This window comes from Jaculus jaculus, chromosome 13 (assembly GCF_020740685.1).
Source record: "Jaculus jaculus isolate mJacJac1 chromosome 13, mJacJac1.mat.Y.cur, whole genome shotgun sequence".
NCBI classification, from domain to species: Eukaryota; Metazoa; Chordata; class Mammalia; order Rodentia; family Dipodidae; genus Jaculus; species Jaculus jaculus.
In genome coordinates this window covers 47092573-47669288 of record NC_059114.1, presented here as the reverse complement: position 1 = coordinate 47669288, position 576716 = coordinate 47092573, and the positions used below count along the sequence as shown (strand labels likewise).

The 576716-nt window shown below is 42.7% G+C and overlaps 3 protein-coding genes, 1 non-coding gene and 3 pseudogenes across 6 annotated transcripts in view; 3 read left to right on the top strand and 4 right to left on the bottom strand.

Annotated features, from left to right (window-relative positions):
* Window positions 1–175574, top strand: part of Ctnna1 (catenin alpha 1) — a 191732-nt gene extending 16158 nt beyond the window's left edge. Inside the window, exons 2-18 of the mRNA XM_045132282.1 lie at window positions 14472–14578; window positions 18042–18237; window positions 31252–31418; window positions 31937–32056; window positions 40946–41212; window positions 45179–45382; window positions 124229–124309; window positions 126424–126576; window positions 151798–151890; window positions 160125–160281; window positions 164599–164799; window positions 165301–165452; window positions 170099–170209; window positions 171283–171464; window positions 171607–171712; window positions 173173–173307; window positions 174520–175574. Coding sequence (XP_044988217.1) covers window positions 14474–14578; window positions 18042–18237; window positions 31252–31418; window positions 31937–32056; window positions 40946–41212; window positions 45179–45382; window positions 124229–124309; window positions 126424–126576; window positions 151798–151890; window positions 160125–160281; window positions 164599–164799; window positions 165301–165452; window positions 170099–170209; window positions 171283–171464; window positions 171607–171712; window positions 173173–173307; window positions 174520–174807 — 2718 coding nt within the window. The 5' untranslated portion in view covers window positions 14472–14473 and the 3' untranslated portion in view covers window positions 174808–175574. The remainder of the gene's footprint in view (window positions 1–14471; window positions 14579–18041; window positions 18238–31251; window positions 31419–31936; window positions 32057–40945; window positions 41213–45178; window positions 45383–124228; window positions 124310–126423; window positions 126577–151797; window positions 151891–160124; window positions 160282–164598; window positions 164800–165300; window positions 165453–170098; window positions 170210–171282; window positions 171465–171606; window positions 171713–173172; window positions 173308–174519) is intronic.
* Lrrtm2 (leucine rich repeat transmembrane neuronal 2) lies at window positions 95199–101721 on the bottom strand. Its single transcript, XM_004652448.2, has 2 exons — window positions 100944–101721; window positions 95199–100598 (listed from the first exon to the last, which is right to left on the bottom strand). The coding sequence occupies exons 1-2, from the start codon at window positions 100945–100947 to the stop codon at window positions 99052–99054; spliced, it is 1551 nt and encodes a 516-aa protein (XP_004652505.1). The 5' UTR covers window positions 100948–101721; the 3' UTR covers window positions 95199–99051.
* A 14949-nt stretch (window positions 175575–190523) lies between the features above and the next one.
* Sil1 (SIL1 nucleotide exchange factor) lies at window positions 190524–550014 on the bottom strand. 3 transcript variants are annotated; one of them, XM_045132285.1, is made up of 11 exons: window positions 549885–550014; window positions 458793–458876; window positions 419762–419875; window positions 388160–388298; window positions 303091–303211; window positions 295542–295641; window positions 268076–268267; window positions 261134–261255; window positions 195444–195540; window positions 193321–193485; window positions 190524–191045 (listed from the first exon to the last, which is right to left on the bottom strand). In XM_045132285.1, the coding sequence occupies exons 3-11, from the start codon at window positions 419864–419866 to the stop codon at window positions 190689–190691; spliced, it is 1398 nt and encodes a 465-aa protein (XP_044988220.1). In that variant the 5' UTR covers window positions 419867–419875; window positions 458793–458876; window positions 549885–550014; the 3' UTR covers window positions 190524–190688. The 3 variants fall into 3 exon arrangements, with proteins under 3 accessions (XP_044988220.1, XP_044988219.1, XP_004652504.1); XM_045132284.1 differs by lacking the exon at window positions 549885–550014 and adding an exon at window positions 517091–517212; XM_004652447.2 differs by lacking the exons at window positions 458793–458876; window positions 549885–550014 and adding an exon at window positions 517091–517153.
* On the top strand, window positions 237027–237706 carry LOC101609539 (annotated as a pseudogene).
* Window positions 247381–247481, top strand: LOC123454416. The gene has a single exon (XR_006633376.1). It is a non-coding gene; the product is annotated as a small nucleolar RNA U13 (small nucleolar RNA).
* Window positions 335857–335969, bottom strand: LOC123454321 (annotated as a pseudogene).
* Window positions 524325–525690, bottom strand: LOC101600113 (annotated as a pseudogene).
* Window positions 550015–576716: the final 26702 nt, after the last annotated feature.

Sequence of the window (576716 nt, the reverse complement as noted above, 5' to 3'; positions counted from 1 at the left end):
CAGTATGTAGTCTCAGGGTGGTCTCAAACTCATGGCAATCCTACCTCTGCCTCCCGAGTGTGGGGATCAAAGGTGTACGCCACCATGCCTGGCAACAGCTCTCTTTTTTATGAGTGAGAGAGGGGAGAGACGAGAGAATTGACACATCAGGGCCTCTAGCCACTGCAGTTAATTCCAGACACGTGTGCCATCTTGTGTGCAACGTTGTGTGCATGTGTCACCTTGTGTGTCTGGCTTAAATGGGTTCCGGGGAGTTGAACCTGGGTCCTTAGGCTTCACAGGTAAACGCCATAGCTGCAATGCTCTCTCTCCAGCCCTCAGATTCTTTTTTTGAGAGAGAGACAGAATGGGCTTACCAGATACATGTGCTACCTGTGCATCTGGCTTTGTGTGGGTACTGGGGAATTAAACCTGGGGTCCTTTGGCTTTGTAGACTTTGTAGGCTTTGTAGGCAACTGTCTTAACCACTAAGCCCTAACCTTTTCTCTCTCCCTCTCTCTCTTTCTATAACAGCTTTTATGATTATAAACAATATCCCATGGTAATGCCCTCCCTCCCCCTACTTTCCCTTTTGAAACTCCATTCTCCATCATATCCCCTCATCCTCTCAGTCAGTCTCTTTTCTTTTGATGTCATGATCTTTTCCTCCTATTATGATGGTCTTGTGTAGGTAGTGTCTGGCACTGTGAGGTCTTGGATATCCAGGCTATTTTGTGTCTGGAGGAGCACGTTGTAAGGAGTCTTACCTTTCCTCTGGCTCTTACATTCTTTCTGCCACCTCTTCTGCAATAGACCCTGAGCCTTGGAAGGTGTGATAGAGATATTGCAGTGCTGAGCATTCCTGTCACTTCTTCCCAGCACCGTGTTGCCTTCTGAGTCATCCCAAGGTCACTGCCATCTGCAAAAAGAAGGTTCTCAACCAAAGTGAGAGTAGCATTAATATAAGGGTATGAACATTAATAGAAGTGCTTGCTGGGAAGTTTGATGAGCATAGCATATATATTTAGCCAGACACCACAGACATTACACCCCTAGGTGACTACCTCTGTTGTAGGTTTTCAGTATCAGGGATGTATTCCCTCCCATTTGTTTGAAACACCGTTTTCCAACCTTTCATCCTAAGATAGTGTCCATCCTTTGTACAAGGGTGAGTTTCTTGGAGGCAACAAATTGAAGGTGCCTGCTGTTTAACCCAATCTGCAAACCTATGTCTTTTTGTTGGGGCATTGAGTCCATTGAGTTATTATTGAAAGCTGTGTATTTATTTTTGCCCCCCCCCCCCTTTTTTGGTAGTTCCTATGTTGCTATCTTAATCGGAAGTCCTCTTTTTTTTTTTTTTTTTTTTTTGAGGTGCTATCTTTCTCTACACCAGGCTGACCTGAAATTTACTTTGTAGTCTTAGGCTGCCCTCGAACTCACAGCAGTCCTCCTACCTCTGTCCCCTGATTGCTGTGATTAACAGCGTGTAGCACTACGCCCTGCCCAGATTCTTTTTTTTTTAATTAAATATTTAATTTATTTATTTATTTGAGAGAGAGAAAGAGGCAGACAGATTTGAGAGAGAGAGAGAGAGAAAGAGAATGGGCACTCCAGGGTCTTCAGCCACTGTAAAAGAGCTCCAGAAGCATTAGCCACCTTGTGCATCTGGCTTTACGTGGGATCTGGGGAATCAAACCTGGATCCCTAGGCTTCACAGGCAAGCGCCTTCACCACTAAGCCATCTCTCCAGCCCACCCTACTCAGATTTTTAATCATAGTTTATGAAATACAGTGGAGTGAATAAACCAGAGGCTGAAAGGCAGGTTATGATCATAGTGGAGTCCGTACTTGTGGGGGTTTCTATTTCTAGGGATCTTTGACTTGACAAAAGTTTACTAAAATCATCTGCTATTATTTTCTTACTTCCATGAACCTGGCGATAGAGTCTCAGAAAAGCTTTGTACTGACTTCGATGTGTATCTTTAGAAACCTATCATTTTGCGGAGAAGTGACTAAGAACTATATGAGCTTGATTCCCTTGGGAGGGGGAAAAGTCCAAGGATGAAAGGTGGCTGCCCTTGAGAGAAATACAAGCTTACTAGTTAATACTAATGAAAGATGTTTTCTAGGTAGTGTTATTGAGTCAGAGTTTAAGGCATTGTTAGGTTTGCTGTATCTCAGTGACAGTGGGTTGAATTCACTTAAGTTAAATATATTTATTAAAAGTGTGCCAGTGAACAAAATGCTAGGTAGATGTTAAGTTTATGGGATTAGTCTTACTAATAGGTAAGGTTTAGCAATTTGTACCTAGTTTTGTTTATTTATATTTAATTTTCCCCTCTTCTTTCCTTCTTCCCTCCCTTCCCGGGCAGGTTTCCTTATTCCAGGCTGTCCTCATACTTCTTCCATAGCTAGACATTTCAGAACAGTTGAGGTTAGTGGGGCTAATTTAGCTAGTGTTTACTAGCTACAAAGCAGGCCGAGAAAAGGGAGGGAAAAGAACCTGGAATCTCCTTGTAAGGGACCTGGCAGGTGGAATTTGGTCCACGACGTGGGAAAGGTCTGAGGAGCTTTGCTCACAGACACAGAGGAGGCCATGGGAATAGACTATGGTGGGGGTTGGGAGGATGCTTGGGTGGTGGCTGTGGAGTTTGAGGAGCTCAGTTACTCAGTTATGCAGTTGAGTATGTGGAGAGGTCTTAAAGATTTGTGGGAATGTGTTTCTAGTGACAAAGGTACCTACTACTGGTCATTTTCCACTTTTACTTTGGTAACTAGAAAAGATGGGGTTTGATTGTGGTACATTTAGTATCTGGAATACCTCTCAAAGGTCCACATATTAAAAGAGGTTTGCTCCCAACTTGGCTAGAGAGAAAGAATGAATATGAATGGACATGCCAGGGCCTTTTGTCATTGTATATCCAGGCATGTGCCTTTTTTGTGTGCCATTTTGTGTATCTGGCTTTATGTGGCTACTGGGGGGTTGAACCTGGGCTAGCACTGGCTTTGCAAGGAAGCACCTTTGACTGCTAAGCCATTTCCCTTGCCCAGAATAAGTATTTTAATGAGAATTTCAAGAGTATATAGTCTATATTGATATTCACACGCTCCAATTTTCCCAGTTATGAGTTTTTAAAATATATTTATGTGTGACAGAGTGAGAGAGTACGTGTCAGTTTGTGCATCTAGCTTCACATGGGATCTGGAGAATTGAACCCTGGCCAGCAGCCTCTGTCAGCTAGCGCCTTTAACAACACTGATCTGTCTCTTTAGCCTGAGTTTATTTATTTATTTGAGAGCGACAGACAGAGAAAGAGATAGAGAAGTCAGAGAGAGAGAATGGGTGCAACAGGGCCCCCAGGCTCTGCAAACGAACTCCAGATGCATGCAACATTTTGTGCATCTGGCTTATGTGGGTACTGGGGAATCAAGCCTCAAACCGGGATCCTTAGGCTTCACAGGCAAGCACTTAACTGCTAAGCCATCTCTCCAGGCCCCTATTTATTTTTGAAAAGGTCTCGTGTATCCCCGTCTGGTCTTGAATTCCCTATGTAGCTTAGGATGACTCTGAACTTCTTGATCGTCCTGCTTCCACTTCAGGTTTGTGCCACCATGCCCAGTTTTAAGTGGTTTTGGTGATCAGACCTGGGGATTCATATATCTAGGATGCCCTCTACCAACTGAGGCATATTCTCACCCTTGTCACGTCTCCTTAGTCTTGATATCCATTGAGATTCCCCTCATAATGCTGGTGGGTTTTTTTTTTTTTTTTTTTTTTGTGGAGGAAGGAAATTTATTTGAAGCTTACAAATCTAGGGGAAGGTTTTTAAAATTTTTTTGGTTTTTTTGAGGTAGGGTCTCACTCTGGTTCAGGTTGACCTGGAATTCACTCTGTAGTTTCAGGGTGGCCTCAAACTCACAGAGATCCTCCTACTTCTGCTTCCTGAGTGCTGGGATTAAAGCTGTCAGCCACTACGCCCAGCTTTGTTTTTGTAAGGTAGGGTTTTACTCTAGGTCAGGCTGACCTGGAATTTACTGTGCCTCCTGGGTGCTGGGATTAAAGGTGTGTCCACCACCACAACCAGCTATCCTGGTGGGGGCGTGGTGGTGGTGGTCGGGTGTGTGTGTGTGTGTGTGTGTGTGTGTGTGTGTGTGTGTGTGTATTTTGCCTTGGGGCGTGGTGGTGGTGGTCGGGTGTGTGTGTGTGTGTGTGTGTGTGTGTGTGTGTGTGTGTATTTTGCCTGAACTCAGAATCTCCCATCTCAGTTTTCCATGATGGGATTATATAAGCGTGCCTCATCACAGCTGCCATGCCATTGACATTTTTGAAGGATTTTAGACAAGTTTTGTAGGTCTTCCATAGTTTGGGTTTGTCTGACATCTCTTAGGTGATTGCAGTGGGTTGTCATATTGTTCCCTGGTGGGGATGCTAAGTTTAAACACTTGATTAAATAGCATCTGGTAGAATGCTCTGTTGTAAATACACCTGTTTCCTTTTGTTCTTAATAATTAATTGCTACGCTATCTGCTTGGGATTTCTAATTAGTATTTTTGGTCTTACATCTGTCAGGATCTCAAAATATGGTAATTGGTCAGTCATTAAACATACATACTTTTTATATACATTAAAGATATATACAAAATTTAGAGTCAGTCCTACTTATTTTCTTGTACACTTTGGGTGTTTGATTCTCAATCCAGACATCTTTTTTTGCCTGGCTTTATTATATTACTCTTGTGAGTTTCTCAACTGTGGGATTTTTTTTTTTTTCCCCCCGAGGTAGAGTCTCACTCTGGTCCAGGCTGACCTAGAATTAATTCTGTCATTTCAGGGTGGCCTTGAACTCATGGCAATCCTCCTACCTCTGCCTCCTGAGTGCTGGGATTAAAGGCATGCGCCACCACGCCCGGTTTGTGGGATTATTTTTTTCTTCTTGCTTCTTTTTTCTTGTGTCTCTGGTCTAGATGCTCTTTATATTTGCATCTCTGACTGAATAGTCATCCAGTCTCTTATGGAAACAGGCCTTCCTGTTCATTGATAATCTGTTGCCTGTTATGAAGGTGTACTGGTAAATGGTTTCAGCCATACTGAGATGGATGCTAAGTAAGTGAACATATATCTGTTCATAAAGCACACTTGTCACTTCACCTCAGGAGCTTGATTTTACTTATTCCTTCACTTGATTTCTCACCTTTTTGTTTAGAGGGGATGTTGTAGGATTGAATTTAGAACTAAATGCATGCTAGGTAAGTACCTCTACCACTGAGCTAACTACCAGCCCTCACTTCTTTGCTTCAGTCACATTGACCTCAGAAAGTATTTTATCTATCTTCTATCTATTTATCTATCTGTCTGTCTGTCTACCTATTATCTGTCTATTACAGGCAGTCTTGATATGTATCTGTGGCTGGTCTGGAACTTGCTATGTAAGTTAGGGTGGCCTCAAACTCTTGGCAGTCCTCCTGCCTCAATTGCCAGAGTCCAGGGCTTACAGGTGTAACCCTAACTCTTCCATACTTGTAATCTGGTGTCTCCTTGAATTTGCCAGTACTCTGTCTCAGTGTCCTGAGATAATAGGCCTGTCTCACCACACCTGGCTTGCTTATTTAGCGTGAGCTACTATACCTTAGTGTTGTCCAGAATAGTGCTTTTGGGTGGAGACACTCAGTTTGGTGAATGCTTGTTGCTAAATGGCTAACGGAACACTGTTGTGGATTTGCATTTTGTCTTTAGTGATTTTTGTAATTAGTGTGCTTCCTGATGCTTATAGCATAGCAGTTTTATTCAGCTGTTATTGTTTCTCTTCAGTGTTCTCAGGAAAATAAGGAACAAAATAAGTGATGAGAATGTTTTGTTATGATCTAGCCAAGTATCTTTTCTCATAGGTCTATATATTTGGTAAATAGAGTGACATCTACTTTATGCCTTATGAATACTAGATATATGTGATGGGTTGATCACATAACAAATGATGGATAGTTAGTCTCCAGTAGATGAGAAGCTTTTAACTTTTTGTTGTTGTTTGCTTGTTTTGGTTTGGTTTTTGAAGTAAGATCTCGCTGTAGCCCAGGCTGACCTGGAATTCACTATGTAGTCTTAGGGTGACCTCGAATCCACAGTGATCCTCCTTTACTCTGGTTTTATTTTGTTCTTAGGGTTAAGCACAACTAATAATTTTTAGATGTAATTGGAATTGTGGTTAGGCATATTGACTATAATTATGGAAAATAGTTTTCTTTTTGCTTACAAGGACCATCTGCAGTTTTAAACTTTTGCTTTCTTATTTTTCCTCTTAGTCACAACTGGCTTATGGTTTAAGAAAAGGAAGATGACAGACTGGGATTTGGGGGTTTAGTCAAATAGAATTTGGTTTTGAGAGTGAGTCTTAATTATAAGGGTTACCTTGTATTTTTTTGACAGTTACCAGGAGATGTAGGAGCTGATGTTCTAACAGCTGTGTTGACTCTGCTTACTGCAGACGCAGCATGGCATACCTATGACTGCACCAAGTAATGCCCAATCCTATATCTTTTGCAGTGTGACAGTTAATGTTGCTTTGGGTACTTTTAATTTCTGAATCTCCTGATTTGCATTTAAATGAACCATCCTAACATTTCATTAACATAACCTTGCTGTTAAAAAATTGGCATTGAATAGCATGGTAAGGATGGATGAAAGCTTTGGAACAGACACATTTTAGGAATGATGTGGCCATTCTGTTGTAAATGAACTTGTAATGTTTTGTGAGAAAGTATATAGCTCTTTGCACAAAGGAGGCATTTGCCAACAATCTTGCTTCTGATGGAGCTGTGCTTTTTTCTCCTTTTCTGTTTCTCTTTCAGTTACACACATTGCTAGTCAAACAAGCACATCTCTGTTCTTCCTTAATTTATAGTAATATTTTACTTTATAGCCAGGATTGCCATATCTGAAATAATGAAGACTGAATAACTACATTTTAACTTTTTATTTAGTTCACTAAGCATAATCTCTCCTGGAAGAATTTAAGGTTGCTGTATTGCATTAAAGCTGGCTAGCTCTAGTAGGTTTTGTAATAGATCTTGTGAAGGAGTGCTCTCTAAGTTAATTGGAAAACTAGAAGCTGCCAAGAGTTTTAAAAGTTACTTGCTTTGCTACTCTAAACAATATCATTAATTGTAAAGAACCAGAAGATATGACTAAGATTAAGATTGGAGCTTTTTCTTGGTAGGCTTGTAAATATTTTGTATTCGGGGTTCACATAAATTCAGTTCAGCTAATACTGTGTGTGCTTTGCCAGCAACTCTAGAAATACAAAGAAGCATAAGCATAGTTATTATCATATTATCATCCTTAAGGTTAAACTTAAAGTATAGTTAGGAGGATCACATACTAAGCCTGTGAAAATTAAGTTTACTAAAACAATTCAAAGGCTGTTGAGAGAGAAGTAAAACAACAAAAAAACAAAAAACAACAACACTGCAGGTTCTGGACTTCAGTTTCCTACCTGTGTGTGCCTCCACAACTGGCTAGTTTCAGGACTTGAAGAACGTAGAATATAGAATTGACTCCGCCTCTCCCACTTTCCGAGACAGGCACTCATACATAGTCTCATATGTAGGTCCATTATATAGTCCGGGCTGGCCTTGCACATGAGTCTTCTGCTTTAGTCTCCTAAGTGCTTAGATTACAAGGTTATACCACCATGTGGCCCCTTTTCGTTTTATAGATGAGATGCACCAACATGCCCAAGGTCAAAAAACAAAGCTCTTACCAACTGTGTTCTTTCCAGAAAATAACCTGTTCTCTTTAGGATTTAAGCCCCGTCCATTAAATTTTTGAAACTTTTTAGGGTTGAGGGTCATCAAAAGCTTAACTTGCTCCGTAGTATAGTTTAATAATGTGTGCTTGGTGTCACTCTTGGCAAGGCTGCTTTTTTTTTTTTTAAGGTAGAGTTTCACTCTAGCCCAGGCTGACTTGGAATTCACTGTGTTGTCTGAGGGTGTGGCTTTGAACTCATGGCGATCCTCCTGCCTCTGCCTCCCCTGAATGCTGGGATTAAAGGCATGTGTCACCATGCCCGGCAGGCTTTTGATTAGAGATGCTACACAAGGCAGTCTGCTTCTGTTAGGGTTATTGAAAGTTAAAAACAGTGAGTTCTCAGGTGTCTGTATTTGATCCTTCTCATTGTGAATTATTTTCTTTTTTAAAATATACATTTTATGTCTGTGTGTGTGTGTATTTATCAGAGAAAAAAAGGACACACCAGGACATCTAGCCAGTGCAAATAAATTCCAGAAACATGTACCACCATGTGCACCTGGCTTTTGTGGGTTCTGGGGTGTTAAACCTAGGCTTTGTAGGTAAGTGCCTTAGCTGCTAAGCCATATCTCCAGCCCTAGCCCATTTTTTAAAATTTAATTTAATTTAATTTTTTATCTTTTCACAATTTTTATTAACATTTTCCATGATTATAAAAAATATCCCATGGTAATACCCTCTCCCCCCCCCCCGCACTTTCCCCTTTGAAATTCCATTCTCCATCATATTACCTCCCCATCCCAATCATTCTACTTACATATATACAATACCAACCTATTAAGTACCCTCCTCCCTTCCTTTCTCTTCCCTTTATATCTCCCTTTTAACTTACTGGCCTCTGCTACTAAGTATTTTCCTTCTCACGCAGAAGCCTAATCATTTGTAGCTAGGATCCACATATGAGGGAGAACATGTGGTGCTTTAGCCCATTTAAAAACAAAATTATCTGACTGGGGGAGGGAGAGAATATATATGAATGAATGAATCTGAGTCTGGTACATTTGTATAAAGGAAGGAGACCTTCTCAAAGACATTACTTTAGAGGTTGTAGAGTCTGGAACCAGAATAGGTTTTGGGGGAGAACCAAATTCAGAGGTTGCAGTGATAACCAACAAAGCAAATACAGTACCCAGACATGTTTGTCGTGAGCAGTGGTAGGATTTTGGGGGTGTTGTTGCAAGTATTAAATTGAGAGATTTAATATAGAAATCTGTGTTTCTGACTTCTCTTGAAAATTCATACAGCGACTGGGACATTGCTCAGAGGTTCAACTGCTTGCTTGTAAAGCCTGACGACCTGGGTTCAATTTCCCAGAACCCACATAAAGCCGGTTGCACAAAGTGGTGCATGCATCTGGAGTTCATTTGAAGTGGCAGGAGACCCTGACACACCCATCCTTTCCCTCCCAGCTCCCTTCTCTCTTCTCTTCTCCCTCTTTCTCTGCTCTCAAATAAATACTAACTATATAAATAAAAGAGCCAGAGAGATGGTGCAGCAGTTAAAGCACTTGCTGTAAAGCCTAAAAACCCAGTTTGATTCCCCAGTACCCACGTAAAGCCAGATGCTGTGGCACAAGCATCTGGAGATCGTTAGCAGCTGCTGGAAGTCCTGTGTGCCCATTTTCTCTCTCTCTCTCTCTCTGCTTACAAATAAATAAATAACACACACACACACACACACACACACACACACACACACACACACACACACGTTTTTTAAAGAAACTTCAGATCTGAAGTAACTGCAAGTCTGTGATTTTTGCCTGGAGTTGATGAGCCCTGCACCAGCTTCTGATTTGGCAGCGCTGCCTCTTCTATTCCCACTTAGAGAAGCCAGGTGTCATTTGTAACTTACTGTGTTTATTATACTCTGCCTTCTTGTTTCTATTTTTTTGTTTTTTTAATTTGAGAGAAAGACACAAAGAACGAGAGAGAGAGAAAGAGAGAAATGGGGGAGAATGGGCACTTCAGGGTCTTCCGCCACTGTAGACGAACTCCAGATGCATGTGCCACCTTGTGCATTTAGCTTATGTGGGTCCTGGGGAATCAAACCTGGATCCTTTGGCTTTGCAGGCAAGTACCTTAACTGCTAAGCCATCTCTCTACCAGCCCATTCTTTATTTGTGTGTATTTGTATGTAAATACATTTGAGTCAGGGTCTCTTGTCACTGCAAACAAACATCAAATGCTTATGCCGCTTTTTTTTTTTTTTTTTTTTTTGAGGTAGGGTCTCACAATAGACCAGACTGACCGGAATTCACTGTGTGTTCTGAGGCTGGCTTTGAACTCACAGCAATCCTCCTACCTCTGCCTCCTGAGTGCTGGGATTAAAAGTGTGTGCCACAACGTCAGGCTTTATGCCACTGTGCCACTTCTTGCATCTGGCTTTATGTGGTTAGCTGGAGAATTGAACCTGGGTTTGGGAGAATTGAACCCCATTGGCAGGCTTTGCAGGCAAGCCCCTTTAATGTTGAACTATATTTCTAACCCCTTCTCTTTTTGTTAACTTTTTATCCCCATCTTATTTTAGAGAGGCAGATAAAGAGGGGGAGACAGAGAAAATGGGCATGCCAGGGCCTCCAGTCACTACCAACGAACTCCAGATGCATGTGCCACCTTGTGCATCTGGCTTACATGGGTACTAGGGAATCGAACCTTGGTCCTTAGGCTTTTGCAGGCAAGTGCTTTAACTACTAGGCCATCTCTCCAGCCCTTCACCCCCTTTTTAAAAGAAGTCAGCAGAGGACTCAGCCAGCTCAGCATTAAGTTTAACTTAGCTTGTAGTGTGGGAGGCTCTGGGGCCTGGTAACACCCCCCCCTTAAAATTGCATTCTAAAGTATCAAAATTAAAAAAGCAAAGGATCCAGAAGACAAGTGTGCACGGGGTGTTTGAGACAGGGTTTCACTCTGTACTTCAGTCTGTCATGGGACTCACCATGTAGCCCAGGATGGCTTTGAACTTGCAGGAATCCTACTGCCTCAATTTTGAGGTACTGGGATTACAGGCATAGGCCACCATGCTTAGCTTTTTTTTTTTTTTTGCATATGTATGTATAGTGCATGTGCATATGTGTATTTGCATGTTTGTATATGTGAGTGTATGTGGATGGGTGGGTGGGTGGATAGGTGTAGGCCAGAGAATGATGTGGGGAGGACTTAAGATGTCCTCCACTATACTTACTGAGACTTAGTCTCTCACTGAACCTAGATCGCACCCCTTTTTGGTTAGTCTTAACTGGCCACTGAGCCCCAGGGATTCTCTCTTTCTGCCTCCTTCTCACTGCGATGACACATTTATGCCACAGTGCCAGGCATTTTACGTGGGTTCTAGGAATCTGAGCTCAGATTCTCAAGTTACCCACTGACCCATCTCCCCAGTCTACCATGCTGGGCTTTACAAAAAAATGTTAAAATTATTTAATATCCCTGTACCTAGTGGAAAGCTTTTTGTTTTGGAAAAAAATTGGAATTTTTATTTTTTTAATTTTTTTTTAGGAGAAATGAATTGTTAACTGGTAGAGCATGTGTGAGGCTGGGGGGCGGGGGAGGGAAAGAAAGTGAGTTGTATGCTGTTTTTTTTTTTTCCTCTGAGGTAGGGTCTCACTCTAGCTCAGGCTGACCTGGAATTCACTATGCAGTCTCAGGGTGGCCTTGAACTCTCAGCGTTCCTCCTACCTCTGCCTCCCGAGTGCTGGGATTAAAGGCATGCGCCACTGCGCCTGGCTTGTTGTGTTTAATAAATACCAATTAGCCTAAATGTACCTGAGTATGTACTTGCAACCAAGTTGACTTGTTAATATCTCTGTGTTGCATCTCTCTGCAATCCTGAAAGGTTCTCTTGTGTTGATGTAGCATCTGTGAAATCCTAGGAAACTGGGATCTGTGGGGCAAACAATTTCTTCCGAAATGTCTTATCTGTGGCATTTGATGACATTTGCTTGAGCTGCTGGTAGCCCTTAACAATCTAGAGCATCCTATCTAAGGTTTACTGACTTAAGGCAGATCAGTTTAGTGCACAAATAACCTTTAAAGACCACAGTATAGGCTTGGCATAATACAAGCATAGAGAGCAAATTCTCCTATTCTGTACTGAAACAAATTTTTTGGAAACTGGTGTATTATGTTAATAAGATTAGGCAAGTCAACATTGTTTTGACATCCCTTCCAATTTTATGATCCTAGAATTTTATTGATACATGGGTAATTACAATATGATGAAAAATTGACATTGATACTAAGTTATTACATGGTAGGGTTTTACTCTATTCTAGGTTGACCTGGAATTCACTCTGGAGTCTCAGGGTGGCCTTGGACTCATGGTGATCCTCCTACCTCTGCCTTCCCAGTGCTGGGATTAAAGGCATGCACCACCACGCCCGGCTTCCCTGGTTTAAAAAAATATTTTATTTCATTTTTTTTTGTATGTATGTGTTACTGTATGCGTATGTGAGTGTGGGTGCATGCATGTCATGGTTTTTGTGGAGGTCAGAGGACAATTTTAGGGTCTTGCTCCTTGCCTTTAACTCATCTCTTTCTCCTCACTGTTGTTTGCTGTGCCTGTCTCTGCCTTCCAACTCAAGATCAGTATGCTGGGATTACAGAAGCCTGCTGCAGTTTCTGGTTTTTAATGTTAGGGTAGAGGTTAGAGGTCAGCCTGGGCAACTTAGTGAGACTGTCTCAAAAAGAAAAAAGGCAACATATTATTGTAGCCTACATTTGTTTGTAAATGTTTTTATAACTTTTTCAGTATGTTTTTTATAACCCTTTGATTTGTTACAAATCCTTTTTCAGAATATATTTTAAATATGTATCTAAAATGTAGTCTCTAGTTGCATGTGATTTTGTAAAATATACCATATTTTGAAACTTAGTGTCTAAGTAAAATATCTCTTAAAAATCAGTCACATGGGCTGGAGAGATGGCTTAGCGGTTAAGCGCTTGCCTGTGAAGCCTAAGGACCCCGGTTCGAGGCTTGGTTCCCCAGGTCCCACATTAGCCAGATGCACAAGGGGGCGCACGCGTCTGGAGTTCGTTTGCAGAGGCTGGAAGCCCTGGCGCGCCCATTCTCTCTCTCTCCCTCTCTCTGTCTTTCTCTCTGTGTCTGTCGCTCTCAAATAAATTTAAAAAAAATTTTAAAAAAATCACACACAAAAAAATCAGTCACATGTTGGAATAGTATTTTAAATATGTTGGATTAAAGTTATTATTAAATATATATTTATATATATATTTATATATTTGTTTATTATATTATTATTAAAACTTTCCAGTTTCTTTTTATATTTTTATTGTGGCCACTAGAACATTTTAAATGATATTTATTATGTGGCTCATATTCTGTTTTGTGAATCAGTGCCAGCATATAGGCTCTGTGAGACTGCCAGAGGGATACATGCCATAAAAGAAGGCTTTATTCCTCACTGGGCATGGTGGTGCACACCTTTAATTCCAGCACTCAGGCCAGAGGGAAGAGGAGTGCTGTGAGCTCTGCCAACCTGGGACTACAGAGTGAGTTCCAGTTCAATCTGGGATAGAGTGAGACCCTACCTTGAAACCCCCTCCCACCAAAAAGAGAAGGCTTTATTTCCAATCTAGAGCTCTCTGGACTCAGGTTAAACTTTAAGCATTACTTTTCCACTAAGAATAATTTACATACACCAAGGAAAATTTCATCATAGTAGGGGATATAATACCAGGCAGCCTATTATTAGCAGTGTTTGTTTGTTTCATGATGTGGTCATTAGATCTTAATATTGTAAACTTAATCTTGTTTTTTTTTTTTTTATTTTTTTGAGGCAGGGTTTCATGGCTACCCTGGAATTCATTATGTAGTCTTAGGGTGGCCTCAAACTCATAGTGATACTTCTGCCTCTGCCTCCATACCTGGCTGTAAACTTATTCTTTGTTAGTAAATAACCTGTCAGAAACACTTCAACATCTGACAAGTAATCCTGACCCCCCCCCCCATAGCCTTCTTACTTGTTGATTTTAACATCCATTGATAATCATTGCCAGGTTCAGTTATGGCAAAATAGTCATTTTCTAATTCTACATTCAGAGTAAAGGATTCCTTCTGGGGCTGGAGAGATGACTCCATGGTTAAAGGTGCTTGCTTGCAAAGCCTGACTGCTTGGGTTCAATTCCCCAGTACCCACATGAAACCAGATACAGAGTGGCACATGCATCTGGAGTTCATTTGTAGTGGCTAGAGGCCCTGACGTGCCCTTTTAGTTTTTCATGTGGCTTCCAGAATTGGGATGGCAAAACTGGAAATAGAAACATCTTGGTTCCAGAGAAGTCCAAAATGAAAAGTTTCTGTGTGCTCTAGAATGTCTTCTTGCAGTATCCCAAATCACTATGTAGCTGAAGGTGATTTGAACTTCTGATCCTCTTCCTTTTACCTCTCCAGTGCTGGGACAACTAGCTGTGCTTACGAGGTGCTGGGGATCAAACCCAGATCTTTATAATGCTGGGCAAGCACTCTCCCAACTGAGCTGCACCTGACTTCCCTTAGTGTTTGTGAACATGAAATTGTTAGGCATAGGTTTTGTGCAGGCTAATTGGAATTATTTCATCTTGTAGTGAAGGTTGCTTTCTTGATAAGAAAGTCTTTATGTCAGAGAAGTTTTATTATATATTTCTTATTGTGCTTGATGTTTGCTCTCACTTTGGCACTTCTGTTTCTTTCTTAGAAATGACTGCTGTCCACACAGGCAACATAAACTTCAAATGGGATCCCAAAAGTCTAGAGATCAGGACTCTGGCAGTTGAAAGACTGTTGGAACCTCTTGTTACACAGGTAAGAATCTTAAAATCCAAATTATTAGTTGTTTTAGTTGGATAACAAACACAAGACCAAGGTTATTTAAACTTAGTGGTTTTGACCACTCAATATGAGCTTAGGTTCATAGTTCTTAGATGATTTGTCTCCACTAGTAATTGGTTATTACTACATAGATTTATTTCAATCTGTTCTCTCCCTTCTGTATGTGCATATGTATGTATGTGTTACACTCTAGCCTAGGCTGATCTAGAACTCATTCTGTAGCCCAGGCTAGCCTCAAACTCATGACTCCTTCAGCCTCCTGAGTGTTGGAATTAAAGGTGAGCCCCCCCCCCCCCCTTTTGGAGGTAGGGTCTCATTCTAGCTCAGGCTGACCTGGAATTCACTATGTAGTTTCAAGGTGGCCTTGAACTCATGGTGATCCTCCTACAGCTGCCTTCCAAGTACTGGGATTAAAAGCGTGAGCCACCATGCCTGGCTCTTTTTTTTTTTTTTTTTTTTGGAGACGCAGTTTCATTTGGTCCTGGTTGACCTAGCTCATTAGATAGCTAAGGCTGCTCTCGAGCTCTTGACTTCCTTCTCTACCTCTTGAGCACCAGGGTGGTGGGTGTGCGTGCCTGGCTTTGCTGCTTTGGCTGTAGCTGCTATCGTGGTCTTCATTCTGTTTTGGTTTTTCGAGGTAGGGTCTCACTCTGGCCCAGGCTAACCTGGAACTCACTGTGTAGTCTCAGGATGGACTTGAACTCAAGCTTATCCTCCTGCCTCTGCCTCCAGAGTGCTGTGATTAAAGGCGAGCACCACCATGCCCAGCTTGTTCTTCATTCTTGTTGCCAGTAGTAGACATTATTGGTATGTAGTGTAACTTTTCAAATGTTAATAGGTAGCTTTATTCCTCATTAGTGAGGAAACCCAAGGAACATAAACCTGTTTGTTTGTTTTTTTTCAGTTTATTTGTTTAAGAGCAAGGGAGTGAGAGAGAAGAGGCAGATAGATAGAGAATGAGCACACCAGGGCCTCCAGCCACTGCAAACAAACTCTAGCTGCATGTACCACCTTTTGTATCTGGCTTTTGTGGGTTCTGCAGAATCTAACATGGGTCCTTAGACTTTCCAGGCAAGCGCCGTAACCACTAAGCACTCTTTTCAGCCTGAAAATGAACCTTTTATTGTTAAGATCTTCTCTTAGCTTGATGTGTATGATTACTTGGCAGGTAATTGAGTTTGAAGCTATAGGTTTCGTATGTTCTGTTACAAATACATGTTAATAGTGTTATGGCATTTGTTTACTATTAGCAGCTAGCTATGTACTTTTACTATCTTGGCACAGTTTACTATGTGTACATTTATATATGAGAGAAGGAAATGAGAGTGGCATTTTCTACTTTTAAACTTCATTTCAGGGGCTGGAGAGCTGGCTTAGTGTTTAAGGCACTTACTTGCCTGCTAGCCTAAGGAATTAGGCTCCATTCCCCAGTACCCATGTAAAGCCAGATGTGGAAGGTGGCACATGTGTCTGGAGTTCGTTTGCAGTGGTACAGGCCCTGGCACACTCTTCTTTGTCTCTGTCCCTTTCTGCCCTCCTAAATAAACAAATAAAAAAGTAAATAATTTTGAAAAAGCTTGCGCTTTGGGACTAGCATGGTGGTGCATTTGAGGCTACTCAGAGACTACATAATGAATTTCAGGTTAGCCTTGGCTATAGTGAAACAAACAAACAAAAAAGCCTTGCATTTTGAGGTTTCACCCCCTCCTGGCAGGAGCTGTTCTTATTCTCTACTTCTCTTAGTCTAACAAAATCTCTCCAAACTTCATAAAAATTTATTACTTTTATTTATTTATTTGACAGAGTACGAAGGAGAGGAGTAGGAGAGAGAGAGAGAAGAGAGAATGGGCACACCAGGGCCTCCAACCACTGCAAATGAACTCCAGATGCTTGCACCCCCCCCCTTGTGCATCTGGCCAATGTGGGTCCTGGGGAATTGAACCTGAGTCCTTTGGCTTTGCAGGCAAATGCCTTAACCGCTAAGCCATCCCTCCAGCCCCAAAATTATTTTTGATAGAGGGAATTATTACAGTTTTATTGTCTATACTTATAAAAGGTATCAATAAAAAGTTAAAAACCCTTGCATACCAATTATAAATATAAATAACTGTTTTATATATCTATATGTAGGTGGGTGGGTGGGATAAGACTGCAGTGTTAACTTTCTTAAGGTTGATGTACTATACCTCTTAGGTCTTTTGTTTGGCAAGTGTATACTATAACAATTTTTAATCGTCTTCAACCTACAGAACATCTGGTATTATAATTATTAATGATGATGGGTAATGTTCTGGGACTGTAAGTATCACAGTAGGCTTCTATGGGCAATCATTCTTTTCTTTATTAAGGGCTTTTACAATTAATTGGTAAAATTTATGTGAATAACTCAATAGACTTCAGAAGCAAAATGCTCTTAAAACATTTGGAATGGGCTGAGGAGATGGCACAGTGGACAGAGCATTTGCTGCACAAGCACAAGGACTGGAGCTCGTATCCCCGGAACTCATGTAGATGCTGGGCACCTTACCTGTAATCCCAGTGCTGAGAGGTGGAGATAGGAGGCGCTTAGGGGTAGTTGATAAGCTACATTGACTGCACAGGTAAGCTGTGTTCACGTGAGAAGACACTGCCTCAGTATTTATTTACTTTGTTGTAGAGAGCCATTGAGGACACATGAGGTCATCCTCTGGCTTCCACACATACGCATCTGCATGACACCCACATGATCACACCACACACACAAAGACATTTTGCAAAAATTGGTAGCAGTGACAATATAACTTTCAGGTAAAGTTAAATTTGTTGTTAACCTTTCTGACACGGTGACATAATGAAAGAAATCTAAATTTCCACTAAACATTTACCATTTGTGAAATCAAATTGAAAACCTAATGATGACATTTGAAGAATTATGGATTATATTTCCTCCCCTCCTCTCCCCTCCCCCCTCCCCTCCCCTCCCCTCCCCTCCCTTTTTTTTTGAGTTAAGCCCAACAGACTGGCCTCTTTTTTTTTTTTTTTTTCCTTTCTTAAGTGAGAGAATTAGCACGCCAGGGCCTTCAGCCACTGCAATCAAACTCTAGACGTGTGCACCCCTTGTGCACATGTGCAACCTTGTGCATTTGTGTCACTGTGCTTATGTGCTTATGTGGGACCTGGAGAGTCAAACATGAGTCCTTAGGCTTTGTAGGCAAGTGCCTTAACCACTAAGCAATCCCTCCAGCCCAAGTATATTTCTTAGGCATCATAAAAGAAAAATTATTTTGGAAACCAAATATTTCTATATATCAGATATGGAGAGAATTGAGCTACTTAATGTTTAAAAAAATCTGTAATATTTTACTTCCTTATGAACTTTTACTGTCAAAGATACTAATCTTTCTGTTATTTTCATTTTAAGTAACTAAAGTTTTTTCTTTTTTAATAAAACTTTTAGGTTACAACCCTGGTAAACACCAATAGTAAGGGGCCCTCTAATAAAAAGAGAGGTCGTTCAAAGAAGGCCCATGTTTTGGCTGCATCTGTTGAACAGGCAACTGAGAATTTCTTGGAGAAGGGGGATAAAATTGCAAAAGAGAGCCAATTTCTCAAGGAAGAGCTTGTGGCTGCTGTGGAAGATGTTCGAAAACAAGGTAGGTCTATAATGCTTTTTATATAAAAAGGCAGATGTTTCTCAAAAATCTTTTTTTTTTTTAGGCAAGCTAAGCAGACTGGCTTTTTTTTTAAATGAGAGAAAGAGAATATTGGTGCATAGGCCTCCAGCCACTGTAACTGAACCCCCTATGTGTGCACCATCTTGTATGCATGTGTGGACTTGTGCACTTGCATCATCTTGTGCGTCTGGTTTATGTGGGACCTGGAGAGTAGAGCATGGGTCCTCAGGCTTTGCAGGCAAGTGCCTTAGCCACTAAGCCATATCTCCAGCCCATCTGTCTTTCCCTTTTTTTTGTTGAGGTAGGGTCTCAATCTAGCTCAGGCTGACCTGGAATTCACTATATAATCTCAGGGTGGCCTTGAACTCATGGCGATCCTCCTACCTCTGCCTCCCAAGTGCTGGGATTAAAGGTGTGTGCCATGACACCCGGCTCCATCAGTCTTTTGTTTTTTAAGGTGATGGGAATGTAAACTAGGGCCTCATGAATGTTAGGGAAGAGTCCTACTACTGAGTTCCATCTCTAGTCCCTATAAAATTTTAATTAAAAAAATTTTTTTGAGCCTGGGTATCATGCTGTAGCTTAGGGAGGATGCTTATTGTTTTGCTTCAGTCTCCTGAGAGCTTAATTACAGATATGTGACGTCATGCTTGTCCCCTGCTGTGTTCAGTTTCATGTTGTCTGGAGAAATACCCAAATCAGGCACAGTTTGTGGGAGGATCCAGGGAGAAGTTCCATCAGTGGTGGGAGAAACGGCTTCTGTATATCCAGAGAGAAAAACAGCAGCAAGCAAAACACCAGCACTAGAACATCAATATAGCACCAAGCATCAGGGACCCAGGCAGAGCTCTGACTTCTGCATACTTTTTGGCTGTAGTTCAGATCCGCCTCCAACACACCTTAGGTCTGTACTTCAGGCTCCATCCTCAGTGACATCTCCATCCAGGAGGCTGGAGACAAGCTTTAATAAAACACCTGAGTCTGTGGGGACATACATTTCAACTACCACATTCCCTTACATATATATTTTAACAGTTTATAAAGAGTAAGAGTTGCCTTTGGGTCTCTAAATGTATTTTTGAGGCCTTGAATAGAGTTGAGACGAGAAAAAGAGGGCCTTTATCTGAATTAGGGACATCCAGAAGACAGATGAGAAAATTTAATGAGGTTTATTTGGGAAAGGAGAGTTATCAAATACAAGACTAGTGATGTTAAAATGGAATAGCTTCTATTAGAATAGGATTTTATAAGCTGGGTGTGATAGTGCATGCCTATAATTGCAGCTTTTGGGAAGCTGAGGTGGGAAGATTGAGGGTTAGAATCCTACCTGGACTGCACCCCCCACCTTGACTTTCCTGCCACTATAATCAGAGGTGTGAAGTCTCTTTCAAAGGCCAGTAAAGGTACTTACTCGAGTATCAGTAGCTTTTTACTTACAGTGCATGTTCATTGTCTTTGGTAGATGCAGGGTGCAATACTCAAAGGTGGAAGCATGCCTTTCTGCAGTCTTGTTTTGCTTTTAATAGTATTTTGCTCACTAAAGGGCCCAAGTAGCCTGGGTACATAGTAGGTTCCAGTGGGATGCAGGATGAGACTCTTGTCTCCAAAAAAAAAAAAAAAGAACCAAATGCAAGTAGGTGATTGGTATATTGGGATGAATGCTGTTTCCTGGGAAAAATCTATGCCAGAGAAACCAGCGTGGAGAATGGGCTGGTTGATTATATGTGGTTCCCCTAATGGAGATTCTTTTCTAGTAAATTGGAGGCTGCTTTCCTGTTTTATTTTAGGTTGTAGACTCTAGAGCTCATAGTTAGAACACATGGACATGAGAAGTAATACTACAAATGGTAGAAAAATGAGAGATTAAACATAGGATTAGAACTATTCCTTAAGATGTTAGAGCTTATATTGGGTCTTGAAATATGGAAAAAGGGAGAGTGAAGATCAATAGGCATATAAGTCATTCCTGGGAAACAATAAGGGTTTTTACTGAAGGAATGTGCTATTAGAGTGCTACTGGTAGGAGAAGTCAGGAGAGAGTCTTGGGGCTGGTGATAACTCTCAAGTGGTAAAGTGGGTGCTAAGTCCTGGGTTTAATCCTATTCTGTCAAACCAAAACAAAACAGCAGTCTGGATTTAGATTTTATTTAAGTATTTATTTATTAAAATATCTTTTATTTATTTATTTATTTATTTATTTATTTATTTTTTTTGGTTTTTCGAGGTAGGGTCTCACTCTGGTCCAGGCTGACCTGGAATTAACTCTGTAGTCTCAGGGTGGCCTTGAACTCATGGTGATCCTCCTACTTCTGCCTCCCGAGTGCTGGGATTAAAGGCGTGCGCCACCACGCCCGGCTTCTTTTATTTATTTTTGAGGAGAGAGAGACATATATGTGCCTCTTGTGCATCGGGCTTTACATGGAGATGGGGAATTGAACCCAGGCCAGCAGACTTTGTAAGCAAGTGCTTTTAACTGGCTGAGCCATTTCCCTCAAGCCTGTTTATTTTATTTTTGGAGACAGACACAGGAACATTTGGAATCCTCTTTCCTCAAGTAGCTGGAATCAAAGGCATGTGCGAGGCTTAGAGCTGTATTTTAGAGAATAGCATGGAATGCCAGCTGCAGGAAGGAGGACTTCTAGGGGAATGATGTATACTGAGAGGATCCTGTTGTTGGGACAAATCTCAAAGTTTCCCCTGTACTCTCATATATCAAGTGATGCAGGACTTACTGCCTTGGGAAGCAACTGTTTCTAGTATTGGCTTGTGTTTAATTTTAAAGTTGTTTTATTTCTCCCCTGAAGTAGGGTTTTATCTGTTTGAGCTAAAAGGGCATTTAGGAGTTTTTGCAATTGAGAATTAAGAAGAGTTCCTCCTGGATTTAGGCATGGCTTAAAGATCTAAGGACTTAAGGACATAAGGTTTTCTTTCTTTTTAAAAATACTTAAATTATTTATTATTTATCTACAAGGGAGGGGAGAGAGAGGAGTGAGTGAGTGAGTGAATTAATGAATGAATGAATGAATACAGGTGCACCAGGGCCTCTTGACACCACAAACTAACTCCAGATACATGTGTTGCTTCATGTATCTGGCTTATGTGGGGTGCTGGGGAGTAGAACCTGTGCCATCAGGCTTTGCAAGCAAGCACCTTTAACTGCTGAGACATCTCCAGTTTCGGATTTTCTTAACTATTAGCTATGGGTAATTTAGTTTACTTCTGTTTCCATGTGCACTGTATGCATATTAGACTGCCCACTGCTAGTTAGAGTTAGGTCATCTTAGCAGAAAAAGTGCTTTTTCTCAGTGTCTAGAACCAGCTCTGCTTGGGTCATGCTTAGTCCAGAATAGGTTTTTGTTGGCAGAGATGACTGATAGGCAGGTCTGGGCACATATTTCCATGACATACAAGGAACTGTGGGAATTGTAAAGGATCATAGATAGCCCTTCCAGTGATATGTAGGAATTTTTTTTTCTTGACAAACACTGGGATAGTCCTGTTAATAATTCTTTCTCTTTATAAGTATAAAATGTTGACTTTTGGGGGCTAGAGAGATTGCTTAATGGTTAAAGCACTTGCCTACGAAGCCTAAGGATCCAGGTTTGATTCTCCAGGTTCCACATAAGCCAGATGCACAAGGTGGCACATGCATCTGGAGTTCATTTGCAGTGGCTAAAGGCCCTGGTGTGCCCATTCTCATTCTCTCTCTCTATCTGTGTGTTTGTATCTATTAAATAAATAAATAAAAGTAAATCTTTAAAATGTTGACTTTTTGAAAAAAAATGCTATACTTAGGTTAGGCATTTAGCTTAATGGTAGAGTGCTTACCCAGCTTGCATAAGGCCTGCAGTTGATCCTAGCACCAGGGGAAAATTGCACTGTTTGGAGGTAATACTTTATTTATTGTTGGTTTTTCAAGGTAGGGTCTCATTCTAGCTCAGGCTGACCTGGAATTCACTCTATATTCTCAGAATGGCCTTGAACTCATGGTGATCCTCCTACTTCAGCCTCCTAAGTGCTGGGATTAAAGACATATGCCACTATGCCTATCCTGAACTTTATTTTTAATATTTTATTTTATTTATTTGCATGGGGATGGGGTGGGGAGAAGAGAGAATGAGAATGGGTGCACCAGGGCCTTTAGCCTATGCAAACAAACTCCAGATGCGTGTGCCACTTTCTGCATCTGGCTTTACGTGGGTACTGGGAAATCGAACCTGGGTCATCAGGCTTTCTTAACCACTGAGTCATCGCTCCAGCCCATAGTTGAACTTCTTTTTTTAATTGATGTAGCTGAAACATTGAAGTGCATGTGAGAGTTCCTAAAGGCAGTGCTAGTTATCTATAAGCAATTTTCTTCTAATTTGTTGCTGTCCTGTTATTTTTCTTATTTATTAGAATTCTACCAGGTTTTCAAAAATTGATACATGGTTCATTGAGCCAGAGATGCTGATCTTTAAAATTTCCTTTATTAATCTATCAAGATGGCAGAGTTAGAATTACCTTGGAGTAGAAAATCAAGAAACGATTGTACATGTCTATGGGTTTTATTTTGATGATGGAATAAAATTTGTGATAGTCCTGAAGAAGGTGATTATGTTCTTTTGAATAGAGCAAGGCTTAGCTAAAGCTAGTGACCTTTTCTTTGTTTCTTTTTTTTAGTTTTTCAAGGCAAGGTCTCACTCTGGCCCAGGCTGACCTGGAATTTACTATGTAGTCTTAGGATGGCCTTGAACTTATGGCGATCCTTCTACCTCTGCCTCCTGAGTGCTGGGATTTAAAAGCATGTACCACCATTCCTGGATAAGCTAGTGACTTAACTGCACACCAGACCATTTGGTTTGATTTCACTTAGATTTTCTTTTAATTGCTGTGTTTCTTTTCTTTCTTTCTTTCTTTCTTTTCTTTTTCTTTTTTTCTTCTTTTTGAAATAGTGTCTTAATTCTGGCCCAGGCTGACTTGGAACTCACTCTGTAGCCCAGGCTGATCTTGAACTCATGGTGCCCCTCCTACCTTAGCCTCCTGAGTGCTAGGATTAAAGGCATGCATCGTCATGCCTGGCCTCTTTTATGTTTTTTTGAGACAGGTCTTTATGTAAGCCAAGGGTAGATTTGTAGTTGAGGAGGGTACCTGTTAACTTCCTGATTGTCCTGCCTCTGCCTTCTGAGCCCTGGGCTTATAGACATGTATGTAATTACTATGTTCGGCTGATTGTGACTTTGTGACTATTATATTGCTAACATTGCTCTCGTGTGTACAGTTGCTCTTCTGGTGAGTATCATCAAAACATCTATTTCATCTACTGCAGCCTTTTCCCAGTATTGAAACAAAGCATGTTGTAGTGCCATTTAAGTCTTTGCTTCCAGTAAATGGTTAGATGGTGAAGAGATAGCAAGTTCATTTACTAAATATTATTCAGTAAATGTAAAGCAAGTGCTTCACTATATGGCCTGCAGTTTCTCCCCTTTCATGTCTATTTATGTTTAGATACTACTTGAGATTTTGGGGGAACTTCAATTTAAGTTCTGGCTCTTGGGTCAGTGTTCAGTGTTTTGTTTTAGATAAACCTTATGCTGTGCATTGTCCATTTATAAATTTTTTTGTCCCCCTGAGGTAAGGTCTCTTTCTAGTATAGGCTGACCTGGAACTCACCCTGCGGTCAAAGGCTGCCCTTGAACTCACATTGATCCTTTTTACCTCTGTCTCCCAAGTACTGGGATCAAAGGTGTTTGCCACCATGCCTGGTGAGTAGAAGATCTTTAACTTGTTGAAAATAATAATTTTTTAAAGTCCTATAACTAAATCTCCAATCTTTACATGAACTTTTCTTTCCTCCCCTTGTATCCCAGGCTGGCCTTGAATTTCATTTGTAGCTAAGGATGACCCTGAGCTTTTGCTTTCACCTTCAGTGCTGGGATTACAGGCATGCAACACTACACCCAATTTTATGTGGTGCTGGGGATTGAACACAGAAACGTAGAGGTTCATATATTGATAGGCTAGTACTATATCTGTTCTTTTGGTGGGGGATAGGGTCTCATGTATCTAAGGCTGGCTTTAGACTCACCATGTAGCTGGAGCAGGCCTTGAGCTCCTGAGTTTCCTACTGTTGCCACCCAAGTTGTAGGGTTAAGCATGTGCCACCATGCCTGATTGGTAAACTCTATTTTTTTTTTTTAATTTTAATTTATTTACTTGGTGGTGGTGGTGGTGGAGATAATGGGCATGCCAGGGCCTTCAGCCACTGCAAATAAATCCCAGATGTATGTGTCACCTTGTGCATCTGGCTTACCTGGGTCCTTAGGCTTTGTAGGCACATGCCTTAACCAGTAAGTCATCTATCTCTCCAGCCTGGCAAACTCTCTTTATGTAAAATATGTCTTATTAATTTTAGAGCAAGAGCAATATTTATTGGCTACTAAAATAATAAAATTAGGGCTGGAGAGATGGCACAGTGGTTAATGTGCTTGCCTGCAAAGCCCAGGGACCCATATTTGATTCCCCAGATCCTATGTAAGTGCAAAGTGACGCTTCACAAGGTTGCATATGCACACAATGTGGCACACACATCTGGAATTGGATTATAATGGCTAGAGGCCCTAGTGTGCCAATTCTTTCTCCCTTACTTGCTCGTACTCTCATAAAAATAAAAGGGCAGTCAGTTGGGCTTGCCTCAAAAAAAAAAAAAAAAGGTAGAATTAAAACTCATGAGGTTTGTTAGCATTTGAATAATATGGGTCCCTGTAGTTGATTTGTGAACATTCTCAAATGGTATAGTTTTCTTCTTAGCTATTTTAAGTAAAAGTTATGAACCTACAGAATTTTCTAATTATGTAAAGCTGATGGTCTTCTAGGATATATTGCCATAAAGAAAGGAGGGAGGGAGGCATGGGAGATGGTATAGTGGATAAAATGCTTGCTATGTAACTCTTAGGTGCCTAAGTTTGGATTCCAAGTCTCCGTTATAAACTGGAAGCTCTAACAGGCTTCCTTAATCCCATTGCACTTACAGTGAGAGGGAAAGTGGAGATAGGAGGATTTCTGGAAACTTGTAAATGGAGTGGTAAATAAGTGACCTGGCCTCAAAATGATGTGGAAGATGAGGACTGATTGGAACGTTGTCCTCAGGCCTCCACACATGTGCCATGGCACACACATGCCTGCACACAATAACTAATAATTAAAAGAACAGTGAAGGTTTTTAGTTGCTTTTAATTGAAATGTTCTCAAATTTACCTTAGTAACTATGTATTGAGATTGAGAACATAGGGCTGGAGAGATGGCTTAGCAGTTAAGGCACTTGCCCATAAAGCCTAAGGACCCAGGTTTGATTCTCCAATACACACATAAGCCAAATGCACAAGATGGCATGTGTCTGGAGTTGGTTTGCAGTGGCTAGAGGTGCTGGTCTACTCATTCTCTCTCTCTCCCTCTCTCAAATACATATTTTAAAAAAAGAGATAGATTGTGATATCTGGGCGTGTTGGCACATGCCTGTAACCCTAGCACTCAGGAGGCAGAGTAAGAGTGTCACTGTGCAGTTGAGGCCACCTTGAGACTATGTAGTGAATTCCAGGTCAGCCTGGGTTAGACTGAGACCTTACCTCAAAACAAAACAAAACAAAACAAAACAAAACAAAACAAAACAAAAAAAAAAAAAAGGAGAGCGGGGGCGGGGTACAACATAGATGCCCTTTCCATTGTATGATTTGTATGTATGAAAAGTATGTGTGGCTAGTATGTGTTCCACTGTGTTCTTTTGATTGTGAATCTTGGTAAGGCAGTTTCAGGGAAAATAATGTATTTCATCCCTGGTGAAAGGGATAGTGGACATAAGTTGTCAGGTTCTTGAGGTATAATTTCCCCTCCTTCCCCTGCAATTGATTAGAGTCAGATTAAAGGAGGTGCAAATTGCTTTCTCCAGAGCACATGTTGACAGCTTCAGACTGACTTATCTGCTTGGAAGACATGTAAAAAGGTAGTATGATTAGGACAAAGTAACTGCCTGTGACTGTTTTGAGCAGCGCTTGAAAGAGGATGCAGAATGAAGTCTGAGTTTGCTGAATTCATGGGGTGAAGATTTAAAACAGCTATGAGGAGCTTTGTGTGGGTGTGTGGAGAGAGATTACATTTTTTATTTGTTTAGTCTGGTTACTGTGGTTTTTTAATCAGGTTGAGATCATGAGCTTGATCTTATGTATGGACCCTTTAATTTTTTACAGAAGAAAAATGACAAATGTTTCTGCTTTTTATTGTTTTCTTAAATTTCTAATTAACAGGCTTAATTAACTTTATTTTTTTGTATAAAATCCTATGTTGTAGTAGCCTGGGTCCTCTGCACTGAGACTGGTATAGGTTTTCACAAGATGGTCGATGGATGAATTCTTGATAAAGGAGGCTTGGTGAACACAATCTCTTTCCACAGGTCAGAGTTCAGGTAGCTGTAGTTCTTGGAGATGGCATCAAAGGTAGTCTTAGCTTAAACCTGGTCTGTTATCCAGTGTGATCTGCTTTTGCACTGGCATGATCTTCAAAACCTCATCCTTAATGGATAACCCCCAAAGTCAGTAATCTCAGACTTATTGATGGACAGGGAGAACAGGTAGCTCTTCTCAAGAGACTTGATCTTCATGTCCTTGACCAGGCAGCCCAGCTTGGTGAATAGGGATCTAGTCCTTGTCTTCAGCTTTGTCTCCAGATGCCCTGCATCCTACGGTCCTGCACCAACCACCCTGGCCTTGGCCTGGAGACCTCTGCTGAATCCTATGTGGAAGCCACCACCACCTTCCAGTTCTGGAGCTGAGTCTTCCTGCTGCATGGGTGTCATCCACCACTTGGTGTTTTCACAAGAAACTTTTTTTTGAATATTTTTATATTTGTTTGAGAAAAAGAGGGAGGGAGGGACCTGGGAGAGAGGGAGGGAAGGAGGGGGAGAGAGAGAGAGAGCGCCACTGCAAACAAACATTAGACACATGTACCACCTTGTGTATTTGGCTTACATGGGTCCAGGGGAATATAACCTGTGTTCTTAGGCGTCGCAGGGAAGTGCCTCAACCACCCAGCCATCTCTCCATCTCCTCTCTCTCTCTCTCTTTTTTAAAAGTAGGATCTCATCTATTTAAGGTAGGCTGACCTGGACCTTACTCTAGCTCAGGCTGGTCTCAAACTCATGGCAAACCTCCTACCTCATACTCTCATGTGCTGTTGCTACAGCCATGAGTCACTCTGCTTAGCTAAGTGTTTCTACTGTGGAATGCTGAGTGTTGCTTTATAGGTTTCAAAATGTGTTAATGATATTCTTGGAAAAGCAATAATAGGAAAACATTTAATGTTTTGAAAAAGTTTAATGTTGAGTCAATTAGGTGTTTATATTAGTATAATAACTTCACTATATACCTAATAAGAAATTAGCAGATTTTCTCATATTCTTGCTTTGATAAAGTTATGGCTTATTTGTTATCCTTTCTTTCCCCTTTGCTGTAGGGGTAGAATTTCATTTAGTTTTTTCCTCCTGTTTGGTGTTTGTCTTCATTTGATTCTTTGTCTGAATCTGTTAGAAGTATGCCCACTCCATCTGGGTGTGGTGGTGGATGCCGTTAATCCCAGCCCTGGGGAGGCTGAGGTAGGAGGGTTGCTGTGAGTTTGAGGTCAGCCTCCACTACAGAGTGAATTCCAGGTCATCCTGGGCTACAGTAAGACCCTGCCTTAAAAAACAAAAGTGGGTTGGAGAGATGGTTCAGTGGTTAAAGGTACTTGTTTGCAAAGTCTGGGCTCAATTCTCCAATATTTCAGAAAGCCAGATGAACAAAATGGATAATGCATCTGGAATTTGCTTGCAATAGGCCCTGGCATGTGTGCACTCAGTGTCTTTCTCTCTTCTTCTTGCTCTGTCTCCCCAAATAAATGAGTATTCAAAAACAAATAAACAAGAAAGTATTTCAACTCAGTTTCCTTCTCTTCATTTGTTCCTGGGCCCATGATTAAGTGAAAAATGTTCATTATTGACCCTATCTTCAGTCTCACCATTTAATTCATTTTCTCTTGCTCTTCATTTAAGTTCAGTAGGAAAAGCAGAATATAAATTCTGAAAAGTTATTAACTGATTGTCATTTGGGAGTCTTATATCTTAGGATTGTGAGACTCAAACTGTAAGTCTCTAGGTTGGAGGCTATATTTTGTCTGACTCTGGATGTGTCAAGGTGCCGTTTACTTGTAGATCGCTACCCTTATGTGAGCACATGCTCCTTGTAGAGATCCAAGTGCTAGTACGTCCAGAAGGAAGCGTGATGACAATCAGTTCTAATGTTCCTTAGTTTGAAAATGTCGTTTTTTAAGGTCTATTTTGTTAAATTCACAAAAATAACACCCATGGAGATAATCTCATTTAAATTCTAGTGGTAATATTAATGCCTTAATATGTTTGCATAGTGTAGCAGAGGCAGTTATCTGTGTTTTTACTTTTTATTTTTATGTATTTATTTGGGAGGGTAGAGAGAGAGATACAGAAATAGGCAGGTAGAGAGAGAGCAAGAGCAAGAGAGAATATGGGTGTGCCAGGACCTCTAGCCACTGCAAACAAACTCCAGGTGTGCGCGTCCCCCCCTTGTGCATCTGGTTTATTTGGGTTCTGGGGACTCGAACTTGGGTCCTTTGGCTTTGTAGGCAAGCGCCTTAACTGCTAAGCCATCTCTCCAGCCCAATGGTGTTTTTAAAGATTTGAAACCGGGCCCATTCTGGCCTTGAACTGGCTGCATAACACAGAATGATCTTGAACTCCTGGTCCTCATGCCTACACTGCCCTAGTGCTAGGAGTGTCAGTGTGCACAAACATGCCCAGCCTGTCTTGGATATCAAAATTTTGGCTTTGGCATGACTTTAGCTGTGATGTTGCAGTAACTTGTTTCTACTAGTTAATTTCTTAAGAAAGTGATTCCAAGTTGCAATGCATGTTATGCATTTATTTGAATGTGTAATCAGGAAGCAAGTGTCTCTCTTTGGAGTGTTTCTGAATAGCAGCAGGGAACACTTGAATTAGTAAGAAAAATGAGAACATGACTATGTGTGGTACTCTATTTTAAATTTTTTTTAAAAATTATTCTGTTGACTAGAAAAAGTGGAAAATTCAAAGCTCCTGTCCTTGCCCCCAGAGGGCAGGAAGTAAGGTTGAGAGATTTTCTAGACTCTGGATTCAGATTTAAATAGCTTGACATAAATAACTTGTTAATAACTTGATAGGGTTAATATTCAAAAGATAAAAGTTTATGGATTTAAAATAAAAGACTTAACTGTAAAGTTCCTCTTAAAGCATCTGCCAGATTCTTTGAATCATTGCCTGTTTTAAAAAAAGAAAGAGAGAGACAAAGAGGCAGATAGAGAGAATGGGTGTGCCAGGGCCTTTAGCTGCTGCTAATGCGCTCTAGGCGCATGTGCCATCTTGTGCACCTGGCTTATGTGGATCCTAGGGAATTGAGCCTGGGTCCTTTGGCTTTGCAGGCAAGTGCCTAACCACTAAGCTATCTTTCTAGCCCCATTGCCTATTTTTTTTATAACTATGTTTTTGGGGCATCAGTGTCTGTGCTGACCAACACCTTGATGAAAGATATCCCACCCCTGGCAGTGAAAGTTTCTTGTAATAATCTATGGTTTCTCGACACAGCATTATCTACCACCATAGGGTGTTTGCGCTCTCTCTCTCTCTCTGTCTCACTCACTCTCACTCTCATACTCACTCACTCAGGTAGGGTCTTGCTCTAGCCCAAGCTGACCTGGAATTCACTATGTACTCAGGCTAGCCTTGAACTCAGAGTGATCCTCCTACCTCTGTCTGGCATTAAAGGCATGTACCACCATACCCAGTTTTATAAAATTTTTTAGACCTTAGAAAAAAGAAAATCTGAAGGCTAAATTTTACATATTGCACATAGGAATTGATGATAGTTTTAACCTATATTTAGACTTTTCCCCTTTTTAAAAAATTTATTTTCAAGCAGAAAGAGAGAGAATGGGCATCCAGGGCCTCTAGTTTCTGCAAACAAACTCCAGATGCACGTGCCAGTGTGTGCATCTGGCTTTCTCTGGGTATTGGGGAATCACATTTGGGTTGTTAGGTTTTGCATGCAAGTCCCTTAACTGCTCAGCCATTCTCCAGCTCTAGACTTTTTTCATTAAAGTATATTCATTATAGAAAATATTTTAAAAGGCAGTAAAACAATTATTTGGTGGTTTCTTAAGCATCTAGAGTAGTCTTTGGCTTATACAAAGTTTTTAGTAAATATTTGTTGAAAGAAATCATGAATGTCCTTGAAGGCTACCTTTGGATAGATGAATTCTCACAAAGTAAAGACTTTCTCCTTTGATTTTACCTTGTAATTTTTGATTGTTTATTTAAAGGTAGGGTCTCACTGTAGCTCCAGGCTGAGCTGAGACTCACTCTGTAGCCCAAGCTGGCCGTGGATTCAATGATTTTCCTACCTTAGCCTTCAAGTGCTGGGATTAAAGGTGTGTATCACCAGACCTGGCTCTCTAATAATTTTTACCAATTCTTTGTTGTCTTATGACACACAGCCCTGAATTAGGGTGGAGGGAAGGGAAGAGGTAGACAGAGAGAATGGGTCCACCAGGGCCTCCAGCCACTGCAAATGAACTTCAGACACATGTACCACCTTATGCATCTGGCTTACATGGGTACTGGGGAATTGAACCTGGGCCCTTAGGCTTCAGAGGCAAGTGTCTTAATCAGTAAGCCATCTTTCTAGCCCCCCCCTCCTTTTTTTTTGAAGGTAGAGTCTCACTGTAGCCCAGGCAGACCCCAAACTCACTCTGTAGCTCCAGGTTGGCCTCAACTCATGGCGATTCTCTTACCGCTGCCTCCTGAATGTTGAGATTAAAGGTGGACACCATCATGCCTGGCTAACCTACTTTTTGTTTCTACTGATAAGCCTGTTGTGGACATCTCATATAATTGGAATAATAGTATTTTCATCTATAAAACAGGAGATTTGATGAAAAGTGCTGCCGGAGAGTTTGCAGATGACCCATGCTCTTCTGTGAAGCGAGGCAACATGGTTCGTGCAGCTCGAGCTTTGCTCTCTGCTGTTACCCGGCTGCTGATATTGGCTGACATGGCAGATGTATACAAATTACTTGTTCAGCTGAAAGTTGTAAGTCTGAGCCTATGTCTGTAATTTGTTCTTTGTGTCACAGTTAAGCTGATGCTGGCCATACTTAGTTCAGTATGTCTTAGGATTTAGTTTGGCTTTGAACTTAGTTTATCTAAATGGACTAAAGATGTTTTTGCTTAATTTCTGTATTTCAAGTGTACATGATACAGGCTGTCCTGTGAGCCACTGTTGTCTTGGTTCTAATGAAGAACTGGTAACAAATGTACTGTTTTTGACTCCTTCCTATTTTGTGTGCTGATTAGACATTTTCTTGTTAGTAGAGTTCCAGAATTGACAAACCAAAACATATTAGATTGTAAAGTTTTAGACAGAAGCCAGTATCCTAGTGTACAGTGCTTCCTGCCTCCTGTAAAGCACCCATGTAAGTGATATGAAAGTTATATTAACTAAAGAGATTTAAGTTTAGATTACTTTCTGAACAGCTATTGCTAGGGCAGCAACCTTTTCTACATGCTTGTATGACTCAGAACTTTTGTTTTGGGGGTCATGTTTTTTAGGTGGAAGATGGTCTCTTGAAACTAAGGAATGCTGGGAATGAACAAGACTTAGGAGTACAGTATAAAGCACTGAAACCTGAAGTGGATAAACTAAACATTATGGCAGCTAAAAGACAGCAGGTACAGTCATAAGTTGTGGATATTTATAGTATGTCTTATCACCTAAGGTGGAAAACCTACATTGTCTGTTTTTACCCATCCAAGTACTAACCAGGCCAGACTCTGCCTAGTTTCTAAGATCAGAAGTGATTGAGTGTTCTAGGGTGGTATGGCTATAGACTTTTTGTCTTTTCTGATGCTACCATTACCTTCCTTTGCTAATTGGGCTCCATTAAACACTTAAATGAGAGAGGTATCTTTTCATTATTGCACTGCTCACAAAGCTATCGACAAATTTATTTGAGAGAGATGGAGAATGGGCCTCTGGCTACTGCAAACGAACTCTAGATGCTTGTGCCACCTTGTGTATCTGGCTTATGTAGGTACTGGGGAATAGAACCTGGGTTGTTAGGCTTTGCAAGTGCCTTGACCACTAAGCCATCTCTCCATATGTGTAAGGAGAAAGAAAGGGGGGGGAGGGAAGAGAGAAAAAGAACACAAATATGAACAGGCAGTCCAGGGCCTTTTTGCCACTGCAAACAAAGTCCAGACACATGTGCCACTTTGTGCATCTGGGTCCTGGGGATTTGAACCTGGGCCATCAGACTTTGTAAGCAAGCACCTTCAACCATGGAGCTATTTCTCCAGCCCCTATAAGTAATTTTCATTCATATTTTTCTGTTTTAATTTTTGTGGCGATTTTACTTGTGATAGTAATGTATAACCCTCCTGCTTCATCTGTCTTCATGTTGGTATTACTGGAATGTGTCACCATGCCCAGTTAGATGGTAATCTTGATGTAAAATATAGTAGCAATCTAGAATTTGTATGTATGTAGTAAATAAATAAAATATTTTAAAAGAGAGAGAATGGGCATGCCAGGGCCTCTAGCCACTGCAAACGAACTCCTGATGCATGAGCCACCTTAAGCATCTGCCATACATGGGTACTGGGGAATTGAACCTGGGTCTTTAGGCCTCACAGGCAAGTGCCTTAACTGCTAAGCCATCTCTCTAGCCCCTGCTTGAGTTTTAATTTGTGTGCCATGAATCAGGGGAATATTGCATATATGCTGGATCAATTGCTTGTCCCTGTATATCTGTATTCTGCTTTTTCTGCTCCAAGAACTTAGCTGTTCAGGATGTTTACATGGATTCCCTTGTCCTGTGGCTCCTGTTTAGGTTTGGCCAGTGGGAACTTAATCAGGAAATCAGAAGAGGGAAGAGTTGATGCTATAGTCCTATCTACAGGCCCCTTCTCTGCTGGGTGACTGAAAGATACTGTACTCTCCACATACCTTGCTCCCTGGATTCTGGTGTCTTCAAGCCTATGTATCTTAGTAGCCTTGTGTTTGCCATGTATTTTGCCCTGAATTACTGATTCTTATTACGTTGCCCCTATTTTTCTTCTTTTGATATTTTGAGTGATACATGGTCCTATTTTCTTGACTTTGCAGCATGTTGTGATCATTTACAATATATCATTCCATCTCTGCTTGCTGTGGATCAAATCCAGAGCCTTGTGCTAGTATTCAATCATGGAGCTACATCCCCACCTTTAGTTGTTCAATTATTTTGCCCTTTCCCTTGGCCTCCTATAAGAAAAGCTGTTGAGTAGGCTCCTATGTGCTTTTTGTTAGTGAGATGGCCTTTATAAGCCCTGAATTCCTATAAACTAGTACTGTTCTTGGGAGGTAGAGCCTTGCTGGAGGAGCTGTGTCAATGGGGGGCGGGTGCTTGGGTGTTATAGTCCAACCCTGCTTGGTGCTTTTGTGCTTTCTCACTTCCTGCTGATGTGAAGATGTGATAATGGCTGTCTGTCTTACCATGTTTACCCCACCATGATGCAACTTGTACTTGAAACTGTAAGCTGGAATAAACTTTCCTTTTATAAGCTAGGGTATGTCATCCCAGCAGTGAGAAGGTAACAACACCAGGAGTCCTTAGCATACTGCTCTTCATTAGTAACTGGCTATGTTTCTCCACCCTGTATTTTCTGGCATAATTCTGTTTGCTTGTTTTTGTTTTTGGAGGTAGGGTCTTGCTGTAGCTCAGGCTGACTTGGAATTCACTATGTAGTCTCAGGGTGGCCTTGAACTCACTGCAGTCCTCCTACCTCTGCCTCCTGAGTGCTGGGATAAAAGGTGTGTACCACCACACCTGGCTTGTTTTTGTTTTTTAAATAAATACTTTCTTTATTTATGGGGGGGAGGGGAGAATGAGCGCATCAAGGCCTCCTAACCATTGCAAAAAACTCCAGATGCATGTGCCACCTTTTGCATCTGGCTTTATGTGGGTACTTGGTAATCAAACTTAGGTCCTTTGGCTTTTCCAGCAGGCACCTTAACCACTAAGACATCTCTCCAACCTGTTTTTGTTTTTAAGAAAGGGGCTTGTGTTATAGCTCTGGCTGGTTTGGGTGGCACTGAACTTATAGTAATCTTCCTGCCTCAGCCTTTCCAGTACTATGATTATAGATGTGCCACCACCACACCAGCTTTGCCAGATAACTTTTTTTAAAAAGTTACATTTATTTATTTATGAACGAGAGAGAGAATATTGGTGTGCCAGGCATCTAGCCACTAAATACTAACTCCAGATGCATGCACCACCTTGTACATTGGGCTTTATGTGGGTATTGGGGAATCAAGCCATGGTTGTTAGGCTTTGCAGGCAAGTGCCTGCTGAGCCAACTCTCCAGCCTCCCCTCCCCCTTATGTTTTCGGAGGTGGGGTCCCACTCTAGCCAGGGCTTACCTGGAATTCACTCTGGCTGGCTTTGAACTCAATTATCCTCCTACCTCTGCCTCCCAAGTGCTGCGATTAAAGGTGTGTGCCACCATGCCCGACCCAGAATTCTTTCTCACTGATGTGTTTGTTTTCATCTTTGATTTTTTTTCCCCTTTCCTCAGTGGATTATGTAATCATTTTCTTCCTCAGTGAGACTGTACCCTTTATAGACAACCTTATCCTGCAGAAAGAAATATTTCCTAAAGATCAGGTGAATATGTGTGCCAGCTGAAAATGATAATGCATAACAAAATATTTATCATGTGTCGAATGCTGGTAAGCCTTTTATGAACATAAACTCAGTTTAATAGCCACAAACCTGGGCTGGAGAGATGGCTTAGAGGTTAAGACCGTTGCCTGCAAAGCCAAAGGACCTTGGTTCAATTCCCCAGGACCCATGTGAGCCAGTTGCACATGTGTCTGTTCATTTGCAGTAGCTGAAAACCCTGGCTTGCCCATTCTCTCTCTATTGGCCTCTTTATCTCTTTCAAATAAATAAATACATAAAAATAAAGATATTCACAAACCTAGGGAAGACAGATATTATAATTGGGTACAAATTAATTTTTCTAGATGAGGTACTGTAGCACAGAAAGGTTAAGGGATCTAGCAAAGGCTATTCATTTTGTAATTGGTGGAGCTAATATTAGTTGGTGGTGTTGGAGACAGGATCTTACTGTGTGGTTTAAGCTCAGGTTTGAGGGTTTCCGGCCTGTCTGCCTCCTCTAAGTGTCAGGATTCAGGTGTGTGCCATTATGCCCATTTGGAGCAAGAATTTGAACATAAGCTATTAGCTCAAGATAGGGATTTTGTTTGCTTTAACTTGTTCTGTAATTTGCTGCACCTAGGACATTGCTTAGGCCCAGTAGTGCTCAGAAATTACTTGTTGGATGGATGGATATACAAATGACCTATTTATTACATTTCAGATCTATCCTGTAATGGGATTCTAAGTGTAGTTCTAATCTTACTAGTTTTCTGTTCTAAAGTATTACTTGCTATAGGGCTGGAGAGATGGCTTAATGGTTAAGATGCTTGCCTCAAAAGCGTATGGACCCAGGTTTGATTCCACAGTATCCATGTAAGCCAGATGCACATGGTGGTGCATACGTCTGGAGTTCATTTGCAGTGGCTGGAGGCCCTGGCACGCTCATTCTCTCTGTACTAAAATAAATTAAAAAATTAATAAACATATTTAAAAACCATAGGTCAATAAAATATTACTTGCTTACAAGATAGGCATTTTATTGACTAAGCCATCTCAACAGCCTAGGACTCCTAAAGAAGTCTGTTCCATTACTTAATAACTAACTTTTCTTAGTAATCTGGACTATTTTTCAACACTATATTTATATATATATTTAAAAAAATTTTTTTTTTTAATTTATTTATTTGAGAGCGACAGACACAGAGAGAAAGACAGATAGAGGAAGAGAGAGAGAATGGGCGCGCCAGGGCCTCCAGCCTCTGCAAACGAACTCCAGACGCGTGCGCCCCCTTGTGCATCTGGCTAATGTGGGACCTGGGGAACCGAGCCTCGAACCGGGGTCCTTAGGCTTCACAGGCAAGCGCTTAACCGCTAAGCCATCTCTCCAGCCCTATATTTATATTTTTAATAGATTCCTTAAAAAATATATTTTATTTATTTATCTGAGATAAAGAGGTAGAGAGAGAGAGAGAGAGAGAGAGAATGAATGAATGAATGTGTGTGCCAGGGCCTCCAACCACTGCAAAGGAACTCCAGATGCATGTGCTCCTTTGTGCATCTAGCTTATGTGGGTCCTGGAGAATTGAACTGGGATCCTTTGGCTTTGCAGGCCTTAACTGTTAAGCCATCTCTCCAGCCCAACACTATATTTAAAGTTCTTTGTATGTATACATGTTTACGTATGTGAGTAGAGGCATGATTATGCTATGGCATGCATGTAGAAGTTGGAGGACAACCTTAGGAATTGGTTGCATCTACTATCAGCTTCTTTGAAGCAGGATCCTTTTTTGTTGCTTGCTGTATTTGCCAGGCTAGCTGGCCTTTAAGCTTCTGGGCCATTCTCCTTTTTCTCTTACTCTTCTTGCTGGTAGGTGTGATGGGATTACAGATGATTGCACTTCAGCATCCAGTTTTTTGTTTTTTTTTTTAAATTTTTTTTTTAGTAATCTGGATTTTGTTTTTGTTCATTTTTTATTTTTATTTATTTGAGAGCAAGAGACACAGGGAGAAAGACAGATAGAGGGAGAGAGAGAGAGAATGGGCGCGCCAGGGCTTCCAGCCTCTGCAAACAAACTCCAGACGCGTGCGCCCCCTTGTGCATCTGGCTAATGTGGGACCTGGGGAACCGAGCCTCGAACCGGGGTCCTTAGGCTTCACAGGCAAACGCTTAACCGCTAAGCCATCTCTCCAGCCCTGCATCCAGTTTTTTATATGGGTTCTGGGAATCTGAATTCAAGTATTCATGTTTGCATGGCAAGCACTTTATCCATTTCCCCCAGCCTAGCCCCATATCTCGAGAAAGAATACTTTTGATGGGTTGATTTGGAAGGCACTGAATCCCCTTAGTATACATTCTCATACCTTTAACAAAAATCTAGTTTATTTGTGCAAGGCAAAAATAGTTCTAAAGAGGAAAAGTAGAACAACTAAATTGCCAGAATAAATAATATTTAGTTGTCATTTCCATAATAGATTAAATTTTTTAAATAATATTTTTATTATTTATTTGCAAGGAGAGATAGAAAGACGGAGAGAGTGAGAATGAAAATGGGTATGTGCCAGGACCTCTTGTCACTGCAAACAAACTCCACACCACTGTGCACATCTGGCTTTCCATGGGAACTTGGGAATCAAAGCTAAGCTGTTAGGCATTGCACACAAGCACCTTTAACTACTGAGCCATCTCTTCAACCCATAACAGATTAAAGTTTATACTTAGTACTTGGCAAACAGAGTATTTGAAATATGCCACACAGAACATGTGCACCAGTTATTTGAGCAGACTGGTTACCCACAATCATTTATTTGACTCTTGAAATGATTACCAAGTCTCTAAAATTTTTCAAGAATTTCTTTGGAAAAATACAAGGTTATTTTACCTGACTAGGTGTAGTGGCTTAGGAAGTTAGGTGTTAACATTAGGTGACCATGAATATTTGTGGTAGCCTTTATTAGAGGCTATGATAATCTTGATAATAAATTCTTAGGAATGTTAAAGCTGATTGCAAAGCATTTGTAAGATAGTATACATGCTTAAAGGCAAATGTGTCCTTAGCAGACTTAAGCGTCTCTAAGAATGTAGTTGAGGGCATGGCATTTAGAAAATGCCCACAGAACAATGCACCAGCTGCTTAAACATGATTATCAGCAACAAACCCTTGTCATAACTTAAGTCTTAAAATAAGTCATATTTTCTAAATTCACAGGGTCCTATTTCTGAATGTTTAGCCTAATGCACTGTGCTACAGGGCATTTAGAGTGCTGTGAGCTATTTCATTTATAAATTCAGGTTCCACATGACAAAAGAATTCTAGAAGGAAAGCTAAGCTGTTACACTATACATGTTTAAATAAAGACTCAAAATCTCAAATATACACTGAGATGAAATTTCAGAAAAGAAGCTAGTTTGATGGGGTAGAGATGGTTTAGCAGTTAAAGTGCTTGTCTGTGAAGCCTAGGGACCCAAGTTCAATTCTCCAGATCCCACATAAGCCAGATGCACATGTTGGTGCATGCATCTGGAGTTCATTTGCAATGGCTAGAGGCCCTGGTGTACCCTCCTGTGTGTGTATCTATAATAAATAAATTTGAAATTTATCTTAAAAATACTAATTTAAAAAAAAAAATACTAATTTTTTTTCAGCACACTTGGTATAACTTTATTTGCTATGAGAATGCTGTCACAGTGGTGGGATAAAAAATTTGATATTTTACTTTGGAAGCGGCACAATAGTTCTGTCACTTAAAAGTGATATTTCTGAAATGCCAAAAACAAAAGGTAACAGTAACAGTGCACTAACAAGTATACTCGTGAAGAGAGATTTCTAATGAAGGACAACTCTGTCAGCCCATAAAAGTTATTTTGCTCTTATTAGTGTCATGACAGTAAAATAGCCACTGATCATGATGACCTTTGTCCTAGGAGTCCATTGTTGACACACCATTTCCAAAGCAGCGTAAGAGATGTTAACATTAGCCAGGCATGGTGGCACACGCCTTTAATTCCCAACACTGGGAAGGCAGAGGTAGGAGAATTGCCGTGAGTTTGAGGCTACCATGAGACTACAGAGTGAATTCCAGGACAGCCTGAGCTAGAGTAGGAGACCCTACCTCGAAAAATAAAAATTAATTAATTAATTAATTGAGATGCTAACATTAAAGAATATCAAATTTTGTGAATAAAACAAGCAGTGGTCCATTAAACTGAGAAGAATCACAATGAAAATAAGCATGTTACAAATTGTGAAAATCCCTACTTTAAAAAAATATATCTCATCTGTGGAACTTCAATAAGAACAAAACTTTCAAGTCCAAGTGCGCACCAGCCCACTCCATGCACACATCTGGTTCCTGACAGCACCAGAAATAATGCTTGTCAAACAACAGCTGAGCATTTGCGGTACCATGCCCCACAATGAACTTCAGATTATTCAAAGTTCTTTAAGAATGAGCAGTTTCTAATGGTAGCAATTGCAACTCTTCAGAGAACTAAGTGTAAATACAGATCAAGATAAACGTATATAACATGAATTTTTCTGCAGACAGTGTTGCGTCCCTCGGTGTGTGCCATCATGCCAAGCTTTTTTTTTTTTTTTTTAAGTTTTTCAAGGGTCTCACTCTGGCCCAGGCTGACCTGGAATTCACTACATAGTCTCTGGATGGCCTTAAACTCATGGTTGTCCTACCTCTGTCTTCCAAGTGCTGGGATTAAAGGTGTTTGCCACTATGCCCAGCTTGGTGATGAATTTACTGTTACTTACATATGTAATAATTTGTACTTCAGTATTTTGGTAGTGACATTAATATACTGAAATTCCGTGACCACATGTGAAGTAGTACTGTTGGAGTAGATTGAGAGGTTATTCTCCCTTAGTGGAAGTGGTTCACATTTATCAAAGACTCCTCTCTGTGTAGTTTCAGTAACAACTGGACATTAGAAATGCCCACTTCCTGTCTCATATGTTGTTAGTATCCCTTACTTGTCACTTAACATTTTTCATGAAGCTTGTATATCCAGTGTACTACTACACAGATGTCATTAGTTGAAATGATACTTGGGATATGGGGTAGAGGAAATGGAAAAGGACAGTTCACTTAAGATGACATCCATAGGATATTATAATCATAAATTGAAATCATGAGCATATGAGTCTATGCTTTGTAGCCTAATGACCTGTGAATAGACGGATTACTGTGTAAGAAAAATACAGATTCATATTCCAAGATATTCTTTTGGATGGGAAAGGGGAGATGAGATATTGTACACTGGTGAGAATAGCTGATTGCATCCCCTTTTTATTTTTATTTTTATTTTTATTTTTATTTTTTTTTTGGTTTTTCGAGGTAGGGTCTCACTCTGGTCCAGGCTGACCTGGAATAAACTGTAGTCTCAGGGTGGCCTTGAACTCAAGGCAATCCTCCTACCTCTGCCTCCCAAGTGCTGGGATTAAAGGCATGCGCCACCACGCCCGGCTGCATCCCCTTTTTAAATGTGTGTCTCTTAATGGTCTTTCTATTTTGTTTGGGTAGGTATATGTATCTACATATAGTTATCTGTACCTAATCAAGGTGCTAAGCAGTTTATGCTTTGACTTTCATAAAGGGCCTTATTAAGTACTCATTTAGTGCTTGGTGCTTCGCATGTGTATTATCCTATTTTGTCCTCAACGTGCTGAAAGAGGTACCACTGCTGTTTCTGTTTTGCAGAAGGAGATATTGAGCACAGAGTTTAAGGACACAATAGTTGGGAAAACGAAGGCTAGGAGATTTGACATTATGCTTGTATGATTCCAGAGCTGAGTCTTACTAAACCAAAGGGTTTCATATGTGATTAGCTTTCAAGCGAGGTTGTTAATAAATGTATGTCTGAGTAGAACCCTTATAAAGAGCCCTCCAACTTCTTTTACTCTTGTAGGAATTGAAAGATGTGGGCCACCGTGATCAGATGGCTGCAGCTAGAGGAATCCTGCAGAAAAATGTCCCAATCCTCTATACTGCATCCCAGGCATGTCTTCAGCACCCTGATGTTGCTGCCTATAAAGCCAACCGTGACTTGATATACAAGCAGCTGCAACAGGCAGTCACAGGCATTTCCAATGCAGCCCAGGCTACCGCATCAGATGATGCCTCCCAGCACCAGGGTGGTGGAGGAGAACTGGCATATGCTCTCAACAACTTTGATGTAAGTTATATTTGGGGAGAAACTCAAGGCTCTTTACCAACTGCCACAAGAAAATAGGCTCCTAGAGAAATGTGATCAAGACTTTTGATGGAATAAATATGTAATCTTTAAGTGCAAAGAAATTGTTAGGAATCATCAGTTTACTTGATTGTAACTTGGCTTAAAGTATTTAGCTTCTTCTTTTCCTTGTGTGATTTGTTAAACTCCTGTGTGGGTTTTATTTATTTATTTATTGCTCATTCTCCCTCCCCCCATATATATGATCATGAGAATATGATGAGTCTGGTTCATTTCAACCAAGCATTTGATCTTCTGGCTCATGTGAAGCTATAGCAGATACCAAAGCAAAGTGTGTATAGACTTTATCCCCAAAGAGCTCACAGTCTAGTGAGAGAGACAAATCATACTGACTGATGCTATCTTAGTCTTACGTGTCTGCTTAGCTGTATTTCTGTTCTCTCTGACTTATTTTGAATCATGAACAGAAAAATTTAACCACATAAAAGTAGATTTGAAATTAAAATATTTTCTTTTTGAAAAAATATTTTTGTTTATTTGCAAGGAAAGAGAGGAAGAGAGAGAGGAAAAAAAATAAATAGAATGAGCATGTCAGGGCCAGATGCATGTACTACTTTGTGTATCTGGCTTCATGTGGGTACTGGGGAATTGAACCTGGATCAGCAGGCTTTGCAAGCAGCAGCTTTAACCACTGAGCACTCTCTCCATCCCCTAAAATATTTTCTTAACATAATACCTTTTATAGATGATGCCCTAGTATATGTAGTGTACTGTATGTGTACCCACTGTCCTATGTCCAAACTGCTGTGATAGGTTTTTTTTTAATTTTTAAAATTTTACCCACAGTGCCTCATGGCTTCCAGTAGATGGCAGCAACTTAAGTTTTTTATTTATTTATTTTTTAAATAGAGAATGGCTGGCTGTGTGGCCCAGGCAGGCCACAAATCCCCAGTTCTCTTCCATCCTCCCCGTGTTAATATTACAGACATGTGCTACACACTTAACTTTTTGTTCATTTTAAGCCAACTGTTGGAGCAAAATTTGTTTTACACTTAAAGTAAGGAAAAATTATGTTACAAGTGATCAGCATCCTTTCATAATTGGAACTATAGAATCAGTATAATGGAATGTATTTTTTTAATGACTTTTGTTAGCCTTTATCTTTTGGGGGGGCTTCTCCCTTTACTTTGGCTTGGGTAAATGGTCCTTGCTAACATGCATGGCTGATTTAGCTCATGGTATTGGAATTGAATTTTTACCCTGGAGCTTTGTTTTTCCTAGTACAAGAGATTGAACCCAAGGACTCATATGCTAGGCAGATGTTATGCCACTGAACTAGATCTTCATTTCCTACCCTGGAGAATTAAGCATGAAATAACTTTTGGTGGTGTTGCCTGTTTATCTATTATTATTATTATTATTTGGGGGGATTTTTAAAGGTAAGGTCTCACTATAGCTCAGGGCCTGTTTATTTTTTGAGGCAAAGTCTCATTCTAGTCCAGGCTAACCTGGAACTCACTCTGTAGCCCAAATTGGCTTCAAACTTCTCCCGCCTCAGCCTTGTGAGGGCTGAGATTGTATATGCTTGTATATGCGCAAGCCACTATTCCTGACTATGAAGTACCTTAGAGTGTACTTTGCAACTTAAATGGTAACATCATTTCCCCCATTAAATTTGACAGTGTCTGATATTTGTGTGATTCAAAGTAATAAGGAGCATGCTTTGCCTTGAGTACTGTTGAAAGCTGTCTTCCTTCTTAGCATTGTCCCTTCATTTCATTTCTCTCTCTCTCTCTCTCTCTCTTTTTTTCTTCCTTTCTCTCCCTCCCTCTCTCTCTCTCTCACTCTCCTTCCTTCCTTCCTTCCTCTTTCTTTCTTTTTCCAAGTTAGGGTCTCACCCTAGCTCAGGCTGACCTGGAATTTACTATGTATTCTCAGGGTGGCCAGGACCTCTGCCTTCCAAGTACTGGGATTAAAGGCGTGCACCACCACACCCGGCTGTCTCTTCATTTCTGTCTCAGGCCATTGTAGTTTTGTGATACTGTTGAAATTTTGTGACCATTCATTCCTCATTTCTGTTGATCAGAAAGCATTTTGTAGCACCTCCCCTCCCCCATCATGCCCATTTTGGAGGTTAAACGGAAGGCCTTAAATATACTAGGCCAGTGCTGTACCACTGAGCTGTATCCTCAGCCCTATATTCAACTTTGTTCATAGGAATCCTGCAATAACCAAATGTGGCAGTAAAAATGACCAGCTGACATTCTACTTATTAATATTCCCTTGTTAATTTCTACTTTAAGTTGAAATTAATAAGGGCATAATACCTATAAAGAAAAGTTAAAGTCCATATATTTGCACAGACCTGAATTGGTGTGAAAGTAAATTGTATTTAGTGAAGATGTTGATTGACCATGTAATATAACTTACTTACAATTAGAACTCATTAGGGCCAAATCAGGATGTACAAGTAATCTGGGGAAGGAAAGGGAGACAGAAAGGCTTAAGATGAAAGTCTTAACAGCAATACTTTATAGACTTTAGTGTTCACTAGATGTATAAGATGAGGACAAGTAATGAAATTCATTATAAATGTGTTTCTCTCTGAAACTTCACTGGTAAGAGTTAGTGTTTTTATTATTCAAAATTTTGTTTTTTGAGGTTGGGTCAGTTTCACTCTAGCCAAGGCTGACCTGGAATTTACTATGCAGTCTCAGGGTGGCCTTGAACTCATGGTAATCCTCCTACCTCTTCTTCCCCAGTGCTGGGATTAAACACCTGGTTTATTTAAAAAAACTTTTTTTTTCGAGGTAGGGTCTCATTCTAGCTTAGGCTGACCTGGCATTCACTATGTCATCTCATGGTGGTCTCAAACTCATGGCAATCCTCCTACTTTTGCCTCCAGAGTGTGTGCCACTATGCCCAGCTTTATTTAAATTTTCTGGTAAAGTGATACTGTCATTTTAGCAATTTTATACTCTACAGATGAGAATTATTTTTCTTCTAATGCTCATATGATAATTTTAATAGCTAATACTATATGGATCAACCTTTAGATGTTTTGTGTAGGTAGTGTGAGCATGGTACATTGATGTTTGCATTATTGGTATTTAAAAAAATATTTTATTTTTATTTATTTATTAAGTTATTTGAGAGAGAGACGGGGGGGGGGTGTGAATGAGAATGGGTGTGCCAGGTCATCCAACCACAGCAAACGAACTCCAGACCCATGCACTACCTTGTGCATTTGGCTTATGTGATTCCTAGGGAATTTAACCTGGGTCCTTTGGCTTTGCAGGCAGATGCCTTAATTGCTAAGCCATCTCTACAGCCATGGTATCATTCTTTATCTGGGCTAGTTGGTTCATTGTTTTCTGTTCCCTGTCACCCCACTTTTTTTTTTTTTTTTTTCCTTTAAGGTAGGGTCTCATTTTCAGCCTAGGCTGACCTGGAATTCTCTATGTAGTCTTGTGTCAGGGTGGCCACCAACTCATGGCCATCCGTCTACCTCTCCTCCTTAGTGCTGGGATTAAAGGCATGCACCACCGTGTTTTTTGTGTGAGAAGTGATCTGCCATATGCCAACTTACATGGAATAGCTTTGATCTCTGGAGAATTAATTTCCTTCTTTCTTAATTTTTTTAAAATTTAAATGAGAGAGCTAGTGAACAAGAGAGAGCAAGCAAGAGAATATGGGTCTCCAGGGCCTCCTGCTGCTACAAACGAACTCCAGATGTATGTACCACTTTATGGATATGGCTTTATGTTGGTACTGGGGAATCAAATGATACCATTAGGCTTTCGAACAAGCACCTTTACTGAGATGTCACCCCAGCCCAGAATTAACTTTTTTTCGATGTTGGTATTAATTAATATCTTGACATTTCTATCACTTTAAAAAAAATAATGGAACAAATATGAGTATTGACATTAATACCTTTCTCTGTAGAAACAAATCATTGTGGATCCTTTGAGCTTCAGCGAGGAGCGCTTTAGGCCTTCACTGGAAGAACGCCTAGAAAGCATCATTAGTGGGGCTGCCCTGATGGCTGACTCATCCTGCACTCGGGATGACCGGCGTGAGCGAATCGTGGCAGAGTGCAATGCTGTCCGCCAGGCTCTGCAGGACCTGCTCTCAGAATACATGGGCAATGTGAGTGTCAGACCTTTTCTTTGAACTAAGATATTTATGTCTAAGCAATATGTTTTATATTTCATATTGGATCTGATGTTTTAACTGTTTATATCAAATATGTCTTTGACTCCCTTTTTAGGTGGGTCATACTTTTCAAGGAATGGATAGGCAAATGACTTGATACATTTTACTTTGAACTTTGAAACTTACAAATATGTTATGAGCATCTATAGGCTCTTTATCTAGATTAACATAGATAAATGTATCTGTATAACTGTATACACACAGCCTGTCCCCTCTGAGATGAGAAGTAACTTGTAGACATTTTGATGCTTCCTGCTTGTGTATTTCCTCATAAATCTCCTGAAGATAATGACCTCTTACCCCACTAAAATTCCATTTTCCTGTAATTAAGTGGTGGAAAGGGAAGGCTCTCCTACTGGTCTTCCACCTGTTTTCCTGGAGACGGAGTGTCTCACTGAACCTAGAGCTTCTGTTTCTGTTTGCTCTTCTTAACTGCTGAGCCATCTTTCCAGCCCCTAATGTATCATTCTTTATTTGATGTGGTATCCTGTGAGTAACCCACAGAGGCTGGAGGAGAAGATCTGACATCCCCTTCCATTACTCACCCACCTGCTTTTACCTTGCTACAGAATTTCTTACTGATTCCAGAGCTTGCTGTTCATGAGTCCCAGTAATTCTCCAGTCTCTGCTCCCCATAGGACTGGGGTTACAGATGTACCAGGCCACACCCAGCTGTTTATGTGGTTTCTGGAAAGTCTAATTTGGGCATTCTTAGGCTCCTTCAGGCCCTTACGTGTGTGCAGCATGCACACTTAATGGCTGAGCCATCTCTCCAGCCCATAATGTAGTACTCTTAATTAGAAATTAGAGCAATGTTTGGTGCTTAGGCTGAAGTCTTAAGTATTGTCTTGAAGAATTTGTTTTTGGAATTCAGAAGTATATTTTAACTTTTAAAAAATATTATATATGCATATGAGAGAGAGAGAATGAATGAATGAGAATATGAGGATATGAATGGATGGGTGCACCAGGGCCTTCAACCACTGCAAATGAACTCCAAATACATGCACCATCTTGTGCATGTGGCTTACTTGGGCACTGGGGAATCTAACCAGGGTCCTTGGGCATTGTAGACAAGCACCTTAACTGCTGAGCCATCGCTCCAGCCCAGAAGCTTATTTTAGAAGATGATCTGCTAAACTTAAAAACTTTCAGATTCCTTAAAACTTAAAAAAAATCTAAAACTTAAACATTTTAGATTCCTATGGTATGAACAGGTTCAGTATTGTCCAGAAGTGATGGAGTGAAGATAAAGAGGAATCTGTTTGAAGAAAGTTTAGGTTGATAACAGAGTTTGAAGAATCAGAAGCAACTAGGGAAATAGAATTTTACTTGAAAACATTCAGAAACATTTAGAATCTCTAGTGATAATCAGAATCTAATAGGCCATCTTTGCATGTTATTGTTTATATTGCATATGGGTCAAATACAAAACAATGTTCCTGGGCATCTTATAAGAAAAGAAATAAGGGCTGGAGAGATGGCATAGCAGTTAAGGTGCTTGCTTGCAAAACCAAAGAATCCATGTTTGATTCCTTAGGACCCATGTTAGTCAGATGCACAAGGTGGCACATGCATCTGGAGTTTGTTTACAGCTGCTGGAGGCCCTGGTGCACCCATTCTCTCTATCTGCCCCCCCCCCACACACACTGAAGTAAAAATTTAAAAAAAGGAATGAGGTTCTCTGTACAGGGAATTGAGTGTCATCAATTAAAATTCCATAGGAATTGCAAGGAAAGTGAGGTTATTTCTACCTGGGAATTCCAAAAGGCTTCCTGAAAGATTTATATTCTTTTGGTTGAATTCTACCTTGATTTAAGAATAATGGTTCACCTTAAGTTTTTGAATATTTTTGTTAAAAATAACTGGATAAGTAATGACAGACTATGGAAAATTAAAGTGACCTACATTACTTAAAACTTGTTAGTTACTTGGAACCTTGTAGACCAGTTGGTAGTGTTTGGAAAGGCTTACCTATTTTAATTTTTTCCCCCATTCCCTACATTCCTTGATTAGTCAAAGTGGGAGGGGGATGGCATTGAGGCAGCGCCTCACTCTTACCTAGTACAGGCTGTTCTGGAACTAATTCTGTACCTCTAGCTGGCCTCAAACTCACAGTGATCTTCCTACCTTAGCCTCCCCAAGTGCTGAGACTAAAGGCAAACACCACCTTGTACCTGGTTTCAATGTCATAATTTTTTTTTTTTAAGGTAGGGTTTCACACTAGCCCAGGCTGGCCTGGAATTCACTATGGAGTCTCAGGGTGGCATCGAACTCACAGCAATCCTCCTACCTCTACGTCCCAAGTGCTGGGATTAAAGGCATATGCCACCATGCCCAACTAATGTCATAATTTTTTTTTTTTTTTGGTTTTTAAGTAATGTCTAATTTTTAAAAGCCATTTTTATTTATCTGTTAGTGAACAGAGAGAAGGAGTGTGTGTGTGTGTGTGTGTGTGTGTGTGTGTGTGTGTAGGGGTGCACAGAGAGTATAGAGGTGTGCCATGGCTTTTTGCCACTGCACATAAACTCCAGACATATGCGTTACTTTGTGTATCTAGCTTTACATGAGTTCTAGGAAATTGATCCTAGGCTAGCATACTTTGCAGGGAAGCATCTTCAACTACTGAGCCATTTTTCCAGCCCTGGTGTCATAATTAAGAAAAAATTATTTGAGAAGAGAGTATGGGTGCTCCAGGGCCTCCTACCACTGCAAACGGACTCCAGATGCATGTGCCACTTTGTGCATCTGGCTTTACACAGTGCTAGGGAATTGAACCCTGGCCATCAGGCTTTACAAACAGGTGTCTTTAACTGCTGAGCCATCTCTCTAGTCCCCTTGTGTCATAATTTTTATAAATATACATTAAAAATTTTTTTTAATGGCCATACCAGAGACTCTAGCCAACGTAGACAAACTCCAGATGCATGCACCACTTTGTGCATCTGGCTTATGTGAGTACTGGGAAATAAATCCAGGTCATTGGGCTTTGCCTTAACCTCTGAGCAATCTCTCCAGTCTGTAAACATAATATTCTTGTCATAATTAATGCTTACCTTAGTAATCTTTCACTGTTGCCATTTACCAACTTCCACTGGTTTTCCCTTAAAAGTAGTGATTCTTGTAGCTGAGGAGGCTAGCTTTGTTAGTAAGGTATAAGGGTCTGAGTTTAATTCCTTGTATCCATGTAAAAATGACAGACATGGTAGTGTTTGAATGTAATCTCGATGCTAGGGAGGTGGAGACGGATGGGTCGCTGGGCTTACTGGCCAGCTAGTCTAGACTACTTGGTGAGCCCTAGCCAATGAGAGACCTGCTGTCTTTAAAAAATGGTGGCTTACTTTCTTGAGTAATGGCACTCAATTTTGTCTTCTGGCCTCCATACACAAGTATCAGCATACATGAGACCCCAGACTTCTCAAACTACCTAGTGGCAGTTAGTGGTTGCTGGGAGAGGAGAAGTCAGGTTCATCAGTGGTAAGGTGCCCATTGTGTAGTAAGCCTTCTACTCATGATCATGCAAACAACCCTAGTATTTTTTTTTTAATAATTTTATTTATTTATTTGAGAGGGACAGACACAGAGAGAAAGACAGATAAGAGGGAGAGAGAGAATGGGCGCGCCAGGGCTTCCAGCCTCTGCAAACGAACTCCAGACGCGTGCGCCCCCTTGTGCATCTGGCTAACGTGGGATCTGGGGAACCGAGCCTCGAACCGGGGTCCTTAGGCTTCACAGGCAAGCGCTTAACCGCTAAGCCATCTCTCCAGCCCAACCCTAGTATTTTTTAAGAGATAATCTTATTTATTTATTTGCAAGGAGGGAGGGGGGAAAAGCAGGAAGGAGGGGTGGCAAACCAGGCTCTCTACCCGTTGCAAATGCCAACTGCATGTGCTACTTTGAGCCTCTGGCTTTGTGTGGATAATGGGGAATTGAACCAGGGTTGTTAGGCTTGTAAGCAAGTGCCTAACTGCTAAGCCACCTCTCCGACCCAACCCACATTTTAAAAAGGCACTGTAGCAGTCAGGTTTGCATTGCTGGCAAAAATCACCTCACCAAGAGCAGCTTTGGGGAATAAAAAAGGTTTATTTTGGCTTACAGACTCAAGGGGAAGCTCCATGATGGCAGGTGGAAATGATGGCATGAGCAGAGGTTGGACATCACCTCCTGGCAAACTTTAGGTGGACAACAGGAGAGAGTGTCAAACACTGGCAAGGGGACACTGGCTATAAAACCATAAGCCTGCCCCCAACAGAACACTCCCTCTCGGAGGTGTTAATTCCCAAATCTCCATCAGCTAGGAACCTAGCATTCAGAATACATAAGTTTATGGGGGACACTTGAATCAAATTAGATCAGACATGAAAGTAATATGGGGATTAAAGGGAGGAGGATTGGAGAGGGGAATGGGAGGGAATAAGATAAAAAGTTCTAGGAGCTGGGGAGATGGCTCAGCAGTTAAAGGTGCTTGCCTGCAAAACTTGTCAACTTGGGTTTGATTCCCCATTACCCATGTAGGGGCACTAAGTAAAAACGTGCTTAATTAATTCATGTTTAGGGTGAATGAAGAAGATGACCCATTTTAGATAGTCACACTGTTAAGGATACATTAGAGGACAAAACCTAAAAGCTGTTACCCGTATGGGCCTTGTATGTTTGTCCTCCCTCCTCTCTTCCCCCAGACATGTGTGTGTACATGTGTATATGTGTAGGCTATGGGTACAGGTGACATTTTTTGAAAAACAGTAAACCAAGTACTCTGAAATAGGTATTTAGTGAAATGGTATTTTACATCAGGATGAAGCCAAGTCTCATTCCTCAGGTGAATGCCAAATTCCCTTTTAAAGTTTCCAAGGGCAAGGAGGCCAGATGTCTTAATGTGCCTATTTGCATTGTGGTTTGAAGAGTTGGAGGGTAGTCAGGTAATCTTGGCTCTATAGCTAATTTACTGAAAAGGCTGTAAGCAATAGATCTTAATGTGAAAGTAATGTGGTTGACCCATATTTCACATTATAGAAATGCCATAGATGTATGATAGTAGATGGTTTGTCCTTTTAGTGGATCCTTATAATTCTATTGTCCGTTTTTGTTGCCATGAAACATGGTTATTTTGGTAAAATTCATTTGCTTCAAATGTATCAACCTAAAGTTGCACTGGTGTGAGGGTTCCAAACCACTTTAGATGAGTGTCATCATTTTCAGCAGTGTAAAAGTACTAATTGCCTTGCATGGTTGTGCATACCTATAATCCCAGTACTCAAGACATTGACAGGCAGGAGGGCTGAGATTTGAGACAGTCTAAGCTACATTGAGACCCTCAAAAGAGGTAAATTTGAAAATGTTATTAATGTTTTGTATGTAAGCATAAAATATTTATTAAAGTAGGGTTCACTCTTGTCAGGTTAACACAATGTCTGAAATGTAAAGGACCCTCAGTTTTTGAAGTGAATTCCATTTGGTGTTAGCTTGACCAGTCTTGTTCAGCAATCTATAGTCATATGTGACTGATTGTACTTGGCTTATACCTGATGACAATAACCATATACTATGGACTTGAGTAATACTAGTTATGTACTTTTAAGTATGCTAGCTATTCATTATACGTCCACAAGCTCTTGAAATGACAGGTGTTATTTGAGATATGCTATAAAGTATATAATTACATAATTGTATGTGTTCACATATTGTTTAAAATTCTGCCACTTATTTTAAAAAATATTTTATTTATTTGAGAGAGAAAGAGGGACGGAGGTGGAGAGAGAGGAATGAGAATGGGTGCACTAGGGCCTCTAGCTACTGCAAACAAACTCCAGATGCATGTGCCACCTTGTGCATCTGGCTTTATGTGAGTTCTGGGGAATTGAACTGAGGTCCTTTGGCTTTGCAGGCAAGCACCTTTACCACCAAGCCATCTCTCCAGCCATGTCACTTCTGTTTTGTACATAGTATTCTAGGCTTAATTCTGGATATGTTGGTGTGTACACTTACATATGTTCTTAAAAGAAATATGTGAGGATTTTTCATACTATTTTGCTATTTATTATGTATACAGAGACATGTAGACCAGGTCTCAGAACTCAGTTAATAGCCAACAGGATGTTCTTGAACTCCTTATCCTCTTGTCTCTACCTCTCAAGTGCAGAGAATAAAAGATTTTTAGATATCTTCCCATGCTATATTCCCTGGTACTGTCTGAGTGTCATAGATGTTTAAATTGGTTCTGTGATATTTATCTACAGGGTTTGAGTTCTCTTACACCTCTGTGCTTTGATTTCGTCTTTGTTTGAATGCCTTAGTTTTTTGCAGTAGACTTTTCCTTGTGTTGGCATTCTGAAGCTTTACCTAAAAATGGTTGAAATTTTCTTTTATTTTTTAAAAAGATTTATTTTATTTTATTTGTTAGAGACAGAGAGAGAGAGAGAGAGAGAGAGAGAGAGGGAGAGGGAGAGGGAGAGGGAGAGGGAGAGAATAGGCATGCCAGGGCTTCTAGCCATTGCAAACAAACTCCAGATGCATGTGCCACCTTGTGCATCTGGCTTATGTGGGACCTGGAGAATCGAACTTGGGTCCTTAGGTTTCACAGGTATGCGCCCTAACTGCTAAGCCATTTCTCTAGCACTTCATTTAATTTTTGGTTTTCAAAAATTTATTTATTTATTTGAGAGAAGGGGGAGGAGAGGGAGAGAGGGAGAATGGTGGGTGTGCCAGGGCTTTAAGCCTCTGCAAACGAACTCCAGACGCATGTGCCACCTTGTGCATCTGGCTTATGTGGGTCCTGGGGAATTGCACCTGGATCCTTTGGCTTTGCAGGCTAGTGCATTAATCGCTAAGCCATCTCTCCAGACCTCTACTTTAATTTTTTTTTGAGTCAGGTTTTTATGTAGCCCAGTAGACTTGAACTTTATAGTAATTGATTTCACAATGATGAAATTAAACAACAGCTTATGGAAGGAAAGAATTTCTTTCTTAGTTTCAAGGAGAAAGTTTTTATTATAGTGGGTAAAGCAGGGCAGGAGCAGACAGCATGAAGTCATATCTTCTTCAGCACAGAGAAGGAGAGTGAGCTAGGTGCAGTCAGCAGAGTGGGTTACACTTAGTGCAATAGCACCCTAAGGCCTGCCTCCCAGTGACACTTTCCTTCTGCCACGCTACATCTCCTAAAGGCCCCACAAACCTCACAGAGAGTGCTACCAGCTGGGGGTCAAGTATGGGGCTTACTCACAAATACATGGGACTGTGGAGGACACCTGACATTCAAACCACTACAAACTTGGTATCCAGCCATAGATGTCCTTGAACTTCTGAGCCTACTCGTATCTCCTGAATGCTGAGATTATAGGTGTGTACCTCCATACCACTATGCCCAGTTCATTGGATATTGGGGATCAAATCCAAAGCTTTATGCATGATAGACAGGTACTCTGTACCTACTGAGCTACATCCCTAGCCCATGAAGGTGATTTTATTGATTTGTAAGCGGTCCACTATATGATAACTATAGCCATGCTAATATTTAACATGCCTCATCATCTCACTAGTTATTGTGTATGTATGTGATAAGAGGGTCCAAAATCTCCTTTCATGACAAATTCCCATATGTTATATTATTAGCCCAGTCTTCATGCTGTAGAGTAGAACTCTATAGATTTATAATTCTTACATAACTGTAACTTTCTATCCTTTCACAAGCATTCTTTACACCCTTTACTAACCACGTTTGTATTGACTTAAGATTTCACATAAGTAATAGCACGTCATATTTTTCCTTCTGTGTTTATTTCTGTTAGCATAAAATTCTCCAGGTCCATTTATGTTCTCTAGTTTGCAAAACCCATTTTTCAAAAATTTATGTACTGTTTTCTTTTTCTTAATTTATTTATATGAGGGGCAACAGGGAGGGAATGAATATGGGTGCCCCAGGGCCTCCAGCCCCTGCAAATGAACTCCTGATGCATACACCACTTTGTACATCTAGTTGATATGGGTCCTGGGAAATTGAACCTGGGTCCTTTGGCTTTGCAGGCAAGCACCTCAACTGCTAAGCCATTTCTCCAGCCCTGATATACTATTTTCTTATAGTGCTTGATGAAGAGTTTGAAAGACTGAGGAGATCTCTCACCCATTACATTTTATGTTGCTTTGTAGAGGTTTGAGGTACTTCCTGTGTGTGCTTCCCTGGCATTTTGAATTTCATTGTTTAATAGGCAAGTTCTTAACCTTCTATACACAGAGAGATAGATACATGTTTATGTATTAGATGGAAAGGTACTACTTGTTGTCAAGCTGTAGCTAGGTAGAATTTTAACCTTCTAGAGATTGCTATGAGATTGTCATTTGTATGAATGTCCCATATATGATTCATTGCTCTTTAGATGTCAGTCAAGATTGAAAAGATTTCTTATCTAAAAATGTTTCATATTAAAAGGTAATAACTCCTAAATACATCAGAATATTAATATTTGTGTCTAGGTGATGAGATGATAGGTAGTATAAATTCTTTAAAAATATTTTTCTCACATTTTTAAAAATATTCGTGTTGATATTATTAAAATTTAAAGATAAAGGGTTGGGGAAGTGACTCTCTGGGTGAGTGAATGCTTGCTGCATAAGCATGAGGACCTGAGTTCCATCCTTAGCACACATAGAAAAGCCTACATGATTGTGCATGCCTGTAATCCCAGACTGAGGGAGGCAGAGATAGCAGCATCACTACTCACTGGTCAGCCTATGTAACCAAAAAATAGCAAGATCCAGGATCAGAGGGAGAGTAGCTCAGAGAAATAAGGTGGAAAAAGACAATAGGGACAGACAGTGACATCCTCCTCTGGCCACTGCACATGTGTACTTGGGAGCATGCATCTGCACACACATGCATGCACCACATGCACATATATACAACATGCTAAACATCACAACAATGTAGAAATAAACCTAGATTTTCAACTTAATGCACCTTGGATTTTTAGGGTTTTACTACATACTGGTCTAGAACTGAAGCATTCAGAGCTATTCTTAATAGACTTCACATGTCATGCCATAGATGCTTCATAAGACACATCTTATTAAAGCTTGGCTAAAAATGTAACTTCAACAATAATGGGGTCTTTAATTGCTGCCCGCTACCTGACTATGTTAAAATGCATAGAACCACTCAAGGAAGACCAAGTAAAACAATGAGGAGGGATAAATACCAAAATGCCTTGAAATAGACAAGCATCCCTCTTTCTTTCTCTACCTCTGTTGTCCCCCTTCACCCTCTCTGCCATTACAATAAAGTCTTAGATGGAAAAAGAACATAATTAAAGAAAAGCAGAAAATTAAGTATAGGTAAGAAATGGTTGAGTGGGAATCTAGATAGGCAGGGATTTAGAGATCTTTCTTCTGTGGGCTGGCTGTCTCTTCCATTGCTTCTTTCTGCTACATGGCAGTCTCCATTCCAATCTGCATGTTTGTTTAGTTCAGGAATCTTATAAAAGCTGTTCTGTAATGATCCAGTGCTGGTGTATGAAGACCAGCTGTACAGTACCATAATACTGAAGGAGGAGCAGTAGATAGATCTAGGATTGCACAGAGCACAGTTTATTGGGGACTTAATAGTGGAAATGTGGTTCTGGGAGACAGCAAAACCAGTGTATCCCTGCAGTTTGGGTCAGAAGGAGGGACAATGTTATAGTCAGTTCTACACTGCTGGAATGAACCTCCAAACCAGACACAGTTTATGGGGGGAATGGCATTTATTTCAGGCTTATAGGTCCAGGGAGTGTTCCATAATGGCAGAAGAAGGTTGTGAGGGAGATCTGGCTGCAATCTCTGTCACCCTGTTGATTGCCAGGATTGATTCTGCTGATATGTTTAGCTAGGTAGGTGTCCCCTTCCTCCCTCACTGCCTCATGTGTATCTTTCCTGAACCTGCATGCTCCTTTGAAGAGGACTATCTTCCTAGAATATAGGGACTGGTCTTCAGTCAAGGGTATACAAGTAGCTGTGGTCCCCTGGTAGAACCTCCAAACAAGCTCTCAAGGTCCTTAGTGGCAGAAGAAACTGGCCCCCTTTACCAAAGTCACACAAAGAGAAAAACCACCACCACATGCAAGCACATTCTGGGAATCCCAGGCAGAGCTCAAGCACTGCATACCTTAGATTGGAAATCAGATCTGTCCTCTGTAACATCATAGGGCTATACTCCAGGATCCACACATAGTGACACTCCTTTTAACTAGGCTGCTGAAAATCTGTTATAAGCTTTGATAAATTCCCAAGTCTATGGGGAGACATGAATTTATCACACACATACTTGTGGATTTATAGAGCTGACTTTTTTGCTAACTGAATATACTAACTTGGTTTTCTTAAGCTAGCATCAGAATCGGCCACATCCTTGGTATGCGGTTGTAAGTATCATACACTATTTTAATAGTTTGCCCTATTACAGTTTGTTGGGACACTATAGGAAAACTGACTAGAGTCATTCTGGCAGTGATGATGGTGTTGACTCATGATGGCCTCAGTCATGTCAAGCTGAATCCCATACAGTAGCCAACAACAGTGCTCTGTATCCCCACTCCCTGCTTGAATGCATGCACTTGTATTATAGGTCATGTGGGATGTGACCCTCAAGATACAAAACTGTAGAAAAACTACCGGGCGTGGTGGCGCACGCCTTTAATCCCAGCACTCGGGAGGCAGAGGTAGGAGGATCACCGTGAGTTCAAGGCCACCCTGAGACTACAGAGTTAATTCCAGGTCAGCCTGGACCAAAGTGAGACCCTACCTCAAAAAAAAAAAAAAAAAAAAAAAAAACAAACCTGTAGAAAAACTAAGAGTGATGACACACATCTTTGATCCATCTCTTGGAAAGTGGAAGTAGGATCAGAAGTTCACAGTAATCCTTGGCTACATAGCAAGTTCAAGGTGAGACTGAGATGCACGAGACCCTGATTCAACGGCAATAGCAAAAACTGAAATGGTGATATGTGTGCAAATTCATATTATTATAGGAAAATATACCACAATTTGTTCTTTCTCGTTCTTTTTTTTTTTTTCTCAAGATAGAAACCGATCTCCCTTCCTCATTCTTTTTGTGTGTGACATGTCTGCAGATAGGCCAAAGGAAGGAGAACCTCTGATGTTATTCCCCAGGCACAGTATACTTTTCTTGAGATAGGGTCTGTCACTGGCCTGGAGTTTGCCAAGTAGGCTAGACTATCTGGTCAGGGAACCCTATTGAGCTAACTCTCTGTCTCCCAGCCCTGGGATTACAAGTGCCTACCACTACACCTAGTTTTTGTGGGATTAGGGGATTGAACTCAGGTCCTCAGTCTTCAAGGCACACACTTTACCCACTTAGCTGTCTTTTTGGTTTTTTGAGGTAAGGCTTGACTCTCGCCCCAGGTTGACCTGGAATTCACTATAGTCTCAGGATGTCCTTGAACTCATAGTGATCCTTCTACCTCTGCCTCCTGAGTGCTGGGATTAAAGGTGTGAGCCACCATACCTGGCTTCCACTTCAGCCATTTTACCAGCCCTCATTTCCTTTTGGTCCAAGGTAGCCTTTTGGCAAAGCTGTCACATGTTTGCTAATAAATCATTTCAAATAATGTGATTGTTTAAATACAACAAAGTTATGTTTTGGTGAAGCTACCTATATATTTTATCCATAATGCCCCATATATGACAAACATCTAAAAGTAAAAGCTTGCTTGTTGTGGTATGGTTCATATCTGGTATCCCAGCACTCAGGAGGCAGGGCAGGAAAATCACGAGTAGTAAATATTTATAATGACTAAGAAGGTTTTTTATTTATTATTTTTTAAATTATTTATTTATTTATTTGAGAACAACAGACACAGAGAGAAAGACAGATAGAGGGAGAGAGAGAGAGAATGGGCGCGCCAGGTCTTCCAGCCTCTGCAAACGAACTCCAGACGCGTGCGCCCCCTTGTGCATCTGGCTAACATGGGACCTGGGGAACCGAGCCTCGAACCGGGGTCCTTAGGCTTCACAGGTAAGCGCTTAATCGCTAAGCCATCTCTCCAGCCCTTATTTTTTATTTTTACACACATGCCAAAAAGAAAAAAAAAAAGAAGAAAACACATGGTCTCAAGTAGCCCAGGCTGGCCTGGAACTGACTGCTTAGCTGAATATGACCTTGAACTCCTAATCCTCCTGCCTTCCCAAGTGCTGGGATTGCAGGGTGACCATGGGTGGTTTACATATGTTTTTGCTGTCCTCATGTCAGCCATAGTGTTGCTTGTTCTTTTTGCTTTAGGGTTATGCTACCCTTTCTCCTACAAGATAGTCATTTAGAGTTGACTTTTCAGATGCTTTTCATTACAAGCAGTTTAAGCATGTTTCCAAATTGTCCTTGCCTTGGACAGGTATAGAGCCTTGTCTCCCAGAAAGTTTTATGTCTCTGATGTAAGGCTTTTTTGTTGGAAATTGCCTCTTTGGTTGATATATTTCTTAGTCATAATACAAAATTAGAAGTGCAAAAGTCTGTCAAATATAATGTTTTTCTTCTGCGTGTATGTCCTTACTCTTTGTTGATTTTGGCTTGTCTGTGCTCACATCTGGTGGCTGCTAATTAAGTACTACTTGCCAACCACTGAATAGCTCATTTGTTTTAAACTGGAATATTGGCTATATGGAACCAAAGATGAAGAAGCATTTCTGTTTGGTCATTCTCTAAAAATGGCATTGGGGCCTTTTCATAATGGGATGATTTAGAAGCTTACAAGGAAGATACTTCCTTCGAGTTGCTTTAAATAACATCTGGTCAGTAAGTTGTCTTACAAGTGTTATTTTCAGATATGTTGAAATGATTGGCCGCATGCTGTGGTTTACAGTTGCATATATTCTAATTTTTGTTTTTTCGTGATTTTTTTAGTCTATATTAGCCTGTGAAGTAGAATGCAGTGTACATTTTATATCATGGTTTCCTTGCTAATTATCCTTTTAATTAAACTCTGAGCACACATGATTTGAATTTTCCCTGCTTTAAGTACGAATTGCTGGTTGACATAGAGAGAAAGGTGAAAGGAGGGAGAGTATGGGTATACCAGAATCTCTGTCACTGCAAGCGAACTCCAGAAGCATGTGGGCTGTGCATCTGGCTTTAAGTGGGTATTAGGGATTTGAATGCTGGGCTAGCAGGCTTTGCAAGCAAGTACCTTTAATTGCTAAGCCATCTCCCTAGTACCAAATTGTTGATTTTGTAGACTCAAATATGACCATCCCATGGGCATGAAAGGCTTTGTTTCAGTTCATCCTCTTTCTCTCCTCCCTTTTATTTCTTTCTTCCTTTGTGTGTGTGTGTGGGGGGGGGCAACACTGGGGATTCAATCCTGGGCCTTGTACTTGTTAGGTATACCAGTAAGCTACATATACAGTCCTGTTTTGGGTTATTCTTTTTTTTTTTTTTGGTTTTCCGAGGTAGGGTCTCACTCTAGCCCAGGCTGACCTGGAATTCATTATGGAGTCTCAGGGTGGCCTTGAACTCACGGCGATCCTCCTACCTCTGTCTCCCGAGTGCTAGGATTAAAGGCGTGCACCACCACGCCCGGCTTTGTTCTTTTGTTTATATAAATATTTCTTACTAATATTTCCTGTATAAATGATGTGAAGTATTTTAAGAGAAAAATTAGAAATATTTGGTGCATGATACCTGTATTTGTTAGAACTCATATTAATAAACTTTTCCTGGGAAGCAGGACATACTTGTTTGTTAGTTTTTTTGTTTTTCTTTTTCTAGTTAGGGTCTCACTCTAGCTCAAGCTGACCTGGAAATCACTCTGTAGTCTCAGGGTGGCCTCGAACTCATGGCGATCCTCCTACCTCTGCCTCCGGAGTGCTGGGATTAAAGGCGTTTGCCACCACGCCCGGTGTGAGTGGATTACTTTTAAAACCAAACTAATGTTCCCATGTTATCTACTTTTCACTAACAACACTGAATCTTAAAAGTAATATAAACAAGCCTTTAATCCCAGCACTAGGTAGGCAGAGGTAGGACGATTGCCATAGGTTCGAGGCCACCCTGAGACTACAGAGTGAATTCCAGGGCAGCCTGAGCTAGAGTGAAACCCTACCTCGAAAAAACAACCAAACAAACAACAAAAAAAGTAATCCATTCATATATTTTTTTCAATGATTTTTCTTGTAATAAAATACCCCTTATCTGTTCAGTTGGTTTATCTTAGACCATTAAAGCTTCTAGTTTGAGGAAATGAACTGAGGTACATATGCAGCCCTAATATTAAAATTTGTAATCAAGCCAGGCGTGGTGGCGCATACTTTTAATCCCAGCACTCAGAGGCAGAGGTAGGAGAATCGCCTTGAGTTTGAGGCCACCCTGAGACTACATAGTTAATTCCAGGACAGCCTGAGCTAGAGTGAAACCCTGCCTCAAAAATCCAAAAAAAAAAAAAAGTCAAAACAAAACTTGTAATCAGAGCCGGGTGTGGGGGACAGGGTAGGCACACACCTTTAATCCCAGCATTTGGGAGGCAGAAGTAGGAGTATCACTATGAGTTTGAGGCCACGCTGAGATGACATAGTGAACTCCAGGTCTGCCTGGACTAGAGTGAGACCTTTTCTCAAAAAAGAATCTAACAACAAAAAAAAATTGTAATCATACTTATTTTCACTTGATTAACTAGCTCTGATTTGCTGTCTGCAGCTTTCATTTCTGCAAATTGTAGTGGCTAAAACCAAATGTTTTGGGGTAGATTTATTTTTATTTATTTGAGAGAGAAAGAGGCAAGGAAGGGGGGAGAGGAAGAGTATTGGCATGCCAGGGTCTCCAGCCATTGCAAACAAATTCTAGACACATGTGCTACATGGGTCCTGAGGAATTGAACCTGGGTCCTTTGGGTTTGAAGGCTAGCACCTTGACTAAGTCATATCTCCAGACCTGGAGTGGATCTTTTTAGTCAATGTAAGATTAGCCATTTTCCTAAAACCACTCTGGATCAAGAATTACATTAGTTTGGAGTTAAGATAATAAAAACATTGGTAACTTTGTATTTTGGCTTTAAGGTTTTGGCCAAGTAAAAATTCTCCTTAGCCTTTAGTATTTGGCAATAATTTGAATACCCAGATATGGACATATGTATAGGTGGAATGTATAAACAAGGTAATTTTGAGATGTTATGTATTAAATTTATTTTTAAAATATTGTAGAAAAAACTACTAGAGAATAGTGATTAATAAAATAATAAAGCAAAGAGTTGATGGTTGTTAAAAATTGGTGATAGGGCTGGGGAAGTGGCTCAATGGATAAGATGCCTGCAAAGCCTAACAACCTGAGATGGATTTCCCAGTACCCACATAAAGCCAGATGCAAAAAGAGGCACAAGCATCTTGAGTTCATATGTAGAGGCTGGAGGCCCTGGCACGCTCATTCTCTCCCCGTCCCCTCCCTTCCCCCCACCCTCTCTGTGCTTGCAATAAGTGGAAAAAAAAGTGTTTGTTTCTTTTAATTGATGATGGCTGGGCTGGAGAGATGGCTTAGCGGTTAAGGCACTTAGCTGTGAAGCCTAAGGACCCAGGTTAGATTTGCCAGGAACCACGTAAGCCAGATGCACAGGGGGCACATGTATCTGGAGTTCATTTGCAGTGGCTGGAGGCCCTGGCGTGCCCAATCTCTCTCTCTCTCCCCCTCCCCCTTTTCTTTTTTCCTCTCTCAAATAAATAAAAGTTTGTTTTTTTTTTTCCCCCAATTGGTGATGGCTACACAGGGGAGCACAAAGGAATTCACTGACTATATTCTCAGGTCTTTTGGATATATTTTGAAAGTCCCATAACTAAAAAGTTAAGAAAACAATCTCTTTTATTGTAGTTAACTGAGTGTCACCATATTGGGTGTTGAAGGGCACAGTCTTGTCTGTGCTCTCACCTTTCAGTAGGCATTTTTCTTTTTGGAACTACTGGCAGATTTTATTATATCCCACTCAGTTTCCTATTCTTTAAATATTTTGTTTATTTTTATTTATTTGAGAGAGAGAATAGGTGTGTCAGGGCTTCCAGCCACTGCAAACAAACTCGAGATATATGTGCCACCTTGTGCTTCTGGCTTTATGTGGATACTGGGGAATCGAACGTGGGTTCTTTGTCTTTGCAGGCAAGTGCCTTAACTGCTAAGCCATCTCTCCAGCCTAGCTTCTATTCTTTAGTTCTTGGGCTGGCTGGTGCTTTTGATATCACAACTAGATTCTCTTGGGAATTTGTGTAGGTAAATAATAGGAAAGTGATGCAGTTAGCAATGGGAACTGGAAGAGAAAATGTCAGAAAGCAGAACCTGGTCCATGAGAAATCTTGATAAAGGGATTTTGCAGGTGAACAGAATCTCCAACCATGTGGGCCTCAGGGCATCTTGAGGTTACCCAAGTTTGATTTTTTGTACCTGTGTAAACAGTTGGATGTGACCACACCCCTCTTTAACCTGGTCCTGTGAGAAGCAGATACCAGAGAATTGCTGGAGCTCATTGAAAATGCTGAGCACCAGAATCAGTGAGACTCTGTCTCAAGGAAACATGTGGATGAGTGATAGAGGGGAATACCCAACGTTCTCTTCTCTTTTCTGCATGTGCAGGAGGTACTGAATCTGCACACACCATAAGCATAACTCTACACACATTGTCAGAGCTCTTTACCCACCCCTCACTCTCTCTTACCAGCCTGGCTGTTAACCCTGGGACTCTGGGAAAACTACGTGGTATGGTCATTGAGTACACTTCAGTACTAAAAGGAGGGACTGTCATTTCCTTGAGCCCCCATCTCTGCACAATACCCAATGTCCTGCTGTCACAGAGCAGTTTATTTCCATAAAATTCACTCCCTGGCCCACCCTCACCCTTTGGTTTTTCTGCTATAGGTGCGTGCATCCTGTTTTTCTCCTCCCCCCCTTTTTCTTTCTCTGGGTGCATATACCCTCTTTCTCTTCTCTCTCTCCTCCCTCCCCCTTCTCCCACATCTCTGTTATAAAAAAGTCTTAGAAAGAAGTCTCTCTTAGTCCTCCATTGTGAGCCCTGAAATCTAACCCACACAAGAAAAAACATAATTTTCAAGTTGGGAGGGGGACTATTGGCTATTAAAATACATGACCTATAGGTAGGGCCTTGTTTGAGTACATGCATTTTGTCTACTTTGTCTTCTTTTGATGTCATTTTTCTTTGTATCTTTTTTTAAAAATTTATTTATTTGAGAGCGACAGACACAGAGAGAAAGACAGATAGAAGGAGAGAGAGAGAATGGGCGTGCCAGGGCTTGCAGCCTCTGCAAATGAACTCCATACGCGTGCGCCCCCTTGTGCATCTGGCTAATGTGGGACCTGGGGAACTGAGCCTTGAACCGGGGTCCTTAGGCTTCACAGGCGAGCGCTTAACCGCTAAGCCATCTCTCCAGCCCCCATGATGTCATTTTTCCTCTTTGGTCATTTTGGGGGACAAACATAAGAATGCAAGATTTTCGGGTTAGAAATTATAATGCTAGTACAATGGAGATGAAAAGCACATTATTATTATAAAACTGGAGCAAGTATAGAACTATTTTAAATAAGATACACAAATAAAAGTGGTAGTCATTGCCATTGGAAAGTGGGCAAAGAGAGAAACAAAAGATAGAATCAGGAAGTAGTTAGCAGATAACAGCAAAAAACTTTTTGGCTTAGTGATAATGAAGAGCCATGCTACAAGTATAACTAGCCAGCAGTCCTCTTGTTCCCTGCTAGTGCATAGGTCAACAACAGTGTCAGAACTTAGGAAAACTGTGTGGTTTTTACCCTCTCCCACCTTTACTTTGCCTCTGTATAGAAGCCATTGCATAAAAAGACAGGTCTGAGTTAGACACTAATAAAAATGGGACTTTAGAGGAAGAGGTGTTTTAATCATTATATTGTTAATTTATAAAATCTTAGATTGTCAACATTCTTCTAGGGTAGTTTTAGACATTGATACATTTTCTGAGGCCCAAGAAAATGAGGTATAAAAGTAGAGATGAAGAAAACTATTCCATTTATCCTCTAGGCAGTGACACATTAAGGACTAATGACTGCCAAAAGGAAATGTCAAACACTAAAGCTAGTCTGCTTTTTATTTTTTTGGACAGCTGAGAATCTGGTGAATCAACAGTTTAAGGGGGTGTATGCCTAATGTGGGTAGAGGAAGAGAATGTCTAACATTCTTTATTTAAGGCCCTGTTAAGGTCAGTACAGTTGGACTTGGAACCTGTTCTTACTTTGCTTAAATCCATGAAAGGTGCATGCCCTAGAATAAAGGTGGTTATTTGTTGTCACATAGAGTCTCCTACCCAGTATTATCTATATATGGACTTTGTGTTTTTGTTTAATTGTTGATAGATGTGAAGCAGTTGAAGCAGTGTCTTTGTATATGTGAAAAGCATATGCAAAAGTTTTAATTGCCTTGGTTTCCCTTTTCATAGACAGTTGTATGAAGAGTGGTCTGGAAAGAATGGATAAATTTATAATCCTGGTGGTATAAGAAAAAAAAAACCTGACTGAATATCTACTGTCTCTACTCAGGATTATTCTAAAGGACAATAATAACATTTAGAGATTTTTAGTTTATAACCAAGTATGATCCCTGTGTCATGAATATTTAAACATTATCATTTACATATTGACAAAGAGATATAGGGGAGTGATAGCTATGAAGTGTACAAGAAGACTTTTTTTTTTTTTTTTTTTTTGGTTTTTCGAGGTAGGGTCTCACTCTGGTCCAGGCTGACCTGGAATTAACTCTGTAGTCTCAGGGTGGCCTTGAACTCACGACGATCCTCCTACCTCTGCCTCCCAAGTGCTGGGATTAAAGGCGTGTGCCACCACGCCCGGCTAAGAAGACTTTTTTGGAACATGACATCAAAATAAGAGAGACTAATTGAGAGGAGGAGGGGATAAGATGGAGAGTGGAGTTTCAAAGGGGAAAGTGGGGGGAGGGAGGGCAATACCTTGGGGCATTGTTTATAATCATGGAAATTATTAATAAAATATATTAATTCAAAAAAAAGACTTTGGGGTGATAAAATTGTTCTAACATTGACTGGTTCCACATAAGCGTGAATAAAAATCTTAAACTGTATACTCTTTAAAACATTATTTATTTGACAGAGAAAGGGGAGAGAGAATGGGTGCGACATGGCCTCTAGCCACTGCAAACGAACTCTTAACGTGTGTGCTCTGTTGTGCATCTGGCTAACGTGGGTCCTGGGGATTGAACCTGGGTTCAGTTTGGCTTTGCAGGCAAACGCCTTAACCGCTAAACTATCCCACCAACCCAATTGTATGCTTTTGTATAAGAGAGGGAGAGAATTAGTGCACCAGCACCTCCAGCCACTGCAGTCAAACTCTAGATATGTGCACCATCTTGTTTGCATGTGTGACCTTGCATATTTGTGTCATCTTGTATGTCTGGCTTACATGTCATCTGGAGAATCAAACATGGGTCCTTGGGCATCACAGGCAAGCACTATTAACTGCTAAGCCATCTCTTTAGGCCTTAAATTGTATACTTTTAATGGGTAAATTATTTATGGCTTATTAGTTTGTATATATATCAGAGAACAGCTTCAGGAACATTACCTTTTTTGGGATGCCATCTCTCATTGGCCTGGAGCTTACCATTGTGGCATAAATTGGCTAGCTAAGGATCCTCCTGTCTCTATTTCCCTAGGTGCTAGGATTATAGATATATTTGCTGCTGTGCCCAGCGCTTTTTATATGATATTGAGGACTCAAACTCAGCTCTCAAGCTTTCAAGGCAGACACTGCTGACTGAGCTATCTCCTCAGTCTGGCCAGAAAAGAATGTCAGGTGTCTTCTCTATCACTGTTCCTCAATCACCATTGTTTCCTAAGACAGTCTTTCCCTCCAACCCCAGAGATACTGTTTTTTTTTATCAGTCCCGGTGATTCTTGTGCCTTCATCCCTGTAACCCCAACAGGAATAGGTGGTGGTTACAGGTATGCATAGCCATGCCTGACTTTTTACTTTTTAAATGTGTGTGTATGTGTATTTGTGGGAGGGAGAAGAAGGGGGGAGAGAAAAGGAGAAAGAGGGAATATGAGTATATCAGGGATTTTTGCTGCTGCAAACACCAGACACATACACAACTTTCTGCATCTAGCTTTATGTGGGTATTTAGGAATTAACCTAGGCTAGCACACTTGGCGAACAAGTGCCTTTAACCACTGAGCCATCTCTCCCAACACCTGTGATAATATTTTGATAATATGTATTCTCAGTTTAAAAATGAATCACATGCTTTATCATGTGCTTGTATGCAGATGATGTGATAAATACTTCAAATTATACTTTTTATAGTTCAGGCAATTGGTTCACCTTGTATGTAGTAGAAAATATTTTTCCCATTTTGAACATTGATCCACATCTGCTATTGCAGACAGAATTACATAGGTTATGTTAAAAGCCTATTTTGTGTACAAAGTTGGCCTCTTTAATCTTTTGCCTTTATATTGAGTAGATTAATGGCCTTCAATTTTTATTTTTTTATTTTTTTATTTTTTTATTTTTTTTGAGGTAGGGCCTGATCCTAGCCCAGGCTGACCTGAAATTCACTGTGTAGTCTCCGGGTGGCTTTGAACTCACGGCAATCCTCCTACCTCTGCCTCCCAAGTGCTGGGATTAAAGGCATCCACCATTTCATCCAGTTTTTAGTGGCCCTCAATTTTGATGGCTATTTCACAAAAATTATAAACATGGTGAGTGAAAAATTGCTGAATGAAAAATAGTTTATAAACTCAAATTAGAAATCAAGCTGAGTAATTTTCATTGTTTTGTGAAAAATTGCACAATATACAGATTACTTGCCTTTTTATTATCACATTTCTTTTTTTAAGATTTTATTTTTATTTATTACGGGGAGGGTAGAGAGCGAAAATGTGTGTTCCAGGGCTTCTAGCCACTACAAACAAACTCAAGACGCTACTGTGTGCATCTGGCTTGCATGGGACCTGGAGAATCGAACTTGGGTTCTTAGGCTTTGCAGGCATGCCCCTTAACTGCTTAGCCATCTCTCCAGCCCCATCACATTTCTTTTACTTGCTTTATTTATTTATTTATTTATTTATTTATTTATTTATTTATTTATTTGAGGGAGGGAAGGAGAGACTGGGGAGGGAATGGTGCATCAGGGCCTCCATCCACTGTAAATGAATTTATGAGGCATCTTATGCATCTAGCTTAAAGTGGGTGCTGGGGAATTGAACCTGGGTCCTTTGGCTTTGCATACAAGCACCTTAACTGCTAAGCCATATCTCCAGCCCTTATTATACTATTTAAGTTTTTTTGTTTATTTTTATTTATTTATTTGAGAGCGATAGAGAGAGAAAGAGACAGAGAGAGGAGAATGGTCGCGCCGGGGCTTTTAGCCACTGCAAACAAACTCCTGACGTGTGTGCCCCCTTCTGCATCTGGCTAACATGGGTCCTGGGAAATCGAGCCTCTAACCAGGGTCCTTAGGCTTCACAGGCAATCGCTTAACCGCTAAGCCATCTCTCCAGCCCTATACTATTTTTTATACATATGTAGCATTGTACCTTGGTTATATAAGCTGTCATAATATTAGTCAAAATGTCAGTTGAAAAGTCAAGTATAATGTCTTTATTGTTGCTTTGAGGATATTCCCTCCCTCACTCCTTTCCTCCCGTCTTTCTTCCCTCCCTCCTTCCTTTTTAGTGCTTTTTCATGGTAGGGTTTTGCTGTAGCCCAGGCTGACCTGGAATTCATTATGTAGTCTTCAGGGTGGCCTCAAACTGACGGTAATCCTCCTACCTCTGCCTCCCAAATGCTAGGATTAAAAACTGGGATTAAATGTGTGCGCCACCGTGCCTGGCTGGCCTTACTTTTCCTTTCCTTTTTTTTTTAATTTCTTTTCTTGTCTTTCTTTATTTCACGTGCTCTCACTCTCTCTCTCTTTCTTGGAAAGAACATCAGGTTGATGGTATTTCAGGTCCTGGAGGAAGTAGATTTTGATAGAGGGATTTTGTTTTTATTTTTTATGTGTTTGAGAGTAACACACAGAGAGAAAGAATGAGCACGCCAGGGCCTCCAGCCACTGCAGACAAATTTCAGATGCATGTGCCTCCTTGTGCATCTGGCATATGTGGGTCCTGGGGAGTTGAGCCTCGAGCTGGCGTCCTTAGGCTTCACAGGCAAGTGCTTAACTACTAAGCCATCTCTCCAGCCCTCCAGTGATTTCTGTAAAGTGATTGTATTTATCATTCTGCTGAGTTTGTAATCCACTTTTTAAAAATTTTAATTTATTTATTTGAGAGAGAGAGAGTGAGAATGGGCATTCTAGGGCCTGTAGCCACTGCAAACAAACCCAGACACATGTACCACCTTGTGCATCTGGCTTATGTGGGTACTGGGGAATTGAACCTGGGTCCTTAGGCTTTGCAGGCAAGCACCTTAATACTAAACCATCTCTACATCTACTTTCTTGCTCCTTTCAGCAATGGTCAAATACATTTGGAGGAGTTTTTATGTACATTTTGATCATAATGGCTAAACACTATATTGATCTTAAGCAAGTGTGTCCCCACTGACTGCGCTGCTTTATTGTTACTTTATTGCTTAAGTTACTTTATTGCTGTTTTTCTTAACTGTCTTGTGTGAAGTTGGTGGCCTTATTCCTAGATTCATATTTTGTTCTCTTTACTACTAAAATGTACATTTTGCTTGGGTCTGGCATGCTTTGTAGTTCATTCTAACTTATTTGGCATGGTGGAAGTGAGGCTGTGATTATCAGTGTTCATTCTCTGAATGAAGTTTTGAATCTCTGTATAAAATCTTATTCATTCCCAATCCTTTTTTTACTTATTTGGTGATTGCATTTGAAATAGACTTTCTATTTGACTAGGTTTCTATCATTCATTTTCTATTATTAACAATATTTTTTAAAATATATTGTATTTATTTGAGAGAGAGAGAGAGAATATGGGTGCGCTGGGGCCTCTAGCCACTGCAAACAAACTCCATATATGCATGTACCCCATTGTGCATCTGGCTTATGTGGGTCCTGGAGAATTAAACCGGCATCCTTTGGCTTTGCAGGCAAATACCTTAACTGCTAAGCCATCTCTCTAGCCCTTAAAAATGTATGTATGTGTATGGGCACATCAGTGTCTCTAGCCATTGCTACTGCTAACAAATGCCAGATGCTTGCATCACTTTTTGCAACTGTGGGTACTGGGGAATTGAACCTAGGCTAACAGACTGCGTGCAAATGCCTGCCTATAACTACTAAGCCATTTCCCAAGCCCCCACATTCATTTTCTGTAAATTGTATTTATATTTGTTCTTTAGTGTATCTAAAAAGTTTTAATTCTAGAGAAAATACATAATGAAGTTAAAAAAATTAAATAAACCCATTAGCTCATTGTTTGAGAATTTATGTACTCTAAAGCTGACTGAATGAGTCAAAAACAATTTAGACATTGCCTATATATTTCTAAAAAGACAGCAGGCTAAGCAGGCAGTGTGAGAGTTTAGATCTCTTTCCCTTTCATGTTGTATTGGGCCTCACTTTACACCTCTTAAAGGCTGAAAGGAAGGCTCTTATATTTTTTAATTATTATTTTTTGTTTTTGGTTTTCTGAGGTGGGCTCTTGCTCTAGCCTAGGCTGACCTGGAATTCATTATGTAGTTTCAGGGTGTCCTCCAACTCATGGTGGTGATACTCCTACTTCTGCTTCCTGAGTGCTGGGATTCAAGGCATGCTCCACCATGCAGGCTAAGGCTATTATTTAAAAAAATCCTGACAGTTTAGGTGGCCTGACCTTGGAGGGAGGCATGTGGGCTGGCTGGTATTACTTGCCACTTTGGAAATGTGATCACTTGTCATTATTTATCTTGGGGTTTACTCCTTGGATTAGTAGTTACTTGCTTCAGAAACAATACTAAAACCTAAGAATAATAGAAAGGTGTTTCATTTGACAAACGACTTTGTTATTAAACTGTTTTTTTTTTAAGTTTTTTGTTTGTTTGTTTTGGTTTTTCAAGATAGGGTCTCACTCTAGCCCAGGCTGACCTGGAACTCACTGTGTAATCTCAGGGTGGCTTTGAATTCAAGGCAATCCTCCTACCTCTTTCTCCCGAGTGCTGGGATTAAAGGCTGCACCATTACACCTGGCCTTAAACAGGGACTTTTAAATTAAACTGGATTCTTAAATTAAACCATATACACCTATACAGAAGTCAGTATAAAGATTTTTTAAGGGCTGGAAAGATGGCTTTGCGTTTAAGGCACTTGCCTGAAAAGTTAAAGAATCCAGATTCGATTCCCCAGGAACCACATAAGCCAGATGTACAATGTGGCACATGCATTTGGAGTTTGTTTGCAGTGACTGGAAGCCCTGGTATGCTCATATTCTCCCCTCCCCTCAAATAAATAAATAAATAAAAGTTAGTTCTTTTTTTTTCTTTCTTTCTTTTGAAGTAGGGTCTCACACTAGCCCAGGCTGACCTGGAATTCACTATGTAATCCCAGAGTGGCCTTGAACTCACTATGATCCTCCTTCCTCTGCCTCCCGAGTGCTGGGATTAAGGACATGCGCCGCCACGTCCAGCAAATTAAATAGTTTTAATTTTTTATTTATTTATTCACTTGTAAGCAGAGAAAGACAGACAAGAGGGACAAAGAATGGGCCTGTCAGGGCCTCTAGCTACTGCAAATGAACTCCAGAGTAATGCACTACTTTGTTGATCTGGTACTGGGTAATCAGACTTGGGTCATTAGGTTTTGTAGGCAGGTGCCTTAACCACTAGGCCATCTCTCCAGTTGCTCCCCCCTACAAGAAAAGATTTTTTTTTAATTTATTTTTATTTATTTATTTATCTGACAGAGAAAGAAGGGGAGAGAGAGAGAGAGAGAGAGAGAGGGAGAGAGAGAGAGAGGGAGGGAGGGAGGGAGGGAGGGAGGGAGAATGGTCACGCCAGGGCCTCCAGCCACTGCAAACAGACTCCAGACCCATGTGCCCCCTTGTGCATCTGGCTAATGTGGGACCTGGAAAATCGACCCTAGGCCCTTTGGCTTTGCAGGCAAATGCCTTAACCATGAAGCCATCTCTCCAGCCCCAGGAGAAAAAAAAAAAAGATTTTTAAAAATGTATTCTGGCCTTATTTTGGGAGTTAAATCACTTAATTGTAAAATAGGCTTTAGTATAATTTGAAGAAATGTTTTACTAAGTCTTTACTCTTAGACAACTGAATCTTATTCCATATACTTCTCTTCTGTCCTAAACCTTCTTGTATTTTGTTAAAGAAGCTATTTCTTCTTTAAAAAAATATTTTTGTTGTTTATTTTTATTTATTTGAGAGCGCAAGACAGAGAACGAGGCAGAGAGAGAGAGAGAGAGAGAGAGGGAGGGAGGGAGGGAGGGAGAGAGAGAATGGGTGCGCCAGGGCCTCCAGCCACTGTAAGCGAACTCCAGACGCGTGCACCCCCTTGTGCATCTGGCTAACGTGGGTCCTGGGAATCGAGCCTCAAACCGGGGTCCTTAGGCTTCACAGGCAAGCGCTTAACCGCTAAGCCATCTCTCCAGCCCTGAAGAAGCCATTTCTTATCTGTCTTAGTTATCTGCTTCTGTGCCAGTTTGATTTCTATGCCTGTCTTCCTGTTCTATCTGTTGTGCCATTGGCTCATTGTCCCTCCATAGTGCAATGAGCTCTGTGAAGCTTACCTATGTGGAATGTTGTCAATTCATGTCTAATTGCTTTTGAACCTTGTCAGATTGAATGCCCTTTTAGTATAGGTTATTTGTTATAGACTATTCTGTACAATATTAAGGATAGCTCTAACAGCCGATATTAATAGTAGCATATCTTAGTGTGTTATCCCTCCCTCACCTTCCTTCCATCCTCTCCCCTCTCCCTTCCCCTCCCCCCTCCCCTCCCCTCTCCTCCTCTCTTACATTTTGGAGACACCAGAGTTCTCCCTGACCAACAACTTGATGGCACTGAAATTTTCTTAAACCAGTCTATGGCTTCCAGGCACAGCATTATCTACCCTCACGGGGCACTTCTACCCCAAACTCCCTCCTTTTTGACATATATTATTTAGCTAGCAAAGAACTAGGTTTCTATATGCTTATGCACAATATTTAAAATTTTTTTAAATCAATCCTTCCTTCCTTCCCTCCTTCTCTTTCCTCTCCTCTCCTCTCTTCCCTCCCTCCCTCTCCCACCCCCTCTCCCTCTCCTCCCACCCCCTCTCCCTCTCCTCCCCCTCCCTCTCCTCCCCCCTTCTCCTCCCTCCCTCTCCCTGTCCCTCTCCTTCTCCTCCCTCCCTCTCCTCCTCCTCCCTCCCTCTCCTCCCTCCCTCTCTCTCTTTCTTCCCTCTCTCTCCTTCTTCCCTCTCTTTCCTCCCTCCCTCTCCTCCCTCTCTCTCCTCCCTCCCTCCCTCCCTCCTTCCCTCTCCTCCCTCCCTCTCCCTGTCTCTCTCCTCCCTCCCTCTCCCGTCCCTCTCCCATCCCTCTCCCTCTCCGCCCTCCCTTTCCCTCTCTTCCCCTCTCCCTCTCTTCTCCCTCCCTCTCCCTCTCCCTCTCCCTCTCCCTCTCCCTCTTCCTCTCCCTCTCCCTCTCCTCCCTCCCTCTCCCTCTCCCTCTCCTCCTTCTCCTCCCTCCCTCTCCCTCTCCTCCCTCTCCCTCCCTCTCCCTCTCCATCTGTCTTACTTAGCAGAGAAAGAGAGAGAGAGAATAATGAATGAATGAATGTGGCCTTTAGCCACTGCAGATGAACTCCAAACACATGTGCCATTTCATGTGTTGAACTTGGACCTTTCGGTTTTGGATTTACATTTATGTTCTTTTTAGTCAAATCACAAGAAGCATAGCTACTTGAAAAGATATATAAGAGATTTATTGCAAAGACTTAACATTATGTAATCCTAGAAGTAGGTTAAACAGTTTATGTAAGGCCTTTGGTTATGTATCTCTTATAAAAGGGAAGGACTTTTTAACTTAGTGTTTCTAGGAAAGAATTTCCACATTTCAAATGAGAGTTTCATGTAAATTGACATATTCCAAATATAGATTCCTTTGAAAAATGTCATGGTTGAATACAAGGTAATAATTGCCTTACTTAGAGCTTCTAGGTATTTTAAATGCTTCTTTTCTTAAAAAAATATTTTTTGTTTTGTCTTTTTGAGATAAGGTTTCACTCTAGCCTAGGCTGATGTGGAATTCACTATATAGTCTTAGGGTAGCCTCAAATTTACAGTGATCCTCATACGTTTGCCTCCTGAGTGCTGGGATTAAAGGTGTGTGCCACCACGCCCAGCAAAAACTTTTCACATAGGCCATTTATTTTTATTGTTTAGGATCAAAATTCTCTTGACCTAGATGGCTAGAAGAAGCACCCTAATCATAGTGTTGGTTTAGTGAAGGTTTGTAAAACTTTTACTTTGGGCTAGAGAGATAGCCCAGTAGTCAAAGGTACTTGCTTGCAAAGCCTGCTGGCCTGGGTTTAGTTCCCCAGTACCCCACATAAAGCCATGTGCACAAAGTGGCTCATGCATTTGGAGTTTGTTTACAGAGGTACAGAGGCAGGAGGCCCTGTCATGCAATTCTTACTTTCTCTCTCACAAGTAAGTATTAAAAAACAAAAGCAAACCTTTTATAGAGTGATGCGATATACCTTCTCTCACAGTTCTTATTGATACCACATTTGTAGGATGTTATACTGTAGTTTAAAAACATACATATAGCCGGGCGTGGTGGCGCACGCCTTTAATCCCAGCACTCGGGAGGCAGAGGTAGGAGGATCTCTGTGAGTTCGAGGCCACCCTGAGACACCATAGTGAATTCCAGGTCAGCCTGGGCTAGAGTGAGACCCTATCTCGAAAAACCAAAAAAAAAAATAAAAAAAAATAAAAAAATAAAAACATACATATTTGCAAGCAGAAAAATGATACAGACAGAAAGAATGTGCACCCCAGGGCCTCTAGCCACTGCAGACACATGTGCAGCTTGGTGTGGGCACTAGGGAATGGAGCCCTGGTTGTTAGGCTTTCCCGGCTTTAATTGCTGAGCTCTCTCCCGCCCTACTGTCGTGTTGTGTGTCCCCCCCACCAAGGTATGGTCTCGCTCTAGCCCAGGCTGACCTGGAATTTACTATGTGGTCTCAGGGTGGCCTTTAGCTCACAGCAATCCTCCTACCTTTACCTCCCATGTGCTGGGATTAAAAGTGTGTACCACCATGCCTGGCTTCCTAGTATAGTTTTTTAACTTGAGAACTTTTTTGATTGATGGTCATTTTCTTTTCCTTTTTTTTTTCCTTCAAATTTTTATTAACAACTTCCATGATTATAAAAAACATCCCATGGTAATACCCTCCTTATCCCCACTTTCCCCTTTGAAACTCCATTCTCCATCATATCCCCTCCCCATCTTAATCAGTCTCTCTTTTATTTTGATGTCATGATCTTTTCTTCCTCTTACGATGGTCTTGTGTAGGTAGTGTCAGTCACTGTGAGGTCATGGATATCCAGGCCACTTTGTATGTGTGGGGATCACGTTGTAAGGAGTCTAACCCTTCCTTTGGCTCTTACATTCTTTCTACCACTTCTTCCACATTAGACCCTGAGCCTTGGAAGGTGTGATAGAGATACTGCAGTGCTGAGCACTCCTGTCACTTCTTTCCAGCACCAAGATGCCTTCTGAGTCATCCCAAGGTCACTGCCATCTGAAAAGAGAAGGTTTTCTACCAAAAGTGAGAGTAGCATGAATATAAGGCTATGAACATTAAAAGAAGTGCTTACTGGGCAGTTTGATAAGCATAGTACATACATTTAGCCAGACAGCAGCAGACATTACACCTCTAGGGCTTATGTCTATCCCTGTTTTAAGTTTTCAGTATCAGGGATGTCTTCCCTCCCTTGGAGCAGGCCTCCAGTCAAATTAGAGGGCAAACGGTTTCCCCCACAACAGACGTGCCACTATTGCATCCGTTGGCTCATTTGGCCTGGCTGGCCAAATATAAGGCTTGCAGTGTCCACTGTTGAGTATCTTCACTGGTGATTTCTCTTTCTCCCATTGAACTGCCTGCAGAATGGCTTCTTCCAGCTTTCTGTCAACTGGTCTACATGGAGAAGGTTATCAGCTCAGTTCCAGCAGGATTTCTCAATGGCCTTGCAGCCCAAGAATGTGGAGTCTTCAGTAATAGGGTCTTACCATCTATTCCTGGTGGGAAACGGAGGGCCTCAGCAATGGCCTCTAATGGTTTGGGGGCATCAGGGACCTCCCTGGCCATTAGCTCACTGGAAAGTATCCCATTCCTGGCACTGAAAATTTTCTAGCAACAATCTATGGCTCCTGAGTGTTCCATTGTCCAAAAAAGTAGGATTCCATATGATTTATTTATATCCTCTTAGGTTTTGATTAGCCCTCCCTCCACCTTTCCTTTACTCAATCTCTTCCCCTGATTGATGGTCATTTTCCTATAAGGTTATACTGCATGTTCTCACTCCCACCCAAGTTCCATTGAGGGCCTACTTCAGTAGAGATACTGGTGTTTACTGTGGGCTCATGAATGCGTTAGTTTCTTTGGGGGGGTGGGCAACAGGAATACTTCAGAATAGACCCCACTTTCAGAATGTTCCCTGAGCCCTGGAGGGTGTGTTATAAGTCTCCTTTAGTGTTAAACTCTCTACATCCTCTGGATTTCTGCTTTGATGAGTCTTTTCAATGTCTGCTAGCACCATCTCCCTGGAAGAGGTTTTCAGGCTAGCAGTGAGAGCAGCACTCGTTTAGTCGCTACTTCCTTTGTGATGTTTCCTGGTATCTGGCAGCTGTGATATAGTTGATATGGTGGCCTCCCATGCTATGACCTTCCTTTGTCTCCTCTCCCCAACCCTCTTCTACTGTGTCCCTTCTTTCCAGTTATATGCTGGTATGTATTTATTTTGAGGTAGGGTTTTGTTATATCCCAGGCTGACCTGGAATTCACTATGTAGTCTCAACTTCAGGGTGATCCTCCTACCTCTTGACTCCCAAGTGCTGGGATTAGAGGTGTGGGCCACATAGGGCTGGAGAGATGGCTTAGCGGTTAAGCGCTTGCCTGTGAAGCCTAAGGACCCCGGTTCGAGGCTCGGTTCCCCAGGTCCCACGTTAGCCAGATGCACAAGGGGGCGCACGCGTCTGGAGTTCGTTTGCAGAGGCTGGAAGCCCTGGCGCGCCCATTCTCTCTCTCTCCCTCCCTCTATCTTTCTCTTAGTCTGTTGCTCCCAAATTAATTAATTAATTAATTTAAAAAAAAAAGTGTGGGCCACCACACCTGGCTGTATGCTAGTAGTTTTAGTACTTGTTTTATTTTTTTATCCACATCTGAAGAATTTGTCTGCAAGTTATTTATGGTTATGCAGATGGTAGCTTCAAGTACTGTATGTGCCTTTACTCACACACACCTAAATTCAGGTGAGTGGTTCTTTTTCTAATCAAGTAGAAGCAATTGGTACAAGACTAAAAATTGGGGTAAGTGGGGGTCAAAGTTTACAAAGCAATCTTAGACAAGAAGTGAGCTAAGTAACAACTCTGACATATAACTAGGGATTGTTTTGTCTTCATCTGTTGCCCACACCCCTGCAGCTGAGCACATTTGCTTGTGCCTGCACACACACTTTCTTACATAGACTTAAATGGAATGTGTAAATGTTTGAGAGATCTCCAGTAAAGAAAGACAGAATGAAATGCCGAATGAGTGGGCTGCTAAACATCCCTTAGGATATACAAGTGGGAGAAGAAGAACAGTTGGAAAGTCTTCAGACTGCAGTAATCTAAGGGCATATGAAAATACAATAAAAGATTGTAAGGCCACTAAGACCCTACTTGTAAAAAAAATTCCATTAAGTCTCCAGGTAGACATTCATAGTTCTTTTTCCTCTGCCTTGTCCCCCCTACCCCACCCTTCTCGAGGTAGGGTCTCACTCTAGCCCATGACCTGGAATTCACTCTGCATTCTTAGGGTGGCCTCAAACTCACAACAGTCCTCTTACCTCTGCCTGCCAAGTGCTGGATTAAAGGCGTGCACCACCACACCAGGCTAGGTTTTTTGTTTGTTTGTTTTTAATGGTGTCATAGTCTTTCTTATCCTATGTTAATATTTTTCACTAAAAAATGTATGGTGGGTAAAGTCTGTAATAAACTATAACTATCTTAGCAGACACAGGTATTTTTTCTTTGTTGTAAAAATTGAAAAAAGCAATAAGAGTTGGTTTCTGTTAGGGGGCTTCCATTTGGCTTGATTAAATAAAAATTACTGTAGAACCTTACTTTACTATCTGGTCATCTGACAATTTTCATTGTGGCCAAGTATAAAAATTAGAGTTGTCAACTAGTCTTGATTAGTGAAAATGTGGAAAGAAATTTAAGTGTGTGTTTTTATTATTTGAGACATTGAAGAGTTCTTACAACTAAGATTACTTCTGAAGAAATCTTTGTAAAGAAGAGACGTTATTTGGTTATGGAGAAGGAACTGGAGATAAGAGAGTTAAAATTCAGGTAAACAAGTGATTCTAAAGTCTTGAAAGTTGTTGCTATAGTGAAGTGTAACCTTTAAGATGTCATTTCTCATCCTCAGTTTCTTTTATTTAGATGAGAGGTAGATAAAGGCTTAGCTTTTATTAAAATTGTATTGCAGCCTTGCCACATAGTTTTTAACAAAACCCTCAGTTCCATTGAGATCTCTAACAGTGAAGCCATTAATGAACCTCTTATACATGAAAGTAACAAATTAAACCTTATAATAAGATTCTTTTATAGTGTGTGGAGAAGTAAACTTAGCAGGTTGTCACTATACTTTCCACTGCATTTATATTTAATATTTGTACCACATTGGGGAACCAGAAGTTATTGTTTCAAAAAACTTTGAAACGTTATCTTGGTAACATTATGAAAGTACCTGATTAAGATTGGAAAACCAGTAATTTTTATTTTTTAAATCAGAGAGAGAATTGCCATGCTAGGGCCTCCAACCACTGCAGTTGAGCTCTGGATGTGTGTGCCACCTTGTGCGCATGTGTCACATTGTGCATCTGGCTTACGTGGGACTTGGAGAGTCAAACCTGAATCCTTAGGCTTTGCAGGCAAGTGCCTTAACCACTAAGCCATCTCTCTAGCCCAAGCCCAGAACTTTTACTAGTGTGAATGAGACCCAAGCTAGAGCTTTTCCCTCTGTCCCTAGTATATTTTACAAGTAGAAATTTGTTTTGCTTCTCCTCTGTCTAATCCACGAGAAGTCATCTTTACTGAAAATTGGAGGGGCGGGGGAGAGCTATAAATGTAGAATTATCTTAGAAACTATATGTCTTTTAGAAAATAGTTTTAGATTGGACATTAAAAATAAACTTGAAGCCTGGCGTGGTGGCACACGCCTTTAATCCCAGCACTCGGGAAGCAGAGGTAGGAGGATCACCATGAGTTCAAGGCTACCTTGAGACTACATAGTGAATTCTAAGTCAGCTTGGGCTAGAGAGAAACCCTACCTCGAAACCGAAATAATAACAACTATACTTGATAGTTAGCATGAGATCAGATATGGTGGCACACCCCTGTAATGCCAGCCCTCCGTGTGCTGAAGCAAGAAAGATCAGGAGTTTAAGTTTTATGTTAGGCTATTTAGTGAGTTTGAGAGCAACTCATGCTAGAAGGAGACCTTCTCTCAAACAAAAACAGACCGGTCGTGGTAGTGCACTCCTTTAATCCCAGCACATGGGAGGCAGAGGTAGGAGGATCACCGTGAGTTTGAGACCACCCTAAGACTACATAGTGAATTCCAGGTCAGCCTGGCCTGGGGCAAGACCCTACCTCAAGAAACCAAAATAATAATAATAATAAAATGGGGCTTAGTGGTTAAGGAGCTTGCCTGTGAAGTCTAAAGACCCAAGTTTGATTTTTCTCAGTACCCAATGTAAGCCAGATGCACAAGGCACATGGCACATGTGTCTGGAGTTTGTTTGCAGTGGCTGGAGGGCCTGGTTGGTACACCTGTTCTCTCTCTCAAATAAGTAAATTAAAAGAAAGAAAGGAAAAAAAATGAACAAAGGGCTGGAGAGATGGCTCAGCGGTTAAGGCACTTGTCCGCAATGCCAAAGGATCCAAGTTTGTTCGATTCCCCAGTACCCATGTAAAGCCAGATGCACAAAGTGGGTGCATGCATCTGGAGTTCATTTGCAGTGGTGCATGCCCATTTCCTCTGTCCTTCCATCCCTCCTTGCAAATAAATAAATAAATAAATAAATATATAAATTTTATATATATCTATCTATCTATATATATATAAAACACACACACACACAAGTTGCCCAGTATATTCGCTGTAATCCCAGCACTCAGGAGACTGAGGCAAGCAGATTGTCATTAGTTCTGCCACCACCCTGGGCTCCAGCATGTGACCCTGTCAATAGTTTGCATAGCACAAGGGGGCGCACGCATCTGGAGTTCATTTGTAGTGGCTGGAAGCCCTGGCGTGTCCATTCTGTTTCTCTCGCTGTCACTTTCAAATAAATAAATAAAAATGAACAAAAAAGTTTAAAAAAATAGTTTGCATAGAACTCTGATACTGTGTTCGGTATATCCTGATGAATGAATGTTTGTCTCATATTTTCACCTCATGCCTCAATTTGTCTGTTTACCTTGAGGGAAGTTCTTTGGTTGCTTTTTTTGTTTTGTTTTGTTTATTTTTTTATGAGAGAGAGAATTTGGTGCAGTAGGGCCTCCAGCCACTGCAAGCTCCAGATGTGAATGCCACCTTTGTGCACATGTGCTATGTTGCGCATGTGTCACCTCATGTGTCTGTCTTACATGTGATCTGGGGAGTTGAACATGGGACATTAGAATTCACAAATAAACACCTTAACCCCAGCCCCCCCCCCCCCTTTTGAGGTAGAGTCTTGCTGTAGACCAGGCTGACTTGGAATTCACTATGTAGTCTCAGAGTGCCTTGAACTCAGGCGATCCTCCTACCTCTGCCTACTGAGTGCTGGAATGAAAAGTGTGCACCACCATGCCTGGCCCATTTGTTCTTTTTAAACCATTGGAGGGAGATGAGTGTGGTGGTGCATGCTTTTAGTCCTAGCACTTGCTATGAGTTCAAGGCCAGCCTGTGTTACAAAATGAGTTCCAGGTTAGTCTGGACTAGAGCAAGACCCTGCTTCCAAAAAAATAAGTAAAAGTTAAACTAACCACTGGTTCTTATCTTTATTCTGCCCTTTAAATAAATATCTTTTCCTTACTCATCTTCCTTAGTAGCCCTTTTTTGGATAGATTTTGACAAAATGCATCTTTAAATTATTGCTCTAATCATATCCCAGCTATCTGCAAAAATGTGGACATTCTTTCAACTATTTATTCATTCATTCATTAAAATGGGTATGCCAGGCCCTCCAGATACATGTACCACCATGTGTATCTGTCTTTTGTGGATACTAGGGATTTGAACCTGGGTCCTTTGGCTCTGCAGGCAAGTCCCTTAACTAGTAAGCCATCTCCTCAGCCCTCCATCTTTCAACTATTTTAAATTTAAACCCTTTCCTGGCCCCAAAAGCCACCTGAAGCCTCTAGCTTGCCTAAGCCAAGAGTTGTTCCACTTGCCTGGTATGTCGTTCTTTTTTTTTTTTTTAAATATACTTTTTAATTTATTTATTTGAAAGTGGGGGAAAGAGAATGGGTGTGCCAGGGCCTCCAACCACTGCAAATGAACTTCAGATGCATTTGCCACCTTGTGTATCTGGCTTATGTGGGCGCTGGGGAATTGAACGTGGGTCCTTAGGTTTCATGGGCAAGTACCTGGACCACTAGCCATCTCCTCCAACCTTGTCATGCTATTATACCAAGCTCAAAGTTCATTTCTCTGCTGCTTCTCCCCCCTGCCCTCCCCCTTTAAGGTAGGGTCTCACTATAGCCCATGCTGACCTGGAACTCACTCTGTAGTCCTAGGCTGCTCTCACGCTCACAGTCCCGAATATCTTGAAATTCCCACTCATACTTTTCCATCTTGGATTAAGTTAATGCTTGGATTTTCTAGCTAGCTGTGTATTCTTAGATGTATCAATTGATTTGATGTAGTATATTTTCAGGGTAGGACCTTAAGGTGTTAGGTGTGGCTCTTAAGACTCTCAGTATCTACAAAGATGTTCTTAGGGGTTGAGTTTCCCTGCTATAGGAGTATTCAAGCAGGCTGAGTGGAATAAAATACAGGTAGATTCTAAAATTTAACTAAACACTGTACACATTCAATCAAAAACAGCCCCAAGTATGTATGCAAGAGTAGTTATTATAATGACCAGATCCTCTATCAACAAAGAGGTTAAGATTTCTGGTCTGTTGAGGGATCCAAGTCAGCTTGCGACCAAGTGAGACCCTTCCCTGGTGCAATCCCAGTTACCTTGGATGATTTTGGTCTCAGTCAAGTTGCTGCCTGGGCCGTCGGGCTGCTGTTCTGATTTCTGGAGCCGGGCACTTGGTTTTCCTGCGGGGCAAACCGAGCCTGGCAAGTGTGGCCCTGCAGATCAGCACCCCTGCTGCTGGAACTGCTGCTGCTCAAGCTGCCCCTGCTGGGACTGTAGCCACTGCTGCTGAAGGTGTTGCTGCTGGACCCACCGCTGCTGCTGCCTCTGCTGCTGCTGTAGCTGCCACTGCTGGAGCCACCACTGCTGCTGAAGCTGCTGCTGCTGTGTCCACTGCCGCTGCTCCCCCTGAAGCTGCTGCTGCCGAGTCTGCCGCTGCTGCCACTCCTGGGTCTGCTGCTGCTGGGGCCGCTGATGTTGCTGTGGAACTCTGCTCCTGCTTGGGTCCCGCTGTTGGCGTGGCTGGGTCCCGGGCTGCTGTTCTGTTCGCCGGAATTGGGCTCAGGCGGTGGGGGAAGGGAGGGAGCCGCAGCTGCTCTGGTTCTCTCGCTGCTCCACGTGTTCTTCTACCTCGCGGTCTGCTCCTCCGTTGCTCGCTGCTGCTCTCCCCTCACGTTTCCCGAGTTGCGGAGAGTGCCGGTGTGAGGGAAAGCTCTGGCACCTGGCTTTTCCTGCAGCTCGAGCCGAGTCTGGTGGCTTTCTGGTGCGCCGCAGCCGCGGCGGTTGGCCGAGCTGCTGGAGCCGCTTTTCCCGCCTGTGCGGACTCTGGATGCTCTGGAACTCTTCTACTTCTCTGCTGCCACTTCAATTTCCTATACACCTCACTTTTTAGTAAAAGTGTGTATTTTGCTGAGGTTTTTTGGTCTTTTTTCCCCCCTAGGCTGCTTTGGCGTGGTACCTACGCCGCCATCTTAACCGGAAGTCCCCCACTCATACTTTTCTATAAGTTTGTCTTTCTCTTTGTTGGCCTGTATTAGATCTGCCACCTGGTCTTCTAGCTTAGATATTCTATCCTCTCCTTCATCCATTCTACTGGTGAGAATTTCTACAGAGTTTTTATTTCATTAACTGTGTTCTTCATTGCTAGTAATTCTGAAAGTAAGGGGCCTAAATGTTTATGAAGTATCCTCATCAAAGTCTGCTTTATTTTCTTCCTAGGTTAACAAGTTGGCAGCCCATGTGATAGTATGGGAGTATAATTAATGTAGGAGAGGCTCATGGGATTTGCAGTGTGGTTTTGTGTTTTTTGGAAATGGCCGTGTTCAGTGTGAAGCAGGGTTGCTGGAAGTCCCTGTATGGAGATCCAGTGGATGGAGCCATGAGGTAAACCATGGGTTTCAGTGGAGACCCAGAGAAATGTCAAGACTGTGAGACTGCCACCAAGGAAAGTTGATAGCTTGTGTTGCATTATTCTCAAGGCTCTGATGAGCACAGCCAAAGGGGTGGAATTTGAACTCCAGAGACTCCTCACTGTTTAGAGTTGTCGAACTTGGAGTTACACAATTGGATGTTTGCCTTGGTTTTTTTGTTTGTTTGTTTGTTTTTTCAAGGTAGGATCTCACTCTAGCCCAGGCTGACCTGGAATTCACTATGTAGTCTTAGGGTGGCCTTGAACTCATGGCAATCCTCCTACCTCTGCCTCCCAAATGCTGGGATTAAAGGGGTGCGCTACCATGCCCGGCTTTTTCTTTTTTAAAAAAAGTTCATTTATTTCTTTGAGAGAGGGAAAGAGGCACAGAGAGAGAGAGAGTGGGCCCTCAGACACTGCAAACGAACTCCAGATGCATGTACCACCTTGTTCATCTGGTTTACATGGATCCTGGGGAATCAAACCAAGGTGTCCTTTGGCTTTGCAGGCAAAGACACATTTTGCGTATCTTTAAATTGAAACCTGAAACCCACCACCACACCTTAAGATTACCCAATGACATTGCCTCCAGCAGGTGGCTACAGATGCAAACTACAAACAACTGAATATATTGGGGGCCACCTATTCTATTCAAACCACCACAGACTTTAACTGCTAAGCCATCCTTCCAGCCCAGCCTTGTTTGTTTTGAATATTGTACTTTATTATTATCTTTTTTGTTTGAACTCTTTTATAACATTATTATTATTAACAACATATTTCGTATGGCTACATCATGTGTTGGTACCCTCTTTTCCCTCCTCCCTGCCCCCATTACTCTGGGGACCCTCCTCAGTGTGTTTGCAGGTATTCCCTATGGGGTTATGGGTTATGGATTGCGGGAGCAGCAGTCAGCTATTTTGTGGGGAAGGGAATGCCTCTGGGCGTGATATCTCAACCTGTGACTCTTACAATCTTTCCGCCTCCTCTGCCATAAAATTCCCTGAGCCATGGTGTTTGAATTTTAAGTCTACTTCAGTGGTGAGCTCTTAGGATCCTCTGGATCTCTGCTTTGATGAATGTAGAGTGTCCTTCAGGGTCTGTCTCCTTAACCCTGGTGCTGATTATCAAGTTCGGCACAGAAGCAGCTTGTCACCCCTCTTCCTCTGTGGTTTCAGTGGCTGAAATGCAAGCAGTAGTTTATCTCCTTGAGTCCCCTTACCTTTCTGCACTCACCCTTTGCAGCAGGGGATCCGTGAGTTGGGGACCCAGGGGTCCTTCTATCAGGAAGGTGGAGCTAGGGGTCTGCTTCCACAGCAACCTTGCAAGGTCCAGGCAACTCCAAGCCAGCAGCAGGGGAATTGGGACCAGGTAACTTAAGGGTGGGGAGAACAGGGAGATCTCTCTCCCCCTCCTCCTTCCCCCTCCCTCCCCTTTCCCCTCCCTCTCTTCCCTTCCTCTCTTCCCTTCCTCCTCCCTCCCCCTCCCTCCTCCCCTCTCGCTCCTCCCTCCCCTCCCCTCCCCCTCCCCTCTCGCTCCTCCCTCCCCTCCCCTCCCCCTCCCCTCTCGCTCCTCCCTTCCCCTTCCCCCCTCTTTTCTCGCCCTTCCCCATCCCCTTCCCTTCCCCCTCCTTCCCTCCCCCTCCTTCCCTCCCCCTCTCCCCTCCATCACTTCCCACCTTCCTCCCCTCTCCCCCTCCCCCTCTCTGCCCCTCCCCTTCTTCCCCCTTCCCCCTCCTCTCCCCCTTTTTCCTCCTTCCCTTCCCCTTTCCCCCCTCCCTCCTTCCCTTCCCCTTTCCCCCCTCCTACCTCTGCCTCCTGAGTGCTGGAATTAAAGTCATGTACCACCATGCTGGCTAGGTACATGTTTGTTTTTGATGGGGGTGTGCAGATAGAGAATGGGTGTGCCAGGGCCTCTAGCCACTGCAAATGAACTTCAGACACATGTGTCACCTTGTGCATCTGACTTATGTGGGTCCTGGGAAATTGAACCTGGGTCTGTAGGCTCCATAGCCAAGTGCCTTAACTGCTAAGCCCTCTCTCCAGCCCTAGATTTGTGTTTTAACTAGAAGTACATTCAATAACTACAGTTGACATTCCAATCTGTATTTTAATTGTTTCTAGACTTTAGACAAGCCCTTTGGTAGTTTATTATGTTCATTGTGATATGTGTCTATAATTCACCTCACAATTAATTCTAGGAGAGCATAATTTGGATGTCTAGATGACAGTACCATTTGTTCACTATAGTGTTTTGTTTAGTTTTTTGAAACAGGGTCTCACTATGTAGCCCCAGCTGCCATTGATGAGCTCTTTTCTTCTGCTTCAAACTCCAAAGTGCTGAATGTCTTTTGCCACTTCAAGAAAACTGCATCCAAAGGAAGACAGTTCCTGACCACTTACTATTAGACACTCATGTAGAATAATACATAAGTCTTATACTTGTAGTTTTTATGTAGAGATTAAGTAGTTTATACCTTTTGGAAGTTGAGGGCAACTGTAAGAGCAGTTTTGTTCCACATTGGCCTAAGAAGATTATCAGGAGAAAAAAGAAAGATACCCTGCTGTCCTGGTTGCTAATGCTCTGAGGGTTCAGAGATTGTTTTCCCTTTCTTTTTCACTGCCACATTCTCCCCTGGTCAATTTTAAGGGCAAATAGTGAGGTTGGCAAGAGAGAAACAGCACTGTCCCAGCACTTGTGAGCACTATTACGTGTGAGCCACTTGTGCACATAGCACATAATGTTTACTAGGGTCTGGACCTCATACCTGATTTCTAGTTGATTAAAAGGCATAGTAAAGCATACATACATAGGTAGGTCAGGGTTTTTGCAGCCATTTCTATAGAATCTGACACAACTGAAATGAAATTTAATAACATAGATGAATTAATTAGTTGAGACAGGGTCTCATGTAGAGCTCAGGCTGGTCTTGAACTTGTTATGTATGGTGTTGGGTGATATTGAACCTCCTGAGTGCTAGGATCATAGTATTGGGCCATGAAACCCTGTTAGGTGGGTTTGGAGATCAGATCCAGGGCTTTGTGAGTCCTACCCCTCCTAGCCTCAAGAATTGTACCCTTTTTTTTGGTGGCAAACCCAATGGATTGCATTTTTAAATGCAAGAGAGAAAGAATTGGTGTGCCAGGGTCTACAGCCATTGTAATTGAATTCCAGACGCATGCACCCCCTTGTGCACATGTGTGACCTTGCACACTTGCATAACTGTGTATCTGGCTTGGGTGGGACCTGGAGAGTTGGACATGAGTCCTTAGTCTTTGCACGCAAGTACCTTAATCAATAAACTATCTCTGCAGCCCAAGAATTGTACATTTAAAGAATTTTTGCAACCATATTCTCTGTGCCACAGTGTACATACATACTCCTCCCAAATAGCAAAACACATATTAGAATTGTGAAGAGTATTGGAGGTTTTATTTGGTCAAAGAGCTGAAGCAAATGGTAATTATTTTATTGTCTATTTGAGAGGGTGCTGGGCATGCTCAGGGCCTTTTATGCCTGCAAAGATACCAGATGAATGTGTTACTTTGTCACTGGAATACCATACCCAAGCCAGCAGGCTTTGTATGCAAGTGCCTTTAACTGCTGAGCCATCTTGTCTAACCCAAGCAAATGTTAACTGTTAAATGGTAAAGGTATTTATTAAATGTCTGGTATTTGTGGTCTATTAAATTAAAGCAACATGAATAAACATTTTATACTTATATATTACGTCAAAAGAAGAGTAAGCTGAAAACAAGTCAGTGTCTTTCCCCTCCCCTCCCCTCCCCTCCCCTCCCCTCCCCTCCCCTCCCCTCCCCTCCCCTCCCCTTTTCTTTCTTTCTTTCTTTCTTTCTTTCTTTCTTTCTTTCTTTCTTTCTTTCTTTCTTTCTCTTTCTCTTTCTCTTTCTCTTTCTCTTTCTCTTTCTCTTTCTCTCTGTCTCTGTCTCTTTCTCTTTCTCTTTCTCTTTCTCTTTCTCTTTCTCTCTTTCTCTTTCTCTTTCTCTTTCTCTTTCTCTTGCTCTTGCTCTTGCTCTTGCTCTTGCTCTTTTTCTTTCTTAAATGAGGCTTACTAGACCATTAAGTAGAAAGTTCAGATGGAAGGTAGAGGTGTTCTTAGTTTGGGAGGAGTCTGGAATGGATAGCCCAGGTCAGTGTGTTCCTAATTGTATTTACCAAACTATGTGGATCAGCTTGCTGTTGGTGAGCACATAGTTTTGTGAAACTGGTCAAACTGTGCAAATTATAGGTATTTCTTATTAGGTGGGGACTTAGCAGTTAATATACTATACTGTAATTCTTTGGAATTTGGGAAGATGTAAAGGAGAAACAGGTAGCAAGCTGAGTTTCAGGAGGTATTAAAGAGAAGTTGTAGATGACACAGGAGGTGAAATGATTATCCTTGCTGAGTAACCTGGATCTTCATTTTGGGAAGACAGTATAGAGAAAAATTCGAGACCATTAGACTGGGGTGTAGCTTAGCACGTTAGAATGCTTGCTTAGAATTTGTGAAGCTTTAGGTTTGATCTCTACAACCATATAAAACCAGGCATGGTAGTACTTGCCTATAATCGCAGCACTCAGGAAATAGAGGCAGGATGATCGAAACTTGAACTTTATCCTCAGTTATAGATATATAGTGAGTTTGAGGCCAGCTGGGGATACTGTCTCAAACAAGAAAGATAAGACTTATTGTATATCTTATTCAGACAAGCTCCTTTAACCACTGAGCAATCTCCTCAGCCTCAGGTCTGTATCTCATTCAGATGGGTAAATTCTTAGCCAGCTTTTATATTGAGTCAATTTTGGTAATATGGAGGGTCATTGCCTATCTATTGTGAGACATACCTGATGTGTGTAATGGACTGATAGGCTATTCTCTCCTCCCTCCTTTGATCTTATTCTTTTCTAATTCACATTCCTTAATAAATATGTCTTAGAACCAAATCAGTCATAACTAGAAGGACTGCTTCCTAAATTAGATGTGATAGACTTGATGCAAAAATGAACATGCTGTTTATCTTTAATTCTAAGTCATGTAGTTGGTCCTAAATTTTCAGAAGCTGAAACATCAATGAGATTATTTGTTTTGAATTGAATGATATCCATATATATTATATATAATGTATGTATATATGTTATATATTCCCCCTCCCCAAGGGAGGGTCTCTGTCTAGCCCAGACTGACCTGGAATTCACTATGTTGTCTCAGGCTGCTCTCAAACTCACAGTGATCCTTGTATCTCAGTCTCCCAAGTACTGGGATTAAAGGACTGTTCCACTATGACCAGCAGAAAGAATGGGTGTCCCGGAGCCTCTAGGTGCTGCAAATGATCTCTAGATGCATGTGCTACTTTGTGCATCTGGTTTTATATGGGTGCACCTTAAGACCACTGCACCATCTCTCCAACCTGCTATCCATACATAATTTTAACTAAGAGGCATCACTTGATTTTTGAGTGAGTACCTTACTAGAAGGATTTTGGAATTAAGGATTTTAAGCTTTGAAATTTAGCTTTGATTAATGAAGCTAAACTAGGGCTGGAGAGATGGCTTAGCAGTTAAACATTTGCCTGTGAAGCCTAAGGACCCCAGTTCAAGGCTCGATTCCCCAGGACCCACGTTAGCCAGATGCACTACAAGGGGGCGCACGCGTCTGGAGTTCGCTTGCAGTGGCTGGAAGCCCTAGCGTGCCCATTCTCTCCCCCCCCACCCCGCCTCTTGCTCTCTCTCTCTGTCACTCTCAAATAAATAAAAGTGAACAACAAATAAATAAACTAGAATAATGTTCTAATATAATGTATAAAGAATTTTTTTTTCAAGGCAGGGTTTAACTCTAGCCCAAACTGACCTGGAATTCATTATGTAGTCTCAAGGTAGCCTTGAACTCACATTGATCCTCTTACTCTGCCTTGAGTGCTGGGATTAAAGATGTGTGCCACCACGCCCAGCCTATTATTTTTTGACCATGAGATAATGTGGCCAGTATTATATCAATAGTAGATGTGAAAATACAAGAAACCAAACTTTGAGATTTATTTCATACTCTAATTACCATTCTTCAGTTTGGATGCATCACGTTTATGTAATGCAAGTCTAGAAAGTGAAAGTTTCCAGGGAGCAACATGTGTCTTTAATATGATTTAATGTGATTCTGTTTTCTAATGATGGGTCATAACATTTTGTTTTCCACATGTTATTAGAAGCAGTAAGAATTTTTGAACACCCATCGTATGGAAGGCTCAGGACTTTACATGAATAAATGTCCCATTATTATATATTGGTGTTAATAATTCTGTTTCAGAGGTGAAGAACCCCTAGGCACAAAGAGGGTGGAGTACTTACTTGTCCAAGTTCACAGGTGTAAATGTAGGGTGGTGCACACCTTTAATCCCTGCACTCAGGAGGCAGCGGTAGGAGGATCGCTATGAGGCCAGCTGGGACTACAGAGTGAGTTCTAGATCAATCATCTGGGCTAGAATGACACTCTACCTGGGCTGGAGGGAAAAGTGGGGCTGTGGGGGGTGGGTAATCAGATAAAGGGTAGTCCTCTTAACTGTTGTGCTTACTTGTTTCTGTTGAAATCTGGGTGGTTTTTCTAATGACATTATTATGATCTAGGTGTGAAGTATTACTTCAAAAGGTTCATATGTTGAAGGTTTGGTTTCAAGCTAGGGTGAAATTGTAGGGTGATTGGATCCTGAGAACTGACCTAATGGATGGGTTCATAATTTGATGGAATTATTGAGTGGTGGTAGAAATAAGGAGGTAGAACCTGATTGGAAGAAGTAGGTCAATAGGGGTGCTTAGGAAGTGTGTATCTGTTCTCTGTCCCTTTCCCCCTTTCTTTGATTTCTGTTTGCTCTGAGTTAGGGAGTCTCTTCTGTTGTATGTTCCCACCACCATGATGATCTGCCTCACCACCCAAAACAATAGAGCCAATTAACCACAGATTAAAACTTTTAATTTATTTTTATTTTTATTTATTTATTTGAGAGCGACGGGGGGGGGGGAGGAAGGGAGGGAGGGAGAGAATGGGCGCGCCAGGGCCTCCAGCCTTTGCAAACAAACTACAGATGTGTGCGCCCCCTTTTGCATCTGGCTAACGTGGGTCCTGGGGAATCGAGCCTCGAACCAGGGTCCTTAGGCTTCACAGGCCAAGCGCTTAACTGCTAAGCCATCTCTCAAGCCCAGATTAAAACTTTTAAAATCATGAGTCTGAATAAATCTTTTCTTCCTTACTTTTTTTCCATGTTATGTGTGTGTGTGCTGACGCATGTGTGTCACAGCACATGTGTGGAGGTTGGAAGAAAACCTCAGGGTGTCAGTCCTTGCCTTGTACCTTGTTGGAGACAATATTTTTCTCATTGTTTGTTGCTCTGAATTGAGCTTTTCCTGACTCTGGCTCCTATTGCTGTAGGTGCCTTGGCCATTGTGTTTGTTTTACATGAGTTTCGGATATCCAGATTTTGGATGTTAGGCCTACACAGAAAGCACTTGCAACCACTGAGCCATCTCTGTAGCCTGTTCTCAGGTATTTTGAGCTGGGTGTGTAGCTCAGTAATAGAGCACTTGCCTTGCATGAGACCCTGGGTTTGATTCCCAGCACAGAAGGAAAAAAGGTGGGGTATCACATCAACAAGGAGTGACTAGTATGGGAAGTCAAAATGACTTAAATTTTATTTTAAAGAGTTAAATTATTGTGTTTGTGCATATACAGGTCCGTGCATGTGCACACGTGCAAGTTTGTATGTGTATGTATTTGGAGGCCAGAAGTTCTCTGGAGTCTTTCTCAGTTGCTCTTCACTTTTTTTTTTTTTTTGAAAAGACAGGGTCTCACTGAACCTGGAGTTTGATTCTGCTAGAGCAGCTGGCCAGCAAGCCCCAGGGATTATCTTGCCTTTCTCCCCAGTGCTGGAATTACAGGTGTATGCCAGTGCACCTGGCCTTTACATGGGGCCCAGAATCTGAGCTCATGTTCTTATATTTGCATGACAAGTATTTTTTTGACTGAGCCATTTCCCCAGCCCAACACTTAAAATTTCTGACTAGCCAGACTGGTGATTTGTCTACTAAAATTTGTTCTTTCTTACAAAATAAGGTATCAACTTACAGATTCTTAGTCAAGGAGAGCATTTATAATTATAATCAGCACAACTGACATGTTGTATGAAACATTCTTCTTTGTTCCCTCAGTAAGGGGCCATGGTTTGAATTTTGTGATGCTGATTTTTGCATTTGCTAGGCAAGTACTCAGTCATTGAACTATGGAAGATATATATTGGTTTTTTAAGATACGGTCTTACTCTAAGCCAGGCTGACCTGGAATTCACTCTAGTCTCAAACTCATGGCAATCCTCCTACCTTTTCCTTCTGAGTGCTGGTATTAAAGGCATATACCACCATTCCTGGCTTGGATGATATTTTAAATTTTAAATCATACTCCTAGTCTAGAAGAAGTACAATATAATACAGTAGATATTTGCTGTGTGCCCTGCATATGTGTGAGAACATCATACTTTTGAGTTGGGATAAGTAGGAAATAAACTATTGTTCAAAGAAAGCACTCATTCCTGCAGATGTTCTTGACTGTTTTCTGCAGCCTTGGCTGATCACATGCATGTAGCATGCATGAGTACATTGCTTATCAAGAGCTGGTAAGAAGAATAGGTCTGTCTGTTCTCTAAAACCTCCTTAGAGATACTATCAACATTTTTTTATTGTTCCTACATCTGATTCCATTCTATGAATAATTCACAGACTTTGCATATAAGAGTCTTTTTCCCTGGATAAACTAATGTTTCTTTTTGTTTGTTTTGGTATTTTGAGTCTTGCTATGTTGCTCATGCTGGCATGAGACTTGCAATCCTCCTACTTCAACTTGTGAGTGCTAGGATTATAGGCATGAGCCACCACACCTGTGAAAATGTGTGTTTAAAAAAAATTTAAATTTACTCTTGCATACATTTAAGCCTCCTTCCAGCCCTGCTTTTTTGAGGTAGGGGTGTTGCTCTAGTCTGGGTTGACCTGGAACTTGTTCTGTAGCCTAGGCTGGCCTCAAACTCAGGGTGATCCTCCTACCTCTGCTTCCTGGGTTCTAGGATTCTAGGCATGAGCTACCTGCCTGGGTCAAAGTGTTAAACTGTTTTGTTCTTTGTCTTGGCCTCCAGGACGATCAAGGCAAAATTGGTATATGTGAGATAAAACTTGTTATACCTATGCTTCTTCAATTTTGTTGAGCATTATCAAAAAGCCCTGTAGGATTTGGTAGAATCTTTGAATCTACACATAATGTTGATATGATTTCCTGAAGTTCTTATAGTTTCTGAAAGATATCCTGGACCCTTGGGGTTAAGAATCCTTGCCTTATTGATTCTTTGTCTCTGCCCTCTTCCAGGACTGTGGTTGCAGGTGTGCATGGCCATGCTCAGTTTTTTACGTGGGCACTAGCCATTTGGCTAGGCTGTCTGTCTTAGGCCCTCATACTTGCTCAGCATTTGTACTAACCCTTTGAGCCATTCACTTCCCTAGCTCCAAAACACTTTTTTTTTTTTTTTTGACTGTAGGGGAGAGGATCAATCCTAGGACCTATCCTAGCTCCATCGCCAAACTATACCCTTATGGGAAATGTTTTTCTCAAAGAAAGTTTTAAAAAAATACTTCTTTGCAGCTGGGTGTGATGGCGCACGCCTTTAATCCCAGCACTTGGGAGGCAGAGGTAGGAGGGTTGCCATGAGTTCAAGGTCACCCTGAGATGACAGAGTTAATTCCAGGTCAGCCTGGACCAGAGTGAGACCCTACCTCAAAAAACCAAAAAAAAAAACAAAACCAAAAAGCAAAAAACAAACAAACAAAAAAAACTTCTTTGCAAGGAGGAAAGTTGAGAGAGTATAGATAGACATGCCAGGGCCTCTTGCGTGCATGTACTACTTTGTACAACTGGCTTTACGTAGGTACTGAGGATTTGAACCTGGGCCAGCGGGCTTTACAGGCATGCACTTTAACCACTGAGCCATGTCCCTAATCCTGAAGAAATTTTTTTTTTTGGTTTTGCGAGGTCGTGTCTCACTCTAGCTCAGGCTGACCTGGAATTCACTGTGTAGTCTCAGGGTGCGCCACCATGCCCAGCTGAAGAAAGTTAAAAAAAAAAAAATCTTTATTTATTTGCAAGTGGTGTGGGGGTGGGGTGGGGTGGAAGAAGGGCATGGTAGGGCCTCCTCTGAAGAAAGTTTTTGATTTTTATCATGATGAAACAGAGTAGCTAATATAAGGAGCAACTGATTTTTGTCTGATCAGTTTTTAGACAAAGCAACCCAGAGTGTTGATAAATCTCTTACTATAAATTCCAGAATCTAAAGGTGGAGTGTTCTGTAAGCATAGTTATAGCTGTGATGCAGTATAGTTCATGTTTAACATGACTGGTATATCTTTTCTCTGTGCTTGTTGGTAAAAATCCACTGGAAGATATAAATGGGCTTTGTGCATGATCTCTGGGCTTGCATTTAAAAAAATCTGTTTCTCAAGTAAAGCATGAGTTATTGGCCTCTGCCCACTAGGGTCCTTCATGCTGGCCTTGTGTGTGTGTTGGGGGGGGAGGGTCCTTTGAATTTGGTTTTGTTGCCAGTCCTTAATGTGGGGTCAAACTTAAATTAAGAAGATTTTGGGAATAGCTTTGACTTTTTACCACTTGTTCACTTCTCTTTTTGTAAAGATAGTTTATAGTACATTTTGTCTCAGGGAGACTTGGACCCAACTGGTTAGATATATTTAAAGAAAAGGGGAAAAAAGTCCCTTTAAACAGACCTTAAAGAAATACCTATGTATTTGAGTGATCATGCAGATAAAATTAATTTTAAAAACTGAGAAATCAGGTGTAACTCTACATGAGTTTTTCAAGACTAAAATGCATGAGAATTGGATAGGAGAAATGGCACAGCAGTTATAGGTGCTTGCTGTCAAAGCCTCCTGACCCAGCATTCAATTCCCCAACACTCCCATGAAGTCGGATGCAAAGTGACACATACATCAGTGATCCCACCTTGCCTAGGACAATGGGAGATAGATTGAGGAGATTCTGAACCTAGCAGGCCAGCTAGTCTTAACATTTGTATGACCTTATCTTAAAGCACAGGCACCTCACAATTGTCCTCTGACCTCCACACAGTCCACTGAGCCATGTGCTTCCACACATACATACACAGGTAAAAATTTTATATAGGGCTGGAGAGATGGCTTAGCAGTTAAGGCGCTTGCTTGCAAAAACTTAACCTGAGTTTGATTTCCCCAGTATCCATGTAAAGCCAGATGTACAAGGTGGCCCATGCGTCTGGAGTTTGTTTACAGTGGGGTGGGGGTTGCACTGCCATTCCCATTCTCTGTCTGTCTGTCTTTTATCTATCTCTGCTTGCAAATAAATAAAAACAAGTTTAATCTAGCTGGGCGTGGTGGCGCACACCTTTAATCCCAGTATTTGAGAGGGTGACAAAGGTAGGATTACTGTGAATTTGAGGCTAGCCTGAAATTATATAGTGAATTCCAGATCAGCCTGGACTAGGAGACCCTACCTTGAAAAAAAAAAAATCTTAAAAAATGTATGCTAGGGCTGGAGAGATGGCTTAGCGGTTAACTGCTTGCCTGTGAAGCCTAAGGACCCTGGTTCGAGGGTCGGTTCCCCAGGTCCCACGTTAGCCAGATGCACAAGGGGGAGCACGCGTCTGGAGTTCGTTTTGCAGAGGCTGGAAGCTCTGGCGTGCCCATTCTCTCTCTCTCTCCCTCTATCTGTCTTTCTCTCTGTGTCTGTCGCTCTCAAATAAATAAATAAATAAATAATTTTAAAAAAATGTATGCTAATAAGCTTTGCTTTTAACTCTATGAACTATGGGAACTTACTCTGTCAGTGCATTTTGAAACTACCATTACTTGTGCCCTCATGTGAAAAGAATTGCTTTTGGCTGTTGAATTGTGTGCTGTGCTTCAATCCTCTGCATTGATTACATCTGAGGCTTCTGGCATGAGAGCTCCTAGTCTCTCAGATCTCAAGCATCCCTGGCTGTAGGGAAATGTTTGGTTTTTTTAATTCTTCTCTGTTCTTACTATGTTGGCACTGGGGCTGGAGAAACAAGAATTGCAAACTGTAAATATGACAGATTCATTCATGGCATTTGGTTTCTGGACATTAGAAAACTGTCTTCCCTAACACTGCTCAGGCATAGACAGCATCCTACCTTGAGGGTGTTTATGCCAACTGAAAACACTAGTTAAAAATCTTTCCTGCTGGGCATGGTGGCACGCACCTTTAATCCCAGCACTAGGGATGCAGAGGTAGAAGGATAGCCATGAGTTCATAGTCACCTTGAGACTAGATAGTGAATTCCAGGTCAGCCTGGGCTAGAGCAAGACCCTACCTTGACGAAAAATAATAATAATAATTCTTTCCTTTACCCACTGATCTAATATGGGGTAGGGTATGGTCATGTAGTGAGCCTTATAGTTCCAGCATGGTCAACATCCATGGACTTCCCAGGAATGATGCTGGGACCAGTTTCCAGCATCATTATAGAACAACAACTTCTTGTACAACAGCTCTTTAGTGACTCCCCCCCACACACACTTTACCTTATTTTAGTTTAATTTTTTAAAAAATTATTTGAGAGAGAGAGAAAAAACAAACAAGCAGGCACACCAGGGCCTCTAACCATTCCAAACGAACTCCAGACACTTGCTCCACCTTGTCCACTTGACTTACATGGGTCTTGGAGAATCGAATCTGGGTCCTTAGGCTTCTCAGACAAGTGCCTTAATTGCTAAGCCATGTCTCCAGCACTAATTTCTTAATTTTGCTCTTCTGAAGGACAGCCTTTTTTTCATCTGACATATTTAGCATTAAGGAAAAACATAGTATAAAGCAACTGTCAATTTTTTTACAGTCACAAATGACTTTTCATGTTTCACATAGCAGCATTCAGGGGGAAACAATAAAAAAAGAGACATTCACCTTTTCCAGTATACACAATTTTAATAACAAAATTTTCCTGTACAGTGTATTTTGTTATCCTCCCCCAAGGTTCCTTGTATAATAGTATTTGCCTACCTGCCCAGCCCATATACCCACTTCCCACCCCCAGAAAATGGCTCTTAAAGAGATTGAACACGATGTGTTGGACTGTACTTTGAACTTCCAGTCTCAGTGTATATATTCACCAAACATTCCATATATCAGTGTTCTTTTTGTTTGTTTGTTTTCAAAAACTCAAGAAAGAAAGGGTTAGTTGGAGGAGTTGCAGAAGTTTCCAAAGGTTTGCAGTAGAAGAATGAAAGCTTAAACAGTCTTTTTTTGTTTGTTTGTTTGTTTGATTTTGGCCTTACTTAAGCAGTATGAGTTTGCCCCAACTTAGATAAATATATAAGTATCTATGGTTAGCCTTATTGTCTTTGTCTTTCTGTGGTTCAAGCACTTTTACCCAGAGGGTATGAAAAGAGTGTCCCAAAACAGACTTTTGAGATAGGTTTATCACTGTATTACTGTATTAGGAAAATTATCATGTAAGTCGACTGTTAAAAATATCCTTAAAAATTTGATGTTTAAAAAAATTTGATGTTAATAGCCACATTTCAGAGGGAGAGAGGTACTGGGGGGGGGAGATGGGGAGAGAGAGAGAGAGAGAGAAACAAATGAACAACGCAGGGAATTTACAGCATTTTCTCTCTGATAGCTATATATGGGAAGTATGATTTACAAAAATACTGTGCCTGTTTCATATTTTACAATTCAAACTAGTTCTACCTAGGGCTTATTTTTATTGGAAAGATGGAGTCTAGCTTTTGGTTACTAGTGTTATAATAAGCAGAAAGATTTTAGTAATTAGAGTTTGGAAGTTCAGTTGATTTCATTCATTGACTTGGTACAGATATTAATTTAGGCACATTAAGAAATTGTATGTGATGCAAGTTTTTTGGCATAAAAATTAGTGTCTTTGCTTTTTGATGTTGGCAGTAAGTATTCTCAGAATTGTGTTTGGATTTGCAGATTTATCAACCCATTCTCTTCAGAAAGATAAGATTGGATTCCCTAGAAGCCATAGAAATGAATTAAAGTAGTTGCAAGCTGGTTCTTAATTCCTGGGTAAATATGGTGTCATGTTATTTTCTGGTCTTTGATGGTCATATTCCTCTAACCTTGAAAATAAGGGAGAAGGATAGGTGGGATGGTAGTGAGGAGGCTAAAACCCCACAGAAAATAAAACTTCCACATTTGTGATTAGGAACTGCAGAGTAGCTGTGATGCAGTTCCATAGTTGTTAAAGATGGCACAGATGGCTGAGTCTCATTTTCAAACCAGGGTACAAATACGTAACAACTAAATGTAACTCTGCTTTCTATAGAATATGAAAAAGTGAAATTTGTGCTGTAAATGAGAAAGGAGAAGGGTACCTGGCTGGAAATGACAATTGTCATTGTCTCAGTAAAATCACCAAAAATCTGAGGGAAAGGTATTTTTAACTGAAAAATAAGCTTTTGTGACCTCAGCAATGCTCTTATCCTGAAGTACTAGATGGCTTGCTTTTCTACATACAATAAGGAAGTCACTAATTGATGGTTCACTTTACTAAGTAAACCTGTTAGGATTAATGTAGAGACTTCCAGCTAATATTTCTTACCGTTTTACTCACATTTAGAATTAATTTTGGTTGTGGTTTAAAATGATGAATATCCTCCTACTCTTCAGGACTGAAAGAACCTTGGGTACTTGAAGCAGGGTTGTGAACAAGCAGCCTACCACCTGACAAATGGCAGTGGTCACCATGGTAAATGAGTTGGTAAATTTTTAGCCCATAATGCTTCTGATGCAGCCCCTCTGGGGAAGCAGTGTGTTTCCCTCTATGCCAGAAAAGCAACCTCTGTCAATGAGATGAAATGCTCACTGCTCAAGATCAGCTGAAGTGAACTTGTTTGAGCCTTTGACCAACTAATTTACCCACCTTAAAAAAAACAAACAACATATTTTCACCTAAACTAGTGATCTTGTCTGTTTTTTATTAAGATATATTGTCTTTGAAATACGGGTACTCTTTTCAGTGCTAAAAGAAAAGAAATTAAGATTAAATCTTTTGAGCTAAACCATAGTTGTGTGTTTTTCCAGTCAGTCTTGGGAACAGAATATGCATTGAATGAAGACTATAATGTTAAATGTACATGCTAAGGAAAAGTTGTCCATCTCTTTTTTTATGGTGGTAACTTTGTCTAAGGATTTGTTTTACCCCCCACATATATACTACAATTGTAAAAATGTTTATTTTTCAAAAATCAAATTAGTGCTCTAATTTCATAGTTTTCCTACACATATGGAACCTTTCTTGTGGAAAAATTCAGTGTGAATTGGTAACTTGCATGTGAATCTCAAATACATCATAGTTCCCCAATAGAAATCATATTTGAATACTTATGGTTCTTTTCTGCATGAAAAAAAATGTGGCATTGTTATCATTTGTTATTATGGAGAGTTCGTATTTACACTGAAGAACCTCCCTCTTTCCCTTTCAGTGCAGATCTGTGGGGCTTGTTTGTTTGCTGAACATTCTGTATAATTACTTTTTGCTGCCTAGTAACTTTGCTAACCTGAAAGTCAAGTTTCAAAATCTTTCTTTGCTTTTTATCACCTCACCTTCGTGTTCCCTTCCATGTACTTTTGTGTGGCTGCATAGGCATGTCGAGTAAGATTCACCTCAGTAATATGTTGGTCCTGTTTCAGAAGGAACCAACAACGTGAATGTGAATCCTTAAAGAGCAAAATTTAGCACATCATATTTTGAAAGTTATCCTCCTCATGGTTTCTTTATAACAAGAACTAGTGTGTTAATGCCTGTTGCTAGCCAATTATTTTTAATTTGTCTCTGAGTTTTAAAAGATTTGAAAATCAGGAAAAGGCAGAAGGAAGAGGTATAAACCCCTTTGTCAGGGCATCTTTGATCATGACAGGGTAGATTTTCAAACTGGAGGGAATATGTCAGATTGTTAAATTGTCTCTTTTTCTCTCCCAAGTAATTTCTAAATTTTCACATAGGATTTAGTAAGTTAATTAGTAAAATGGTCATTAAATATTAGTTTAAAACCATAGTCTAAATGCCACAAAAATATCATGTCCATTACAAGTCAAACTAGAAATGTGTGATAAGAAGTCAGTGTAATTACTTAGTATTGATTTATTATAATGAGACCTTTTTATAATTGCTTGGATTCTTTGTTGAAATATATTGAAGAATCACCCAACTTATTAGAGTTACATAAAGGGTGCTGATTTCATAATGTGTACTTTGATAATGTTTCTTAACCCAGGCAAAAATGGAAGAAGGGTATTTAATATTTACCAGCCTTCAACATACATGTAAGTCTACTTCTCACACTGGCAGTAGATATAGGTTTGAGTAAATATCAAATATACAAGAGAACTTTGCTATCTCCTTTTAAGTAGGAAGCCAGTTGTAGTACGTGAGATGGAGAACAATGATCAAACAGGTTTGGGTCCCTATCTATTTCTGCTTAATAGCTTCTTTCAGAACTGTTTTCAGTAGAAAAAAACAGCATATGGAGACCTTAGTATAAATGTTTACACACAATAGTATATAATTACATACATGAAATGTCTTTTTAAGTAAGCATTTTTAGACTTTTCAACAAGAGTGCAAATTAATGTCAGCATTGCTTCATTTAACACTTAAAATATAATTTCATTTAAAAAATTAAAAATGATTCAACACTTCAAAAACTCAAGTCTCCACTTGGTTTGGAAAATTAGGCTTAATGTCACCATTGGTAAAAATTAGATATGTATTTAGCCCCTACTATGTAAAATAGGTTACTTATCTGCTGTGATTTTTGATGATGGGTAGAGATTATACTTCACATTCTTTGTATGGCAGCTGCTGGCACTTGCACTGTCCATAACCATTAATGATGATGAAGGGTCCTTCATGGGTAGGTTCATACTCATTATATGGTCCTTGGTCTGACATGTTTGACATATGGAGTCGTGTTTGGGATCGGAGCTGCCTGTGGTTTTGAATCATTGAGCACTGCCTAATTCTTCTTAAAGTGGGAGGACAGCACTTCCTGGAAATGAACACTATAAAAATAATAAAAAAGAAAGAAAACAATAAAGCCATTGTTCCCGTAATTACCCGCTGAGTAAAGATGGCATTGTCTGGTTCAGGAAAGTGTTCCTCTGTAGTAACTGCTATGACTGCAGTAGTTGGAATTTCTTTGTCTCCCACATGGTGACTTGATGAGCTTATTCTTTTTGTATATTCAGTGGTTGGATCTCTGTAAGTTGTAGCCACGGCAGTGACAGTGGTTGATAAATTCCAGCAGAGCTGAAATCCATGGACTGCATCTAGAATATCCTCTCCTTGGGTGTGGTCAGGACTGTGGCATAGGATGGAATGCTCCCACCGACCTTGGAAACTGCCCAGCCAGGAAGCAAGAGCACATATTCGGGGGCTGCATTCCCACAGATTGCCAGAGAGGCCAATAGTTGTGAGGGATCTCAGGGAGTTTAAGATTTTGTAATCAAGACGGTTTAACTTGTTGTTATCCATGAGGAGTATTTTAAGATTGGGCATCGTTTCAAACACTGTCAAGTCGATGGCTTTGATTTCATTTCCAGTCAGGTCTAGCTTTTCTAAAGTGCTCCAGGACCACTCCATCCCACATGTCAAGTTGCTAATTTTGTTCCATTGTAAGAAGAGCGTGTGCAGACTGCTTAGCCGGAGAAAGTGAGCAAAATTAATCTTCGTCAGCTGGTTGTGCTCTAGGTGAAGCTCTTTTAATTTGATTAATCCTGCAAATCCATTCCGAGCCAAACTTCTCAAACGGTTTGTGCTCAAATCCAGAAACTCCAGGCTACGACAGTCCCAGAACAGGCGTACTGGGATAGTCCGCAGGGAGTTGGAACGTAAATGCAAGGTCTGCAGCTTCCGAAGGCCATAGAAGAGCTCTGGGTGCAGAGATGACAGCTGATTAAAAGACAGGTCCAAATTTTGCAGGTTAATCAGTTGGGTAAAAGTGGTGTTTGGCAAGTAAAATATTTTGTTGGAACTTAAGATTAATTCTTTAAGCTTATATAGTCCTTGGAAAGCATCTTCTTTTACTGTTGAAATTTGATTGTGATCTAAGTGGAGCCAGGTAAGTTGACTGAAGCTGGCAAATTGATCTCTTTCAAGCTCTGTGATGTGATTGTGCCTCAGGGACAGGCCCAGAGAGCCCTTGTCTGTGGCATTTGGCACTGAGTGGAAGCCCTGAGAGTCGCAGTAGAATAGCAGCTTCTCACAGCGGCATTTGGGTGGACATGCCATCCCCAGGGCAGGCAGCATTTTTAAGATCATACTCATTGCATATACTACTGCCAGCATAGGGGCCCCTAATGGCCACTTGAAATGTAAGCCTGCAGAATATAATTTAAGGAAAACAAGAAGATAGGATATGTTTCAGTAGAACATAGGACTGTTAAAAACAAGAGCAATGTAACATTATGATAAAAGAGTTCACTGCATATAACTTATTTTTCATTCACTGCAGAACAATTAACCTTGTTGGTATGACTGGAACATAACTTAAATGAAACCATTCATAAAGAAGATAAAATATGTCCCTCTCCTCAGTGATAGATGCCTTTGCCTAAATCTCAAAAACAGGAAGTAATTCCCCTCACAAAATGTAAATTCAGTGGCTTATTTTAAAAGCATGATTTCTTGTTGTTTATACAAGACATAAAAATGCAAGGACTTACCCATTCTTCTGAGCACATTGGAGGCTGCATTCAGTCGAGGTTATCAGACTCTACGCAGTGAGTCTGTAAAAGGCTCTAACATGCAGGAGCCTTTGACCAGTTTCCTGTTTTCTGTGTCCCAGGCTTCCCAAGTAGATTGAATCCGCCAGGGTGAGTTGGTTTTTCTTTAGGATATTCCTCTTGAAAGCACTGGTGTCATTTTCTGTGATGCTCTGATCCCTCAAATCAGTTTTGATTATAAGTTACTAATTTTCTCTTCTTCTGGTTACTGCTGATCATCAAAGCTTCAGTCTTGTCTCTCCACAGCTGCTAGTTCTCTCTCGGTCTTAACTTGTTGATGGCAGATGGGCGGCTTGTTGCAGAGAAGAGCTCCTGGAGCAGCATGAGTGCATTTACTGAAAAGCTTTTCCGAGAAACGGCACAAGAATGGATTTGCTTATGTGCTGCGACCACACAGAACTGTATATAGGCTGACGTCACCCAGTGACGTGTCTTTTGTTTGGGTTTTCTAGAAGCTTTAGTGTTAAAAAGCACTGTGCTTTGTAACAGTTTTGGGGTCGTTGAAAGACCCCTGATGATAATGAAGGGAGATAGAAGATCTCCTGACTTTAAGATGTGGTATTCCTTCAGTGTAGGAAGCAGCAGTGAGGTTGTAATAAAGGCTGCATTCAAGAAGACCCATCTGAACAGTGAGTTGGACTAGCAGCGTGATAATTTTTAATGCGCGTGAGAGCTAGTGCTAGGCTGCCGATTCTGCATAGAGATCATCTAAATGGGCAGAAGTCTGCACGGCTGACTTACGAAATGCTGACTTCATGCCAGCCTACACAGGGTAGTGCTGCTGCTCTGATAGTTGGGAAGCTACTCGGTTGCCTTGTGGTCGTGCTTAGTTAAAAGCAAAGTATAACTGAATTTCTGTAGATTTGTTTGTAAACTAAGTGGGCTTGGTTTCTTTGTCATTAGAACTTAACACCTCAGCAAGAATAAAGAAGCGTGGCTGCCAAAAGAAACCTTTTTGGCATCTTTTTTACATTGAGAATTTCAGGCACTCTTCAGACAGATTTTTTTTTTCTTCTCTGTGCTGTTGCATAGCAATGTTTCATCGCCATACTGATTGAAAAATAATGCTGAGTTAATCTTTGTATACCCTACAAGAGCAGAGGGTAGTCATTTATTTATGCACATGACCCAAGTGTTAACAATGGGACAGAGATGATCTTGAGCAAATAATGCAGTATGGCTGGATTCTGACATGGTCCCCAGTATTTGCCTCAATATCTCACCAACTCTTTAACTGAAAGCCACATCTGGTGCTGGTGTTGGGAGGTTGTGGCACTGCAGTAATAGGACATCTTCTGCACACCAGCTTTTACTGGCATACTTAAAAACTGACTTCAACTCTCATATCAGCTCTTGTTGGAATACCTCTTGTTAATACAAAAGGTCATTTATACCTTGGAAAATTTGTATTTTGGGTTGGTTTTGTTTGACTTAATTCTAGCTTGTCTTTGGATAGCTCTTCAGACCTTAGGTATGAATGTTTACAGTTAGTGTTATGTAAGTGAAGATGTTTCTAGCATCAGTGTCACACTCTCAGGATTAACTAAGGGAATAATATCTTTTATGCATCTTTGCTTTTGGTTTGGCTGTACATACTTATTTTTTCCTATTGGCACTTATCCGTAGTGAGTCTTTTGTGTGTTGCGGGGAGGTATGTGTGTGTGGTGTGTGAGTGTGCACACATTCATGTTCATGTATGTGAGTATAAGAACATGTAGAAGTCAGGAGACCACTTCAGATTTTAATCCTTGTCTTCCACCTTGTTTGAGGCAGTCTCTCATGCTCATGTTTTTAACACTACATTTTCCAGGGTAGGTGGCCCACAGTGATTCTCCTGAATCTGCTTCTATTCTTTGCGTAGGCTCGCTGATATTCCACACACTAGGGTTACAACATACAGCTTTATTTATTTATTTTTAATTTTAAAATGTTTTGTTTATTTTTATTGAGAGCGACAGAGAGAGAGAAAGAGGCAGAGAACGAGAGAGAGAATGGGCGCACCAGGGCCTCCAGCCACTGCAAATGAACTCCAGATGCGTGCGCCCCCTTGTGCATCTGGCTAACGTGGGACCTGGGGAACTGAGCCTTGAACCGGGATCCTTAGGCTTCACAGGCAAGCGCTTAACCGCTAAGCCATCTCTCCAGCCCCAACATACAGCTTTACGTGGGACGTGGGATCTAGGATTCCAAGCTCAGAAACACAGCTCTTTACTGTCACCCTCAACAGTCTAAGGAGTTCTTCAATATTTTAGAGACCTCAACATGCATCAAACCAGAATTTGTGGCTTCAATGAAGACAAGAATATAGTATTGGAATTAAAAAAAATACTTTATTTATTTGAGAGAGAGAAAGAGGCAGATAGAGAATGGGTGCACCAGGCCCTCTAGCCTCTGCAAACGAACTTCAGACATATGTGCCACCTTGTGTGTTGGGCATATGTGGGTACTAAGGAATTGCGCTTCAGTCCTTAGGCTTTGTAGGCAAATGCCTTAACCACTAAGCAATCTCTCCAGCTCAGATTGTTTTTTATTTTTATTTTTTGAGGTAGGATCAATCTAGCCCTGGCTGAACTGGAATTCACTATGTGGTCTCAAGCTGGCCTCAAACTCACTGAGATCCTCCTCTATCTGCCTCCAGCGTGCTGGAATTAGAGGTGTGTGCCACCACGCCTGGCTAACTGTGTGTGTGTGTTTGTGTGTAAGAGAGAGAGAGAGAGAGAGAAAGAGAGATAAAAATTTTGTTTTTTTTTTGTTTTGAGGTAAGGTCTCACTATAGCCCAGGCTGGCCTGGAGTTCACTGTGTAGTCTTAGACTGACCTTCACCTCATAGCAGTCCTTCTACCTCTGCCTGGTCCTGGGATTAAAGGTGTACCTCCATGCCTGGAGAAATTTTTTAAAAATTTTTTTGTTTATTTTTATTTATTTTTTGAGAGTGACAGAGAAAGAGGCAGAAAGAGAGAATGGGCGTGCCAGGGCCTCCAGCCATTGCAAATGAGCTCTAGCTGCGTGCGCCCCCTTGTGCATCTGGCTAACGTGGGTCCTGGGGAATCTAGCCTTGAACCAGGGTCCTTAGGCTTCACAGGCAAGCGCTTAACTGCTAAGCCATCTCTCCAGTCCCCTGGCAAAAATTTTATTAAAGATATTTTAATATAGACTTAAGGGAGAAAAAGTGGCTCTTAAAACAGAAAGCAAGACATACTTCAGAGTGTGAGCATGGGCTTCTTTAAGGGAGATTTGCTTAAAGTAAGACATACCCAAGTATGAGTTTGGGCTCCTCAAAGGAGAGTTATAATTGTCTTAGTGTGAGTGTATGCACACATACACTATGGTGGTGGCTCTCAAATTACATCTTAGAAGGTTGCTAAGAAACATTTTTCTTTTGATAAATGAGATTATGAGGTGGCGTCATAGAGGTGCCTCGAATGGAATTATAATCTGATCAGGTAAAACCAGAAGGTATGTGGTTGCACAAGGGGTTTAACATGTACTTTCTCCCTGTCTCTGAGGCTTTTGGTGGGAGTCCTAGAAAATTACAGATTTATAGGTGGGAAGAGAGAAAGGACTTAAGCAGTTATTACTTGTGTTGAAATCTTTGCTTCACTGCAGTTGGTAGGCTTCAGCCAGACTCCTGGAGGAGGACTTTCTTTCTTTCCCTTTCTCTTTCTTTCTCTCTCTTTCTCTTTCTTTCCCTTCATATTTTTTCATCTTTCTATCCTGCTTCAGTTCAGACCTGAGAGCAGAAATCTCAAAATTACTGGTGATATCTGTGAAACATGAGCTGGCTAGCTGGCTTCTGGGGTTTCATTCCATTGGTGAAAGTCTAAGAAGTCATTATCCAAAGAGACAATTTTTGTGTTGGAGTATGTTACTGGAGTACGAGTAGGAAGGGGGCTGGAGAGATGGCTTAGCTGTTAAGGCGTTTGCCTGCAAAGCCAAAGGACCCAGGTTTGGTTCCCCAGGACCCACATTAGCCAGATGCACAAGGGGCCACACACATCTATAGTTTGTTTGCAGTGACTGGAGACCCTGGTGTGCCCATTCATATTCTCTCTCTCTCTCCCCCTCTTTCTCTGTCAAATAAATAAATAAAAATGAAATATTAAAAGAAAACGAGAAAGACTGTAAGATCACATCCTCAGGATACTGTGAAAATGCTAATAATGCAAATACGTATTTTAAATTCTTCTAAAAGCAGTCCATGGATGGATTTGTAAGTTCAAGGGTTTTATTGAGGGTAATGCCTAGGAAGTAAAAAAGAAGAGAGAAAAGGCAGCAGCAATGTCCTGAGGGCCAGTAGAGTCTTCAGATTGCAAGGTCTGTCTGATACCTGTGAAGGGAGAAGAGAAGGGATGTTGCTGTACAGGTACTCTCAGACTGGTAAGCAGAAATCCCCAAGTCACAGTTGACCCTAAGATTTTGCTCATTCTCAGGAAAGAATTTGCACTTGTACTACCATAATACTGGTTTAGGAAGGGAAAGAGTCATGTCCTGTTTTAGACTCCAACCCTTCTGCTTCCTCATTGACTTTGATCCTTTATATAGTCCCTTTTTGTACTCTAGTGTTCTTTACTGAGAATGTAGATGAACTTGTAAAATTTTGTTGCTTGTAGATAAATTTTAATCAGATTCCTACCAAGTATTGCCCTAGGTTTTTAGAGATACTGCTTTATGGTGGTTTGCTCCTAAAAGTCCTAAGGCTGAGAATCTCCTTGTACTGTCACTTTTTTGGACTTTTGAGATAGGGTTTCACTCTAGCTCAAGCTCTCCTGGAATTTACTATGTAGTCTCAGGGTGGCCTCCAACTCACTGTGATCCTTCTACCTCTGCCTCCCAAGTGTGCTGGGATTAAAGGTGTGCTCCTCTTAATACTCTTAAACAAAAAGAAGGATGTTGTAAATGTCTTATTGAAGTCAAGCCATCCTCTGATGAAAACAATCTTTGTGATGCAGAAGTTGTGTTAAATTCTTCCAAGTGACTACTTTAATTCTTGGATCAAAACAAAACAATCCAGCACATGTTGGGGCTGAGAGATGACTCAGTGGGTAAAGTGCTTATTGTGTAGAACCCAAGTTCTGACCTCCAACACCCATAGCGTGTCATGGTGGCACATACCTATAATGTTAGCACTGGGGAGGTAGAGATAGAAGGATCCGTGGGGATTTTTGGTTAGCTTGTTTAGCCAAATAGCTGAGCTTTGGGTTCAGTGAGAGATCGTTTCTCAAGAAAATAAGGTGGAGAACAACAGAGGAAGACACCCTACTTCAACCCATAGCCTCTTCTGGCACACATGCAAGCATATCATACACATGCAAAGTGGACTAGAGGAAGGAAGCATGATTTAGGAGCATGTTGTATGTGAGGAAGTACCTCCTTCCTCTTGGACTCTTAGCTCTTTTCTGGGGTGTGTGTGTGTGTTTGTGTGTGTGTGTGTGTGTGTGTGTGTGTGTGTGTGTGTTTGAGGTAGGGTTTTGCTCTAGTCCAGGCTGATTTAGAAGTCACTATGTAGTCTCAGGGTGGCCTAGAACTTGCAATCCCCCTACCTCTGCCTCCCAAGTGCTGGGATTAAAGGTGTGCGTGACCACACCAGGCCTTTTCTGGTTTTCAGTCTGTTTGACCTTCTAATATACTAATGAACTAAAATAATTTAAGTTATATGATCTTAGTACTATCATTTCAGACTTGTGGGCAAGGAAAATTGCCCAGTCAGGCAATAGCAGTAGCTTTTGTTTATTTTTAAAGACAGGGTTTTACGTAAGCTGTCTTTAAGCTCACTGTATAGCTGAAGCTGGTCTTGAACTCAGGATCTTCTTGCCACAGCTTCCCAAATAGCTAATACCATAGGTTCATGCCAACACACCTAGTAAGTCATTAATTTTTCATGTCCCTGCAAAAGTGAGCAATCCTATCTCTTGCATCATAGTGACTAGAGAGCACAATTCTAAGTCATTAGATATCTTTATCACCTTTTTGTGCACACACATATGTATAAATACGAAAATGCATGATGCCAGAGTGTATGTATGAAGATCAGAGGCCCACCTTTCCCTTCCACCTTGTTTTTGATATAGGATCTCTCTTACTTTTGCCACACCTCTAGATTCTCCTGGTTCCTACTCATTGCTGTACGTACATTGGGATCACAGAAAGATACATGCACTGCTTTATCCAGCTGGGTGCTAGGGAATTGAACCTATGCCTACATGCTTGGAAGAAAGCATTTTTAACCACTGATCTATCTCCTCAGTCCCACCTGCCTACTTTTGGGGTCAAAAGGCTGAGACAAGACCCAAAGAAAACAGAAATATTTGCTTTAAAATCAGAGTATACATTTCCCATTAGTGGAATCAAAATTAGTGTTTCTCAGGCTGGAGGGATTGCTTAGTGGTTAAGGCATTTGCCTGCAAAGCCAAAGAACCCAGGTTCAATTCCCCAGGACCCACATTAGCCAGATGCACAAGGGGGCGCGTGCATCTGGAGTTTGTTTGCAGTGACTGGAGGCCCTGGCATGCCCATTCTCTCTTTTCCCCTCCCTCTTTCTCTGTCAAATAAATAAATAAAGTATTTTAAAATTATTCTCTCTGTCTTTATAAATACAGATACCTTCATTTGTAATCTACACTAAAATTTTTGTTTGATTTTTTTTTCTTAGAGCAGCTTTATTCTGTGTATAAATGTTTTTTATTTAACACCGTAGTATTACTTCTAAAAGTGATATTTATCATCTTCTTCAATTGTAATTTCAGATGCTTATGATCTAGGTAAAGGAGCAGAAAAATCTAATCTCTCCCAAAAAAACGGTTTTGGGAAATGAAGGCATCTTATGGTTAGATGGCTATAGTTTTGTAGACTCTTCCACATATAACTTTACTTTCGATATATATGGCTGATTAGAGAGGCATTTCTCTACATGGAGAAGCAAGTAAACAGATAAATAAATGAAACTTTCTAATTTATTCATTTATTCTTTTATTTCACATGCATATGCTGTTTGTGTGTGTGCATGTCATGTCCATATGTTTATATATGTGTTGAGACCAAAAGACTACCTCAGATGTTTTTTGTTCCTTAGGTACATCCTCTGCTTTTTATATTTGGTTTTTCAAGGTAAGGTTTCACTCTATCTAGCCCAGACTGCCCCGAGATTCGCTGTACTGTCAGGCTGGCCTCCAACTCATGGCAATCTCCCTACCTCTTCCTCCCAAGTGCTGGGATTAAAGGCGTGCACCACCGCGCTTGGCTCAGGTTCTCTCATTGATCTGGATTTCACCAATTAGGCTAGACTGGCTGATTAGTGAGCTCTAAGGATCCAACTGTCTGCCCTTTCCTAGCCTTGGGATTATAGGTGTGTGGCATACCTAACATTTTTATGTGGTACTGGGGATTGAATTCATGTTCCTCATGCTTACAGGGCAAGTACTTTACCAACAACAGAACTATCTTCCCAGTCCCCAAACTTCCTATTTTGTGGTAGATAATTTCATATCCCAACTTTTTTTTTTGTTTTTTTTTTTTAGAGGTAGGGTCTCACTATAGCCCAGGCTGACCTGGAATTCACTATGTAGTCTCAAGGTGGCTTTGAACTCATGGCAGTTCTCCTACCTCTGCCTTCTGAGTGCTGGGATTAAAGGGTGTGCACCACCACACTGGCCTGAAAACCCAACTGTTTATTTATGTTCAAGCCTAACAGTTAATATCTCAGGACCAGAGTATTGCACATAGGGCTTTGGGTATCATGTTGAGATAAACCTTGTTGCTAGCAGTGGGGATATGTATATAATTTCCTTTTCCAGAAAGGAATAGTAACTTTAGGATAGAGATACTTGATTTTGTGGATCTGCTTTGATCCTTTTTGGGTCTTAGTTGGCAATCATATACTTGGGTGTATGTTGTATTGAGCCAACATAGAGTAAGTTTAGTTTGGGGTGTTTTTTTTTTTTTGTTTTTTTTTGTTCATTTGTTTATTTTAGAACAAAGAGGAATTCTTTGTTTTCTGAAACAACTACACACATTAGCTGCTTACTGTACTGTTTTTTTTAAAGATGTTTCACATAGGATGTCTTCAGTGCTCACTGAAGTCAGCTTAGTTATTCCAAAGCTGAAGTTTTAAGATTTATTTTCAAGATTGCATCCCTCCCCTTTGCTGTGTATGTTTTGCATGCGTGTGTGTGTGTGTGCGTGCGTGCGTGTGTGTGGTGCGGTGCTCATGTATATGAGCATTCACATGTATGGGGAGGTCAAAGATTGATGTCCGGTGTCTTCCTTGGCCACTCTATGGGAATAACTTGCTGAATTAGCATGTCCTGTGTACTGATTTGTTTGTATTTATTTTGTATCCTGCTACATGGCTGTAGGTTTTGATCAGCTCTTAACAGTTTGCTAGTAGAGTCTTTAGGGTCCTTTATGTATAGAATCATGTCATCTGCAAATAATGATAACTTGATCTCTTCCTTTCCAATTTGTATCCCTTTTTATGTGCATCTCTTGCCTTATTGCTATGGCTAAGACTTCCAGTCCTATATTAAATAAAAGTGGGGACAGTGGATACCCTTGTCTTTTGCTGATTTTAGTGGAAAATCTTCCAGTTTTTCCCCATTTTCTGCTATTGAGTTTTATTCCTACTCACATAGAAGTCCAATCATTTGTAGCTAGGATCCAAATATGAGAGAGAACATGTGACTTTTGGCTTTGTGGGCCCAGGTTACCTTACTAAGTATAAACCTTCCCAGATCCATCCATTTTTCCTGCAAACTTCATAATTTCATTTTTCTTCACTGCTGAATAGAACTCCGTTGTGGGAATGTGCCACATCTTCATTATCCACTCATCAGCTGAGGAACATTTAGGTTGGTTCCATAGCTTTTGTGAATAGAACAGCAATAAACATGGTTGAGCAAGTATCTCTAAGGTTCTGAGATGAGTCCTTAGGATTTATGCCTAGGAGTGCTATAGCTGGATCATATGGTAGATCTGTTTTTAGCTGTCTCAGGGACCTCCACATTGATTTCCACAGTGGCTGGACTAGATTACATTCCCATCAACAGTGTATAAGAGTTCCTCTTTTTCCACATCCTTGCCAGCATTTATGGTCATTTGTTTTCATGATGGTAGCCAATCTGACAGGCGTGAGATGGAATCTCCACATAGTTTTTTAATCTGCATTTCCTTTATGGCTAGGGATGTAGAACATTTTTTAGATGTTTATATGCCATCTGCATTTCTTCTTTTGAGAACTCTATTTAGTTCTATAGCCCATTTAATTGGGCTGTTTGATTTCTTATTAAGTTTTTTTTTTTTTTTGAGTTCTTTGTATATTTTGGATATTAGTCCTGTCAGATGTATAGCTGACAAAGATTTTATCCCATTCTGTACCAGCCCATTTTTTTGCCTAGATTCTTTTCCCACAGTTGCCTTGTGCTTAGATTTTTAAAAAATTTTTGTTGTTGTTGGTAAACTTGATTGTGAAAACAGTTGGTAGGGATTCTGCTTGCACAGTAATAGCAGAGCTGTATTTGTTACCTTATGACTTGGAGTTTGGAGAAATATGTATTTTGGGAGTTGATGCTCTTGAGAGACTGAGGGCCAGTATTATGCAATAGCCCATTTTCCTCCTGTTAAATTTAAATCTCTGATCAGTGCTAGGAATTCATCAGTCAGCCAACCATTAAATCAGTCAACAAATAAAATCTTCCTGGGCCTGATGGCACATGCCTTTAACCCCAGCACTTGGGCAGCAGAGGTAGGAGGATTGCCGTGAGTTAGAGGCTACCCTGAGACTACAGAGTGAATTCCACGTCAGCCTGGGCTAGAGCAAGATTCTACCTCAAAATAAATAACTAAAAATAAAATAAATGTTGGGTTGATACACCTGAGTTTGGGTATGTTTGGTAAGAAATATTTTGCAGATGTTTGGCCAGACTACCATTTTAACGTGATGTTGTTTAAGATGTTTCATTTTTGTACTGTAGACATTAAAACAACAATGGGCTAGAGGGATTGTTGAGCCATCTGTAAAGTATGAAGGCCTTAGGGGGCCTGACACTGCCCGAGTTTGCATCTCTAGAACCTGTGTAAACAGCTGAATGTAGCCATATACTGCTGTAACCCTGGTACTGCAGAGGGGAGCAGAAACTGGGGAATCACCTGAGTTTGCAAAAAAATAGCATTTTCTGGTGTCAGAAAGAGACTTGAAATTTTTTTTATTTATTTGAAAAAGAAAGAGGCAGAGAGAGAATAGGTGCACCATGGCCTCCAGCAATGCCTTAACCACTAACTTAACCACTTAATTCTCTCTGTCCCTGGCCACCTCTTATGCAAGCTCATCTGAAATGGTCCTTGAGTACTAGAGGGTATGATAGAGATGTCTTACTTAGTGCTGAACACTCCACTGTCACTTCTAAGCACTTTTGTTTTGAGCCTCCCCAGTGGTCACTGCCATCTAAAAAGAAAAGCTTCTCTGATCAGGAGAGACATTAGTATTAATATATGGGCATAAGCATAAATGTTTAGAGGGTAGTTTTGTGGACATAATATATCCATTCATGCCAGCAACTGTAGTAGCTACCCTCCCCCACCCCTGGGCTATGATAAGGTTTCTATACTAGGCAGGCCTCAAATCCAAGCAGAGAAAAGTTGGTTTCCCCCGTAACAGATATGCCATCATTGCACCAATTGGCACATCTGGCCTGGCTGACCAGATGTGTGGCCTGCAGGGTCTACTGCTTGCTAAGATTGTTGATGATCTTTATCTCCCAACAAATTCCAGCACTATGACAGCTAATCAACAGCGGGGGGGGGGGGGGGGGGGGGGCTCCAGCTCAGCTCTGTTTTCTGCAGCCCAAGCATGTAATGTCTTCAGCAGTAGCGTGTTAACATCTTGGGGACAACCTTAAAATAGCCTATGTTGTTTTGGGAGCGTTAGGTGGCCTTGAAAAACAACAAAAACCCTTTATTGTGCAGGTAGTAAACCCCAATTTTTGGGTCCCTATCCTATTTTACAAAGAATTGACAAAAAGGACTCAAAAGATAAATGATTTAGTTTATTTAGGAATAAGTTAGGAGTTGTGAAGTTTATTTAGGGGCAACTGGTATCTAGGGAAAAGCTGGGGCATGTGGAAGACAGGACCTAGAAGCCCCTTCAAGTTAGAGACCAAAGAGGATTAAGAAATAGTGAAGAGGGTCAGTGAGATGGCTTAGTGGTTAAGTACTTGCCTGTGAAGCCTAAGGACCCTGGTTCAAGACTCGATTCCCCAGGACCCATGTAAGCCAGATGCACAAGGTGGTACATACATCTGGAGTTCATTTACCATGGCTGGAAGCCCAGGCATGCCCATTCTCTCTCTCTCTCCCTCCCTCCCTCCCTCTCTTTCCCCCTCTCTCTGTTGCTCTCAGATAAAAATAAAAAAAGAAATAGTGAAGAAACAACAATAATAATAAAATAAATGCCAGGTGTGGTGGCGCAAGCCTTTAACCCCACACTCAGCAGGCAGAGGTAGGAGGATTGCCTTGAGTTTGAGGCCACCCTGAGACTACATAGTGAATTTCAGGTCAGCCTGGGCTAGGGTGAGAACCTACCTTGAAAAAACAGCAACAAAATAGTGAAGGATTCAGACACCAAAGAAAAATCATACATGTAATAAAAGTGAGAAGGTACCCCAAAGCATGACACAGAAGGCAAGCAGAAAAACACCCAGGCCACCATGAGTACTCTTCCAGGCTGGGAAGGAGAGACAGACTCACACAACTATGCAGGACAAGTCAAATGGCAAAAAGACAAGGAGTGGGAGTGGCCCAATCTACTTCATATACATCAGACAGCTAATCAAGGTGAGCCTCATCATTGGGACTCATCATGGATTCAAGGAGCTGACTTGGGAAGGACCAAGATCTGATTGGTCCATGGACTCAAGAGTAGTGACCCAGAGATGCTGAGCTGAGGAAAGATCTGAAGTTTCTGCTGGGCAGGTCACTGTCAGCCATCTCGGAGAGACAAGATGAGAAGCAATTTTCTGTTTTGCCAGGGTGGGCAGAATGGCATCTCCTTGTTCCCTCTGGGCTTCTGTGTCTAACTACCTGTTTAAAAAATATATACAGGCTGGGCATGGTTCCGCACGCCTTTAATCCCAGCACTTAGGAGGCTGATCTCTGAGACTACATAGTGAATTCTGTCATGCTAGGCTACACTGAGACCCTACCTCAAAAAAGGGAGAGGGGGGGAGTACAGAGCTGGAGAGATGGCTTAATGGTTAAGATGCTTGCCTGTGAAGCCTAAGGATCCAGGTTTCAGTTCCCCAGTACCCATGTAAGCCAGATGCACAAGGGGGCACACGTGTCTGGAGTTTGTTTGCAGTGGCTGGAGGCCCTGGTGCACCCATTCTCTAGCTCTGTCCATCTGCCTCTTTCTCTCTTTGTTGCTCTCAAATAAATAAATAAAAATAAAAAAATTTAAAAATTATACATATATATATTGGTATTCCCTGTTTCTCCTTTAGCACCATTCTTTGAGAACTTAGTTTAAAGAAATACTTGATTTGTATTTGTTTAATTTGTATTAATTTGGTTTGCTTGTGTTGGGGATCAAACCCGGGCCTTGCATATACTAGCAAAGGCAGGTGCTCTATGACTGATCTACATTAGATTCTGGAGTTAAAGGGTGGTGGCATGTACCTAAGGTAAAATGTAAATAAATCTATGATAACATCACAGCAAATAAGAATGAATAACAAAAATTTGGCAAGGAGTACAAGATTATTTCTTCTTTTGTAAAGATTATTTCTTCTTATGAAAGGCTTATATTAGTGTCAACATCATATCTGCTTTTGAGATGTTGATCTCTGGTTTTGCACATTGCTGAAAGAAGTCTTACTAAGTCTTCAGGGAGCACAGTGAGGTAGGATTTACCTTCCATAAGAAAAGGTTCTCTCCTGATAGCTTAACAGTTAAGGTGCTTGCCTGTGAAGCCTAAGAATCCAGGTTTGATCCCCCAGTCCCTTATAAGGCAGATGCACAAGGTGGCACATACATCTGGAGTTCATTTGCAGTGGCTAGAGGCCCTGCTGTGCCCATTCACATTCTCTCAAATAAATAATAAGATAATTTTCACTTATTTATTTGGTATTTATTTATTTGAGAAAGGGGGTCCAGAGAGAGAATGGGCATGCCAGGGCCTCCAACCACTGCAAACAAACTCCAAGTGCATGCTCCCCCTTGGGAGTCCTGGGGAATCTAACTGAGGTCCTTTGGCTTTGCAGGCAAACACCTTAACTGCTAAGCCATCTCTCCAGCCCATAAAATATTTTTTTGAAAAAGAGAAGTTTCTCTCCTGATGTTTGTTCCATATGTCTGCGTGTGTGTTCATATATATATAGCTTCTGCCTTCTGTTTACATTATTTATCTGCTGTCTGAGTGGCTTTATGGTTTTCCTCTTTTGTTGTTGTACTCTAGTTTATGGACACATAGCTTGTTTTTTAGCTTTTGTCTTTTTCGCAACCTTTTAATGTCTTTGATTCTTAGACAAATTTATGTAGAAGGTAAAGAAGTTTTTGGCAGTGGAACTCCTGGGCTATAGAATATGCATATTTTAAATTGATGTACATAGTTACATTGCCTTCCAGAGAGTTTTAAGCCATTGTATCCTCCTCCCCTAATCTGTAATTATGCAGTAAATACTCTTCCTTGCCATTAACACCATCTCGGAAGCCATTAGATTCTCAAAATTTTTGTGGATCTGATCAGTTATCACCCCCACACACACACACTTTGATCTTCACAGATGAGTAAGATTGAACATAATTTTATATGGATATCAGCATTTTTGTTTCCTATAAACTGAATATCTTATTCCTACTCCCCATGTTCACCCTTTTCTTTAAAAATTTTTTTTTGCACATAAAGAAGTTAACTTTACTATATTTTATAAATATTTCTTCAAGTGAATCATGTCGTTTGAAAGGTTTTATAGTATTTGTTAATGGTGGCACGCCTTTAATCCCAGCACTCACCCAAACTGTAATGTTCATTAGTAAGATCTCTGTGAGAGGAAAGAGAATGAAAGTGGGGTAATGTATATGTAACATTGGAATTCATTACATTTTTTTCAATTTTGGATGAAATATACATATCATTAGGAATGCTAGAAACTATTCTGATCTTATAATTAAGGATAGAATTCTCTTTCAAAGAAATTTAGAAGTTATATAAATTTAACTGCTTGAGCTTTGCATAAGCTTCCAGTGTGGCTCCTGTGACATATCCAGTGGTTGTGGAACCTACTAGCCTAGGGGGCAAATTGCTTCTTGTGCTACTGAGTAAGTGTATATCTGCTGGGCTCCCCTGGCAGGTAGTACTGAGGAAGGACCAGGCCTGCTGTTTCCTCCCAAGGGGTTGAGGAGGAGGGTGGGTGTTGACGGCCAGGAACAAACCACTGAGCCAGGATTCTTGTTGAAGCAGGAACTCACTTTATTGTAATAGGCAGGTGCTTATATAGCTTTGAGAACAAGGGTGGGGATTTTAGGATGGGGTGAGATGTAAGGGCCATTAGCATACCACAACTTTTGAGATGATTGGTTCTAAGCACGTGCAAGAGAACTCCAACTTTCTATGCAGAAGAACAAGGCCTAAGGCCATTAGGCGTCCTGCTGAGTCATAGCTGGCTAGAGACAGGTCGCCAAACTTTAGCTAGGCTCAGAAAGTTCCACTAGGCCTCACATCCGGGCCTCTCAAGGCCCAACATATATCAATGACAATATGTTGTCCAGCCCACATCAGTCCCACTCGTGACATGAATTGACTCTTTAGTAGATGGATTTGCTTTAGGTTTCCAAACATTTTTCTTAAGATTCTCTCTAAAGTCCCATTCTTTTCTGAAAACTTCTTTAGTTGAAAAATTTCCTAAAGGCCTCTGTTTAAAGTAGGGCAAGCATTCTGTATGGATGATAGCCTTAGGTTCACCTTTGTACCTGAACATCCTGCTCTTCTTTGCTCCCCCTTACCCCACCTTTTCTTTTTTTTTTTTTTGAGAGAGGAAGATGCTTCGTTCCCATTCTGACATAGGACTTAAATTGAATACTAATTGTATCTAACTTGTTTTTTTTTATTTTGAGGTAGGGTCTTGTTCTAGCTCAGTCTGACCTGGAATTCACTATGTAGTCTCAGGGTGTCACGAACTCACGGCAGTCCTACTACTTCTGCTTCCCGAATGCTGGAATTAAAGGTGTGCGCCACCACATCTGGCTTAATTTCAATTTTTTGATGGCTAGTGGAAGCATTATATCTAATTAGAGCTTTCTGTCAAATAATACAAGCTTTCTTGTCTCCTTTTAAAATATCCAGGGTTAATCCGTTAAAAATCCAGAAAGTAACCCAGGATACTTTCTCTCTAGCCTTACTATTCTAGATTAAAATGAGAATAGAAGGCAGTAGGTGTTACTGTTTTGAAAAGTTTTGGACTTTTACTAATTACAGTAAAGCAGATGACGATTTGCCATACTGACGACCCACTAAATCCTGTAATTTTTAAACATGCCTCTGATTGGCTAATGGTTTCTCATTGCATACTTGTCCAGTAGAAGATAAGCAATGAGCAAGGCACAGGTGTTGCTATCCCCATCAGCAGCATCTCACTAGAATCTCACTAGAAAAATCTTTCAAAACCTGTCTGTTGCTAACTAAGCTGGCTTATAGCAGCGGATTTTTTTTTTTTTTTTAAATTTTGGTTTTTGGTTTTTTAAGGTCAGGTCTTGCTCTAGCTCATGCTGACCTGGAATTTACTACATAGTCACAGGGGGCCTTGAACTCATTGCTATCCTCCTACCTCTGTCTCCTGAGTGCTAGGATTTAATGTGTGTACCACCACACCTGGCTGAATTCTTAATAAATTTGTAAGTATGGTTTGAACAGGATTCTGATGGGAAATACATGCTGTGGGTGTCTCTGAAGAGACACTGAACTTGAACTTACATCTTAGGTAGGCCAGTGGCAACTTGTAGAATGAAGTGACTCTCATCGAAAAGATAGGCATTTGAAGAAGAGGAGAATATTCCTGGTAGATGAGAGAGCATGGCATGTTTGGAGAACCAGAATGTTAGGTGAGTGGATCATAGCATGGAAAATGATAGAGTGACCGTAGTCATTAAGGTAAGACAAATGGTCAGGGGTTTTTAGGGATTGCATGTAGAATAAAAGGAAAAGGAACCTTCTGGTTGAAGAGCCTGGAAGAGATTATTATAGATCTTTTTTGTTTATTTTATTTATTTATTTAAGAGGAACAGAGAGAAAAAGAATAAATGAGAATGGGTGTATCAGGGCCCCTTGTGCATCTGGCTTACGTGGGTACTGGGGGAGCCTTGAACCACAGTCCTTAGGCTTCACAGGCGAGCGCTTGACCATTAAGCAATCTCTCCAGCCCTCATTATAGATCTTTTAACTTAGGACATTTCCCTCCTGTAAATGTGATGGACTGTTTCTTTTGTTTAGTTAGGTTGAGTAGATATTTATAGGTTTATTTGGGAACCGTTATCATTTCAGATCTGGAAGTGCCTTGTGACGCCACCAACAATGGCAGGGCTATGTGTGTATCCTACTGTACCCCGCACATTGTGACTATTAAATATATTTCATCCTGGGCTGGAGGGATAGCTTAGTGGTTACGGCATTTGCCTGCAAAGCCAAAGGACCCACATTAGCCAGATGCACAAGGGGGCGCATGCCTCGAGTTCATCTACAGTGGCTGGAGGCCCTGGCACACCTATTCTCTCTCCCTCCCTCTTCCTCTGTCAAATAAATAAAGATGAAATATTAAAATATATATATTTCATCCTTTCCAAATAGCAAGTATTGGAATGGAGTCAAAGAGTTGTATGTTAACTTCTTCCTTTGTAAAACTTTTTTTATTCTGTCCTGGTATTTTGTCATTAGGAACACCTCTCATGGCCTTGCATGATACAGAGTATTCTTGAGTTAGATGTTGTTCTCAATTATTTTATCTCAGGTTATAACTCCCCATGAGAAGAATTACTGTTAGTCATACACATTCCAATCATATGGAGTAGGCCAGGAGTTTGTCTAGATAAACAGTAGTCTGTTTACAAACAAAGGAAGGTGTGTAGGGTTCTTAATGCTCTTTCCAGTGAGAATTGTGTTGTGAAGCCTTTCTCAACTAGTTTCCTTTGCCTGTGTTTGGCTCAGCTAGTATCTACTAGCTAAAGAGAAACTTTATGCTGAAGGCTCAAACATGACTGAACGTTATTTAGAAAGGTCTTTTGCCACTCCCAGGCACAGATACATGTATCAAAATTAAGCAAGCATATACATATACAAGTTAAACATTCCAAATCTGAAAACTTTAAAAAAACAAAACCTTAAAATGTAAAACACTCCAAAGTCCAAATATTTTGTCAAAAAATTCTACGCAAACATTCTAAAATCCAAAATGCTGAGATAAGAATAATTTCTGATATTCGGTAATTTGAATAGGGGATAATCATCTTGAATATCCAGGATTGCCTTTCCTAATGTTACATTTGAATTTATTTTACAAATAAAAATTCATGGTATGGGGCCGGAGAGGTGGCTTAGCGTTTAAGCGCTTGCCTGTGAAACCTAAGGACCTGGTTCGAGGCTCCATTCCCCAGGGCCTACATTAGCCAGATGCACAAGGGGGTGCACGCATCTGGAGTTCATTTGCAATGGCTGGAGACCCTGGCATGCCCATTCTCCTCTCTCTCTCTCTCACTCTGCCTCTTTCTCTCTGTCTGTCGCTTGTAAATAATAAATGTAAACAAAAAAATTCATGGCAACTTGAATTTTGAAAAGACTAATACATTTTACAATAAGCTTTCTACTTTTTTGTCTAGCTCAGTGTTAAGGTTGTTAGTGCTGTGTATGTGTAAAATTACTATTATTTAGTTGGCAGGATAGAGGGAGATGGACACAGCAGGGCCTCCAGCCACTGTAAACAAACTCCAGATGCATGTGCCACCTTGTGCATCTGGCTTTACATGGGTACTGACTGGGGAATTGAACTTGGGTCCTTTGGCTTTGCTAGCAAGTGCCTTAACCGCTAAGCCATCTCTCCAGCCTCCTATTACATTTTAAATGATTGGAACTCCATATGCTTAGAAGGTGCCTGACTAACCATAATTCTCACAGGGGGTTTTACTGAGAGAAAACGATTGAGAGCAACATCTAATTCTACAATACTCTGTAGCATACAGGGCCATGATAGGTGTTCCTAATGAGAAAATGCCAGGACAGAATACTAAGTAAAAGTTACACTTTTTTTTTTTTAAACAAACTTGTTGTTTGGACTATTCTTTTTTAATATTTTTACTTATTTGCAGCACAGAGACATAGAAGACAGAGAATGGACAAACTCCAGATGCACGAGCTATTTTGTGCATCTGGTTTTATGTGGGTACTTAGGAATTGAACTCAGGTTGTTAGTCTTTGCAGGCAAGTGCCTTAGCCACAGAGCCATCTCTCCAGCCCATGGACTATTGTTCTGTTTTCATCTTTGACAGTTTCGTACATGTATATAAAGTATTTTGATCATATTTACCTCATTACACTCCCCCTTCCACCAAAGGCCCAACTAATCGCCTTTCTACTTTCATGTCTTTTTTTTTTTTTTTTTAAGCTTTTGTATGTGTTTGTGACCTGGGTTACATTAGGACGGCTTGCATGAGCATGGGGTCATTTACTGGAGTAGGGGCAACTTACTATTGGCTACACCACTAAAGCATTGTTTGGTTTTGTTTTTTAAATAGGAGTTCATTGACTTAAAGGTGATTTGTCTAGTGTAACTTAAAAGGTTTAGTTAATAAAGTTGGTGTGGTGGCACATGCCTTTAATCCCAGCACTTGGGAGGCAGAGGTAGGAGGATTGCTGTGAATTCGAGGCCACCCTGAGATTACATGAATTCCAGGTCAGCCTGAGCTAGAGTGAGACCCTACCTTGGAAAACAAAAACAAACAAAAGAAGAAGAAGAAGAGGAAAGGTTTAGTTAATAACTGCTTCTGAACTGCCTCCTCTCGATCAATGAGGTATAAATTTCTATTTCCCATAGTAAGTAGAAAGGCCTGCCTTTTAGGGTAGTTTGGTAAAGACAGAATCAACAGATTCACTGTATGGAGCAACATTGTATCTTGAAGTGAATTTTCCTGTGTGATTAATACCTTTAAAAGTCAATTGATGGGCCTGGGATGGCTTAGCAATGCCTGCAAAGCCAAAGGACCCAAGTTCATTTCCTCAAGACCCACATAAGCCAGATGCACAAGGTGGCACATGCGTCTGGAGTTCATTTACAGCAGCTGGAGGCCTGGTGTGCCTATTCTCTCCCTCCTTCCCTGTCAAATAAATAAATAAAATATTTTTTTAGGGCTGTAGAGATGGCTTAGTGGTTAAGGCCTGCAAAGCCTAAGGATCCAGGTTCTATTCTCCACGTCCCACATAAGCCAGATGCACATGGTGGCGCATGTGTCTGGAGTTTATTTATAGTGGCTAGAGGCTCTGGTGCGCCCATTCTGTGTCTCTCTCTCTCTATTTCTAATAAGTAAATAAAAATAAATTAAAAAAATATTTTTTAAAGTCAATTGATGTATATGAAGGTAAATCCTGTCATCTAAATAGAAGAAATTCCTGGGCATTCATTCAGGTTGATAAGCACTTCCATATGGGACTAGAATGAACGACAAATTTTAGTACATTTGGTTTACTTAGAGAGACTTACACTGAGCATGGTGGCACATACCTTTAATCCCAGCACTTGGTAGATGGAGGGAGGAGGATCACTGTGAGTTCTAGGCCTGCCTGAGGCTCCATAGTGAATTCTAGGTCAGCCTGGGCTAGAGCAGGACCCTACCACCCCCCCCCCAAAAAAAAAGTGGGAGGGAGGGGTGGACGGACGGATTTTCTTATAAGTACTTGAATATAAGGAATGTGCTAAGATTTTCTAGATTGAAGCATTTATGAGGTCAGACACTTCCTTCTGATAGTTCTAAATAAGTCACACTATTTTTGTAGATAGTAATCCTTGAGCCTGAATCCGTTTTTGTTGAGGGCACCCCTACTCCTGCATTCATGTTTAAGTGGACCACTTAATTTTATTGACATTACAAAGCAACTGGGAGAATGGATAATGAAATCCTCACTAGATTGGATAGTGAAAACTATAGTTACCTGCTTGTTGCTGGGACAAGGCATTGGACCAAAAGCACCTGATAGGAAGAAAGTGTTAATTATAGTCTTGATGGGGAGCTTCATGGTGGCAAGGGAAAGCATGGCATGAGCAGAAGTTGGACATCACCTTTGCCACAGCAGGAGAGCTTTGGCCAGGGGAGCTTTCTGTCATACCACTATGCCTGCCCCAACAGTACACCTCCAGCAAGGCTCCACCTCCTGCATTGCCATCTGCTGGGTATCAAGCAATCAAAACACCTGTTTATAGGGATCCAACTCAAACCACCACAGTGACTATATCAATATATCACCTCAATTTTAACTCGTATGTTTCATCTTACCTCCTTCCTGCCCTCTGTTAAATAACATAGATTATTTTTTTATTAGAGAGAATTGGCATGTCAGGGCTGCTAGCCACTGTGTTTGAACTCCAGACATGTGTACCACCTTGTCCACACATCAGCTTGTGCATCTGGCTTATGTGGATTCTGAGGTCTTTGAGCATTGCAGGCAGGTGCTTTACCACTAAGCCATCTCTCCAGACCCCCCCCTTCTTTATTATTTTTTCTCCCCTAACAGTCCATAGAGATGGAGGCATGGAAATAAGTTGCATTATCCTCATTTAACAAGAAATGAAATAAAATAACAAATGAGGGCTGGAGAGATGGCTCAGTGATTAAAGGCACTTGCTTGCAAAGCCTGATTGACCCAGGTTTGACTTCCAAATACACATTTGAAGCCAGATTCACAATGTGGTACCTGCATCCAGAGTTTGTTTGCAGTGGCAGGAGTCCCTGGTGTGTCCATATCTACTCCCTGGCTTTGTCTCTCTCAAATACAAATATTAAAAAAATAATAATAACAGATGACATAAAAGGCAGGTAGTAAAACACAGCCAGATCTCATCTTTACCCATTCATCTGCTTTTGGTATTACGAACTGACAGCATTACCATACAAAAATGTCTCAAGAGCTTCCAAAAGCAGAACATTGGGTTAATTCTTTTGTCCATTTTGTATCTCTCCAGTGATTACTAGCATACTTTACTGAAGGAAGCACATTTGTTTTGTGAAAGCAAACCATATATTTCATAGTTTATTCCAGGTACCTAGGATAATAACCTTTATCCCTTTTTTTTCAGTTTCCATCTATTTTGTTTTTTCTTAGAATTTGGCTAAGGCAAATCTTAGCTCCCTGACTGCTGAAGAAATGCTCATTGTTTCGTAGGTGGTGACTAATACGTACTTTTCTGTGCAATACAATTGCATTAAGCTTAGTATAGAAAATCTACAAACATGACTGAAGTAATTTTACAAAGCAGTCTGAGATGAGCTGGATTAGTATACATCAGTAATTCTGACTGATCACAGTAATCTTAGTTTTAAAATTTGTTGATTTAGCTGGGCATGGTGGCATATGCCTTTAATCTCAGTACTCAGGAGGCTGAGGTAGGAAAATTGCTGTGATTTCAAGGTCATACTGAGACTGTATAGTGAATTCAAGGTCAGCCAGGGTTAGAGCAAGACCCTACCTCAAAAAAAAAAAAAAAATGTTAGTGTACACTGTTTTAGTACCAAGAACCATCTTTCTTTCACTTCTTGATATTCTTGAAATCTTGGTGTTAATCAACATCAGGTATAATTTGTTCTTGCTTATGGTTCAGTGTGAACTGATTTATTAATGAAATTGGTATTATTTAATTTTTTTTAAACTAGCTGTGTATCTAAGGATGACTTTGAACTTCTAACCATCCTGCCTCTACTTCCCAAGTGCTGCGATTATAGACAAAGTGCTACCATACTTATACTCATTTTATGTAGTGCTAGGGATTGAACTCAGCCTTGTATATGCTAAGCAAGAACTCTGTCAACAGCATGGCATCCCCAACCCTGAACCTCGAGTTTTAAAATAGTTTTTTAAATTTTCTTTTGAAACTGGGTGTGGTGGTGCATACATTTAATCCCAGCACTTTGGAGGATCACTGTTGCAGTCAGGTTTGCATTGCTGGCAGAAATCACCCAACCAAGAGCAGCTTGTGGGGAAAAATGGGCTTGTTTTGGCTTACACACTCGAGGGGAAGCTCCATGATGGCAAGGGAAAGTGATGGCATGAAAGGGTGGACATCACCCCCTGGCCAACATAAGGTGGACAACAGGAGCAGGAGAGAGTGCCAAACACTGGCAAGGGGACACTGGCTGTAATACCCATAAGCCTGCCCAAACCGTACACTGCCTCCAGGAGGCGTTAATTTCCAAATCTCTATCAGCTGGGAACCTAGCATTCAGAATACCTAAATTTGTGGGTGGGGTAGGTCACCTGAATTAAACCACCTCAATCACTATGAGTTTAAGGCCACCTTAAGCCTACATAGTGAATTTCAGGTCAGCCTGAGCTAGAATAAAACCCTACCTAAAACAAAACAAAACAAAACAAAACAAAACAAAACAAAACAAAAAACACTTTTGAGACAGGGCTTTGTACTTTGTACCCCAGACTGTCCTGGGACACATCCAGCCATATTTAATTTTTAAAACCAAACTAAGTAAATTCTTGCCTTGAGGCATGCTTGCCCATGCTTGTGAGCCAAACACCCTTACCACCCCACACATGTTCTTTTTTTTTTGTTTTTGTTTTTGTTTTTCGAGGTAGGGTCTTACTCTGGTCCAGGCTGACCTGGAATTAACTCTGTAGTGTCAGGGTGGCCTTGAACTCACGGGCGATCCTCCTACCTCTGCCTCCCGAGTGCTGGGATTAAAGGAGTGCACCACCATGCCCAGCCCATACACATGTTCTGCTCCTCAAATATCTTTGTATTTTGGCTCCACTTATTTTGGTAAAACTCCTTCAGTCACAGTCATCACCTAATTTGGAGTCTTAGAGACGTAAGGTTACATATCTTTTTAATAAAGATGCCCAGAAACATTCCCATTCCCCATGTTTTTCAATCTTGGACTAACAAAAAGTTGTACTGTTTTCTCAGTGTTGCTAAATTGTGTTGCTCTTATTATTATGGTTCATTGTAAATTACAAAAATGTACATCTTTTTATCTAGGCTGGGCGTAAAGAAAGAAGTGATGCACTGAATTCTGCAATAGATAAAATGACCAAGAAAACCAGGGATTTGCGTAGGCAGGTAAGCTGGGGGAAAAAAGGTGCTAATTGCTTTTCTTAAGTGCTCAATTTTATGGTTTTGATTAAAATCCTAATAAATACTGGGCTAATTTTTTTTAATTAGGGGAAAGGATAATTTTCATAGAAAAGTTACTCTGTTCTGCTGCTCATAAGCATCTTAATAAAATCTCAGAAAGACAGAATTATATGGTCCCACTGGAATTAATTGAATCAATTTAGACTGACTTGGGGACCTTTGAGAATAACCTCAAAGGGTCTTGTTATATTGGTTTACATACATTAAACATAGAAATTCCATTTACTTATTGACTTGCCCCATTCAGTTTACACATTTGCAATTAGTTCCCTTAGATCGATGGTGCAGATGTGTTTCTAGTTCACATGATACAATAGAAATGTTGAGGATGCTAAATTTTCTATGTTGGCAAATGTAAAAAGTCTGTTCCTTTAATGACAGATAATCCCATCAGGAATTCGTAGTACAATTGGGGTTTAATTCTTTAAAGAAATTACAGGGTTTGTGAGATAGTTCAGTCAGTAAAGGGCTTACCCTGTAAGCATGAGAACCTGGGTTTGATGTCCCAGTACCCACATAAACGCTGGATGGAGTGGTACACACCTATAATCTCAGCTGTAGTGATGTGACAGGCCAATTTCTAGAATTTATGGGCCAGTTAATTTAGTCTGATTTAGTTAATTGATGAGGTTCAGGTCAATGGGAGACCTTGTCTCAAAGGATTAAGGTGGGTAGTGTTCATAAGAATTACTCCTGAGTTTGCCCTCTGGCCTCTACATGCGTGTGCACACACATATGCACTCATACACATACCACCATGCATATACACAGACATGCATGCACACCACACAAATACAACTCCTCTCCCCTCAAAAAAATACCCACCAGCTAGGATTGACTTGGTCAGGTGTTGAAATCTAATGGGTTAGCAGTTAAGACACTTGCCTGTGAAGCCTAAGGACCCAAGTTTGGCTCCCCAGATCCCACGTAAGCCAGACGCGTGACATGACACATGCACAAGGTGACACGTGTATCTGGAGTTGTCCTCTCCCTACCCCCCACCACAAGGTAGTGTCTCACTCTAGCCCAGGCTGACCTGGAATTCACTATGTACTCTCAGGGTGGCCTTGAACTCACAGCGATCCTCTTACCTCTGCCTCCTGAGTGCTGGGATTAAAGGCATGCACCACCCTGCCCGGTGCATTTGGAGTTTTGATTGTAATGGCTGGAGGCCCTGGCACACCAATTCTTTCTCTCATTAAAAAAAAAAAAAAAAAAAAAGACTTAAGAACTGGGGAAGTGGCTCAGTGGATAAGATGTTTGCTACAGAAACTGAGTAGCTGAGTTTGGATCCCCTGTTCCATGTACAAAAGCCAGAAGCTGTGGTGGGCTTCCCAGTATGCCTGTGGCAAGGAGGGTGGTAGAGACAAGGGAATTCCCCAGAAGCTCACCAACAGAGTAATGTGCAAGATATACCCTAGCTCTAAACAAGGTGGAAGACAAGGACCAACCCCAAAGTTGTTTTCGGACCTCTACATGCACAATGTGCTGCGTACACACCTGCACTTATACACGTGCACACAGTCTCTCTCCCTCCCTCCCTCTTTCTCTCTGAAAGAATGAACACAGAGCTTTTAAAAAAGGCAAGTCTTAATAATAGTTTTTAAACAATAAGTGCAGAGACATTTTTTTGCTTATGTCTGATATAAAGTAAAATTAAAGATCAGACAGATCTTCCATTCTTTTTGATGAAAGAACGTGTCGAATGGTTATAAAGGTTCATAGTGTGCTTAATCCTTTTAGATAAACCAGAAGTGATCTTTTTCCCGTTTAATTAGCTAATTAGGTTAATGATGTATATTCTGCTTCTTTGTGCCAGTTCAGAGCTGCTTCTGTTCCGGTTTAGTTTTGTAATTCCCGAGGAAAAAAATACATTGTCTTGAAAACTGAGATTCTATTTCATTGCATTGCTTACATGAGGGGTTCTTCTATAAGTGCAGCCTAGCTTCTATCCAAGTATCTGTATTATTAAAGTACAAGAAAAAGCAGTCTAGATTTTTGGTAGAAATATAATCAAATGTATGTATTTTAATTATTAGCTTCGCAAAGCTGTCATGGACCATGTTTCAGATTCTTTTCTGGAAACCAACGTTCCACTGTTAGTGTTGATTGAAGCTGCAAAGAATGGAAACGAGAAAGAAGTTAAGGAATATGCTCAAGTATTTCGTGAACATGCCAACAAATTGATTGAGGTAAGTGTACTAGCAGTTTCCGTAACTTGGTGAAGCATGGCAGGTTTTAACAACAATATTTGATACTAAAAACCTTTAAGGACTCACCTAATATATAGCATGTATAAACAGATAGTCTTTGATTATCACTGGGTGTTAATCCAAAAGTATAGCTTGGAGGTTTTTTTTTCCAATTTACATTATGTAATATATAAAGTGGTTAGTTTTTATCCTAGAAACTTTAACATCACTACTTAGAGGTAATGCAGATAAACACAGATCATGACACTAGACTTAAAAAGACAGAATAAAAAGAGGTGGCAGCTAAGAGCTGGAGCTCTCCTGAGTTGCACTGCCTGGGCTTACATCCTGACAAGTCACCTAACTCCTCTGTTCCCATCTCTCATCTGTAAAATTAGTATGCTAGTGATAACTACTTTGGGTTACTTTGAGGAGCAAGAGATGTGTTTCAGGTACTTACCCTTATGCTCAGGGAAGACTCAGGAAAGTATTTTTCTTTTAAGTAAATGAACCCTGACATGCTGCTAATTAGATAAGCTGGTATAGTAGGAATTTGTATGAAAATGGTTGGTTTGTAGGATATTAACAAAAAGTGAATTGCCACTTAATTTCCAGGTAACTTAAGCTTGTTCATTTGCTAAGTGAATTTGTTATTAATTTATAGCTGTCTTTTGGAAATATGACACACACTAAACATATACCCAGGTCACTTGGTTTTATATATTTTTAAAAAATAGTTTATTTATTTATTTGAAAGAGGAAAAGGGGGGAGGGAGCATGCCAGGGCTTCCAGCCACTGCAAATGAACTCCAGATGCATGCGTCACCTTGTGCATCTGGCTTGTGTGGGTACCGAGGAATCGAACTGAGGTTCTTTGGCTTTGAAGGCAAGCGCCTTAACCACTAAGCCATCTCTCCAGTCCCTGATTTTATATCTTTATTTCTTGTTTTGTTTGTTTGTTTGTTTCGAGGTAGGGTCTCACTCTAGCCCAGGCTGACCTGGAATTCACTATAGAGTCTCAGGGTGGCCTTGAACTCACAGAGATCTTCCTACCTCTGCCTCCCAAGTGCTGGGACTAAAGGCGTGTGCCACCATGCCTGGCTATATCTTTATTTCTTAATGTTTGTATTTAATATTTGGTAAAGATAATCCATAGAATATTGGTAAATTGGTCATTATGTAAGAACAGAGAATATGCCTTCCTGTAAAATGTATGTCTAATAAATTTAGATTTTTGTGACTTTAGTCCAAGTTAATACCATAAGACTGGGACAGGGGAGATGGCTCAGCTTGCTATTACAGTCAGGTTCACATTGGTGGCAGAAAACACCCGACCAAGAACAGTATATTGGGGGGAAAAGATTTATTTTGGCTTACAGATTTGAGGGGGAGCTCCATGATGGCAAGGGAAAACAATGGCATGAGCAGAGGGTGGACATCATCTCCTGGCCAACTTCAGCAACAGGAGAATATGCCAAACACTGGCAAGAGGAAATTGGCTATAATACCCATGAGCCTGCCCCCAACAATACTCTGCCTCCAAGAGACATTAATTTCCAAATTGCCATCAGCTGGGGAACCTAGCATTCACAGCATCTAAGTTTCTGGGGTACACCTGAATCAAACTGCCACACTTGCCAACCTAAGTTTAATTTTCCAGCCAACCACATAAAGCCAAGCTCTGGAGGGGCATTCATTTTTAAAGCAGCAAGAGACCCTGGTTCATCATACACACATGTAAATAAATAATTAGATAAATAAATTCCAAGGAAAGAATCAGTAATCACATTAACAAAATACTAATTTTACATCTAGTTTTCTTTGAATATTGATTGAAGTGTTATTCTGACCTGAATTATGGATGTAATACATAGCTGTTTGCTATTTTGGTTAATGATTCTGGCATTTGGAACTAAGATTAGAGAGTTTCATTTTTGTCTTCATAAGCATAATCTTGTTCCAAGTAGTCACATGAGCACACGAGATATAATTTCAAATGTACAAAGATTGAGTTCAGTAAGGCAGTCTCCTGTATGTCACAAAAGTGATAGCTGCCAGCCCAAGGCCGTGAGTACTGGTAGGGTAATGAACTCGGTGTGGCAGTTGAAGAGAGGCCAGCTCCTGTCTGTACTGAGTTGGAGAGCCCTTTACTAGGTCCAGTCTTAAGTCAGCATAACAGAACTGATAAATGGTGAAACATCTACTATATATGAGTGTTATGTACTGTCTATATCAACATTTTTCAAGTGGAGATTGAGGCTTGAAAGGTTATGTGCTTGCCAAAGATCACTTCTTACATACCCACAACAATGAAGGTTGTGTACCTGAGTTCATGGGTTTAGTGAACAGCTGAATATCCACTGAGAAGCATTAGATGGACAAACTCTTTGGAAGACTTTCTCTAGGAGCTTATACTTTTCATTACATTCTGAATATCTTCCTTGGAGATTAGAGTGTGATACTGCTCAATTCTAACCCCTTCCTCACCTCGTTCCCCACTGCATGCCCTGTATCCTCACCATTTCCCCGGCATCTTATCTGTGTTTTAAATGGCACATGGGTTCTCATTGTGTAAGGCATACCAGAGGCTTTGTAGTGCCATTCTGCAGTTGAATTATATTTATAATAATAGAAACAGTAAGACAAATAATATGTCCATACAAGGGAAATGAGTTTTTAAAGTGTTTTATTAGGAGCGTCAGATTTCTGACTCAAAGCAGAACCTTGCTGGGTGTGGTGGTGCACACCTTTAATCCCAGCACTCAGGAGGAGAGGTAGGATGATCACCGTGAGTTCGAGGCCACCCTGATACTACATACTGAATTCCACGTCAGCCTGGTCTAGAGTAAGACCCTACCTTGAAAAACTAAAAAAATTTAAGAAAAACAAAAAAGTAGAACCTTATTTTTCCATGACAAAACTGCTCCTCCCCCCACTTCCACTTTCATGTCATAATGAGAACTCATGAGCTAACTATAGACTTGTTTTAGCAAAGGTTAAATACTTCTCTGTGAGTGTTCTGTTAATCTCTTGACTACTTTTCTCTTCTCTCCTAAATGTCTACAGGCCTACCAGTAGAGTTCTGACACTATGTGCTGGGAATTATTATAGGTTATGTACAGGTTAAGGTCATGAGTCCCAACAAGAATATGCATATTTCAAATGCCAACTGCATGTCTTGGGGAGTCCAAGATATTACCATTCTGACCAACTTGTTAGAGATCTGAGGAATTCTCGTAATCTATTTAAGGCATAGTTATTCACAAGAACAATATATAGGCCATTTTACAGAGATAGGATCTTTATTCAGTACCAACTAAATTAAGAGGTCTATAGAGTGTTCTTTGGGCAAAACTTTGTCCCTCACCCAATGGAATCAGAGCATCCTGCTGCTATACTGGCATGCAGGCAAACCAGAAAACTAGATAGCTCCAGTGAGTTTAAATGTCCAGGGATTTTGTTGAGATTTTACCATATATGTCTGAGATTAAATAATGACTTAGTAGACCTTACTCTGTACTCCCCCTCCGCTCCAGGTCAAGTTGGCCTGAAAAAGCACTAATCATCTAATCACATAGTTGCACCTCCCCATCCCTATTGCCACTTCATTAGTTTAAATGATCAGGGCTGGTCATGCGATACTCATACTATTGAAATTTTATCTTTGGTTTTTCTGAGGAATCCAAGACAACCCGGCCAAACTGTCTAATATGCACTATTACCTTTGAAGGTATGAGGAATGCATGGTTTTTAGGTATCTTAACAACACATACACAGTATGCCTAGCTTACTGCATACAAATAACCACTCAGAAAATGTTAAGGCATAGATTCTCTAAGGTGTAAAGCCTATTCTGTCTGTATAGCATTTTAAAATGATGATGTTGGGCTAGAGAGATGGCTTAGTGATTGAGGTCCTTGCCTGGAAAGTCTAAGGACCCAGGTTCAATTCCCCAGTAGCCACATAACCCAGATGCACATGGTGGCACGTGTGTCTGCAGTTTGTTTGCAGGGCTGGAGGCCCTGGTGTGCCCTTACTTCACCCTCCCCCCAAATAAACAGAAAAAAAAGATAATCTTTCTAGACTCCTTCAGTCATAAAAAATCCATTCCCTTCAGAGGTAATATGTGCCACTGATACACTGTCTGACTGTTAAGAGAAGGAAGCTAGGAGCTGGGGATATAGTTCAGATGCTTACATAGCATGCACAGAACCCCAAATTCTATTCCCAGCACTGTATAAATGCATTGCATTGTGTGGTGTATCACCACACCTATAGTCCCAGCACGTGGGAAATAGAAACAGGGTATCCGACCTCAACTCTAAAATGTCCCAACCATCTTGCTGCTATACACGTCAATTGAGAATATTTTATTATAAAATACATACATATATATTGTGATTTTTAAATCTGATTGTGTGTTGAAGTATTGGAAGCATAACAACTTGAGACCGCACCTTTCTAACTTTTTAGTGTGGTTACTAAGTTTTTTTTTCACAGGGCTCTGTAGTTTACATTTATATTTCTGCTGGACAGTACTAGTCTAGGTAATTTCTACTGGCTTTCTAGTATCTCTTTATCACAGCTCCTCCCTACATACCCTCTGCTTAAATGTCAGCCTTCAAGCTGGGGGTGGTGGCGCACACCTTTAATTCCAGCACTTCGGAGGCAGAGGTAGGAGGATCATTGTGAGTTCAAGGCCACCCTGAGACTCCATAGTGAATTCCAGGTCAGCCTGGGTTACAGTGAGACCCTACCTCGAAAAAAAGTCAGCCTTCAATAAACACCTGCTTCTGTGTAGATATGGTAGAACAGCAACTAAGGCCTCTATCATTCTGTAGAATGACTTAGCAATGTGTCACAGAATGGTTTTGGCCCTTTGGGCAGTGACTATACTATGTGATTCTGACTGAGCTCACAGTCAGTTATGGAACCTATGTTTTCCTTACAGAAACTTAGTGCCATCTTGTACATCTCTGTCAGTGTAGGTGGGTATTTGTGTCTGAGTGGTGACACTGCAAAAACTTCTCTTAGCTCTATTGAAGTGTTCTATCAGAATTGGCACTGGCATCGTTTTTCATATTTTTGACTGCTTCTTCCAAACTCATCATTTTTTTATAGTAAGTGTATCTTTTCTCCTTTTATCTAGTAGGTGTTTTCAAGAAATGTTATCTTAGACTAAGGTATAAGATACAACCTTTCAGCTTGCCAGTAAAAAAGTATTCTTTTAGCTGGGTGTGGTGGCACACGCCTTTAATCCCAGCACTCAAGAAGCAGAAATAGGAGGATTACTGTGAGTTTGAGGCTACTCTGAGACTACATAGTGAATTCCAGGTCATCCTGGGCTAGAGTGAGGCCCTACCTCTGGGGGAAAAAAAAAGTATTATCTTGATTGAACAGTTCTTATTTTTATGTATTTATTTGAAAGAGAGAGATAAAAAATGAACATGGGCATGCCAGGGCTTCTAGCTACTGCAAACAAACTCCTGGCACATGTGCCATCTTGTGTATCTGGCTTACATAGGTCCTGGGGAATCAAACCTGGGTTCTTTGGCTTTGCAGGCATATGTCTTAACTGCTAAGCCATCTCTCTCCAGCCCTGTACTATTCTTACGTATAATTGACCTTTCAGCCCATTAAGAATCCATTTTTACTTTGCTAAGATGTCTAGCGAGGACACAGCTATACTATTCCCCTTATGTTTTTCTTAATATTAATTATCAGCACCCCCTTAGAATGAGGTAACTATATAAAGCATACTCTGGGAGCTAGGGAGTAGCCCAGTTGGTCAGTGCTTGCCACACACATTGTAACAAGACCTGAGTTTGGATCCCTAGTTCCCATAGAAAAGCCAATTGTGGTGGCCCATACCTGTGATCCCAGTGTTAGGGAAACAGAGACTAAAGAATATCTGGGGCTTTCTGGTAGCTTGCATAGCCAAATTGGTAAGGTCTTGAATTAGTGGGAGATCCTGTTTTAATTATTATTTATTTATTTGAGAGGGAGAGGGAGAGAGAGAATGGGCACACCAGGGCCTCCAGCCACTGCAAACAAACTCCAGACTCATGTTCTAACTTGTGCATCTGGTTTACATGGGTCCTGGGGAATCTAACCTGGGTCCTTTAGCTTTGCAGGCAAACGTCTTAACCACTAAACCATCCCTCCAGCCCAAGTCCCTGTCTTAAAAGATAAGGTGGAGGGAGGGCAAAATAAATGGCTTAGCGGTTAAAGCACTTGCGTGCAAAGCCTAAGGACCCAAGCTCAGTTCTCCACTACCCATGTAAGCTGGATGCACAAGGTGGCATATGTATCTGGCATTCCTTTGTGGTGGCTAGAGGCCCTGGCGAGCCCATTCTCTCTCACATAAAATAAATAAATAGTCGGGCATGTTGGCGCATGCCTTTAATTCCAGCACTCAGGAAGCAGAGGTAGGAAGATCACCAAGAGCTCGAGGCCACCCTGAGACTACATAGTGAATTCCAGGTCAGCCTGGACTATAATGAGACCCTACCTCAGAATAAATAAATAAATAAATAAATAAATAAATAAATAAATAATAATAATAACAAGGTGGAGAGCAATTGAAGAGACCCAAGAAGATGCATTTGGCCTCAATATGCACACATACTCATTTCACTCTGTTCGTTACTTTCTTGTTGCTGAGACAAAATGTCTGATCAGAAGCAACTTGAAGAAGGGTTTACTTTGGCTCATAGTTTAAGGTTACAGCACATCATGTTGGGGAAAGCTTGGTAGAAGGAGCCAGAGGCATCTGATGACATTCATTCCACAGTGAAGAAGCTGAAAGCTATGAATGCAGGTCTCAGCCAGCTCTCTCCTTCTCCATTTATGTAGTCCAAGACCCTGGCCCACAGTTAAGGTGGTTCTTCCCATCTCAATTAACTGAACCAAGATACTTCCTTACAGGAATGCCCAGAGGCTAACATAATGTAGGTAATCCCTTACAGGTGCTTCTAGCTCCTGCCACCCACAGCAGTAGGACCCACACACATGTACATGTGGCAAAAGGAAAAAAATCATAGTCTGTGCTAGCAGCTTCTTTGTGGATATTAGCTGTCTATATTATTGCAGAATAGGTTTTCTCATTATTATGTCCAGAAAATGGGAACAATTGCTTTGCAAAGTGACTATCAAGGTAGTTGATAAGTCACTTATCATGTTAGCTTTAAGTGTGATAATCTAACCTTTGTGTATGTTTAACAGTGTTGTTATACTTCAAAAATACTTTGACCTTCCATTTTAAGTTCAAGTTAATTTGTTTTGTTTATAGCTTAATATTTTTATTTTAATTATAACAGGTTATTCTCTTTTATCCTCTTGCCCCAGCTCCTGTTACCCTGAAGGCCCTCCTCAGTAGGGTTATGGTATTTACTGTAGGGTCAGGAAGGGCTCAGTCAGTCCCTGTGGGGTAGCAGGGGACCATTTCCCTGAGGCTCTTACAATCTTTCTGCCCCCTTTACCACAGTGTTCCCTGAGCCATTATAGGGCTGTTGGCAGTCTGAATTAGTGATGAGTTCTGTGTAGACTCTGGATTTAGGTTTGATTGATCACCATGTCTGTCACCATCAACCTAGGGCTGGTTGTTAGGGTAGCAGTGTTCATGTCATCACTTCCTCTGCAATTTCTCCTGGGCCCTGGCAGATGTGGTAGAGGTGGCACATCTCATGGTGGGCAGTTGGCTAACTTCTTATCAACGGATCTTGATTTTGTTTTCTCTGCCATCTGTAAAATAGAGCAGATTCTTCAAACAAGAGAGTAGATTGAGTTAAAGGGAGCAATGCAAATTTGAGGTGTGTGTGTGAGCAGTGAGGGCTTCTCTTTAGAGTTGGAGTTTTCTGACCATGGGATTCTGACTTGGTTTCCAATACCAGATACATGTTCTCTCCCACTGAAACCGCCTTAGGTCCAATCAGAAAAGTTACTTGTAGAGGCATATCACTATCGAACAGTGTGTATTTCTTGACTGGCTACTTGATTCATAGTCTAGAGGGCCCTGTTGCAGTCAGGTTTGCATTGCTGGCAGAAATCACCCAACCAAGAGCAGCTTGTGGGAAAAGGGGTTTATTTTGGCATATAGGCTCAAGGGGGAGCTCCATTATGGCAGGGAAAATGATGGCATGAGCAGAGCATGGACATCACCTCTTGGCCAACATCTGGTGAACAATAGGGACAGAAGAGTGTGCCAAACACTGACCTGGGGAACCTGGCTATAACACCCATAAGCCCACCCCCAAAATACACTCCTCCAGGAAGCTTTAATTTCCAGTTGTCATCAGCTAGGTAATCTAGTGTTCAGAACACCTAAGTTTATGGGGGTCACCTGAATCAAACCACCACAGGCGCTCTGCTGTTGGTGACCATTGCCCTCCAGTGGCTCCCGTGGGACTTTGTAGCGCTTTGAGGACTAGTCAGGAGGGAGCTAGTTCCCCTTTTGGATTGCATCTTGGTATTCTGATTTCCTGTGACCACAGCCTACAGTCTCTTCAGCAGCAGGGTCTTCTTACCTTTTAGCACTGGCAGGTAATTAAGGGTTTTGGCAGTGGCCTGTCCTCTCTCCCCCTTTATTTGTGGTTATATCTTGTAGAATGCTAGCCAGAATGAGGGTTTCTGTGGAGCTGATTCACATTGTCTTAACTTTTCTTTTTTCTTTTCTTTTCTTTTTTTTTCCCGAGATAGGGTCTCATTCCAGCCCAGGGTGACCTGGAATTCACTATGGAGTCTCAGGGTGGCCTCAAACCTATGATAATCCTCCTACCTCTGCCTCCTGAGTGCTGGGATTAAAGGCGTGCGCCACCATGCCCAGCTCTGTCTTAATTTTTGTATGATTCCCTCCCCATGTTCCCTATTCCCCTGCCCCTCTAAGCCCCCCACACCTCTGTCCCTCCCTAACCTGTCAGATAACTCCTCCTCTCCTCTGTCCTGTTTCTTCTCTCTCCTGGTCTCATTCTAGTTTTATGCCCATATTCCTGTTGCTTACCACCAGTGGTAGAAGTGTGTGTGTGTGTGTGTGTGTTTTCTTTGAGGGGGGTTCAAGGTAGAGTCTCACTTTTGTTCAGGCTGACCTGGAATTCACTATGTAGTCTCAAGGTGACTTCAAACTCACAGCAGTCCTCCTACCTCTGTCTCCTAAGTGCTGGGATTAAAGGCATACACCACCACACGTGGCATTTTTTTTTTAAGTTTATTTATTTATTTCAAAGCAGAGAGAGAGAGAGAGAGAGAAAGAATGTACATGTCAGGGCCTCCAGCATGCACCAGCTTGTGCATCTGAGTTTATGTGCCTATTGGGAAACTGAACGTGGGTTCTTAGGTTTTGCAGATAAGTGCTTGAACTGCTAAGCCATCTCTCCAGCCCTAGTGTTTTTAAAGGTTTTAATAAATTTATTTGCCCATGTGTGTGCCAAGGCTTCTTGCCACTGTAAACAGATGCCCACCCAGCTTTATATGGTTTCTGGGGAATTGAACCCAAACAGGCAGACTATACAGGCAAGGGCCTTAAGCCAGTGAGCCATCTCCTTGGCCCCCTGTTTTAATTTTAACTTTGATTACATAGTTTCTGTTCTTGGGTTTAGATTTAGATGACCTCATCTCACTTCTGCTTCCTGATAGTTTGGATACCCAGACCCATGTGTCATGTGGTCTGATTTCTTTGATTGTTAGGAAATGTCCTTTTTGTTACTGAGACATGTGTTTTATATTAGTATGAATTTTCTACAATAGAATGTATCTTATTCACTACCTTGTGAATTAAGAATTGGAAAGTGAGGCTGGAGAGAAGGCTTAGTGGTTAAGGCGTCTACCTGCAAAGCCAAAGGACCCACGTTGGACTCACCAGGACCCACGTAAGGCAGACTAACAAGGGGTTGCACACATCTGGAGTTCATTTGCAGTGGCTGGAGGCCCTGGCGTGCCTGTTCTCCCTCCCTCTCTCTCTCTCTCAAATAAATAAATAAAAATAAAATTTAAAAAATTGGAAAATGAATGTATCTGGTCTGCTTTTGAGCTCTATTATCATTACCTGCTTCCCCATCTGGAATTTCATAGGGTATGGCTTTAGTAGTTTTAAATGTGCATGTGTTTTAACTACAAAAAGAATGATCTGCATATTCTGTGGTGTACTGATAATAATGTCTTATAAAGTGGCTTTGAAGAAAGCTATGTAAGGAGCATTGGAATTAGATGTGGATTTTATATGACTAATTGTGTATTTTTTTCAATGCTTCTATATGCCACTGTAGGCTGAGGTTCTGGCAGATAGTATAAATGAAATGAATCTTCTGTTTTCTAGAACTGTAGGATCTTTGTATTAAAGAAGTCAGGTGTCCTAGGAATTCTGATCATGGATTTCAGAAGAATTCTCAATGTATTGAGATTGGTCTCACATTTTCAAGGTGCTGTAAATTCATATGTGTAGGGTTGCAGGAGACAAAAGTGGTTTCACATTTTTCTTACCCCCAGACAGGTTCTCTCTCTCTTTTTTCTTTTTTGTAGGGGCTGACCATAACCACCTTATCTAGTTGATGCATGATAAAGGGAAGGCAATTGGATAAACACTATTCCACAAGTCTCAACATTCTTTTTTGAGGCAGGGTCTCACTTCACCCAGGCTGTCCTCGGACTTAAGGCAGTCCTTCTGCCTCAGCCTCTCAAGTGCTGGGATTAAGGCCTGAGCCACAATTCCTGGTTTAACATTCTTCTTTTTTCTTGGAGACTAGTAAAAAACGAGGAAGCAGTTGTCCAACCTTGGCTCTAATCCGGAAGAGTGAAGTCTCTTCCAATTTTTTTTCCCATTGGAAAGTAGGACTAATAATGGCTAATGGTTAGAGTGGCACCTTTTCTAGGTTTACTGATGGATTAGGTAATAATTTTGTTTGATTAAGTAGAAACTTTGTATGGACACATGTGTTGGTACCATTCCCCTCCTCCCTATCCTCAATGGGATTGCTGATATTTACCATGGGATTGTGAGACCAGCAATCAGTCATTGGAGTCTGGGGGGCGATGCCTCTATATATTCCCACCTTGTGGCTCTAATAATCTTTCTACCCCCTCTTCCACAAAATTCCTTGAGCCTTGGCATATGTATTTTAAGTCTACTTCAGTGTTGAGCTTTCAGCAACTTCTGGAGTCCTGCTTTGGTGCATTTCCTCATTGTCACCATCATCCTAGCACAGGTTGTCAGGTTCGCTTAATAACAAAATATTTTCCAAATATGGTCATGTAATATGCTCTAAATGAGATTACAAGATTACCTGAATGGTAAAGTACAAATGAAAGCCTTTTAAAAAATAATAAATATAAAGCCGGGTGTGGTGGCGCACGCCTTTAATCCCAGCACTCGGGAGGTAGAGGTAGGAAAATTGCCGTGAGCTCGAGGCCACCCTGAGACTCCATAGTGAATTCCAGGTCAGCCTGGGCTAGAGTGAAACCCTACCTTGAAAAACCAAAAAATATGTGTGTGTGTGTGTGTGTGTGTGTGTGTGTAGAGAGAGGGGGGAGGGTGAGAGAAAGAGACTGGAAAGATGGCTTAGCTGTTAAGCACTTGCCTGTGAAGCCTAAGAACCCTGGTTCGAGGCTCAATTCCCCAGAACCCACATAAGCCAGATGCACGAGGTGGCACATGCATCTGTAGTTGCAGTGGCTGGAGGCCCTGATTTGCCCATTCTCTCTCTCTCTCTTTCTTCCCCTTTCTCTGTCACTGTCAGATAAATAAAATAAATCTTAGAAAATAATAAATACTACCTTGAGTATTTAATAAATTCAAGGCCAACATGGAAGGGACTCCAGTTGGTTATGAAAACTTTTTATGTTTGTGTAAATTCCTTTATTCTAAGTCCTGTTTTCTATCAGTTACTAGTAATGCTTATATTTGTATCCTGCCTCTTACTAAAATTTGATTGTCGTGACTTTTTTTTGAATAAAGCATAAATAATAAAATAAGGCATATGAAAAATGAGGACCAAGAAAAAAAAGTAGACAACTGTGAACTTACTTACCATGTTGGAGTTTGGATTACACACAGGACCATGTCATTATTGTGGTTAGGATGAAGAAAACATTACCTTTTTCTATAAAGGAGATAAACCTATATTAATAAATGCAGAAAGAATTCTTATATAGAACCTTTATTTGACATGGTTTGATTCCTCAGTACCCATGTAAGCCAGATGCACAAGGTGGCACATGCACTCAGAGGTTGCTTGCAGTAAGTAGCTAGAGGCCCTGGCACGCCCATTTTTTCTTTCTGTCTTTCTCTCTGTCTCTCAAATAAATATTTTAACTATTTAAAAAGGAGGAGCTAGGGGGCTGAAGAGATGGCTTAGCAGTTAAGGCACTTGCCTGCAAAGCCAAAGGACCCATGTTCAATTCCCCAGTACCCACATAAGCCAGATGCACAAGCTGGTACATACATCTGGAGTTCGTTTGCAATGCTGGATGTCCTGGCCTAGCAAGCTCATTTACTCTCTCCCCCTCTCTCTGCCTCTTCCTGTCTTTCTCTCAAATAAATAACTAAACAAATAATAAAACATATTAAAAGAGAGGAGCTCAGTGGTTAAGGACAATTGCTTGCAAAGTCTGACAGCCCTGGTTCAATTCCCCAGTGCTCACATAAAGCCAGAGGCACAAGGTGGATGGAACATGCATCTGGATTTAGTTTGTAGTGGCAGGAGACCCTGTTGTGTCCATACTCACTTTCTGTCTTGTCCCTGTTCTGTCTGTCTCAAGTAAATAAACAGAAAAAATTTCTCTATGATTTTTCAAATTTTTTTTTTTTTATTTTGAGGTAGGGGCTCACTCTAGCCTGACCTGGAATTCACTGTGTAGTCTCAGGGTGGCCTTGAACTCACAGCAATCCTACCTCTGCCTTCCAAGTGCTGGAATTAAAGGGGTGAGCCACCACTCCTAGCAAATAAAAATACATATTTTTAAAAAGAAACTTGAGCTGGTGAGATGGCTTAATGGTTAAGGCATATGCCTGCAAAGCCAAAGGACCCAAGGTTTGATTCCACAGAACCCATGTAAGCCAGATGCACAAGGTGGCACATGCATCTAGAGTGAGTAGTGGCTAGAGGCTCTGGTATGTCCATTCTCAATATGATAAATAAATAAAAATAAAATTTTAAAAAGAAATCCATTGGGACATACACAAAAGGTGGGGAGAACAGAGTGGTTAGAAAGAGGGAGGAAGCAGCAGGGATTAACAGGATCAATAATGGGGGCTAAATGTGATATATACATGTATGTAGGAAAATGTTATAATGAAACCCATTGTTATGTATAGTTAACATATGCTAATTAACTTTTTTCAAAAAATATCTGCCAGCTAGGTATGGGACACCCTTTAAAAAAAGAAATCAAGGGCTGGAGAGATAGCTTAGCAGTTAAGCGCTTGCCTCTGAAGCCCAAGGACCCCGGTTCGAGGCTCGGTTCCCCAGGTCCCACGTTAGCCAGATGCACAAGGGGGCACACGCGTCAGGAGTTCGTTTGCAGAGGCTGGAAGCCCTGGCACGCCCATTCTCTCTCTCTCCCTCTATCTGTCTTTCTCTCTGTGTCTGTTTCTCTCAAATAAATAAATAATTTTAAAAAAAAACAGAAATCAAAATCAGGTGTGGTGGCACATGCCTTTAATCTCAGCACTGAGGAGGTCTACGTAGGAGGATCGCAATGATTTCCAGGCCAGCTTGAGACAATAAAGTGAATTCCAGGTCAGCCTGTGCTACAGGGCTAGAAGAGACCCTACCTCAAAAAAAAAGAAAACAAAAAATTCAAATCATGGTATCACTGTTTTCTGTCCCACACCTCTTCTAGCAGGTATAAGTAATTATGAGAATTTTTCAAATAATTTCTTGTGGAATAAAGATAGAGCCAAAATATCTGGTGGTTTTGTTTTTTTTTTTAAGTGTCCTATTTGTTTATCTGATGTAGCTTGGCTTTATAGTCTTTTACATCAACAGCTTAGATTGGTACCTGGCTCCTTTTTTTCTTTTGTTTTCTTTTTTTGAAGTGGGTCTCACTCTAGTCCAGGGTGGCCTCAAACTCATGGTGATCCTCCTACCTCTGCTTGGGATTAAAGGCATGTGCCACCATGCCCAGCTCTGGGTACTTCTTTTTTTTTTTTTTTCTCTCTCGCTCAATTTTGATTAACATTTTCCATGATTATAAAAAATATCCCATGGTAATACCCTCCCCCCACACTTTCCCCTTTGAAATTCCATTCTCCATCATATCCCCTCCCCATCTCAATCATTGTACTTACATATGTATAATACCATCCTATTAAGTACCCTCTTCCCTTCCTTTCTCTTCCCTTTATATCTCCTTTTGAACTTACTGGCCTCTGCTACTGAGTTTTTTCCTTCTCATGCAGAAGCCCAATCATCTGTAGCTAGGATCCACATATGAGGGAGAACATGTGGTACTTGGCTTTCTGGGCCTGGGTTACCTCAATTACTATAATCCTTTCCAGATCCATCCATTTCTCTGAAAATTTCATAACTTCATTTTTCTTTATCGCTGAGTAGAACTCCATTGTATAAATGTGCCACATCTTCATTATCCACTCATCAGTTGAGGGACATCTAGGCTGGTTCCATTTCCCAGCTATTGTAAATTGGGCAGCAGTAAACATGGTTGAGCACGTACTTCTAAGGAAATGAGATGAGTCCTTAGGATATATGCCTAGGAGTGCTAAAGCTGGGTCATTGGGTAGATCAATCTTTAGCTGTTTTAGGAACCTCCATACTGATTTTCACAATGGCTGGACCAGATTGCGTTCCCACCAACAGTGTACAATAGAAGGGTTCCTCTTTTTCCACATCCCCGCCAACATTTATGATCATTTGTTTTCATGATGGTGGCCAATCTGACAGGAGTGAGATGGAATCTCAATGTAGTTTTAATCTGCATTTCCCTGATGACTAGTGATGTAGAACATTTTTTTAGATGCTTATGTGCCATTCGTATTTCTTCCTTTGAGAACTTTCTGTTTAGTTCTATAGCCCATTTTTTGATTGGCATGTTTGATTCCTTATTAGTTAACTTTTTAAGTTCTTTGTATATCCTAGATAATAATCCTCTATCAGATATAGATATATAGTTGGTGAAGATTTTTTCCCATTCTGTAGGTTGCCTCTCTGCTTTATTCAGTGTCCTTTCCAGTGCAAAATCTTTGTAATTTCATGAGGTCCCAGTGATTAATCTGTGGTTTTATTGCCTGAGCAATTGGGGTTGTATTCAGAAAGTCTTTGCCAAGACCAATATGTTGAAGTGTTTCCCCTACTTTTTCCTTTAGCAGTTTTAGAGTTTCTGGTCTGATGTTAAGGTCTTTAATCCATTTGGACTTAATACTTCTGCATGGAGAAAGAGAAGAATCTATTTTCATCCTTCTACAGATACATACCCAGTTTTCCCAACACCATTTGCTGAAGAGACTGTCTTTTCTCCAATGAGTATTTTTGGCATTTTTATCAAATATCAGGTGGATATAGCTTACATCTGGGTCCTCTATTCTGTTCCATTGATCTACATGTCTGCTTTTGTGCCAGTACCACACTGTTTTTGTTACTGTGTCTCTGTAGTGTAGTTAAAATCAGGTATGCAGCCAACATATTACTAAATGGGGAAAAACTGGAAGCTGTTCCACTAAAATCAGGAACAAGACAAGGGTGTCCACTGTCCCCACTTCTATTTAATATAGTTTTGGAAGTCTTAGCCATAGCAATAAGGCAAGAGACACACATAAAAGGGATACAAATTGGAAAGGAAGAAATCAAGTTATCATTATTTGCAGATGACATGATTCTATACATAAAGGACCCTAAAGACTCTACTAGCAAGCTGTTAGAGCTGATCAAAACCTACAGCAATGTAGCAGGATACAAAATAAATACACAGAAATCAGTAGCCTTCATATATGCTAAAAACAAACACACAGAGGATGAAATCAGAGAATTACTCCCATTCACAATTGCATCAAAAAAAAATAAAATACCTTGGAATAAACCTAACCAAGGAAGTAAAGAATCTATACAATGAGAACTTTAAAACACTCAAGCGAGAAATTGCAGAAGACACTAGAAAGTGGAGAAACATCCCTTGTTCCTGGATTGGAAGAATCAATATCGTGAAAATGGCAATATTACCTAAAGCAATCTACACATTTAATGCAATCCCTATCAAAATTCCAAAGGCTTTCTTCATGGAAATAGAAAAAACAATCCAAAAATTCATTTGGAATCACAAAAAACCTCGAATATCTAAAATAATACTGAGCAACAAAAAAGAGGCTGGTGGTATCACCATACCTGATTTTAACCTATACTACAGAGCCATAGTAACAAAAACAGCATGGTACTGGCACAAAAACAGACATGTAGATCAGTGGAACAGAATAGAGGACCCAGATGTAAGCCCAAGTAGCTATAGCCACCTGATAATCGATAAAAATGCCCAAAATACTCATTGGAGAAGAGATAGCCTCTTTAGCAAATGGTGTTTTGAAAACTGGATAAATATCTGCAGAAGGATGAAAATAGATTCTTCTCTCTCGCCATGCACAAGAATTAAGTCCAAATGGATTAAAGACCTTAACATCAGACCGGAAACTTTGAAACTGCTAGAGGAAAAAGTAGGGGAAACCCTTCAACATATTGGTCTTGGCAAAGACTTTCTGAATACAACCCCAATTGCTCAGGCAATAAAACCACAGATTAACCACTGGGACCTCATGAAATTACAAAGATTTTGCACCACAAAGGACACAGTGAAAAAAGCAATGAGGCAACCTACAGAATGGGAAAAAATCTTCGCCAGCTATATATCTGATAGAGGATTAATATCTAGGATATACAAAGAACTCAAAAAGTTAAATGATAAGGAATCAAACAAGCCAATCAAAAAATGGGCTATGGAGCTAAATAGAGAGTTCTCAAAGGAAGAAATACGAATGGCATATAAGCATCTAAAAAAATGTTCTACGTCACTAGTCATCAGGGAAATGCAGATTAAAACTACATTGAGATTCCATCTCACTCTTGTCAGATTGGCCACCATCATGAAAACAAATGATCATAAATGTTGGCGGGGATGTGGAAAAAAAGGAACCCTTCTGCACTGCTGGTGGGAATGCAATCTGGTCCAGCCATTGTGGAAAACAGTGTTGGAGGTTCCTAAAACAGCTAGAGATTGATCTACCATATGACCCAGCTATAGCACTCCTAGGCATATATCCAAAGGACTCATCTCATTTCCTTAGAAGTACATGCTCAACCATGTTTATTGCTGCTCAATTTATAATAGCTGGGAAATGGAACCAGCCTAGATGTCCCTCAACACATGAGTGGATAATGAAGATGTGGTTCATTTATACAATGGAGTTCTACTCAGCGGTAAAGAAAAATGAAGTTATGAAATTTGCAGAAAAATGGATGGACCTGGAAAGTATTATACTAAGTCAGGTAACCCAGGCCCAGAAAGCCAAGCGCCACATGTTCTCTCTCATATGTGGATCCTAGCTACAGATGACTGGGCTTCTGCGTGAGAATGAAAATACTTAGTAGCAGAGGCCAGTAAGTTGAAAAGGAGACATAAAGGGTGGAGAAAGGAAGGGAGGAGGATACTTAATAGGTTGTTATTGTATATATGTAATTACAATGATTGTAATGGGGAGGTAATATGATGGAGAATGGAATTTCAAATGGGAAAGTGTGGGGGTGGGGAGGGAGGGAATTACCATGGGATATATTTTATAATCATGGAAAATGTTAATAAAAATTAAAAAAAATAATAAAATAAAATAGAAACAAAAAAAAATCAGGTATGGTGATACCACCAGCCTTATTTTTGTTGCTCAGTATTATTTTAGATATTCGAGGTTTTTTGTGATTCCAAATGAATTTTTGCATTGTTTTTTTTCTATTTCCACGAAGAATGCCCTTTTAATTTTGATGGGGATTACATTAAATGTGTAGATTGCTTTTGGTAAGATTGCCATTTTCACAATATAGATTCTTCCAATCCAGGAACAAGGGATGTTTCTCCACTTTCTAGTGTCTTCTGCAATTTCTCACTTGAGTGTTTTAAAGTTCTCATTGTAGAGATTCTTTACTTCTTTGGTTAGGTTTATTCCAAGGTACTTTATTTTTTTGGATGCAATTGTGAATGGGAGCGATTCTCTGATTTCATCCTCTTTGTGTTTGTTGTTAGCATATATGAAGGCTACTGATTTCTGTGTATTTATTTTGTATCGTGCTATGTGGCTGTAGGTTTTGATCAGCTCTAACAGCTTGCTAGTAGAGTCTTTAGGGTCCTTTATATATAGAATCATGTCATCTGCAAATAATGATAACTTGACCTCTTTCTTTCCAATTTGTATCCCTTTTATGTGTGTTGCTAGCCTTATTGCTATGGCTAAGACTTCCAGAACTATATTAAATAACAGTGGGGACAGTGGACACCCTTGTCTTGTTCCTGATTTTAGTTGAAAAGCTTCCAGTTTTTCCCCATTTAGTAATATTGTAGGCTTGTCATAAATAGCCTTTATTATATTGAGATATGTTCCTTCTATTCCCAGTCTCTGTAGGACTTTCATGATGAAGGGATGTTGGATTTAGTCAAACGCTTTCTCTGAGTCAAAGAGATGATCATGTGATTTTTTTTGTCCTTCAATCCATTTATATGATGTATTACATTTATAGATTTTCGTATGTTGAACCATCCCTGCATCTCTGGGATAAAGCCTACTTGGTCAGGGTGAATGATCTTTCTGATATATTCTTGTATTCTGTTGGCCAATATTTTGTTGAGAATTTTTGCATCTATGTTCATGAGGGAGATTGGTCTGTAATTTTTTTGTTGTTGTTGTTCTATCTTTGCCTGGTTTTGGTATCAGGATGATGCTGGCTTCATAAAAGGAGTTTGGTAGAATTCCTTCTTTTTCTGTTTCCTGGAAAAGCTTAAGAAGCAATGGTGTTAGCTCTTCCTTGAAGGTCTGGTAAAATTCAGCAGTGAATCCATGTGGGCCTGGGCTTTTTTTAGTTGGGAGATTTTTGATAACTGTTCGGATCTCCATGCTTGTTATAGGTCTATTTAAGTGATTAATCTCATCTTGATTTAATTTAGATAGGTCATATAAATCAAGGAACTCATCCATTTCTTTCAGATTTTCATACCTTATGGAGTATATGCTTTTATAGTATGATTTTTTGAATTTCTCTGACATCTGTTGTGATGTTACCTTTTTCATCTCTAATTTTATTATTTTGTGTCTCTTCTTTCTTTCTTTTGGTCAGATTTGCTAAAGGTTTATCAATCTTATTTATCCTTTCAAAGAACCAACTCTTTGTTTCATTAATTCTTTGGATTGTTTTGTTTCTATTTCATTAATTTCTGCCCTAATCTTTATTACATCTTCCCATATACTGATTTTTGGTTTGCCTTGTTCTTCTTTTTCCAAGGCTTTAAGGTGAAGCATTAGGTTGTTTACTTGTGACCTTTCTAATTTCTTAATATTGGCACTTAAAGCTATAAATTTATCTCTTAGAACTGCCTTCATTGTGTCCCAGAAATTTTGGTATGTTGGTTCTCATTATCATTTGACTCTCTGAATTTTTTGATTTCCTTCTTTATTTCTTAATTGACCCATTCATCATTTAGTAATATATTGTTTAGTTTCCATGATTTTGTGTATGATCTATAGCTTTTCTTGCTATTGATTTGTAGTTTGATTCCATTGTGGTCAGATAGAATGCAAGGAATTATTTCAATTTTCCTGTGTTTGTTAAGATTTGCTCTGTGTCCTAACATATGGTCTATTTTAGAGAATGTTCCGGGCTGGAGAGATGGCTTAGCGGTTAAGCGCTTGCCTGTGAAGCCTAAGATCCCCGGTTCGAGGCTCGGTTCCCCAGGTCCCACTTTAGCCAGATGCACAAGGGGGCGCACGCGTCTGGAGTTCGTTTGCAGAGGCTAGAAGCCCTGGCGCGCCCATTCTCTCTCTCTCCCTCTATCTGTCTTTCTCTCTGTGTCTGTCGCTCTCAAATAAATAAATAAATAAATAAATAAAATTAGAGAATGTTCCATGTGCTGCTGAAAATAAAGTATATTCTGCAGCATTTGGATGAAATGCCCTGTATCTATCTGTTAGGTCCATTCCTTCTATGTCCTCATTTAGTCCAGATGCCTCTCTGTTTATTTTTTCTTGGGATGACCTGTCCACTGATGAAAGTGGGTTGTTGAAGTCCCCACTACCACTGTGTTTGGTGTTATCTGTGACCTTAGTTCCAATAGTGTGTGTTTGATGAATTTAGGTGCCCCCATGTTAGGTGCATATATGTTTAGGATTGTAATGTCCTGCTGTTGGAGTGTGCCCTTAATCAATATAAAGTGACCTTCCTTATCTTTCTTGAGTAACATTGGACTGAAGTCTACTTTGTCAGATATTAGGATAGCAACCCCTGCTTGCTTTCTAGGCCCATTTGCTTGAAACACCGTTTTCCAACCTTTCACCCTAAGATAATGTCCATCCTTTATAGAAAGGTGAGTTTCTTGGAGACAACAAATTGTAGGATCCTGCTTTTTAACCCAGGCCGCAAACCTATGTCTTTTGGTTGGGGCATTGAGGCCATTGATACTAAGTGATATTATTGAAAAGTGTGTATTTATGTTTGCCTTTTTTTTTTTTTTTTTTTTTTTGTGGTTCCGGTTCTGCCGTTGCTCTCTTGTGTTAATCAGTATTTGAGTATTGCTTGTTTTTTCCAGGTTCTTTATATGTGTGCTTTTCCCTTTCTTCAGCATGGAAGATTCTTTCAAGTATTTTCTGTAGAGCTGGTTTTGCCTTCAAATACTCCTTTATCTTACTTTTGTCATGGAATGTCCTTATTTCTCTGTCTATTTGAAAGGATAGGTTTTCAGGATAAAGTAACCTTGGTTGACAGTTGTTATCTTTCAGAATTTGGAATTCATCACTCCAAGCCCTTCTGGCTTTTAAAGTTTGTGTTGAGTAATTTGCTGTAATCCTGAAGGGCTTGCCTTTGTAGGTAACTTGATTTTTCTCTCTGACTGCTTTTGATATTTTTTCTTTGGATTGTGTGTTTGGTAGTTTGATTAAAATGTGGCGAGGAGAAGTTCTTTCCAGGTTTTGTCTGACTGGTGTTCTAAAAGCTTTCTGTATCTGCATTGGCACCTCTTTCCCAATTTGGGGTAAGTTTTCTTCTAGCATTTTGTTGAGGACGCCTACTATGCCTTTGGAGTGAGATTCTTCTCCTTCTAGTATGCCCTGAATTCTTATATTTGATCTTTTCATAGTGTCCCGAATATCTTGAAATTCCCATTCATACTTTTCTATTAGTTTGTCTTTCTCTTTGTTGGCCTGTATTAGATCTGCCACCTGGTCTTCTAGCTTAGATATTCTGTCCTTTCCTTCATCCATTCTACTGGTGAGATTTTCTATAGAGTTTTTTATTTCATTAACTGTGTGCTAGTAATTCTGACTGGTTTTTCTTTATATCTCTATTTCCTTATTTATGTCTTGTATTGCCTTCTTTATTTCATTAAATTGGTGTCCTGCATCTTCTTTGATTCCTTTGATTTGTTCTTTGACTTCTTTGAATATTTACAGTCATTCTTCTGAAATCTTCCTCAGGCATTTCCTCCAACTTGTTCTCACTGGATGTCATCTCTGATGCTTTAATACTTTTTGGTGGATTTATATTGTCTTGATTTTTGGTGTTTCTTGTGTTATAATGTATATATTTTTGCATCTTGGATTAAGTTAGTGTTTGGATTTTCTAATTTGCTGGGCATTCTTAGCTGTATTAATTGATCTGATGTTATAGATCTTCAGTGTAGGAGATTAAGATGCTAGGTATGGCTCTTAAGACTCTCAGAGTGTCTAGAAAAGTGTTCCTAGGGGTTGAGTTTTCCTGCTATGGGAGTATTCAAGTAGGCTGAGTAGAACAAAATACAGGTAGGTTCTAAAATTTAACTAAACACTGTACACATTCAATCAACAACAGCACCCAGTATTTATGCAAGAGTAGGTGTTATAACAACCAGATCCTCTGTCAACAAAGAGGTTAAGATTTCTGGTCTGTTGAGGGTTTCAAGTCAGCTTGTGACCAAGTGAGGCCCTTCCCTGGTGCAATCCCAGTTACCTTTTTGGTCTCAGTCAAGTAGGCTGGCTGGGTTGCTGGACCGCTCTTCTGTTTTCTGGAGCTGGGCACTGGCTTTTCCTGCGGGGCAAACCAAGCTTGGCAACTGTGGCCCTGCAGATGGGCATCCCTGCTGCTGGAACCTCTGCTGCTGCTACTGAAGCTGCTGCTGGGTCCACCACTGCCACTGCTGAAGCCGCTGCTGCCGCCGCTGTTGCTGGTCGCTGAAGACGCTGCTGTTGCTGTCCGAGCCAGAGCTGGGGCTTCCACTGCCACTTCTGCTGCTGGAGCTGGGGTACCGCTGACGGACCTACTTCGGCCTGCCTGTGTGGGGTCTGGATGCTCTGGGACTCTCCTACTTCTCTGCTGTCATTTCAATTTCTCATACACCTCACTTTTAGTAAAAGTGTGTAATTTGCTGAGTTTTCTTTGGCTTTTTCTCCCGTATGCTGCTTTGGCATGGTTCCTATGCCGCAATCTTAACGAGAAGTCAGCTCTGGGTACTTCTTAAACTAGCAAGGCAGATTTTCTTTGTCAGAGGTTTGCAAGTTTTCTGAACTCTTCTTTTCTACAGTCCATACTTCATGAGAGGTAGAAATCAGCAAGCAGTGCTCAGTGATTGCAAAGCTAGTGGTCAAATCATTTGTAGCAGCAATCAGAGACATAAAAATTGCTAATAGGGCTGTAGAAATGGCTTAGTGGATAAGCGCTTGCCTGTGAAGCCTAAGGACCCCAGTTCCAGGCTCCATTCCCCAGGACCCACGTTAGCCAGATGCACAAAGGGACGCATGCGTCTAGAGTTCGTTTGCAGTGGCTGGAAGCCCTGGTGCACCCATTCTCTCTCTCTCTCTCTCTCTCTCTCCCTCTCTCTCTCCCTCCCTCCCTCCCTCTTTCTCTCCCTCCCGTCTGTCGCTCTCAAATAAATAAATAAATAAATTTTTTTAAGTTGCTAATGCACAAGTAATTGTAGTAGTAGATAAAGTAATTTTCAGAACAAATCTAGAGAAACTGTTCCTTGCTCTAGAAAGTTTCTGCTCTTATCAGGTTTCCTGTGGAGGTGCTTAATGTATTTCTTTTAAATATTTTTATTTATGTGTTTAATTCACGGAGAAACAGGGAGGTGGGGAGAGAGAGAGAATGGGCACTCCAGGGCTTCCAGCCACTGCAGATGAACTCCAGAGGTGTGCCCCTCCTTGTGCATCTGGCTACCGTGGGTCCTGGGGAATCGAACCTGGGTCCTTTGGCTTTGCATGCAAAAGTCTTAACCACTAAGCCATCTCTCCAGACCTCAATGTGTTTCTTATTCAGACTTGTTTTCTTGGGGTTCCCTCCTCTTCTTCATACTCTAGATAGAATCCATGGTGTCACACGTTAGGCAAGCCCTTTCCTGTTGAGCTACGTCCCTATCCCTATTTTCCACATTTTTAAAATGTTGACATAGGCTGTCCTTGAACTCATGACCTTTCCTTCTGCCTCAGCCTACTCAGTTCTGGGATTATAAACCTGCATCATCAGATCCATTGATTTCAGACAAATTTAATTACCAATATGCACCATCACTTCTGGCTCAGACTTTAGAATCCAGACTCTTTGGTTTTCAAGGCAGGGTTTCACTCTAGCCCAGGCTGACGTGGAATTCATTATGTAGTCTCAGGGTGGCCTTGAACTCACAGCGATCCTCCTACATCTGCCTCCCAAGTGCTGGGATTAAAGGTGTGCACCACCACCAGACTCTTTCTTTAAGTCTTAAGTATTAACTCTTCCAAATTTCTAGAGTCCTAGTTTTCCTCTGAAAGAGGTATTTAGAAAGGCCTTCCCTTCACCACCTCCTTTCACTGTAGCCAGTCATGGCACTGGTATAAGAGGCTAGCCACCCAGAATAATGGTTGAGATGTTGCATTTGAACATTTGTCATTGTTAGAAGTGAGTAGCCTTGTCTGTCCCTGGAGGGTGTACTGAAGCTCATTCATCTGTGGAAGACAGTCAGTGACAGGCGCTGCGTCCTCCTCCCAGGCCTTCTGAAATAGAGCATTACTGCTTCAATGTACATCAGAAACATTTTAAAATAAAGAACAAGTCTTCCATGACCTTTTTTTTTTTTTTTTTTGTGATTTGTATCAGGAAATAGAACATAAATGACATAAGGAATTCAGTCATTTCAGCCTTACCACCAAATCAGCTTTCAACATTTTTGTAATACTTATTTTTGAGCCAGGCATGGTGGCACACACCTTTAATCCCAGCACTCAGAGGCAGAAGTAGGTGGATCACTGAGTTAAAGGCCAATCTGAGACTACATAGTGAATACCAGGACAGCCTGAGCTAGAGAGTGAGACCCTACCTTGAAAATCAAACGATCAACAACAAAAAAGGGGCAGACAAAGAGGGTGCACCAGGACCTCTAGCCACTGCAGACAAATTCCAGATGCTTGCACCATTTTGTGCATCTGGCTTTACATAGGTATTAGCAATTAAACCTGGGTCCTTAGACTCTACAGGCCAGTGCCTTAACCACTGATCCACCTCTCCAGCCTGCTTGATGTTATCTCTGTGCTTTTTTTAATTTGAAAAATTGATTTGTGTTGAAACAAAACTCATCTTGGCTTACAATAAAGCATTTGTGTGTACCTGTCAATTGAGAATTTAGAATTTTCATTTCCTTTCTTAAAGAACAGCTGCAAAATTTGTTATTTGTGAATAGCAACAGTTCCTCCCTTGGTTCCTCAGCTTTTCTTACACTTTTGCCTGTACCAAAGAGCCTCTTTCTGAAGTTACTGTTTAGGCAGGTTAAATCCTCTTCAAAGCTTGTGAGCTGCCGGCTCTGCTGCCAATCCACAATGTGATGTGTATTGTGAAGGCCGTGTTGTTTGGAAGGTACTGTCTAAAAATACATCCTCATAGCAGATAATCAGCCTGCAATAAGTAAAGCCATTTTTGTTTGTCATTTGTTCTGGGAAGGTAAAGGCTAAGAGGTAGTTATATGTCTGTCTTCCTTAGCAGTCAAAAGAGAAAAATACTCAAATATTATTATTTTTTTTTTTGTTCCCTCTTACAGGTTGCCAACTTGGCCTGTTCCATCTCAAACAATGAAGAAGGTGTCAAACTTGTCCGAATGTCTGCAAGCCAGCTAGAAGCCCTCTGTCCTCAGGTAAAGCATAGCCAGGAAGCTAACAGTATCATAAAATCAGATTTTAGTAGAATGGACATGAAATTTATTATGTTAGGGTTTTTTTTTTCCCTAACAATTTTAAATAGAAATCTTGGGACTAGATCACTGATTAAGAGTCCATACTTTGGAAAAGTTTTTTTCTTTTGGCTTCACATGCCACTGCCTCCTTACCTTTCATTAAAAATGCATAGTATCGGCTAGGCATGGTGGAGCACGTCTTTAATCCCAGCAGAGGTGGACAGATTGCCATGAGTTTGAGGTTATCCTGGGCTAGGGTGAGACTCTACTTCAAAGAAAAGAAAACAAACCAAAAAAGAATTGCATAGTGTCATCTTTTGCTGGAAACTGAGGGGTGTCACCTTCAAAGAGGAGAACTGGAAGCATATGCAGTATCTGGCAGTCTGCAGCTATAATCATTCCCACGGATCCTTAAAAGCTATCTACCTGAAATCTATCTGGATAACTGGCATTTGGGATTTTGATTGAGGAAACCACATTCAGGAGTTAGTCTCTTGAATATTGTCACACATCTATAGTCCTAGTACTTGAGAGACTAAGGCAGGAGCATCACAATTTAAGGACTGACTAGGCTACATAAACACCCCATCACATCATATACCTTTCAGGTGCTTGGCTGAAATGTCATAAAGAAGCCATGTAATACAGTTGTTATTAATTTATACAGTTACAAAAGTAAAAGCTCAAGAATTTGTCTCATTTATGACAGGTTGAAAGACAGGTGGTTAGTTGAGGTTAAGCCTGTGCGACTCAGTGATTTCTAAACAGCATAAGTGGTGTTTTGTCAGAAAACTTTTTACTTTTCCAGGTAGAGTGATTGAGGCATACTTGAGGGCTTACATTAACTTCTCTCTGCATGTCCTGCCACTTGGCAGTGGTTGTAGACAAAATGCTTAAGTAAGCAGAAGAACTGAAATGATAGAATAGAAGTCACAGGAATGAAGTTTCTATGTTACAGCTGCAACCATTCTTATAATACAAGCAGGGTGTGTCGACCAGGGATAAAGTGAAAACCTACCTTGAAAAACAATAGAGAAACAAACAACAGAGTAACACCTTTACTTCAGCTTTTTTGTGTAAATGTGCCCTGGTACTCAAGACCTCTATGTTTTAGAATGAGCATCATGGGCCAGATGTGAATTCCTATCATTTGATAAACATTTCTTCTGCTTTCATTGAGTCAGGAGACCTCCCAGTGATTGACTGCTGTGCAGATTAAACCTTGTGCAGCAGATTTATTCAACACCTCTACAAGTTCATGGACGACCATTTTGAGTAGATTTCTAAGACTATTTTTCCTTTGCTTGCCATTTATCTTACCAGTACTCTGTTAAAAGCCTTTAGTTCCCGTTTAACTTTGAGAGCTTGAAAGGGACAATACTTCCACATTTCTATAGTGACAGAACACTGATGAGACCTAACCAAGAGTATATAAGTGATCTTAAAGCCTTGGGGAAAAAAGTTACATGGAGGGTCTAGTAGTTCCTAATGAAATTACTGGTGTACGTTAATCATGTGTGACCAGACCCTAGTGTACAAGGTTGAGTTTGCCCTCAGAAAACCTCATTTCTCCCTTTGCTAGTTCATACATCTTAAGAAACTGGCTTTCAGAAGGAATGAACTTTAGACAGTGCCCAAACCACAATTGGTATTAGTTATATGTCCTGAATTAACAAATCTTTTCTCGACACAATTATTCTTCATATTACCTCTCAGTGATTCCAGCCCTTGTTCACGAATACATGCATGGCAGGTTCAGTAATAACAAGTACAAACTAGGCAACATGGGCGATTATTTTTCAGTGAGAAAGCTGTGATTCTACTCCAACTAGTTATTGTCAGATCCTCATTATTTTGAAAGATATGGCAGCAATGCACTTGTCCGTCAGGCTCATTGTTTTAAACAGTTGGTAACAAATTGAAACTTTTGAAAGAGGAATCAGTCAATTTCTTTGGTAAGCTGTATCTAGACTGTATGATTCATGCTGCAAAGATACTAACAGATTTGTTCCTAGGAATGAGGGGAAGGTTTGAAACAATCACTCATTTAGAATTTAGACTGGAAAGGTGGAGTATAGCAGCTATTCTAGTTGCTGGGACAAAACACCTGGCTTGAGGCAGTTTAGGGAAGGAAAGCTTTATTTCAGCTTAGTTTAAAGGGGTGGTTTCACCAAGGCAGGGAAAGGAACACTGAAGGGATGAAACAGCAAGTGTGAGTTAGCTTGCAATGGCAGGATTATAGAATCCCAAAGCCCACCCCTAATGACATACTTCCCCTAGCAGGGTTCCACTGGCTGAGGCCTATTGGGGCTATAAGGGGACATTTTACATATAAACTACCATAGAGAAGATGACTGGATTTAATGTTTGTTCCCTTGTTGTATCCAGCTTTGAGTCCAGTTGAATTAGGGTATAGCAGACAGATTCAGGTTTGCTGAGATGAACTTCCAGACCAAGGACAGTTACAGAGGAAGGGATATTTATTGAAACTTACAGATCCAGGGGGAATTCCACAATGGCAGAAGAAGCTGGCCTGCCTTCACAGGACCAAGCAGAGAGAGAGAAGCACAAGCCAAAAGCCACATAGCACAGCACACTTCAGGCACTCCAGCTAGGCATACTCTGTATATCTTTAGATTGAAATCTGAAACCCTCCACCACACCTTAAGATCCACCCAGTGACACTGCCTCCAACCAGGTGGCTGCAGATGCAAACTATAAACAAACAACTGAATATATTGGGGGCCATCTATTCTATTCAAACCACCACATAGGGATTTAAAAAACACAACCTGATTGGATGCAAGAATTTATGAGTTTTGCTTAAATTGGAATTTATAAGTTAGAACTATTGGGAATGTAGTTAGGAAAGGAGTTGGAGTTGAAGTGACTGTTGGGAAATGTGATGGTATTTGACAAATGGATGGTATTGAAAATAGTGAATCAAATTGCTTAGGACAGGAGAAGTGTACAGTAAAGAGAGAAGGTAGCCCAGTACTGTATCTTGAGAAACTCCACATATACCTAATGGGAGAGTATAATATTGGAGGCAGGTAAACATAAAAACAAAAGGTACCTCTGTCTCTCTACTCCATGATAGCAAATTAGGCATGACAGAGACCTCTTTCAGCCTATTAAATGATATCTATAACAGCAGTGATTAATTCATCAGTGGCCAAAGAGTTCATGCTATCCACATACGTTTAGAAACAAGACAAATAAGGGCTGTAGAGATGGCTTAGCAGTTAAGGCATTCACCTGCAAAGCCTAAGGACCCAGGTTCAATTCCCCATACCCATGTAAGCCAGATGCACAAAATGGCACATGCATCTGGAGTTGGTGAAAAAAATTAAAATAAAAGAGGCAAATATGTGAGCCCTGTCACTTTTTGTTGTTGTTGTTGCTGGGGTGGGGTTTAGTATAGAGACTCATGATGTGGCCCTGGCTGGTTTGGATCTCGCTATGTAGATCAGGTTGACTGGCCGTAATTTTGTTTTGTTTTTCAAGGTAGGGTTTCGCTGTAGCACAGGCTGACCTGGAATTCACTATGTAGTCTCAGGGTGGCCTCGAACTCAGAGCGATCCTCCTACCTCTGTCTCCCAAGTGCTGGGATTAAAGATGTGCATCACCACACCCAGCTGGCCATGACTTTTTGATCCTCCTGTCTCTTCCTCCCCTCTAAGTGCTGGGATTACAGGTGTGAGTCACCATAACTACACACCTTTGCCATTTGTTCTTGGAGTTTGAACCAACAGCATTTAAAAATTTGTCATCTGCTATGTACTGAATTCCAGGTCAGCCTGAGCTAGAGTGAGAACCTGCCTTGAAAAAGCAATAATAATAATAATAACCTTTACTATTTGCAAAATTATATATAGTACAGGTACCCAAAAGCAAGGACCACAAAAAATATAAGATTGTAAAAAAAAGTCTGAGTTGCAGTTGCACATTGTAACAGAGAGACTCAGGGACACAATGAAATATCTCATTAGCAAGAAATTGGGAGGGGTTATTATTACTGAATATCTTTTGGCAGGTAGTTCTGCAGATGGGGCATGTGTGCTTTGCTTTGGTTTGGGGGTTGTCAAAAAGTGGGACTGAGAGCTGGAGAGATGGCTTAGTGGTTAAGCGCTTGCCTGTGAAGCCTAAGGGCCCCAGTTCGAGGCTCAATTCCCCAGGACCCACGTTAGCCAGATGCACAAGGGGGCACACACTTCTGGAGTTCTTTGCAGTGGCTGGAGGCTCTGGTGTGCCCATTCTCTCTGTCTTTCTTGCTCTGTCGTTCTCAAATAAATGAACAAAAAAATTAAAACAAATAACAATGATAGTATATATGATTGCTATATTGTCATTATGTAAATAAACTGGGTAATAAAGTTTTTTATTATTAATTTTTATTTGAGACAGAGAGAGGGAGAATGAGCACGCCAGGGCCTCTAGCCAAATGAACTGCAGATGCATGCACCACCTTGTGCATCTGGCTTATGTGGGTATTAGGGAATTGAACCTGAGTCCTCAGGCTTTATAACAAAGTGCTTTAACCACTTAGCCATCTCCCCAGCCTGGGTAGTAAAGTTTTAACGGAAGGCAAAATTCTATTTTTACCTAAATGGATCACCACATGTAAAACCTGTACTCTTCCCACTGACCTCTGATGTCACTTTTATCCTACACTAAATTCTGCCATATGATAGGATCTGCTTTTAGGGTCACTGTTTTAGAATCACTTCACCTTTATAATGCTGTTTTTAAATTTTTATTTATTTATTTATGAGAGTAAGAGAGGGAAAGAGGCAGAGAGAGAGAGAGAATGGGTGTGCCAGGGCCTCCAACCACTACAAACAAACTCCAGATGCATGTGCCCCCTTGTACATTTGACTTAGATAGGTCTTGGGGAATTGAACTGAAGTCCTTTGGCTTTGCAGGCAAATGCCTTAACTGCTAAGCCATTTGTCCAGTCCTATAATGCTTAATCATTTATTTTCATTACTCTTGTTCTCTGTCCCCAAGTTCATTTTCATACTACTCATTTATTTCATTCATTGGATACATGAAAAGATCTGAAGTGATAGCTCTCCAAAAATATATAGACATGGTTGGTGAGCACATGAAAGCAATATTACAACACCATTATTCATCAGAGAAATGCATATGAGGTCACTTCAGACTCTAGGATGACTAGAATTAACTTAAGAAATGGAAAATCGTCGTCTGGGAAGCATAAGCATGAGGACCTGAGTACAAGCCCCAACATGGAAATGTGTAATCCCAGTACAGGAGAGGAAGGCAGAGACAGGAGGGTTGGTGGAGCTCATGGCCAGTTAGTCTAACTAAAAAGTACAATAAGAGTTGGAGAGATGGCTTAGCAGTTAGCTGCTTGCCTATAAAGCGTAAGGACTCATATTAGATTCCCTAGAATCCATGTAAACCAGATGCACAAGGTGGCACGTGCATATGGAGTTCACTTGCAGTGACTAGAGACCCTGATACTCCCATTCATTCTCTCTCTCTCTCTCTCCCTGCCTCTTCTCTCATAAATAGTTTTTTTTAAAGCACAACAAAGCCGAGCATTGTGGCACATGCCTTTAATCCCAGCACTTGGGAGGCAGAAGTAGGATGATCACCACAAGTTCTAGGCCACCCTGAGACTATCTAGTGAATTCCAGGTCAGCCTGAGCTAAAGTGAAACCTGACCTTGAAAAATCAAAAAAAAAAAAAAAAAAAAAAAGTAAATGAAAGCACAGGAGCACCATGCTCAGTGGGACATAAGGCAGAAAAGTAGCAGAGGAGGGCATGCAATACACTCCTCTGGCCTCTGCATCCACGTACAACAGGATGCATGATTTCGCCCATGCCGGGGAGCATACCACCCCTGCACCACCATCCACACCCCTCCCACACACACATCAAAAACAAAAAAAGGGGGGGGGGGAATAAGTTTTGGTGAAGATGAGGGGCTATTAGAGCCCTCCTATCAAATAGTAGGAATGTTAAAAATGGTACAGTCACTTTGGAAAACAGTCAGGCATTTGCTAATAAGATAGCAATAAAGCCAGGCATGGTGGCACATGCCTTTAGTCCCAGCACTTGGGAGGCAGAGGTAACTGTTAGTTCAAGGCCAGACTGAGGCTACAGAATGAGTTCCAGGGCTAAAGTCAGACCCTGCCTCGAGGAGAAAAAAAAAAGCAATAAAGTTAGCCAAATGACCAAGAATTCCACTCCATTTCTAGAGTGATGAAAACATTAAAGCATATATATGAGTGCTTATATATAGCAGCATTTTTGATTGCTAAAGGGTAAAGAAAATTCAAATAAGGGCTGGAGGGATGGCTTAGCAGGTACTTGCCTACAAAACCAAAGGACCAAGGTTTGATTCCTCAGGACCCATGTAAGCCAGATGCATAAAGTGGCACATTCATTGCATCTGGCATTGTAGCAGCTGTAGGCCCTGGTGCACCTATCCTCTTTCTCTCTCTCAAAAATAAGTAAGTTTTAAAAAAGAAAATTCAAATAAGTGGAATTATGAAATAAGATATGGCATTATCACTATGTAATAAAATAATTGAAATAAAAGAAATGACCAGACATGGTGGTTTATACCTTTAATCATAGCAGTTGAACACTGTGATATCAAGACCAGCCTGGGCTACAAAGTGGGTTCTAGGTCAATCTTGGCTAGAATGAGACACTGCCTCAAAAAAAGAAAAAGGCATGAAGTACTGATGACATGCTACAGCATGATTGAACTTTCAAAAACATGTTCAAGTACTGGAGAGATGGCTTAGCAGTTAAGGTATTTGTCCTCGAAGCCTAAGGACCCAGGTTCGACTCTCCAGGTCCTTATGTAAGCCAGATGCACAAGGTGGCCCATGTGTCTAGAGTTCATTTGCATTGGCTGGAGGCCCTGGTGCACCCATTCTCGCTCTATCTCTTTCTCCCTCTCTGTCTCAAAGAAGTAAATAAAATGTTTTAAAAAAACATGTTCAAGTTGGCATATCATCATTCCATTTGCATGAAATGTCCACAATAGGCAAATCATCAGAGTAAAAAATAATTTAGTGATTATAGAAGGTAGGAAGGAACAAAGAGCTTGAAGGAAAAGGAGAGATGATAGTAATGGATATAGGGTGGGGTTTTTTGAGTAATTAAAAAAAAAATCAGATGAGGTATTGCATAATTGTGACCACAGGTAACTGTCAGTGAGTTTACTTAAAATGGATGATTGTGTAATTTATAGATTATAGGTGTGCGTGACTTTTTTAAGTTTTTCAAGGTAGGGTCTCACTCTAGCCTAGGCTGACTTGGAATTCACTGTGTAGTCTCAGGGTGTCCTTGAACTTACAGCACCTCCCAAGTGCTGAGATTAAAGGCATGTGCCACCACGCCCAGCCCCATAAAATTTTTGATATGTAACAGATTATATACTTTTCTTTGTAGCTTTTATATATCAAATATGCCTCTATTAAAATGAAAACAAAAAATAATCCTTGAAATTGGGATAGAATATTTTGTTTATGAATGAACTTTGATAAATTGGCATTTTAGGTTCTGGATGCATTATAATCTGAAGATTAATAGTGATGGGTAATAGGAATACACTGAGATAATCTTACAGTAGAAAAGTGATATAGGACATGTTTAACATTGAATAATTTAGTAATGTTTTAGCACATATTTTATATGAAAGTATTTAAAAGAGAGAACCAAGATAGTTAATCATATGTAGACTATTATTTTAATTGTGTAGTTTTCATGTGCATATATTGCTGTGATAAGAATTGAAAAGAGAGCTGGGTGTGGTAGTGCATGCAGAGGTAGGAGGATCTCTGTGAGTTTCAGGCCATCCTGAGACTACATAGTGAATTTCAGATCAGCCTGAGCTACAGTGAGACCCTACCTCGAAAAACTTAAAAAAAAAAAAAAAAAAAGAATTGCCCTTAGAGTAAAGCAATTAGACAGACTTTTTGTTTGTTCTACAATAATTGCCCATGGTTTCCAAATAGAATTTTGACAATAATATTTATGAGTTGTTATTTAATGTTCTGCTATATCACCTTTGTCCTGGTTACAGTGGAGCAGATGATCTCATTTTCTAGTGACATGCATGTAAGGTGGAGTCATTGCACAAAATTATTCTATTTTGATCTGCATGGCTCTGAAAAAGAGTAAACAGTGTACATTAATATCTTTTGTAGGTTATCAATGCTGCATTGGCTTTAGCAGCAAAACCACAGAGCAAACTGGCCCAAGAGAACATGGATCTTTTTAAAGAACAATGGGAAAAACAAGTCCGAGTCCTTACGGATGCTGTTGATGACATTACTTCCATTGATGACTTCCTGGCTGTCTCAGGTAATGACATGGTTCCCCCGAGCAGCATGTGAAAATGTGTGGAATTATTATCAGCTGAGCTATAATCATGGACAAATGCCTCTACATTAGGACAAAGAAGTTATTTTTGTAATATTATGCTGGTTTTCATTTTAATTAAAAAAATTAAGAAGTACTATTTCCCTAGTGATAGGGCTGCCGTCTGTTCTAGAAGCGTGAGTTAGAAAGCTAGCCAACAAAAGTTTTGTCTACTTTTGAAGACTAGAACCTTCTAGTTATGACCTGTATAGCATTGTAATCATTCACCTGTCATGTTATTACTGTTTTAGAGAAATAGTTGACCTGTGTCCCAGTTGTTTATGAACTGTGAAACTTAAGATGAACTTCTCATTACCATCACCATTCATTTCATTTTAAAAACACCTTTTTAAATTTCTTGAGCTTCTCTTTTTTTCTCTCAGAAGTGATCAGTTTGACTACTTTCCCAAGACTGTGTATACACAGACAGAAAACAGAGAGGAAATATTTAAGTGCCATTTAATTATGAACTGCAAAAAATAAATCTGGGTAATTCACCTCACAAAAACAGTTGATTTCATTATATAAACATAAACTGGTAATAACATAGCAAATTGCATTCATATAGAAAATGACTGTCAAATGCAATTCAGTGTTTATCACACAGAAATAAATTTCAATCCTGTCTTCTTAGATTGAGTAACATTAAATGCATTTTCCATTTAATCTGGCCTCTTGCCTTTGGCTGTACGGCTTCTCTCTGGAAGTGCCAAGCTTCCTGAGGCTAGTAGGTGTGGGCAGATTCTGTGGCTGAGTTCTCTAGGGCTGAAACTACCTGTCATGCCAGGGAACCTCGGGCTAGAATGTGGAAGATGTGAGTGGCAATAGGGCTTGAAAGAGAAGCAGGGCTTCAGTATATGCACAGCACAGTCCTCCAGCAGTGACCTATATAAGGGGAGACTGTGCTCTGCATGCCAATGTTTCCCTGGATTTACAGGCTCTCCTTGAGATTGGTAGTTTAGGCTTGCTTTACTTGAGAAAGTCAGGAGAAAGCAGTCTGTAAACAGGGTCAATCATATTGCTACAGGACAGCCAAATTCCAGGTGCTGGTACTTTAAAACAAAAAACTCATTTGCAAGCACATCATTGCAGGTGCCAAAAATGCAGCACTGGCTTTTTTGGGGAGATCTTGGCCTTCTGTTGTTTTTCCCACTGAAGTACTGAATTATTCTTTTTCATAGGTTTAGAGAAAACATTCCACCTTCACAGCACATTTTAAAGCAAACAACATATTCTGAAATCTAAATGCAAAACCCTCCTCTGGATAAATACTACATTCCTGTAGTTTTTTAAGATTAAGATAGGTATATCTTAGGCTTAGTCTCATGGAATCTTCAATCCTTCTCACAGTAAAGTAAAATGTCGTAGAAGTAAATGTTTCTCATGTAACATCCTTCAAAAGCATGAACAAAAGGGATTTCACAGTAGCATTTAGTGGGATCCAGAAAGTATCTTTAGGAGTACAAGACAGAAAACAGAAGAATGGTAAAGAGAAATGAAATTCTTTAGCAGATAGACTTTTGTCTGGTATGTTCAAATTTTTATCAAAGTATTTTATTTTTTTAATTTAATTTAATTTTTTTAAATTTTTATTAGCATTTTCTATGTCAAAATATTTTTTTATTTACTTATTTGAGAAAGCAGTGGGGTGGGGGGGTGAATGGATGTGCCAGGGCCTGTAGCCACTGCAAACAAACTCTAGACACATGCACCACCTTTTGCATCTGGTTAATGTGGGGGCTGGGCAATTGAAACTGGATCCTTAGGTTTCATAGGCAAACATCTTAACCACTAAGCCCTGGTATGTTCAAATTTTATGTAAATATCTGAGTTTAAGACATTATTGGGAGACTGGAGAGATCTCCAGTGGAGTGATCTTCAGAGCATGAGTTTTAGAGGTCTACCCGGTTGTCGTCTAATGTTTTGTCACTTGCTGAGGAATGATAAATATTTATTTAGTAGTACTAGGCATACTTCGCAATTTCTTTGCTTTTTAGCGGCATAGGATGAAGGGCAAGCAGATGCTCAGGCAAGGTTCAATAGAACAAGCAGTTAATTGTAGCACTCAGATACCTCGATACCACAGATACTTCCCTCATTTACAGCACTTTTAACATTTTTTATGTAGAAGGGGACTGCAGGTGACTAACCTAGGACACAGCCTAGATAGTTGTCACCTACAGCAGTCACAGGCAGAAAGACAGGAAGCCATGTCTTAGCGTCATCTTGGCCTGTGTTATATGCCAATTTCTCCTCGTGCATTGGTGCTACGGTGATCCTCAAGCGTGCCCGGCTTCTTTCTGAGCAGGAGCCTACCCTGCACGAAGTCTGACTGTTGGGACTTCATAGAGTTTGGCTAAAAGTGAAGATATTGCTTGACTTCTTGGCTTTTGGCATGATTATTCTACAAGTACCTTTGTAGTTATTAGGATAAGTGAAAAAGATTTATAGGGACAGTCTAGATGGTTGTCAGTTGACAAAAATAAAGTGGTGCCTATAGTAGGATCTCATTGGTATGCATGTACATGCAACTGCATGCTTGTACAGATGTCTGTGAGCATGTGTATGAAATTTTTTTTCCTAATAAAAGTAGTCTTATAAGTAGAGATTGGATTGGGGTATTTAAGAGCAGGATTTCAAAGTAGTGCATATACTCAATAATGGTTTTAGATTTCCATGAAGAGTAGTTAATATACTCTATGGTGTCAGTTAGTGTGGGTACTCTGTAGCATCCCACATTTGAAATACCTAGTGGATTCCCACTTCCTCCTTCTAGGATCCATGTGGCGAGCATGATTGGTGCTGTGTCCTGGGTATGTGAAAGTCTCATGGTCTTAAGCTAGACAGGGCCTTTGCTGGAGACAGTGGCTCAACTTCCTAAAATATTTCTAAAATAGACTTCCCTTGGTTGATAAACAGTGATATAGCTTTCTCTGGTTTGGGGCAACTAGGAAAAAGTATTAAATTTAAAAATTGATTTTGAGCCGGCCATGGTGGTGCACGCCTTTAATCTCAGCACTTGGGAGGCAGAGGTAGGAGGATCATCATGAGTTGAGGCCACCCTGAGACTACATAGTGAATTCTAGGTCAGCTTGGGCTAGAGTGAGACCCTACCTCAAAAAACCAAAAAAAAAAAAAATAAAGGATTTTGAAAATGTAAGTTTTCTGTTGTCTACATGAAGGTCTGAGTTACTGTGTTTAATGGACCAAAAAAAGACAAGGCATTAATTCTTAGGGTGCTATGTTGCTCCTCACTACCCTACCCCAAGTACTAACCATCCTAAAACAGGAATGAGTGTTAAATTCCACAGTATGCGAAAATATTGGTTTACAGATGTAATGGCAGCACCTTTCTCTTTGGTAGCTTTTTTTTTTTTTTTTGTAATGAAAAATGCATCTTATCCATTGATAGGTATATATATGCTCATGAAAAAGCAGTTTTGAACACATAGACCTTGACTGGTGAACAGGCTTGGTACAAGTTTGTTTAAATGAGTATCTAGTAAATCTGGATTTAAAAAGTACTTGTGATAAGTTCCAATTGACCCCTCCCTCCCCTTTCTTCCCCCCAGATAGGGTCTCACTCTAGCCCAAGCTGACCTGGAATTCACTATGTAGTCTCAGGGCGGCCTCAAACTCATGGTGATCCTCCTACCTCTGCTTCCCAAGTGCCGGGATTAAAGGCTTGGGCCACCACGCCTGACTAGCCCATTTCTTCTTCTCTTCTTCCCTCCCCTCCCCTCAGCCAGGTGTGGTGGTTCATGCCTTTAATCCTAACACTTGGAAGGCAGAGATAGGAGGATTGCCATGAGTTCAAGCCTAAGGACTCAGGTTCGATTCTCCAGGTTCTACATAAGCCAGATGTGCATGGCAACATACACATCTGGAGTTCGTTTTCAGTGGCTAGAGGCCCTGGCGTGCCCATTCTGTGTCTTTCTCTCCCTCTCTGTCTCTAATAAATAAAACAAAAATAATAAGAAAATTTTGTAGAAAAAAAAAAATCCAGTGCAATAGTACATATAAACCCGATTCTTTGCTATGTAGTTCAGGCTGGCCTCAAACTCTGACTTATCTTGCCTCAGCCTCCTGAGTGTTAGCATTGGAGATGTGTGAACCATGACTGGTTGCCTTTTGTATGTACAGCTTCTGGTAATGGGGCTGGCACCAAGCACATGCTCAGTAAATCACAGATGCCAGGTAACTTGGTCACCCTCTAGTGAAAGGCCTCCACCCTCATTTGGCTTTTTGCTTATTCTTCAGAGAATCACATTTTGGAAGATGTGAACAAATGTGTCATCGCTCTCCAAGAGAAAGATGTGGATGGGTTAGACCGCACCGCTGGTGCCATTCGAGGCCGGGCAGCTCGAGTCATTCATGTGGTGACCTCAGAGATGGACAACTATGAGCCAGGAGTGTACACAGAAAAGGTTCTGGAAGCCACGAAGCTGCTCTCCAATACAGGTACGAGGACTATGTGCCTTCCTAGTGCTCCCTTGGCCCCATCATGGGATCAGAACCCAGCTTGAGTTTACAAGTTCTGGATGGTATGTCTCATGAATGAAAAGTGAAGCCTCACATATATATTTCCTTTGTGTATATTTTATGAATAATCAGGGGTTAATTATATATATACTACTCAAGATGAACTTCTTTCCTGTTAGTGAATAAATACTAACTTAATTAAGGTGGGTCCTGCTCTCTTGTGTGGTACCATGGATTAAGCCCTGGTATGGTAGACAGTTGCTCTACCGCTGATTTACTGGCCCAGGTCGTAAGCAAGATGTCAGGGTAGTCTCATTGCAAGTTCTCTGCCACCCAAACCCTCTGGTAAAAATGATTTATAGAATACTGTCCTCGATTTCATCTTTGAACACTGTAATTTACTTCACTGGTGAATACTGACTGGATACTTGAGTGCATGTGGAGGCTCTTCACCATGAGCCTTGCCTCTCCTGTCTGTAGTCATGCCACGTTTTACTGAGCAAGTGGAAGCCGCTGTAGAAGCCCTCAGCTCAGACCCTGCCCAGCCCATGGATGAGAATGAGTTTATCGACGCCTCTCGCCTGGTGTATGACGGCATCCGAGACATCAGGAAAGCTGTGCTGATGATACGGGTGAGTGACTGCACTCGGGACATGGTCCCAGCTCCTTTCTCATGTGCGGACCTCAAGCAGGCATTCTGGAACTCATCAGTTGCAGTAGTAATATATTAGGACTATGGATCTAAAAGCTGTTAGAGTGAAATAGATTTAGTTATATTGTCTGAAATGATCGTTAGTTGCAAGTTAGAGCCCAAACACTGACCAAATAAAAAAAGATCTTGAGTTGGATTTGGTGAATTAATTTAGATAGTTTAAGGTAATCTGAGGCTTCAGTTTAAATTAGAGGGTAAAGAAAATAGAAAATTTCAGAAAAGAGTTGGTTTTTGGTTTTTTGAGGTAGGGTCTCACTCTAGTGCAGGCTTACCTTTCTATCCTCCTACCTTAATCTCCTGAGTGCTAGAATTAAAGGCCCAGCTAAGAAAAGCAGCTCTTTGCTAAGGTAGGTGGGAGTTACTGCTCACAAAGAGTGCTCTTCTCCTTGAAGGAAGATGCTCAATTCAGGCTGGAGGGCAGTCAGCGGCTTCCCAGTGCTCTCCAGCTCGTGGCCAGCTGTGAGCTTTCCTAGAGCTGCGTCAAGTACAGCCTCTAGGCCTTGTTTGACCATCTCTGAGAAAGCAGCTGCTCTCACTGCCTGCAAGAAAAATCCAGTTCTCTATGCATTGGCATGAACAGAGGAATTTCAAAAACTGCCAAGAGTGCTGGGCCTGGGTCACCCACGCTACCTTTTCAAAACAGTTGATTCCTTGCATGCACTGAGAGCATCAGCATGTTGCTCTGGAGTCAGAGAGTGGGGCTTTTGAATACTCTTCTAGAGCTATCTGGACCCCTGTAGTCTTTCCTAGGCCCTCCCTTGGCTGAAGAGCAGGCCTGTGGAGTACAGTATCTATCTGCTGCATTGCCAGTAGTGGGCCGTGTTGTCCAGTGAATAGAGCTTGATTTATGCCTTCATTGTTTCCTAGTCTGGCCATCTTACCTACCCCTCCACCTAGCCTGCAGAAGCTAGCCAGCAAACATGCCTTTTTTCTAAGGCGGCTGTGTCCTTTTTGTATGTAGTATGGAGGCACTCAGGCAAGACTGCTCTTCCCATGGGTGAGCCAGGAAAGAACTTTAGGCTAAAGCACACGTGGAAGAGGGACATGTTAGGGGTGGGTAGCAAGGTGGTGGAGGTTCTTGCTCTTTTCTTGATGCTGTGCTGAGAAGAACTCGTGTTCAACAAAAGGCTTATCTGGGTGAACCATGGAGACCAGTAGTTCTAACTTGTGATACAGCTCTGCTCTTCAGCAATTCCTTCTGTCTTGATAGATGGAAACAGAAGAAGCCCTGAGGTACAGGAATGATGTGGCTGGATGTCAGGTTAGAGCCAGTGCGATCAAAGTAGCCTGCACAACACAACACTCATCCAGGAAATGCTTCAGGCCAGAACACCCTTCTGAGGAAAACAGCTAGGCGGTTCCCAGGCGGGCTGCTTGAGTCCTTTTTCCAGGACATTCCTTCATCTGAGATAGTCTTCTTTTAAAAATGGAAGTAAGGGTCTGCAGAGGTGGCTCAGCCATTAAGGCCTTAGCCTGCAGAGCCTAACCACCTGAATTTGAACCCCTAGTAACCATGTAAAAGCCAGATACACAAAGAGGCACATGCATCTGGAGTTGGTTTGCAGTGGCTAGATGCCCTGAAGAGTCCATTCTCCCTCTGTTTGGAATCAAGTAAAAATGAAAATGAGAGCTTGGGAGATGGCCGCATCAGTAAAGTGCTTGCCACACTGCCATGAGGACCTTAGCTCAGTTTCCTAGCACATGCCTCTAATCCCAACCCTCAGGGAGGCAGAGACAGGAAAAGCCTTAGAGCTTACTGTCCAGCTAGCCAAATCTGTGAGCTTCAGGTTCACTGAGACTCTGTCTCAAAAGTAAGGTGAAGGGGGCTGGAGAGGTGGCTTAGTAGTTAAGGCGTTTGCCTGCAAATCCAAAGGTTCAATTCCCCAGGACCTACATTAGCCAGATGCACACTGGGGTACATGCATCTGGAGTTCATTTGCAGTAGCTGGAGGGGCCTAGTGCTTTCTTTTTCTTTTCTCTGTGAAAGGAAGGGAAGATATCTGGCGAGATGGCTTAAATTTAAAATGATCCAGGCGTGGTGGTACACACCTTTAATCCCAGCACTCGGGAGGCACAGGTAGGAGGATTGCCATGAGTTTGAGGCCAGCCTGAGACTACCTAGTGAATTCCAGGTCAGCTTTGGCGAGAGAGAATGAACCCACCTCGAGGAGGAAGATAAAAAGGTTGAGAGTGATTGAGGAAGACACCCAATTTCAGTCTCTGACCTCCATGTACCACACATACATACCAAAAAAAAAAAAAAAGAAGAAGATAATAACTTTTGTAGTTTCTCTAGATGAAACCTAGGTGATGTGTTCCTCACGGCCCTGGTGTTTAGTGGCTGTTTTTGCCATACTTAGTTTTGCGCTGGCACTGAAGAATATGGTTAAGGTCTTTGCCTCCTCCTGGACAAGTAGGCAGGTTGGAAATGTAGAATTAAGAGAAAGCTGTTCTGTAGAACAGAACTGAGATCAACCAGAAGCTCTTGCCCCAGGCAAGACAGAGGCTAGGCAGACACTCATGGTTTTGCTTGTTGCTTACTGACCACCCCCACCCCCCAATCATTGCCTTAATTTAAGAATCACTACCTGGGCACCACCAAAAGAAGAAAAAAATCCTTCTCCAGCTGTTTCTTTGTATCTTGCCCTGCCCCTCACATCACTTCTGTAGTCATGCCTTAGCCACTTCCAGCACCTCAGTTTCATTACTCTGCCTACTGCCTCTTGCACTCTGCTATCCAGCAGTCCTTCGAGTCTACCAGTGTCTTTAATTAGTTGGTCTCTATCTGACATTCTTATTAATGTGTGTGTGAGAGAGAAAGATTAGGCGCTCCAGGGCCTCTTGCCATTTACAATCACACAGCAGATGCTTGTATCACTCTCTGTGCCTGGCTTATGTGGGTGGCATGGGAATTGAACCCTGGTCTTGCAGGCTTTACAGGCAGCACTTCTTAACATAAGCACTGAGCCATCTTTCCAGTCTCCTCTGACACTTGTCACTGTTACTGAGACCCTCTTTTACTCATTGATAGTAACTCCTTCCCTTGCTCAGATACAAACCATGGATTTCCTTCTGATTAACCACTAAGTCTGGTTGACTACCTTCCCAGTAGAGTGTATGAGCATTTGTCCACCCTGGTCCAACCTTCCATCGTCACACTTGTTCCTTTAAGCTTTAACCAAGTCACCTCTACTAGCAAGGATATTTATGTCGCTTGTCCTTACACTGTCCTGTTCTTTTCCCCAAGCCTGTGACGCAGCCAGTGGGCCAAGTCCCTCTTCTGCGGTCTCCTGCATGGATGGTCTCATTGCAGTGTGTCGAGTCCTTTTCCTACCTCAGTCTTCTTGATGGCTGTTTACTTAAAACACTGATCACTTAGTAGTAGTATTGCGACATACAAGTCATTTGTCGTGATTGCTCCTATTAGAATATGGGTGAGAGCAGTGATCTTTGTGTCTGCCACATTCCATTTCCGGGGCCCAGAGTAGTGTTTATTAGAAAACAGACACTCAGCAGATACCTGAATAAATAAGTGAATGAACAAAAGAATGGAGTTATTTCTTTTCTTGGTAAGAACAGTTCTTAGGGCCTTGAACAGTTGTGGGCAGTAAGGAAGTGATGTTAGAAGGAACTCCTTTGAAAAGCTCCTCAGCATACTTAGTTCAGCAACATGAAGCAAGCTGTGACCCCAGTGCTGCGGTGTTTCATGCCATCAGCTCAGCAGGACTCCAGTGTTACTCATTGACAAGCTCTGCAGTGCCCTGTATGATTCCCATCCCCACCGGTCTCTCTTTTCCTCTAAGGACAGGTCCAGCCTTTGCATGTGTCAGAACCCAAGACCGTCTTGGCAGTTTCTGAGTGCTGCTCACATGTCCTGTCATTTGAACCTTACAACAAGCCCCAGAGCTGGGCTTGGCTTAAGGCCTAGTGCAGATGAGGTCCTCGCCTCACTGCCCTCCTGTCACAGGCCGGCCAGCCGGGCCGAGAGCCAACCCCAGCTGTTCCACCGGCTGCCCCCTTACTGCTAGAAGATGACACTGTTGTTTCTAGTCAGTAGCTTCTCATGGGAGGCTAGTAATTTGTGCAAAATAAGAATTTTATTTCATAATTAGAGCAAAGAACTAGGACCAGTAATCAGTCCTTTGGTCTTTTTAAAATATATATATATTTATTTATTAGGGAGAGGGAGCTGGGCGTGGTGGCACATGCCTTTAATCCCAGCACTCACTGGGGAGGCTGAGGTAGGATCACTGTGAGTTCAAGGCCACCCTGAGATTATATAGTGAATTCCAGGTCAGCATGGGCTAGAATGAGACCCTACTTTGAAACACACACACATAAAGGGGGGGGGGTGAGGATGGGTGTGCATTTAGCCCAGCACCCATAAAGAAGGTTTCTTTGAAAAGTGCTAGCAGTACTAGCTGGGGACTTTATCTAAATGATGTGGTTGTAACTCTGTACAAGTCTTCAAGGGCCTGTAACTTAAATGGCAGAATTCTGGGCTTCCATGCTTCTGGCCAGAGGCCTGAGGCTATGTCTGACTTACCATTTCTGTCTTGGCTGCAGACCCCTGAGGAATTAGATGACTCTGACTTTGAAACAGAAGACTTTGATGTCAGAAGCAGGACAAGTGTCCAGACAGAAGATGACCAACTGATAGCTGGACAAAGTGCCCGGGTAAGGAAGCATCCTTTGGCTCCTTAGCTTGTTCTACAGACCTCTCATGTCCCTGTAGGGGCTGGCTTTTATCTCCTCAGTATTCAGAGCTCCCTTTTCTTGTCCTTTTCTTTGGCAGTACCACTATAGTCTCGAGCCATGGCACCTGCCGGTCAGTTATCGCTTCCTCCAAAATGTCTCCTCAGTTGGGAGCCTGGCAGAAATCTGGAGACCCTTAGCTGTCCACTGGGGCACCAGTTTATGATCTAGCCTCTGAGTCAGGATACACTAAGGATCTATTCAGTGTCATGTTTGTTTAAAACAATTCTGGAAAAGATTATTGCCTTTGCTTGTCTTACTGGTAACAATGGGTATGCACTATTCACTTATTTATGGGTTTAAAAAACAATTCAAGGAAACCAGTCAGAGCCTTTACATTCATTTGAGTCATCAAGTCTCCAGTCAAGAGCAGTTATGTTCTTGGAAAGATGTCAAGATACACTTCTAAGAGTCTCTTTTTACACTCCTTGGAAACCCATCAAACAGAAGCAGGCCCCTGCTTCACGTCCTGCTCCACCACGAGCACTTGAGAGCTGAGAAGCTGGAGCCTGGCATGAGGACTTGAATTGGGCAGCAGATCTCCAAAGTGCCGCTTCAGGGTACCCAAGTGCCCTGTCCAGTTAACGTGCGACACCACAATGCACCTGCACACTGGGAGACGTGCACTCAGGGTCCTGCAAGAGCAGTGCTCTCCTTTCCTCTCTCCTGTCCTTTTGACACTGAAAGCAGCAAGGATAAGTTCTAAGAAATTAAGCAGTCTGTTTCTGCACACATGGGATTAGGACGCTTCCACGTCAGCCTTCGATGTCTCGCATGCGTTCTTCCTCCACATTAAAACTTGAAAGTGGGTCGGGAATTGAGGTTTCAGTAAACTCCTGCAAAAATTGAGAAGAAATAGCCCTTTAGGCAAAATGAAATCTATTGCACCATTATTCTACCTTTGTCATAGATTACCTGTTGAAAGTATTGACTAATGCATTGTGGAAAATTTCATATTGTCTTTATGTAAGAGTGTTCTGGGCTTCTGATTACAGGCGATCATGGCTCAGCTTCCGCAGGAGCAAAAAGCAAAGATTGCAGAACAGGTGGCCAGCTTCCAGGAAGAAAAGAGCAAGCTGGATGCTGAAGTCTCCAAATGGGATGACAGTGGTAACGACATCATTGTGCTGGCCAAGCAGATGTGCATGATTATGATGGAGATGACCGACTTCACTCGGTGAGCAGCAGCACCCTGTCCTGGCGGGCTGGGCAAAGAAAGGGCAGCTTCCTTCCCCACAGGCAGTGCTCCTTTGTGACAACTTCTCTCCACCTACCTCCAGTGGGACTTTATGGACAAGGATATTGTTCTCTCTTTTCAGAGGCAAAGGGCCACTCAAAAATACATCAGATGTGATTAGTGCTGCTAAGAAAATCGCTGAAGCAGGATCCAGGATGGATAAGCTTGGCCGAACCATTGCAGATCATGTAAGTAACGAGCCTCTCTTACCGGAACTCTGTTGAAGTGGATACTACTGATATTTTCATGGGCCATGGCTGATCTCCGAAAACTGTCCTACCCTGTGTTAATTTATCCCAGCATAAATTTCTGGGTTCTTGTTTCTGTGATGAATCTCAGGAACTAGATGTGTCTGATGTGAAATTTTCAATCACTTAATTACCCCAAACCACCTCTGCTGTTGAATTATTTCTCAGTTCTCCCTCTTTGGCTCTGGGCAGAATCTGCTTCTGCCAACCTAAACTGGACCAAGATGTGTCCATGTTTATGCAAGGATAAAGAGGAGGAGCTCTGTGGGTCAGTCTTTTGGAAGGCTAATAATGCCTAGTTGGGGACAGGCTTCTCCATTCTTAGTAGCATGTGTTCTCAGTCCCTTTCTTCTCTCCTTTTGACTGGTCACAGCACTGTGCTCCACACATCCTAGAAGCTTTGCAGCACATTGCCTGGGTGCTCCCAGATTTACTGTCAGACAGCTCTTTGTCAGTTAGGGATTTCCCTGAGTTACCCAAGCTCTAGGTCTCATAGAGGCTACAGGATGAGTGACAGCTATCTCTCATTACTCAAGCCAGGATTCTTAACCACCCTTTCTTTCATGCCACCAGATAAAATGCCTTGTGACCAAAGATTTTTGACACCATCTATCTGGTCTTTTGTCTGAAACCAGTGGCCCAAAATCTAGATCTTCTCTCCCCCGCCTGGACCACTGGTGGTCTCTGCAGTCTTCTACTCTTCTTTATTCTGCACACAGCCATTAATTAACACTGTTTTCAGAGAATGTAAATCAGACTTGGGTCGGCCCTGCTTTCATGGCTTCTTAGAAGAATGTTCAAAGCTTCTGGCATGGACTGTAGTATCCATTTTTACCATACTGTTCCTTATCACCCAGCCTCACTGGGAGAAAATGTTTTAACACTCAAGAATTACCATGCTTCTTCCCTGGTAAAGTCTTCTAACTCAGCTTTGTGCTACAGCGGCAAGATGGGAACTGAGCAGGGGCCACTGCCTCCTCTTGCTTGGTTTAACCATTCACCCTCTTCTGTATTTGCCTAAAGCAAATGTCTCCTGTTACCAAGTGTTTTATCATGGAGTAGATAAAAGTGCCCTGGGGCAGCAGAACTTTTTCTCCAGGTGGTGTGACTTGCTTGCTGAGGTTTTTTTCTCTCACACAGTGCCTGGGCTTCTTTCTCCCTGCTGAAAGGTGTGAGGCATACATGACACCCAGCAGTGGCTGTGCTGTGCCACGTTCCCAAGCACCGTGGCCTGGGGGTGTAACAACCAAGGGACGTGGGTACTTCACCACTCTTGCCCTTTGCTCCAACAAGAAGAGAGAAAGAATGTTGATGCCCTGCAACCCTTTGAGAAATGACGCTGGGGTGGGGAGCAGTCAGCCGGGCTGGAGTGTTTGGTGCTAAGTTGCTTCTTCCATCAGTGCCCAGACTCAGCGTGCAAACAGGACCTGCTGGCTTACCTGCAGCGCATTGCCCTCTACTGCCACCAGCTCAACATCTGCAGCAAGGTCAAGGCTGAGGTGCAGAACCTGGGTGGAGAGCTCGTCGTCTCTGGGGTAGGTCTTGTCAGAGGGAATTTGATGAACTTTGTCTCACCTGCCTAAATAGGAAACGTGTGGAGGACAGAAATTGCAAGGTCCATCTTGGTTCCTAGAGAGCATGGACCCTAAACTATTTCTTTTTAGCATGGCATGGTTGGTGACAGGTGGAGCCATTACCAGGGCTGGTCTCTTCCTTTTGCTACTACTGTCTGGGGAAAGAATATTTTTATCTTCTTCGCTTCCCCCAGCGAGGATTGAAGCCTGCTAAAAACCTGTAGGCAAGGCTAGAGAGATGGCTTAGTGGTTAAGGTGCTTGCCTGTGAAGCCTGAAGACCCAGATTTGATTCCCTATACCTATGAAAGCTGGATGTACAAGATGACATATGTATCTGTAGTTCATTTTCAGTGGCTAGAGGCCCTGGCGTGCCCATTCTCTTCAAATAATTTTTTTTTTCATTTTTGTATTTGTAAGGCAGACAGTACAGGCTGGTTTCTCACTGAGTATACTCCACTGAGAAGGGTCACAGTTCTGACTTTGGACAGGAGAAAAAGGATGTTTCCCTGAGGTGCTGTACTATGCTGAGTCTTAAATTTATGTGTATGTGCACAGCACCCCCGGGTTTTTTGCCATTGCAAACAAATGACATTTGCTCCACTTTTTTTTTATTTTCAAGGTAGCGTCTCACTCTAGCCCAGGGTGGCCTTGAACTCACTGCAATCCTCTTACCTCTGCCTCCCGAGTGCTGGGATCAAAGGTGTGCACCACCACACCCAGCTTATGTGTCTTGGGAATTGAACCCAGACCAGCAGGCTTTAAAGATCCCCTAACTGCTGAGCCATACTCACAGCCCAGCATTTTAAGAACAGTTATTTTTATGTTGAATATACTGACACTCTATTTCTCTGCCATACATAGATGCCCCTTATCTGTAGTAATCAATTCTGCATATTGTCTAAATCAGAGGACACGGTCTCCTCCCTTATGAAAGCAGCAGGGATGGCCCGACTCCACATCTCCTTTATGGCTGTTCATGGAGCCAATGCTACAGCTCTGCAGTCATGATACGTGTGTGTGTTACGCCTGTCTTAAAGGGCAAGAGTTCTTACATAAGAATACCCATTGAAAGAGCTAACCAATACCAGGGTACTACCCTGGACCGTCTGGGGCGACCCTGACTGGCATGGCCAGACTCTATAACCCCCCCCCCCCCAATCTGTGCCCTGTAGGTGGACAGCGCCATGTCCTTGATCCAAGCAGCCAAGAACCTGATGAACGCTGTGGTGCAGACAGTGAAGGCATCCTATGTCGCTTCCACCAAATACCAGAAGTCTCAAGGCATGGCCTCCCTTAATCTTCCTGCCGTGTCGTGGAAGATGAAGGCTCCTGAGAAGAAGCCCTTGGTGAAGAGAGAGAAGCAGGACGAGACCCAGACTAAGATTAAGCGAGCATCTCAAAAGAAACACGTAAACCCTGTGCAGGCCCTTAGTGAGTTCAAGGCCATGGACAGCATCTAAGCCTGCCCTCACCAATGGGGCTCTGAAAAATCACTCAAATGTATTTGCTAAATAGAGAGCACTAATGTTTGATTCCACAGGGAAGTAGGCAGAGTTTGGACCCAACCAGGTTGGGGAAATTTGCAAGGACATAATTTGTGTTTAAACTGGTCAAAAAATACTTTTAGAATTCAGAAGTATATTTCTAGCTATATTTTTGTAAGCTTAAATGAATATAAAAATTTCATAACCAAAGAGAATTGATTTGTTAGTCATACTCTTGACTAGGTTGGAGTGCCCTTTCTCTAAGCAGGGTGGCTCTCTTCACCCCCAGAAGCAGCAGCTGGGACACCCTAGGAAATTGGAAAAAGAAGATACTAGAAAGGGATAAACCATATGAAACAAAACAAAAATATCATGAAGAAAACTGACGATTGTCTTTATGAAATGGGAATTACAATGCATGTCTACAATTACTAATGTACTCTGCTGCAAAACATTATCAAGTTTTTTTCAGGCTAGAACACTGTTAACACTGTAATCGGAACATGCTTTTTTCTGCTTCAAATGCAAATTTGTCACGGGGCTCACTTCTAATAATCAGTATTCCCTGCCTTGGGCTAGTAACAGAAGCCTGACAAAGTAGTGTTTGCTTAGGCAATAATTTAGACTTTACCTTATTTGTGATTACTATAGCTACAAGGTATAATTTTACTGTCTTATTTAAATTTTATGAATCCTGATTTTTTTACACTAATTTTTCTCAATAAAGCCCACTATGAAACCAAGAGTACAGCAGAAGTCCTTTCTTTACCTTCAAGAAGAGTCACAGACTTGCCATAATGTTGGACTCACAGGCTATGCTAGCGCACCGGGCAGTGACTAGTGAATGTTCCAGCCTGCTCCTCCACCTTCCTTTCTTGAGCCATAACATGAACAAACACAGTGGCCTCCAGCCTTAGCTCTGGTACCTTTGGGGCAAGCGCTCTTATCTTAGGCAGAGTTCCCTACAGAGATGGCTATACTTACTGTTACATTTCTGGCTTCTGTTATGCCATTCCTTTTTTTTTCTCTTTTTATTTTTGGCTTTTTTAGATAGGGTCTCACTCTACATCTGGCACTCACAGTAATCCTCCTTTCCAGCATTGGGATTTAAGGCACACCATGCCTGACCCTCTGGCCCACTTTACTACTGAGTCTTTGCCTTACGAACCTACTCATGGGGGGCTCAGAGGGGCACTCTTCTTGAACCAAGTGCCTCACTGGATGATGCCTTCCCTTCTGGATCACTTTTCTAATCTCAGCTAGATGGCTGGCTTGACTATCTAAATCTTCACTTGGATATAGCCTGTCCAAAGTACCTTGTGGACACTGCTGTCTTTCATCCATACTGAAGGACCCTCTCCCTCTTGTTGCTAGCTGGCACTACAGCCACCTTATTTTTCTGGTATCAAAAAATTAAAACTCTGCCTTTCAGTTGTATGTAAGGTCTCACTACTTGTCACCACCTCTGCCTACTGTCACCTGTCCTAAGCCATCTTGTTAGCCTGTTACTACAGCAAACTGCCTCCCACAGTTCCTGAAGGCCGTGAAGTCGAAACCAAGTCCAGGGTTGGGCCTGACTGGTGGGATCTACTTGCTTGCTCGTGGTGCCCTCCGCAGGAGGCCTTGGTTCTTGCTTTGTGGGCTGTGGTGGCTTGATTCAGGTGTCCCCCATGAACTTAGGTGTTCTGGCTAGGTCCCCAGCCAATGGAGATTTGGGAAATGATGCCTCCTGGAGGGAGTGTATTGTTTGGGGGCGGGCTTATGAGTATTACAGCCAGTTTCTCCATGCTGGTGTTTGACAGTCTCCTGTTGCTGTTGTCCACCTGATGTTGGCCAGGAGGTGATGTCCACTCTCTCATGCCATCATTTAATGTTTTCTTCTGTCATCATGGAGCTTCCCCTTGAGTCTGTAAGCCAAAATAAATTTTTTTTCCCCACAAGCTGCTCTTGGGTGATTTCTGCCAGAATTGTGAAGCTGACTGCAATGTGGGCATTTCCATGGCAGCCACTGTTCTCTTCCAACCCCATCATGCCTAGTAGCTTCTGTTGGTGACAGGAACACGTACCTGAGTTCCAGGAGGCGCACTGCCACTCCTCACTTCCCTTACCCTTCCCACAGCAGCTAGACCCCCCCGCCCCACCACGTCCGAGTCTGCTCACATCCTGCTCTGAGCACAGGCCTACCAGTGGCTTCCACGTCAGCATAGCCAGAGTCCTCTACTAGTACTGGCCGAGGCTCTGGTCCCCTCCAGCCTTTCTCCCCATTCAGTATTCTGCTCCTGTCCCTGATCTTCCTGCTGTTTACTGACCATGCCGAGCGCTGGCAAGTCCCCAGTGCCTTTAATTCCAGCACTTGGGAGGCAGAGATAGGTGGATCACCATGAGTTCAAGGCCACCCTGAGACTACATAGTGGGTTCCAGGTCAGCCTGGACTAGAGTGAGACCCTACCTTGAAAAAACAAAAAATTAAAAGTAAGGCAGAGCTGGGTGTGGTGGCGCACACCTTTAATCCCAGCACTCGGGAGGCAGAGGTAGGAGGATTGCCATGAGTTTGAGGCCACCCTGAGACTACACAATTAATTCCAGGTCAGCCTGGACCAAAGTGAGAGCCTGCCTCGAAGCCACCCCTGCCCACCCACCCCGCCCCCGGCAAAACAAGGCAGAAGATCAAGCGTGGTGGCGCATGCCTCTAGTCCCAGCACTCAGGAGGCAGAGGTAGGAGGATCACTGTGAGTTTGAGGCCACCCTGAGACTCCATAAATCCAGCCTGGTCTAGAGTAAGACCCTGCTTTGAAAAAATTAAATAAAACCAGGCATGGTGATGTGCATCTTTAATCCCAGACTTTCACCAGAGATAACCACATGGCAGGTAAGCCTGTGCCCATGCTCAGAATCATTAGTGGTTAGGGAAATGCATATAAAATCACACTGGAGAGAGGGCTTAGTATTTGAAAAAACAAAAAAGCCAAAAGATCCAGGTTTGATTCACCAGGACCCACGTAAACCAGATGCACAAGGTGGCGCATGCATCTGGAGTTTGCAGTGGTTCGAGGTCCTGGTGCGCCCATTCTGTTTGCCTCTTTCTCGCTCTCAAATATTTAAAAAAAAAAAATCACTCTGGGTGTGGTGGCGCACACCTTTGATCACAGCACTTGGGAGGCAGAGGCAGGAGAACTACAAGGCCACCCTGAGGCTACCTAGTGAATTAATTCCAGGTCACCCTGGGCTAGAGTGAGACTTTGCCTCGAAAAACCAAAAAGGCAGATCCAGTAAGATACCGATGTCAACCTCTTGCCACCACACCTCAAGAATAAATAAATAAACCAGTGCTTTTTTATTTAACAAGCTGACGAGGGGAGCCTGTCCAGAAATCCTCCTGGACCTTGGTAGTGCTGCTCACTCAAGCATGAGGGAGATGTGACTCACCACGTGGGCCCCGCTCAGATGTGTGTGACTCCCCGGCCCTCTGTAATCGCTCTAGGACTACCTTGCCCCCTGCTTTTGGACACTTCTGCTGGGCAGGAACAGACAGGCCCCTGTTCTGAGCAGCCCAGCATAAGTTGCTATGCTGTTCTTGGGAGAAACCTGGGAGAACAGAGGACCCCATGTCATCTCCTCAGCCGATCATGGCTCTTGCTGTGCTTCAGACCTGCCCTCCCTTCCTCTTGCACAGTCATTACAGAGCCCCCAGCCTCTTGCTTGCTGTCTCTGCCCTCCCCCCTTTTTCCAAGTATGGTTTTCCTCTAGCCCAGGCTGACCTGGCCTCGAACTCACAGTGATCCTCCTACCTCTGCCTCCTGAGGGCTGGGATTAAAGGCGTGTGCCACCATGCCCACTATAGTTCTGCCTTTTCTAGCCACTCTGCCAGTTCCTATGCCCAGGACCCCCACTCACCTCTATAGCACTCATGCCCACAGCTGCCAGGTCCAGCCTTCCACCCACGCAGGCCAGGGCCACCTCCCCAGGAAGGGCGAGAAGTCCAGCCCTGCCAGCATGACCCCTCATCCCCATGACCTGGGAGGCATCAGCGTGCCCGGTCCTTCAACACCCCCCAGGGCCTGACCATCCCTCTTGGGGTCATCACGAGACCCTAGTAGCATGAAGTGCAACTGCTCTCCTTGGACTCACATGCAGCACCTAATCCTGCTTCAGTCTCCCTCCTCATGACCTCTGGCGCTGCTGGGGGCGCTCCAGGGACTTGGGTCTGGGGCTGGCTCTTAACTTTAATTACTGTTTTGGTTGGATTTTTTTTTTTTTTTTCTTCAAGGTGGGGTCTCACTCTGGCCCAGGCTCACCTGGAATTCACTGGAGTCTCAGGGTAGCCTCGAACTTGTGGTGATCCTCCATGCACCACCATGCCTGGCTTGTTTTTTGTTTTGTTTTTTTGTTTTGTTTTGTTTTGTTTTGTTTTGTTTTGTTTTGTTTTGTTTTGTGACAGAGTCTCACTCTGATCCAGCCTGACCTGGAATTAACTATGTAGTCTCAGGGTGGCTTCGAACTCATGGCAATCCTCCTACCTCTGCCTCCAGAGTACTGGGATTAAAGGCGTGCGCCACCACACCCGGCTCCTTGTTTGTTTTTTGAGACAAGGTTTCACTATAGCCTAGACTGGCCTGGTACTACGCAGACCAGGCTAAACTCAAACTTTCAGTGATCCTCTTGCCTCTACCTCTTCAGAGCCACCATCAAGTCAAGCCTTGTTCTATAAAATGTCCCAATTTCCCTGGCATAAGTGTTGCTATCAGATCAGATCTTTTGTCATCCTGAGCCTGGAGTTTGGACGAGGGAGCCCAGGAGCATCAGACTGTCCAGTCTCCGTGAGACGCAGCCTAACTCCATAGCACAGATCTCAGGAAAACGCAGTCATTTGGAAGAGATTGTCATTTTTAAAGTTTGGATTGGAAGTTACATAGTCCAAACACCCCACTGTGAGTCTAAGTCCTGGCAAAACCCCACCTCAGTTTTGCTATTTTCATATTAATGGAATCCCACAGTTCACAGCCTTTGGGTCTGGCTACATATTGCATAGTGCAATCCTTTGCTCATTTCTTTTTGACTGACAAGCAGTGTTGCTTCAGAAGGATATACTGCAGTTTGTTCATTACTTCCTCCTATGAGGGACTATTCAGTTGTTGCCAGGTTTTTTTTTGTTTGTTTTGTTTTGTATTGTTTTTCGAAGTAGGGTCTCACTCTAGCTCAGGCTGACCTGGAATTCACTATGTAGTCTCAGGGTGGCCTTGAACTCAAGGCAATCCTCTTACCTCTACCTCCCAAGTGCTGGGATTAAAGGCGTGCGCCACTGTGCCCAGCTTTTTGGTTGCCAGTTCTTTACAACTAAGGGTGATGTAAGCTTTGAGCACAAGCTTTTGTATAAAAAGATTTTTTGCTCATCCCAAGTAAAGGTCTAGGACTAAGGTGGTTGTCTTCTATGATAAGCATATGCTTAACTGTAAGCAATATCCAAACTTTGTTTTCTGCCTGTGCCATTTTGCAAGCCCTCCAGTAGTGGCTAAAGGGACGGCATCACCCAGGGTGGAAGGTGGTTGTTAGTATTTTTTGTGTTTATTTACTTACTTGCAAGGGGAGAGAGAGAGAGAGAGAGAGGAGACAGGCACACCAGGACCTCTAGCCTCTGCCAACAAAGTCCAGATGCTTGTGCCAGTTTGTGCATCTGGCTTTACGTGGGTCCTGGGGAATCCAATTCAGGTCTTTAGGCTTTGCAGGTAAGCACCTTAACCATCAACCCATCTATCCAGTCCCTTCTCAGTCTCTTAACAGAACCAAAGTTTTGACTTTGATGAAGTCCACTTTGTCAGCTTGTTTAGTTTATTGATGATGAATTTAGTACTGTATCTAAGCACTCTTTGCCTGACTACAGGTCACAAAGATTTATCTCTTGTTCTCTTATAGAAGTTTTAGAATTTTATATTTAGGCCTATGATTGATTTCAAGTTGAATTTTGCACAAGATGTCGAGGTATACAGGTCAAAGCTTGTTTAAAAAATATAGCTATGCAATTGCCATAGCACCATTTATTGAAAAGGCAATCTTTCTCCACCGAGTAGCCTTTGCATCTCTGCCAAAAATCAATTAACTGCACAGTAGCCCCTCACTTAGTTCTTCACAGAAGTCCCTTTCCTATTTTTTAATTATTTATTTTTATGGGCGCTGAATATTCAGAGACATAAAAGGCTATTTAGAACAAAGGCTTTGAACATACTAGTAAGCAACCTGGGCCAAGAGCTATAAGAGAAAATACTGAAAACATGTCTATAGATAATTGGTAGACTATAAACAGTCTCCAGATTGGGGGGAGAAAAAAAAAACCTTTTATTAAGCCAAATTTTAATTATACTCAGCCACATGTATGAGTGAAATGTTATAAACAGTATGTAGTGAGGTGTATATACAGAGAAACTTCCAGGTAGTGTCTTCAAGTCTGGATGATATTTGTATAGCCTTAGAGTTTTGTAAATTCTGGGAGAAAGGGTGATTGATGGGGAAGGAAAACTAGAAGTACTGTTAAGTGCTGGGCACACTGTTGGCTGGATATGACATTTAAGCATGGGTTTTAACAGGATTGAGTATTTACCATTATTCTGGAAGAAAAGTAAATTTTGTAAATATGATGGTTCTGTAAGGGGAGAAATTGAGATTCTGGGGTGCTTTCTGGAAACCCAAGCCCAGAGTTCATATCTGCAAACTAACCAAAAAATTAGCAATTCTAGATTCAAGAAATTGCTTTTTAAAATACCATATTTGGAGCTGGAGAGATGGCTTAGCGGTTAAGCACTTGCCTGTGAAGCCTGAGGACCCCAGTTCAAGGCTCGATACCCCGGGACCCAAGTTAGCCAAATACACAAGGTGGTGCACACGTCTGGAGTTCATTTGCAGTGGCTGGAGGCCCATTGGAGAATGGAGGCGCACCCATTCTCTCTGTCTCTTTCTCTGTCACTCTCAAATAAATAAAAATAAACACATTTTTTTAAATACCATATTTTATTTAGATCTTACAAAGGAGTGGAGAAGGGAGAAAACTGGGAGATAAGGTGGAGAGAAGAGAGGTACACCATGTGGAGCCCAAAAGCCTGTGTAACCAAACATGGATCTTAGGGAAAAACATGAGAAGGGATTTAAAAAACATGTGCTTCCAAGAAAGGTCAAAACTGAAGACAGTAATAAAAGGAAAAAAGTGTTTCTTCCCACCCCAGCATGACTGAGCTCTTACCCGCCCAAAGACCCAAAAAATGTTGCTGCCATCTCCAGAGAGAGGGGGAAAATGGCCTATTAGAGAGAAAGAGAGAAAGAGAAAAAATGGGCACACCAGGGCCTCTAGCCACTGCAAAGGAACTACAGACGTATGTGCCACCTTGTGCATCTGGCTTATGTGGGTCCTGGGTCCTTTGGCCTTGTAGGCAAGTGCCTTAACCATGAAGTCATCTCTCCAGTTCCCATACCTAGTTTTGATTTTTGCTATTTCAGTTACTCTGGCTCAACTATGGTCCAAAAATATTAGATGGAAATTCCAGAAATTAACATGTCATAAGCTTCAAATTGCATATATGCATAGTATAATGCATAAGAGTAATAAGCCGGGCATGGTGGCACACACCTTTAATTCCAGCACTCAGTAGGCAGAGGTAGGAGGATCACCATGAGTTCGAGGCCACCCTGAGACTACAGAATGAATTCCAGGTCAGCCTGAGTTAAGAGTGAAGCCCTACCTCAAAAAACAAACAAAAAAAGGCTAATAAAATCTCACACTGTCCAACTCCATCCTACCATGTTGCCCCTTTGTCTAGTCCACACTGTATATACTACCTGCCCATGAGTCACTTAGTAGTCAACTTGGTTAGCAGATGTACCTGAGTGTGGTTTTGCAGTTGTCTGTGTTCAAGTAACACTTTTTAAATGCTTTTCTTTATGTGCAAGTAGAGACAGAGACTATGGGCACACCAGGGCCTCTTGTCACTACAAGCAATATCTAGATGTCTGCGTCACTTTGTGAATCTGGCTTTACACAGGCACTGGGGAATCAAACCTGAAGCTAGCAGGCTTTACAGGCAAGTGTCTTTAAACAACTGAGCTGTCTCCCCAGTCTACAGCACTTCTTTTACTTAAAAATGACTCCCAAATGCAAGACTAGGGATGGTAGAAATTCTATTTGCCTCAGAGAAGCTATAAAATGCTCCGCTTAAATGAAAAGGTAAAAAAAAGTTCTCCACATAATGGAAGGAAACAAATCTTATGCCAAGATTCCTAAAATCTACAATGAGAATGAATCTTCTGCCCAAGAAGTTGTGAAGGAAAATGAAATCTGTGCTCATTTTGTTATTATGCCTCAAACCTGCAAGCTATAGCCAATGTATTAAGTGCTCGGTTAAGATAGAAAAGGCGGGCTGGAGAGATGGCTTAGCAGTTAAGCGCTTGCCTGTGAAGCCTAAGGACCCCGGTTCAAGGCTTGGTTCCCCAGGACCCACATTAGCCAGATGCACAAGGGGGTGCAGGCGTCTGGAGTTCGTTTGTAGTGGCTGAAAGCCGTGGAGCGCCCATTTTTTCTCTTTCTCTCTCTGTGTCACTCTCAAATAAATAAGAATGAACAGAAAATTAAAAAAAAAAGATAGGAAAGGCAATAAATTTGTGTATGTATAGGAAAATATACAGGTTTTAGAGGGTTTGGCACTATTTGGATTCAGGCCTATACTGGGAATTCTGGAAGGTATCCCCTATCAAGAGGGGTTGACTATGTGACTCACTGATCTTAATGTCTGTCCTCTGACCAATGCCACACTGTGTTGACTACTATAATTTTGTGGTTTTAAAAAAAAAAAAAAACTTTGTGGGGCTGGAGAGATGCCTTAGTGGTTAAGGCACTGGCCTGCAAAGCCTAAGGACCCAGGTTCAATTCCCCAGTACCCATGTAAGCCAGATGCACAAGGGACACATGAGTCTGGAGTTTGTTTAAAAAGTAACGCCTTTAATCCTAGCACTTGGGACGCAGAGGTAGGAGGATCACCATGTGTTCGAGGCCACCCTGAGACCACATAGTGAATTTCAGGTCAGCCTAGGCTAGAGCAAGACCTTACCTCAAAAAACCAAAAAATAAAAATAAAATACTTTGTGAACAGAGAGAGAAAAAATGAGTGTGCCAAGGCTTCTTGCCACCACAAAGTCCAGATGCACATATCACTTTGTACATCTGGCTTTACATGGGTACTGGGGAATTGAACCTATGCTAGCAGGCTTTGCGAGCAAGCACCTTTAACCACTGAGCCATCTTCCCGGCCCCAGTTGCTATACTTTTGTAGTCTTACAACAAGCTAGGGTAAGCTCCAACTTTGTTCCTCTTTTTTTTTTAATTTTTTATTAACATTTTCCATGATTATAAAATATATCCCATGGTAATTCCCTCCCTCCCCACCCCCACACTTTCCCATTTGAAATTCCATTCTCCATCATATTACCTCCCCATTACAATCATTGTAATTACATATATACAATATCGACCTATTAAGTATCCTCCTCCCTTCCTTTCTCTTCCCTTTATGTCTCCTTTTGAACTTACTGGCCTCTGCTACTAAGTATTTTCATTCTCACGCAGAAGCCCAATCATCTGTAGCTAGGATCCACATATGAGAGAGAACATGTGGCGCTTGGCTTTCTGGGCCTGGGTTACCTCACTTAGTATAATCCTTTCCAGGTCCATCCATTTTTCTGCAAATTTCATAACTTCATTTTTCTTTACCGCTGAGTAGAACTCCATTGTATAAATGTACCACATCTTCATTATCCACTCATCTGTTGAGGGACATCTAGGCTGGTTCCATTTCCCAGCTATTATAAATTGAGCAGCAATAAACATGGTTGAGCATGTACTTCTAAGGAAATGAGATGAGTCCTTTGGATATATGCCTAGGAGTGCTATAGCTGGGTCATATGGTAGATCAATCTTTAGCTGTTTTAGGAACCTCCACACTGTTTTCCTTTGTTCCTCTTTTGTAGAAGTGTTTTAGCTATTCTAGCCTTTGTGTTTCCACATAAATTTTCAAATAGGCCTCATAAAAAAAAAAATCTGTTGGGATTGCATTGGATCTATAGACCAATTTTGTGGGGATATCTCATAATATCCAGTCTTCCAACACAGGAACTCAGTACATCTCCCATTTGTTTAGACGTTTTTGGCTTTCCACTAGCAGCACTTTATCGTTTTCAGCATAAAATTCTGCACTGACTTTGTACCAATATCAAATCTACAGAGGCCACTTTTTTTGGGAGGTGGGGGCACTTTTCAAGGTAGGGTCTTGCTCTAGCCCAGGCTGACCTGGAACTCACTATGTAATCTCAGGGTGGCCTTGAACTCAGGGATCCTTCCACATGTACCTCCCAAGTGCTGGGATCAAAGGTGTACACCGCCATGCCAGGCTTCTATTTTTCTAATGCAACTGGAATTAGCACAATTTTTAAAATTTAATTTTCAATTATTCTTTGCCAGCATATAAAAATACCATTGGGTTTTGTCCTGTCCTTAATATGCTCATTTGCTAGTTGTAGAAGTTTTTTGTAGATTCCGTGGAATTTTGTACATTCACTGATGAATAGAATTTGATTTCTTTCCCAATCTGTATGCTGTGAATTTCATTTTCATGCCTAATGCACTCCCCAGGACTTCGGTACAATATTGAGGAGGAGATATAAGGGTGGACGTTCTTGCACTGGTCTCAATCTTCAGGAAAACAAATTTGTTCACCATTAAGTTTGACGTTAGGTAAGGTTTTTATGCAGATTCCCTTCGTGGGGTTAAGTAAATGCCCTTGTACTTTTAATTTGCTAAAAGCTGTGGAGGGGGGTGGTCAGGATGGTCCTCATCTGTCCACGTCACTGGGGGCCAGGTTTCTCCCTGCACTGCTCTTTGCTGGCCCCGCCTCCCACGTCCTGTGCTGGGTCACTGTGCTGGTGTTCACTGGGATCTGGAGCTCTGCCCCCACCTTGACTTGTGAGCACTTCCTCCTCCGAGTCACCTGCCCAGCCCCAGCTGAAGGGTTTGTTAGCTGTGGATACTGGAGTTTGGAATTTGCCAAATGCTCTGCTCCTGCTGAGATGATCGGGTGACTTTTTCTTTAGTGTGGGAATGTGGTGAATTTGAGTTGAACTCACCTCACTTTCCCAGGCCCTGGGCTGGGTTCCCGCAATCACAAAAACAAACACCAACAAAATGGCGGGTACACAGAAGAGTTCTGAATGAGGCAATGTGAGAACATGACTTAAATTTTTTTTTTTATTTTGGTCTTCAAGATGAAGGAAGGTGTCTGTGCTAAGGAATTTCCAAATTCCTCTGAGACTAGAAAAGGCAAGAGACCAGTCGCCCACCCCTCTCTCCTGTGACACTGATTTTTGCTTTGGAAGAACCATGTCAGACTTCTGAGCTACAACAGGAAGTCACGAGGGTGTTTTAAGGCTCTAAGTTCCTGAAGACCAGTTATAGAGCAGTAGAAATCATGCTTTTCAAGGAACTGGCCCACCATTTGCTCTAAGTTGTCAAATGGATTTTTACTGCTTATTTATTTAGAATTGCTTGTAGTAATCCACTCCTTATCCTTTAATGCTTGTGGAGTCTATGTCTCCTTTCATCCCCAATATTGGTGATTTATGACACCTTTTTTAAAGAACCATCTTTTATTTTATTGATTTCTCTCTGTCTTCAATTTTATGTTTCTTCTCTTTTTTCTTGTGCTTCCTTTGGGTTTAATTTATTCTTTTACTAGTTTCTAAAGGGGCCTCTTTTTTTTTTTAAGTATTTTCTATTTATTTTTATTTAAGAGAGAGAGAAAGAAGCAGATAGAATGGGCACATCAGGTCTCCAGGCACTGCGAACAAACTCCAGGCACTTGTGCCACCTTGTGCATCTGGCTTATGTGGGTCCTGGGGAATCAAACCTGGGTCCTTTTGCTTTACAGGCAAATGCATTAACCGCTAAGCCATCGCTCCAGCCCTGGGCCTTTGATTTTTAATCTCATTACTGAATTGTAAGGTTATAGAATTTTGTTATTACAATGGCTGCTTCACACCCAGCTCACCATGTTTCTGTCCCTTGTGTCTCCGGCTCTATGCTCCTCTCCACCCCAGGGCACCTTCCAAAGCTCCGTACTATGGCCCAGCTTCCCACTCTCTACCCCTATGCGAAGGGTGTACAGATACATCCAACCCATGCCTACTGAAGTCCCCATTCTGTCCCCTTCTTTGCCGTACCCCTTTAAGTTCTATGCGGCTTCTCCACTCCTTCCCTCCACAAGGGAGACCCTCTGCTAATCCCCTCCCTTCTCCCCAGCTCCTGTCACTATCATGGACTGCGTCACACCGCATGCGTACATTCATCAACAGCCATGGCTCTCCATGCCCGAGAGAGGACAGGCGGCACAGGTCTCTCCCCAGCCACTGCCGCCGCAGGCGCCCTCCCCTGCCCACTCTCCTGCTTCCCACTGACGCCCTCCTCAGCTTAACTTACTGCCTCGCAACCTCCGTCCCAGCTCCGCCCCCCATCCACCCAGGATCCTGTGTGGCTTCTGCCCCGCTGACCTGTGAGTCCTTCGGTCCTGCTGGGCTCAGGGCCTGCGGCCTGTCATCACACGTGGGGGAAGGCGGGCCTTGCTCCCTGCTGCAACATGAGGAGGGCAAGATTTTATCCCAATATGAGTCCCTGGTAAAGAGCCTGTGACTGACTCATCTCAGATCTCTGAGGCCTAACACCAGCCAGCCAATATCATCTGAATGAATGATTAATAAAAACCAAGCCTGGGTCTGGAGAGATGGCTCAGCAGTTAAAGGCATTAGCTTACAAAGTGGGCTGGGCTGGGTTCTATTCTGTAGTACCGACCTAAAGTCAAAAATGGCACAAGCATCTGGCCTTTGTTTGCAGTGGCGAGAGACCCTGGCACACCCATCCATACACATGTGTCTAAATGAATAAATAACAATTAAAAAAAAAAAACCAAGAAAACATGCCTAGGGTGGGGCCTTCTGCCACCACTCTGCTCCCTTTCCCTTCATCCTCACATAGAGGGCCTGTGCCAGGTGGAGGGCACTCATAATCAGGCGTGAGCCAGCTGGAAGTCTGTCTTGTCCCGCCCATCAGGTAGAGCTCTGTTGACTCGACCTATGACAGGTGGGAAGAGGAGGAGGCCGCTTCCGCACGCTGGCAGGAAGAGCTCGCGTCGTCCGGTTCTGGTGGCTGTGTCCTGCCACTATTCCCTGCCCAGCCTCCAAGCCCAGGCTGCCCTCCTTAGCTGTAGCTCCTAGGACAGCACTGAAAGGGAAGGCAAAAAGGGGGTTCTCTCCAGACCTGCAGACCCAAGCAATGATGAATCACGGTGTAGGACCAGAACATGTGCCTAAGCGGTCTGAGCCAGAACCCTGGCTTTCTGGCACCTTGGAGGAACCATGCGGAACCTAGATGAGGGCAAAACAAGCACATCATATTCCTTTCCAGCTCTAAAGGGGCCAAGGGGAGAGGAGAACTGCTCCCCCGGCCAGCCTGCGACTGGAGCCTGGAAGCGGGCCAGCTCCTCGCTGCAGTCCCCAGAACCTCTTCCCTTGCCCCTAGGGATCACCCAGAGCGCTCTCAGCAGTACAGGTACGCTATCTGTGCAGCATGTGGGGGCGGGGAGGGAGGGGGCAGAAGAGACACTGGGGACCTAAATCAAACCTCTAGTCGTGGTACTCCTTTCGTGGAAACCCTTCTCTAGCTCAGTCCCATCCTGCTACTAGCTGGGGCCTTGGCTTGTTCTCCTCCACAGCTTCCCCTATTCTGGCTGGCCCTGCCTCTGCCCCGCCTTTGCAAGGATGAGCAGGCACACCCCACAGCTCCTCACCATGCTAGCCAGCTGTTGTAGCCTTATATCTTACCCTCCTTTCATGCAAGAGATAGACTACAAGAGAGAGAGAGAATTGGTGTGCCGAGGCCTCCAGCCACTGCAGTTGAACTCCAGATGCCTGCATCCCTCTGTGAGCATATGTGACACTGCACACTTGCATCACTGTGCGTCTGGCTTATGTGGAGAGTCCAACACGAGCCCTTAGGCTTCTCAGGCAAGTGCCTTAATTGCTAAGCCATCTCTCCAGCCCTCTGCCCCTTCCTTCCTTTTCTTTCTTTCTTTTTTCAAGGTAGGGTCTCACTCTAGCACAGGCTGACCTGGAATTCGCTATGTAATCTCAGGGTGGCCTCGAACTCATTTTGCCCCTTTCTTAAACCCACCCACAGAGCCTGCTAGCATCTCCGAAGTGTCCCTTGACCTTGGCTATAGCCAGTCCCTGGTATGCCTTTCTGAACCCTGCTCTGCTCTGTGTGGCAAAAGTGTTCTGCCATTGCTGCCAGGTCTCCTTCATTAACGTCAAGCTGAACTCTGTATAAGCCTCCCACAGCATAGTTGGCACAGTACAATCAGCTTCCCTGAGCCACTGTTCCTTCCTCTCTAAAATAGCACCACCATAGCTATGAGGTTTTAAAAGCTGAAAGGCAGTGGTACCCAGCAGTTGGCAGACTGTAATTCTGTTCCCTATGGTCGCTGGCTCTGAGACCAAGGGCCTCTCCTAAGCACCAGCATGAGGCTCCCACTTCCCACCTGCCCTTCCAGGCTCTCTTGACCACAGTTCCTCCCAGGACTTCCTGGGTATGGTAGCATGAGGCAGGCAAGGAGGGGCTAAGAGGAAGACACAGAGGAAGGTCTGCGAGGAGCAAGACCACCCTCTTGCCCTGTGTTTCTCTGGGCCTGTTTCACCTCAGCTCAATGAAGTGAGATTTCTACAAGCCAGACTGCCCCAGACTGACCTTCCCAACTTGCCTTCTTGGGGGCTGGGAGGGCTGCCTGAGCCAGCAGGAGCCAGCCTATAGTGCATTGGCAAAGACAGAAAAACAAACTCACCAGAATCCAAATCAGGAAAGCCCAGAGCTGGAGTTGCTATGGCAACTTGCAGTAGTCTCCCATCCTGGTACTTAGCCTCTCTGGGGTAGAGAGCCACTTCCACCTGGAGACCCATTCCTTGGGCTTGGCCAGCTCCTGACTGGACTTAGGAATGGCCAAGGGCACAGAGGGCACCTCGGCCATGTTGGATGGGCTGGGTAGGCCTGCCTTGCCTGAGCTTCCACTGCAAGCTAAAGCAAAATCACTTTTCTCCCACAGCAAGGCTGTGCTCAACAGCCACCCCCATTGCTCTCCCATAGCTCACGCCCAGCCACAATGGCTTTGGCAACAGCCGGGGTATCACAGAAGCCTGTGAGACACCCCCAGGCCTTGGATCCAGGTACAGGGGAGCGATGATCCCCCAGGCTATCCTCGTGTCTGGGGAGGGGAAAGGACAGGCCGGGTTGCTTAGCGCTGCAGTGCTCTATGCACACTGTCTCTCACTAGTAATAGTCCTAAGTCTACACTGTCAGGGACCGTTTCTACAGTCCGTAGTAATACTGTCTTTTGTCAGAAATTAAGGAATTTTCAAGGTCACAGAGCTACTGCCTGATAAACACCTGGAGGTTCCCAAGACTAGGCCTTTACAAGTGGAGCCTCTCGCCCTGGGCCAACCACCCACAATGTCCCCAGAGACCCACCACAGTGGCTCTCTGAGTACCCTCGGGCCTCCCAGTCTCTGTCCTCAACCACAGGGCTGAGCCCAACCACACGGACTCACGAGACCAACCACAAGTCTTCATACCACCCTTTAATGGCCACGTCAGATGGGCTCAGATGAAACTCAAGTCCCAGCAGAGAGGGCCTCCCTCCTGCCTGATGTCCCCTGAAAAGCCCACCTACACTCCTGGCCCCTGGCCTCACTGGCAGCCTCCCAGACCATCCTGCTGCCAGTGTCAGGACTCATCTCAGCTCCTTCAGTAAGCCACTGACGGAGGCCAGCAGCTCCCGGAAGTAGCCCTCATCGTCGCCTTCTTGGAGTTCCAGGGCAGCCAGCACTTGGTACTCGGCCTGTAGGCTTCCCAGTGTCCGGCTGAGCTGGGGGTCTTGACGGTAGCGGTCCCGGCAGGTGGCCAGTAAAGCGCCCAGTGTCTGTAGCACCTTCTCACGGGCATCATGCTCAGGCAGTGCCAGCAGGTTGGCAGTGATCTCACACCAGCCCTGTTCCCGCAGGCCTGGCAGGAGGTGCACCTGGCGGTACTGCTGGAGCTTCTCTGGGGATGAATCCTGGGTCAGCTCCGCCTCCTCCTCAGCAAACATCTGCACAGCCAGGCGCCCAGTGGCAGTGGCGTGGTGGGGAGAAAATAGACAGCAGTCAGCTTGCTCTGGACCAGCCCTTCCCATGAGGGGTGAAGACATGAGGCTAAGCCACAAGGCCCAACTACTTTCTCCAGAACTCTGGGCCTCTGCGGCCCTTCTGGGAGACAGCCAAATGGACTCCTGACTGTACTGATGTTTCATCATCTACCCATCCATCTGTTCAGTCACTCTCTCATCCACTCATCAAGACACCTGTGCACAGTGCCAGGTGCCAGAGAAACTAAGTTGGAGTCCCGGTTCCTGCTCCCAGAGCCTAGCAAGAGAAGAAAAAAATTTAAAATAGCATGAAGAGTTTAAACCACACAGCATGGGTTCAAATTCCTGCTCCAAGGTGGGTATAATAGCTCATGCCTGGAATCCCAGCACTTGAAGGTAGAGGCAGGAGGTCAGGAGTTCAAGGTCATCTCAGCTACAAATCAACACTGAGGCCAGCCTGGACTACATGAAACCCCATCACAAAATACCAAAAGAAAAAAAAATCACCCTGTTCCACTAATGACTAGCTGAGTGAGCATGAACTATGGACTGGCATTTAGCCTCCATGAAGCCCAAAGCCTTCATCTCTCTTGGAGCATATTGGAGCACACAGTGAAAGGAGGGAAGAGCCAATGCCCAGCACACAATGGATGCCTGCCTCTGTGTACTGTGACCCCAAATGTCAGCTTCGTAGGTACAAGCATCATGGTCACCATTGTCCCATCTTTGGTAGTCAGTGCTAGCAGAGCTTGCGGATAAAGGAGGGTGTTACTGCCTCAGTCTTGGTTAAAGGGGAGTTGTGTGGGACAAGGGTGGAGGACCAGTGCACACAGAAGGACCACAGCAGGCCTGGGTCTGAGTCTGGGTCATGTTAGCAGGTTGTTCTGTTCAAAAAAGCCTGGGGGCCAGGCTGGGGCTCAGAACACAGAGTCCTGGACGTGCCTCTGAACAGGGTGGCTTTATGCCAAGGCATGGGGGGTTGGGGAGAGTTTGGAGAGTCACATGCTTGACCTATGTCTGTAAAGGGCAGAAATTTAGCTCCCTCAGTAGTTCCACCTTGCTGCCAGCTAAGCATCAGTTTATTTCAAACGTGAAGAGGCTGCGGAGGGTTCCCGTGTGCCCACACTAGATGTGCCTCCAAGAAGGAAGCAGGAAGCTGTGCCCTGACCAAGAACAGCGAGGACAGGCAAGTCAAGAGGGAAGCCCAGGCAAAGGCCAGGGCCTCCACGTGGCAGCACCAGGCCATGGGCCAGGGGAGGGCTTCAGGATCTAGAGACAGGTTAACAGTAACCATGTTCTCATTTTCTACAATCCCCCAAATCCTGCCAGTCTCACCTCCCAAATACATCCCATGCTCCTTGCCACTGTCTGCAGCCCCTTGTCTTGTCTCACCTCCCTCCCTCCAATCCTTTCTGGTAGCCAGTGTGCCAGCTCCAAACCCTTCACAACTTGGCATTTCTGATGAGAAAGACAACTCTCTCCAAGGGCTTGGCCCGGTCCCCCTCATACCCTTCTGGTACCCATCCTGCTAGCCCAGGGTCTGGGAAGTACAGCTCCCCCTTCCAGACACATTCCCATACAACTCCACCAGTCAGGAGTTGGCTGCTCTGAGGAGCATGTGGTCACAGAAGCAATGTAGACAGCCCTGTGCAGAGGCTAAATTAGAAATCCAGGCCTAGCTACTTCTTTTCTTTAATTAAGATGTTTCTCAGATTTGCAAGACCCAAGTGGGCTGGGTACCAAGTGTCTCCCCAGGTGGTGAGCCACTGCCATACCCCTAGGGCTCTCAAGTACAGCCATCTGAGCCCTGCCCATAGCCAAAGTCCCCAAAGGAAGTGTCTCCAGGTTTCCAGAATCCTGACAGTCAACACCATGCCAACCTGGCTCCTTGTTCCCTTGGCTGCTGCATGGCTCTAAGGCTCCATCCCACCTACTCCTTACCACCCGCCTCTGCCTTCAGTCTCACTGCCTGCGTGCCTGCACACTTGGCCCTGACCACTGCCAGTGTGTCCCCCTCTTTGCTAGACTGCAGGTTTTCAGCTGAGGTGTCATGTCCCACAGGACATCTTTTTTTGATGTGCATGTCTCTTCCATCTGTCTGCCATCCATCCATGTGTCTGTCCATCTATTTATTTGGACAGAAAGATGGACTGAAGAAATAGAGGAGGGGCCTGAACCAAACTGCCAGATGCTGACACATAGCCAAGTAAGGAGAAGCAGAGCGAGCCCAGGCTCTCACCTTCTCAGTGACCAGGTCATACAGCAGGGTGACCACACGCACAGCCAGTACTTCGGTGCTTTTCTCTTGCACCAGGCTTCTAAGGACCTGCAGGCCCCCCAGCTTCAGGAACTGCTGCTGGGCATAGGGGAAGTGGCGCAGCAGGGAGCACAGTGCAAACAAGACCTGGAGGCACAGAATAGGGATACATGAGAGCCGCCCAGATCTGCCTCTGTTCAGCCTCCACGCTTCCTGGCCCCTCCCCCATAACTCTTAGGTACAGCTGCAACCCCAGAATGCAGGATGGTAAAAGTCAAGCAGTACCTCAGCTACCTTTAGCTGCTTTTTAATTGGGTGTTTTTCCTAGCAACAGAGAAGATAATTACAACAGAAAATTGGTACCAGAGGAAAGGGGTTGTAGCTGCTAAAAACCGGACTGTGTGGTTTTGACCCATTGGAACGGATTTGCGGGAAGAGTATGGAAGGATAAGAAATCTTGGCCTAACAGACACCTTGTAGTACTGAAGGCAGAGTTTGATGATCCATGCTGGTGAGAACTGTGGTGAGAACTGAGAGATCTAAATGTGGACCTTGCAAGTGTAGCTTATGAGAGGAAGAAAGAGCTCTGTCTGGACTGGGGTAGAAGCAGTTTGTGTGAGAGGCTTGCTGCATTCTGTCTGTGTCATGAAAACTTGAGCAGGGTTGAGTTTAGAAGAAATGGCTGGTGTAAGAAGAAGGATCTGGCCCAGGTAGAAGTGGAAGTCAGGCTGGAGACCACTGCCTGCTTCGACTGCAATTCTTTGAGAGATTACTACCGTTGAGATTGAGACAGCTGGTCCTCACTGAGACAGTTGGAAAATGCTGACCCTTTTTTTTTTTTTTTTTTTTTAAGGTAAGGTCTCACTCTAGCTCAGGCCAACCTGGAATTCACTGTGTAGTATTACAGTGACTTGAACTCACAGTGATCCTCCTACCTCTGCCTCCTGAGTGCTGGGATTAAAGGTGTGCGCCACCACGCCCAGCTTGAAAATGCTGACTCTTTAGAATGTAGGGACCTGAATGAAGGTGTGTCCTGTTCTTCAAAGTGAACTTTATTTCCTTGCCCCTGGATTAACAAATTTTGTAGCTCATCTGGAACTATGGAAGTATAACAAATACAGGAAAAGGGGGTCATATGGCCATTGGGTGATGTGAGTTAGGGTTGCTGGAGTTCTTATGTGGAGGTCCAGTGGAGCCATGAGGATAAACTGTGGGTTAAAGTGGAGACCCCAGGACTGCTACTGAGATGCAATGACTATGAGACAGCAGTCAAGGACAGCTGTGGCTCAGGATGATTGTTCCTGGGCTCTGAGCAGCCCAGATGGAGGGATGGAATTGGAACTCCAGAAATTTTGTTTTGGGTCTCAGGTGGACATAGACTTCAGGTTTTAATGTTTACCCTATTTTAGACCTTGCATTAGTTCAATCTTTCCTTGCAATGCCACTTTTACAGTGTGAATGTTCACTCTGTGCCATTATGTCTTTTTTGTTTTTATAAGCTCAGTTAAGAGACCTTAAACTATATGGATGTTTGAACATGTTAGGATTGATAAAAACTATGGGAACTTTTCGAGCTGGACTGAAAGCATTATATTTTATATCATGGATGATCCTCTCCTCAGTTTATGGGGACCAGAAGCAGAATGTGGTGGTTTGATTCAGATGTCCCCTTTAAGCTCATGTGTTTTGAATGCTTGGTCTCCAGGGTGATGACAGTTTGGGAGGTGGAGGCTTGCCTGGAGGAGGTGTGCTATTGCAGGCAGGCTTAGGGCTGTTAAATCCAGCTCCCCCTTGCCAGAGCTTGGCTCATTCTGCTGCTGCTGTGGCAGAGGTGATGTCCAGCCTCTGCTCATGCCATGCCTTCCCCTGCCATCATGGAGCTTTCCCTCGAGACTGTAAGCCAAAATAAAAGCTTCTCCTCCCATCTGCTGCTTTTGGTTGGGTGCCTTGTCCCATCAACAAAAAGGGAACTCTAACTTGACTGTGAGAACTCTCTCTCAACATCCACTGGGTGATGCTCAGGTCAAGGATGGCATGCATAGAAAGTGAGCCTGTCTTTCAGACCCTGCATGGGGGCTGGGCAGGAAGGACAGACAAGAACTTGCCTTCTTCTTGGCAGTGAGAGGCTGCTCTGTGGCCAGGATAACAAGCAGCTTCTGCAGGGCTCCCCCTTCAATGGCCTCCACCTGGACCTTTGGGTTGCTGGAAGAAGAAGCACAGGAAACAGTGACTACTCTGCTAGGCACAGGATGGAGGGGGCTAAGGAGCTGATACCACACCAGGCTTCCCTGGCGAGGCAAGGAGCACAAGAGGTGGTTCCCACCTAGAACAAGCTAGAACTCAGCTAGGGAAATGGAGGTTAATGGGTGCGGACCCACCTGGGTATAAAGGCCTACAGAGCCAAAGGTCACAAGCCAGCCTGCTGCTGCTCAGCAGAAAGTGGACGGGGTGATCTAGATAATAAATTACCTCTGCTGCCGTTGGCCTGGCCACTCTGGCACTGACACTGAAGCAGCATTCAAAGGTGCTGCTCTAGCCTCCTTCAGCACTCCCATGCCAGCCTTGGGAACTCCTTCCAGGAGCCCAGGCACACCACACAGTGAGAAGTGGTCACTAACAGCCCTGCTCCCTCTAGGTGTGGAGCTCCTGGAGGCCAGGGCCAGGTGCCCTTCCTGTCCTGTTCAGTGCTCTGCCAGCAGAACACTGTGGGGGAGGAAGGCCGTGGCAAAGCACAGGAGCCACGGAGCCTCTGAACACCAAGCAGATCTCATATAGGACCATCCCGCGTCTCCAGTCAGGGCTGGACCAGAGCAGCGACTGTGACCTCATCCCCAGATTCTCCATGCTCAGCACACGGCCTGCCGCGGCATACAGCCTGCCTACAGAGAATGAACGAACACATACGCAACAACAAACAGGCCAACAACACATGTGGATGATGCCAGTTACACCTGGCATGGCCTCTGCTCATTCTGGACTGAATCCGTGATGCCATGAGAAGAAGCATTTCAGGGCTGGAGAGATAGCTTAGTGGCTAAGGCACTTGCTTACGAAGCCGAAGGACCCAGGTTTGATTCCCCAGGGCCCCCACAAGTCAGATGCACAAGGTGGCACATGTGGCACACGCACCTGGAGTTCGTTTGCAGCGGCTGGAGGCCCTGGCATGCCCCACTCTCTCTCTCTCTCCTCTGTCAAATAAAAATGAAGCCAGGCGTAGTGGTGCACCTCTTTAATTCCAGCACTCAGGAGGCAGAGCTAGGAGGATCACTGTGAGTTTGAGACAACCCTACATAGTAAATTCCATGTCAACCTGGACTACAGTGAAACCCTATATAAAACAAATAAATAAACAACAACAACAATAATAATAATGATAATATTTTTTAAAAAACAGATGAAGCATTCTAAGCCCAGCCCTCCTGGGTGAACAAAGGAGGTTCTCCATTAGGCAGGATACCAGGCAGGGGCCATGGCTGCAAAGACAAGCTAAAGGTACCCTTTTGCAGGTCCCTCCTTCTCTATTTTAAAAAATAAAAAGTGGTTTTTTTTTAAAGTTTTTTTCTTTAAAAAATAAAGTTTTTTAAATTTATTTGAGAGTGACAGAGAGAGACAGAAAGAGACAGAGAGAGAGAGAGAATGGGTGCGTCAGGGCCTCCAGCCACTGTAAACAAACTCCAGACATATGCGCCCCCTTGTGCATCTGGCTTATGTGGGTCCTGGGGAATCGAATCAGGGTCCTTAGGCTTAGCAGGCAAACGCCTTAATGGCTAAGCTATTTTACCAGTCCTCCTTCTCTATTTTTGTTTTCAGGGTTGTTTATTGTTACTGTTTGTTTTGGTGTATACAGTGTGTATATGTATGTGAGTATGGAGTATATGCATGTATGTGTGCAAATGTGTATAATCCATACGCACATGTGTGGCACCAGCATGACATTAGGTACCCTCCTCTATCCCTCTCCGGCCCCATTTCCTTGAGTCTGGATCTCTCACTACACCTGGACTTTGCCACAGTAGACTGGCTAGCCAGCAAGCCCCAGCGATCCTCCTCTTTCTGCCTCCTCAGTGCCCGGTCTATAGGCATGTGCAGCAATGCCCAGCTGTTTATGTGGGTGCGAGGGATCCCAAGTACCCGTGCGTGTGCAGCGAGCGCTCTTACCCACCAAGCCCTCCCCATGGCCCCTGTTTTGTTTTGAAGCAGGGTCTTACCATGTAGTCCAACTTACTACAATCTTCCTGCTTCAGTCTCTCAAGTGCTAAGATTATAGACATGTACCATGGTCCCTGCCTTCTATAATCACATCAATGATGAGTTATGGAGCATATGCCAAGCGCAGAATCCTGTGGGGTCAGATTCTCAAGAAAGACCAAAATTTCACAGTCAGACCACCCCCACCTGCTCATAAGAACAGCAGAGGCAGACTAAGGTTCAGATGGTGACAGTCACGTCCACCCAGACATGATCACAAAGTATGCTAAGTCTCTGGCTGACTTACCTTTGTCACAGAGGCCACCAACAACCCGGAGACACACCAAAGCAATTGTCCCTCCCAAACCCCAACCTCTAGCCAGAAGGCTTTCTAGTACCCCTAACAGTGTTGCAGGTGTAGAAAATCAAGAGTTGACTCTTGGTCAGTCCAGAAAAAGGCGCAGGCAAGTAACAGGAGAGAGAGTATCCTCAAGTGTGGCCTACCCCACAGCTGGTGTCAATCCTGGCTGCATGGAGTGCAGAGGAGCCAAGTCATTCCTAGAAACGGCCTGGCCCTCCTGTTCCTACTAGGAACTAACTTCACGGTTAAAAGCAGACCTAGAACACATGGCCTCCATCCCTCTGCATTCCAGCACCCTCTCCCCAGAAAGGATGCTGCCTACCCCATGGTAGCTCCACTGCAGTACCTGGAGTCTGGAGGGGAGCTGGAGTCACAAGGGAGGGCAGGCTGACAGCTCCCCTCCAAACAGGCAGGCATCTCAGTGTGGGGCCTCGGTCAGAGTCCCCCATCCTCTGCCTCCCTGACTTGAGGCAGGCAGCCGTTTCATCAACAGAGGAGCTAATTAGGGCTGGTCTGCCATCATGTGCCGGCACAACACTCACGCAGCTGGCAGGGTCTACCAAGAGATGACTACTGAGAAGTTCACACAAACATCAAATGCTGTCTCCCAAAGAAGGGGGACTGTGAAGCCCTACAGCACATCAGCCAGAGGGAGTACCAAGGTACTCATCCATCCCCACGGGCCCTCTCATGGTAGCATGCATCACCACAGCACCCACCATCATGGCTCTGTGCCAGAGTGCCTCCATCTTGTAGAGCAGAAGCCAAGCAGAGAAGCTCTCATGTTCCCCAAGCAGCAGCTACCTGCAGCCATGTGCCCACAGCCCACTGGCCCTCTCACAGGTAGGCTCATTCTCTCCCCAGGTAGGGAAACCCATTTAGAATAGAAAGGAATGGAATCCTATGATGCAAAACAGAAAAAAAAAAAAAGACCACTTGAGGATCTCTTTTGAGTTGCTAAAACCACTTTTTCATCTCAGCACAGTTCACACATGATCTGTGGGGCAGGGCACAGTCCTGGTCACCAGGGCCTGGAGGGTGCTTGGCCTTCCCACATGTCCACACTGCAAGAGGTGCCTCTCCCCCATGTGCTCACTTTAAGGATTCCATAAAACAACCTCAAACGGCCTACTGGTGCTGCCACATCAAAGGATTGAGGAAAAGCAGGAGGGTGGGAAAGAGTGGGTCTGAGTCTCCAGATGACTTCTAGTCCATCCTGACAGGAACAGACAGCAGAGCCAGGGGCTTTCTGCACAGTCTGCTCTGGACAGACATTACCTGCTCCCAGAAAGAGGCCACCTCTCCCAGGCAGTCAGCCATAGGCCCTCAATGCCCATGGACATGTGCTCTGGGGAAGATGCTCAAGTAGCTCAGAGGGAGGTCTACGGATGTGCAAGGGCCAGGGGCTGGAGGACTGTTGGTGGGAATCCTGTGAACGGTGGCTGATAACCTTGGTAAGCCCCTTGATGATTTGCTTAGCTAGGAGGCAGTTCAAAGACTATCTTGTGTTAGAGACAAAACGGCTCACAAGTATCCAAAGGCTAGCCCATCTTTTGCAGACACACCACAATTATAGTGGGTTCACTACGTAAGGTCTGACCATATCCTTGAGGACAGTTCCACTCAGCCCAGGTGCCTCAAGCACATGCACACCTGTCCCACCCTTCTCAGTCCACGGGTTCTGTACCACAGCTTCCATCCAGGCCTGGAGAGGGCCAGTCATGGTGGCTGGAAGGTGGGTGTCCTGACAGGGGTATTGAAAAAAAGCAAGAGCCTGGCTTCCCTCCAGTGATGATCACTATCACTAGTGTCTTCAAAGTCCACAGAAGGACATTAAGAATGTAGTTCACTTCCAATGTGATACATGAGAATGAGCCTTGTTCAGAGCTAAGCCGGCTGGACTGAATAAATACCACTGGCACTTGGATGACTGGGGTGTTCACAAGCGGCAGGCATGTCAGCTGTCTGTGTGCAGAGGGACAGCAGCAGCTGCTGCTCTGGGACTCTTATGGGAGGTGGCAGGGAGTGGGAGCCTCACAGAATTGGAAATGATTGCATTTGCAAAAAACAAAACGTTCACGTCAAGGTGACAGCAATATGGGCGGTCTGCCAAGGGTCACTGGCTATATTTTAGCTCAGGCAAGCAAGTGTCTGGGTAAGAGAGGGATGGAAGAGCTGGCCTTAGGATCGCAACCAGGCCATGCGAGAATACACATGAGAACGCTGCCTGATACAGGTCCTGGGCCCACCTTGTTCTATCTACGACCCTCAGAACTGGCTGCACATTTTAGCTCAAGTACAATAAGGAAATGTGGACCCCCTTCAAAGATTATTAGAAAGTGCAGCATGGCAAGAGGCCAAACATGAGCCCTTTGGAGTGCTGGGTCCTGTGTTCCTGCACAGGTCCAAGGGCTACCACCGTGATCTCAAACTTACTCAGAAACGATGTTGTGGTGGTTTGAATGGAAACTACTCCCCCAGGCATCAAATGTTCATGATTAAGCTTCCTTCCTTCATCTCCAGCTGGTGGAACCTTGGGGAGGTGCAGCCCTGCTGGAGCAAGTGCGTTGCTGGGGGCGGCATTGGCGTTAATTAGCCCAGCCCTACTGGGCGTTGAGAGCAGGCTCACTCAGCGGCTGGGGATGTGTGATGCTGTGAGCGGGCTGCCAGGTAAAAAGCACTCAACAGCGAGCAGCACAGGCAGGCAGGCATGTGAAGTACTGTGTTCTCTCAGAACTTCTTTATATAAAATCCTCCACCGGAAGGGGCACCTGCTCTAGGGGAATGCCTTACTCCCTCAGTTCTACTTCCTAGAAACACCCTCACAGACTCACCAATGAGATACTAATCTGATTCAGTTGACAAGAGAATTTAACCATCTCAAGTTGGAACCTTGCTAGAGGTGGCGAGTTGCTGGGAGTAGACCTTAGGGCTAGTTAGCCCAACCCACCTGCCAAAGCTAGCTCACTCTTGCTCCTATGATGTGAGCAGGAAGGATCCCATGCTTTCTCCACCATGATGCTTCCCTTTCAAACTATAAGCCTAGAAGAAATCCTTTCCTCCTATAAGCTGCTTCTGGTCAGGAGTTGTGTCCCAGCACCAAACACGTAACTGCTATTCATGCTCGAGAGATAATCAGAACAAGGACTGAGAGGTAAATGTGAATCACCGGAAAAGGCAGAGCTCAGGACGGGACGTAGCGGGAGGTTGACAAGTTAGCTTGAGCCAGCAACACTAAGGTGAAACCCTGATGCAGAGCGTGCATCTACCAGACTCTGGCCTCTGGGCGTGTGCATGGAACACTGTACGTACCCAAGAGGAATGTGCTTTCTCAAGGGGAAAATATTCCTTCTCTTCATTGTGTGTGTGTGTGTATCTGTATGGGGATGCATGTGCTATGCATGCCAATATGTGTATAGGCACACGTGTGTGTAGGGCAGAGGTTGACTTCCTCAGTTTCTCGCCACTTGATTTTACTAAGGCAGGGTCTCTCACTGAAACCCAGAGCTCACTGACTTGGTTAGTCTAGCCAGCCAGCTTGCCCCATGGGATCCCCGCTTGCCCTCTCTGGAGTGCTAGCATTACAAACAGGCCACCATGCCCACCTGGAACTTAATTAGGGTACTGGAGATCCAAACTCCATAGCAGAGCAAGTGCTTTCTCCATATATCCATTTCTTTAGCCTTCTTCATTGTCTTTACAGAGAGAGAACTGCCAATGTTCTGGAAAGTTCTGAGAAGATGTCATGCAGTAGTGCAGGGAGACATCTCTGGGGTGGTGTGGCCAAGCTGAACCCTGCACAATCCTGCCTCATGAAGCTGTGTGAAACCTCAAAAAGAAACAAACACCTGGCCTACAATAACAGCTTTTTACCACCTGACCACATGAGAAGCACAGGGGCCCCTTATTAGTTACACGAGGACCTGAGGTGGGCCCCTCCTTGACCCCTTCAAAAGCAGTCCCCATCAGAAACCATTCACTTAACCAAGTATGGAGCAGCAGGTGCTCAGTGCTGCTGCTGCTTGCTTTCTCTTCCTCCTCCTCTGTCGTCGTCACCGTTGTCTTCTCTCTCTCTCTCTCTCTCTCTCTCTCTCACACACACACACACACACACACACACATACACACACATAGGAATAGATGAAAGGGGGCTCTAGGGGAGCTTAGCAAATCATCTTCCTACAGATATTTGGTAGCTTTCACCCTAGCTTGGAGCACTTTATTTTCCTTCAGTCATTCACGCTGGGTACTATACACATTTCAGAAAAGTAAACCAGACATAATGGTGGGCACTTTGGACTGAGGCAAGAGGATCATTTGGGCTCAGGAGTTCAAGACCAGTCTGGGCAACATAGCAAGAAACACATCTCAGGGCTGGAGAGATGGCTTAGCAGTTAAGCACCTGCCTGTGAAGCCTAAGGACCCCGGTTCGAGGCTCGACTCCCCAGGACCCACGTTAGCCAGATGCACAAGAGGGCGCACGCATCTGGAGTTCATTTGCAGTGGCTGGAGGCCCTGGTGTGCTCATTCTCTCTCTCTGTCTATCTGTCTTTTTCTCTCTCTGTCTGTTGTTCTCAAATAAATAAATAAAAATAAACAACAAAAAACAATTTTAAAAAAAGCACATCTCAAAAAAAATACAGAAATGTAATAATATAGAAAAGTAACTTCAAGATGAATCAATTAGTAACGTTTACTATTGCTTGTCTTTTTAATACTTTCATTTGTCTATTTGAAAGAAAGAGGCAGAGAGAGAGAGAATATGGATGTGCCAGGGCCTCGAGCCCCTGCAAACAAACTCCAGATGCATGTGTCACTATGTGCATCTGTCTTAGGTGGTGTTGGGGAATCAAACCTGGGTCCTTGGGTTTCACAGGCAAGTGCCTTAACTGCTAAGCCATCTCTCCAGCCCCTGCTATTGCTTTTCTATCCTTCCTCCACACTTCCCTCCCTCCTGCCTACTCTCATGTTACTGTCAGTGTCAAACCCAGGAGCTTGCACAAACTACGTAAGCATGCTTCTACTAAACCCCTCTCTACAAATATTCACAAGAACTTTTCTCAAAACATTTGAAAGAGATTTTTCTTGGGAAAAGTACCCTTTTACTCCTAAACAGATTAGAATGTATTTCCTAAGAACATATATAGTACAAGTCCCAGATCAGGAAACTAACACTGAAACAGTAATTTATATATTATCAATGTCAGATTCACCAACTGTCCCAATAATATCTTTTTTAGAAAAATCATTCTGGGGTGGGAGCTGGGAGGTGGCTCAGCAGTTAGGTGCTTGCTTGTAAAGCCTAAAAGCCCACAATCAAATCCCCAATACCCAAATAAAGTCAGATAAACAAGGCAGTGTATGCATCTGGAGTTTGTTTACAGTGGCTAAAGGCCCTGGTGTGCCCATTCAATCTTTCTTTCCCCTCTTTCCGCCCCCTCTCACTCTCATAAATCAATCAATCAATAACTTTTTAAAATTATCTTGGTCCCAGGTACAGTCCAGGCTCACACGATGAAGTGAGTCGAATGTCTCTTTGTTCTCCTTTACTTACTCTGTCTTGTCTTGTATGACATTTAAGGGTGTAGGCCACTTGCACAACATCCCTCAGTTTGGATTTGTCTTATGATTAGATTAATGCTAGCCATCTTGGCAGGACTATCTCAAAAAACAATGTTGTTTCTTTCTTAGCATATCGTGTCAGAGGGCACAAGATGTCAATCAGCCCCACAACTGATCATGTTCATTTTGAATATTTCACTATGGGTACCTCCCAGGTTGTTTTACTATAAGGACACTATTTAAACTTTTAAAATTAATAGATATTATATGGACACACTGAGATGGTAAAGCAATCTGTTTCTCATCAAATTCTCACCCACTAGTTTTGGCATCCACTGACAATACTTGCCTAATTACTACAATGCTATCAAATGAGGACATCCAGACTCCATCACTTCTATTGTCACTTGTTGGCACTGTGCTTAAAATAACAGATCTTCATCCATTCATTTATTCATTCATAATATCATGGATTCATAAATTCTTTAGTCTATAGAATATATAATTCACTTTATCATTATTTTGCTGCTTAAATTATCTGAATTAATCATCAGTGCCTTTTCATACTGGCTTATCTCTTTGTACTTCATCACTTTCTGGCACAAAATATTTTTACACAAGATACTATAGTAGTCCTTTTCCAAGAAGCACTTGTTTGGGTCACGTTTTTAAAATATAGATTCTTTTAAATCCTGCCTTACATATATTAAACTAAACTACAGCCTCAGAAGATGTGGCTCTAAAGCCCCGCTTCTTTATGAGTGCACCCTGTGATTATGTTCTGAGAACCAGCCTCATCTTTTATTTTTTAATTATTGTATTGTATTTTTGAGTTAGGGTCTCACTATGGCTAAGGCTGATCTGGAACTCACCCTGTAGTTCCAGGCTGACCTTGAACTCACAGTGATTCTCCTACCTCTCTCAGTGAGTGCTAGGATTAAAGGTGTGGGCCACCAGCCTGGCTTCAGCCTCATCACTGATCCGGTATGCCATCTCTGATAACTTGCTGTCCAGTACTTAAAGACTAGAGTAGAAGGCCTTAATGGGGAGAAGCTAGAGGCTCATTTATTCAGAATCATACTCTTGGCCTCAAGTTCCTTTTAACCATATTTGTTTTTCTCTTGCTAGCAGGAAGCCCATTCTCCTTAGATGATAAAGCAGAGAACAGAATAAAAAATGAGGTCCCTCACTACATGGTATCATCTGACTAAAGCAGGCGGCCTCAGTGTCCTGTGTGCCGTTCGTCCCTTGTGCTCTGAACAGTAGTCGCTCAGGTCCCTTTGCTGTTCTTCCCCATCTCCCGGTCTCACCTATCTGGCATTCCTCACAGTGTTCTAAAAGGTTTCTACCCTTCCTCTCTATTTGAGCCCTTTTATCTTCTCCAACAAAATCTCAACTCTAGCTGGTCCTGTGCAGCCTGCAGGTCTCTTTAGGTCTCTCCTCTCTAGCTCCTGCAGTAATCACTCGTGACTCTATTAAGCACATTTCAATTTTCAGACTATGAGTCATCCTTCCTTTCAAAGCTCTTGTTCAGACATCCTATCTACTTTTCTCGAGGCCCTCTAAAATCTGCTTTCACAAAAACTCAATAGTCATTCTGTATTCCCCTTGACTTCTCCAAGCATGGTCACTTTCTGTTAAGACTCCCCAAACTCTTGCTTCACCAAACAAATTCTTCTTATTGTTCAGAATATGATTTCAGAGGGGCTTCTTTTCTTTTTTTTTTTTCTTCCTTTCTTTCTTTTTTTCAGTTTTTCAAGGTAGGTTTTCATTCTAGTCCAGGCTGACCTAGAATTCACTACGTAGTTTCTCAGGGTGGCCTTGAACTCAAGGCTCCTACATCTGCCTCCCAAGTGCTGGGATTAAGGCCATGCCCGGCTTGGCTTCTTTTCTTTATTGTTTCCTTAACCTCCTGAGAGATAAAATTGTCAGAAAAGTGAGTTAAGCATTTAATCAAGGGGGTGCTGGGAAGATGGCTCAGCAGCTGAAGGTGCTTACTTGCAAAAGCCTGTCAGTTCAGGTTCAATTCCCCAGAAATCATAGAAAGCCAGATGCAAAATGTGATTCATACATCTGGAGTTTGTTTGCAGTAATAAGAAACCTTGGGGGCTGAAGAGATGGCTTAGTGGTTAAGGTGTATGCCTGCAAAACCTAAGGACAATTCAATTCCCCAGGTCCCATGTAAACCAGATGCACATGGTGGTGCATGTGTCTGTAGTTCGTTTGCAGTGGCTAGAGGCTCTGGAGTGCCCATTCTCTGTCTCTCTTTCCCTCTCTGATTTAAAAAAAACAAAACAAAACAAAACAAAACATTATTTAAACAAGGGATTGGGGATATAGCTCAGTTGGTAGAGTTCCTGCCTACCACACATGAAATCCTGAGTTTGGGGGCTGGAGAGATATATCCACGTAAAGCCAGATGCACAAAGTGGTGCATGTGTCTGGAGTTTGTTGGCGGTGGCAAAAGGCCCTTATTCGCTCATATTCTCTCTTAAATAAATAAATGAATTGGTTAATTAACTTAGAAAGAAAGAAATCCGGAGTTTGATCCCCAGCACTGCATAAACTGGGCATGGTGGCACATATCTGTAATTCCAGGTCAGCCTGAGCTAGAATGAGACCCTACCTCAAAAAACAACAAACAAACAAACAAACAAATTCTAGTGTTTTCAAGCTATGTGACTAAGTATCTAAATCTATCAGGACTTCAGTTTCTACATTTGTAAAATGGAATTGTTGTGGGTGATAAAAAAAATAAAGCTAAAGGAAGTCCTTGATCAGAATAACAGTGGTCCTATCACAGCAGATTATCCTATTTAACCAAAATCATTACATTTACTTTTGTGAAGAGACAAAATGCTTGGGTATTCAGGCTTCTCAAAAGCAGGAGGGGCTGCCTCTGATGGGAGGGGGGACAAAAAATATACCACTGCCACTAGTGGCCCTACATTCTCATTCTCAGCTCCTGGAGCTGGATTGTCAAAGACAGTATGAGAGAATTCATGGGGGAGAAATGTAATTAACAAACTAAAGGGAGACATAGGGAAGAAGGATCAAAGCAGCTAATTAGAATGGGCTAGAGGGAGACCACAGGATAGGGAACAGGGAAGAGAGAGGGCTAAAAAGAATTATCTGTGGCCTATAATTATTCCAAGAATGTCTGTGTAATTGTCTCGGGGGTGTGAGGGAGGAAAGGTAGGAGTAACAAGGTTAAGCAGAAGAAAATTTAGGCTAAAGCATATGGGAGATTTTTTTTTTTTCCCACACTGAGCTTTATCAAGTTTATCAGAAAGCCCAGAGAGGGTGTGATTTTAGGTCATTTCTACCTGTTGGTTGTCTCGTTCCCACAGGTACTGATAGCTGGGGGAAAGCACAGCAGACCAGATCCTGCAGGGCAAGAAGGCCTCTAGGGAAACCATAGTCAGTCCTTTCTCCAAGCTGCAGCAAAACATCCTAGCAGGCTATGTGTGGCTCAGAAGGGAGAGCCTCACTCACCCAGATCTGGCTCTCAACCACTTTAAGATGTGTGCTGGGCAACCAAACAGCCCCCTCCCCAACTTCCTAGCCCCTCCTCCTCCTCAATAAGCATAGTATATATGTCACTGTGGGAAAAATCATCTTAGTGGGAGCCAATGGAAACAAGCACAGCCTATTTTGCTTTTGCTACACAACTGTAGAAATGTTTATGAATGAGCCATCTCTTAATAGCAAAAGAAAAAGCAATGATCGTGGGATGGTCTATAGCTGAAAATGACAACATTCAACTGCTTCGTTTACGAAATTTGGAAGTCGTATAGACTACAAATTTCTCTGCTATGCAACATACATAACAAGCCCCAAAATATCCTTTGTTTGCTGAGGCTTTGCTCAGATATTTAAGGTTTCTGACAGTTTAAATATGGTAAACCATCCAATTATTTTGCTTCATTGGTATTTGGAAAGATCATTTTGAACAATGAGTTCTAGTTCCAGAAGGCAAGTGTGGCATGAGGTCTTGGGCTTCCCATGGGGCTGGATCAGCATGGCCTTATTGGCTAGGGCTGGTCGTGAGGATCCCTGGAAGCATTGTGTTCATGTTGTAACAGGGGAGGACACTGGGCAGGGTCATTCTGTGGACTCTCCAGCCTGGCACAACGGTTTCCAAGGTAACACTCCAAGTTACGAAAGGTGCAGAGGGTTAACACAGGGCCTTGTATATGCTCCATCAACAACTCTACCCCTGAGCTTTGCTGCCAGCCCACAGCTTCCTCTGATACAGGAAGGGCCTGACTTTGCCAGAGCCCTTCAGCCTGATTCACCAAAGGCTAGAATGAGGACCTAGAAGGAAACCAAAAATACTTAAGCACTTTTTGGTTCAGGAACATGCTATTTGTCTGTGATTCTTTGTTCAGTCAGCTGGTCCACAGATAATGACTGTGATCAGTATACAGCTAAGCATCTTTTGGGCCATAGCAAGAAATAATCCTTGTATCTATTAGGCAAGATGCAACCACGAGAGATATGGAGGGAGGGAGAGGGAGGGAGGAATGGACGGAAGGAGAGAATCAATCACTGTGTAAGAGGGTCACCTGAACCATGGAGGGCTCACCCAGGAAGATATAAATGAAGAATGCTTTGGCAAAATCAAAAGTTATTAATTAAGATAGAAGAAAACTCAAAATTCTGTGTTTTTCCAACATGAAGTCTGATACAAATCTTTTGTTTCCCCCAAAGAAAATATTAAAAACTCAACTTCCACAATCCCTCTTAACACTGACTCTGATAAATCATTGAAGGGTTTTCTGCTGGAATCAGTCTGATGACAAAGAAAAAGTTATAAAAATAGTGAATGTCAAAATGTAAATGGTTTATTTAAGATTCAACAATTGTTGCTGAATCAAGCACGAAATCTCTGTGGCCTGAATAGCAAGGGAAATAAAAGGCTTGCCGATTTAGTATTAGGTACAGACTGTCTGGCTGAATTTTAGATTATAACTTAAAAGAAAAACACATTAAACCAGTTCAAGTGTGAGCTGACATATACATGCCAGGTTTTCAGCTACTTGCCAATAAGACAAGGACGCAGCCTGAGTGGGATTTTTACATGCCACAGTTGAACAGGGCTCTGTTCCCCATTCCTACTGCAGACCCACGCCCAGGATATTAGGGCAAGGCCTGAAGCAAGGAGAACTCTAGAAGAGACTCTAGAGAGCCACAACCAACCTCCCAGATCATTCCTACAGTAACGAGGCCAGGATGGGAGTGGAGAAGTGTCAAATGCTAGGCCTTGTTTGTCAGACACTTTTCATGAGCTACAGTGGCACTCCTGCTCCCCCATATCTAGTTCAGCCTCACTGACCCATAGAGCCCTGGAATCTAGTCTTCTATGCAGGTTTGTAGGGTGACGAGCAAGAACATTTGTCTACTTTCTTGCCCATAAGTGCTTAAAATGCTACCATCTATGATTTGTTTCTTTGAGACTTAAAAGACCATTCTGTCTTTCAGGGTGCCCTATTAAAATACCACTACCTCTAGGCTAGGAGGACCAGTCACATGTAAGTGCGGTGATCACATAGTGTATTGCCCCAAGTGGGACATTAAGAATGAAAAATGGTGCCATTAATTACCACACTGGGCTAAGAGGCATAAGGAGAACATATGGTCACTTTATGTATATGGCTTTCTGCTAGGCTCTATAGAAGACAGGAAGTTGAATAAAGTACTTCCATGGAACCTAGACCCTGAGTCAAGGGGCCTGGAAATTGGCCAAGGCTGGGCACATATGGAGAGAAAGTAGGCCCCAAAGAGGGAAACTTCAGTCAGCTCTGAATTTGAATCCAGACTTTCTTTTGGCATGACCTTGAGGCAGGTTTATTAACTTATTTGCACAAGTCTCTACATCTGTAAAATGAGAATTACTTAATGAAGTCCTTGAGAGGATTGAATGAAATACCAAAGGGGCATCTGGTGTGGGGGTACTTTTGATTTTTTTTGTTGTTCTTGTTTTTCAACGTAGGGTCTCACCCTAGCTCAGGCTGACCTGTAATTCACTATGTCGTCTCAGGGTGGCCTCAAACTCATGGTGATCCTCTTACCTCTGCCTCCGGAGTGCTAAGATTAAAGGCATGTACCACCATGCCAGCTACGCAGTTTTTAAAAGGGTAGACAACTTTGCTTATCCTCATCCAGAAGTAACTCTTGGGCTAATCCGTGGCTAAGCAGGCTCTTTTATAGCAGCTCACAAAGAATGGACCAGGTGACTAGGCTGCTGTCCTGATGCCACTTTTCCTGGTCTGTTTTCACACACAGACCCAGCCCATCTACTACTATACAATCTTTAGGTCTTAGTGGCAAATGCCATCTACCTGTACCTTTAGAGGAGACCACATGTAGAAGTGACTTTCCAGTGAGTAAACCCCATTCTGATGGCCCAGGGCAATGCTGTCTGGGAGGCAGTAGCATAATCTCAACATCCTCTGGGGCAGAAATGTGAAAAAAAAAAGGGGGGGGGGATGGTTCTCAAAGTCACAAGGAAGATGACTTCTGAAATGCCTCCATTTTATAGGCCCTGAGTGCTTCCCAAATGTCAGCTCATATCATGACAACTTACCAAGACAGGTACCATTATCCCCATCTTATTATCCTACAAACTGAGCAACAGAAAATGAAGGAATTTTTCTAAAGTCACATAGCTAATAAGGGGCAGCATTATGGAATCCCAAGCATGACAGCTCACAGATCCAGATTCCAGTGGGCCTACAGTACAATGCCAGGACGCCAGGCTTCGTCCCCACAGAAGTGCTGTCTAGAGTGTCAAGCTGATGGGGCAAGTAGAATCACTGCACATCACGTTTCACCTGCGGTGCTGCTGCCAACATCCTCCACCACTTAATTTCAGAGCTTGACCCAGAACAGAGAGGAAGAGCCATCTTTCCCCTGGTACTCTGCTCCTCAGCTCTAGGACACCTAGCTTAAGGCAAAGGAGACAGCAAGTGGTTTTCCAAGTCTGCTGTCTGGCCAGCAGCACCCGGAGTCTCTGAAAAGTAGGCAGAAATGCAAATGCCCAGGCCTCATGCCAGCCTCATGGATCAGAAACAGTAGGAAAGGGGCTTGGCCATCTATACTTCAACTAGCCTTACGTTCTGATGTGCCTTGGTCTGAGAACCACTGGCAAGGGTACCTCTGGACAGACAGCAAGCTAGGCTCTCTCACACTGTAGCCGGCAAAGGCTGGCTTCGGGGGCCTGCAGCAGAGCCCAGTTTTTGCAAAGAGAACAGGCTGTAAGGGCCACTGCCAAGAACATGAAAAGCTCCCAATAAAAACTGGACCTCCATGGGCACACTGATCAAAATACAATAAAGAAGAAAGTGAGGAATCTGACAAAAGGAAAACGTAGCTTCAGTGGGGGACAAAATACAACAATCTTCTGTGCAGATGAGAAGCATAAAAGGGATGTTAGATGTTCAAAGAACCAAATGTTGAAACGACAAGAAAATAAAAGAATAAAGACCAAATGTGGACATCAATGCCACATGGGCCTCAGTCTAATGATGGCAGTAGCAGGGAACAGCACTGCCCCCGCCCCCAAAAAACTAGGTACCTTCCCCCCACTCCTGACATAATAGCCTATACAAGTAGAGTCTTAAGGAAAAAAATAGCAGCAATTAGTCCTTGAATCTTGCTTGCTGGAATGAAAAACTGAAAGAAAACCACCAAAGGCTCTGGTGGGAAAGGCTGGGCTAAAGAGGCCCATGGCGAGGATGGGAGTGTGGTTATGAAAGGGCAGAAGCCTGCAGGATGTTCCTGCAGTCTTTGATGCCTTCCAAGTCTTAACCCGGAAGGGGAAAATGGAGGGCCTGGCCTCAAATGCAAAGTGGAAGAGCTTCAATATGGGCTGGAGCATAATGGGATATGGGGAGGAGTTGGCCCAGTGAAGCTGACTGGGTAGAAGGCTAAGGGCACTGTGGAGATAAAGGCTGTAGAACAGAACTTCTGACCAAAGTGCCTCCCCACACAGAGGGCCTGCACACCACACTCCATTCTCTCCTAGCCTGAGGCACGTGCTTTGGAGGTGGTGACAACAGCAACCTCAGTCCTTCCATTCAGGAAATGTGCCATATTATTATAAAATAATCCCATCAAGACTATAAGTGACAGGAAGAGGGCATCCTTCCTCTAGTGACCTTCTCCACTCAAATATGCTATGTCTCCACAGTAGGCTCTGGAGGGCTTTCCACACCCCCTTCCCTGCCCTTCATCTTCAGCAGGCTAGTTCCTATTCCTCCAAGTCTTACCATCTGCAGAGACACGTGTGTGGGCCACCTAACCCTCACGGGCCCTGCTGTGCTTTGAGTACGTGCTTCTCTGTCAATACTCTCAACAGCCTGATCAAAACCTATTTCCTGTTGTCCCATGAACTCCCTCTAGAGAATGCGCTGTGCCTTGTCACTTCATCATGCAAAACTCACCCAGGGAGTCTAGGCCAATGCCTAGCATACAGTTAACAAGAGAGACCTGGGGAGATGACTAGCCCGGTGCTCCTGCTGCTGCTGAGACAGTGAGGCCCAAAGTGTCTATTCCTATAATGGATTATGGTTGGGCATATGGCCTTCCCCAATTCCTGATGGCCTTATCACTCTACGAGCTCACAGAAGGGGACTCCAACCAACATCCTGAATCATAGCTTTTCTTCCCTTTTCCCTGTCTGATTCCCTTGACCAGCTCCCTCATGTGCCTCTGCCACTATAGATGCCCACCTGCCAGAGAAAAGCTCTTCTGCAGAGGTGAGCAGAAACCTATAAGGTGCCCTGCCTTTGCCATATATATATATATATATATATATATGGTAATGGCAAGAGGATCACAAGCTCGAGATCATCCTCTGCTACACAGCCTAGGCACGGTGTCAAAAACAAGTTAACAAAGCTAGAAAACTGACTCAGTAAGAGCATTTCCTGAGCAAGAGGCCTGAAAGACCACTTGAGTTCAATCTCAAGGACCCACATAAGTAGCTGGACATTGCCATGCACATCTACAACCCTAGTCCAATGGAGATCAGAGACTAATGAATCAGTGAGACTTGCAGGGGGCTGGGGGACAGGGATAGCAAGCTCTGGGATCAGTAAGAGACTTCAGCAAAAGTAAGAAACAGGCAGATGGGCTGGAGGGAGGGCTGCAAGGTGGTTACCTGCAAAGCCAAAGGACCCAGGTTCAATTCCCCAGGATCCATGTTAGCCAGATGTACAAAGGGGAGCATGTGTCTATAGTTTGTTTGCAGTGGCCGGAGACCCTGGAGTGCCCATTCTCTCTCTCCCTCCCTCCCTCCTGCTCTTTCTCTGTCAAATAAATAAAAGAAACAGGCAGAAGAGCAACAGAGGCAGGCAGCTGACATTATTCTCTGGCCAATGTGGGCAAGTGCAGCCTGTCCCAGGGCAGTGCAGGAGGTGATGATGCACGGAGACACACACACACACACACACACACACACACACACACACACACACACAATTTTGAAAAGTATTTTATAAACCCCTAAAACATAATTCCTAATGATAGTAATGAATTCCTAATGATATTAATGAATTTTAAGCAGCCAAACCCCCACACACACACAAAAGAGGAGGAGGAGGAAGAGAAAGAAGAGACAACGATGAAGACAATGACAATGACTGGAGACTTGGGATATACACACACATGGATCCTGAAATCACATCTAATAAATAATGCCTGCCTCTGCTATCTATAAAACCAGCTGCGACTCAATCCTAAGGATAGGCACCACTTGCCAGTCATGGCAGGTCCATGCGTAGGCATGTTCATAGGCAGTCACTGTCACCTCCCTTCAGCTTGACTTCACCTGGCTATTCTCCCTGACAATAGCTCTGGCAGAAGACTGGGAAGGGCTATTTCATGCAACATTCTGGACCTTGTCAGGACAGTGTGACTCAGAGCTGGGTCCTCGGCCACCCTCCTCTTCTTCAGTGCTCTAGGCTCCAACCACCACTGCTCTGAGAGCTACTTCTATAGTAAGCCCTGCCTGTGGACCTGACAGAATGACCGGTGCCGGGGGTCTACTGTGGAGGTGGCACTAAGCCATTCAGAGGAGCAAGAACACTGAAAGAGGGCAAGGTCAAGTTGACAAATACCATACAGTGAGAAAGAGCTGCACGAACTGCAGTGGCATAATGTAGCATAACAGATGGATGATTAGATTTATTCTAAGAGCTGTAAAAGTAAGTAATTAAATAAAAATATGGAACAATGAATCTGCCACAGAGAGACACCTAACAGCCCCACGAGGGCCTTACAGCTGGCACAAACAGCCTGGGAGAGAAGCAGTGGGCAAGAGCCTCTAACACTGCCCTGATGTTTAAGTGCAATAAATTTAGCACCAGCTCAAGATGGGTACAGGGGACAGCCTGGTCTCAGAGGGAGATAATCAGTCCTGTGGCTGTAAAAATACTGTGTCATGGGAAATTGGTTTCCTGTCTATATCTGGAAGGCAGTAGTGTGAGGTAGACCAATAAAGTCCCCTCCACCAGTGTGACTGGCAAATCCCTGAAAAGCAAAACTGACAGCCTGCATTTATCTTTGCAAGAAGCAGAGACAGAGAGAAAGGGAGACCAAATTGCATAAAGAGATGATAGGACTCACTGCCATCAATGCAGGCATTCCAAGACCCAGCACCAGACCCTTATCTCCTCTCAGAGGCTGGCGGCAGAGGGGGGGCCAGTAAGCACCTGAGTAACACGAGACAAGCACTGTGTATGACGATGGAATAGGCATGAGCCGAGCTGAGGAAGCAGCCTCAGTGGATGTGACATTCCATATTTGGAAGCAAATAGATTATGACTCTGGAGTCATGTAGTACAATGTAGTCATGACTCTGTTCTAAGTAACCAAGCTAAGGTCAAATTCACCTAGGGAAAATAAAAGTTGTTGGGCCCATCAGGAGGAAGGGAAAAGCACAGCTGGCTCATGAGAGATGTGCGGGCGCTCTCAGGCTGCATCTCCAGGCCTGACGCTCCTCTCCAGAGGACGCAGCTTCCTCCAGGCAGGGATGAATGATGGCCATGGGCAGCCTCTAAACACAAGAATAGCAGCATGAGGGCTGCAGAGATGGCTTAGCGGTCAAGGTGCTTGCCTGTGAAACCAAAGGACCCAGGTTCAATTCCCCAGTACCCAAGTAAGCCAGATACACATGGTGGCACATGTGTCTGGAGTTCATGTGTAGGTCCTGGTGTACCCAATCTCTACCTACCTTTCTCTCTCTGAAATAAAAAAAAAAAAATCTTAAAAAAGAATACCAGCATGAAGATTTTTCTTCTTTCCAAATGAAGGAAGGACTTGGACCTTGTTTATGTCACATGCCCACCCTAGGGCCAGTCACTGCCTGACAAATGAACAAGAAACCACTAATGACTAGTCTGGGTTCAATGATCAAGCTTAATGGGGAAGAAGAACTGGTGAGTACAAAGATTGAAAGTCTCACTTGACCACAAGGAACTCATAAGGAGATTCTCAAAAGAAGAAAAGTGGTGTTTCCCAAAGGAAGAGCACTGAAGGAGGTGTTGAAACCAAAACCAACATGCATCAAGAGCCTTCAAAGCCCACATTGTTTTCTATTCCCTCACATATTAGGCATTCATTTGCTGTTTGGGGCTAGATTGAGGGGTGGGGGGCAGACCAGGTCTGTAACAGCTGGGCTAGCGCTCTGGTTGGACTCAACTACTGCAAAGGCCTTACTGCTTGTGCCTTTCATAGCAGCCCACTGCTGCAGACCAGTCCCCAGGCCCAAGCATAGCATAGAGAAGGGTCCTCCCCACAGCGCTGACTATGGGGAATCAACTCTTCCCAACCTAGAAGCCTCAGCGCCTTCGACAGGGAGCCAAAGATGGGAGCGGGTTGCTTCTATTCCCACAAGAGGATCTGTGGGGTCATTCTACCCCTTTGGAAGGGGAGACACCCTATCATATTCCTATTACCACAAGCTTCTGGTTTCCTGTTTTGAGGCAAGATCTTATTATATAGCCTTGAATGAAACTTACTGTGCCCAGATGCCTTTAAACTTGCAATCCTCCTACCTCAGCTTGAGCACTGAGGTCACAGGCATGTGTCACAACACCAGTTTACTGCCATTTTTGCCTAGGAAAGGGTTCACAGTGGGAATTCTATGCTTTCTGGCTTAAAGGAACTTTCAGGCCTTCCTTCAATGTCTTTAGAACCCATTACACGCACGTCTATCTCCTCCATCAGACTCCAGCAAACAGCCTTTCAGCTTCCCTTCTCATGGGTCTCCAGGAGCCCAGGCCTCCTTCTGCCACACAGAAGACACCCTTCCTCCAACAGCATAGAACCAACTCTGTCAGGATCTCTGTGAAGAGCCAACATGTTTAGGTCTTTCCGTTGTACGGCCAGCCAGAGCCAGGGAATCATGAGGCACCTTGGCTATGAGAGCCAACAAGTAGGCCTCAGCTCCTAGGCTGAGCACATTCCTAAGTGATTCTTTCAACTTCACCATGAACCTGGGACCTGTCTTAAGTGGTGGCGCTAGCCAACATGTAGCTACCAAGCACCTTCAACCGCAGTTACTTGCCTACCGAGCCTTCCCCAGAAATGCAGGGATATGAACCTTAGTTCCCACGTAGAGCAGTTAAACAACCTGGCTATGCCTGGTACTTGAGTCATGTTGGAAGGTCTGGTTCAGAACAGCCATGCTGAGTGCAGATGCAATAACCTAAAGCCAGGCTGAAGGGCATCTTGCACATGGACGGCTCTGGCCTGGAGCTCTCTTAGTTGGCTCTGCTCCTGTTCTACACAAGAAAATTTATTGCTGCTGTAAGATTCCCAGAGACAAGAATGTACCCACCTCCCACTTTGCCTGTGTCCTTTCTAAGAACAGATCAGAATCGATCAGTAGGCAAAATCTAGAGTAAACCTTAATAAGTATGAAGCACAAACTAAGCTCTTAAGTAAAATTTCCTTAAGCCACATACTAAATGAAAGCATTTTGTCTGAGTCCCAGAGAAACAATTCAAATAGGCAACTAATCTTACTGCTTCAAAACTACTGAGCTTGGACAAATGGAAACATCAAAATAGTGTTTAAATCAAGACTTTAATTCTTTTCCCCAGAGGCAAAGACAGGACTATGCAGGTAACAATAGGGTAAACTAGAAGAGAGGCTCGATGTGCTAAGAGTAGAGGTAGAAGAAAGGAGGGTGATTGGGGGGCTGAAGCGTTTGGCACGTAGTAAGAAGCACAACTCTGAGATGCCCCCAACCATGCCATTCCCCAGTAATGCCTAACTGGCCACCTGGCTAACGGGATTGCTGAATTCATAGCATTCAAACCACTTACATGTTGTATAAGGCTCAAATGGTCCAGAGATCATGAGAGTTGAAACATGGAGTTCAAAAGGCTCTTGCCAGGAAGTTCAACACAATCCCTATGTCCTAATTTATTACCTATGTTTTTTAGTTAGGAAATACTATAAGCTCCTACAGAATACAAAGTAAGAAAATAGAAAAAAATTTCTCAATTAAAAATACATATGCAGGCCTGGAGCGATGGCTTAGCGGCTAAGGTGTTTACATACAGAGCCAAAGGATGCAGGACCCACCTAAGCCAGATGCACAAGGTGGCACATGCATCTGGAGTTCATTTGCAGCAGCTGAAGGCCCCAACACACACATTCTGTCTTTCTCTCTGCCTTTCTCTCAAATAAATAAAAATATTAAAAATACATATGCAGTATAAATTTATATTTAAATCCTTTCCATTTTCCTTTGATATGACTGGATCACTACTATGCGCATGATTTGATATACCATCCTAACTTTATAGTGAGGGAGTCTCCTTAGATACCCAGGGACAAAAGAAGGGAAGAGGGGTAGTCAATTACACGGTAAAAGATTCCAGGAAGATCTGACATTCCAGAATAAAACCAAAGAGTGCCTCCAGGAAGTGGGCCAATAGGGTCATCTCCCTCTGGCCCTGGGAGGGGAAAGCAGCTTTTGTGAAGTTTCTCCCTAGCTTTCCTGCCTACAGTTGGCAGCCTCACCCTTCTTCGTTACTATCATGCCTGTCACCACCTGTGTCCTTCCCTCCCCTTCCCTGTGACACCATCACTGGCCAGGCTGAGCAACGGAGAACAACTGATGACTTGTATTGAATAAGTGAAAGAGAAGAGTAATCCATACAGCTGACTGGGGAAGCCCGCCAGGCACGCCGAATCAATTATTCTCATGAGGGATAACTGGGAGTTGCCCACACTTCTATTTGCAGCTCAGGCATCACATGGAAGGACATTCAAGAGAGCAAGTATGAATGCTACAAGAGGGAGGGACACTCTGCTTCCGTGGCCATCTTTTGTGTAAGGTTGCGCTGGGAGCGTGAGCGTGGCAGTGGTGCAGCACGAACCCTGGAAAAGCTCCTCCCTTCCATGTGCCTCTCCCAGAGCAGCCTGCCTCCATCCTGAGCTGACTGAGGAAACAGTGGACAAAGACAGGACAACAGGATCAGTTCACACTCCCTGAGCCCTATTAGCCAGGTACTCATCAAAATACTTACATGTATTAAGTCACTTCGACCCCCAAATAACCATCCTTAAGTATGTGCTATTATCCCCATTTTACAGATGAGGAAACTAAGATTTAATAACTTGCCCAAGGTTACACGCCTTGCAGCTTACAAGTAGTAGAATTCAGATTCAAATCCAGGCCATATAGCTGTTTTATACTCTAAATTATATCACATGGCCTTTCAAGAGTTATCTGAGCTCTGTTTGTTTGTTTGTTTGTTTTTAAGGTAGGGTTTCCCTCTAGCCCAGGATGGCCTGAAAATCACTCTATAGTCCCAGGCTGCCTTTGAACTCATGGCAATCCTCTGATACTCTTACCTCAGCCTCCCCAAGTGCTGGGATTAAAGGAGTAAAGTCATGCCCAGCTACAACAGTTATATGGAGTCACAAGAAATGTTTTCTCAATTCCTATCACAATGGCCTCTCTGGCTACTCTCCTGACTGGCCAAACTTGTCCTTTCTCATGTTCCCTCTGCCTGGAAAATTTTTAGTCTAATGTATATACAGTTGACTCTCTCCCTACATTTGCACTGGGGACAGAATGATGACATCTCTTCATAAAAATTTCCATAATGAATCCATCCAAAGAACCCCATATGGCCCTATTTTCTTCATAAAATTTGTTACTATTAAAGACAGATAAAATTCACATGTCACAAAATCCATCAATCTGAAGTATACAAATCAACATCTGGGGATATAGCTCAATGATAGAGCTCTTGACTAGCATGTATGAGGTCCTGGGTTCAAGCCCCCTCAAAAGAAGTACACAACTCAAGGGGTTTTAGTGTATTCACAGAGGTATGCACCTGCTGCCACAATCAAATTTAAACTAATTTCTTCACGTCCCCATACCTATCCCTATTTGCATACATCAACAGTTCTCGGCCCCATCACTCTTCACTTCTAGACAGCCACTGCTCTAGTTTCTGCCTTTACAGATCTGAGTATCTGTGGTTATCCACCTTGTTTTTTGTTTGTTTGGCTGGTTGGTTTTTTGAGGTAGGGTTTCACTCTAGCCCAGGCTGACCTGGAATTCACTATAGCGTCTGAGGGTGGCCTTGAACTTATGGAAATCTTACCTCTGCCTTCCAAGTGCTGGGATTTAAAGGTGTGCACCACCACACCCAGCTCTCTACCTTGTTTTTTGAGATAGGGTCTTTTGCTGAATCTAAAGCTGACCAATTTGGATGAAATAGCTAGTCCACATATCCTCCTGTCTTCAACTCCTCAGGGCTGGAATTATAGGGATGTACCACCATGCTCAGCATTTTAAATTTTTATTTATTCTCTTGCATGTATGTGTGTGCATATGGTCATGCCAGGGACTCTTGTCACTGCAAACGCCAGAGACATGGGTCACTTTTTGTGTCTGATTTTATGTAAGTACTGGGGAGTCAAACCCCGGCCGGCAGGTTTTGCAAGCAAGTGCTTTTGTCCGTTTTCATAGAAAAACACACAACATTTTATGTGGGTGCTAGGGATCCAAACTCAGTTCCACTTGCTTGTGTGGCAGCAATGTTAAGTGCTGGCCCAGATGAATCAGATGGTATCTAGAATTATGTCTGGTCTAGAGAATCTATAAGGAGGAGAGAAACTATGGTGTTTCAAGGAGCATGGGAAAGAGCTTAGAGGGTGTCCAATCTGAGAAGCTAACATTATCATCCACAACAAACTCTCTCATTTAGTAATTTTTTAACTCTTTTTAATTTGAGAGAGAGAAAGAGGTGGGGGGAGAGAGACAGAAAGAGAGAGAGAGAAAGATCAGGCACGCCAGGGCCTCCAGCTACTGCAAACTCCAGAAGCATGCATCACCTTGTGCATCTGGCTTGTGCAGGTCCTGGGTAATAGAACCTAGATCCTTAGGTTTCACAGACAAGCTTCTTAACCACTAAGCCATTTCTCCAGCCTCAAACTCTCTCATTTAAATGCTCAGTCACCTTCTTTATAGCTGGTTTCCAGAATAAACAAAGACAGAAACATGGCTCAATAAAGGGACAACCCAGGCAAAGAGAACCAGCCACAATGGGGAGCTCTCACATGAGTCCTTAGTTCAATGCAACATCCTTGAGGTAAGGTCTAGACTCCTGTTTTTCAAAACTGCTAAGACTTGTGTGCTAGTGTAGCTGAAAACTATTAATTTTATACACACACACTATTTATTTATTTGAGAGAAAGAAGCAGATAGAAAAAAGAGAGAATGGGCACGCCAGGACCTCTAGCCACTGTAAATGAACTCCAGACACATGAGCCACTTTGTGTGTATGACTTACATGGGTCATAGGGATTTGAACCTGGGTCCTTTGGTTTTGTAGGCAAGTGCCTTAACCACTAGGCAATCTCTCCATTATTTTTTAAAAATATCTTTACCTGAGTGTATGTGTATGTGCACATGCACGCACACACATTCACACCTGGGCTTCTTTCTGTTTTAAACAAACTCCAAATACATGTACCACTTTTTGCATCTGGCTTTACACGGGTATGGGAACTGAACGTAGGCTAGCAAGCTTTGAAAGCAAGTGCTTTTACCTGCTGAGCCATCTCCTCAGCCTGCATTGGTTTGTTTATTTGAGCAGATGAAAGCTGGCTCATTTCCTCTCTCACATATTCTTTGCCCAAAACAACAATAACTACCAGGACTCCTCATCAAGTCACCTCAAGTGTCCTGGTATTGACTGCCCAGAAGAGGCATCTCATCAGCTGGGCAAAGAGGTGGGATTATGACATGCATGCAGGGTTGACTGAGTTCGGGATGTGCAGACGTTCTGGACAATCAATCTGCCCCAAGCCCCAGAGCAAGGGGAGGAGTAACCTAAGGGACGAGCAGTAGTGCACAACAGAGGTGCGCACTCACCCAGCTGCAACAGCAATGCAAGGGATTCAAAGACAAGGGCCTCTGCCTTCCATTTCCTGATAAGAACTGTGTCATCCACCTCCCCAGTGCTGGGGACTGAACCCAGGGCTTTCTGAACCTGCTGAAACACTGAGCTTCCCACCCAGGACTGTTACCTTTCATAACAAAAGAAGGAAGGATAGAGTGGGTTTCTGAGGCACAAGCACATGTACATGTACATGGACACATACACATGCATACACACACACGCATGCGTGCGTGCACACACATATATACACGCACACACACACATACACACAGTGTGGCCTCGGACAGGAGGTAATAAATAAATATTCATGAACAGTTCAGTGTGAAATGCAAGGACAGGGGATGACAAAGGGTGCCAATTAGAAAGAAAGAATGGTCCCTATTTTTAAAGTGGCTGAATAAGTGATAAAGGATTACTTGCTGGAAATATGGTGATTGACCCTCTCGCCCATGGCTGGGTCCCTGTCCCATGCTTGGTGACATCAGGCAGACTTTCCTCCAGCCCTGGAGTGCCACACTGTCACTGCAGTCTCACACTTGCTTCAGGGGTGCGCTCACGCTGCCTAAGGTGGCAAGGAACTTTATTGTGAGCAGTATCTGGGGTCCAGGTCTATAATCCAAACTGAGCACTCATGCTTCAGAGGACACCCAAGGTCCTGATGATCCTAAAAGGAGGCCTTAGTGAGGAGGCAGCAAAGCAAATAAGGACTCTGAAAATGCATCTTCAGAATGCCAAAATATATCAGAGTAGGAGGGAACCTCAAATTCCTCTCCCCAAGCAATGACGAAAGGCCACCTTATTGAAGGGATGCTTGACAAGGGCCATGTTATGGGCCTGATAAGCCTCTGAAAAGAGTTTATCTGCTGCCCATTCTGTATCTTATGCCAAGGATTCTCCTCCTGGGTTGGCACAAGGCTGAATAATGGTAAGAAAGACACTGTCTATGAGTCACACGCAGAGAAAACAATAGGAACCCAAACTGCATGTGCGCCAGTGGGAAACATGGGCTGCAGGTCTGGTCCAATCTCAAGTGTCCAAAACCATGTGGGAGAAGAGCATGCATTTGGATTGACAGCTTGTTCTCACTCATACATTTCCATTCATTCTTATTCTTTCTTTCTCACTTTCTCTCTCAGCATAACACAGTGGCAAGAACTTGGCTTTTAAGTCACAATGCCTGGTTCATGTCTTGCCTTTCACACAGCCACACTAGTTACCCTTAACCTCCTGAACCCTCACCTTCTTCATATATACAATGGAAGTAATAATTTTACTTACTGTGAAAGAGTATTTGGCCAAATACAATAAGAAAAGATAGTAAACTTCTCAGTTTGGTGCCTGATATATCGTAGGTGCTCAATATTTCTAAACATTCTTCAAGTCATGCTCTGGACTCTGAACATTTTCAAAGTAATAACTGTGCCAAATGTATCTTTCCATCTCCTGAGAGCATAACAGAGATGAAATCTGGAAAATGTTTGTCACGTGAGCAGGCTTCCCCCAGGCCGATGTGCCAAGGGCACCAAGCATGGCAGCCAAACGCATTTGTCTAGCCCATGAGTCCCTGGTGTGCTCACTACCTTGACATCGCTCCTCCCTACACATAAAGTGCTGTTGCAGAGAAGGGAGCATTTCTCTCTCCAAGCATGAGAAAAAGGTGAGAATCAACTGGAAAACAAATGTGTAGGCAGTCTGTGCAGCTCCTCAGAGTGGTGCCCTATTGATTTTCAGGAGTCACTATTAATAACAACAACTGGCAGAGATAGAACATGTTTCTTCCAGGATCATCACAACATTTATAGGGACATCTCATCTATTTGCAGGAGTTGTAGGACATCCCCATGGCCAGGTAAGGGAATGAGAGGCCAAGCTGCTACTAGGACCATGGGGCTCCTGGCCCTTTGGTCTCTCCGCATCCTTGGATGGCATATCAGCTACCCTGGTATGGTTCTTTTGGAATATTTGCAAACAAAAAGTTACTGTTTTTCAACTTAAAAAAATATTATTTATTTATTTGAGAGAGAAAGAGGCAAAAAGAGAGGGAGGGACAGAATGGGCACACCAGGGCCTCCAGTGACTGCAAACGAACTTCAGCAGCATGTGCCCCCTGTGCATCTGGCTTACATAGGTCTTGGGGAATCATACCTGGATCCTTTGGTTTTGTAGACAAATGCCTTAACCACTAAGCCATCTCTCCAGCCCACTGTTTTTCTTCTTCTTCTTCTTCTTCTTCTTCTTATTATTATTATTATTATTATTATTATTAAAGACAGAAAGGGGGGAAGAGAGAGAATGGGTGTGCCAGGGCCTTTAGCCACTGCAAATGAACTATAGGCACATGCGCCATCTTGTGCACTGGGCTTATGTGGGTCCTGGGGAATTGGCCTGAGTCCTTTGGCTTTGCAGGCAAGCATCTTAGTGGCTAAGCAATACCTCTAGCCCAAAAGTTACTTTTTTTAAAAAATTTTTATTTATTTATTTGAGAGCGACAGAAACAGAGAGAAAGACAGACAGAGGGAGAGAGAGAGAATGGGTGCGCCAGGGCTTCCAGCCACTGCAAACGAACTCCAGGCGCGTGCGCCCCCTTGTGCATCTGGCTAACGTGGGACCTGGGGAACCGAGCCTCGAACCGGAGTCCTTAGGCTTCACGGGCAAGCGCTTAACCGCTAAGCCATCTCTCCAGCCCCCAAAAGTTACTTTTTAATGAACACTTGTGGAAGTGACTGGCATCAGGTACCATTCCCCAAAGCATGTTTCTTAGTGCGAAGTCCTTAACCATGATTATTCTTCCATCCTGTCATAAAGAGTCACATTCACCTAGAAGCCTAAAGCCAGAGTACCATGCAGAGAGAGAAGCAGGGCAAGCACCAGGCCTTTCTTCTCCGTGAGACATGCTTGCCCTGCGACCCCATTCTACCCTACTAGGTCTCTCACGCTCCAGCCTTTGCCACACAGCAGTCACCCATCTGCCTGTTCCCAGGAGGAAAAGAGGGATGAGGAGGCCTGGCAGGAACTGTGAATGTGAATGACAGCAGTGCCCAAGCAGAGTCTCTGTATCACACAAGCCTCCTTAGCATCCTAACTATCCCTACAATGTGGCAATCACCCTGGTACATACTCTGCCCACAGCTTTGTGTCAGTCAGGTAGGGTCCTGTATGTGACCCTGGAGGCAAAAATAAAATGTTCCTGTTATATGGAGCTATGCTGGAGGCTTAGAGAAGGTAGACAGAATTTTCCCTGGTTCCAATGAAGGGTTAAAAGAAAATCAAAAGTTAAGGAAAACATTAAAGAATTTCTCCTTCACTTTACATAGCCAACATGAGGGAGCCTATCTGGTCCTCCAGTTACTAAATAAAGCAGCAGCTTTTCCAGGACTCCAGAAGCAGTGCTCACAGTAGATGAAAGGTAAGAGCCAAGCTCAAACAACAACCAACCAAACTCTGCCTAGATGCCAAGGATTACATGGCCCTGGTACGACTGTACCATCAAGCCTCTCTCTCCCCTTTGTTCTTAAGGCCTCTAAATTCTGGGGGAAGGGACATGACGCTGGCATACTCTGTCATCTCTCAATACAGATAGGAGCAGGGAGGGAAACCTGAGAACTACTTGTTCTGCAGGGGGGGGTTGAAGGTGTGACAAAGGGCCACTAAGGCTGAGCTGGGAAAAGATGCTTCTGAGGTGCTACTCTTTATAAAGGGGACCCCAGCAAATAGGCCAAATAAAGTCCTTTGTGCTGACGCAATGGTGGCAATGGATGCTACAGCCAGAGAACTAGCCCAGCCAAAGTAAGCCAGGACATGGCATATCGACTTCTTATCTCTATTGCAGCTGGAGGGTGTGGCCTGTGACATGGGCCTCAGTTCTACCATCTCTGATGTGAGACTAAAAAAATCCACCTCCTTCCCTTGGGGACAGTGCTTTTTGGACAAGGTCAGACTAAAGTGTCAGTAAAGAAAGGGAGTATTTTTTTCCCTTCCCTCCTTCTTCTCCCCTCCCTTCATTTCTTCTTTCTTCCTTTTTCTTTTTACTTCCTTCTAAGATGCTCTGCTATGCTAGTTTCCATTTAGGGATAAGTGAGATCCCTTGATTCTCACTGACCTGCCTGGTTAGCAATTCAACAGGAAAACACCTCCCACAGCAAAATGAAAGCCACTTTCCTTCTGGCGGACTCCCATGTAAATGAGCTCTGCCTGCAGCCTGACTCACAGGATCTCAAAATGGAACAAATGAAGAGGAAAAGACAGTATAGTTTAAAGGTAAAGGTGGCCTTGCTAATAGACCTATACTTAGCATGCTACCAGGGGCACCAGCACTTATAAGTCAGTCACTGGAACATTTCAGAAGCCAGCAAGAACCATATGTACACACTAGTCCTTTTTAAAAATATTTTTTTTAATTTTTAAAAATGTTTTTATTTATTTATTTGCAAGCAGAGATAGATAGAAGGGGCGGGGAGAGAGAGAGAGAAAGGGAGAGAATGGGCATGCCAGGGCCTCGGGTCACTGCAGATGAACCCCAGATACATTCGCCTGTTTGTGCATCTGGCTTTACATGGATACTGGGAAATCGAACCCAGGACATTAGGCTTTGCAATCAGGCACCTTAACCGCGGAACCATCTCTCCAGCCCTCCTTTCATTTTTGCAGAGGACATTAAAGTCCCAGAGAAGTAAAATGACATTGTCAGTTAGCTATCTGCAGAACTGAGACTATTTCCTGTATGTCCAAGACTCACAAGCTCAGACCAGCGGCCCTCTTGATGTTGGTCAGGTACATCCCACCATGCCTATGGCCAGAGATTGGTCTGTGGCAGCAGGCTGAGGGGAACTTGGGCTTCTTTCCTCAGTTCCTGCTTGTATGCGAAGGCAAACCCCAGGCTCTCTGTCTCACTAGAGCATGCTCTGCACTAACAGGCTTCCTGGCAAGACACCACAGCACCCATCATCTTAATGGACTTGGTGATGAACATGACTCTCTCCTGCACTGCAGGGCCCCACAGGCAGCAGCTACCTTAGGTGACTGCTCCAAACATTAAAGAACACAGCCATCTATTCGCTATGAAGAAGAGGGAGTCATTTCAAATCTATATGCATTATGCATCCCTACTGAAAGGGGAAAAGTAGAATAAAAACTGAAATTAAAATCCTCTCTGGAAGATTTCTACCCACAAAGACAGAAAAGCAGTCTGGAGTTATACCTAGTTCTCAACTCCAAAAAGCTCTCAGCTACCGGTCTCCTCTCCCCTGCCCCCAACCCCCAGTGGAAAGCTGCAGGTCTGCCAGGATATCAATGATTCACTCTGATGCTAACACACCCCTAGAACAAAGCATGGGCCTTGGGTTGAGTTAGGAGGAAAATTGCACAAATACCTGTAATCTAGTTCTAATCTTATTTGTCTCCATCCCAATTATCCTGCATCAATGGTTTAAAACTGGGAACCGTCTGGTGCACACACCCAACCCACTTTAGAAGAGGGTAACTCTAGGCTACTGTGACCCTTTTCACCGCCAGCTTCAGGAGCACCAGTCGTCTCAAAGTGCTTCCTGGACCAAATCAGCCCTAACTCTGTTCAACTCTTTAAGGATTCACTTAATCATAGAGCCGATTCCATTCTGGGCTCCATCTGTCTTGCCTCCTTCAGGGACTAATAATCACTCACTATGTGTTTTTACGTATTAGCTGAACTGAAATTAAGAATGATTTCATCATGTAGTACTCAAAAAGAAAATGTATGTCTTAGAGGAAAAACTCAGAGCTATTTTGATATTTCTGTTGGGATAAAGATGGTTTTACATAAATAAAAGAACATTTTTTTAAACTTCAGAATTTTTGGAGACTGCGTGGTGGTGCACACATTTAATCCCAGCACTCAGGAGGCAGAGGTAGGAGAATCACCGTGAGTTCGAGGCCACCCTGAGAATGCAGAGTGAATTCCAGGTCAGCCTGAGCTAGAGTGAGACCCTACCTTGAAAAACCAAAAAAAAAACCCTTCAGAATTTTTGACTTCATAAAATAATTCCTGCCTCCTCGCCCAACCCCAAGAAAAGAGCAGTCTTCTGAACAAACAGAAACTCCCAAAGTAGAATGATACAATACAGACTTAAGACATCCTTGGACAAAGCATGGGTACCCAAAACACATGAGAAAGAAAACAAGCTTATCTGATATTTGATACATGAAATAAATCTAAACAGGCATACATCCTGGAGCTGACTAGTGGACTTAAAGTTTAGGTTATTTTTATTTGGAATGACCTACCTACTCAGGAGGGGAAGATGGATACCATGATGCTTCAGTAGTCAGGACCTTTGAAAGTCTTCAGCTGGACCTGAGAAGTCTAGCCCTCCCATTCCTCTCAGGAGCAAGAAATACGGCTTTTGTCTATATATGTATTGTTGTTTTCGAGGTAGGGTTTTGCTGTAGCCCGGGTTGACCTGGACTTCACTATGTAGTCTCAGGGTGGCCTCAAACTCGTGGCAATCCTCCTACCTCAGCCTCCTGAGTACAGGGATTAAAGGCATGCACCATGGCTTTTGTCTTCTACAAATACCCTGACTCATTAAAACAGCTCTTTTGACAAACATTCAGGGTACAGTTCTCTTACCCACCTCCAATTCTTTCCCATCCTCCTGAGTATAGTCTCTTCACGAGGAACATGACCACAAAAATGGTCATGACTCAATCAGTTGGCAACCTGGTTCTAGAAACATTCCAATTTGTTAGCACAGGTTTCAAGAGAGGAAATGCAAATAGCTGAGTCTTTATTTTTACTTTTCACAGTTGCAAAGTCAAAGCATCTGGGCCACTCCACAATCCAAAGCTCCTAGTGACCATGGTACACTTAGCACAGACCCCACACTGGGCATTACACTGTCCCAGCACGGTGAAGGAAAGACACTGCAGCAAAGGAGACCAGAATGGGGCTTCCTTATTGCTTTTAAACTAAAATTTTGAATTACTCAAACTCCATAGAAATAATGACATAGTCCTTCCAAACTAACATCAAAGATGCCTTATATGACTCATACTGGCTTTGAAAAGATACTAGTGATCACTTTGTAGACACAACAATCAAATATCATCTTCATCTAAACAATTTTGTCTAGTATTAGTTAATTGGAGCACTGTCATTTTAAAACATGGGACAGTGTAAGCATCTTCCTAAAAGCTTCTACCTGTGACATTTTATAATTATTAAAGAAACAAAAGTTATCTCTCAAGCAGCTCTTTATGGGCAAATAATGAATAATATTCAAGATACATTACTGAATAGAAAAGGTCAATTATAGAATCATGTATATAAATGAGCAAAGTACAATATTATATATGTACAAAAGTATAACAAAATTTCATTTTATATGACAACTAAAAAGTTAATGAGGGCTGGAGGGATGGCTTAGCAGTTAAGGCATTTGCCTGCAAAGCCAAAGGACCCAGGTTTGATTCCCCAGGACCCATGTTAGCCAGATGCACAAGGGGATGCACACATCTGGAGTTCATTTGCTGTGGCTAGAGGCCCTGGCACTCCCATTCTCTCTCTCTCTCTCTCCCTCTTTTACTGTCAAATAAATAAATAAATAAAACTAAAAATATAAAGTTAATTAAGGGCTGGAGAGATGGCTTAGTAGTTAAGCCATCTACCTGTAAAGCCAGAGGATACAGGTTCCATTCTCCAGGACCCACAAAAGCCAGATGTACAAAATGGCACACGAGTGTGGAGTTTGTTTGCAGTGGCTAGAGGCCCTGGAATGCCCATTCTCTCTCTCTTCCTCCCTCCCTCCCTCTCTGACTCCCTTCCTCTTTCTACCTCTGTCTCAAATATATAAAATGAAATAAAAATATTTTTAAGCCTGGCGTGTTAGTGTACGCCTTTAACCCCAGCACTCAGGAGGCAGAGGTAGGAGGATCATTGTGAGTTCAAGGCTACCCTGAGACTACATAGTGAGTTCCAAGATAGCCTGGCTAGAGTGCTAGAGTGAGAACCTACCTTGAAAACCAAAACTAATAATAATTATATGTGTGTGTGTGTGTGTGTGTATGTGTGTGTGTGTGTGTTATTAATTAAATAAAATAAAAAGAAGGGCTGGGGAGATGGTTCAGGCACTTGTTTACAAGTCTGCCAACCCAAGTTCAATCCTTCTCAGTACCCACATAAAGCTTGATGCAAAGTGGCACACATATCTTTAATCCCAATGCACCCACAGCTATGGGAGGCCGAGAATCTGGAAGCTCACAAGTAGCAGTGACAAGAGAGACCCTGACACAAGAAGGTGGAAGGACAGGAGAAACACCCTGAGGCTGTTCTGAACTCCAAACATACGTCTATTTACGTATGTACGTACGTATGTACATACGTACATACATACACACATACATACCGTGGTGGTTTGATTCAGGTGTCCCCCATAAAGTTAGGTGTTCTGAATGCTAGATTCCCAGCTGATGGAGATTTGGGAATTAACACATCCTGGAGGCAGTGTATTGTTGTGGGCGGGCTTATGGGTGTTATAGCCAGTTTTCCCTTGCCACTGTTCGGCCCACTCTCCTGCTGCTGTTGTCCACCTGATGTTGGCCAGGGGGGTGATGTCCACCCTCTGCTCATGCCATCATTTTATCATTTTCTCCTGCCATCATGGAGCTTCCCCTTGAGTCTGTAAGCCAAAATAAACCTTTTTTTCCCACAATCTGCCCTTGGTCGGGTGATTTCTGCCAGCAATGCAAACCTGACTGCAACACACACATGCACAATGAAAATAGAAAAAAAACCTTAAAACTAGAAAAATAGAAAAGTCGATATTCAGCTGTATTTACTTGACTATGTATCTCTAGCAGAAACTGGCAACACTGGCTGCCTTGGGCAGTTCAGGGATGGGATGGAAGTGTCACCATGTTGCTTTGATCCCTTTCCATTTTTACCAAATCAAAGATAAAGATATAAAATTTAAATGTAAGTAAATTAACTCACAGACAGTAATCTAGATTTTAGCAAACACCACAGAGAAGCGTGACCATGCTCTGTGAAGAAAACAATTCTGCCACATCTAAACCATTCATTCCTAGTGAACCTCCAGGTCCAGACATCAAGAGCACAGGCTCAAATTAGCCACAGCAAAAGGAGGTCATGCATTATTCCTATGTACGGGCAGGCTACAGCAGCAAAGAAGGGCCACATGAAGAAAAAGGAAGGAAGAGGGAGAGGGGAAGATAACTGAGAACAGAGCCTAGACTGTACAGCACTCCCACGGCCCCTCTAGTGACATCTGAATGATCAGCCCTCAGCAGCTCCTCCCCTTCACAAAGACCAGCTTAGTACGTCAAAACTCACAGGGCTGGAGAAGGGACTTAGTGAATCTCTCAGAAACACACCACGTCAGATTCTAGTAGTTCTCTAACTGGGCAGGAAGTGCCATGTGAAAGCCACGTCTTAGGCTGAAAACTGAGTGTCATTCTGGCTGCCAGCTGGCTCTATGCTCTTGGACAAATTACTTCAGCAGAGGCACTGAGTGGGATGTGAGGCCTTTCCATCCATTCACTGGTCAACCGTCCACAGCTCTTTAGAAATATCTATGCCAGGCTAGAGGGATGGCTTAGCAGTTAAGGCATTTGCCTGCAAAGCCAAAGGACCCAGGTTCGATTCCCCAGGACTCACATCAGCCAGATGCACAAGGGGCACACGCATCTGGAGTTCGTTTGCAGTGGCTGGAGGCCCTGGCATGCCCATTCTCTATCTATGGCATAGGGATTTCATATTGTGCCACAGATATGCTCCATGCTTACCTAAGTCCTATCCTCTTCCTGATTGAAAAAATGCACCACAAATTTACTACTGGGAAGCTGGGCATGGTGGCGCATGGGAGGCAGAGTAGGAGGATCACCAAGAGTTCAAGGCCACCCTGAGACTACATAGTGGCTTCCAGGTCAGCCTGAGCCAGAGTGAGACTCTACCTTGGAAAAAACAAAACAAACAAAAAAAAAACCTACTGGGTTCATCTTCTGCTCTGCCCGTGCTTCTCTGTGAATTTCTGCCATCACCCCAATGTGGACCTATGCTCACGCAAGACGAAGATGGTCATGGAAGAGTACCTGCTCAGAGGGAAGGCACCAGTGTGACCACGGTGAGGTCAACTCTTCCAAGGGTGCCCCAGAACTCCCAGTCAAGTGCCCTACGAAGGAAGTTTTTGATCTCAACTCCCCGTGATGAAAATCTAAATGACAAGTAACTACAAAGACAGTAATTTAGGATTCCTGGAAACTGGACATGTGGATTCATTTTATTTTTTATGGTTTCCAGCTTTTTATTTTAATTTCTAATAAATACTGAGCTGGAGAGATGTTTAGCAGTTAAGACACTTTGCCTGTGAAGCCAAAGGACCCAGATGCATAAGGTGGTACATGTGTCTGGAGTTCATTTGCAGTGGCTGGAGGCCCTGGCACACACCTTATTCTCCTCCCTCTATCTGCCTCTTTCGTTCTCTCTTTCTCAAATAAATAAATAAATAAAATTTAAAAATATTGTTATTTGGGCTGAAGAGGTGGCTTGGCACTTAAGGCACTTGCTTGCAAAACCTAAGGGCCAGAGTTCCATTCCCCAATACCCACATAAAGCCAGATGCACAAGGTGGCGTATGTGTCTGCAGTTTGTTTGCAATGGCTAGAGGCCCTGGTGTGCCCAATTCTCTCTCTCTCTCTCTCTCTCTCTCTCTCTCTCTCTCTCTCTCTTTCTGCCTCACCCTTTCTCAAATAAAAAAATTAATACACACACACACACACACACACACACACACACACACACATATATATATATTTTTTTTGCAAGCAGAGAGAAAGAATGAGAATGAGAATGGGCATACCAGAGCCTCTTGCCACTATTAAAAAAAAAAAAAAACCTCCAGGGCTGGAGAGATGGCTTAGCAGTTAAGTGCTTGCCTATGAAGCCTAAGGACCCTGGTCCGAGGCTTGATTCCCCAGGACCCGCATAAGCCAGATACATAAGGTGGTACATTGGTGCATGCATCTGGAGTTCATTTGCAATGGCTGGAGGCCCTGGCACACCCATTCTCTCTCTCTTTCTCTCCTTTCTCTGTTGCTCTCAAATAAATAAATAAAAACAAACAACAACAAAAAACTCCAGATGCATGCACTACTTTGTGAATCTGGATTCATTAGGTGATCTCATGCTGTTCTTTTTTTTAATGTAATACTTCCTGGCATTTTTATGAGCTTAAAAATGATTTTAGCATTGACTTTTTACACAGGGTAATGACACACAAATTATAATTAGAAAACATCTTGGTGTTCATTTTCAAATTCATCTTTTGCAATTCCCAGTTTCTTGACAACTGCTCCACCACTGAATATGAGGGACAATCAACTATCACCAGCCTGACGCTTGCTTTGCCCACCTAGCTCTCATGGCTCAGTTCTTTCTGCACGTCACCCAGATCACCCAGGGGAGAAGAGGCAGAATGACATGAGGCCGTCAAAGTCCATGCTTGGCTCCTTCACTGGTGGGAACAACTTCCAAGGTTCTGGATATAATTTTATATCTATAATTTTGCTTGATTTTATGCAAACAGGTACTCCCAAATGCACTAACACTAAAACTGCCCCTGGGTACTGTAGACAAGCATCTCATGCTGTTCTTGAACTCACAGAGATCCTTCTACCTCAGCCTCCCTAGTGCTAGGACTAAAGGCACAAGCCACCACACCCAGCACAAGTAAGTGCCTTTAACTACAAATCCAGCTCTCTAGCTGTCCCCACCTTTAAAATAAAGGCTATGGCTTTCTTTATTCCACTCAGTTTTGAGTGTCATGTAAAGGGAAGACTCTAGGATAGGAGAGCTGATAGCTTAACCCCTCTTGTGCTTTCCCATAAGAGAGCAGGCAGACCTGAGACTACTTTCTGACATGGTGGCAGATGCTCTGGATGGAGGCGAGGATCTGGCTGTATGGCAATGGGACCCAACGCAGCTGATTAAATGCAGAATAATACTGGAGAGAAAAATGGTATAGAAATAAATTAGCCTTAAACCTCAAGGTTGTATATGCAAGTAAAATACAGTGAGGGTTGGGAGGCAGCCTGGAAAGTCACTCCTAGAGATTTCTCTGAAACGAAAGGATTATGGATGTCCAGTATGAGGAAATCCTTCTGTTCCACAACCACATATTGGCCTCTCTACTCAGTGCTTTTAATGTCTGAGATAATGGGCTGCAACGGGAACAGACTCCCCCATTAAGACTTACCCCAGGCAGCACAGGGTGGAAAAGCATGGTGGTAGTGAATGGGGCACAGGGTCAACATTTCCTGCCAACTTTGTACTGCACTTTCTCCTGCCTTTACAGATGCTCATAGGTAAGTAATGAGCTACTGTCTCCAGCAGAAGCAAAGGAGTGAGAGAAGAAAGGAAGTGCAACAGGAGAGAAGACGCCCATTTGTGGCCTTGAGACTTCACTATCAGAAAAATACACTCATAAGGGGTTTGAGTGCTCAAAGAATTGAACCATAGAAAATTTAATTTAATTAATTTAGTTATTTGTTTTGTTTTTTCAAGGTAGGGTTTCACTCTAGCCCAGGCTGACCTGGAATTCACCATGTAGTCTCAGGGTGGCCTCAAACTCACGACAATCCTCCTACCTCTGCCTCCCAAGTGCTGGGATTAAAGGCATGAGCCATCACACCCGGCTGTAAATTTTAAAATATGCTTGCTTCAGTCAAAACAAGACTATTTCTGCCAGATGTGGTAGCCAACACCTTTAATCTCAGCACTTAGGGGGCAGAGGTAGGAGGATCCCCGTGAGTCCAAGGCCAGTCTAAGACTACATAGTAAATTTGAGGGCAGCCTGGGCCAAAGTGAGACCCTACCTCGGAAAAACAAAACAAAACAAAACAAAACAGGGCTATTTCTACAGAGGTGGGTCAGAGCTCTTTTCAGAGTGTGCTGCCAACAGCAATGAGCAGAGCCAATGGGTAATGAGGCTGCTAAATGAAGCTCAGCTCATGAGGGGCTCACAGACACCTGATAATGTACATATGAGGAAAGGAGGAGGGAAAGGCAGGTACTGATTTGTACAGTCTCATCCTGACCACTTTGGCTATGGGAGTGAACCTGAATAAGGAAGGAGACTTTGCCATAAATCCCAAGCCTTATTTATGCTATTTTCTGTGACTTTGTAGCCAAACTCCAAATGGGCTGGGGAGATAGCTCGGTGGTTAAAAGCACTAGCTTGCAAAGCCTGATAGCCCGGGATCCATTCACTGGTACCCATATAAAGCCAGATGCACAAAATAGTGCATGCATCTGGAGTTTAGCTGCAGTGGCAGAAACCATGGTGTGACCATAGTCAGTCAGTCAGTCTCTCTCTCACATACACACATTCTCTCTCTCAAATAAATAAATAAAATATTTTAAAAATGTTACAGACCAAGCTGTGATGGTACATGCCTTTGATCCCAGTACTCAGGAGGCAGAGGTAGGAGAGTGGCTGTGAGTTTGAGCCAGCCTGGACTACAGAGTGAGACCCTACCTCGAAAAAAAAATGATACAGACCAAAACCATACACTTCCTAACTAATAATCTCCACTTGAATATAAATGCATGAGTTACTTTTAACCAAGAGAACAGAGCAAAGGTAACAGGATGTACGTGACTATGTGTATGTAATCAACTATAAAGAATAACATCTTGGAGCTGCAGACATGGCTTAGTGGTTAAAGCGCTTGCCTGTGAAGCTTAAGGACCCATATTCAACTTTCCAGGACCCACATAAGCCAGACATACAAGGCGACACAAGGTCGCACATGTGCACAAGATAGTGCACGTGTCTGGAGTTAGATTACAGTAGCTGGAGCCCTGGCACTCCAATTCTCTCTTTCTCTGATAAAACAATAAGGAATAACATCTTTACTGAGAAATGTTTTTGCTTACTAGCTTTGAGGAAACAAAATGCCTTGTTTTAAGCTGCTTATGGAGATGGCCATTTAGCAAGGAGCTGTGGGTAGCCTCTAGAAAACATGAAACAGACCTCTAGTTTGGCAATTTACAAAGAACTGAATTCTGCCAACAATCACATGAGCTTAGAGGAAGATGCTTCCCAGTCATGTTCTATCTCTGTAAGACCACAGCTTTAGGTGACACCCATTCAGAGAACCCAGTCAACTCAGGTCTGGATTCCTGACCCATAGAAACTGTGACAGAGGGCTAAGGAGAAGGCTCAGTAGTTAAAGGCACTTTCTTGCAAAGCTTGACAGCCCAGGTCAATTCCCCAGTCCCCATGTAAAACCAAATGCATAAAGTGGAACATGCATCTTGAGTTCATTAGAGGCCCTGGAGAAATCATTTCAACTCCCCTTTTTCTCAAATAAGTAAATAAAAAAATTTAAAACCTTCATATAATACATGTAAATTGTTTAAAATTACTAGTTTCTAATAACTTGTTAAACAGCAATAGAAATCTAATACAATTATCAATAAAACTCATGACAGAAATGTAAGTATGGGGCTCGAGAGGTGGCTTAATGGTGAAGGCACTTGCCTACAAAACCACAGGACTAGGGTTCAATTCTCCAGGACCCACATAAGCCAGATGTACAAAGTGGCACATGTGTCTGGAGTTCACTTGCAGCAGCTGAAGCCCTGGCTCTTCCATTCTCTCTTTCTCTGTCTCTCAAATAAATAAATAAAATTAAAAATTTAGGGAGACTCTTAACTTGAAACAACAACAACAAAAGAAATGTAAGTATGATTCCCTGTTAGATGATATAAAAAGCAAACTCATCAAAGATAACTCACACAAATATATTGTATGATATCTTAGTGGATGGTAAAAGGCAAAAACTCCTAACAGACCCCCTTGTAAATGAAATTGATGTATACAAATTTAATATGCATAGATAACATAAGGAAATATAAATAAATATAAAAATAAATAAAGCAAAGACACACAATCAAATGCCAACATCACATATAACCATAAAATATCAAAATCATTCCTGAAGGGAACAGATACATAGAAGTGCCAGGTGGGTATGGTGGTGCATGCCTTTAATCACAGCACTTGGGAGGCAGAAGTAGGAAAACTGCTATAAATTCAAGGCCAACCTGAGACTACATAGTGAATTCCAGGTCAGCCTGGGCTACAGCAAGACCCTACCTCACCCCCTCAAAAAAAAAAAAAAAAAACAATTAGAAGTACCTCTTAGGACCACTATTATAAAAAAGAAAAGCTGGGCATGGCAGCAAATGCCTTTAGTCCTTTCATCTCAGCACTCAGCAGGCTGAGGTAGGAGAAGCACCATGAATTTGAGGCCAGTTTGAGACTACAGAGTGAGTTTCATCCAGGTCAGCCTGGGCAAGAGTGAGGCCTTACCTCAAAAAACTAAAATAATAATAATGATGATGATGATGATGATGGAGGAAAAGTTTAACATTGTTTGGAGGCACATTATGATATAAGTAAAAAAATAAACTGAGAGATACTAGAAATAACACTGTTCATGAAAGTAGCTAGCATTTCCTATAATAAGTTTGATTATTTAGGCCCACTCACCTTTTGAAAACAAATAAGGTAATTAAAATTTAAAAAATTTTCTTTTTATTTATTTATTTATTTGAGAGCGACAGACACAGAGAGAAAGACAGATAAAGGGAGAGAGAGAGAGAATGGGCGCACCAGGGCTTCCAGCCTCTGCAAACGAACTCCAGACGCGTGCGGCCCCTTGTGCATCTGGCTAATGTGGGACCTGGGGAATCGAGCCTCGAACCGCAGTCCTTAGGCTTCACAGGCAAGCGCTTAACCACTAAGCCATCTCTCCAGCCCTAAAAAAATTTCTTGCCAGGCACAGTGGTGCACACCTTTAATCCCAGCACTTGGGAGGCAGAGGTAGAAGGATCATCATGAGTTTGAGGCTACCCTGAGACTACATAGTGAATTCCAGGTCAGCCTGGGCCAGAGTGATAGCCTACCTTCAAAAAACCAAAAACCAAACAAACAAACAACAACAACAACAAAATTTCTTAAAAGCAACAAAAATTCCCAGCTCTTGGGCTGCTGAGGCAAAAGGATCAAAAATTTGAGATTAGCTGTTCTTGCTCCTCAGAGCTCACTATTTCTCTCACCATTTCCCTTTTTAATTTCCAGGACCTCAGTTACCTGCCATGTCTTCTGAAGAAGGAAAGCCACTCGTGGGAGGGCTCAACTTCAACACGGATGGGCAGGCACTTGAAGATCACCTCAGCAGCTTTGGGCCTATTTCTGAGGTGGTTGTTGTTAAGGACCGGGAGACTCAGCAATCCCAGGGTTCTGGCTTCATCATCTTCACCAACCCAGAACCTGCTCCAGATGCTATGAGAGCCATAAATAAAGAGTCCCTCGATGGGCGCCAAAGCCGTGTGGACTGTGCAAGTCTGCCTGGGGCACCAGAGGAGGTGCTTATGGGGCCCACGGGTGAGGCCACAGCTACTCTAGCCCTGGAGACCAGGACTATGGAAGTGGCAGGTATGACAGTCTACCTGGCAGATATAGATATGGACAGTCCAGAGACTACAGCGGCAGCCAGGGGGGTTATAACCTCTACTCAGGAGGAAATTAGACAGTCATGACAACTGAGATGAGACATGCACACATAATGTAGACACACAAGGAATAACACTTATGATCCAGGATTGTCCTTCCAAATTGCTGTATTTATAAAGGCTTTTGGAGCTGCATTGAAACATCTGTTTTAGTACACCTATTTTTGAACTGAGCTCCCAAGTTAGCTTGTTAAAGATCTGTTAGAAAGCTCCATGTTTTCTTTACACATTTCTCCTCATTTAAAGACAAATTCTAAGACATTTCTAGAATCCCAATATTTGCCCTTTTGCTAGAATTTTTGGGATTATTTTGAAAAAAAAAGTGTGGACAGACTGATGTTTTTAAAATGAATATGTATGTAGGAACATTTGGAAAACCTGTATACAATGTTCATTGTGGCCAGAAAGTAATTTCTGAATGTACCTGTAAGCAGTCTGCATCAAGAACATGATTGCTTAGATTTTTTTATTCAAAATTACCACACTGATTGTATAGGAAACCTTCTTTAAAATGCTTATGACTGTCATTTTTTAATACTGAAAGAAAAAAATATTCTGTTGTGTCTCATGTAGTGTTTAGGATGTCCTTTATGGAGCTAATTAAAAGATAATATCGGATACAAAAAAATCTTTTTGAGACTAGAGCTGGAGAAATACCTTAGCTGTTAAGGTGTTTGCCTATGAAGCCTAAGGACTTAGGTTCGATTCTCCAGGACCCATGTAAGCCAGCTGTATAAGGTGGAGTCTGCCTGCAGTGGCTGGAGGCCCTGGAACACCCATTCTATCTACCTCTCTCTCCCGCTCCTTCCTCTCTCTCAAATAAATAAATGAAATATTTTTAAAAATGAGTACTCTGGGTATGGTGACACATACTTGTAACACTTAGCACTTAGAAAGCTGGCTGGACATGGTGCACACCTTTAATATTAACACTCAGGAGGCAGAGGTAGGAGGATCACCGTGAGTTTGAGGCTACCCTGAGACTACACAGTGAATTTGGGTGAGCCTGGGCTAGAGTGAGACCCTACCTTGCAAAACCAAAAAAAAAAAAAAAAAAAAAAAAAAAAAAAGCTGAGGGAGGAGGAGAATTGCTACAAGTTTCAAACCAACCTGGGCTACATAGCGAGACCCTGTCCTTTTTTCTTTTCTTCTTTCTTTTTTTTTTTAAAAAAAATATTTTATTTAGGGGCTAGAGAGATGGCTTAGTAGTTAAGGCACATGCCTGAAAAGCCTAAGGACCCAGGTTTGATTCTCCAGGTCCCATGTAAGCCAGATGCACAAGGGGGCGCATGCATCTGGAGTTCATTTGCAGTGGCTAGAGGCCTTGGTGTGCCCATTTTCATTCTCACACACTTTCTCTTTCCCTGTCTCAAATAAATAAATAGTAAATCAGAAAAAAAAATATTTATTTATGAGAGAGAGAAGAGGGATAGAGAGAGAATGGGCCTGTCAGGGCCTCTAGCCACTGCAAATGAACTCTTTTTATTGAGATAAGAGCTCACTGTATCCTAGACTGACACAGAACTCACTCTATATCCCAGGCTGTCCTTGAACTGATGGAGATCCTCCTGCTCAGTCTCCTGAGTGCTGGCATCAAAGATGTGCACCACCACACCCAGCTGAGACCCTGTCTTAAGAAACCAAGATGACAGCAAAAAAAGGGGAGGGGGGCTGGAGAGAGAGTTCAGTGGTTAAGCCACTTGTCTATAATGTCTAAAGATCCGTATTTGATTCCCCAGTACCCATGCAAAGCCAGATATACAAAGTGGTGCATGCATCTAGAGTTTGTTAGCAGTGGCTAGAGGCCCTGGTGCACCCATTCTCATTCTCTCCCTGATTGCAAATAAATTCATATGTAAGATAATAAAAAAACATGGGCTGGAGAGATCACTTCGTGGTTAATGCACTTGCCAGCAAAACCAAAGGGTCCAGGTTCGATTCCTCAGTACCCACCTAAAGCCAGAAGCACAAGGTGGCACATACATCTATGAGTTCATTCTGGTGTGCCAATTCTCCATTTACCTGGTTTTTTTCATAATAAATAAAAAAATAAGACTTTTAAAATTAAGCTTTTTTAAAAAACAAACAAGGAGCACTGCTGTAAAAATCATTAAGCATTCAAGAAAAGAAGGTGTTATGGCACAAACTAATAGATACAAAGCTGGAATTATAAAACATGGGTTATAAAATAACTGTTTGCAATGTTCAAATAAATAAAAATTATCTTTAAAATATCTAGAGTGAGTAAGAAGCTATAAAAATAGGTGTGCCAGATTTTTACAAAGATATAAATAAATTCTTAAAAAGTAGAACTATTAGGCCACAATTAAATAACTCATGGACAAATCCAATAGTTGACTGGACACAGAAGAGAAAATGTCAGTTGAAAAATAGGTTATATAAAATTATCCCAACTTAAGGAAAGATGTGACATAGAATGGAAATATGCAAAACAGGTTAAAACATATGGACAACCAAACAGAAAGGTCCAACATATGTTTAGATAGAGTCTCATGAATATAAAAAAAAGAAGCAGAGATGATATTTGAGACATAATGACTGAAAATACGCAAGAACAGATAAAAAAAAAATCTAGAGCTAGAAAGATGGCTTAGCAGTTGAGGCACTTGCCTGCAAAGCCTAAGGACCCATGCTTGACACTCCAGATCCCACATAAGCCAGACGCACAAAGATGAGGCAAGCACAAGGTTGCACATGCCCACTAGGTGGTGCAAGCATCTGCAGTTCAATTGCAGTGGCTGAGGTCCTGGCCCACCAATTCTCTGTCTCTCTCTCTCTCTAAAATAAATATTTAAATAATAAAAATGTTTTAAAAACCCCAATTGGATAAACTCAACAAACTTAAAGGAGAAAATACAATGTTTTAAAATCTATAATAGGGGTGGGTAGATGGCTCAGCACATAAACCATTTACCATGCAAACATGATGACCTGAGTTGAATCCCCAGCACCCATGAAAATGTGTTGTTCATGTGGTGCCCTGCCTGTAATCCCAGTGCTTGGGAAGCTGAGACAGGATTCCCAGGACAAGCAGGCTAGCTAGAGCAGCCAAATCAATGAGCTCTGGATTCACACTGCCCCCATAAATAAGGTAGAGAGTAAGTGAGGAAAACACCCTACACACACACATGCGCACATGCATACACACATTCATGCACACCACCAACATACATACATACAGACAGACATACATACATGAAAAAAAAAGAAAAACCCATCATCATGAAAAATAACTCAGAGAAAGTGTACAACTAAGATAGGAATAAAGTTTTTTCTTTTATTTCGTTGTGTGTGTGTGTGTGTGTGTGAGAGAGAGAGAGAGAGAGAGAGAGAGAAAGAGGGGGGGCGGGGGGAGAGAATGGGTACACTGGGGGCTTTGCTACTGCAAACAAACTCTACATGCATGGTTACTTTTTGCATATATCTTTATATGAGTACTGAGGAACCTGGACCAACAGGATTTGCAAGCAAGCACCTTTAACCATTGAGCAATCTTTCCAATCCAAAAAAGATTTTCAAAGTTAGTGACAGCCAATTTCAAAAGCAACAACAGAAAGAACAATGGGATGTATATTTAATTTGCTGGAAAAAAGTACTATCATTTCCGGGCATGGTTTTGCATGCCTCTAATCCCAGCACTTGGGAGGCAGAGGTAGGAGGAACACTGTGAGTTTGAGGCCACCCTGAGACTACATAGTGCATTCCAGGTCAGCCTGAGCTAGAGTGAGATCCTACCTCAAAAAGACAAAAGCATTCCATGACAAAAGCAGGTTAAAGGAGTATTTGAAGACAAAACCATCTCTACAGAAAATACTCGATAGGATCCTCCATGCTGAAGAAAAGGAAAAGCACACATATAAGGAACCTAGAAAAAACAAGCAATACTCAAATACTAGTTAACACAAGAGAGCACAGGTAGAACCGGAACCACAAAAAAAAAAAAAAAATGGCAAACATAAATACACACCTTTCAATAATATCTCTTAACATCAATGGCCTCAATGCCCCCAACGAAAAGACATAGGTTTGCAGACTGGGTTAAAAAGCAGGATCCTACAATTTGTTGTCTCCAAGAAACTCACCTTTCTACAAAGGACAGACATTATCTTAGGGTAAAAGGTTGGAAGATGGTGTTTCAAGCAAATGGGCCTAGAAAACAAGCAGGGGTTGCTATCCTAATATCTGACAAGGTAGACTTTAGTCCGACGGTAGTCAAGAAAGATAAGGAAGGTCACTTTATATTGATTAAGGGCACACTCCAACAGGAGGACATTACAATCCTAAACATATATGCACCTAACATGGGGGCTCCCAAATTCATCAAACAAATGCTATTAGAACTAACGTCACAGATAACACCAAACACAGTGGTGGTGGGTGACTTTAACACCCCATTTTCATCAATTGACAGGTCATCCCGGGAAAGAATAAACAGAGAGGCATCTGGACTAAATGAGGTCATAGAAGGAATGGACCTAACAGATATATACAGGACATTTCATCCAAAGGCTGTAGAATATACATTCTTTTCAGCAGCACATGGAACATTCTCTAAAATAGACCATATATTAGGACGCAAAGTAATTCAGGAAATTGAAATAATTCCTTGCATTCTATCTGACCACAATGGAATCAAACTACAAATCAGTAGCAAGAAAGGCTATAGAGCATACACAAAATCATGGAAACTAAACAATACACTACTAAATGATGAATGGATTAATGAAGAAATCAAGAAGGAAATCAAAAAATTTATAGAGTCAAACGATAATGAGAACACAATGTATCAAAATCTCTGGGACACAATGAAAGCAGTCCTAAGAGGTAAATTTATAGCCTTAAGTGCCTATATTAAGAAATTAGAAAGGTCGCAAATAAATAACCTAATGCTTCACCTTAAAGCCTTGGAAAAAGAAGAACAAGGCAAACCAAAAATCAGTAGACGGGAAGAAATAATAAAGATTAGGGCAGAAATTAATTAAATAGAAACAAAAAAAAATCCAGAGAATTAATGAAACAAAGAATTGGTTCTTTGAAAGGATAAACAAGATTGATAAACCCTTAGCACATCTGACCAAAAGAAAGAGAGAAGAGACACAAATTAATAAAATCAGAGATGAACAAGGTAACATCACAACAGATTCCAGAGAAATTCAAAAAAAATCATAGGGACTTACTATAAAAGCATATACTCCACAAAGTATGAAGATCTGAAAGAAATGGATGCTTTCCTTGATTTATATGACCTACCTAAATTAAATCAAAATGAGATTAATCACATTAATAGACCTATAACAAACATGGAGATCCGAACAGTTATCAATTATCTCCCAACTAAAAAAAGCCCAGGCCCAGATGGATTCATTGCTGAATTTTACCAGACCTTTACGGAAGAGCTAACACCACTGCTTCTTAAACTTTTCCAGGAAATAGAAAAAGAAGGAATTCTACCAAACTCCTTCTATGAGGCCAGCACCACCCTGATACCAAAACCAGGCAAAGATAGAACAAAAAACGAAAATTACAGACTAACCTCCCTCATGAACATAGATGCAAAAATTCTCAACAAAATATTGGCAAACAGAATACAAGAGTATATCAAAAAGATCATTCACCCTGACCAAGTAGGCTTTATCCCAGAGATGCAGGATTGGTTCAATATACGCAAATCTATAAATGTAATACATTATATAAACAGGTTGAAGGACAAAAATCACATGATCATCTCATTGGATGCAGAGAAAGCATTTGACAAAATCCAACATCCCTTCATGATAAAAGTCCTACAGAGACTGGGAATAGAAGGAACATATCTCAATATAATAAAAGCTATTTATGACAAGCCTACAGCCAACATATTACTAAATGGGGAAAAACTGGAAGCTTTTCCACTAAAATCAGGAACAAGACAAGGGTGTCCACTATCCCCACTTTTATTTAATATAGTTTTGGAATTCTTAGCCATAGCAATAAGGCAAGAGACATACATAAAAAGGGATACAAATTGGAAAGGAAGAGATCAAGTTATCATTATTTGCAGATGACATGATTCTATACATAAAGGACCCTAAAAACTCTACTAACAAACTGTTAGAGCTGATCAAAACCTACAGCCATGTAGCAGTATACAAAATAAATACACAGAAATCAGTAGCCTTCATATATGCTAACAACAAACACAAAGAGGATGAAATCAGAAAATCACTCCCATTCACAATGGCATCCAAAAAAATAAAGTACCTTGGAATAAACCTAACCAAGGAAGTAAAAATCTCTACAATGAGAACTTTAAAACACTCAAGCAAGAATTTGTAGAAGACACTAGAAAGTGGAGAAACATCCCCTGTTCCTGGATTGGAAAAATCAATATTGTGAAAATGGCAATCTTACCAAAAGCAATCTACACATTTAATGCAATCCCTATCACAATTCCAAAAGCATTCTTCATGGAAATAGAAAAAACAATGCAAAAATTCATTTGGAATCACAAAAAACCTCGAATATCTAAAATAATACTGAGCAACAAAAATAAGGCTGGCGGTATCACCATACCTGATTTTAACCTATACTACAGAGCCATAGTAACAAAAACAGCGTGGCACTGGCACAAAAACAGACATGTAGATCAGTGGAACAGAATAGAGGACACAGATGTAAGCCCAAGTAGCTATAGCCACCTGATATTTGATAAAAATGCCCAAAATACTCATTGGAGAAAAGACAGCCTCTTCAGCAAATGGTGTTGGGAAAACTGGATATATATCTGCAGAAGGATGAAAATAGATTCTTCTCTCTCACCATGCACAAGAATTAAGTCCAAATGGGTTAAAGACCTTAACATCAGACTTGAAACTCTGAAACTGCTGGAGGAAAAAATAGGGGAAACCCTTCAACATATTGGTCTTGGCAAAGACTTTCTGAATACAACCCCAATTGCTCAGGCAATAAAACCACAGATTAATCAGTGGGACCTCATGAAATTACAAAGATTTTGCACTGCAAAGGACACAGTGAAAAGAGCAAAGAGGCAACCTACAGTATGGGAAAAATCTTCACCAGCTATATATCTGATAGAGGATTAATATCTAGGATATACAAAGAACTCAAAAAGTTAAATAATAAGGAATCAAACAAGCCAATCAAAACATGGACTATGGAGCTAAATAGAGCATTCTCAAAGGAAGAAATACGAATGGCATATAAGCATCTAAAAAAATTTGTTCTACGTCACTAGTCATCAGGGAAATGCAGATTAAAACTACATTGAGATTCCATCTCACTCCTGTCAGATTGGCCACCATCATGAAAACAAATGATCATAAATGTTGGCGGGGATGTGGAAAAAGAGGAACCCTTCTACACTGTTGGTGGGAATGCAATCTGGCCCAGCTATTGTGGAAATCAGTGTGGAGGTTCCTAAAACAGCTAAAGATTGATCTACCATATGACCCAGCTATAGCACTCCTGAGCATATATCCAATGGACTCATCTCATTTCCTTAGAAGTACGTGCTCAACCATGTTTATTGCTGCTCAATTTATAATAGCTGGGAAATGGAACTAGCCTAGATGTCCCTCAACTGATGAGTGGATAATGAAGATGTGGCACATTTATACAATGGAGTTCTACTCAGTGATAAAGAAAAATGAAGTTATGAAATTTGCAGAAAAATGGATGGACCTGGAAAGGATTATAAGTGAGGTAACCCAGGCCCAGAAAGCCAAGCACCACATGTTCTCTCTCATACGTAGATCCTAGCTACAGATGACTGGGCTTCTGTGTGAGAATGAAAATACTTAGTAGCAGAGGTCAGGAAGTTAAAAAGGAGACATAAAGGAAAGAGAAAGGAAGGGAGGAGGGTACCAAACCTACATGGTCAGATTCATCATATCAACAATTCTACTTCTTGGTACCAATTTTCTGTTGTAGTTGCCTTCATGTTGCTGGGACAAGCACCCAACAAGCAGCAGCAGCTTATGGGAGGAAAGGGTTTATTTCAGGCTTATAGAATCCATGGGAAGTCCTCTTATAAGGGAAGAAGCTGGCTCTTTCCAGTGTACATGCACAGCAGAGAAAAAGCTAACACCAGCCAGCATTTACAGCCAAAGCTCAAACCTGCTCTCCACACCCAGTAGGGCTGGACATAAGACTTGCCCCCATTGATACACTTCTTCCAATAGGATGCTGGAGACTTAATTAGGAAGCTTAATCTAAAATACCCAAGCCTGCAGGCATGGTGGTGCACACCTTTAATCCCAGCACTTGGAAGGCAGAGAGGTAGGAGGGTCACTGTGAGTTCAAGAGCACCCTGAGACTACATAGTCAATTTCAGGTCAGCCTGGACTAGAGCAAGACTCAACCTCAAAAAACTAAAATAAATAAATAACTACAACATCTCAGTCTATGGAGGACATACACCCAACCAACCACAGAGGGCATCAATACAAGGTGAGGTGGAGGACAGGTATAGTTCACCCTCAAAGTATGGCATACACAGTCTGTTAAAGCACAAATACTTAGGACACTTATAAAAATGGAAACAAGAGGCTGGGGAGATGGCTTAGCAGTTAAGGCACTTGCCTATAAAGTCTAAGGACCAAAGTTTGATTCCCCAGAACTCATGTAAGCCAGATGTACATGGTGGTGCATGTGTCTGGAGTTTGTTGCAGTGGCCTGGCATGCCCATTCTCGCTCTTTCTCTCACCCCTCCTCATAAATAAGTATATAGAAATAAAATATTAGGAAAATGAAAACATGCTTTACTAGTCAGATTCACATTACTGTAATGAAATATCCACAGCAGATATTTCTTTCAAAGATATACAAAGATAAGGGTGCTCTACTGCTTTGGACTTCAGGAAGAAAGGGTACATGTGCTACAGCAAACTCACCTATTAGTGAAGAAGGCAGAGAGTGACAATGGGATCGAATGGTCCTTCCTGAAATGCCCCATGACCTAAGGATCTCTCACTAGGCCACACTTCTCAAATGTTCTACACCCCCATCAAAATGTTACCCTATAGCAAAACCCTTTAACACATGGACCTTTAGGGAATACGCTTTCCAATCTTAGTAGATACTATTAACCAAAGAGAAAGTCTCAATTAATTTCAAATCATCATGATAATAATTAAGGGCTAAGGGCATTTCTCTGAATACAATTTGGATATTCATAACAAAAATATTAGCTAAAACCTTCCCACCATATTGGAAATTCCAAAATATAATTATATATAAATCATAATCAAAATTGAAATATTTTCAATTGAATAATAATCAAAATGCTACATATAAAAAGTTTTGATTAAGCCGGGTGTGGTGGCACACGCCTTTAATCCCAGCTCCCAACTCAGGACGCAGAGGTAGGAGGATTGCCATGAGTTCGAGGCCACCCTGAGACTCCATAGTGAATTCCAGGTCAGCCTGGGCTACAGTGAGACCCTACCTCAGAAAACCAAAAAAAGTTTTGATTAAATTAAAGCAATAATTAGAAGGAAACTTCTAGTAATAAAAATATAGCCATTTAGTACTAAAAACCTTATGGCTGTGATAAACACATTAAACACTTAAAAATCTACTAATTGGGGGCTAGAGAGATGGCTTAGCAGCTCAGGCATTTGCCTATGAAGCCTAAGGACCCATGTTCGATTCCCTAGTACCCACATAAGCCAATGCACAAGGTGGCACATGTGTCTGGAGTTAATTTGCAGTGGATAGAGGCCCTGACATGCCCACATACCCATTCTTTCTCTCTGTCTCTCCCAAATAAATAAATAAATTAAGCAAATCTTTCAAAACATCTATTAATTGGAAAATAAAGTGAAAGAACCATCCAGAAAGCCATAAGAGATGAAGGAGGTTGGGCAGGGAGGAATGTGAGAGGGAGAGAGTAGATTCTTTTGTGATTCATAAGTGTGATGGCTGAGTTTTCACACTATTGTATGAGATATGTCTTACTCAAACTTTGCTATGATGTTACATCACCCATTTGACATGACAAAGAAAGAAACAAAGAACACTTAAAAGATGCTAGAAACAGATGGCCCAGTATTATCTTCAAATAGAGAACGTGGAGGATAGCCAATGAGCCACATAGTACTGGTAATAAACCAGAACATTTCTATAACCGAAGTCTGTAGATTAAAATAGCACATTGAGTGCCAAAGAAGACAAATTAAAACCAGTTATACTTGGACATATAAGGAGGAAATCTGCAAACTGATTACCCATGGAAATAAAAAATATGAAACTGGCAATATGAGGTACAAAGGCTAGAGAGATGGATTCGTGGTTAAGGCACTTGCTTATAAAGCCTAAAGACCCAGGTTCGATTCCCCAGTACCCATGTAAGCCAGATACACAAGGTGGCATGTGGAGTTTGTTTGCAGCAGCTGGAGGCCCTGGCATACCCATTCTCTATCTGCCTCTTCCTCTTCCTCCCTCCCTCCCCCCCCCCTCTTTCTCATTATCCCCTCTCTCAAATAAATAAATAAGTAAATAAATAAATAACTGGCAATAGATTTTTCACCAATAATAAAAGGTACCATAAAGATAACTGGAAATACTATCATTCAAGAGGAAGGGGAATTGGTAACAGGATTAGGCGGGGGGGGGGAGGAGTACAAACACCAGATACTTGTTGAAAGATTAACTACAGGAAACAACCTGAGAAGGCCAAAGTATAAGCAATGAGGTTATTAGAATTACATGTGTATGCATTTCATAGCTCGACATACAGCAAAAGCTGAGTAGTTAAGGAAGAAACAGAAAAACAGAATCAACAGGCAAGGTGGCATGTGGGGTGGCATCTTGTTCTCTCTGGGTCTCAATCTCTAACTGAAACTACCTAAAAGAAGTTGTCTTTCTCCTGTCCTCCATCAGTAGCCCTGTTAGTTTCAGGGCCTTGTGTACTCAGCAGCTGTTTTACTTATTCCTCTTACAGTCAAGCTAACACTCAGATAGATGGTCCTGAGGCAATCTATTTCCATTACCTGGGTTCCCTCAACCACCCTCCAAGGTCTGACAGTGTACAGTGGGAACTCTAAAGACCTCCAGTTTGCTGTGCGCCCACTTCCCCTTAGCTCCTTACTTTTATTCCCTTTCCCTAATATTTTCTTCCAGGACTGTCTTGCTGCCCTCAACCAATGCATTTCTGGGGTGCCCTAGATAGCCCCACTGGAGAAGTCTCCCAACTGCCACACCAACAACCCTACTCAGCATGAAGAAGTCAGATGAGTCATTGCCCCAATTCCCTAATGGCAATTAGGGTTGCTTCTTCAAGGGGTAACTGAAGCACTTTAGGGTGATTGGACCCTGAAAGTTAAAAGCAGGAATGTCATTGAGTCTTTCCTTGCAAGAACCACTTTGCTGGATCTCTCCTTTCCATCTCTTGCCTACATGAGTTACCTATATCTGTTCTTCCATAAACCACCTGAGCTTCTCCCTGGGAAGGTATCCCCCTTTCCTAGAATTAAGGTTTAAATCTGATCCTGGCATTGTGGCTTATTAAGCTCTGCCCAAAATCTTGATGTCATGGCTGGCCTCTTCCTGAGATAGCTTCCTGGGTCCAGACCCATCAGCTCTCACAGAATTCTCCTGAGCCTCAGAGTGAAGCCCATTGGAACAGATTAGACATATATGCTTACCAGGTGAGCATAGTCTCTTTTGGCTGTTCATCTTTCCTGATGCCTGAGCCCCTAGGTTCCTGCTCTGGTAAGTGCCCCTCTCCCAGCTTGGTTGGACCCTTACTCCCTCCCCATGAGCTCTCTATCCACTTCTGCCTTCCACATGGCAGGAACTCTCTGTATTTCTTTCTATTTCCTTTCTCTCTCTCTCTCTTTTAATATGTTTATTTATTTAACAGAGAAAGAGGGAAAGAGAAAGAATGGGCACACCAGGGCCACCAGCCACTGCAAACGAACTCCAGAGGCATGCACCCCCTCGTGCATCTGGCTAACATGGGTCCTGGGGAATCAAACCTAGGTCCTTTGGCTTTGCAGGCAAACATCTTAACCGCTAAGCTATTCCTCCAGCCCTACTTCCTTTCTCTTAATCTAATGAAGTCTCTCTAAATCTTAAACACACACACACACACACACACACACACACACACACACCAGTGCATTTGGGAAACCAAAACCACATTAATAAATAATTCATGAACTTAAAAAAATCCCTCTGGAGAAGGAGGTAGCTCAGTCAGTAAAATGCTTGCCTCACACGAAAGAGGACCTGAGTTAGGTCTCCAGAACATACGTAAAATGCCTGCTGGGCATGGTAGCACTTGCTTGCTTATAATACTAGCCTTGGGATATGAAGAATGGGGTTTGCTGGCCAACCAGTCTATCCTAACTGGTGAGCTCCATGCTCATGACAGACCCTGCCTTTTAAAAAATAGGCAGAGATGCCGGGCATGGTGGTGCATGTCTTTAATCCCAGCACTTGGGAGGCAGAGGTAGGAGAATCACCATGAGTTCGAGGCCACCCTAAGGCTACACAGTGAATTCCAGGTCAGCCTGAGCTAGAGTAAGACCCTACCTAAAAAAAAAAAAAAAGGCAGAGAAAGAATGGGTGTGCCAGGTCCTCTAGCCACTGCATACAAATTCCAGATACATATGCCACCTTCTGCATCTGGCTTTATATGGCTACTGAGGAATTAAACCTGGGTCTTTGGCTTTGCAGGGAAGCGCCTTAACTGCTGAGCCATCTCTTCAGCCTGAGAGACCCCATCTTAAAGAAAAAGCGGATAGCATTCCAGATAGTTTCCTCTGGCCTCCATGTGCAGCAGCACGCAGATGAAAATGCACTAATGCACATAAAACCCTTATGATTTAAATTACAGAATACTTATCTATGCTATACATTCAACTTGAAAAATTAGAAAAAAAAAAGTGAACCCCAAAACAATATATGAGAAAAATAATAAAAAGTTAATTAATTGTAGGGCTAGAGAGATTTTTCAGTGGTTAAAGTCATTTGCTTGCAAAGTCTGGTGGTCTGGGTTCAATTCCCTAGTATCCACATAAAGCCAGATACACAAAATGACAGATGTGCCTGGAGTTCATTTGCAGTGGCAAGAGGTCCCGGAAGGCCCATTTTTTTTTTCTTCTCTCCTGCTTGCAAATGATAAATAAATTAAAAATTTTTTAAATGTGGGTTAGGGAGATGGCTTAGTGGTTAAGGCATCTGCCTGCAAAGCCAAAGGACCCAGGTTTGATTCCCCAGGACCCACGTTAGCCAGATGCACAAAGGGGTGCACACGTTTGGAGTTCATTTGCTGGCGCTCCTATTCATTCTCTCTCTCTCTCTCTCAATCTCCCTCCTTTCTCTGTCAAATAAATAAAAATAAAATAAAAAAATTCAGTATGTATATGGAAATGTTTACAAAGATTCACTAATATTTTAAAATGCATAAGTTGTTCAGGTATATGAAAACAATTTGTAAATATGTAAGTCTTATAATGTTAATCCATAAATTTGCTGAATAGTAAATGAAATATCCAGAGTTTTGGCTGAGTATACCTAAAAATCTATAGGGAAGAGAAATGGGCCCAAAATACCCATTATCAAAGCATCAGCGATTGAAATAGCATGTAATTGGTGCAAAGACAGAAAGAGACTGAGTCTTCAGAAGATAAACATACAAATAAAAGAACTCAGCATATGAAAGGAACCATTAAAATCCACTAAGGAAAAGACAGACTACTAACCATGTGATGCCAGATTAGCTAGTCAGCCACATCACAAAACTATGACTACATCTGTATGTCACTGCATACAGACACAAATGTTTCATCTTTCTGTGTGGCTGGTAGAAGAGATGTGCACAGTGCACGTGACAACCTTTGGCCTCCATGCTCCCCTTCTACTTGTTTGAGGCAGGGGTTCATGTTCACTGACTGGCCCACAAGCTTCAGTAGATCCTGCTGTCTTCATCACTATAGGCACACTGGGATTACAGATGCATGCTGCTGTGTCCAGCTTTATATGGTTCTGAGGATCCTAACTCAGGTTTTCATGTTTTCAGGGTAAAAGTGCTTTACCAAGCCAGCTCCCACAAAACACATTTTAGAATAAAAACCTAATGTTAAAACTCTTAGAGATAATGTAAGAGAATAACTTGAGCCTTAGGGAAAGGATTTGTACAAACACAAAGAATTTAAAAAAATACTTTAAATCTTGACTTTATAAAAGTACTTAAAACTGTCTATAACAAAAGCCAACATAAGCAGTCGTTTTTGTTTTTTGTTTTTACAGTGCTGAAAATAGAACCTAGAACCACACATTCTACGAAAGCACTCTACCACTAAGTTACATCCCCAGGCAAATATAAGCATTACTAAGTGACTAGACACTAGAAAATACTTGCTATGTGTGTAACTGACATTTACATCCAGACTGCATAAATGTTTATGCTATGTGTTATATAATATATGTATACATTATACAAGTACGAAGATTATATAGTAATATATTTTATGAAACTAAGCCTCAATGGAAAAAATAAGCAAAAGGAGTAAGAGAAAAATTCAAAAGGAGAGAACTCTAATGGCCCAAACATACAGAAAGACACTCAAGCACTTGGGCACAGTGGCCCAGGCCAGTAAGCCCAGCACTTGAGAGGCAGAGACAAGAGGAACGCAGCCAATTTGAGGCTATACTGTCTATATAGGAAGCTCTAGACCAGCTTGGGTGCATAATGAAATGCTGTCTCAACAACAAAAATACAAGTACATTAAAGACAGAAAACTAGAAGAAAAAAATGTGGCATGGTGGCACATGCCTTTAATCCCAGTACTCTGGAGGCAGAGGTAGAAGGACTGCTGTGAGTTCATGGCCACTCTGAAACTACATAGTGAATTCCAGGTTAGCCTGGACTAAAATGAGACCCTACCTCAAAAAAAGAGAGAATAAAATAAAAGGATAATATGTCATACAAACAATTCCTATCATTTTATTCATACTTTACTTCCTTTTTAAAGCGAATAATATATCCTTAGAATATATCACAGTAGCAATGTTCTTTATTCTAGGTATACATTCTTCAATATTTTCTACAACTATATAATATCCCATGGAAGCTATATGATTCATTCAAGAATTTCCCTGCTAATGAACATTTTGGATTGCGTCCTATCTTTTGCCATTACAAACATACTGTGAAGCCTCGTATAGTAGCCCACTTTTGTAATCCTAGCATTTGAGAGGCTGAGGCAGGAGGATCATTGTTGCTTGAAGGCTAGCTTGAGCTACAGAATGAGACCCTTTCCAAACAAATAACGCATGAGTAATAACCTTGGACATACATGTAATTTTCTATTATTATAGCTGTATTTTTTAGGTAAGAACCCAGAAGTGGAAACACATTTTCAAATTTTGCTAGACATCACCAGATTTTCTTTCTTAGGACTGTGTCATTTTATGCACCCACCAGCAACGTATAAGTGCCTATTTCTTCAACAATTGTCAATTATTTATTTATTTATTTATTTATTTATTTATTTTTGGTTTTTCGAGGTAGGGTCTCACTCTAGCCCAGGCTGACCTGGAATTCACTATGAAGTCTCAAGGTGGCCTCGAACTCATGGTGATTCTCCTACTTCTGCCTCGCAAGTGCTGGGATTAAAGGCATGTGCCACCACACCCAGCTAACAATTATCTACTTTTAAACTTCAGCCAATGTGTCAAAAAGTAGAAGTTTAATAGTTTTAGGTTTCTCTATTTTTCTTTTTGAGACAGGGTTTCATGTAGCCAAGGTAACCTTGACCTAACAATTCTCCTGCCTCCATCTCAAAGTATTAGGGTTAAAGGCATGTGTCACCCACCTGTGTTTTTTGTTGCTGTTGTTGTTTTTATTGTGTTTTGTTTTGTTTTTTTAATGAGGTGCTGGGGATTGAACTCAGAGCTTCCTGCATGCTAGACAAGCACTCTGCCAACTGATCTACATCTGTAGCCCTCAGTGTCCTTTTAATTGATCTTTTTCTTCTTGTGAGAAAAGCTGAACGTTCTTTTCACAGGGTTAAGCCATCTGCATTTCACGTATTCTGTGAACTGCATGTGTTTAGCCAGCTTCCCAAAAGGATTGTTAGCAGAGCTTTTCTATTTTTAGAAGCTTTTATGCTAGGAATATTAATGCTATGTCTATAGTGTAAACATGTTTTCTAGTTTGTTATGTGTTAAGACCACTTCAAATGCAATCTGACCTTAGAGATACTTAGGCTACCAAGAAAGTGTGGCTCTAGTCCACAGGCATTCTAGAGTGGTCTTGGGGAAAGGTTCTGGAGGGAATATTTTCCTCATGCACTCAAAGCCACATTGCCTTAGTAACTTCTTTTGGTAGATGATTTCATTTTTCTAACTCACTAATTCATAGGTCCTAAGTCTCCTAACATTTTTTAGCCTACTAACACCAAATCTCTCAGCCACTAGGGAATGGCAATGTCCCTGAGACAGCTGTCAGTTTCAGTACTTTGTGTCTCAGGATTTCAGTTTATTTGGCTTTAAGAGTTCTCTCACTTTCTTCCAGGGCCACTACATAAAGACCTGATATTATTCATTTCCCCTTCAGTTAGTTATACAAAGAAAGTGTCCTTCAGTTTCTTATCTCCTAAACTGAGCATTTAAAACATTTTGTGTGTTCATGTAAGTAAGTACAGGTGTGCACTCGCTACAGCATGAGTGTGAAGATCAGAGGGCATTTTCAGCTTGTCTCCACCTTTCTACCTCATTAAAAAAATTATTTACTTGCAAGAGCAAGAGAAAAAGGAGGTGATGAGTGTTCCAGGGCTTCTTGCTACTGCAAAGGAACTCCAGACACATGCCCCACTTTGTGCATCTGGCTTAATATAGGTACTGGAGAACTGAATCCAGGCTGACAGGCTTTGCAATCAAGTGCCTTTAAATGCTGGGCCTTCTACCCAGCCCTTTACCTCATGGTGAGGCAGGGTTTCTCTCTTGGATCTTCCATCCACTGTTGTTTACCAGGTTTGCCATGGAATTCTGCTCTCTGCTTCCCATCTCACGTCAGCATGCTGGGGGAAGTGAACTTGGCTACTCCATGTGAGCAGCACACACTTGGTCCACTGCGTTACCTCCTTAGCCCTGAAGTGAGCATCTAAGGAAATGTTTAATACTTAATCCAGTAGTTTTAGGAATTCTGTTTCTTGGGAAATGTACTAAATATATGTCTCACAGTCCTACTTTGCTTTGCTTTGTTAATGTTTAAATTGTAATTATAAAAATAATACAGGGGCTGGAGAGATGGCTTAGCAGTTAAGGCACATGCCTGAAAAGCCTAAGGATGTAGGTTTGACTCCCCAGAACCCATGTAAGCCAGACACACAAGATGATGTATGTGCACAAGGTCATGCATGTGCACAAGGTGGCATACACATCTGAGGTTTGACTGTAGTGGCTAGAGGCCCTGGCATACCAATTCCCTCTCTCATAAATAAATGAGACATAGTGGGAAAAAAATCAAACAAATGAAGTTCAGAAGCTAAATGCTTTGCTGCTTTAGTGGCTTCAGTTTTCCTACTGACTTGGGGGATTTTAGTTCTTGTGTTAAACCATTTATACTCTAAACAGGACATAAATTTGCTCTCAGTAAGGTGCTATGGACTGGAGTACCCATTCCTTTTCCCAAAAAGATTTTCATGTTAACTGAAAGAACTGGTATGAAAAGTCAATGTATCAAAGAGTCAGTTTAGGTGTCCAGGCAACAAATGCTAATAAAGTTAAGATAAAGAACTTTGTGGGCTGGGGCTATGCAGCAAAGAAATTAAAAGGAATATTCAATAATGAAAAGTCTGAAGGCAGCCACAAAGGGAATGTGGAGGAGGCAGGGGCACATCACAGAGATGAATTCAAAAGAAATGCTGAAAGGACAAGTTCATTTAGCAAAATGGTGCCTCCCTCCCCAGAATAAAGTCTTGATTTCTACAGCACCCAGGGCAGCTGGTCAGGCTCAGCGCTCATACTCCATTTGTCATTAACTGCCATCTGAAAGAACAATCAGACTATGAATGGTAGCTTTAGAGCCATGACTATCAAATTGCCTGAGCCAACTTTGGTTATTATGAATCAATTTATCAGAAACCTGATTTGAGCACCTCTCTTGTCACTAGAGGAATATGGGAAAATTAGCAACCTGAGACAAGAAGTCAGAATAGTCCTAAGAGTCACATTTAAACTTTTTTATTTAAATTCTGGCCTCTCCAGTGCCTGACCTCATCCCCATTGCTAACCTTCTATTTTCTGGGCCTTCAGCCAGTAGGGGAAAATACTCATTTTCATGGACTTAGATTTTAAAGGGCCAAGGTGTGGTATGTGAATCATCTACTAACTATTACATCATTAATAATAAAAACAGCACTCTCCACTCAGCTTCATTTGTTATCTCTGAAAAAAAAAATCATTTCCAAGGTATTACGCTATGTATCTTCATTTATTCTTTCACTATTTATTACCTGAACATCCACTCAATGCTAGGCTCTGTGCTTTACACTAAGGAGATAGTAAGATTAAGACAGAAAAAGGATTTTATCCTCCCAGATTATTTCCAGTAAGGAAGACCAACAGTTAACAGGAAATAAAACAACATAATTACAAACTGAGATGAGTAATATGAAGATGCAAGAGGAATTTCACAGGTCTTTTAAAGATCCAAGAGGGATTTTGAAAATTTTTCAATGTGAATATGTGTTCAATGGCAAGAAACACAATAATAAACTGTGATTTTAAGGACAAGAAAGTCTGCAAATAAATGGCTCCAAAATCACTATAGTGGTGAAACAACAAAATAAAGCACCAGGGCTCCTTCTGTCTCCCCTCCAATATTCTTTTTATCTTGTTAGCTTTTGTTCTTGGGCTTCTGCTATAAGATGGATGTTGGCAAGGCAGACTGCAGTGGGGAAAGTCTCCTTTCCAACTTTCTTCTCATAACAGCACAATCCTTCTCAGAAGCTTCCTAACAAATATCTCTTTATGTCCCATCAGTCAGACCTGAATCACATGCCTATCTTCAAACCAATCCACATCCACAGAGAATGAGATGGCCATGCTTAATTTCTGCCATTCATGGCTCATTTCCTAGCATGGAGGGAGGGAACTCTCCCTGGACAGGTCACTGCACTCACAACATCAAGGTTTTTTAAAGCCCATGAAAAGGAGGGAATGGTCTTGTAGATATTGACAGCAAAGATAAAACTCCACAGGACTCCTTCACCAACTGAGTGAGAGAGGGAAAGGAGAGCAAAGACTCAAATATCATTCGCAAGTTTCAAACTTGGGTAACTAATCATAGTGCCAAGAATAGATGAAAAGATGAAAAGATGTGGGAGGAAAACTCTAGTCTGTGAGAGAGACAATGAGTTCAACTTTCTCTTTCTTGAGTTTAAGGTACAAGCAGGCAGTTTGGTAGAAATACAGGACAAGATCTCAGGAAAAAGACTGCACTGCAATGCAGTCCTTGGAGTCATCCACAATAACAGGGGATTTGAAACTACAGGAAAAGACAAGACCATCAGGAAAGAGAAAGAAGAGAGAAGCACAAAGCTTGAGGAATCCTGGTGAGATGCTACACTGAAAGATAACAGGTATAAGGATGATACGCCATAAAAGAAGGGAGTTCTGAATGTGCAGCTCTGTAGAAGAGCACTTGCCTAGCACGTGTGAAGCCCTGGGTTAGGTCTTCAGCAGTATAGAATAGGAAAGGAAAAAAAAAAAAAAAAAGGACATAAAATAACTGACTATAGACAAGATATAATTACATTAGAGTCAAAAAGCACAGTTTCAGAGGAAAAGAGGGGTCAAGGTCAAGACTGTTAGCTGCTACAGAGATATCAATGATGGAAAAATACTCTTGAAAATTTTCAGAGATATAGGAACATAAACCAGATTGTAAAAGTAGTGGTTTTAGGCTGGGCAAGGTGGTACACACTTTTAATCCCAGCACTTGGAGGCAGAGGTAGGAAGTCAAATCCAGACCAGATGACAGAATGCTGTATGGCTTCTGATAATTACAAAGCCTTTCTGAGACTTCTCTTCTCCAGAAACAAAAAGGACTAGACTAAGATGCCCAGTAGGTAAGACCCACACAGGTGCCATTATGAGATGAAACCAGGTCACAAAAAGGCCAATGAGCTGGGCATGGTGGCACACGCCTTTAATCCCAGCACTGGGGAGGCAGAGGTAGGAGGATTGCTGTGAATTCAAGGCCACCCTGAGACTACATAGTGATTTCCAGGTCAGCCTGGGCTAGAGTGAGACCCCCACTTTGAAAAACCAAAAAGTAAACAAAAGGCTAATGAACATATTTGACCTGAAGACTGAGAAAGGATAAAAAGAACAGATGAATCTGTTAAAAGTATCAATGCAACCATTGCTGCATATTTTCTCATAGAGCTAGACTTCTTCTGTACATGGGCAACAAGCCACAGAAAGTGAGTCTGTGTGAGCCATAACTGGGTGCTAATAATATTTAAATGAAGAAACAAACAGTAGCCATGTCGATAGCATTTCTGTCATCTCTTTTCCTGATCTTGGGATAATTGATGCTTAACATCAGGGAAGAGATCTCTTCAACTACATAAATGTGTGTGGAAGGCCTTTTAAGCAATTAACCCAGGTAGGTAAATAAACATCCACAACATCTGCAAGAAGCAGCAAGATTTGCACCAAGAAATGTGGCAGGACACAAACACCTTAACAGAGATAAAATGAGGAAGGTAAAGGTTAGGATTGTAGAATCTCCCTCAGGGGATGCTGATAACGAAAAAGGGCAAAGCATGATGCACAGGATGGTGATGATGTGATTTCACCTGATGATGCACAAGTGTTTACTATGTATTTTACTTGATTGTAAACTATGATATGCACAGGGCACCTATTATTATTGTTCCCAGTTAACAAATGAAAAAGGGGAAGCTCATGGACACACAGGGAAGGCCACGATTCCAGGATGCCACCTCTTGAATGCCCTTTGGACAAAGAGCAGTTTTACCCACTTACTGTGTGCACACACATGTGTATGCCAGAAGCAGTTAGGGTGGTACAGAGGCAACACTTAGGACATCAAGAGTAAATAATGCATATTAAACAACACCAATGAAGTCTGCATTTCTACATGGAAATATTCTTACATTACATCAAGCTTCTCTTTGCATAGAATATTGACATTTCCATGGTTTGGGAGCCTGCTGTTGGCTTCTGAAAGTTCTGGCACCAGACCATGCTGTAACCGTTAACAGCCCTCCAGTGAGCTATCAAAAACCCAGCTAGAACATCTTGAATACAGCAGTTTGTTTGCCACCAAAATACTAAATCGAAATATTTTTTATTTTATCTCTATTTAAATTTAGTGATGCTGCATAAATGTTAACATGGTCTTAGGCTAATATAATCATGGAGGAGTCTTAATAAACACCACATAGTGACAGGCCTCTGGGTAGGATATGATTTGCTCAGTATGCCCAATGCATGTTCCTGAACTAGGACATGTTATAAAGATGCTTCTATTATGAACATGCTACAATTTCTCTCAATCTATTTCCAGAAGCAATGGCAAGGAATTATAGGACAATATGTTCATATTGAAGGTAGAAACTATTTTAGAATAAAGCAAAGATTTCTAAAAGATCTAAACAGAGAGGTTAATGTTTGATTCAGTTCATTTCTTTTTTAAAAATATTTTTGTAGCCAGGCATGGTGGTGCACACCTTTAATCCCAGGCACTTGGGAAGCAGAGGTAGGAGGATCACCATGAGTTTGAGGCCACCTCTACCAACTACATAGTAAATTCCAGGTCAGCCTGGGCTACCTCAATAAACCAAAAGAAAAAAAAAAATTGTCCAGGCATGGTGGCGCATGCCTTTAATCCCAGTACTTAGGAGGCAGAGGTAGGAGGATTGCCGTGAATTCGAGGCCACCCTGAGACTACACAGTGAATTCCAGGTCAGCCTGGGCTAGAGTGAGAACCTACATTGGAAAACAAAAACAAAAGAAAAAAAAGTGTGTGTGTGTGTGTGTGTGTGTGTGTGTGTGTGTGTGTGTACACCAGGGCCTCTTGCCACTGCAAATAATGCATTGCCACTTTGTGTGACTGGCTTCACATGGATATTTGCAAGCAAATGCCTTTAACTATTGAGCCATCTCCCAGCCCTGATTTAGTTCATGTCTGTCTTGAGAACAGAAGTTGAGCCTTAGTAAGTGCTAAAGTCTCTATAGCCTTATGAGGTAAGACCCTGGACTTCCCAAGGGCTAGAACCACAGCTAACTAATGACAAACTAATACATTCTCTTCCTTTTCAGGGGCTGAGCTAGAAGAGGTTTTTCTGGGCTTCTGAGAAATTCTGGCTTTGGAAGGTGAGATCAAGGAAGATGGACTTCCCCTGGAGGCCAGAGCCGTAACTGTCCCCAACCTTAACACAGGACAACCAAGGCATGAAGATCAAAGCAGGGAAACAAAGGCCCACTTGCTTTCAGCCTCTCCTCATGAAACAAATGCCTTTCACCCTCTTATGAAAAAAAAGTGCGTCAGGGGCTGGAGAGAGAGCTTAACAGTCAAGGCGTGCCTGTGAAGTCTAAGGATTCACGTTCTGCTCCCCAGGTCCCACGTGAGCCAGATGCGCAGTGACACAAGTGCACGAGGCTGCACGTGTGCACAAGGAGGCACAAGCATCTGGAGCTCAATTTCAATGGCTGGAGGCCCTGGTGTGCCAGTTCATTCTCTCTCACACACATTAAAAAAGAAAAGAAAAAGAAAAAAAGGTCAGTCTGTTGGGTTTGCTTCAAAAATAAATGCATCAGATTGACATTCTGATTAAATAAACAAAAGCATGGATAAAAGGTAAAGGAAATCTTTTCAAAATAAACCCTAGGATGGTAATATGTTCAGAATAGCCTTTCTCCTGCAATATCAGACTCTATATTTTAACAAGATAATACTAAGAGCCACCACCCAAGCCCTTGTAGGAAGAATGAGAGTAGCCATTCTTGTTTTAGAAGTACAAATGTACTTAGGAAATGTACTTAGAAAGAACTATAGGGACCAATGGACCAACATGAGGCTATCCTAACCTTTTTGGGATGAGCAACATGATGTGATGCCCACATATCTTTCCATGTCCATTCTTTCAAGATGCTGCCTCCTGAGTCCTCTTGCCTGAAAAGTCTTTCAGTATAAGACTGACTAATGAACTTCTAAAGAAACTCCAATCCATAAAGATAATAACCTGACTGCACATTTACTGGTTCTAGACAAATTATGGGGAAGACACCCCTTACTCATTGTTACTCATCACTTATTCATCATTACATGTTGCTTTGCTGTCAAAAGGATCAACTCTTGTTTATCCCCTGCCTTCACTGCTGTTTGCAGCTGATCACATTAATAGCTTTTACTGAAACAGAAAATGGGACCCAAAATCTGTTATATACACAGGTATATATGATGAAAGGAATAGTCATCAGAGATGGTGACAAAATGGGTGAAAATTTCTATTTGAAATAGCAACAACAGAATAAAAACCTAGTACTGCCATTACTCTGCTGAACTGCTGAGTAGGTATGTACACTAGGCAAAGTATAACCTTCCAAGACAATCAGGCCAAACAATGCGGCCAGAGGGGACCTGTCCAAGTTGCTCACCTGGAAAAGGCAGCTCCCAGCACAAACGCAGCATACTCCTTCACCAGGGGCTCTGTGCTATTCAGCCCATTAATCACCACTTGGAGGCCACCGAAGGACAGCAGGTCCTGGGCATTATCCATCTGCAACAAAGGCATCACTTAGTACAAGACAGCCATGAAGAAAGAAAATGGGCTTACCAGTTAAGGCGCTTGTCTGCAAAGCCAAAGGACCCAAGTTTGATTCCCTAGAACACACATAAGCCAGATGTGCAAGGTGGCACATGTGTCTGGAGTTCGTTTATAGTGGCTAGAGGCCCTGGCACAACCATTCCCTCTCTCTATTTGCCTCTTTCCCTTCCTCTAGCTCTCACATGTGTTATCTCTCAAATAAATAACTTTTTATTTAAAAAATAAATATGCAAAACCAAAGCCAAGTAAACAACAATAGTGTTTTTCTGACTAGTCATAAAATGTATATAAATACAATCTAGGGCAGGAGAGAGAGCTCGGCAGTTAAAGGTACTTGCTTGCAAAGTTTGATGGCCAAGGTTCAATTCCCCAGTTACCATGCAAGGCCATTTGCACAAAGTGGCAAATGTATCTGGGATTAATTTGTAGCAGCAAGAGGCCTCATGGTATGCCCATTCCCTCTCTCTCTTTATGCAAATAAATAAAAAATATATTAAAAAGCAATCTAGATTTTAAAGTGATCTTAAATTTGAGAGCTCCTAATTCATCTAACACCAGTTATGAATATCTGCGTGGGAATCAGAGGAAATGTCACCTCACTCTTGCTTGTGCCAGGCGTGGAAAAGTCTAATACCACAATGAGTCACAAAGCTTTACTCCAACCACACAAGCTATTAACACAAAGAATCTGACATAATAAACACCAATAAATGGTGCCATGCTTCTGTGGATGCCCAAACTCAATAGGAACAGTGGAGGCAACAGACATCTTTTTTAAAAAAATTGCTCTTTAAGCTGGATGTGGTGGCACACACCTTTAATCCCAGCACTCAAGAGGCAGAGGTAGGAGGATCGCCATGAGTTCAAGGCCACCCTGAGACTACTGAGTCAACTCCAGGTCAGCCTGAACTAGAGTGAGACCCTACCTTGCGGGGGGGGGGGGACTGCTCTTTAATTAGAAGGCAGGGACTATAAAAGGAGCCCAACTGATGGAGTGATGGAGAAGTGTGTGGTGTGTGGTGTGATGGGGGAGGGAATGCTACAAAAGCACTAGGAGAATAATATTATCCTTCTTTTCTAAGGTTAACTGAATCCAAGGACATTCATGATAAAATCTGCATAAAAGTCACTTCCCAAAGGCTTTCGTCTAGACTTGGTTATTGACTAGTGGCTATGTGTTATGCAGTGCAGAGTATTTCCATTAACATGTAGCTGATAAGCTTAGTGATTCTAACATATTCAAGCAATGAATCCAAGGGACTGTAAAAAGGTCTCATTACAATGAAATCAATACTAAATAACTACATGGACTTATCATACATCTCTAGTTTGACTTGTATGGTGGTTTGAATTATGTGTCCCCCACAAACTCATGTGTTCTGAATGCTAGGTCCCCAGCTGGTGGTAATTTGGGAATTGCAGCCTTGCTGGAGGAGGTGTGTTGTTGTGGGTGGGCTCATGGGTGTCACAGCCAGCTTCCCCTTGCTCACTCTGGCTACTGTTTGCTTCTGCTGTAGCAGAAGTGATGTCTAGTCTCTGCTCCACCATTTCATCCTGTCAAGACTGTCAGCCAAATAGACCACTTTCCTCCCATCTGCTGCTTTTGGTCAGGTGCTTTCCCCAGCAACAGGAAGGTAACTGTAACAACTTGCAATGGGCATGCTTATTATTATTATTTTTGTTGGCATTTAGACTATTATTTTAAACTACTACTTAACTTTCTAAATCCATTATTTACATTTATATGTGAAAAAATCAGAATGTCAGTCTCCCTACAACCCCTAAAGGTGATCTCTTGCCAACACAGTCTTACTCTACCAACCAGGAAAACTCAGGAATCTGGAGCCCAGCAATATAATGGCCGCTACCGTTTCCATCTACAACTGCAAAGCCATTTCCTAACTAAGCATGTCCTCACTTCTGACTCCAAAATGGAAGTGGGTTCTAACAGAAAAATCAAGTATGAAGCACAGTATCTAACTCTGCTCATGTTTTTGGGTGGGCCTAGCCTGCTTTTATCTCTTGGAAGATAACTTTTATATGTTACAATAGAATCTCCACAAAAGTAGAGGCTTTGCCCATCCACTGTTGTAGTTGAAGCGATGAGAATTGTGCCTAGCATACAGTCAAGTGCTCAATCAATAATATTTGAACTGATAAATATAAATGTGAGAAGAAAGAAAATGTTCCTGAATAAACTCCACTGTGAATTTTCTTTTTTTTTGAGAGTGATAGACACAGAGAGAAAGACAGATACAGGGAGAGAGAGAGAATGGGCGCGCCAGGGCTTTCAGCCTCTGCAGGCGAACTCCAGATGCGTGTGCCCCCTTGTGCATCTGGCTAACGTGGGACCTGGGGAACCGAGCCTCGAACCGGGGTCCTTAGGCTTCACAGGCAAGCGCTTAACCGCTAAGCCATCTCTCCAGCCCATCCACTGTGAATTTTCAAAAGCAATCTACTATATTTGTACCAACAAAGTACATGGGCCCCTGCCTGGAACTACAGACCTCAAAAAGTGGTTACTGTAGGCTGTTTTGCTGATATAAACATCTTCCTTCCTCCTATGTTCTAGTTTTAAAATACGCAAATTCAGTGCTAGCTTTTGCTATTAGGTTTCCCAGATGGTCACTTATCAAGGCTGGTATGACATTCAGGCAGAGCAACTACTTCTCTATTGACCCCACAAAAGCAACCTAGCCTAGAGTAGTCACATAGATTCTGTTCTTGATTCAGTTCATCTATATTACTACAGTAATGCCATGTGATGGGAATGTTGGTATTTATGGAGCATTTTAGCCTTTGAAGGTGCTTTCTCATTAATTTACTGGCCCTAACAAAGTAGAGGGTCATTCTGGCCCTCTGCAAACCAAAAACTGTATCCTCCCTGAAGTCACACAGATGGTATGACCAGAGCCCAGGTAAATAGGTCCTTTTGTTTTATTGTGTATTGTTTTGTTTTTTGAGGTCTCGCTCTAGCCCAGGCTGACCTGGAATTCACTATGTTGTCTCAGGCTGGCCTCAAACTTACAGCAATCATTCTACCTCTGCCTCCCGAGTGCTGGGATTGAAGGTGTGCACCTGGATACACAAATCCTAAATCTGGATCAGAACTTGTTTCAGGATAGGGCAGGAGAGGAATACAGGGAGAGGGTGCCCTAGAAAGGGGATGGAGGGAACTAAGCTGACACTGAGGAGAAAAAGAATGAGCCAGAGCATTGAGAAGGCAATGAGGGAACAGGATCTGAGGAAGAGAATAGGGTAAATAATTATAGAGTCATACAAGAAAAGACAAATACACTGCCCCAGGGAGGGTGTGCATAGAGAGGCCATTCTCATAAATAACTCACAAACTGTTTCCACGCACAAGGTTTTGCTTTTCACATATCCTGTTTTAATAATTAAAATGTGGCTGTGAGGAACCCTTAGGCAGATCCACTTCACATTCTTGAAGCTCATGTTTCCTTAAGCCTCTATTCAGTGAGTTCAAAGTGGGAATGAACTAAAGGTCCTGGGCTAGAGAAGCTCTATCTTCCTCAAGGTTAGAACCACATTATTCTAATTCTCCACCACAATGGAATATCTGGCTGAGCTATTCTGGAATCTCCTTCTAAAACCACAACTTACTATTATAAGGCAGCCTGATGGTGAGCCCAAGCCAATAACCATAGAATCAAGACACCAGGGCTAGAGAGCTGGCTCTGTACTGACCTGGGTTAAATTCTTCAGTACCCATATAAAACCAGAAGCAAAGTGCCTCATGTATCTGTGTCCCAGTGTGCCTATGACAATGGGAGGCAGAGCAGAAGAATCCAGTTTGTGGGCTAGACTCCTCTGCAGCAGGAAGAAACCTTGTCTCAAAGAGGGTGGAGCACAGGCAACTCATCTGAACTCCACAAGTATGCCCATATATGCATATGTATGCACACACACATAATTATATAATATATATTTATATATATATATGACATATATATATAAACATATATTATATATATATAAAATTTAAAAAAAATATCAGTGACCCTGAATACTGGTTACACGTCTTCTAACAGAAGGAGTTTGGCCTTGACCCAGGAACTGGTCACAACTTCTCGCTGAGCATAGTGATGTCCAAGATACTTTTTACCCTCCCAGTAACCTGTGAAAATGAAATGGAATGTCACCCTAGGGATGAAAGTACCAAGTGAGATCTGAAAAAGGGAGAAACAAAACCCATGTGGGGTCACAGCTAGTCCAAGCCTTCTGTGTACTCATTTCCTTCTATGCATGATAAGCTTTCTGATAATTTTGACCTTTCAAGTGCAACTAAAGCAAAAGCCTATAGAAAGCTGATATCTAAAGGTACATCCAAGTATGTTAAGATTTAAAAAAAAAAAAAAAGTTGTCAACATCAGAGCAGGACTGAATTGGCTAATAACCCCTACGAGCCTTAGTCCTTTCAGTATCTCTAATGGAAAAGCTGTAGGGGTTTTGTTTTTTTACCCAAAGGAAGGAGTGGAACGGGAAAGATATCCCAGGTTTACTTCCACCCCCTTCCTCTTCAGAGGATCACAGCACTCCTATCTGCAATCTGAGAAAGCGCTATGGGAAGAGAAAGGAAATGAAGAGGCCGCCCATAACCCCTGCAGACCCGGCACACACACCCTCCTCACCTCAGAAGCTGCCAGAGCCCTGCACAAAGAAGAGCATGTCTTTTAGCCCAGTTTACAGAGGACAAGGACTCTGTCATGCGTGGGAGGACACTGAGGATCTATGCCTGGCTGAGGATCTCAAACAAGCCTTTGATTATGATTATACAGCCTGCTGGGCAGCCTTCATCCCTAGTCTGGATTACTGCAACAGCCTCCTATCTGGTCTCTGCTTTCACCAAAGCTACCTCCTCTGGTCAAATTCTCAACAGAGCAGCCAGACGGGCTCCATTACGTCATTCCTCTGCTCAATGCCCTCCAGTTCTACTCTGATCCAAGACCGATGAGGCCTCCCTGTCCTGTTCTCTTGAGCTTCATCCCTTCTCTCCGCTACAGCCACAGTGACCTCCTTACAGTTCTTCACACTAGGCACAGCCCCACCTCAGGACCTCTATACCATTCCTACTCAACACTGTTAACTCCTGTCCCGTTTTGTTTTTAACCTTCCCCTAGTATTTATCACCTTTCAAACAAACTGTTTACAGTTTACTTATTTGTCACAATTACTCAACTCTGCCTAACTATGCTGCTAGAAGGTCAGCTCCCATTCTGTTCACAGGTATATCTCAAATGCTTGGAATGGTATCTGGGATATATATTCATTTACTGAATAAATAAATGGCTTTAAAAATATTTTTACGTGTGTTTGTTTGTGTGTGTGTGTGTGTGTGTGTGTGTGTGTGTGAGAGAGAGAGAGAGAGAGAGAGAGAGAGAATAAATAAGAATGGGTATGCTTATGCCGGGCGTGGTGGTACACGCCTTTAATCCCAGCACTCGGGAGGCAGAGGTAGGAGGTGGCCATGAGTTCAAGACCACCCTGAGAATACAGAGTTAATTCCTGGACCAGAGTGAGACCCTACCTCGAAAAACCAAAAAAAAAAAAAAAAAAAAAAAAAAAAAAAAAAAAAAAAAAAAAAAAAAAAAAGAACATACATTGACACAAGGATGGGTATGCTAGATCCTCTTGCCAATGCAAATAAACTTCAGATGCATGAGCCACTTTGTGTATCTGGCTAGCCATGGGTACTGAGAAAATAAACTTGGGCTGACAGATTTTGCAAGCACTTTAACCACTGACCCATTTCCCCAGCCCATGAATGGCTTTTCTTAGACCCTCTTTATCTATATTCGGGCAAAAGGTACCAGTTTTCTGTGAGAAGCATATTGGTCTTCCAATTTCTCCTAGTTTTTCAACTTCACAAGCTCATGTCTACCTCCAGAATCTTTCCACATGCTGTTTATTCTGTCTGGAATGGTCTGGCAACCTTTTGCTGAAGGGCCTAGACAGACAGACAGACGAGAGATACATACATACATACATTCTTTTTTTCAGAGGCAGGGGTTCACTATAGCCAAGGATGACTTGGAAATCACTCTGTAGCTGAGGCTAGCCATCAATCTCTCGAGTACTAGGATTAAAAATGTTTGCCACCATGCCCAGATTTAGTAAATATTTTTGACCTTGCAAGCCATATGGTCTGTCACAACAACAGCACAACCCTGCCACCAAATAACATTAAAATAACCATAAACACCACATCAACAAATATGGGTGGCTGTGTCCCAATCACATGTTGTTTACAATTGCACAGTCACCAGATTTGGCTCATGACAATAGCTGCCATCATTCAAGTTTCTCCCAATCACCTAGCCTGTTCCTCCCAAATGCTTAGCCTAGATGGCACATCCTATGAGAGGCTACCTTTTCTTGACTAACTAGGTTCTAAGTACCCCTGTCATATACTCTTGTGTCACCTTCTGAAGTCCTTATTATAATCTTAAATTGTCTTGTTATTTGTTAATTTGTTCAATTATTTATTTGTTGTTTTCCCTTTTAGAAAGAAGTGACATGTGTCAGGGACCATGACTATTTTGCCTTTGTTGAATGCTCAGTATTGAAATAAAGGAGACAACAGTTCAAACGAAAAAAAACATTCGTCCTGTGTCTAAGAACATCTAACTACTTGACACTTGCCCTCACTGAATGTAAAGATGCTGAGGCTCTTTTCTCAGGGCTCAGGGCAGGGGGGTTTCTTTGGAACTGTCAATTCAAAGTTGGACTTATAGACAAAGAACTATAATACCTGATGGACATAGTACTCAAGATCAAAGAGTGCAGCAATCTTCTCTTCCAAGCTGGAGCTGGAACTGTTGAACTTGTTTATCAGCCGAACCATAATCTGTATGTCAGTCTCAATAACAACATTCAGCTCATCAAACTCCTTCTTCAGCTCCTCAATGGGGCGGAAGAGCTGCTTTACCTTGGCTTGCCTTGCCTAAAAAAAATAAAATAAAAACAAGTTGATTAATTTCATCAACTGGAGACATGTCCCCAAGGCCTCTAAGATTTATGATGAATGCCTATCTTTACAGAAATGTTATTCCAAACTCACAATCTAAAATCTGTTATATCATCAACCTTGGTAGTTTCTAAGAGACCCAGAGAAAAAGCCATCAGAGTCTACCCATACAGACCTCTGCTCCAAAATGCATTCAACATTGTCCACATGTACTTCTCTTACTCTGGTTCTCGGTGTTCTGGAAGAACGAAGCCTTCCAGTTGCAATTACAAAGATCAGGGAATGCAACCCAAGCTTACCTTCCTTCAACCTCTAACCTCGCATGGGATAACTGAGGTAGAAGGTAAAACAGCACCATGATTCTCTATCTTCCACAATCACAGACTACTTTGGCCTTGCATGCCCAACCCAGCAACACTTAGGGAAACCCGGATATAGAAGACTGTGGGTAAGAACTGTCAGGGCAGGAGCAATCTGCTGATGAAAATTAAATCACTGTCATTACTGTCAATCTAACCACAGGTGTACAATTTGTTCAACTGTGTGAAATGGCTAAATTACCGTATGTACTATACTCAAATCTCAAACAATTTTCTTTCAATCCTCCCCACCCCACACACATAAAGATTTTTAAAATGAAGTTATGTTGGAGGTGAATAAAAGACTTTAATTGGGTATTTTATACATGTGACACTCTATTTTCTACCCAGTTTTAGTGGATAGTGCTTATAAAGAGAGTCTGAAAGGTCACCATGGTTTATGCATCTATCTTCCAAGAAAAATGAAAAGGCATGAGTATTCATAAAGAGCAGGATGATGAGCAGCTGTCAGCTCCAAATTTCTCATCTATTACCTATGGTTTCTCTCCCCAGTGTAAGCACTCTATAAAAACACCAACCAAAGATATGAATCACCCCCTCTTTAAAAAGGCTGCTCCAGTAGAACAATCACATCTATGAGGCACCACGCCCCTTCTTTAGGCGAAAACCCCGTGAAATGTTCTTGCTAAACCCAGCTAGAAAGTGAACAAAGCCAATCAAAGAGGATGGGAAGGCTAAATCACTTCATAAAACTATGGAACAGGCAAGGGAACCATAAGAAGAAACCAGGGACCTCCCATACAAAGATGGTGGCCCCTGGCTCACAAGAAGCATTTCATTTTTGCCATGTATATGTGCATGTAGGTCAGGGGTTCCTTGGTGGTCCCCTCTTAATTTTACTGAGGCAGGGTGTCTCACATGAGCCCCACACTCACTCCTGCTAGTCCAGCCAGCTTGCCCAACCACTACAACTGGCGCCTGAGCCACTCAGTAATCAAGTGGGTATTGAGGCTCTACACTCTGGTCCTCATGTTTGTGTAGCAAGGCTTCATCTCTCTATTTACTTAGAGCCATCTCTCTAGCCCCTCAAGAAGGCATTTTTAAAATATTTTTGTTTAGTTTGGTTTATGTATTTGAGACTGACAGAGAGAGAAAGAGGCAGAGAGAGAGCGGGGGGCTGGGGACACCAGGGCCTCCAACCACTGCAAACGAACTACAGAAGCGTGCACCCCCTTGTGCATCTGGGTCCTGGGGAATCGAGACTCGAACCGGGGTCCTTAGGCTTCACAGGCAAGTGCTTAATCACTAAGCCATCTCTCCAGCCCTCAAGACGGCATTTTAGGAGCTGGAGAGATGGCTTAGCAGTTAAGGTGCATGCCTGTGAAGCCTAAGGACCCCAGTTTGATTCTCCAGGTCCCATGTAAACCAGGTGCAAAAGGTGGCACATGCATCTGGAGTTCATTTGCAGTGGCTGGAGGCCCTGGCATGCCCATTCTCTATCTGCCTTTCTTTCTTTCTCTGTCTGTCACTCTCAAATAAATAAATAAAAATAAACAATAAATAAATAAATCTTTTTTTAAAAAAGGCATTTTAAAAACTAAAGACTAGGAAGAGGATGAGAAGGGAGGAAGAAAACTTTAGTTTAAAGTAATTATAATCTTGCAGGGAATTACAAAAGTAGCACACAGAATACCATGCATCCTTCATCCAGCTGCCCACAATGGTGTAGCATCTTACACAATGACAGTACAAGTCAAAAGCAAGAAAAGGACTCAGGCACAAGAGTTCACCACAGGCCTTAGACTTCACCACCTTCTATGTGTACTCATTTGCATGTAGTTTATCCAAGCTCTAGATATACATAAACAGCAGCATAATCAAGTTGCTCCACTGAACAACGGCACCTTGTGTCCCCACTGGCCCCCATCTTCAATCACTACTTTTTTCCCCAGCACCAAACTGCTGACATGAAGAATGTCATACAAATTAAAGCACACAGATTGGTTTTTTTAAGGTTGGCCCTTTTTTACACTAAACATAATGCCCTTGAGATCTATTCAAGTTCCTGTAGACATGGATCATTTCTTTTTATTGCGGAATATTTTGTTGTATTCATAGTTTATATAATAATTCACTCACTTAAGAATATCTGGGTTATTTCTAGGTGTTAGCTATTAGAAATAAAATTGCTACAAACATATGAAACCCATATACAGGTTTTGTTTAAACATAAGTTTATTTTTGATTTTTAGAATTTGTTTGTTTGTTTGGTTGGCTTTTTGAGACAGGGTCTCACTCTAGCACATGCTGACTTGGAACTCACTGTAGCTCCTGATGGCCTCAAACTTCCAGCCATCTTCCTACTTCAGGCTCCTAAGTGTTGGGATTAAAGGCATGCACCACCACTATAGATCTTAACTTCTCTAGTATAAAATTCCCCAGAGCACAATTGTTGGGGTATTTGATAAGTACATGTTTTGTTTACTAAGAAAATGTCAAACTATTTTCCAGATGCCATGCTCCACTTTATATTGCTATAAACTAAGTATGAAAACTCCAGTTTAATCACATCTTCACCAGTATTGAGTACTACCATCATTTCATGCATGCTAATAAATACAGTGATATTTCCTTGCAGGCTCAGTCTACACTTCTCTAATGGAGAATGAATCCTGCTAAACATGCTTTCGTGTGCTCATCTTTCAGCCACATGTCCTCCCTGATGAGATATCTGCTTGTGCTTTCCCCACTGTCTAACAGGTTGCTTCTAACCTGTTAAAATTTGAGAGTCATTTATATATTCTAATTAAGTCCTTTGTCAGGCTGGGGATGTAGCTCAATGGTAGGGTACTTGTCTACCACATGCAAGGTCTTCAGTTCAAGCAGTAACACACACACACACACACACACACACACACACATACACACACACACACAAAAAGAAACCAGGGCTAAAACAATGACAGACTTCTGTCAGAGTACTTGATGACCCACCAAAGGCCAGTGGTAAGACCCTATTGCTGAAGACTCCATACGCAGCTGACACGAAAAATGGAATGGCATGGCTGGAAGCCAGGAGAGAGTCAGTCCCCAGACAGTCAGCGTGTCTAGTGCCAGAAGGTGCTACATGGGCGACTGGGGGAAATGACCAATATCTGTCCAAGCAACTCATTGTCTAACCTAATTAGCAACAAACAACCTGATGTGATGCCCACACAAGTGCAATAGTGGCAGACAGCCATGGTGGGGAACCAACTGCTCTTGATTTGGCTAACTGATCTCCTCAGTGGTACGAGACCCATAGCTGGAGCTGGGAAACAAGTCAGAACCATACCCAAACATAAGCCCACTCTCCAATATCAAGCTACCATCAATCATGGGGTACAAGAGGGCCTACACCTATCAAACTCACTATCAAAAAAGTAATTGTTATCTCAATTTTCTGGGTGGTAACTTACTCTCCGTTGGAGAATCTGCTTCTCTTTTTCAGATAGATGCAGATCCTAAGGAGAGAGCTGCCCCAACATACCTCAAAAGGGGCCTGACTGAAACTAAGGACAACTGGCGAAACAAGCAAGGGTGATGTTTTCCTGATGAACTGGATACCAGCACAAAGGGGAAAGAGACCAACACAGAGAAAAATCAACGTCTACCAAATCAGAGAGCCAGAGCCTCAGAGGCCCCCAACACCTCAGCACTGAAGCAGACCAAAAATGAACCCAACATGGCTCAGGGAAATTTTGCGGAAGAGGGGGCGGAAAGAATGTCAGAGTCACATGTTGGGTCATGATATGCAGAGACATTTAATCGTACCAGTAACTGTGGGCTAACTCCACAATGCACGACCCATTTACATCAACAAGGAGGGTCCAATGGGAGGGGGTAGATCATGGATGAGCCTAAACAATGGTACCAAACTGCCTGTATTTGCTGAAAAGAAAACTAATAAATTAAATTAAAATAAATAAATTAAATTAAATTAAATATAAAAGGAAAAAAAACAGGGCTGGAAAGATGGCTCAGTGGTTAAGGCATTTGCTTGCAAAGTCTAATGACCTGGGTACAATTCCCCAGTACCCACATAAAGCCAGATGCACAAAATGACACATGTATTCAGATCTCATTTGCAGTGGCTAGAGGTCCTGGCTTGATCCTGCCATTACATAAATCAGGCATAGTGGCATATACCTGTAAATTAACTCAGGAGGTACAGGTAGGAGGATTAGGGGTTCAAGTTCAAGGTCATCTTCAGCTACATAGCAAGTTTGAGGCCAGCCTGATCTACACGAGACTCAAATAAACATACATGTACACACACACAATCACACGTAAAAGATCTTAAAAAGAGGACTGAAGATGTAGCTCACTGGTAGAGCCTGGAATGCATGAGGCCCTAGATTCAATTTACAATATTACAACAAAAAGGTGAAAAAATACATTCATAAATTAATAAAGTAACAGAAAGGATGAAGTGACACTAGCAAAAAATCTTGGTGCTGCAGAGATGATTCAGTGGTTAAAGGCTCTTGCTTGGAAAAAAGCCTGCTGGTCCTATGGTTCAAGTCTCCAGTACTCACGTAAAGGCAGGTACACATGTCCAGAGTCTGTTTGTAATAGCAGGAAGTCCTGATGTGCCCATGCTTTCTCTCTCAAATAAATAACTACTTTTAAAAAAATCTTCATAGTAGAGGATCTCTGAGACCTTTGACAACATTGAAATCTTAATAGGCAATAAATTCTAGAGGTTGGTCCATACAATCCATATTTAGAAAGGACTATGATTGAACAAAACAGGAAAGACGATTGCCCCACGTGTTATAATGAAAGACTGAGCAATGTTTAAACTGAAATATTTTAAACATATTAATTTATTTGCAAGCAGAGAGAGCTAGGGAAAAGAGAGAGAGACAGAATGGGTGTGTCAGGGCCTCCAGCCACTGCAAACAAACTCAAGATATATGCACCACTTCATACATGTCGCGTCAGGTGAGTACTAAGGAGTTGAACCCAAGTCATTAAGCTTTGCAGGCAAGCACCTTAACTGCTGAGCCATCTCTCTAGCCCCTTTTTAAAATTTAATTTTTTAATTTTTTTTTTGGTTTTTTGAGGTACGTTTTCACTCTAGCTCAGGCTTTCCTGGAATTCACCATGTAGTCTCAGGGTGGCCTCGAACTCACAGTAATCCTCCTACCCTGTCTCCCGAGTGCTGGGATTAATGACATGTGCCACCACACCCAGCCTAATTTAATTTTTTTTATTGACAAGTTCATAATTGTAAACAATATCCCATGGTAATTCCTTCCCTCCCCCCACTTTCCCCTTTGAAACTCCACTTTCCCTCATATCTCTTCCCCCTCTCAGTCAGTCTCTCCTTTATTTTGATGTCATGATCTTTTCCTCTTGTTATGATGGTCTTGCATAGGTAGTATCAGGCACTGTGAGGTCATGGATATCCAGGCCATTTTGTGTCTGGAATAGTACATTGTAAAGAGTCCTACCCTTGCTTCGACTCTTACATTCTTTCTGCCACCTCTTCAGCAATGGACCCTAAGCCTTGGAAGAGTATGATAGATATGTTGCAGTGCTAAGCACTCCTTTGTCACTTCTCAGCACCATGGTGCCTTCTGAGTCATCTCAAGGTCACTGCCATATGAAAAGAGAAGCTTCTCTAGCAAAAGTGAGAGTAACATTAATATATGGGTATGAATATTGTGAGAAGTGCTCACTGGGCAGTTTGGTGAGTGTAGTATATACTTTTAGTCAGACACCAGCAGACGTTACACCCCTAGGGCTCATGACTACCCCTGCTGTAGGTTTTGAGTATCAGGGATGTATTCCCTCCCATGGAGCGGGCCTCCAGTCAAATTAGAGGGCAGTTGGTTTCCCCCATAACAGATGTACCACTATTGTACCCATTGGCGCATTGGCCTGGCTGGCCAAATATAAGGCTTGCAGTGTCTACTGTGGAGTATCTTCACTGGTGATTTCTCTCTTTCCCATTGAACTGCATACAGAATGGCTCCTTCCAGCTTTCTGTCAGGCGGTCTACATGGAGGAGGTTATCAGCTCAGTTCTAGCAAGATTTCTCAGTGATCTTGCAGCCCAAGTATCTGGAATCTTCTATGCAGCCCAAGTATCTGGAGTCTTCAGCAATAGGGTCTTACCATCTATTCCTGGTGGGAAACCAAGGGCCTCAGCAATGGCCTGTAATGTTTTGGGGGCATCAGACACCTTCCTGGCCAACAACTCACTGGAAGGTATCCCATCCCTGGCACTGAAAATTTTCTAGTAACAATCTATGACTTCTGAGCGTTCCATTGATTTTTTTAAAAATATTTTTATTTGCAAGCAGACAGAGAAACAGAGTTTTATTAATCAAATGAAATGAAAATTTGAATTTTAAGTATTTTTAGTACTTTATGTTACACTGTTAAATATTAGTATTGCTTCTTTTCTATTTCTATATACATTTAAAAGTGACAGCAATGACTTTTTTTTTTTTGAGGTAGGATCTCACTTTAGCTCAGGCTGACCTGGAATTCACTATGTCATCTCAGGGTTGATTGGAACTCACAGTGATCCTCCTCCTACCTATGCCTCCCGAGTACTGGTATTAAAAGCATGCACCCCAACACCCGGCCACAATGACTTTTTTTATTGCTTAGTAAAAATTATTTACTTGTGAGCAGAGAAAGAATGAGAATAGGCATGCCAAAGTTTCTTGCTGCTGCAAATGAACACCAGATGCATGTAACACTTATGCATCTGGCTTTATGTGATACTGGGGGATTGAACCCAGGTCAGCAGACTTTGCAAGTAGGCACCTGTAACCACTATGCCATCTCTCAAGCTCAAGCAAAAATTTGGGGGGCTGGAGGAATGGCTGAGCAGTTAAGACACCTTACTGCAAAATCTAACAACTCTGGTTCAATTCTCCAGGAACCACATACAGCCAGATGCACAAAGTTGTTCATGAGTCTAGAGTTTGTTTGCAGTGGCTGGAGACCCTGGCATACTCACTCTGTCTGTCACTCTGCTTAAAAGTAAATAAAAAATGCCAAAGGTCATAGAACAGTATTTTTCCATTGATTAAAACTGCTTTCTAGCCAGGGGTGGTGGAGCACACCTTTAATCCCAGCACTTGTGAGGCAGAAGTAGGAGGATCACCATGAGTTCAAGGCCATCCTGAGACTACATAGTGAATTCCAGGTCAGCCTGAGCTAGAGCGAGACTCTACCATGAATAACCAAAAAGAAAAAGAAAATTTGTTTCTTAAAGGCGGGCATGAAGGTACACTTGGGAGGTAGAGGTAGGATGATTGCCATAAAGTCAAGGCCACCCTGAGAGTTCATAGTGAACTCCAGGTCAGCCTGGGCTACAGCAAGACCCTACCTCAAAAAACAAAAAGCAACAAAAAATATAGTTTAAAGAAAATAAAGTTGCTTTCTAACATTTCAGCTTGCACAGCTATTTTTATAATTTCATGGGGAAACAGAAAATAACATATCCTAAGTTATTTATTTTTGGGGGGCTGGAGATATGGCTCAGCAGTTAAAAGTGCTTGTTTGCAAAGCCTGATGGCCTGGGCTCAATCAATACCCCAGTACTCATGTGAAGCCAGATACACAAAGTGGCACATATATCTGGAGTCCACTTGCAGTGGCAATAGGTCCTGATGTACCCACTTCTCATTCTCTCTCAGGTAAATAAATAAAATAGATCTTTAAAATTATTTTTACAAAATAGCTTTATTTAAGAAAGAGAGAGAATGAATGGGTGCACCTGGGCCTCTAGCCACTGCAAAGAAACTCCAGATGCGTCACCACCTTGAGCATCTGGCTTATGTGGGACCTGGAGAATCAAACCTGGGTCCTTAGAGGCTTTGCAGGCAAGCGCCTTAACCATTAAGCCATCTCTCCAGCCCACTGAAATGTTTTTACAAAATTATTTGAGAGTTGGAGAGATGGCTCAATGGTTCACAGTACTTGCTTACAAAGCCTGATAGCCTAAGTTCAACACCCCAGTACCCATGTAAAGCTAGATGGTCAAAGTACTGTATGCATCTGGAGTTTGTTTGCAGTAGCAAGAAGGTGCACCTTCCCCCCGCCCCAACACACACACTCTCTATCTCTACTCACAAATTAACAAGAAAATATTTTTTAATTTTATTTGACAGAAAGTGTGTATATGTATGTACGGTCATGCCAGAACACCTTGCCACTGCAAAAACTCCAGACACACCTGTCACCCTGTTTGGCTTTATGTCAGTACCGAATAACTAAACTTAGGCCAACAGGCTTTGCAAGAAAGCACTTTTAACCACTAAGCCATCTCCCCAGCCTCTAAACTGACTTAAAATATTTTCTTTTAGCAGCTTTTCCCTACATGGACTTAGCAGGGCCTTTCATAGAGCAAAAGTTCTTAATTTGGTAAGTCAAATTTACCAATTTATTTCTTTTATGAATTGTTTTTTCTGTCATAAGAATTCTACTTGGGGGCCCAATGGTTAAGGCACTTGTCTACAAAGTGTAAGGACTGGAGTTTATTCCCCAGTACCCACATAAAGTCAGATGCACAATGTGGTGCATGCATCTGAAGTCTGCATTGGCTAGAGGCCTTGGCATGCCAATTCTTTCTATCTGCCTCTCTCTCTCAAACAAATAAAACAGAAATAGAATCGAAAAAGATGGCTCGGCAGTTAAAGTGCTTGACTGCAAATCCTAAGGACCCAGGTTTGATTCCCAGTACCCACTTAAAGCTAAGGTGGTGCATGTGTCCGGGGTTCATTTGCAGTGACTAGAGGTCTTGGTCTTAGAACACCCATTTTCTCCCTCTCTCTCAAATAAAATCAATTATTTTTTAAAAAAAAGTTTTAGGTGCGGGCGTGGTGGCGCGCCTTTAATCCCAGCACTTGGGAGGCAGAGGTAGGAGGATCGCCAAGAGTTCAAGGCCACCCTGAGACTACGTAGTGAATTCCAGGTCAGCCTGAGCCAGAGTGAGACCCTACTTTGAAAAACCAAAAAAAAAAAAAAAGTTTTAGGGCTGGAGAGATGACTTAGTGGTTGGGGTGCTTGCCTGCAAAGCCTACGAACCCATGTTTGACTCTCTAGATCCCACATAAACCAGATGCACAAAGGTCAGGCAAGCACAAGGTTGCACATGCTCACTAGGTGGCACAAGCGTCTAGGGTGTGATTGTAGTGGCCGAGGTCTTAGTGTGCCAGTTTTCTCTCTCCCTCCCTCTCTCTAAAATAAAAAAGAATTCTACTTGTTTCTAGTTTCCAACTATTACCTCCTAGGTTTACTTGTAAATATTTTTTCCAGTTTTATATTTTACATTGAAATCTGTGATTCTGAATTATTTTAGTAAAGTTTTAAGTCACACTGTACCTTTTAGTAGTTCACTAAATTTTTACTGTGTTTTCTTCATGGCCTTAAACTACGTTTTTCTGTTGGAAAGGCTTATCCATTTTCATAGGTTCTCTTGTATATATTGGTTTTCCAACTTGCTCTCTGTAGTCATTATTTTCCCCAGAGCTGAGTGAGGATGGAACCCAGAGCTTTGTATATGCTAGGTAAGTAATCCAACATTGATATACACCCCCAACTCCTAACCCCAGCTTTTTTCTTGACCTTCAAGCAAGCAAGCACCCCAATCACTAAGTCATCTCTCCAGCCCTAAATTGACTACTAAATTGGCTCTGTACAACCATTTACATGTGTGTGCCGTGGCAGAAGGCAAACCAAACTAATCACACATTGTGTGTCTAAAGCTGAATGCTGCACTTCTCCGTCCCTCAGCCTCTGGCCCTCTTCCACATCAGCCCCACTTTTGCTGCTTTCTATTTCAGCAGGCAGCATTACCATTCCTTACATGAGCTAGCCACAGACAGGTATAGACCTAATTTTTCCATGTCCTCCATTTTCCATATGCAACTACTCTAGTTCATTTCTCACTCAAGCTGCCCTTTGAATTATGCTTCTTTGTTTCACTAGTTAACAGCTTGGCTGGGGCACAATCACCTCCCAACCAGTTTATAACAACAATAACAGCCAACATGCTTCTTTCAAAACTCTCTCCTTTGGGCTGGAGGGATGGCTTAGTGATTAAGGTGTTTGCCTACAAAGCCAAAGGACCCTGGTTCTATTCCCCAGGACCCATGTTAGCCAGATGCACAAGGGGGTGCACATGTCTGGAGTTTGTCTGCTGTGGCTAGAAGCCTTGGAGCACCCATTATTTCTCTCTCTCTTTCTCTGTCAAATAAATAAATAAATAAAATTCTCTCCTTCATCCCATTATGGTCAGGGTAATCAAGTCAAGTCTAAGAACGGTACTCCTGAAATTCAAATATTTTAATGGGCCAGGCATGATGGTACACACCTTTAATCCTACCACACAGGTGGCTGAGATAGGAGAATGGCTGTGAGTTTGAAGCCAGCCTGAGATTACATAGTGAATTCCCCGTCAGCTTGGGCTAGAGCGAGATCCTATCTCAAAAAAACAATTCTAGTGGGTCCCTACTATCTTGAGAATAAATCCCAAATTCCTTGACAAAGTTCTCAAGGATCTTCAATTTTTTTTGTTGTTGTTTTTAGGGTTTTAGATTTTAAGTTTTTCTTTTTCCAAAGCCTTAAAGTGTAGCATTAAGTTATTATTTGTGACCTCTCTAATTTCTTAATATATGCACTTAAAAGCTATAAATTTCCCTCTTAGGACTCCCTTCACTGTATCCCATGTATTTTGGTATATTGTGTTTTCATTACCACTTAATTCTAGGATTTTTTTTTGTTTCCTTCTTGATTTCATATATATTCTACAGTCTTTCTTGCTGTTTATTTACAGTTTAATTCCATGTGATCAGACAGAGTACAAATATTTCAATTTCCTGTACTTATCCTAATATATAATCTATTTCAGAGAAAGTTCTATGTGGTGCTGAAAAGAATGTATTCTGCAGCATTTGGATGAAATGTTCTGTAGATATCTGTTAGATTTATTTGTTACACGATGTCATCGGATTCTTCTCTTTTTAATTTTTGCTGGGATAACCTGTTGGTGAGAATAGAGTACTGAAGTCACCCACTACTGTAGTGCTTGGGGTTATTTGTGACTTTACATCTAGTATGTTTAATAAAATTAGATGCATCCATATTTGGTTCATGTATGTTTAGAATTGTAATGCTATTCTTTTGGATTATAAAGTGACTTTGTTATCTCTTCTAACTAATGTTGGTTTGAAGTCTATCTTGTCAGAACAACTGTAACCACTTATTTCCTAGGCCAATTTGCTTGGAATATCAGTTTTTATTCTTTCACCCTAAGTTAATGTCCTTTATGGAGAGGTGAGCTTCTCAGAGGCAAGAGACAGAAGGACCCTGCCTTTTAATCTAGTCTGCAAGTCTGGACCTTTTGGTTGGCACGGAGACCATTATTACTAAGATTATTATTGAAAGGTGTATATTCATTCCCACTATTCTTCCTGATTTTGTAGCACTTGCTGTTTCTGTCATTCTCTTATATTAAGAACTGCTTGAGCATGTTTTATTCTTTCTTGTGGTCTCATGTCTGTGCTTTTCCTTCTCTTCAGACTGAAGCATACCTTCATGTACTGTGTGTGTGTGTGTGTGTGTGTGTGTGTGTGTGTGAGAGAGAGAGAGAGAGAGAGAGAGAGAGAGGGAGGGAGGGAGGGAGGGAGGGAGGGAGGGAGGGAGGGAGGGAGGGAGGGAGGGAGGGAGAGGGAGAGGGAGAGGGAGAGGGAGAGAGAGAGCTGGCATAGTGTTCATGTATTTCTTTAGCCTGTGTTTCATTTTGTTTCGTTTTCATGGAAAGTTCTTATTTTTCCTTCAGTTAAGACCAGTAGCTTTGCTGGGTATAGTAGTCTGGGTTGGCAGTTGTCTATCAAGGCTTAGAATACATTACTCCAAGTTCTTAAGGTGTTTCAAGTTTGTGTTGAGTATCTGCTGTTATCCTGAGGCCTTGTCTTTATAGGTAACTATATGCTTCTTAGTGCTTTCAATTTATTTTCTTTTTTTCCAGGTAGGGTCTCGCTCTAGGCCAGACAGACCTGGAACTCACTATGTAGTCTCAGGGTAGCCTCAAACTTATGGCAATCCTACCTCTGCCTCCTGAGCGCTGGAATTAAAGTGTGTATCACCATGCCCAGCTTCAACTTATTTTCTTTGGTCTGTGTTTTTGGTTGTTTAATTATAATGTGGTGAGGAGTTTCTTTTCTGGTTTTGTCTGTTTGGTGTTCTAAATGTCTCCTGTATTTGTATATTTGTATTGGCATTGCTTTCCCTATTTTCTTCTTTTATGGTTGTGTTAAAAATGCTTACTATGCTTTTAGGTTGAAATTTTTCTTCTACATCCTGAATTCTTTAAAAAAAATTCTTAAATCTTACTTTTATTTATATGAGAGAGAGAGAGAGAGAGAGAGAGAGAGAGAGAGGCAGACAGAGAAAGAGGCAGGTAGAAAAAGAAAGAGAATAGGCACAGCAGGGCCTTCAGCTGCTACAAATGAACTCCAGACACATGTACCACTCACTTTGTGCATCTGGCTTACATGGGTACTAGGGAATTGAACCTGGGTCCTTTGGCTTTGCAGGCAACTACCTTAACCACTAAGCATCTCTCCAGCCCTATACCCTGAATTCTTTTGCTTTAATTTTTTAAAAAAATATAATTTTTTTATTTGAGAAAGAATGAGAAAAAGAAAGCAGCAGAGAGAAAGAGAAAGAGACGGGGCATGCCAGGGCCTCCAGCCACTACAAACAAACTCCAGACACATTGCCATCTTGTGCATCTGGCTTATATGGGTATTGGGGAATCAAATCTGGGTCCTTAGGCTTTGCAGGCAAGTGCCTTAACAGCTAAGCCATCTCTCCAGCTCTGTGAATTCTTAAGTTTGATATCTTCAAAGTGTCCTGAATGTCCTGAACTTCCCACTCATACCTTATTGTTATCTTCAGCTCAGATATTCTGTCTTCTCCTTGATCCATTCTATTGGTGAGATATTCTACAGTTTTGTACTTCACTTACTGTGTTTTTTATTTCCAGTTCTTCAGAATGGTATTTCTTCAGTATTTCTATTTTCTTACTTATATTTTGCATCAACCTCATTGTTTACTTTAAGTTGAATTCCTGTTTTCTTTCAGGAATTTGTTTTCCTCTTTGATCCCTCTAATTTTCTCATTGATTTCTTTAAGAGTATTTATAATCATTCTTTTGAATTTTCTGACATTTCATCTATGTCAGTCTTATGAGAAGTCATTACTTTAGAATTTATAATTTTTGGAGGTGTTATGTTGTTTTGATTTTTTGTGTTTCTCTTGTATTATTCCATAGATAGTTTTTCATCTCAAGTTACTTCAATGCTTGGGTTTTCTAGTTATCATCTGTTTTCTTTAAGTGTAGATCAGAAGCTAGACCCTCAGGGTAGGATCTCAAGGTGCCAGGTATGGCTTCTATATTACTCCCAGAATAACAGCAGGAGTGACCCAAGCTGGATGTGCCTGCTTTGAAATGACCTAGTAGCAAATTAGCAATGTCCCTTCTGACTTCAGTAATTGTTGGTGAGTAAATGAACAATGCTGGTATGAAGTATGCTAGAGCTATAGTTACTCAGAAGTGGGGACAGTATAAGGTAAGTTAGTGAAGGACTAGTATTAATTCTGAAAAAGATGGATGTGACACAAATAATCCTGGGAGATGAAAGCTGGGATACTGTCAAGTTTCAACAGATATTAGAGGCTGTAGAGGCTATGGAAGACTGTGGTTATGGAGAATAAAGAGGAGGGGATAAGGAGAAGAGAATATGGAAGAGAGGTTGGAAAGAGAGGAAAAGTAAGTGAGGGGTGGAGAGATGGATGGCTTAACAATTGAGGTGCTTGCCTGTGAAGCCTGAGGACTAATGTTTAACTCCCCAGATGCCACGTAAGAAAGACGCACAAGGTCACACATGCACACGAGGTGGCACATGCATCTTGAGTTCAATTACAGTGGCTGGAGGCCCTAGCACACCAACTCACACTCACTTTCTCTCTGTTTCTCTCATGAAATAACAAAGGCCAGTCTGTTGGGCTTGCCTCAAAAATAAATAAATAAACAAACAAACAAATGAGTTGTACATAGGAAGAATAGTAGAAAGATTCCAACAGTAGGACAGATGGAGAAAAATGCAGAGCACACCTAGCATCCAACTGAGGTATATATAAACACAAACAGAACTAGCTTGAAATATTCTTAAAGAGTGGGGATTAGCAAGGCATGGTGGTGCACATCTTCAACCCCAGCACTAGGGAGGCAGAGGAAGGAATATTGCCATGATTTCAGGGCCACCCTGAGACTACATAGTGAATTCCAGGTCAGCCTGAGCTAGAGTGAGACCCTACCTGAAAAAACAAACAACAACAACAAAAAAACCAGTGGTGATTAAAACAAATAGACAATTTAATAAAACCAAAGGCCCTAAACTGGGTGGGCATGGTGGCTCACATCCTTACTCTTGTCAACTGGGAGGCTAAGATTCCTGGGCTGCAGTGAGATCCAGGCCAGCCTGGGCTAAAGCAAGACTGCCCCCAAAGAAAAAGAAAAATACAGGGGGAAAAAAACAGCAATATAAACCAAGAGACATCAAAAGTGACAAAAGCCACCCCTAACACCTGACACACAACCCACTGAAGAATAGCAAAATAGACCAAAAGCACATCAGATCTAGCAAATCAGCACCTTTGTCCTGGGGGCTAGGTTTTGAATTCTTTCCCTCCCTAGGATTCTTTAGCAACCTGCCCTGATGTGGAAAGTGCAATTAGCACTTCCAGTGCTAGGCTGCTTTTTAGTCTATGCATTGCCCCAGTATAAAATAACCCAGTTACTTTTGGGGGGTGATTTTCCATCTCACCCAAATTGTGAGGCTGATTCCCTATGGGGTACACTCTGGGCTCAGCCAGTTAGGTGGGTAGATCTGCTCTTCAGATCAGCAGTGCTGCATGCGGTGTGGGGAGGGGTGGCTCCACTCCCTTGGTATCCTAAGGCGGCCAGAGATTCCAGGGTTTGGCATAGGGGAAATGAGGCTGCAAAGGGCTGTCTAAAGCAGTTCTGGAGCTGCTCAGCTGGTCCCTGTTGTCTTTTGCTTTAGGTGTTCTGAATGTGGAAGGCTGGTGTGAGTGAAGAACCCTTCCTCGTTGTGCTCGCCCTGGCTCACGCAGAGCCCCACACGCAGAAGCACGTCCCTGGAACTACTGGGTGGAGCTCCATCCTCACTGGTGTGGCTGCTGGAAGCTCCAGCTCCCCCGAGCTTCACTGCACAGCTCTCACCTGCTTCATAACTGCTTACACCTTAACTTTCTGGTAGAAGACTACTGTGTGCTATTTGGCCTTTTTCCCTAGGCTTCTTTGGTAATAGTCTTATTCTGTTGGCTTAACTGGAGGCGTGCGTGCACGTGTGCATGTGCGTGCGTGTGTGTGTGTGTGTGTGTGTGTGTGTGTGTGTGTTGTTTTGTCTTTGGGTCTGCTCATCCGGAGATAATCCTGTAACTGCCAAGAATGTAGCAACAGTGGATCCACTGGGGACACAAGGTGGGCTGGAGCTAAGACTGCTCCAGTAACAGACATGTATGTGGATCACAAATTCACTGGGCCTGGTATACTTCAGGTGGTCTACTGGAGTTACAAGGGTAGGAGTCTCCGCCTGGTGACCTGGTCCTCCTTGCTTCTAACAGGTGGCCCACTGGAGTGGGGTGCAGTGGGGAATCTATTAACTTCCTTTGGACCTGTGCAGAGTGGCCTAGTCCTCTTTGTTCCAGTGGGTGTGGGCAGGCAGTCTACACTGGTGTGCCTGTTGAGCACTCACTTCTATATTTTTATTTTTATGTTTTTGGTTTTTCAAGGTAGGGTCTCACTCTAGCCCAGGCTGACCTGGAATTCACTATGGAGTCTCAGGGTGGCAAGAACTCACAGCGATCCACTTACTTCTGCCTCCCGAGTGCTGGGATTAAAGGTGTGCACCATAACGCCCGGCTTATAATGCATTTTTTAAAAAATATGTGTTTGTAAGCAGTTAGGAAGGAAGGGGGGAGGGGCGAAAAAGAAAATGGTCACCTCCAGGGCTGCTTGCCACTGCAAATGACCTCCAGTTGCATGCGCTACTTTGTGTATCTGGCTTTATGTGGGCACTGGGGGAATTAACCCCAGGCCATCAAGCTTTTCAAGCAAGTACTTTTAACCAATGAGCCACCTTTCCAACTCTATACAATGTATTTTGATCCCACTCTTCTCAATTATCCTCCCTTGTCTCCCTCCCCTCCCACTAAGACCTTTAATTTCTTATTTATTTTGACCCACTGAATTAAATTAAGGTCACTTTCATGGCCACAGGTGGGAGGTTACTTCCTGGAGAACAGGCACCTCAGCACTTGAGGACATGATGCCCCTCTTCCAACAAGCACCCATTGCCACTACTTACTCTGGAAGGTGTGGGTTACATGGACTCCACCTACGATGGAGTGTCAGCAGGCTCAGTTTTGCACAGGAAAAGGCATGGGCTATGAGCTCATGAGTGGAGCCGACTTGTCTTATCCAGAAGACATCATTGTACAGCCCCACGGCCCATCCTCCTGCTTATGTTCTTTCTGCCCCTTCTACAAAGTTCCCTGAGCATCGAAGACTGTGGTTTAGATGTCATGTTTAGGGCGAAGCACACACTGGCTCTTACTCTTGGTAACTCTGCCAACTATGCAGGTCTAAGTTGATCTCTGCCCTTTGCATGAAGAAACTTGTGTTCGAGGCGGCAAGCAATACCAATCTGCAGCGGCGTAGTGTGGCTTTTTTTAAAAAAAAAACCACAGATGTTTGGAGATTGTCTTACTATTGCTTATTTCTCCTTTGAACCCTTTATGGTAACAGAATACTCTATAGTGCCACATCTTTTTAATTTTGCTGAAATATGTTTTATAGCCCAAAATATGGTCTAACTTGGTGAATATTCCATAGACTCTTGAAAAGACTGTGTATTCTGCTCACTTTAACATGTTCTACAAATTTCAATTATATCATTGTGGGTGATGCCATTATTTATCTTTTTCATATTCCTGCTAATTTGCTTTGTGGTAGTTTTAGCAATTTTGAGAAAAGGATGTTAAAGTTCCCAAATCTAAGTGTGGATTTATATGCTTTTTCCTTCCACTTCTGTCAGGTTTTGCTTCAGACATTTTGATACAAAAATACAAAAGATTAAGATGACTATATATTTTAGTGGATGAGCATTTTATCATTATGCAATATTTATCAGATGTTAACATAGCTTCTGCTGCTCTAAAAATTTTTATTTTATTTATTCATTTGAGAGAAAGGCAGATATGTATAAATAGAATTGCTGCTTTTTATAAAAATATTGGTGCTGTAGTCATGAGCCCTAGGGGTGTAATGTCTGCTGTTGTCTGGCTAAATGTATATACTATGCTTATCAAACTGCCCAGTAAGCACTTCTATTAATGACCATACCCTTATATTAATGCTACTCTCACTTTTGGTAGAGAATCTTCTCTTTTCAGATGGCAGTGACGTTGGGGCGACTCAGAAGGTATCATGGTGCTGGGAAGAAGTGACAGGAGTGCTCAGCACTGCAATATCTCTATCACACCTTCCAAGGCTCAGGGTCTAATGTGGAAGAGGTGGTAGAAAGAATGTAAGAGCCAAAGGAAGGGTAGGACTCCTTACAACGTGCTCCCTCCAGACACAAAGTGGCCTGGATATCCATGGCCTTATAGTGCCTGACACTTCCTATATAAGACCATCATAAGAGGAGGGAAAGATGATGACATCAAAATTAAAAAAGAGACTAATTGAAATGGGGAGGGGATATGATGGAGAATGGCGTTTCAAAAGGGAAAGTTGGGGGAGAGAGGGTATAACCATGGGATATTTTTTATAATCATGGAAGTTGTTAATAAAAATTTGGAAAAAAAATTTATGCTTGTATGACATATTTCTTTTTCTTTTCATTTTCTTCCTACCTTCTTTAACATTACATTTGAGTGGGTTTTTTTTTTAAACCTATCAATGATCAATTCTATATGTGGCATCTACTCTTTAAAAATATTTTTTTAGGGAGCTAGAGAGATGGTTCAGAAGTTAAGGCACTTGCCTGCAAAGCCTAAGGACCTGGGTCTGATTCCCAGTACCCACATAAAACCAGATGCACAAAGTGGTGCATGTATCTGGAGTTCATTTGCAATAGTTAGAGGCCCTGATGTGCCCATTCTCTCCCTACCCTGCTTGCAAATAAATAAAATAAACAATTGTTTATTTGCATGTGCATCATGGGGGTGGGAAATGATGGGATCTCTTACCACTGAAAACAAACTCCAAATACATGCGCCACTTTGTGTCTGGCTTTATATCAGTACTGGGGATTGAACCCAGGAAGGCAGGCTTTGCAAGGAAATGCCTTTAATTACTGAGCCATCTTCCCTGACCCAGTGAGTGGGTTTCCTATAAAAATCATGTATTTGGGATGTTATTTAAAACAATCTGCCAGGTGTGGTGGCACATGCCTTTAATACCAGCACTTGGGAGGCAGAAGTAGGAGGATCGCCATGAGTTCAAGGCCAGCTTGACACTACATAATTCCAGGCCAGCCTGGGCTATAGCCAGACTCTACCTCACAAAAGCAAACAAAAAATCAATATTGAAATACAACTCTACAGATACACTCAAAAACACTATAGATAAGCCAGAATGGAGTTATAAAATGTAGCTTGCTTTGCCACAAGAAGACAAGAAAAGGGAAACAAAATCAGGTTCGGCAGGGCCTACCTATAATCCCAGCACTTGGGATATAAAAGCAGTAAGATAGAGTCAAGGTCATCATGGCCACATATGCAGTTTAAGGCCAGCCTGGGCTATGCTGAGACCCAGTCTCAAAACACCCACCAGAACGGCTGGGCATGGTGGGGCATGCCTTTAGTTCCAGCACTTGGAAGGCAGAGGTGGGAGGATTGCTATTGACTTCGAGGCCAGCCTGAAACTATGGAATGAGTTCCAGGTCAGCTTGGGTTACAGTATGTCTAAGTGCCTAAGAGTCTACTGGCCTCAAGAGTTTATCTCAGGGAAGTATGGAACACTTACTGACAATCAGGTTACTACTTTCTTCTGTAACTGTCTTAAAGTATTTTCAGTAGACAGGGAGAAACAGATGTGGTGTTTATTTGCTTCAATTAAGAAACAAGCTTTAACACTCAAAAAGAGAACGCTAAATATATTTCCCTTATTTTTATTCATTGTTTCCTTCCGGATATTCTAATTTTCTTTCTATTAATCCTTTCTATTTAGAGAATATACTTAACTCTTTCTTTTAGGATAAATGTGCTGGCAATACCTTAATTTTTCTTTGTTTCAGAATGTCTTGATTTTCCTTTCACTCCTGGAGGATACTTATGAGCTAGAGAATTCTGAATGGATAGATATTTTGTAGCCACCCCCCAAAATGTCATATACTGATCGTCTCTATAGCTTTAGATACAAAAATAAATCACTATCTCTCAATCACTGTTCCCCTATGTATGAATTATTTCTCTTTGGGTACCGTAAAGATTTCTTTCTGTCTAGTTGCTTTGGCAGCAAGCACCTTTGAATGTTAATTCATCTCCCACCATATATCTCAACCTATGTTTTTGTTTGTTTTTTCCCAGGTAGGGTCTCATTCTAGCCCATCTGATTTAGAATTCTCTCTGTCGTTCCAGGCTGACCTCAACTCACAGCAATCCTCCTAACTCTGCTTCCCAAGCGCTGGGATTAAGGGCGTGCATCACCATGCCTGGCTCAATTATTTTTAATCTAATCAGATTTTGTAAATTTGATCTGTTTTCAAGTTCACTGGTTATTTTACCTGTTATTCATAATCTGTTATTGAGCTAATCTAGCAAGTGTTTTTTTTTAGTTATCTTTTTTACTCCCAGTTGTGTTCAGTTCTCCTCCTTTTCTGCAGTTTCACTTTCCATGGCTTTAGTTATTCACGATCAATCATAGCACAAAAATACTAACTGGGGAATTCCAGAAATAAACAAATCATAAGTTTTAAATCATAAGTTTTACTCATTGTTTTGAGTAGCATGGCAAACTCCTTTGTGGTCCTTCTTCAACTTGCCTCAGATATGAGTCACCCCTTTGTGTTGTATGCCCATACTACACACCTATCATATGCTGAATTTTGTTGCTATATCTTATTATAATTATTCTATTTTATTGTCATTTCTCTCTGACTGCATCTAACTTATAATTTACATTTTATCATAGATATATGTTTAGCCATGCCCATTCTCTCTCTCTCTCTCTCTCTCTCTCACTCTCTCTCTGCCTCTTTCTCTCTCTCAAATAAATAAATAATTTTTAAAATTTATTTTATATATGGGGAGAGAGGGAGAATACGAATAAATATGGGTGTGCAAGGACCACAAACTCCAGAAATTCGAGCTCTCTGCTTACCTTACACAGACACCATTCAGGTGGAGGAAGCAGAGCCCAACTCATACCACCTATCCTTGGGATGCAAATTCAGACTCCCCTATTAGTTTCTGCTGACCCTGGTACAGAAATAAGAGTATGGCTTGTTACTACCACCAAGCAGGAGGTGGAAGTCAAGACTCCCCGATCAACAGGTACTTGCCTTGAATATGCACGAGGGGTGGGGTTCCATAGTCTTTAGCTAGACTAGGACAAGTATTATTACAAATGTTTTTCTGCTGACTACCCTTTCTCCAAACCTTCTACAACAAACAGGATTTCTTTTTTTTTAATATTTTTATTTTTATGTATTTATTTGAGAGAGAAAGAGGCAGAGAGAGAAAGAGAGAATGGACACACCGAGGCCTCCAGCCACTGCAAACAAACTCCAGACACATGAACCACCTTGTGCATCTGGCTTCCATGGGTCCTAGGGAATCAAACCTGGATCCTATGGCTTTGCAGGCAAATGCCTTCACCAATAAGCCATCTCTCCAGCCCTGGGCTTTTCTTAGAGCATTCTAAAATCTGCTTGGGCTGGGCATGGTGGCACATCTCTAATATCAGCACTTGGGAAGTTACATAGGAGGATCACATGTTTGAAGTCAGCCTAGGATACATAAGAGTCCCAGGCCAGCAGGGACTATGTAACAAGAACCTGTTTCAAGAAAATAAAAACAAAAAACTTATTTAAAAAATGTTAAAGAATCTGCACCTGTTGGCATTCATTTCCAGTATCTAGGAGAATTCAGTGCCCAATATGGGATACATAGGGCAAAAAGAAAAACCAAGAAACACATTGCCATGTCATTCATAAAGTTCCATGGTTCCTCTACCATCTGCCACCTTACCTTCTCACCATTTCTAAGACATTTTCTATATTTTCATTGAGTGCTATATCCAAGGATTTAGTTCTCTGATGAGAAAATAGAGAAAAGTAAGCATGCCACATCTTGCCAGACAACTTAAGGAAGTCATATTTTATTTACTTTTTAAATTTTTATTTACTTATTTGCAAGAAGAGAGAAATAGAGGGAAGAGAGACATACAGAATGGGTGTGCCAGGGCCTCTAGGCACTGCAAACAAACTTCAGATACAAGTGCCACATTGTACATCTGGCTTTATGTGGGTACTGGGGAATCGAACCTGGGTCATTACATTTTGCAGGCAAGGTACTTAACTGCTGAGCCATCTATCCTGCCCCATGGAAGTCATATTTTAAAATGCGACAGTTTATAAGATATAGGTAAACATGGTAAGATTTATGGATGATACGATTAAAAACATCAAGCAACATGCACTGTAATAGTGGAATCAATTGGTAAGGATTCAACATTAAAAAAACAAATCTGGGCTGAAGAGATGGTTTAGCAATTAAGGTGCTTGCCTGCAAAGCCAAAGGACCCACATAAGCCAGATGCACAAGGTGGCACATGCATCTGGAGTTCATTTGTAGCATCTAGAAACCTTGGCGTGCCCGTTCTCATTTTCTCTCTTTCTCTCCCTCCCTCTCTCAAACAAGTAAATAAAAATAAAATCTCTTTTTTGAAAAACCAAATCTGAGATAGCTTTTGTGAGAAGGAACTGCTCACTAAGTTAACTAAAACCAAATCTGAGATAGCTTTTGTGAGAAGGAACTGCTCACTAAGTTAACTAAAAGCTCCATCAATTCAAATTAATTAGTATCCTTCTCTTGCAAACATCAAATCTAAAACATATAATTGAGAGGTGTGACCAATATCTGACAGTATTGTCTTTATAAATACAGCAAAAGCCCTATTCTAAACTTACAAGAAATCACCTATGATGTGCTTAAAATTTAATTAACTAAACTTATGAAGGGATCTACAGCCAGGAGTTTGACACATGTAAAAGAAACTCCCAAACCTATTTCAAGTCAATTTCTTTGCCAGTTTCAGAGCCAGGACTGACAGGACATTGACAGTGAGATTAGTCCAGACAGGCTCCAGAGCCGGCAAGGGACCCCAGGTCCCCGCCCTTCAATTACAGAGCTAACAGTCTAGGAACCTGCCTCAGCCTTCTGAATGCTAGCATCACAGAAGCAAGGAGAGAGAATGACAGCCACACCTCATAAGTGGGCAGCTGACTTGTGTCAGCAAGTCTTGGGATCATGCTTCCGAATGTTGCTACGTGGATCCCTTTGCCAAAGGAAAGATTTTTTTCAATTGCAATGAAAAACTTTCAATATTTTTATGCCTTTACATTTTCAATATTTTCATAAATATTCATGCTTTCTATACTCACTCACATTAGGAGGAAAAATGGCATGACCTGAGAAATAAAATCCAACTGTACTTACCCAAGACAGCAGAAGGAAGCCAGCGGAATGAAGGGGGCCTACCATCTATAGCAGATAGGAAACCTGGAGCGACTTTTATGTTTCTGTCAGCCATACATAATGTCCACAATGAGGTGAGAAGTGAGAAACCTATAGCTCTGGCCACAGGGACTCCAGCCCTTGTCCTGGGCACCCAGGCACATACCTGTCTCTTAGCCTTGGCTTTTCCACCTGGCTTACCTTTTACTTTTACCTCCCTTCATCCCAGCCAACTGATACATCTGTGGTAGGTGGAATCTCTGTATCCCTTTCTGCTACCGGCACCATGTTTCTCACCTTCCAACATGCATTCTCCATAAGGGGATGAATTTTGATAAGATGATTAAAGACTTTTGGGTTTTTTAATTTTATTATTATTTAAAAGTAGGGAGGAAGCCAGGTGTGGTGGTACATGCCTTTAATCCTAGCACTCGAGAAGCAGAGATAGGAAGACCGGCAAGAGTTTGAGGCCACCTTGAGACGCCATAGTGAATTCCAGGTTAGCCTGGGCTAGAGTGAGACCCTACCTAGAAAAACAAAAACAAAAAACAAACATCAAACAAAAAAAGTAGGGGAGGGTAGGAGGAGAAGGAGAGGGAGGATGAGAAGGGGAGAGACAGAGAAGGGAAGGAAGGGAGAAGGAGGGAAAGAGGGAGATAGAAGAAAAAAGGCACTCCAGAGACTATCTTGCCACTAGCATGTGCCACCTTGTGCATCTACATTTGGGGTTTTGTTTGTTTGTTTTTTTCCAATTTTTATTAACAACCTGTCTTGTAGTCAGCTTCACATTATTAGGATGAACATCCAAACCAGACAGAGTTTATGGGAAGAAGGGGTTTATTTCAAGCCTACGGATCCAGAGGAAGTTCCATCAGTGATGAAACAAACTGCTTCCAGCCAGGCAGCAGAGAGAAAAACTGCAGCAAGGAAACACGAGCACCAGCACACACATCCAAAGAGCAGCAAACAGCAAGCACGCAGGCAGAGCTTGGACCTCTCTGTCTACCTTTTGGCTGCAATTCAGATCTACCTCGAACACACCTTAGGGCTGGACCCCTGGATCTGCCCCAGTAACACCTCCCCGCATTAGGAGGCTGGAGAAAAGCTCTGATGAAACACCCACGTCCTTGGGGGACAGACAATCAAACCACTACAACTGCTCTACATATACATGGTATATCGTGATCGTAATACCTTCCACAACCTTCCTTTGCTCTTCTTCCCTTATCCCCTCCTCCATGAACTCTTTCTTTCCAACTAGACCCTGTTCTATCTGGACATCATCATTTTTTCCCTATTATGCAGGTTGGTTTGGTTTTTCAGACAGTTTTGCTATGTGCAGCTAAGGCTGGTCAGCAGTTCTGTGTCAGCCTCTCAAGTATTGCTATTTCAGGTATGTATCGCCATGCCTGGCACCTTATCTTTCATGTATATACATATTCACTTTGATTTTGTACTTTTGCCAATGAGTCTTGAGGTGTTTTCAAATACATAAGGCTCTTGTCTTTCTATTGTTGAGTTCTACTGATAAAGCAGTCTATTGATCTTTCTTCTCTTTCTTTCTTTCTTTTTTTTTTTTTGACTTTTTAATGTCAGGGTCTCACTTTAGCCCAGGCTGACCTGGAACACACTCTGCAGCCCCAGGCTGGCTTCAAACTCACCATGATCCTCCTACCTCAATCTCCTGAGGGCTGACACTACGTCTGATTTTTTGATAATGATGAGAAGTGCATTCTGACTTAGTTTGTGGTCAGTTTTCTTAGATGGCCCATGGATACCTAAAAGGATAACTACTGGCTATCTCATGGGATAGTAAGGATAAATATTATATATAATACACAGAAAGACTAATACTTCTGCCTCAGCCTCCCAAGTGCTGGGATTGTAAGTGTGCATCACCACACCTGGCATTAACACCTCTTAAACAGATCAACACCAGCTCTACAACAAAGGTCATTTGTCTAAGAAATACTTAATTCTAAAGGATTTGAAGGACCATGTTGACCTACCATACAAGCTGCTGAGGACCTAACACTGCCCCTCTAATACTTTTCAAAGATTCCAGAGACAGGCAAAAAGGCAGACAAAGGCAAAAGGGACTGTGAGGAAACAAAAATGAGACAGAGAGAACTTGGGTCTATGTAAGAGTCATCAAAAGATGTTCTCTCAAGGACTATGAGGACTAAATTGGAAATGTAGACAAATGTTTCTGACATTCCCTGGATATTACATGCATTCATATTCCACCTCTAAGTGGTATTTTTTCCTGGTATGAGCTATATCGATGAACCCTCTTGGAAATCACTGAGCCTTCTCACAAGTTAGGTACGCAAACAAGGGACTGCGTCTGCCTCTTTTTCCTTCTTGTACTCTTGTCTAGACTAGGGAAACTTCAGTCAACCTCTTGTCCCAGCTACATACGTGTGTGTGTTGGGGGGTGGACTTGCTCTAGCCCAGGCTAGCCTGGAATTCACTATGTCGTCTCAGGGTGGACTCAACCTCTTTTATTAAAAAAAGATTTTACTTTATTTATTTGACAGAGAAAAAGAGGGAGAGAGAGGGAGAATGTGTGTGCCAAGGCCTCCAGGCACTGAAAACGAACTCCAGATGCATGCACTACCTTGTGCACCTGGCTAACCGGGGTCCTGGAGAGTTAAACCTGGGTCCTTTGTCATTGCAGGCAATCACTTAACTTCTAAGCCATCCCTACAGCTCCATTCTACCTCTTTTTTTAAATTTTTTTTTTTGTTCATTCTTATTTATTTAGTTGAGAGCAACAGAGAGAGAAAGAGGCAGAGAGAGAGAGAGCAGACAGAGAGCACCAGGGCCTCCAGCCACTGCGAACGAACTCCAGATGTGTGCGCCCCCTTGTGCATCTGGCTAACGTGGGTCCTGGGGAATTGAGCCTTGAACCGGGGTCCTTAGGCTTCACAGGCAAGTGTTTAACTGCTAAGCCATCTCTCCAGCCCCATTCTACCTCTTTTGATGCATGATTTCTCTTAATCTTCTTGGACTACTGTTCACTGCCTCCAGCTGCCTACAAAGTCTCCTGTCTCTACTTCCCATTTCATTGTTTTAGTGCTGAGATTAAGGAAGCTTGCTAGTTTCGTTTGTTCTAATATTTTTATTTATTTATTTATTTGCAAACAAAGGGGGGAGAGAATGGGTGCGCCAGGGCCTCTAGCCACTGCTAACAAACTCCAGATGCATGTATCACTTTGTGTATCTGGCATTATGTGGGTAGTGGGGAATCAAATCTGGGTCCTTAGACTTTGCAGCAAGTGCCTTAACCATTAAGCCATCTCTCCAGCCCAGTTCTATTTTTTAAAATATTTGTATTTAGCCGGGCATGGTGGTGCACGCCTTTAATCCCAGCACTCGGGAGGCAGAGGTAAGAGGATCACCGTGAGTTCAAGGCCACCCTGAGACTACAGAGTTAACTCCAGGTCAGCCTGGACCAGAGTGAGACCCTACCTCGAAAAAACAAAACAAAACAAAAAAATAAATAAAATATTTGTATTTATTTGCAAAGGTGGGGAGAGAAGGGAGAGGGAGAGAGAATGGGCATGCCAGGGCCTCTTGGCTCAGAAAAAAAAAGAAAAAAACCTAAAAGTACATATGCCATTTTGTCTGGCTTTATATGGGTACTGAGCACAGGCCATCAGGCTTTGTAAGTAAGTGCCTTTAACAGCTGAGCCATCTCTCTAGCCCTCCTAAACTTATTTTTTTTTTATCAGGTATTTTGTCTCAATAACAATTAATATATGTTCTGAGTGCTATTTTTAAACACAGTCTATGCTGGGTACATGTCTTTAATCCCAGTGCTTGGGAGACAGAGGTAGGAGGATTGTCAAGAGCTCAAGGCCACCTTGAGACTACATAGTGAATTCCAGGTCAGCCTGGGCTAGAGTGAGATCCTACCTTGAAAAATAAAACCAAAAAAAAGACTATAAAGTCTTTTAGATTTGTCATTAATGGCTCTTCAAATTGTTTTGTAATATTATTCCATGCTTATCACAAGTGCTTCTGGATAAGATCACTCCTGGTTATGCTGCAGACTTACACGAACTAACTAGAAGGAACATCACATACCTTATCTTCCTTTGAACTCTTCATCTCTGCTCCCTCCTTGAATTTGGCCAGTGCACTTTTAAGGTCCTGAGATGTGTAGGTGTTGGTGTTGATGTCCAGCCTGTCCAAAGAGAAGCTGAGAGTCAGGGAAAGGGTACTATGTTCCCCCCAAAAGTATCATTAGGTGTCTGTGTATCAAGGCAAGGCTAAGCCAGGCCAGCTGTAATTCTTAGTACCTGTGTTGCAGTCAGCTCTCGTTACTGAGACAAACATCCGAGCAGACACAGTTTATGGAAAGAAGGGATTTCAGGATTACAGATTCAGAGGAAGTTCCATCAATGGAGGAAGAAGCTGGCTCCCTTTCAGAGATCCAAGTAGAGACACTACATAGCCAGCACCACAGGCAAGCACAAAAATACCTCCACAGCTTAAATGGCTCTGCACATACCTCTGGGCTAGAATCAAGATCCACTCACAAACACAACTTAGGGCTGGACCCCAAGATCCTCCCCACTGACGCCTCTTCCAACAAGCTGCTGGAGACTTAAGCAAGAAGCAGGGCTTCTTGAAGGGTAGAGAGTGACATGAACCCTATTATAATCTTCTGGGAAGTAGACTAGTGGGGACATGAGACCCTCAGAAGGTGCCTGACTTGATTTGAGAAGCCAACCTGTCTTCACATAAATGAGTTGGGCGGATTTGCACACTGAACCCAGTGTTGGGGCCTTGGAAGATGGTTTTGGTGGTAAAGTACTTGCCATACAAGCATGAGTACCCAAGTATGAATCACGAGTATCCACATACCTGCCAGGCTAACATTGGAAACTGAGACAGGTGATGCCCTGGGCGAGCTGACTTGCTAGTCTAGCCAAACCAAATCATTAAGCTCTGGGTTCAAGTGAGAGAGCACTCTCAATAAGTTAGGTGGAGAACAACTAAGAAATACACCCATTGTCAACCTCTGACCTACACATGCACACATACACACTTGTGCACACATATATACAGACAAACACACATAGACACAGGCACACCACACATACATATGCACTCGAAAGTACCCCCAATGATGTTTGAGCACAGGGGAGAGGCATACAGAGGAGGAATATGTCAACTCAACAAAAGAATAGATTTGAGGTAACAAGGCATAGAATCAAGGCTTACCACCTTGCCCTGCCATCCTCCGAGAGAAGGGAATATAATCTGAAGAACCTGCAGTGCCTACAGTGGTCAACTCACAAAACTGCTGGAACAGATCAGCCTCAGTCATTCATCTTGACTGGAGAGCCACCCATGAGAGGAAAGGAGGCAATGGCTCAGCACTAATGCTCAGTTTAGTGAACAAAGATGACACAGATAAGTAGAAATGTGGAGTATAAACTGCTTGCTGGGACTGTGTTAGCCAAGCAAATGCCTGTAGCTGCTGAGTCCTCTCTCCAGCCATGTGACTGGGCTAAGGACAGCACAGGAGATTTCAGAGGTGAGGGAGGAAGGGGCTACTTTTCTCTCTGGCTGGTGGAGACAAGCACATCAGTCTCATGGTTCAAGATTCCAACAGGTCCCAGCTTTTATGAGAAGATGCGTACTTGGGACACATCTTGCAGTGATCCCTTAGGGCTCAAGGAAACTACTCATTTTCTATAAACCTCAGCCCTAAACTAATTACAGCTAATCACTCTCATTTATTGAGCACTTACTCATGTCAGCAGTGGGTTAGTCCTTTAAGTAATATTTCATTCAAATGATTAGCATAATTTCACAAAGGAGGGGAGCAAATCCTAAGTCCCTCTCTCCACTGCCAAAGGCATGAGAATACCACTGCTCTCCCCCATCTCCTAAGGGAGCTAAGCATCTAGTATCCATGGCTGGGACACATTCCTCTGCTGCTGCTTCCTCTTCCTCCTCCAAGACATAGTCAGGATTAATCCCATCTTGCCTTGTATCTTTTTGCTACCTTCAATCCCACTTTCCCAGGGCATACATTCCTTTACTGTGGTGGTTGGAATTAAGTACCCCCCAACACACATGTTTTGAATGCTTGTTCCCAGCTAATGACAATTTGGAGCTGGAGGTGTCACTGGGGGGTGGACACCTTGAGGCTTATTAGCTCCTCCTTTGCCAGTGTTAGTTGGATCACTCTCCTGCTACTGTTTGCTGCCTGCTGTGGCAGAGGTAATGTCGAGTCTCCACCTACGTCATGCTTTCCTTTGCCATCACTGAGCTTCCCCTTGAGGATATAAGCCAAAAATAATTTTATTCCTTCCACCAGCTGCTTTTGGTTGAGTTTTGACCCAGCAACGCAATGGTAATGACACAACAAAAACCCAGTACCAGTGGAGTGGACTGTTGCTGCTAGAAACCTGACTATGTGGTTTTGGTCATTTGGTACTGATTTGCAGGAGGAAGGTGGAATGATTTGGCCTAAAAGATGCCTTGCAATGCTCTAAGCAGAGCATGAAAAGCATTCTGGTCAGAGTTGAAAGACCTGAATTTAGAAACAACTATAAACTGTGCAGGACTGACTTATGTATGAGGGGAAGAAAGCTTTGTCTACTCTGGGCTAGGAAGTCTGTGTGCGAGGCTTCATTCTTCCCACATCCTGAGAACTTGTGCAGGGGTGTTGTTACAGTCAGGTTCACATTGCTGGTAGAAATCACCCAACCAAAAGCAGCTTGTGGGAAAAAAGAGGCTTATTTTGGTTTATAGACTCGAGGGGAAGCTTCACAATGACAGGGGGAAACGATGGCATGAGCAGAGAGTGGACATCATCCTCTGGCCAATATAAGGTGGACAACGGCAACAGGAGAGTGTGCCAAACATTGGCATGGGAAAACTGGCTATAACATCCATAAGCCCACCCCAACAATACACTCCCTCCACGAGGCTTTAATTTCCAATTGCCATCAGCTGGGAACCTAGCATTCAGCACACCTAAGTTTATGGGGGACACCTGAATCAAATCACCACAGGTGCACTGCACAGAAATGGACTGGTGTGAACAGATAGATATGGCACAAAAAGAAATGAAATTTTGGGCCCAAACTGCTGCTCATTCAACTGCAACTGTTTGTGAGATTATCACTATTAAAACTGGGCCAGCTGTTCTGCATTGGGACTGCAGGTAGAACACTGACTCTTTTGAAAGTAGGGGCCGGAATGTTGAAGGAGTGTCCTGCTCTTCAAAGTTGGCTTCATCCCTCACTGGATTAACAAATTTGGTAGCTCGTTTCATACTATGGGCATATCAAATGCAGGGGAAAAAAAGGATCATTAGAAACTAGGCATGGTGACGTGCACCTTTCATCCCAGCACTCAGAGGCAGAGGTAGGAGGATCGCCATGAGTTCAAGGAAAGGGGAAAAAAAAAGGATCATTGGCTTTTCAGTGTAGCTTGTTTTGTTGGAAATGGCCAGAGGATGATGTGAAGTCCCTGTGTGAGGCCCAATGGAGCCATGAGCGTGAACCATGGGTTGCATTGGAGACCCAGCGGAGATGCCGGGACCATGAGTCGGCTCTAAAGAGAGCTGCCGCCCCAGCCCAGGATAAAGTTTTCCAGGACTGTGAGTAGTAGCCTAGCTGGAAGGGCAGAATTGAAACTCCAGAAACTTGTCACTGGCTAGAGTTGTTGGACTTGGAGCTATAGAGTTTGATGTTTGCCCTTTTTAAATCTTGTATTGGTTGAATATTATTCTGTGCCATTATTGATTTTTTTTTTTTTTTTTTTTTTTTTTTTTTTTTTTGGTTTTTTGAGGTAAGGTCTCATTCTATTCCAAGCTGACCTGGAATTCACTCTGCATTCTCAGGGTGGCCTCAAAGTCATGGCAATCCTCCTACCTCTGCCTCCTGAGTGCTGGGATGAAAGGCATGTGCCACCACACACAGCTCTCCTTTATGTTTTTTTTTTGGGGGGGGGTATTATGGTCAGTTAAAAGAGATCAGACTATAGGAATGTTTGAACATCATTAGGATTGATAAAAAGTATAAGGACTTTTAAAGTTGGACTGAATGCATTGCATTTTACATCATAGATGTTTATCAGTTTATGGGGACCATGGACAGAATGTGGTGGTTTGATTCAGGTGTCCTGAATTATAGGTTCCCAGCTGATGGAGATTTGGGAATTAACGTCTCCTGGAGGCAGTGTACTGTTGGGGGCAGGCTTATGGGTATTACAGCCAGTGTGCCCTTGCCAGTGTTTGGCACACTCTCCTGTTGTTGTCCACATTCTGTTCATGCCCTCATGGAGCTTCCCCTAGAGTCTGTAAGCCAAAATAAACCTTTTCCCCCCCACATGCTGCTGTTGGCCAGGTGTTTTCTGGAGCAATACAAACCTGACTACAACATTAGTATAGATAATGAGAAAAGACTTCTTGAAAGTACTTTGATACATTTAAATGCATATACATATATTTTCTAGGGAAGGAGAAAGGTTAGCAGGGTCATACAATAATATTGCTCTTTTATAAAATTTATTTATTTGCCCATGTTGGGAGGGCATGCCAGGGTCTCTTGCCACTTGCAAAATAATGTCCATCTGGCTTTACATGAGTAGCTGGGGAATTGACCCCAGGCTGGCAGGCTTTGTACCCAAGCACCTTTAGTGGCTGACTCATTTCCCCAGCCCCTATTTATTACTTTATCACTGTGGGAAAAGAGGAACTTTATGACCCAAGTCATAAAAAGTACAGATACTAGTCTATCTGCAGAGTCGGAAAAGAGGAACCATCCTTCCCAGTTTTGGGGGACTGTAAAGAAGACAAGTACCTGTATCTTAATATAAACAAGAATCTTCCGACTTGTCAAACCTGTCCAAATCTAGCCATGCTGCCTTGTGGGGCTCTGAGTGCCATCTGACTAAAAGTGTTGTCACAGCAAATTTTTCCCTGGGGAGATGCAAACTCATGGCTTCACTCCAGATGGGGCTTGGATGGCAGCCCAAAGCATGACCACACCAATACCAGTTAGGTGAACCAGTGAGTTTACTGGGGTTCCCTACAGACCATGAAGAGGGGTCATTTACGGGAACATGGAGGTCCCAGAGCAGTGCTTTGATGGGTTTCCTGTGGCAAGATTACTCCTCGGATGCCTCTCCCTCGACCACAGGGTGAAGGCTCACTTACGGAGCAGAGACTCCAAAGCAGCCCTTCAGTGATTACCCTGCAGATGCTTTCCTCTCACACTCGGGGGGCGGGGGGGGGGGGGCTAACCTGCAGAGCATGCAGGCTCCAAAGCAGCCACCTTGATGGAGCTCTCTTCTCTCTTACCTTCTATACACATACACTCTAACCCCACCCCACCCCAGCTCATGAGACCTAATGTGTCACTGCATACAGCTGACACAAAGGGGGTGCCTGAGATCTCAAGTGGCAGTCGGTCTGATGACTCTCTCCATACCCCTCTCTCTCGGAGCTGTCCCATCTGCCTTCTTTTTTTGAGATAGTAAGTTCCAGGTCAGTGAGACCCTATGTGGTCTCAGGGAGGTCTCAAACTCATGGCCATCCTCCTCCTTCTGCCTCCTGAGCACTAAGATTAAAGGCATGTGCCACCATACCCAGCTCCATCTGCTTTTGGTAAAAGCTGTAAATAGCTGATTACTGCTTGCATTCAATGGGAGGAATTTGCCATACAACAGGTGTACATAGACCAGCTGAGTGAACTTTTAAAAAATTATTTAAAATATTTAATTAATTTATTTACTTGAGAGAGGGGGGGCAGATAGACAGAATAGGCAGTCTAGGGCCTCTAGCCACTGCAAACAAACTGCAGACATATGTGCTACCTTGTGCTTCTTGCTTATGTGGGTACTGGATAATCAAACCTTGGTCCTTTGGTTTTGCAGGAATGTGCCTTAACCACTAAGCCATCTCAGTAGCCCCTGAATGTATCAAGGAAAAGATTCAGGTTAAGAATTAGGTCTCTAAGGTCCCTTTATAATTCACATCTGTAAAATCTGTTAAACTAAGCCAGGCATAGTAGCTCCTGCCTATTATCTCAGCATCTATGAGGCTAAGGTAGGAGGATTACCCTGAATTCAAGGTCAGTCTGGGCTACAGGAGACCATATAACAAAACAAAACAAGAAAAATTATTAAGCTAGTAATAGCCCAGTGGTTCCATGTTTCAAAATGAGATGAACAAACTCTCTGGTAATAACTAGTTAATATAATATATTAAGATTTGTAGACTCTGTCAACTAGTCAAGTCTCCCACTTTCGCAAGAAAGCAACCATATATAATATGTAAACAAATAAGCATAGCTATGTTCCGAAAAATATCTACGGACATTAGCATCTGAATTTCATGATTTTTATGCATCATGAAATACTACTCTTCTTTTGATTTTTCCAACCATTAGATATATTCACGAGGGCTAGAGAGATGGCTCAGCAGTTAAAAATGCTTGCATGCAAAGCCTGAAGGCCCAGGTTTGATTTTACAGTACCACATAAAGCCAGATGGGCACAAGGATCTGGGGTTTGTTTGCAATGGGAAGAGGCCCTGGTGGGTGGGCCTCCCACTCCCTCTGCAAATAAATACAATTTTTTAAAAAGATATATACAGGGCTGGAGAGATGGCTTAGCAGTTAAGTCACTTGCCTGTGAAGCCTAAGGACCCAGATTCAACTCTACAGGTCCCACATAAGCCAGGTGCACAAGATGACAAAAGTGCAAGGTCACACATGTGCACAAAGTGGCGCATGCATCTGGAGTTCAAGTTCAGTGGCTGCAGGCCCTGGCACACCAATTCTCTCTCATTAAAAAATTACCAAAAAAAGATATATACAATTTCAAAAAATATATGTAAGAACCAACTTAGCTTGTAGACCATGCCAAAGCAGGCAGCAGTCCCAATACATTGTTTATAATTTGATGGTCTCTGTGTTAAAAACAGTACATATAAATATCAAGCCTCCAAACTGCAGGGTTCTAAAAATTTCTACTACCTCATGCCTCAATCTTCTTCCTGATCATTCAGGATATACCAAACAAAGAAAACCTGTTAATTTAAGGTAATGAAGAGAAAAATAAAGGCTAATTCTCTAAAATCAATCTGAAGTGGTTATTACAAAGTAAAGCAACCTGTAACCATTGAAGAATGCTGTACCTTCTATTCATATGCTATGAAAAAAAAATATTTTAATACAGACTAACAAGAGGAAAAGTTAGTCTGAATTAAAGACTTTAAAATGCAATTTTATTGTTCACCAAGGAAGTATTACTGCAAAGCAGAAGGCCTAACAGGCCTGTTTTAATGAATAGATGAGTCATCTGTAATCAGTGCATTAATTGTTGGGATTCAAATGGGTGCTCTTAAAGTACTGGGAAAAATAACTTCATTTTTAAAGCAGGGTAAGCAGTCACCCTACAGCCTTTTACAACTTTGCTTTGCAAACTATTTCTTTCCAAAAAAATTGTAGAAGTAAATAAACTTCCATAAAAGCCTGACAAATTTATCCCAAGTTCTACAGCATTGAATTTCAAATTTTATAAAAGCTTCATGAATTTGGATAATACTTCCAATATTTCAAAATCAATGTTCCCAGTCTCCCAGTCCCTAAGGTCAATACTGTACCTTTTGCCTTTTTTCAATCCTTTCAAATTATTTTGTAATTTGTCTTCATGTTGAAGTTTCACCTCTCTCACTCCAGTCTGAAGATTCAGCCGCACATGGGATCCTGCAGGAACAGCCTGACCTGGAAGCCAAAAGATTCATGAAGTATAGGGCCCTTGGAGGGACACTGAGATGGAATGACTGTCAAAAATGTCAACAGAAACAATCACTTCACGAATATCAGAATACTATGTCCAATTTACCTCTTCTGTCCAGCTTGCACCCCCACCCCCTTTCACCCTTACACTCTACTCACATAAGACTCCTTTTACTGATCTGTATTGAAATCTGTAAGGGGCTGAGGCAAAGCAGGCAAAAAGATGCATATTTAATCCAGAAGCCAACATCAGCTCTTTAGAATCTGATAATTAAGTTTAAAGAAAATATAGAATAGCTTAACTAACAAGTTTTATTGCTATGTGTAAGAGATGAATGATGACAGGCAACTACTTAGCCCTCAAGACCTAACAATATTGTCTCTTCCATTGAACCCTTCCTGATCCTCCTCTGACAGTCATACAGCACCTAAAATAGCTCGTGTCAACAAGCTTCCCACCTCACCTCCCTCATGTTTTTAATATTTATTTGTTTGTTTGTTTGACAGGGGGAAAGAGAGAAAATGGACATGCCAGGGCCTCCAGCCACTGCAAACGAACTCCAGACGCATACTCCACCTATGTATCTGGCTTATGTGGGTTCTGGAGAATCAAACTGGGATCTTTGGCTTTGCAGGCAAACGTCTTAACCACTAAGCCATCTCTCCAGCCCTCACCTCCCTAATTTTTAAACCAGTCTCCTTTGTAACTCTCTCCTCCCTAAACACATGATCTGAATCTGTGCCTTTTGGATTTTCCCAGGTCTTAGGCTAGAACTTGACACATAAAATTTCTGGCTCTAGCTGGGGAGATGGCTCAGCAGTTAAAGTTGCTTGCTTACAAAGCCTGCCAACCAGGGTTCAGTTCCCCAGCACCCACATAAAGACAGAGGCACAAAGTGGCACATGTGTCCATAGTTCATTGGTAGCATTAAGAGGCCCTGGCATGCCTATTTTCTCTCTCCCCTCACCTCTCTCAAACACATACACACACAAATAAGTATTTTTAAAATTTTGTGGCTCCTCACATTTATGAAAAGGAAGTAACTGGAAGGCAGCAGGAAAGCAAGCCAAGGGAGAAAGCAATGGAAGTAAGAGAAACTAAAACCTATCCCATCTATCTCAGAGGAGCAGGTCCATTACCTGGGAAAACAAACATTAGAAATAGATGGAGTTGACTGGAGGGATGGCTTTGTGGGTTAAGGCACTTGTCTGCAAAGCCAAAGGACTCAGGTTCAATTCTCCAGGACCTAAATAAGCCAGATGCACAAGGTGATGCACGCATCTGGAGTTTGTTTGCAACAGCTGAAGGTACTGATGTGCCCATTCTATCTGCCCCCCTTTCTCATAAATAAAATAAATAAATAAATGGGCTACTTATATGCAATGCACAAAAGTATCCAAGGATAGTTTAAAGACAACTTTGCCATGTTCGCTACTACAAATGGAATGCTACATCCATTCAATTATTCATAGAAAGTATGTTTAACTGGCAATTCCTATATACAAGACCACCATGGAAGGTTCTAGGAACACAAAAATGATTTTTTCTTTTAAAGATAGGATCTTGCCTTATATACTTGGGCTGGTTTAGAACTATGTAGCCCAGGTTGATTCAATCTCTCAATCTTCCTGCCTCAGCCTCCTGATTGCTGGGTTTACAGGCAAGCACCAACACTTTCACCACAAAAATGAATGCTAATTGTTGCAGGGGTAGAGCTTTTCATGGAAGGAACATTTTGGTTCCTTCAAATTAGGAAAATTTGAAGCAAAAGTGGTGCTTCTAAAACTGGACATGATGTCATATGCCTATAATTCCTACCACTCCAGAGGTAGAAGCAAGAGGATCATAAATTCAAGGTCATCTTGGGCTACACTGTGAGTTTGAGGCCAGCATAGGATACATGAGACCCTGACAAAAAAAAAAAAAAAAGTTCTTCTAACACTGGACTTTGGCTGTGCTTTCTCTTACCAGGTGTTGGCCTTACATCACCAGCACTGAGTTTGACTTAACAACCCAAAATGAAAGCAAGACATCGTAGTGCCACCTTTAATCCAAATACTCAGAAGTAGAGGCAGGAAGATTATGAGTTTGAAGCCAGCCTCAGCTATATAGTGAGTATGAGAACAGCCTGACCCATATAGCAAGACCCTGTGTAGAAAGAAAAAGTTAAAAAAAAAAAAAAAAGAGAGAGAGAGAGAAGGAGAGGGAGAGAGAGAGAAAGAAAGAAGAGCAAGATGGCAGGAATAAAGGGAGAGAGAAAGAAAAGGAAAAGGAAAAGGAGTAAAGAGAAATGAGTTAAGAAAAGGGAAGGGGGTAAAAAAAAAAAAAAAGGAGGAAGCTGGAAGGTGGCTCAAGTGCTTGCCTGGCAAGTATGAGTACTTGAGTTCTGGCCCTCAGAATCTACGGAACAAACTGGATGCTGTAGTATGAGGTGTAATCTCAGCACACCTACCAGAGGAAGGGAGTCAGACTCTCCTGGAAGCTTACTGACCAGCCAGCCTAGTGAATGCAGCAGGAACAAGAAAACCTGCCACAAGCAAGGTGAAAGGTGAGGACCGACATCTGAAGTTGTTCTCTGACAACCACAGGCATGCCTTACCACATGTGCACCCACACAGGAAAGAGAGTGAACTTGAAAACAATTCCTCCCAATGAAACACACAGCACAAGTTCTCTCCACAGAATTATGTAAACACTGAGTACAAAGGTATTGAGGTGGCAAGTATTCACCAGTTTTCTCAATTCTGGCAGGACCAAGGTGGACTCTTGTGTTTCCCCAGCCACTGCCTCCAACCAAAACCACATGAGGATGTGCCACATCGGTTCTACTGCCACACTACAAAAGGGAGGTACTGTGACTTTGGCTAAAATACACAGAACCTAAATAACTCAGGTATGTCTATAATGATCTCCTAGATCCAGCCAAAGTACTTCAAGAGAAAAAATGTTCACATTAGAGAGGGATAATCCTTCTCTGGGGAAGCTTTCTAACAAGATTTACTTGGGTATCAGGTGAGGTCAAAGTACAACCTACGATGGGGAAAAAACAAGGATTCCAAATGAAGGGGCTTCATGTGCCTAAAAGCTCTGTCACAAAAACATGACTCCAGGCAAGGAACAGACCAGGCCAGCAGGACTGGAAGATTGTTGGAACTCCTCGCTTAGAATTCCATCAGCAAGCCTGGGTGTCTTTCTTGGGATAGGAAAATAAAACTACTAAACTGGTTGTGGTGGCACACACCTGCAATTTCAGCACTCGGGAAACAAAGGAAGGACAGCTGTAAGCTCTAGGACAGCCTGGGATATACGGTGAGTTTTTGGTCAGCATGGACTACAAAATGAGGTACTGTTCCAAAATAAATAAGTAAATACATAAGTCTAACGAAATAGCATAGTCACTGGGTGTGGTGGCACATACCTTTAATCCCAGCACTCGGGAGGCAGAGGTAGGAGGATCGCCGTGAGTTCAAGGCGACCTGAGACTCCATAGTGAATTCCAGGTCAGCCTGGGCTACAGTGAGACCCTACCTCGAAAAACCACAAAAAAAAAAAGAAAAGAAAAGAAAAGAAATAGTATAGTCCCTTCTCAGCTGTGTTCCACGAGATGGCTAACTAAACAGCTTGGTCCCTTCCAGGCTGTATACCACCCAGACCATCCTTGATATGGACCTCTATTCTGCCATTTCTCATTCCCTTCCCTTCTATCTCCAACACCTAGTGATTTTTCCTGCCACTTGTCTCTTAAGTTCAAATTATTTTCTCCATCTTCCCACCACTATCTCTCATCTGGATACCACCATAACCCTTCAACTGCCCTCCCCTAATTTTTGTCAAAATATAACTCTATGTAATTCCTCTGCTTCAAACTTTTGAAGGGTAAAGATGAAACTCCTTCCCCTCGTCAGTAAGTCCACTAGTATCTGGCTCTGCCTGCCTCTTCTGCTTTGACCACCCCACATCCCCATGCTCTGGGCACAGCAGCCTTTTCTCACTCTACTAGCAGGCCATTTCACCTTCTGTTCCTTATGTCAAGAATGTTCCTTCAACCCCATCTTCTCACCCCTCCAATCCCAGCTAAGGGTAACTTTCTCTTAAGAGACCTCCTCCAGTTTTCTCAGACCAGATCTGTCTCTCTGCACTTTTATAGCACTGGGAATCCTGGATTTATGGCTTATGCCAAAATCTACAATTAATTTTTTTTTAAAGAACTGGGACCAACCTTGGTCATCTTTTTTTGGTTTTGTTTCTGTTTTTGTTTATTTTTTTTTTATTTGAGAGTGTCTGAGAAAGAAAGAGTGTGTATGTGTATGAAAGAGAGAGAGAGAGAGAGAATAAATGAGTACAGCCACACCAGGGATTCTTGAAGCTTCAAATAAACTCCAGATGCATATGCCACATTGTGCCTCTGGCTTTACATGGGTAGCAAGGAATCAAACTCTGGCCAGCAAGTTTTATAAGCAATTACCTTTAACTGCTGAGCCATCTCTCCAGTCCCCCTACCACCCCTGGCAAATTATATTTATAAATTTTATCTATTTACATCATTTTCTCTCTAGGGATTATCAGATGGCCTGGTATATAGTGCATGTTCAATAATTATTTGTTGAGGGCTGCTCAGCTGGTAAAGTGCTTGCCATACAAGCATGAGGACTTGAGTTCAGATCCCCGGCACCCATGTGCAACAGTAGAAAGGAGATCCCTGGCACTCACTGGCTAGCCAATCTAGCCTAACTGGTGAGCTCCAAGCCAAGGAGAGACTTGGAGTTCCAAGAGGCGGATGTTGTATCTGAGGGTAATACACAATATTGATCCAAGCATGCACCCACTGAAATACATACACATGCATCACACAAATACTCATGAAAATATTGTTCATCCAGTGAAAAAATCTGTATGAAAAGAAATCCTGGCTGAACTACAATACAGATTTTCACAGAGAAGACAGGTTCATAATAATTCATCATGTCAATTGTTATTTTTAGTAGCAAGCACTAATGAGTATAAAAAAGCAGTGTCTTACATGTTCCAATTTTGATCAAAGTAAGTAATGGGGCAGGGGGAAATGAGTTAGCAAGCTTCAGACAGTCCAAGCTAAGCTGGCCAACAAAGAAACTAGGATCATTTTATTTGGAGAAAATTCCAAAATTGCTCTTTTCACATAAGCCGCCATAGAGGGCAAGAAGAATCACAACAGAATTAACTCAAATACAGGTTACACTCACTTAAAGTATATGAAACCGGTTACAGCAGCAGCAGTGGCAGGCACAAAAGAAAATTCAGTATCTCAAATGTTGCTGCCCCATTGGGAAAAAGGCCAAATAAGAGAGAGAATAATCTGACTGCATCTCTCAGTTTCTGTGAAGCACAAAGAATACTGGAAAAGACCAAAACAGTGGCAAAGAGAGTAACGAGATACATGTAAGAAAGAGCAAGGAGATGGAGATGAAAGCCAAGGAGACAGGCAGAAAGTAAGATTGGAGATCCCAAACCACAGACAGACCTGCAAAACCTACAGCGGTCTTGACTCTGGCTATCCTGTGGAAACTTCATTGTAAACAAGGCCACCTCACATCCCTGGGGCTGCCACTGATTTCCACCACAGGCCAGGACCCAGGAACACAACTGCTTTTCCAGACAAAAAAAAAAAAAAAAGTGTCCAATTGAAACACTCTCACCAGTTTCCTCCCTCCTTGCCTATCATACTGTAGTAGCCCTGCAGTTCCTCCTATTAGTAGTAAAGTGTATTACCCTACTTATTCACTTTGGATGTGGCTTATGATGCACTGGCCAGTGGGGTGTTAGCAAATGTGCCATGAACAGATGCCTGGAATATGCTTCTGCGGTTAGTTTGTCCCTTGAGATTCTCTCATCACCATGAGAAGAACGCGCCACTGCTAGCCTTCTGGTCCAAATAGGGGAGACCCATGGAGCCAACCTGGATGCAAACTGCAGACTGGAGGTGGACTGTATTATAAGCCCAGTCACTATCAGCCATGTCTAGCTGATCTGTAGAAATGTGAACAAAAATACAGTTTTTGTTCTTTTTTAACTTTAAACTACTTTTAACCTCACTCAAAATTGAGAAAATAGGTGCTAGAGAGATGGCTTAGCAATTAAGGTACTTCCTACAAAGCCTAAAGACCCAGGTTCGACTCTCTAGAGCCCAGGTAAGTCAGATGCACAAGGTGGCATGTGCATATGAAGTAGCGCATACATCTGGAGTCATCTGCAGTGGCTGGAGGCCCTGCTGCACCAATTCTTTCCCCCAACCCTTTTTCTCACAAAAAATGAGAAAATAGTACAGAGTTTCCATATATCACACACACTCTTACTCAATGTCAATAACTTAGGCAGCCACAGTACAATAGCAATATCATTAACTAAAGATCCTTTTCAAAAAGTATTTTAATTTATTTGAGAGAGAAAGAAGTAGATAGAGAATGGCACACCATCTAATGCATCTAGCTTTACATGGGTCCTGTGAAATCAAACCTGGGTCCTTTGGCTTTGCAGGTAAGGAAGTGCCTTAACTGCTAAGCAATCTCTCTGGCCCTAAAGATCCTTTTCAAACCTTGCCAATGTTTCCACTAACCAGTTTCATTATTCTATGGTTTATTGTTGTTGATTTTGATGATCTAATTGTTTAAACATTAGCAATTAGGAGCTCAAGTTTCTTCCTCCTTACCATCATTTTCTGTTAAAAAGTATTTCTTTACTTTCTGTACCCATAAAAATTTCAGATTCATAGGTACTTTTCTTTTCTTAGCCCCCAAATAAGCCATTTTTCAAAAACTCTCATTTGTTATTGGAGAAGTGTTTGGCAACCAAGATCTAATACTAGAAATGTTAAATATTAAGGAATCATTGCTTCTAAGACCTCAGAGTAGACAGAGCTAGATCCCTTTTGCATGTATGAGGCAGAACATATACATGTATAAGTACATATTCATGTACACATATAAGTACATATTCATAAATATATTTGAGACAGAGACCCATGTAGTTCAAGTTGGCCTCAAACTTGCTAGGTAGCTGAAGTGGACTGTGAGCTCCTGATTGAACTTCTCCTCCCTCTCAAATGCTAAGATTACATGCACCACCATGCCTGGTTTTATGAGGTGCTGGGAATCAATCTCAAGATTTCTTGAATAGCAGGCAAGTGCACTACCAACTGAACCACATATCTAGCTAGCCCTTATCTCTCCCTTTCTCTCTGTGTATGCATATATATATATATATATATTGGTTTTTGAGGTAGGGTTTCACTCTAGCCCAGGCTGACCTGGAATTCACTATGTAGTCTCAGGGTAGCCTCAAACTCTTGGCGATCCTCCTACCACTGCCTCCCAAGTGCTGGGATTAAAGGCATGCACCATAACGCCTGGCTCTGTATATATTTTTAAAAGTTACAAATTTATATTTATACTATGGACTCCAAACTAACACAACATGTTCATCTGTCTTCCCAGTTTCTTTATTTATGACTATTTCTGTAACAATGAGAAACCTGGCTCTTACTATGTATATTATATTTATATTTAACTCTAGAATACAAAAAAAGTAGATTAAAAACTGTCAACCCCTACCTCCATGAGAAACACATTTACCAAACTAGATTCCAGCACTGATACATAGCTCTTTGGTCTTTGGCTTTACAGTATCTAATCTAGATACTGCTTCACAAAGTCACTTAGGTAGTTATTCCCTTCCTTATCCTCTTTGACATGGTTATATTAATTGTAATATTTGGTTGGGCCTTAGTTGGTAAATTTAATTTTGTTGTTGTTGTTTGTTTTGTTTTGCTTTGCTTTGAACAGATGGCAGCAAAACCCAAGAAGAACCAAGATCCATCAATACATCAAGAAAAGATGGCTAACTGCCTAGACCAGCTACCTCTAGCACATCTGCCAGGGACCGAGTGATACACACCAAGGACACTAATATCTCATCAAAACAGAAATCCAGAGGTTGCAGAGAGCTCAGCACTAAAGGAGACTTACACCACACTTACCAAGGCTCAGGGAACATTGCAGAAGAGGGGTAAAAATGATTGTAAGGGCCACAGGGTGGGAAGGAGCATCCTGAGGCACTGCCCTCTGCCAACCTTCTCTCCCAGCCCCCCTCCCAAAGAGACTGACACTCATAACCCCATGGTGAGTAACAACAAGCCCACTGAGGACGACCCTTAGTAGAATGGGGGCAGGAAGGAGGAGATAAAAGAGGACAGGTAACACGAGGGAAATGGTACCAACATATGATTTGTTCATAACTGGAGGGTTCATTTGTTAGTATTTTCATTCTATCTGCAACCTATCCTTTCGCATCCTGGTTGGTGCAACTGTTAATTTGGGAGCATATGAAGGGAATATAAATTATTACTCTGGTTCTAAGGGGTAGAGCTATACAAAGAGAAATTACTGTTGTTCTAAGCCACCAAGCTTTGGGGTGGTTTGTTTATGATAGCAATTCATTTTAATGATCCTGAAATAAGGAAGTTAAGAGCACCCAATAAAATAATACTTTTATCTGAAATTATATTGTTTCTCTCTTTTTAGTGTTAAAATGTTCTTTTTTTAAGATGAGATAATGATGATGGATAGTAGTTTGTTGTTTCTACACTAAAGCTTTTAACTCAACATAGTATAAAGTTGGCCTTGTTCTCCAATATTTTCCTTTGAAGCTTTTCTAGTCCACGAAATACCATAATCTAGAAATTGCCCTCCTATTCTATCTACCTCCTTTAGGAGATTTAAGAATTATTTCCATTGCACATTTTTAAATGAGTAAACTTGATGGCATATAAATTATATCTCAATATAGTTAGTTAAACATTTTATTTGCCCAGATAAAGAATACCATTTTCTTCTGAATTTCTTGAGCAACCAGCAGTTTTTGAGATGTAGTTCAATGCGAGTGCAAATGATCTAGGGGCCAGAAGAGCCCCTAAGCTCATAGCCTAGACACAGCCCTAGGAGAGCAGTTCCAGGAAGACCGGGAAGAAAAAAATGAGTCTAGGAAGCACGCAGGCAGAGAGAGCTTAGGAGAAGGGCAGGTAAGAAGCAGTGATCTGAGAGGTAAGAGCCACTCAAATGTCCATGGGAGAAGGCTGGTGAAGAAAAGAGTGAGGAGGGCCATCTTTCAGAAAACAGAATAGTGGGGCCTGTAAAAAGTGCCCCTTCAAATAGTGGCCCACCTTGAACATCTAAAACCCAAACAAGGTGTGGAGAGATGGCTTAGCAGTTAAGCGCTTGCCTATGAAGCCTAAGGACCTCAGTTCGAGGCTCAATTCCCCAGGACCCACGTTAGCCAGGTGCACAAGAGGGCACACACATCTGGAGTTCATTTGCAGCGGCTAGAGGCCCTGGCACGACCATATTCTCCCTCTCTCTCTCTCTCTCTCTCTCTCTCTCTCTGTCGCTCTCAAACAAATAAATTAAAATAAACAAAAATTTTAAAAAAAGTAAAACCCAAACAAAATAAATAAAATTCAGGCTAGACAGCTAACTTGCTCCTGCTGGAAGAATCATTTCATCTACTAATGAGTGGTGCTTGGCTCAGTCTGTCCCAACTCTTCCCAGAGCCCAGTGATTAAAGCTTGCCCCTCTTGGACTCACAGCAGCAGGGATCTCCTCAGGCCTCAAGGCTGCCATGTTACCTCAGTGGAGACCATGCCAGCTAAAATGGATACTCTCAAGTCTGCCTTAGTACCAGAGACTCTATGAAATCCTGCTAGGAAATTCCCCACTTCCAGGCCTGCCTGGACACAAAGGCTTAAAGCCACAAAGCCGTACTAGCGTGAGCCATGGAACTCTGCTGCTCAGGCAGGTATGTCTTTTGACAGTCAAGTAAATTTAGCCAAATTCCGCTATCTTTCCAAATCTTTACACCCTACGTAGCCAAAAACAAACCAACCAACCCTGTCTTTTTCTCCCTAGTGCGAAAAACCTTTGTGAGGAACACACAGCAACTGTCTCAGTGTTCAGAAGAAGTAAGAAGTATCCTGAGAAAAGCAGCCCCCAAAGGTCAATGTCAGCCCAGATGCAACAAAGCTGCTTTATGTGTAAAGTTCTGCAAGCACGTGTCAGGACTAAGATCTTCCATTATGCTGAGTTTCTGAAGGGGAGGGGCCAATTACTCAGACTTACAGCTTTCAGGATCGGCTCCAAGGCACATAGTAGGCCTCCAGAAAGGTCAGCTTCCACGCAGTTCTTCCTTTCCTGTGACACAACTCAGACAGAAAGAAATACAATGTGCCATGCATCTCCCTAGGGCTTCCAACCTCCTAACTACGGATGGTCAGAGCTGAGGCATTACAGGTCTCGTTGCCATGACGACCACTGACAGCCCTATCCTCCTGCCTTTTTATTCAAACCCCCAAACAAGCCCTGGCAAGATCCCTGCATCACACAAATGAACATCTATTCTGTTTCCCAGGAAGAACTTGAACTGAACGAGTAACAGAAAATGTGCACCAACCTCTCTAGGGTGCTGAGCCCTGAACCACGCTTTATGTGGTTATTGTCTAAGTGAGCTACAAAATGGAGATTCTTTTTGAAACAGTAAAACACATAATAAGCCATTATGGATTGCAGGTATATTTATGCATCTGTTTTTATAAAATATTTTATTTATTTATTTATTTGAGAGCGACAGAGACAGAGAGAAAGACAGATAGAGGGAGAGAGAGAGAGAGAGAGAGAGAATGGGCGTGCCAGGGCTTCCAGCCTCTGCAAACGAACTCCAGACGCGTACGCCCCCTTGTGCATCTGGCTAACGTGGGACCTGGGGAACCGAGCCTCGAACCGGGTTAGGCTTCACAGGCGAGCGCTTAACCGCTAAGCCATCTCTCCAGCCCATATTTATGCATCTTTAAAAAGACTAAATAATGACCTGAGAAAAATTAAAATTTTCACTATTTTTTTAAAGTTTTGATATATGTGCATGTGTGTGTGGAAGTGGGTGTGGGTGCACATGCCCATGTACATGCACATATATGAGCATGCCAGGTGTCTTGCCTTTGCAAAAGAAAAATGCCCATCTGGCTCTATGTGGGTGTCTGGGGAATTGAACCCAGGCTGGCAAACTTTGCAAGAGCCTTTAACTGCGGAGCCATCTCTCCAGCCCCCTCAAACTAATTTTTCACTCTGACTCATAGAACTGGGTAGGGCCTTGGTAGAGTTCTTTGGGATGGTTTCCAAGCAATGACAGAAACCTATGAACTGTATTAAACACCTCAGAACAACAATCCTAACAGCTTCCACTATCTTCCCAGAAAAACCCTCCAAAGCCTCATCTGACTGACCAAGTGTCTCCTTTCCAGTGGTCAAGGACAGGCACTAGGGAGGTCTATAGAGAACCAGCAGCAGTACCTGAGCCAGCCGCCATGTCAAGGCTCTGCAAGCATGTTTGGAAATGTGAGACCGTCAAAGGCTCTACAAGCATGTTTGGACATGTGAGCCTGCTCTCCACAATTTGCTGCTCAGTGAGAACTCCCTGAGGGCTAGGCAAGAACATGTTCTTTTCTAGGCTTTTGTTCTAACACAGTCTACTATGTGCCCGCTGGCCACTGGCTATGTTACATACTGGAAAAGCTATCTCCATTAACAAGACCCGTGCAGGCTATGAGCAGCAGTAAACAAATGGAGAGGTGTAAGGACATTTAGAATCCCAAATCTAGAGACTGCTTTCCTGAAAGCAATGCATAACTGCATTTAACACATCTGGAGCTCAACATATAAACCTGGGAGACTTTGAGAAGCGAGCAGCAATCAGGCAGGCTATTAAAATTACCCTCGTCACACATAATCAAGCTTGAAGCAGGGGAATGGGTATGAAATGGAAAGATTGAGATAGCAATAAGGGATAATTGTAGCATTTTGTCCAGAAAAACACAACAAAAACAAAGATTCCTGCTATGCCCTGTTAGCATTCCACCACAAGAAAGCATTAAACCTTTAATCATATGCAATAATTCTTCCTACCAGCCCAGGGACTTATCACAGCCCCAGACTTAATTTCAGAAGTGGAGTGAAGTAGACTGGGAAGGAGGAGGCAAAGAGGCACATGATGCACATCTTATACCTGGTTCCCAGCCAGCTAATTGCCTCTGTTCCCTTCTTTCTATCCTTTCATCCTCTTTTCCTTCCTTTCCCCTCAGCTTGGAAAATCAGGCAATTATAGCAGACCCCTAATCTGAACGCTTGGACTTCTATACTCAGGCTGAGGACCTGGTTTCGGCTAGGGTTCACCAGTTCCTGGCACTTGTCTCTATAAGATATATTCCCCATTGCTGTTTCCAGCACTTCTTCAGACTTCATTCTATTTCACATGTGCCCGTGTTTTGAGGGTAAGGAGAAATGACTCAAGAAAATTAGAAGATCCAAAGGAATCACTCAAGAGACTCAAGGCAGCAGAAACAAACTACAGCACCACTGCAGCTCTGGCTCTCTACACCCACTTCACAGCTACTGAGTCAAGTAAAAATTGTTTTTCCAGTTCTTGCCACAATTGGAGCTAACCATGAAATACTGACAATAAGCTTCACTTCACAATGAGGTGAACTAGCAAATTGGAAGTGAAGGAGTTAAGTGTGCCTTTTCCCAGGGGTCAGGAGCCTCATTTTCTGGAGAAGACTCAAGAGGACTCCAGGGTACATGCCTTTCCCACCCTGGCACAGTTTCATTAACAGCTCATTAGCAGGAGTGGCACGACCATTTGTGACTCTTGTTTTTCATAATATTTATTGGTTAATTGACACTTTGAACACAGGTTGACTGAGAACCAAATGAAAGTGCTAACCCTGCTCATTAGTCAAATTTAAAACACAAAGATTGTATTCTAAACATAGCCTTTGTTCTCATTTGCTTTCCTCAAACAGAAATCATAATTTAATAAGAGGGTTAAAAAGCAAAGTGCCAAAGTATGATTTAATTTTTAATCCCTTCCTTTCCCTGCCAATCCCCAGGGATCCTGACATCATAATTGGCACTATTTGTTCTCTTTTATAACACCTGTTACTTCCACTGACAAACATTGTTCTATGAATTATTTCAAAACAGTGCCAACTGCTCTTGTCCTCAACTATTTGTCCAGCGGCTGCCACAGAAATTCCTCAACATGGACGCTCTTAGCAGTGAAAAGTGAAGCTGAGGGGAGGAGCAAAATTCCTAGAGTAGAATTTGTCTGGAGGTTAGCTCTAAGCAACACTCCACAATCAATCATTCTCTCTCTCTTCCCTCTCTCAAATCGGAGTAGGAGAAGAGAGAGGCAAGTGAACAACAGGTAAAGTACAGAGAAGACAGTCTTGCAAACAACTGGTCCTAAATCCTTGCCCCTCTCATTTTGGGAAGGCCTCCCTTAAACTAAGTTTACTTGAACAACAAAATGAGGTTAATAAACTGAGACTTCTTTCACGTGTAACAGTTTAATAGCAATGCCAGTTTGCTACCTCTTGTCTTAACATCTTGGAACTTGGGTCTTATGAGACCTACTAAACAGTGTTATACTTTGTTTTCTTTCCCTCCACTGCTGGTTTTATACCAGATGGAGCTGCAGCATCTAGCATGTGGGTGAGCTGTTCAGCCTAGTGGTGAAGAGCATAGCTTGTGAAGAGGCTGTTCTACTACTTAGTAGTTCTAAGATCTTGAGCTAATAATCTTTGAGACCCATTTGCAAAATAGGCCTCAGGGTACCAACTTGGTAGGGTTCACCAAGTTCAGTATGAGGAACAAGAAATATACATATGCTTAGGACTGACATCAGAGAGCTTTCAATAATAGTGTTCATGTGGCTCTTGTCTCTCTGGTTTGCTCAGTTTTCCCAGCTATATGGCACAGTGACCTGTGCTATGACAGATGCTCAAACTGTGCTCACAGTTCTTAATAAACAACTGCTTACCGAGCCAGGAGTAGTGGTGCACTCTTTTAATCCCACCACTCAGGAGGCAGAGATAGGAGGGTAGGAGGGACGGCCATGAGTTTGAAGCCACCCTGAGACTCCATAGTGAATTCCAGGTCAGCCTGGGCTAGAGTGAAACCCTACTCAAAAAACAAAAATCTGCTTAAATTCTACAACGTAGAGGTAAATACATGATCTTTTTAGCATTTTCATGTCAAATGCCTTATTAGGGCTGCAAAAAAAAAAAAAACAGTAAAAATGAAAGCTGCAGGGCATCAAAAGTGAGAGGCAGCAAATCAGCTACCTAAACAGAGCTGATACCACACTGAAAACACCCACTTCAGCCTTCCTTGGCTCAGGCCTCTTGCCATTCACCAAACCCACCTAAAGTAAAATAGTCTTCCTTTTGTCAAGCTAGAAATCAAAGAGGTCAAATTCAGCAAGAAAAAAAAAAAAAAAAAGTGGGGATGGGGATTTAAATAAGAACACATGCCAGCAACAAGGAAGAAGACTTTTGGGTTTAGCAGAAAGCTGAGCTCAATCACAAGCTTAAGCTGGTTTTGAACAATGCACCAAAGGGATTATAAGACCAGCTGCCCTGCTTTTGCTTTCTGTTCCCTCGATGGGCTGTGCTGACAGATGCTTGTCCAAGCATGGGGGAGAAGGCCTGGGTGTTCTGGGCCAGTGGGCACAAGGCCAGTACTCCAGCAAGCAGCCAGCACCAAATCTCCACCCCCATCACAGCAGCTAATGCTGCCCCAACTACAAACGCCCCATACTCCCAATCCTCTGCTCCTAATGTGTACGTGACCCACCATATTCTCTCAGGTTACCTACAAGCACACAGCCCATATGTGAAAGCTCTGCCTTTGGTGTTCCCTCCTACTCATATTCAGACCTAAGAATTTCTGGCCTACTTTGACAGACATCATGTCACAAGAAATCATTTCCATGGCACCATTTTCATGTAGTATTACTTACTTAACGAGATATCAGCACACAATTACATTTTTTCTAAGAAGCTCCATAGCTTTCACTGGCTTCTTAAAAAGGACTGTAAGTCGCTCTCCAGGAACATAATAAACACCCATATCTTGAGGCGGCTCTAGTCCCAGTTGTTGGCAGGGCTGTACAACAACAGGCACACTAATACAGTATCAGTGAAGATAGAAGTTAGTAAAATAGGAGGGCTGGGGAGATGGATCAGCAAGTGGAGTGCTTGCTGAACAAGCATGAGGGCCTGAATTTGATCCCGAGTACCTAAAAAGTCAGGCTTAGTCACATACACCTATAAGCCCTGTGCTTAGCAAGAGAATTGCTGGAGTTCACTGGTCAGCCACTGTGACTAAAATATAGCAACTCCAAGTTTGGGGGGGAGGGAGGGGAAGGAGTCCATGTCAAAGAAACAAAGCAGAAGAGTGATCAAAGAGGACACCCAATGTCCTCTGGCCTCCACACACATGGGCACAAAACACACATACATATCTGTATACACATATACATCAGCACACACACACCAGACATACTACATACCACAGAAGTTAATACAATCCTTTTGGGCATCTGGTAACATTAAAATTATAATTAGTCATTCCTTTTGACCTAGGACATTCCATTTATTTATTTATTTATTTATTTATTTATTTATGAATGAATGAATGAGAAAGAGAGAGGTATGGAGAGAGACCGACCGACAGACAGACAGGCAGATAGAGAGAATGGGCATTCCAGGGCCTCTAGCCACTCCTAATGAACATCACATGTATGTACCATCTTGTGCATCTGGCTTACAGGGATGCTGGGGACTTGAACCTGGGTCCTTAAGCTTTGCAGGCAAGTGCCTTAACCGCTAAGCCATATGTCTAACCCTCCACTTCTTTTGTTTTGTTTTTTGTTTTTCAAGGTAGGGTCTCACTCTGGGCCAGGCTGACCTGGAATTCACTATGTAGTCTCAGGTTGGCCTCGAATTCAGGGCAATCCTCCTATCTCTGCCTCCCAAGTGCTGGGATTAAGGGCATGTGCCACCATGCCTGGCCCTCCACATCTTTTTTAAAAAACTATGTTTATGTGGCTGGAGAGATGGTTTAGTGGCTAAGGCGCTTGCCTATGAAGCCTAAGGACCCAGGCTCAAGTCCCCAGTACCCCTGTAAGCCAGATGCACAAGGTGACACATGTGTCTGGAGTTCATTTGCAGCACCTAGAAGCCCTGGAACACCTATTCTCTCTCTTTTTCTCTTAAATAAATACATAAAAATATATAAACTTTATTTTTAAAATATTTTTATGTATTTATTTGAAAGCAGAAAGAGAGAACACAGAGACAGAGCAGAGAGTGAGTATGGCTGTGCAAGGGCCTTCAGCCACTGAGATGCATGCACCACTATAATATGACTTTACGTGAGTACTAAGGAATCAGGCCTGGGTCATTAGGCTCTGCAGGCAAGTGCCTTAACTGCTGATCCATCTCTCCAGCTGCACTTTTTTTTAAAGTAGGGTCTCATTATAGCCCAGACTAACCTGGAACTCACTCTGGAGCCTAGGCTGGCCTCAAGCTTACTATGATGCACCTACATCAGCCTCCAAACTACTGGAAGTAAAGATATGACTCTCCACATACTCAGAGATTCCACTTCTTATGAATTCATCCAATGGAAACACAGAAGTGTTTATTAGCATGTGGGAAGAATCTTCATTACAGCATTTAAATAACTAAACAATGAGAGCAAATATCCATCAGCCGGATGTCCGTAACACAATACAGAAGATTCCTGCATGGAGCAGTGTTCCTCACGAGGTAGATCTGTACTGACACAGAAAAATGACAAAGTCCAACCAGAAAGAGAAAGCTGCAAATATATGATTTCATTTCCATTTTTAAATATTTACCCTTTATTTCTTTATTTGAGAGAGAGAAAGAGGAAGAGAAAAAATGGGTGCACCAGGGCCTTCAGCCACTGCAAGCAAACTCGAGGTGCACTGTGCCACCTTGAGCATCTGGCTTTATGTGGCTACTGGGGAATCGAACCAAGGTCCTTGGCTTTGCACTAAACCACTAAAACATCTCTCCAGCCTTCATCTCCATTTTTAAGGAACACATACATTAATGTGGTGGTGACAACATTTTTCAGATATATAAATGCTCATGTGAAAGCAAACTCAATAAATAGATTAACAAAACCAAATCCATAAGCACTATAGGCTTGAACTGAAATGGAACTGAGACAACAGGTATCCAAAAGAACTCAAAACAAGCAAACACCAAAGTAACCATTAGGAAAAAGTGCTGGGCTAATGGGAGATCAGCAATGAACCTAGTAGTGATTTTTCTCAGGCCAGCAGTGGTTAAGAGCAAGAAGCCTGGGGTAAGATTTCAATAGGTTCCAAACTCTCAAAAGGAACCAACCAGTACTCCCAAATCAAGACAGAAGACAATGACAGAATCAGAACCCAAATGAAGCAGACTGAGCCAACTGGAATAAAAGAATGTCTGGGGTAAAAAGAGATCAAGGAAGCCTCAGAGAGTTAGCTGCCAAGTTTTTGAACACAACACGGACACATGTTTCTAAGCACAACACTCACACATGAAAGAGGGAGCAACACACATTTAGGAAAGAGAAGCAAAGCTATACTTCTCTAAATGTTCAAGGCACCTACCTTTTCAGAAAAATAAGCAATAATAAAGTATTAGGACATGATCCCATATTATAAGACTATGAGAAAAAAAGCATTAAGAGATAAATAACATCCCTACATAGTGAATGCAAGCCAGAAAGACTTGGCTACAATACATTAAAATTGTAACTTCTATCTCAAAAATGAACTGAAGAGGGTTTTTTTCTTTTTTTTTTGCTTTAAAAAATTATAAATTCTAGGGTGGCTGCCTGGAAGGGCAAAACCTGCAGAAGATGGCAGAGAACACGGAAGACAGACAAGATCCATTAATTGACTGCCTACCACACGACATGCCACCTCTTCACCATCTTCCAGGGCCCAGGAGAGCTTGCAGTGGGAAAAGCACATGGGTATTGCTCTCCCTGACAATCAACTCCAGGGTGACGGTGGCAGATATGGTGATCAAACAAAACCAATCAAAGCAGAAATCCAGAGGCCACAAAGAGCTTAACACTAATTCACACTGCCAATAGGCCTGTTATGGCTCAGGGAACATTGAGGAAGAGGGGGTGGAAAGATTTTAAGAGCCACAGAATAGGTAGGAATACCCTGATGCCCAGTCCCCTCCTACTCCATAGGGACTGACTGGGGCCTTCATGACTCCACAGTGAATTCCACAGCCCCACTGTAAAGGACCCCAGGGACACAGGACCAGAGGTGAGTGGATAAAATCTGAAAGCTGGAGGGCATGGTGGTTAAAGCATTTGCCTGCAAAGCCCGACTGCCCAGATTCAATTCCCCAGTACCCACATAAAACCAGGTGGCACATGCAAGTGGAGTTCCTTTACAGTGACTAGAGACCCTAGCTGCCCATTATCTCTCTATCTGCCTCTCTCTCTCACACACAAATAAAAAAATTAAAAACTAAAAAATTTTAGTGCTGGAGACATGACTTAGTGGTTATTGCCTATGAAGCCTAATGACATAGGTGGGTTCCCCAGTACCCACATAAGCCAGATGCACAAGGTGGCACATGCATCTGGAGTTTGTTTGCAGTAGATGGAGGCCCTGGAGCACCCATTCTCTCTCTATCTGCTTCTTCCTCTCTCTATCCCTCCCTCTCTCACAAATGAATTTTTAAAAATTTAAAATTTAAAGAAGTATAACCTGTTAATATATATAATTTAAAAAATAATACACACATCATATGGAGATAATTCTGATCACTCCCAAAGATCAATTTAAGATAGAAATGGCACCCAGCCGGGCATGGTGGTGCATGCCTTTAATCCCAGCACTCAGGAGGCAGAGGTAGGAGGTTTGCCATGAGTTCGAGGCCACCCTGAGACTCCATAGTGAATTCCAGGTCAGCCTGGGCTACAGTGAGACCCTACCTCAAAAAAAAAAAAAAAAAAAAAAAAAAAAAAAAAAAAAAGGAAGGAAAGAAGGAAGGGAGGGAGGGAGGGAGGGAGGGAAGGAGGGCACCCAGCCCTAGTTTCCCCTTCCTACTTGTAATACTGGGCAATTACATAAGCAAGTGGACTCTCAATCTTATCAAAGACAAAGATGAAAATACCTATGTGTTTGGGATTGAAATAAACCGTGGAAATCGCCAGGTCATGCCCAGTGCATAGAGGGTATGAGTATTACTCTATATCTTCTCCGCAGAGTGGTCCTCATCTCTCTCTCCCAGGACAGATGCCAGAGCTTCACAATACCGTTTAACATAGAGCCAGAGAGATGAGTGTTGGTTAACACGTGACAATATTCTGCAACTTGGGGTTGCTGCCCAGGTTTGAAGTGATTGGGGCTTGCTATGTTCAGCTTCATGAGCAATGATTTTGTATAACATGGGCAAGGTGAGGTATGTAAGTCGGCATTCCAGGAGGCTCACTTTTCAGAGTGACATAAGGTATGAGAATAAAACTAAGTTGTCTCGTAGATATTTCTTGGCAAACCAGTTGAGTTTATTATAATGGCAATCATTTAGTTCAACACAAAATCTTTCTAAGGATAATTTTTTTCCAAATGATCAAATTCATACTTAACAAAATCTCTCATCATATTGAAATTGAAACAAAAAAAATTACCATAGACAGAGTAACTGTTCTTGGTGTGTATTCATCAATTTTAGTCAACCTTTTAGCTGTATCTTTCTATTTCACTAGTGGTTTTCTTAATTTTTGGGTTTTTTAAAATTTTTTTTTTCACTAGTGGTTTTCTTAAAAATACTTTTTCTTCTCTTCCTCCCCTCTCCCTTCCCTCCTATTTTTTTTTTTTTAAGGCAGGGTCTCACTCTATCCCAGGCTGACCTGGAATTCACTATGTAGTCTCAGGGTGGCCTCGATCTCACAGTGATCCTCCTACCTCTGCTTTCTAAGTGCTGGGACTAAAGGTGTGTGCCACCAAGCCTGGCTTCTTATTGTTTTAAATGTTTTGTAAATTGCAATCTTCTTCAAATTCATAGACTTTATGATAGAAAAATATAATGTTGATGAGTAATGTACTGATTAGACCATAAAATTAAGGAAAATGGGTGCTCCAGGGCCTCTAGCCACAGCAAACAAACTCCAGATGCATGCACCACCATGTGTATCTGGCTTAAGTGGGTTATGGGGAACTGAACTTGGGTCCTTAGGTTTTGCAGGCAAGCCCTTAACCACTAAGCCATCTCTCCAGCCTGACCATAAAATTTTTAATTGAGGAAGCTTTTTCTGCAAGTATGGGCACATGTTAACCTCAGAAAACATTTACCTAAGTAGGAGACATTCTCATTCCTACTTCATTATTGAATATGTCATAATTTTGCTCCAATATTTTAATACCTATGGCTCTTTTGCCTCTTTCCAGATTACTATTTCTTTTTAATTTTTTTTAACTTTATTTATTTGAGAGAGAGAAAGAGGCAGACAGAGGGAGAGAGAGAATGGGCGCGCCAGGGCCTCCAACCACTGCAAAGGAACTCTAGACACATGCGCCCCCTTGTGCATCTGGCTTACGTGGGTCATGGATAATTGAACTGAGGTTCTTTGGCTTTTCAGGCAAACACCTTAACCACTAAGCCACCTCTCTAGCCCCTTTCCAGATTATTTTTTAAATTTTATTTATTTATTTGAGAGAACAAGAGAGGGAAAGAGGCAGAGAGAGAGAGGAAGAGATTGGGTGCACCAGGGCGTCCAGCCACTGCAAACAAACTCCAGACACGTGCGCCCCCTTGTGCATCTGGCTTATGAGGGTCCTGGGGAGTCAAACCGAGGTCCTTTGGCTTTGTAGGCAAACACCTTAATTGCTAAGCCATCTCTCCAGCCCTCCAGATTATTTTTAAAAGAAAAATTTCATCAGATAGGTAATCTTTATGATTCCCAAGGCTATTTCCCAATAGTTTAAAAACTATTATTATTATTGGTTTTTCAAGGTAGGGTTTTGCTCTAGTGAGGCTGGCCTGGAATTCACTATGTAATCTCAGATGGCCTCAAAGTCACTGCAGTCCTCTTACCTCTGCCTTCCAAGTGCTGGAATTAAAGGTGTACACTACCACACCCAGCTTTAAAACTAATTTTATTTATTTATTTGTATGTAGAGAGGGTGAGAGAGGGACGTGACACAGAGAAAGGGTTCACCAGGGCCTCCAGCCACTGCAAATGAACTCCAGATGTGTGTGCCACTTTGTGCATCTGGCTTTTATGTGGGTACTGGAGAATCAAATCTGGGTCACTAGGTTTTGCAGGTAGCGTCTTAAGTACTGAGCCATCTCTCCAGCCCCTATTTCCTAATTTTGATGCTGAAAAAAAAAAAAATCAAGAGGCTTTTTTTTTTTTTTACTATTATTATTTATTTTGTTTTTGTTTTTCAAGGTAGGGTCTCACTTTAATCCAGGCTGACCTGGATTTCACTCTGTCTTCTCAAGGTGGCCTTGAACTCATGGCAATCCTCCTACCTCTGCCTCCCAAGTAGAGATTAAAGGCAAGCGCCACCATGCCCAGCTTTGAAAAATCAAGAGGCTTTTAAAATAACATTCCATTTCATTTCAAAATAAAAATATTCACAAATTATTTTTAAAGGCTCCATCAAAATAATATTTGTAGAAAGTGAAATATCAAAAATAAAATGACTAGAGATTAAATCTGATTTTAAAAAAATAAACAATTTTAGCACTGGATAGACATCTCAGTAGTTAAGGCACTTGCTTGCAAAGCCTAACAACCCTAGTTCGATTCCCCAGTATCCACATAAAGCCAGATGCACAAGGTGGAATGTGTGTCTGAAGTTCGTCTGCAGAGGATAGAGGTCCTGGCATGCCCATTTACTCTCTGTATGTCTCCTTTTTCTGCTTGAAAATAAATAAAAATATTTTGGGCTGGAGAGAAGGCTTAGTGGTTTAGGCATTTGCCTACTAAACCTAAAGATCTAGGTTCAGTTCCCCAGTACCCACATAAGCCATAAGTGGCACATGCATCTGGAGTTTGTTTGCACTGGCTAGAGACCCTGGTGTGCCAATTCTCTCCTCTCCTCTCTATCTGCCTTTTTCTCTCATAAATAAATAAATAAAACATTTTTTAAAATACAGACTAGAGCTGGGTGTGGTGGTGCACACCTTTAATACCAGCACTCAGGAGGCAGAGGTAGGAGGACCACCGTGAGTTCAAGGCCACCCTGAGACTACATAGTTAATTCCAGGTCAGCCTGAGCTAGAGTGAAACCCTACCTAAAAAAAAAAAAAAAGAAGAAGAAAAGAAATAATAATAATAATACAGAATAGAGACATCTCAGTGGTTAAGGCACTTGTCTGTGAAGCCTGAAGACACAGTTCAATTCTTCAGTACCTACATAAGCAAGATGCACAAAGTGGTGCATGCATGCATCTGGAGTTCATTTGTGGTGGCTGGAGGCCCTGGTGCACCCATTCTCTACTTGCCTCTTTCCTTCTCTCCCCCTCCCTCTCTCAAATAAATAAATAAAATATATTTAAAAACATTAGTCTCTCTCCTCTCTAATATTGTAATATTGGGAAATTACATAAGCTAAGTTTTATTAATTTGCATGACAGAATACCAAGAGCCATGCTGCTTTATAAAAGCTCAAGAAAAAAAGGGGGGTTTGGAAATGGTTCAGTGGTTACAGTGCTTGCCTGCAAAGCCTAAACCACATATACATATGTATTGGTGCACTAGGGACTCTTGCCACTACAAATGAGCTCTAAATGCATGTACCACTTTGCACCTGGCTTTACATGAGTGCTGGTTAGCAGACTTTGCAAGCAAGTGCTTTTAACCTTTAACACTGAGCTAACTTCCCAGCCCCAAAGTATTTTCAAATGATAAAGAAATATTCAAGAACAAAAATCAGAAATGAGGTGCTACAACTCAAAGAAAAGTTAAAAATAAAAAAGCAAATAGTCCTAACAGAAAATGTCTTTTTACTTTATTTTGGTGTATGTATTCATGTGTGTGTGTGTGTCCATGTGTGTGTGTGAGTACAGACGTGTGCAGTGCACACAGGAAGGCCAGGGAACAACTTTCAGGCCAGTCCTTACCTTCAAGCTCAGGTGGAGGCAGATCTCTTGTTTACTGCTCTGCTCATGAGCTATCAGAAACAGTTCTCCTGCCTCTGCCTCCCTTCTTGCTGTAAGTGTACTAGGATTGTAGGAGCATACCACAGCTTCTGACTTTTGTGTGGGGTCTAGCAATCCAAACTCAGATACTCATAGTTTCATGGTAAAAACTTTATCCATTAGGTCATCACCCCAGCCCAGAAAATACTTAAGATAAATGGAAAGCAAAAAGAAAAATCTAGAAAAATCAAGACAAATGAAGTAAGATCTGTACGAGAAGACATACAATGAAAACAAACCCACACAAAGAAGAAAGCCTGGATGAGGAACAGAATACCAAGATCCATGCTGCTTTATAAAAGCTCAAGAAAGCCGGGCGTGGTGGCGCAAAATCCCAGCTCTCGGGAGGCAGAGGTAGGAAGATTGCCTTGAGTTCAAGGCCACCCTGAGACTACAGAGTTAACTCCAGGTCAGCCTGGACCAGAGTGAGACCCTACCTCAAAAAACAAACAAACAAAATAAATAAATAAAAATAAAAGCTCAAGAAAAAGTGGGGGGTTGGAAAGATGGCTCAGCAGTCAAGGTGCTTGCCTGCAAACCTAAGGACCAGAGGTCAATTCCCCAGCACCTACGTAAAGCTGTATGCACAAAGAGTCACATGCATCTGGGGTTTGTTTGCAGCAGCTGAAGGACCTGACATGCCCATTCTCTTTGTTTCTCTTCTCTCTTGCTCTTTCTGCTTGCAAATAAATAAATAAATAAAAAGTATCTTAAAGCTGGGCATAGTGGCACACACCTTTAATCCCAGCATTTGGGAGGCAGAGGTAGGAGGACTGTTGTGAGTCTGAGACCACCCTGAAAATACATAGTGAATTTCAGGTCAGCCTGAGCTAGCATGAGACCCTACCTTGAAAAACCAAAAACAAAAAAGTTCTTTTAAAAGTTTAAGAAATCTTACTTTAAACCAGGCGTGGTGGCACACGCCTTTAATCCCAGCATTTGGGAGGCAGAGGTAGGAGGATCTCCGTGAGTTCAAGGCCACCCTGAGACTCCATAGTGAATTCCAGGTCAGCCTGAACCACAGTGAGACCCTACCTCAAAAAACAAAACAAACAAACAAAAAAAAGGAATCTTACTTTACATAAAAAAAAAACAAAAAAAATGTTATAATTTGAGAAAATTTTCCTAAAAATTGAAACTTTGAAAGAACATACTATATACCTAGGAATAACCAACATTATCAACAGCAAAGTATATTCTACAAAAAAAGAAGAAGTCAATGGAGCCAGATGTGGTGGTGCATGCCTTTAATCTTAGCATTCAGGAGGCCAAGGTAGGGAAAATATGAGTTCAAGGACAGCCTATGACTACATAGTGAATTCCAGGCCTGCCTGGGCTAAAGGGAAACCTTACTACTAGAGGGAAAAAAGAGTCAATGGATTTTAAAGGAAGAATCTTTTGAGTAAGAAAAAATAACCACAAATAACTTCTAAAGAAAATTAGACTGTGAGCTGGAGAGAAAGCTTAGTGGTTAAGGCGAATGCCTGCAAAGCCTAAGGACCCAAGTTTGATTCTCCAGGTCCCACGTAAGCCAGATGCACATGGTGGTACATGCATCTAGAGTTCGTTTGCACTGGCTAGAGGCCCTGGCATGCCCATTCTCACTCTCTTTCTTTCCCCACCCCTCTTTCTGTCTCAAATACAGGTACTTAATAGGATGGTATTGTATATATGTAAGTAGAAGAATAGATTAATGGGGGTGAAAAGGCCCAGAATGAGGTCTGGGGAAGATATTGAGTAAAGGAAAGGTGGAGGGACAGCTAATCAAAATCTAAGAGGATATAAATAAATCATATGTAATCCTACTTTTTTGGACAATGAAACACTCAGGAGCCATAGATTGTTGCTAGAAAATTTTCAGTGCCAGGGATGGGATATCTTCCAGTGAGTTGTTGGCCAGGGAGATCCCTGATAGCCCCCAAAATATTATAGGCCATTGCCAAGGCCCTTGGTTTCCCATCAGGAATAGATGGTAAGACCCTTTTGCTGAAGACTCCATATACTTGGGCTGCAAGGCCACTGAGAAATCCTGCTGGATCTGAGCTGATAACCTCCTCCATGTAGACCAGCTGACAGAAAGCTGGAAGAAGCCATTCTGCATGCAGTTCAATGGGAGAAAGAGAAATCACCAGTGAAGATACTCAGCAGTGAACACTGCAAGCCTTATATTTGGCCACCCAGGCCAAATGAGCCAACGGGTGCAATAGTGGCACATCTGTTGTGGGGGAAACCGTCTGCTGTTGTTGGGCTAAATGTATGTACTATGCTTATCAAACTGCCCAGTAAGCACCTCAGTTAATGTTCACACCCTTATATCAATGCTACTCTCACTTTTGGTAGAGAATCTTCTCTTTTCAGATGGCAGTGACCTTGGGACAACTCAGAAGGTATCATGGTGATGGAAAGAAATGACCGCAGTGCTCAGTACTGCAATATCTGTATCACACCTTCCAAGGCTGAGGGTCTAATGCGGAAGAGGTGGCAGGAAGAATGTAAGAGCCAAAAGAAGGGCAGAACTCCATATAACGTGCTCCCTCCAGACACAAAATGGCCTGGATATCCATGACCTCACAGTGCCTGACACTACCTACACAAGACCATCAGAAGAGGAGGAAAAGATCAAGACATCAAAAGTAAAAGAGAAATTGATTGAGATGGGGAAGGGGTATGATGGAGAATGGAGTTTCAAAGGGTAAGTGGGGGGAGGGAGGGTATTACCGTGGGGTATTTTTTATAATCATGGAAGTTGTTAATAAAAACTTAAATTAAATTTTAAAAATTAGATTGTCATCAGTGTTGTTTTGTTTTCTTTTTTAAACAGCAAAGCCTAGTCCCAGAAGAACATGGGAGTACTTCAAGAAAAAACATGTGAACCAAGGGTTTTAGATCCACCAAAGTGACTTCTGCACATAAATATCACCAACTTAACACACAAAGACCCAGGCAACATTGTCTCCATGAGCCCTGCCTGAGGAATTTATCAGAAAATACAATGCAATTAACCAAACTAGGACTTGTGATAAGCACTCGTTATAAGACAGTTCTTTTGAGAAATGAGACTAAAAGAGGGTTAAAAGGTTAAAAGCTGTGCTGATGCAGGTCAGCACAGCTGCTGACGAGCAATGAGCGCACACGGACCCACACAAAGGTTTCACATTGTTTGCAGTAATCACATCAGAAGTAGTGCTACTGCCACTCTGAAACTGTTGTATGTGGAATAAAAGAGAGCAAATGCGTAATGATTAGATATTCTAATTGCATAATTCCTGTGTTCACAGTTGAGACTGTTAATGTGGCAGAAAATAGATTAATATCAAAGAGATTAAAAACCCTATCATCCTGAACATAAATAAGGCGCATCCATTTGAATGCAATGAGGTATGTCATCAGACATACTAGCATTTGGCAATTGAAAATGCCTAGAAACAATGACCAATACAGCTGCAAAGAACAATTCTAGTGGATTGAATGCATTCTTAAAACATTATTTCCAGGGCTAGAGAGATGGCCCAGCAATTAAGGCACTTACATGCAGAGTCTAATGACCTATGTTCGATTCCCCAGTACCCACATAAACTTGTACGCACAAAGTGGTGCATGTATCTGGAGTTCATTTGCAGGGGCTAGAAGCTCTGGTGCACTTATTCATATCCTCTCCCTCCTTCTCTCTTTCTCTCCTTGTAAATAAATAAATAAATAAAAGCTTTAAAAAAATATTATTTCCAGGCTGGAGAGATGGCTTAGCAGTTAAGGCGCCTGCTGTGAAGCCTGAGAACCCAGGGTCAGCTCCCCAGAACCCATGTAAGCCAGATGCACAAGGCGACTCATGAGCACAAGGTTGCACATGCGCACAATATGGCACACATCCGGAGCTCAATTGTAGTAGCTAGAGGTCCTGGTGTGCTAATGCTTGCTTGCTTGCTTGCTCTCTCTGCCCCTTCTCATAAAATAAATAAATAACTAAATAAATGTTATTTCCCACTAATGGAAATTAAGGCTTCTTAGAGCATAAAATGACTCTACTCTTGAGCAGGAAATATACAAGATAAACCTATAATATCTTCTTCCTTTTTTAAAGACATATAGTTACATATTTCTCAGGCTGACCTAACACTTATGAAATCAAGGTTAACCCTGAACCTTTGATTTCATGCCTCTACCTCTTGATTTACAGACACGTATCACCACACCTAGAGAGCCTAGAATACCTTTTCACAATAGATAGCAAGAAAGCTACCAGTCTAATCTAGTAGGATAACATCAAAAGGGTCTACTTCAGACTGGAAAGATGGTGTTAGTGGTTAAAGCACTTGCCTGCAAAGCCTAATAACCCAAGTTTGACTCACCAGTGCCCAGGTAGATCCAGATGCATAAAGCGGCATATGTATCTAAAATTCATTTGCAGTGGCTAAAGGTCCTGGTGCTCCCATTCTGTCTCTCTTCTCTCTCTCTCTCTCTCTCTCTTCGCTTGCAAATAAATACAAAAACAAAAATTTAAAGGGGAGCCTACATGAATATTTTCAGTTAATCAAACATGGGATAATTTTAACTTTAATAAAAATAATAATTATAATGGGGCTGTGTGTATAGCTCAATAATAGAGCATTTCCTAGCATACAAGAAACTCTAGCTTCAATCCCTTGCAGGTGTAAGTAAATAAATTTATTTATTTTAAAGTAATGATGATTCAGTAAACTATTAAATATCCTTAAATCCTAAGTTCACAAAAGGAAAATAAAACTTAAATGACCATCTTCTACTCAAGAGTATGACTAAGAACCAACTTATCTTTAAAAAGATGGGTAATGAAATGGTATATGAAGGGAAGTCTCTCCTTATAAAATACAACTAAAATATTTCTTAAATGTCAGACTTGGACATCATCATCTTTCCATCTCACAAAAAAAGAAACTCACTAAGACATCATGTACTTTCTATTTAAAAAGTCCCAAATTACATGCACTCTTATCAAAGGGATGCAACTCAAGTCTGAGTGAGCCACTGCATCCAGCTGACAACTTGTAAGAAAAGAGATGTCCAAAGACAGCCGACATACAAAGTTCAGTTTGGAAGCCAGGAGTGTGATGGCACACTTGGGAGACTGAGGTAGCAGGATCCCTGTGAGGCCAGCCCGGTGCTACAGAGTGAATTCCATCCAGGTCAGCCTGGACTAGATAAGGGAATTGACCTAAGTTCTCCAACAGACAAAATATAAGAAGGAGGGATGCAGAGTGGCTGTATCGTTCAAAGAGACTTAAAAATAGGGGCTATGGAGATGGCTCAACAGGTAAAGGGCTTGCTATGCAACCGGGTGTGGTGACATATGCCTTTAATCCCAGCACTTGGGAGGCAGAGGTAGGAGGATCACTGTGAGTTCAAGGCCACCCTAAGACTAGTGAATTCCAGGTCAGCCTGAGCTAAAGTGAGACCCTACCTCGAAGACAAAAAAAAGTGCTTGCTATGCAATCATGAGGACCTAAGTTCAGATCTGTAGAATCCACATAAGAATGCTAGGTGTGGTAGGGCACAACTATCATCCTAACACTGGGAAGATAGGCAGGAAACCCCTGGGGCTTACTGGCTAGGTTATCTAGCTAAATGAGTAATCTTTAGGTTTAGTGAGAGACCTGATCTCAAATAAAGTGAAGACAATTGAGGAAGGTTCCCAATATTGGCCTCTGGTCTCCACTGATGCCTGCACAAATCACACACACATACACCCCTAAAAACAAGAGACAGAGAGAATGAGACTTAAAAACTGTAGTATTTTGAGCAACAAAAATAAGGCTGGTGGTATCACCATACCTGATTTTAACCTATACTACAGAGCCTTAGTAACAAAAACAGACATGTAGATCAATGGAACAGAATAGAGGACACAGATGTAAGCCCAGGTAGCTATAGCCACCTGATATTTGACAATAATGCCAAAATACTCATTGGAGAAAAGACAGCCTCTTCAGCAAATGGTGCTGGGAAAACTGGACATGTATCTGTAGAAGGATGAAAATAGATTCTTCTCTCTCTCCATGTACAAGAATTAAATCCAAATGGATCAAAGACCTTAATATTGGACCTGAAACTCTGAAACTGTAAGAGGAAAAAGTAGAGGAAACCATTCAACATATTGGTCTTGGCAAAGACTTTCTGAATATAACCCCAATTGTTCAGGCAACAAAACCACAGATAAACCACTGGGACCTCATGAAATTACAAAGCTTTTGTATGGCAAAGGACACTGTGAATAAAGCAAAGAGGCAACCTACAGAATGAGAGAAAATATTTGCCAGCTATACATCTAATAGAGGATTAATATCTAGGATATACAAAGAACTCAAAAAACTAAATAATAAAAAATCAAACAACCCAATTAAAAAATGGGCTATGGAACTAAATAGAGTTCTCAAAAGAAGAACTACAGATGGCATATACACATCTAAAATGTTCTATATCCCTAGCCATCAGGGAAATGAAGATTAAAACTACACTGAGATTTCATCTCACTCCTGTCAGAATGGCTACCATCATGAAAACAAATGACCATAAATGCTGGTGAGGATGTGGAAAAAGAGGAACCTTTCTACACTGTTAGTGGAAATGCAATCTGGTCCAGCCACTGTAGAAATCAGTGTGGAGGCTCCTGAGACAGCTAAAAATAGATACCATATAACCCAAGTATAGCACTCCTAGGCATATATCCTAAGGACTCATCTCACTACCTTAGAGATACTTGCTCAACCATGTTTATTGCTGTTCTATTCACAATAGCTAGGAAACGCAACCAGCCTAGATGCCCTTCAACTGATGGATGAGTGGATAATGAAGATATGGCACATTTACACAATGGAGTTCTACATACTGGTAAAGAAAAAAAAAAGTTATGAAATTTGCAGGAAAATGGATGGATGTGGAAAGGATTATACTAAGTAAGGTAACCCAGGCCCAGAAAGCCAAGCGTCGCATGTTCTTTCTCATATGTGGATCCTAGCTACAAATTATTGGACTTCTATGTGAGAAGGAAGAAAACTCAGTAGCAGAGGCTAATAAGCTAGAAAGGATATATAAAGGGAATAGAAAGGAAGGGAAAGGGAGTCTTAATGGGATGGTACTGTGTATATGTAAGTAGAAGAATAGGTTAATGGGAGTGAAAAGGCCTAAGTGAAGTCAGGGGAAGAGACTGAGTAAAGGAAAGATGGAGGGAGGCTAATCAAAACCTAAGAGGAGATAAATAAGTCATATGGAAACCTACTTTTTTGAACAATGCAACACTCAGGAGCCATAGATTGTTGCTAGAAAATTTTCAGTGCCAGGGATGGGATACCTTCCAGTAAGTTGTTGGCCAGGGAGGTCCCTGATGCCCCCAAAACATTACAGGTCATTGCCGAGGATCTTGGTTTCCCACCAGTAATAGATGGTAAGACCCTATTGCTAAAGACTGCACATACTTGGGATGCAGAATCACTTGAGAAATCCTGCTGGAACTAAGCTGAAAACTTCCTCCATGTAGACCACCTGACAGAAAGCTGGAAAAAGCCACATTGCATGCAGCTCAATGGGAGAGAAAGAAATCACCAGTGAAGATACTCCACAGTGGACACGGCAAGCCTTATATTTGGCCAAACAGGCCAAAGAGCTAATGGGTGCAATAGTGACACATCTGTTTTGGGGGAAGCCAACCTCCCTCTAATTTGACTGGAGGCCTTCTCCATGGGAGGGAATATATCCTTGATACTGAAAACTTCTAACAGGGGTAGTCATGAGCCCTAGGAGTGTAATGCCTGCTACTGTCTGGCTAAATGTATATACTATGCTCATCAAATTGCCCAGTAAGCACTTCTCTTAATGTTCATACCTCTTTATTAATGCTACTCTCACTCTTACATTAGAGAACTTTCTCTTTTCAGATTGCAGTGATCTTGTAATGACTCAGAAGGCATCACAGTGCTGAGAAGAAGTGACAGAGGAGTGCTCAGCACAGCAACATCTCTATCACACCTTCCAAGGCTCAGGGTCCATTGTGGAAGAGGTGGTGGAAAGAATGTAAGAGTCAAAGGAAGGGTAGGACTCCTTACAATGTGTTCTTCCAGACACAAAATGGCCTGTATATTCATGACCTCATAATGCCTGACACTACCTACACAAGACCATCATAATAGGAGGAAAAGATCATGACATCAAAATAAAAGAGAGGGGCTGGAGAGATGGCTTAGTGGTTAAGCGCTTGCCTGTGAAGCCTAAGGACCCCGGTTCGAGGCTCACTTCCCCAGGTCCCACGTTAGCCAGATGCACAAGGGGGCACATGCATCTGGAGTTCGTTTGCAGAGGCTGGAAGCCCTGGCATGCCCATTCTCTCTCTCTCCCTCTATGTCTTTCTGTGTCTGTTGCTCTCAAATAAATAAATAAAAATTTAAAAAAAAATAATAAAATAAATAAATAAATAAAAGAGAGACTGATTGAGATGGGGAGAGGATATGATGGAGAGTGGAATTTCAAAGGGGAAAGTGGGGGGAGGGAGGGAATTACCATGAGATATTGTTCACAATCATGGAAGTTGTTAATTATAAAAAATAAAAAATTTAAATAAAATTAAAAACTAAAACTGTAGCATTTTTTAAAATTATAACACTAGACTGTTCCCTATGTCCTCTCCTCTCCTTTCCTTTCCTTTTTTTCCCCCTTCACTTCCCATTCTTTTCCTGCCTGCCTACCTCCCTCCCTTCCTGCCTATTTTTGTTGCTGTAGATTGAACCTAGGGCATCAGACATGCCAAGAACATGATATACCACCCTAAGTACACCCCTAGCTCCCAGTGTAGTATTTCTTAACTTGGGTGAGGTTTGAAGAATTTACCCATTCATTAAGATGCACACTTTTAGTTTTCTTTTGTTTTGTGGGTGTGGAATATGTATGGTATGCAAGTGGAGGCCAGAGGAGATCATTGAGTGTTCTCCACCACTCTTCACCTCATTTCTCTGAGAGTTGCTCACTGAACCTGGAAATCACCATTTTTAAGTTACAAAGCCTCAGAAATTCTCCTGTCTCCACCCACCCCATCAGCACTAGGGTGTGTGATATGGCCACATCTGGCTTTTTAAATGAAGTTGGAACTCAGGACCTCATGTTCATGTAGTGAGTGTTCTTACCTGCTAAGCCATCTCTCCAAATCTTTTAACTTTTTGTATTTGTATGAAGTTTTATCATAAAATGTTTTTTAGCTGGGAATATGATTCAATGGTACAGCATTTACCTAGCATGTGTGAAGCCCCTGGTTCAATCTCCAATACCACAAAGAAAGCAAATTAAAGAAAAAGGATTTTTAAAAGAATATGCATGAAATGCCCCTGGTGAATAAAAATGGTCTTATAAGGACTTTTGCTTCCTAAATTATATGTATGTATGTATGTATGTATGTATGTATGTATATATATACAGAATATATATATATATATAAGTATATATATATTCTGTAATTATAACTTTCTATAGTGAGCATGTATTACTTTTATTATTACAAACTTTTTTCTTTTGGGGGAAGATTTTTTTATTGTTATCCTTGCACAGGGGCCACGCTAATCTTCTCTGTATTGTTCCAGTTTTAGTATATGTGCTGCCAAAGAGAGCACTTTGGTTTTTTTTTTTGGTTATCCGAGGTAGGTTCTCACTCTAGCTCAGGCTGACCTGGAATTCACTATGTAGTCTCAGGGTGGCCTCAAACTCATAGTGATCCTCCTACCTCTGCCTCCTGAGTGCTGGGATTAAAGGCATGCGCCACCATGTCCAGCTCAAAGTGAGCACTTTTATTGTTAAATACTTACCTTTGTGAATAAAACATGTGTCTTCCTTGGGTATAAATGAATAAATCACTTTATTTTTTTAATTTTATTTATTTTAGAGCAGGGTGGGGAGGACGGGGCAGACAGACAGAATGGGCATGTTAGGACCTTTAGCCACTGCAAACGAACTCCAGACGCATGCACCACCCTGTACATTTGGCTTACATGGGTCCTGGGGAAATTAACCTGGGTCCTTTGCCTTTGCAAGCAAGTGCCTTAACTGCTTAACTATCCCTCCTGTCCTAAATCACTTTAAAAGTACAAAAGTAAGTCAGGCACGGCACACCTTTAATCCCAGCGCTTGGGAGGCAAAGGTAGGAGGATCACTGTAGTTCAAAGCCAGTTTGGGACTATGAAGTGTGTTCCAGGTCAGCCTAGGTGAAAGTGAAATTCTACCTTGAAAAATCAAAAAGAAAGAAAGGAAGAAAGGAAGGAAGGAAGGGAGGGAGGGAGGGAGGGAGGGAGGGAGGGAGGGAGGGAGGGAGGAAGGAAGGAGACCATGACATATTTTTTTCATGTTAATTTTCTGGTGTGTGTACATGTGTGTGTTGGGCACACATGTGTCACAGCACATGTATGAAGGTCAGAAAACAACTTTTAGATGTTGGTCCTTACCTTCTTTCTACCTCATTTGAGGCAGGGTCTATTGTTCTCACTACTGTTCGCTGCTGCATTATCCAGGCTAGCTGATCTGTAACCTGGAACTCTTCTCTCCTACCTCACTTTTAGCATGCTGGAATTACAGTAGCCCACCAGACCTTTCAGCTTTTTGGGGGTGCTAGGGATCTGAATTTTAACTCCTGCTTGAGTGGCAAGCTTTTTATCCACTGAGATATCGCTTCATCCCAACTCAGACAAATTCTAATATGCTGCTAAATAAAGATGAAACTTGGGCCTGGGGAGATTGCTCAGTAGTTAGAGATACCTGCTAGGAAAGACTTCCAGTGTGAGTTTAATTCCCTAGCCACTCACATAAAGCCAACATTCTTTTGCAGCAGCAAAAGACCCTTACACACATCCATGCAAGTGAAAAATAAAAAATTTAAAACTATATAAATCCAAGCAATCAAATCTAAGTTACATATTTATAATTAAGTACCTAGCAAGTATTTTTTCTGGTGTGTGGTTTTACAAGAGATGAGAACAGGTACCTTGCTCAAACACAAACTAGTAAGATACTGTTTTCAACCTCAATTGTTTTTATTCTCACTTGACTTTGAACATGGCACCCAGGCCTGCCAATCTGTCCCTTAAACCTTTAGTAGAGAAGCCAGAATGAAAAAGGATGAGCACGTCAGGAGGATTGTTCTAACTGGCAGTGATGGGTGAGGTGGGAGTAAAGGGTCAACAGTTTCAGTAGTTGGTTGATTGCTTGGCTGGCTGGGTTTAGGTTTATTGAGAAAGGGTCTCACTATGCATCCCAGACTGGCCTGGAACACAATATGTGACACAGACTGACCTCAAACTTGAGTAATACTCTTCCTCAATATTGAGATTATAGGCATGAACCACCATGCCTGGCATGAGAGTTTTTAAAATAGGAATCATTTTCTTTCATCCTCTCTTGCCTTCAGAGATAAGCAGCTCTGGGTCATGTATAATGTTAAGTGTCTATCATTACTACAGACACAAATCATCAACCAGAGTACACGTATCAGTCACAAGAACCTCTTAAAAGAAGTGTGTACTGATCATTCATCCTAGACAGGGTCCAATGTTGTTCTACCTTGAGGCAGATGGATAAAACATGACCTTTTAATTTTTTCCAGCGCCTAGAACTTTATTTTCCCTCTGTAGCATGAGACATCTCAAAACAAGGACATCAGTCCAAACTATTTGATAGAAGAAAAGCCATAATCCAAGGACTTTTCTGAGTGTATGACAGTCACTGAGATGCATGAAAATGGTATGTGTGCTTAGTTTTTATGTATAGTCCTAACTGTAAAACTAAAAAAGAATTCCTTAAAAAACAACAGTTCCTGAATGCTCTGAGGAGTCCATGCCCTTGCTCTGCAGACATCAGTAACAGAATGTCATGGGGGATAAAACACACTCATAAAATAATGCTACATAAATGCTAGAGTATTTGTGAGGAATAAATGTCAAGGTAAAACAGGAATATTTATTTTCTATGGGGAGATGGTGATCCTGTGTGTCTATGCCCCAGTAAACTGAACTGATTTTGGTTTTGTTAAATCACTAAAGGATCTCTCACTGACCATTTTGAATGGCTCATAGTGACAAAGCTGTAATGACCTTCTAAGGTCTAGTTTCCAGACATCTGACTTCTCCATTCGAAGGTTCCATTTTCCCAGGACAGACATACTGGCACATGAGGAGCTGGCAAACTATGATTTCCAACAGGATTTGCTGCAACCTTCTTTTTGCCCTTATAGCCTACCAGGACCCTAAGAACTTCCAAGGACCTAATGTGCTGTCATTTAGTCCTTTCTGGAAGTTGCTTAAAATGACATAAACGAAGCAGTTAATTTACAGCCCTTTTCTCTTAATCTTGGTAAGCCAGATTTTCACGGACATCAGTTTATTTCACTTTAAAATATATTAGACAAAACAACAGTACTAGAGTCAGCTCCAAGGCAGCAACTCACTCTCACAGGTTCTGCTGACAGTTATAAACTGATCCTATTTCTCTCTTGTGTTTTATGTTATCAGCTAAAACTGTCAAGTTAAATTACTGCCTTGTAACAAAATCAGAGTTATCTATTACTCCAGTATGTGTACATTTCTGAAACTTTGTACCTATATCAAGTTTTGCAAGGGTAGGAAACAAGACCATAAATAAACAAATGGAAAACAGAGTATATTACCATTACTTTAGCAACAGAAGCTAAAAGTCAAATGCATTACATGGAAAGACACTAAAATTGCTGAAAATATAGTCCTCAGGAACAGCGAAATCTGATAGTGATACAGTCATTTGTGCATTGTCCTATCCCACAATCAATCTCTTCTGAGTTCCTCTATTTAGAACAGGAAATGATTGTCCCTAGGGCTTGTGACAGGTAGTCACAAAATAGTCAAAAAACTGGAGACATGATGCCAAAAAGGTCAGATTTATAACTGCCCCATTATTTAACCAGCACAGTAGACTAAGAAACCAATTTCTTTTCAATTGGTATGGCTAATGGCCACTGTTATTCAAAGACCATTGTGACCCAAGCTGAGCAATAAGAGCCCCCAGACAGAAATAAGAAAGCCATTCCTCCCTCAGGGGTAATTTTAGTTCTTTACCCTTTTCCAATATATTCTTACATCTTAAATTTTTCTGGAATTTCATGTTGCCTAATATATGTCACCTGTATGTATAAAAAAAATAAACCCGGGCTGGAGAAATGGCTTAGCGGTTAAGCGCTTGCCTGTGAAGCCTAAGGACCCCGGTTCGAGACTCGGTTCCCCAGGTCCCACGTTAGCCAGATGCACAAGGGGGCGCACGCGTATGGAGTTCGTTTGCAGTGGCTGGAAGCCCTGGCGCGCCCATTCTCTCCCTCTCCCTCTATCGGTCTTTCTCTCTGTGTCTGTCGCTCTCAAATAAATAAATTAAAAATGAACAAAAAAAATATTTAAAAAAAAAATCCTAGCCAGGCATGGTGGCGCATGCCTTTAATCCCAGCACTCGGAAGGCAGAGGTAGGAGGATCGCCATGAGTTCGAGGCTTCCCTGAGACTACATAGTAAATTCCAGGTCAGCCTGGACCAGAATGAGACCCTACCTTGAAAAACCAAAAAAATAAAATAAAATAAATCCTTCTTTAGTTCCAAAGTAAATAACTTCAAAATGATAACATTTTAAAAAGTGGTGCATATTTAAACTTCCTCCAAATTGCCATCATCTAGTGGCTAAGACTTCTCAATATTTCACATTTTTAGGTACTTTACATGATTAAGTGTAAAACAAAATTCCATCTTCTTGAACTGTTTTTGTTTAGATCTTGATTCCTGTCTAGCAATTATTTTAATTCTCACTGGGAATTTACTGGTCAATTCTTACCTTTCCCCACAGGGGCCACCATGCCATCTGAGCTCAGAAACAGACATTCCACCACACAGGAAGAAGGACTTGCCCCAAATACTGAATAAACCTCACACGAGACTGGAAGTGTGGAAGAGTGAGCACTATCCTATGCAAGGGCACCAATCAGTCACTGATGTGCCAGGGTCTGATAGATCAAGAAGATACCTGAAAATCCTCAAAAACCCTACAAACTCAATTCCATTAGAATCATCTCTTTGCCTCAAATCTTCAGCTGATGCTTGGACAAATCCTATTTAGTGCACCATGGGAATAGAGGGAGACATGTGTGAGGTGTGGTGAATGAGTGTACATCACCACCACACTTGTTTCACAAACTAAACACAGACCAAGAAGGCACATATTGTGATGATTAATCACTGGTTGTCAACAGGGTTTAAGAAACAAAACTCTACCCTGAGACTCCATAGTGAATCCTAGTCAGCCTTGGCTAGAGTGAGACCCTACCTCAAAAAACCAAAAAGAAAAAAACATAAAATTAGCCAGGGGGTTGGTACATACTTTCAATCTCAGCACTCGGGAGGCAGAGGTAGGAAGATCACTGAGTTTGAGGCCACACTGGGACTACAGAGTAAGTTCCAAGTCAGCCTGGACTAGAGTGAGACCCTGCCTTGAAAAAACAAACCAAAACAAAAACAAATGTAAAATTCTAGAGCTGGAGAGATGGCTTAGCTGTTAAGGCATTAAGGCTGCAAAGTCAAAGGATCCTAGTTCGATTCTCCAGCACCCACGTAAGCCAGATGCACAGGGGGTGCATGTATCTGGAATTTGTTTACAGTGGTTGAGGCCCTGGTGCCCCCCCCCCCCCCGCGCCTCTTTCTCTCTCTCTCAAATAAATAAAATATTTTTTAAACAGTAAAAAAAAAAAAAAAAAAGAAAAAAATAGAAAGAAAAGAAAAAGAAACAAAACTCTGAGATTTTCTAGATTAGGTTAACTGAGGTGATACAATTCCATGGGCTGGGAGCCCTGACTGAACAAAAAGGGGAAAGCAGCATTCATCTCTCTGCTTCCTCACTGTGGACTGAATGTGGCCAGCTGCCTCAAGCTCCTGATGCCATGTCTTCCCCACCATGATGAACTATAACATTGATTGCAAACCCTTCCTTCCTCCCTCCCTCCCTCCTTGCCTTCCTTCCTCAAGCTGCTTCTTATAAAGTGTTCCATCACAGCAATGAGAAAGTAACTAACATACTTATCCATGGGGGACCTTGGAGATGAGAATATTTAAGCACTGGTCCAGGGTCACCTAAACAATGTGCATGCATTTTTTTCACATAAAATCTCACACTCACATTTCTGAGTGCACAAGCAAACAATATCTTCTTATCATATATTCTGTTTCTAATACTTCACCAAATTCCTCTTGCCTGAAAAAAAGTTATAAAAAACTACAATGGGCAAAGTTGTTATCTTCATATTTCTGAAATTTGATAGAAATTCATTACTGGAGTCATCTTAATTGTTGTGGAACCCCTATGGACTTGAGTTTTACAATACATGATTTAAAAGCCAAGCACCTTCGTAACTAAGTCTCAAGGTTTCACCAGACCTATGTTTGTTTGCCATGTGTACCTTCTAGGGACAGTCAGAGTAGCAGGAGAAGACAAAACTCAGGCTACAAAGGTCATCCATGTGATCAGGTGTGGCTTCTCTGCTGAGCAGCTCAGCTTCACAATCTGTCAACTCTCCACATTCCTGATGGATGAAGAGCTACTTCCACATGCCACATAGGAAATCCAGTAAGAGGCACAAAAAAAAAAAAAAAAAAACCTTAGCACAGACATCAACAGCTTTAACTAGAAATATCTAGCACTTTCCAATCTCAATCTATAGCATAGGGTGACCTCAAACTCATGGTATTCCTCCCATCTTAGTCTCCCAAAGTATTGGTATTACAGACATTGCCATCATACCCATCTCTAATTTGTTTATTTATCTGATGATTTTTTTTTATATTTTTTTTTGTTTATTTATTTTAGAGTGACAGACACAGAGAGAAAGACAGATAGAGGGAGAGAGAGAGAATGGGCGCGCCAGGGCTTCCAGCCTCTGCAAACGAACTCCAGACGCGTGCGCCCCTTTGTGCATCTGGCTAACGTAGGACCTGGGGAACCGAGCCTCGAACTGGGGTCCTTAGGCTTCACAGGCAAGCGCTTAACCGCTAAGCCATCTCTCCAGCCCTTATCTGATGATTATTATCAAATAACTACTGAAGAGACAGTTCAAGAGAGGAAGTTGTGTTTCTATATCAGCAGTCAATGAAGATGTCAGCACTGTCCAAAACAACTTTCTACAATGACAGAAATATTCTACATGGGGCTGGAGAGATGGCTTAGCGGTTAAGCGCTTGCCTGTGAAGCCTAAGGATCCCGGTTCGAGGCTCGATTCCCCAGGTCCCACGTTAGCCTGGATCTCGTTTGCAGTGGCTGGAGGCCCTGGCGTACCCATTCTCTCTCTTCTTTCCCTATCTGCCTCTTTCTCTCTCTGTCACTATCAAATAAATAAAAAGAAACAAAAAAAAAAAAGAAATATTCTACATGGACACAGCACCTGGTCACATGGGGCTATTGAGCACTTAAAATGTAACTAGTGATACTAAGTGACTGAACTGCAGTTATTTTCAATGTGATTTTAATTGAAATCATCACTACTGACTAGTGACTACTGTAGCTGACAGCACAGAAGATCTTCATTTCATAAGTAGTTCATGCCTGAAATACTAAGTACCCAGTGAAACATCAGCCAGAAGAACCCTGGCCTGCAGCAGAGGCCCTCTGGGAGACTCAAATCTGGTTTACAACATTGAGTACCTCTTGTGAGTTCTAACTCAGTAGACTCTGAACCAAGGAGTAAACAAGAGCAGTAGCTCTCCAGAGAAGGAAGATAGGAGAACAGGAATCCATTAGTACCACAACCCTTCAAAAAAAGGACAAAAAATTATGGGTAATTCCCCTACCTCTAGAGCTAATTGTTATAACAGATACCTACTCTCTGAAACACAAATGCTCAAGGGCCATCTCCATAATTGAAAGGAAGGTCAAATATAATTGAATACACACATAAATAATGGATAAAAACAAGTACACAAGGCTCTGCCCTCCCGAACAATTCAGAGAAACATTTCAGAGATGGAGGAACAAGTCAGAAAATAACCTCCTAATTAGGGGGAAAGGGACTGACCTGAATTTCTTCAGTTCCAGCAGCAGCCAAAAGAACAAGAGAATTAAACTCTACTGAATAGCTTCTTATGAGAGTAAATGAAACCAAAAGGTTCATCAAGGAAAATAACTTCATAATCACTTTATTCATGTCACCCAGTGGTTTCATTTCTTTTAAAAAATATTTTATTTCATTTATTAGAGAGATGCACACAGAGAGATAGAGAAAAGCAGATAGAGAATGGGTACACCAGGGCCTCTAGCCACTGCTCAGATGGATTCACTGGTGAATTTTACAGATCTTCATATAAGAACTAACACCAATTCTTCTCAATTTTTTCCATAAAATAGAAAAGGAAGGAATATTAACAAATTCCATCTATAAAGCCAGCAACACCCTGATACCAAAACCAAACAAAGACAGAACAAAAAAAGAAAACTATAGACCAATTACCCTCATGAACATAAATCCAAAAATTCTCAACAAAAGCCAGGCATGGTGGCACACGCCTTTAATTCCAGCACTCGGGAGGCAGAGGTTGGAGGATCGCCATGAGTTCAAGGCCACCCTGAGACTACATAGTGAAATACAGGTCAGCCTCGGCTACAGTGAGGCCTTACCTCAAAAAAAGAAAATTCTCAACAAGATATTGGCAGCAAAATACAAGAATATATCAGAAAGATTATTCATTCCAAGTAGGATTTATCCCAGGGATGCAGGGATGGTTCAACATATGCAAATAGATAAATGTAATATACTATATAAATGGACTGAAGGACAAAAACCACATGATCATCTCAGGAAAAAAAAGGCATTTGTCAAAATCCAACATCCCTTCATGATAAAAGTACTAAAGAAACTGGGAATGGAAGGAACATATCTCAACATAATAAAGGCTATTTATGACAAGCCTACAGTCAACAAAGTATTAAATGGGGAAAACCTTGAAGCTTTTCCACTAAAATCAGGACCAAGACAAGGGTGTCCACTGTCCCCACTTTTATTTAATATAGTACTAGAAGTCTTAACTATAGCAATAAGACAAGAGACACTCATAAAAGGAATACAAATTAGAAAGGAAGAGATCAAATTATCATTTGCAGATGATATGATATGATTCTATACATAAAGGACCCTAAAGACTCTACCAGCAAACTATTAGAGCTGATACACACTGTTAGCAATGTAGCAGGATACAATATAAACACAAAGTGGGCCTGGAGAGATGGCGTAGAGGTTAAGGCATTTGCCTGCAAAGCCAAAGATCTTGGTTCAATTCCCCAGGACCCATGTAAGCCAGATGCACAAGGTGGTACATGCATCTGGAGTTCATTTGCAGTGGCTAAAGACCCTGGTGTGCCCATTCTCTCTCTCTCTCTCTCTCTCTCTCTCTCTGTCTACCTCTCTTTCTTTCAAATAAAGAATAAATAAATAAAATATGCTTTAAAACACAAAGAAATCAGTAGGCTTCCTATATACTAATAATAAGCATATGGAGGATGAAATCAGGGAATCACTCCCCTTCACAATTGCCTCAAAAAAATAAAGTACCTTGGAATAAACCTAACTAAGGAAGTAAAGGATCTCTACAATGAAAACATTAACACTCTCAAGCAATATATTTCAGAAGACATTAGGAAATGGAAAGACATCACATGTCCTTGCATTGAAGAACCAATATTGTGAAAATGTCAATCTTACCAAAGGCTAGTAGCTAGAAAAGGGCTATAACGGAGGGAGGAGAGGGGAGGACTTAAGGGAATAGCATTATATATATGTAAGTAGATGAACAGAATACTGGGGGTAGAAAGGCCTAAGTGAGACCAGGGAAAGAGACTGAGTAAAAGAAGAGTGGGGGAGGGTTAATCAAAATTCAGGATATTGTGAATAAGTCTTAAATATGGTGTGTATATGTATGCATATATATATAATGCATGTTATCTCTTGATAACCTACTGTTTTGGATAATGGCATATCCAGAAGCCATATACTATAAGTAGAAAAATTTCAGTGCCAGAGATGGGATACCTTCCAGTGAGTTGTTGGCCAGGGAGGTCCCTGATGCCACCAAAACATTACAGGCTATTGCCAAGGCTCTTGGTTTCCAACCAGAAATAGATTGTAAGACCCTATTGCTGAAGACTCCACATTTCTGGGCTGCAAGGTCACTGAGAAATCAAACTGGGGCTGAGCTGAAAACCTCCTCCCTGCCAACTGAAAGCTGGGAAAAGCTGCACTGCATGCAGCCCTATGGGAGACAGAAGTCATCATTGGTGAAAACAGTGAACACTGCAAACCTTACATTTGGCCAGCCTGGCCAAATGACTGAACAGGTTCAATAGTGGCATGTCTGTTATAGGAGAAACCAACTGCTCTCCAATTGGACTGGAGGCCTACTCTGTGGAAGGGAATACATGCCTGGTACTGAAAACCTAATCAAAAGCCTATGGTGGGGGAGGTCATGAGCTTTAAGAGTATAACACCTGCTCTTGTCTGGCTAAATGCATATACTATGCTCACTAAACTTCCCTGTAAGTGCTTTACTTAATGTTCATACCCATATATTAATGCTACTCTCACTTGCCATTAGAGAAGCTTCTCTTTTCAGATGGCAGTGACCACTGGGATGACCCAAAGGCACCATAGTGCTGAGAGGAAGTGACAGAAGTGTGTTCAGTACTGAAACATCCCTGTCACACCCTCCAAGGCTCAGGAACCATTGCAAAAGAGGTGATGGAAAGAATGTAAGAGCAAAGCAAGGGTAGAACTACTTACAGTGCAATTGTCCATATAGAAATTGACCTCGATATCCATGACCTTGCAGAGCCTAGCGCTAAGTTCACAAGACCCTCATAATAGGAGGAAAACATGATGACATCAAAATAAAGAGAGACTAATGGAGAGAGGGTGGGGATATGATGGAATGTGGATTTGTGAAGGAGAAAATGGAGGAGGGAGTTATCATGGTTTACTGTCTGTAAGAATGCCAATTTTAAAAAGCTGTCAATTTTAAAAAAGCTTAAAAAAAATAAGGGGCTGGAGAGAGGGCTTAGTGGTTAAGGCACTTGCCTGTGAAGCCTAAGGACCCAGGGTCAATTCCAATACCCACATAAGCCAGTTGCTCAAGGTGGTGCAGGTGTCTAGAGTTCATTTCCAGTGGTTAGATGCCCTGGCATTTTCTTATATCTGTCTCTGCTCATAAATAAATAAATAAATAAATATTTTAAAAACAAAATAACAACAAAGAAAAAAAACTATACATAAAGCTGGGTACATGGTGTACTCTTTAATCCTAGCACTCAGGAGAATACAAAGGCCATCAGCAAAGTAGTCTTCACTTGTAGACTGATAGTTTGTTCACAGTGGCAAGAGGGCCTGCCTCAAAGTAGGTGGAGAACAGACACCTCAAAATTGTCTTCTGACCTCCACATACATGTCATGGTGCATGTGCACATGCATGCCCACACACATATAAACAAAACTTGGGGGAATAAATAAACATAAACATAAAACTTGCTTGGTACACATTTTACCACTCATTGGACAAACTAATGAAAATAATTAAGTCATTAGATTTTGTTTTATTTGAGACAGGGACTTATGAAGCCCAGGCTAGCCTTGAATTGCTGATCCTCTTGCCTCAACTTCTCAAGTGGTGGCCAGGATTACAGGTATGTACGGGTTAATTTTCACATTGCCATAATATATATAGAAGGAAGACAAATGCAGCTGGGAGGTTGCTCAGTGGAAGAAGCAATTGCTACACAAAGTTGAGTACCTGAGTACATGACATTTCCCAGAAGCCATGGAAAGCCTACTATGGCTCAGGTTCTGTAATCTCAGTGTACTTATAGCAAGAAGGGAGCTGGAGATGCAGGAGTCCCCCAGAAGCTGGCAGGCTAGATAGCATACATATGAGACCCTCCCTCAAACAAGGTGAAAGGTAAGGACTGACACCCCAAGTTGTCCTCTGACCTCCACACATATGTCATGGCACACATGTTCCATATATCCACATACTTATAAAAAGAATAGCAGGGCATGGTGGTGCACACCTTTAATCCCAGCACTCATGTGGCACAGGTAGAAGGATCACTGTGAGTTTGAGGCCAACCTGAGACTACAAAGTGAATTCCAGGTCAGCCTGGGCCAGAACGAGACCCTAACTCAAATACCATCTCCTTCCCCCAAAAAACAGACAAATGTACATATAAAGAGCCACGAGGACAAAAAATGAAGCACAAGTTAGCTGGACTGTGCCAAGTCCTGACTAATGTCTGCAATCTTAACCTGACTACCATTCAGTCTCTGACAAAATCCAGCTGACAGGGAAGGCAATCTACAGGACAGGCCTTCTTAGCCGTCCTAAGAAAGGAGGGTTCTATGTTATGTTCCAGCATCAATTTTCAAAAGAAGAATGCTCACTGGATTTATCTTCTAGAAAACAAGTTTGTAGAATCCTTTCTTATATGCCCTCTGATCCTATTAGGAAAAAAATCCTGCATTTTCTAAAACAACCTTGTTAAAGATACTGTTAGCACATGGCTAATGTATATTATAAAAATGCTCTTTAAACCAGTTATTACAAGTACCATGAAAAGGCTTCTTTCTCAGCAAACAACCAATATAACTATTGGCTTTTTATTAGATTATAATTTTGTAATTCATCATCATTTTTCTGGTGGCTATCAGGACACTCATAATTACACATAATACCTAGGTCTCAGAACGAAAGTAGTTGTGGTGTTATTATACTTGTTTTCCTCCAACTCCAGTGTTATGGCTTAGGTATGAAATGTCCTCAAGTGCTGATGACTTGGTTGTCATCTAATAAAGCTACTTTGGGAGGTTTTGGAAATTTTAGGAGGTGGCACCTAACTGAAGAAAGTGAGCTATTGGGGATATGTTTTGGGGAGCTGGGTCTTGTTCTTGCCACTTGCTCTTTCTCCCCACCCCCTTCTGTATTCTGGCTGCTATGATGTCAGCAATTCTGCTCCTCCACACTTTACTCACCATCACTGACTGAAACCTCAGAAACCACAGCCAAAATAAATTCCTCTTTAAAACTGTTTCTCACATGTATTTGGTCACAAGGATGAAATGTAACACAGCCAATAACCCTACTATCATTCCTCATGCCATTCTTGCAGGTACTAATCCACACCTGGATTACTTTGTGTCTTGATGGACTGCTCAACTGGACTTATCTAATACTGGGTTAGAGTCTAGGTTGCTATGTGAAAATAGATTCCCCTCGAGTTCAGTAGAAACACACAAGAGATTTCCAATTATACTCTTACCAATCATAATCAATGGTATCCTAGTCAGGAAGCTGGTATGAATTAAAGGCCAATCAATCAACCCTATAAGTAACATAGTTCTGGCCACAGAAAGTCTTTAATTCCTCCCAAACTACAAGAGCATGATGTTCTACAATGCCCAGGTAAGCCTGGGGCATGGTAGCTCAGCTCAACAAACACTAACAGAGCAGCTGCTGAGTGCAGGCACCAGGCCAAACCCTGCAGGGGCACAAAGATTCAAATGACGCCAAACTGCTCCTGATTCAAGGACCAGAAAAGGGGAGTAATGCAAACCCATAAACTGCTGCCATCAGGAGCTGTATGTAAACTTCATGCAAGAGGGTGTGAAGGTGGGGAGAATATGAGCAAAAGAACCTGCCATTGAGAGAACCTAGGGAAGAGAAAATTCAAGATGTTTGTTAAAAGCTATGGACAACTCTTTTTCCTACTTTTTTCCCTTCCCTTACCTTTCTGGTTACTATAGAAATATATAACCATTACTTTTTAAAATTGGTATTAAAGGAATATTCATCCACCCTATAATCCCTATAATTACTACCTCTCCTCAAGGATAATCATTAACAGGGTGTAGTTTTCCAATTTTTTCTCTATGTGCATTCATTAAACTAATAATTTTTTCAAGAATGAAATTATACCACACATATTGTTGGGCAGCATGTTTTTTATTACTGGAAATGTGCCTTGAGTATCACTTTAGCAACTCTAGCCACTACTTCTTTAATTTAAAAAAAAATGTAGGGTCTGGACCAACTCATCTTTCTCACCATTCCACTGCAAAAAAAAAAAAAAAGCTGGGTATAGTGGCACACACCTTTAATCCCAGCACTCAGGAGGCAGAGGTAGGAAGATCACCATGAGTTCAAGGCCACCCTGAGACTACATAGTGAATTCCAGGCCAGCCTGAACTAGAGTGAAACCTTACCTCGGATGTATATGTATATGTATATGTATATGTATATGTATATGTATATGTATATGTATATACACACGCGCGCGCACACACACACACACACGTACATATGAATGAATGAAAATCCAGGGACCAGAGTGTGGGTAAAGTGCTTGACACACAAGCATGAGAACCTGAATTTGACCCACAACACCCATGTAAAACACCAGGAGGGCTGCAGAGGTGGCTTAGCAGTTAAGACGCTTACCTGCAAGGTCAAAGGACCCAGGCTTAGTGCCCCAGTACCCATGTAAAGACAAATGCACAAGGTGGTGTATGCATCTGGAGTTTGTATGCAGTGGCTAGAGGCCCTGGTGCATCCATTCTCCTTATCTATCTCTTTCTCTCTCTCAAATAAATTAATAAATAAATTTTTTTTAAAAACACATGCCTACCCATTCCAGGGCTGGGGAAGCAGTCATGGGAGGACCCCTGGGGCTTGCTGGTGAGCTTGGCTAGCCTACTCAGGGACACCTATGTTTAGTGTAAAAGATCCTGTCTTGAAAAGGTGGAAGGCAAGGGGGACTATGTGTGGCCTTATGGAAAGAATGGCTTTACATCAACCATTGAGGTATAATTAGAAACTCAATGGCTAAGGTATGAGAGAATTTGGAAAAACAAAAGAAAGAGAAGCTGATAGAGGATGGTTTGAATCATGCATGGTTCAGTCATTCCCCATGGTTAACAACTCTGCTGTCTGCTTTAGAAGGGCCATTATACATTGTAGAAGTCTACACAGCTACAGAAAGGCTGTTAAGAATCAGGACAGAGGCTGACGGGCTGTGGGTCTGGGTCTTGAAGTAAAACAAACATACTCACTGGCAGGGAGGAGAAGAATCAATGGACCACAATGGAAAGTGGTCACATTACGTTCTCGGGAAGACAGGGACAGTAAGGGTAGAATGATGAAGAACTAGAAGGAGCATCCAACAGTAGAGGAAACCACAGGAAATAGGACCCAGAAGATACAGAAGGAGCCAGCCTTAAAAAGAAAACCTTTCTCCCTGTGTCAAGTTCTTAAACAATAGGGAGGAAAATGGGCTTCCCGGGAAAGGTTACTAGTCCCCACCTTCCACGCCGAAGCAGCTACATGTAACAGGAGTCCAGCTGGCCTCCACTACCAAGCAAACACTCTCCACTCACGAGCCAGCTCAGGGCAGTTGGCCCCCTCTCCCCCGTCTATGTAACTGGGGTAGCTCTAACCCTTTCTGGAATGCTGCTTCTGTTCCAGGTTCTCTCCTTTACCCTCTCTTTCCATGTTGAGCAATTATGAAAATGCCTGTTGAGCTGCTACTGCTGAAGAGCAGACTCCTCTGGAAAGATGACACGGGATCTGTCCCTCTGCTTCCTGCTGCTGCTGTTTCACAATGGCCCTTCATTCACTCCTGCAAACATTTGCTGACTGCTGACTAGGTGCCCTTGCCTTTCTGTCATCCATCTGACAAAGGAGAGTGAAATCAAAAACATCATGAAACGTTTCCAAACTCCAAGCCATTCCTGAACAGTTGATTGGCCCTGAATAAAGCCTTTCTACTAAGTGAGATTTCATTCCCCATGGGAACACATGCCTTGTCCTCAAATGCTGTGGCTCAGCTTCTCATTCTACCTGAGAAGCACAGTGTAACTTCTGGCCCCAGCTCACCCAGCTCCTGCCTATGAGCTCATTTTCTAAGCACAGCTTAGGAGGCAGTGAGGGTAAGGGCTTCTACAGAAGCCTACTTCTCATGTGTGTCAACCCAGGCTCTCATGCTGGGCTTCCAGCTACACTGCCTCTACCTACCATGGTGGATGTGTCCAGGCTCCTTTGTTAAGGAAAGACTTGCTTAAGTCAGCAGGCAGCTGTGGCTTGTTTGCCTCAGCTGTAGAAAGCTACTTTGCTCAAGGTGATGACCTTCTGGAGCAAGCCAATAACTGGTAACTGAGTGAGTTAGGGATGAGTATTAAAAACAAACAAACAAAGAAACCATTTTGGCCAAATGTAGAACAATCCTGGAGATATTACGCACTCCAGAATTCCCTGGGAGGCCAACACTTCATCAGGTTTGCATTAAAGTCTGACTTCCTCCTCCGTTCAATCCCTTTCTTTTCATAGAGTTGGTCCTTAGTAAATACACTACACTCCAACTGCTGCTTCAGAAGAACCCAATCCCCACTTACAGAACATTTTCTAATCTTGAGATTACATTTTGTGGGGTTTTGTTGTTGTTGTTGTTGTTTTATTTATTTTTGGTGTTTTTGAGGTAGGGTCTCACTCTAGCCACTACTTCTTTGATTAAAAAAAAAAAAACGTAGGGGCTGGAGATATGGCTTAGTAGTTAAGTGCTTGCCTGTAAAGCCTAAGGACCCTGGTTTGAGGTTCAGTTCCCAGGATCCACGTTAGCCAGATGCATGCATCTGGAGTTCGTTTGCAGGGGCTGGAGGCCCTGGCGCACCCATTCTCTATCTATCTGCCTCTTTCTCTCTGTCACTCTCAAATAAATAAACAAAAAAGAAACAAATTTTTAAAAAATAAGTAAGAATAAAAAATGTAGAATCTATCATCAAAAGAACAGGTAAGTAAATTTATTCATATAATAGCATATCCATATAATGTAATATTATCATACATAAAAAAGAACAAAATAGGCCAGGCGTGGTGGTGCACGCCTCTAATCCCAGCACTCGGGAGGCAGAGGTAGGAGGATCGCTGTGAGTTCAAGGCCAGCCAGAGACTACATAGTAAATTCCAGGTCATTCTGGACTAGAGTGAGACTCTACCTCAAAAAAAAGAACAAAGTAGCTGATTGAGGTAGGAGGATCACTGTGAGTTCAAGGCCACAGACTACATAATGAATTCCAGGTCAGCCTAGACTAGAACGAGAAAGTACCTCAAAAAGAGGGGGGGGTCAAAATACTTATACATGCTGCATCATGCATGAACCTGAAGATATAAATAAGTGAAACAAGTCAGATACAAAAGTCATATATTATATGACTCTTTTTATATGAAATACTCAACCAATAACTCTCTAAATACAGAAAAGTTTGGTGGTTGACAATAATATGGAATTGAAGAATGGGGGTATATGACTAATTGAGTTTAACTGAGTTTACCTTTAGGATGATGAAAATGTTTTGGAACTAGAGGCAGTAGGCAACGTGTGTGCATAGTAAATGTCATTAAAATATTCATCTCAAAATATTTTAATTTTCTATTATGTGAATTTCAACTTTAAGAAAAAAGGACAAAGAACAACCTCACTAGACCCCTTATAGGTACCACCTTTTCTCATTTTCTTATTCTTACAGAATTTTCAAGGGTTGGCCATACTTCGTGGTTTCCACTCTCCTTATTTCCCACTACTAGTAGATTAGACCCATGCCACTCTACCACCCCCACTGACACTCGCTAATCCTTTCATTCCTCACCTCAGGACACCTACTGGCAGTAGCAAACGCACACCACAGTCGATTTCTGGGACACTGCACGTTTTAGGTTAGTACCTTCTTACCAGAACTCTTACCATTGCCAGTTTCATTGCAGACATCCTTAGGGAGCTGAAATTTCTATTTCTATTTTTATTTTTTGTAGTTTTTTGAGGTAGGGTCTCACTCTGGCCCAGGCTGACCTAGAATTAACTATGTAATCTCAGGGTGCCCTCAAACTCACAGTGATCCTCCTACCACTGCCTCCCAGGTGCTAGGACTAAAGGCCACCATGGTCAGCAGTACAGGATTTGGTTGGTTGGTTGGCTGACTGGTTTTTTGTTTTGGTTTTTCAAGGTAGGGTTTTGCTTTAGCCCAGGCTGACCCAGAATTAGTCTCAGACTGGCCTTGAACTCATAGCGATTCTCCTACCTCAGCCTCTCGAGTGCTGGGACTAAAGGTTTGTGCCACCATGCTGGTCTAGAATTTTTAATAAGCACTATTGGAATAGCTTCGCAAACATGCCTATATATACCTATATATATATATATATACCTATATATTAGAATTCCAAACAAATCAGATACATGAACAATAAAACAATGCAAAAGTATCAAAAGAAAAGTTCTATAACCTGGGAGTAGTGCATCATCTTCCTAATATAACAAATAACAATATAGCAATAACAAAATAGCAATAAATTTGATTATACAAAAATAAAAATAGGTCTGAAGAGATGTTTCAGCAGTTGAAGTCACTTGTTTGCAAGCCCTGATGGCCCAGGTTCGATACCTCAGTACCCACATAATGCTAGATGCACCAAGTGGCACATGCATCTGAAATTCATTAGCAGTGGCTAGAGTCCCTGGCATGTTCATTCTCTTCCTCCTTGCAAATAAATAAAATATTTAAAAAATAATTTTATACGCCGGGTGTGGTGGCGCACGCCTTTAATCACAGCACTCGGGAGGCAGAGGTAGGAGGATTGCCATGAGTTCGAGGCCACCCTGAGACTACATATTTAATTCCAAGTCAGCCTGAGCCAGAGTGAGACCCTACCTCAAAAAACCAAATAATAATAATAATAATAATTTTATAAAATAAAATAAAAATCATGGAAAATATCATAAGCACAAAGACAAATTACAAACTTGGGAAAGAATTTAATATCATAGACAACCTGTTAACATCCCATAAAGAGCTTTTAAAAATAAAGAATAAACAAACCTACTAAAAATAACTCGCAGTTTTACAGATGGCAGTGAACACCAAGGAGAACCAAGATCCTTTAATATGACAAGAAAAGATAGCCAACAGTGAAACAAGTCATCTCTGGGCCCAGGAGCCATTACACAGCAAGTGCTACTCTCATAACTGGCCTGACAATCTCCTCTAAAAAGATGTGGTAGACACTCAGGAGACTCAAAATCATCAAAGCAGAAATTCAGAGGATGCACAGAGTTTAGCACTAAAGGAGACCCACCAAGGCTCAGGGAACATTGTGGGAAAAGGGGTGGAAAAACTAAGAGCCACAGAGTGTAAAGAAGTATCTTGAAGCATTGTCCCTCCATATAGAGACTGACTAGTGCATTCATGACCCCACAGGGACTGCCAATGACCCCACTGAGGAAGGCGCTCGGTGGAATGGGGGCAGAGATATGATAGTATAACCCAATGGGAAGATGACCAATACGTGATATGTTCATAAAGCAAAGTTCATAATTAGTTTAAAAACCTGGCAGTTATCAGAAAAAGAAATACAGTGCCTCTGAGCCACATGAAAATATGTTTAACTCTGTTCATAAGACAAGAAAGGTAAAATGAAACATTAGTAGGAAATACCATTTCTTACTAACACTCTGAAAGTAAGACTAGAGAAAGGGGCCTTTCCATACACTGATGGTTAGGATACAAAAGGGTATAGGCTCTGTAGAGGAGAATTTGAGGACATCTGATAAAATCCTGTGTTTACCTTTTGACCCAGAGTCTGACTTCTAGGAATTGATTGCAAAGACACACTGTCAGCAACCTACATGAACTTGGAAGTAGATTCTTCCCGGAGTCTCCAGAAAGGTACAAAGCCTACTGACAGCCTTGTTTCAAAATACGAGGCTCTCAGGTAACCAGCGCCCAGCCTTCTGACCTGAATAAACAGAGGTAATAAGTGGGATGGGTGCTTGAAACCACTGTGCTTGTAGCAACTGATTTCCAGGCTGTAATTAGCAATATAGCAGCCTTGCAGAAAGATGAATAAATAGGTTGTGTCAGACCTAGGATCATCTAGTTTGGCTGCAACATCAAGCAGACAAGGTCAAGCTGGGGTTATTGAGGCCAGGTTTTCCCTGACCATCCACTAGGGTTGTATAGGTAGAAGGTAAGGAGCAAGGTCAAAATGGGGAAGCCCTCTCCCCACCCCCACCTGCAGGCTGCACTGTTGGTATTTTACAGTTAGAGCATCTGATAACTGAGACTCCTGATTAACCCAAAAGAATCTGTACCATTGGTTTTTTTTGTGTGTGTGTTTCTTTTAACATCTACTTTCCTCCCTCCATCACCTTTTCTGGACACTGAGACTTTAAACTAGATGGCCTTGAAAAAGAAAAAATATATAGCAAAAAGGTGGCCTTTATTTGGTACAAATTTCTCCTTTGTAAGTTTTCCTTTTATGTAAGTCTATTTCTGCAGATAATTGAATCCAACTGTGATATTTGAATAGTTTTAAGAAAGCACAGTCTGTTTTACTTGCAAAGGGACAGAACTCATGGCCTCTTCTGTAAGACAAGCAAAATGGAAGGGTATGCAGGATGCCCTGATTATTTCTCTCCCAAATGAACCCAACCTCACACCCAGCCCAATCCTCATTCCCAGCAGGAAATAGGCCTTTGTCTAAGGAGCACCACAGGTGCGGCAGCCACAGCACCAAAAACAGAAGGCAAAGCTTCCACATCTATCTCTAAGCTCAAGACAAGAATATGAAAACAACAGGAGCCAGAAAGTACTTGGTACAAGGGAAATATCTTTTATCCTACAGTTTTGTTCCTCCTGATGATTTTATTTATGCCTCAAATCAGTACGGCTTCATTTTGGGGGCAGTGTATTCCATATATTATGAGATCAATCATGCTCCAACACAAAAAAATAGCAAGTGCTACTGAACAGACACAGCCCATCGCCCAGAGCTCAGTTAACCCATCCCTCTTCCTACATTAACCCTCTTCCTTTTCCTGAAAAAGTGCTACCACTCAATTCACCCCAAAAGCCCTATTATTATCAGTGAACCTCACAAGACCTCCTGCAATGCTCTGGGGATGAAAGACATTGGTGGTCCTTCTCTGTGATGGTCAATGAGACCCTCCAAACTCACCTTTTTTTTTTGAGGTAGGGTCTCACCCAAGCCCAGGCTGACCTGGAATTTACTCTGTAGTCTCAGGATGACCTTGAACTCACTTGAACTCATGAGGATCCTACCTCTGCCTCCCAAGTGCTGGGATTAAAGGTGTGTGACACCATATCCAGCCAAATTCACTTTCTGTCCCTCATCCTTTTTTGTTTGTTTGTTGTTTCATGAGGTAGGGTCTCACTCTAGCTCAAGCTCTCCTGGAATTCACTACGTAGTCTCAGGGTGGCCTCAAACTCACAGCGATCCTCCTACTTCTCTGCCTCTCAAATGCTGGGATTAAAGGCATGTGCCAACACGCACAGCTTCCATTTTTTATTTTTGAGAGAGCAAGAGAAAGAGAGAGAGAATTTGCATGCCAGGGCTTCAGCCACTGCAGTGGAACTCCAGACAGTTGTGCCATCTACTGGGCATGTGCAACCTTGTACTTGCTCACCTTTGTGTGTCTGGCTTATGTGGGATCTAGAGAATAGAACATGGGTACTTAGGCTTCACAGGCAAGCACTTTAACCATCTCTCCAGCCCTTCCTCATCTATTCACTAGCACCTACACATCACTCCAAGGTGTTTCTCAACCTACAGTTTCAAATGTATTTTATCATTGACTATATGATTAGGTTATCCTCAACTTAGTCCTGTTGAAATCAAGTGGTACTGTCAGGTTCCATTGATTGGGATTTGTTGAATACCTCCAGGTTCCTACTGTCTTCACCCTATATGTCACTGTGCCTAGCAACAAGAGAGCTCTGTTTTAATACTATAATTAAATAATGTTCCTTCTCCAGCTTTACTCTTCCATATCAGAGTTTCATCCCCTCCCACTGTCCTCATCATCACACACGGTCCACATGTGTCATGACTGAGCCATAAGTAGGAAGCCAGTCTTGAGATACCACTTTCTTTTAGTATTTATTTGTGAGAGAGAGAGAGAGGAAAAGAATGGGTGCATCAGGGTCTCCAGCTATTGCAAACAAACTCCAGACACACATGCCACCTTGTGCACCTTGCTTACATGAGTCCTGGGGGATCAAACCTAGGTCCTTTGGCTTTCCAGGCATGTGCCTTAGCCACTAGGCCATCCCTCCAGCCCCTGAGATACCACTTTAACTATGGCTGAAGGAAGGAGTTATGTCTCATTAACCAGCCCCTGCTTCTTGGAAAAACAACTGTTGCCAGGAAAGCAATGAATGAAACTATGTCTTTACTCTTCCTCAGGGTAGGATGAACAGCACATTAGAAGCATTTCTGAACAGTCCTCCTCCAACATGACCTGCATTTCTATGACGTGTGGAAGTGGAAACAGAAGTCAGTCACTTCCCCTACTGAAACAGAAAATGACTAGGAATCTGAAAAGAGAAAGGAAGACCCAAAACACATTGCTTAGGGATAAAAGTGGCAAAGAGGAAGCCATTATTTCATTGATGAACAAATATTAAACATCTGTTTTAAGCCAAGCCCAGTCCTGATCCCTGAACATCTCTAGATGTGAGCAAACCCAATTGAAATCTTTGTCCTCTCGGAGCTGACATTCTAGATTAAAAACAAACAGTAAGCGTCATAAAATATACAGTGTTAGATTACAAATGATAAAATAATTCAAGAAAAGGCATACATGTCAAGAAGAGATAAAACAGGACTGTAGTTCTCAGGAGGCTAAGGCAGTAAGGTGGAAAGTTCAAGACCTGCTTGGGCTACAATGTGAAATCAAGTCCACATAATCTAACTTAGCAAGATCCTGTCTCAAAATATATATATATATATATATATATAAATAAATTTTTTTTTTTTTTTTTTGGTTTTTCGAGGTAGGGTCTCACTCTGGTCCAGGCTGACCTGGAATTAACTCTGTAGTCTCAGGGTGGCCTCGAACTCATGGTGATCCTCCTACCTCTGCCTTCCGAGTGCTGGGATTAAAGGCATGCGCCACCATGCCCGGCTCAAAATAATATTTTTAAAAATGTAAAGAAGGCTGGGCATAGTGCACACCTTTAATCCCAGAACTCAGGGGGCAGGAGTAGGAGGACTGCCATGAGTTTGAGGCCATCCTGAGACTACACAGTAAATTCCAGGTTAGCCTGGGCTAAACTGAGACACTACCCACAACCCCCCCCCAAAAAAAATGCAGACTGGAGAGATGGCATAGCAGTTAAGGCACTTGCCTACAAAGCCTTACAGACTCAGATTGATTCCCCAGTACTCACATAAGCCAGATGCACACGGTGGCACATGCATCTGCAGTTTGTTTGCAGTGGCTAGAGGTTCTGGTGTGCCCACTCTCTGTACCTCCTCTCTTCAAATAAATAAATAAAAATAAAAATTTTAAAAATGCATTGTGGCCAGGCGTGGTGGCACACGCCACCTTTAATCCCAGCACTCAGGAGGCAGAGGTAAGAGGATCACCATGAGTTCAAGACCACCCTGAGACTACATAGTGAATTCCAGGTTAGTCTGGGCTAGAGCAAAACCCTACTTTGAAAAACCAAAAAATAAATAAATAAATAAATAAATGTAAATGTATTGTGGCACACACCAGCAATCCATAGTTGTAGCATGTGGGAAGCAGAGGTAGGAGAATTCTAGCAACTCCACAGCCAGCCTGGTGTGCAGAGTTCCAGGCCAGTTGGATTTACACGGTGATAGCTTATCTAAAACAACCAAAAACAAAAACACCTCTCTCCGCCTTTAAAAAGGGGAGGGGGACTGGAGAGATGGCTTAGTGGTTAAGGTGCTTGCCGGCACGGCCTAAGGACCCAGGTTCGATTCCCCAGGACCCATGTAAGCCAGCTGCACAAGGTGGCACATGCATCTGGTATTTGTTTATAGTGGCTAGAGGCCCTGGCATGCCCATTTTCTCTCTCCCCCCCCCTTCTTTCTCTCTCTCTGTGAATAAATAAAATATTTTTTAAAATTAAAAAACAAAATGAAAAGGTTAGTGTTGAGGGAAAGCTGGGAATATAACTCCTTGGTAGAGTTCATGCTAGCATGTTGAATGCCCAAGGTTTAAGTCCAAGTACTGCAAAAAAACAAAACAAATGATAACATTTTTTGAGAGGCAGCCAAGGGAAGAAAGCCCTGCTTGCATTGTTTGGGGATTCTTGGAGGGCAGGGATAATTTTAGATTTATGCAAGATTTACAATACTACAGAAAGTTCCTAGAATCTGTACACACCCACTCAAATTCAGTTTCCCTTCTGCTGTCATCTTACCTTACCATGGTACACATGACAAAAATAAGAAGCTTGTATTGGCATGTTACTATTAACTAAATTTCAGACTCCACACTACTCAATTTTTTCACAAGTGTCCTCTTTCTGTACCAGTCTTTAATTCAAATTACCACAGTATACTTAGATGTCCTGCCTTCTCAGATCTATCATCGTTTCTCAGCCATTACTTGTTTGCTTGGCCATGAATAGCTGAGGAATACTGGTCAGATGTTCTGTAATGTACCTCAGTTGGTTTGTCTCATGATTAGAATGGAGTTACTGTTCTGAGAAAGAATACCAGAAGTAAAGTTTCCTCATTCTCTCATACCAGACAGTACAATCATATCTGCACAACACCAATGATATTTATCACCTGGTATGCTTTTAAAAAATATTTTTATTTATTTTCATGCAGAGAGAGAGAGAGAGAGGAGAGAATGGGCATGCCAGGGCCTCCAGCTGCTGTAAACAACTCCAAACACATGCACCACCTCGTGCATCTGGCTTTACGTGGGCACTGGGGAATCGAACTTGGATCATTAGGCTTTGTAGGCAAGTGCCTTAACTGCTAAGCCATCTCTCCAGCCCCCCTCTTTTAATATTTTACTTATGGGGGGGTAGACAGAGAATGATCATGGCAGGGCCTCTAGCTATTGTAAACAAACTCCAGATGCATGTGCCATTTTGTGCATCTGGCCTTATGTGGGTACTGGGGAATTGAGCCTGGGTCCTTAGGCTTTGCAGGCAAGTGCCTTAACCACAAAACCATTTCTCCCCATCTTTCACTTTGTACTCTTGATGCACATAATAGTTACCAGGTTTGCACACTATAAAATTACCATATTTCCCTTTCCAAGTTCCATTCTGAAGAAGTGAGTCACTAGGTCCAGCCTACTCAAAAGATTTGAACACCTCTGGGAGTAGGTAGTACATACACAAACTATTGAATTTGTTCTGTTATAAAGACATATGTGTACACGCACATGTGCGCATGCCAGCAGACAACCTCGGATGTCAGCCTCGGAAATGCTATTTACCCCTTTTTTGTTGTTTTGGTTTTGTTTTTTTGAGGAAGGGTCTCACTCTGGCCCAAGCTAACCTGGAATTCACTATGTAATCTCAGGGTGGCCTCAAACTCATGGTAATTCTCCTACCTCTGCCTCCCAAGTGCTGGGCTTAAAGGTGCGTGCCCCCATGCCCCCAGCTTATTCACCTCTTTTTTGAGAAAGGATCTCTCACTGACCTGGAATTCACCAATCAGCTACACTAGCTGGTCAGCTATCTGCCTGTCTTCACCTCCCTAGTACTAGGATCACAGGCATGCGCCATCATACCTGGTCCTGAAAGTATCCCCTACTTATTTATGCAGTTATTTATTTCAATTTAGGTTCATATGTATTTAATACTTTGGATTATAGTACAATATTACTGCCATGATTTAAATACGATTTTAATCCATACATATGGATTTACTTCACCAGGTACAGTGATGTATAGTCTGCAATACCAGCACTCAAAAGGAAGTGACAGACCACAGGACCACAAATCTGAGGCCATCCTGAACTACAGAGCAAGGTCCAGGACTTGGTCTACATAGAGAGACCTTGTCTCAAAAATAAATAAATAAATAAAAAGTGTTCCTCAAAATCTCATGTGTTTGAGGAGATGATTCAGTGCATAAAACACTTGCTTTCCAAGCCTGCCCAGGTTCAGATCCCCACACTCTACATTTTCTGTCCGTAAAATAGAAATTGTGAGGGGCTTTTATCATCTTAACACACTGATGACAAGACGGGAAGTGAAGGCAGAAGAATATCCCAAAAGCTCACAGACCAGCTAGCCTAGTGAGTAGAGAGTGTGATAGCGAACAACAAGGAAAATGAGAGAGAGAGACTCCCTCAAATAAGGTGAAAGGCAAGGTCCAATATGTGAAAGTTGTCCTATGACCTCCAAACAAGTACCTGGGAAGATGACTCAAAGGCGCTTGCAGAGCATGCAGGCACAGGCTCAATTCCCCAGTTCCAACATAAATCCATGCTCACAAAGTGGCACATGCAGCTGGAGTTTATTTGCTGTAGCAAGAAGCCCTGGCATGCCCACATTCATATTCATTTAGTCTCATTTATCCCTCCCTCTCTCCCTATATTCCTCTCCCCTCACAAATAAATAAAAACACTTTTAGGACAAAGGAAACAGTGGCCCCTTTACCTTGGCTTCCTGTCTTGCCACGGGAGCTCTCCCACTTACAGATCTTCCTGCCATTATGATGTCATTTGTCATGTGGTCCTCGCCAGAGAAAAGTTAATACTGGAGCAATGTCGTTAAACTTTCAAAACCATCTGCTAAATTTGTTTTGCTTTATCTTGATGTTTTATTCATTCATTCATTCATACGTGTGGGGATGTGTTCAGAGGACAACCCCAAGGTGCCTGTGCTCCACCTTTTTAGAGACAGGATCTCTTGCCTCTGCAAACTGCCAGACTAGCAGGCCAGTGAACTTCTGAGTCTCCTGGCTCTGCCTCCCATTGTCATGAGTGTGTTGGGATCACAGATGCATGCACCACTTTGTATCTGGCTTTAAGTGGGTGTTGAGGACTTGAACGCAGGCCAGTAGGCCTTGCAAGGAAGTACCTTTCACCACTGAGCCATCTTCTAAGCTCGAGTTTTTGTTTTGAGACAAGGTTTTATGGAGCCCAAAGTAGTCTCAAACTTGCTATGTAGCCAAGGATAAGCTTGAACTCCTGATCCACCTGCTTCTAACACCCAAGTACTGGGATTATAGGTATGTGCCTCCATGTCTGGATACAGTTTTTTTCTTTTCTATTAAGTGCATGTATGTACCTATGTATGTACATATTTAAAAGAGTATAGGCTCACCAAGGACTTTTGCCACTGCAAACAAACTCCAGACACATGAGCCATTTTGTGCATCTGGCTTTACATGGGTACTTGGAAACTGAACCCAAGTTGGCAGGCTTTGCAAGCAAGTGCCTTTAACCACTAAGTCATCTCTACAGCCCTACATTTCACCTCCTTATACATATATATTCCCAGCTTTAGATATTTTGCTATAGCAAGAGAAAACTGACTGATAGAACTACGTTATACTTATGCTATTACTAAATCACACCAACTTTTGCACTGGAAAAGATCACTTCTGGGTAAAAACCTAGGACAAATGAAGGAGCCAGGCACAAAACCATCTGGGAAAGAAACATTCTAGGTCCCAAACTATGATGATCCTTGTATGTTCAGGGAATGTAACAGAAAGTATCAGCAAATGAAATTATAGTGGAAATATAGAGCCACATCACAGAACTATATAGGCCATGGAAGAGACTGGCTCTTTCTTTACGTAAGAAGGAACATCAAAGGATATTGCTGAGCACAGGAAGATGTTATAAAAGGAGCCCTGGCTGCTGTGTTGAGAACTGACTGCAGGTGATAAGGACAGAAGAGAGGCCAATCAGGAGTCTATCATAATAATTCAGAGAATTATAAGAGAAGATGGTAGCTATTCAGGGTGATGAGAAGTAGCCAAATTCAGAATGGATTCTGAAGTCAGGATTGTTAGGATATGCTATTAGATAAATGTGGAGCTTACAAAGCCTGATGGCCAGGATTTGATTTCCCCAATACTCACATAAATCTAGATGCACAAAAGTGGTGCATACATCTGGAGTTCATTTGCAGTGGCCCTGGCACACCCATACTTTCCTTCCCCACACCTTGCAAATAAATAATTAATAAATAAAAATTTTCTAAAAAGGGATGGAGAGATGGCTTAGCACTTAAGGTGTTTTCCTGCAAAGCCAAAAGACCCAGGTTCAATTCCCCAGGACCCACATAAAGCCAGTTGCATAGGGTGGCACACATGTCTGGAGTTTGTTCACAGCGGCTGAAGGCTCTGGTGCCACTGCAAATAACCTCCACATGCATGTGCAACAATGGCTTTACGTGGGTCCTGGGGAATTGAACCTTAGGCTTTGCAGGCAAGCAACTTAACTGCTAAAACATCTCTCCAGCACTTATTTTAATTTTTTAAAAATACTTTCATTTAGCAGGGCATGGTGGCACATGCTTTTAATCCCAGCACTCGGGAGGCAGAGGTAGGAGGATACCATGAGTTTGAGGTCACCCTGAGACTACATAGTGAATTTCAGGTCAGCCTGAGCTACAGTGAGACCCTATCTCAAGGGGCGGGGGGGAAACCTTTTATTTATTTATTTGAGAGAGAGAAACAGACACAGAAAGTGAATATGGGTGAGCAAGAGTCTCCTGCCAATGCAAACTAACTCCAGACACATGCGCCACATGTATCTAGTTTTACATGAGTACTGGGGAGTTGAACCCAGGCCGTCAAGCTTTGTAACAGAATGCCTTTAACCACTGAGCCATCTCTCCAACCCAGAAATCAAGACTTTCTTATTTTCCCTTTGGTCAGAGACAAAGTTAGCAATATTTTTTTCCTCATTCACCTAGTACCTACTACAGCTCAGCATTCCTAATTCTCCAAACCTTCAGTATGCAGCATTCCCTATGACTGCCTCTGTACAATTCGCTACCAGTCTGCTCCTGCACCGCTGTCCAGCTGAGAGTCATTTACTTCCATCACCCTTTGCCAGTGCTCTCCCACACTGAAAGCCTCTCCCCTCCACCGCATCAAATGCCAGCTCTCTGTGAGCCACAAATAATGACCCATGTTCTCTCTGAAAATGATCTTACTACTCTGACTCACAGTGAATGTGTTTCCTTCCAAAGCAGCCCGAAGATTCCAATAACCACCATCCCTTAACATGCACTGTCAGTGTAACACAAGATTTAGCATTTATTGACCTGTGTGGCTAATGAACTTTACCTAAAAACATAGCTTCCTTTAAGAACAGTTTTGTATGGGGAAATTGGCATGGTGGCAAATGCCTGAAATCCTAGTACTGCGAAGGCAGAGGCAGGAGCAGCTTCTGTAGCCTGGGCTTTAGATTAAGATCCTGTCTCAAAAGAACAAGGGTTGGAACACATGCCTCAATGGCACAGCACTTGCCTAAATACAAAAGGCCCTGGGTTTAACCCCTAGCATGGGGGGGGGGGAGAGGAAAGATGGAGGGAAGGGGCTAGAAGAGGAGGGGGAGAAAGGAAAGAAGCAGGAGGGAGAGAGGAGGAAATTAAGTCTTTCCTCTTCACCCAACAGTAGCTTCATATTATGTACCTGCCACACAGCAAGTGCTCAATAAATGGGTAGATTATTTGGGGTCAATGGTTTTATCCAGTCACAGTAAGTTTCTTGTGATAGGGGCCTGTGTGTATCTCTCTTACATCTGGTACTGAATTGGACACATGTGAACAGGCACTCCAATAACTGCTTATTGTTAACGACAATACCTCTGTCCCTGGAGATACTATTATCTTGGTACAAAACATGAGAACATGAGTTTTGCACTTGCTGCTCTATTTCATTTGAAGCCAGTTGTTTCCTGGTCAAAGAAATAGCCAGGGAACTCACCAACAGTATATCCCAGTGTGTCTGATATGTGATGCAAATAGGGTGAGAGATAATCAAAATCCTGGTGATATCTACATAGTCCAGAAAAAGGTTGCCCTGCTGAGATACTGAGCAAAAGACAAGTGTTTCTAAACTTAGATTAATCCTTTCTAAGAACATAATCAGAGAACATACACACAAGGATGTTTACTGCAGAATTAGTTTCAAGAGTGAACTGGAAGCCACCGTAGTGTCCAAAATGAATAATCAATTCAGTCTAATTTGACATGCTCATACAATAACCAGGGAATAGCTGTTGTATGTCTAATCATGTGCCAAATGCTTTAGCTTTCAAGATTGTCCTTTTCCTGAGACAGGCTCTTGCTACGTAGCCCAAACCGCCCTTGAACTCATAATCCTCCTACTTTAGCTTCCCAAATGCTGGGATTACAGATGTGCTCCACCAAACTTGCTTTAATAAAGGTCTCCGTGGGCTGGAAAGATGACTTGGTGGTTAAGGAGCTTGCCTGTGAAGCCTAAGGACCCACGTTGGACTCTCCAGATCTCATGAGCCAGACACAAGTTCGATTGCAGTGGCTGTAGGTCCTGGTGCACCAATTCTCCAATTCTCTCTCCCCCTTCATAAAAAGGTCTCCATTTATAAACGTCAAGATCAGCCTTAAAATATTCAGTTCAGTACAACAGTACTTCTGTAAAAACAAGAGGATGAGCACTGCCATGTTAGTTAGTTGTACATGGGCATAGCAGGATTTGGGTTAATTTTGTTGTTGTGTTATTATTTCCCTTTATGCTTTTCAGTTTTCCAAGTTTCATGCTTTGAAAACAATACTCTTCCAGCAGTGCAATATACAATGCAAGAATCCTAAGATCCAACCTTCCACTCACTCTCCTGTCCTCATACACATCCAATACAGAGAAAACTGATGAAACTTCATGCCAAGAGCTTCTTCACAGAAGACTCCGGTGCTGATCCTTTGCTTCCCACCTCAGAAGTCTCACATGCTGCTAGGCATATAGTCAGGAAATTCATAAATAACAAAGATCTGGGAAGAAGGCATGGAGGACCGAGAAGGCAGATATCACCACTGTAATAATACCACTCTACCCAGCACCCCATCTCCCTGCAATCCAGGGCTGAGCTCTTTCTCTGCTCCCTCTTAGGTATTACATGGCCCATGAGGAGCTAAGAATAAATTAATGGTGACTCTTTGTACCATAGCATTCATCTTTCGCCTTTTACCTTTCCTTTCTGCCTCTTAAAAGGTGATCTTGCCTTTCAGCTAGTACAATGTGTGGTTGCACTGAACCAGTGCATCAGTCTGCAGAGAATCATTGAGAGAATGAATTTGAATAATAAAAGCCAGAACAAGGCAATACCTTGGAGGGAGACTTGGTATAGTACCTTCAATTTAGAACCTCATTTCTCCAGCTAATGTAGTCGTTGGAGACATTAGCCTAATTTCTGCCAGGAGAGTCCAGCAACCCAGCAGTACTAAGCACAGGCACGGAGGACTGTGCAAGGCTCAGAGTCAGAGTGTGAGAAATGAAATTAGCAGCACTGCACTCTGTGCAAAGGAAAGCAAGTCCTCACTCCCACCCCCAACTCCTTGCCAACCATGTTAAGAATGAAAAACACAATGATATGTATGGGAGTTAACACAGTATGAAGTCAGGACCCAGAAGAGCACTTACACACGACTGCAAAGTTAATTTCAAAGGACATTCAATAAACACAGCCCTGCAACAGATCTTGTCATTGCCAAGCCAGATTTGCTGCAGGCCTGGGAAGGCTCCAGAACCTGCTAGTAAGTCAGTTAGCTGAGGCCAGAAACAGGGAAGAAAGTCCACAAAAGCCAGTCTGGAAAACAGAGGCTCAGCTTGTTACCTCTACCATGCTGACTGCACCCACATACACATGGTTTCCACAGAATGCCCAGTGGCTAGGCTGAAAAAAATATCATACCTGGTCCTACAGCAAGGAAACTGCCACATAGAGACACTCATGTCACTGGTGACTCACTGTGAACAGCATCACAGCTAGTGCTGCTCAGGCCCCAATGACCTTGGTGTAACACCATACTGTTAAGTACAAGGACACCTGTAAACCAAGACCCTGTGAGGGGGTTGGTGGATTGTAAACCTTTTTGTTTGAACAGATTCCCAGATGGGCTGGGGTGCTTCAGGTCAAGGCACACATGGATTTAGCACATGGCAAGCACTCAAACAGAACACTTCAGACTTGAACCTTCCCCACGAGTCTACCTTGGGTTTAGATGTGCAAAACTGTTTGCCCAACTACTAGAAGCCAACTCTTGAGGAGAACAAAGAATTGCTTGGGAGGGGAGCAAAGAAACCAAGGATGGACACCCGGTCCCCCGACTCCACCCAAGAAGCACATGAAATGAGGGAGCAGTGCAAGCCTATATAGGAAGGCAGGGCTTGCTCTTCACACACACACAGCCTGCCTGCCAAAACCCGTTGGAGGGCAGGGAGCCTAGCTGTGTGGGTGAGGACTGAGTCATGTTATGAGTCTCTTCTCTAAACAGCATGTGAAAATCCTCTCCATGTCAGGAAAGGGCTGTGGGGAGGAGGGGGAGACATGCACAAGGTGGTGGTCTGTAATTGGAAGCACAGATTTCATTCTAATGATAGCACAGCCTCCTCTCAAATGATTGGGGATCCATTCTGGAAGAAGCCAGACAGGCCTAGGGGAAGGAGTAGCTGGATCATATGGATTTGGAGTCAAAATACCAATGCGATAAAACTATGTTATCACAATGTTGATAATTTCCCTGCAAGAAGCGAACTTCCCATAACCATAAATCAATCCCTCACTGCAATTTTAGAAATCTATCAAAAAAAATTCAGCTATTACCAGAAACTCTAAATGCTCCACACTAGATGCATAAGTAGGGGAGAAGCTGAACGGTTCCCTGAGGCGGGCCATACAGGAACAGGGTAGTCAGGAGTTCCATATACTTAGGAAGCTCATTTAGGGAATGGGCTGTGTATGATGCATGCAGGCCCTAGAGTGCAGACACTTCCTCCCAGCAGCCTGCTCAGAGGCAGGCTGTGAGCTGCGACACTGGCAGATGGCTGTCCTGGTGGCAATTGTGCATGCTCCAATGGCTGCCTCCTCCTGTCCACCCTCGAGCTCAGGCTTTGTTCCCACAAGGGGCGGAGAGTGTTAGTAGACATTAGCCCCAAAGAATAGTGCCTTTCCCTAGGGAAGGTAAACATTCCCATCAAATGGCAGAAGCCAGTACAAGGCAATTTCTTCCTATGTAGGAAAAAGGAGCTGCAAACATCAAGTTGCTCATTCAAAAGAGACCGATGATCTCTGCAAGCCAAGCAGTGCCAACCATCTGTAAAGGCTTTGCACATCCATCAGCACAAGGGGCTGTGGGCGGAGGGAGAAGCAGAAGCAAGGAAGGCCACTCGTGGCTCTGGCCTCAGAAGCCCAGGAGAAGCCAGTCCATCTACTCTCCAAGGGGCCCTAGCCTAGGCAAAGGTATAACAGAGGGCTTGATTTCCAATAGATTCTCTCTCCTCTGCCCCAAGCACTCCCTAACCCCATAGCTCAAGTCTGTCTGCATTCAAAGCTTGCAGGAGTAGGATGGTCATCAATCTTGAGACAGACTCTTCTCTCTCCCACCAAGTATACCCCATGTTTTTTTCTAGTCACATGTAACTAAAAGAGAAATGACAGTTCACTCGGCTTATGCCTAAAATAACCTAACAGAAATAGGGTTGATGAAATCTCCTGTAATACAAAACATAATTCAGAGCCCAGCCACTTGTCACAGCGTGAGAAATCCATATGCGTCCAAGGGTCTGACTGTAAAATTTGTAAATCAATAACAAAGTATAACACCTTAGCCACTAAGTTAAAATACAAAGAACATTTTTGGCATTGCTTTTTTTAAACTTAGAAAATATGAACTTTCATAGATACGTACTTATAAGGGAATTGTGTGCTAGAATGGAAGTCTGTACTTTCCAGACCCCACCCCCACAGTGACTTCAATGAAAAAATAAGAACCCCAGGACTTACATTCTCCCAATTTTATAATAACAGCTTTCTTTTACACACCCTACTATTAGTATAACAGGGATGGCAACATCAGTCTTAAGAACACATGTTCCTTTTGCGCTCAAGAAAAGCAAGCAAAATACCTGCTTTGTGCAAGAGCAAGGCACTTAAAACAGAAAAGAAAATAATAAATCATTGCAAAGCTGAGTTTGAACTTATTTTTCTTTCTTCTGGATGATCAAACAGTGAGCGTAGGGGTAGGGACTGCAATCTGAAAACATATTGCCATAGTGATCGGTGCTTAGAAAGAAGGATAAAAGAAGCAGAATTTCATTTATATTCCAAGGAACTTAGACAAGTGCTCTAATCACTCAATCAGACTGCAGAGTTCTAATGCTGAACAAGTGGCCTCTTCCCTAATGTAAGGCTAGGAGCAGACCACGAATGTATGTCTACACTGTTATTAATTACCTTCTTACAGGAGTCTTCTCCTCAGGACACAGGAACGAAAGAGGCAGGCACTGAGGTCCATTAGCAATAGCCCTTATTCTGCCATGTGTGGCAAGGCAGAATCAGAAATTACCTACTATACCACAGGCAGAGTTACATTCTGGTCAGTTTCTTCTTTACCTAACAGGTCTCCTGGACATACACTTAAATTTGCTTTAGTTTTTATTCTGAAATAATTGTAGACTTGCATAGAAGTTGCAAAAAAAAAAAAAAAGTACAGAGTTTTTACATACCCTTCACGTAGATTCTCCTATTATTAACATCTTTTGTAATTGTAGAATGATTATTAAAACTAATAAATTAGCATCAGTAAAACACTAACAACGAAACTATATTCTTTATTTGGAATTCACCGATTTTCTACTAATTACTTTTCTGTTTCAGAATCTAAGCTACCCCACTGTATTTAGTTGCCTTATCTTCTTAGTTTCCTCCACCCTGTGCTTGTCACTCTTGGCCCAGACACATTTGAATAGTACTGGGCGGCTGTTCTGTACATTAGTCCTCACTCCAGTTTGAAAGTTTTTATTAAAAAAAATTTAGTGTTGAAGCTGGGCGTGGTAGCGCACGCCTTTAATCCCAGCACTTAGGAGGCAGAGGTAGGAGGATCGCCATGAGTTCAAGGCCAGCCTGAAACTATACAGTAAATTTCAGGTTAGCCTGGATTAGAGTGAAACCTTATCTCTAAAAACAAACAAACAAAAATTTAGTGTTGGACATACTAGACACTCTACCACTGAGCTACATCCCCATCTTTTACCTCAATTTTGATTTGTCTGATATCTACCCTTTTTTTTTTTTTTCGAGGTAGGGTCTCACGCTGGTCCAGGCTGACCTGGAATTCACTATGGAGTCTCAGAGTGGCCTTGAACTCATGGTGATCCTCCTACCTCTGCCTTCCGAGTGCTGGGATTAAAGGCATGTGCCACCATGTCCAGTTGTCTACCCATTTTTAATACAACAGAAACAAAAGTAGCTAACATTAATTGAGATAATATTATGTACCTGGCGCCATAGTAAACTTCATAATTAAAACATCCCTTTGGGGCTAGAGAGATGGCTTAGCAGATAAAGCACTTGCCTACAAAGCCTAAAGACCCAGGTTAAATTCCCCAGTACCCATGTAAGCCAGATGCAAGAGGTGACACATGCATCTGGAGTTTGTTTGCAGTGTCTACAAGCTCTGACATGCTCATTCTCTCTATCTGCCTCTTTCCCTCCCCCACCCCACCCCACCCCTCTCTTTCTCAGGAAATAAATAAATAAATATTAGGAAAAAATCCCTATGAAGGTATTATTACTATGCTTATTTTATAAGTGGACATATTTCATTAAACCTTGGTGTAATTAAGTAACTTGCTCAAGGCTGCCCACCTGTAAAATACCCTGGTCAATGTGTGAACCTAAGTATGGTGATTCTGAACACTACATGTCTGCTACATTCAAGGTTCTGGAAGCTGGATATCGTGGTACACACCTTTAATCCCAACACTCAGAAGGCTAAGGTAGGAGGATCACCATGAATTCAAGGCCAACCTGGGCTATAGAACTAGTTTGAAATCAGCCTGAGCCAGTGAGACCCTGCCTCAAAAAAATCAAAACCAGGGCTGGAGAGATGGCTTAGCAGTTAAGGCACTTGCCTGCAAACCTAAGGACCCAGGTTCAATTCCCCAAGACCCATGTAGGCCAGATGCATGTTGGTGCATGCGTCTGGAGTTCATTTGCAGTGCTAGACTATCTGGCACACCCATTCTCTGTCTGTTTGGCTGCCCCTCCCTTCCTCCCTCACTCTCTCTCTCATAAATATTCTCTAAAAAAAAGGAATGAATTAGAAAAAAAAACAAAAACCCTAGCTACAGATGATTGGGCTTCTGTGTGAGAAGGAAAATACTTAGTAGCAGAGGCCAGTAAGTTAAAAAGGAGACATAAAGGGAAGAGAAAGGAAGGGAGGAGGGTACTTAATAGTTGGTATTGTATATATGTAAGTACAATGATTGAGATGGGGAGGTAATATGATGAAGAATGGAATTTCAAAGGGGAAAGTGTCAGGGGGGAGGGAGGGAATTACCATGGGATTTTTTTTATAATCATGGAAAATGTTAATAAAAATTTAAAAAAAGGAAAAAAAAAAGGTACTGAGGGAAAAAAAGGTACTACAACATACAACCCAGGCTCTGCCCCTGGCTCCTTCTCTAAAGGCTTGACTTGCTGGGAAAAAAGGGGGCTGGGCAAACGGCTCACTGGGTAAGAGCACTTGTCCACACAAACTTGTGAACCTGCCTAAAAGGATCTCAGGTTTGAGTTTGATTCTCAGCATCCACAGTAAAAGCTGGATATAGTCACAGTAAATATCAGTTCAGCAAGACTCCATCTCAAAGAAACAATGAGGCAGAATGATCATGGTGTTCTCCTCTGGCTTCTGAATATATGCTCACCTGTACACACACATACATATACACTATACATTCACACCCCACCTCCAACCACACATAGTACACACAATTACCCTCCCCCCCAAAACAGGGGTGGGAGGAAGGCATTCTTGCCTATGCTCTTTTTTTTGTAAATTCTGACCTTACAACCAGAAATGTCTTTCTCTTAACAAGAAGCATGGTCCCTGACTAAGACAAAGAAGCCATTGTTTTCCTGAGACCCCACTCTGGACCAGTACCAGGCAGAGAGGAAATAAGAAAGCATGAAGATGTGCTTAATTCAAGAGAAAGAGAGAACTCTTACAAGACTTTTGCAAGTGTGTGGAGCCAAGAGGGTCATGGGAAGAGGAGTGAAGAGGAAGAGGAAGAATAGAAAGGGGAGGGAGAGAAAGAAAGGGCAAAGGGAAAGAAGAGGGGAGGGAGGAAAGAGAAGAAAAGGGGAAAGAGAAGAGGGAAGAAGGGAGAGGAGATGGACGGGGGTACACAGGAAGGGGGAAGGGGCAAGGGAAGGGAGAGGGAAGGGGAAAAGGGAGGAGAGGAGAGAGGGAGAAAGGAGGGAGGAAGAAAAAGGGGAGAAAGAGGAGGGAGAAAAAAAAGGGAGGGATAAACGAGGTGTGGTGGCACACGCCTTTAATTCCATCACTTTGGGAGGCAGAGGTAGGAGGATCGTCATGAGTTCAAGGCCAACCTTAGACTACATAGTGAATTCCAGGTCAGCCTGAGCTACAGTGAGACCCTACCTCGAAAAACCAATAAATAAATAAATAAAATAAAAGGAGGGAGGGAGGGAGAGAGAGAGGGATGGATGGATGGAGAGGGGAGGGGAAGAGAGGAGAGGGATGGTGGAAGGAAGGGAGGGAGGGAAAAAACCACAAAGATCTCTCTGGGATTATTTCTTTCCCATGTCATACCCTCCTCTTTATTGTGAGATGGTGATAGATAATGGAATAAGGGAATGTGATGGATAAGGGAATAAAATAATCTGATGGATAAGGAAATGTTACCTTTGCCATTCAGGATGTGGTACCTTACAAATGTTACCTTTGGTATGCCATCTGCTTGATTAAGATAACCACTAACCATTTTTTCTCTCTTGTTAACAAATAACAATATGACTATTGTCATGTAAACTTGTTTAACAATATGAGGTAAACTTATGGGTTTGTCTTTATAACCCCTGACCAGAGGAAACTGCACTCTTGAGCTCAAAGTGTAGTCCTGGCCAGAAATAAATGCCTCTATTTTACTAATCTAATATTTGTGCCAGACTGGTGAATCTCTGAGTGACCCCAGACTCATTAGAAGATTCTTTGGGAAGCCAGGACACAAGCCATTCATAAACCACAGGGTATGTAGTGTGGGTGTCAAGGGAACCAGCTGTGAAGACAGGCTGGGAAATACTCCAGCTGCAGTTAAGAAGTTTTTAATACTGTGACTTTACATCACTCTGTTCCACTGCCTTGATTTTCCCCGAATCCCATCTCTAGAGATGCTACTGTGTTTTTCTTCTCATTCTGACTGGTCAGAGGAATGCCTGGTTAGAAGGATTGGCTTGGAAGTCATTTCTTTGACACTAGCAGAATTCCCCCAGCTGCATACATCACTATCCCTGTCCCTATAACTCAGCTGCAGGTAGATGTCAAATGGCTATAAGGGAGGGAAAAGGGGGCAAAAACATGAAAACCAAGGAGCAAATCAAAGACCATTTTGCTCAAACACCCACTGGTAAAACCAACAATCGCTGATAGGCAAAAGCAGGGTCACATGACACCTTCAGGTGAGAAACTCTGACTTGTCTTTTTACTCCTCTTCACATCTGGCAACCCCAGCACCAAGCTGCCCCTATTATTCATCTCCCACACCATCTTAGAAAATAAAAGGGCTCCTCCCCTTTGAGATCTACCATGTCACACCCAATCCAAGGTTATCTCCACTAGCACTTTCCATCAAACAACAGGAGCTCCAATGTTAATGGTCTAGAGAGAACAGTTCCTCCAACCCCTGCAATCTAAACCAGTGAGACATAAAGCCAACCAACAGTCCTCAAACCACCTGCGCAAAGGGCCACTTCATCCTTTGTGGGGAGGGCCATCTGGATCTATCCCAAAGAGCTAGAGAACAAAGAAGCAGCAGGCTGAATAACTGTATCCACTTCTACATGTCAACAACCTTCAAACTTCACAGTATTTTGTTCAAATACAAGACTTCAAAAGGTATTGTTTCCAGCCGGATAGGCATGGTGGCACACACCTTTAATCCCAGCACTCACCAGAAGGCAAAGGTAGGAGGATCATCGTGAGTTCAAGGCCACCCTGAGACTACACAGTGAATTACAGGTCAGCCTGGGCTAGAGTGAGACCCTACCTCACATTTGGGTTATAACCTGGGAACGATACTATTGTTGTTGTTGTTGTTGTTTTTCAAGGTAGGGTCTCACTCTAGCCCACCTCGGCCTCTGGGGTGTTGGGATTAAAGCTCATTTTTGTTTATCCTTAGGAGTTTTGAGACAGGGTTTCATGTAGCATAGAATGGCCTCAAACTATATGGCTGCGGATGACCTTGAACTCCTGATCCTCCTGCAGTCATCACAACTGGCAAAGGGTTCCTTTAAACAATATGTGCAATACACTTAGCATAAGGAAGGCTTTTAAAAAGTTTTCTTTCTTGTGACGGAAAGAATGTAAGAGCCAAAGGAAGGGTAGGACTCCTTACAATGTGCTCCCCCAGACACAAAATGGCCTGGATATCCATGATCTCACAGTGCCCGACACTACCTACACAGACTATAATAATAGGAGGAAAAGATCATGACATCAAAATAAAAGATGGACTGATTAAAATGGGGAGGGGATACGATGGAGAATGGAGTTTCAAAGGGGAAAGTGGGGGGAGGGAGGGTATTATCACGGGTATAATCATGGATGTTGTTAATAAAAAAAAAATTGAAAAAAAAAGTTTTCTTTCTTGTCTACTCAAGTGCTGAACTAGAATTACTGGTTCTTATCCCTCCTCCCCACCACCCCGACCTCCCGCCATTCATGGGGTATCAGAAAACTTCCTTGTCAGGATCACCATGAGTTCAAGGCCACCCTGAAACTACAGAGTTAATTCCAGGTCAGCCTGGACCAGCACGAGACCCTACCTCGAAAAAACAAAACAAAACAAAAAAAAAATATTTTGACCATCATAAGAGGAGGGAAAGATCAAGACATCAAAATAAAAGACAGACTTAATTGAGATGGGGAGAGGATATGATAGAGAATGGAATTTCAAAGGGGAAAAGTGGGACAGGGAGGGTATTACCATGGGATATTTTTTATAATCATGGAAAATGTTTAAAAATTTGAGAAAAATTAAATTAAATTAAAAGAAAACCTCCTTGTCACAAATAAAGGTGGGGTGGATATGAAAGTAAGACTAACTGGGAAGAGGAAGGGGTTCAGTAGGAGAGGAGCAAGAGAGGGCAATGGAAGGGTAAATATGATCAAAATACATACAGGCATGAAATTGTCAAATAAATAAAAATAAAGATTAAAAAACCTTTCTGTCTAAAAGCCTGACCTAGCAAAACCAGGTAATGCTGGGAGAAAGATTACACAAAAGGATGTTCATGTAACATCTAGAGGGCTGCAGGGGTGGGGTTCAGGAACAACCTGCTTTCCACCCCTCCTAGGTCACACACACACACACACACACACACACACCCAGGTATACTACATTGCTATCCCATCAAAAACTCACCCTCGCTCTGATAAACTAATTATGGCAACAAGTAAAAAAAAAAAAAAAAAAAAAAATTTAATCCAAAGAAATGGTTCTTTTCTTCCAAACAACTGTATTATACAAACCACAAACAGACTGGTCTTGGAATTTTAAAAAGATATAAAATAAAACTCAAATCGATGTAGTATGGAAAATAAGAGATCAACAACCCCCGAGTTTATGAACAACAGTAAAAAGCCCAACATCAACAAGCAGAAACATAATCAGCACAAATACAAATAACAAAAGGCTTACAGAGCCCTGCCTCCTTTCTATTCTTCCCAGGCTGGTGGAAGAGCAGTGGCTATTGGAGTGTTACCACCACTCTGACCAGTCAGAGACCTCTAAGAGTCCCAAAGATGCTCCCTGCCTTCAGAAGAGGAAAGGCTGGGGCTCAGGATACAGCTTAGTGGAGTGAATGCTTCCCACGCACACCCTAGATACAATCCCCAGCACTGCAGCACTTGGAAGGTAGAGGTAGGATGATCAGAAATTCAAGTCATCCTCTGCTACACATAGCAAGCTTGAGGCCAGCCTGGGCCCTGTCTGACTATGGTCCAGGGCTCAGATTGCTTGAGAAAGTCATCACATCCCCTAGTCCTGGCTTGCCACAAAGTCAGGTTGTCTACTAGGTTCTTTCTGATGCTGGAAGATGGTGAGTTCTGACCTGTTTTCCAAGTACCTGCCCATGATGGTTCTCGCTAGCTTCCCATTCCTCAATTGCACAATCAAGTCCTTTTCATCACCTGAGCAGTACCACACCCTCAACAAGGCTCAGAAAACTAAAGACATCTAAAGGAAGCTTTCTCCGTTTCCTTCCACCCTTCTCACCTTTCCCTATTTCCTTCCCACATTTGCTTCTAATTTCTAAGGCTCATCCCACTCAAGAGGTCATGACTTTTCTATCTGCCACCTAAATCACTTTGCCCCATCAGTGATCCTCCCAACAGGATTTTAAAATCTGTCTACACTGGTTCTTTCCCCATCTTCTAACACATATGAAAGCTCTCTCCAAGTGGCATCAGTGACGCTGCCTATGGGAAGTCTCTCCTTCAGGGCCTGTTCTGTTGTCACATAGCCACATTCCTGTCTGGGAACCTCCCACATCATAATCTCACGCAGATATGCCTCTGTCATGACCACTATGAGCTCCCAGACATGAAGCACTGTATTTGGACTACTGTAGGAGTTCAACAAAGGGAACATGAAATAAGCCAGTTTTTTGTTTTTTTAATGGGGGGGGGTCAGTTTCCGAGGTAGGGTCTCACTCTAACCCAAGCTGACCTTGAACTTTTTCTTTTTTTTTTTTTTTTTGAGGTAGGGTCTCACTCTTGCTCAGGCTGAGCTGGAATTCACTATGTAGCCTCTGGGTGGCCTCAAACTCACAGTGATCCTCCTACCTTTGCCTCCTGAGTGCTGGAATTAAAGGTGTGTGCTACCATACCTAGGTAAACCAGTTAGTGTGGGTATCTCAGAGATTATCTTTTAGTTTTCTTTCACTTACTCTCAAACCCAGGTTTTTACATTATCCTTTATTTCCTCCCCTACTAGCTGAACTCCATGATAGAATCCTAGGTTTCACTTAGTTTCACACTATGAAATCAGCTGTCTTAGTTCTCATCTCCTGAGAATCACATCAGTTTCCATTCCTAGCAGAATGGACAATTCCCATGACCACGTCACTATTCTCCAACATAATTTGCCTTTCTAGCCAAGTAAGTATACTTACTGCTCATTTTCTCTCTTCTCTACTCTTTGGAGAGAATGTGTGTGCACACGCATGTTCATGTGGGTAAGTACAGGCGGGTGCCATGACATGTGCCACAGCAGGCATGTGGAGGTCAGAGGACAATTCCGGGTGTTGTCTCAGTCTTCTGCCTTGTTTGACACAGGGTTTCTCATGGTTCACCACCACAAATGCCAGGCTAGCTAGCCCACACGCTTCTCAGAGAGTCTCCTGGCTCAACCTCCTCTCCTGCCTACACTAGTGCTACACAGCGTGACTTCTGCCCGAGCTCTGGGCAACTAGCCAGCAACCGCTTTGTCCACTGAGCCATCTGCCCAGCTCAATCTCCCCTCCACTCTTGCTTCTACCTTGTCCTCTTCTCCACCTAGTCAAACATAACATCTCTAAGTCAGAAATCAGTTACTACCACCAGCATTCTGCAAAACATGCAACAAGTTCTAGAAAAGGGCATTCATTGCAGCTTCAGGCCAGTCTGGGGGAGTTATTCTCACCCCTGCCTAGCCCCTTTGGAGATGGCCTGGCCTCTCTGTGCCAGCAGAGTGAGGACAATATTAGAGAAAGAAGGGAATTCAGAGCTGCACATGTTCTCTGGAATGAAAACTAGGATTGGTTTGGACAGCTACTTCCCATGACTCTACTCAGTTAAGTTGCTCATCCCAACCATTTGTGGAGCTGACCTTTGAAAGCTGAGTCTGTGCCACTCTGCTAAGTACTTTTAATTAAACCTCAGAGAGAACAGGTGGATGGGAACAGAGGAAGAAGAGGATGAGAGCCTTAGGGTAAGCATTAAGGACATGAGTACTTGTTAAAAAGAAAACGGCCAACAGCTGCTCTCCATCACCACCAAACCTACAAATTGCAAACTGGACGCTGGCCTGCAGCATCCAGGTAATGAAGGCCAATCCCAGGTAGAGCTGCTCTATTGACTGTGTGAAGCTCAGTCAGAGGGAAGCCAAGTGTCCTCAGCCTTGGCAGTAGCTGCCACAGAGGTCATAAACCTCGACGCCCAGGCCTCCTCCTGCTCCACCGGGGTTGACTGTGGGATTTGTCTACCACCCCAGGAGGCTAGTGAGGAAACCTATCTACATGAGAAATGAGGTGTCTGTGGGACAAAGAAATGTAAACAGCCTTCACAGAGCCCTCGGGGACCTTCATGCATGCCAGTGCATCCCTCTTTTCTCTCCCTATGCAAAGCACTTTGTCATGCTCATGAGGCCCAGCATCTGCCTACTTCTAAGTGTACGCCTCCCCCCCCCCCACCGTCAACCTGCATTATCAAGGAGCAAAGCAAGTGCTCAGAGTGGAAACTGCTTAGAAAACACTGGAGAAGCAGCACTAGCAGCAGCAGCAGAAGAGCCAGAAATACAGGGAAGAAAGGAACAGATTCAGTTCTTAGGGAGTCCCCAGAAAACTTGAAAGGCCTCGAGCTAGGAAGACATTGTGAAGAATCTCTTCTGAACACCTATCTTGAAAAGTTGATAGTAACTTGTATCCAAATAAGGAGGTAGTGTTTCTCACAAAGCTATCATTTCCTCTATTTAGTCCCTGCCTCACCTTTCCTACCACGATGAGAAATCATACAACAGAAACCCCTCCCTCAGGCCACTACCTCCTAGAGGCAGCCAAATTAGTCCCACTTGTCCATTTCAATGAGCCAGAGGGGCTTAGGAATGAACTGCCCTCAAGTGGCAACCCTGCTCCCACCCACTGCACGAGGGGCTCTGGGTGTATGTATGTATCTGCGTGTGAAGGAACAGAAGAGAGTTCTTGGAGGCCACCTTGGAGAATGAAGTCACCTGTAAGAAGTCACCAGGCTAGCAGAAGATACTCATATGCCTCTCAACCACAGAGCTAGGGAGTGGTAGAAGGCACTGGAAGCTTTGACCCTTAGTCTCATCCCAACTGCAACCCATGGTATATGTAAAATGTATATGTTGCTTCTGAAACATGGAATTTCCTAAATAAAAAGTGCTTTTCCACCATAACTGAGTTCATGCTAACAAAGTGACTTGTGATGGGTGTCTAGATAAGTTCAGCCGGGGGCCTGGTGACCAGAATGGAAGGTTGGAACTTTCAGCCCACATACCATGTCTGGGGAGGGGGGAAGCTGAAGAATGGTCACCCAGGGCCAATGCTTTAATCAAAAATGCCTATTTGGGGCTGGAGCGATGGCTTAGCAGCTAAGGCGCTTGCCTGCAGAGCCAAGGACCCAAACTTGATTCCCTAGGACTAACATAACCCAGATGCGCATGGTGGCACATGCGTCTGGAGTTTATTTACAGCAGTTGAAGGCACTAGAGCATCCATTTTCTCTCTAACTCCCTCTTTCTCTCTCTCTAATAAATAAATAAAATTTTAAATGCCTATTTTGCCAGGCATGGTGGTGCACTCCTTTAATCCCAGCACTCAGCAGGCTGAGGTAGGAGGAGCGCTGTGAGTTTGAGGCCACCCTGAGATTACGTGGTGAATGCCAGGTCAGTCTGGAATTTGAGCAAGACCCTGCCTTGAAAAAACAAAAGAAAAAAGAAAAAAAATATTTAATGAAATTTTCATTACCATACTTAAACAAAAGGCTTCAGAAACCTTCCTGAACTCCACCTGAGCTGGATGGTAGTGGCACAGCTAGAAGGAACATAGAAGCTCTAGACAGTGACCCCTATACCTTCTCCAGTAGTCCACCCTCTGCATCTCTTCCCCTTGCCACCCCTTAGTTGCACCCCTAATGTTTAACACAAATGAGTGTTGTTCTCGGTTCTGTGAGATATTTTAGTAAAATATCAAAATTACGAAACCTAATGAGGGAGCTATGAGAATTCTCAATTAATACATAAGCTGGGCAGTGAGAGGTGCAGGCAGCCTGGGACTTGCAACGGTTACCTGAAATGGGAATAGTCTTAAGGGATGAAACCCTTGAATTTGTGGAACGTGACACCAATCCCCAGTGAACAGTGTCAGAATTGAACTGATTTTTAGGCAGCCAAGTGCGATCGGCAGAGTGAACAAGTACACCCCCTCTGAAGACGCGCAGCATCCGAGGTCCCGCAGAGACAGCCTGCAGCCACCAGCCAAGAGTCACATGCTCCTTCAGACAGATGTCCAGAGCCTGCAGGAAATCAGGCTCCTCTTAAATACTTGAAACCAGAGTAGTTGGTCTACCATAAATGAGCTTTTTAAAATTCAATTCCCTCTTATTGCTCGTGCAGATCTGAAATGATCTGACCAGATGGCTGGTACTCTATAATTCTTGGATTGCTCTCATCAGTTGTTGATGATTTGGACTTTTTTTCCTTTTTCTTTCTTTTTTTTTTTTTTTTGCCTCCTCATATGAATATGTTCCTCCACAGGCTTTCTGCGTGCTCCCATCATGTGCTCTCTGCACTAATGCCAGTATTTCAGAGACTATCACAGCCACCTGGAAGTCAGATCAGGTCAATAAGCAGCCCATGAGTTTGAACCTGGCTATGCATCCCTGAGCCCAGTGGGGCCAACAGACAGCGCTGGCAAATGGGTAGAACAAGGGCTGCCTCCTCACCCCCACCTCTCCTTCAAGTCTCCAAAGAAGGGGACCAAAAGTGTTTTTATCAAATAACAACTACTGCCCCTGACTGAATATGTCCTATATGCCAGGCCTTCTGCAAAACAACTTACATACATTAATTCTTCATTTGAAAATCACCTCTGAAGTAGATATGTTGATTCCTATTTTCAGATGAGGAATCTAAGGTTCAGAGCTTCTAAGTAAACTCAGTAGAGCTCAAAAGGAAGTATATGCAGGTTCAACATCATAAAATCTGTAACTGTCCCACTGAAGTCTCACAGTTAAAGAGAGAAGGCCCTGGCTGTACCGCATTATTGTGTGCTCACTGTGCACCAAATACTTCGACTAGGACACCCTGTTGCAGTCAGGTTCACATTGCTGGTAGAAATCACCCAACCCAGAGCAGCTTGTGGGGAAGAAAAAGAGCTTTATTTTGGCTTACAGGCTCAAATAGGAAGCTCCATGATCGCAGGGGAAACGATGGCATGAGCAGAGGGTGGACATCACCCCATGGCCAACAGCAACAGGAGAGTGTGCCCAACACTGGCTATAATACCCATAAGCCCATCCCCAACAATGCACTCCTCCAGGAGGTATTAATTCCCAAATCTCCATCAGCTGGGAACCTAGCATTCAGAACACCTAAGTTTATGGGGGACACCTGAATCAAACTGCCACATTCCATCCCTGGCCCCTATAAACTGATAACCATACATGATATAAAATGCAATGCATTCATCCAACTTTAAAAGTCCCTATAAGTTTATATCAATTCCAATGAGGTTCAGACATCCCTATAGTCCAAGATCTTCTGAGCCATAATACCAAAATTTCCCCAAAAAACCTATAATGACACAGAATAAACATTCACATTGCAAAAGATGACCAAGAAACATTCAACCAATATGAGATTCAAACAGGGCAAACACCAAACTCTGTAGGTCCAAATCCAACAACTCTAACCAGTGACAAATATCCAAGTCCAAAGATCCTAACCAGCAACAAGCCTCCAGAATTCCAGTTCCCCCCCTCCAGCTAGGCTACTTACATGCCTGAAAAACTTCATTGGGACCAGCAACTCTCCTTGGCAGCCATCTCGTGGTCCCAGCACCTCCACTGTGTCTCCACTGCAATCCACAGTTCATCCTCATGGCCCCATGGAGTCTCCATACAGGCATCCAGCAAACCTGCTTCACATTGCCCATGGCCATTTCCAAAACACAAGACCATGTTGCAAACTCATTGACCCTCTCTTTCCTGCATTTCTTATACTCCACAATACCAGGTAGGGTGGCAATTTGTTAATCCAGTGGGGGAATAAAGCAGACTTTGAAGAACAGGATACTCCTTGTGTACACAGGTCCCTTTATAAGAGTCTACATCCTTCCTGTTACCCCAGTGCAGGTCAGCTAGCCAATCTCAAAGGTTTTACTCTCTCAATTACAGCTGAATTGGCAGCAGTTAACCCAAAGATTTTTTTTTCCTGTGCCATATCCCTCCACTCACACCAGTTCATTTCTATGCAAAGCAACCCTGCACAACTTCTTAGCACACACACAGGTATAACATCAAGCTTCTCACACAAACTGCTAGCTCAGTCCAAGCAAAGCTCTTTCTCACCCTCATAAGCCAAACCGCACAGTCCATAGTCCTTACTGCATTCAGGTCTTTCAACTCTGACCAGAATAGTCATTGAAGCTGTACTTAGAGCACTGCAAAGCATCTCTTAAGCCAAGGTTTCAAATCCTTCCATATTCCTCTTGAAAATCAGCTCCAAAAGGCCAAAGCCACACAGTCAGGTGTCTACCAGCCATACCACTCCTAGTACCACTTAACATGTTGCAGTCAGGTTTGCATCACTGTTAGAAATCACCCAAACCAGAGCAGTATGCGGGGAAAAGAGGTTTATTTTGGCTTACAGGCTTGGGGAGGTAACTCCATGATGACAGGGCAAACGATAGCATGAGCAGAGGGTGGATATCACCCCTGGCCCACATAAGGTAGACAATAACAGGAGAGTTTGCCAAACACTGGCAAGGGGACACTGGCTATAATACCCATAAGGCTGACCCCAACAATACAGGAGGTGTTAATTCCCAAATCTCCATCAGCTGGGAACCTACCTAGCAATCAGAACACCTAAGTTTATGGGGGACACCTGAATCAAACCACCACACACACGAAAACATGTTGGTAGTCTTTCGGGGGTTTCTGTGAGACTATATGCTGCTAGAGGGTAGGGGTCATCTATTTTGCTCAACACAAAGACAGTATTATGGCACAGTGCTTAAGAGCTGGGTTTAGAACCAAATTTGTGTCTGAATTCTGGCTTTATCACTTACTGGTTATTTGATCAAGTCATTTCTTCTCTTTGAGACTCAATTTTGTCTATAAAACTGAGGATACTTACAGCATCTGCCCTCAATGATGCCTGGCCAAGCCAATGCCCAGTACTTATGAGCTATTGTCTATATCTCTGGCTATAAATAAGTACAGTACAGCACTTGGCACAAAGTAAGATCTCAGAAAACAACAAGGAAGCAAAAACCCCACTGAATCTGGCTGCTGGCTGTTATCAGTGTTCAATAATAACAAGTACATAGGCACAAAAATCCTGGAATTCAGGGGTCCTCCAGCCCAAGAACAAATTTCTGAGTTTGTTGCCCAGAACCAACAGGACTTGCCAGCAAACAGCTTTCTTCTGCTTGCTTGTGAACAGCTGATACTAAATCCACACTGAAATCCTTGCTGTGCCTCCATAAGGTGAGGCAGATCCCAAAATAAACCAGAAGAAAGAGAGCCGGGAAAATCACTTCCAGGAACAAGCGGCCCCTGGTGAGGATGCTGACAGTAATAAGAGAGGCAGGCAGACTTCAGGAGAGAGACCTGTAGCTGCTCCGGTGCTGTGTGGCTAAGGCCTTATTTTCCACCTGCCCTGGTGGGAATGGACTATTTTCTGGAAGTGCCAGACTGTAAGCAGGTGGTCTGAAAGCCTGTCTTCAAATGAACCCAGCCCCCAAGATAAACAGTCCATGTAGCCTTCCCTTCAGAGACAGAGGGTCCTTTGGGCAGAAGGACAGAATTGGGAGACAAAGACTGTGGCCCATAATAGTTAATATAAACTCACCATGTTCTTTTTAAAAATGCCAAAGAGAGTCTACAATCTCCCTGTAGCTGACTCTGACACTCAAGCAGGAGATGTTCTGCTAATCCTTCTGCTTGTGCTTAACCCTACTACCTCAACCAAAGCATTGCTGAAGGGCGGGGGGAGCATATTTCATGACCATGAAAGCTTCTCCTTCACATTCTAAATCCCCTTCCCCAGGTAAGACCCCAGGGGCAGGAAGGCTGCAGGCTCAAGCTCCCTCCCTGGCATCCAATATCACAGTTGGAGGCTGGAGAGATGACTTAGCAGTTAAGCACTTGCCTGTAAAGCCTAAGGACCCTGGTTCAACATTTGATTCCCCAGTACCCACGTAAGCCAGATGGACAAGGTGGTGGTGCATGCACCTGGAGTTCATTTGCAGTGGTTGGAGGCCCTGGTGTACCCATATCCCCCCCCCTCTGTCACTCTCAAATAAATAAATAAAAATAAACGAACAATATTACAATTGGATTAAGGGTAGTACAAAGTGGAGAATTCACCACTGAGAATCAAGAAGAGCTATACTGAGTGGCTTTCATGGTAGGCACTGGGTAGAGAACTTTGTATCTCCCAATTTAGTCTACACAATATCCTCTGTAGCAGGCAGCACGGAACATTTCTTCCCTGCTATCAGTAGAAAAACCAAAGAGCAGAAGGACAGAGTGACTTGCCCAAGCTTCCCTAGGTAGCAAAGCTAGGAATTGAGTTGGGTGGAGTGGTACATGCCTATTATCTTAGCACTGGGGACGCTGAGGTACAAAATCCACAGGCTTTATTTCCTTTTATTTTTTCCCCCAAGGTAGGGTCTTGCTGTAGCCCAGACTGACCTGGAATTCACTATATAGTCTTAGGCTGGCCTCGAACTCATGGCGATCCTCCTACTTCTACCTCCCAAAAATGCAGGGGTTAAAGGCGTGTGCCACTATGCCCAGCCTAAAAACCACAAAATTTAAGGCTAGCTTGGGCTACACAGCATCTTCTAGGTCAACCTAGGCTACAAAGTAATACTCTGACTCAAAGTCTAGGATTGGGTTGGAGGGATGGCTTAACGGTTAAGGAGTTTACCTGCAAAGCCAAAGGACCCAGGTTCGATTCTCCAGAATCCACGTTAGCAAGATGCACAAGGGTGCACACGTGTCTGGAGCTTGTTTGTAGTAGAGGTCCTGGCATGCCCATTCATTCCCCCTCCCTCTTTCTCTGTCAAATAATTAAATAAATAAAAATAAAGGTTTTGGCAGGGGGTTGTTTTTCTTTTTCGAGGTAGGGTATCAGGCTGACCTGGAATTAACTATGTGGTCTCAGGGTGGCCTTGAACTCAAGGCTATCCTCCTACCTCTGCCTCCCAAATGTTGGGATTAAAGACGTGCACCACCACAACCAGCTCATAAAGTTAAAAAAAAAAAAAAAGACTAGGATTTAAAATCAGGACCAGAGGCCAGAGAGATGGCTCAACAGTTAAAGGTGCTAGCCTACAAAGCCAGAGCTCATTTACAGTAGCAAGTGACCCTGGCACATCCATGCCCTCTTTCTCTCATTCTCTTTCTCTCTACCCTCTCCCTCTGTCATTCCTTCTCTCTCTTCTCTCTGCTTGTAAAATAAATTTTTTAAAAAGTCAAATCAGGACCAGCCAAGTCTAAAGTATTCTTTACCACTAAATTATACCTCCAAAAGAAGGCATCTAGCCGGGCGTGGTGGCGCATGCCTTTAATCCCAGCAATTGGGAGGCACAGGTAGAAGGATCACCGAGAGTTTGAGGCCACCCTGAGACTATATAGTTAATTCCAGGTCAGCCTGGACCAGAGTGAGACCCTATCTTGAAAAACCAAAAAAAAAAAAAAGAAAAAAAAAATGAATGCTGCGTTTACCTACCAGAAGAAGTTTCAAGAGCTGGCTTCATTCTTTTTAACCTTTAGGTAGTTGTCTTAGAAATTTCCAGGTAGCATTCAAAATGTGGTGGATTAAATATTGCTGCCTGGTTGAAGGCAGAGGCAGCTATCCACATGCCATGAAAAGGTCAATTTTCTAACAACTGACATATGAAACTCCTCAATTTTATACTGGAGCCCAAGATTGGCTTATCTGCCTCCACTGGTCTGACTCCATAGAGACCTTGTATCACTCCACATCAGGCACTGAGACCATAACTGTCATCATCTACCAATCCTTACCAGCTGTACCTTTCAAATAAGGAACAGGTGAAAAGTACTCTTTCAGAGAGAGGACAGACACGACTGGAACCACAGCTGCTTTGGCCTCCAAGAGGCAGGACTGTGTTGTCCTCAGTTGCAACACAATAAGCCTTTGGGGCATCTTCAAGGAAATTTTGTACAGGTAAGTTTTCAAGGACCTCTTGAGAAACTACAAGGTGGGGGTTATGTCAAGGGAGCATTAAGTTAGATGTAAGATCTGTGCTTCCTTCCCGTTCTTGGAAAAGCTCTTACTTGTCACACAGGCTCTGGTTCTTCCTCCCCAAGGACACACACAAGGGCTCTTTAGCCATTAGCAGGAGGCCCTTGTGCCCAGAGAGGTGGAATCACCAGCCCTGTGGCTGCAATGTAGACCAAAACTTTGAAAGGGCTACTGATCCAACCATAAGAATAGAAGCAGGGACCCAGAACATAGATTTCATCTGGTCCAGACACTTGCCTGTTTAAAAGCATACAACTCCACATAAGACCCACAGATACAGCCCCATCTCCCCACCCCCCAGGAGCCTTTCCATGTTAAATCCTCAAGGATCAGGGGCTCTGTTCCCAGGGAAGCTAGAAGACCGACAAAAGTCAGGCTGGCTAAACCCAATGTTTCTATTCCTACACTTCCCTCTGCTCAACACCATTAGCTCCCACATGGCTTCTTTGGTTCTTTGTCAGTCTTCTGTGGCAGCAGCTGCCCCTATGCAAGCCCAGCAGGAGTGATACTGCAACCAGAAAGCTGGCTGGCAGGGCAAGTGCTACCCCTGTGTGCACAGCAGCCATGGGGGCGGGGACACAGTGATGAATATGAGTGAGAACTATGCTGCAGCTGCCGCCAGGTTTGCCTTCCACCTTTCCACGGTGAAAATACAGGCTACACCTGAGAATAATCCCAAGTGTTGGCAAGGTGGGCTCTAGCCAAGGACAACTGGAAATGGGAAGGAGTAGGAGGAGAGCAGATCGAGGCTCTGAGATTATCAACATAGGACAAGTTAGATGAACGACACAGAACAACCTTTCTGAGTCTCAGTATTTTCAGTGGAAAATAAAGTTTAAAATCCCTTTTACTGTGATGATGGAAAAATATTGCACACAAGAAAAACTTAGCACAGTAGCTGAATATGGTAAACACTCCATAGTTGCTGGCTATCTTCACTAACATCTTAAGCCCTGGACCCAGGCTCATGAAAGGGTTAGAAAATTGTCCCTTCTGAAGACGTCCCATTTAAAAATCAGGCCAGGACCATCCCCTTTTGCTTGGCACAGGTTCCTTTGACAGCAGAGCACTCCTGCCCGCACCAGTGCTCAGGACTCTCCCGTGAACAATATTTCAGCAGCACTGAGCCGAGCAGCAGAGCCCAAAATAGCATTTGCAAAGCAAGGCACATGTCACTGCCTCCCCTGTGCCTCAGAAGTGCAAGGAAAGAAAGTTTTCAAACACTTACTCAGAAAGCACGGCCACCCACCACCTGCTTTCCTGCCAGGGTACTCATGTGCCAGTCTGTTATGCTGGAAAAGGAAGGTGCCTAAGCCCCTCAGCCATCACTCTAGCGGGCACTCTAGGAATGGCTGGCTGCTCAGCCTTCATGAACCAAGGACATTTGCAGTTTCAACTCAGAGCTGAGCTTGATACCTGGCTGAAGAACCTGCCACTCTTCCGTTGGGTGAAGCACCTCTACGGCATCACTGTCCAGCCCCGCTTCTGCTCTGCTCTCCTTTCTCTCTGATTCTTTGGGGCTGCTCTTCTCTGGGTTGGTCAGTGCAAACTTATTCTGAAAAAAAAAGAAAAGAAAGAAAGTAAGGAAAACAGCATATGACCCACTACTACAAGCCTCCAGGCAGGCAGGAAGAAAAAGCTTTAGGTGACAGGCTCTTTCTTCCTTTATGCCCGTTCCCCCTCCTCAGACACATGTGGAAAGTGGCAATTTCATTTCTAAGGTCAGCATCAGAACTAGCATATTTGAGGTAATATAAATATAAAAAAGAACCCCATCAGAAGACTCCATATTGTCTTGAGGGGGTTGAGGAGCAATCTATAGACTTAAAGCAATCCCACCCAAATTCCAATGTCATTTTCACTGAAATAGAAAACATAGTCCTAAAATTCTAAAATTCATCTGGAATCATAAAAATCCTCTGACAGGGCTGAAGGGATTGCTTAGTGGTTAAGGCATTTGCCTACAAAGCCTAAAGACCCAGGTTCGATTCCCCAGAACCCACGTTAGCCAGATGCACAAGGGGGCGCACGCATCTGGAGTTCATTTGCAGTGGCTGGAGGCCATGGTGCACCCACATTCTCCCTTCCTCCTTCCCTCCCTCTCTCTCCCTCTTTCTCTGTCAAATAAATAAATAAATAATATTTTTAAAAGATCCTCTGATAGCCAAAGCAACCCTGAGCAACAAAAATAATGCTGGAGATATCACCTTACCCAATTTCAACATACACTCCAGAGACACAGTAACAAAAACAGCATGGTATTGGTGCACATGCACACACACCACAAGTAAATCAATAGAACAGAATAGAGGATATGGATATAAACCCACATACCTACAGTCATCTGATTTTAGACCAAAATGTCCAAAATACTGGAGGGCTGGAGAGATGGCTTAGCAGTTAAGGTGGTTGTCTACGAAGCCAAAGGACCCAGGTTCAATTCCCAAAATACTCACTGGAGAAAAGACAGCCTTTTTAATAAATGGTGCAGGAAACTGGGTATCTATGTGTAGAAGAATGAAACTAGATCCTCATCTCTCTCCATGCAAAAGAATCAGCTCAAAATGGATCAAAGAGCTTAATGTCAGGCCTAAAACTCTGAAGCTTCTAGAAGAAAATGAAGGGAAAACACTTCATCATATAGGCATAGGAAAGGTCTTTCTGACTAGAACTCCACTAGCTCAGGAAATAAGGCCACTAATCAACCTCATGCTATTAAAAAGCCCTATGGGCTGGAGAGATGGCTTAGCAGTTAAGCACTTACCTGTGAAGCCTAAGGACCCCGGTTCGAGGCTCAATTCCCCAGGACCAACATTAGCCAGATGCACAAAGGGGCGCATGCGTCTGGAGTTCATTGGCAGTGGCTGGAAGCCCTGGCACGCCCATTCTCTCTCTCTATCTGCTCCCCCCCCCCGTCACTCTCAAATAAATTTGTTTAAAAAATTAAAAAATATTTTTAAAAAGCTCTGTTACAGCAAAGCCACTGTTCACTGAGCAAAGAGGCAGCCTACAGAATAGGAAAAAAATACTTGCATCTGACAGAGAAGATTGATATCTATAATATACAAAGAACTCAAAAAAACTAAGTAACTGCAAGAAAATTGATGGATCTGGAAAAGATTATGATAAGCGAAATAACCCAGGCTCAGAAAGTCAAACGCTGCAAGTTCTCGCTCATATGTACATCCTAGCTTCAAATTATTTAGATTTTCGTGTGAGTTTGAGTAAAAATCAGTAGTAGAGACCAGGAAGCTAGGAAAGGGCCATGCGGGAGGGAGGAAAGGAAGGGCTTCAGGGGAGAGCACAGTAGAGATGTAAGAAGAGGGCAGAATACAGGGGGTGAAATGGTGTAAGTGGAGTCAAAGAAAGGGATGGAGGTAGGGAGGAGAGGAGGTTTAATCAAAATTAGAGATGTTATGAATCAGCCATATGGAAATCTACTTCTGAACTAGTCAATAATATATATGTTAAAAAAGCAAGAGTTTGGGCAGAAATACCCTGTGGGAGTGGCCCAGAAGCCAGACATTGTTACAAGAAAATTTCAGTGCCAGGAGTGAGATACCTTCCAGGAAGATGTTGGTCAGGGAGGCCCCTTGGTGTTCCCAAAACATTAAAAGCTCTTGGTTGCCCACCAGAATTAGATGGTAAGACCCTATTGCTGAAGACTCCACATGCTTGGGCTGCAGGTCACTGAGAAATCAAATTCAAGCTGAGCTTGAGGCCTCCTCCCTGTTGACTAGCTAGAAGAGCTAAGACTGTGGGGAAGAAAAGTCATCAACAGTCTTAACCAGCAGTGAACCCTGCCATATGGCTGAGCTGGAGGGATGGCTCAGCAGTTAAGGCACAATCCTGCAAAGCCAAAGGACCCAGGTTTGATTCCCCAGAACCTACATAAGCCAGGTGCACAAAGTGACACATGCATGTGGAGTTAGTTTGCCAAGGCTACAGGCCTTGGCATCCAATTCTCTTTCTCTCTCCCTGCCTCTCTCTCTGTGTCTCTAATGAATGAATAAAAATAAGTAAAATTTAAGAATATATATATACATACATATATATATACATACATATATATATATACATACATATATATATACATACATATATACATACATACATACATACATACATACATACATACATACATACATACATATATTTTAAAGCCTATGGCTGAAGAGATCATAAGACCTGTGGGTGGGGGAAAACTAATACTGTTGCTTGGCTAAATGGATATATAATGGCCACCAAATTGCCCTCTAAATACTTATGCCAGTATATTAATGCTACTCTCACTTTGGTTAGAGAAGCTTCTCTTTTCAGACGTTGGTGACCCCCGGTTACCACTCAAAACTTTTAAGAGTTAAGAGTTTGAGGCTCGATTCCCCAGGATCCACATTAGCCAGATGCACAAGGGGGTGCATGCATCTGGAGTTCATTTGAAGTGGCTAGAAGCCCTGGCACACCCATCATCCCTCTCTCTCTCTATCTGCCTCTTTCTGTGTCTGTTGCTCTCAAATAAATTAAAAAAATTTTTTTTTAAGAATATAAAAGTAAAAAAAAGGAGTAGTGCTGTGCAATACTGTTTTCCAGACACAAAGAGGCCATGGAATTCATGACCTCACAGTGGCTGGTGCTACCTACACAAGACCTATACTCTATGAGGGGAAAGCTGATAACATCAAAATAGTAGAGAGACTAGTTGGCAAGAATAAGAGATTCAGTAGAGGGGGAATTCAGTGGGCACTGCAAGCCTTATAATTGGCCAGCCAGGCCAAATGAGCCAAAAGGTGCAATAGTGGCACGTATGTCATGGCGGAAACCAACTGCCCTCCAATTGGACTGGAGGCCTGCTCCAAGGGAGGGAATACATCCCTGACACTGAAAACTTAAAACAGGGGTAGTCATGAGCCCTAGTGGTGTAACATCTGCTGATGTCTGGTTAAGTGTATATACTATGCTTATCAAACTGCCCAGTAAGCACTTCTCTTAATATTCATACCCTTATATTAATGCTACTCTCACTTTGGGTAGAGAATCTTCTCTTTTCAGATGGCAGTGACCTTGGGACGACTCAGAAGGTATCATGGTGCTGGAAAGAAGTGACTAAAGTACCGATTAACATTTCTATCACACCTTTCAAGGCTCAGGGTCTAATACGGAAGAGGTGGCGGAAAGAATGTAAGAGCCAAAGGAAAGGTAGGACTCCTTACAACATGCTCCCTCCAGACATAAAAAGGCCTGGATATCCATGACCTCATAGTGCCTGACACTACCTACACAAGACCATTCTAAGAGGAGGGAAGGATCATGACATCAAAATAAAAGAGAGACTTATTGTGATGGGGAGGGGATATGATGGAGAATGGAATGGGGGAAAGGGGGGAGGGTATTACCATGGGATATTTTTTATAATCATGGAAAATGTTTTAAAAATCTGAGAAAAAATAAAATAAGATTAAAAAATATATTGGGCCCATCAACATTTTGTAATGAGTAATAGAAGGCAGCAAAACAAAAAATTGGTTGGAGACATGGCTCAGTGGTTGGGGCACTTGCCAACAAGGCCAAGGGAACGAAGTTCGATTCCCCAGGGTCCACAAGGGCCAGATGCACAAGGTGGCACATGCATCTGCAGTTCATTTGCAGTGGCTGAAGACCTTGGCACACCCAATCTTTACATGCCTTTCTTGTCTCTCTGTCCCCCTTTTTCATTCAAATAAATAAATAAAAATAAAAATAAAAATGATACCAGAGCAAAAGGGAATCATTGGCTCGTCCATGCTTTTTTTCCCAGGCCCTCCACGTGGGATCTCTAGCCACATGGGTGCCTTTCCCTCAATAAACACAATAATTTAATAATTTAATAAACACAATAATTTAATAATTTTAAAAAGAGGGGACGTCCATTTAAGATGCTAACGTATAAACCACGCCAAAGCAGCCTAAGAGAGAAAAGGCCAAAAAACAAAAAAAACCACCAAAGAAGCAGGCAAAAGCGGCTCCAACAGCAGCAGCACCAGCTCTGCATGGCAACAGCCTTAAATCTCAGCCTGAGCCGCAGGAAGAACCAGGTGAGAAGACTCTGCACTCACAAGGGCCTCCTCGCAAACTAACATAAAGGAAGGACAGCAGGGACCAGGGGAGGAGCGGCTCCTTAGGAAGAGGATCTCGAGGATCTGCACAAGAACTTCAGCCACCATCCACAGCCTCCCCTCTCCCACCGCCAGCACAAGTGCCAGCAAGCACCAGAGACCTGGGGAAAGGAGCTCACCTACACAGCACCCAGCATAGGCAATCAGAGCAGCGATCCAGCACCCCAGCCAGCCTACCTGAACTGACAGTGCAAAAGGGAGACAAAAAGGGGACCCAAGCAGAAGCACAGCATAACTGAGACCAAAACCATCCCAAAAGGTAACTGGGATTACACCATGTCAGTACCCACCAAATAAGCCTGGTATATAGGCTTGAATCAGAAGTGCTAATTGCACCTTCCATGTCAGGATAAATTATATGTTAAATCTGACGGATGGCTGCATTTGCCATTCTTAAATAAGCTATATTTTGGGTTTGTCATTTGGTGCTTCCTGATTTATAGTGCCTTTGTTTCCTCTTCTGTCATTCGTTAGGGAAGGGTCTCACTTAGTCAAAGCTGACTTGGAACCCTCAACAGACCAGAAATCTTAACCTAGTTGACAGGATTAAGGGTGTGGGGCAACACACATTTTAAGGGACTGTGACTTTGATAAAGGATCTGGTTGTCATAATACCTATGCTTACATAAATATTCTTTTTTCCATGAATATGAACATGGTTTAGTTAATTTTAGAATCTCCCTGTAGTTTGCTCCACTCAGCCTACTTGAATATTCTCATAGCAGGCAAACCCAACACCTAGGGTCACTTTAGTAGATATTCTGAGAGTCTTAAGAGCCATACCTAGCACTTTATGCTCCTACCCTGAAGACATATAACATCAGATTGATTGATACATCTAAAAATACTGCAGATAATTAGAAAACCCAAGCATTAAGTTAATCCAAAATGTGGGATGGAGAGATTGCTTAATGGTTAAGGTGCATGCCTGTGGAGCCTAAAGACTCAGGTTCAATTCTCCAGACCCCACGTAAGCTAGAAGCACATGATAATACATGCATCTGGAGTTCGTTTGCAGTGGCTAGAGGCCCTGGTGTCCCCATTCTCACTCACTGTCTCTCTCTCTCTGTATCTCTAATAAATTTTTAAAAATAAAATATTTTAAAAAATGATTCAAGATGCAAAAATATGTACATTATAACACAAGAAACACCAAAAATTGAAACAATATAAATCCACCAAAAAGTATTAATACATCAGAAATGAACTCCAGTGTGAATGAGTTAGAGGAAATGCCTGAGAAAGATTTCAAAAGAATGATTATAAATATACTCAAAGAAGTCAAAGAGGAAATCAAAGGAATCAAAGATGACACAGGAAACCAATTTAATGAAATAAATAGGTCAATACAAGACATAAATAAGAAACTACAAATAATAAAGAAAAACCAGTCAGAATTACTAGCAATGAAGAACACAGTCAATGAAATAAAAAACTCTGTAAAATATCTTACCAGTAGAATGGATGAAGGAGAGAGGACAGAATATCTAAACTAGAAGACCAGCTAATACAGTCCAATAAAGAGAAAGACAAACTAATAGGAGATTATGAATGGGCATTTCAAGATATTCAGGACATTATGAAAAGATCAAATATAAGAATTCAACATATAGTAGAAGGAGAAGAATTTTACTCCAAAGGCATAGTGGGCATTTTCAACAAAATCATAGAAGAAAACTTCCCCCAAATTGGGAAAGAGGTGCCAATGCAGATACAGGAATCCTTTAGAACACCAACCAGATAAAACCTGGAAAGAACCTCTCCTCGCCATATTATAATTAAACTACCAAACATTCAAACCAAAGAAAATTATTGAAAGTAGTTAGAGAGAAAAATCAAGTTACATGAAAAGGCAAGCCCATCAGGATCACGGCAGATTACTCAACACAAACTTTAAAAGCCAGAAGAGCTTGGAATGATGTATTCCAAGTTCTAAAAGATAACAATTGTCAACCAAGGTTAGTTTATCCTGCAAAGCTATCCATTCAAAGAGACAGAGAAATAAGGACATTCCACAACAAAAGCAGGCTAAAGGACTATTTGAAGACAAAGCCAGCTCTACAAAAAATACGTGAAACAATCTTCCATGCTGAAGAGAAAGAAAAGAACACATATAAGGGACCTAGAAGAAACAAACTATACTCAAATACAAGAGAGCAAAGGCAAAACCAGAAGAACTACAAAACAAGAAAAAAAGTAAAAAATAAATACACAGCTTTCAATAATAACTCTCAATAGCAACAGCCTCAATGCCCCAACCAAAAGATATAGGTCTGCAGACCGGGTTAAAAAGCATGATCCTTCAATTTGTTGCCTCCAAGAAAGTCACCTTTCTACAAAGGATGGACAGTATCTTAGGGTGAAAGGTTGGAAAATGGAGTTATAAGCAAATGGTCCTAGAAAACAAGGAGGGATTGCTATTCTAATAGCTGACAAGGTAGACTTCAGGCACCAACAGGAGGCCATTACAGTCCTAAACATATATGCACCTAACATGGGGGCTCCCAACTTCATCAAACAAACACTATTAAATCAAGGTTACAGATAACACCAAACACAGTGGTAGTGGGTGACTTCAACACCCCACTCTCATCAATTGACAGATCATCCCAGCAAAAAATAAACAGAGAGGCATCTGGATTAAATGAGGTCATAGAACAAATGGACTTAACAGATATATACAGGACATTTCATCCAAATCCTATGGAATACACATTCTCTTCATCAACACATTGAAATTCTCTAAAATAGACCATATTATTAGGACACAAAGCAAACCTTAACAAATAGAGGAAAATTGAAAGAGTTCCTTGCACTCTATCTCATCACTACAAATCACTATGTATCAAACTATGAACCAACAGCAAGAAAAGCTACAGAGCATACACAAAATCAAATAATGATGATTTCCATGATTTATATGACCTACCTAAATTAAATCAAGATGATATTAACCACTTAAATAGACCTATAATAAGTATGGCGATCCAAGCAGTTATCAAGAATCTCCCAACTAAAAAAAAGTTCAGGCCCAGATGGATTCACTGGTGAATTTTACCAGACCTTCATGGAAGAACTAATACTAATACTTCTTAAACTTTTCCATAAAATAGAAAAAGAAGGAATTCTACCAAACTCCTCCTATGAAGCCAGCATCATCCTGATACCAAAACCAGGCAAAGATAGAACGAAAAAAGAAAATTACAGACCAATCTATCTCATGAACATAGATGCAAAAATTCTCAACAAAATATTGGCAAACAGAATACAAGAAAATATCAGAAAAATCATTCGTCCCAACCAATTAGGCTTTATCCCAGAGATGCAGGGATGGTTCAACATATGCAAATTGATGTGTAATACATTATATAAATGGACTGAAGGACAAAAATCACATGAGCATCTCATTAGACACAGAAAAATCATTCAACAAAATCCAACATCCCTTCATGATAAAAAGTCCTACAGAAACTGGGAATAGAAGGAACATATCTCAACATAATAAAGGCTATTTATGACAAATCTACAGCCAACATAATACTAAATGGAGAAAAACTTGAAGCTTTTCCACTAAAATCAGGAATAAGACAAGGTACAGATGACATGGTTCTATACATAAAGGACCCTAAAGACTCTACCAGCAAACTATTAGAGCTGATAAACACCTATAGCCATGTAGCATGATACACACAGAAATCAATAGCCTTCTTGTATGCTAACAAAAAACACACAGAGGATGAAATCAGAGAATCACTTCCATTCACAATTGCATCAATAAATAAATAAAGTACTCAGGAATAAATCTAACCAAGGAAGTGAAGGATCTCTACAATGAAAACTTTAAAACACTCAGGTGAGAAATTACAGAAAGCACTAGGAAATGGAAAAACACCCCTCGTTCTTGGATCAGAAGAATCAATATTATGAAAATGGCAATCTTAACAAAAGCAATCTATACATTTAATGCAATCCCCATCAAAATTCCAATGGCATTCTTCAAGAAAATAGGAAAAACAATCCAAAAATTCATTTGGAAGCACAAAAAAACCTCTAATATCTAAAGCAATTTTAAGCAACAAAAATAAGGCTGGTGGTTTCACCATACCTGATATTGGTGTTGGCAAAATCTTTCTGAATATAACCCCAATTGCTCAGGCAATAAAACCACAGATTGGGCTGGAGGTTTGGCTTAGCAGCTAAGGCACTTGCCTGCAAAGCCAAAGGACCCAGATTTGATTCCCCAGGACCCACATTAGCTGAATGCACACGGGGGAGCATGCATCTGGAGTTTGTTTGCAGTGGCTAGAAGCCCTTGTGCACTAATTCATTCCCTCTCTCTCTCCCTCCCCCTCTCTCTCCTTCTTTCTCTGATAAATAAATAAAAAAAATATTTTTTTAAAAGCACAAATCAACCGCTGAGATCTTATGAAGTTACAAAGCTTTTGTACAGCAAAGGACACTGTGAATAGAGCAAAGAGGCAACCTACAGAATGGGAGAAAACCTTTGCCAGCTATACATCTGATAGAGGATTAATATCTAGGACATACAAAGAACTCAAAACACTAAATAATAAGGAATTGAACAACCCAATTAAAAAATAGGCTATGAAACTAAATAGAGAGTTCTCAAAAGAAGAAATAAAGATGGCAATAAACATCTTAAAAAATATTCTACATCCCTAGTCATCAGGGAAATGCAGATTAAAACTATGTTGAGATTCCATCTCACTCCTGTCAGATTGGTTACTATCATGAAAACAAATAACCATGAATGCTGGCGAGGATGTGGAAAAAGAGGAACCCTTTACACTGTTGGTGGGAATGCAATCTGGTCCAGCCATTGTGGAAATCAGTGTGGAGGTTCCTGAGACAGCTAAAAATACATCTACCATATGACCCAGGTATAGCACTCCTAGGCATAAATGCTAAGGACTCGTCTCACTAGCTTAAAGATACTTGCTCAACCATGTTTATTGCCGCTCTATTCACATTAGCTAGCAAATGGAACCAGCCAACATGTCCCTCAACTGATGAGTGGATAATGAAGATGTGGCACATGTATACAATGGAGTTCTACTCAGTGGTAAAGAAAAATGAAGTTATGAAATTTGCAGGAAAATGGATGGATCTGGAAAGGATTATACAAAGTGAGGTAACCCAGGCCCAGAAAGCCAAATGTCACATGCTCTCTCTCATATGTGGATCCTAGCTACAAATGATTGGACTTCTATGTGAGTAGGAAGAAAACTCAGCAGCTAAGGCCAGTAAGCTAGAAAGGAGATATAAAGGGAATAGAAAAGGAGGGAGAGTGGACTTAACAGGATGGTACAGTATATATGTAAGTAGACTAACAGATTATGGGGGTGAAAAGGCCCAAGTGAGGTCATGGAAAGAGATTGAGTATAAATAGGAAAGGTAGAGGAGGGCTAATCAAAATCTAAAAATAAGAGGAAATAGTTGGAAAAAAGAAGGTCCAGTGGAGGGAAAGGATTATATAAATATTTAATAAAGATTTTTAAAAATCCTACAGACCATACCACCTTAAAAGTACCCAGTCTTTTGATATCTTAAGCTAATTAGGGTCAGGCCTGGTTATGACTTAGAAGGAAGAAGCATAGTGGGAAGAAAGATTGGTAGACCCTTTGCTTTCTACTCGACATACTACTGTATTGTTTGGTGCACAAAAACTGGCAGCTTAGACCCACATGATTCCTAAGTAGTCTGGGGCTGGAGAGATGGCTTAGCGGTTAAGCGCTTGCCTGTGAAGCCTAAGGACCCCGGTTCGAGGCTCGGTTCCCCAGGTCCCATGTTAGCCAGATGCACAAGGGGGCGCACGCGTCTGGAGTTCGTTTGCAGTGGCTGGAAGCCCTGGCGCGCCCATTCTCTCTCTCTCCCTCTACCTGTCTTTCTCTCTGTGTCTGTCGCTCTCAAATAAATAAATTAAAAAAAAAAAAAGTCCCTAAACCTAAATAGTCTGGCAATTCCCATGAGGGTCCTATGGACCATAAAAATGTTAGAGAATAGGGTGAAGAAAGTTGTTTGATAGGAAAGAGGCCTTGAATATGACTACTTATGTCTTTTGCCCTTGCCTTAGGAATGTAACTGTCAAAATAAATGCTAGAGCTAAAATAGTAAAGCCAAAGACACTGGGAAAGAAGGTCATGAAGCTAAGGGTGAGAAAAGCAAGCTGGTCACTCAGGAGAGAGGACAGGTCCTAAGAGAAACAACGGACACTGGGGAAGATCCAGAAACTAGGGGTGAGACGAACAAGCTGGTCACTCAGGAGAAAGGGCAGGTCCTAACGGACACTGGGAAGAAGGTCAAGAAGCTAAGGGTGAGACAAGCAAGTGGGTCACTCAGGAGAGAGGACAGGTCCCAAGAGAAACAACAGCCAGTCTCACAGGCTCCATTCTGTGACCCACCCCATCCCACCCAGCTTGTGTTTCATCCTGCAAGGCTTGCAGGAGGGTGCTGGACCCCACTGGCCCAGTCTCTAAAGCAAAGAACAGACACTGGAAAGCAGACACATGGACATCTCTCAGGGTTTGATGATTTTGCCAGAACTACCACTTCTTTGTATCTCAGTCCATTTTAAAGATTAACTTATTTCTCGAGCCAGATAGCCCTGCAAACCCCAAGATGGAGAAACTTGCTGACAACCTGCTTCCAGGACCCTCCCTGTTGCACAGAGCTTTCTTTCACTTTCCAGTGGGTGACCTGTCTTTGGATCCTCTCTCATATGGAATAGAATCGCCCTATGAAAGAGCTCTTCTCCCTGCTTTTTCTTTTTTATAAAAAAAAAGAATAAAGCCTGACATGCCTTTAATCCCAGCACTTAGGAGGATTGCCATGAGTTTGAGGCCACCCTGAGACTACATAGTGAGTTCCAGGTCAGCCTGAGGTAGAGTAAAACCCTACCTCCAAAATTTTATTTATATATATATATATATGTATATATATATATATATGTATGTATGTATATATATGTATGTATGTATATGTATATGTATATACACACATGTGTGTATATATATACATACATACGTATACATATATATACACACACATATATATATAATCCATATATATAATTTTTATTTATTTATTTATTTATTTATTTGAGAGAGATAACAAGGCAGAGGAAGAATGAGAGAGAACAGGTGCACTAGGGTCTCCAGCCATTGCAAACAAAATCCATGTGCATGTGTCCTTGTGCATCTGGCTTACATGGGTCCAGGAGAATCGAACCAAGATCCTTTGGCTTTGCAGGCAAGCACCTTAACCATTAAGCCATCTCTCCAGCCCTGCTTTTTCTTTTTAAAACATTTTTTTCTGTTTGTGTGTGTGGAGGTGTATCAATGTCTCTTGCTACTTCAAACAAATGCCAGATATTTGTGCTACTGTTTTTGTTATTTTTTTGTTGTTATTGTTGTTTGCAAGCAGAGAGAAAGGGAAAGAGAAATGAGAAACAATGAGAGAGAGAAAATGGACATGCCAGGGCCTCTTGCCACTGCAAAAGAAATTCCAGATGTATACTTTTGCTAGGTTCTAGGGAATCGAACCCAGGCCATCGGGCTTTTCAAGTAAGTGCTTTTAACCACCCGAGCCATCTCCTCAGCTCTCCACCATATATATATTTACAATAAAGTTAGCTTCATCTTTGCAATAAACTTTTTCTCTAAGCTTGCTTTCTCTTATAATAAAGTTTCTAAAAAGTTTATAATAAAGTTTCTCTTTTAAAATTCACCCTTTGTTGTCAATGAGAGTCATTCTTTGAATTTCTCAAGACAAAGATTTCAGAGCCTTGGTCTAAGTAGAGCTTCAGTAACCTTTCAAAGTTCACACCCTAGTTCCTGAGTTAAGCCCACCTAAGAGTTGAGATAAGGCTCCAGTGCCCTCAAAGAAAGCTGTTTCACCAGAACAGCCCAAACCGTAGAGTCAGGAAGTACAGTGAGATAATGGGATTCCAAGTAGCCTGAAGCAAGGATGTCCAAGTTAGAAATCGCTTCCCAGAACCTGTTTCATTCCCCCTGGGGAGCATATGAAGGGTTAATATGATGGAGTACCTGAACACTTTGGGCCCAGGAGACAAATGAGATCAATACAAAGTATTATTCATTTTCCTCCTTGCTGGCCTCCCATTGCTCCTCTCCCCATTTTTAAACCTGTTCTTGCATAATAGCACTCAGGACTCAGCAGAAGGTTCTAGACTTCTGGGAAATTAAATTAGCATATGGGAGGATGTTTCAACCCTTTCACATTCCCTGTCCTAACTTTTCCTTCCTTTCCAATTCCTATCTTAATAGGTATATTTCTTGGAATCCTCTTATGAGACCACACCTATGCTGTGTACTTAACATAGATCTCATTTTGGTCTCTCAACAATTCTAATCCTGCCTGGGAAATGTTATAGTCATGTATATCCTCAAGAAACATCCCAGCACCAGAAAAGGACCCTACCTGCCTGGGTCCCTCCATACCTATTTTTAATTATCTGTCAAAGGAAAGGTTAAGATGTTAAGGTGTTGGCAATGACAATGCAGAACCCTTCCAAGAATTTGCACATGTTAACAAGAAATAAAAGCATGAAACCAAGGTGACAGAATTTTATATACCTTGTTAAGAACCAATAAGGAAAATACCATGGGCTAAAAGAGGCTCAAAACATTTCACAATTAATGAAAGCACAATTAATGAAAGTGCTCCAGCAGAGTAGTGTTAAAAAAAAACACTCAAGCTTTGTATCATACAACACAAAGTATGAATCCTCACTTTCTTGTAATTTTTTTTTCCTCTGAGGTAGTATCTCACTCTAGTCAAGGCTGACCTGGAATTCACTATCTAGTCTCAGGGTGGCCTCAAACTTACCGTGATCCTCCTACCTCTGCCTCCCAAGTGCTGGGATTAAAGGCGTGCACCACCATGCCAGGCTTCTTGTAACTTTCTAAGCCTCAGTGTCTACATTTATAAAATAGATGTCTAGCTCATATTTGACGAGGCTCTATATTATGAGGCACTAGCCTCAATAACATAGTATTCATTTTGATTATTACTTATAAAGGCAGTCCAATGTTCTAGGTCATTCAACAGTGACAACAAAATTACAGCCTCATTCAGGCAAGTCAGGCTAGAACGGAGGTCACCCTAGCCCTTAGGTGTGCAGTTTGGCCCCTCCTACCCCTTTACCTTGAATTATCCACAAAAATGAGTTAAGAAAATCAGAAGGTGTTATACTGTTGTACACCTACAATCCCAGCACTTGAGAGCTAGAAGCAAGGAGGACCAGGAATTCTAGAACTGCCTTGGCTACACGAGTTCAAGGATCATAAGGAAGGAGGGGCAGTTAGAGAGAGAGAGACAAAGAAATTGGGGGGGGGATTGGGAATAGAGAATATGAATGAATGTTTGCTCTGATTAAATCTTATATTTGGTTGAATATTTCTCTGCTATGTCCAATACCATCTTTTGCAATGTGAATGTTTATTCCGTGCCATTATGATTTTTTTTGGTATTATGGCTCAGTTAAAAGCCCTTGGAAAGCCTAGCGTGATGGTGCATGCCTTTAATCCCGGCACTCAGGAGGCAGAGGTAGGAGGACAGCTGTGAGTTAGAGGCCACCTTGAGACTACATAGTGAAGTCCAGGTCAGCCTGGGCAAGGGCAAGAGCAAGAGCCTACCTTGAAAAACCAAAAAGACCTTGGACTATAGAAATGTTTGAACATCATTGAGATTGATAAAAGTTGGGCTGGAGGGTTGGCTTAGTGGTTAAGGTGTTTGCCTGCAAAGCCAAAGGACCCAGGTTCTATTCCCCAGGACCCACGTTAGCCAGATGCACAAGGGGCACATGTATCTGAAGTTCGTTTACAGTGGCTGAAGGCCCTGGTATGTCCATTATCTCTCTTTCTCTCTCTCTCCCTCCTTACCTATTTCTCTGTCAAATAAAATAAAATAAACTATGGAGACTTTTAAAGTTGAAGTGAATGCACTGTATTGTACATCGTGTATGGTTGTCAGTTTATGGCAGCCGGGGTGAAATGTTGGTGGTTTGATTCAGATGTCCCCCATAAACTTAGGTGTTTTGAATGCTTAGGTCCCCAGTTGGTGGCACTTTGACAACTGAAGCCTCCTGGAGGTGGTCTATTGTTGGGGGTGGGTTTATGGGTGTTACAGTCAGCTTCCCCTTGCCAGTGTTTGGCACATTCTCCTGTTGCTGTTGGCCAGGAGGTGATGTCCACCCTCTCTGTTCAGGCCATCTTTTCCCTTGTCATCATAGAGCTTCTCCTCAAGTCTGTAAGCCATTAACCCTCCCCCACCTTCCACAAAAGAACAGAAGAGCAGGCATGCTTATGAGACAACAGAAAAGAACTTGAGAACTTCTCAGGACGTGTATATCAAGGATTTCCAATAGCCAAGTTTCCTGAGGGCAGGCACTTCAGTCTGTCTTTGTATTCCTCCACCACAGAATAAATGAACATATCTCCCGTGGGCAGGTGTGATTTGGGGGCCTTAGAATAAGGCAAGCCCAAAAGACCTGAGTCTGGTGAAGAGAGGTACTAGCACTGCACGCTAGAGTGAAGATCACCTTGTCTGCTAAGTACCCAGAGTCTAAGGCCTCTAGGACCCAGCCATGCCAGTCAACATCTGCCCAAACTGCTAGTCCTCAGGATGGGAAGAATATTAGTTCAAATTTTTCTCGGAAAGTGTCAGTCAAAGGCCTCCAGGGGCCAGGCAGGAAGGGATGCAAATCGGTGAAGTGGGCCAGGTGTAAACAAGGGGAAGTGCTGAGCCTAGGGAAACCCAGCCCTCCAGCCGTGACTAAGGCAGCTGCTGCTCAGCTGGCCTACCCCTGGCTCACAACATGAATACAAACAGAAATCCAGATTCTTATGTGAAATGTACTCATTTTCAGAATGCTAAAAAGGCCAAACCACAGAGCTAAGTTTTAAATTGCAACTTTCGCTTTAGTGTACCAATAGCTAGCCCCTGGCAGGTGTGCCTATAAGCAGCGAAGTAAATTCTCACCATCTAGAAAAGTATGAATCCCTTTAAAATCCAGGCAAAGCTAACGTTCATGCTGATAATTGTGGAATGGGAAAAATGGTACCTAGATTTCATTGACAAAGTTAACAGAGCAGGTTCCAAGAGGAAGTGTTAGAAACAGACCAGTGTATATGCAACGACTGGCCTTCTAGGTACCTAGCGTGCTTTCCTATATAACAAAAGATCAAAACAGTGTTAAAACAACAGCTATTGTACTGGTGCTACAGGCACAGCAGCTAAATGAAGAGGGGATGCTGCAGAGATATTTCAGAGCATTAAGTACACAATGGCCTTACAAAAAGGGAAGTAAAGAATAAAATTACGTTTCAGGGGATGGAGAGTTGTTTCTGTGATTAAAAGTGCCTTGCTTGCAAAGCCTGACAGCCCAAGTTCAATTTCCCCAGTACCCATGTAAAGCCAGACGCACAAAGTGGCATATGTATCTGCAATTTGTCCTCTCTCTCCCACTCAAATAAATTTTGAAAAAAATAAAATTGTGTTTTTTGCAAGAAAATATATTATTTACAGGAAAATGGGTGGAACTGGAGATATCTTCTTAAGTGAAGTCAGTCAGACTTTGAAGGATAAATACCATTAGTAAGTTGTATGAAACATTTCCTTAGGGAGATGCTAACACACAACTATTTACCCCAAATTGGGCTCAAACAACAGACCAAAGCACAATTAAACCCAAATCCAACTTGGTTAATGAATGAGTTTACTGATGTTATGTACAGAGCAAGGGCAAGGGGTTTCTCACAGACTCATGGTGACTCGTCACTGAAAAGCCCACCCTGCCTGGTGACTGTTCACTGAAACTGCCTAAGGAGCACACTGCCCGACGTGCAGGCAGTGGGGCTGATCAGTGGCTCTTTGACCTGCACAGCACTGTTCACTGCTTAGATAATCTTGGGCGTGGGTATCATTATATGTAAACTTCAGTCTTCCCAGACTTATTTGCCTCCCATCTTTCATCCTTCCAGGAGGGAATGTTTCAATTCTGAGGAACTTTCTACACGTTTTAGCTCATATGTGGAATCTAGATTTAAATAAATAAATATATATGCATATACATGTTTGTGCAGATATGTATGTTATATATAATATGGAAGACCCAACGTATATGATAGGGAGGAAGGGCTCTAAAGAAGAGAACAGGAGGGCTGGAGAGATGGCTTAGCAGTTAAGGTGTTTGCCTGCAAAGCCAAGGGACCCAGGTTCAATTACCCAGGACCCATGTAAGCCAGATGCACAAGGTGGCACCTGTGTCTGGAGTTCGTTTGCAATGGCTGGAGGCTCTGTCTGTCTCTCTCTCTCTCTTTCTCTCTCTCTCTGTATCTATCTATCTATCTGCTTCTTTCTCTCTCTCAAATAAATAATTTCAAAATATTTTTTCTTTTCTTGAAAGCTTGTTTGGAGGTTCTAGCAGGGGAGCGCAGCTACTCATATACCCTTGACCGAAGACCATCCTCCTCTATTAGGGGAAGGTTGACCTCTTCGACCGAGCGTGCAGCTTCAGGAGGGATGCACATGGAGTGGTGAGGGAGGAAGGGGACACCGGCCTAGCCAGCCAGATCAGCCGAATCAACCCTGGCGATCAATGGGGTGACAGATGTCGCAGCCAGATCGTCCTCACATCCTTTTCTTTTTAAAAAATATCTTATTTATTTATTTGATACAGAGAGGCAGAGACAGGGAGAGAATTGGGACACCAGGGCCTCCACCCACTGAAAACGAACTCCAAATGTATGCACTCCCTTGTGCATCTGGCTTACATGGGTCCTAGAGAATCAAACCAGGATCTTTCAGCTTTGCTAGTAAATGACTTAACTGCTAAGCCATCTATCCAGCCCAATTTCAAAATATGTTTTTTAAAAGGGGAGAACAGAGCTGGGCATAGTGGCACATACCTTTAAGCCCAGTACTCGAGAGGCATAGGTAGGAGGACAGCCATGAGTTTGAGGCCACCCTGAGAATACAGAGTGAATTCCAGGTCAGCCTGAACTACAGTAAGAACCTACCACACACACACACACACCAAAAAAAAAAAAAAAAAAAAGTGGCGGGGTGGGGTGAAGAGTAATAAAATATATATAACATAAAACCAGATAAAGAGAGGCCCGGCTGGTTGGCAGAGCTCTTCTAGGTGGTGTTAGATTTTCTTATATATAAAATCACATCATTTGCAAACTGAAATAATTTAGCCTTCTTTTCTATTTGGATGCCTTTTATTTTTCTCTTGCTTATTACTCTATAACTTCCAATGCTATATTGAGTAAGATTAGTAAAAGAAGACATCCTTGTCTGGTTCCATGTTTGGAAGGAAAGAATTTCAGCTTTTCCCCACTCAGCATGTTGTTGACTCTGGATTTTACTATGTTGAGGTATATTTCTTCCATACCTAATTTTTTGTGGTTTTTACATCATCAAGCACCAGTGAATTTTAAATATATTTTATTTGTTTATTCATTTGAGAGAGGGACAGACACCAGCCACTACAAATGATTTCCAGATGCATGCACCTCCTTGTGTATCTGGCTTATGTGGGTCTGGTGTTTTGATTCAGGTGTCCCCCATAAACTTAGGTGTTCTGAATGCTAGGTTCCCAGCTGATGGAGATTTGGGAATTAATGCCTCCTGGAGGGAGTGTATTGTTGGGGGCTTGCTTATGGGTATTAAAGCCAGTTTCCCCTTGCCAGTGTTTGGCACACCCTCCTGTTGCTGTGTCCCACCTTATGTTGGCCAGGGGGTGATGTCCACCCTCTGTTCATGCCATCGTTTTCCCCTGCCATCGTGGAGCTTCCCCTCGAGCCTGTAAGCCAAAATAAATCTCTTTTTCCCAGAAGCTACTCTTGGTTGGGTAATTTCTACCAGCAATGCGAACCGGACTGCAACAGTGGATCATGGGGAATCAAACCGAGGTCCTTTGGCTTTGCAGGTAAATGCCTTAACCACTAAGTCATCTTCTCCAGTCCAAGCACCAATGAATTTTATTAAATGCTTATGCTATACCTACTGAGATGATCATATACAATTTGTCTTTGATTTTGTTGATACAATTAATTATGTCTATTGATTTATATGTGTTGAATCATCTTTACATCTATGAATATGTTCTATTTGATCACAGTGAATAATTATTAGATACATGGTTGAGTTAGTTCAGAATTTTTGCATTTATGTTATTACAGATGTTGATCTTTAGCTCACTTTTGGTATTTAAGGAAATGGCAACTTCATAGACTATGGAAGGATTCTAAACCTATCAGTTCTTTGGAATACCTCAGAAAACCTTGCTTTAGTTCTTCTTTAAAGGTATAGTAAAATTCAGTAGTGGAGCAATCTGGTACCAGGCTTTCTTTGTTGGGAAAATTTTAAATTACTGATTCAATTTTACTACTTTTTATGGTCAGTTTGAATTTTCTATGTCTTCATGTTCAGTTTTCAAAGTTATATTTCCAAAAATTTATCCATTTCTGCTAATCTTACTAATTCATTGATATTTAGTTGTTCATAGAAATACTTGTATGTTTTTGATGCATGTGTGTGTGTGTATGTGTGTTTGTTTTAATGTGCCACAGTGCATGTCTGGAGGTCAGAAAGCAAACTTGAATGGCAATCCTTGATTGAGGTAGAATCCATTGTTTACGGTTGCATTCGCCAGCTTAGCTGACCTGTAAGTTTCTGGGGAATCTCCTGCCTCTGCCTCCCATCTTGTTGGTACTACACATGCCTGCCACAGCAGCCGGCTTTACACAGGTTCATGGGATGAAACGTCCACTTGTAGAAGGTGCTTTGTCCATTAAGCCATCTCTCCAGCCCAGTTTTTAGATTTTCTTTTTGAGACCTGTTTTATGCCTAATATCTAGCCTATCCTAAAGAACATTCCATGTGCTGATAAGAATGTGTATTCTAGTAGAGGAGCATAGTGGGGGTGGAAAGACCTAAGTGAGGACAGGGTAAGTGATGGAGTAAAGGAAGGGTGGGGGGAAGGTTAATCAAAATTTGAGAGTATGAAGTATGAATAAGTCATATGAAAACCTAGTTTTTTGGATAATAGGGCACCCAGAAGCCATAGGTCATTACTAGAAAATTTTCAGTGCCAGGGATAGGATACCTTCCAGTGAGTTGTTGGGCAGGGAGGTCCCTCATGTCCCAAAACATTACAGGCTATTACCAAGACTCTTGGTTTCCCACCAGGAATAGATGGTAAGACCCTACTGCTGAAGACTCCACATACTTGGACTCCAAGGTCACTGAGAAATCCTGCTGGAGCTCAGCTAAAAAACCTCCTCCATATAGAGCAGCTGAAAAAGTTACACTGCATGTAGTTCAATGGGAAAGAGAGAAATCACTAGTGGAGATACTAAACAGTGGACACTGCAAACCTTAAGTTTGGCCAGCCAGGTCAAATGACCCATTGGTTGCAACAGTGGCATGTCTGTTGTGGGGGAAACCAACCACTCACTAATTGGACTAGAGGCCTGCTCCATAGGAGGGAATACATGCCTGATACTGAAAACCTGTGATAGGGAACATCATAAGCCCTAGGGGTCTAACACCTGCTAGTGTCTGGCTAAATGCACATATTATACTCACCAAACTGTCCTGTAAGCACTTCTCTTAACATTCATACCCCTATATTAATGCTACTCTCACTTTTGATTAGAGAGGCTTCTCTTTTCAGATGGTGGTGACCTCTAGGATGACTCAAAAGGCACCACAGTGCTGAGAAGTGACAGAGAAGTGCTTCGCCCTGAAACATCTCTATCACACCTTCCAAGGCTCAGGGTCCATTGTGGAAGAGGTGGCAGAAAGAATGTAAGAGCCAAAGGAAGCCAAAGGACTCCTTACAATGTGCTCCTCCAGACAAAAAATGGCCTGGATATCTATGACCTTGCAGTGCCTGACACTACCTACACAAGACCATCATAACAGGAGGGAAAAATAAGGACATCAAAATAAGAGAAAGACTGATTGAGAAGGGGAGGGGATATATGGAGAATGGAGTTTCAAAGGGGAAAGTGGGGGGAGGGAGAACATTACCATGGAATTTTGTTTATAATCATGGACGTTGTTAATGAAAAATGAATTAATTTTTAAAAAAATTTAAAAAATAAGAGAGACTGATTGAGAAGGGGAGGGGATATGATGGAGAGTAGAGTTGTGAAAGGAAAAGTGAGGGGGGAGGAAATCATCATGGTTTATTGTCTATAATTATGGAAGTTGTCAATAATAAAAAAGAAAAAGAATGTGTATTCTGCAGCTGTTATATAAGATGTTCTATAAATGTTAGTCTATTTCTCTGTAGTACAGTTCAACTTCAGTGTTTCTTTGTTGGCTGACTGTCTCTAGATAATTAGTCCTCTGATGAAAGTGTGGTGTCAAAATATCCAGCCATTATGTATTAGAATCTGCCTCTCCTTTATATCTAAAAGTGCTCACTTTGTACAACTGGGTACTCAAATAATGGGTGTATATACAGTTATGACTGTTATTTCCACTTGTTGAATTCATCAGTTTATGGTGACCCGGTCTTTTACATTTTTATTAAAAGATTTTATTTATTTGAGAGATTAAGAGAGAGGGTCTATGATTACAATTATACGTGTATGAAAATTGCTTATAAAGGGCTGGAGAGATGGCTTAGCAGTTACGCACTTGCCTGTGAAGCCTAAGGACCCTGGTTTGAGGCTCGATTCACCAGGACCCACATAAGCCAGATTCACAAGGGGGTGCACACATCTGGAGTTCATTTGCAGTGGCTGGAAGCCCTAGCGTGCCCATTCTCTCTCTCTCTCTCTCTGTCTGTAGCTCTCAAATAAATAATAAAAAGAAAATTGCTTATAAAAATCTTTTTAAAAAAACAATCTACTAGACCTGTAAAGCAAATTCAAGTTGCAGGATATAAAATAAAGTCAGGGCTGGAGAGATGGCTCAATGGTTAAAGGCTCTTGCTTACAAACCCTGGTGGTCCAGGTTTGATTCCCTAGAAGCCAGATGCACAAAGTGGTGCATTTATCTGGAGTTCATTTACAGTGGCAGGTGGCCCTGGTGTGCCCATACGTACACTCACTCTGTCTTGCTCTGTCTCAAATAAATAAATGAAACAAATAAATATTTAAATTTTTAAGTCAGATTTCTTTTTATACACCAATAACAAAACTTCTGACAAAGAAAGCAATTCCATTCATACAAACTGTAACATATGTGAGCATACATGTGTGCGTGGGCACGCACGCGCGCGCGCACACACACACACACACCACCCTCCCAGAAATGAATTCATCCAAGGTGGTTAAGGATCTCCATGATGAAAATGACACAGCACTGATGAAAGAAACAGAGGACCTCCCAAAAATGGAAAGTCATCCGATGCTCATAAGTTCGGCTTGTGAAGATGTCCAGCTTAGAGCTAGGCGTGGTGGCACCTACCTTTAATCAAACACAACACTCAGGAGACTGAGGAAGGGGGAGCACCATGAGTTTGAGGCCAGCCTGGGCTACAGAATGAGTTCTACATCACTCTGGCCTAGAGTAAGACCCTACCTCAAGAAAACAAAAGGCTGGAGAGACGGCTCAGTAGTTAGGTGTGCTTCTTGATCAAGCATGAGGGCCTCGGGTGGCTGGAGACTGCCAAATTCAAATCTCTAAATCCCATGCAAAATGGCTCGGTGAAGCCTGCAGAGGACCAGAGGAGCAGAGACCTGAGCACAGGCTGCTAACAGAAGGAGAATCACTCTCTGGGAGCAGTAAAAAGAGAGCAGCTCAAAACAAAACCAGGAGTAAGAGCAATGGAGCAGACAATGAAGTTCCACTCTGGCGACCACAGGTGAGTGATCAGCCCTGCAGGCAAGTGTATAGGTGCCACAAGGACACATACACCTACACATGCACACACACACGCAAAAACAAAGTCCACAAAGTAATCTGCAGATTTGAGGCAATTCTGCAGAATTTAAATAAATAAATAATTAAAACAGCCTGACGTGGTAGCACATAACCTTTAATCCCAGCACAGCACTCAGGAGGCAGAGGTAGGAGGATCACAATGAGTTTGAGACAGTATAAGATTACAGGGTGAATTCCAGGTCAGCCAGAGACCCTACCTCAGAAAAAAAAAATTTTTTTGAAGTATATCTTTGGGGCTGAAGAAATGGTTTAGTGTTTAAGGTACTTGCCTGCAAAGCCTAAGGACCCATGTTTGACTCCCTGATCCCACATAAGCCAGACACACAAGGTAACACATGCATAAAGTCATATACACGCACAAGGTGATGCACACATCTGGAGTTCAACTGCAGTAGCTAGAGGCCCTGGCATGCCAATTCTTTCTCTCATTAAAAAAAAAAAGTTATATGTTTGGCTCAGCAGTTAAAGCCACTTGCCTGCAAAGCCTAAAACCTTGGGTTCAATTCCCCAGTACCCATGTAAACTCAGATGTACATGCATCTGGAGTTTGTTTATAGCAGCTAGAGGCCTGGCGTACTCATTCTCTCTGCTTGTCTCTCATCTCTCTTCTCTTCTCTTCCCTCCCTCCCCCTCTCCTTGCAAATAAACAAAAATTAAAAAAAGAAAAGGAGTGCCAGGTGTGGTGGCACACTCCTTTAATCCCAACACTCGGTAGGCAGAGGTAGGAGGATCATCATGAGTTTGTGGTCACCCTGAGGCTGCATAGTGAATTTCAGGTCAGCTTGAGCTAGAGTGAAACCCTACCTGAAGGGGGGCAGGGAGATGGAGAGAAGAAAGGAGAACTGGAGAGATGGCTTAGCAGTTAAGGCATTTGCCTGCGAAGTTTAAGGAGCCATGTTCAACTCTCTAGATCCCACATAAACCAGACACACAAAGGTGAGGCAAGCACAAGGTTGCACATACTGGTGGTGCAAACGTCTGGAGTTTGATTTCAGTGACTAAGGCCCTGGCACACCAATTTTCTCTCTTTCCCTCCCTTCCTCCCCCTCTATCAAGTAATTTTTTTTCAAAAAGGATACCCAATGTTCTCCCCTGGCCTGTGTATGTACACACATAGGGAGCCACACAGGGAGCGTGTTAGGTCAGGATGTGCTCCCAAAATGGAGTCACCTAGGACAGCAGAATGGTGACAGAGGCATAAGGAAGTGGATTGTCCACATTCCTCAAGAAATAGCCCAGCCACTATCCCTTCCTTGCCTAACAACGACTTCCAAGTCATGATTTCCTGCCTCCTTATCTTGTAAGTCACCTGCTCACTGTTCTGGTCTCACACCCTAGATATCTGAATGGCTAATATAAAGAACAAAGGAGTTCTTTTCCCTTCCTCATCTTCCAAGAGCCCCATAAAGCCGGCTATCTGGAATCTCAGGTTGGTTGTGCTCCCCTTGAGAGTCAGTCCTGGCATCTTGTGCTTTTCCCAAATAAAAGCTCTTATCTTTGTCTCAGAGTGGTTTGCATGGTCTGGGTCACTCCCAAACCTTAGGCACACACACATATGCAAAAACAAAACAAAAAACTATAGTAACCAAAACAACACTGGCATCAAAACAGAAACATAGACAAACTAAAGAGCAAATCAGAACTAAATCCTTGTATGTTTTTAAGATGTCTTGAACTGGTGGGTTTAAGTGATTTTCCTACTTCAGCCTTCAGAGTAGCTAAAACTATCGTCATGCACTATGTACCCAACAGGTTTTGGATAAAAGTAGCGAGATATACTGGAGAAAGTCTCCTCAATAAACAGCACTAGCCAGGCATGGTGGCACAGGCCTTTAGTCCCAGCACTTAGGAGGCTGTGGCAGGAGGATCATTATGAGTTCAAAGCCTAGGGCTACAGAGTGAATTCCAATATAGCCAGGTTAAATTAAGACCCTGTTTCAAAAGCATAAATTCCTAAAATCTGCACAGGATTGGGCCAATCAACATTCCACATATGGTGGAGGAGCTCTGAGAGACCTATCCCACCCTGAGGAACTACTGGCAGTCAATGGTTTCTGGGAAATGGAGATATTCTCTTCAGTAAGACAGGTATAAGTAAGCTGCCCACACTCCAGTAAATAGCAACCCCACCCATGATCATAGTGGAATAAATTAGGAAGAGGACCAGGCTCTGTGGGAGGGCATGGAGGATGAGAGAAGGTAATAGGAAGTAGATATGATCAAAATACAGAATACACGCTGGTCGTGGTGGTGCATGCCTTTAATCCCAGCACTCGAGAGGCAGAGGTGGGGAGGATCACCGTGAGTTCAAGGCCCCCCTGAGGATACAGAGTGAATTCCAGATCAGTCTGAGCTAGAGTGAGACCCTACCTCGAAAAACCAAAAAGCAAAATATAAATTACATATATGTGTGTGTGTGTGTGTGTGTGTGTGTGTGTGTGTGTGTGTGTATATGTATATATACACACACACATATATTACACATGTACCAATATTGCCAATGAGTAATTTTTTAAATAATGTTGAGAAAACTGGACAGAAAACAAAAATAAATAAATAAATAAACAAAAAAGGACATGTGTTGGGCTGGAGAGATGGCTTAGCGGTTAAGCACTTGCCTGTGAAGTCTAAGGACCTCAGTTCAAGGCTCGGTTCCCCAGGACCCACGTTAACCAAATGCACAAGGGGGCACATGAGTCTGGAGTTCATTTGCAGTGGCTGGAAGCCCTGGCACGCCCATTCTCTCCCTCCCTTCCTCCCTCCCTCTCTCTCTCTCTGTCTGCCACTCTCAAATAAATAAATAAATATTTTTTTAAAAAAAGAAATATCTTTAAAAAAAATTTTTTAAGGCTTTTGCCCAGCAAAGGAAATAACAGAGTAAACAGACAACCTCAAGAATGGAAGATTAAACCAGGCATGATGGCTCATGCCTACAAACCTAGCACTCAGAAAGCTAAGGTAGGAGGATCAACCTAAGTTCAAGGCCAGCCTGGGCTATACAGTGAGTTCCAAGTCACCCTGCTATGCTAGAATGAGACCCTGCCACAAGAAAAAGTAAGTGCATAAAAACTTTAAAAAAAGAATGAGAGAAAACATTTATTACTATTCATTCAACAAGTGATTACTAACCAGAATTTTTAAGGAACACAAACACATCAACAGGAAAAAAATTTTAATGGACAGATGGATAGGTATGTGGTACATGTCTTTAATCCCAACATTCAGGAAGCAGAGAGGTAGGAGGTCACTGAGTTTGAGGCCACCCTGAGACTACATAGTGAATTCCAGGTCAACCTGGGCTAGAGCAGGACCCTACCTCCAAAAAAAAAAGTAAGGTGGGAGCAAATGGAGCAGGGATGTAGCTCACTGGTACAGCACTTGCCAAGCATATATGAGACCCGGATTTGATTCCCACCACTGGAAAGAAAAAAATAATGTGCCACGGAGTCTTTCAGCTGGAAGCATAGCTCAGTATTAGAGAACCTGCCTGGCATGCACAAAGTCCTAGATTCAGTCTCTAGCCCACAAAAGAAGATAAACAAGTATTTCCCAAAAATAATGTATAAATGACCTGAACTGACATATCCCTTTTGCAGGGACGAATGTGTGTGCATGTGTGCAGGGGCCACAGGCAGACATCAAGTGTCCTCCTCTATCACTCTTCTGCCTTTTTTCCCTGAGACAGTCCCCGAGCTCTTTCATTGTTTCAGTTGGACTAGCTAACCAGCCAGTGCCAGGGATCCTCCTATCTCCACCCTCCATCACTGTCGGGGTCACAGGCAGGCCTGGCCATGCTGAGCTTGTTTGTTTTTTTTTTTTTTCCCCTCGAGGTAGGGTCTCACTCTAGCCCAGGCTGACCTGGAATTCACTATGGAGTCTCCAGGTGGCCTCAAACTCACAGCAATTCTCCTACCTTTGCCTCCCGAGTGCTGGCATTAACATGCTGACCTTTTATGAGTACTGGGGATGAAACCCAATCCTCATGTTGGCACAATAAGCACTTGTACACACTAAGCCATCTCCCCAGACCTCTGAACAGACAATCTCAAGACAGTATATGCAACAAGTATATGGAAAAACAAAAAAAGCTCAACATCACTAATCATCAGGGAAATGCAAATCTAAAGCAAATGAGTTATTTCATGCAATTACTACTACTTTGAAAATGACAAAAAATAAATGCTGGTGAGAATTCCAAGGAAGGGTTATTCACTTTCTGTTGGTAGGAATATAAATTAGTGTAGTGGAAAGGTTCCTAAAAAAAAAAAAAAAAAAAAAAAAACTAGAGAGCTGGAGAGATGGCTTAGCAGTTAAGTGCTTGCCTGTGAAGCCTAAGGACCCCAGTTCGAGGCTCGATTCCCCAGGACCCACGTTAGCCAGATGCACAAGGGGGTGCATGCGTCTGGAGTTTGTTTGCGGTGGCTGGAGGCCCTGGCACACCCATGCTCGCTCGCTCTCTCTCTCTCAATCTTTCTCCCTCTTTCTCTGTCAGTTGCTCTCAAATAAGTAACAATAAACAAAAAAATAAAAATAAAAAAAAAATTGAAATAGCCAGGTGTGGTAGCTCACACCTTTAATCCCAGCACTCGGGAAGCAGAGGTAGGAGAGTTCAAGGCCACCCTGAAATTACATAGTGAATTCCAGGTCAGTCTGGGCTAGAATGAGACCTTACCTCGGGGGGGGGGGGGGGGACAAAACTAGAAATAGAGATGGAGAGATGACTTAGTGGTTAAGACATTTGCCTGAGACCCAAGTTTGGCTCCCCAGAACCCATTTATGCCAGATGCACATAGTGGTGCATACATCTAGAATTCATTTGCAGAGGCTAAAGGCCCTGGAGCATCCATTCTCTCTCTCTAATAAATAAATGAATAAAATAAAACATTTTTAAAAAAAACAGATAAGCTGATATATGACTTCTCAATCATATACACAAAAACTATGATTATAATCATATGTCAAAGAATGATTACACTCATGTTTACTACAGCACTAGTCACAATAACTAAAATACAGAATCTATCCATAATATGGTACATATACACAATGGAATATTATTTACTAACAATGATGGGACTGACTGAGAAATACTGTGGAAGTGAAACAATTCAGGCCCAGAAAGAAATACCACATGTTCTTACTATTTGTTGAAACTAAAACGCTCATCACATGACAGAACAATTTCCAAATTACCAAAGCCTGGGGTGGTGAGGTAGCAGTTAAAAGGCACAGAGGTGCATTGGATAGAAGGAATAATTTTTTTGTTTGTTTGTTTTTTTGTTTTTCGAGTTTCAGTCTATAAGTTCCAGACTGGCCTCAAACTCACACTGATCCTAGCTCTGCTCCTCAGTGCTGGGATTAAAGGTGTGTACTACCATACCAGGCAGGAGGAGTAATTTTTTTTTAATTTTTATTTATTTATTTATTTGAGAGCGACAGACACAGAGAGAAAGACAGATAGAGGGAGAGAGAGAGAATGGGCGCGCCAGGGCTTCCAGCCTCTGCAAACGAACTCCAGACGCGTGCGCCCCCTTGTGCATCTGGCTAACATGGGACCTGGGGAACCGAGCCTCGAACCGCGGTCCTTAAGCTTCACAGGCAAACACTTAACCACTAAGCCATCTCTCCAGCCCAGGAGGAGTAATTTTTAATAATCTATAGAATAATAAGATAAGTAGGCTTGACAATTAATTAATTTGAATTAACTAATTCAAAATAGTTTATAAAGAAGAATGTGAGGGGCTAGAGAGATGGCTCAGCAGGTAAAAGCACTTGCATGCAAAGCCTGATGGCCTGGGTTTGATTCCTCAGTACCTGAATAAAGCCAGATGCACAAAGTGGTGCATGCATCTTGAGCTCATTTCCAGTGGGAAGAGGTCCTGGTGCGTCCATTCCCTCTCGTCCTACTGCTTGCAGAAGGTGAGGCAAGCAAGCCGTTCTTGGTTATCTCTAAAGGAACCCCATGCTCTGGCACCTCCCAGACCATTTCCCAAGCAGGCCACTCTTGGTCACCTCTAAAGGAACCCCACACTCTGGCACCCTACCAGGCTATTTCTCAAGGCTGCTGTTCATGCTACAGCATCAGCACTCTCTCCCATTACCAATGTTCTCTAGATATCCATTTCCTCTCATCTGAATGTCAAGAAATCCCCGCTAAGGGGTTATCTGACAGATAGTTTACTAAATCACACTTCTTTCTGCTTGCATCTGAACAAGACAGTTGCAGAAGCTAAAAATTTCAAGACCCAAGAGAATAAATGAATCTTCACCACAGTCTGATAGACACTGTAACAAACAGATTACCAGGGCAACATAGTGGGACAAGAGCCTGCTTGATACAGCTACAAATTAAACCACTGAAGCAGTCATTCCCACATGAAACATAGCATCTGACATGTCAGTCACATTGTGCTAGCCCCGTGCTAACAGCTTTATCTGTGCACTACATTTCATCTGCCCTACACCCTTAAGAGGGAGGTTCCAACCAATCTCACAGATGAGCAAACTAGCCTCAGGTAGGGTCACACTACCAATGCAGAGGGACAAATGAGAACATACAGAGGGTCTGAGCTCCACATTCTCAGTCCTTATCCCGTGCATAGACTCTTAAGATGTGGTGTTCCAGGGAAGTGCCACTACAGAACCTAGGGAAAGATCTCTCCAGGTCATACTCCATACATACACATAGCCACCGCCACCGTGTCCTGGGTGGCCACTGACCAGCACAAACAACTTTGGGCAGGGCAGTTCCAAGATATCAGAAGAATGCCTGCCTGGCCTCTAGGCTCTGAAGCAAGAATCTTAAGCCTCCTCACCCCATCCCATTTTGGCTTCTGTGAAGGAAGCTGGCTGCATAATTTGGATTTTAAATGCTATCAGGGCAGCACTTTTTATTAACTCTTACTTGCTCATAGCACATGATGAAAGATTATGGCAAACCGATATAGCTTAGGAACAGACCTAAGAATAAAAGCAGCTTCCATGGATCAAAGTCAATATTAACATTTTTCTGCAACTAGGCTCAACAGAACTAATATAAGTGAGTCAGAATAATTACAGTTCTGAAAGTTCATCTATTTGGTTGAACTAGTATCCAAAAGGGACGGACTTACCCAGACTTTGAGTAAATTCATCAGCATGCTTTTGTTAACAGTGTGTCTGCCAAAGTTCTCAATTGGGAACACGGGGATCCTCTTGAGAAATAAGTAGAGATGGGAACACATTCTTGATCCCTGAAGAGTCTTGGATACTTATCTGAGCTATTTCACTACCAAACCATGCCAGAGATAGCCCCAACAACATGCTGGAGCCAGCCCAACCCTGGGGAGTGCTGGGATCCCATTCTCACTGTCCTTGCAGAAGCCCCCACACACAAAAAAAAGGAAAGGGAAAGGGAAAGGGAAAGGGAAAGGGAAAGGGAAAGGGAAAGGGAAAGGGAAAGGAAAGGGGGAAACAAAAGCAATGGGAGCACCAACAGGATCTGAAGGAATATTTAAAGCTCAAAAGGATTCGTGACTCCTAACCATTCCTTCTCTTCCTGCACCACAAAGTGGGGAGAAAAGCAGAAAGAAAACAAATGACTTCAGAGAGCCAGTGGAAGCTTGCCAGGAGCCAGAGGTGAACCTTGGCTGAGCTGGATTGTTATTAAATTCATCACAATTGTCGTCATTTGCACTTCAAGGGCCTCCAGTTCCAAAGCCTTTAGTGCTTTACCCAACATAAAGTTAAGAGCCCTGGGGTGGTGAAGTGTGGCCTGGAAGGGTGAAACTGCCAGAAAACTGACAGGGCTTCTCAAGGGAGAGGAAAAGGAGGGTACTGGGAGCTGGTCAAGGGCAGGTGGTTGCTAGAACAGACCAGGATAACAAGGGCAGCAGGCTTAGTGGGTTGCAGCCAGGCGAGGCTTCTTTGGACAATCTCCTTCTGTCTGTTTGGGGCAAACACCAAAGCCCTGAGCAATGAGGCTGATGTTAATACAGGCCTGGGAAGGACAGAGAATAAAAGGAAAACATGGACAAACTGAGAAAGTGCAAGGACAAGGGGAGCAGAGAAGTAGCAGTGTTACTGGAGACTGGTGCTCTCCACATAGGCATCCAGCTTTTGCGCAAATCCCGACCTTCCCAGCAACAGCTCAATCTGGGTGTATGACTTTAGTCAAGTTACTTAAAGTTTCTGACACTAAATCTCTCCTTTTTCACAACCAGGCTAATAATTATAATTGCTTACTTCATGCAGTTGTTAGGACTAAATAAGGATGCAAAAGGGTTCAAAGCCACCCTGAGACTACCTAGTGAATTCCAGGTCAGCCTGAGCTAGAGTGAGACCCTACCTAGAATGTACCCAGAGCTGGAGAGATGGCTCAGTAGTTAAGAGTGCTTCCTGCACAAGCAATGAGGGCCTGAGCCCTAAGCACCCACAGCCCTCAGATAACAGACCCACATAAACAAACAGCTGAGTGTGGCCATGTACACCTGTGACCCCAGTCCTGTGAGAAGCACAAACAGGACAGGCTCTGGGGCTTGAGCAAATGCCAAAGCTGCAGAGTCAGTGAGGAGACTCTGTCTCAAAGTAAAACAGGTGGACAGACAATGGGGAAGGACATGGAAGGTTTTTCTACGGCTGCTGTGAGCACAAGCATGAGGCATTACATCAGCACATAAAGAGATGTATACCCCACCCCCTGCCCTACAGCCCTTCTTCCCCCACACCACATCCCCCACCGCGCATCACACACACAAAGAATAAATAAATATAAAGCACTTAACATGAGGCTTGCCACACAGAAGCTTACTATTAGTTTATTACCATCATCTTTTCCCAAAAAGGAAACTGTGCCATGAGTTTTGAACAGAGGACAAAGGACTTGTGGCTTTCTCAGGCCTCATTCTGGCCACTCCTATTAGTATAAGATACTTACTTGGTTCTGACAACTGAGGCAGAAGGTGAAGCAGGAAGCTAACAGCAGTGCAAACAGCACCCTCAGGGGAGTCATCCTAGCTGAAGACAGGCCCTGAGGAGGCATAGCCAGGACCTGAGGGTACAAACACAGTAACAGAAGGTCAGCAGAAAGCTAGCACCTGGTCACCAATCACTATGAGTCTCATAATGACACTTGCCCTACAGATGTCAGATATTTCCTACATAGAGATATAACAGGTCTTCTACCACCTCTAGATAAGTCTAAAGCCTCCATCTCTAATAAGAGGTCCAGCTCCTCAAGGGCAGTGATGCCCTGTCTAAAACTGCATATGCTGTAACAGCCCTGGTCCCTTCCCTCTTATTAATAACTTACCAGATTGTGGAAGGCAGTACTGACTATGGTGAGAAGAAGAAAATTAAGATACAGGGCCCAGTGCACATAGGCCTCTGTTCCCACCTACTTTTCTTTTTTATGGGATAGAACTGGCACACCAGGGCCACTAGCCACTGAATCGAACTCCAGGTGCACAGACCACCCTATGTGCATGTGTCACCTTGTGCATCTGGCTTATATGGGTTCTGGGGAGTTGAAGCTCGGTCCTTAGGCTTGGCAGGCAAGCATCTAAACCACTAAGCCATCTCTTTAGCCCACCACTTTTAACTATACCCACCATCACAGCTAAGCACAGACAGTATCATCATTCTCTAAACTAGCAAAATTCGGTATTTCCAAGCCATAAACACCTTTTAGAGCATTTTTCAAATGGCCAAACAAACCAAAGTGCAAGCAGTACTAGCTACGAAAAATAAACAGGCATGAGGATAGGAGACAATATTGTTAAGACAGCAATCCTACCCAAAGCCACATACAGATTCAATGTAATTTCAATCAAAATCCTAATGGGGGTGTATGTGTGCACACATATATGTGTTGTTTTTTGTTTGTACAGAAATGGAGAACTTTAGGGCTGGAGAGTTGCCTTAGATGTTAAGGTGCTTGCCTATGAAGCCATGTTCAATTCCTTGGTACCCACATAAGCCAGATGCACAAGGTGATGGCATGCATCTGGAGTGGAGGCCCTGGCATACCCATTCTCTCTCTTCATCTGCCTCTCTCCCCAATAAATAAATAAATCTTTTAAAAAAGTAAGAAATGAAAAAATTTATCCTAAATACAGATGGAATACCAAGGGATCCAGAACACCCAAAACAATCATAAAAAAGAAAATTAGAGGACTCATATTTCCTAATCCCAAAACTCACTACAAAGCTATAATAATCAAAAGTGTACTACTGCTATAGAACAATCACGTAGACTAATGGGATAGAAATTATAGCCAGAAATAATCACGTAGAGAGTCAATTAGTTTTAGTAAAGTTGCCAAAACTTTGGACAACAGAGAATTCTCTTCCTAGGACTCAATATTCACATGCAAAAGAATAACTTCAGACCCTTCCTTTAAATTGTAAACAAAAAAAGGGCAAACTGGGCATGGTGGTGTGTGCTTTTATTCCCAGAACTGGGGAGGCAGAGACAGGAGGATCCATAGTACTATCCATCTTATTTAGGCAAGTTGGTGAGCTCCAGGTTCTGCAACAGGCCTAACATTGACCTCTGGCCCTTCATGTATGTACTCACATGCACACATTCCCTCCCAACAGGTACGCCTATATACATATAAGCATGTGCATGCACACACACACACGCAACCAAAAAAAACTGTAATCACCATATAGCCAGTGACTAATGAGGAGTCTCAAAACTTATCAAAGTGCTGAGAATAAGTGATGATTGAGTGCTCAGCACAAAATGAGACATTTCCATCATGCCCTTCAAAACTCAAGAAACATTGTAGAAGAGACAAAGAATATAAAAGCCAGAGAGAATGTGGAGGAGTGCTTTGGAGTGCTGTCTTTCAAGCATGAAACAGCCATTTTACTCAGGATCTCTGGGCCCATCAACATATCATGGATGATGGAGGAAGGTTTAAAAAAAAGAAGAAGAAAAAGAAAAGTAGAAGGACTAAGGAAAGAAGGAATTCAATGGAAGACATACAAGTAAAAAAGATGGGTTGGAGAAATTGCTTAGCAGTTAAGGCACTTGCCAGCAAAGCCAAAGGACCCAGGTTTGATTCCCCAGGACCCATATAAGCCAGATGCACAAGGTGGCACATGTGTCTGGAGTTCATTTGCAGTGACTGGAAGCCCTGGGGTGCCCATTCTCTTTCTCTATCTGCCTCTCTCTGTCTTTCAAATAGATAAAGTATATTTTTTGAAAAAGTACAAAAGGAGGTGATAGGAGGTGACTGTGATCAAAACACATTAGACATGTATGAAAACAGTCAATAAAAAGTTTTTAAAGGGCTGGAGAGATGGCATAGCGGTTAAGCGCTTGCCTGTGAAGCCTAAGGACCCTGGAGGCTCGGTTCCCCAGGTCCCACGTTAGCCAGATGCACAAGGGGGCGCATGCGTCTGGAGTTCATTTGCAGAGGCTGGAAGCTCTGGCGCGCCCATTCTCACTCTCTCCCTCTACCTGTCTTTCTCTCTGTGTCTGTCGCTCTCAAATAAATAAATAAAATTAAAAAAAAAAAAAGTTTTTAAAGCCGGGTGTGGTGGCGCACGCCTTTAATCCCAGCACTCGGGAGGCAGAGGTAGGAGGATTGCCGTGAGTTCAAGGCCACCCTGAGACTACATAGTGAATTCCAGGTCAGCTTGAGCCAGAGTCAGACCCTACCTCGAAAAACCAAAAAAAAAAAAAAAAAAAGTTTTTAAAACCACCATTTTGCCATTTTACTTCTAAGTATACATTTTTTAAAAAACCTAAAAGTAGGGACTTAACCAGCTACTTGTGCACCTGTGTTCACTACAGCATAATTCCCAAAAGGTAGAAACAACCTAACTGTAAGGTATAGGAGTGACCAAGACCAAGGAGACCACTCTGAGGCAAAGAAGGAAGCTTTTAAGATTTTTAAATCTAGAATAAACACACAATGGACTATTAGCCATATGCTTCAACATTAATGAATCCCAAACACATTATAGCAAGTGAAATTAGTCTCAAAAGGACAGATATTATACAATTCCACCTTCATGAACTCTTTAGATACTGTAGAGGTAAAAAGAATCAAAGTTATCAAAGGTTAGGGGAAAGGGACAGTGGAAAGTTGATTTTTAATAGGAAGAGTTTCTGTTTGGAATAGTTAATTTAAAAAGAAAAAGTCAGTAAACTAGAATGGAAGTCAAAACAACTTTATCCAAATTGGCAAATAATCTGGGAAAGTGATAAGAAAACTAAATTAAACAAGTACAACAAAAACCTTAGAAAAAGTTCAAACCATGCCAGTATTAGCCCAGGCCCTTGTAGAAGGGGGTTTCATGCATAGCCTTCAGCCCTAATCATCTCGTTCAACAGTTTACCTCAGAAGTGGTTGATGTAAATTAAGTGGGGAGGGGGACAATCTCTGAAGAGTACAATATTCACATTTTCTCTCTCTTATTCCTGTCACATGGCTCCCTGCTCCTCTTCAGCTACACAACTGCAGCAAGACAGAAGTCCCTGCTGGACCCCTTCTCAGGAGTTACTACCCCTCTGGCCAGCCCACGCCTTCTCAGGGCCAGAGAGAACCCTTCCCTGAGGACATCTGCAGCCCTAAAGAAGACAGCCATGCTGGACCAGCACTGTGCTAAAAACACACAGCCAAATGGAAAAGCAAGCAGGGCCTGAGCACTAAAAATAGCTGCTACACTCACCCAGCAGCAAAAGCTTTGTTTTCTGCCAGCATCCCTCCCCAGTTCTTTTGTCATAAAATGGAACCACTGAGTGCCACACATTCCCCCCCCCCCCCCCCCCCGCCTGGCTCCCCAGGGGGCACTAATCTTTGTTGAGAGACAAAGAATAAGATCACACCTCACTAGGTTCTGGACAGGTGCTTGGCCATGTCGAGGCAGGGGGGAGAAGGTCCAGGCTGGCTGAGAGTGACAAGGGGCTGGGGCTGCCCTGTCAAGAAGGAGAGGCTAAGGAGGCCCAGGCAGCTGGGCCTCAGGAGTCCATAGCCCTAGAGCACCCAGTGTGGCCTTGCCCATGGGAGCAGGGTAAAATAAGGAACTCAGAGTGTTATGAGAACAAGCAATCAAAGAAAGAAAATAACCAGTTGTGGTGGCCTGTGCCTATAACCCAAGTATCCAAGCACTTGGAAGGCTGAGGCAGAAGGATCACTGCAAGCTAGAGGCCAGCCTGGGCTACAGACTGAGACACTGTCTCGAAAATCAAAAGGAAAACAAACATTAATGTAAGCCACAGATCTCTTCCCCATACATGGCAGTGTTCATGCTCCTTTCCTACAACCAGGGGTAGACATGGGACTGGCACTGAAGGGGAAATGAGAAGAAAAAGTATCAAGGGCAAAACATGACAAATGAACAAGAGGAGGTCTAGACGGGACTGAGGAAGAGGAAGTCAGGGTCAGGTGATACAAAACAGCAGCTTCAGGCTGGCTTTTCAGTTAAAGTGCTTGCTTGCAAAGCCTGACAGCCTGGGTTCAATTCCCCAATGCCCAGGCAAAGCCAGACACACAACGTGGCCCATGCATCTGGAGTTTGCTTGCAGTGCCAGAGACCCTTGGTGCACCTATTCTCTATCTCTCTTTCCCTCCCTCTCTCCCTCTACCTTTAAATTAAAAAAAAAAAAAAATTTAAAAATAATCACTGGCAGCTTCCCTTATCTCCTGGAGTAGGAAAAGAACAGAGGGCAAAGCACTGGACAGCTCCCACAGGGCTCTCATCTGCCTCCATCTCCTGCAAACACTCAATGCTAGCAGGAACATTTTCTGCCAATACTAAGAATGAAAGATCAATTCACAAATGGATCCTTTCTCTCCCCTCAATGGACCACCATCTGACTTATTTATTGCTGCCATATGTTTTGCTATAAAAGGAGGTTGAACATGGAGTTGTGAAAAGGGTGTCGGAAGGACTGAGGAGAGACCTAGGTGAAGTGAGGCCAGGACAAAGATGTAAGACAGTTGCCCCAGCTTTGCAGGGAAACTCAGAGCAGTGCAGTCTGCATGAGTAACAGGGTCATTTGTCCTCTTAAGGCCTGGCCTACAGCTCGATCGCCAGGTCTTGGTCTTGACTCAAGAAGTGGCATGTAGAAAATACAAGCAAACTTTGCCCAGGGCTTTATGCTGAAGCTGAGGGAGAGGAAGGAAAAGACACAAGAAGGCAGCATGCAGTTCACCAAGATGACTTACCTTCACAAGCAGGCACCCAGGAAGCTACGACCTAGGAAATAGTGCCCACAGAAGAAAACTCTAGTCCTTGACATTCCGTGGGCTGAAGGGATGGCTTAGCAGTTAAGGCGCGCTTGCCTGCAAAGCCTGAGGGCCCATGTTCCACTCTCTAGATCTCACGTAAACCAGACGCACAACGAGACACAAGTGCACAAGGTTGCATGTGCGCACAGGGCGCACACATCTAGAGCTCAATGGCAGTGGCTGGAAGGCCCTGGCAGGTCAATTCATTCCCCCCCCCTTCTCTCTCTCATATAAAAAAAAAAGAAGAAAAATGTTTTTTAAAAATCATGACATTCCACTGAGGCACAGTTTGGTACACTAGGCCTGAGAAGAGTGCCACCCCTCCCCCAAGCCACTTGCCACCCACAAACCCCGCATGGCCTTTGAAACAAGCCCTCCCATCATCCATCCTTGGCCCTCACAGAGAAGAGACCTAGATCTTTACACTTGTGGCCTTCATCCAACTTAAAGCACCATCACTCAGTCCAGAAAATGGAAAATTATTTCAGTGATCCACCAGTAACTCTCTTCTTAAGTGTCCTTGGGCTTTGTAACAAAAGAGGTAATAAGGTACTTGAGAATCCATTTTTCTATCAAAACTGGCCATCTGCAGGCCACACCTCTACTTAAACAACGATCACATACTCTCAGCATTGCCAGTTCACTGAGGCCCAAAGCAAGTGCTTGAGAAGGGGTTGTGGGGAGGCTTCCTGTTTCCCAACTCCCTGGAACCGCATAGTACCTCATATACTCCACTCCATTCAGACAAGATTAGGTAGGGGATTGGGCCCTAAGTAAAGAAGACAACATACAGTAATTTTTGTCTTCTCCAAGAAAGGAAAACAAAAAGAATGGAATAAGAATAGCAAGAAACAGGGCTGGAGAGATGGCTTAGCAGTTAAGCGCTTGCCTGTGAAGCCTAAGGACCCTGGTTCGAGGCTCGGTTCCCCAGGTCCCGCGGTAGCCAGATGCACAAGGGGGCGCACTGGAGTTCGTTTGCAGAGGCTGGAAGCCCTGGCGCGCCCATTCTCTCTCTCTCCCTCTATCTGTCTTTCTCTCTGTGTCTGTCGCTCTCAAATAAATAAAAAAAAAAAGAAAAGAATAGCAAGAAACAGTGGGGGAGGGGCCGGAGTTATCATGGTTTATTGTCTGTAAGTATAGAAACTGTCAATAGATTAAGCCGGGCATGGTGTTACACAGAGCCAATCTCCAAGCTCCTGAGTTGCCAGCTGCAGGAACAGCTGTAAGACAATTCCCTGCTTTACAAACTGGAGGTTACAGGATGATCTCTTCCCACAGACATACATTCATTACTATTTATACGCTGCAGAAATTCTTATATACAGTCACTCACCTCTACACAGACAATCTCAGCACTCCAGAGGCAGAAGTAAGAAGATCACTGTGAGTTCAAGACCACTCTGAGACTACATAGTGAATTCCAGGTCAGCCTGGGCCAGAGTGAGACTACCTCAAAACAACAACAACAACAAGAACAAAAATTACACATTTAAAAAAAAAGAAAGAATGGCAAGAAACCAACAAAGTGAGACAGAGGGTGACTGTTAGGTCACTGAAAGCTTCTGATGTGGCTGGCCAGCCCAATAGCTGCTCTGAATTCTCAGAAACATAACACAGAGAAAATAAGAAAAGGGTGGAAGTGTTCTTTGCAAACAGAGCCAACTCAGTTAGTAGCCAGCTTTGGAGCATTTGGGGCTCTGTCTTACTTACATTGTATACACACATATTTGTTTTCCCCAATCTTCTAGAAAAAAAATGAAAGGGCAAGAATTCCTACTTTCTTTTTATAAGGAGGAAACTGACACAAAATGACAAAAATGTTGAGTAGAAAGCATAGCATATAGATTTAGAGTCAGAGACCTAAAATCAATTATTGGTTCTGACTATTCCTAGCTATAGGATCTTAGACCCCATTTTGCTGGGTCTGTTTCTTCACCTAGAAAATGAGCCTAACAGCCCTTTCTTTGGGCTGGGGAGATGGCTCAGTGGTCAAAGGTACTTGCTTACAAAGCCTGCCAGGCTAGGGTTCATTTCCCCAGCACCACATAAATCTAGATGCAAAGTAGGGCTTGTGTCTAGCATTCATTTATGGTGGTAAGAAACCCTGACACACAAAATTTCAAAAAATACTTCCTACTTCAAAGGATGTACAGGAGGATTGAATAGAGCAACTCATGGAATGTGCTTAGTACAGCACCTGTTATCTAATTACTCTTTTTTTTTAATTTTTTTTATTTATTTGTTTGAGAGCAACAGACACAGAGAGAAAGACAGATAGAGGGAGAGAGAGAGAATGGGTGCGCCAGGGCCTCCAGCCTCTGCAAACGAACTCCAGACGCGTGCGCCCCCTTGTGCATCTGGCTAACGTGGGACCTGGGGAACCGAGCCTTGAACCGTGGTCCTTAGGCTTCACAGGCAAGCGCTTAACCGCTAAGCCATTTCTCCAGCCCATCTAATTATTCTTTATCATTGGAACAGGAAAGATGATGGTGGCCCCCAGCCCCATAGCCAACCAGCTAAGAGTGAGCCAGGAACCCTGGAAACATGCTCCAGAGCTTCTACTTCTTACAAGATCACACACTCTCCAGCTAACCCATGCCTCAAACTAAGAACACACGCTTTGTCAGGTAGCTGCTCCCAGGAGATGGAGAAAAATAGATGAGAAAGGAAGATCTGATAGCTGAAAATGGAGAGACCCAAGCCAGTTCTCAGCTGAGATTCCAAGGCAGACCCAGCCCACTCAGAACTTTCCCCAGCATCCTGGCATCCACAGAGCCAATCTCCAAGCTCCTGAGTTGCCAGCTGCAGGAACAGCTGTAAGACAATTCCCTGCTTTACAAACTGGAGGTTACAGGATGATCTCTTCCCACAGACATACATTCATTACTATTTATACGCTGCAGAAATTCTTATATACAGTCACTCACCTCTACACAGACAAAAGCTCATCATCTAATTTAAACAGACAAATATGAAGCTGAAAAAAACAACATGAAGAAGACAGTCTGACAAAGAAGCAGAGTGTACAAAAGCTTAAGAAAATAAATGGAATTTTAAAGATTAATTTAAAGAGCAAGAGAAACAAGTTTGGAGTAGTCAGACAAACAGGGTCGTTTCTCCCCAGGAAACAAAGCAGAAAGTCAAGAGTACAGAACAGAAAACGAGGTATAGTTGCTCACTTAGCTGCAGTACAGCCTCCAGCTGGCAGACTGAACTCAGAACAGGCCATTTGTATAGTGGAAGCAGTGTCTGCCTCAGGTACTAAGGCCAGGTCTAAAGTGAAGCAAACAGGGACTGCTCTCAAATCCAAGGTGCCCAAGACAGAAAGTGACCAGAAGAAGCAGCTGGAGAATGAAAAGTTCACCATGAGATGAAAAGAACACAGGCTTTGCCTGGCTAGAGTATTCCAAAGTTGGCCAAAAGCCACTCTTACAGCCCTCAAGGGACAGCCCAAGAGACCATTCCAACTGCAGTACAAACAGAGATGCTGGTTCTGCCAGAGAGCACAGGGAGCCAAGCAAAGTTACAAAGGCCCAGCTGGAACCAGAGCCCTAGAGAGACAAGCAACACAGGATAAAGTGGAAGGGCAAAGAAAGAACTCTCACCCCTTCTCAATCCTTTGTACTCCAAAGGTCAGAGAACATGAACTACCTACCTCCATTCCAGTTGGGCAGAATACTTAACCTCAAGAAGGTAGCCATAAAGATTAGCAAAAGCTTTCAATCTCAGAGACCAAAGACTACATGAAAGTCATCAAGAGACAGGCAAAGGGGCTGAACGGAAGGCCTGCTCTGCTGCTCTCCACATCACCCTGCTTACTTGTAAGTGTCAACACATTGGGAATGCTGGAAGGAAGCCCAAAGCTCAGTTTTTACACCTTTTCTGCTGTACTTACCGCCTTTTCCTGACAATTTCTAGATCAAATCAATTAATTTAGATTTGTTGTTAAGAATATTGTTTCCAGGATTATCAATGTGTTCTGCCTATACATGGCAGCTTTCTATGTTTCAGATATGAGCTACACTATCACCTGACCAACGTTAAGGAGAACGATTTTAAACTTTTGTGCCATTCTGAGACTTGATCTGTTTCCTTCAAGGCTACACTAACCAGATGTGCTCATTCTGTAGTAAATGTCTTTCTGATCATTTAATAACCATATGTAAAAGCCAAAGCCACTGGAGACACTGGAGTTAAAAAGGACAGCCAAGCTGGGTGTGGTGGCATGTACCTTTAATCCCAGCTCTAGGGAGGCAGAGGTAGGAGGATGGCTGAGACTACATAGTGAATTCCAGGTGAGCCTGGGCTAGCAAGACACTACCTCGTAAAACCAAAAAAAAAAAAAAAAAAAGACAACCAGTATTTTGGTTCCCATTCTCAGGTCAAAAAAAGCCACAGGAAATGAAAGGGCAGGACACTTCTAAAATGTCTTATAACTGTCTTCTTGGTCAGGAAGGACACAGAGACCCAGAAATTGGACTTCAAGTCAGTGTACAATCTGTACAGGAGAGTCACAACAAAGAAATGCATCCAAAGGGAGCCATAGGGTCAGCACAGTCTTATCCTACCAGATGACAGTGCTGAGAGGTATAGAGCTCTTCACAGGTCCTTAAGAGTCTCTCCTACAGAGCCATTACTGACCTCCAAAAATAAAATACAGTTAATTTGGGCTGCTTGTATAAACTGCCTGTCTTAAACACCCAGCAAGAGAGTATAACATCTTACAAGATTTAGGCTAACAGGCTACCCTGTCTGACACTAAGTATAGACTTCTACTTACTCTGGTCACATGCTTAAGGCTTATGATATTAAGCTTTTGCACTTACACCTGCTTCTAATAAGATCCTCTTTGCTTTTAATTATTCTATTTTATTTATTTGTGGGAGAGTGAGTAAGCGCACAAGAGGGTTTCCTCCTGCTGCAAACAAACATCAGACATGTGCCACTTTGTATCTTTGGTTTTAAGTGGATACTGGGGAATCAAACTTGGGTCCTTAGACTTCCAAGCAAGCACCTTAATCACTGAGCCATCTCTCCAGCCCCCAAGTTCCTTTTTTTTTTTTTTTTTTTTTTACTTTTTATTTTTTCCTGTTTTTCAAGGTAGGGTCTCACTCTAGCTCAGGCTAACCTGGAATTCAGTATGTAGTCTCAGGGTGGCCTCAAACTCATGGCAATCCTCCTACCTCTGCCTCCTGAGTGCTGGGATTAAAGGTGTGCACCAGCTCGCCCAGCTCTATATGTTTTTCTTAAATGTTTATATTTTTAAAATGTTTTCTCAGGGCTGGAAAGATGGCTTAGCGGTTAAGGCACTTGCCAGTGAAGCCTAATGACCCATGTTCCACTCTTCAGATCCCACATAAGCCAGACACACAAGATGACACAGTGTGCAAGGTCACACATGCACACAAGATGGAACAAGCATCTGGAGTTTGACTGCAGTGGCTGGAGGCCCTGGCATATCAATTCTCTCTCATTTAAAAAGGAAAGAAAACAATGTTTTCTCATAGTCAAAAGATAAAGACCCATAGAAAAGACCTACATACAAATGGTGATGAGACACCAGACTGGTTCACAAGAAACACCCCTTCCCACTTTGAGCCCAGATAATCTCCCTGCCCCACAGTTGTAATGGTCATGCTCTAATACGCCTATCCAACTTGAAGAGGTTAAGAGTAGTCACTGTCCCATTTCCCTGACAACAGTTAAGAGTTTCTTCTCAGGAGAGGAAAATAAGAAGATAGATGGCTACAAGTAACACTCCCCAGCAACAACTTCCTGCTTTCTCCCGCTGAGCACCCCTGAGTGAGCTGCCTCCCCAACACTGGTTAGCCTGCTGAATACATCAACCAATCAGGTCTGACCCTTGCCAGAGAAAGAGATCTCAGAGACCTACAGGTATTAGAGGTGCACCATTCCCCAAAGGAAGGACACTTACTTAACCTAATCCAGGTAAACTAATCCTTACCTGCTAATGTCAGTATTTTCTTTGGTGGGGTGGGGGGTTCAAAAAGGGTCTCACTCTAGCCCAAGCTGACCTGGAATTCTCTATGGAGTCTCAGGGTGGCCTTGAACTCACAGCAATCCTCCTACCTCTGCCTCCTGAGTGCTGGGATAAAAGGCGTACGCCACCACGCCCAGCAATGTCAGAATTTTTTGATAAATGTACAGCCATTAGTCATATCCCTTCATTGGTCACCAAATGTGGAAGTGCATCATAAAAATACAAGCTCAGTGATAAATACATATACAGACAGGCCCTGTCCTAATCCACATACTATGTAATTGCTGAGTACTGCTCCTCCTAGGTGCAAGATGAAAAGCAAACAGCGAAGCTCAGTCCTGCACCACCGTCACATGGCCTTCAGGCTCCAAGCCTGCAAGCAGCAACCAGCTCTGCACCCCGCTACTGTTGGGTGCCTTGCTCTGCTTGCTCAAAGAAAATCTAACCAAAGGCCAAAAGACTCAGGTTCAATTCCACAGAACCCACATAAGCCAGATGCGCAAGCAGACACATGCATCTGGAGTTCATTTACAGCAGCTAACGCCCATTCTCTTTCTTTCTCTCAAACAAAATAAAATATTTTTTAAAAAAGAAAATCTAACCTTGATCTTCCTGTGGGTCTAGGCACCCAATAACATCACACTCCTAAATAGTCCATTCTAGGTCTGGGACCATTTCAGAGAACAGCCCACAGACTTGCTTACCAAGACAGTGACCAAGTCATAAGTCAGCCTCCCCCCCAACCCCACCCTTTCTGGTAAGAGTAGGGTCTCACTCTGGCCCAGGCTGATCTGGAACTCACAGTGAGCCTCCTACCTCTTCTGGGATTAAAGGCATACTCCACCATACCTGGCAACCCTCTTCTTGAGAACTAGAGTTCTGGAGAGTCTCTAAACACTAGGCAGGTCCACTCAAAAGATGAGATGACTCTTCTGTGTTCATTTAGAGACTTGCACTATGTAGTTATATATGTATCTTTAAAGGGGCTTTATAATTTTTATACAGAAACAGTTTAACAGCCAGGCATGGTGGTGCACACCTTTAATTGCAGCACTCAGTAGGCATAGATAGGAGGATCACCATGAGTTCGAGGCCACCCTGAGACTACATAGTGAATTCCAGGTCAGCCTGGTAGAGTGAGACCTACCTCGAACCCCCCCACACACACAAAAAAAAATCCAGTATTGTCTTGTATGGAGAGTAGGGTATCAGGATCATAGACTATTTGTAAATGACCTTAGATATCATGGCTGACTTTCCTTCAATATAGATTTTGTCTCCTTTCTGCCAACCTTTTGCCAGACTGCTGAGTATATATGAGGGGAATACTTAGTGCTGGGCTGTGTGAGGATGAGTAGGAAGACTTTGCTGAAAGTACTACTAGAGAGTTTGAAAGTTTGATAAGAAAACACAGCAACCCTTATTCTGTGCCTCTTATGGCTAAGCACTCACCCTTCACACTCTAGAAAGCAGTGCCACAAAGAGGCACTTGAGCAGTAGCCTCAGTTCCCTGAGCACACTGGACATCAGCCTATGAAAGACAGCATAACAAAGCTACCATCACTGACCTCAGGAGGCTTGAGCCAGTCACTAATGTGGTTTTCTACTTTTCAGACAAACAGTACAATGATTAAAAAAGAAAGCCCTCTAGGGGAATATGCCATGAGAAAATAAGACAGCATTGTAGGCAACTTGAGATACAAATTACAACTTTCTAATGATGAAGTAGGCAACAATTAGAGTGCTCCTTAACTAATTGAGGAAACATACACACAAAGCACTTACTTATAAAAAATACATTTTGTGGCAATATGAGAGGGGAGGTCACCAAACATAGAACTTACTACCACCCAAGTTGGCAATGACTGTCTTCCAGGTAACTGAAACATATTTTATTTTTAACACTCCCAAGAGCCCAATACTATTTATAATACCAGATCCTTAAAAACTTGAAAGGGAGATGAATTTTAAAACATACACATTTACATATGTGGGCAGAAACACAAAAATCAGATGCCTCTCAACACAGCTCGGAGGAGACATAACTCACAGGTTTCACCATCCTACCCAACACCCAGCACATCTTCTCCAAAAGACGGTGGGAGGCTGGGTAGGTGGCCAAGAAACAAAGAAACCTAAACTCAGCATTTGGCAGGACAATTGAATAGAGGATTTTAAATGTATTGTTTCTGACTCTAAGTATGTCTACATTTATTACCAATTTGGGATCAGAAACCACATTTAGTTCTGCCATGACCATGTGCTAAAAATATTAAGCAGAGTATTGCCTAGGAAACGGCAGTCCTCTCGTTGGCTGAAGCAGCCGTCTCAGAGCCCAGGCTGTGCCGCCCCAGGCTTTGCTGGGAGCCTGCATACAAGCTGAATTATTTCTGCAGTGCCACTGCCTCTTACAGAAGGCAAGGAGATCACAATGTTGATGCCAGCCTGAACTACACATTAGGTTCTAGTTAAGACCCTATCCCCCCCCCCCCAAAAAAAATAAGATGGGGCTGGGGATATAGCTCAGCAATTAAAGGTACTTGCTTGCAAAGCCTTCCAGCCTGGGCTCAATTCCCCAGCTACCCAAGTAAGCCAGACTCAAAGTGGCTCAAACACCTGGTATTCACTTGCAACAGCAAGAGGCCCTGCTACACACACACACACACGCACGTGTGTGCACATGCAAGTGAAATAATAAAGGCAAGATATGGTGGTATGATAACTGCAATTCCAGCAAAGAATAGCTGCAAGCATAAGGCCACTATAGGCTACATAGGGAGCTCTGGGCCAGCCTCAGAAACATAGTGAGACCCTGTCCAAAGAAAAAAAGACAGATGAGAAAAAAGAGAAAGAGGCAGGGGCTATAGCAGCTGCAGTGGGAACAACAGGAACCAGAGCTGGGGACTGCACAGCCTGCTCAGCGCTAACTTGAGTGATCATTAGGTTTACTTCATAGGCTCATAAAAACTAGAATTCATCTAACTGGGAAATTCACAAAGGTAAGGAAAATTGTCTATCTACCCAATTCCTTATATCCTCACTGTCCAACACTGTTCCTGGTACTCAAAAAATAGCTATTGATTGAATAAAAAACAGCGATCAAAAAAAAAAAAAAAAAAAAGGCATAGAATAGCAAATGATGTTGCCATTAAAGATGGGCTTCAAAGCTGGCTTAGTGATTAAGTGATTAAGGCACTTGCCAGCAAAGCCAAAGGATACAAGCTTGATTCTACAGTACCCATGAAAAACTGGATACACAAGGTGGCACATGTGTCTGGAGTTCCTTTGCAGTGGCTAGAGGCCTTGGCATGCCCGTTTTTCTCTCTCTGCCTCTCTCTCCCTCCTTCTAATAAATAAAATATTTTTAAAAACAAAAATGGAATTTATAGAACAGGGATTTGTTGCAAAGAAATAGAAGGGAGAGAGAGAAAAGGGGACAAATCAAGGTGATAGGAGAGGATTATGATAAAAATACATGCCAAAACCAGGCATGGTGGTGCATGCCTTTAATCTCAGCCCTTAGAAGGCAGAAGTAGGAGGATTACCATGAGTTCAAGGCCACCCTGAAATGATGCAGTGAATTCCAGGTCAGCCTGGGCTAGAGTGAGACCCTACCTCAAAACCCCCTCCAAAAAAAAATATGACAATCATGTATAAAAATAGTAAATAAAAAAAGAAAAAAATAAGCTTTGGTGATAGATGAAAACAGATACACAAAATGTTACCAAGACAAAGGCAGGAGGATCTCTGCAAGTTCATGGGGAACCTGACCTATGTGGTGAGTTCCAGGCCTGCCAGGGATACACTGTGAGACCCGGTCCCAAAGCACCCCCTTCTCAAAATATAGATATATTATTAAATAGAAGAAGAGACTAATAGCCTGTACATATGAACTACTACTTTGAAAAACTTTGTGTGGCCACCCCTATGATCAGATATGAGCTTAGAATTGTGTAAAGCTATGCTCAGTGGAGTCTTTCATCCTTCTATGTTGGCAATGTGAGAAGGCATTTAAACTAAACAATTTTCAACAAAGAATCCATCCCCTTTTCAACTGACTTGTTCTGATCTCTTGGACAACTCAGAGGCCTGGTTGTTGTTCAGCAAACCCCAAGATCAGACCATCCATTCACCTGCCCAAAGAAACACAGAACACATGGGAAAAGTTAGTCTTAAAACCCACTTGATTAGATAGCTTGACCCTATTTACCAAAGTAACCTCCAGTCTGAATCATCGGCATGACTGGCTCCCTAGACATGTGGTCAAGATGCAGGTGCTAAAATGAAGTACAAAAAAGCCAACCTAGTCTGGATTTAAGGGGTGTCAGGGCCTACTGGTCAGCAAAGTGACTGTTTAAAAAAAAAAAAAAAGGCAGGTATGGCGGCACATGCCTTTAGTACTAACACTTGGGAGAAATAGGTAGGAGGATTGCCATGAGTTCAAGGCCAGCCTGAGACTACATAGTGAATTCCAAGTCAGGCTGGGCTAAAAGGAGACCCTACCTCGAAAAAGAAAAGGCAGCAGTAAGTACACTAATCCTTCTCAAAGTCTAAAAAGCAGGGGGGGAAGCTGGAGATATGGTTTAGTGGTTATGGCGCTTGCCAGCAAAACCTAATGACCTGTGTTCGATTCCCTAGTACTCACATAAAACCATGTATCTAGAGTTCATTTACAGTGGCTGGAGGCCCTGGTACCCTCATTCTCAATCTCATTCTCTTGCTCTCCTTTCTCTCTCTGGTGCAAATAAATCAATAAAAATATCTACTTTTTTTAGGTAGGGTCTCATTCTAGGCCAGGCCAACCTGGAATTCACTCTGTAGTCTCAGCATAACCTTGAACTCACGGCAATCCTGTACCTCAGGCTCCTGAGTGCTGGTATTAAAGGTGTGTGCCACCATGCAGGACCTCTTCTGCTTAAAAGATGTGTGTGTGTGTGTGTGTGTGTGTGTGTGTATGAATGTATGTATTTTTAGCTGGGTATAGTGACACATGTCTTTAATCCCAACACTGGGAGGCTGAGACAGAGAGTCACTGTGAGTTCAAGGACACCCTGAGACTATAAGTGAATTCCAAGTCAGCTTGGACTAAATTGAGACCCAACCTTGAAAAAACAACCCCCCCAAAAAAATAAAAATAAACAAGCAGAAGAGAAGGGAACACCTATTTAATCCCTTCTATGAATACCTGATAAGAAAGCCAAGCAAAAACAATGTAAGAAAACTACACATAAATGCAAAAACCCTAAACAAATTATTAGCAAACTACATTCAGTAGCATATTAAGAGTATTATACATGATAAAGTCATATTTGTCCCAGAAATACAACAATGGCTTAACAAATTAAACTTAATGCAATACTGCATTAAGAGCAGGTTAAAAAAAAAAAAAAAACACATGACCATCTCAACTGATAAAGTAGTTAACAAAATCCAAAACCCTCTCATGATTGAAAGAAAACAACGGGCTAGAGAGATGGCTAAGTGGTTAAGGCACTTGCCTGCACAATCTAAAGACTCAAGTTTGATTCCCCAGTACCCATGTAAAGCCAGATGCACAAAATAGTGCTATGCACATACATCTGGAGTTTGTGGGGGCTTAGAGGCCCTGACACATTCATTCTCCCATGCCGCCATGCCACCCTCCCTCTATCCCTCACCCCTCCTCTATCCTTATAAAATAAATAAAAATATATTTTTTAATTATTTTTAAACCCGGACATGAAGGTGCCTACCTTAGCACTCAGGAGGCAGAGCTAGGAGGATCGCAGAGAGTTTGAGGACACCCTGAGACTACATAGTCAGCCTGAACTACAGCAAGACCCTACCTAGAAAAACCAAAAATAAATAAATAAATAAAAATTAATTAAAAAAAAAAAAAACAATGGCTGGAGAGATGGCTTAGCAGTTAAGGCATTTGCCTACAAAGCCAAAGGATCCTGGTTCCATTCTCTAGGACCCACATAAACCAGCTGCACAATGGGGCTCATGTCTGAAGTTCATTTGCAATAGCTGGAGGCCCTGGCATGCCCATTCTCTCCCTCTCTCTTTCTCTCTCTCAAATAAATAAAATAAATCAGGAACAGAAAAGAACATCCTTAACATAATAAAGGACATATATGAAAAACCTGCTGTTGCCAGGCATGGTGGCACACACCTTTAATTCCAGCACTTGGGAGGTAGAGGTAGAAGGACTGCCATGAGTTCAAGGCCACCCTGAGACTACATAGTGAATTTCAGTCAGCCTGAGTAAGAGCAAGACCTGACCTGAGGGGTGGGGGGAAACAACCTGCTGTTAATACTGCATTCAGTGGGGAAAGACCAAAAGTTCTTCTAAGATCAGAAACAAGATACAAAAGCCTGCTCTCACCATTTCCACTCAATTTAATACTAAAAGTCTTAGCCATAGCAATGGAATAAGAAAAATAAAAGACATCCATATTTAAAAGTAGAAGTAAAACTATATTTACAGATGGCATAATCTTATATGTAAAAAAAACTAAAGACTATCAAAGTCAGGTGCAGTGGAATACTCCTGTAATCCCAGCAGTTGTGAGATGGAGGAAGTCAGGAGGATTAAAATTCAAGGTCATCCTTGGCTAGCAAGTTCAAAGCCAGCCTGGGCTACATGAGACCTTGTATTAAATAAAATCAAAATATTCTGCTCAAGTTAATAAATTTAGCAGAGTTGCAGAGTGCAAAATCCCATGTAAAACTGGATTTCTAAATACCAGCAATGAGCTATACAGAAAAGAATGCAGGCAATTCCACTTAAAATAACATCAAAAAGATTAAAATACTATATACTAAAAGAACTGTATAATGAAAATAAAACATTGCTAAAGAAATTAAAAGAGACCAAAATAAACATAACATTTTGGAATGGATGGAAGAATTTAGCATAGCTAAGATGGCAATTCTACCCAAAGCAATGCACAGATACAATGCCATTCCTATCAATTCCCACTAGCATTTTTCACAAAAATAGAAAAACATGCTAAAATTTATATGGAGTTCCAAGAAACTCCAAATACAACGGTCTTGAAAAACAAAAAGTTGGTGAGAAAGGCAGAGAATTCATAAGGTCCTTATTTCAAACTTACTACAAAACTTAAATAATTAAAACGTATGGGCTGGGCCAATAGCTCAGTAGCTAAATAAAGGCAGCTTCTTATAGTGCCTTCCACTGTGGATTCAATTCCCAAGCTGCCCACATAAGCCAGTTGCAAAAATGCATTTGTAGTGCCAAAAGGCACTGACATACTCATATACATACACGCATGTAAAAGAAAGAGGAGGGCTGGAGAGATGGTTTAGCGGTTAAGGTGCATGCCTGTGAAAGCCTAAGGACCTCGGTTCGATTCTCCAGGTCCACATAAGCCAGATGCACATGATGGCACATGCGTCTGGAGTTCGTTTGCAGTGGCTAGAGGCCCTGGCTCGCCCATTCTCTCTCACTCTCTCCTTCTCTTTGTCTCTAATAAATAAATAAAAATAAAATATTTGTTTACAGTTTTTTAAAAAAGAAAAAGGAAATTCTATGACAAGTAGAGTGTTGGGCTAGGAGGTGACTCAATTGATAAAGTGCTTGCCATGCAAGCATGAGTGCCTGAATTTGGATTCCAGCACCCAACGAAATTCTGGGCATGATGGCATGCACCTATAATCAAAGTTAGAGACAAAAAGGATCCTTAGGGCAAGCTGGTTAGCTAGATAAGCAAAATCAGTAAGCTCTGGATTTAGCAAGAGGCCCTTTCTCTTGAACTGAAGAGATAGCTCAGCAGCTAAAGGTGCTTGCTTGCAAAGCCTGATGACTCAGGTTCAATTCCCCAGGACCCACATAAAACCAGATACACAAAGTGGTGCATGCTTCTGGTGTTCATTTATAGCAACAAGAGGCCCTGGAATGCCCAATCTCTCCCTGCCTCTGCCTATAATTAAAAATAAAAAAAAATTATACCTAAAAAGTATGGCTATAATTTCTCGGTATAAATTTTATTCTTTAAATTATTTTTATTTATTTGCACATGTGTGTATATGTATGCATGCATGGCAGGGCCTCTTGCCATCGCAAACAATTCTAGATACATACACTACTTTTCGCAGCTTTACATGGTACTGGGGAATCAAACCTAGGCCAGCAGGCTTGGCAAACAAGTGCTTTTAATTGCTTAGCCATTTCCCCAGCACTATAATTATATAAAGAAAACTACCAACTGTTGAGAAGATGTGGCGAAGTTGGAACCCTCATATATTGCTAATGAGAATGTAAAATGACACATTGTCCATGAAAAAGTCTAGTGGTTTGTCAAAAAGCTAATCATAAAACTACCATGAGCCTGTAATTCTCCTAGAATACAAAAACATCTGAAAACAGTTAATCAAACAAATATTTGCTTATAAATATTTAAAATATCCAAAAAGTAGAAATGCTCAAACAGACAACCACAGAGGAACAGAATTTTATAAAATTTGGGTGAACATATATACATGTGTATGCACTTATAACAAAATATTACTCATAAAAAGTAATTAAGTTCTGATGCATGCACAACAGAGAAACCTTGAAGCTATCATGCTAAGTGAAATAAGGTAGACACAAAAAGAACAATTATATAATTCCACTTATATGAAATAAACATCCTCATTTCTGTTATGGGGAAAACCTAATCAAAAGCCTACGGCTAGGGAGATCATAAGCCCTATGGTGGAAAGAACTGCTGTTGTCTGGCTAAATGGACATGTTACATCCATCAAACAGCCTTCTAAATACTTGTGTTTATGACAATATATTAATAATATTCTCACTTTTGGTTAGAAAAGCTTCTCTTTTCAGATGGCGGTGACCACTAGGGTGACTCAGAATTCACTATGGTGCTGAGAAGTGACGGACTATTCAGCACTAAAGTTAAACAATTCTATCACACCCTCCAAGGCTCAAGAACCATTTAGAGAGAGGTGGCACCAAGAATGTAAGAGTCAAGCTGGAGAGATGGCTTAGCAGTTGAGGCACTTGCCTGCAAAGTCTAAGGACCCATGTTTGACTCTCTAGATCCCATGTAAGTCAGACACACAAACATGCAAGCACACAAGGTCGCACATGCACACAAGATGGTGCGCACATTTGGAGTTCAACTTCAGTGGCTGGAGGCCCTAGTGCACCAATTCTCTCTCTCATAAAAAAAAAAAAAAAAAACTTTCAAGGACTGGATAGATGGCTTAGCAGTTAACGTGTTTGCCTAAAGACCCATGTTCGACTCCCCAGATCCCACCTTAGCCAGATGCATAAAGGTGAGGCAAGTCCAAGGTTGCACATGCCCACTAGGTGGTGCAAGCATTTAGAGTTCAATTGCAGTGGTTGAGGCCCTGGTGCAATTCTCCATCTCTCTTCTCTCTGTCTCTCTGTCTTTCTATCTCTCTCAAAATTAAAACAATAAAGCAGGGTATGGTGGCACATGCCTTTAATCCCAGCACTCTGGAGGCAGAAGTAGGAGGATCACCATGAGTTCAAGGCCACCCTGAGACTACATAGTTAATTCCAGGTCAGCTTGGACCAGACTGAGACCTAACCTTGAATCCCCCCCAAAAAAATAATAATAAAATTAAAACAACAAAAAAAATATATTTTTTAAAAAGAATGTAAGAAGTGGACACTGCAAGCCTTATAATTGGCCAGCCAGCCCAAGTGAGCCAACAGGTGCAATAGTGGCATGTCTGTCATGGTAGAAACCAACTGCCCTCCAATTGGACTGGAGGCCCGCCCAATGGGGAGGAACACATCCCTGATACTGAAAACTTAAAATAGGGGTAGTCACAAGCCCTAGGGGTGTAACATCGGCTGATGTCTGAAAAAATGTATATACTATGCTTATCAAACTGCCCAGAAAGCACTTCTCTTAATATTTATACCCTTATATTAATGCTACTCACACTTTGGGTAGAAAATCTTCTCTTTTCAGATGGCAATGACTTTGGGATGACTCAGAAGGTATCATAGTGCTGGAAAGAAGTGACTGGAGTACTGAGTAACATCTCGATCATACCTTCCAAGGTTCAGGGTCTAATGCGGAGGAGGTGGCAGAAAGAATGTAAGAGCCAAAGGAAGGGTAGGACTCCTTACAACGTGCTCCCTCCAGATATAAAATGGCCTGGATATCCATGACCTCATAGTGCCTGACACTACCTACACAAGACCATCATAAGAGGAGGAAAAGACCATGACATCAAAATAAAAGAGACTGATTGAGATGGGGAGGGGATACAATGGAGAACGGAATTTCAAAGGGGAAAGTCGGGGGGAGGGTATTACCATGGGATACTTTTTATAATCATGGAAAATGTTAATAAAAATTTTAAAAAAAAATTGAGAGAAAAAAAAAAAAGAATGTAAGAGCCAAAAGAAGGACAGGCATGCTTACAATACTGTTTTCCAGACACAAAGTGGCCATGATATTCATGATCTCTCAGTGGGTGCTGCTACCTACACAAGACTTGCATCATAAGAGGGGGAAAAAAAGATGATATCAAAATAGAAGAGAGACTAGTTGAAAAGAAGGGATTCAGTGGAGGGGAGGATTTGGGGTGGGGAAAAAGGAGGGTGGTGGCAGGGGATTATGCTCAAGTTATATTGTCTATATGTATTGTGAAAGTAGTTGGTAATGATACTTTGCTTAGTGGGTACAAAGTTTTTATCTGAGTTTTTTTTTTGTTTTTTTTTTAAGTTTAAAGCTCAGCATGGTGGCACATACCTTCAATCCTAGCACTAAGGAGAATAATGAAGAAGGACTGTTAGGAGTTTGAAGCCAGCCTGCTACCAAATGAGCTCAAGATTATCCTGAGCTAGAGTGAGACCTTGCCTTAAAAAAAAAAAAAAGGTGCACTGGGCATGGTAGCACATGCCTTTAATCCCAGCACTTGGGAGGCAGAGGTAGAAGGACTGCTGTGAGTTCAAGGCCAACCTGAGACTACATAGTGAAATTCCAGGTCAGCCTAAGCTAGAGTGAGACCCTACCTCGAAAACCCAAAACAAAAGTTTTATGACTAGATGGTGGAATACCAGCAATCCCACTGAAAAGGGCTCTCACTGGAATGAGAGCAGGGAGGAGGGGAATAATGGTACTACACATGAAGTGTCCATACAAAGTTTCTACTTTGTAAAAAAACAAAAATCACACACACACAATTATTCCACATGGACAAATAATGTATATTTTAATGTGCTGAGAAGCCAAGGTAGAAAGTTAATGATTGGGATGGAGAGACGGCTTAGTGGTTAAGGTGCTTGCCTGCAAAGCCTAAGGACCTGGGTTCAATTCCCAAGTTCACAAATAAAGCCACAGACACAAGGTGATGCATACCTCTGGAGTTCGTTTGCAGTGACTAGAGGCCCTGGTATGCCCATTCTCTGGGGGGGGGGGAAAGAAAAGAAAAGAAGAGAGAGGGAGAGAGAAAGGGAGAGAAGCAGGAAAGAAGGAAAGAATAAAGTATTATGGGTTGAAGATATACGTTAACAGGTAAGGCACTTGCCTGCAAAGCTTAAGGAGCCAGATTCAATTCTCCAATACCCATGTAAGCCAGGTGCACAAGATGGGGCACATGTCTGAAATTTGCTTCCAGTGGCTAGAGGCCCTGGTGTGCCCATGCTCTCTATCTGCCTCTGCCTGCCTGCCTGCCTGCCTGTGTCCATCTGTCTCTGTCTCTGTCTCTGTCTCTGTCTCTCTCTCCATATATACACACACACACACACACACACACACACACACACATATAATCTGCCTTTCTTTCTCTCAAATAAATAAAAATAAAATATTTCTTAAAATAGTAATCCTTCTGCCTCTGTATATAATTGACCATGCTAAAAACTTTAAAAATAGGCCAGGTGTAAAAGCGTTTAGGAGGCTGATGTAGGAGGAACAATGTGAGTTCAAAGCCAGCCTGGGACTACAAAGTGAGTTCCAAGTCAGTCTGCCAAAGAGCACACAAATAGGGAGAGAATTTTAAAATATATACTGAATACTAGATACATGAGTGCACTGTATTGTGAAGAGTGTTGTGTAGATGCGCACACCCCATGCACAGGCTTGTGGAAGCCAGGCAAATGTCAGGTGTCCTTCTCTCATCACTCACATGCACACTTCCTTGGGATGGGGCTCTCCCTCAATGCACAGCTGCTGTCAATCAGCAAGCTCCACCAACTCTGATCACCGCCCACCACAGTTACAGGCATGCATAACCGTGCCCAGTTTATTACCTGGGTTCTGGGGAGTCAGACTTGGCAGTCCAGCCCAAGAGGCCCTCATGCTTAAGCAGCAAGCACTCTTGCCCACTGAACCATCTCTCCAACCCCTCTCTTCTAAAAATGTAAGAAGTACTATGTTTTCTATAGTTTTTTGGAAGATATATTTGGTCAAAATAAAGAAGTACCAATGATTTTTAAACTGCTAAAAAAGTTTTATCATGAATGTATTAAATTTTATCAAGCACGATTCATTCATACAACTAAGATGATCATATACTTTTATCCTTGATTCACTAATATGTTGAATTTTATGTATAGATTTTCTAATGTGAACTACATGTCAATTCTTGATAAACTTGGTCAGATGAGCACTTCTCTATACTGCTGGATTTCATTTGTCATATTTTGTTGGCCCTTTGAATGCTACCATAAATTCTCTGTAAAGCAACCATGACAGCTATCAAACTATACTATATATATGAACTCCCTGAAGGCTAGTGTTCTATCCCTGGCTAGTTCAGGTTTGACATAGCAAGCATTCAATAAGCATAGTTGAGGGAGTGTAGCTCATAAATAAGAGCATTTGACCACAATAAGCATTGTTGAAGAACAGTAAATAAATCATAGGCAGGTGGCAAGATAAATAAGTGAGGAGATGACCACCTTAAAACAGAATAATGATACTTGCCCTGGCAGACATACAGAACAGGGCTTTTCAGTCAGGGACACATTCCAAGAGGTCACCATCCACCCCACAGAGGTATCTGCTCTATCTGTAGACAACTCAAATGTTTTTAATTTTTTTTTTAATTTTTATTTACTTATGTGTGTGTGAGAGAGAGAGAGAATGGGTGAACCAAGGCCATCAGCCGCTGCAGACAAACTCCAGAAGCATGTGCCCCCTTGTGCATATGGCTTACATGGATCCTCGGGAATCAAACCTGGGTTCTTTGGCTTTTCAAGCAAGCGCCTTAACCACTAAGCCATCCCTCCAGCTCCAACAACTCAGTTTTTGCTCAGCTCTGGAAGTTGGTCCCTACCTACCCCACATTAACATCTTCTCACTTGCCTTTGTTACCCAATTACAACAGTCTACATTTTGGTGCCTTCCTTCATTCATTAGGACGCAGTCCTCGAGTCATACTAGTCAAGCGTGCCTCCTATGCCAGGGTTAAAGGGGAGTGTGCCATTAGTTTCAGAGTTTATTTCTAACAATCAAAATGGCCACCGTCCCAGGCCTGATTGGCACAGCACGACCCTATCCATTAAGAAGCGACTGCAGCAGCAGTGCAGCGGTCAGCAGTCAGCATGAGAAGCAGCTGAAGTGTTTCAGCAGCTGTAAATTAGGTGTCCTCTCTTCTCCACGCTCGCGTGCAACTGTGCCCCACATCTCCACACTGAACTTGAAGCTGTCAAGTACCTATGTCAACTATAGTAACCAAACTTGGGTTCAGGAAGCAATATTTAAAAAGCACTAATTAACTGATATTTAAGTAACTGTTTTATGACAATAGAATCATGCTTTAAACATCCCCTGGTCTATTAGTTGCTTAATTAAATTCCCTTGGCTCCTTGGACACTGACACAGAGCACACTGCCCTGGGGAGCCATTCCCTGACCCTGACCTTGGCAGGGTATGCAAGGAGAAAGGCTATGTTCCTGGGGAAATGCCAGGAGAACACTGGGATTTTTAGAGTCTTCTAATAAAGTAGTTCCTCTTCACAGCTCTGCTGGTCTCCATAGGGCAACAAGAACATGACAAACACATTCTGAGAATGGAAAAGCACTAAAGCAGGCTATAATTTAATTTTTAAAGTGTGTGTTTTTTTTTAGAAATAAATAAATAAAAAGCACACACAAACCCAAGAGAGTTACTTCGCTCTCCCATCTGGTATCTGTTCTTCTTAGGAGTAGTGTATCAAGAAACAGTCATGCATGGGAACAAAGGGTACACAACAGGATTCGTGACAGCAGGTAGGGTCAAGGGGGCTGAAAAATACCACCAACCAAATCCCAGCCTGCCAGCAGTCATCAGCCTGCAACTGACAGGGGTAGAGCTCCACTAGGAGCAGCATCCTAGACAGGAACTTGCAAAGGGACTCTGGGTTCCAGTGAGCGAGCCTGTGATGGGGATACCAGCAGGACCCTGAAGTCTCTTCTGCCACAGTAAGCTCCATAGGGAGGGATAGCTTGCCAGCTAGCCTCCTATTGAACTAGATATATGCTGAAAGAATGACCTGCCAGCTACCTACCCAGGTTAACATATCCTAGAAACAATCTGCCTTACCAACTACCTCAAAGCAGAGGACAACCAGCCCAGACTTTGTTTTCAGCATCTCTTGGCCCATCCTCAGTGGGTCATGAGTAAGACGGCATCGTCTCAAAAGCAACACAGGTGTGAAAGATGTAGTGCCCCTCGCCTCAGCCTTGCAGCAAAGACCTCATGTACATTCTAGCTTCCTTGCAGAGCAGCCACCTCACTCTTGGTTGACCTTACTTCTTTTTTGTTTGTTTTTTCAAGGTACGGTCTCACTCAAGTCTAGGCTGACCTGAAATTCACGATGTAGTCTCAGGCTGGCCTCCAACTCTCAGTGATCCTCCTGCCTCTGCCTCCCGGGTGCTGGGATTAAAGGCCTGCGTCACCACGCCCGGCTTACTTTTTTTTTTTTTTAACCTCTGTCACTCAGCTCCTCCCTACGCTTTCCTACATTCTGTCCAGAGTCTGGCCTCCCCAACTGAAAAGCAGTAATTCCAGTCTTCCTCTCAATGCTTACATTCCTCTAATGGTAGCTCTCAAGACAACCACTGCAGCCTCTGGTGGTGGCAGCTGAAAATACTGGGTACAGGAAGCTTGGTTAATACTACAGGCTCTCACTGTGACAGGCAACCACTCCCAAAAACAACCTATGAAGACACAGGCCCTGGCTTCAAAGAAGTCAGATGTTTGGCTTATTCACAGAAATACAGAGAACATAAAAAAAAAACAGAAGAGTACTATGCCTACACAGCCCTAACACAATGTTCACTTACTACCTGCAGTTCACACCCACACAAAAGCCATTTCAACCCCAGATAAGACTTTAACAGTCATACCAATCCAGAAAATACAATATTTTTACAAAGACATTGTTCACCCTCCCAAAAGCTATCAAAAAAGCCAAAAAAAAAAAAAACAACAAAAAACCATGCACTATAAAATGGTGAAAAAAATCCATACTGCCTACCTGCTAGGGAGCATAAATATCCAGTTGTCACTCTAAGAAATCCAACTGCAAGATTACACAGCTTTCCACACATATTTGTTGAGACCTTCTACATCCCAAATATGTGCCAGATACTGGACATGCAAGAATAAATAACTAGAGGTCTTGTTCTCCAAAGGCTTCCAGAGGGGCAAATAAAAAGATGAACAAATCAGCAGTTGCAGAAAACATAGAGTTTGAGTCCTGTCAAAACTGGCTCTGGCTAGGCGTGGTGGCTCACACCTCTAATCCCAGCACTCGGGAGGCAGAGGTAGGAGGATTGCTGAGAGTTTGAGGCTACCCTGAGACTACATAGTAAATTCTAGGTCAGCCTGAGCTAACATGAGACCCTACCTCAGAAAACCAAAAAAAAAAAAGTGACTCTGGAGCAAAACAGAGCAGATGTTTGTAACGAGGCATGTGAGTCATAAAGGACTTTGTGGGAGAGATAAGCTTAGAAGATTAAAAGGAAAAGGGAGTTAGCCAAAGAAAATGAGAAAGGCATTTCAAAATGAGGAAGTCCAGGAGGCCCAAAAATAAGAGTAAACATTTATGCAACAAACATATGCTAGAGCAAAGGGCCCATGGCCAGCAAACATCATGACACACATAAGCCCTCTTCCAGACATGTAAGGACTCAACTGGAACAGCTCCCTGTGCTGCCCCAGCAGTCTCCAGAATCACTCTGTTCAGGATGTGAGACAGAAAAGGGGAGGAGAAAAGCTTGCTACCTGGATAAGTGGGTCACCATACTCTCAACTCTGCTTTTGAACTCATCCCATTTGTCCTGTAATTCAGTGGTTTGTTAGCTCTTGTAAACTCCTAATTTCTATTTTCTTTAATAAAAGGAGCTAGTTAACAAAATGTAGAATTGGAGTGCTGTACTCACCCACAACGACACACACCAGTGCGTATCTTGGAGAAAGCAACTTAAGACTCCAAACACCACCTTATGCCACCTCTCCCTGGGGAAAGCCAGCTATCGCCTCCTCTTGTACGTCGCACACTCCGCAAGTCCAGAGCTGAGCCCCTGCTCATCCTTTCACATGCCTGATCCTCCTCTAGAGCTGCTCAAGTCACACATCCAGGACTCTGGACACTACCCTCTCCCTATCCCTTTACCCCTACCTATCTACCCATCACAAATGCTACAGACTGTATTTACTAAGTGCCTCCTTTCTCAGTGTTCCTTCTCAGGTGCTCCAATTACAATAGCCAGCCCCACAGGGCCAGACCCAACACATCTGATTTACACAGCCTCGGGCTTCTAGAATTCCCAATATCCAGTCTTTGCTTAAGAGAGGGTCCACTCTAGCCCACTCTGTAGCGCAGTATTATCTAAAACTCTCATCCTACCTCAGCCTCCCAAGCACTGGGATTAAAGGTGCAAGCAGAGCTTCCCAAATCCAGTCTTCTGAGATCTTCTAAAAAGCTCTCGATAAAAGCCACTTTTTTTTCTTTAGATGAAGAGAAACACCAGGGAAGCCCATTCAACTGCAGCAGACACTAGAGTGGGATGCAGGAAGACCCGGCTCTCACATGAACTCTCCGGAAATGTCAGTGCCTTGAGAGCATGATCATGGCAAGCCACGCTCGAGCAAGAGGAGTTGGCTCCACACAGCTTCACTTTCACTGCCCATGGGGACAACTCTAAGGACAGCCACTGAGCTCAGGCATCTTCATCCCTACCCTGCCCGCCACCCTTGTTTGCCATGAGAAAACTCATTTGGTGGAACCATTGGCATCTACCCAAACAGGTGTAAGGCAACTTTCAAGAGGAGGATGTTGGTGTTGATCTAGCTTGAAACCCTACATTCCAAAATAGACAATAAAATAGCAGAAAGCTTGAACCATGCCTCTCAGCCTTGACTTAATGACAATGGTCCCTTTACTTCATTCCCTAAGGAGGCCTACAACCGCCCCAGAAGGAACAAACAGATGAAGAAATGAACAAAGTGCAGGCTAGGGAGCTAGAAGGAGGGCAACAGAAGGCCATGTGCAAACACACCCTCTTGTCTGTGTTGGTGCCTCTGGGCACTACTACACACTATGTACCTATGCACAAGGCTGGGCACACACAGGTATATGCAGAGGAAAGGGCAGAGAAAGAAGCGCTCTCCTCCATCTTCCTGGCATGGCATCTTTTCCAAAAGCTGCTTTAACACCACCTCCTTTTTTCCTGACTTTTAAGCCATGCCTAACAGCTCACATACAAATAAAAACTTCACTTCTTATTGTACCTAATACTTTGGAGCCTTGTGATTTCTTTTCTAAGGAAAAAATCTGTCACTCATCTCCTTGATTAAAAATTGATTTAATTTGGCTTCCATTAGAAAGGTACAAGGGGAAAACATACAGATTTCAGAGATAACTCACCCAGCAACAGGACTGTGATGAGCTCCGGCAACTGCACAGTTGGGTCCCAACCCACTGCCGATGAAAGAAAATTAAAAAGCTCACACCGCGGAGCTTAAGCTCCAGCCAAAAGGAATTATCTTCCCACAAGCGTCTCTGTCGGATTTTTGGAACATGGAAAAACTTTTGAAAGAGAAGGAAAGGAAACCCCAAGGATATTTAACATAAAACTTAGATAGTCTAGATTTTTTTTCAAATTCCCTTGCAGGGAGAAAAGGCAAAGAGGTCTTTATTTCTCAGTCATACTTTGCAAAACTTTTCCTGTTGATGCCAGGCATGGTGGCGCACACCTTTAATCCCAACACTCGGGAGGCAGAGGTGGGTGGATTCGAGGCCACGCTGAGACTATATAGTGAATTCCAGGTCAGCTTGAGCTAGGGTGAAACCCTACCTCGAAAAACCAAAAAACTTTTCCTGTTGATATGACATTGTAAAAATTTTCAATTTGTACAGCGTATACGGCTAAGGAATTTGAAGGTGCTGTGTAGGAGCAGGAGTGACAGCTGAGGGTGGGAAGAGCGGAGGAGTTGGGAGCAGTGAACACAGAGCACCGCAGGCCCAGCACCGCTGCCGTGGGCTATAGCGCTGAGACAAACACCAGGCCCTCTCTGCCATGCTTCTGACTCCAGAACTCACATGGTGACTTGGACTGACTTCATTGCCATGTCACAGGATCCAGAGTCCCAAGATCAGCAAGGGTACAAACCCTGATTAAATGTTAGAGAGGGGCTGTGGAGATTGCTCAGTGGATTACATGCTTGAGGTTTACGCTGAAGTATCAGAAGTTTGGTCCTCAGACGCCACTTAAAAACCGGAATCAGGGGCTGGAGAGATGGCTTAGCCATTAAGGCGTTTTCCTGCAAAGCCGAAGGATCCCAGTTTGATTCTCCAGGACCCACATAAGCCAAGTGTACAAGGGGACGCATGCGTCTGGAGTTCATTTGCAGTGGCTGGAGGCCCTGGTGTGCCCATTCATATTCTCTCTCTCTCAAATAAATAAATAAATCTAAAAAAAAAAGCCAGAAGCTGATGCTGACAGCAAGATGGGGGATGGAGACACGAATAGGCACGCACATACAAACAGGTAATTAAAAATATAAAATAAAGGTCTGGAAAGATGGCTCAGTTGAGGCACTTGCCTGCAATGCCTAACAGATAGGGTTTGATTCCTCAGTACCCATATAAAGCCAGATGCAGAGTGGTGCATCCATCTGGTGTTCGTTTGCAGTGGCTAGAAGCCCTGGTGCACCCATATTCATCTATTCTCTCTCTGCTTGCAAATTTTATATATACATATGTACACACACATATGTATGTATGTAATGCCTTTAATCCAAGAACTAGGGAGGCAGAGGTAGGAGGATGGCCATGAGCTTGAGGCCAGCCTGAGACCACATAGTGAATTCCAGGACAGCCTGGGCTAAAGCAAGACCCTACCTTGAAAAAACAAAAAGAAAACAGTAAATAAATAAATGTTACAGGGATTATTCTACAGCTGCAGCATAAACTGGACTCTATCCTCCCTCCCCCAATGGAACCCACTCAGGGTTTTCCAAGACCCTCAGAGTAAAGGTCAAACTCCATCCTCAACCCGGCACCAGAGTCCCAATCAATGCCTGCAGCTTCATCTCCAGCCTCATCTTGTCTGTTACTCTTATGCAACTTTTTTCCACTGCTTTAAGACATCTTGTCTCCCACCTCCAGGATTTTGCACATGTCATTCCCCTCTGCTTGAAATGCCATTTCTCAACTTCTCTGACAAATTCCTACTCATCCTTTAGGCTTCAGTTCCAAAGATATTTCCCATAGGAGGCCTTCAGCATCCTCACCATTGAAGCAGATTAATGCTGCCATCCTTTCCTTATTGCACTAACTTCTTAGGGATGGGGACCACACATCCACTCTGCCTTTACACAGACCAGACCTAGAGACTACCTTGGCACTTGACACAAAAGAAATGTTTAATATTTTTTTTAAATGTATTATATATTTTGAGAGAGAGAGAGAAAGAATGGGCGCACCAGGGCCTTCAGCCACTGCAAACGAGCTCCAGAGCTATGCATCCCTTTGTGTGCATGTGCAATGTTGTGCACTTGCATCACTATGTGTCTGGCTACGCAGGGCCTGAAGGTTTGAACATGAGTGCTTAGGCTTGCAGGCAAGCACCTTAATTGCTAAGCCATCTCTTCAGCCCTTTAATCAATTCTTGATGGATGAACTACAGAGCATCATTCTCACTTCTCTATTCTATTCCAATTCAACTCCCAAAGCCATTATACACTTGGTACCACCCACACCCCCTCCCATCCCAAGACCTCTGATTTCATAATGCTTAGGGGATAGTTCACCTGAGTCTCAGCCTTAAACATGTTCATAAGTCACCATATAGTACTTACTATATAATGGACACAGTAGTCAGTAACTAAGCTACGGAGAGACTGGGGGCCCTCTCCTGCCATTTACAGGATAAAAAGAGCATTTAAATAAATAATCCCTACACAGTATGACAAGCACATAGCAGGAGTTTGAATGTCACTGAAAAGGGGACTTTAGAGTTCAGCCAGGTTTCCTAGTACCCTTCCTGCCAAGTATTCCAAGCTAACATCACCTGTCCCTCCTCATTCTCAAAGACAAGTCCTTTCAGTGCCCTTTTTCCTGCAGTACCTAGTCCAGTTCAAACTTCTCCAAGCTGGACTCCCATTTTATCTAAATTAATTCAAATCATTTCCAGCTTCTGTTATTTATTTTTTTAATTTTTTTTATTAACAACTCCCATGATAGTAAACAACAACCTATGGTAATGCCCTCCCTCCCCCCACTTTCCCCTTTGAAATTCCATTCTCCATCACATCCCCTCCCCCTCTCAATTAGTCTCTCTTTTCTTTTGATGTCATGATCTTTTCCTCCTTTTATGATGGTCTTGTGTGGGTAGTGTCGGGCACTGTGAGGTCATGGATATCCAGGCCATTTTGGGGGAAGCACATTGTAAGGAGTCCTACCCTTCCTTTGGCTCTTATATTCTTTTCCCCACCTCTTCCGCAACAGACTCTTAGCCTTGGAAGGTGTGATAGAGATATTTCAGTGCTGAGCACTCCCCTCACTTCTTCCCAGCACCATGATGCCTTCTGAGTCATCCCAAGGTCAATGCCATCTGAAAAGAGAAGGTTCTCTACCAAAAGTGAGAGTAGCATTAATATATGGGTATGAATTATGTTCTTTAATTCTTTTCCCAGACATCTCACAAATACATCTGTGCTTCTGCTTCATCCTGAGCCAACCAGCCCAAATGATTATTTTCCATCTACCTCTTCTTTAACTATCTTGGATGATCTTTTTTTTTTTTTTTTGGAGGCTAATCTGAAATTCACTATGTAGTCTCAGGGTAGCCTCGAACTCAAGGTGACCCTCCTACATCTGCCTCCCAAGTGCTGGGATTAAAAGTGTGTGCCACCACACCCAGTTTTTTTAAAATCTGTATGTACATGGGCTGAAATATAGCTCAATTGGCAGAACCCTTACCTAGCATGCATGAGGCCCTAGGTTTGGTCTATAACTCCATATAAACTGGGCATGATCCAGGTGGTGGAAGCAGAAGTTCAGAAGTTCAAGGTCATTCTTAGCTACACAGGGAATTCAAGGTCATCTTGGGCTAGAAACCCTGCCTCAAAAAAAGATACATTTACACAAACATATATAACAGGGCCTTCTATAATAAAGAAGGGTTTGAGGAGTAAAATACCAGAAAAAAATAAATATAAAGCAAAACAACCTTTACAGTGGTCCTTTTATGCTTTCTCATACCTATCTCTTTTAGATCCAAGTCCTAGGGCACTCAAGCCCTAGGGAAGATGTTCCAATTCTATTAAATTCCCATGGAGGTTCCAGTCTTCCTCCTTCTCTAACATCCACACACGTATTCGCAGGCCTACCCTTGTGGTCTGTAAATGCTAAGGTCACTACCTAGCCAACCATTTATTTAATCAACATGTGCTAAGCACCCCTGTGCACATGATGCTGTGCTCAATGTCCTATACTTAACATGTATGGTCAATGCTTATGACTGAATCAGTCCTAAGGAAAACAAGTGACCTTTTCCTGCCCCATGCTCAGGAATATGCCAGTTCAAAAAATATCCTTCAGTATAATCTGAGGTCAAAGCCTGCACCCCTCTCCGCAAGACTCTTAGTCATCTGATCCCAGACCAGGGAGACCTTTACTCAGCTAAGGAGATGCTGACACAGCATTTCCATTATCATGCCAAGGGAGCCAGGGAAAGTAGATTTGTAAAATATTCTTTTAATCAAATGACTTATCTCCTGTTAGTGTAGATTGAAGGGGAAATTTTCCCAAGGAACAAGATACAAATGGAAGGGAAGGAAAGAACAGGAACTAATGAACACTGTAATTATCCCTAAAGTTACAAATCAGAACAATTCCTCACTTTAAGGCAAGGATGAAAACAAGATTAAAATGCTTCAGGGATGCACTCATGAAAAAGCAGCTAAAAGAACACATAAAATGTATTTACAGTACCTTGCTAGGGACAGGTACCTTTTGGCTAATAGCTATCAGATTCTAAATGACACTATAAAATATTCTTCCCTTCTTCATCATGGAGTTACAATTATCTACAGGAAAGCAGCAGCGTGGCCATTATGAATGATAGCTACAGATAATTCCAGAGTCCAGGCTCTTCCGAAGTTTCTAGGCACATGTGGGTAATAGCTGGGTTTTATCTACATTAGGCGATATTAGAAACAAGAAAATACCACAGAGTGATGGCTTAAATAACAAAAATCATTTTCTTATAATTCTAGAGGCTAGAAGTCTAAAATCAAGATTCTAGCCAATTCAGACTCTGATGAAAGCTCTCATCCTAGTTTGCAGACAGCTGCCTTTTCACAATGTCCTAACATGACCTTTCCTCAATGCATGTAACAAAGAGAGAGAGAACGAGAACACAATGGCATAAGCGAGCAAACTCTTTGGTGTCTCTTCTCATAGGAACACTAATCATGCAGAATCAAGCCCCCCACCAATAAGCATAATCTTAATTAACAACTTTACTCCAAATATATTCATGCTTGGGCTAGAACTGCAATGCTGAAGTCTAGGAGGGGAGGACACAGACATCTCTGAAGGGAGACAGCTGGCCCCACAGACCAGGAAAGTGAGGGAAGGCTGGGTAAAAAGGTAACCTTGTACATACCTGCTGATCTTGGGAATGATGGGGTGATAACCAAAGATTCCAGATCACAACAGGGCCAAGGTAGGCATGAGGGGAAAATGTGCCAATAATAAATTCTTTTTGTTTTGGGCTGGAGGGATGGCTTAGCGGTTAAGCGCTTGCCTGTGAAGCCTAAGGACCCCGGTTCGAGGCTCGGTTTCCCAGGTCCCACGTTAGCCAGATGCACAAGGGGGCGCACGCGTCTGGAGTTCGTTTGCAGAGGCTGGAAGCCCTGGCGCGCCCATTCTCTCTCTCTCCCTCTATCTGTCTTTCTCTCTCTGTCTGTCGCTCTCAAATAAATATTTAAAAAAAATTTTAATTCTTTTTGTTTTGAGACAGTGTTTCATTATATGGCACCAGCTAGCTGCAACCCTTCAAACTAGTGATTCTCCTACCTTGTAATCCCAGAGTTTGGGATACTGAGAGAGTACAACCATGCCTTGAACAAATAAAATCTCTGGGATTGAGGTAGACAGGGTTGTGTGAAGGATTTTGTTTTTTGTTTTTCGGAAACTTTGTGCCCAAGCTGGCTAGGACCTCACAATCTTGCCTCTACCTCCCAAGTTCTAGGATTACAGATATGCATCTCCATACTCACCATACAAATAAATTTTCTTAATTTTTTATGTGTATATGTATGGTTTGCACATGGTGCGTGCATGTATGTTTGTATGCATTTGGGTTCACATATGCAAGTAGAGGTCAGAAGTCAATGTCAGACGTCTCCACATTAGTTGTTTTTCCTTTTTCTAAGTGCATATGTGTGGTGTCATATGCACATGTGTTCCTATCTGTGTGCCTGAATGTGGAGGTTAGAGGACAACATCAACTATTTTCCTCTATTGCTTCTCCACCCTATTTTTAGGAAGCAGTATCTTTCACTGAGCCCAGAACTCACCAATTCAGATAGACAAGCAAGTCCTGGGGAATTCGGTCTTCCCCTCCCCCGTGCTGGGATTATGTACTTGGTGTTTTTACATGTATGCGGGGACCAAGTACAAGTCCTTACACTTGCACAGCGACCACTTTACCCAGCTCCTCAGCCCCACAAATAAATTCTTAAGGAATAATTTTCCTTTCTTCCCCAGAAGATGGCCAAATTATGACAATAATGTATTAACTATGCATAATATTTACTTTGTATCTAATAGTATCAACTATTAGCATGCAATATTTCATTTAAGCTTCATAACAATTCAATAATCCAGTACAGCAAATATGATTACCATTTGCATTTTTTTTTTTTTATCCTGCTGTGCTGGAGGTCAAATCCAGAGCCTGACACATGCTGGCAAGTACTCTATTTGAGCCATAGCCTCAGACACCCATTCTCCTTTTTTAGAAACAAGGTCTTACTAAGTTACCCCTATAGGCTTTGAACTTGGATCCTCCTACCACAGCCTCCCAAGCAAGTGGGACCATAGTCCTACACCACAGGCCTGGCCTTCCACATTTATTGTACAATTAAGAAAACAAGTTCAGGGCTGGACAGATGGTTTAGTGGTTCAGACACTTGCCTGCAAAGCCAAAGAACGTAGGTTTGATTCCCTAAGACCCACATAAGCCAGATGCACAAGGTGGCACATACATCTGGGATTCGCCTGCAGCAGCTGGAGGCCCTGGCATGCCCATTCTCTCTCGCTCACTCTCACTCTCTTTCCCTTTCCCTCTCTCCCTCTCTTTCAAAAAAATTAAATGAATAAATAGAATAAAACTCAGTAGCAGAAGCCAGTAAGCCAGAAAGAGGATATAAAGGAAATAAAAAGGGTGGGAGGTGGGACTTAAAAGGGTGGTATTGTATATATATGTAAGTAGAAGAACAGGTTAATGAGGGTGAAAAGGCCAAAGTGAGGTCAGGGGAAGAGATTGAGTAAAGGAAAGGTGGAGGGAGGGCTAATCAAAGTCTAAGAGGATATAAATAAGTCATATGGAAAACTACTTTTTTGAACAATGGAACATCCAGAAGCCATAGATTGTTACTAGAAAAATTTCAGTGCCAGGAATGGGATACCTTTCAGTGAGTTGTTGGCCAAGGAGGTCACTGATACCCCTAAAACATTACAGGCCATTGCTGAGGCTCTTGGTTTCCAACCAGGAATAGATGGTAAGACCCTACTGCTGAAGACTCCACATACTTGGGCTGCAAGGTCACTGAGAAATCCTGCTGGAGTTGAGCTAAAAACCTCCTCCATATAGACCAGCTGACAGAAAGCTGGAAAAGGCTACACTGCATTCAGTTCCATGGGAGAGAGAAAATTCACCAGTGGAGATACTCAACAATGGGCACTGAAAACCTTAAATTTGGCCAAACAGGCCAAATGAGCCAATGGATGCAATAGTGGCATGTCTGTTATGGATGAAACCAACCACTCTCTAATTGGACTGGAGGCCCACACCACGGGAGGGAATACATCCCTGATACTAAAAACCTACAACAGGGGTAGTCATGAGCCCTAGGGATGTAACGTCCGCTGGTGTCTAGCTAAATGTATATACTATGTTCACTAAACTGCCTGGTAAGCACGTCTCTTAATGTTCATACCTATATATTAATGCTACTCTCACTTCTGGCTTAGAAAAGCTTCTCTTTTCAGATGGCAATGACCATTGAGGAGACTCAAAGTCATCAAAATGTCACAAAAGGGCTACAGGGGTGGCTTAGCAGTTAAGGCACTTGCCTGCAAAGCCTAATGACCCAGGTTCAATTCTCCATTACCCCCATAAAGCCAGACACAGTGGAAAATGCATCTGGGGTTTATATGCAGCTGCTAAAGGCTCTCACTCTCTCTCTCTTTGCAAATAAATAAATAAAAATATTTTTTAAGAAGCTGGATGTGGTAGCATATATCTTTGATTCCAGCACTGGGGAGGAGCACCATGAGGTCAAGGCCACCCTGAGATTCCATAATGAGTTGCAGGTCAGCCTAGGCTACAGCAAGACCCTATCTCAAAAAACAAAACAAGGGCTGGAGAGATGGTTTAGTGGTTAAGGTGCCTGCCTGTGAAGGCAAAGGACCCAGGTTCAATGCCCCTGTACACATGTAAACCAGATGCACAAGGTACAAGGTAGCACATGTGTCTGGGATTCATTTGCAGAGGGTAGAGGCCCTGGTGTACCCATTCTCCCTCCCTCCCTCCCTCCCTCCCTCCCTCCCTCCCTCTCTCTCTCACTAATGTCACAAGAAGTTATAGTAAAGTGTTTAGCACTAAGTGAGACATCTCTATTATCCTTCAAGGCTTGGGGCCATTGTGGAAGAGGCAGTTGAAAGAATATTATAGCTAAAGGAAGTGGAGGAGTACTTTGCAATAGTGTCTCCCAGACACAAAGTGACTGGTGATATTCATGACCTCACAATGGCTGAGGCTACCTACACAAGACTTGCATAATAGGTGAGGAAAAATGATGACATCAAAATAGAAAGAAGACTAGTTACAAAAAAGGGATTCAGGGCTGGAGAGATGGCTTAATGGTTAAGGTGCTTGCCTGCGAAGACTAAGGACCTATGTTCTATTCTACAGATCCCATGTTAGCCAGATGAACAAAGGCAAGGCAAGTGCAAGGTTGTACATGCCCACTAGGAGGTGCAAGTATCTAAAGTTTTATTGCAGTGGTTGAGGCCTGGCATGCCAATTCTCTCCCACTCTCTTTCTTGTTCTCTCTAAAAATAAAATAAAAATAAATAAAAAAGGGATTCAGTAAAGGAGGGATTAGAGAGGAGGAAAAAGGAAATGATAGGAGAGGACTACAATTATGATATACTGGTTATATACATGAAAGTTGTCACCAAAAAAAGTTTTTTAAAAAAATATATATAATCCTGGGCTGGAGAGATGGCTTAGTGGTTAAGCGCTTGCCTGTGAAGCCTAAAGACCCCGGTTCGAGGCTTGATTCCCCAGGACCCACATTAGCCAGATGCATTAGGAGGCACACGTGTCTGGAGTTCGTTGGCAGTAGCTGGAGGCCCTGGCACACCCATTCTCTCTCTCTCCCTCCACCCCTCTCGGTCTCTCTCTATCAGCCTCATTCTCTCTCTGTCTGTCACTCTCAAATAAATAAATAAAACAAAAAAAATTTTTAAATATATAATCCTGAGTTATCCCAGTAGGCCCTAAATACAATGCCAAGTGTGCTTATAAAAGGCAGAGGCAGGAGGTTCTTATGTTACTGCCATGTACACTGCACTCACTGCATCCTCCATAAATTTGCCTCTTTCTACTCTGGTTGAAGGGTAAACTCACCAATCCCCACAGCCACCACATCTAGTGGGCCATATGAGGAGTAGAACTTTAGCTCTCCTCTGTAGTTTCTCCCACTCAATAAGAGTTGCATCCCAAAGGCTTCTAGCCAGGGGCACCTCTGGTGTGGCCAGGCCTCTGCTACAATGCATGCTTTCATCACCCACCACCATCCTGAGGTGTGAAGGGCCCAGCCTCTTCTGGGAACTTTCTTTGTCTTGGAACCCTCAGAGGACTCCACTGAGGCTGAAGAGTCACAGTTTCTGGCCTGGCCAACTGAATGGTGAAATCCAAAGGACTCCCTCCTCTCACAGACAACTCCTACAGGCCTGAGGTGAGGAACCCAACCTCTTGAACAGACCTTTCAGTGAAAACTCCTCCTGGCAAGTGTTGTCCAACCAGGGCAGCTCCTTAGTGGTGGGATAGGATGGCTTTACTGTTTAGCCTGTAAAGAAGAAAAGAACTGTTTTATTTCTCTGTGCTCAGCCACCATTCCCAGATGCTGGGCAAGCTGCACACATTACAGCAGATACTCCCCTACATCCTAGATTCTCATTCCCTTTTCCTCTGGTCAGCCCTCCTTAGACTAACTTTGGTCACCTGAAGATTTCCACAAAACAGATAGCAGACTGGGTTCAACAGTTCCATCTCCAGATGATATTTTTACAAGGCTTTTAATCTCTACCATTGGAAGCCCCAATTTCTTTACACCCCCCCTGGGCCAGGCCACAGAGGTCCTTCTACCAAACCACCCCTTAGTATGGTTCTCTTTTTCTGACATCCCACAGAGCCCTTGCCAGAAAAACAAATGATATATAGGGTCACTGGGTTCAGCTCTAAGAAAATACTTCAGAAAAGACCTCCAGGGCTGGAAAGATGGCTTAGTGATTTAAGGTACTTGTCTACAAAGCCAAAGGACCTACGTTCGATTCCCCAGGACCCAGGTGAAGCCAGATGCACAAGGTGGTGCATGCATCTGGAGTTTGTTTGCTTACAGGCCCTGACATGCTGAGTTTTTTTTTTTTCCTCTCTCTCCCTCTCTGCCCCTCTCCTCCCCTCTCAAATAAATAATTAAATTTGAAAAAATACCTCCAATCAACTAAGTACCCAATCCAAAGTTTACTGTTCTGTCAGGGTGAGAATGTGGGGAGATGGTCATGACTGACAGACCAGAGAGGCAATGGCACCTATGAGGGAATTTCTACAAGGCAAGCCTGGTTTAGAAAGCATCCTTCAAACAAAGCAGCAGCTCCCTTTCCAACTAATCCATGAGTGGTGGGATGACAACAATATAATCAATAAAAATTAACCATGAGGGCTGGAGAGATGGCTTAGCAGTTAAGGTGCTTACCTGCAAAGCCTAAGGACCCAGGTTCGATTCTCCAGTGCCCATGTAGGCTAGATGCACAGAGTGGTGCCTTATATTTGGCCAATAGGTACAATAGTGGCATGTCTGTTTTGGGGGAAACCAACTACCCTCTAATTTGACTGTAGGCCCACTCCGTTGAAGGGAATACATCCCTGACACTGAAAATAGGGGGAGTCATGAGCCCTGGGGTATAACGTCTGCTGCTATCTGGCTAAATGTATAGACTATGCTCATCAAACTGCCCAGTAAGCACTTCTCTTAATGTTCATGCTCATATATTAATGCTACCCTCACTTCTTCACTACAGAACTTTCTCTTTTTAGATGGAAGTGACCTTAGGATGACTCAGAAGGCATCACAGTGCTAAGAAGTGACAGAGGAGTGCTCAGCACTGAAATATCTCTATCACACCTTCCAAGGCTCAGAGTCCATTGCGGAAGAGGTGGTGGAATGAATGTAAGGGCCAGAGGACTCCTTACAACATGCTCCTCCAGAAACAAAATGGCCTGGATATCCATGACTTCACAGTGCCTGAAACTACCTACACAAGACCATCATAATAAGTGGAAAAGATCATGACATCAAAATAAGAGAGAGGCTGATTGAGAGGAGGAAGGGATATGATGGAGAACGGAATTTCAAAGGGGAAAGTGCAGGGAGGGAAAGAATTACCATGGGAAATTGTTTACAATCATGGAAGTTGTTAATTATTAAAAAAAAACAGAAAAAATAAAATATTAAAAAAAAAAACCTCAGGTGACTCATTAAAACACTCAGATCTCCTATTTTTCATTTTGTTGTATGCTTTTCCCTCCCCTCAGCCTTTTTTCTTCTCAGGTTTCTTCTACTTACTTACTACCATCTTCTCTCTTGCCAAGCACGTTGGTATTATTCCATTTGGGGCTGCTAGAACAGAGTACCTAAGACCAAGTAATCTACAAAAAACAGATCTATTCTTACTGTTTGGGGAGGCGGAGGAAGGAGGATTACTGTGAGTCCGAGGCCAGCTTGGGTCTACAGAGTGAGTTCCAGGTCAGCCTGAACTAGAGTGAGACCCTACCTCGAAAAACAAAGTACATGAAGGCAATCTACCCCTGCTCCCTCCATTTGCCTGCCTCTTAGCAGGCTGGCACCAGCCAGACCCTAATTCTATCCCTAGAAAAACAATACAATGTCAAGTCTGGGAGAAAAAAACAAAATGTAATGCAGAAACAGAAGGCATAAGAAAAGAACAAAGCACAAACTCCTACTTATTATGTATCAGAAGGTTCTGATAATTTGAAGCTTCTTATTAAATATTCTAGTCCCACATTTGTTTTCTTTGCTTAGTCCCAATAATTTTTTGAGCTCTCTTCAAATAGGTCCTCAAAGATGTTGAAAAAATGAATTCAAGGGTCAACTTGTTTCATGAGAATTGCAGGGAGACTCCCTGACTCCTTACTCTGAAATGATAGTTTGTAACTTCATATTATAATATCTCAACTTAACATGGTAAAGAAGTCTCCATATCCCCAACAAAGCTCGTGGAGCTAGGCTAGAAGGGAAAGAAAAAGAAAGAAGGTACTGAGGAGGCATCTCCTCATTTCGACATACATATATAAAACAGGCTCCCAAATTCTACCCAAATCACTAGAGTAGTACTTAGCCATCACAATTCCAAAGCCACACATTATCCTTTCAGATGAGGGAAAGGCCAGCAGGATACTGGAAGGTGAGGAAGTAGGGCAGCAAAGCAAGGGAATGGAGAAGAAATGTAAACCATAGATAATACCGGAAGTCCTGCTGCTTCTACCAGAATCTGGCAAGGAAGGGCTAAATCAAGTTTATGAAAGGTAAGACCATGAAAGAGGATGTTGAAATAAATTGAGAGAGGAAACAGAAAAAGATCAGAGGGGGAGAGTCTTACTGTACCAGGTTTGCAATTTGTCAGCTTTCAGAGCTGAAGCTCTGAGTAGCAGATTTTTTTTAAGTTTATTTTAAGAGCTTTGAGGACTCTTGAAAAAAAAGCCACTAATTCTATCTTTCAAAGTCTCCAGATTTTGCTGAAATGGAGGGCATTTGCATGAAACAGGCCAACTTGCTCTTAAAGAAGTGTCTTCTCCTTGAACTTGGACGTGCTCCTGCATATGTGAGCACACGTGTAGAGACACATCAGAAAGCTGTTCCCCCAGCAGTCTGTTATTCTATCAGATGTGTAGGTGAAGAATGTGGGGCACAGCTGAGAGGCCTGGTCCCCAGTCCTTATGAGCACAAAAGTTGCAATGGGTCTTGGAGTTCTCACTAAGGATTTAAAGAACAGGAAACTGATGAAAGTTAAAATAAAGAGATGCAAGTTTATTTTTTTTTTTAACAACAACAAACCATTAACACAATTTTTAAATTAGGCACCATAGAAATGTAGGCTATAACCACTCTAAAGGTCAGCATCATCTCCAGTTTGGAGTTTGAAGATGCTGGTTGATCCACATTTATATAACATAGAATCCTAAAGAGCCAAAATGAGGTGGGGATGTAGCTGAGCATTCCTACCACCTTTGCGTGCGCGCGCGTGTGTGTAAAGTATAATTACCTACAACCCTAGCTAGAAGACAGCTGTGAAATGTTCTGATCAAAACCACTCCTTTGAAGAGGAGTTGCAGAAACAACATAGGGGCTAGGACATAGAGCAAATATGGAAAGATTAAAGGCACAGCAATCATTATTTAGCCCAGAAAAAGAGAGCAAATGTGGTAAAAGGCTTAACAATGATATTCAAGTCCACAGAAAGTTGCTTGTGAGAGCCACAGTGCTCTACCAAAAACCCAACTTGTGGCTCCAGAAACTTCAAATATCTATCTTCCTGGCTTATACCTTAAATTCTTAAATTAAAAAGCAGAGGGGCTGAAGAGATGGCTTAGTGGTTAAGGTGTTTGCCTGCAAAGCTAAAGGACCCAGGTTCAATTCCCCAGGACCCATATAAGCCAGATGCACAAGGGGCACATGAATCTGGAGTTTGTTTTCAGTGGCTAGAGGCCCTGGCATGCCCATTCTCTCCCTCCCTCCCCCCAACTTGCAAATAAATTATTTTTAAAAGAAAGCAAGCCAGAAGTAGTGGCGCACACCTTTAATCTCAACATGTGGGAGGCAAGGGTAGGAGGATCACCGAGAGTTCAAAGCCACCTGAGACTACATAGTTAATTCCAGATCAGCCTGGGCTAGAGTGAGACTCTACCTCAGGGGAAAAAAAAAAAAAAAAAGCAGAGGGGGGAGCTGGGCATGGTAGTACATGTCTTTAATCCCAGCACCTGGGAGGCAGAGGTAGGAAGATTGCTGAGAGTTCAAGGCCACCCTGTGAATACAGAGTGAATTCCAGGACTCTACCTCAAGAAAAAAAAAAGGGATGGGGGGAGCTTCATCCATTATAAATTTCTAGAGACTGGAGAGAAGGTTAAGTGGTTAAAGGAACTTGCTTGCAAAGCTTGACAACCTGGGTTCAATTCCTCAGTACCCAAACAAAGCCAGCTGCACAAAGTGGCACATGCACCTGGAGTTCATTTGCAATGGCCCTGGCATGCCCATTCCCCTTGCCCCCACTTGCAACTAAATTTTTTTAAAAAATAAAAATAGGAGGCTGGAGAGATGGCTTAGCTGGTAAGGCGCTTGCCTGTGAAGCCTAAGGACCCAAGTTCAACTCCCCAGTACCCAAGTAAGCCAGATGTACAAGGTGGCATATGATCATTTGCAGTGCCTAGAGGCCCTGGCACACCCATTCTCTATCTGCCTCCCCTCCTAAGTAAGTAAATATTTTTTTAAAAAATAAATAGGGCTGGAGAGATGGCTTAACAGTTAAGACATTTGCCTGCAAAGCCAAAGGACCTTGGTCTGATTCCCCAGGTCCCCTGTAAGCCAGATGCACAAGGTATCACATGCATCTGGAGTTCATTTGTAGTGGCTGGAGGCCCTTGTGTGCCCATATTCTCTCTCTCTCTCTCTCTCTCTCTCTCTCTCTCTCTCAAATAAAAAATAAAGAAAAAAAATTTTTTTTAAATAATAGCCGGGTGTGGTGGCACATGCCTTTAATCCCAGCACTCAGGCACTTCTAGGAACTGAGAAGATAACTCAGTTGGTAAAGTATTTGACTCTAAAGCAAGAGGACCTGAGTTTGATTCCCAGAATCCATGTAAAAATGGCAGGCATGGTAGCTCACACTTGTAATCAAAATGCTGGGGAGGTGGAGATGAGAAGATCCCCAGGCTAGCCAGTCTAACCTAATCAGTGAGCTCCAGGATCATGAGCCACCCCATCTCCAAAAGAAGTGGGTAACATATCCTGAGAAGTGACACAAGGTTGTCCCCTGGCCTCCACACGCATAATACATACTCACATACACACTACATACATATGCATGCAGAGAAAAATAAGGAAAAGGAGAGGGCAGCTTTGAGTGGTTGAAAAGAACTCTACACATGAGCAGTAACTAGTATCTACACAACTACAGCTCCAGAATCACAGGAAATTTTAAGAAATATAAACTAGTACCTCTGTTGGCTAGCCCTGCCCTACATATATCTCTCTGACTCCTATTTGTGATGGTTCATGTTGTCAATTTGACTGGATCTAGAATCAACTAAGAGACACACTTCTGCAGCAGGCCTATGACAGACTTCCAGAAAGGATCCACTGAGGGTAGAAGACCCTCTCCCAGAGAGGCAGCATCTTCCAGTAGCAGCCTAGACACAGGAACATCCACATAATAAAGAAAAAGTAGGGCTGCTTGTCTGCCCGCCTTCCTTTCTTGCTGGTAAGTTCGTTTGTCCTGTTGTTGCTGCCCCTGCCATCCTCCACTGCCATCAGAATACAGCTTCTTCAGCCTTCCAACGTGGACTGAAGACCAGTAGGTATCCATGAATTCTCCAGGCCTTCAGCACCAGATTAGGACTGCTGAGATAGCCATCTTGTGCACTGAACTGAACAGTTACCAGGTTCTCAGCTTCTCCAGCATGCAGTCTGGACTATCTTGCCTAGGACTACCTAGATACATTATCCCCTTTTGAAATACATACTCATGGTTTTGGTTTTATTCTTCTGGAGAACCCTAATATTACATTTTATTCTCTAAGGACCAGGACTTTTAGGGCCAATAACATTTAAGTCTCAAGCACTTGAAAAAGTGGCTAGAATCTCATGGTCCACTCACCCCATGAAACTTGGTAGTACTTCACTAGCACAGAACAGAAAGAACTGCCTTGACCCAACCAGATCGGCACACCAGCACTGAGCAGCTGCCAACCCCCAACACACAGTCTTGCCCTCTCCAGCTCTCAAGGCTACAGGCCCTGTGAAAAGAGGACAGTTAACTGGCCTACACACAGCTCACACAGCCAGTATTTGCCATGAAAAACCAGGCCAGAAAGAGAAACACTTTCTGACGGTCCCATGTCTCACCTTTTGCCACCCACTCACATTCTGTGAATTTGTTTCTATCTGGCCACTGTCAATTTATCAATTCTTGGCTAATGACCTTGTCTAAGAACTTCAGTGGTATTGCAAAAAGTGTCGTTAGAAAATCAAGAGTGAGATAAATTGGCCATGTCCTGGTGAGCTTTTGTGTTTGTTTCATTCCAAGCAAATGCATTAAAGCTTGCTTCCTTATAACAGAAAACCTAAAAATCAATGCCCAAAGCCCAGCAACTACAAACTCCTCTTTCCAATAACAGAATGTCAGGAAGAAAAAGAGCTACATAAAATGAAGCAAAGGGAAAACAGCAACTCCTCGGCATGTTCCAATACTGAGGGGGTGGGGAGCACCCAGTAAATAACAAACAAGAAAGAAAATCATTTTGATTATGTTTATTTAGGAAACATGATATGAATATGAATACTTGTATACCTAGGTTCTGAGTCATAAAAGAACACACTCCCATTTACAAGCCCATTCATTCAATGAATGTTGCACTGTCTCTAGCACTAAGAATACAACGGTACACACTTGACAGACATGTACTGGCCCCTATACTCATGGAACTTACATTCAAGTGGAGGGACATAGTCAAAGAGAAGCAATCACAGAAAAGTATCAGATGGCCTTATGGGTTTGTCACAGAAAAAAAATGCCTATTAAAATTAACTACCCAAGCCGGGCACATGCCTTTAATCCCAGCACTCAGGAGGCAGAAGTGGGAGGTTCACCGTAAATTCGAGGCCACCCTGAGACTACATAGTGAATTCCAGATCAGCCTGAGCTAGATTGAGACACCCACCTCGAAAAAATAAAAAAAAATTTAACTACCCAAGCTGGGCATGGTGATGCATACCTTTACCCTGCACTTGGAAGGCAGAAGTAGGAGGATCCGCCATGAGTTCAAGGCCACCCTAAAACTACAAAGTGAATTCCAGGTCAGCCTGGGCTAGAATGAGACCCTACCTTGAAACACCAAAAAAGAAAAAAAAAGTCATTAAGTCATGGGACATCTCCATTATGATGAATTAAAAACTCTAGCTAGGCTAAGCATAGTGGCACACGCCTTTAATCTCAGCACTTGGAAGGCAGAGGTAGAAGGATCACCGTGAGTTCAAGGCCACCCTGAGACTACATAGTTAATTCCAGGTCAGCCTGAGCCACAGTGAGACCCTACCTCGAAAAGCCAAACAAACAAACAAAAAAATTCTAGCTGTGGCTACAGGGATGGCTTAATGGTTAAGGTGCTTGCCTGTAAAGCCAAAGGACCTAGGTTCAATTCCCCAGGACCCATGTAAACCAAATGCACAAGATGGTGCACGCATCTGGAGTTCATTTGCAGCAGCTGGAGGCCCTGGCACGCCCATTCCCTCTCCCATTTATTTATTTATTTATTTATTTATTTATTTATTTACTTATTTATTTATTTGAGAGTGCTAGAGAGAGAAAGAGAGACTGGGCATGTCAGGGCCTTCAGCCACCACAAATGAACTCCAGATGCATGTGCCACCTGTGCATCTGGCTTACGTGGGTCCTGGGAAATTGAGCCTCGAACCAGGGTCCTTAGGCTTCACAGGCAAGCACTTAACCACTAAGCCATCTCTCCAGCCCCTCCCTCTCTCTTTTTCTCTCTCCTTCCCTCTCTTTTTCAAGTAAATTAAATTAAATTAATTCTAGGTGGATGTGGTGGCACATGCCTTTAATCCCAGCACTTGGGAAGCAGAGGTAGGAGGATCACTGTGAGCTTAAAGGTCAGCCTCGTACTATAGAGTAAGATCCAGGTCAGCCTGGGTCACAACAAGACCCTACCTTGAAAAAAATCAAAACAAAAAACATGATGCAGAGCAGGGAAGTGACATGCTCTATAAGAATTTGAAGGAAATTGAAAACTGATTCTAAGAGACAGATGAATATTTTTAAAAGTTATCTGACTACAGAACTTCAAACCAGTCTAATTTATCAGGAGAAATGCTTGTTGCTGTTTTTCAAATATTCTATATTTATTTATTTGACAGAGAAAGGAGAGAGAGAATGGGCACTCCAGGGCCTCCAGCCACTGCAAACTAACTCCAGAAACATGCGCCACCTTGTGCATATAGCTAACATGGGTCCTGGAGACTCAAACCTGGGTCCTTTGGCTTTGTAGGCAAATGCCTTAACTGCTAAGCCATCCCTCCAGCCCAAAATGCTTGTTGTTTAATCTACCAGATATTGAATATAACCTATGTGAAGGGCACTATGCTACATGCTTTACATTATTTTATTTAAGCCTCACCCAATACTATAAGTAAAAATTAGTATTTGCATTTTAATTTTTAAATATCTCTTATTTATTTAGTTATGAGAGAGAGAGAAAGAGGGAGGGAGAGAGGGAGGACGAGAGAATGGGCACTCCAGGATATCCAACCACTGCAGATGTATGTGCCCCCTTGGGCATCTGGCTTACATGGGTCCTGAAGAATCAAACCAGGATCCTTTGGCTTTGCAAGCAAATGCCTTAACCGCGAAGCCATCTCTCCAGCCCCCGCATTTGCATTTTATAGATGAGATAATCAGAGCTCAGAAAGGAAGGGAAATGGCTTGCCCAAATCCACACACCATTTAGAGGGCACGTCCAGTACTGGGACCCAGGTCTGTCTAACTCCTGTCTACTGATCTCTAATGACTCTACTTGTGTGGTGGATTAATCTTCATTGTTAACTTGACTGGATTTAAAGTCAGGGGGAAAGGGGGGAGGGTATTACCATGGGATATTTTTTATAATCATGGAAAATGTTTAATAAAATTGAGGAAAAAATTTTTCAAAAGAAAAAAAAAATAAAGTCATCTAGAAGTGTGTTTCAAGAGAGGATTAACTGAGGGAAGACCCAACCTGAAAGCAGACAGCAACCCCGAGAGGGAAAAGGGGCCACCACTGGAGGTGGCAGCAGGTGGGAAAACCCTCGGGAACAAACTGTTTTGCAGAACCTTGTTGACAGATGAGTGCCACTTTCCCTCCCATCTCTGCCACCAGCCAAAGACTGAGGGGCCCTTCCTTCCCTGGTAGTTACTGGAGTGCTGGCAGAAGCCCTCACTGCTGGCTCCACACACTGCCTTTTTTTTTAAAGCTGCATTCCACTTCTTGGCAGTTGCCACGGCAACAAGGGAACTGGAAAGTCCACTTTTGGTAAGCTTTCCTTTCCCAGGCTGACAGGCTCTGATTGGTGCGAGTGCTTTTCACCTCATTTACATGCACCCAACCATTCAGAGTCCAGTTGGGTCTATATAAACCCCTGGGCATAGCCTCTGTCACCAACTCTGGACTAATTGGATTCACTGGACACTAGTGAGAGGCAAGGAAGACTTGCCCTGCTTCAGACTCCCAGAGTCACTTGGGCCACTGGTTCTGAGTGCACCCCCTCCTGCAGGTGCTTGTGCTTGGGGTGCTGCATCTGTTTCTGCTCTGATACCATACTTACTCTTGGCATCCACACTGCGCTCGCAGTGCCTGGACTAGCTCCTGCTGCAACAGGACCAGCAGCTCCCATAGCCCCCCCACCTTTCCATTCCAATGGGACTTGCTGTCTGGCAGCTCCAGGCTTCTGATCCAGAGGGATCCATTGCTCTGGTGTTCCTGGCTCCCACTGCTCTGGTTAAGAAGGATGCTGTGTGACAGCCTCCGAGGGCAGAACCGCACTGTGCAAGGCAGACAGCGATCAGCTGCACCTGGAGCTTGCCAGCCTGCTCTCAAGCCATGGGGATGGCAGGGCACTCCAAGCTGTAACTGCTGTGCAAGGGCCAGGCCCTGACCACAGCGGCTGCAGTGGCTGCCTCAGTGACCTTGCTCCCAAGGCGGCACACATAGAGCTCACATTTTCCCTTCAGGGTTGCGATGCAGGCCTTCGGGAACTGGGGGGAAGTGGAAGAAGGGACATCCTGTTGCCAGACTCTCTGGAGCAGAGGCAAGTTTCCCCTCCCCACCAGGACGCACCTGTGAGGCAATCAAGGCCCTACATCAGGCAGACCAGACAGAAACACACAAAGGAAGAAGCTCCTTGACAAGGGGACGAATAAGAGGAGGAACTAGATCCACTGCCAGCATAAGGGGAGGGAAGAGGGAAGTGGACTACCTATAACACCTGATCCAGAGTCTCTCAAGGATGGATCTCCAGCTCTGGGACCTCTCCCATCCCGATGGCAGCTTTTGTTCATAATAAACCTTTATCTTGTCTGCATCTCCAAACTTCTTCCTGTCCTGGGGCATCCAATTCTTTGTTCCCCCTAAGGAGTGAACCCAGAACCCTTAGACAGCTACACAGCACTCGAGGGTCCTTGCATCATGGTGGTGCTGGCACCTGTTTCAAAGAGAAAGGGTGCTGCTCCCAAGGTCCCAGCTCCTGCTTCAACAGGACCCCTTCATGGCTTTATCTATATTGTTCTATTATGTGGTAGTTTGAATGTGGTAGTGTAATGTATGGCCCTATAGTCTTAGGTGTTTTATTAACATTAAACTTATAACTTGGGTCTCCAGCAGGAGGAGGTGTCACTGAGAGTGGATCCTAGAGTCTAGCCTTAAGCATGTTTGAGGGTGGATCTGAATTCCTGCCCAAAGGTGTGTGGAAAGCAGGCTGAGTTCTGGCAGTTCATGGCTGCCTGTGGTGCTGGCTGTTTGGCGGTTTCTCTCCACTTGGATCTGTGAAAGGAAGCCAGCTTCTTCTGCCACTGAGGAAACTTCCCCTGGACTCCTGAAGGTGAAATAAACCCATTCCTCCCACAAACTGGATCTGGTTGGACGTCTGTCCCAGCAATATGTAGCTGACTACAACATATTGTTTATGTCTTTTGTGAACTACTGCTCAAGTTTCAAAGCCTTCCAGACGCTGACTAGCATAGCATTTGGCTTTCTGTCAATTTTTACCTTAGGAACTCCAGCTTGATTCAAATCTTGTCACATTTACCTTCACAAGGTCTAGACAGACTCCTTTGTCTGCTCTTTTCCCATCTCTTAGATGTATTTACACTTTATAGACCCAATTTACATGTTTTACCAGATTCACATGCTAATCTAGGCCATTCAGTTCAGACAAAGCCTCTCCTACCTCATGAAGATAATGTCCCACCAAGAGGCTCAGCAAAGCCACTAAAGCATCAACCCAATCCTAAGGGCTCTGCTGAATCAACTTTTGAATCCTCCTATGAACACAATCTCATCTGGCCCAGTGAAGGGCACCAAATGCAGCCTCTCCTTCCCAGTTCTCTCAGCCATGCCTGATCCTCTTCTAGTATCTTCTAGTCCCTGATATTCATTCATGGTGATAACCAGGTGTCCCTAATGGCTTGTATTAGCCAGTGCATCAAGGACTGATTTCCCTTATATTGCCTAGGATTATGTAGCCTTTCACTCAAGGAGGAATAAGCACTTATACTACTCAGTTTCTCTGCTTCTCAGACTGACCCCATCTGCCTCCACAGCCTCACAAGCCAGGCTGTGACAGTCTGCACACTGAGTCATGCATGGATTTTCCCTTCCACTCTATTAAAGTTCAGTTTAAGGGTATCATCTACCACCTTTATCTTCTTCTCTCCCTCCTCATTTTTTTTTTTTTTTTGGTTTTTTTTGAGGTAGGGTCTCACTCTGGTCCAGGCTGACCTGGAATTAACTCTGTAGTCTCAGGGTGGCCTTGAACTCACGGCGATCCTCCTACCTCTGCCTCCCGAGTGCTGGGATTTCCCTCCTCATTTTTCCCATGGGTTCCAAGCTTTTGCATCCCAGGAAGTACTCTTCAGTATAGATCTAACTTGTACTCTTTCCCTTGTGTCCTGCCAACTGTTAAAAAATGCTAATCTAGGGCTGGAGAGATGGCTAGGCGGTTAAGTGCTTGCCTGTGAAGCCTAAGGACCCCGGTTTGAGGCTCGATTCCCCAGGACCCACATTAGCCAGGGGCACACACATCTGGAGTTCATCTGCAGTGGCTGGAGGCCCTGGCGTGCCCATTCTCTCTCTCTCTATCTGCCTCTTTCTCTGTCTGTTGTTCTCAAATAAATAAAAATGAAAGTCTTTTTTAAAAAAAATGCTAATCTAACACTTCCATCCCTTCCTCTTTTTATCCACTTATCTGCCAAATCAGAGGCTAATGCAGAGAATGTTCATTACATGTCCCTTTCCCTCTGTAATCCCTCCCTGACACAAGCAAGTTCCTGCTGAACAGCCATCTTGGTTTCAGGTACCCATCTTATTATGCCTACCCAAAACCACACAACCATTTCTGCTACCACCTGTTGACAATCTTTACTATACCTACTGCTCTCTAGGACTGTAATTATGCTCTAGTCGTTTAACTGTTCTCAAGGTAACCCCATACTCACAAGATAGGCCCTGTTCATCAAGCAGGCACACTATTCCATACCACAGAGAAAATGACAGCCATGCATGGGCTGGAGGGATGGCTTAAGGTTAAGGTGCTCACCTGAAAAGTCAAAAAATCCATTTTTGATTCCCCAAGACCCACATAAGCCATATGCACAAAGTGGCCTCTCTCTGCAACTATCTCTAATAAATAAAATATAAAAAAATAAAGAAAGTAACAGCTTTGCTAGGATTACCCTCTAGAATGTTCTCTCAGACAGCTCAGCCTTGGTTGTATGTCCTATCATCCATCTCTGGGAACATGCAGCCACCACAACAGCAAGGAGACATACCACATGACATGGCAACAAGGAGTCCTGTCAGGATTTTCCCCGCAGACAGTACTCACACAAATCAGCCTCAGTTGTATGTCTTAACACTCAATGCAGGGGCCATATAACCACTCCTCCCATATTCATTCATGGTTCTGGCCTTCCCTATTTCAGCACCATTAATTGCATTAACTTTTCCTGGAGAGACATGAACAAACATCTACTCAATTCAGATAAGACAAGAGACCAAAGAAATTATTTCACTTATGTCTAGCTTAGTGAACCAGTGAGTTTGTTGGGGAGAATGGATGGCTAAAAGGCAGCTGCACCACTGAAAAGCCCACTGCAGCACAGGAAGGGACTCACAGAAGCCCCACCGCTGGAGCTCTCTCCCAGCTTGCAGGTAGCTCTGCAAAAGGAGAGTCTCTCTTCCCAATGACTTCTCACTCCTTAGATAATCTTGAAGAGAAGCCTCATCGATCTTTGAATTTCAGAAACTTCTTGAGCCTTGTGAGTTATTTATATCCTATGTCTGGTTTATTTCCTAAGCCTAAACAGCCTATTTCATCAAGCCTCCCTCCAGGATGAAATGTTTCAATTCAAAAGAAATTGCTACGTACACCTTAAGAACAGACCATGAAAATATAATATACACTGGGCATGGTAGTGCACACCTTTAATCCCAGCACTTGGGAGGCAGAGATAGCAGGACCACTGAGTTCAAGGCCACCCTGAGACTACATAGTGAATTCCAGGACAGCCTGGGCTAGAGAGAGAACCTACCTCAAAAAAAAAAAAAAAAAAATATATATATATATATATATATATATCAAAAATCAAGAGTTGATAAAAGAAATAGGAAGTTTTATAATAATTGGAGACTTCAGTACCCACTCTCAAGGGATATAATATTGAAATAGAAGATAAGAAACCAAAGGGCTTGAAAAGGTATTAGAAAACTCAAGCTAACTGAATGCAGGAAATAGAACACTCTTCAAGAAATGGAAGATTTTTATATTAGGCCACAGCAGATTTTAAACTATAGGTGCTGTTGCAGTCAGGTTCACATTGCTGGTAGAAATCACCCAACCCAGAGCAGCTTGTGGAAAAAAAAAAAAGATTTATTTTGGCTTACAGGCTTAAGGTGGAAGCTCCATGATGGCATGAGCAGAGGGTGGACATCACTCCCTGGCCAACATAAGGAGGACAACAGCAACAAGGGAGTGTGCCAAACACTGGCAAGGGGACACTGGATATAATATCTATAAGCCTGCCCCCCAAAATAACACTGCCTCCAGGAGGCCATTAATTTCCACAACCTTAGAACACCTAAGTTTATGGGGGACACCTGAATCAACCACCACAAGACCATACAAAGTTCCTTTAACCAAACAAGATGAAATCAGAAACCAATAAAGAAGGAAGCTGGGAGCCAGAGAGATGGCCTAGAGGTTAAGGTGTTTGCCTATGAAACCTAAGGACCCACGTTCAACTTCCCAGATCTATGTAAGCCTAACGCACAAGGTGACACATGTACAAGGTCACACATGCACACAAGGTGGCACATATGTCTGAAGTTTGATCAGTAGCTAGAGGTGCTGGTAATGCCAATTTTGTCTCTCACACACAGTCACTCTCACTCATAAAAAGGGGGGAAGGGCTGGAGAGATGGCTTAGAGGTTAAGGCGTTTACTTGCAAAGCCAAAGGACCCAGGTTCTATTCCCCAGGACGCAAGATAACCAGATGCACAAGGGGCACACACGTCTGGAGTTCGTTTGCAGTGGCTGGAAGCCTTGGTGTACCCATTCTATCTGTCTGTCTGTCTCTCTCCCTCTTTCTCTGCCAAATAAATAAATAAATAAATAACATTATAAGCTGGGCGTGGTGGTGCACGCCTTTAATCTCAGCACTCAGGAGCAGAGGTAGGAAGATCAACGTGAGTTCGAGTTTGAGGCCACCCTGAGACTACATAGTGAATTCCAGGTCAGCCTGGACCAGAGTGAGACCCTACCTTGAAAAACCAAAAAAATAAAAATAAAAATAAAATATTTTTTTAAAAAAAAGATCAGTCTGTTGGGCTTGCCTCAAAAAAAAAAAAAAATTAAAGGGAAGCTGGGCATGGTGACACAGGCCTTAATCCCAGCACTCAGAAAGCAGAGGTAGGAGGAATCACTGTGAGTTTGAGGCCACTCTGAGACTACATAGTGAATTCCAGGTCAGCCTAGGCTAGAGGAAGACCCTACCTCAAAAAAAGAAGAAAAACAAAAAGCCAGGTGTGGTGGTGCACACCTTTAATCCCAGCAATCAGGAGGCAGAGGTAGGTGGATTGCCATGAGTTTGAGGGCACCCTGAGACTACATAGTGAACTCTAGGCCAGCCTGGACTAGAGTAAACCTGAACCTTACCTGTGGGGGGGGGGGGAGGAAGCAAAAATACTATAAATTAGCAACCTAAGGAACTAGGGGGAAAAAAGTGAAATTATAAAGATTAATGAAATAAATAGGAGAAATAAGGCTGAACAGATGGCTTAGCAGTTAAGGTGCTTGCCTGAGAAACCTAATGACCCATGTTTGACTCTCCAGATCCCAAGTAAGCCAGACACACAAGGTGATGCAAGCACCCAAGGAGTTCGACTGCAGTGGCTGGAGGCCCTAGCACACCAATTCTATCTCTATCTCTCTATATATCATTAAAAAATTAAAAGAATAAAAATAAATAAATTTTTAAAATAATAGGAGAAATAAAAAATAATAAAAACAAAAGCTGGCTCTTTGAAAAGATTAGCAAAACTGATAAAACTCTGGCTAAGTAGACAAACAATAGGGAAAGAGAAAACAAGAGAAAAAACTCAAATCATAAATGAATGTGAAGACATTCCTATAGATTCTACAGAAATAAAAATGACTGCAAGAGACATAGGAGAATCACTGTGAGTTCAAGGCTACCCTAAGACTACATAATGAATTCCAGGTCAGCCTGGGCTAGAGTGAGACCCTACCTCAAAAAGAAAAAAAAAAAATCAGGACCAGCCGAAACTACGAGACCAGATTGAGCTATATGAGACCTTGTCTCAAAATTTAAAAAAAAAAAAAAAAAGGAGGGGGCTGGTGCGATGGTTTAGCAGTTAAGGTGCTTGCCTGCAAAGCCTAAGGACCATGTTCAACTCTCCAGATCCCACGTAAGCCAGACTCACAAAGATGAGTCAAGTGCAAGGTCACGCGTGCCCACTAAGTGGTGCAAGCATCTGGAGTTTGATTGCAGTGGCTGAGGCCCTGGCATGCTAATTCTCTCTCTCCTCTATCTCTCTCTAAAATAAAAAATGACTGCAAGATAATAATGTATGCAAATACATATCAACAAACTGGTTAACCTAAACCTTATGAACAATGAACAGAAACACAAAACTTTCCAAGACAAAAAAAAAATTGTCAAATGAGATTTATTCCTAGAAAGCAAGAATAGTTCAACATAGAAAATCTGATCAAGGTAAAATACCACATCAACAAAATGAAGAAGGGAAAGTGATTAACTCAAATGATGCAAAAGGTGTGTCTGACAAAAATCAACAAATTGAAAGGAAACTTATCTAACAATTTTTGTTTTTGTTTTGTTTTTCGAGGTAGGGTCTCACTCTAGCTCAGACTTACCTGGAATTCACTATGGAGTCTCAGGGTGGCCTCAAATTCACAGCAATCCTCCTACCTCTACCTCCCAAGGGCTAGGATTAAAGGCATGCGCCACCACGCCCGGCTCTTACCTAACAATTTAATTAAAGCCATCAATGGTAAACATCTTAATGGTGAAAGACAGAAATGAGGTAATAATACTCATTTTCACCACTTACATTCAACAAATCATTACAAATCCTACTCCATAATTAGGAAAGAAATAAGACATCCAAATTGAAAAGAAGTAACACAGATTGTATGAACTAATATGTAGAAAATCCTAAGAAATCTACCCAGACAAGGGATATAGTACAGTGGTAAACTGCTTGCTTAGCATGTACAAGCCTCTAGATTCAAATGCTGGTACTGTAGAGAAACTTTATTTTTTAATTTAAAAATAAAATTTATCCAGGCATGGTGGCGCATGCCTTTAATCCTAGCCCTTGGGAGGCAGAGGTAGGAGGATCACCATGAGTTCAAGGCCACCCTGAGACTACAGAGTGAATTCCAAGTCATCCTGGGCTACATTGAAACCCTACTTCGAAAAACCAAAAAATAAGTAAATTAATTAAAATAAAATTTAGGGGCTGAAGAAATGGCTTAGCAATTAAGACACTTGCCTTTAAACTGAGTTCAATTTCCCAGTACCCATGTAAAGCCAGATGCACAAAGCAGTACATGTGTGTGGAGTTTGTTTGCAGTGGCTTGAGGCCCAGGAACAACCATTCTGTCTGTCTGTCTCTCTCTTTGTTTGCAAATAAATAAATATTTAGAGAAGACATAAATGAAGACATTCTGTATTTATGAACTAGAAGGCTTAATATTAATATAAGGTCAATGCTACCCAAAGCCAACTAAGCATCAGATGCAATCCCTATCAAAAGTTTGATGAGGGCTAGAGAGATGGCAAAGCCTGAGGACCCAGGTTCAATTCTCCAATGCCTACATGGAGCTGGATGCACAGGGTGACACATGTGTCTGAACTTCATCTGCAGTGGCTGGAGGCCCTGGAGTGCTTGCTCTAACGTTCTCTTTCTCTCTTTTTCTCTCTCTACCTCTTTCTCTCACTCTCAATTAAATTAAATAACTAAATAAATAAAAGTTTTAAGAATGTTTTGAGCCAGGCATGGTGCCACACACCTTTAATTCCAGCACTCGGGAGGCTGAGATAGGAGGATCACTGAGTTCGAGGCCAGCCTGAGACTACATAGTGAATTCCAGGTCAGCCTGGGCTAGAGTGAGACACTACCTGGAAAACAAAAACAAAAAAGTCTGATGAGGGCTGGAGAGATGGCTTAGCGGTTAAGCGCTTGCCTGTGAAGCCTAAGGACCCCGGTTCAAGGCTCGGTTCCCCAGGTCCCATGTTAGCCAGATGCACAAGGGGGTGCACGCATCTGGAGTTCATTTGCAGAGGCTGGAAGCCCTGGCGCGCCCATTCTCTCTCTCTCCCTCTATCTGTCTTTCTCTCTGTATCTGTCGCTCTCAAATAAATAAATTTTAAAAAAAAAATTAAAAAAAAAAAAAGTCTGATGAAGCTGGGCTTGTGATGCATGTGGAGGCTGATGTAGGTGTACGGCCTTGAGTTCAAGGCCAGCCTGGAGATAGAGAGTAAATACCAGGTGAGACCCTGCCTCAGAAGTAAACAAAAAAGTTTGACAGGCTGAAGAAATGACTTAGTGGTTATGGCACTTGCCTGCAAGACCTAAGGACCCAGGTTCCATTCCCCAGAACCCATGTAAGCCAGATGTACAAGGTAGCAAGCACATGCTTCTGGAGTTTGTTTGCAATGGCTAGAGGTCCTGGCACACCCATTCATTTTCATTCTCTCTCTCTCTCTCTCTGTGTCTCTCTCCAACTAAATTAAAAAAAAAAGAAACAGTTTTACATTTTTTTCTTTTTGCAGTGGAAAAAAGCCAGAATAAAATGGGACTCTCAGCCGGGCGTAGTGGCGCACACCTTTAATCCCAGCACTCAGGAGGCAGAGGTAGGAGGATCACGGTGAGTTCGAGGCCACCCTAAACTACAGTGAATTCCAGGTCATCCTGAGCCAGAGTGAGACCCTACCTCGAAAAAGCAAAAAAAAAAAAAAAAAAAAAAAAAACTTGAGTGATGAAGAGATGGCTCAGTAGTTAGGTGCCTGCAAAGCCTGGTGGCCTGGGTTCGATTTCCCAGTACCCACTAGCCAGATGTACAAAGTAGCATATCTATTTGGAGTTTGTCTGCAGTGGCAGGAGGTTCTAGCACACCCATTCTCTCTATCTGCCTCTGTCCCTACCCATCTTTCAAATAAAATACATTTTTTTAATTTTTTGGTTTATTTTTATTTATTTATTTGAGAGCCACAGACAGAGAAAGAGGCAGAGAGAGAGAAAGAATGGGCACGTCAGGGCCTCCAGCCACTGCAGATGAATTCCAGATGTGTGCACCCCCTTGTACATCTGGCTAACGTGGGTCCTGGGGAATCGAGCCTCGAACCAGGGTCCTTAGGCTTCACAGGCAAGAGCTTAGCCGCTAAGCCGTCCCTCCAGCCCAAATATATTTTTTAAAGAAAGAAGAATCTGCCAAGTATGGTGGTGCACGCCTTTAATCCAAACACTCGGGAGGCAGAGATAGGAGGATCGCCATGAGTTCAAGGCCACCCTGAGACTACACAGTGAATTCCAGGTCAGCCTGAGCTAGAGTGAGACCCTACCTCGAAAAATAAAAAATAAATAAATAAATAATTTTTTTTTAAAGCAGCAGCTACTGAACTGGACCTGGTGGCTCACATCTCTAACTCCAGCACTCATGAGACTGAGAAAGGAGGATTGCTGAAAGTTTTAAAGCCAGCCTATGCTACAAGGTGAGCTCCAGCTTAGCCAGAGGAGGGGGTCAAGAGAGCAGAATACTTCATGATTTTAAAGCTACGGTAATCAAAAGTGTGGTGCTGGCACAGGTACACACATATAGACCAATGGAACAGAAGCAAGAACGTGTAAGTAACCACATAGTCCAACAAGGCAAACATTAGAACTTGAGTGTGATCTACTTTGACTCCATGTCCAACCTTCCGAGCACAATAAGCATCCAAGGTTCTGGGTTGCCCCACCTCCAGATGCACTAGGCTAGCCCACACCATAGCTCTCGCAAGTATGAGTCTGGTGCCTGCCTTTCTCCCAGAGTGGAGCAGCAGGGAGTCTATGGACAGCCCCACCTCCAAGGCTCCTACTGAACACTGCCTTGGCATCTCTGTGATGGCACCACCTTGCAGAAGCTCCCTGCCAGAGCCCCAAGGTTCTCTGGGACAACTTTGCAAGTACAGGTGGAGGGAGCCATGCCCACACCATTGGTGCATCGTGCAAGCCCTTAGAAAAGGTACTATCAGGGAGAGCTGCACAGGATATAAAGGGCAGAGCCTTGAAATTGTTCTGTCCCTAATCCCATGACATTCTTAGCCTGTCCCTATAGATCTGCAAAATGTCAGCAGAGTGGGTCCATTATTGCCTTGATGAATGTTATCTAGCTCCCTTGATCTGTTCTTATCAGAGGGTCACTTGGCTCCTACCTTGATGTTGTCCCCCAAACATGCCCAGCTAATTTCCTAGATCTTCAAGTTCTACTTCCCTTTTTGGTTTTATTTCTTTCTTCTTGTATTTCACTACAAGCAGTCAAAAGAGGTCATGCTCTGTCAACACTTTGCTCAGACATCCCTTCCTCTTAAAATTTTATTTCATTGCTCTGAACCTCTATCCTTCACAAAGCACTAGGACCCAGACACAATTCACTCAAGTGCATTGCCACATTACAGGGTAGCCTTTGTCCAGTTTGCATTAACAAGTTTCTCACCCACATGTAACCTCATCTATATTTCTACCAACGAGACCACTATCACCCCCAAAAGACTAAGACTGATTCTGCAGCTCTGTTCTGAGCCCCTTAAGACTCCTTTCATGGAATGTGCCTCAAAACTCTTTCAGCCTCTCTCTACCCATTACCCAAGTCCAAAACTGCTTCCACATTTTTAGGTGTTTATTGTAGTTACATTTCACTTCTTGAACCAATTTTTTAAAAATTTATTTGAAAGAGAGAAAGAGGCACAGAGAGAGAGAGAATGGGTGCACCAGGGCTTCCAGCCACTGCAAATGGACTCCAGATGCATGCACCACCTTGTGCATCTGGCCAACATGGGTCCTGGGGAATCAAACTGAGGTCCTTTAGCTTTGTAGGCAAGCGCCTTAACCACTAAGCCATCTCTCCAGCCCCCAATTTCAATCTTAGTCTGTTTAGGCCACTAGGATAAAATAGACTAATAGACTGGGTATTTTTAATATTATTTTTTTATTTTATATTCATTATAAAAGGTTATTCTTTTATTCCCTAGCCCCAGTTGCTGTTACCCTGAAGACCATCCTCAGTGGGGTTCTGGTAGTCACTGTAAGGTCAGTCCCTGGGGGGTAGCAGGGACTGTGCTTCAGGGTATTCCCACCTACTCTGTGGCTCTTCCAATCATTCTGTCCCCTCTTCTACAATGTTCCCTGAGCCATAGCAGGCCTGTTGGCAATCTAATTTAGTGTTGAGTTCTCTGTAGCCTCCAGATTTATTTTGATATATTTTAATTGATCACGGTGTTTGTGACCATCAACCTGGTACTGGTTGTCAGGCTAGCAGTATGAGCAGTGTTCATGTAGTCACTTCTGCAATTTCTCCTGGGCCATGGCAGACATGGTAGAGGTGGCACATTTCATAGTGGGCAGTTGGCTAACTTCTTGTCTTGTCAATGGATCTTGGTTCTCCTCTGTTTTCTCTGCCATCTGTAAAATAAGGCAGATTCTTCTACTGGTTTAGTCCTTCCCAGGCTGGCGCCCTGGATGGCATCTAGCCCTGGTGAGCAACCCAAGTGCTCAGCCCTATCTCCCAGTGGAGTGTAGGCCTGCTCCCCTCTCAGAGTTGGTATTTTGTTTTATAATTTGTTTATTTATTTGAGGATGTGTATGAGCATGTCACAGCATGTATATGGAGGCCAGATAGGATTTTTTTGTTTGTTTGTTTGTTTGTTTGTTTGTTTTTCAAGGTAGAATTTCACTCTAGCTCAGGCTGACCTGTAATTAATTCACTATGTAGTCTCAAGGTGGCCTCAAACATGGCAATTCTCCTACCTCTGCCTCCTAAATGCTGGGATTAAAGGTATGTGCCACTATGTCTAGCAAGGATCTCGTCTTTTTATTTTTCTCTTTTATTTTTGCTTGTGTGTATGTTTGTGTAATGTGATATGGTGGCGTGCGTGTGGGACATGTGTGCATATGTGTCCTTCAGTGGCTGGAACAGGGTGTTGGGTACATGACTCCATCACTCTTCTGCCTGGTCTTGTTTTGAGCCAGAGTCTCCTTCTTTGATTTACTAATTCCAGAACTTGTAGGACTCCAGAAATTCTTGGGTCTCTGCTCACCTGAGTGGGACTGGGGTTACAGGCACATGGCCATGCCCAGCTGGGACTGAAGATTTGAACCAGTAGTCTCAGGTACCCTCAGGCCCTCATGCTTGCACAGGAAGCACATTTAACCACTGACATTTCTATGGCTTCGTGTTTTGTTTTGTTTGGTTTGGTTTAGTCTGCTTTGGTTTTTCAAGATAAGGTCTCACTCTAGCCCAGGCTGACTTGGAATTCACTCCATAGTCTCAGGGTGGCCTTGAACTCACAGCCAGCCTCCTACCTCTGCCTCCCAGGCACTGGGATTAAAGAGATATGCCCCACGCCTGGCTCAACCATCTCTCTTAATGTGACCTGCCAGACTATACGGGAACATCAGACTAGCTGCCATTCTATTTTCCTGGCTCCACCTCCCACTGTAACCAGCATGTTAGGATCACAAACACATGTGCTACCTGGCATCAGGCTTTACATGGGTGCTGAGTTATTGAACCCAGGCCAACAGGCTTTGTGAGCAAACATCATTAACCACTGAGCCACCTCCCCACCTGGGTAATTTACAAACAAAATAAATGAACTGCTAACCTTTTTAGAAGCTAGGAAGTCCAAAATCAAAGTGCCAAGAGAGTCAACTTCTAGTGAGGTTCTCTGCTTCTTACTACGTCTTCCATGGCAGAAGAGCAAGAAAGCTCCCTCAGGCCTCTTACAAGGGATCTTACAAGCCTCAGGATCTAGTCACTTCTCAAAGTCCCTCTTTTTTTTAATTTATTTATTTTAATATTTTTGTTCATTTTTATTTATTCATTTGAGTGTGAGAGAGAGAGAGAGAATGGGCACGCCAGGGCCTCCAGCCCCTGCAAAAGAACTCCAGACGCGCGCGCTCCCATGTGCATCTGGCTAATGTGGGTCCTGGGGAATCAAGCCTCGAACCAGGGTCCTTACGCTTCACAGGCAAGAGATTAACAGCTAAACCACCTCTCCAGCCCAAAGTCCTGAGCTCTTAATGTCATATGAATTAGAAGGGAAGAGTGGCCACATACATTTAGATTATTACCTATCATTATTACCCATTCAAAGCTGAGAGAGCTATGGATCAGGAAGTGAAGTAGTTTGTCTAAGAGCATGCAACTTGTAAAAGGGAGCTAAGGTCAGCCCAAGTCCAAGGGTTATAGTCCTATGTACTGTGCTAAGTAAAAGCACAGCCTTCACTTGTAAATGAAAGAGGCAGCAGGCAAGGTCACAGAGGAAGGATTCTGAAGGTCAAGAGTCTGGAACTGCCCAATATATACTTAACAACTGGTTTGGCAGCATATGACTCTGCCCAGTATTCTTGTACCACAAACCTCTCCTGTAACTCCCTGTTTCCTGCCTACACAGTGGGAAGAACTACTCCAGCTCATTTCTGGCCCTCCAGACACTGGTAACTGCCAAGAGAGACTATGTATACCCACATACACCAACCAGAACCAAATGTTACACAAGCTGCGGGACATACTGCATCTCAGGGGGTTGCCAGAATCAATGGCTAAAGGAGTTCAAGATGAAAGGGGTAGTTCCCACCCAGAAATGACAATTAACAAAGTGATGGTGACAACAGTTTACAAAGGGTTCTGTAGCTGAAAGATGTTAAAAAGTGCCAGACCTGAGACCTCTAGGCCTTCTGTGCAGGTGAATGATGCCAATGTGAACAGCCTATGCCACCATGTCTGCTGAGTGGCCAGGTGGCCCTCACAATACACTGATTATAGGCATTGAAAGAGGTACCATGTTTTTATTGTCATTATCAGTATACAATTATACACATTAGCATGTTCTATTGTGACATTTAGATGCTTTGATTGTATTGATTCTCTCAACAGTCCTGTCTTCCCCCTTCCCCTAGACCCTTTAGCTTTCTCTAGTAGGTTCTGAAAGTCCATTTAGCAGACTGAAGAAAAATAAACACCCAACTGCACTCATGTACCAGTTCTGATCTTCAACCTCATTTGTCACTAGAACTCATCAGACATACTATAAATACAATTATCTCTCACCTCAACCACCAACAATGCACCCAAGGCATACCTGCTCTCCAGGTAATGCAAAATACCTTGCCATGGCTGATCTGTCTGGGTGCATTCTCTCTTGGCAGCAGTCAGTGTCTGGAGGACCAGAAATGAGCTGGAGTTGTTCCTCCCACTGTGCAGCCAGGAAGGCAAGGGGAGATACAGGAGAGGATGAGGTATAAGCCAACTAGGCCAGAGACTGGTATGTAACTTAGTTGGCAGAGTGCTTGCCTCCAGTGCAGGAAGCTCTGGGTTGAATCCTAAGTTCACATAAACAAGGTATGGGGGTAGCACATGCCTTTTATACTCCAGCATTTAGGAGGTGGAGGCAGGGGATCAGAAGTTCAAGATCAGCGTGGGCTACATGAGAACTGGGAGGTGGGGAGACAAATTAGGACAGAGTCACATACAGCCAGGCAATCCCTCCAACCTCCTCTGGGAGCTTGTCTCCTTCTGCTCTGTGTGCTGCAGGTGCACTGTCTGATCATCGGAGAGCACCCCATCCCCACTGCAATGGTATAGACACCCTACCACCACCACCAGGGTCTTATTTAGCCCAGGGTGACAACAATCCTGCTTCAAAATAACTAAATAAGGGCTGGAGAGATGGCTTAGCAGATAAGGCATTTGCCTAAAAAGCCAAAGGACCCAGATTTGATTCCCCAGGACCCATGTAAGCCAGATGCACTAGGGGCACATGCATCTGGAGTTCATCTGCAGTAGCTAAAGGCCCTGGCGTGCCCTTTCTCTATCCTTCTCTTTTCTCTCTATCTCTCTCTGCTTGCAAATAAATAAATAAAATAAAATATAAAAAATAACTAAATAAATTTTAAAATATGAAGAGATGACTGGAAGACTGGAGATTATAGAAGGACTGGTTGGGAGAAGTAGGCATCTTTGCAGATCCTCTTACACTGGCCTATTTTTTTTTTTTTTTTTTTTTTTGTTTGTTTTTGAAGGTAGGGTCTCACTCTAGCCCAAGCCGACCTGGAATTCACTATGGAGTCTCTCAGGGTGGCCTAGAACTCATGGCGATCCTCCTACCTCTGCCTCCTGAGTGCTGGAACTAAAGGCGTGCACCACCACGCCCGGCTTACACTGGCCTTTCCGAGCTTTGCTCTGCTTCTGTCCACTATGAGGCCAGCAGCTTCTGCCACATGCTTCTCCGGCCATGATGCTCCACTTCACCACAATCCAGAATCAATGGAGCCAATGACTATGGACTGCAACATCTGATACCATGAGGCAGAAGAAATAATGCCTCCCTTTAAGTTGTCCTTCTCAGGTTGTGATAAGGATAGAAAAACTGGCCACGCATAATGGCACACACCTTTAACCACTGCACTCAGGAGGCAGAGGTAGGAGGATCCCTGTGAGTTCAAGGTCACCTTGAGACTCCATAGTGAATTCCAGGTTGGCCTGGGCTAATGTGAGACCCTACCTCAAAAAATAAAATAAAATAAAATAAAATAAAATAAAATAAAATAAAATAAAATAAAATAAAAAAGAAAGAAAAAGCTGGAGCCTAAATAAAAGCTGGCCCCTCAGGTTTAAATGCTCTTCAATCTCACATCACTTTGCTTTGTAATTTATCCTTCACAATTTAATTGCAACGTCACCTCCTTTAGGAGGTTCTTCCTTGATAGCTTCTTAGGCCCCGAACCAAATTAAATCCTTGTCAAATATTCTGATGACCTTTCATTCCTTACTCTCAATGTGCTTACCATAATGGCAACTTTATATTTCTGTGGTTATTATTCAATTAGTATCCACACTCATCAATATACTATGAGTAGGAATGATATCTGACTTGATCTTGAATGTATCTCAGGCCTCTTGAGTGTTCGGATGTTTGCAGTGCAATGGGTGTTCTACATAAGTCTGTTATTACAAAGAAATTTTCAGAGAAACAGGAAATGTAACTATCCAAATCAAAAATTTCTATGTAGAGAAGCTGTTCTCCCTAAATGACACTAAACCAAACTACTCTTTCTCCTTCCCCTCCTCTTTCCCAAATTTCTTACAGAAGTTCTATGTCATTTTCCAAGGATGGTAGTCATAGTGACAAGCTGGCCTACTGCCAAAAATAGTCTAAAAAGATATCACCTTGTCTGCATGCACTAGTCTTCCAAAATAAAAGTGCACAGCAGAAACCAAAGCAAAAAAAAAAAAATTCCCAGTGAAGACGCAGAGCCAACCAGTAGCCCACACAGACACAAGTGATCCCCAGGTTAGCAGCACCCCCAAGTAACCCCTTCAAAGGGAAAAGCAGAGGGAGGAAAGGCTCAAGAGGTCGGAGATGGAAGCAAACAAAGTGCTCCCTCCTGAAGAGACTTTAAACCCTCTTTTTTGCTCCTTGTATAAAGCAGAGATATAACCAAACATTAAATATCAAAGTCTCCCCTGATAAGGCAACTTCAGAGGAGGTCTACAGACTGCGGCTCACAGAAGTAGCATCAGTGCCTGAGGAAGTTCACACAGAGCTCTAGTTAAGGCCTCATCTCCTCTACAGAAGAGGAACCTCACCCTGCCCTTCTATTCTTAAGATGTCAAGTCTGAAATAAGGTGAGGCAGAAAAGAATTTTCATTGTTTTGTTTTTTTCAAGGTAGTGTCTCATTCTAGCCCAGGCTGACCTGGAACTCACTCTGTAGTTCCAGGCTGGACTCTGGTCTAGAACTCACAGTGATCCTCCTACCTCTGACTCCCATGGGCTGGGATTAAAAGAGAGTGCCACCATGCCCACAGGCATAAATATTTACTGAGCACCACACACTGGGAAGCACAGTGACAGGAACATTGTATATATCATACATGGGTTGTTGCAGTTACCTTCCTGCGGCTGGACATACATCCAACCAGAAGCAGCTTATGGAACGGTTTGTTTCAGGCTTATAGAATCCAGTGGAGGCAAAACAGCTGACTCACTCCATAGTTCATAGCAGAGACACCACCAAACAGCTAGCAAACATGAACACCACAGCTCCAATGGCCCTGAACACACCTAGCAGGGCTGGACTGCAAGATCCGCTGCCCAGTGACACACCTCTTCCCTAGCAGGGCTCCACACACTACAGACTCAAGTTGCAGGCTCAGTCTTAATCAAAAACATCTGCGTCTATGGAGCCATACATTCAAACCACCAAAGGGATATTAATGAGAAACAGATGAGCACAGACAAGTAGATGACATTCTGCAAGGTTAAGCAATTATCTAGTTGCAAGGTCAAGGGTCAACCAAACAAGGCCAGTTGGAAACCAACGCCTCTTCCGACCCCAGTGCTGCCACGTGGGTTATGCATGCTCCTCAGTCCTTCACCATCACCCTTTTGTTGTTGTTGTTGTTGTTTTGGTTTTTGGTTTTTGAGGTAGGGTCTCATTCTAGCCTAAGCTGACCTAGAAGCCACCATATAGTTTCTGGGTGGCCTTGAACTCACCAGAGATCCTCCTACCTCAACTTCCCAAGTGTGGGAATTAAAGGTGTGTGCCACCAGGCCTGACCACCATCTCCTTTTTTTAAACTTTTTTTTTTTTCATTTTTATTTATATTTGAGAGTGACAGACAGAGAGAGAAAGAGGAAGATAGAAAAAGACAGAGAGAGAGAAAATGGGTGCGCCAGGGCCTCCAGCCACTGCAAACGAACCCCAGATGCGTGTGCTCCCTTGTGCATCAGGCTAACATGGGTCCTGGGGAATCGAGCCTCGAACCAGGGTCCTCAGGCTTCACAGGCAAGTGCTTAACCACTAAGCCATCTCTCAAGCCCACCATCTCCTTTTTAACTAGAATTGAGGATGCAGCTCCTGTCAAGTTTTCTAGGAAATAATAATGTGTCTTCCATAAATACAGCCTACCACAATTGGAATGGATGGAACTGTATGCATCCCCACTTCCTACATACAGTGCATGGTTTACCATAAGGAGTACAGTTCCTAGAAGCTACAGTCAAAAACACCTTAAACCAAGGTCCCTGATGTCCCCCAAACATTACAGGCCATTGCTGAGGCCCTTGGTTTCCCACAAGGAATAGATGGTAAGACCCTATTGCTAAAGGCTCCACATATATGGGCTGCAAGATCACTGAGAAACCCTGCTGGAGCTGAACTGATAACTTCCTCCATGTAGACCAACTGACAGAAAGCTGGAAAAAGCCATGTTGCATGCAGTTCAATGGGAGAGAGAGAAATCACCAGTGGAGACACCCAGTAGTGAACACTGCAAGCCTTGTATTTGGCCAGCCAGGCCAAATGAGCCAATAAGTGCATGCAATAGTGGCACATCTGTTATGGGGGAAACCAATCGCCCTTTAATATGACTGGAGGCCCACTCCATGGGAGGGAATATATCTGATACTGAAAACCTACAGCAAGGGTAGTCATGAGCCCTAGGAGTGTGACATCTGCTGCTATATGGCTAAAAGTATATACTATGCTCACCAAACTGCCCAGTAAGCACTTCTCTTAATGTTCATACTCATATATTAATGCTACTCTCACCTTTGGCTAGAGTACCTTCTCTTTTCACATGGCAGTGACCTTGGGATGACTCAGGAGGCACCATGATGCTGTGAAGTGACAGAGGACTGCTCAGCACTGAAATATTTCAATCACACCTTCCATGGCTCAGGGTCCATTGCGGAAGAGGTGTCGGAAAGAATGTAAGAGCCAAAGGAAGGGTAAGACTCCTTACAACATCCTCCTCCAGACACAAATGGCCTGGATATCCATGACCTCACAGTGCCTGACACTACCTACACAGACCATCATAACAGGAGGAAAAGATCATGACATCAAAATAAAAGAGAGACTGATTGCTAGGGGGGAGGGATATGATGGAGAGTGGAGTTTCAAAGAGGAAAGTGAGGGAGAGGGAGGGAATTACCATGGGATATTGTTTATAATTATGAAAGTTGTTAATTTAAAATAATTTTTAAACATCCTACATCAATGGCTGCTGCTCTACTACACTACCAGAAAGTTCCTGCAGGACATAAAACCCAGCTGAAGTTTCCATAGCTCCTTACACAGGGAGGGTAGCCACTCCAGACCTGAATCCCCATCCATACAGCATCTCCTATAAAGAAGAGCAACCATTCATTGTGTTGCAATTCAAAGTTAACCTTTCCCCTGCTCTCATCTCAGAATCTGACTCTTATCAAAAGCTGTACCACCAGTTGATTATGATAATAACTATTATGCCACTATAATAACATTCTTGCACTTTTTTCCTGCACTTGACATCTGTTGGCTGATAGGTTTAACTAGTACCTAAGCAATAATTATGCCATGCTTCCAACTAAACCTCTAGGTGATGTTTAACACTAAAACCAAATACAGCACATCCCCAGCCCCAGCAGCCATGCAAACAGGGTTCATCTGGGCTTACCCAGCATGCCTGCCTTAGGTAGTGATAGCACCAGAAACAAAGGCTGAGCTGAGACACTAATTGTCAGCACACTCCCCCAGCCTCCAAGGAGAGTGATGGAATCTGGGGAACACACCAACCAGCAAATAATACACTGTTGAAAATACCACCATGCTGGAGGAATCACACAGAATGCAGAGGGCCAAGCCATACCAGGTCACATTATACACCATAGCAAGAGGAGGAGGAAAGACAAATGCATTTCTCTACTGGAGTCATTCTGCCTGCCTCCCCACACACATTTCTTGGCAACTGCCAACAAAATTGGCAATAGGCAGAGGAGGGGAGAACAGAAGGCTATCTTCATACTCCTACTCTGAATCATCATCCTGGCCACAGGGCCCTCTTTATGCAGGGCCCATCAGGGGCCAGGATGGAGTCTGGAGCCCAAAGCAAAGAAGAAGCAAGTCAGGAAGCCTGTCAGCCAAAGCCCCTGGATTTACTTGTCACACTATTTATGACAAACACGGCTGAGAAGAGAGGATCCTATGACTGCAGAATATCAATTATGTCTGAATTACACATTAGTCCTATTAAAGTTAAGGCAACCCACAGCAAGGCTACAAAGAAAACAACCCCACCAGGAGACCAGGGTTGCCCTGCTTTGTTCTCTACCCCATAATACACAGGGCTGGTGTTTTTGTTGGTTTTTGCTTTTTAAGGCAGGGGGTGGGGGGGAGGTTACTTGAATTTAAATTATCAATGAACACTATAATTTGTGTACAAGGAGAAAAGGAACATTCAGGAGTGCCAAGCACAAGCTCCTGAGACATGTGTAGCTGAGTCAGTTAGCGGCCCTCACGGCTTTTTCCTTTAGCCTCAGCACACTGCTCTCATCTCTTGGGAGCAGGCAAGCCAGCAGGCAAGGCCCATGCAGACAAAGAGGCACTGTCCCCCAGGTCGAGGGAGAAGATTAGCCTCTCAGAATGAAATTCATAGGACATCACACAGAATGAACAAGACCAGTCAGATGTGGGCCATCTAAGGAGGGAGCTGGGAGAGCATTACTGAAGACAGAGACCACATCTGTCTTATTCACTACTAGTTTGTTTGGCCAGTGTCACATACCATTGGCCAAATAGACCTGGCACACAGTGGGTACTCAGAAAACAACTCAATTAAATGCTAACTAGAAAAATATTGGGGTCTATGATGGTTTAAATGTAAAATGTTCCCACAGAATCATGTGTTTGAGTACTTACTTCACAGTTGGTGGCACTGCATGGGAAGGTTGTGGACCTTTGGGAAGTAAGGCTTGCTGGAGGAAGTGTGTTGCTGGGGGCAGACCTTAAGATGTCCCACTTGCAGCATTCAGCTTGCTCTTGCTACTACTTCTTGATGTAAAGATGTGATGCCCCAGCTGTCTGAACCTGCCATGCTTTCCCCCCATGCTGAAACACCCCCTCCAAACTGTAAGCCAAAACCTTTCCTTCCTTAGGCTGCTTCTGATCAGGATAATCTGTTCTAGCACCAGAAATAGAGGATCTGACTCACAAATGGTTTGCAAAGACTACATAAAGAACATAGAAAATAAAAAATGAAAATCCTGAGCTGGGAGATGGCTCAGGAGTTAAGAGCACTTGCCACTTCAGCATGAGTGTCTCTTGCAAGAGACCACCAAGTTCAACCCCTGTCATAGTCAGTTTCATGTTGCTAGGATGAACCTCCAAACCAGAGTTTATAGGAGGAACAGAATTTATTTCAGGGTTACAGATTCAGGGGAATTTCAGTAATGGAGAAAAAGAAGAAAAAAAGGCCCACAACCAAAAGCAAGAATAAAAACCCATAGCTGGCTGAGAGTGGTGGCACACACCTTTAATCCCAGCACTCGGGAGGCACAGGTAGGAGGATCACTGTGAATTCAAGGCCACTTGAGACTACATAATGAATTCCAAGTCACCCTGGACTAGAGTGAGACTCTACCTCAAAAAAAAAAAAAAAAAAAAAAGAAATAAAGAAATAGAGGACTTTTGGTTAAGATGGAGGCATAGGAAACACGCCAAAGCGGCCTAGGGGAGAAAAAGCCAAGAAAAAAAAAAAAAACAAACAGCAAAATACACTCTTCTATTAAAAACTGAGGTGTACAAGAAATTACCAACAGCAGCAGAGAAGTAGGAGAGATCCAGAGCACCCAGAGCCCACATAGGCAGGCAGAAGTGGCTCCAACAGCAGTGGCACAAGGTCTGCGGGACCACAGCTGCAAGGCTCGGCTTATGCCACAGGTAAAGCCAGGTGAGGGGATTTTCCACTCACACCAGAGGTCTTCGCAAACTCAAGAAACATAAAGAGAGAACCACAGCAAACAATGGAAGAGCAGATCACGAGGTAGAGAATCACATGGACCAGTGAGAGAACCAGAGCCACCATCCACAGCCTCCTCTCCCCCACTGCCAGCACAAGTGCCAACAATCACCAGAGACCAGGGGAAGGGAGCTCACAGCACCAGCGACCAGAGCAGCAATCCAACGACACAGGCAGCATTCTTGAACACATAGTGCACCAAGAGGGACCCAAGCAGGAGCACAGCATAACTGAAACCAAAATCATCCCAAAAGATAACTGGAATTACACCAGGTCAGTACCCACTAACTAAACCTGGTATATAGGCCTGAACCGGAAGTGCTAATTGCACCTTCCATAGCAAGATGAATTATATATTAAACCTAATGGATGGTCAGATTTGCCATTCTTATATAAGCTATATTTTGGGCTTCTTATTTGTTGCTTTCTGATTTATAGTGTCTTTGTTTCCTCTTCTGTTGTTCATTAGGGAAGGGTCTAACTTGGTCACAAGCTGATAGAACCCTCAACAGACCAGAAATCTTAACCTCCTTGCTGACAGGATTAAGGGTGTGGGGCACTACATACCCTAAGGGACAGTGACTTTGTTAGAGTTGTCATGATACCTACTCTTGCATAAATACTCTGTGCTGTTTTTTATGGAATGTGTACATTGTTTAAATTTTAGAACCTGCCTGTATTTTCTTCAAATCAGCCTACTTGAATACTCTCATAGCAGGCAAACCCAACACCTAGGGTAACTTTTATAGATACTCTGAGAGTCTTGAGAGCCACACCTAGCACCTTAAGTTCCTACCCTGAAGATATATAACATTGGATTGATTGATACATCTAATAATACTGCAGCTAACTAGAAAATCCAAGCATTAAATTAATCTAAGATGCAAATATATATATGTATATATATACACACACACACACACACACACACACAAAAACCACCAAAAATCAAGACACTATAAATCCACCAAAAAGTATTAATGTATCAGAAAGACCTCCAGTGGGAATGAGTTAGAGGAAATGCCTGAGAAAGATTTCCACAGAATGGGGCTGGAGAGATGGCTTAGCGGTTAAGCGCTTGCCTGTGAAGCCTAAGGACCCCGGTTCGAGGCTCGGTTCCCCAGGTCCCACGTTAGCCAGATGCACAAGGGGGCGCTTGCGTCTGGAGTTCGTTTGCAGAGGCTGGAAGCCCTGGCGCGCCCATTCTCTCTCTCTCCCTCTATCTGTCTTTCTCTCTGTGTCTGTCACTCTCAAATAAATTAATAAAAAAAAAAAATTTAAAAAAAAAAAAATAAATAAAATAAAAAAAAAAAAAAAAAAGATTTCCACAGAATGATTATAAATATGCTCAAAGAAGTCAAAGAGGAAATCAAAGGAATCAAAGAAGACACAGGAAACCAATTTAATGAAATAAAAAGGTCAATACAAGACATAAATAAGGAAATAGAGATAATAAAGAAAAACCAGCCAGAATTACTAGCAATGAAGAACACAGTTAATGAAATTAAAAAAAAAAAAAAAAAAACACTCTAAAAATCTCACCAGTAGAATGGGTAAAGGAGAAGACAGAATATCTAAACTACAAGAAAAGGGGCCAGACCTAATACAGTCCAACAAAGAGGAAGACAAACTATTAGGAAAATATAAATGGGAATTTCAAGATATTCGGGACACTATGAAAAGATCAAACGTAAGAACTCAGGGTATAGTAGAAGGAGAAGAATTTCACTCCAAAGGCATAGTAGGTGTTTTCAACAAAATCATAGAAGAAAACTTCCCCCAAATTGGGAAAGAGGTGCCAATGCAGGTACAGGAAATCCTTTAGAACACCAACCAGACAACACCTGGAAAGAATCTCTCCTCGCCATATTGTAATTAAACTACCAAACATACAAACCAAAGAAAATATACTGAAAGCAGTTAGAGAGAAAAATCAAATTACATACAAAGAAAAGCCCATCAGGATCACAGCAGATTACTTGGAGTGATGTATTCCAAGTTCTGAAAGATAACAAATGTCAACCAAGGTTACTTTATCCTGCAAAGCTATCCATTCAAGGAGATGAAGAAATAAGGACATTCCACAACAAAAACAGGCTAGAGGAATATTTGAAGACAAAACCAGCTCTACAGAAAATACTTGAAAGGATCCTCCATGCTGAAGAGAAAGAAAAGCACACATATAAGGAACCTGGAAAAAGCAAGCCATACTCAAATACTATATAAGAAAGCAAAGGTAAAACTGGAAGAACTACAAAAAAAAATGACAAAAATAAATACACGCCTTTCAATAATATTTCTTAATACCAACGGCCTCAATGCCCCAACCAAAAGACATAGGTTTGCAAACTGGGTTAAAAAGCAGGATTCTTCAATTTGTTGCCTCCAAGAAACTCACCTTTCTACAAAGGATGGACACTACGGTGTTGGAAAATGGTGTTTCCAGCAAATGGTCCTAGAAAACAAGCAGGGGTTGCTATCATAATATCTGACAAGGTAAACTTCAGTCCAACATTAGTTAGAAAAGATAAGGAAGGTCACTTTATATTGATTAAAGGCACACTCCAACAGGACATTACAATCATAAACATATGCTCTTAACATGGGGCTCCCAAATTCATCAAACAGAAACTATTAGAACTAAGGTCACAAATGACTGAGATGCAGGGATAGTTCAACATACACAACAGGCCATTACTGAGGCCCTTGGTTTTCCACCAGGAATAGAGGGTAAGACCCTATTGCTAAAGACACCACATACTTAGGCTGCAAGCCCACTGAGAAATCCTGCTGGAACTGAGCTGATAAGCTCCTCCATATAGACCAGCTGACAGAAAGCTGGAAGAAGCCATTCTGCATGCAGTTCAATGGGAGAAAGAGAAATCACCAGTGAAGATATTCAGCAGTGGACACTGCAAGCCTTATTTTTAGCCAGCCAGCTCAAATGAGCCAACAGGTGCAACAGTGGCATGTATGTCATGGAGGAAACCAACTGCCCTCTAATTTGACTGGAGGCCCACTCCATGGGAGGGAATACATCCCTGATACTGAAAACTTAAAACAGGGATAGTCATGAGCCCTAGGAGTATAACATCTGCTGCTGTCTGTATATACTATGCTCATCAAACTGCCCAGTAAACACTTCTCTTAATGTTCATATCCATATATTAATGCTACTCTCACTTTTGGTACAGAATCTTCTCTTTTCAGATGGCAGTGACCTTGGGATGACTCAGAAGGCATCGTGGTGCTGGAAAGAAGTGACAGGAATGCTCAGTACTACAATATCTCTGTCACACCTTCCAAGGCTCAGGGTCCATTGTGGAAGAGGCGGCAAAAAGAATGTAAGAGCCAAAGGAAGGGTAGAACTCCTTACAACATGCTCCCCCAGACACAAAATGGCCTGGATATCCATGACCTCACAGTGCATGACACCACCTACATAAGACCATCATAATAGGAGGAAAAGATCATGATATCAAAATAAATAAAAGAGAGACTGATTGAGATGGGGAGGAGATATGATGGAGAATGGAGTTTCAAAGGGGAAAGTGGGGGGAGGGAGGGCATTACCATGGGATATTTTTTATAATCATCTAAGTTATTAATTTTAAAAAATTGAAAAGAAAATACATACACATAGCTAAGCAGCAGGGAACCAGGCAGAGCTTAGACACTGCAGAGTTCCTTAGGCTGGAACTCAGATCCACCCTCAGTGACACCTTAGGACTAGATCCCAGGATCCACCTACAGTGACACCTCCTCTAGCCAGAAGACTGGAGATCCAAGTTACAAGCTTTAATAAACTCTTGAATCTATTGAGGGATATCCATTCAAACTACCACAATCCCCAAGACCCCACATAAAAAGCTGGGTATTGCAAGACATGTCAGTGACTGCAGTGAAGGGGGCATGCAACTGGAGAATGATGAGGGCTCCCTGATAGACAGCGGCTCTGGCTGAGGGAAGAAACCCCAACTCAAGGAGCCATAAGAGGGGATTATGATCAGGGTACACTGTGTAGAAATTATCCCCATTACCCATGTAAGCCAGAGGTAGTCATGAGCCCTTATGGGTGTAACGCCTGCTGCTATCTGGCTAAATGTATATACTATGCTCATCAAACTGCCCAGTAAGCACTTCTCTTAATGTTCATACCCATATATTAATGCTACTCTCACTTTTTCGTTAGAGAACTTTCTCTTTTCAGATGCCTTGGGATGACTCAGAAGGCATCACAGTGATGAGAAGAAGTGACACAGGAGTGCTCAGCACTACAATATCTCAATCACACCTTCCATGGCTCAGGGTCCAATGCAGAAGGAAAGAATCTAAGAGCCAAAGGAAGGGTAGGACTCCTTGCAATATGCTCCCTCAGACACAAAATTGCCTGGATATCCATGACCTCACAGTGCCTAATGCTTCCTACACAAGACCATCATAATAGGAAGAAAAGATCATGACATAAAAATAAAGGAGAGACTGATTGATAGGGGGAGGGGATATGATGGAGAGAGGAATTTCAAAGGGGAAAGTCAGGGGAGGGATGGAAATACCATAGGATATTGTTTACATACATGGAAGTTGTTAATTATAAAAAATAAAAATTTAGCCATTCGTGGTGGCACACACCATTAATCCCAGCACTTGGGAGGCATAGGTAGGAGGATCACTGTGAGTTCAAGTCCACCTTGACACCGAGACTACCTAGTGAATTCTAGGTCAGCCTGGTCTAGACTGAGACTCTACTTCGAAAAACAAACAAACAACAACAACAAAATTAACAGGGACTAGGGAGACTGCTCAGCAATTAAAAGCATTTGATTGTAAAGTTTGACAGCCCAGCCCAGGGTCCATGCTATAGTACCTATGTAAAGCCAGAAGCACAAAGTAGTATATACATCTGGAGTTTATTTGCAGTGGTAGGAGGCCCTAACACACCCATATTCTCACTCTTTCTCTGTCTCTCAAATAAATTAAAATAAAGTTGTTGTTTTTTTTAAGGAGCTTTAAGAGAAGTTCTCCTCTGGCCTCTGCATGCACATGCATGAGGTGCACACATCTATGCATGCATGCACATAAAAGAGAGACTCTCCAGGCTGCAGGGATGGCTTGACGGTTATGGCATTTGCCTGCAAAGCCAAAGGACCCAGGTTCCATTCCCCAGGACCCACGTTAGCCAGATGCACAAGGGGGTGCATGTATCTGAAGTCTGTTTGCAGTGGCTGGAAGCCCTGGCGTGCTCATTCTCTCTCTCTCTCTCTCTCTCTCTCTCTCTCTCTCCCTTTCTCTGTCAAATAAATTAATTAATTAAAATAAAGTACTTTTTTTTTTAAAAAAAAAGTAGACTCCAAATCTGGTATCCTAACAGTCTGAGAAAGATATGCCAGTCAGATTATAGATACAGCTCTCAAAAGACAATGAAGGAAAGAGAAAAAATCTGGACAAAATATTGAGTGCTTTCAGATGAGGAAATAAGAACAGCAAGGTTAAATAAACTTCTAAAGAATTACAGCTAGTACATGATTTAAATCTAGGTATATTTGATAGTATGACTATCCCCAAAAGCTTTCCACCAGAGGCAAACTGGCTTGTAGCCATTTTCCAGTTTTTAGCCATTCACACAGATCAGGTTAGTAGTCATGTTCCTGGAGTTAACTAAAACTATGGCTTCATGGGTTCTTATAAATTCACATGCCTGAGAAAGCACCCCCCCACACACATACACACCCTCTGAACCGAAATCTGATTGAACCAGCTCAATTTCCAGGCCTGCAAAGCTGCCCATGATAGCTAATTCCTGTCTTTACAACTCTGGCAAAGCATAGGTCAGGACCCAATTAGGGAAAAAAAAAAAAACGGAGAATAACCTCTACAAGCCCAACCAAAGATTGCAAATGAGTCTCCCTCATTCCTAGCTGTGTCATTAATGCACAGAAGTCTCTTCAAAAGCTTTCAATTCAGGGCCTGGAGAGATGGCTTCATGGTTGACACTTGCCTCCAAAAGCCTAATGACCCAAGTTCAATTCCCTAGTACCCACGTAAGACAGATGTACAAGGTAATTGCATGCATCTAGAGTTTGTTTGCAGTGACTAGAGGCCTTGGCACACCCATTCTCTCTCACTCATTCAAATAAATAAAATTTTTAAAAGCCTTAACTTCTGATTCAAATAGAAATAACAAAAATTACAAGCCATGGATTTCTGTTTGGCCTTTAGAAGCAAATGAGCCTTACCACCATGATGCTCACTTCTTCCCTAGAGTTTCCAGAAATCTCCATACATTTGGTCTCAGTAGCACAAGTTATGAAGGGCAGGGTGATTTACAATATAGATTTTTCAAGAGACAAGAATTAAGGATAAGGCAATATTCCTATTGGAGGTGAACACCCTGAACAAACTCAGAGAAAGCAAAGGAGAACTAAAACATTGTCTCCCAGTTTTCCTTTTGTATCAAGACTTTTGTCAGTTAAAATTGGGTTTGTTTTTGAAGCTTGGGAAAGCTGATGATTCACCCAGGATCACAACAGCTGCTGAGAAGACCTATGGGAAGAAGCCACCCGGCAAAGACGGGCTGGGTACGGCGAAGAGCGTCTCTAAGGAATGCCCTACATGGCAAGCCATATGTTGTCAGGATATTAATCCAAACCCATCTTGCAGACTTTACAATGTTTATACTCTCTGGGATGTGGAGCATTAAATTATCTCCAAGGACCACATGAGTCCTTCCAATTCTATTCCATACTTACTTCTTTGCTAAAAAGATTTCTAACCTAGAAACAAAGTCCTTTGCCTAATACCAGCAATAAGTCTTCAACAAAGAGTAGAAAACCAGATTGCCAGTTCAAACCCCACTAAAAGATATTCCTCCAGCCAAGGAGTGGCAACACACACCTTTAATCCCAGCATTTAGGAGGCTGAGGTTGGAGGATTACCATGAGTTCTAGGCCAGCCTGGGCTACAGTGAAACTCTACTTTAAAAAAGAAAAAGAATATACTTCCAATGGACCCCTAGTTTTACCCTATTTGGAAAATGGAGAAACAAACTACTGGCCATTTCCAGGGGTCTATGTCGTTCAGAGTCCTGGAAAAGGCTCAAAATGGGAGGAAAAAGACAAGACAAGGGCTCCATTCCTGCCCCAAGTGAAACAAACAGCTCTGGAAACTCAGAGGCATATGAGAACACCAGGGGACTACCTCCCTGCCACAAGAACTAAGAGCAAGGGGCCCAAACTCAGCTAGCTTGTATGAAAAAGTCATTCAAATTCTCTGGAAATTTCTACTACTATAAAATAGGGATGCTAGCCAGATGTGGTGGTGCACGCCTTTAATCCCAGCACTCGGGAGGCAGAGGTAGGAGGATCACCATGGGGTAGAGGCCACCTTGAGACTACATAGTGAATGCCAAGGCAGCCTGAGCTACAAGACCCTACCTCAAAAAAAAAAAAAAAAAGAGAGAGAGAGAGAGAGAGAAAAATAGGGATATTAGAAGGATCAAATAATGTATTAGTAAACAATAAAATTTGAAAACAGTAAAATGTTGAACACAATTTAAAGCCTGACTGTTTTTCCAAAGACCACTAAGTAACAAACGCTAAGACTTTTAGGGAATAAATAGAGGGAAAGAGGGAGGGAGTGAGGGAAGAAGCTTTAACTGTTTGTTTTGTGTTTTTTTTGTTGTTGTTGTTATTTTTTAAGGTAAAGGAAATTTACTGAGAGAAAAGTGAAAAAGCCCCAAAATGTCAAAGCAAGCACGCTTAGGATTTCAGCCAACATCCAAAGCAGACCAAGGGGGGTGGAGTGTTTTATTTGTTTTTTGTTGTTGTTGTTGTTGTTTTTTGTTTTATGGGGTTTTTTTGAATGAGAACTCAAAAGTGGGCAGGCTCAGAGAGGATCTATGAGCAACCACCAAAGCTGTCTCCTTTGAGAGGCAGTCTACAGTGACTGGATCCAGATGCTTGCTAAGAAATTCACACATCATGAGTAAAACAAAGAAATGTAATGGGCAATCTATACACAGTTCTATGCAAGTACATCTGAAAAATTATAATGAAGAGGCTGGAGAGATGGTTCAGTGGCTAAAGGCATTTGCTTGATGGCCTGGGTTCAACTTGCCAGTACCTATATAAAGCCAGATGCACAAAGTGGTACATGTGTCTAGAATTTGTTTGCAGTGGCAGGAAGTCCTGGGGTGCCCATATTCACTCTCTTGTTCTCTAAAATACTTTTTTTTTTTCCTTGAGGTAGGGTTTCGCTTCAGCCCAGGCTCACCTGGAATTCACTATGTAGTCTCAGGGTGGCCTTGAACTCGTGGCAATCCTCCTACCTCTACCTCCCAAGTGCTAGGATTAAAGGCATACACCACCACACCCAGCAATAAATAAATATTTTTTTAAATGGGGTCGGGGCTAGAGAAATGGTTTAGTGGTTAAAGCACTTGCCTGCAAAGCCAAAGGACCCAAGTTGGATTCCCCAGGACCCACATAAGCCAGATGCACAAGGTGGTACATGCATATAGAGTTTGTTTGTAGCATCTAGAGGCTCTGGTGCACCCATTCTCTATCTGCCCCTCCTCCCTCTCTCCTTCTCTCTCTCTCTGTATAAATAAATAATTTTTTTAAAAAAATTATAAGGTTAAGGATGTATCTCAGTTGATAAGAGTACTTCCCTAGCATGCACAAGACCCTAGGTTCAATCCCCAGTACCACATAAACCCAGTGTGGTAACACATGCCTATAAGCCTAGCACTGAAGAGATGGAGCCATGAAAATAAGAAGTTCAAGATCATTCTTGGGCGTATAGCAAGTTTGAGGCCAGCCTGGACTATATGACACCCTGTCCCCAAAAAATTTTAAAAGGGTGAGGAGGGCTGGGAAGTTAGCTCAGGCAGTGAAATGCTTCTCTTACAAGCATTACCTCAGTTCAATCCCTAGAACCCATGAAGAAAATGCTAATGTGGTGGGATATGCTTGCAATCCCAGTGCTGGTGGAGGAGCGAGGAGCGTGGATCCCCGGGGTTCACAAACCAGGCAATCTAGCCTTATTGGTAAGCTTCAGACTAATGAAAGACCCTGTCTCAAAAAATATGAACAAGGGACTAGAAAGATGGCTCAGCAGCTAACACACTTGCCTGCAAAGTCTAAGGACCCAGATTCAATTCCCCAGGACCCACATAAGCCAGATGCACTAGGTGGCACATGTGTCTGAAGTCTGCAGCACATGCAGGCCCTGGTGCATCCATTCACTCTCGCACATGCTTGCTCGCTCTCCCTCTCTCTCTCTCTCAGATAAATAAAAAATATATGGGCTGGAGAAATGGCATAGCAGCTAAGGCACTTGTCTGAGAAGCCTAAGGAGGACCTAGGTTCAATTCCCCAGAACCCATGTAAGCCAGATACACATGGTAGTACATATGTCTGGAATTTGTCTGCAGTGGCTGTAGGCCTGTCTCTCTTTCTTTCATAAATAAATAAAATAGTATTTTTAAAAAGATGGACAAGCCAGGCATGGTGGCACACACCTTTAATCCCAGCACTCCAAAGGCAGAGGTAAAAGGATGACCATGAGTTTGAGGGCAGCCTGGAACTACAGAGTGAGTTCTAGGCCATCCTAGGAAAGAAAAAAAAAAAAAAAAAAAAAAGACGGACAAGAATTACATCTAAAATTGTCCTGCGGCCTCCAAAGACACATGCACTCAAATGTAACCACACACACATACACGGTAATAATGAGAATGTATTCTCTGGGTTGAATTCCCAGGATCAATAATTTGGAAAATATACACAAAAGTGTATGATGCAAAACCAGTACTGTTTCTTTCCCCATTCTCGGCCACCCAAACTCCTCACCAGAGACATCCTCTACTTTCAGTGTCTTATATTTTCTTCCAGGGAGATCCCAATTGGCTAGTTTCTGCCTCTGTTGAGAATCTCAACACTCTCATTCCTACAAGGAAAAGCCAAGCATGTAAATACTGCCAGGGGAACCTCAGAAACTACAAAAAGAATGAGAGCCAGTGGGAAGATATCACCCTGCAAAAGGTTCCATGAAGGCTCAGGCTCCCTTCTGCATATTATACTGCTTTGCCCTTCAGCTAGCCACATTTAGGCAATGATTTTATATATGACCCTTTCAGCTATATTTGTTCACGAAGAGCTTTCCTCTCAGTGAGGTCATTAACAGAAGTGGTTGTGGCTCTACCAGCCTGGCCACCAGACTCACTCAAGCAGCCAGAAGTAACAACTAGCAAACGTGCCTCAGCAGATACTATGGACAAGAGCAAAGCTTATAGTAGTCTCAGGGTTACTGTCTTGCTAGGATCAAAAGTTGCTTACCCGGTAAAATCAGAATACAAGGGAGAATCAAGCAGAACTCAGTGATGTTCTACAGGATTCAGCCCAAGAGATTACATCTCTACTTTAAAAAATTACAATAGGGGCTGGAGAGATGGCTTAGCGGTTAAGCACTTGCCTGTGAAGCCTAAGGACCCCGGTTCAAGGCTCAATTCCCCAGGACCCACATTAGCCAGATGCACAAGGGGGCACATGCATCTGGAGTTCATTTGCAGTGGCTGGAAGCCCTGGCGCATCCATTCTCTTTCTCTCTGCCTGTTTCTCTCTCTGTCGCTCTCAAATAAATAAGAATAAACAAAAAATATATATATTTTAAAAATTACAATAAACCAGAAATGGTGGCACACACCTTTAATCCCAGCACTCAGGAGGCAGAGGCAGGAGGATTGCCATGAGTTCAAAGCCACCCTGAGACTTCGTTGTGAATTCCCGGTCAGCCTGGGCTAGAGTGAGACCCTACCTCAAAAAAAAAAAAAAAAATTACAAGACGCTCTCCACCAGAGCTAGGCTTTCACCAACACTCCCTGAAAAGCATTCACAGAATGCCCTCTACTCTCTCTGCTCCACAGAAAGTAGGGGAACCTGCCACACCCAAAGGTCACAAGCCAGTGGCTTGTAGGTCAAATTGGATCACAAATGGGAGTCCCTAGAGATTTCATGTAAAGTCTGAATTTGGGGCTTCTCTTAAAATAAATACAATATATCCAGGTACAGTGGCACATGCTTTTAATCTCAGCACTCAGGAGGCAGAGGTAGGAGGATCACCATGAGTTTGAGACCTCCCTGAGACAACATAGTGAATTCTAGGTCAGCTTGGGCTAGAGTGAGACCCTACCTCGAAAAACCAACAATATGTATGTGTGTGTACATATGTGAGCTTAAACAGTCCAGGGTAACACAGGCCCACCATTCCTGCTGCTTCACACTGACTGTTCCCTTCCCTTTCTGGTCCTGAAAAAAATCCAAGTTGAAGACTACCAGCCAGTGAATTACAGCAATGCAGCAAATGATGATGGATACTTTAGTTGACCAAAAAGCAAGCCTTTTATGCTAACAAGCTTTTAACAAGCACTGTCTCTGTACCAGGAACTGTGTTGGGGGAGAACCAAAGAGGAATAAGGAAGGCAGTTTCTAAAGGAATTTCTAATCCAATTGGGAACATAAGACATATTCAAAGAAATCAGTTTTACATATGAAGGACTTTCAGAATGGAGCATGGTGAACTCACTGTAACTGGGGATCAAGGAGTGCTGCAGGGAAGAAGTAGGATTTCAATACCCAGGGTTACCATTTCCCAGACTTTCATGTACTCATTTCAACATTTATGGTGTCAATATTACACTCAGCACCATGCTAAAAGACACAAAATAAAGCAGCTCATATAAGAGACAAATAACTAAACTGCAATGAGGTGTGCTGAATTCAGTAAGCAAGGTGTTGCTGTGGGGATACAGAAGAGGAGGTACTGAAGAAGATGGATCTGCAGCATATAGTAGGCACCACAGTAAGTAGACTCTGGGCAGAACTGGCGGAGATGCAAACACAGGCATGCTTGGAGGACCATATGGAGCGGTTTATCAGGAGCAGAGGGACATGTAAGTAGTAGCTCACTATATAATTCAAGCGGTAGGATAGGGACACACTGCCACAGGCTTGGAACGCCAGGACAATTTTACAGCAGTGGGTGCCATGGAAGGCTTCCAAGACTGTTTTCACTGATTAGCACGGCATATACAAAGACCCAAAGCAGCAAATCGGAAGCAAGAAATCAAAGCTGGTTTCTATTATAACTCAGAAGAACATACTAGGAAACAGGGGAAGCAAAAGATTAGGTAAGAAACTACAGGGGGTTGCCAAAAATTTTTAAACAATATTATTTCCTTAAATTTCTTTCTTTTTTTGTTGTTTTTGTTTTTTGAGGTAGGGTCTCGCTCTAGCCCAGGCTGACCTGGAATTCACTATGTATTCTCAGGGTGGCCTCAAACTCACAGAGATCCTCCTACTTCTGCCTCCTGAGTGCTGGGATTAAAGGTGTGTGCCACCACACCCGGCTCAGTTTTGGCTTTTTAAAACAGGGTCTTGGAGCTGGAGAGATGGCTCAGAGGTTAAAGATACTTGTTTGAAAGCCTGATGGCCTGGATTCAATTCCAAAGTACCCATGTTTTAAAAAAACAAAACAGGGTCTCATATAGTTCTAGCCAGAATTCATTGGAGAGTTGAGGATGACCTTGAACTCTTGATACTCTAGCTCCACCTCTAAGTACTGGGATTATTAAGTATGTTCCACTACACACAGCCCCATTATAAAACAAAAAGGAGGGCTGGAGAGATGGCTTAGCAGTTAAGGCCTTTGCCTGCAAAGGCAAAGGACCACGGTTCAATTCTCCATGACCCACCTAAGCCAGATGCACAAGAGGGCGCATGCATCTGGAGTTCGTTTGCAGTGGCTGGAGGCCCTGGCGTACCCATTCTCTCTCTGTCTCTCTTTCTCTGTCTCCGTTTCTCTGTCAAATAAATAAGTAGCTACAGATAGATACTATTATTCCCATTCTACAGATCATGAAACTAAGGCTTAGAGAAAATAAGCAACTTACACACTAACAGCTAGCAGACAGCAAGACATGAATCCAAGAAAGCCTGACCCCAAAGTATTCTTAAACTGCTGTGACATATATTCATTATCTTTCTCTTTTAGAGATGGATTTAAGGTTTGCTTCAGTCACCAGATACAGTCCACTGGCGTATGCAGCCCCATTCTTTACAGAAAACAAAGCTGTCTGGCCAGAGCACTATTTTTCTGTTTCTAATGCAGGAGATGATTTCAAATCTCATTTCCTCTGAGGTAAGAGCAAGAGGGAAGGGACTTTAACGTGAGCAGAAGACAAACTAGCATGAGAGACAAAACTTTCAACAGTAAGGATTTTAAGATAATGGAGGAGGGAGTGCCTTGAAAACGGAAAGGCAGCCTGAGTTACATAAGACTCTGTCTCCAAAAAAACAAAGAATGGAGAGATGATTCAGCGGTTAAGCGCACTTCCTGCACCAGCATGAAGGTGAGGGCATGGGGGGGGACCACTATAATTTGAATCTCCAGAACCCACATAACAGCTGGGTTTGACCACATGCCTCTATCCCCAGTACCACAAAAGAGAGCAGAGACCAGGGAATCACCTGGGCTCATGAAAAGCTCCAGTATCAGTAAGAAACGTGGCTCAAACAAGAACACGTAGAAGGGTGATGGAACGGACATCAAAATTTTGTGCCATTTTATATTGGATACAGTAAATGAGGTAACAATGTGTCCAAAGTGCATATTGAACCATGGTATTCAATAGAAATTTGTTGAATTTGTCATTAAAAAAAAAAAAAATTCTGTTCCAGTCACCCACAGGATAGTGCATGGGGTGTTGAAAGGCCACATGCCAGTGTATACATCACACACAGCACATTATATATACATAAGTAACCTCAAAAATAAAAATAAGAGCCGGGCGTGGTGGTGCACGCCTTTAATCTCAGCACTTGGGAGGCAGAGGTAGGTGGATCGCCATGAGTTCAAGGCCACCCTAAGACTGCACAGTGAAATCCAGGTCAGCCTGAGGTAGAGTAAAACCCTGCCTTGAGAAACCAAAATAAATAAATAAATAATATATATACATATAATAAAAATATAATAAAATTGAGGGCTAGAGAGATGGCTTAGTGGTTAAGTGCTTGCCTGTGAAGCCTAAGGACCCCAGTTTGAGGCTCGATTCCCCAGGACCCACGTTAGCCAGATGCACAAGGGGGCACACACATCTGGAGTACGTTTGCAGTGGCTGGAGGCCCTGGCGCACCCATTCATTCTCAATCTCTGTCTCTCTGCCTCTTTCTCTCTCTCTGTCTGTCACTCTCAAATAAATAAAAATGATTTTTAAAAATAAAAAAAAATTGATTTGTTTTGAGAGACAGAGAAAGAGATGGGGGAGGAGGAAAAAGGGGTGCACCAGGGTCTCTAGCCACTACAAACTCCAGACACATGTGCCTCCCTGTGCATCTGGCTTATGTGGGTACTGGGGAATCAAACCAGAGTCCTTAGGCTCTGCAAGCAAGAACCTTAACTGCTAAGCCATCTCTCTAGCCCAAAAATTGACTTTTTAAAGTCCATTTACAAAAAATGGGGGCTGGAGTGGTGGCTTAGCAGTTAAGCGCTTGCCTGTGAAGCCTAAGGACCCCAGTTTGAGGCTCATTTACCCAGGACCCATGTTACCCACATGCACAAGGGGGTGCACGCATCTGGAGTTCGTTTGCAGTGGCTGATGCCCTGGCGCGCCCATTCTGTCTCTATCTCCCTCTGCCTCTTTCTCTCTGTTGCTCTCAAATAAATAAAAATAAACAAAAAAAAAACTTTAAAAAAATTGTATCAACTTTCCTTACCAGACCTTTTATATGCATCTCGGTTGTCTTTTTTTGTTTGTTTGCTTGTTTTTGCTTTTCAAGGTAGGGTCATGTCCTAGCCCTAAGCCGACCTGGAATTCACTATGCAGTCTCAAGCTGGCCTCAAACAGTGATCCTTCTACATCTGCCTGCTGAGTACTGGGATTAAACATGTACACCCTCATGCCTGGCTGCATCTCAGACACTTTATTCAGTTTGTAGAAGCCTTTTCACTTCACCAGGTAGAAGGATAAACTATATGTACACAAGTGAATAGATGTGGAGGTCAGTTTACCAATTTCTGTGCTATTCCATGCCTGTGGTAATTAGAAGGCACATTCAAGGAACCTCCTCTGGGAGCTTCATGGCCAATGATGAGCCAAACTCAGAAACCTGTCCCTCCCCACTTCCTTGCACATGTGAAAGATGACATGTGCTAAACTTCAGACACTAATTGCCTAAAGACTCCAATGCCCAGTCTGGGCACATGGGGCCAACAGAGGAGAATAACCTAAAACATGGAAGTCCCATAAGGCACCATAGAAGCAGACAGTAAACTAAACACCTCAAAAGTTTGGTGGAGCCCAGACAGAAATTTTTTCTCCCTGACCTCCACATCTACCCTCATTTTATTTCTTCTACAACTCCCTTACCGACAATAGGCTTTGAAGAAACAATCTCTTTTTTTGTTGTTGTTTTGATTTTTTATATTTATTCATTTGTGAGGAGAAAGGGAGAGAAATGAATCAGTGCAAGTGAATTCTAGATGTAAGAGCCACTCATACGGCTTTACATGAGAAATGAAAATTGAACCTGGCAGCCTTTGAAAGCAAGTGCCTTAACCACTGAGCCAACTCCCCAGTCCTGTTTTGTTTTTTTGTTTCTTTTTGGTTTTAAGGTAGGATCTCACTCTGGCCCAGGCTGACCTGGAATTCACTATGTAATCTCAGGGTGGCCTTGAACTCACAGTGATCCACCTACCTCTGCCTCCTGAGTGCTAGGATTAAAGGCGCCAAGAGTGTTTTGTTTTTTTAAATATATTTCATTTACTTATTTATTTATTTATTTGCGAGAAAAAGGCAGAGAGAGAGCGAGGGAGGGAGGGAGGGAAGGAGACAATGGGCACACCAGGGCCCCAAGCCACCATAAATGAACTCCATATGCACGCGCCACCATGTGCATCTGGCTTACATGGGTCCTGGAGAATCGAACCAGGATCCTTTGGCTTTGCAGGCAAACGCCTTAACCACTACACCATCTCTCCAGCCCTTTTCAATTTTTTAAAATATATTTTATTTACTTACTTATTTATTTGAGAGAAAGAGGCAGAGAGTTTTTTTTTTTTTTTTTTTTTTTTTTTTTTGAGATAATCTCACACCTTAGTTCAAGATGTCCTTAAACTTGCATTGTAGTGAGGCTGACCTGGAATTCATGATCTTTCTGCTTCAGCCTCCCAAGTGCTGGGATTATATGTGTGCCACCATTCTCAGCTTGAAAAAAAAGAAAGAAAGAAAGATAGATAGATAGATAGATTTGAAATAACTTTGAAAAGGGCAAACAATATCTGTTTAAAAAAATATTAGAAATTAAGCCAGGTGTGGTGGCGCATGCCTTTGATCCCAGCACTCGGAGCCAGAGGTAGGAGGATCACCGTGAGTTCAAGGTTACCTTGAGACTACATAGTGAATTCCAGGTCATCCTGAGCCAGAGTGAGACCCTACCTCAAAAAAAAAAAAAAAAAAAATTAAAAACTGGGCTGGAGAGATGGCTCAGAAGTTAAAATCCTTGTTTGCAAAGGCTAATGACCCAAGTTCAGTTACCAAGTACCCATATAAAGCCAGATGCCCAAAGTGGCGCACACATCTGGAGTTTGTTTGCAGTGGCTGGAGGCCCTGGCATGTCCATACTGTCTGTCTATCTTCTAGCTCTCTCTGCTTGCAAAGAGATCTATTTTTTAAAAAGAAAATACTAGAATTATCAGTAAAGCAGAAATGTCATTCTTACAAACATACCAATTCTGTGCTGGAGAGATGGCTTAGCGGTTAAGCGCTTTCCTGTGAAGCCTAAGGACCCCGGTTCGAGGCTCGGTTCCCCAGGTCCCACGTTAGCCAGATGCACAAGGGGGCGCACGCGTCTGGAGTTCGTTTGCAGAGGCTGGAAGCCCTGGCGCGCCCATTCTATCTCTCTCCCTCTATCTGTCTTTCTCTCTGTGTCTGTCGCTCTCAAATAAATAAATAAATAATTTTAAAAAATGCCAATTCTCTTTCTAATAAATAAATAAAAATATTTTTTAAAAAACTCAGTGAGGGGGCTGGAGAGATGGCTTAATGGTTAAGTGCTTGCCTGTGAAGCCTAAGGACCCCGGTTCGAGGCTCGGTTCCCCAGGTCCCACGTTAGCCAGATGCACAAGGGGGCGCACGTGTCTGGAGTTCGTTTGCAGAGGCTGGAAGCCCTGGCGCGCTCATTCTCTCTCTCTCCCTCTATCTGTCTTTCTCTCTGTGTCTGTCACTCTCAAATAAATAAATTTAAAAAAATTAAAAAAAAAAAAACTCAGTGAGGGCTGGAGAGATGGTTTAGTGGTTAAGGCGCTTGCCTGTGAAGCCTAGGGACCCATGTTCAATTCTCTAGACCCCACATAAGCCAGATGCACAAAGGTGAGGCAAGCACAAGGTCACATATGGCCACTAGGTGGCGCAAGAATCTGGAGTTCAATTGCAGTGGCTGAGGCCCTGGTGTGCCAATGTCTTTCTCTGTCTCTCTCTTGCTCTCTCTAAAAATTAAAACTCAATGAGCACCTTAATAAAATGTATTTATTTGGCATGTATTTGTGTATTATGAAGGAGACACGTGTGTGTGTGTGTGTTTTGAGACAAAAGGGCAGCAACAAGTGTCTCCAATTGTTTTCCATCTTATTTTTGAGATAGGGTCTATCACTGAACCTAGAGCTTACCAATTCAGCTAAATTAGCTGGGCAGTGAGACCCTAGGATCCTCCCATCTCTGCCTCCAAGTGCTGAGGTCACAAGCACCTGCCACCATGCCTGGCTTTTATGTGGACACTGAAGAGCCACATACACTCAGAAACATGTCCCATGGGGCCTGGAACATAGGAGGGCACTGAAGATCCACATACGCTCAGACGGCCAGCACTCTCCCACTGAGCCATCTCCCCGACCTCAGTGTGCTCCTCAGCCCTGGAAGCATGTCCCACGGGGCCTGGAGCATAGTAGGGCCAGGAGAAAGCTTAGTGGAATGGCCAAATGTCCTGCTGATGACCACAGACCCATGGGATGGTAGTGCACAGTGCAACGAAATTGGAAAGAACTTTGGAGTCAGACCTTGGTTTAATTCCTAGCTGCACCAAGATTTCTTTAAATCATTTTAAAAATATTTTATTTATTAACAAGCACAGAGAGATAAAGAAAAGATAGAGAAAATGAGTACATCAGGGCCTCCAGCCACAACAAAGTCCAGACATATGCACCACTTTGTGCACTTGCCTTTACTTGTGTACTTGGGAATCAAACCCAAGCCATTGGGCTTTGCAGGCAAGTACCTTAACTGCTGGGTCATCTCTCCAACCCCAAGGTTTTTTGAAATTATTATTATTTTTTGTTTATTTTTATGTATTTCTTTGATAATGGCAGAGAGAGAGAGAGAGAGAATGGGCGCGCCAGGGCCTCCAGCCACTGCAAACGAACTCCAGACGTGTGCGCCCCCTTGTGCATCTGGCTAACGTGGGTCCTGGGGAATCGAGCCTTGAACTGGGGTCCTTAGGCTTCACAAGCAAGTACTTAACCACTAAGCCATCTCTCCTACCCTAAAATTATTTTATTTTGTGCCACTCTGTGCATCTGGCTTTACGTGGGTACTAGGGAACTGGACCAGGGCCTTTAGGTTTTGCAAGGAAGCACCTAAACCACCGAGCGAGCTCTCCAGCCCCATGAACATAAGTTCTCAGGCTTTGCCAGCAAGTGCCTTAACTGCTAAGCCATCTCTCCAGCCCAAGATTTTTTTAATTGGACAGGATCTTGCTGTGCTGCCTAGGCTGGTCTCAAAACTCATATTCAGAGGAAATGTTCTCATTCATCAGCTTCCCCTAGAGCTGGGACTAACATCATGTGCCAGCACTCCTGTCTTCTACCACATGTTGCACTGTTTGTTTGTTTTGTGTGTTTTGAGAGAGAGTGTATGGGCATTCCAAGGTATCTTATCACTGCAAACTCCAAACACATATGCCACAGTGTGCATCTGGCTTACATGGGTACTGAGGAATTAAACACTCCTGGCATGCTTTACAAGCAAGTGCCTTTAACCACTTAACCACCTCCTCAGCACCCACCAAGGTTTTGGGTTTTTTTGTTTGTTTGTTTGTTTTTGTTTTTGTTTTTTTGTTGTTTTTTTTTTTTTTTGAGGGTCTCACTCTAGCCCAGGTTGACCTGGAACTCACTCTGCAGACCCAGGCTGGCCTCAAACTCACAGCAATCCTCCTACCTCTGACTCATGAGTGCTGGGATTAAAGGGGTGCACCACCATACCCAGCAGAACCTCATGAAGGTTTTTAACCTTACTAAAATCATTTATCCTCACTAAGCTTCCATTTCTTCATCTATAAAATGGGAAATACTGGGCTGGAGAGATGGTTTAGCAGCTAAGGCATGTGCTTGCAAAGCCAAAGGATCCCAGTTCTATTCCCCAGAACCCATGTAAGCCAGATGCACAAGGGGGCACACATGTCTGGAATTCGTTTGCAGTGGCTGGAGGCCCTGGCGTGTCCATTCATTCTCTCCCCCCCCCCTTCTTTCTGTCACTCTCAAAATAATAAATAATTTTTTTAAGTATTTTTAAAATTCCACAGAGGAGGGGTTGGAGTGAGGGATCAGAGGTTAAAGGTGTTTTCTTGCAAAGCCTGCTGGTCTAAGGTCAATTCCCCAGTGCCCACAGAAGCCAGATAGACATTAGTTTGCAGCAGCAAGAAATCCTAGTGTGCTAATACGCACACGTAATTGCAATTATATATTTTTTTTAATTCCACAAGGGCCAGGCATGGAGGCACATGCCTTTAATCCCCGCACTTGGGAGGCAGAGGTAAAAGGACCACTGTGAGTCAGAGGCCAGCCTGGAGCCACAGAGTGAATTCCAAGTCAGCCTAAACTAGAATGAGATCCTACCTGAGGGGTTGGGGGAATCCCACAAGGGCTGTGCATAGCATTGCATACCTTTAATCCCAGCACATGGGAGGCAAAGATAGGAGGATCACTGTGAATTCAAAGACAAGCCTGAGACTACAGTGAGTTCCACATCAGACTGGACCAGAATGAGACCCTACCTCTTCCAAAAAAAAAAAAAATTACACAAGGGATTGTGAAGTGGGGGGGGGTCTCAAAACATAATAAACAAAAAGCTAGCACTTGATTAAATGAACCCAAAGGGGTGGACCCAGTTGCACAGGGACAACAAGCTCCTTAATGGCCCTGAGTAGGGTAATCAATTGCCTCCACTTCCCTGAACTTTGCTGACCCGGGGGGAAGAAAGTCCCACATCTGAGAAATACCTCTGCCCAAAAAAAACTGAAATGGTTATTCACCTTTCTTATGGGGGACATCAATGAAGGAATTTCTACCTCACAAATGAGGGAACATGAAGGATCCATAGCCCTTCGGCAGCATTCTTCAGAAAAGACTGGCATCTGCCACTTGCGTAGCGTAGCTCTGAGCTCTTGATCCCTCACCTCTAAAGCCTTGGCATACACTGTTATTCATACATTGCCTATGCTACTTCCTTCTCAATACCAAAGCCATGGGCAAGATTAGGAAGATGAGGGCAGACTCTGCTGGCAATCAACACAACCACACCCATGTTTATGACTGCCTGGTGGAACCTGAGGAAACTCCAAACAGGGGCTGACCACAGTTCTGTTGCTGTTGCACCCTCCTTAGCTCCAGGGTAGAAGGCTGCACAAGTGAGGATGTCAGAAGTAAACTCACAAATCAGGAGGCTTCATGAGGTTCTCCATGTGTCTGAGAAACTTGAGTCTTTGTTTGTTTGGGTTTTTTTGATATTTTTTATTTATTTACAAGCAGAGAGATAGAAGAGAGACAGAGAGAATGGGTGTGCCAGGGCCTCAAGCCGCTGCAAACAAACTCCAGATGCATGCGCCATTTGTTAGGCTTTGCCTTGAGTGCCTTAACAAGCTCTCTTTCCAGCCCCCCCCCTTTTTTGTATTTGTTTTGGCTTTTGTTTTTCAAAGTAGGGTTTTGCTCTACCAGGCTGACTTGGAATTCACTATGTAATCTCAGGGTGGCCTTGAACTCATGGAGAACCTCCTACCTCTGCCTCTCAAGTACTGGAATTAAAGGCATGCTTAACTTGAATCTTTTACACATGTATATATTTTATATATCAATACTTCTTTATATTGTTCTAAAGACAAACTCAGTTTTTGTTGATACAAGGAGCTAGGCATTACCTAAAGCTATTCTCCCCTTCAATCCCTCTCAATAGTGAAATCCTTGGTGACAGTAGTAAAGAGAAAAAAGCAAGGGGAAGGATATTCCCTCTTCAGACCACATATAATTAAAACACATAGCTCTCTCATGTAGAAAACCAAAGTTTGCAGCTTAAGACCAACTCAGAGAAGGTTAAAGTATTCAGCCTTGCTCAAAGAGAGAAAAGATTAGCTCCACAAGGCTGGCTCTCCAAATTGACACCAAATCTAGGAGTCAGAGAAGCCTGGGCTACAGAGCGTGATCTAAACACCAACTGGGACCCCAGAGAAAAGTTCTCAGGAATACACAACCAAGCCAGCACTGCAGGAATGCTCCAACTTTCACCCGTGAAAGAGGCTCACTCACAGGGAACTGGCAGAGGGTCAGCCTCTGCAACACAGCTTCCTTAAGACTGAAGGTGAAGGAGGCGGCAAGATGAGCTATGAGAGCATGAATCTACACAAGTGAAGAGGAAGCGGAAATGGACACCTTCCCTTTAGAGACTCGTGTTCCTATGAACTTTCTCATTAACAGCAACTCTATGGACCAGGATTTAGCTCAACTGTAAAGTAATGTGTCTAGCATCCACAAAACACTGAGGTTTTTCAAATATTTTATTTATCTATTTATTTGAGAGGAAGAGGCAGAAAGAGAGAGGGTGGGGGGAGAATGGGTGCACCAGGGCCTCTAGCCACTGCAATGAACGAACTCCACAAGTATGTGCCACCTTGTGCATCTGGCTTTACATGGGTACCAGGAGAATCCAACCTGGGTCCTTAGGCTTTTCAGGCAAGCACCTTAACCACTGAGCAATTTCTCTAGCCCAAAGCACTGAGTTTTAATCTCCAGGATCGCAAAGAAAACAACAAGAAAGAAGGGAAGAAAGACAGAGAAAGAAGGAGGATCAGTTAGGCATGGTGGTGCACACCTTTCTTTAATCACAGCACTAAGGAAGTGGAGGCAAATGAATGGTTGTGAGTTCAAAGCCAGCCTATGACTACGTAGTGAATTCCAGGTCAGCCTGGGCTAGCAGGAGACCCTACCCCGAAAATACAAAAAAGGGAGAAGGCAGGAAGGGAAGAATGGAGGAAGAGCAGGACAGAAGAAAAAGGAAGTCTTCATCTTCATCCCTGAGGGTGAAAACAAGCATTTATTGTATTCCTATGTCCCAAGGGTGTGTGTGTCACACACACACACAAATATATGCATTTGTATATGTGTGTATATATAATAATACTCAAAAGATGGATATATACATATCACTTAGCCATCTTTTGAGTTAAAAGATGGATATATATACATATGTCATTTAGCCATCTTTTGAGTATCATTCCCATCTTAAGCAGTAGAAAACTTCACCTAAAGGTGAAGTAATGCCCCCAAGGTCATAAAGCCAATAAGTATTAGGATTAAAACTCATGCTTACCACACTCTAAAAATCTGTTATGTCCATTTTAAAAGAATTAATAGCCAAGCATGGTGGTACATACCTTTAATCTCAGAACTTGGGAGGCAGAGCTAAGAGGATCACTGTGATTTCAAGACCAGCCTGAGACTACATACTGAACTACAGGTCAGTCTGGGCTAGAGCAAGAGCCTACCTCAAAAAAAGAACCACACCCCCAACACCTCAGCACTGAAGCAGACCAAAAATGAACCCAACATGGCTCAGGGAAATCTTGCGGAAGAGGGGGCGGAAAGAATGTCAGAGTCACATGTTGGGTCATGATTTGCAGAGACATCTATCATACCAATAACTGGGGGCTAGCTCCACAATGCACGAACCATTTTCATTAACAAGGAGGGTCTAATGGGAGGGGGTAGATCACAGATGAGCCTAAATAATGGTACCAAACTGCCTGTATTTACTGAAAAGAAAACTAATAAATTAAATTAAAAAAAAAAAAAGAACCACAAAGAAAAAAAAAAATTAGCCAGGCCTGGTGGCACACAACTTTAGTCCCAGCACACAGGAGGTAGAGATAGGAGGATTGCCATGAGTTCGAGGCCACCCTGAGACTACTCAGTGAATTCCAGGTCAGCCTGAGCTAGAATAACCTACCTTGAAAATATATATATATGTATATTCAGCCAGATGTTGTGGAACACACCTGTAATCCCAGCATGGAGAGGAAGAAGCAGGAAGATCAAGAATTCAAGGCCACATCTGAATGCATAAGAGACTCTGTCTCAAAAAGAAAGACCTGTTAATTCATCTAAAGACAAGTCAAGGGGGAAAGTTGCTTAACCATGTGCCATTTGGAATCTTTATTTATTTATTTTTTTAGAGAAAGTGTGTGTGTGTAAATGAATGGGCACCCCAGGGCCACCTGCCACTGAAAACAAACTCCAGACACATATGCCACTTCTGGAATGATGTGGATACAGGGTAATCAAATCTGGGCCAGCAGACTTTGCAAGCAAGCACCCCTACCCACTGAGCCATCTCTCCAGCCCCTGTATTTGTTTTAAATTTTTTTAACATATTTATTTATTTATTTGCAAGCAGAGACACAGAGAAAAGGGAGACAGTGAGAAAGGGTGCATCAGGGCATCCAGCCACCATAAACGAACTCCAGATCCATGTGCCACCTTGTGCATCTGGCTTCACGTGGATACTGAGGACTTAAACCTGGGTCCTTAGGCTTTGCAGGCAAGCACCTTAACCACTAAGCCATCTCTCCAGCCCTAGAATTGTTTTTTATTTCTTTTTCTTTTTATTGACAATTTCCATAACTGTAAACAATATCCCATGGTAATTCCCTCCCTCTCCCCCACTTTCCTCTTTGAAACTCCACTCTCCATCATATCCCCTCCCCCTCTCAATCAGTGTTTTATTTTGATGTCATGATTTTTTCCTCCTATTACGATGGTCTTGTGAAGGTAGTGTTAGGCACTATAAGGTCATGAATATCCAGGCCATTTTTTTTTAAAGGTTACACTGTCATGTATTAATCAAAGTAATCTAAAGATACACAAACACAATTTCAGATGTGTATTTTCAAAACTGCTTTGGCAACTAGGAATATCTAGGGATATCATAGTCAATAACGTGCTTGCTATGCAAGCATGAGAAACTAAGTCCAGACCTCCAGAGCCCATGTAAAATGTTGGTGTGGTGAAGTACACCAGGATCAGGAGATAGACACATGAAGATCCCAAGCTACCTTCAAACTGGTGACCTCTGGATTCAGTAAGAGACCATCTCAAAATAAGGTGGAAAGCAATAGAGGAAGACTCTCAATGGCCTCTGACCTCCCTACACATGTCCATACATGTGTACATGCACACATATGAACATGCATGCACACATGTTCACACACACACAATAGGCATACCACTTAGGTGATGCCACCTTCAGCTCCTACACATAGCATGGGAAGGACAGCAACAGTGGAGATTAAGTTCTACTATATTTGTGATTTTGAAATGCATTTTATTATTTTTTATTTTCACTTAACTTGCCCTTTTTCACTACCATGAGACATACCAGGGCTCAAAATTGCCTCAGCAGAGAAACAAATAATACCCTTCAGAAAACAGTATCAAAGTACCAGGCAATGTTCTATTTCTGTTTTGTCAGATGCCTACTAACATTCTCTCCACATTCATCATCAGTAAAATGAAGAAAGTCTTCTCTATTGCCATTTTCATCAGAACAGCACATTTATTAACTAGCAGGTTAAATTCATTAGCCAAAACATAGGTTAAGGTAAATCTGATGTATGGCAACACCATCTTAATCATCCAAGGACCATATTCCCAAATAAGACCACCGACCAAATCCTGATCCATGTTACTGTAAACATCAACCCTAACGTTGCATTCTGGTTCCCATTAAAATTGTATCCAGTTCTCAAATCTGTCTATACTTTAATCAAGAAGGAAAAGGGAAAAAAAAAAAAAAAAAACCTTTGACTGGAGAGCTAAAAAGGCATACACAAAAATCTTTCACACTGTCAAAACAAACACTGTTAGTATTTGTAAACACATCAGTTTCTTCTCTTAGCAAATATGGAATACATTTTCCTCCTGCCTACCTAGTGTGGGTTAGTCTAACCAAACCTCAAAGCAATTTGTAGTTTTGTTTTGTTTTGTTTTAATGAGATGGGAGAGCCAGCTGGGCTTGAATAGAAGCCAGGCATTTTAAAATATGTATTAAAAAACTAGAAAAATAATATACATATATATATGTATATATATATATATGGGCACATATATATCTCCTATAGCCCAGTCTGCCCTTGAAACTCTCAAACTACCTGAGATTGGCCTTGAACTCATAATCCTCCTGCCTCCACCTCCCCAGAGCTGAGTTAACAGAGGATAGAACCCAAGGCTTCTGGTATACTAAGCAAGCACTCTACCAAGTGAGCTACATCCCCAGCCCTAATCAATGCATTTTTAAAAATTATTTTAGCAGTCACCTACCACCTACAGTGCAAAAGAAGGTCCTACTGGCTTCTCAGCTGTTGGACATTTCTGAATTCCCACCCTTTCCCATCAAAACGAGGACGCCACAGCCGCCTGAATGAGAGCCACCTGATATGAACAGCAGGTGGTGTCCATACACCACCACTTTATCCCAAATTCCTGGGGCAGTCTACAGATTATGCATAAATTACCTAGGTAATTTATAATCCGTAATCTCGACTAGAATAGCAGGCCTTCCATCTGTCAGGACAAAAGAAAATATGCAATGGGGGGCAGGGAGGGTACAATTTCACATGAAGAGACTCGAAGGTCCTGACCAACAACCAAATTGTCAACCCCGGAGGGGTCTTGGAGAGCAACGAATTCAGCCCTTCTTGGGACATATGCGAAACACTGGAGGGGGGTGGAATGAAAGGTAAAACAGATGAGCCAGAAGTCACTGCCCATCTCCAGTCGTGGCAGGGGTTGGGACGTCTCCACTGGAAAAGATAAGAGAAGGCAGCCCTGGGGATGCCAGCCCGGGGCCCACCGGAACATGGCTTTGGACACTCTAGGGCGGATGTGCTGGAACCCCGGGTCACTGTTGGAAAGGCGCCGAGAACACTACCGGCAGCAGGCCCGGGCCGGCGCCCAGCGGCGGGGTCAGCGGGCTCTCACCGCCCCTACCTTCGGCTTTCCGCACGGCAGCCCGGGGGCACACACAAGCCCCACAATTCCAGGCGGCCGCGGCGGCAACCCGCTCCTCCTGCGCAAACGCGGCGGCGGCGGCTGTCAGAGCCCGCGAGCGCGCGGCTGTTACGTCGTCCGCGGCCTCGGCCAATCGCAGCCTGCCACGACACCGCCCGCCTCGCCCCGCTTCCGGCGGGGGCGTTGGCCCCGCCCCCGCGTCTCCCTCCGCGCCGCCGCGGGGTTCTTCTCTCGGGCCGTGTTCTTCCCTCCGCGGGGGGCAGCCTAGCTGCCCACCTACAACTTCGGCTCCTTGTTGGCTTTCCCAACAACCTAACTGCTTTCTAGCGGGAGGATCCTCGGAAAGAAACCCGAGAGGGGGTGGGCGGGAGGTAAAAATAAATCACGCCATCATGACTCAGTTTGTGATACAAACTCAACCTCTAGCAATAAATAGCCCTTTTGAAAATTCATGCAAAAGTAAGACCACCCATGGTCACTCGCTTTACGTGGTGTATTGGGTGCACTTTTGAAAACGATCAGTTATTTTACAAATAGAGTCACGCGCAGTTCGAAATCTACCGCTGAACGTCTTGTTTGATACTTGCCGTATGGTGTACATCCATTAAATAATTTCACAGGCTTGAAGTTGCACTCCCTTTTTTAATAAGTGGAGAGACAAAGGTTATAAAAAGGCTAAAAGGTTTTTCACAGAGCCATGCAGTGAGGAAGCGTTAAACTGGGAGTTTAAAGTAGATTTGAGTACCTCCCAAGCCACCTTCTCTTGCCACGAGGTACAGTGCAGTTGGACATGCGAAAGCGGACTGAAGTGGAGGCCAGGGACTCCCGGTCACCCGTGAGTGGAGAGCAGGTAAATCCAAACAAGGTCCTTGAGTGACAGGTCTTCCCCAGGAGACAACCATCAACCTATCTGCAGTTCTTTTTCCTTGTCTGTGCATTAGGCGAGCCATCCGTTTTCCATTCGCCGCCTTCATTATTTTCACTTCAAGCATGTGGGCGGTTGACTTCACAACCACTGAGCAAACTTTGGTCAGCAGTTTCGTACGGGAGAACGAAGGTTTGCTCAGTGGTTTAGAGAGGGAGAGTGTCCCTGTGCAGTAGCTGACCAGATGGTGCCTACCAGTTTATGAAAAAGGTCTAGGAAAGAAAATGGAGAGACTGGAGAGATGACTTAGCCAGACACACCAGTGACACAAGCAGGTAATGTCACACGGGCTCACAAGGGGGCGCACGCGTCTGAGGTTCCTTCACAGCTGCTGAAAGGCACTGACATACCCATATTCTCTCTCTCAAAAAAAGAAGGGGCTGGAAAGATGGCTTAGTGGTTAAGCGCTTGCCTGTGAAACCTAAGGACTCTGGTTCGAGGCTCGGTTCCCCAGGTCCCACGTTAGCCAGATGCACAAGGGGGCGCACGCGTCTGGAGTTCGTTTGCAGAGACTGGAAGCCCTGGCGCGCCCATTTTCTCTCTCTACCCCTATCTGTCTTTCTCTTTGTGTCTGTCGCTCTCAAAGAAAGAAGGAAAGAAGGAAAGGGAGGAAAGAAGATGGAAGGGTGCCAGGGGACAGTTTATTTTCTCATGGTATACTCAGAGGACCAGAGAGAGAGAGGAGCTGAGCCCAGGAATAAGCCTAGCTTGTACAGATAAGTGTACAGTAGTAACTTCCTTGATTTACCATGGAATTAATGTCCCAAAAACCCATAGTAAATTGAAAATACTGTAAGTCAAGGCTGAAGAGATGGCTTAGCAGTTAAGCACTTGTCAGTAAAGCCTAAGGATCCCGGTTCAAGGTTCGATTCCCCAGGGTACGCCAAATGCACAAGGTGGCGCATGCATCTGGAGTTCCTTTGCAGTGGCTGGAGGTCCCGCGCCCATTCTCTAACTGCTTCTTTCTTTGTCAGTCACTCCCAAATAAATAAAAATAAATAAAAATTTTTGAAAAAAAATAATTTAAAAAAAAATACATTTAAAAGTGCTCTGCACTGCACTCTCTATCACACCTATTCCAGAGCTCAGGGTCTATTGCATAGAAGTGGCGGAAAGAATGTTAAGAGCCAACGGAAGGGTAGGACTCCTTTACAACATGCTCCCCCCAGACACAAAATGGCCTGGATATCCATGACCTCACAGTGCCTGAGGCTACCTACACAAAACCATCAGAATAGGAGGAAAAGAGCATGACATCAAAATAAAAGAGAGACTGAGAGGGGGAGGGGAAATGATGGAGAATGAAGTTTCAAAGGGGAAAGTGGGGGGAGGGAGGGCATTACCATGGGATACTGTTTACAATCATGGAAGTTGTTAATAAAAAAATAAAATAAAAGTTTTAAAAAATGCCTTTAAGGGCTGGAAGGATGGCTTAGCGATTAAGGCGTTTACCTGCAAAGCCAAAGGACCCAGGTTCAATTCCCCAGAATCCACATTAGCCAGATGCACAAGGGGGCACACGTGTTTGGAGTTCCTTTGCAGTGGCTGGAGACCCTAGTGCACCCATTCTCTCTCTCTTCCTCTCCCTCTTTCTCAGTCAAATAAATAAAATATCTTTTTTTAAATGCCTCTAAGCGGGGCATGGTGGTGCACGCCTTTAATCCCAGCACTCAGAGGTAGGAGGATCACTGTGAGTTCAAGGCCACCCTGAGAATACATAGTGAATTCCAGGCCAGCCTGAGCTAGAGTGAGATCCTACCTTGAAGAAAAAAAAAAAAAAGCCTTTAAAGGGGCTGAGGAGATGGCTCAGTGGTTAAAGGCACTTGTTTGCCGGGCATGGGGGCACATGCCTTTAATCCCAGCACTCGGGAGGCAGAGGTAGAAGGATCTCCATGAGTTCAAGGCCACCTTGAAACTACACAGTGAATTCCAGGTCAGCTTGGGCTACAGTGAAACCCTACCTCAAAAAAAAAATTTTTAAGGCACTTGCTTGCAAAGCCTGATGGCCTGTGTTTGATTCCCCAGTCCCCACACACAAAGTGCTGCATACATCTGGAGTTCATTTACAATCACAAGAGACCCTGGTGCCCACATATTCTCTCTCTCTCTCTCTCTCCCTTGCAAATAATAAAGAAATAAAAATAATAAAATAGGGCTGGAGAGATGGCTTAGTGGTTGAGGCACTCATCTGCAAAGCCTAAGGACCTAGGTTCAATTCCCCAGTATCCACATAAACCAGATGCACAAGGTGGCACATGCATCTGGAGTTTGTTTGCAGCAACTGGAGGTCCTAGCGTGCCCATTCTCTGTCTGCCTCTTTCATTCCTGTCTCTCTCTTTCTCTCTCTCTGCCTCTTTCTCAAATAAACAAATAAATGTTAAAAAATTTTAATGATAAAATACTCAGGGGTGTGCACGCCTTTAATCCCAGCACTTGGGAGGCAGAGATAGGAGGACTGTTGTGAGAATGAGGCCAGCTTGGGACTGCAGAGTGAGTTCCAAGTCAGCCTTGGCTAAAGTGAGACCCTCCCTCAAAAAAAGAAAAAGAAAGAAAGAAAGAAAGGAAGAAAGAAAGGAAGAAAGAAAGGAAGAAAGAAAGAAAGAAAGAAAGAAAGAAAGAAAGAAAGAAAGAAGGAAAGAAAGAGGGAGGGAGGAGGGAGGGAGGGAGGGAGGGGGGAGGGGGGTGAAAAAAAAACAGCCAAAAATTTCATTTAATATACCTAGCCTACCATTCATAGTTTAACAACAATGCACTGTAGAGTATCTACTCTTTACCCTCCTGTTCTCATGCCTAACTGGCAGCTGCTGCTGCCATCGTCTTGAAGCATGTGAGATTAATCTCATTTATCAACCTGACAGGATTCAGAATCACCTAGGAGACAAATCTATGGGCTTTCAACGAGAGTATTTAGTTTTTGTTTTGTGTTTTCTTTTTTGGCTTTGTGAGGTAGCGTCTCACTCTAGCCCGGGGTGACCTGGAATTCACTATGTAGTCTCAAACTGTCCTGGAACTCACAGCGACCCTCCTACCTCAGCCTCCCAAGTGCTGGGATTAAAGGTATGTGCCACCACGCCTGGCTTCAATGAGGGTATTTAACAGAGGTGAGGAGAATGTGGGTGGGTGGCACCATCCACGGGTTAGGGTCCCATGTGAGGGAGCATGAACATTCATTTATCTCTGCCTCCTGACTGAGGATGCGAGGTGACCAACTATTTCATGTTCCCAGTGCCATGCCTTCCCTGCTGTGATGGACTCAAACCAGGACCCAGAATGACTCCTTCCTCAGATTGTCATGTATTTTGTCATAGCAATGACAAAAGTAACTAATACAAGGTAATATATTTTTGTTTATTATTTTTATTTACTTGCACAGGAAAGTGTACAGTATGCCATGGCCTCCTGTCACTGCAAATGCAAGCTAGACACTTGACATTACTTTCTACTTGTAGCTTACGTGGGCAACTTGGAAATTGAACCTGGCTGGCAAGCTTTGCAAGTAATGCCATTAACTACTGAGCAATCTTCCCAGCCCCTGTTTTGTCTTTTGACACAGAATCTCACTCTATAGCCCTATCTGGCCTGATACTTGCTATTTAGTCTAGGCTGGCCTCGAACTTCCACAAATGCACTCCAGATGCATGTGCCACTTTATGCATTTATCGTTACGTGAGTACTGGAGAATCAAACCTGGGCCTGTGGGCTTTGGAAACAAGCACCTTTAACCTCTGAGCCATCTCCCCAGCTCTTGAAGGCAATCTACTGCATTTATATTTCAATATCTATATAGATAGATAGATAGATAGATAGATAGATAGATAGATAGATAGATACATAGATACATAGATACATAGATACATAGATACATAGATACATAGATATTGATGATATGGATTAGATATAGATATAGGTGGTTGTATTATTTGAGGAGATGTGGAACCTTTAGGTGTTAGGACTTGGCTGGAAGCAGGCAGTCAGTGAAGGCATGTCTTTGGAGGCTATATTCTCTCCATTTCTCCCCATTCCCAGGTTTGCTTCCTGTCCACCATAAGGTCAATATCCCCAGCCACATGCTCCTTGCCACATTCATGTCCTGTCTCATGAATAGGTGCCAAGAATTGATGGTGCCAAGAACTATGGACTGAAAGTATGAACCAAAATAAATCTTTCCTCTCTTTAAATATTTTTATTTGAACAGGGCATAGTGGTGCACGCCTTTAATCCCAGCTCTTGGGAGGCAGAGGTAGGAGGATCGCCATGAGTTCAAGGCTAGCCTGAGATTACATAGTGAATTCCAGGTCAGCCTGGGCTAGAGTGAGACCCTATCTCAAAAAAAGTACTTTACAAGTAGAGAGACAAAGAGAAATAATGGGTATACCAGGGCCTCTTACCACTGAAAACTCTAGACATATTCACCACTTTGTGCATCTGGATTTCTGTGGGTACTGGGAAATTGAACACAGGCCATCAGACTTTGTAAGCAAGGACTTTACTTTTTATTATTTTTTATTTATTTTTGATTTTTCAAGGTAGGGTCTCACTCTAGCTCAGGCTGACCTGGAATTCACTCTGTATTCTTGGGGTGGCCTCGAATTTATGATGATCCTCCTACCTCTGTCTCCTGAGTGCTGGGATTAAAGGCGTGCACCACCACGCCCAGCTTAACAAGCACTTTTAACTGCTGTTCTCTAAGGTAGTTTGTCACAACAACCAAAACTCTGACAAAGATAGCTTGGGAGAAATTCTCAAAATGCAGAATTAGAAGTATACATTCTACTGAATATGCATTGCTTTTGCATGAACAAGAAATCAAAAAGTAAAAGCATAACTTGAACCATTTATAAGTCAGGGACTATCTGCATCATGAGGACAGGTAATAAATACTGAAGAACTATCTATTGCATAAGTGACAAATTACAAAATGAACATACAAATTACCACTGAACTGGAAAAATATTTTAGAAGATATTAACATAGTGCTGTAATATACCCTTAAAAATACAATTTGCTCAAATCTGAGAGAATAAATGAATGCATGGACCAAGAGTAGAGTCCAGCTGAGCCCTGAGCCACGAGCACTCACAGGAACCTAGCTTCCTCCTTGAGACTTTCTGAATGGCTCAGGTATTTGAGGGAAGGCATACTCTCTGGTGCTTATTCCTTGGAAAACCCTACTATGATCTGAATGCCGATATCCCCAAAAGTTTGTACACGGGAACCTAATGCCCAGTGTGATCTTTTAAAAAAAAATTATTTTTATTTATTTGAGAGAGAAAGAGGCTGACAGAAATAGAGAGAGAGAGAATAGGTATACCAGGGCCTCCAGCCACTGTGCCACCTTGTACATCTGGCTTATGTGGGTCCTGGGGAATTGAACCGGGGTCCTGTGGCTTTGCAGGCAAACGCCTTATCTGACAAGCCATCTCTCCAGCCCCAATGTGATCTTCGAAAGAGATGGTGCCTTTAGGTAATGGATATGGTGACCTTTGGCTGGAGATGGAACCTCCCCTAGGGCCTAGTACATGCCCGGCAAGTGTTGTCCCATTGCACTACATCCCTGCCCCCTGGACGAATGCCCTTATGAGAGAAGCTAAGAGGAGCTGCCTTGTTCCTTTGTCATAAGAAACCACAATAATATGGTACTTTTCTTTTTTTTCTTGCTTTTTTGGTTTTTCTAGGTAGGGTTTTGTTCTTGCACCAGCTGACCTGGAATTCACTATGTAGTTTCAGGCTGGCCTTGAACTCATGATGATCCTCCTACCTCTGTCTCGTTAGTACTGGGATTAAAGACACATGCCATCACGCCTGGCCGAGAGAGACAGAAAGAGAGCACCAGGGCCTCTACCTGCTGAGAACGCCAGACATACGTGCCACTTTGTGCGTCTGGCTTTTCATGGGTACTGGGGAACCAAACACAGGTCATTAGGCTTTACAGGCCAGCAATTTAACTGCTGAGTCATCAATCCAGCCCCAAGATACCATTTTTTTTTTAAAGCAGGAAGTAGTCACCTCTTATAGCATATGTACTGAATGTTCCACAAAGGTTCATATCTTTTTTTTTCTTTTTCTTTTTTTTTTTTTTTTTTTACACAAAGACATTATTTAAGACCTTTATTAACAGGTGCTTGCAGTTTGTGGACTTTTTTTTTGAAAAAATCAAGTTGTGAACTTTTTATTACAAATTAAAAATGAAGTTCTTAAAAATCTCAACTTGACCAGATATGAAACAATTTAAAAACCTTTAAAGGTATATTGAGAAAAACCAGGCTTTTTTAAAAAACACGTTTGTCATTACCAAAAAGAGACATCTTTAGGTAAAAATAATAAAAACCCCATGCTGCACAGTCAATGCAGATAGTTCTAGTTTATCTGGTCAATGGGCAAAAAGCAAGCACTTAAGGTCTTCAGCTCCAATCTTTTGTTCATTTCTTTTTTTTTTTTAATTTTTTATTTATTTATTTGAGAGCAACAGACACAGAGAGAAAGACAGATAGAGGGAGAGAGAGAGAATGGGCGCGCGAGGGCTTCCAGCCTCTGCAAACGAACTCCAGACGCGTGCGTCCCCTTGTGCATCTGGCTAACGTGGGACCTGGGGAACCGAGCCTCGAACTGGGGTCCTTAGGCTTCACAGGCAAGCGCTTAACCGCTAAGCCATCTCTCCAGCCCCTTTTGTTCATTTCTTATTGCTGGAATTTCATATTCATTTCTTCTTGTTGGATGACTAACCCGGATAATGGTAAAGATGGTAAGCCGGCATTTACTCAGCCTCGTCCTGCGCAGCCTCTGGAGCGGACGAATTTTCCGCTGGTGGATCGGCGGCTTTTGTCTCTTTGCCATCTTGTGGTTTAGGGTTCTCTGGGAGTCTGCGTCAGTAATTGAAGTTGCAGCGGTACGGACATTGAGGTGGCTGCTGACCTTGGGTGTCGTTTCCTTGATTCTCCTTGTCCTCGTCATTGCATCCTCTCTGCGCTGTCTTTGGCGAGGAGGACCCCTGCGGAATCGTGGTCTATAACCTCGATACATCTTCTGTCTCACGGGTCTACTTTGCTCTCCTGCACCCTGGTTGTCAGCACCCTCCATCACTTCTCCCTGTACAGGAGGTTGGAAGACTGTGGTCGACGCCCATAGGGCCTCTCATGTGGTCAGGTGGGAGCCTTCGCCTGCGGTAGGGTCGGCGTTGTTGGGCCTGTCCTTCAGGAGCGCTCTCCATCCTTCATTCTCTTCCCCACTCTCACTGTTCTGGTAATTCTGCTGGTGATTGCGTGGAGGACCCTACGACGCGGATAGCGTCTACAATGGTTACGGTCTGCTGCATGTTTACTGCCGTGACCTGGACCTCCACCAGGCCTGCAGCATTGCCGCCTCCGCACCTTTTCTCCTTCCACATCAGACTCCACAGTCTCTCCATCTCCTGCACTGCGAAGGTACTCTTCTTTATGGCAGTCTGGTGTACAAATACATCTTCCTTGGTGTCATTCCTGTTGATGAAACCGTATCCATTCCTTACATTGAACCATTTTACTGTTCCCAAAACCTTCGTTGCGATGACCTTTTTGTCCCCGCCGGCAGGCGCCGCCGATGTGAGGCCGCGGCTCCCTGCGCCCCTGCCCGTGGTGCCAGGCTTGGTGTCGGCGGCGCTGAGGGCGGCAAGGTTCATATCTTGAAGACCACCCCCCACCCAGGAGTAGTACTATTTTAGGACTTGGTGGAAACATTAGAAGGTAGGGCCTGGTTAGAAAAAGTAGGTCACTAGGGGCATGTTTTTGAAGCATATTTTGTCCACTATCCCTTCCTCTTCATCTCTTCTTCCTGACTGCTATGAGTTGAACAGCTTTCCTCCATCATGCTTGTCCTACATAATGTTTCTGCCTTCCCACATAAGACAAAAATTATTATTATTTTTTTACTACTAAAGTGATATTTATCACAGTGACAAAAAAAAAAAAAACTGGCTAGGAGCTGGAGACATAGCTTAGCGGTTAAGGTGCTTGCCTGCAAAGCCAAAGGACCTAGGTTCAGTTTCCCAGGACCCATGTAAGCCAGATGCACAAAGTGGATCCTCTCTCTCTTGTTCTTGTTGTTTTATTTATTTGAGAGAGACAGAGAAAGAAGTACGAGAGAGAGAGAGAGAGAGAGAGAGAGAGAGAATGGGCACATCAGGGCCTCCAGATACATGCACCACCATGTGCATCGGGCTTATGTGGAGAATCAAGCCTTGAACCTGGGTCCTAAGGCTACACAAGCAAGTTCTTAACTGCTGAGTCCTGTCTCCAGCCCTGTTTTTTGTTTTTTTGAGGTAGGGTTTCTAGCTCAGGCTGACCTGGAATTCACTATGTAGTCTCTGGGTGGCCTCAAACTCACAGTAATCCTCCTACCTCCACCTCCCAAGTGCTGGTATGAATGAAAGGTATGCACTGCCACACCCGGCTTCTCTCTTTGTCTTAAATAAAATTTAAAAAAAGAAAGAAAGAAAAGAAAAGAAAATTGTTTCTCAGACATTTATCACAGTCTCTCACACACACACACACACAAACTGATTAGGGGCTGGAGAGATGTTTTAAAAGTTGAGGCACTTGCTTGCAAAGCCAAAGGACCAGGTTCCATACCCCAGGACCCACATAAGCCAGATGTACAAGGTAGCTCATGCATCTGGAGTTGGTTAGCAGTGGCTGGAGACCCTGGCGCACCCATTCTCTCTCTCTTTCTCAAATAAATAAATAAATAAAAATTTTAAAACCAACTAGTATATCACTAGACACTAAATCTGTTGCCACCTTGGTCTTGGACTTCACAGCTTCTAAAACTGTGAACAGCAAGTCTATGTTGTCTATAATTACAAATCTGAGGGATTTTGTTATAGCAGTCCCAATAGATTAAGACCAACCCTGGCTGAGAATACCTCAGTGGCACTGAGCTACTCTGTTTTGGTACAATGTCTCAACATAACAATCTGAGCTCACACCTCCTCAGCTACTGAAGCCTGTGTGCAAGTTTGGTCCTAAACTAACAATCTCTACATACATGGCCCCTAGAAAGAAGGATACCATGTAAAGTGGTACACACCTGTAATCCCAGCACTTGGGAGGTAAGTGCAGGAAGATTCAAATTCAAAGTCATCCTCATCTATGTAGTGAGTTAGAGACCAGCATGGGCTACATGAGACCTTGCCTGATAAATAAAGAAAGAGGGCTAGAGGGATGGCTTAGTGGTTAAGGCGTTTGCCTGCCAAACCAAAGGGCCCAGGTTTGATTCCTCAGGACCCACGTTAGCCAAATGCACAAAGGGGCGCACATGTCTGGAGTTTGTATGTAGTGGCTAGAGGCCCTGGTGTGCTCATTCATTCTCTCTCTCTTTCTCTCCTTTCTCTGTCAAATAAATAAATATAAATAAAATATCTAAAGAAATATAAAGAAAGAGGGACTGGAGAGATGGCTTAGCAGCTAAGGCACTTGCCTGAAAAGCCCAAGGACCCATGTTCGACTCTTCAGATCCCACATAAGCCAGATGAACAAGGTGATCCAAGCATGCAAGGTCACACATGCGCACAAGGTAGTGCACACGTCTGGAGTTCAATTTCAGTGTCTGGAGGCCCTGGTGTGCCAATTGTCTCTTCTCACTCTCATTAAAAAAAAGTCAGGCATGGTGGCACATGCCTTTAATCTGAGTACTCAGGAGGCAGAGGTAGGAGAATCATGGAGAGTTCGAGGCCACCCTGAGACTCCATAGTGAATTCCAGGTCAGCCTGGGCTAGAGTGAGACCCTACCTTGAAAAAAAGAAAAGAAGAAGGAAGGAAGGAAGGCAAGCAAGCTACAGCAAAAGTAGGAAATTTGGAATCTAGGGATCAGAGAAGATGGTAGCATCTATACTACCTTGGATCATTCTTTGAATTCAGCAAAAAATAACCTTAAAATTTCATCTTAAACAAGTTAACAACAGCCAGGTGTGGGAGCCCATGCCTTTAATCCCAGCACTAGGGAGGCAGAGGTAGGAGGAGCACCATGAGTTCAAGGCCACTCTGAGACTACATACTGAATTCCAGGTCAACCTGAGCTAGAGTGAGACCGTACCTCAAAAAAACAAAAAAAAAAAAAAAAAAAAAAAGGTAAACAAAAACCAAAGAGAGCTGTCTCTCCCATATAGCTGGGATTGCTTCCCGCTTCCCTTTTCTACATTCCACACAGGAATGACCTTTAACCCAACCACCATCAGTCAAACCAAAGGAAACCACAGCTCCCACCCACAGAGCCCTGGTTAGGATTTATGTGACCAATTTGGTCTACCTCAACAAACAAGTTAAGTGGATCATTTATCCTCTGATTAGCCAACCTTTTTTTTTATTCAATTAAAAATTAAAAAAAAATTTTTTTAATTTTAGAGAGAGACAGAATTGGCTCCAGCTTCAGCCACTGCCATCCAACTCCAGACACTTGTGCCACCTAGTGGACATGTGTGACTTTGCACTTGCCTCACCTTTGTGCAACTGGCTAAGGTGGGATCTGAAGGTTCAAACATAAGTCCTAGGGCTTCACAGGCAAGTGCCCCAACCACTCAGCCAGCTCTCAATCAGCTATCCATAATTAATATTCCACCAGTCTGAGCCAGGCATGGTGGCGCATGCCTTTAATCCCAGTACTCAGAAGGCAGAGGTGGGAGGATCGCTGTAAGTTCAAGGCCACCCTGAGACTACATAGTGAATTCCAGGCCAGCCTGGGCTAGAGTGAGACCCTACCTTGATACCCCCCCAAAAAAATTCCACCAGTCTGATGCCCTGTTTGTAAAAACATTCTAGTATCAGAAATTGGCTCTCCTGTTTTGTTTTCATGAGAGTAGAATATCAACAAGAATGCTAGGTTTCCGTCTTACCACCATATTGTCCTGCTTCTTTTTCTCTGCACTGACCTCTTTGCTCACCCAGCTTTCAACAGACACCTCAAATCCTGCTTACAGGAATTCCTTCTGGGTCCAAGATTGTTTAAAATTCATTCTGACGACATGGTGGCGCACGCCTTTAATATCAGCACTCAGGAGGCAGAGGTAGGAGGATCACTATGAGTTTGAGGCCACCCTGAGACCACGTAGTGCATTCCAGGTCAGCCTGAGCTAGAGTGAGATCCTACCTCAAAAAAAAAAAAAAATTATTTATTTACTTGCATGTGTATGTTAAAGGGGGATGGGGGCACTAGAGCCTCTTTCCACTGCAACTGAGCACCAGACACTTGTGCCACTTTCTGCAGCTGGCTTATGTGGATGGCTTGAGAATTGAACGTGGCTGGCAGGTTTTTGTAAGCAATCACTTTCAACTGCTGAGCCGTCTTCCCAGCCAGCCCCTGGGCTCTAAGACTTATCATTAACTTAAATGTGAGCACCAAGCTATATTCCAGCCCCTGGCTGTGGAAATGCAGCTGCGAAACAGTCCTGCCGGTTTCATACCCTCAAAGATATCAGGGTCAAATAAGAGACACGGAACTGGGGCTGGAGAGATGGCTTAGCGGTTAAGCGCTTGCCTGTGAAGCTAAGGACCTTAGTTCGAGACTCGGTTCCCCAGGTCCCACGTTAGCCAGATGCACAAGGGGGCGCACACGTCTGGAGTTCGTTTGCAGAGGCTGGAAACCCATTCTCTCTCTCTCTATCTGCCTCTTTGTCTCTCTGTCACTTTCAAATAAATGAAAATAAACCAAGAAAAATTTTTAAAGAGACACAGAACTGTAAACACAGGGCTGGGGAGAGAGCTGCGACAAGGAAACACTTGCTTTGCAAGCACAAGGTTCTGAGTTCAATTCCCAACACCCATGTAAAATGCCAGGCACAGTGGTAGGAACTTGTAATCCTAGTGCTGGAAGGTAGAGACAGGAGGATCTCTGACACTCACTGGCCAGCTAGTCTAGCCTAATCTGCAGGATGCAGACCAATGAGAGATGCTGTGTCAAAGAAGATGGTTGGTGTTCCTGGGGATGACACCCTGGCTTCCACATGCACATGCACATGCACACATACACACTGCGCATGCACACACACACAAACAAAGAAATAAAAATAGATCAAACCAGCCAAAAAAACAAATGAAAAAAAGAAAAAGAAAAAGGATGGAGAAGCTGGGCATGGTAGCACATGTTTTTAATCCCAGCACACGGGAGGCAGAGGTAGGAGGATCGCCATGAGTTCAAGGCCGGCCTGGAACTACAGTGTGAGTTCCATGTCAGTATGGGCTAGAGTGAGACCCTACCTCAAAAATACAAAAAAAAGAGGGGGGGTGGGTGGAGAGATGGCTTAGCAGTTAAGGCACTTGCCTGCGACGCCTAAGAATCCATGTTCCACGAAGCAAGTATACAACATTGTACATGTGCACACGGTAGTGTACACACCTGGAGTTTGCAGTGGCTAAGGCCCTGTGTGCTGATTCTCTCTTTCTCATTAAAACAAAAAACAAAAACCAGACAGGCATGGTGGCACAAGCCTTTAATCCCAGAAACAAAAATAAAAACAGTCCATTTTACAGAAATATTATCAAAGAGTACTAAGTATAAGCCCACTTAGTTCACATGGCTGTCTTCCTAAATTCCTTTTTTTTTCTGTTGTTTGGTTTTGGGTTTATTTTATTTTATTTTTGAGATAGGGTCTCACTCTAGTCCAGGCTGACCTGGAATTCACTCTGTATTCCCAGTGTGGCCTCAAACCCACTGCAATCCTCCTACGTCTGCCTCCCGAGTGCTGGAATTAAAGGCGTGCGCCACCATGCCCAGCTTCTAAATTCCTTTTTGAGTGAAGCCCTTTCACATTTGTAATGTTTATTCCAGATACCCCCGTGATATAGGTGGGGAAGATTTTGTCCCCATTTTCACTGATAAGAAAAAGTCCTCTCTGAACCCTTCAGAGATGTGCTACCCACCTGAGGCTATTGACAACCATATTGGACAGTGAAGAGGATAGAACATTTCCAGTAGTACAGAGAGTTTTCTTGGACAAAAAGACCCTACCTCAGGAAAAAAAAAAAAAAAAAAAAAAAAGTTCCTCACAGGTTCTGAGAGGCAGTTCAAGGAAAGGAATGATCCCAGAAAAGCTAAATCAGGCAGTGAACATGGAGAAGCAAGACTGTAGTTCCAGAAAAGACCCAAAGGAAGTGTTCATCTTCTGAATCAGGGTCCTCTATTGCCTGGGCTGGACTCAGGTGAGCATGGTGAGCTCAGTCAAGACAGGGCACAGACCAGTGATGTCTCCCTTGAGATGTGGGCCCAACTGAGCCCATCTCAGCACATTTGTTGATGGAAGTCAGGAATTCTTGAGCTGAGAGATGCACAAGGGGGCGCACGCATCTGGAGTTCATTTACAGTAGCCGGAGGCCCTGGCGCGCCTTCTCTGTCTCTCAAATAAATAAATAAATAAATAAAATATATTTTTTAAAAAAGATTTCTAATATCTCCACCCCAAGAAGCTTCAAGAGCCCCAGTGACCACATTGTTCTGCCTCATCTTTGGTTCATTTCCAAAGGCCTCAAAGACAGAAAAGGAAAAAAGGGGGAGGGGGAAGTATTCTGAGCCCTTGGAAAAAGATGTGAAGGCTCTGGATGGCAGAGTCCCACCTGCTAGAAAGCCCAGGTAGCTCCAAGGGCCTTGGGCCAGGCAAAGGTCGGTAAATTTAAACTGTATTAGCTTTCAGCTAAATATGCCTTTCTGGTTCAAAGGAAAAACAAGAAACACAGAAGACAGACAAGATTTCAAAGTATTCCCACTAAACAGCATCCCACTGAGGTCAAAGCAAAGCTCCAAGAACCATGACTGTCACCAGAAGGACCTTCCACCACACCTATTCATGTACACAGACCCCTGACAAAATGCCCTGCCTGCAGGAGCCCACAGAGGCGTCGAATCACAGGAATGCAAGCAGACACAGCCACCTCCCTGTGCTTGCTACCTACTGCTGCATAACTAAACATCTTCCGACTTTGTAGCTTAAAACATCAATAATTTATTTAGCAGTTAGGGCAGGATTCAGCAGGGAAGAATCAGCTCTGCTCCACGCCTTGTCAGCTGGGGGTGCTTGCAAAAGCAAGATGTTCTCTCATGGCCATTGACCCTGGCTGTCGGTGGGAACCTCAGCTGCTGCCAACCAGGACCCAGACAAGTGACCTCTCCATGTAGCTGCTTGGCCTCCTAGTCCTTTTTCTTTTTCTTTTTCTTTTCTTTTTTATTTATTTTTATTTACTTTTTGTTTGTTTGTTTTTCCAGGTAGGGTTTTTGTTTTGTTTTGGTTTGTTTTGTTTTTTTGGTTTTTCGAGGTAGGGTCTCACTCTGGCCCAGGCTGACCTGGAATTCATTATGTAATCTCAGGCTGGCCTCGGACTCATGGCGATCCTCCTACCTCTGCCTCCCGAGTGCTGGGATTAAAGATGTGCGCCACCACGCCCGGCTCCCAGGTAGGGTTTTACTCTAGCCCAGGCTGACCTGGAATTCACTACGTAGTCTCAGGGTGGCCTCGAACTCACGGTAATCCTCCTACCTCTGCCTCCCGAGTGCTAGGATTAAAGGTGTGAGCCACCACGCCCTGCTCCTTTCTTTCCTGAGACCACATACTGAATTCCAGGTCAGCCTAAGCTAGAGCAAGACCCTACCTTGAAAAACAATAAATAAATAAAAGGGAAAGAAAGCCCACCTCTCCATGGTAAGAGTGTTATCATCTCATTGTGAAAAGAACACAAGGGGTAAGTTATAACATCTCATTGAAAATACAGTCTCAGGGGCTGAAGAGATGGCTTAGCAAGTAAGGAGCTTGCCTGCAAAGCCTAAGGACCCATGTTCAACTCTCCAGATCCCACATAAGCCAGACTCAAAAGGTGATGCAAATATACAAGGTCACGCATACACACAATATGGCACACGCATCTGAAGTTTGATTGCAGTAGGTGGAGGCCCTGGGGTGCCAATTCTCTCTCCTTTTCTCACTTTCTCTCTTGTTCTCTGTCTCATAAAAAAAAAAAAAAAAGATACAGAAAATGTTGGGCATAATGGCACACACCTTTAATCCCAGCACTTGGGAGGCAGAGGTGGGAGGATCACCAAGAGTTCAAGACCACCCTGAGACTACATAGAGAATTCCAGGTCAGACTGGGCTAAAGCGAGACCCTACTTCAAAAAATCAAAACAAAACAAAAGAGAGACAGACGTGGTGGAGCACGTCTTTAATCCCAGCACTCGGGAGGCAGAGGTAGGAGGATCACTGTGAGTTTGAGGTCACCTTGAGACTACATAGTGAATTCTAGGTCAGCCTGAGCTAGAGTGAGACTCTACCCCCCCCCAAAAAAAAAGAAAAGAAAATGCAGTCATAAAGACTCACACTCTGACACAAGCACCTATACTCCACGCACAATTTATACATTCATCACATACACACAGTACACAGACATTATACACACAGATAAATCAGAACATTCTGCCTTCACATCCATGAACCCTAACACACTATGACATGCACATTGCCACAGGCTTATTAGATAATTACATTACTGTGTACGGCAAATCATGCAGACATACACGTAGAGTGTAGCTTTGCAAGTCGATCTGAATCCAAGTTCAGTGGTGCATGCCTTTAATCCCAGCACTGTTGAGGCTGAGTAGGGCAAACATTGAGGCCAGCCTGGGGCTACAGAGTGAGTTCCAGGACAGTCTGGGCTATAATAAGACCCTACCTTAAAGAAGAAGAAAAAAAAAAAATCAGGACTGGAGAGATGGCTCAATGGTTAAGGTGCTTGCCTATAAAGCCTGACTGCCTGGGCTTGATTCCCCAGAACCCACGTAAAGCCAGATGCACAAAGTGGCACATGTGTCTTGCTACAAAGGGAGTTCTAGGCCAGGCCATGGCTACATAGCAAGACTCTTTCAAATACCAAACAAAATAAAACCAATCAGAGCTCCTAAGGAAACCAGATTGCAATAAAATGGATTAGAACCTAAATGACAGCTGATCCTTCACTCTTCAACTACCTAGAAACCACCCTCACAAAAGTGTTTTGGAGGGAGTGAGGTAGCTTTGTCAGGTAGTTTAGGGTGACTGGGCCCCCAAATGTAGAAAGAAGAAATGTCTTCAGGCCTGTCCTTACAGTCTTCTAATCGCTTCACTAGATTTTTTTTTTTCCACAAACAATCTGAGTCCCTCCTGGGAGGGAGGTCTCCTTTCCTAGAATTTAAATCTAATCCTGACATTGTGATTGGTTAAGTGCAGCCCCCAGTTCAGCATCATGACTGGCCTCTTCATGAGCCAGCCCCTAACCCAGGCCAATCAACTCTTGCTCACCTGAGCCAGAAAGTAGGGTTCACCATTACAAGGTTACAGACATGTTTACCAGAGGAGAGCAATCCTCTCTGGGTGAGCTCCTGAACTTTGAGGTTCTGGTGAGCTTCCCTGTCTCTGCCCAGCTGGGCTGAGATGAGAACCCCCGACCTTTATTCCCACATGGGCTCTCTGTGTGCTCCTGCCTCCACGAGGAAGAACTCTCTGTACTTTCTCTTCTTTTCTCTCCAAATCTCTTTCACGTTTCGTTTAGGCCCACATGGTCATAGAGCCCATTTTTCCTTCTCTTGGTTTTGTACTTTCCTAACAAAATACAATAATTTAATAATTATCCTTCTCAATTCTTTGGTTAAAAGTTGACACAAACTGGGTTTGGAGCTCAAGGGCTCTATTCCTGAACCCCTCACACCACATTTGACACTGATGCGAAATACAGAACTTACCGAAAGTATGAAAGGCATCCTAAGGTGACAGGAGAAAGTTCACACCATAAACCCTCCAGCAAACTACTCCATAGCGGTCAGGAACACTCATCTACTCCCAAATCCTTTCTTACCTCCACAGATCATGTTTCATAATCTTTTGCCTTGCTTAACGCCCCTTTTGCCAGTTCATGTCATACTGCTTTGAGTTTTCTCTCAGGCTTCTGAATTTCTACCCCTTTATCATGTAGAGCAGTGCACATTTAACTAGATCTATGATAAGGGGTCCATATAAAAAGAGAAATGTGGGGACTGCAGGGATGGCTTAGCGGCTAAGGCACTTGCCTGCAAAGCCTAAGGACCCAGATTCTATTCCCCAGTACCCACATAAGCCAGATGCACAAAGTGGCACATGCATCTGAACTTTGTTTGCAGTGTCTAGAGGCCCTGGCATGCCCATTCTCTGTCTTTCTATCTGCTTCTTTTTCTTTCTCTGAAATAAATACATAAAATTTTTATTTAAAGAGAGAGAGAGAGAGAAATGTGGGTTGGAGAGATTGCTTAGTGGTTAAGGTGCTTGCCTGTGAAGCATAATGACCCAGGTATGACTCCCTAGTACCCACTTAAGCTAGATGTATAGGGTGGCACATGCATCTGGAATTTATTTGCGGTGGCTAGAGTACCCATTCTCTCTCCTTTTAAAATACTATAATTTTATTTATTTATTTGAGAGAGAGAGAGAGAAAGAGGCAGATAGAGAAGGAGAGAATGGGTGTTCCAGGACCTCCAGCCACTGTAAATGAACTCCCTACGCATGTACCACCTTGTGCATCTGGTTTACATGGGTCCTGAGTAATCGAATCTGGGTCCTTTGGCTTCATCAGCAAGTGCCTTAACTACTAAGCCATCTGTCCAGCCCCTTACTTTCTCTTCTTATCTTCCTCTCTCTCTCTCTGAAATAAATAAATAAAAGTAATAATTTAAAAAGACAGAGAGAGAAATAGAAGCTGGAGGGATGGCTTAGCAGTTAAGGCACTTGCCTATAAAGCCAAAGGATCCAGATTTGATTCCCCAGGACCCATGTAAGCCAGATGCAGAAGATGGCACATGCGTCTGGAGTTTGTTTGCAGTAGCTGCAAGCCCTGGAGTGCCTATTCGCTACCTGCTTCTCTCTCTCTCTCTCTCTCTCTCTCTCAAATAAATAAATATTTTTTTTAAGTGAAATGTTCTGCGTTTGGTGGTGCATGCCTTTAATCCCAGAGCTTGGGAGGCAGAAGTAGGAAAAGTCAAGGCCACCCTGATACTACATAGCGAATTCCAGGTCAGCCTGGGCTAGAGTGAGACCCTGCCTCAACAAAAAGGGGGAGCTGGAGAGATGACTTAGCAGTTCAGCGCTTGCCTGTGAAGCCTAAGGACCCCAGTTCAAGGCTCAATTCCCCAGGATCCATGTTAGCTAGATGCACAAGGAGGCTCATGCATATGGAGTTCGTTTGCAGTGGCTGGAGGCCCTGGTGTGCCCATTCTCTCTCCACCCCCACCCCCCGCCTTTCTCTCTGTATCTCTTGCTCTCAAATAAATAAATAAATAATGAACATAAAAAAGATGGATATATATATGTGTTTGTGCATATCTTTTCTTTTATATATATATTTTTTATTTTTTTATTTTAAAGAAAAGAAGCCAGGCTTTAAAGGCACACACCTTTAATCCCAGCACTTGGGAGGCAGAGGTAGGAGAATCACCCTGAGTATGAGGCCGCCCTGAGACTACGTAGTGAATTCCAGGTCAGCCTGCCCTAGAGTAAGACACTACCTCAAAAAAACAAAAAGAGAAGAAGAGGAGGAGGAAGGAGAAGAAGGAGGAGGAAAAGAAGGAGTAAGGGAAGGAAAGAAGAGAGGAGAGGGGAAGGAGAGAACTGAAATGGAGCACTAGAACATATCATAGTGGTCGAGAATGTGTTTAGCATGCACTCAAGGCCCTGGATTTAAACCCCAGCAAGCACGTGCACACACACACACACACACACACACACACACAGAAAGAGAGAGAATATCATGAATATGAAGCATTCATCCCAGTGCCTGGCGCACAGTAAAAGCAGAAAGTACTCAGAGCAATTAGTACCATGCTATTGCATGCTAGAGGCTGAGCAAGATTAAATCACGTACCAATACACATGTGGGTACTTACAAGATCCCACTGGGACTCTGTTTTACATACCTACTTACCATGCCAAGTAATGATTTCACTTTCAGACCTAAACGCACAGCACGCCCATTATACATCCCTAGGCTGCCTGGGAGCACTTAGGGAAAGCTTGTAAGAGGGAGTATTACTCAGGTAGACAGAAAAGCAGAAGGACGGGAGTGTCTCGGGGCCAGAGGGCTTCAAGGGCTTTGCAGGGAAAGGAATATTGCATTCCTGGGCCAGGTGAGGATGACAAGTTGAATGTGGGTTTTCTTGGAAGCGTCTTTATTACTTCCATATGCTGCAGACTCAGACAACAAAGGGCTATCCGCTCGCAACTAATCATTCTTATTTGTTTAGCCATTTCCTCCCAGCCTCCTCAGAGACACCCAGGGTGGAAGGCGCTGGCACCAACATCATTATGGGATGATGAGTCCCATCGAACCATCATTAGAGCCACAGTGGGGAGATAAATCTTCTTTGGCTGGGACTTGATTGTCGCTGCCTCCTCCTCCTGACGTGGGCTTCTCAGAAGCAGGCGTGGGTAGAGCTGGGAAGCGGAGGAGGCAGGGGCACCCTTCACCAGGGCACAGTCCAGAGCCTGCCTAGTCGGCGCCTCGCCCTGAGCAATAACAGCAACAATAGTTATTGTTACAGAAAACACTGTAGCTTGTGAAGCTTTCTTTTTTTTTTTTTTTTTTTTTTTTTGTTTGTTTGTTTGTTTGAAAGTGACAGAGAGAGAAAGAGGCAGATAGAGAGAGACAGAGAATGGGCGCGCCAGGGCCTCCAGCCACTGCAAATGAATCCAGACGCGTGCGCCCCCTTGTGCGTCTGGCTAACGTGGGTCCTGGGGGCATTGAGCCTCGAACCGGGGTCCTAAGGCTTCACGGGCAAGCGTTTACCCACTAAGCCATCTCTCCAGCCCTCTTATGAAGCTTTCTCATGTTCCTTACACTGTTTAATTTTGTGAGATGTAGGTTTTATTGCCCTTCATTATCCAAAGTGGAGACTGAGGTTCAAATGTACTGATACAACACAGTGCTGGACACATGGCACCCCTAAATGGCACAGCAGCGCGGGGATCCCTGAGGGTCCAAGTAGCTTAACTCTAGATCTCACACTTTTCGTTTTCTTTCTTTTTCTGTGGGGGAGTAAGGGGGATGTCAAGGTAGGGTCTCACTCTAGCTCAAGCTGACCTGGAATTCACTATGTGGTCTCAGGGTGTCCTTGAACTCACGGCGATTCTCCTACCTCTGCCTCCTGAGTGCTAAGATCAAAGGTGTGTGCCACCATACCTGGCTAACTTTTTTAAAATTATTTATTTATTTATTAGAGAGAGAATTGGCATGCCAGGGCCTCCAGCCACTGCAAACAAACTCCAGGTGCATGCACCACCTTGTGCTTCTACCTTACGTGGGACCTGGAGAATCAAGCCTGTGTCCTCAGGCTACACAGGCAAGCCTTAACCACTAAACGTCTCTCCAGCCCAAGATCTAATCGTTTTTACATTTGCTGTAGTTACCTTCTTGTTGTGAGGACACAGCACCCAACCAAAAGCAGCTGATGGAGGGAAAGTATTTATTTTTTGGCTTCTAGTCTCAAGGGGGAAGCTCACGATGTCAGGGGAAAACATAGCAGATTAAAGCTGGACAGCACCTCTGCTACACGGGTAGAAAACAGCAGTAGGAGAATGAGCCCAAACTGACCCTGGCAAGGGCTAATAAACCTCCAGGTCTGCCGCCAGCAAACACCTACTCCAGCAAGGCTCCGTCTCCCAAATTGCCATCAGCTGGGGATCAAGCATTCAGCACACCTCAGTTTATGGGGGACACCTGATTCAAACCACCACCTTCCACCCACAACCCTCATAAACTAACGACGATCCGTGGTGTAAAACGCAATGCATTTAGTACAATTTTAAAAGTCCCCATCATTCTTATCAATCCCATGCCATTCAAACAACCCCACAGTCCAAGGCCGCTTAACTATGTGCTATAAAATTAAAATACATAATGGCACAGAGTAGACATTCCCACATCAAAAATGTGCATTGCGAGGGAAGACTGAACCCATGCAAGACTGAAGACAAACAAGGTAAACATCAAATCCTGTAACTCCAAGTCTAACACCCATTACCAGTGACAAAGTCTCTGGATTTCAAATTCCGCCCCTCCAGCTGGACTGCTCACAGCCTGGGGAACAGTCCATCCCACGCCTCAGCAGCTCTCCTGTCTCATAACCCTGGTGGGGGTCTCCACTGCGACGCAATCCTCATGGCTCCATCAGGCCTCCACCCAGAGGCCATTTCCAAACCACACTGTGCATACAATGACCCTTTTGTTTCCCTGCATTTGTTATATATACTTCCATAGTACTAAGTGGGATAACAACTTTGTCAATCCAGACGGCATAAAGCTGACTTTGAGGAACAAAACACTCCTTCAGCATCCAGGCCCCTACTTTCAAAAGAGTCGGCATTCTTTCTGCTTTCCCCATGCAGAACAACGGTGGTAATCTCTCAAACAATTGCAGATGAATGGGTACTGTCTCTGTTGTTGCCGTTGTTGTTGTTTTTGGAGGTAGGGTTTAACTCTAGTTCAAGCTGACGTGGAATTCACTATGTAGTCTCAGGCTGGCCTTGAACTCACAGCGATCCTCCTACCTCTGCCTCCTGAGTGCTGGGATTCAAGGTGCCCATCAGGTGGACAACAGCAGCAGGAGTGCGCCAACTAAGACTGGCAAACTGCACCCCCTCCACATGGCAGGAGCTCTCTGTACTTCCTCCTTTTTCCTTCTCTTAATCTAATAAAGACTCTCGAAACCTTAAGAAACAAAAGACTGGCAAACTTGGGGCAAATAAACCTCAAGGTCTACCCCCAGAAACAAATATCCTCCAGCAAAGCTACACCTCCCAAATTATCACCAGCTGGGGAGCAGGCCCTCAGAACACAAGCTTATGGGGGGCTGATTCAAACCACCCAATATTAAAATGAATCTGATTCCACCTGTCATGTTCCGAGTGCTGTGTTAACTACCAGCTGGGGATACAAGGGTAGATGAGGAAACTGAGTCATGAACTAGGTTAAAGATGGTCTCAAATTCTTTGCCACTCTGGCCATGGAGAAGTGGAGTTTATCTCCCCTATCTCAATCCAGGCTGTTCTGCAACCAACAGTACAGAAGAGACAATGTCGCCTCAGCGTATGGCTAGCCTTCCAGAGCTTCCCTTTAGTCTCTTAGCCGCAATGCACCAAGTCCACCCACTCTGGTGGGCAGACAGCCTACAAAAGGAGAGAAACTCCACTGAGCCCAGCCTTCCAGCCCCCCAGCCAATCAACACCCACACATGTAAATGAATTCTTCTTGGAACCTCTAGACCAGTTCATTCTCCAGCCGAGTGCCTCTGAGAGGACCCATATAACATCATATAGAGCAGAATAAACAAAACCATATAATGTTCATTTTAAAGATGGACTGGCAGAATTTTCCAATAAAGGGAGTAAATATTTTAGGTTTTATGGTCCATATATCATCTCTGTCATAAATTGTTCTTCTCTCTCTCTCCCCCCTGCTCCCCTCCCTGTTTGGTTTTGTTTGGTTTTACAACCTCCTGAAAAATGGTAAAAGAGCCAGCATAGTGGCAAACACCCAGAATTTGAGAGGTAGAGGTAGGAGGATCACTATAAGTTCAAGGCCTGGAACTTATGTCAGCCTGGGCTAGAGTGAGAGCCTACCTCAAAAATTGTTATTATTAAAGCCAGGTGTGGTGGCACACGCCTTTAATCCCAGCACTCAGTAGGTCATGAGTTCGAGGCCACTCTGAGACTCTCTAGTGAATTCCAGGTCAGCCTGGGCTAGAGTGAGACCCTACCTTGAAAAACCAAAAAAAAAAAAAAAAAAAATTTATTATTATTATTATTATTATTATTATTTACTGATTTGGGTAATTGAAAAGTCCACAGGTAAAATTGATTCTGGGGTCTTTGGGAGTGTTTGTTTGTTTGTTTTGGCTCATAGGTGGATTTAACTCAGGGCCTAGGGTGCTGGACTATCTACGGTCATCAAAGCCACTCTGAGCCAGTAGCTCCAGGTCCTTTGTCTCATGAACTCAAGGAATGAATTTCATAGACAATGAAGGGTGACTTTTTAGAAAAGTTTTAGTTTATTTATTTATTTTTGGTTTTTCAAGAGGTCTTACTCTCTAACCCAGGCTGGAATTCACTATGGGTAGCCTTGAACCCATAGCAATCCTCCTACCTCTGCCTCCTAAGTGCTGGAATTAAAGGCATGCCCACCATGCCCAGCTGAAAAGAGCAGTTTTATTTTCAGAGAAAAAGAAATCAAGTTTATTAAGGAGAAGAGTAGAAAAGTTAGAACTCCCAAGAAATGGAAGAGGTCCCCAAGGGGGTTATCACTGGGTGGCTACAATCCAGGATTTATAAGGCTTTTGTGTTAGGGAAATAAAGTCATCTTTTAAAAATGTTTTCTTTGAGCTGGGCATGATGGTGCACTCCTTTAATCCCAGCACTCAGGAGGCAGAGGTAGGAGGATCACTGTGAGTTCAAGGCCAGCCTGAGACTACAGAGTGAATTCCAGGTCAGCCTGACCTAGAGTGGGACCCTACCTCCAAAAACAAAACAAACAAACAAACAAAATATATATATATATATATATATATATGTATATATATATATATATATATATAATTTGTTTGTTAATTTGAGAGAGAGAGAATGAGGTATGTACCACCTTGTGCGTCTGGCTTATGTGGGTATTGGGGAATCAAACCTGGTTCCTTAGGCTTCCCAGGCAAATGCCTAAACCACTAAGCCAGCTCTCCAGCCCAAATTCATCTTTAAAATGACTGGACTGAGACATGGAGAAGTGTGGCTCTGGCCCAATCATCACCCTACACACACACACACACACACACACACACACACACACACACACACACACACACACGAGGTCACGCCTCTCCTTTCCAACCAGGGAACTAGTGATGTGCCTCTTGGCCTCGGTGCCTGGGGTTCCAGAGCATACCTCCAAACACTAATAATAGTTGACAGGAGCTGTTTGGTCACCACCTTGCTCCACAAGGGTAAAGCAGAACAGAACCAAGGACAACAAAAAAAAGTCTGTGCTGCCAAGGCAACCATGGCTAGCACGTTTCTCAGGGGAGGTTCACAGGGGGTGGCAGGAGCCTGCACAGATAGGCTGTGTGTTTTGTTTGGTTTTGTTTTGGACAAAGCCCTGTCCTTTCTCTTATCTGGGCAGTTTGGCTATCTCATAGCCAGCTGCAAGCCATCGTATTATTCCTCCCCAGTAAGAAGTAAAATGACTTGGCCATTTTAATCCTAACATTCACTTTAATTATAATATTCCCAAGACAAGAACAAAAGGCAAAACTGCTAATTGTCAATGACCCATCTCTAACTGCCCAGCAAGTTCCTTTCCCATGCTCTCATCAAAGCGGTGAGCTTTTTTTTTTTTCTTTTTAAATTTTTATTAACATTTTCCATGATTACAAAATATATCCCATGGTAATTCCCTCCCTCCCCACCCCCACACTTTCCCATTTGAAATTCCATTCTCCATCATATTACCTCCCCATTACAATCATTGTACTTACATATATACAATATCAACCTATTAAGTATCCTCCTCCCTTCCTTTCTCTTCCCTTTATGTCTCCTTTTTACCTTACTGGCTTCTGCTACTAAGTATTTTCATTCTCACGCAGAAGCCCAGTCATCTGCAGCTAGGATCCACATATGAGAGAGAACATGTGGCGCTTGGCTTTCTGGGCCTGGGTTACCTGACTTAGTATAATCCTTTCCAGGTCCATCCATTTTTCTGCAAATTTCATAACTTCATTTTTCTTTACCGTAAAGCAGTGAGCTTTAAGTGAAGGCAGTTAAGAGCGCCAACAAGGACAGGTATGGGACATGTGCCACATGCCAGTAACCCCCAAACCTGGTAGGTGAAGGCAGTAGGATCAGGAGTTCAAAGTCATCCTCAGCTACATCCAAGGTCAGCCTAGGCTATGTCACCCTGTGATGTACTTTTTGTCAATATATAGTCACAGGCAAACTGGGACAAGTGGTCACATATCCCCCATGTGTAACCAAGTCTAGGTGCCTCACAATTTCTTGGCTCTGCTCTCAGCTGAACTGAATAATTCAGTCTTGGATTCTACACATAGCAAGACATGTCAGCAGCTCTCCATCTTACATCCTCTCAACCTGGATTCTGCAAGAATTAGTGTGCTCCTCCCATGACTCCAAAGGGTGGGACTGAGTATCACTAGTTTTCATGAGCCCACTTGAGTCATGTGCCTGTTCGTCATTGTTGTTGCTTTAGTTGTTTAGTTGAGATACAAATCACATTAAAAAATTCATCTTGGGCTGGAGAGATGGCTTAGTGGTTAAGCGCTTGCCTGTGAAGCCTAAGGACCTCGGTTCAAGGCTCAATTCCCCAGGACCCACGTTAGCCAGATGCACAAGGAGGCACACGCATCTGGAGTTTGTTTACAGTGGCTGGAAGCCCTGGTGTGCCCATTCCCTCTCTGTCTTTCTATCTGCCTCTCTCTCTCTCTCTGTCACTCTCAAATAAATAAATAAAATGAACAAAAAAAATTTTTTAATAAAAAAAATTTCATCTTTGCTGGGTGTGGCGGTACACGCCTTTAATCCCAGCACTTGGAAGGCAGGGGTAGGTGGATCGCCGTTGAGTTTGAGGCCACCCTGAGACTCCATAGTGAGTTCCAGGTCAGACTGGACCAGTGTGAGACCTTACCTCAAAAAAACAAAAAACAAACAAAAAATTCATCTTGAGCTGAAGCCAGGCATGGTGGCGCATGCCTTTAATCCCAGCACTCGGGAGGCAGAGGTAGGAGGATCACTGTGAGTTCGAGGCCACCCTGAGACTACAGAGTGAATTTTAGGACAGCGTGAGCTAGAGTGAGACCCTACCTTGAAAAAAAATTATCTTGGGCTGGAGAGATGGCTTAGCCAAAGGAACCAGCTTCAATTCTCCAGGCCCCACATAAGCCAGATGCACAAGGAAGCACATGCATCTGGAGTTCGTTTGCAGTGGCTGGAGGCCCTGGTGTGCCCATTCTTTCTCTCTTACTCTCTCTCAAATAAGTAAATAAATAAATAAAATATATATTTTTAAAAAAATTTATCTTAGCTGGGTGTGGTGGTGCATGCCTTTAGTCCAGGAGGCAGAGGTAGGAGGATCACCATGAGTTTGAGGCCACCCTGAGACCACATAGTGAATTTCAGGTCAGTTGGGGCTACAGTGAGACTCTACCTCAAAAAAAAAATTCATCTTTTTTTTTTTTAATTTTTATTTATTTATTTATTTGAGAGTGACAGACACAGAGAGAAGGACAGATTGAGGGAGAGAGAGAGAATGGGCGCGCCAGGGCTTCCAGCCTCTGCAAACGAACTCCAGACGCGTGCGCCCCCTTGTGCATCTGGCTAACGTGGGACCTGGGGAACCGAGCCTCGAACCGGGGTCCTTAGGCTTCACAGGCAAGCGTTTAACCGGTAAGCCATCTCTCCAGCCCTCATCTTTTTTTTGTTGTTTTGTTTTGAAATAGGGTATCACTCTAGTCCAGGATGACCTTGAACTCACTCCATAGTCCCAGGCAGGGCTCAGACTCACAGTGATCCTCCTTCCTCTGTCTGTAAGTGCTAGGATTAAAGGCCTCCACAACACCATAACAGGCTCATGGATTTTGTATGTTTATTTGTTTTAAGGTAGTGTCTTGCTCTAGCCCAGGCTGACCTTGAATTCACTCAGTAGTCTCAAGGTGGCCTTGAACTCACACCAATCCTCCTACCTCTGCCTCTCAAGTGCTGAGATTAAAGGCGTGCACCACCACACCTGGTTTTATTTTATTTTTTATCAGAGAGAGAATCAGCATGCCAGGGCCTCCAGTCATTGTAATCAAACTGCAGACACGTGCACCATCTTGTGCTCATGTGCGACCTTGTACACTTGCAGGACCCTGCGCTCTTATGTCACCTTGTGCATCTGCCTTATGTGGGACCTGGAGAGCCAAACATGAGTCCTTGGGCTTTGCAGGCACGCGCCTTAACCACTAAGCCATCTCTCCAGCCTTTTGTTTTACATTTTTATTTTATTTATTTATTTATTTCAGAGAGGGAGAGAGAGAGAATGGGTGCACCAGGGCCTCCAGCCACTGTAAATGAACTCCAGACTCATGCGCCACTTTGTGCATCTGTCTTACGTGGGTCCTGGGGAATCAAACCTGGGTCCTTTGGCTTTTTTTTTTTTTTTTGTAAACAGAGCCTCATATAGCCCAGGCTGGCCTCAAACTACCTGTGTAGCCAAGTATGGCCTTGGGCTTCTTATTCTCCTGACTCCTCCTCCAAGTGCTGGGATTATAGTCAAGTACCGTGACACCAGGATTTATAAAGTGCTGGGGATGGAACTCAGGGCTTTGTCAGGCTAGGCAAGCATGCTACCCACTGAGCCATATCCTTACCTGTGCTAGAGTAAGACCCTGCCTCAAAAGAATTTTTTTTAATTTTTTATTTATTTATTTGAGAGCGACAGACACAGAGAGAAAGACAGATAGAGGGGGAGAGAGAGAATGGGCACGCCAGGGCTTCCAGCCTCTGCAAACGAACTCCAGACACGTGCGCCCCCTTGTGCATCTGGCTAACGTGGGACCTGGGGAACCGAGCCTTGAACCGGGGTCCTTAGGCTTCACAGGCAAGCACCTAACCGCTAAGCCATCTCTCCAGCCCAAAAGAATTTTTTTAAAAAGTAGGTAGAGTGCTTGGAACATGACTCAGCAGTTAAAGGCATTTGCTTGCAATGCTTGCCAGACTGAATTCAATTCCCAAGCCACCTAAATAAGCCAGACGAAGGCCTAATATCTAGAATATAGAAGGAACTCAAAAAGCTATGCAATTAAAAAGTCAAACAATCTGAGCAGAAGAGATAGCTTAGTGATTAAAGCACTTGCCTGTGAAGCCTAAGGACCCAGGTTCAATTCCTCAGAACTCACGTAGCCAGATGCACATAGTGGCACAATGTATCTGGGGTTCATTTACAGTGGCTGGAGGCCCTGGTGTGCCCATTCTCTCTCTCTCAAATAAATAAGCAAAATATTAAAAAATGGGGCAGGGGCTGGAGAGATGGCTTAGCAGTTAAGGCATATGCCTGTGATGCCTAAAGACCCAGGTTTGATTCTCCAGGTCCCACATAAGCCAGATGCACATGGTGGCGCATGCATATGGAGTTTGTTTGCAGTAGCTAGAGGCCCTGGCATGCCCATTCTCTCTCTCTCCCTCTCTCTGTCTCTAATAAATAAATAAAAATAAAATCTTTTTAAAAATGGGGCAGAGCCGGGCGTGGTGGCGCATGCCTTTAATCCCAGCACTCGGGAGGCAGAGGTAGGAGGATTGCCATGAGTTCAAGGCCACCCTGAGATGACAGAGTTAATTCCAGGTCAGCCTGGACCAGAGTGAGACTCTACCTCAAAAAAAGAAAAAAAAAGAAAAGAAAAGAAAAATGGGGCAGAGAACTAAATAGGGAATTGTTTTTTATTAAGTACTTTATTCTACTTTACTTTGTTTATGAGAGACTGACTGCTGCTCTCACAACTCAGAACCCACAACCCACTGGTGAATACCAATAATCCCAATCTCAGTAGAGTGGGAGCAAGGGGGAGGGAAATGATGATACCAACACATGATGTGTCCATACCAAGATTCTACCTCATAAAAGATAAAATAAGGGAAAAAAGCCAGGCATGGTGGCTCATGCCTTAAATCCTAGCACTTGGGAGGCAGAAGTAGGAGGATCGCTGTGAGTTCTTGCCACCCTGAGACTACATAGTGAATTCCAGGTCAGCCTGGGCTAGAGTGAGACCCTACCTTGAGAAACCAAAAAATAAAAATATAAAATATTTTTAAAAAGAGAAGAAAAAAGTGGTGTAAGTGTCTGACACTCATTTACAGTGGCAAGAGGCTCTGGTGCACACACACACACACACACACACACACACTTAAAAGTATTTAATTCAAGCCAGATATGGTGGTGCGTGTTAGCAATACCTCACTTAGGAAACTGAGGCAGGAGAATAAAAACTTGAAAAATAAAATATAGGGCTGGAGAAATGGCTCAGTGGTTAAGTGTACTTCCTGTACAAGTGTGGAGGCCTGAGACTGCCAGAGTTCAAATCTCCAGCTCCCATATAAACAGCTGGGCCTGCCCATACACATCTAGAACTATAGTCCTACAGGGAAGCAGACACCTGAGAATCACCAGATCTCCACAAACTCTGAAATCAGGAAAGAGACTCTAGCTCAAAACAAGACTGGAGCTGGCCATGGTGGGCACACGCCTTTAATCACAGCACTCAGTAGGCAGAAATAGGTTGATCACATGAGTTCAAGGCCAGCATGAAGTCACCAGATCAGACTAAGCTACAGTGAGATCCTACCTCAAAAAAAAAAAAGAAAAAAGGGGGGGGGAGAAAAATAATGAATGGAGCTGGACAACTGATGTCCCCCCTCTGGCCTCCATAGGCAAGTGACCCCTCCACCAAAGGTAAGTGTCTGAGGAACCACACACCACATCATCACACACACACACACACACACACACACACACACACACACACACACACACACCAGCAAAATAAAATAACATGGCTTGGCATGGTGGCACATACCTATAATCCTAGCAGTTGAGAGACAAAGGCAGATCATCCACAAATATATAGCCAGTCTGGTCTCCATGGTAAGTTTTAGGTTAGCCAAGGCTACATCATTAGAACTTAATCCCCCCAAAAAAGGAAAAAAAAAATAGGGCTGGAGAGATTGTTTAGTGGTTAAGGCACTTGCCTGCAAAACCAAAGGACCCAGGTTCAATTCCCCAAGACTCACTTAAGCCAGATGCACAAGGTGGCACATGCATCTGGAGTTCATTTGCAATGACTGAAGGCCCTAGTATGCCCATTTTCTCTCTATCTGCCTCTCTCAAATAAATAAAATAAATAAAAATAAAATATGTAATTCAGTTGTTCTTAGTATATTCATAATGTTGCAGATTATTATCACTATCTAATTCCAAAACATTTTAGGGTATTTTGAGGCAGGGTCCCACCATAGCTCACTTGGAACTCATTCTGTAACCAAGGCTGGCCTTGAGCTCATGGCAATTCCCCTCCCTCATCCCTCCTGGATGCTATTAAAGGCTTGAGTCACTATACTTGCTTTCCAAAACACCTTTACCCCCCCCACCCACAAAAAGAAAACAACCCTCCATGCCTAGAAGCAATCACTCTCTTTTCTTCTCCAATCCTAGCAACCACCCATCTATGTTCCATCTATATAGATTTGCCCATTCTGGATATTTCCTGTAAGTTGAATCATCAAGTAGCCCAGGCAGTCTTTGAACTTTCAATCCTCCTGTATCAGTCTCCTGAGTAGCTGGGATAATGAGCCTGTGTCTCCAGGCCCAGTTTAAACTTAATTTAAACTGGGTTGACTTAAACTGAATTCATACATTCTACTTCCAGTGCTGAGGATGGAGTTGGTTTCACCAGAAACATGTGAACTAAAGAAAAAATGATGGTTTACTATGAGGATGTGAGATGAAGCTACCAAATAGGGGATGAGCAGGGCGTGGTGGCACACATCTTTAATCCCAGCTCTTGGGAGGCAGAGGTAGAAGGATCCCTGTGATTTGGAGGCCACCCTGAGACTGCATAGTGAATTCAAGGTCAGCCTGGGCTACAGTGAGATACTACCTTGGAAAAAAAGCAAAAAGAGAGAGAGAGAGAGAGAGAGCTTTTTATTGTGTGTGAGGGGAGGGATGTAAATATAAAAGAATGAGCTCTGGAAGCAAATCTAGGGCTGGAGAAATGGCTCAGTGGTTAAGGCATTTGCCTACAAGGCCCAATGACCCTGGTTCCATTCCTCAGTACCCACGTAAAACCAATGCATAAAGTAGCGCATGTGTCTAGAGTTTGTTTGCAGTGGCTAGCGGCCCTGAAGTGCCCATTCTCTCTCTCTCTCTCTGCCTTTCTCTCTATATATCCAATAAATAAATAAATAAAATATTTGGGGGGGGTAAGGATAGGTTTCACTCTAGCACAGGCTGACCTGGAATTCACTATGTAGTCTCAGGGTGGCCTTGAACTCACGGCAATCCTCCTACCTCTGCCTCCCAAGTGCTGGGATTAAAGGGATGCACCACCACACCTGGCTTAAATAAAATATTTTTTTTAAAAAGAAAGCAAATCCAGAGTTGACCACCACAAATAACTATTTATTGAGTGCATGAACCAGCTACTGTATTATTTATTATTATTTATTATTGTCTTCTTTCATTTAACCCTTACTGCAACCTCATGGAGAATCCACTATTTCTACTTTGTAAATGAGGATATTGAGCTTCACAAAAGTTGAATAAATCTCCCAAGTTTATACAGCCAGAAAGTGAGATTTGAAGCTAGGTTTGATTGCAAAGTGTCCAAGAAAAAATATACTTTGAATTATGTTAAAATGTATCGACTAGAGGCCCGTTTATTTCCATTGCCCAGTATCACTATACTCAACAAAGAAGAGTCTATAACCAAAAGTCCCTTCACACCAAAGAAAGGAAGGAACAAATTTTTATAACAGAAAAAGAAAACCCGTTGACATTTTTCCCCTTTACATTTCCAAGTAAGTTTCCCGATTTTGTCAGATACTGCATCATTGGCATTGAGATTAAGCAACTATATTTTTTCAGAAAGACCCCCCGCCCTTCTCCTTGTAACCTCCCACCTTTTTCTAACAGGTCCAGAAATTCAGCTAAATTCTGCTTATCAAGAGCTTGGCAAATGCAGAACTTGACACCACACTCTCCTCCTCCTCCAGGTATGGTTTACAAGAGCTCTTAACTGAGACTCTTCAGAGATCCTTACCGTGAGGACTGGGGCCAGGGAGCTCTGGCTGCCTGGCCTCTGCTTCTGTCAACTAGAGTCCAGATGGCGTGTGATGAGGGGTGACAGCGAGGGGCGGGGGTGCTGAGCAGAAGATGAAAGCCAGCCAAAGACTTGAAAGGGTGTAAGAAGTCAAATCCCTTGCCTTGATCCTCACCCTATTTCCAAACGGCCAGCTTTTGAAAAATCACAGCAGAATAACTTCAGATTATTCTATGTACCATATTAGACTTCATGTTAAGCTACAAGTTTACACGATCACACTGACTCTTCCTTGAGAGAAGCCCCCCCTTCCTGCAGCCCCCTCCTCTACAATACACACATGTCTCCAAAGCCACTTGCATCCTAAGCTTTTGAACGATTTACTGCCAGTACTGCAGACAAATAAGTGAATAACTGGCAGTTGATTCCAAAGACAGAATGCTCATTTGCATGAGTGGTTGCATGTCATTTGCATTATATTTGCAAGTCATTTGCATACCACATCCAACCTGTCAAAATGTACATAAATCTTTTATACTTTTACCTTATTTACTTATTTATTTATTTTTTCTAAAAAGGGCTACACCTCCACATCCTGCCCAGACTGGTTGAGGATTCCTAGTGTGATTGTGAAGAGCCTTACTTGAAGATCTCTAACTATAAATGATCTGCAAGGATCTCACAACTGCATTTGAGAAACTTCATTCATTTATTAAAAACAGAAAGCTGGGCGTGGTGGTGCACGTGTTCAATCCCAGCACTTGGGAGGAGAAGGGAAGAGAACTGCCTTGAGTTCGAGGCTGCCCTGAGACTACATAGCAAATTCCAGGTTAACCTGAGCTAGAGCAAGACCCTACCTTGAAAAAAGAAAGAAAGAAAACCAAAAACCAAAAAAAAAAAAAATTACAAAAATCCTAGCTACAGTGGTAAATGCCTGTAGTCCCAGCACTGGGACTGGATGGGTGGTGGCTGATAGAAGAGCCCCATGAGTTGGAGGCCAGCCTGGACTACTGTTGGGCACTGCCAAGTGCAGGCGCTGTAGGCCGCAGGAACCACAGATTACCTAGTGAATTCAAGGCCAAGGTCAAGTGGACTACATAGGAGACGTTATTTCAAAAAACAGAAAAAAAAAATAGTTAAGCAAATCTGTGTGTGTGTGTGTGTGTGTGTGTGTGCGCGCGCGCGCGCGTGTGTGTGTGTGTGAGATGCATGCCTATAATCCTGGCAATTATGAAGGAAGTGAAGGCAGGAAGACCAAAAGCTTCAGACCAGACCGAGATACATAGTTTTTTTGAGACAGGGTCTCACTATCTATATAGCCCAGCTGGCCTGTCGAACTCTCAACCTTGCTGCCTCAGCCTACCAAGAGCTGGAATTACAGGTATGTGCTATTACCCCCCAACACAAAAACATAAATCTATAAGGCACACTGTTGTTCTAGGTGCTAAGGATATATCTGTGAATTTGAGAATAATTACAGCATTAAAAACTAAATTATGGGGCTGGAGGGATGGCTTAGCAGTTAAGGCACTTGCCTGCAAAGCCAAAGGACCCAGGTTTGATTTCCTAGGACCCACGTAAGTCAGATACACAAAGTGGCACATGCTTCTGAGTTTGTTTGCAATGGCTAAAGGCCCCAGCACACCCATCTCTTTCTCTCTTCCTCTCTCTATCTTCCTCTTTTTCACTCTCTCTCTCAAATAAATAAAATTAATTAATTAAAAATTAAAAAAACTAAATTGGGCTGGAGAGATGGCTTAGTGGCTAAGGTGCTTGCCTGCAAAGCCTAAGAACTCATGTTTGAATCTCCAGGTCCCATGTAAGCCAGACACACAGAAATGCAAGTGCCAAGGTCACACATGCACACAAAGGGCACATGCGTCTGGAGTTCATTTGCAGTAGTTGAAGGCCCTGGTGCTCCCATTCTTTCTCTTTCTTTCTCTTTGCCTTTTTCTCTTTCTCTCAAATTAAATTAAAATTTTTTTTTAAACTAAGTTATTGGCTGGAGAGTTGGCTCAGTGGTTAAAGTGCCTTCCTGCAGAGTCTAACAACCTGAGTTCAATTTCCCAGTCCCCACATAAAGCCAGATGCATAAGGTGATGCATGTATCTGGTGTCCATTTACAACAGCTGGAGACCCTGGAGTGGCCCTTTATTTCTCTCTCACTCTCACTCATAAATACATTAATTATTTAAAAAGAAAACATAGGGCTGGAGAGATGGCTTACTGGTTAAGACATTTGTTAGTGAAGCCTAAGGACCTATATTTGACTCTCCAGATCCCACATAAACCATACACACAAAGGTGAGGCAAGCTCATGGTCACACATGCCCACTAGGTGACTCAAGTGTCTGTAGCTCAATTTCAGTGACTGAGGCCCTAATGCACCAATTCTCTTTCTCTCTCTCTCAAAAAAAAAAAAAAGAAAAAGAAAGAAAAGAAAAACTAAATTATGCCAGGCATGCTGGTGCACACCTTTAATCCCAGCACTCGGGAGGCAGAGGTAGGAGGAACGCTGAGAGTTCAAGGCCACCCTGAGACTGCATAGTGAATTCCAGGTCAGCCTGGGCTAGAGTAAGACCCTACTTCAAAAAACAAAACAAAAACCTAAATTCTGACATTTCAGAATATCTTTGGGCACATACCAAACAATAAATACAAATGCAGCTGGGTGTGGTAGTGCACATCCCAATACCTGAAAGGTAGAGGCAGGAGGATCAGGAATGCAAAGCCATCCTCAGTGACAAGCAACTTTGAGGCCAGCCTGGGCTACATGATAACCTACCTCAGATGGATATAGATAGCTTTTTTTGAGGTAGGGTCTCACTATAGCCCAGGCTGACCTAAAATTTACTATGTAGTCTCAGGGTGGCTTTGAACTCATGGTGATCCTCCTGCCTCTGCCTCCGGAGTACTATGATAAAAGGTGTACACCACCATGTCCAGTGATAGTAGCATTATTATTATTATTATTATTGCTTTTTCAAGGTAGGATTTCACTGTAGCCCAGGTTGACCTGGAACTCACTCTCTAGTTCTAGGCTGGTCTCAAACTCAGAGCACTCCTCCCACGCCTGAGTGTTGGGGTTAAAGGCATGCTCCACCATGCCCAGCTTTTAGATTGCCAATGTCAAAATTTTTTTAAAGATTTATTTTTGTTTATTTATTAGAGAGAGAGTGTGTGTGAGAATGGGTGCATCAGGGTCTCCAGCCACTGCAAATGAACTGTAGATGCATGCACCACCTGTGCATCTGGCTTATGTGGATCTGGGGGAATCAAGCCTCAAACCAGGGTCCTTAGGCTTCACAGGCAAGCGCTTAACTGCTAAGCCATCTCTCCAGCCCCAAAATTTTTAAAAATTACTTATTTATTTATGATTTGAGAGGGAGAGAGACAGGAAAAAAAAGAAGAAGAGGCACACAGAGAGAATGGGTGTGCCAAGGCCTCCAGCCATTGCAAACAAACTCCAGACATCTGAACTACCTTGTGCATCTGGCTTACTTGGGTACTGGGGAATCTAACCTGGGTCATTAGGCTTCACAGGCAAGTGCCTTAACCTTTAAGGCATGTCTCCAGCCCTGTGTTCCACTTTCTTTAAGATAAAGTTTCTTACCACTGCAACCAAACTGCCAAACTACAAAGGAACATCAAACTAGGCCTATAGCTTTGGACTCAACTGGCTTTGCCTCCCTCCGTTGTGTAGGCACATAGATCCCATGTGTATGTGCCACTTTGCACTGGGCTTTACGTGGGTGCTAGGGAACTGAACCTAGGCTAGCAGGCTTTGCAAACAGGCCTTCTCTTGTCTTTAACTGCTGAGACATTTCTCTGGCCCAAATGTTTCTTCATTTTTTTAAAAGGATTTATTTTTATTTATTTATTAGAAAAATAGAGAGTGAGCCGGGCGTGGTAGCGCACGCCTTTAATCCCAGCACTCAGGAGGCAGAGGTAGGAGGATCGCCATGAGTTCAAGGCCACCCTGAGACTACAGAGTTAATTCCAGGTCAGCCTGGACCAGAGTGAGACCCTACCTCGAAAAACCAAAAAAAAAAAAAAAAAGAAAGAAAAGAAAAATAGAGAGTGAGAATGGTTGCACCAGGGCTTCCAGCCACTGCAAACAAACTCCAGACGCATGTGCCACCACCATGTGTATCTGGCTTACGTGGGACCTGGAGAATTGAACTTATGTCCTTAGACTTTGCGGGCAAGCGTCTTAACCACTAAACTATCTCTTCAGCCTGAAAGCTAGCTTTGTTAAGGCAGTTTCACTTAGGGATTGAGGTCCAAAGAGAACCAGGAGATGTCACCCCACATGCCACCTCGCGCTGGAACAAAGATGGAACTCATGGATATGCAGGCCATTCTCTGCTTGCCTCTTCTAAAGAGGATGACAATCTCTAAGAGTTATTTGCCAGACTTTCTTGAAGGTAGATGTGGCTAAGGAACCAGTTTGGACCATCACACATAAGCACAAAGATTATGAAGAGGTTCTTGGGGGCAATTCCACCACTAAAATCTCTCCCCCCAGCCCAGGTTTGATTCTCCAGTGCCTGGGTAAAACCAGATGCACAACATGATGCATGCATCTGGAGTTCATTAACAGCAGCAAGTGGTCCTTACATGTCCAATCTCTCTCTGCCTCTCTCCCTCTCAAATAAATAAATAAAATACTAACAATGAATACATACATTGAAACATGTCACTTTGGGACAACCTGAATTTGTGTTCTGGGGCCATAGTCACTCGTACTTGGCTCAGAGAAAACCATCTCTCGGGCTGGAGAGATGACTTAGTGGTTAATGCACTTGCCAGCAAAGTCAAAGGACCCAGGTTTGATTCCCCAGTACCTAAATAGAGCCATATGCACAAGGTAGACCATGGGTCTGGAGTTTGTTTGCAGTGGCTGGAGGCCCTAGCATGCCCATTCTCTCTCTCTCTCTCTCTCTCTCTCTCTATCTATCTGCCTCTTTCTCTCTCTGTATGTTGCCCTCAAGTCAATAAAAATAAACAAAAATTTTTTAAATATATATATATTTATTATTTGAAAGAGTCAGATCGAGAGAGAGAGGGAGAATGGGTACACTGGGGCCTCTAGCTACTGCAAACCAACCCTAGATGCATGCACAACCTTGTGCATGTGGCTTATGTGGGTACTGGGGAATCGAACCTGCATCCTGGGGCTTTGCAGTCAAGCATCTTAACCACTAAGCCACCTCTCCAGCCTCCATTGTTATTTTAAATTTTATTTTATTTTATTTTATTTTGTTTTAAGGTAGGGTTTTACTCTAGCCCAGGCTAACTTGGAACATACTCTGTAGCCCCAGGCTGGCCTTGAACTCAAGACCTCAGCTTCCCAAATGCTGGGATTAAAGGCATGCACTACCACATCCAGACAGTTGTTTTATTTTTTTTAATATTTTACTTTTATTTATTTGACAGAGAAAGAGGTAGAGAGAGTGGGAGAATGGGCGTGCCAAGGCCTCCAGCACTGTAAATGAACTCCAGATGTGTGTGCCCCCTTGTGCATCTTCCTAACATGGGTCCTGGGGAATCAAACCTAGGTCCTTTGGCTTTGCAGGCAAACACCTTACCTGTTAAGCCATCCCTCCAGCCCAGTTATTGTTTTATTTTTTAGTTTTTGGTTTTTCGATGTAGGGTCTCACCCTAGATCAGACTGATCTGGAATTCACTATGTGATCTCAGGATGAACTTGAACTCACAGTGATCCTACGACCTCTGCCTCCTGAGTGCTGGGATTAAAGGCACGTGCCTCCAGGCCTGACCAATACTCCTTTTTTTAAAAAATTAATTATTTATTTATTTGAGAGCGACAGAGACAGAGAGAAAGACAGATAGAGGGAGAGAGAGAGAATGGGCGCGCCAGGGCTTCCAGCCTCTGCAAACGAACTCCAGACGCGTGCGCCCCCTTGTGCATCTGGCTAACGTGGGACCTGGGGAACCGAGCCTCGAACCGGGGTCCTTAGGCTTCACAGGCAAGCGCTTAACCGCTAAGCCATCTCTCCAGCCCCCAATACTCCTTTTTGACAAAGCACAACTGGCTATTGAAAACATTTTGTTTGTGGGTAGCTTGGCTTTTGTAATTGATTTAGAAAGAACATTTTTAAAAAAATTTTTATTCTTATATGTTTATTTGAGAGTGACAGACAGAGAGTATGAGGCAGAGAGAGAGAATGGGTGCACCAGGACCTCTAGCCACTGTAAATGAACCCAGATGCATGCACCACCTTGTGCATCTGGCTTACGTGTGTACTGGAGAATCGAGCTTTGAACCGGGGTCTTTAGGCTTCACAAGCAAGTGCTTAACTGCTTAGCCATCTCTCCAGCCCAGAACATTAATTTTTTTTTTTTTTTGAGGTAGGGTTTCACTCTAGCCCAGGCTGACCTAGAATTCACTATGTAGTCTCAGGGTGTCCTAGAACTCACAGCGATCCTCCTACCTCTGCCTCCTCAGCACTGGGATTAAAGGCGTGCACCACCACGCCCAGCCAGAACATTAATTTTCATTCCACCAAAAACACAACATGAAAGCTACAGAAATTTGCCTGTGTGGGGTATTTGTAGTTGTTTGTGGCAATCTCACTATAGCCCAAGATGGCCTTGAATTCACAACAATCTTCCTACATCAGCCCCCAGAGTGCTGGGATTATAGGCAACGCACCCGGCTTTGTAGTTCTCTTTGGTTGGCCTTTGATAGGCATGAGCTTTGAAATTTATGCACTGTTGGGCTGGAGAAATGGCAATTGCGTGAAATTTATAAGCTCTTTTCCTTGTTCAGGGTCTTCCTTCTGGTGGTTGTTGGCTTATTAGAAGAGTACCTGTCCTTGGATCCCTCTTAAATTTATCTGTAATTAGATGTAGATAATGTTGAAAAAAGCAACAATACGGTATAGCGTGTGAATCTGAAGACTCATTGAAAATATTGTATTATTTATAAAATTCTTTTGCATAATATTCAGCACAGAATTAAATGACATGAAATAGCTTGTACTGGGGTTGGAGAAATGGCACAGTGGGAAAGAGCTCTTGCTGTGCAAGCAAAAGAACCTGAGCTTAACTCCCCAGAATCCACATAAAAAGCTACACATGCTTGTAACCCCAGTGCTGAGGCGGGTGGAGATAGGAGAACCACTGGGGTGCACAGCCAGTCAGACTGAGAAACAGCAGGCCCAGGCTCAGTGAAAGCTTCCTCTTCAAGTAAATAACCCAGAAGAGTGCACCTGATATTCTCCTCTGGTCTCCACAAGCAGGTGCATGTTGCATGCATCTACACACACACACACACACACACACACACACACACACACACACACACGTCTCATTAAAAAAGTCTACTATAATAGCCAAGATTTTGTGTCTGGGGGAAGCACGTTGTAAGGAGTCTTACTCTTCCTTTGGCTCTTATGTTCTTTCTGCCACCTCTTCTGCATTAGACCCTGAGCCTTGGAAGGTGTGATAGAGATACTGCAGTGCTGAGCACTCCTGTCACTTCTTTCCAGCACCATGGTGACTTCTGAGTCATCCCAAGGTCACTGTCATCTGAAAAGAAAAGATTCTCTACCCAAAGTGAGAGTAGCATTAATATAAGGGTATGAGCATTAAGAGAAGTTCTTACTGGGCAGTTTGGTGAGCATAGTGTATACATTTAGCCAGACAGCAGCAGATGTTACACCCCTAGGGCTCATGACTACCCCAGTTTTAAGTTTTGAGTATCAGGGATGTGTTTCCTCCCATAGAGCAGGCTTCCAGTCCAATTAGAGGGCAGCTGGTTTTCACCATGAGAGACGTGCCACTATTGCACTCATTGGCCTGGCTAGCCATATATAAGGCTTGCCATGTTCACTGCTGAGTATCTGCACTGGTGATTTCTCTCTCTCCCATTGAATTGCATGTAGAATGGCTTCTTCTAGCTTTCTGTCAGCTGGTCTACATGGAAGAGGTTATCAGCTCAGTTCCAGCAGCTGGTCTACATGGAGGAGGTTACCAGCTCAGTTCCAGCAGGATTTCTCAATGGCCTTGAGTCTTTAGCAATAGGGTCTTGCCATCTATTCCTGGTGGGAAACCAAGGGCCTCGGCAATGGCCTATAATGTTCTGGGGGCATCAGGGACCTCCCTGGCCAACAACTCACTGGAAGGTATCCGATGCTGGCACTGAAAATTTTCTAGCAGCAATCTACATCTACTGAGTGTTCCATTGTCCAAAAAAGTGGGTTTCCATATGATTTATTTATATCCTCTTAGGTTTTGATTAGCCCTCCCTCTACCTTTCCTTTACTCAATATCTTCCCCTGACTTCACTTAGGCCTTTTCACCCCCATTATTCTATTCTTCTACTTACATATATACAATAACATCCTATTGAGTACCCCCGTCCCTTCCTTTCTTGAAAAAAGAATTCTTCAGGCTCTTCTTTCCTGTTGGAAGTTGTGTACACTCATGATTTTCTGTGGCAGCCATCTTGGAATTCTGTAGAAACAAGCCCTAGGATAGAACAAATATCTTGAGGACAGCAAAGTGCAAAGTGAGAAAAGCTGGAAATTTTGGGGGCATTACTGAGTGGCCAAATTCACCACATCTAGAGCTACCTACCTCTGAATTTTTTAAAATATTTATATTTATTTATTTGAAACAGAAATTAGAGACAGAGAGAATGGGTGCACCAGGGCCTCCAGCCATTGCAAACAACCTCCAGATACATGCGCCACCTTGTGCATCTGGCTTATGTGGGTCCTGGGAAATTGAGCCTAGGTCCTTTGGCTTCGCAGGCAAGTGCCTTAACTGATAACCCATCTCTCCAGCCCTTTTTTATTTACTTTACTTATTTGAGAGAGGCAGATAGAATGAATGGGCATGCCAAGACCTTCAGCCACTGCAAACAAACTTCAGATGCATGCACCACCTTGTGCATATGGCTTATGTGGGTCCTGGGGAATCAAACCTGGGTTCTTTGGCTTTGTAGGCAAGTGCCTTAACCACTAAACCATTTCTCCAACCCAATCCCTGAATTTTTGTTTGTTTGTTTTTTGAGTTATGGTCTCATTCTAGCTCAGGCTGACCTGGAATTCAGCATGTAGTCTCAGGGTGGCCTTGAACTCATGGCAATCCTCCTACCTCTGCCTCCTGAGTACTGAGATTAAAGGCATGTGCCATCATGCCCAGCCCCAACCTCTGAATTTTTTAAGTGACATAAAGAAATGATCTTGGGCTAGAGAGATGGCTCAGCAGTTAAGGCACTTGCCTGCAGAGTCTAACAATCTGAATTTGATTCCTAGTTCCCACATAAAGCCAGACACACAAAGTGGTGTATGCATCTGGAGTTTGTAGTGGCTAGAAACCCTAGAGCCCTCCCTGCCTCCTCCCTCTCTCTCTCCCTCTCTCTCTCTCTCTACCTCTCTCCCTCCCTCTCTCTCTCTCTCTGTCTCCTTGCAAATAAATGTGTTTTTTTTTAATTATCTTATTCTTAAGTCACTGTTAGTCAACTATTTCTACTATTGCAACTATGACACACAGTGGCCTTGTTTACATTTATTGAGGAAGGCGCCCAAGAAAATAGGTATGATGGCTTGCACTTGCAATCTCAACACTCAGTAGGCAAACAAAAGGATTATCAGAAGTTCAAGGCCGCCTTGGTCTACATTGTGAGTTGTAGGTCAGTCAGGACTGTGTATCAAGACCCTGTACCAAAAAAAAAAAAAAAATCGAGCTGGGAGTGATGTTGCATGCCTGTATTCCCAAAGGAGGATTGCCATGGGTTCCAGGCCACCCTGAGACTACATAGTGAAATCTAGGTCAGCCTGAGCTAGAGTGAGACCTTACCTCAAAACAACAACAACAACAAAAAATCATAATCTATGAATGAACTACATTAAAATCAAGGATTTTTTTAAAATTTTATTTATTTATTTGAGAGCGATAGATACAGAGAGAAAGACAGATAGAGGGAGAGAGAGAGAGAATGGGCGCGCCAGAGCCTCCAGCCTCTGCAAACGAACTCCAGACGCGTGCGCCCCCTTGTGCATCTGGCTAACGTGGGACCTGGGGAACCGAGCCTCAAACCGGGGTCCTTAGGCTTCACAGGCAAGCGCTTAACCACTAAGCCATCTCTCCAGTCCAAGGATTTTTCTTTTTAATATCAGTCCTATGTAGTATACCACTTTGGAAAATTATGGGCACTTTCTGATAAAATTAAGTATACGCCTACTATGACCTGCAAATCCACTCCCATTTTACCCAAGGAAAAGAACACACACACACACACACACACACACACACACCCGCCACACGCCCACAATAGGACATGAATGAGACTGTCCATAGCAACAGTAACCATAATAGTTAAAATTGGAACAACCTCAAAGGCCCATAACGGGAGAGTGAAAGCCATTATGAGGATTACCACGGAATACTGAAGGCCCCATCATGATAGGAAATCAGTCATTAGAGCCAGTGACCAGAATCCTGTGGTTTTCCCAGGCAGCCTGGAGCTGAGAGAATGAACCATGTCGAGCTAGAATTAGAGTGGGAGGAAGGAAATGAGAGAAAGGGAAGGAAAGAGAGGTAAGGCTGGGCGTGGAAGCCTCCACGCTGTGTTTCTGCGTCTCATGCCTCCTTCGCTCCCGGGGTGCCCTGGCAGGAACTTGCCCACGGATATTGCAATCTAGAGGAGAGAAGTCAGGGGGGTCTCGGGTCGTGTGGAAGGAAAGGCTCCTCTGCAGATCCGGGGCAAGGCAGGGGGTACTTCAGACGCCAATGGGACCCGGGGATGCCACAAAAAGCAGGGACAAACTCGTGTTTGTCGCCGCCAGTAAAGAAGACGACCCTGCTCTCTCTCTTGGGGAAGTGAGGAGTTTGCATGGGCAGGATAAGGTGACTAATGACTTGAAAAATTAATTAGGCCGCTCCAGGTAGGTGGGAAAAAACGAAACTTCTGTCTAAGCAGGTGTCAGGCTGCCTCAGCAGGAGGCTGGGTGCTGATTTGCATGTGCCAGTGTGCCAGCAGAAACTCTCCCCCTCTCCCAGTCACTGCTGGCTCCCAGCTGGGTTCCGAGCTCTCTGCCAAGGGCATCAGGAAAGTGTGGTGTTGCAGGGACACTCTCCCTCCTCTCCCTCCCTCCCTCTCTCCTCTCCCTCCCTCCCTCTTCCCTTTCCTTCCCTTTGTTCCTCTCTCTTCTCCCTCCCTTCCTCTATCCTCTCCCTCCCTCCCTCTCTCCTCTCCCTCCCTCCCTCACTCCCTCTTTCCTCTCCCTCACTCCCTCTCTCTGTCCCTCTCTCTTCTCCCTCCCTCTCTCCTCTCCTTCCCTCTCTCCTCTCCCTCTCTCCCTCACTCCCTCTTTCCTCTCCCTCACTCCCTCTCTCTGTCCCTCTCTCTTCTCCCTCCCTCTCTCCTCTCCTTCCCTCTCTCCTCTCCCTCTCTCCTCTCCTTCCCTCCCTCCCTCTCTCCTCTCCCTCCCTCCCTCTCTCCTCTCTCTCCCTCCCTCTCTCCTCTCCTTAACTTTCTCTCTCCTCTCCTTCCCTCCCTCTCTCCTCTCCTCTCCTTCCTTTCTTCCTTCCTATCTTTCCTTGGGGTGTGTGTGTGTGTGTGTGTAGATACATGAGCATGTCAGGGGCACATGCATTGGAGGTACAAGGGTAATAGTGGGTGTTAAAGCTGGGTGTGGTGGTGCATGCCTTTAATCCCAGCACTTGGGGGACAGAGGTAGGAGGATCACCAATTGTTCGAGGCCACCCTGAGAATACAGAGTGAATTCCAGGTCAGCCTGGGCTAGAGTGAGACCCTGCCTTGAAAAACCAAGAAAAAAAAAAAGAAAATAGTGGGTGTTAGTCTTCACTTTGTTTGAGGCAGGGTCTTTTGGAGCCTGTGTTTCCCAGGCTAGCTGGCCTTTAAGCTTCTGGAGGATTCCCTTCTCACCTTAGGCACACTGCATTACAAACATTTGCCCCACAGTGTTCAGCTTTACAAGAGTTCTGAATTCAAGGACTCATGTTTACATGGGATTAAAGGCATGTGCCACCATGCCAGGCCTAAATATTATTTTTATAAAAATAATAAGAAAATAAAAATAAACAGACTGCTTTGTCTAATCAACAAAACTCAACAGTAGAAAGACAACAGGGCCTCATGTATTTGAAAACATTTCTAGACTCATGGGACAAAAAAAAAAAAAAAAAATATATATATATATATATATATATATATATATATATATATATATATATATATGTTTCACTTATTTATTTATTTTGTTACTTATCCCAGGTTGGCCTTGAACTCACTATGTATCCCAGACTGGCCTTAAACTCATGGTAATCCTGCCTGATTCTCTCAAATCCTGGAATTACAAGCTTGTGTTACCATGCTCAGCCCTTCATATTTCATTTCTTTTTAAACATCTTCATTTTAAGCCAAGCTTGATGGCTCATGTCTATCATCCCAGCACTTAGGAAAATGAGGTAGGAGAATTACCATGTGTTCTAGGCTGCTCTGAAGTGCAGAGTGGGACCCTATCTGGAAAAAAAAAAAAAAAAAAAAGCCAAAATACAAGAGAGAGAGGAATGGATTTGATTTAAAAGCTTGTTGGAAGAAAGCTGAGCCAGGCATGGTAATGTATGCTTATGATCCCAGCACTTAGGCAAAGGCAACTGGCCTATGGACTATATAGGAAGACTCTCTCTCTCTCTCTCTCTTTCACTTTCTCTCTCTCTGTATATATATATCATACTAAATGTAAAATATTGAGAATAAGGAGGAAGCTAGTATACAATATATAGCAACTCTGTATTACATTTATAGCTTTGTGTAAATAAAAAAATAATATAGCCAGGCATGGTGGTACATACCTTTAGTCTCAGAACTGGGGAGACCTAGTTAGGAGGATTGCTGTGAGTTTGAGGCCAGCCTGAAACTACATGGTGAATTCCAGGTCATGCTGGGCTAGAATGAGACCATACCTCAATAAAACAACAAAAAATTATATATTTGTAGATAGATAGATAGCACGCTACAATAGACTGCTTGCCTAGCATGCATGAAGTCCTTTTCCTGAAACCCAACACCACATAAAACTGGATATGGTGGTGCATGCCTGTAATCCTAGCACTTGGTTGGTGAAGACAAGATGATCAGAAGTTCAAAGGCATCCTCAGCTACATAGGAAGTTGAAGGCCAGCCTGGGGTTAGATAAGATCCTTTCTCCAAAAAAAAAAAGTAACACCCATTATAAATCAAGATGTAGCTAGTCTACACATTAATAAAATGGATCATGTGCTTTTCTTATTTATTTTCTTATTTATACTCATTTTATTAGCACCTCTCTGAAATAAAATATAAAATTCAAAAACAGTAAAAAAAATAAGATAAAAACAATATAAAAAAGATTTTGGGTTTTTTTTTTTCTTTTGCAGTATTGAGGATTTAACTTACAGCCTCTAATATACTGATCAAGAGCTCTATTCCTTGGGCTAGGCATGGTGGCACACACCTTTATTCCCGGCACTTGGGAGGCAGAGGTTGGAGGACTACCATGTCTTTGAGGCCAACCTGCAACTAGAGTGATTTCCAGGTCAGCCTGGGCTAGAGCAAGACACGACCCTTGAAAAACAAAAACAAAAAAACAACAAAAAAGTTCTATCCCTAAAAAAGTTTTTTGTTAGAAATAAAAAAAAAAAAGAAGGTTATTTTCAGGACTGGGGAGATAGCTCAGTGGTCAATAGTGCTTGCTTGCAAACCTGCCCACCTGACTTCATTCCTCCCCTTTATGCATCCCACATAAATCTGGCTTTCATGTAACCCAAGCAGCTGATTGCAGTGCAGCTAGAGCAATGGGAGGCAGAGCCAGGAGAATCCAGAAGCTTCTGGACCACCTAGACTAATGCATGCACTGGCAAAACTAGACAGACCCTGTCGCAAATAAGAAGGTGGAACCAGGTGTGGTGACATGGTGGCACATGCCTTTAATACCAACACTTGGGAGGCTGAGGTAGGAGGACTTCAGTGAGTTGGAGGTCAGCCTGAGGCTACAGAATGAGTTCCAGGTCAGCCTGGGCTAGAGTGAAGCCCTATCTCAGGGGGAAAAAAAAATCTGAGCATGGTGCTACATGTCTGCAATCATAGCATTCAGGAAGTTAAAGCAGGAGGATGGCCAGATTTTTTAAATATTTATTTATTTACTTATGTGTTTACATGAGAGAGAATGGGTGCACCAAAGTCTTCTGACAGTGCAAATGAACTCCAGATGTGTGCCTTTATGTGAATACTGGGGAACAGAACACAAACTGTCAGGCTTTGCAATTAAGCACATTTAAAAGCTGAGCCATCTCTCCAGCCTGAAGATTACAAGTTTAAGACCAGTCTGGTGTGTACTGAGATCTTATCTACAAAAAGGAAGAGGAAGAAGAAGAAGAAGGAGAAGGAGAAGGAGGAGAAGGAGAAGCAGAAGAAGGAGAAGTAGAAGAAGTCGCCGCCTCCAGAAGGATTGCTTAGTGTTTAAGTAAGGCACTTGCCTGCAAAGCTTAAAGACTCAGGTTTGCTTCCCCAGTACCCTCATAAGCCAGATGCACTGATGGTGCATGCATGTGGAATTGTTTGCAGTGGTTAGAGGCCCTGGCTTACCTGCTCTCCTCCACCCCCCCCCCCCGACACCTGCCACTTTTGATACCCCAGGACACACTTAAGTCAGATGCACAAGACAGCACATGCGTCTGAAGTTCATTTGCAGAGCTGAAGGTACATCCACTCTCTCTTTCCCTCTATCACATGAATAAATAAATATTTCTGTTTTGGCTTTTTGAGATAAGGTCTCACTCTAGCCCAGGCTGACCTGGAATTCACTATGTAGTTTCAGAGTGGCCTTGAACTCATGGAGATCCTCCTACCTCTGCTCCGGAGTGCTGGGATTAAATGCATACACCAACACACTGGGCTCCAAAATAAAATTTTTAAATATTTATTTATTTATTTATGAGAGTGAAAGAGGAAAACAGGCAAAAAGAGAGAGAGAATAGGCATGCCAGGGCCTCCAGCAAATGAACTCCAGATGCATGGCTTATGTGGTCTTTATTGGTTTTTCAAGGTGGGGTCTCACTCTAGCTCAGGCGGACCTGGAATTCACTCTGTATTCTCAGGGTGGCCTCAAACTCCTGACGATCCTCCTACCTCTGCCTCCCAAATTCTGGGATTAAAGGCGTGCACCACCACGCCTGGGAAAAGACTTTTAAAGAGAAAGGCTTGCTGCCTGAAGGAACCTTCTTGGGATTCTACTCCTTCATTCATCAAGTATGATGGAACCTTTATTGTATGTCAGGTCATCTGTAGGCACTACAGAAGCAGCAGAACAGATTGGATAAAACTGATAGTCTCCAATGTCACTGTTCTGCTCTTGAGGCTCACGCCCTTTCTTCCATGCCCAGAGGCACTGAGTCTACAGGGCGGGCCCATCTGTAAGCCCCTAAGCCATGTGAGAATGTATAAAACTTTCCCTTTCAGAACAAAGTATAGATATTGGGGACCAGGAATGTAGTTCAGAGACAGAGTGCTTGTTTCGCATGCATGAGGCCCTGGGTTCAAGCCCTAGTACTGCAAACAATGAGAGAGGGTGGAATTGGGCCCTTTGACAGAAGGTGAATTTCTATCAGGACCAAACTCGAACTAGGAGAGTACAATTTGTTTGGTTGTAACTACAATTGTCACAATGGCTCTAGACAAAGCCCAGTCATAATTGAAGACAGGATTTTCAATCATGACTTTCCAGCATCTCATTAAGTAATGGATGCTGATCACATTGTTTAATGGGGACCCACAAAATGATGGGTATTTTTATTTCAATGGGCAGAGAAAAGGCTTAATCAACCAGATAAATAACAGATGATACCAAGACCAAGATGAAGGGTTAGGAAAAGGCAAGGAGACCAAGTAAAGTTTCTCTGTCTATGGTTTTTAGCTTCTTATTGGTGATTGTTCGACTGGATTCAGCTGAGACTGCCCTGGTCTTCATAAAGCCCAGAGCTGCTCTTCCCAGGAGCAAGGAACTGAGATAAGAATTGTCATTTAATAGGATTTTCTATAGCTGGCTCAGTCGTTTGCTAAATGAGCAATTTCAATCATCCTTTCTCTCTCCACTAGCGGGGAGTTAAGCTCACTTTCCCTCCAGCCTGAGCTTCCACCTCCCATAGCCTCATTCCCTCACCAGCTTTTAGCTAGAAAGATGGTCTTGGCTAAGATACAGAAGGTACCAATTGTAGCAAAGCACACTGGGGTTTGCCCAGTTCAGTATATCATGAGTGTATGAAAGTCTTTACAAAAAGAAAGAAAGAAAGAAAGTCCCATTTCCCAACCTGCACACCCCAGAGCACCCTGGCACACCCTCTATGTACCAATACCTTCAGAACAGAGGCCCAAAGGCATGCCAGCTCCCCTGATACCAAGACGGGGTTGCAATCCCAATACCCACCAAGAAGGGGTTACAACATTTCCCACTGCAGAAAGGAGGTGGGAATGAGCTTCCTTTCTTTCCTTTGTTTTTGTTTTGTTTTGTTTCATTTTGTCTGTTTGTTTTGTTTTGGAGGCAGGGTCTCACTCTAGCCCAGGCTGACCTAGATCTCACTCTGTAATCCCAAACTGGCCTCAAACTCAGTGATCCTCCTCCTATCTCTGCCTCCCAAATGCTGGGATTAAAGATGTGCACCACCATGCACTCTTTCCCCCAGCCTTTTTTGTGTGTGTGGCTTTGTTGTTGTTGTTGTTTATTTGTTTGTTTGGAGGTATGGTCTTGCTCTAGACCAGGCTGGAATTTACTATGTAGTCTCAGGGTGGCCTTGAATTCACAGCGATCCTCCTGTCTCTGCCTCCCAAGTGCTGAGATTAAAAGCATATGCCACCACACCCAGCTCCCCTTTGGTTTTTGTCAGGCAAGGGTCTCACTATGTAGATCTGGCTAACTTTCCAGATAGCCTAGTTAGTCTCCCAGCCTCTGATTCCTGGGCGGTAGGTATTACAGACACCATATTCAGCTATTAATACCACTCCCTTTTGTTTTCGTCCTGAGGATTGGACCCAGGGTCTTGAGCACTCTAGGAACATTTTCTTCCGCTGAACTGAATAAATAAATAAATAAATAAATAAATTTGAAAAAAATTAATCTGGTCAAGCAGATTTAGTTTTCCAATGATTCTCCTCCTTTTTAAAATTTTTTTATTTTATTTATTTGAGAGAGAGAGAGACAGAGAGAAAGAGAAATGGGTAAGCCAGGGCCTTCAGCCACTGAAAACAAACTCCAGAAGCATGTGCCACCTTGTGCATTTGGCTTATGCCAGTCCTGGGGAAACAAACCTGGGTCCTTTGGTTTTGTAGCCAAGTGCCTTAACCACTAAGCCATCCCTCCAGCCTACCCCCCCCCTTTTTTTTTTTTTTTTTTTTTTTTTGTTTTTTGAAATAGAGTCTCTTGAAACAGGGCTTTAGCCCAGTCTGACCTGGAATTCACTATGTAGTCTCAGGGTGGCCTCGAACTCACAGTGATCCTCCTACCTCTGCCTCCCAAGTGTGATTCTCCCTTTTAACTGTCCTGAGAACTTTCCACACTGAATTCATCTCTGTTCCATGTGGATAACTATTCTTCTCTCCCTCTGTCCTTGCATGTTCCTCCCTACCCCCATTTTTTCTTTCTTTGTTTGAGGAAGGGTCTCAATCTAGCCCAGGCTGACCTGGAACTCAGTCTGTGGTACCAGGCTGGCCTCAAACTCACAGCAGTCCTCCTGCCTCTGTCTCCTGAGTGCTGAGATTAAAGAGGTGTGCCACATAGTGCATTAAGACAAGGTTTTTAGTTTTCTCATCTGTAAAATGAGCATTGGGTCATTATGAGAATTAAATTAATTCTAAAAATGTGTAGTAAAGACACATACCATGTAGTAGGTGCTCAGTAAATGGAAACTAAAAAACAAGAGTTAGGAGTGGGGAGGTGACTCAGTTGGCACAGTGCTCGCCTAGCATGCATGAGGCCCAGGGCTGACCCCCAGCACTACTAAGACTGGGCTTGGTAGTACACACCTGTGGTCCCAGCACTTGGGAGGTAGAGGCAGGAGGATCAGAAGTTCACAGTTATAAGGCTGGAGAGATGGCTTAGCAGTTAAGGCGCTTGCCTGCAAAGCCTAAGGATGCGTCTCCAGGTCCCATGTAGCCAGACACACAGTGATGCAAGTATGGGATGTTATATGCACGCAAGAGGGCGTACATGTCTGGAGCTGTTCCTTAGCAGCTGAAGGCCCTGGTGTGCCCATGTCTCCCTCTCTCTCTCTCTCTCTGCCTCTTTCTCTCTTTGTTTCTCGCTCTCAAAAATAAAACAAAACCCAGGCCCAGAAAGCCAAGCGCCACATGTTCTCTCTCATATGTGGATTCTAGCTACAGATGATTGGGCTTCTGCGTGAGAAGGAAAATACTTGGTAGCAGAGGCCAGTAAGTTAAAAAGGAGACATAAAGGGAAGAAAAAGGAAGGGAGGAGGGTACTTAATAGGTTGATATTGTATATATGTAAGTACAATGATTGTGATGGGGTGGTAATATGATGGAGAATGGAATTTCAAAGGGGAAAGTGTGGGGGTGGGGAGGGAGGGAATTACCATGGGATATTTTTTTATAATCATGGAAAATGTTAATAAAAATTTAAAAATTTTAAAAAAAAAGAAAAGAAAAAATATTTTTTAAAAAGTTCAAGCTTGCCGGGCGTGGTGGCGCACGCCTTTAATCCCAGCACTTGGGAGGCAGAGGTAGGAGGATCGCCGTGAGTTCAAGGCCACCCTGAGACTACAGAGTTAATTCCAGGTCAGCCTGGACCAGAGTGAGACCCTACCTCAAAAAACAACAACAAAAAAAAAAGTTCAAGCTTATCCTCAGCTATGTAATAAATTCAAGTGCAGCCTGAGATACATGAGGCCTTGTCTGAGAAGGATGAGGAGGAGGAGAAGGAGGAGGATGATAATGATTTAAGGAACAGCAGCAAGTAGACAAGATCAAAAGCAGAGGCTAAGGAAAAGGGGTTGTGAGTTTAAGGTTGCCTGAGCATTTAAATAGCAAGACCCTGTCTGGCTGAGCAGGGTGGTGCTTGCTGATAATCCTAGCACTTGGAAGACTGAGTCAGGAAGGTTAGGAGTTGAAGGCCTGCCTCAGCGACATAGGAAGTTTGAGGCTACCCTGAGCCTAGGATATATGAGACCTCATCTTAAGAACAAATAAATAAATAAAGAAGAAAAGCCAAGTGCATCTATAGATGAATCCCATAACATTTCTTTTGTTGTTGTTGTTTTTTGCTTATTTATTTATTTTTTTGTTTTTCAAGGTAGGGTTTCACTCTACCCCAGGCTGACCTGGAATTCACTATGGAGTCTCTGGGTGGCCTCAAATGCAGTGATCCTCCTAACTCTGCCTCCGAAGTGCTGGGATTAAAGGCATGCACCACCATACCTAGCTTTTGTTATCGTTAAGAATATTTTCATTTATGTATTTGAGAGAGGGAGAAAGAGGTAGAGAGTGAGCATGCTAAGGCCTCCAACCACTGCAAACGAACTCCAGACGTATGTGCCACCTTGTGCCTCTGGCTTCTGTGGGTGCCAGGGAATCAAACCTGGGTGCTTAGGCTTCACAGGCAATGCCTTAACTGCTAAGCCATTTCTCCAGCCCCTATCACTTAACATTTGATGAAACTATAGGGACATAAATAATAAGATCTTGACTTTGTAGAGCTGGAAGTCTGAAGAGTCAAGCGTTGCTGGGGGAAAAAAATCCCTCCAAAATGAGCCAAATGCCACAATGGAATTATGGACAAGTTATGCAGAGCCAGAGGAAAGGAGACTTTAAGAGGAATGGGCCCTTGTTCCCTCTCCTGTTGTGGGGGACTAAATATATGAAGTGCCCACTGTGGGGGGAAATAAAAGCAAGCCGGGCGTGGTGGCGCATGCCTTTAATCCCAGCACTAGGGAGGCAGAGGTAGGATGATTGCCATGAGTTCAAGGGCACCCTAAGATGACAGTTAATTCCAGGTCAGCCTGGACCAGAGTGAGACCCTACCTCGAAAAGCCAAAAGGAAAAAAAAAAAAAAAAAAAAAAGCAGCAGCCAGGCAAAATCAGAAGGTTAATTGTGAGTGGGTTCATCATGGACTATGAACAGCGAGCTGGCCCAGGAGGTGTAAGGCAGCACCTGCTATTGGGTACATAGTAGGTGAGCTGAGCTTTAGAAGCTCCGCCTTGCTCTCCCTTGGGTTTAGCACCACCCCACCCTAGACCCTAAGTTCTAGATCTTTTCCCTCCCACCAGTCCTGTTTTGGGGAACAGAGCCCTATGCTCTGTGGGTAGAGCATGCCACCTCCATCATTCCTCCCTCCAGTGACTCATTCCCAAGATTGGGGGTGGCCGGAAGTACCAAGGCCTCCCCTAGAGCTGCAGCCCCATCAGATTCTGTCAGCCTACAGAAATCCTCCTATACTCTTCCCCCCTCCCTCCACCCCCGCCACCTCCCTCACTTCCAGTTCTGACTCTTGACATTTCCACATACGAGACACCCACCTCTCCTGAAACCCTTCTTGCCTCCTCCTCTCCCTCAATTCCATCCCCCAGAGACTGCTGAGTTGAAATATCCTCATCCCAGGAGAAGCAGGCATAATCCAGACACAGGGGCTCTTTCCTGGGGAGGATGACCAGACAAGATCTGACTTCTCACAGCCAGGTCTTTCATGGGCAAGGCTCATGATCTAGAAAGAAAGCACACTAATTGGCACTTAAAATAACAAAAATGAGCCAGGCATGGTGGCACACACCTTTAATCCCAGAACTTGGAAGGCAGAGGTAGGAGGATTATCACCTTGTGTTCAAGGCCACTCTGAGACTACATAGTGAAATCCAGGTCAGCCTGGACTAAAGCAAAACCCTACCTCAAAAAAAAAAAAAAAGTGCTGGAGAGATGGTTTAGCGGTTAAGTGCTTGCCTGTGAAGCCTAAGGACCCCAATTCGAGGCCCGATTCCCCAGGACCCACATAAGCCAGATGCAGAAGGTGATGCATGCATCTGGAGCTCATTTGCAGTGGCTGGAGGCCCTGGCATACCCATTTTCTCTCTGTGTGTCTCTTTCTCTCTCTGTTGCTCTCAAATAAATAAATAAAAATAAACAAAAAGAAACTTAAAAATAAAACTTGTTTTACTATTTGCTAAATTCTTCAGACTTTATCTCATTTATTCTCCCAGAAACTCTACAATAGACACAGTTACCAGCGGCACGTTGTAAATGAAAACAAGTGAGAAAACTTATTGAAGGTAGCAAAGCTGGGCTCAAACACAACACTCACACCCCAAGCCTAAGTCACAAGACACTCCTTCCTGTCTTGAGGCCTCAGGACCTTACGGGCCTCTTTGAGTTCAACCTTTGTGTAACTGAAGTCCACACATGGCACCTTAACCCTCAGTATGCTGCCTTGGAGTTCAGGGTCTGAGGCTTCCACCCTAATCTCCCTCCTAGCCTTTTTTTTTTTTTTCTCTCTCTCTGTCTGTCTCTCTTCTAACTCTCCCTGCTTGCAAATAAATAAATAACAATATACTTAAAAAAAAAAAACAGGCAGGCAAGCCAGGCGTGGTGACACACACCCTTAATCCCAGGCAGAGGTAGGAGGATCACTATGAGTTCAAGGCCACCCTGAGACTCCATAGTGAATTCCAGGTCAACCTGGGTTAGAGCAAGACCCTGCCTTGAAAAAACAAAACAAAACAAAAAAAAAGCAAAAAAAAAAAAAAAAGCAAGGCAGGCTGGAAAGATGGCTTAGCGGTTAAGGTGCTTGCCACTTGCCTGCAAACCCTTAGGACTCATGTTCCATCTCTCTCCAAATGCCACATAAACCAGACACACAAAGGTGATGTAAGTGCTAGGTTGTACATGCCCACTAAGTGGTATAAGCATCTAGAGTTCAATCGCAGTGGTGACCAACTCTCTCTCTCTCACTGTATCTAAAAAAAAAATTTTAAATAAATTTAAAAAGCCGGGTGTGGTGGTACACACCTTTAATCTCAACACTTGGGAGTCAGAGGTAGGAGGATCGCCATGGGTTCAAGGCTATCCTGAGACTATATAGTGAATTCCAGGCCAGCCTGGGCTACAGTGAGACCCTACCTTAAAAAAAAAAAAAAAAAACGCAATGTGACTCTGGGGTGCCCAGGGGCTACCTACAAAGAGAAAAAAGAAGTATTGTTCATAGATACAGGCAGGCAGTCAAAAGAAGTTAGACACCCAAGCACGGGGTTCGCCCAAAATTGCTGACAGAGCTGACGTCTGTCAAACTAGAGGCACAGGGATGGTCCACATGACAGTAGAAATAATAATACTCTTGAATTATGTAGCACTTTATAATTTCTCAGGCACTTTACAAACATTTGATCCTCTCTATGACCTCTGAGGACCTAAGGATGCAGCAAGCATCTCTTACAAGCTATCACAACCTGTCAAAATGTAACCCCAAAAGAGGAAGAGAGAGATGGCAGGCAAGGTAATGAGAGAATTAAACAAACTGAAGCTTCAGTAAGTAATGGATAGTTTTTATGGCGACTTTATCCTCAGGCTCCTTAGATATCATATTTCCATTGGACGATCTCATTTACATAACAGTGCAGGGTGAGAGACCCTGATAAATCTTCCCTGCGCAGAGACAAGGCAGAGGAAGTGTGCTTTGTTGATAGTGATTTGTTTTATTACACTACTGCCCTTCAGTTTAGGGAGGAAAAAGCAATGTTATGCTTTATGAAAGGAGGGAAGCAAAGAAGGGGAAAATGAGACAGCTAAAAGAAAAGAATGGGGCTGTAGAGATGGCTTAGTGGTTAAGCGCTTGCCTGTGAAGCCTAAGGACCCCGGTTCGAGGCTCGGTTCCCCAGGTCCCACGTTAGCCAGATGCACAAGGGGGCGCACGCGTCTGGAGTTCGTTTGCAGAGGCTGGAAGCCCTGGCGCGCCCATTCTCTCTCTCTCCCTCTGTCTGTCTTTCTCTCTGTGTCTGTCGCTCTCAAATAAATAAATAAATAAAAATTAAAAAAAAAAAGAAAAGAAAAGAATGAAGAGACTAAGGGAAAAGGAAAGCTTAGGCAAGATGGGTAAAAGGAAAGGACAGAAGGTAGATGGGTAACCGTTTCATCGGCGAAGCTGTCGTCGTGGAAGGAAAGGGATGGGTGTGCCGAAATGTGGCTGGCTACTAGGAAGTGCCCCACAGTAGCTCATGAGGAGATGCTCAGCTACGCAGATTTCTTTTTGTTTGGTTGGTTTTGTGTGTGTGCACATACGTGTGTGTGTGTGTGTGTGTGTGTGTGTGTGTGTGTGTGTAAGAGAGAAAGAGCGAGCCCAGGATGGCCTTGAACTTCTGATCTTCCTGCCTTTACTTGCAGGGCTGGTATCAGAGGCATATCTAGTGTTTTTGTTACGTTGTTTTTGTCTTTTTGCGACAAGATCTTATGTAACACAGGCTGGCCTGCAACCTCACTGCCTCCACTTCCAAAGTGCCAGGATTACAGGTATAGACCACTATGCCCAGCTAAATCCCCATGCCTTTAGGAGCTGTACCAGGCTGCCATTTCTGTTGTTAGTAGAAGAGGTTGGGAAAATAAGGAGAGCCACAGGGTTCCTCCTAAGATCACTTTTTTTTTTTTAGGTTTTTTAGGTTTTTGAGGTAGGGTATTGCTCTAGCCCAGGCTGACCTGGAATTCACGAGGTAGTCCCAGGATGACCTTGAACTCATGGCAACCCTACAATCTCTGCCTCCCAAGTGCTGGGATTCAAGGCATGCACTACCATACCTGGCACTAAGATCACTTTTTTTTGTTTGTTTTGTTTTTTTTGAGATAGGGTCTCACTCTAGCCCAGGGTGACCTGGAATTCACTATGTATTCTCAGGGTGGCGTCAAATTCACACCGATCCTCCTACCTTGCCCCTGTGTGCTGGGATTTAGGTGTGAACCACCACACCTGGCTAAGATCACTTTTTATGTGGCACCAAAGACTCCTTGGGATCCCATTCCCCTATATCCCACCTCATTCCACCACTCCCCACCAGCATATATACATTATATTTATATATACATTATATATATATACTGTATATATGCATATATACATTATATGCATATAGTGTATATATGCTGGTGGGGAATACATACATATATATATATGCAATCTTTTTGCTTCAGCCACCTGAGAGCTAGGATTACAGATGTGTATCACTATGCCCATCAACCTTGGCTTCTCTATTGATGAATGGGAACCTGTATATTCATCTGAGAAGGATTGATGAATTGGGCTGGAAAGATGGCTAAGCAGTTAAGGCACTTGCCTGCAAAGCCAAAGGACCCAGGTTCTATTCACCAGAACCCATGTAAGCCAGATGCACAAGATGGCACATGCATTTGGAGTTTGTTTGCTGTGGCTAGAGGCCCTGGCCTGCCCATTCTCCCTATCTGCCTCTCTCTGAAATAAATAAATAAAAATAATTTTTTTTTTTTTTATAAAATGGTTAGGTGCTGGAGAGATGGTTTAGCAGTTAAGGCAAAAGGACCAGGTTCAATTCCCCAGGACCCAAGTAAGCCAGATACTCAAGGTGTACATGTGTCTGGAGGTCATTTACAGTGGCTAAAGGCTCTGGTACACCCATTTTCTCTGGGGAATCAAACCTGCATCCTTTGGCCTTGCAGGCAAGTGCCTTAACCGCTAAGCCATCTCTCCAGCCCTTAATTTTTGTTTTTAATTTATTTGAGAAAGAAAGTATAGGGCTGGAGAGATGGCTTAGCGGTTAAGCGCTTGCCTGTGAAGCCTAAGGACCCCGGTTCGAGGCTCGGTTCCCCAGGTCCCACAAGGGGGCGCACGCGTCTGGAGTTCGTTTGCAGGGGCTGGAAGCCCTGGCGCGCCCATTCTCTCCCTCTTCCTCTGTCTTTCTCTCTGTCTGTCGCTCTCAAATAAATAAATGAAAAATAACCAAAAAAAATTAAAAAAAAAAAAAAGAAAGTATAAGCATGCCAGGAACTCCTGCCACTACAAACGAACTCCAGATGCATGCACAACTTTGTGCATCTGGCTTTACATGGGTACCGGGGAATCAAACCCAAGCAGTCAGGCTTTACAAGGAAGTGCCTTTAACCACTGAATCATCTCCCCAGTCCCAATCTGGTCTTTTTTGTGTGTGGGGGGGAGCAGGAGTTCAAGGTAGGGTCTCACTCTAGTCCATACTGGCCTAGCACTCACTCTGTAGTCCCAGGCTGGCCTCGAACTCATGGCAATACTCATACCTCTGCCACCCGAGTGCTGGGATTAAAGGCATGTGCCATCACAACCAACTGTTGTTATTTTTGTTTTATTTGCAAGCAGAGAGAGACAGAGAGAGAGAGAGAGACAGAGAGAGGATGAGTGTACCAGGGTCTCTAGCCTTGCAACCAAATACCAGATTAATGTACCACTTTGTGCTTCTGGATTCATGGGGGTTCTGGGGAATCGATCTCAAGTGGCTAGGTTTTGTAGGCAAGCACCATCACTGCTGAGCCATCTCTCTAGCCCTGAATATTATTTTTTTAATTTTTATTTATTTATTTGAGAGAGAGAATGAGAGAAAATGGGCACATCAGGGTCTCTTGCCACTGCTCACAAACTCCAGATATATGCATCATTTTGTGTATTTGGCTTTATATAGACACTAGGGAATCAATCCTGGGTTAGCAGACTTTGGAAAAAAGAACCTTTAATTGCTGAGCCATCTCTCTAGTTCCCTTCTACTCGTTTTATTCTCTTTATTGCATATGCTACTGCCTAAAACGGACTTACTAACTGATTCCTTTATTGCACATTTTTACCTATATCCCCAGATCCCCAGGACCTTAAACAGTTCCTGCCTCAAAGCAGTTCTTTTGTTTTTTGTTTTTTTTTTTTTTTTTGGTTTTTCAAGGTAGGGTCTCACTCTAGCTCAGGCTGACCTGGAATTCACTATGGAGTCTTAGGGTGGCCTCGAACTCACAGTGATCCTCCTACCTCTGCCTCCCAAGTGCTGGGATCAAAGACGTGTGCCACCGTGCGCAGCTATTCTTGTATTCTTGACTGGTTTGCTTCTCAGCTTCAGTTTCTCTTTTCATGCATTCTTTACCCAGACATCTTAGTCTTATAATCACCTGACATGTTAACGTCTGTTTCTGTGTATTTAACTTCCACCTCCACATTAGTGTGGAATGTAGATGAGAGATGAGTAGAGACTATCTTATTTGTGTACCCAGCACCTAGAACTTGCCTGACACATTAAATATTCATCACTGGAAATCAGAGTTAGGTAAAAGTTCCTTTCCTGTCCTCCCCTGAGAAAAAGAAACTCAGTTTCTGGGGGAACTGGGTAGATCATGGGGCCAGTAGGTACAGGGCAGTGTGGTGCCTGGAAATGTGCTCAGAGTGCAGGCTGAAACCTTGAATTCTAGATGCTTCTACCTCTGCCTCTGGAGCACAGGGATTACAGGCTTGTGTCACCATGCCTGGCTTTTTATCCCTTGCACTTCTTTCTCTCTCATGTTTCTTTTCTTTTCTTTTCCAAGGTAGGTCTTAGTGTAGCCTGGCCTGAACTGGACTCATTCTGAAGGCCTGACTGGCCTTGAACTCACAATACCTCAGCTTCCCAAGTGCTGGGATTATAGGTGTGTGCTACCACTCCTGGCTGCACACGTCTTTCGTTTTAATTTAATTTAATTTATTTATTTGAGGAAGGGAAAGAGAGACTGGGCAAGAAAAAGAAAAAGGAGAGAGAGGGAAAGAGGCAGAGAGAGAGAGAATGGGTGTGCCAGGGCT

Excerpts from the sequence above, each read along its gene's own strand:
- Sil1 (XM_045132285.1), bottom strand. The coding sequence starts at position 419,866 with ATGCCTCCTCAGGGCCTGTCTTCAGCTAGGATGACTCCCCTGAGGGTG. Across the intron at positions 268,268-295,541 it reads AGAGTTCAAAGGAAGATAAG|GCAAGGCAAGCCAAGGTAAA; the intron begins GTATGTGATGTT and ends TATTTTTTTTAG. Across the intron at positions 191,046-193,320 it reads ATGACCTGGTCACTGAGAAG|ATGTTTGCTGAGGAGGAGGC; the intron begins GTGAGAGCCTGG and ends CTGGCTGTGCAG.